The following is a 497,988-nucleotide window of genomic DNA, read 5'->3' as shown; positions in this document are numbered from 1 at the left end:
AGAATCAGCCAAGTGTAGAAAATACAAATGGGTATAAGTCATTTACCGTATTTAGGACCTGTTTGACCAGTTGTGGATAACGCTATTTGACGGATGACAGTATTTGACAGTAAAAAGTTTTTATTTCTGGTGTATTTATGAGATATTCCTATTCGTATATATTAGTCTTAAAGTTGTACTTTATTAATTGAGGAAAAACAGGTTCTACTGGCCTATTCTACCTCTCCCTGTCAAAGTCTATTTGTGTCGTAATCTGTCAAATAGCGTTATCCACAACTAATGAAACATGCGCTTTGAGTATTATAATTTATTAACAGACAAAAGAACCAGTAACTACCAACCTAATTTAAATTTAAGTTCACTTCAGTGCATTTATATTTCTTTACTTATACCACTTTAAAACTATCCTTAATTAATTTACACTAAAATAAAATATATAAAAGTATAGTAAAATTACTATATTATTATTATGTATTTTTATCGAGATAATTTAATAATTGTGAAAAATACAAAAGTAGAACGCAAATAGATAATGGAAAATAAAGAAATAGATGCTGGAAAAAATCATTGCAAAATCACAACTACGTCGTAAAAGACACGAACGTAAAACATGTCTTTATACTTTATAACGTACATTATGATATATATTTATATGAGCATGATTAAGCATCATAAGAGTAATTTGACTGGAATTGCCGCGACCTAAGTGACGATAACTGAATTATTTGACCTTTTATTTCGTTAAAACGAGTTACGTTGATACATTTTATCCCGGTCGCACGCGTTCATGATATTAGAGTTAAAAATGTCACCGAATCTTTTATGAATATAATATGTAAAAATAATTTCCTTAATTTTTAGAACTATTTAATAAATACCATACCATAGATTTAATTTCTATATACGTAATACACATATGTAAGGGCAATTTCAGTAATGATATCCGAGAAAAGAGGTCTTTTTTATTAAAAGTTCATCGTACAATACACATCTATCTATACATATAAATAAAAATGAATGTTGCTATGCGCATAACTCGAGAATGGCTCGACCAATTCGGCTTATTTATTTTTTTGTATGTTCCATAAGGCCCACGGAAGGTTTAAATAGTAAAAAAAAAAAATGTTTACTATTAAATTTTGACAGACGAAGTCTATCCGGGCAGCTAGTCTTAAATAAGAATACTATTCTTATTTCTAAAAATATTATTTAAGACATATTTGCAAACCTATTTGATTCTGGTAGGTATATAAATTTTAGGAAAGTTTTATTGAACAACCTATATAACACAAGTAGATACAATGTTACGACCTCAACTGATTTCAACCAGTTTCAACTTGATAATTTAAATTAACAGCTATACAGTTCCTACGAAATTAATGCATCGAGTTATTAAACATCGTAGTGTTGAAAAATGGATGTTTTATTAACAAAATTTTTATGTATTTTAAACTCAATTAGTCTAAACAAACCTCTTAGGAGTTTTGAAAGCATTCTCTTCTATTAGTTTCCATATTATACTCCTATGCTTGCCACTTAAACAATATCCAAAAAAAAATTACTTATCATTGGTAGGCTCATTACTTTTTTTTTTTTTTTTTATGTCACTAGGTCGGCAAACAAGCGTACGGCTCACCTGATGGTAAGCGATTACCGTAGCTTATAGACACCTGCAAACCAGAAGTATCGCAAGCGCGTTGCCGACCCAATCCCCAATACCCCCAGGAGCTCTGGTCACCTTACTCACCAACAGGAACACAATACTGCTTGAAAACAGTATTATTTAGCTGTGATCTTCTGTAAGGTCGAGGTACTACCCCAGTCGGGCTGCTCCATATTTTGAGCAGGAAATTTCTGCTGTGCCCTACCTCAGTTAAAACTTGAAAAGATAAGGGTACACTGATTTGACAATATTTTTTATTCGTATTTGTTTTTCTAAATAAACAAGACTGGAAACAATTGACTGGAAAATGTTATATTTGGTAAACCCAAAATTATTTATTAATGAATTAGACAACGTAGCCGGTTGGTTCAGCGTTAGCATATATATCTAAGATCTTTTTTGATTGAAATTGTGCTTAAGAAAGTTTTGCACTTTATAATTTTACTAGCAACCCGCCCCGGCTTCGAACGGTTGCAAAAACTATCAGTTTTCATTTATTCATGTATTATACATATAAACCTTCCTCTGGAATTACTCTATTTACGAAAAAAAATCGCATCAAAACCCGTTACGTAGTTTTAAAGATCTAAGCATACAGATAGCAGGAGGCGACTTTGTTTTATACTATGTAATGATCTATTATAAATAAATACATATGATTACAGTCGCTTAATACTAAGGAAGGCATTTAAACTATGTATTTACCGATGTAATTATATATTATTTGGGTCAAATGATCGATTTTAAATATATATTAGCCCCAGACTCAGGGTGGAAGTCGAGCCCATAACGCCTTGAGTAGAAAGCAGGTAAGGTGGCATTGGAGTACCTACTTATTTGTGCATTCTGTATGTATTAGGTAAATAAACCATAGAGATTATTTATTTTATTAACTTATAAACTCACTCAATATAGCACGGGTCTCTTACTTGATTGCAAGGGTTAATAGTTTTGTTGATAATTTAATTAATTGTAAATTAAGTATCAATGTGACAATATTATGTGATAAAAGGCAAAATCTGTCGTACAATTCCTATCTGTTTTCAATATTTGTTTTGAATCTGTAACAAGGCCAGATATTTTTAAAACTTATTATTAGATTAAAATAAATAAATATAATTTAAAATATTTTATAATTTTTACAGGGTATTTTTTTAGATTACTACAACTGTAGTAATGTTACTTATGTAGCTTCCTGCTGCTGCTATGGAAAAAATCTCATAAACCTCATAAAAAACATGGACAAATGCAGATCTAATTCTCATAGATCTCATAGCTCGGTATGTCGGTTGTTTCTACGATTTCGGTATAAAGAATACACTGAAAACTCATAATTCAGTACTATATAAGCTTAAGGGCTTGTTTCACCAGTGATTGATAAAGTTTATCCTGCAAATAAGTCACGGTTTAACTTTAAAAGGTCTTTAGGACCTGTTTCACGTCAATTAGTAAACAACAGCTTTTAGATTCATTTTTGCGAATAAAAATTTAATAATACAGTGCATTTCGATAATAAAAAGACACCAAAAACTTTTATCCGTTCGATGTCATCATTCGTCAAATAACGCTACTCACAACCAGTCAAGCCGGCCGCGGCCCTTAGGTTTCACAAGCTGGGGGTAAAGTTTATTCTACACGTTTAAACATTTTTCAATATCATATCAAAAATTGACCGCTCCAGCGGGGTTCGAACCCGCGTCTCCGAATGACCGTGTCGGCGCTCTAGCCAATTAAGCTATGGAACGATGTACCCACTAGAGCGAAATTTTTGATATGATGATTTTTATTTTCGGTTTAAGCGAACCGTGGCTACACGTTTAAGTTACGAATAGACTTTAACAGCAGCATGTAAAATAGACCATTAGGGCTTTTTCGCCTCAATTAGTAAACTACAACTTTTAGATTTACATTGTGAATAGAAATATGTCATAAAAATAGTGGAATTCTATGGTAGAACAGAAAGAAAAAAAATATGATAAACTTCAGTCTGTTGGATGCCGTCATCCGTCAAATACAAATAGTGAAACAGGTCCTAAGCTTACCTTACCAGACGGTATTAAAAATACAAGAAAATAAATCACTAAATAGTATAAAACAAAGTCGCTTCCCGCTGTCTGTATGCTTAGATCTTTAAAACTACGCAACGGATTTTGATGCGGTTTTCTTCAGTAAATAGAGAGATTCGAGAGGAAGGTTTATGTATATAATACATGCATAATATAGTAGAGAAACTCTGATAGTTTTAAAGGTTTCTAATGTGATGGCGTAAACAAACACATGTTTGTTATTTATTTATTTATTTCATTTGGACAAACAGTAGTTGCTACATTACAATTTTCACATAAAAACTATACTACAATTAAGATTAAATGCCCAACATTTTAAGTTGTCGTCTCAATATGCACAAAAAGAGGGGTAACACTAGTATTATTAAAAACATTATATCTACAAATTGAAATACAGATGAGTATAATTGAAAATAGATGTAGTTAAAGTTAAAAACAAGCATAAACAGCAAACACAAAAACCAACAAAATCATTTATAAGTAATTAATCCCTCAACATTCACAAAACAACTTTTTTTTAAGGCAGGTAATTTATCATCAAAAACATCCACCTTCTTACAAATACTATTATATATCTTGGATATACGGGATATGGCAGAGAAATTTTTTAGGTTAGTATTGGCATGTGGCTGATGCAACAGACCCGAATTTATAAGCCCGCGTCGAAGCACACGATGTAGAACACGCAATTTAAACGAACACAAGAGGGCAGGACAATTAAGTTTTTTTTTTGTATTTTATAAAGAAATATTATGTCGTACAGCTTTCTGCACGTCGATGGGCCGTCCATTTTGAAATATTCTAATCTATCAACATATAACTGAAGCCGTTTATGCAACCCACACGAAAAAGCAATGTTCTTTAGAAAGTGTTTCTGAATGCTCTCTATTCTGAGTTGGTGTACATTGTAATGTGGTGACCAAACTATAGAACAGTACTCCATGTGATTCCGTACATAGGTGTTATAGATAGCAATTTCTGTGGTTGGCTTGCGAAATCGTTTACTATTACGAATGACAAAGCCCAACATTTTAGAAGCTTTACTAATTATGTAATTCATATGAGGTAAAAACGACAATTTTGAATCAAAAATGACTCCCAAATCCCGGATCTCGGACTTTTGTTGCAATAAAGTTCCGTCAATATGGTATTGATTTTTTATTATATTATGGTTGCTCGTAAAAGAGATACTGTAGCATTTACCAGTGTTTAATAACATTTTGTTAGCTATGCACCAACTTCTTATAGCATCGAGGTCCGCTTAGAACATATCGTTATCCAACGTACATGTTATTGTCTGCTATATTTAACACAAAAAGTTAAATCATTGATAATAAGTTAAAGAGCCAGGGGCCTAAATGTGAACCCTGTGGAACTCCAGATATGGCTGAATATGTCTTAGATTGGAAGCCCTTAACCAAAACATATTGCGTTCCACCTGATAAATAAGATTGGAACCATTTTAGTAGAGTACCGCAATTCTAACTTTGCCAGCATCACTTTGTGAGAAACTCTGTCGAATGCCTTGGCAAAGTCCCTGTAGACAGCATTTATTTGGATGCCTTTATCAACTGCGCTAACCAATTCACTATGATACGCAACGAAATTTGTGTTAGTAGAACGTGACTTGAAAAAGCCATGTTGTTCATCAACAAAAATCTAATTAGTATGACTTTTTAAGTAGGGATAAACTAAAGCTACGAATGACTTGGCCAACACAGATAAAATTGAAATAGGTCTGTAATTTATTGTTTTTGCGCTTACATTACAAATATTTATTTTATATTTTATATTTAGTATCAGCATTGCAACCGTGCGAAGCCAGAGCTCGCTAGTATATTATTAAAAAAAAAAAAAACTAGTATGCTATAGATCACACGATTGAAGTAAAACTTTTTTAGTTGCCCCTGCAGTAATACGAAACATAACTCTCTCTCTCTTTCTGTCTTCACTAACTTATATCTCCCTCTCAACTTCCACTGGCCTCGCCCTATCACATTTTTTGTAACCTTTTCGTCACGTATTCACCAGTTTTCTCAAGTCAAGCGTGCGTAAAGGAGTTTTACTTAAATAATTTTTTTCAATAAGATATTCTTGAGCTTTATACATCGCATTATGTTGTAGATAATATTCCTATAAAAAAGGTTGTATTGGTATAATGATTCTCTCTGATATATTACACCTCTAGTGAGATCATATACGAACACGAGTATAGCTTGAAATGTTATATCACTCTAATATGTTGCAGTCTAAGTTGTTATAGTTGTCTCGTACGAAATCTTAGGCCACATCGAGTCGCATTTGGCTTCATAATAATAAGACAATTCACGATGACGGCGATAGTGTGATGAAATGTTGTTTTGTATTTATTATGAAGAAGTACGTCATTTTACAAAAAAAATAATAATAATAAGAAAATTAATAAAAACCGTCAACGTCGGATGAATGCTAGGAAATCATTGCTATGGAAATCATTATTAATTATGTTTAGAAAATAATTTTACAGAAAAAACTCAACATCATCCTAATTGATTTTTTATTATAATTACTATTAACTCGTTTATTATTAATTAATGAAACGACCATGTCACTGTCATTGACATCAAATTGCTAACAAGGAAAATTATTATATTTCTTGAACAAAAAATATATATTTTTAACCGACTTCAAAAAAAAGAAGGAGGTTACTCAACTCGATATATATATATATATATATATATATATATATATATATATATATATATATATATGTATATAATTATGACCATGATAAGGTAACCAGGATCTGATGATGGGATCCCAGAGAAATCGAGAGAAACCCTCGAAAATCCGCATAACTTTTTACTATGTGTATCGATTTTGATGATTTTTAATTTAATCGAAAGCCGATGTTTATCATGTGGTCACATTTAAACTTCATCGAGATCTGATTACAACTTTTGTCGATAATTATAATTGAAGTCAGTTTTTCTTCGTTTGTCTGCAAACACAATTATAATGTGGGACATTATATTTTACTGACCCTTATGTCCAAATATTGATGTTCGAGGCAATGAAAAATAAACAAAAAAGTTTGTGAACATATCTACTCATATAGTTGTTATTATTTTCATTATTTTAGAAAAACAGACAAAACGCCTATGCAATACAATACAATTGTATCAAACTTGTAATCGTAATCGTTACGAAGATATTAATCACGGAGTAGTATATAGTATTTCTATGGTTTGTGATATTATTTTACGTAACAATTACAATATGTAGTACAATAAACGGTACATGTCGCACCTTTAGTGGATGATAAATTTAACCATAGGCGAAACCAAGAGGGACCGTCTTGTCTCATATAAAATCCCTGTCCAATCAACGAAATATTTGTTTTGACAAATTGATAACAATGAATGAACGAATGAAAACAATGACGAAACACAGTGGAAATTTAGTGAATACAATAAAAATTAAACGATTCATACAAGTGTTGACGTATAATTTGTTTTTCCGATAATTTTGTCATAATTAAAATTTGACGTAACAACCAATCCATAATATTTTGATAATAATATAAACGCATTCATATCGAATAACATTGCGTTGAGATTTATTATATCGATGGGCTTGTTTTGAAATAACGCAAACTAGACTCAATAATAATCTAATTAATCTTTGCATAATTCACTAGTATCTAAAATAATACGTTTTATCTTTTAGCTTTTATTATAAATAAAAGTAAATATTTGCGAGGCTTGATTTTTTTGATTAAATGGTACTAAATACGTTTATCAAGTCCAATCATAGTCGATTGAACAATATCTATTCATTACATATTTTCTAAAATATAATAGAAATTAATTTTGAACATTTTACAAATCTTATTTTATAAGTCCTAAGCCGGCTGAGGTTTTTATTTTGTCAGTTTTAAACACTTATGGAATGAATTTTAAAAGGAAAGTTGTTGACAATTTACTGAAGAAAACAGATTTCAAGGGTATAAGATTCCAGTGACCGCGTGTTCGACCTTCCGACCTTCGATCCGGTCTTCCCGTCTGTCAAAGAACCAGTATCTTTTTATTTGTAACTGGTAAGAGAAGGTATTAAAATGTACAACAAATAATTAACACGAAATAAATTAAAAAAAAATTATCATAGAAGAAAAATATTTTTCAATATTTATTGTTGAATTTTGTAAAATATGTAGCGTAAAAAATAAGTGCATAAAAGTAGTACGAAATCTTAGGCCACATCGAGTCGCATTTGGCTTCATAAAAGTTCACGATGACGGCAATGGAGTGATAAAAATGTTGTTTTGTATTTATTATGAAGAAGTACGTCATCTAGTAGATAGCTATACTTTTATCCAAAAAGATGTCTCTTTTTGATGAAATTAATACTTTTTCCACGTTTCTAATTCATACATATCTTTTAGACAAGCTAAAAAAACTGTCTGCTTTCAAGACTTTCTTAGATGAAAGATTTTTTGTACACCATTATTAGTTCTTAAACTCCTCCTTTGTTCTAAGACCCCTCTCGACGGCCGCATATTTTAGGAGTTTAACTATGAAAAAAACGTTTCTTTTCTTTATTAAAAAAAAAAATAACTGTCCTAATTATGGCTTCAAGCTTCTTTTTAACCGACTTCCAAAAAAGGAAGAGCCCTCTCTTCTCAATTCCATTGTATTTTTTTGTTACGTAACTACCTCAGAACTTTTGACTGGGTGGACCGATTTCGACTATCTTAATCGAAAGGTGGTGCGTGTCAAGTGGTCTCATTTAAATTTAATTGAGATCTGGCAAGTAGGTACTTTTTGAATTATATCTAATAATGCGTATTTAGTTGACTAGTTTTTTGTCGACCTAGGTTGTACTATACCGCATAAGTTTTCACTGGGTTTACTGATTTTGATGATTCTTGTTTTAATCAAAAGCTGTTGCTTGTCTTGTAGACTTTTTTAAATTTGATCGAGATCTGATTACTACTTTTTGAGTAATTTTTGATAACGCGTATTTACTTGGCAATTTTTTCGTATACCTTCGATGTAACTGAATTCAGTTTTTTCTTCATTTGAATCACAATTATACTATTGACTTAGTCTTTTATAAAAGATCAAATTAAAAAAAAAAAAAGCTAAAATGTTTGTTCTACCTAACCACGATTACCACACGATTCGGTTGTCTGGAAGAAACAGCTATTAACCCTAAGTCCGCACATTGTACTTCATAATAATTATGTAACTACATTTATTGTTTATAGTGTATTTGTAGTTTTCAATAAAGTATGAAGTATAAAACTAAGTTATAACAATAATTTCATTGAGGCACAACAGGAAATATCCTGCTCAAAATATGGAGCAGCCTTACGGGGGAAGTACCTCAACCTTACAGAAGACAACAGCTAAGTAAAACTGCTCTCAAGCAGTGTTGTTGTGCAAGCAGAACATACTATAGGGTCACAAATGCGTTTGCGATGCTTCTCGTGTTGCAACACGAGAAGCATCTAGCTTATAGCCTGCAGGCTATAAGCTACAATAATCTCTTACCATCAGGTGAGCCGTACGCTTAAAAATAAAAAATATAAAAAAAATAAAACAATTATTAGGCATAAATAAAATTATACTTTTACTTTATGCATGCACTCTTTTTCTTTTTTCTCATTTAATGAAAAACGTCGTAAACATAAATAAAAAGCAAGATGTGCGCGCACGCACATTTATTTTTATGCTGAAATAGTTTACTTGAGTTACAGGTAATGCTATTGAAACATTACATCATACACAAACATTTTTCATCTAATAAGCGATATTAACATTATTTGTAATATTTAAATGTTTCAACGTCATATTTATTTAAATAAACTTAAGAAAGTTATATATCATAGTTTTTTGTTCTAGTGAACCAAATTAAAAGTTTTATTAAATTAGAAAAAAAGTATTCGTTGTTTTTGCGTATTTTTCGATGTAATCTATAATATATATAAAAGCGAAAGGTCACTCACTCATCACGAAATCTCCGAAACTATAACACCTACAAACTTGAAATTTGGCAGGTAGACTCCTTATAGGATGTAGACATCCGCTAAGAACGGATTTTACGAAACTCGACCCCTAAGGGGGTAAAACGGGGGTTGCAAGTTTGTATGAAAGTCCTATGTTTTTTAAGTAAAAGGCTTGAAATTTAAAATTTATGCTCTATAGATGATGAGAAGGTGTTCAAATAATGTATCTTTAGAAATCAACTCCCTTTTGGGGTAAAAACGGGGGATGGTAGGTTTACTCCCTCATCACGAAATCTCCGAAACTATAACACCTACAAACTTGAAATTTGGCAGATAGGCTTTTTATAGGGCATAGACATTCGCTAAAAACGAATTTTACAAAATTCGACCCCTGAGGGGGTAAAACAGGGGTTGGAAGTTTGTGTAAAAGTCCCGTGTTTTTGAAGTAAGAAACTTGAAATTTAAAATGTATGCTCTATAGATGATAGAAATGTGACCAAATAATGTATCTTTAGAAATCAACTCTTTTTTGGAGTCAAAACGGGGGATGGTAGGTTGACTCACTCATCACGAAACCTCCGAAACTATAACAGCTACAAACTTGAAATTCGGCAGGTAGGTTCCTTATAGGACGTAGACATTCGCTAAGAACGGATTTTACGAAAATCGACCCCTAAGGGGATAAAACGGGGGTCGGGAGTTTGTATGAAAGTCTTATGTTTTTGAAGTAAGAGACTTGAAATTTAAAATATATGCTCTATAGATGGTGAGGAGGTATCCAAATAATGCATCGTAATCTATATATATAAAAGAGAAAGGTCATTAACTCACTCATCACGAGAACTCAAAAACCACTGGATGGTCTATCTATCCAGGTTGGACAAAGATGAAATTTGGCAGGGAGGTAGATTATAGTTAGCAGACGTCCGCTAAGAACGGATTTTACGATATTCCACCGCTAAGGGGATTTTATTGGGGTTGATAGTTTGTATGAAAAATATACAGCCTGAAAATAAAACTAAAAATGTGGTGTATAGAGAGGTTTTATAAAAATAACTATTAAATTGTACTAAATTATGCTTTTTAAAAAGTTACTCAGTTTGATAAGCATTTCAACTGACTGATTTCAACTTGAACGATTGATTTGCGTTAAACATCTTAATAGTAATGCATAGATATGCGCGAACATCATAACCACGCGAACGTAGTCGCGGGCAATAGGTAGTGTATTATAAAACCAAGTCCCCAAAAGTGTATGTGATCGATTCGCTCAAAATCTACTGAACGGATTTTCATGCGGTTTCACCATTGGAGAGAGGGCTCCACCATTGGCAAGAGGAAGGTTTACGAAACGGCTAAGCCGATTTTGATGAGAGTTTCCCTGGAATTTTGCCGGGAAAACTTTGTGACAAACTAATTTCAACGCGGGCGAAGCCGCGGGCACAGCTAGTCTATAATATATATAAACGCGAAAGGTCATTCATCACGAAATCTCCGAAACTATAACACCTACAAACTTGAAATTTGGCAGGTAGGCTCCTTATAGGAAGTAGACATCCGCTAAGAACGGATTTTACGAAACTCAACCCCTAAGGGGGTAAAATGGGGGTTGGAAGTTTGTATGAGAGTCCCATGTTTTTGACGTAAGAGACTTGAAATTTAAAACGTATGCTCTATAGATGGTGATAAGGTGTTCAAATAATGTATCTTTAGAAATCAACTCCCTTTTGGGATTAAAACGGGGGATGGTAGGTTGACTCACTCATCACAAAATCTTCGAAACTGTAACAGCTACAAACTTGAAATTTGGGTGATAGATTCCTTATAGGGCGTAGACATCCTTTAAGACCGAATTTTACGAAACTCAACCTTTAAGGGGGTAAAACGGGGGTTGAAAGTTTGTATGAAAGTCCCATGTTTTTGAAGTAAGAGACTTGAAATTTAAAATGTATGCTCTATAGATGGTAACAAGGTGCCCAAATAATGTTTTTTAGAAATCAACTCCCTTTTGGGGTTAAAACGGGGGATGTTACGTTGACCCACTCATCACGAAATCTCCGAAACTATAACACCTACAAACTTGAAATTTAGCAGGTAGACTCCTTATAGGGCGTAAATTACTGTTAAGAATGGATTTTACGAAACTCGACCCCTAAGAGGGTAAATTGGGGGTCGGAAGTTTCTATAAAAGTCCTATGTCTATGAAGTTATGAAGTAAGAGACTTGAAATTTAAAATGTATGCTCTATATGTGGTGAGAAGGTGTCAAAATAATGTATCTTTAGAAATCAACTCCTTTTTGGGGTTAAAACGGGGGATGATAGGTTGACTCACTCATCACGAAATCTCCGAAACTATAACAGCTACAAACTTGAAATTTGGTAAGTAGGTTCTTTATAGGGTGTAAACATCTGCTAAGAACGAATTTTACGAAATTCGACCCCTAAGGGAATAAAACGGGGGTTGGAAGTTTGTATAAAAGTCCTATGTTTTTGAAGTAAGAGACTTGAAATTTAAAAATGTATGCTCTATAGATGGTGAGAAGGTGTCCAAATAATGAAACTTTAGAAATCAACTCTCTTTTGGGGTTAAAACGGGGGATGGTAGGTTGAGTCACTCATCACGAAATCTCCGAAACTATAACAGCTATTAACTTGAAATTTGGCAAATATGTTCCTTATAGGGCGTAAACATCCACTGAGAACGGATTTTACGAAACTCGACCCCTAAGGGAATAAAACGGGGGTTGGAAGTTTGTATAAAAGTGCTATGTTTTTGAAGAAAGAGAGTTGAAATTTAAAATGTATGCTCTATATATATATATAGTGAGAAGGTGTTCAAATAATGCATCTTCAGAAATCAACTCCCTTTTAGGGTTAAAACGGGGTATGGTAAGTTGACTCACTCATCACAAAATCTCCGAAGCTATAACAGCACAAACTTCACATTTGGCAGGTAGGTTCCTTATAGAACTTAGATATTCGCTAAGAACGGATTTTACGATACTCGATTCCTAAGGGGATAAAACAGGGGTTGGAAGTTTGTATGAAAGTCCTATGTTTTTGAAGTAAGAAACTTGAAGCTTAAAATGTGTGCTCTATAGATGGTAAGGAGGTGTCCAAATAATGTACCTTTAGAAACCGACTCCCTTTTGGGGTTAAAACGGGGGATCGTAGGTTGATTCATTCATCACGAAATCTCCGAAACTATAACAGATACAAACTTGACATTTGGCAGGTAGGTTCCTTATAGGTCGTAGACATCCGCTAAGAACGAATTTTACGAAACTCAACCCCTAAGGGGTTGAACAGGGGTTGGAAGTTTGTATGAAAGTCCTATGTTTTTGAAGTACGAGACTTGAAATTTAAAATGTGTGCTCTATAAATGGTGAGGAGGTGTCCAAATAATGCATTGTAATCTATATATATAAAAGAGAAAGGTCACTGACTCACTCATCATGAGAACTCAAATACCGCTGGACGGTCCATCCATCCAGGATGTATAATTTATTTATTTAACAATTTTTTATACGTACAAGATTATACACAATATTTTGTCATGGAGACTCACGTATAATGGGTGTGCTTATCCCTATAAAGATGAAATTTGGTAGGGAGGTAGATTATAGTTAGTCGACGTCCGCTAAGAACGGACTGCGATATTCCACCGCTAAGGTGGTTTAATTGAGGTTGATAATTTGTATGAAACATATACAGCAGCTATAAGTTCGCCTGATAGGTTACTTATACTGCAGCCTGAAAATAAAACTAAAAATGTGGTGTATAGAGAGGTATTATAAAATAACTATTAAATTATACTAAATTGTGTCTTTTAAAAAGTTACTCAGTCTGATAAGCATTTCAAGTGACAGAAATAAAAAATAATTTGCGTTAAGCATCTTAATAGTAATACATATCTTCATAACCACGCGGACGTAGTCGCGGGCAACAGTTAGTGTATTATAAAACAAAGTTCCCAAAAGCATTTGTGATCTTTCACCAATGGAGAGAGGGCTTCAAGAGAAAGGTTTACGGAACGGCTAAGCCGATTTTGATGAGAGTTTACTGGAAGTTTTCCGGGAAAACTTTGTGCCACACTAAAATTCAACGCGGGCGAAGCCGCGGGCACAGCTAGTAAAATATAAATATATTGTTTTTTTATTCACACAAGAAAATACGGATATTTTTAAAGTTTTTGAAATAATATACAGGTTTAACTGTTTTTTAGTTGTTTCAGGATAGTTGAATCGAAACAATACATTTAACACGCTCAGCGCCAAGCCCTATATGCCAATACCACCAAAATTTGACTTTTATTTAAAAAAAATTTTTTTGATCTAAAACCATCTAGATGTAATAGAGGATAATTTTTTTCTACCCCCCACCCTCTCCCACCCCCTCCTCTTAGTGTGTATCTTTTTCGATACACGGGCCTGTGAAAATAGTTAACGCTCAAAACTTTTTCATGGGCCATGTGTGCAAAAAAGATACACATTAGTAATTTATTTTTTTATTGTTTCAGATTAGCAACCAGAGTTGAGAAAAAGAGAAGAAAGAAATAAGAAGCAAATGAGAAGAGAATTATGGGAATAACAACAGTTTTTCCTAAAATTTTCTTCTCATTTGTTTCAGAAACAAGTGATACAGAGTTAGTAAAGTGTATAATAACCAAAAGAGACGTGAGAATATTGTAAAAATGGACTATAGTAGTGATGATTCAATGGACGATCCCGATTTCTGTCCCAGTATAGAAAGTTATGACGATTCAAGCGAATCAGATAGTGGAAATGAAGCTTGGAATCCACCACCTACATCAAGACGAATTTCAACATTTTCAGAGGATCAATTGCCTGCACTGCCAGATATACAGAGACGAAGAACTCCACGTTCAAAAACAATGCCACCAGACGATACAGTTAATCTTCCAAGTACTTCTGGAGCCACCTCAACAGAGATATCAGAGTCTGAATGGGTCAAACAAAAAATTGAAAACCTAGAATGGGTTATGCCAACTGCAGATGATCCAGAACAGATACCGTACACTGTGCCTTTTTCAGGAATGAAAGACATTTATACGGGTATCTTGGCAAATGCAAACCCTATTGATTACTTTGATCTTTTTCTGACAAGAGACATTGTGGAGCACATTATTGAACAAACTAATCTTTTTGCTACACAGAACCTATTAGATAACAACGACGTAGGTCCCCAAGCTCGAGCGCATTCTTGGTATCCAGTCACTGTCGACGAAATGCTCAAATTTTTGGCATTAATTGGTTGGATGGGCTTAGTGAAACTGCCTGCAATAAAAGATTATTGGAGAGTACATAAACTTTATGGACTTCCATTGGCAAGAACAGTCATGCCAAGAAATCGCTTTGAGCTAATATTGAAATACATACATTTTTCGGATAACACTGAAGCAGATACTGAGGACAGATTGTGCAAAATTAGAGATGTACTTGATAAATTTATTGAGAATTATAAGAAAATGTACACCCCAGGCGAAGACATCTGCGTCGACGAATCTCTCATTCCTTGGCGCGGTAGATTGATATTTCGCCAATATATACCTAATAAAGCAGCGAAATATGGTATCAAGGTGTTCAAGCTCTGCACTGAAAAGGGTTACACCTGGAATTTATATGTATATTGCGGAAAATCGAAAGAAAAAGACGTCGATGTTTCGGAAAAAACGGTTATGACTCTTGCGCAAGGTCTTCTTGACGAGGGAAGAACTATTTATACCGATAATTATTACACAAGCGTCCCGCTAGCATACAGACTACGACGCCGAAAAACCCACCTTGTTGGTACCCTCAGATCCAACCGAAAACATCTACCAAAAGATGTCATTGCTGCGAAATTGAAAAGAGGGGAAATGAGCTGTAAGCAAACTAAAGATGGCATTGTAGTCTTGAAATGGCGCGATAAACGGGATGTGAGAATGCTCACAATAAAAACATCTGGTCTCAAGACAGAGGTCACCCAAACTAGAAAAAGGACACCTATTATCAGGCCAGTAACCATCAGTAACTATAACAGCGGCAAAACATCTATTGATATTAGCGACCAAATGGCCACATATGGCAGTGCTTTGAGGCGTTGTACTAAATGGTACCGAAAGCTGTTCATTGAGGTACTATGGGGAACAAGCCTAGTCAATGCCCATTTTCTCTATAACAAATATTCTACCAAAAAGAAACTAACCATCACGGAATTTCGAGAACAAGTTATCACAGGACTACTTGATAGACATTCTCAGCCCTGTGTAACTGACCATCTACTTCGATGCCAAGAAGAGCCTCAGGAAATGTGAAACACTATCTTGTAAAGAATAAAGTTGGAGAAAAGGCAGTTCGCGGGCGTTGTTCAGAATGCTACAAAAAGTACGGAAGGAAAGGAATCGAAGTAAATGGCAAAGTAGTACGAGCGTCACAAGTTAACACAAAGTGTTCTGTTTGTGATGTAATTATTTGCAAAACTTGTTTCAATAATACGCATTGACTAGATTAGATATAAGATAATATTACTTTTATTCATAAAACCTTTGTTACCTTTTGATTTTTTTTATAATAAAACTAGAACATTCAAAATAATTTTACTATTTTATTCTTCCCCATACATTTTTCTTCATAATTTCTAAAAAAATTGAGCAATCCCAACCCCAATGCACCAGAAAAATCCCCTAGGCCAGAGCAATATTTGTGTAGTATAAAATATATGAAAACTGTGTGCGTTAACGATACACGAGGCTAAAGACTGGGGTGTTGTTCGTGTATCGAAAAAGATACACAAGTGTTTGTACAGTGTGTATCGAAAATGATACACATGGCGCTTAGCGTGTTAAAATACTCAACTTTTTTACTAAAATTTTTGTTCCAAATGAAACATGATTTCGAATATGATCCAAACAAAGCACAAAGACAATAGAATAATGATTGTAATAAAATATTTTATCTTACTCGTGAAGTACTTTGAATTAAAATATGTAAAATTAAAAAAAAATATTTCCATCAAAAATAATTATAATTTAAAAAGATAAAGCATATTTCTAAACATTTTTAGGTCTTAGAAATGAACGTTTTCTAATTGAATGATATGAATAAATGCCTATTTATCAGCCTGATCGAGTTTATTCACCGCCCTCGCTTACGTCATTAAAGCTCGTGCGACCATCACATCATAGATAGGACAATCGCAACAACAAAACAATTCTGCTCCGATATAAATATTTCAATAACAACATAACATGACTATTGTTTACCTGGAATGAAGTTTTATGGCGGGAAATTGGGAGGAAAATTTTTATACGTTTGCATTGTTTGTAGTTTCTGTTATCTGTTACTTTTATAAATTAATGATATCGAAAAAGGTCAATGTCAATAATATATTATCTTATAAAGGCGTTTAGTCTACTTTTATGTTTATATCTTTTTTATTTGTAAATACTAAGACTGATAGAAAATTCAAATAATCTCATTTGCGTTTAAACATTGTCCTTAAAAACCGTTTAGTTAAATTAACTTTATTTTATATTTACGGCTAATTTACGGCAGGTTTCGGCTAAGTTTTGGTACTGAAATTAAATATTGAACACTAAAATTATTTTTAACGAACTTTATTGAAAAATGTCCGCTTTTAAAATTATTTTGTTTCTTAAAAATTACAATTATCCCATATCCGTGGAAGCAAGCGTCGCGTCGCATTTTGGCAACGCGGGCGCACGGGCCGCTCGCAAGATAAGCCTGCGATTACATCAGACCGTGGCGCGTGCGCCGGCAAGTATAAATCGACCGACAGCCGCACCGTCACCTCATTCACAACTTCGCACCCAATAAATGAACAGTTAAAATTCGATTGTGGCAATGATCTACGATCTCATGCATCTACCTGATTCAGTGACTTCTTACCTGAAATACGAACAGTGGTGGCACAGTGACAATTGGTGTGACGGTCATTCCCCGCGTTTCGAGGACCAACAAAGATAACACGAACTTTCGGATCCGTGAAACAAGAAGGTAAATATTTTTGTTTAAATACTTATTATAAATGTAATAAATAACATACCTTAATTTCAATTTATAAGAAACTAATGTAAGTTATTAATTATATGTCTTCTTCAAAGTAAACTAAATACAATTTAATTTTATAAAATTTAAATAATTTTCAATAATATTTGGTACGAATATAACTATCATAATTGGTGGTAAAATAAGGGTATTGATGTCAAAATTTCAAATATCTCGTATGTTAATGATAAACTACAAATGTTTTGGTAGAGCGCAAGGGTCAAACATTTGTGGCCAAATAATCTTTTACGTCAATTGTTTTGCGATAACTTTTTGTAGATGCGATAAGAGTTCTCTTTTTATTAAGTTTTTAACATTTGTTTGTGAAACCTTACAATCATTATTTATGATACCCATCAAATAACTTTTTCTACACTGGTTTACTTCAAATACAAATTTATTTCTAAATTTAATTTCTTGAAATTCTATTACATGTAATTGAATATACATAATTAGAAAAAAATAATATTATTTAAATGAATATATTGTGCTACCCCATACAATACTACACACATTTTTATACCTTACATGCAAATACACAATAATGTATGCTCTAACGAATGCGAACAAATTTATTGATGAAAAAAGTGTTTGAAAAATAGTATTTTTGTTACAGTTTTTAACCTACTACAATTGATATAAATCATTTGAAAGATATCAACCGTTCTAAGACGTTGAAAAGAAACGACGCGTGAACTAAAAGAAGAAAGTGAAGAAATGGCCACCGTGCAGTCTCCTCCGGAAATTAATCTGACGTCGGCCCTGCCCGTGAAACAAGAGAACGATTTAGATTTGGTCGCATTAACAATGGCGGCTTTACGCCTTGTAAATCCCTGGTCTGTGGACACCTCAAACAAATGGTCGCAGCGTATCGAACCAGGAACTCCTGAAGCAAAAGATCGCGTTATCACTTTGGCAGAAGTGTCTCTACACGATACCCCTAAAGATTGTTGGGTAGTCATTTACGATAGGGTCTATGACATCACGGATTTTCTCGATGAGGTAAGCCATACCTTCTTTTGTTATTTATTTAGTTTTTATGATAAATATAGTATAGAAATAATAATTTTAAATGACGATTTTCATAGATTAGTAATTATATAAATAAATATAATAAACTTTTTACAATCAAGCTTTATTAAACTTAACAAAGATTTTAAGTTTATTAGAAAAGCAGGCTTTGGCTAATAAGACATAATTTGTTTTACAGCATCCTGGTGGAGATGAGATTATGTTAGAATACGCTGGACGAGACGCAAGTACCGCTTTTAGGAGTTCGGGGCACTCTAGGATAGCCACTAAAGCGCTGGACCGCTTTTTGCTTGGAGAGCTCCCGATACACGAACGCATGTATCGCCGACCTGGAGGCATTCGTCTTAGCGATATACCTGAATGAAACATTTTAGCGTTTCATATTTTTTTATTCTTAGTTTTATAAGCTACATTGTTCAAACCTTATTTAATTGTTGCTCAGCTTAATTATCGCAAACTCTTATCGTGTAAACTTTCACATTAATAAGTAAATAAATTATTAAATATAGTTACTGTTAATAGGGCGACCATCGTGTCTCGAGATAAGAACCTTTGTAAAGATTTTGCCAGTATTATCTGGTATATGAATAGAATGTGGTATCACATTTTGCATTTATTAAGAATTGCTTAGTGTAAAAATATTGCTCTCATCAGTATTATGTATATGTGTTTTCACACTTTCTTTTATGTCCATGTATTTGTATTTCAAAAGTTCCTATATTTTAAGTCTTCTTATTTTAAAATAAAAATGCTTTTAAATGTCATTTGACTTTTTTTTATTTCCTTAATTTTATTTTTAATGTCGCAATCATTAATATAAAACACTGAAAATTATATAATTGATCCTTCCATTAAGTTATCAAAAAAGGAAAAGTGAATTCTGGAAAAGGATTATGGGTTTATAATTTTTTAATATGTACACATTTATTGTTTTTATCCGTCTTACGATTCTTTATTGTTAATCACCTCTTATGTTTTAAAAGAAAATAAAAGAATGATTATCAATACATATACAATACAATACAAATACTCTTTAATGTACACTATCAGAAAAAAAAATTTGCACCGAAAAAGAAAATATAAACATGTACAAAAGGCGGTCTTATCGCTAAAAGAGCGATCTCTTCCAGATAACCTCTAGCATGAAAAGGACATGACAAAAGAATTAGACGGCATGGAGGATAGGATATAATAAAAATGTAACGGATTGCTGTCTGTACATAGAAGATGTATGAGAAAAAATAATTATTGGGACCTTTATGAACGCAAATAGCACTCAAAATAATGATTGTAAGAATTTTTGTCTGTTTATGTTTGTCAGTGCGTTTGTGCGCGCTAATCTCAGAAACGGCTTATTTAGATGTAGTTTTTACTAATATATTGTGGTAAGCTTAACTTAATATTTAGTTTTTGTTTCATGTCTATCGGTTCATAAATAAAAAAGTTACGCCAATTTAAAGAATCTCGTTGAACATGTAAATACTCAAAACGCGAACGAAATCGCAGGCACAGCTAGTAGGAATATAAAAATATTTTTGTAGCAAAAAAGTTAAGTTAAATTAAGTTTTAATAATATGAGTAAAATATTACGTACAAAAAACGCAACCAACCGCACGTATAATCACTACATAGTATAAAACAAAGTCGCTCTGTCCCTATGTCCCTATGTCCCATTTTTTTTATGTCACCAGGTCGGCAAACAGGCGTACGGCTCACCTGATGGTAAGCGATTACCGTAGCTTATAGACGCCTGCAACACCAGAAGCATCGCAAGCGCGTTGCCGAACCAATCTCCAACCCCCCTAGGAGCTCTGGTCACCTTACTCACCAACAGGAACACAATACTGCTTAAAAACAGTATTATTTAGCTGTGATCTTCTGTAAGGTCGAGGTACTACCCCAGTCGGATTGCTCCATATTTTAAGCAGGAAATTCCTGCTGTCCCCTACCTTTACCTTTTTTTTTTTTTTTTTTTTTTTTTTTCTTTTTTTTTTTTTGGGAGGAACAACAGCTGAGACATACAATGTACAAAATTATAGAAATAAAAAGCTACCAATAGTTCCCCACTGGTAGTCACAGAATATTAAAAAGAAAACTTACGCTACATATAAGCCGTAGTAACAATAACACGTATAGATTACAAAATGTGGTTAGTAAAATAATGTAAGTAAACAGAGTTAGGTGCAGTCAAACTAGTAGAAACAATCACATTAAAACTATGCATATGAAAAATTCTAAAACTACACAGTTACTTATTAAAGAAAGAATTACTAATTAGGTTCCTTGCAGCCGCACAGCTAGTGTTAAATAAGTCTAAGTCAAATTTTTTAGAATATGCATTAAACTTACTACCCGCCCGCCAGACAAATGAATTTTGCATATAGTTTGTGGAAACTAGTGGTGTGTGCACTAACGGATTATTACGAAAAAGTTTAGTAGGAACTCCTAAAGAGACTTTGGCTAAAAGATCAGGGCAATCAATTAAGTTACTTGTAATTTTGAAAAGATAGATTAAGTCACTAAGTTCACGTCTTAGTTCAAGCGGGAGAATATGAAATTTTTTGCAAAGTTGCAGATAGTTCTTCGAGTTATATGGTTGATTGGATTTGAAACATATGAATTTAATAAATTTTCTTTGTATGTTCTCAAGCCGCGCGATGTATGTACCGTACTTGGGGTTCCAGACCTCGGAGGCATACTCCAAATGACTCCGGACTAGTGAGCAGTATAATATTTTTATAGTTTTGATTTCATTGAAATCCACAGAAGTTCGCATCACGAATCCTAAAGCCTTAGATGCTTTGGTTATGATACTGTTGATGTGAGTATCATACAGAAGTTTAGAATCTAGCATTACTCCAAGGTCCTTAATAGAACTCACTCTCTGAAGTGTTTGACCATTCAAAGTGTAATCGCAGATTAAAAGGTTTCTCTTCCTGGTGTACGTTATAACACTACATTTGGAGGCATTTAAGTCCAAGAGATTGTTGCGACAATAATTTTCAAGTCTCAGGAGATCAGCTTGTAGATTATTGGCATCATCCTCACTTACGACTCTGGAAAATATCTTCATATCGTCAGCGAAACAGAGCAATTGAGACGAATGGAGGCAGGAGTTAACATCATTAACAAAAATTACAAACAACAGTGGACCAAGCAACGATCCCTGAGGTACTCCACTCGGAATGGTCACCCAACCAGATATATAATTGTTGACAACGACCGCCTGAGAGCGATTATCTATATACGAAGAGAACCATCTATGCAGGTCACCTCTAATACCGGCCTGATCTAACTTGTTTAGGAGGAGTCTGTGGTGTATCCGGTCGAATGCTTTACTGTAGTCAGTATAGATTACATCTACCTGAGCGCTATCCCCCATAGCAGCCAATAAAAAATCATTAAAAAGAATTAAGTTTGAAACAGTTGACCGACCCTTCAAGAAGCCGTGTTGATTGAGACTAAAAGACCCCTGGAGCGCTGCATAAATCTGATCATAAACAATTTTCTCAAAAACCTTTGCTAAAATACAGAGTTTTGAGATAGGCCTATAGTTTATTATTTTTTGTTTACTGCTTTTTTTATGAACAGGTGATATATAGGCAGACTTCCATATATTTGGCACAACACACTCTTTGAGGGAACGTTTAAATAGTAGATAGACAGGGAATGCAAGCGATACTGCACATTTTTTTAAAAAACAAGCAGGTATTTTATCAGGTCCAGCCGACTTAGAAACATCTAGGTTAAGCAGCATCTTTTCGACTATCTTCGGGCACACCGTTATGCTTGAAATATCTGAGACAGTTGGAGTGGTTACTGCCGTGACTTCACTTAAATCAGGAGAGAAAGTACTAGAAGCGAGGAACGTTGAGTGAAAAAACGAGGAAAAAGCATTGCAAATAGCCTCACCTGTATTGAGTAAATCGTTATTGTATTCCAAAACACTTGGCATGGCTGCAGACTTCGACCTTGATTTATAATACGACCAAAAGTATTTCGGATTTTCTGTAATTGAACTTTCAATAGATCGCATGTATCGGGTGTAACATTCCTGTTCCAAGATTTTGGCTCTAGTACGTAGAATCCGAAAAGATTCTTCGTCAGACCTATTACCATACGTCTTAAACTTTTTATAGTATTTAGATTTTTCTTTTAGGACTTTGATTAATGCTCGGGAGAACCACTTAGGATGTTTTTCGTTAGAAGATAATTTGACGGGAACATGTTTATCTTTTATTGAGTCCAGCACACTATAGAAGTGCGCAAGAGAGTCATTTATAGATTTAGTCGAAACAATGTAATCCCAGTTTATGTTTAACAGTTCTGAGTTAATTTCGTTATAATTAGCGCGATGGTATAGATACTTCTTATACCGAGGACGGTTCAGAATGGGACAACAAACGGTGCTCATTTCGATGGTTAATGCGCCGTGGTGCTGATCGACAGGTACCAACGCGCAAGCACTGGCGTCACATACGGTGACAGAAACATTACATAAAACGAGGTCTAGCGTTCTCTTATAGTCGTTCGTGATACCGTTATATTGTTTTAAATTTAAGGAGTTTATTTCATCTATAAGGAACGTCTCGGCCTCGGTATAGTAGTTGGTGGGGTTAAACGAGTTACTGTCGTCATCGTTAGACGGTATCCATAAAATTCCGCTGAGGTTGAAGTCCCCAACAATCAAATACTGATCATTTGGGTATTCCATATGAGTTCGAGTAACACATGAGAAATAATTACACAATTGTTGTGAGAATGATAAGCCCTGATTTTGGTTACATAAGTAAAGAACACAGACGTGCAACTTGCGTTCAAAAGTACCAGTCCTATATGTTACCGTTATCCATAAATCCTCCGCACTCGAGTGGAACTCAGGCCGGGGGGTGACTAGCAAGTCGCGGCGGACTGCAATTAACACACCACCTCCCCTAGTCTGCCCCGTTAAGCTGTAATCGCGATCCCTACGAAATACCATATAACGTCCATCGAAAATTTCTGTGTTAAAAATACTGTCAAGAAGCCAAGTCTCAGTTAACATAATAATATCGTACGAACACAAACATACATTACGATAGAATACCGTAGTTTTTGTGCGCAATCCCCGAACGTTTTGATAATAAATATTAATTAATGAAGTATTTACCATAATCTACTAAAAGGTGACCAGTAGTTGCATTGACACATAATAATTATAATGATTAAACATAATATTGTATAAATTATAACAGCTATAACCCGTAGAATATTTAGTATTTGATTATGTCCGGTGCAAAATAGCAGCACACCAAACAAAAACACTATGACGTACTTTGAAATTAAGTAGTGCGGGTAGTAAGTTAGAAGCAAAGAGGTGTTGACAATAAAATGTAATAAGTGCGAAGACGATAGATATATGTTAAATAGATTCGTCGTTAAAGGACGGTTTAAACAATAGACGCCCGGCCGGCAAGCAGGTAATAAAATATAGATTCTCAAACTATGTCTGGCAATTTTGTAAACAATAAATAAAAGAAAAATAATACTAAATACATACAATAAAATACAAATTAAAGAAGTTTGTTTAAATCTAATTCTTTTGAGATAATTTGAACAGGAGACTTGTCATTCTTTCTTACATGTATTTTACCATACTTAACCCATACATAACGGTATTCTTTATTCTTAGCGAGCTCTTTAGTTTTAGTCAATAATTTCTTCAATTCCGGGACAAGATGGTCATTAATATATATAAAACGATCTTCTGCAAACCCAATTTCTTTTGTTGTTATGCGCTTATGAGCTCGCGATGCAGCAATAAATTCTTCTTTAATATATCGGTTAATAAAACTAACTATAATCGACTTGTCTTTCGATCCATGTGTCGGAACACGAGCGATGTAATTAATCTGAGTCTTCGGAAATGCGTATCCCACTATTTTTGAAATGTTCTCAATTATATTGAACAGGTTCTCGTTTGTCTTAAGCGGTACACCCTTGATTTCTAAATTATTCAAACGCGACCACTGCTCACGGTTAGTATTATCCCTCTTAAGTAAAGCAACATCCTCTGAGAGTTTTAATTCGGATTGTTGTATTTTAGCAACTTGATTTTCGACATCTGATACTCTAGATTCCAAGCTTTCAAGCTTGGCACTGTTAAACTCGAAGGATTCCTTAAGATTCAGTATTTCATTCTTGATTGACTTTACATCTTCGAGAATCTCTGAAAGCTTACTGAACTGACCTTTTAGATCTTGTACCTCTGATAGAACCATCTCAATACTAACGGCACCGGGGGGAGCACATTCGGAGCCTTTGGCTGGCTTAGGGCTTGCGGACGCCAGTTTGCATTGCGGACACCTCCAACCCGCTCTACGATCGGGACCGAGTTTACGGTAACCGGCTTCAGAAATCGATGCACAGGAGAAGTCCATATTACGTTGGCAACCGTTGCAGTACACCCCATCAGTGTAAATAGAACTACAAACGCTGCACTTCATTTTTGATAATAAATTATTTTGGCCAATTTCAAGAAATATTGAGAAGCACTGGAAATTCACTCACAAGATTACGTACACGTGCTAATAGGCCCAATGCGCAGCGCTGGGCCTATTAGCACGCTATTATTATTATATGTCCCTATGTATGCTTAAATCTTTAAAACTACACAACGGATTTCGGTGCGGTTTTTTTAATAGATAGAGTGATTGAAGAGGAACGTTTATATGTATAATAACATCCATTAAATAGTGGAGAAATACTGTTATTTTTGAGGTTTCTAATGTGATTTCGTAAATAATTACATTTTTCCCGCTGACATTGCAAATGCACGCCTGAACCCTACGAGATTTATCAAAATAATGTACTAAGTATTGTACACATTGAAAAGGTCTACAGAAAACTCCGCTATGGTATATGTCTATCTCTTATGGATATCTCACAATAACATTTTTTTTGTCATTTACTTTTTACGACAAATAATGGCTAATTTTCAAAGCGATTTTATCCAATACAGCATTAGTCCTTATCTAATCAAATACCTTAAATACATTGTTGATTTAATATAGATCTATATGGCCCTTTACAGCATATGATTTAAATGAATATTTTCGAAGATATTACAGATTTAAAAATTGCAGTACGTAGCGTTTGCAGCGGTTTCGGCCGGCTTTTACTCTAAAGTTAACGCGTGCGGGCCACGGGCAGTAATGAATAAATCAAAACTACTGGATCGATTTTAATCATTTTTTCAGTGAATGACATAGGCTATAATTATATTTTATACCCGTGCGAAGCCGAAGCGGGTCGCTAGTATATGTATAATCCTATATATTTTTAAATTGTAACTATCTACTAAATTATTTATTTGTGCATGTCGCTTCGTGGAAGTATTATCTAGTTAAAGTTTCAACTCGTTAGTACAAGATGCACCTCTCCGTTTTACCCATTTTACATAAACATAGAGTCCAGTTATAATACGCTGGTCCTCTTATTATTGTCTACAAAAAATTCTAAACCATTGAGATGGTTAGAATATCATATTAAACAGAATAACATATTTAATTTTAAGCCACTTTCTTATTACATACTCGTACTAGCGGACCTGGTAGACGTCCTGCCCGGAAAACGGCTAACCAAATTTGATTGTTTACATAACGATAGCAGCGCCACCTACCGGGTCCAATTGAAATAAAAAACTACCCTATATCCCAAGATAAATACCCGGGAATTCATGACGAATTTAGTTACTCCAATCCATGCAAAATATTTACTCGCAACCCACACAGCTACCTACCCCACCCCAGCCTGCAAAATAATGATATTTGTAATAAAAAAAATACTAATTGATAGATTTTGAATTGCTCAATTCAACTACGTTGTCCTTTTAAATTGCTCACCTCAAATTATATAATTAAAAATCAAAATTTAAAAAAAAAATCAAATATTTTCAAACTCCTATATCTTTCGATGTATACAATATTTTAAATTGCTCAAAGTGTTAAAAAACTGCTCAAGTTGCATTTATAATTGCTCAAGTATAGTTTGGAACAGATCCACTTCCCTTAATTTTTAAATAAATATAAATAGTTTGAACAAATAAAATATTGATATTTGTAAAAAAAAAATACTAATCGATACATTTTCAATAGCTCAATTCGACTACGTTGTCCTTTTAAATTGCTCACCTCAAATTATTTAATTATAAATTAAAAAGTCGTTGAAAAATATTCTTTTATCAATATTTTCAAACTCCTATATCTTTTGATGTATACAATATTTTAAATTGCTCAACGTGTTATAACACTGCTCAAGTTGCATTTATAATTGCTCAAGTACAGATTTGAACAGCTCCACTTTCCTTAATTTTTAAATAAATATATAAAGTTGGAACAAATTTAACGTTTATATCGATAAAGTGAGCGCTGCAGATGCGCATAGACAATGATGGGAAGCCAAAAAAATTGCGGATATTCGTTATAAAAAGATGCTAATCGTTCGATTTTCAATAGCTCAATTCAACTACGTTGGCCTTTTAAATTGCTCACTTCAAATTATTTAATTAAAAATCAAAAAAGTCGTTGAAAAAAATTCATTTATCAATATTTTCAAACTCCTATATCTTTTGATGTATACAATATTTTAAATTGCTCAACGTGTTAAAACCCTGCTCAAGTTGCATTTATAATTGCTCAAGTACAGATTTGAACAGCTCCACTTTCCTTAATTTTTAAATATATATAAATTGTTTGAACAAATAAAATAATGATATTCGTAATAAAAAACATACTAATCGATAGATTTTCAATAGCTCAAATCAACTACGTTATCCTTTTAAATTGCTCACCTCAAATTATTTAATTATAAATAAAAAAAGTCGTTGAAAAATATTCTTTTATCAATATTTTCAAACTCCTATATCTTTTGATGTATACAATATTTTTAATTGCTCAAAGTGTTACAGAACTGCTCAAATTGCATTTATAATTGCGCAAGTACAATTTGGAACAGCTCCACTTTCCTTAATTTTTAAATTAATATAAATAGTTTGAACAAATTTAACGTTTATATCATAAGACAGGTGAACGCTGTGCGTGCGCATAGACAATGATGCGAAGCCAAAAAATTGCGGATATTCGTAATAAAAAAGATACTAATCGATAGATTTTCAATAGCTCAATTCAACTACGTTGTCCTTTTAAATTGCTCACCTCAAATTATTTAATTACAAATAAAAAAAGTCGTTGAAAAATATTCTTTTATCAATATTTTCAAACTCCTATATCTTTTGATGTATACAATATTTTAAATTACTCAACGTGTTAAAGAACTGCTCAAGTTGCATTTATAATTGCTCAAGTACAGATTTGAACAGCTCCACTTTCCTTAATTTTTAAATAAATATATAAAGTTGGAACAAATTTAACGTTTATATCATAAGACAGATGAACGCTGCGCGTGCGCATAGACAATGATGCGAAGCAAAAAAATTACGGATATTCGTAATAAAAAAGATACTAATCGATAGATTTTCAATAGCTCAATTCAAATACGTTGTTTTTAAATTGCTCGCCTCAAATTATATAATTAAAAATCAATTTTTTTTTTGTATACATCAAAAGATATAGGAGTTTGAAAATATTGATAAAAGAATATTTTTCAACGACTTTTTTGATTTGTAATTAAATAATTTGAGGTGAGCAATTTAAAAGGACAACGCAGTTGAATTGAGCTATTGAAAATCTATCGATTAGTATCTTTTTTATTACGAATATCCGCAATTTTTTGGCTTCGCATCATTGTCTATGCGCACGCACAGCGTTCACCTGTCTTATGATATAAACGTTAAATTTGTTCAAACTATTTATATTTATTTAAAAATTAAGGAAAGTGGAGCTGTTCCAAATTGTACTTGAGCAATTATAAATGCAATTTGAGCAGTTCTGTAACACTTTGAGCAATTAAAAATATTGTATACATCAAAAGATATAGGAGTTTGAAAATATTGATAAAAAAATATTTTTCAACGACTTTTTTTATTTATAATTAAATAATTTGAGGTGAGCAATTTAAAACGATAACGTAGTTGAATTGAGCTATTGAAAATGTGTCGATTAGTATTTTTTTTTTTACGAATATCATTATTTTATTTGTTCAAACAATTTATATATATTTAAAAATTAAGGAAAGTGGAGCTGTTCAAATCTGTACTTGAGCAATTATAAATGCAACTTGAGCAGGGTTTTAACACGTTGAGCAATTTAAAATATTGTATACATCAAAAGATATAGGAGTTTGAAAATATTGATAAAAGAATATTTTTCAACGACTTTTTTAATTTATAATTAAATAATTTGAGGTGAGCAATTTAAAAGGACAACGTAGTCGAATTGAGCTATTGAAAATGTATCGATTAGTATTTTTTTTTTTACAAATATCAATATTTTATTTGTTCAAACTATTTATATTTATTTAAAAATTAAGGGAAGTGGATCTGTTCCAAACTATACTTGAGCAATTATAAATGCAACTTGAGCAGTTTTTTAACACTTTGAGCAATTTAAAATATTGTATACATCGAAAGATATAGGAGTTTGAAAATATTTGATTTTTTTTTTAAATTTTGATTTTTAATTATATAATTTGAGGTGAGCAATTTAAAAGGACAACGTAGTTGAATTGAGCAATTCAAAATCTATCAATTAGTATTTTTTTTATTACAAATATCATTATTTTGCAGGCTGGGGTGTGGTAGGTTTAAATTTGTTCCAACTTTATATATTTATATAAAAATTAAGGAAAGTGGAGCTGTTCAAATCTGTACTTGAGCAATTATAAATGCAACTTCAGCAGGGTTTTAACACGTTGAGCAATTTAAAATATTGTATACATCAAAAGATACAGGAGTTTGAAAATATTGATAAAAGAATATTTTTCAACGACTTTTTTAATTTATAATTAAATAATTTGAGGTGAGCAATTTAAAAGGACAACGTAGTCGAATTGAGCTATTGAAAATGTATCGATTAGTATTTTTTTTTTTACAAATATCAATATTTTATTTGTGCAAACTATTTATATTTATTTAAAAATTAAGGGAAGTGGATCTGTTCCAAACTATACTTGAGCAATTATAAATGCAACTTGAGCAGTTTTTTAACACTTTGAGCAATTTAAAATATTGTATACATCGAAAGATATAGGAGTTTGAAAATATTTGTTTTTTTTTTAAATTTTGATTTTTAATTATTTAATTTGAAGTGAGCAATTTAAAAGGCCAACGTAGTTGAATTGAGCTATTGAAAATCGAACGATTAGCATCTTTTTATTACGAATATCCGCAATTTTTTTGGCTTCCCATCATTGTCTATGCGCATCTGCAGCGCTCACTTTATCGATATAAACGTTAAATTTGTTCCAACTTTATATATTTATTTAAAAATTAAGGAAAGTGGAGCTGATCAAATCTGTACTTGAGCAATTATAAATGCAACTTCAGCAGGGTTTTAGCACGTTGAGCAATTTAAAATATTGTATACATCAAAAGATATAGGAGTTTGAAAATATTGATAAATGAATTTTTTCAACGACTTTTTTGATTTTTAATGAAATAATTTGAGGTGAGCAATTTAAAAGGACAACGTAGTCGAATTGAGCTATTGAAAATGTATCGATTAGTATTTTTTTTTACAAATATCAATATTTTATTTGTGCAAACTATTTATATTTATTTAAAAATTAAGGGAAGTGGATCTGTTCCAAACTATACTTGAGCAATTATAAATGCAACTTGAGCAGTTTTTTAACACTTTGAGTAATTTAAAATATTGTATACATCGAAAGATATAGGAGTTTGAAAATATTTGATTTTTTTTTTAAATTTTGATTTTTAATTATATAATTTGAAGTGAGCAATTTAAAAGGCCAACGTAGTTGAATTGAGCTATTGAAAATCGAACGATTAGCATCTTTTTATTACGAATATCCGCAATTTTTTTGGCTTCCCATCATTGTCTATGCGCATCTGTAGCGCTCACTTTATCGATATAAACGTTAAATTTGTTCCAACTTTATATATTTATTTAAAAATTAAGGAAAGTGGAGCTGTTCAAATCTGTACTTGAGCAATTATAAATGCAACTTCAGCAGGGTTTTAACACGTTGAGCAATTTAAAATATTGTATACATCAAAAGATACAGGAGTTTGAAAATATTGATAAAAGAATATTTTTCAACGACTTTTTTAATTTATAATTAAATAATTTGAGGTGAGCAATTTAAAAGGACAACGTAGTCGAATTGAGCTATTGAAAATGTATCGATTAGTATTTTTTTTTTACAAATATCAATATTTTATTTGTGCAAACTATTTATATTTATTTAAAAATTAAGGGAAGTGGATCTGTTCCAAACTATACTTGAGCAATTATAAATGCAACTTGAGCAGTTTTTTAACACTTTGAGCAATTTAAAATATTGTATACATCGAAAGATATAGGAGTTTGAAAATATTTGATTTTTTTTTTAATTTTGATTTTTAATTATATAATTTGAGGTGAGCAATTTAAAAGGACAACGTAGTTGAATTGAGCAATTCAAAATCTATCAATTAGTATTTTTTTTATTACAAATATCATTATTTTGCGGGCTGAGGTGGGGTAGGTCACACAGCTGCATGTTTTACGATGCCGCCATATTGCGAGCACACAGCTGACACCTGACAGCACCCAAATATGCGTTCCGTTTATAAAATTCGCCTACAACTCCCGCGGCGTTTTATACGCTAGCGGAACGGCAATTTCAGCTGTCGTGGTCGATAGCGTTATGGGCCTTTAGTGGAACGTGGCCATTAAGTCTGTAACAGCTGATTGTCAGTGTCATTTCTGTCATAATATGTCTAAATAGTTATTTAAAGTATTTGCTTTTATTTATTGTTGATATAATTAACTGCGTATCAAATAAAATTTTGATGAAATTCCTTATGTTATGTTTGTTCTTGGCTAAAATTTAAAATGACTGTTCATTGGAGCTCGGAGATCATGAAATGGGAGTACAGAGAGTTACAAGCAACGGCAATGTCCGTTGACTATTCCGGTAATAATGTGCTGCTTGCTGGACGAAGGTGGCTTGCTATAAAATCGATTAGTCTAGACGATGATGGAGGTGATATTGTAAAAAAATATCCCCGTCACAGTAAATATGACGCTGCTGGTGCTGAGTGGTGCCAAACCTATCCAGGACAAAAACTCTGTGCTATTGCGGTAAGTAAATATAAACAAATATATTTGTTTGATACGTTTCTTGATAACAATTATTAATAACAATAAAGCTTGTTTTAATTCAATCACAAACTGCTACTATAGCTGCTACTGCTAAAAGTTCAATAAAATAGAACTTGAAATAAATAAACATAAGAAAGTATTTGTAATAGAGCAATCAACATGTGGATGTATACGAGTGGCGCGCGGGAAATGATTTGACGTGTATATGTTCTCTCCGTGGACACACTCGTGTTGTCAGCGACACACACTTTCACAGACAAGATCACAACTTGATCGCAACATGCTCTATAGATACGTTTACCTACCTTTGGGACTTGAGAGATACGAGAAAGCCTATAATATCATTAAGTGCTGTAGGTAAGATATAAATTCAACTTTTCTTTGCTTTTTCTCTATAATAATATAGTGTTAGTTTGGTAAAGGCCCTCGTCCACCATCGCAAAGGAAGGATCCTCCGACCAGATGGGAGTTGTGTCTGGTAGGCTACTGCACTAGCGGTTGTTGTCTGGTTCTTGTATGTATGCTCTATCGCTTGGATAACTTTTAATATTGCGGTGGATACGTCAGTTTTTCAGTTCGTATGTGGCGAGTTAGATATCTCTACAAATGAAACTAAAATTTGTAATTTAATGCTTTATCATTACATATTTGCAAATTATCCTTTTAACCTTTGAGAATTTGTAAAAAATAATATTGTTATAATTTAACAGCTGGTGCTTCACAAGTACAATGGAACAAAGTGGCATCTCATTTAGTTGCCACTGCTCATGACGGTGATATAAAAATATGGGATTATAGAAAAAGCACTACACCATTGCATTATATATCTGCTCATCTTTGCAAAATCCATGGAGTCGACTGGAGTCCTCACCACGAATACCAACTTGTAACATCTAGTCACGATGGTAGTATTAAATTCTTTGATATTAACAATGCAAGACGACCAGAAAATGTTATAATGACAAACTTCCCAGTGTGGAGAGCTATTTATACACCATTTGGTAGCGGCCTCTTAACCATTGGAGTTGGATGGGGAGGCTTGCCACGAGCAGAACAAGCTGGTGTCATTGGTATCTGGATAGGTGGATCTCTTACTCACAGATTAGTGGGGCACACAGACACTGTGCAAACCATGGTGTGGAGACCAAATACACTGCCGTCTAACTATCAACTTGTCACATGGGGAAGGGATCAGACTCTGAGACTGTGGACAATGCATACGTCGTTATTAAAAATGTGCCTACACTATCTACCTGATGATACAGAATATGACGATAATAGTGATTGTAAGTTTCTTTCTTTAACATTTTCTTAAATTATTGATTGTTTTATGTGATATTGATAAATTTAAGTTTTCAGCAGTAAGCTACGCATCTACTGTTAGCAGCTCAATGAACGACCTCTCAGTAAGTGAAAAGGGACAGGAGATACAAATGGTATGACTAATAATATTGTTCATTAAATTGCTATTTGTATATAAAAATAAATGTTATTTTGTACAATTTTATTTTTGTCTTACCCGCACTAGAAAATTCCAACATATCATATCAAAAATCGACCGTTCCAGCAGGGATCGTCTAAGCGACCGTGGTCGAATATACAATCATCATATAAAAAATTTCGATCTAGCGAGTACATCGTTCCATAGCTTAATTGGCTAGAGCACCGACACGATCAGTCAGAGATGCAGGTTCGATCCCCGCTGGAACAGTCGATTTCTGGTATGATATTAAAAAATGTTTATAAACGTTATTTTCAGAACAAGATAGTACACAAAGCAACTACCTCAATAGATGAAGAATTTGAATCAATTAGAGAGATGGCTAATATTGAAGTTACAGATATGAATATAGAGACTAGAACCTGCCAGATACATTCTGAGCGCAACTGTTACACTGCCAACTTACAAGTGACCTTCCCAAGAAATGTTACCGAACAAACTATACCCAAGTTTTCTTGGTTATCTGGAACTAATGTCGATAGCTCAACTACCATAAAAATTTTACAAGCTATCAATAGAACAGCGTATAGGAAAAAGAAGGAAGGACACAGATGTTTGTTATACTGCCTAAAAACTTTAGCAACGTCAATAGATGAGGTATTTTTCATTTGATTATATTTTATAACTAGCTGACCCCGCAAACGTTGTTTTGCCTTATATTTTATTAACCCTCTCAATCCCCCCTCTTATAACTTAGTGTTATGAATAATAGATGTTGTTCGATTCTCAGACCTACGCGATACGCACACAAAATTTAATAAGAATCGGTCAAGCCGTTTCGGAGGAGTTTAACTACACGAGAATTTTATATATTAGATATAGAGAAACCCATATTTTAACAAAGTTGAGAAATTTTACACCTTTTTTTTTATTTTTTTATTTTTTTATTTTATTGTTAAGGAACACAAACAGTTAAAAATAAACACATACAATTAAAGTTACAAACATAATACATAAACCAAAACTGTGTCCACAAATAGGTTTAACACGATCAGCTTTCGCCAAAACTAAAAGCAAGAATACATTTGTTAAATAAGTTAAAAATCAACATTAGCATTTAAAAACTAAATTAAGGCTACAACTACAGGCAAAGGAAGAAACATTACGAAACAACTATACAAACTAATACTAACTTACTTACTTAATAACTAATAATAATACTAAATACTAACTTAACTATATATATATATAATAGATTATATTATTTTTTCAATGCTTTAATTATTTTTCCTACTTAGATTCCGGTTAAATCTATTGAAGATTCAGATTCAATGAAGTCAAGTCAGAGAAGTCAATCAGAAAGTGAGAATGCAGGCGATTCTTGCATTCCTTTTCCTAGAACATGTGGTGCTAAATGGTGCGGGGTCAGCACACTTGTGGTATTCAACAGACCACCAAACGCAAGGCGTTTGTCATTAAAACATGAAACAGGAACTCCGAGATCTATGTCATCGTTGTCATTGACGCCAGGATTTTTCGGAGCCAGCTATACGTCTGTATCACCTCACGCCACTACGACCCCATCTCCAACAAACGCATCTGGCTTTCCGCAGTTATATCACAGACATGCATCAAATTCTATCACCACTTTCTACTTTCAAGATCGATGGGTATGACTACAATTCTAATAAAAAAAATTGATATGTAGTGTGTAGAACAATAATTATTAATTTTAAAAAAGTTTAACTTTTAACATACAAAGCCAGAGAGAATCTTTTTCTGAGGAATTTAATAGGAGGATAAAATTTTGAAGTATAAAGTCGAAGATAATGCGCGGGCAATTTCAATTATGTATATGTAGAGTAAAACAGCCTTAGCTTCTTACCTACTTTTTTAGTACACAGGGATATACACAACTACATAATTTAATTTTAGTGTTTCTGTAATAAAAATTCTATTAAAAAATTGTATATCTTGTACCGAAATAGCCAGGGCCTGTTTCACCAGCTGTGACAGCAGATTTTAAGAGCAGAGGGTAAAATAGGCCATTAGGGCTTGCTTCATGTCAATGAATAAACTACAAATTTTAAATTCTCAATTGCGAATTGAAATATCCCAAAAATCATTTTAGAATTCAATGGTAAAAAAAAAATTACTTTATAACTTTTATACCGTCATAAGTCAGATAGCATTAACTGCAAGTGGTGAATCAGGCCCTTAGTAATGTTAATTTTAGTAACCATGTACTACGTGATACATTAAAATTTCAGAAAGCACAAAGTCGTAGAGCTGGTAGCATGCGCAGTCGCGGAAGCATATCATCTTGCACATCCCCTCGAGTAGTTCTGTATGCTGCAAATAATCTCTTTCCATTGAATAGGACTCTAGCAGAAAAATATGTTATAAACGCAGATAATCCTGTCGGTACGTATTATCCATAGTTTTATAATACTTAGTCTTGTCTTTTTTAGACAATTTCGTGATTTTCAGTCAAGTAAGTATGAATGTCCAAATCCATGGTTGAATTTTCATAGAAAAAGGCATAGATATTCAAATCCTACGTTGTGAAATAAAGTACTAAAAAAAATATTGAAACATAAATGCACCATTTTTTTAAAAAGTTTAAATTCGTATAGTGAGTTCAACTTAAAAAAAAGTATTTCAAGCTGTTAATTCCGTTCTATATTGTTGTACTTGTGCTATAATTTATTTATTTTATTTTATTTGGAACACCAACAGCACATAAGACATTATGGTATTCGCATATGGATTTACAGGTATTCGCATATGGATGATAAAATGTGATTGTATTTATATTTAGATATGTGTGAGAGGAATGCTAAAGTGGCGACAGAGGAAGGAGAAGGCGAGTTGGCACACGCGTGGGGTCTGGCTGCACTCGTAGCTAAATCACTGGCCACGCGACCAATTGACCATCTCGTGTCCAGTGAGGAGAGTATGGGGTGGGCTGGACACCCTCTGTGCTGTAACCTCGTACAAGCTCTGTGAGTCATCATTCACGCTAATGACTTTCGCCTCTAGCTGAAACATTTTGCATTTTATGCACAGTCAAAAAATTGGAACTGTGCTGGACAACCGCAGTGTTGACAAGATGTCGACTTTAGAATTGGTTTTGTTACTGCGATTGACACTATATAATTATATTCGAATTCGTCCATCGTACCCGAAAACGCGAGTCCTAAACCCAATAATATCGAATGCTGTATGAAACTCTAAAATTGAACCTTATTTAACAATTATAACTTTATTTTATCTGAAGTAATTTCACAACAACTTTATACTTTTAATTGCTTTAAGGTGCGTTATATTTTGAAGGCTGATTAATTAGCACTTTTTGTCACAGGATATCACATTATGCTAAATCATCAGACCTTCAAATGGCGGCTATGCTGACTTGTGCATTTCTAGTGTTCAACGAAGCTAGCAACTCTAGTTCTCAATCTATCACTAGCACCTCTAGTTGCGTGAGTATATCTACAAAATAGTTATAAGACAAAAAAAAAATTAAAAAATGGTAAAATAATTATTTACACAATAAATGCACTTTTCAGGATAACAGCATATCGCCGTACAGTACAATAAATCAATATAGCGAAATAAGTGCCGATGGATGGGCTCTACCAATTATCCTTCGGAGTAATTCGTGTTCAGAAGCTGAAAACTTAAATACAGAATATTCGGTCGCAACTAAGTCCGATCCATCTTCTTCTTGCGTCATCGACGAAGTGACGGTCCATCTTTACAACTGCTACAAACGAGCGTACGCTGACGTACTACATCGGTGGCAACTTATATATAAACGAACAGAGGTATTTTGAATTAAGTCAATTTTAGACAGATCAATTTTTTTTTTTCAAAGATTTGTGAATTATAAATATGTTGTTGAATGCAAAACATCATCTGCTCATCTGAAAATATGAAATATACTGTGTATGGATTTTGTAACCTCACTAGGTAAATAATAAATACAGAAAGAGATTCTAAATGTTTAATTGTCAAATCTTATGTTACGTTTGATGCCTCGGCAAAACTCATCAGATTTTTAAAGTGAAACTTCTTCAGGCGTATGAGGGGTAAAATTTTTACGGATTAAACGCGTCACGGCGTCACGAATTTTTAAACATCCATACCACGTTGAATACACCGGCTCTCGCCCGATCACCGACGTTAAGTAATGTCGGGCGCGGTCCAGTACTTGGATGGGTGACCGCCTCGGAGCATTGCGTGACGTTGGTTTTATTTTCAAATTTTTTTTTTAATTTATTCTTTTCAATGTGTGTCAAAGAAGTTTTACTTCTGACATGTGTACTTTGTACGCACGCAATTTTTTTTTTATTCGTATTTTGGCGCATTCTTACATAAACGAGGCATCCGGTGGACTCATTAAAACTTTAAATCGGTTCGCAGGTCATGAAGCTGGTTCGCAGCCGCGGCGGGTGCGCTAGCGTGGGTGAGGCGGCGTGGGAGTGCATGCGCTGCGGGCGCACCGTGCGCGGAGCCGCGTGCGGCGCGTGCCGCCGCCTGGCGCTGCGCTGCGCCGTGTGCGGCCGCGGCCTGCGCGGGCTCGCCGTCGCCTGCCCGCTGTGCGCGCACGCGGCGCACGCGCACCACACGCTCGCCTGGTGAGTCTCGGACTGTCTGCGGGCGCACCGCACCGTGCGGCGCGTGCCGCCGCCTGGCGCTGCGCTGCGCCGTGTGCGGCCGCGGCCTGCGCGGGCTCGCCGTCGCCTGCCCGCTGTGCGCGCACGCGGCGCACGCGCACCACACGCTCGCCTGGTGAGTCTCGGACTGTCTGCGGGCGCACCGCACCGTGCGGCGCGTGCCGCCGCCTGGCGCTGCGCTGCGCCGTGTGCGGCCGCGGCCTGCGCGGGCTCGCCGTCGCCTGCCCGCTGTGCGCGCACGCGGCGCACGCGCACCACACGCTCGCCTGGTGAGTCTCGGACTGTCTGCGGGCGCACCGCACCGTGCGGCGCGTGCCGCCGCCTGGCGCTGCGCTGCGCCGTGTGCGGCCGCGGCCTGCGCGGGCTCGCCGTCGCCTGCCCGCTGTGCGCGCACGCGGCGCACGCGCACCACACGCTCGCCTGGTGAGTCTCGGACTGTCTGCGGGCGCACCGCACCGTGCGGCGCGTGCCGCCGCCTGGCGCTGCGCTGCGCCGTGTGCGGCCGCGGCCTGCGCGGGCTCGCCGTCGCCTGCCCGCTGTGCGCGCACGCGGCGCACGCGCACCACACGCTCGCCTGGTGAGTCTCGGACTGTCTGCGGGCGCACCGCACCGTGCGGCGCGTGCCGCCGCCTGGCGCTGCGCTGCGCCGTGTGCGGCCGCGGCCTGCGCGGGCTCGCCGTCGCCTGCCCGCTGTGCGCGCACGCGGCGCACGCGCACCACACGCTCGCCTGGTGAGTCTCGGACTGTCTGCGGGCGCACCGCACCGTGCGGCGCGTGCCGCCGCCTGGCGCTGCGCTGCGCCGTGTGCGGCCGCGGCCTGCGCGGGCTCGCCGTCGCCTGCCCGCTGTGCGCGCACGCGGCGCACGCGCACCACACGCTCGCCTGGTGAGTCTCGGACTGTCTGCGGGCGCACCGCACCGTGCGGCGCGTGCCGCCGCCTGGCGCTGCGCTGCGCCGTGTGCGGCCGCGGCCTGCGCGGGCTCGCCGTCGCCTGCCCGCTGTGCGCGCACGCGGCGCACGCGCACCACACGCTCGCCTGGTGAGTCTCGGACTGTCTGCGGGCGCACCGCACCGTGCGGCGCGTGCCTCCGCCTGGCGCGGCTCTCTTTTTAATTCCCCATTCAGTCATTTTTTAAGCCCCTTACGCAAAAAGAGCAGTGTTGTAAGTTTAACACCAATGTCTGTCTGTGACTAAACGCTTCACGTGTACCAGTATAACCGTTACAATCACAATTACATTTTAACCTTAACTTCTGCTGCAATGAACTTAATTTGTTCAAAACTTACAACAAACATATCGTCTTTTGATCCACTAGGTTAGTTTCGAAATGTACATTGGCAAACAAGCGTACGGCCCACTTTATAGTAAGCTTTACCGCGTAGCCTACGGACGTCTGAAACACCAGAAGCACCGCAAGCGTGTTGCTAACCACAGATGTGCATAAAGTGTACGTGTCTGCAACATTTCACAGTACATAGGAAAATACCGGATTATTTTGTGAGAGTGAACATTAGGGACTTATTAACTAGACGGATAAACTAAGTGTGTAGATAGTGATAATTAAGATTAAAATAAAAAATTAAAATAACGGGAATCCAATTTCTTTTAAACATTTTATCGATGATCTGATCTGTCTTTCTGTGAAGTTGTTTCAAGTGCATGACACGATACTAAAACACAAACGATTTTAAAATTTATGTCTGTCTTTCTGTTTGTCCGTGTTAACCCGAACCGAATTTTAGGGGACTTTCACTCAAAGATAAAGGTGGTTGTGGGGCAATATATAGGCTACATTTTTTATCCCGGTATTCCCGCGAAATCGGGATTTAAGCAAGAAAAAACCATGTTTACCACGCCCGAGTACTTACCGCCCAGAGAGATATGAAATAACCAGACGTTTTTTATTAACTGCGACAATTTTTGAGAGCAAAGCTATACGTCTATACTAACATTATACCTACAGCTGAAAAGTTTGTTGGATTATTGGTTGTTTAAACGCGCTCATCTCAGGAATTACTGGTTCGAATTAAAAAATTCTTTTTTATTGAATAGCATTTACCGAGGAAGGTTATAGGCTATTTTTTCTTCAAATTAACGCGGGTGAAACCGTTGAGCACAGCTAGTTCATCATTGCAGCCTATACAGTCCACTGCTGGACATAGGCCTCCACAAGTTTACGCCAAAAATAACGTGAACTCATGTGTTTTGCCCATAGTCACCACGCTGGGCAGGCGGGTTGGTGACCGCAGTACTGGCTTTGTCGCACCGAAGACGCTGCTGCCCGTCTTCGACCTGTGTATTTCAAAGCCAGCAGTTGGATGGTTATCCCGCCACCGGTCGGCTTCTTAAGTTCCAAGGTGGTTGTGGAACCTTGTTATCCCTTAGTCGCCTCTTACGACACCCACGGGAAGAGAGGGGGTGGCTAAATTCTTTAGTGCCGTAGCCACACAGCACCACAGCTAGTTATTAATAGAAATAAAGCGCCTTGTTGCTTCAGAACTACCGAATTAAATTTAAAATGATAATAAAATAGTGCGTGCGTACAAACTACGCATGTCAGAAATGAAACTTCTCTGGCAAACTAATTTTTAAGTTTGACAAAATCGTTGGTTTTTTATCCGTAAAAATTTTAACCTCATGCGCCTAAAGAACTTTCACTTCAAAAATGATATAAAAAATGTCCCAAATTGTAAACAAAATTGTTCGTCTTAAGTGTGTTTACATTTCTTTCAATAATATTGTTCTTCGCCTTCAGGATCTATCGCAAACGCGATACTTGATAAAGCCATTAAACAAAATTATTTACTCAAAAATATATCTATTATTCTTATTTAGTTAAAAAATACAATTATTAAAAGTATTTAAACTTATCAGAATAATGATATATTCAATCATATTTTTGTAGGTTTGCCCAGCACGATACCTGTCCAGCCGGATGTGGCTGCAAATGCGTTATCGATGGTAATTCGTCATGGAAAGGAACAAAATACGTGTAACGCATGAAAATGACCAGAAATTTGAAAAATATACAACACTATAGGACGTTTTAATGATAATTTTAATGGTTTAGAATAAAATAACGATATTTTAAATAAGAAGACTGCCGCTTTTTGTACCTATAGGTATAGTAAGAAATAAATGAATACAATCAAACGTTTTACGGAGCTTTATTTAACAAATTTTCCTTAAATCACATTTGTTTAAATGAACAAAATTAATGGTGCGCAAGAATATCATAAGTCGTGAGTTCAAAAATACAAAGTAAATTATATTACGTCGCTGTAATAGCAAATATCGTCAGTATAACACTGACAAACCAAATAAAACAAATCTATGTAACTATATCCAGTTTTAATACAAAAACTCGGTAGCTTTAAGCTATTGAACCATTTAAAAATTTATGAAAGTGTTAATCTAAATTTCGCGAAAACAGCGACGCTAATACATACAATATTAACCTAAATGGGTTACTTCAGTCTCATTGAAGCATTTTTGCAAAATCGCTTTTATTTATATCCTTAAGAAAATGATCCACGATTAGAATCTCGTATTGTTTCCTTTAGCTCCAGATTATAATGAAAAAATTAATAATCCAATCTGTCCCAGTGACTTTACATATAACTTAATTTTAATAACTGAAGTTGATTCAAGATTCAAGTTTTTTGGATGTATTGTAAAAATCTTCATTGAACTATAGTTTAATCGTTACTATAATTTCATTTCGACACAAGTACATAATAAGTATCTTGTTTGTATATATAAATATATTAGTAAAGCATTTCAATACGAAGGGTTGTATTTCTAGATTATTGCTATTTTTATTGCAATATTCCTATCGTTTTAAAGGGTTTCAAATATTACAAAAAGTAGGGCAAAAATTTGTCACATATGTAAGTAGCTTAATGTAATGTTAAAAGTATCATCTTCCAGTTAGATGGTAAAAGATATACTTTAAAACTAAACATCCAACTAAAGATGTCTGGGTAGCGGTCCTATTTGTATTTGATGACCTTCTAAATCCCTATTCAACAATTCTACTTATGTATACAAGAGAACAATCTCGAAGGTATTAAATCTATATGAATAAATAATAACATTAATAATTTATTAAACATTTCTTAAACAAAAGTTTTACAGATCACAAAATGTGTGGAAATAAAACCCATTTCATCTTGGGCAAATAAAAAAGTAACGCTTTAAAACAAAATACGGTACAGTAACACGTTTATGTGGAAAGAGAATCTAACTACAATATAACAACAATATTATTGCAACAAAACATAGTACATTAATTATAAAATAGACAATTTATTATTTGCCAATCGGCAATAGAAAAACATCTATAAGTGCGCTACAAAATTTAGCGATTTGAAATAGAGCTTAAATAGAAAGCTTACACCGATTAAAATTTCCAATTGTGCGTTTATGTAAATCCATACCTACTTCATCCATTTCAACAGAATATGTACAAAAATATAAGCACAAGTAGGTAATTAATTTTTTATAGTTCTTTTTTAAAGAATTATTACCGTTTGACTTTCTTGTATTCTTTTACATAATCTATTAAAATGCATGAGACCCTCAGACTAAAAGAGTATACTTTTTTCTCTGAGACTATGCTTAAAATACTACTCCCATATACTTATTATTCTCTCTCTTTTTGTTGCCACTAGTAATATGATCATAAAAGTTTCAGACCAGATGCGTGATAAGTACCTACTTTAGATAATTTTTTTCTCTTAAACAAGATTGCTCAGCTTTTTAAATAATTATAATAACATTCTTATGACTCATTATTTACCATATGAAAAAAATAATAGTAAAATTCTTTCTCTATTTGTACTAAAATAAATATATGTTATGGAAATAATCGAAATATTTCCAACATTTTCACAATACTTTAAATTGTGTTCTTTTAAGGTAGGTACTAATATATTTTATTATGATTTATTCTTTTTGTCAAGTATATACCTACTTTGAAACATATTTTTTAAAAGATTGCAAAATGTATTTCTTGAAAAAAAGTACTAAGGAGTCGTACATAACGAACATACGTTCGCAAATGATGGTTGGGGGGCTTTGTTTAGTGATATGGGATATAAATTAATAACGCTTCATACTCAACGACCCGTAGTGGGATTTTCTCCTGTGTTGGGGGTCCGAACACACACAATACACAAGCACAAACGCCCAGACCACAACAAACATCTATAAGGCCAATATAAATGTCTGTCGTGAGCGGGAATCGAACCCGCGACCGCCAGCGCAACAGCCATTGACGTAACCACTGCACTACACGCGCGTCGTCAAAACGTTTAACAGAGGATCGAGGCGCTCTAAGAAAATGTGATATTCGCACTTCATAATTTTTCTGGTTTCATAGCTTGATTGGTCTTAAATATCGGATACGAAATACCTCGGTCTGACTATTTTATTATCAGAAGCAGAAAACTAAAACTGTCACACAAATATTTTACCAATGATTAAACCCTCGATATTATGATTATATGTATTTTTACATAAAATAACTATTTAATTGAATACCTCCAAGATTAAATAACATTAAAAACTAATTCCAAAGTTTTATACGACCAAAGTAACAAAATGTAATCGGTATTAAAATTTCAAACGTCTTTTTTTACGTTTATATCTAACAGAATATTACTATTACTTCCTTCTAAGGTAATTGAAGCTTGAAAACTAATACGGTACGAATATACGTCACTAGGTTTTTAATGAAGATTATTATTTTATAAGTATTCGTTGCAAACCGTTGCAGAAATGCGCAAGAATAATTAATTTCTTCTATGTTTAAATTTAGAATAAGAAGATACACTTCGAACACATGCTCCAAATACGAAAAACAACGCATCCTCGAAAAACAAAAAGCAGTTTATAAATACATAAACTACTTATAAAAAATTTATATTACCATATAAGGAAACTAAATAATAGGTTAAAATATTTATGTATCATGTAGGTAATGAACAACTTTTACGTAGAGATCATTTTTTATAGAATAACTTACATTAACTATGAAACGAATTACTTAAAACTAAATATAAAAATAGGCACCAATGTTATAAGCAAACTACTTCTATTTTATATTTTAAAGTATGAGCTAAAATAAACGAAATATTTAAATTTTAAAAGGAATTAGTTGACTAATTTTTTACATCTAATTATTTAAATATTCTATTTAATAGTAAGTGCTTTTATATTAATAAACAACCACTCTGTACCCTTTATCAAAAGTTTGATAATAATTTTTTGAACATTTGACACTCTAATAAAGCATTCAAATATTTCGCGCCTAAAAAAATTTTTACCCTGAGAAGGATATTTCATTTATTTGAGATAGTTCTCGACTTAAGTAAATATACATATTGTTTGTCATTGACATAAGGTACAGATCAAAAAGACATAATCACTGACAGCAGATTTGGCTAGTTTAGACTGTCACAGTTGCTTCTAAATTATACGTTGTTCTAGAAATCATGCACGACCCAAGGGGATGTATGGGCTCAAAGTCGGGTTGTTCTATTGTAGCAGCTAAAAAACAAAACATCTGGATTAATAAATTTGCAAACTCTGTAGTAAATTTTTAACAACATGATTTGTAACAACATTCTCTAATTACTATATGGTACACACACTAGTGGCCACTTACAATATCCTATCTCTCTGCGATTCTATAAAATGAATATTAACCCATTTTGTAACAAGATTAGGTATTGAAAAGTATTTTATGTTGATTTAAATTATTACATTTTTAACAGTAATCCTTCACATTCGTTTTATTTCATATACAAAATCTGTTAAATAATTGAACAAAATTGTTAATTTTACAGCTATCAAGAATAATTATTATAATTGATGACCCTAAAAAGAACACATACATATTGTAATTATGTAAAATGCGACATCAAGCTATACGTCTGGCTACTATTATCAAGAAAGTGTAGGTATTATTATTAGATATAGTATTAGTATTATTAGTAAGTATATCGTCAAAAGACAGGCTTAGATCTTTTATCACTATAAGTAGTTACTGTCCGAAATCAAACTCCTAAAATAAATACGTAATCGTTATTGCGAACATTAAACGATAAGGCCATTCATAAATTACGTCACACGAAATTCGCGATTTTTTGACCCCTACCCCATTCTTGTTATATATGTATGTTCACATTTATGAGAACCCCTTTCCTGTACCTAGTGTGACGTCACATATTTTACAAGATTACAAGGAAAAGTTACAAATGTAGAATATCAGTTTAGACGTTTTTTTTTTTCAATTTCCATTTAAATTATTTTTCAATAAAATCAACATCAATCAAAGATAGATACAAAATACTACATCTACATTTATAAATTACTACATCGAGTGTCAATAAGTCAATAAAATAATATAAACTTTAATTTTGTAAGTTATAGTTAACAGGGATGTAGCTCAAATATCATATTTTAATAATAACAATTAGATATATAATATTTTGAAACGTGATGTCAATTTTTGGACTCCTTCCCATCCCTTGTCCGACAATGTGACACTTCGTCGACCCCCTCACCCATAACGTGTGACTTACTTTATGGATGGCCCCTAAATATTATAAAAAAGGCTTAATCTACACTAATATTATAAGGCTTAAAAGTTTGATTGTTTGATTGTTTTTTAAACGCGCTAATCACATTCAATAATTCTAATTGAAAAATTATTTTTGTGTATTAATTTTGTTCTAATTGAAAAATTATTTTTTTGTCGAATAGCCAATTTACCGAAGAAGTCTATAGGCTATTTTTTTCCCTCAAATTAACAAAGGCGAAACCGTGGGGCACAGCTAGTATAAATATATTTTAATAAAAGTGACGTAAATATAATACGTAATATACTAAATAAAATATTTGTAGAAATCATATTAAATTATAATATTTTATAATGTAACATCCGTGACAAATATAAATTTAAGTGACTCGAGTGTAATATACCTAATACAGGTGTGCATGTGTAAACAAAAATGACGTCATGTGCCGCAGTATCTAGACGTGACCTAGACGAGTCTGATATTTTAATTCCAAGTATACATGTACGATACCTATCACCTTTAAAGAAAAAACACATATGGCAGACAAAATCATAGACAGATAAGATATTGAAAGTGCCGCAGATAAAATACCATTGAAACACACATCTATCGATACGATATAGATAAAAAAAGGCATGGAAAATATCGTATTACTAAAGATAATACACGTTAATTGCATAAACGGATTGTTCTTATTAGATTTATCTAGATCGATTAGTTTTATATAATAAGAACAGTCCGTTGATTGATATCTTTTTCCCTGACCTCTGTGTGATTGTCTGTTGTAATTTCTTCTTATTATGTATCTCGTTTCAGCAACTACATTGTAAAGTATTTAAGTATGTACACTGCCTGTACAAACTACCTTTTTACCATATGGGCAAAACGGGAACGCATTACATATAAAACGAATTTTATATTGTTTTGTGTTAAGTATATCAAAGACTTATAATAGATAGATTAATTTTAATGTATAGTCTCATTTTTATATTCGCATAAGTCTTAAGCGTCTTTATTTAACTTAAGTGGTATTCGAAATTTTGCTGTATTAATCGACGCGCGTCTGTCTAATGAAAGGCGTGAGAAGTATGAGCGTGATTCGATTGCGGTACCTCTCGAGCAGACGGCGCTTGAGGTCTGGCGGGTACGTCACGTAGATGTAGTGGTCGTCGTGGTCGTCTTCCGAGCCGTCCTCGTGGGCGAGCCGCTCGCGCGCCGGCGACGAATGCGTCGTCATAGAGACGGACCCACTGCCCGCCACACTGCCTTCCTCGGAGCTATTACAAGAAGGATTCGTAAAAGCGATCAACTCCCAAATCAGAGCTTTTAGCTCCAGTTAAACATACCTATACTCAATATGTTTTTCTGTACAATATTGATAACTTACTCGAACACAATCCATATAATGTAGTAGCACATGCAAAGAGCCAGGGCGAGTCCCGTCGCCAGCGCCAGCAGTAGTGGCCAGGGGAAAGCTCGCGTGGCTGGAGCCGTATCCTCCCAGTAACGGTCACAGCTAAGATACCAGCACACAGCGCGCTGCATCTCCTCTTTATTTTAATGTTGCAAAATAAATTTATGTTAGCAACGTTGTTATTCATTTTATTAAATACATATAATTATGTTAAATATACTTTTCCAAATATTCGTTTATTTCATTACCAGTATGATTTAAAAAAAGTTAAGAGTCTGAATGATTTTTTTATCAGAGTAAGAAATATCGACAGAGAATGCAAGTTATCTTGTAGAATATAAAATTCTCCCCTATCAATAACTATTGAAATAGGGAAAAGATGGAAATCTTTAAATCGTAACTATGTATATAAAAAATTACCATTATATATTTATGTTATAATTTGAAAATTTGATTTCAATTTTTAATATAAATAATAATGTTAACCTTCTAGTTCAGTAAATTGGTGTTGCGTCAGGTGTAAAAGAAGCGTCGCTATACAGGAATGAACTACTTTTTCACAGCGCACCTTAAATAACAAAAAACGATAAATAAATCTTTTAATTAATTAATTTAAATTAAAGATTATAATAGATTGAATGAAACTGTGACTTGATTTATGGAAACCTTGAGGCCTTGTAGATGCGCCGGGTCGCAAGCAGCTCTTTCAGCTTGCAAATCTGCAAGCCTTTTCTGGCGGCTGTCTGGAGGTAATGATGATTCGACTGTATCAGCGTCGCATAGTTCAGCTGTTTGATTGTTGTCGCCATCATTCTCTTCACTTTTCTTCTCTTCAACATCTAGAATATTTTTTGGATTGCTTAACATGCAAATTTATATATTCTTTTACCTCAACTAAAATTCTGCACACTATAGGTAACTAAAGGTAGGTAAATATTTCTGTATGATAATTGAGGAATTACCAGATTCGTCAGTTTCAGCATCAGTCTTAGGACAATCCGCTAGAGGCACTGGAGGGGCAGATCTGGTTCGATGTCGCCGTCTCGTGGGTACACGCGCAACACTCCTTGTGGCTGCTGGTGCCAGGGCTTTCCGAGCTGCCTCTGCGTCCTGCCATAACTCTACATCAGTACTCGGCCCGCTTCCACCGTTGAGTAGGCCGTGCGCAACCAATACTTGGCAGCGCATTATGTCGCAGTAGTCTGCCAGACATACTGCGTCTTCTGCCTGCAAACATTAAGTAATATTTTTAAAAACCATCCTGATTCCCTGGTTACATAATGATGTAATTAATATACGTTTTTTTTTTTCATAACATACCCACACGGTCGTCTGTTCCTATGGTAAGCAATTTAATGCTTGTGTTATAGGTAACAGGCGGCTGATAGAGCTAAATACTTTTTTTTTTTATAAATATACATAGAAATATTACATATATAAATAGATAAATACAAATATTACACCCAGACTCAGGTGGGAATCGAACCCGCAACCCGAGGAGCGGAAAGCAGGGCCACTACAAACTGCGCCAACGAGCTAGTCGTTTAATGAAAGGTTCTTGGATCAACAGCAATCAATATAATTAATTTAATGTAACATACTTTGTTAATCTGGTTCTTGTGTCGCTGGTCGAAGTGCGTGTCTAGGTGTCGCTCCTCGTAAAAAGATTTGCCGCAAAAGGCACAAGTCCATTGTGAGGGACGGTGCTGCAACTTGGCAGCGTGCTGCGGCGCGAATATGTCGCGTGCCGGGTGAAATGGACATTCTAAAGGTAATTTCACCTAAAATAAAATATTAGTAATGAATCATCTAAAAGTATTTTTATATCCAAAAATGTGTTTCATCGCTTCAGCCTATCACAGTCCACTGCTGGACACAGGCCTCCCAAGTTCACATAATTACGCGCCAAAAATGGCGCGTAATTATGTGTTTTGCCCATAGTCACCATGCTAGGCAGGCAGGTTTGTAATCCCTGAGCTGGCTTTGTCGCACCGAAAACGCTGCTGCCGGTCTTCGGCCTGTATATTAGAAAGCCAACAGTTGGGTGGTTATCCCGCCATCGATCAGCTTTTTAAGTTCCAAGGTGGTAGTGGAACTGTGTTATCCCTTAGTCGCCTCTTGCGACACCCACGGGATGAGAGGGGCTACATTCTTTACTGTCGTAACCACACAGCAATTGTGTAGTTTATAAAAAAAACTACATTAATTTTAATGTAGTCACGGTAAAATCATCAAGAAATTTATAATTACTCAAAATAAAGAAAGCAATAAAATTCCGATTCAAGTAATTTGTACCCAATTAACATTCCTAGTTCGCGTGAAATAATGTAGAGGTTTTCAAAAACAATTAAACATTTATTATTTTTTCTCTAACAATTAGCAATTTATAATTTCTTAATTTACAAAATGATCTAAAAATATCACAATAGAAAAGAGTATATGAAAATAAGTCTTCTTCAAATTACCTGAAATCTTTCCAAAACCGGTAACCACTTGTTTTGTATGACTTTCCTTACGATTTTTGAGTTGTCACGTGAGCAAGTTATCTTGAAGACCGAGGGTCCCGGCCACGGAATCAGAGTTAGAAAGAGTAGGACCAAAACCTGAAGGACATAATATTATTTAAATTAATATCACGGCAATCCTCGTCGTTTGTAAATAGACGTGGTCAGCCTGCCATGTCAGATTTGAGATAATATGCGGTTCCTCTTCCGAATAAGCAGCATTATTCTCAACTTTTCTCAATGACTTTAATAAATTAAAAATTTAAACTTAAAAATTCCATTTTACTAACGATAGCATAAAATGTAATTTAGCAATAATAAAAACTAAAACAATAATGATGAATTCACGCCATATTTCATTATTTTAAGCTCATTTTGGATACTGAACTACAGTACTGTATAGGTTATGCTTGTGTTATTAAATTATCGATTTTTCGCATAACATCCTACGTTACTGGAGCATTTGGTAATAAAATTGAATACTCTTACCTCGAAAGTGAACGACGTGGTCCTCATTCATATCTTTTATTATCCAAAATAATGGATAAATCTTGTTTATCGTAAAACTTGTAAGTAGGAAGTCAACTTGTAAGTTTACAGGAGATTAACCTCTGGGTCTGTCAGCGGATAGCAATATACGCATGCGTATTTGAATACAATTCCCCTCGGCTGTGGCAACGTTAATAAATTTAAATCATGCAGCCCTACGGGGACAGGGGTGCCTTCCGTGTTAAACGTAACTAATAAAATAATATTAATCACTAATTTTTAAGTAAAATGTATATTTTTGTCATCCTTATCACGCATGTCATAAAATAATAAATTATAGAAAGAAGATACTATTATTTCTATAAACCTAGTTACATCCTATTTACTACACTACACACACACACTTAGATGAGCCTAAGGAGAGCCTTGAAATGTTAGGTATACCTACTAACGTAGTACATTTTAAATATTATTTTTGGGATTTTAAACGAAATTCTTATTTGCATTAATTCAGTCCTTATATTGTTTCACCCGACTTTATCGAGTCTGCACATTATTAGAGAAATATCATTATAAAAACAAATTGTAATAAAAAAATTGTTTATATTTTCTTGTGTAATATACATCGTGTCGTTAACGGTACCACTATTTTGAGTGCGGTACTAATAGTGATTAATAAAAATATAGTGATTAACAACTACTTCCTATCATATACGACCGCAGTTTATTCAACACACAAAGCGATAGGAAGCAATTAACAACCTAAAACAATTGGTGTTTGATAACAAATGACCGATACATTGCAAAAAGTTTTGGCTCGCGTTGCAGCGACCCTGTTACTTTCAATTGTAAATTACATTTTAAACGCAGATCAGTGCCGTTTTAAAAAAGTACAACTTGCAAACCAATTTTTTTATGTAATGCTTAAAATTGTATTTTTATGTATCGATATATAACTTTCTAAGAATAAAATTAAAAAATATACGGTGTATTTATATAAAATATGCAATACACATAATATATTATAATATTTTATGCAGTTAAATGATGTAATAAAAGCCTGGACTTATTAGTGATCGAAGATAAAAGTGAAATTATCTAAACGATAAAAAGGTACATTTAGATTAGCCATGAGATAACCTTTATACCCAATGTATCTACTATAAATGAAGAATTACTTCAATTCATATCAGACCTTTTATGACTACAAAAGTGTTATTTTTTTTTTTTAGATTTTAGATCAAACGTTTGTTTTTGTAGAAAATCTATATTGTTCAAAAATAGCAAATATAGCAAAAATTTTGAGGAGCTTATATTCAGCTGATGACGGAAAGGTATTAAAAATTATATTTTTTTTCTTTAATGTTTAAAGAGGGTTTGTTCAAGTGTTGAAAATGACACCATCATAGAACCATCTTAAAACTACCTTCGCTTACACGCTAAGTTATAAATACAATAAAGAATTTTTGCTTCTGACGATTGTGGATGACTTAATATTGCATTAACCATACCTATATCAAGCAGATTAATATCGTTAACAGTAATAAAGGTCTGCCTTTCCAGTTCGACCCGCACACATTCTATGAGTATGTGATAAACATCTTTAAAAATTATATTATTGTTGTTTTATATAAATGAATCGAAACAAACGTAGTTGACGGTATTTCATAGCATTTTTCCAATAAAGTTGCTTAGTTTAGTGGCTAGGCTTAGTTTCTTATAAGGTTCAAAAATATAAGTGTGTTTGCTCGCAAACGAAAAAAAGCGACTTCAATTACATCGACAAGTAATATAACGTAAGTAGACGAAAAAAAATATTAAACGCACTAGTCGTCATCATCAGATCCTGATTTCCTTATCATGGTACCACACTTGGGATATCTCCTTTCCAACAAAACAGAAGAAATAACACGCAATAGTCTAGACAATATTTTCAAATTTTCATGGTTTTGAGACGTTTTTGTAATTTCTGAGGTTCGTGTTTTTTATCGGTTATGGTTTTTAACATCACTTTAGAGTCTAACTGAAATTATAACTAAGTTACTACTTAGTATAGTATAGTATAGTAGTATTATATAAATACCTAAAAATATTATGTTTTAATTTATTGAATTATGAACTCTTTTTTTCTTATTCATATATGTTTGTGTGTGTGTGTGTGTGTGTGTGTGTGTGTGTGTGTGTGTGTGTGCATATATGTGTATATATATATCAATGATTTAATATTTTCGTTTGTACGTCTACCTACTTTAATTTCTGTCTGTAACCGTTCCTTTTTGGGTATGCTGGAAGAAATCTCTTACAGGGATAAGCACACCCATTATACGTGAGTCTCCATGACAAAATATTGTGTATAATCTTGTACGTATAAAAATTGTTAAATAAATAAATAAATAAAACTTCGAACGGAACTTGGGAGGGGGATTTAAGTTAGGGAAGATAGAAAGAGAGAGATAGTTACATTTCGTAAGTTTTACTTCAGTCGTGCGGTCTAAACTAAACCACACTCGTTTTTTTTTTATACGGACATATTTTATTACAAGAATATTAATTATTGTTAAAAAACACAGACAGTAACAGAGAAACGTAGACTTTGTAGTTTGACGCTGTCTTCGATTCGACTGTTTGTGGTTTACTTCATTTTATCAGAAACTTAAAGGCAGCTTCAGAGGATTTTTATTCCATATACACGACTTTATTTTTAGATTGGCTTGATTGTTTGGAAAGAACTCAGATGTTGTTGATATAATTCTACTTGGTATTTGTAGATACACCTAGCACTGCCGCGTATTAGGTTATAATAAAATGTCTACATTCAGCAAACTTTTTAACTCACTCTCGTATGGCCTCTTATGCCCTTTAGATATTACCAAATTTAATCGACTTTCAGTTCCTCCTTTTAAATACAATTATTTTAATTATTTCAGGGACTTTCGTTACATTAGATTATCATAATATTAGTAAACCTATACCGAAGATGATGAATATTATCTTGTTAAACTTTAAATCTACTTCAAAAGGACAATATTTAATATTATGTTATTCTAATCCTTCAAAGTACAATGTGATCTTGTTTGGAAAACGACGTTAAACCGTAACGCGCATGCTCCTTGCAGCCTCCGATCCCAACCCTCTCTGCTTCCTCAGTGCTCGTCACGTAATCATACGCGAACAGTTATGAAAACCAATAAATATTTTGCTATTTCTTTGCTTTATTCACGTGCTTAAATATCAATAAAAAAAAACTTATTATGGATTACAGTGCAAAGCAATGGCTTCACAATCGAAGCCGCTATGTGACATAAATTGTGTATTTTGAACAAAGAGATGTAATCACGTTTAGGTAAGTATTAGTTACACTTTATATATATACATATATATTATATTTGGTTTTAACTCTGTAATAACTTATTACAAGATCCACAGTAACAGTGCAGATTTTAAGGCACAAATATATCGCATATTACATAAATATTATATATTACAATGGTTTTTTTTTTTTTTTTGTTTAAAACACGTGCATATCTTAATCTTTCTAGTGTTTTAAAAATGTGTGTATTACTTTTTCAGAATGGCACTGACAATGAAAACAGTTGTGGGAAAATCACAGTTAATACCACTTCGACTGCGATATATATTCTTACTTGCAACAATATTTTGCGGCAGCTTCCTATTTCTTTTAAACAACAATGGAATTGACATATCATTTATTAACAACAACATTATTAGTTCTACATGGAAGACACGTAGATATGATTTAATAAACTCCGAAGACTCGTTTACTATAAAAACTGAAGGCTGCACTATTCCCGGATTGAATCCATTTGCTGAAGATATAAAACAATTCGTCGAAAACCCAAAAACTATAAAGCCATGTCACCAATCCAATATTTCGTTACTTGACAATAACGACACGCATATATGGATAAATAAATATAATTTGTTATATTACAACGTACCTCTAAACAATCATAACGTTACTTGCTGCTATAAGTCATTTTATAGACCTTTAGCGATTGTTGATATTTATTCTATGGATGTAGATGATAGAGTTAAATACGAATCATGTATTGAGTTTACAAGTGAAATAGAAGTTATGAATGAATTCGTAAGGGTCACTTGTAACTACAAGGAAAACGTTATTTATGAGCAATTTTTTCTTTTCACACCTAAAAAGCCATTCGTGTCGTTTAAGGATGAATTTTCAGAAACGTCTCAAAATCAAACTGCGTTTAATATCATAATAATGGGCATCGACGCCATTTCGAGACTAAACTTCTATAGAACAATGCCTAAGACTTTGACATATTTGAAAAAGAAAGGTGCCGTAGAATTTTATGGTTACAACAAAGTCGGTGATAATACATTTCCTAATTTAACCCCAATACTTCTTGGAATGAAGGACTCTGATCTGAAGAAAACTTGTTGGCCTAATACTAGAGCCACTTTTGACAACTGTCCTTTTATCTGGGATTGGTTCAAGGATGCCGGTTACTATACAGCCCTGGGTGAAGATACGGCTAATCTAGGGACTTTTAATTTTGAAAAATTTGGATTTAGCAGAACGCCCACTGATTACTATTTACATACTTTTATGCACGAAGCAGAGCGCTATACCGGGAACAATAGAGATTTTAATTCATTCATATGTATGGGTAATAAATACTTTTATAAAGTTCTTTTAGACTATATTGAAAAATTAACAGTAACTCTAAAGTCTTCCAAACTATTTGGTTTCTTTTGGGAAGTGACAATGAGTCATGACTATTTAAATTATCCAATGGCAATGGATGATAGTTACGAAGAATTTTTAAGAAAACTTGATTACACTAGATATTTGGATGATACGATTCTAATAATACTAAGCGATCACGGCATAAGATGGGGTGATATACGATTCACTAAGCAAGGTAGGTTAGAAGAACGTTTACCACTGATGCACATACTTCTACCTAACTCTTTTCGTAAAAAATATTCTGTTGCGTACGAAAATATGAAAATAAATAGTCATCGTCTTACAACTCCATTTGATGTTTATGCTACATTATTAGATCTTGTCGATATGGAAACAATAAAAAACGACAATATTAAAATACGAAGTAGATCGTCATATTCTCATGATAGAAGTATTAGTTTATTTCTCCCGGTTCCAAGAAATCGAACATGTAAAGTTGCAGGAATAGACGACCACTGGTGCACATGTCATAAAGGACAAAAAATAACAAACAATAGCATCGAAGCGTATGAAGCAGCTAGTTATTTAATGTCTCACTTGAACACGTTATTACGTGGACACCCACAATGTGCTCATCTTTCACTCGTTGAATTGGTTGAGATCACTGAAATGGTTGCTGGTACACCGTATGAAAAAGAAGTAGGTTGGCGGGAATTTTTGATTGTAGTCCGCACGAGTCCTGGTAACGGGGTCTTCGAAGCGACGTTACGTCGATACTCCCGCGAGTGGTCTCTAACAGGTACTATCAGCCGCCTAAATATGTACGGTGATCAGGGTCACTGCATACATCACTACCAATTGAAATTATATTGTTATTGCCATTAATTCTACATAAATAATTGACATAATTATAGGAGAATACAGTTCTGTGATATCATATGATAGTTAAACATTCAACGCAATTGAAAAATTGCTCAAAACGGGCCTATTCTCATGTGTTTATTATAGATATTTTTTATACACATAAAATGTGGCTTTAGAAATTAAAGTTTTCTAAAAGTATATTTTATTTTGAATAAGTTTTTAGTATGCATTATATAGAAATAACATATGCCTCTTTCTCCATATCGGAGAAGGATCAGAATTTAATCCACAACGCTGCTTCAATGCGGGTTGGCGGATATATTACCTACTATGAGTAACGATCGCTATTAGGTGTACATGATAACAACCGGGACCAACGGCTTAACGTGCTCTCTGAGGCATTGTGGGCCACAAACCAATGCTGTAACCGTTGCGTCAAGCGGCGGCGAAGAAATATACTGCATCGATAAAAAAATCACTTCCTATGTTCAATAATTTGTGTTCCGAACTAATCATGTCAGTTGAAAACACTTCCGTTAGTAACACTACATCTTATGGAAGAATTTTAGAAATTATATTGGTTGAATATTTATGTGATTGTATACACTTTATATACATAATAGAATAAGTATAGTGGCTAAGACTATAGTTGCCATCTATTTACACGATTAGTTACCATATAAATAATATCACTACGAATAGCATATTACTTTTGTAGTGTGTACGGTTGACGACAATAGTAACAACGACATTATAATTTACAATAGTAAATAAGTTATATATTACAAATATTGTAAATAATATAAGAGTAACGACTCATATCATGGTTGTATAGGAAAAATAGGCAACATATCAGGCATTAATATAATTATTAAATTATAGTAGAACTTGTACAAATTTTATTGATTTTAATACTTGAATCTCTGTTTTATAGCATAAGGTAACATTTACTAAAATAAGCAGTTTAAGTTTTTGAAAATCTAACTTATTGTAGCATCTGAAATGTTACTTTAGAAAATGTTACTATTTTTCGTTAAGTAATTTTTTACTCCTTCTAGTGTATCCTCTACCTATATAGACAGCTCGTACAGAGTTATTTAACGTGTAAGTAACTAAATTTGAAAAAGGTAAGAGTAGTGAGTGGCTTAAGTAGTTGTAGTAATCAAGAACAACTACTTCCTTCATGCCATTCTTTTATTATATTATTGTTAACCTGGCTTCTATAAACAAAATTACGCTACAAGTAAAGACATATCTTTTATAACTTTAAAAAATTAATGATAATTGAAACTTCATATCTTTATATCATAATGTACAAATAGTGTATTTATGGCAAAAGCCTCCTAAACTGCGAGTAGCGGAATGGACCTGAATTTGTAATATTCACTTTACGGTCCATTTCTTTGACTGTATTTACAATACTTAATAACATCTATCGTTTGTAACGTTATTGATAAAGATGAATTATTAATTTATTTATGGACTAGCAAACAAATTTAATATAACTTTCGTTGATTTTAAGATATAACCACCGAATAAAACATTTGCCACGCCACAACAACGGCGCTGGCTACAGTAACATAGAAGGGTTGATAGAATAGGGGGAAATACTCTAACTTGCCGAACAAAGTGTAGCTTTAGGAACGCTGTTTTTACGGGACTACTTCAGCAGTTTATAACAGTGTACAGTTTTATAACCGTGTTCAGTTGCCTGAAGCTAAGCTTTACCACCATGAAATGTATAGAATAGTTATTTTACCGTCTGTTATCTTATTTAACCAAATAAATCATTAAAAAGCTAAAGTTTATCATTTATTAAATTCTTTATATTTTACCTTAGAGATTAATTATTTTTTTGTTATAAAAATTTATATTATACCTTAAGCAAGAAAATGAAAAACATTTACATGTTCTTATAATTTTTTTGATAATTCCTATTCCCATAGGACTTTAAAGTTATAATAAAATAAAACAAATTGTAATAGAATTTATGAAAACATAGTTTAGGATATTTTTAGGCGAAAGGAGCCGTTCAGTAAAGATAATGAGATAAAAGACACTTAAATTTTTAACCGACTTCCAAAAAAGGAGGAGGTTCTCAATTTGACTGTATTTTTTTTATGTATGCTTCTTAAGAACTTTTGACTGGGTGGAGCGATTTCGACAAATTTTCTTTTGATCGAAAGGTGGTGTGTATCATTTGGTCCCATTTAAATTTATTTCAGATCTAACAACTACTTTTCGAGTTATATCTAATAATGAGTTTTTACTTAACGCTTTTTTCGTCGACCTACGTTGTATTGCTCGTCGATGTAATTGAAGTCGGTTTTTTTTCACAATTATTTATTATTATTTATTTAGGCACGCGCCACCAGCCCCCCGGCCCGTACCGCCGCAACCGTTATGTCCCTGCATTTTAAATCTGTAATATCTTCAAAAATATTCATTTAAATTACATGCTGTCAAGAGCCATATTGATATATATTAAATGCACAATGTATTTAAGATACTTAATTGGATAAGGATTAATGTTGTATTGCTTAAAATTGCTTCGTAGATAAGCCAGTATTTCTCGTAAAAAGTAAAGGATAAAAAATGGTTATTGTGAGTTATCCCTAAGAGATGGACATAATATACCATTGCGGAGTTTTTTGTAGATTTTTTAAAAAAGCGCAAAAAATGTGTTTATTTACGACATTACATTAGAAAGCTCTAAAATTATCAGTATTTCGCTATTATATTATGCATGTAGGTATTATACATATAAACCTTCCTCTTGAATCATCCTATGTAGTAAAAATCCGTATCAAAATCCGTTGCGTAGTTTTAAAGATCTAAGCATACATAGGGACAGACAGACAGCACGAAGCGTCTTTGTTTTATACTGTGAAAGTGATGGCTCATATCTCAAAAGTATCTTGAAAAGAAATAGGTTATATTCTAGAATGAGCTGCGCCGATGCCGACGCGCGCTTTATACCTAAATATATCTATCTACCGTTGCACCCCATATTATGTTTTCTTTCAATTTTATTGTCATTGGTGTTCAAAAATAAAATCTAAATTAAGTAAGCAGTCTTGTGTTATGGGTTACCATGTGGCGATTTAATGCTAATTGCTAATAATGTGACTGGTTGTTTAATGTTTTTTGAGATTGAATTGAGATTATTTCAGTAATTTTATTGTTAGGTATTATTTATTCCTCTATGATAATACTAATTTATTTATTTCATTTATTATTTATATTATGATATCTTTATATAAATAAAAATAAATTACCAAAATGTATGCACACGCAATTTTTTTTAAGTTATAAATAATACCTAAAATAAAGAATCTACATTTTAACTAGGGGGGATCCCCAGACTCGAACTCATGAGACTCAATGCGGTGGCGGTTTAGCCACCGCGCTACGGAGGTCGTCAATGAGATCGTACACGCATTTGCTAGCTTGTCACATATGTGTGTATTGTTATTATTGCTAAGTATAGTAAATTATTATTGGGCGTTTTAAGCGGGTTCGCAAAGGTATGTTTTATTATGGCTTAATAATATGTAATGGCATAGGATAGACCCTGACAATCATTTTATACATATGAATTAGATATACACTGATAAGAAAGCTAACTTGATTCAAGAGAAAAAAAAATCTTGAACTATGAATATCATTTTAAAGAAAATAATTTTCGTGATCCAAACGCGAAAATTCTTGAATTAAGAATAATTTGAAGTTTCCCTCTTGAATCAAGGAAATCATCACCTTCAAAATGGTATTCTTAGTTTAAGATTTTACTTCTTGGATCAAGTTAACTTTTTATGAGTGTACAAATAGCTCATCGTTAGAAAAAAATGATCAAACACTTAGCTAGGTAAATTGTTATTTATTATACTATGCATATTTTGAAAACAGTCCCGATAGTAATTATAAATTATGTCAATTACAAGGTCTGTCCTGAAGATATTTATAAAATAAACCAGCTTCAAAACAGCTGATATGGTCGAGCTAACTGACTGTCAGTAATGGAGAAACATTTTTTATGCTCAATCAAATATTTCTAATAAACATAATTTAAAAAAAACTACGTTAGACTTATTCAACTAGATTACGAATTTTTTTTTTTTTTTTTGTGTAAAATTGATTAGTAGAAATTATACTTAATATACTTTTTCAACATTTAACTTAGTAAATTAATACACTATATCTACATATATTGTTAAATAAAATAAACCAGAGAAAAAGTTAAATAATACACGCAAAATGAACTGTCAAAAAAAATAATTACAATGATATATTCCGCTACCAATTAATCGATTTTGATAAAACTAATGTATTTTCGATGGTTTTCGAAAGATTCTGTAAGAATTACTATTCTTTGCAATTTTTCTGCAACAATATTTCTACTGGTGATATACTATTACTAGTATAGAATAAATCAATCGACAAAATCAAATAACAAAATTTTGAGGTCTGTCCTCAGAAGTTTTCGCAATGTATGTAAGTACTATAACAGTAATAGATATGTATAAATTTCGAAGACTGTCCTGTAAATAAGTAGAAATTTTCAGGACAGACCTCAAAATATATATTTGGTCTCAAAGTACACATAACCCATGTCCTTGAATTATAAGAAATTATTCAAAATTTGGGGACAGTCTTCAAAGTTCTAACTTTTAAATTTACAAAAAAAAAAACTCATCCCCAATTGCCAAGTGTATTTTGTACGTAATTTAAGAAAAAAAAATAGGGTGTCTCAAACCTACCGTTACATATATATATGTATTGTGATCCCGGAAACGGCTCCAACTATTTTCATCAAATTCATTTCCCCAGAAGAGGATTTCGAGGGAGATAAATCGGTATAGCTAGGATTAAATTTTAGAAAATGTCGTTTTATTCCTGCTTTTAGGCAATATATACGAAGATAAATTTCGCATTTGTCAATGAAATTGTAATAGCTCAGGTGGAAAATCGGCTGGTCTGGATCGACCGAGAAGACCACGGTTCAAATCCCGTGTTTCCAGATTGATTATTTTTACCTTTTTTTTTCTACATGCAATCATAATTTCTTATTTAAATAACCAGTTCATATTTTTTTATTATTATGTCGGTAAAATTGGAAAATATTATTCATATTTTATCAATATGAAATTCGTATTTAAATATGATTTCCAAAATACACGATTTACTAAAAATACCGAGCTAAGCTCGGTCACCCAGGTACTGGTTGTTTATGAAAGCAACTTACTTCTCTTGTTGTATCTGGGGCACCATTCCGTCACTTCGTCCACTTTTCTGTCTTACTTCTTGTTAGGTGTCCTGCCCATTTGCATTTCAGTTGTTTGATTTGGTATTTCATATCTTTAATTTTGGTTTGTTTTCTAATTGCTTTTAACATAATTTTGTCTTTAGATTTTATTTTGAGATTGCGCTAATATATTAGATACTAAGAGTAAGGATTTCACTGGAGTATAAAACTAGACCATATTCTTATGTCTGCGGTGATATTATGTTTTCGTAATCAATTGGACACAGTATATATCTATAACTTGTAAAACAGTTTACCTAGAGATTTAAGGTCACATTCTATAACGGAGACGTGTGGTGAATGTAAATTATTTTAAATTTTGGTGTTAAGTAGAAGTATAAGTATTTAACAAAATTATTATAAATGATTGTAATTCCTCCAGCTTCCGTCGATTTGTACCACCTACTAACATTTGAAATATATTTGAAATAGATACCTACAGGTATACACTACTTATTAATTATAATTTTGTCATTTAAACTTCTGCTATAAAACAAATAGATTTCTGAAACAAAAGTAGCCTAAGATACTCCTTATTACATTAGCTGTCTGCCAGTGAAAGTCCCGCCAAAATTGGTCCAGCCGTTTAAGAGATTAGCCGGAACAAACAGACAGACAGACAAAATTGTAAAAATGTCATTTTGGTATATATACCGTGTATACATCCATTTAGTAAAAATCGGATATTTTATTACAAACACACTCCAATTTTATTTACCTATTTGTATAGATGTATAGATGTAAACATTAGCTATAATGACCGCAATACATGAAATAAAAATTTCGTACTTTTAACTTTAAGGTGATTCAACGATGAGCTACTGATTAAATCAATCATGATCAATTTAAAAAAAACGAGTGTGGTTTAGACCACACGACTGAAGTAAAACTTCTGCACAATAGGCCTGCACTGTGTCTTAGATCTACAAAATATAACGGGCTATTAGAGAAAGAAAATGTGTACTCGCACCTCTCTCTTGCTCCGTTTACCTCGCCCGATCACACTTTTCGTAACTCTTTCGTTACGTATTCACCAGCTGATTCCCCAAGTCAAACGTGCGTAAAGAATTTTACTTCAAAGGTAATTAAGTACTAAATGTGCTTTGAAATATCATATACTTCTTCGGTGAATGTACGTACAGATACTACGGACCTAAAATATGATTTTTATAACTTTCTCTATGATATATAAGTACACATGAATCTGTGTATATACCATTGAAAGACTTTTTAAAACTAATATAAATCAACACAACAGCAAAGGGTCGTCCCGTTTATAATATTCGCGCTATATAAGAAAATAGTGAGCATCATCATCATCGCATCACATCACATCGTTTTCAATTAAATTATTTAGAACGCCTATCTGAACGGCTTACTTCAACTGGTCAATTTTAACCATGGACCTAATAGTAGATATATTACACGTAATGCTATTTTATTAACGCGGATAGACTACATATTACCACATTTGTCATCCTTAAATAGTATACTCAGCTCCGCAGCATTCGCAGTTAAAAAAGTACGACAACTGGCAGACTGCTCGTTTAATATATTTTAGGTATTTCCATAGTATTATGTCTTACGGTCTGTTACGCTTCAGCCTGTAATATCTCACTACTGGGCATAGGCCTCTTTCCCCATGTAGGAGAAGGATCAGAGTTTAATCCACCACGCTGCTCCAATGCGGGTTTGCAGATATATTTCCTACTATGAGTAACGATCGCTATCAGGTGTAGATGATAACAACCGGGACCGACGGCTTAACGTGCTCTCCGAGGCACGGTGGGGAGATCCACAATGACTGCACAAACACCCAGACCACGGCAAACACCTGTATGGCCAATACAAATGTTTGTCATGCGCAGGGATCGAACCCGCAACCGCCAGCGCAACAGGTAGAATCCATGGCTGTAACCATGTTACAGCCCTGTCTACGGTCTGTTACTGTGGGGTAATGCTGCAAATATTGAGACTGTATTTATTTTGCAAAAAAGCGCATTTCGCAGCACAATTTGCGGCATTTACGATCTAGGAAGTCGATTCTCCCTACGGAATATTTTTAAAAAGGTAGACATATTAACAATTGCGTCGCAATATATTTATAACAATATTATGTATATTCATCAGAATATTGTGCTGTGTGGCTACGGCACTAAAGAATTTAGCCACCCCCTCTCTTCCCGTGGGTGTCGTAAGAGGCGACTAAGGGATAACAAGGTTCCAACACCAACTTGGGAACTTAAGAAGCCGACCGATGGCGGGATAACCATCCAACTGCTGGCTTTGAAATATACAGGCCGAAGACGGGCAGCAGCGTCTTCGGTGCGACAAAGTCAGTACTGCGGTCACCAACCCGCCTGCCCAGCGTGGTGACTATGGGCAAAACACATGAGTTCACGTTATTTTTGGCGTAAACTTGTGGAGGCCTATGTCCAGCAGTGGACTGTATAGGCTGTAATGATCATCAGAATATTCATTGTTTTGAAATAAATAGTAATGATCGCAGGGTAAACACGAGAAGGAATAACTAAATTGTAACTCCAAGTTTCCGACTGCCCAAAGCAAAAGTCTCCTTTCTGGGTTATGGTATTCGCATGTACAATAAAATTCCACAAACAATTTTGGAATTGTCTTAACATAAATTTAAAGTTTTTATAAAAAAAAAATATATATATATAGATCTAGCGTATTATTCGATGCAGGATTACATAGTTGATAAAGATGTGTGGACTTAGTACGCTGTATTTCATGTAAAATATTACTAGTTTTATACTAAAACACAGTTTATATATTATTTTCAAAAGAGTAACTGCGAAATTTCTTGCTGATTCTTTGCTACAGAACCTACGAATCGGTGGTGGTTTTACTTTTACAAAAATAATAATCATTTTTAAAATTTATAATTTGTAAAATGATGATTCGAAAATGCTCATGGGGCCTTTTTGAATAAAGTTGTCTTTGATTTAGATTTTGATTAGGTACTTGTCCGCATCTTGTACATGCTGGTATATTATTACGTTTACCAATTTTGAATGTCTATAATATTTACAAGAAGACAGTAAGTAATATTTACAGACAGACAAAGGTATGTCACTGTCTTCTTATGTAAAGTATATTTAACGTAAAATGTATATAATACTGTATGACATTATTCAACACGGTGGATTACGAAGTCTTTTATAATTTTCTATTTCTTATTATAACAAAAGAAGTCTTTAACTAAGGTCAAATGTAAATTAAAATAAATATTTCCATAAAGCATATCTAAATGGTCCATTTGAAAGTAAAGCATAGAAAATTATACTATGTATTTCTAGCAAGCATGTTTTGTTAATATTAGAAAACTAACGAAAATATTACCTTCTTTGCAGTATGGCACGCGTTACGACAAGCTTCGGAGGTGGCAAAAAAGCCTCCATGCGAACACGTTTGCGCTGTCTGTTCTTACTTATAACTGTTTTGGGTGGAAGTTTTCTTATCGTGTCAGTTTCAAATATTTCAGATGTTATATACATCAACAGTGAATATAATATATTATCTTGGAGTCAAAATAAGAAAAATAAAAGTCAAGAAAGTTACACGATAAAGACGCAAGGTTGTATCATTCCTTCATTACAACCTTTCAGTGAAGAAGTAAAAAAATTTGTAAAATATCCAAAAAAGTTAAAACCTTGTCCAAGGTCTAAACATGCATTACTTGATAACAACAGAACACATATATGGATAAGAAATGATACCAAAAAATATTACAATATAAAAAACGGTACATTTTTAAATTGTTGTTATATGTCCTTTTATCGTCCTTTATCAATTGTTAATATTAATTCTCCAAATCTAGACGAGCGGGTTAAGTACAGAAAATGCAAATATTTTACAAATATTATAGAAGCTAAAGACGAATTTGTTACAGTAATTTGCAATACTCGTGACAATATAGTTTACCACCAATACTTTTTATTTGCACTGAAAAAAGATATTTATCCTGAAGAGTCAAACAAATTTTTGTACAATAAAACAGGCTACAATGTCATTGTGATGGGCATTGACGCAGTGTCAAGGTTGAACTTCCATAGAACAATGCCGAAAACATTATCATTCTTACAAAAAAAAGGCGCTATAGAGTTATTAGGCTACAACAAAGTAGGAGATAATACATTTCCTAATTTAATACCTATGTTAATGGGAATATCAGAGAAAGAAATAAAAACTACATGTATCCCAAATAAGGAATCAACATTTGATAACTGTCCTTTTGTTTGGGAATGGTTTAAGGAAAATGGTTACTATACGGCTTTTGGCGAGGATAGTTCAAAGCTTGGAACTTTTAACTATGTAAAAAATGGATTCATAAAATCACCAACAGATTATTACATACACACCTTTATAAATGAAGCCGAAAAAAATGCTGGTGTAAATAAAGATATAAATTCATATTTATGTTTAAATGAAAAATACTTTTATAAGGTATTATTAGATTATATCGAAAATCTTACTTTGACTCTGAAATCGCATAAACTGTTTGGATTTTTTTGGGAAGTTACAAACAGCCATGATGATATCAACTACCCCATGGCGATGGACTATGACTATGTCTCTTTTTTTTAAAAACTGGACTCGAATAAATATTTGGACAACACTGTTATATTTTTAGTCAGCGATCATGGAATGAGATGGGGTGAAATAAGGTCAACCAACCAAGGTTGGTTAGAAGAACGTTTACCACTCGTCTTTATCTTAACACCTCCAGCATTTCGCAAAAAATATAAAGAAGCATTCATCAATCTCAAACTAAATAGTCATCGTCTTACCACGCCTTACGATTTACACGCCACCTTGGTTGACTTGTTAGACTTGGAAACTATTGAAGATAAAATTATTGACCTTAGAAAAAAGCAATCAAACGTAGAACGTAAAGGTATTAGTTTGTTTTTACCTGTAACTACCAACCGAACCTGCGCTATGGCCCATATTAATGATCATTGGTGTAGTTGTCATAGGGGGCAAAGATTGTCAACTAAAGATGAAAAATCTATGACAATTGCTATTATATTTCTACAACAGTTAAACAAAATATTGGAAGGATATAGTCAATGTGCCCTTCTGAATATAACTGAATTAGTAAGCATTAAACAACTAGAAATCAATTCATCTGAACAAATCAAATGGAGTGAATACATGGTAGTAATTAAAACAACGCCTGGTGACGGTTTATTCGAAGGTACCCTTCGCTACGATAATAACAAATGGTTTGTTGTAGGAACTATCAGCCGTCTGAACCTTTATGGTGACCAAAGCCGTTGCGTAAGCAATAATTATTTGCTTAAGCTGTACTGTTACTGTACATAAAATTAACAGGGATTTACATATCTAGTGATACGCAACATAGTATCGAAACATACTGTGATATCTTACATACTAAATTACTAACTTTATAATAATAACTATCTTTATTATTAAATTTTTAACGTAATTTAAGATATTAGCGATTAAATTATATTTAAGTTTAATAAATTTAAAAATAAATATTACTTAAGTTATCCAAAATAGTCCGACACAATTTTTCGCATATCAATTACGCATATTAAAACAGTCAATTAGTGGACGATTTTGACATCATAACTAGCGTAAGAACTTTAAAAAATATCAAAAAATCAAACATTCTGTAGATTGTTCATGTTTTGAATAAATTTAACTTACATATAAACGATTGTTCATGAAATCGTTCAAAAATAGGAAGAAGTGTCTATCTTAGCGTTATATGGAGATTTTTTATAAATCTACAAATTAAAAAAAAACCAAATCATTAATCTATGTGTAAGCCTAGCGTGTCAAAATGAACGTCCAAAACCATTTCCAAAACGGTAAAATTTCACGTGACGTATTTTACGGACTTTACGTATAGTATAAGAATTTTTTTTGCTTCACCCTGTAATATCCCACGGCTGGACGTAGGCCTCTTTCCCCATGTAGGAGAAGGATCAAAGCTTAATCCACCACGCTGCTCCAATGCGGATAGGCGGATATGTTCCCTACTATGAGTAACGATTGATATCAAGTGTACATGATAAGCACCGGGGCCGACGGCCTAACGTGCTCTCCGAGGCACGGTGGGGTGACCCGCTATGATTGCACAAACCCCCAGACCACGGCAAACATCTGTATGGCTAATAGAAATATATTTGTCATGTCATGGGGATCGAACCCGCAACCGCCAGCGCAACAGCCACAAACCAGTGCTGTGACCGTTGCGCCAACGCATCGTAAGGATATAATATAACAATAAGCTATGTAGTTGTTAGGTTTTTTTTTTGTGAAATGTACCTATTATTGTGTTTATTAAATAAATGTTTCATTAATATTTATTTTGTAAATAATATTAATAAAATATCTAAATAATATTACATATTCTATGTGATGATTCTATGTGTCTTTAAATTATTTTCAAACGAATAAACAATAATTTTTCCACACATTAAAATCTATTTTAATAAAAAACTGAAGTGTTTTATTTTATATTTGCTGTGCCCGCGACTTCGTCCGCATGGAATTTAACAAAATAGTTATTGTTCGGAGTTATAAAATAACAAAAAATCAAAAGTAAAAGTAGCTTATGTTACTCCTTATTACATCAGCTTAATACCAGTGAAAGTCCTGTCAAAATCGGTTCAGCCGTTTCAGAGATTAGCTGGAACAGATAGACAGACAGACAAAAAATATAAAAAATGTTATTTTGATATATGTTCCGTGTATACCATACTTATACTATCGTTTCAGCCTGTAATATCCCACTACTGGGCATAGGCCTCTTTCCCCATATAGGAGAAGGATCAGAGCTTAATCCACCACGCTGCTCCAATGCGGGTTGGCGGATATATTCCCTACTATGAGTAACGATCGCTATCAGGTGTATATGATAACAACCGGGACCGACGGCTTAACGTGCTCTCCGAGGCACGGTGGGGAGACCCACAAGGACTGCACAAACACCCAGACCACGGCAAACACCTGTATGGCCAATACAAATGTTTGTCATGTGCGGGGATCGAACCCGCAACCGCCAGCGCAACAGATACAATCCATGGCTGTAACCGTTGCGCCAACGCGGCGGCACATACCTATACATAATTATGGATTTAGTAAAAGGCTGTTATTTTAATATTACAAACAGACACTCCAATTTTATTTACCTATTAGTATAGATATAGATATATGTATATAGATTGAATTTGAAGGCTGAAAAATTCTTCCATTTTGTATAGTAGAAGATCCGAACCTAAATCTACCTTCACCGAAGTGATAAAAGAATGAAACATATATATATAATTCTCGTATCACAATGTTAGTTAACATACTCCTCCGAAACGGGTGGACAGATTTTTATGAAATTTTGTATGCATATCGGGTAGGTTTGAGAATCGGCCAACACCTATTTTTCATAAGTTATAAGGGGCGGATGATTTATGACATATATAGCAAAACAACGTTTGCGGGGTCAGCTACTTTTATAATAAATTTAGTATATTTGATAATATGCTAAAAATCGGTTACTTAAAACTCCTGGACTGACTATTATTATTTTGTGCAAAAATTATTTTTTAATTGAAAATTGCAACATCAAGATAATTTTTTTTATTCTGACGAACTACTGGGTTGCCAGGTATTAACAGGAATAACAGGTATGTCGATGCCAGTTACTTTCACTTGATTGGATAATAGAAAAAAAAACTATATCAACGTTAAGCTTTAATAAATATTAATATATTTTTTTAACGAAACATGTAAAATTAAAGAAAAATCTATTAAATTTTATTACTTGAAATTATTAATTAAAAATAAATTTGAAATAAAAAATATTAATTGAAACTAATATTTATATATGAATATTATTTAATTAGGTTTTTATTTTCAAGAATCTGTATGATGTCTACATTACTGCACTTTCTTAGCCTACTATGTAACATTAGTTCCACTACCACAGGTTGGCTGGAAGAGATCTCTCCTAGAGATAAGTCCACCGTTGCTAACTAAATTTGTATACAAATAACTGTAATTTTTTTTTAAAGTGCAATAAAGAATATATATATTTTTGATGCGAAATAAAAAAACCAATATAACAATTTAGAATAAATTTATTTTACTACTCTTATGAAATATGTTTATTCTTAATGCAGCACAAAATAGTTAATTTCCTACGAAATCATAATTTTGTTACTATAAAAAAAATCAATGTTAACTTAATATTTAACTAACCACCATAAGCCTAGGTGCAATATTCATTGACATTAGTTCTTGGAACAATAACTTTGCAGCATATGGAAGTCGCACTTGCGATATTTGGGTTTTGTTTTTACATCCCTTACACTCGAAAGTGTTGTTTCGTAGATTTGCTATCGCTATAAGTCCGCAGAAATTGCACACATGGATGCGATACGGATCTGATACTTCAAACAGACGCTCTCTCAGGAATTGTGCAGCGCCATGAGCGATCTGACAATCACGTTCCATTTCTCCGAAACGCAGCCCTCCATCTCGAGCTCTTCCTTCCATAGGTTGTCTGACTAAAATTTGTACCGGGCCTCTTGCCCTTGAATGAATTTTATCGTCGACCATATGTTTGAGTCGCTGATAGTAAGTAGGGCCCAAGAATACTTGAGCGTTAATCTTGCGGCCCGTATGACCGTTATACATCACTTCATTCCCACGTAAATGATAGCCGTACTCCTGAAGTAAAGATGAAATCTTTTGTACATTTACAGCATCATTAAACGGTGTGGCATCACCAATTTCTCCTTTGTTTGAGGATACTTTTCCTTGAATACATTCGATCAAGTGGCCAATTGTCATACGAGATGGAATGGCATGAGGATTGATAATAATATCAGGAGTAATACCCTCACAAGTAAAAGGCATATCTTCTTGCCTATACTGAATTCCACAAGTTCCCTTTTGTCCGTGACGCGATGCGAATTTGTCACCTATTTGCGGAATACGTACTGAACGTACGCGAATTTTACAAAATTTATATCCTTCACTGTTCAACGTTAACATGACTTGATCGACAATACCTGTTTCACTATTACGCAAAAATGTCGATGCATCACGTTTACTAAAGCGTTTAGTCGTACCTTCGAGTTCATCGTCATTCTCCGGCAAAGTTATTGTTTTTCCAATAACGACATCATCCCCAGAGACTCTTATACCAGGTGCGATTATCCCATCATCATCTAATTTATCATAAAGTGCGTTTCTCATGCCCTGACACGTTTGCCTCGTTGGTTTTTCAAACTGCTCTTCTTGATCGCCGATTCTTTTGGATTCAGAGTCTTTATAGGACCGGTAGAACACAGATCTAAAGAACCCTCTCTCTACAGCTGATGCATTTAAGATGACACTGTCCTCTTGATTATATCCAGTGTAACATAAGATAGCAACAATTGAGTTAATTCCGGCAGGTAGTTCTCTAAAACGTAGATATTCCATGGATCTTGTTGTTACTAAAGGTTTGTGAGGGTAATAAAGCACATGCGCTAGGGTATCCATTCTGACGTGGAAATTCGTAATATAGACACCCATAGCTTGCTTACCCATAGCACTTTGATAAGTATTCCTAGGACTTTGATTATGATCAGGAAATGGAATAATAGAAGCGCAAACACCTAATATCATGGCTGGATGAATTTCACAGTGAGTGTATGTGGAACAATAGGCGTATTCCTTGCCCTGGGCTAGATCATCAGGACTCATAACAATCATGACAGTTTCTTCTTCTAAAGTATCAATATACTCTACAACACCACTTGCTACTAAATTTTGCCATCCATAATTATTGTAATCTCGTTCTTTAAGCTGGTCAATGTGTTTTTTCTTCAAAAGCAAAGCTCCATTTTCAACAATTAAAAGAGGTCTACAAATCCTTCCAGCATCTGTATAAATTCTTATTTCTCTGTCTCTGATATCTCGTATCATACTCACTTCTGAGACAATGATGTCCATTTGACGTCTTAGTTTACGTAACGTTGCCATGAGCTGTTCAGGGTCTCTGTGAATACCTACCCAACAACCATTGACAAATATTTTTGTTGCATCTGCTATAGCTGAAGGAGCTATTTCCTCTAAATTTTCCATAGACCACTCTTCCAAGAACTCTAATATAGGTGAAGGTTGACTTCCAACTGAAATGTAGGCCATTAAAGCCAAGTTCTTTACTAAACCTACAGCAGCTCCTTCAGGTGTTTCAGCAGGACAAATCATGCCCCACAAAGTGTTGTGTAATTGACGAGGCTTTGCTAATTTACCATCACGTCCAATCGGTGAATTAACACGACGCAAATGTGACAGAGTGGAAGCAAATGTTAATCTATTTAACACCTGGGACACTCCGGCTCTTGCTTGATGGGCCTTCTTTTGATCACCCCAGTTTCCAGTAGCCAAAGAATATCTCAAGCCATCTGTTATGATTTTTGTTTTGATGGCAAGTTCCAGGTTGAAATCCTTTCCTTTGTCGATAAATTTTTGTGCATACATCCTTACTTCTTTTAATAAATTTTTAAAAAGCCCTCTAAATAGAAAAGCCAAGAGAGGACCGGCCAGATCTAGTCTCTTGTTTCCGTAATGATCTCGATCATCAAGTTCACGACGACCTAAAGCAGCTAATAGTAGTCTATGAACCATATAACCCAGGAAATAAGCTTTTTTAGTTTCACAGAAATCTGACACTCCAACATGTGGTAACATTTCTTTTTGTAAAATTTCCCTTGCATATTTAATACGCCTTTCCTTTGTCACTCCCGGACGAGCACCTCTGGCTCCAATAAAGCTCAGGGCAACATTCTGTTCTTGGATAACAAACGCCTCATCCAATGAAGGCTTGACCATTTCCATCATTTCTGGATCATCAAAATCATAAATTATATGCTCCAGTATATCTCTGTCGGCAACAAACCCAAGAGCTCTGAATACAATCATAATTGGTATTTCTTGTTTTATGTATGGAACAATCGCAACAATTCTCTGACCAATAGCTGACTTCTTAATGCTTTGCCCTCCTCTCGCCATCATATTGACCCACAGAGTGGATGTAGGCCTCGAACTGTGTTCAAGACATGAACGAATCTCAGTTTTATAAGCATATTTACCACCTTGCATACTAAATACATACACAGTATTGGTGGCCATTTTTTCTTGAGCAATTAATACTTTTTCAGAACCGTTGATGATGAAATAGCCACCAGGATCTAATGGACATTCGTTTAACTCAGTCAAATCACGATCTGTTAAATTGCTTAAGAGACAATAGGTGGACCGAAGCATAATAGGAATTTTCCCGATAAATGTTTTTTGATGTTGAGTCTCAATCGGGTCTTCGTTTTCTCTCACAATTGTTTTTGTAATGTCGACGTATAAAGGCGCAGAGTAAGTCAAGTTTCGAAGGCGAGCTTCGTTAGGCATCATAGGTGATGGAGCGCCATCTTTTTCCCAATGGGTTGGCTTGGAAAGATAAATTTGATCAAACTTTAGATGATATTTTGGAGGAGTTTCGATTTCTCCGGTAGAATGTTGGGCTTCGGCTTGAAGTTCTATCGGAGGAGAATCTTCAACTATCCGCTGCACTGACATTTGAATAAATTCGTCGAAACTGTCTAGCTGCTGGCGTACCAAACCTTTTTCATCAAAATAAGCATTGATTACTATCCAACACGCTTCTTGCCACAGCTCGGACGAAATCTCTTCAACATCTTCTTCCTCATACTGGTCATCCTCCGTGTCATACATATTGAAAACTATATGTTAAATGCTTTTCAAAAAAGTTCAGGTTATAATAGTATTTGGATTTGTTCCTTTTAAAATCTACGAAAGCTGTGATGCTACGTGTGTACGTTTAGTGATTTTTCATTTATCACAAGTAGCTCGTAACGTGGATATAAAAGTTACTAAGTAATGACTGTAATAATGTTTTACCCAAGCGTAATGCGGTGTAAATGGTGTAATGCGTTGTAAAAACAAAAAAAGGAGCAAGTGACGATACGAACGATACAGATTATCTTAAAATTATTGAAACAATAGACTCTATTCTATGATATAGAGGATAAATAAAGGGACTGCAGTTTTAAACCGGTATAATTTATCGTAAATAAAAAATAATAATTTTTCTAAATCAATATTGGTAATTGAAACGTTATATTAATTTATAATATGCACATATGTTTTGTAAATTACTAGCAAACTATAAATACTAATAATTTCAAAAAAGGTTTTATTGTTACAAAAACATCAATTTTTTTCTATTGCTCATCGTAAAAAGCTTACTTTTATATATTTTTTTATATATATTTTTACTGTAATCATTTCAGTAACAACTAACAAGCTTAACTAAGATAATCTTAGTAAGATATAATAATGATATAAGATTTGTGCTAGTTTGGTAATGAAAATAATATATGTGTTATTTTTGCATTTAACACTCTATTGTATTTAAATTTAAAATTCTTCCATGAATCTCATAAGAGAGAATTACAGATTTATTTAAAATTACTATCAACTTTTCTGAGTGGTTCTATTTCTCTGTATTTGTTTTTGGTAAAAGTAGGTAGAATAGTACATCACTAATTTTGTTTTTTTTTTGTTTCTTATTTTATGATGTTTTGTTGAAGATTACATTATATCACAATTATGAATCACTTATGTTTTTTGTGTAATTTCCAATTAGATTAATAATAATATAGAAATTTAATCAAAATATGGATTCTTCAAGAAGAAGTAACTCTGAAGAACAACGATGTATTGTAGGTTTGCAAGATTTGAAAATATCCAACAAAGACGAAAATGATACTGAGCAAGCGCACACAGCTTCAACGTCTAATGCTAGTGCTCAAGTAAAGGCTAGACCCCTTGGTGCGATAGAGAGTTTTACATTAGACAATGCTCCTGCCAATCGTCAAGATTATAGTTTTTACGAGCGTACAAATGTTATAGCTGCTTCGAAATTTGCTACCCCTAAAAGAGTAGAGACCATCGCATCAATCAATAAACGTGATATTAACACAGCAGCACTTCCAGCTAGTCCAACACGATCTATTGATTCTATATCGCAAAGATCACTTAGTTACCAGACGGAGGATTTGTATGAAATACCAGGAAATAATAACGTACAATATCCTCCGCCAGTCTATGAAAATATAGACTATTACGGCGAGCAACATCTGACCCAGCCTCCTTATTATCATCAACTTTACCAAAATCCACCGTTAGTATCAGAGGGGTACTATAATACAAGATATAGTAAAGCTCAACCTCAAGTGCCTGTGACTAATAAAGTTAAATCAAATCCCTCTGTTTACGAAAACATGCTCTGCCCGGAAAATGAAAAGAAAAATGATTATAAATTACAATCTAATCAAGAGCAACAATTTGTTCAACAGGGGTCGATTCCTGGACCCCAGGTACCTAATACAGCTACATTAAACAGAAATAGTTCACTAAAACTTTTAAGTGATAAAAATAAAGTTGATAAAGTTCCACCACCCCCACCGTACATTCCAACATCTGATAACTCTACTGGTGATTATACTGTTATGAAATCAGCTCCTCCTAAGTACACTGATGTAAGTTCTCTTTTGAAAAATAACAATTCTGTAAGTTTTGATGACAAAATTGTTACAATTCCTTCAACTGCAATTTATGCTTCCATTGCACCAAGTGCTCAAAGACCGAAGGCAAATATTGCCACAGAAGTTCAAGGACCTGTGTCTGCACCAAAATATTATCATCCTAAGCCACCAATTGGAAATGGATTGACAAAGGTTAAGCCACCTCCAGTAAATGGAAACTATGGCACCACCCCTAAACCAATTCCTAATCGGATGCAAATAGTTGAAGACACCAATGGCTCTGATTATGTTTGTATGACAGGAGGATCTGTGGCAACTGTTACTGCCGTAACTAAAGAAAATATGCCAGTGGCCTTAGAAACAGTCAGTTCACGTAATATGGTTTCTGGATTGACATTGTGTTCACCTGCTCAATCACCCGCTCCTAGTCCTACACCAAGTTCGGTCTCTCAAGTGTCGGGGGGTTCTAGAGGTTCTGGTGGACGTGGAAAAAGCCTTCTACCATACAGTATTACACCTCCTCGACCACCAGGTCCTAGTGAAGCTCAACGTAAAATAGAAGAACTCACTCGACAACTTGAGGAAGAAATGGAAAGGCAGGATGAAGAAGGGGAATATTTTGGTACTAAAATATTATATTTACAATTGTAAATAAATAATATTATGTATGTGTTTTTAACATATAATTTTGTTTTTTTATTAAAGGAATATGTCACACATGCGGTGCCGGTGTAACTGGTGCAGGACAAGCGTGTCAAGCAATGGGCAACCTATACCATACTAACTGTTTCATATGCTGTTCCTGCGGCAGGGCACTAAGAGGCAAAGCATTTTACAATGTCCACGGCAAAGTTTATTGTGAAGAAGATTATTTGGTTAGTTAACATAACAATACTAGTAGCTATAATATTAATATGATATTTTAAATATATTTGTATCAAATTACCAAAATATAAACATCCTAATTTTTTTAATTTCAGTATTCTGGTTTTCAACAAACAGCTGAGAAGTGTGCAATATGTGGGCATCTTATAATGGAAATGGTAAGTTGTTGGATATAATCCAAGTTCATTAGCCTTAGATAACATCTAAGTATATTGGAAAGTTAAAGCATTGTTTATCTCTAATTTTTTATTATTGATTACAAAACTAAATTACCTTATCTAATAGTCTATCTGTGTTGTATAAATTAGTGAATATTTTTCATCTTACATAATATGTAAATTGTAAATGTATTAACTGTCCTGAGCATGAAATCTTTACACTGGTTGAAAATACCGTTAAAATAAATTCTAAGAGAAAGGATTACAAAACTTATATCACATAACATATTAATAAAACATACCATTTGTATAAAATTAAGAAATGGTTTATTAAGTATTTACTAATGCATTTAAATGTTTTAACTATAGATATTGCAAGCTATGGGCAAATCATATCATCCTGGATGTTTCCGTTGCTGCATTTGTAATGAGTGTCTTGATGGGGTACCCTTTACAGTTGACGTTGATAACAAGATCTACTGTGTTAATGACTACCATCGTATGTTTGCTCCTAAATGTGCTAGCTGTGGTAAAGGTAAGTGTTACATTACAGTAATAAAAAATTATAAAGTGTTTAGTATTACTCTGAAGTGATTTTCTGATTCTAATTAATATTTTTTCTATAAATTGCAGGTATAACTCCAGTAGAAGGAACTGATGAAACAGTAAGAGTTGTGTCAATGGATCGTGATTTCCATGTGGACTGTTATATGTGCTGCTTCTGTGGAATGCAACTTACAGATGAACCTGACAAGCGTTGTTATCCACTAGCAGGTAACTATAATGTAATATTAAGTATTTTATACCATAAAGTTTCAATTCATAGAATATAGAACAGTGTTCCTAATTGACAAATTATTTGTCTATGCAATCAAAATCAAATTAAATTAATCATTGTAAAACAGGGTATAATAAATAATATGTATTAATTTGATTCAGAGTTTTTATACAATTTAGTGTTCTGGTGATGCGGTTCTTGAATTTTTTTTTTTAAATATATTTTATAAAATTTGAAATACAATTTTTATTTAAAGGAAAATTAATGTGTCGTGTATGCCACTTATCTGCTATTGGAGCACCCACGGGTCCCGGAATGCCGCCAGCGCCGCATCTTTCGCCAGCCTCATATCAATACATGGGGTAAGACAATGATCATCACACTCAGTGAAGGTTAAAGAAGCAACTATTGAAATAAGTGGATTTATATGTTTTAGGTATTCTCTTAATTTCTTCATTGTGGCTATTTAGAATTATATGTTAAGCTAGCAATGAATTTCATTACATAGATAATAAGCAGTCATCTTTGAATAATTTAATAAAGGAAATGTTAGTAAGTTTACTGTAACAACATAATTCCACATTATGTGATATAAAAATAATTGCCATTGCTCTTCAAATACTCCTAATCATTTTCTTGACTTATGCTAATCTAATAATAACAAATATTTAAATATGCTCAACAATTTATATTTGAATACATTGTATAACATATAAGTTTCAAGCTTTCATGGTCACTATTAATACTTGCATTTAATTGGGATTTACTATGTAACTGGGGTACCCGTGCTATCATCGATGTTGCAATTCCAGTCATGGAGCATTGTCAAAATATCGGGATCCTCAAAATGATAATCTCTGGTAAGTCTTGTGTAAATGAAAGTATGGTAGAATATGTAAATAAATCATTTTACTAAGTAAAAGTGGTAAAATATATAGCTTTAACATAGGTATCTATATGACAATTTGGTAGTACATTAAGTGGAAATGGGATTATTGTTGTTAAGAATTGGATAAAAATGAGCTATTGTGAAAATGAAAGCTGCTATTTTGTAATAAATTAAGTAGAATGATTGCATGTTGATTGACGTAAAAGAATGATATAATCATAGAGCCAGAAATGATTAATTTTTTGTGATAACAATAGGGTATATTGAGTGTTTTTACGATAATAAAAAGTTGTAAACAAAATTCCACTGCAGCCTCAAATTGGAGTTTTTTGCATAATACGGAAATAAATTTCTCAGAAAAACTTCATTTATTTGATTGATTTCATTTTTTTTTTTACATTTTTGTTAGTGCGGGGTTAAGTCTGAAGTGATACAAGTTCTATTGATTTTATAATGTTCTTGATGCATTTATTAATTTTATTTGTTGTGACAGCACATCTGGCCTATAACTTCTATTCTGATGTTTATAGTTTTAAATATAAAAATATAATAAAAGAAGTAAGCACCATTGTAAACATTCCAGTAATGTGCTGTCTTATTAAGTAGGTACTTAATAAAAACTTGATTGTTTAAACATATCTGTACATTTTGATAATTGAAATGTTTTCATCATAGTTTCCTTTCATTAATTTTAGATTATTTTGTTAAATAATACTTCTGTATTTATATAACTTTAAACAATAAATAAAAAGTTTAACTATAAAATGTGTTTGATACGTCTTTCTCTAATGTAACGGCAAACGTAACTTATAATAATATTAAGCTTGATTTATGCTGATGCAGCATGACCACAAAACTTACTAGAAATGACGTTTTACATTTATATAGAATATAGGTTGGTCATGTGTAGCTCAGCATAATCCAACATTTTAGGAAATTACAAAGTAAAAAAAAAAATTGAATTAAGAATACAGTGTTTTCCTCCTGCCTTCATTCCTCCTCCACCCTTTCTACATTTTCTTTACTTTATTTTTGATGTTGCGTATTTCTGTTTTATACCTTCTCATTTCATCCATCACTTGTGTGCCTTTTTCTTTCAACTGAGTTTGGTAATGTTGTTTACTCTCATTGAATCGATCTTGTATATTATCTCTTTTCTCTTGAAACATTACCTTTAATTGATCTCTTGAAGGGACAGGTTTTATCCAGCCAATAGCCGTCAACCTTTTAATAGCATAGGTTGTTCCACCTGTAATATAGTATGATATAATTACAATACTACATAATAATTAAAAGTAAATTAAGAAAAATGAAACAATTATATTACCAATAGTGACAGCATATCTCAAAGGTGTTATTAGTTTATATAAAGCCAGTGCAAGTGCAAAGTACCCTGCACTTGAATCCTTTAAAGGATTTAATAATTTATCACTAATACCAATTGATTCTAGCAAGCTTATAACATCTACACCACTGAAAAAAATTATAGATACATTAAAAATTTAATGAAACTTTTAATTTTGTTTTATGATACATGTTCCTTAAAACTGAACCTTAAATACCATTATCTTATATTAAAAGTAGTAAAGTCTTATTTGTAATAGTATTGTAATATTATTTTTACTGAATATTACAAGAGTGTTTTTTTATTAGTTATAAAAAAAAATTACAAGATAATATTGTCGATTGTTGTAGTCTTTTTTTTTATATCACTAGATTGGCAAACAAGCGTACGGCTCACTTGATAGTAAGAGATTACCGTAGCTTATAGACGCCAGCAACACCAGAGGCATCGCAAGCGCGTTGCCGACCCAATCTCCAATCCCCCCAGGAGCTCTGGTCATCTTACTCACCAACAGGTACACAATACTGCTTGAAAACAGTATTATTATTAGTATTATTTATTAAACTATAGTATGTTATTAAAACCCATACACAAAAAATAACATTTAGGGCCAACTTTACCAGTTGTATTAAAAGTTTGTCCTGCAAATAAAGTACAAATAGACTTTAATGGCAGGGGTTAGAACAGTCCATTATTAGAACCGGTTTCTTATTAATTAATAAACAAAAACTTATAAATTCATATTTTAAATTAGAAATATATCATTAATATGGTGAATAATGTGTAATAAGAAGATACAAAAAATAATATACCAAAAACTTGTGTATTAGATACAGTCATCCATCAAATAGCATTATCCAAAACAGGCGAAACATATATAAATGTATAAAATATTATTGTTAACATTAGAAAACTGACAGACACTTCACACTTGGAACAAAATATTTAAAATTGAAGCAGTAGAGCTCATTTATTATCAATAAGGATCTTTAAAAAATTATTTTTAAACTGACTTTTCATTACAAGTAAACATTATTTTGGAATTTCCACTATTAATGGTGTTGAAATTTTCAACTTCTAGTTAGAAATAATTATCTTATTTAAATTTTTTATCTTTTTCTTTAATATTTGTTAATATAACACTGATTATAAATCCATTTGTCTCACTTATTAAGGCCTACACTACCTTTAATAAAGTGCATCTGTGTATCAATATAGATATATGTTACTCACTCATGTGTATTATATGAAATGTATGTTACGTCAATTTTTTATTATTTATTTATATAAATATACAATAATATAATTCTATATGTTATAAGTACACCTATGCCTCTCTGTGATCACTGATCATAATATGCTCCGCAACACCGTTGCCTGGTAAAGATCGCTTTTTAATTCGATTTGATTCACTTTTTAAGCCGATCAGGCTACCTATTGTACAAAGTTAAGACTAATCTTCATATTGGTGTACAATAAGCAATATTTATTATTATTATTATTATAAAAAAAATATATGTAGTCAATTTTATTTAAAAAATGGAAAGAATAATTTAACATATTTTTATGATGCAATATAAAGGCTTTTAAGTCAATACTAAAAAAAAAATACCAACCTTCTTACACAATAGTAAAAGCCTCCAAACCAAATAGCTGATGTTGTCATATGCACTGGCAATAGAACGTACCAATAGTCTTTATACATTTGTTTAAATCTTTTTATAAGACTTTTTTTGTTCTCTGGGTATTCTGGTGGTGGTGGTGGCTTAGCATTGCTGCAATTTTGCGTCATGCATCGTAAAGGTGTATATATTGAGGTTAGGTCCTGTTTCGTATATATGAACCTCTGTATACTATTATTTTGATAGCCTACACCATTGCATAAGTATCTAACGAGGTAATTTTTCCTCACATTCCATTTTACCGGTTTGGTTATGTTTTGAAAATAAACATTACTTCGGTATAAAACTCTAAAGGATAGAGCCATTTTTAGTAAAAATCAATTTGAAAAACAAAATAATATCAAATATTAAAAAACATATTTTTACACACAAATGCGTCTTGACTCGATATCTTTTGCAGTTTTGCACAAAATATTGACTGTTGACTGATGCAGATGACTTGCAGGTGACATTCGCAATCTCAGAAATTTGACTGTCAAATGCAAATGACACAAGAGTTGGATGAGATCTGAATAAAATAATCACCAAAATATAGACTTTCAATGGGCAATTATATTAACATGTCTTACAAAACTATACATAACTAAAATAATTCCCTGTTTTCAAAATTAAATTGAGACTGTTATCTCAACTGCACCGACCAATCAATCTCTTACGTGTGGTCTCCACTCTAGGTTACATTGGCGGAATCAACTTCTTGGAAATAGACTCGGATCAGTCGCTCAACCGATCCGCATATTGTATGAGGGCGAGCGGCCTATGTTGGTAAACAAATCCAAAACAACGGGACCGATAGCATTTGTAATTTTTAATACAGTAATAATATGCTAAAAAAAATACTTACATGTGAAAGGTAACGCCATACTTACACCGTAATCTTAATTTAGTAAACTTGGCGTGGCAGATCTCTTTTTGCAGCAAAAAACAGAACAATCTGGCATTTTTTGAAGGCGCTGATTCAATCGCGCAACTAGATTTAGTCTAGTGATCAGTACGGCAGCAACTAGTTTTATTATACGCGTAGGACCATTTAGACTTATACCTTGAAAGAGGGGAACGCCTGTGCATGGCTACTCCCCTCCGTGTTGCTCTATGTTGACGTAGTGTGGAAAAATCTTACCTAGATTTTTCGGACGTGATAAAATATTTGCAGACTTTGCAGTCCTCCTATGTAAATTTTTTTTTGTTATCCACTACTTTATTATTTTAGTACTCCATATTATACAAAAAGGGACAATATATATTCGCAATAATTGTGTGTGCTCACAATCGAAAAAAAAAACTACTACAATTTACATAGACGAAATAGTTAAAAACTACAAACAACGTAAACAACGTAAACAACGCAAACAACGTAATAGTTAAAAACTACACGGAGATAGAGGCTTATGCCTAGCAGTGGGATGCTACAGACTGAATCGTAAAAAGGAGGTTTTCAATTCAACTGTTAATATATCTCATCGATGTAAGTGAAGTCGTTTTTTTTGTTTACGAGCAAACATAATTATTGAAGTCAATTAAAGAGTCGTAAATTTTATTTTAGTGATCAATAAAAACCGTGACAAGTACGTTTTGTTATCGGGCATCATTCATCATCAATCATCGCACAGCATTCTGTAAAGTTTACACATCGATATCATCGATATCATGTAAAATCACAAAATTGATAAAACAATATCTTTTGTCACTCATCTCCTCATTACTGGAGTTGGAGTATCAATAAATATTTTTGATTAAGACAATGTCAACTCTAATATCATCAATATTAGGTGTAGTTAATTTAATTTGGTATAAATGATATCTGTTGGAGAATAGCTGAAAACGTCGCGAATGCTTCTGTACGAAAGCAAAGTAACCTCTACTGAAAGCACATAGGTTTATTTTTACTTCACCATTTAAGCTATTTTGAACTCAATTATGCCCAGCCAAACAGCAACACGGAGGGGAGTAGCCATTGCGTCTGCTACCGATACAAAATTGTCTGTCATTTTTTGCGGGGGGAAATTACACACATGCACACTTTATCTAATTCCCACACAAAAATAATCGTCTGTCACTACGAAACTCACACATACTAAATTAAAATCACACTTACATTTTTCACACACACATAGATACATTCTGTGTCATTACAGTATAATGACACGCCGCAGCTACACTGACAAGTTTCTTACAGCCATGGTTGTAACTACTGTCAATATCCATTATCGATAAATTCAAGTACTCGGTTAGGGAAATAAGGTTTTTTAATTTGATACAAAGGTAAGATGTTATTATAAAAATAGGCTTAATTTATTATATGCTACAAATCAAACATCTTCATGTAAAATAAACGATTATAAAGAGTAAAGATTTGATTGTTTGTTTGTTAGCATAGAATAGGCTCCGAAACTACTGGACCGATTCAAAAAATTATTTCACCGTTGAGAAGCTACATAATCCTTGAGCGACATAGGTTATACTATATTTTCAAAAATATTAGGGATCCTTACTAAAACTCCAATAATGTAACCCTAGGGATAAAAAAAATAACCTAAAAAATTCCTTACATTGCGTACGCTGCAAAAACTAATGATAATAGAAATATATAATGTAGTAAGACTTTGTACAACACATCATTATCTACAATTATTGTATGTGCTCGCAAACGAAAACAAAACTGACTTCAATTACATCGACAAGTAATACAATATACGTAATATATACGCGTTGTCAAAGGTTACTCAAAAAGTTGTTATCAGATCTCGATGAAATTTAAACGCGACCACATGATAAACATCAGCTTTCTGTTAAATTAAAAATCATCAAAATCGGTTCACCCAGTCAAAAGTTCTGAAGTAACATACATAAAAAAATACAGTCGAATTGAGAACCTCTCCTTTTTGGAAGTCAGTTAAAAAGTGTCGCGACAGCCTATGTCTAACTATTATAATTATGTCACAATACGTTTGGTGCAACGTTGTTGTGCCAAACAATGCCAGTCTACAATAAGCGATTTAAAGTTAACATACATTTTGAGGAGTTGATGATGTACACGGTGATGTCAACGAATCGGGAGTAGGGAGCGTAACACTAATGGCATCATAAGATGATAGTTTGTCATCTGCTAGATTTAATGATTTGTTGATGACTCTGAAAGGATGGACATTGTTCAATTTCAAAGTTGATAAATCTAAGCTTCATTTCACTACTATGACTAAGGTGAACCATATCTTGATTACCTTGTACATGAGACAAAAAAAAACTTACGGGACAAAAACAGTGTGGCGTTAGTGTTGATTTGGTGCCCTTGACTAATCCTTCTATTGTTCGTCAACACTTAAAAGTTAGCGGTATTGATATGATCTGAACAAATTACACTATTTTTTGTGGGCTTCCAGGTTAATCTGTTATTACCATTTTTTTCCATGTATCCCTTAAATTTGGATTTTTAGAAAACCTGCCAAATTTTTATATAAAACATTATGGTGGAAGTTCACATTAAGTAATTCTAGTAAAATGTATTAATACTCATTATACGTGTATTATATTTAATTTAATGCAATTTTATTATATAACTATGTTTATTAAAAAAAAGCTAGCAACATAATATTTTAAATAAATCAAAATCTCAAAAATGTCTGTCTCCTCTTTTGCCTTTGCCATTTTTATCGATAACCATCTACAAACAAACCGGTAACAACACTATTGCTCGGCGACAGTGACTTCTCGGAAATAGACTCCGATCAGTCGCTCGACCGATCCGCATATTGTATGCGGGCGAGCGGCCTGTGTTGGTAAACAAATCGAGTCAACACGAACGATAATATTTGTAATTTTTAAGTTAAAAAAAGGTTTAAAAGAAGTATACAAGTAATAATGTGATTAAAAAATACTTACGTATGAAAGGTAACGCCATGTTTTAGTAAATTTGACGTGGCAGATCTTTTTTTGCAGTAAAAAACAGAACAATTTGGCATTTTTTGAAGGACGTTGATTCAATCGCGCAACTAGATTTAGTCTAGTGATCAGTGCGGCGGCAACTAGTTTTATTGTTTGCATATGGCCATTTGGCCTTATACCTTGACAGAAGGGAACGCCTGTACATGGCTACTCCCCTCCGTGTTGCTCTTTGTGCCCAGCCGATCATCACAATTGTTTTGTGATAGTGCAATATAATTATTATAGTGACTGTTTGCTAATATCTAATAAAGTTAGATGGAGCTAAAGAAGTTATACTTCAGTCGTGTGATCAAAAGCCTAAAGCACACAAAAAAAACTTATTATTTAATATTTGTTTATCTTTCGATTGTGAAGACGATTTTATTAATAATTTAGTACGTATCGTATCGATCCATTCAAGATATTCGATTTTTACTGGAAATCATAGATCAAGTAAAAAAAGGTAGATAACGCACCTAGAACAGAAAACTGAAGCCACTTTTTTAAATATGTGTGAGTGAGTGAAGTGTTGACACCTTTTAAAAAAAGTCCCTAAAATTTTTATTAAAAAATTAATTTAATATAGGTAAAATGGGTATGTGAAAATAAAAACCTGTTTATAGTTTTAACCTCCTGGATGCTAGCGTCATACCTATATTACGTAAAGAATTAAAAATTCGTCCTAGATTCATCTGTGAATCGGTTGCAGAACTAATCGTTTTACGGTAGCTAGGTAAGCTTTGTTAACTGGCTACACTAAACCCAACACCGATTTGACTTTGATACATACGTCAAATGGGTTTTTCTTTGGAGCGCCACGATAAAGATGTCTCTTCGGTCAGGTGCATGCGGTAAGAAATTTAAAAATTATAATTCAATCACCTGATATTTCATAATAACTTTGCTTGATTTTTATTGATAATGTACCTACGTAACTAATAAACGTATTATTACTTCACATGGTTATCAACTTTCTGTTTTACGGCCAGAAACTTTTTAATGTCATACTGGTACTACACGAGTTTTCAGTCCGAACTATTGCTTATTGTTTATGTCATATATTTATTACATTGGTTCTCAAAGAGATCTTTTTACAGCCTTAAGCGAAGGTGAAATCATAACACGACTAAAAAAATCGGACATAGATCTCTCTGATAATGATGAAAAAGATGACACTGCGCGTATACACCGAGACCAGAAGAAGACGAGGGATCAAGTACCTCATTTTCCAGCTCTTCAGATGAGGAAGTGGATCTCTAAATCAAAATCTACGAATTTGTATCCAGGCCAGAAATAGTCAAGTCATACAATCAGCACATGGGTGGAGTGGACATGGCTGATCGCATGCTGTCTGTATGTTCCTCCAGATCACGGACCAAAAAATGGACAGTAAGATTTATTAGTCACATGTTGGATTTGGCAGTATGTAACACGCGGTTTTTGTTCAAACAAAAAGAAACTGAAAAAGGAACAAACAAATACAAAATATCACAGCTACGCGATTTTAAACTGGATCTTGGAACCAGTCTAATAGAAAAAAAATCATTATCATCAGATTCTGAAAGTGTTGACGAGATTGACGAACTTCAGCCTAAGCACAAGAAAAGGAAAGTCCTCATAACACCTGTAACGTCGGCAACAGTAAGACATCACGGCTCATCAAGGCTGAACATCTAGTTGATTACAGTGACAAACAAAAAAGATGCCGATTTCCAAAATGTTCAAATACTACAACGGCGTTTTGCACGAAATGCAAATAATTTTTATGTAGCACACCAAAAAAAAAACTACCATCTGAAATTTCATCAAAAATGATTTAAAAAAATATGCCAATGATAGTAAGAAGTTGATTTTATTTTAGAAAAAGTTGATTTATTTTAGAAGATGGTAGAAGTTCATTAGAAGGAGTTAAAAGTTTTTTTTTTTGACGATGTTCACTTAGTTCATTGTTATTGAAATTTCGATTAGTTTTGTAAAGTATACTTACAGTTCCTATTTTCACGTAAAGACTGATTGTTACGTTTAAGAGTCCCTAATAAAGGCTATATTGTGACTAAATATTTTTGCTAATAAATGTTATTTCATAATTCATGCATTTTTATTTGTAGTAGTAATATTCCAATGTAATACACATATGACGTAAATGTCATGTATATATTACAAACTGAGAACCAGTGTAATATATACATGACATTAGTAAAATCCATATTTTAATAGAAATATTTTTTTTTTTTTTTTTTGTATTTTTCTGGCATAAACAGATCCCTAATATAAAAAAATATGTAACTTTTAGTCCAAAAGCAAAACATTTTTTTTCTGGAATCCAGAAGGTTAAATAAATTTACTAAAAATAAAACAAAAAATCGGTAGAATAATAAAAAAATATATTCGTAAGATAATCGTATGAATGGACACTTCCTATCCCCTCTGTTTATCTCTTTTCAGTTTGCACTCGGTTTTTTTTTAACTATTTTTCTTAAACCTAGAATCCTTTATGGTGTATAAATTTTTTAAATTTTTGTCGCTTAGAACTCAGAGTCATCGTCATTGTTTGCATTTTACTAATATGATGTAGTCTTATGTTCAAATATTTTTCAATCACTAATCGTATTAAATTGACTTTATGCGCATGGCCAGCATAATTGTGGTCATTTTCTCAGTCTTACAGCCGCTACCCATTCACCTCTTATTAAAATATTCATTGGAAACCTAAAACCATGAAATTTGATAGTAAAATATGGGTACCTAGTTTACTCAAAAATTGTAAAAAGTTAAAACATAAAACAAACGAGTTAATAATTCATAAATATATTTTGAATTTTTTATTTTCAATTTATGTAACATAAAATAACACGAGAAAAAAAAACAATAACTATGTCTACTTTTTACTTAATTATTTTTCTGATTGCGTACAATTTACTTACCCACATTTTGGGGTATTGAAAAAAAGAACTACTGGCTACATTCCCGTGGTACGTCATTACGTGACATTGAAATTGTAAGTTCCGAATAACCTCAATATTATTTTAGAATAACAATAAATTTAAGTTTTTTTTCGCGCCTTAGTGGTTTTGGCTAACACACGTATTAGAGAGATTTTGGTGTTTTATTTTCATTTCTTTCGTTAATTTACTGTAAAAATAGTCTGTTTTTTATAATCATTGTATTCTACTCTCATTACTGGTTGTCGTAAGTGTTTGTAGTTAGTTATTTATTATTTTTGTAAACTTAAATTTATTTTAGTTTAGAAATAAGTTTTTTAATTCAATATGGAGGTCGATCGACCTCCCGATCCCCCCGATCCTGGGATTTTTAACAATATCCCTGATCCCTCTTTATCTAATTCATCTTCCGAATCTCGTAAACGACCGAATGAACATATTTTAACTGATATAGCATCTAAGAAAATAATTGTCAACCCGGCCACTGCAAATCCGTCCATCCAATCCATTTACGTACACCCATCTTTCTCTGAAGGTCCTAAAAAATACTCAGGTGATGATAAAGGCCCCTTCATCGTTCAGGTGTCGCGGGAAGTAACTGAGCCCTCCTCAGGTACTACTCTCCGTGCGATACAGTTTGGGCAATTTTTACATAAATATAAAATCAGCTCCGTCGCAAAAGACGGAGTGAAAAATCTAGGCAGAAATAAAATCTCTGTTCAATTTGATTCCGCTGATGCAGCTAATTCATTTTTAAATAACCCCATTCTAAGCCTCTGCAAATATAATGCCTTTATCCCGACATATAATATATCTCGAATGGGTTTAGTTAAAGGAGTTCCCGTGGACTGGTCGATGGAGGAATTCGTCGACTCATTAGAACTTCCGGCTGGATGCGGTGAAGTTGTGAAAGCGAGACGTATGAATCGCAAAGTTCTCAATGAGGGAGTCATCACCTGGGTTCCTACCCAATCCATAGTTTTGACCTTTAGGGGACAAATATTGCCCACTAAAATCTTCTCCTATCACACTGCCCTTCCTGTAGAAACCTACAACCTTCCTACTATCATGTGTCTCAGTTGCTGCCGCTACGGGCATGTTAAAAATCAATGCAGATCGAAACCGAGGTGCTACAAATGTTCACAGCAACATGGTGGAGATTCATGTGATGTCACTAAGGACAATGCTTCTTGTGTTCATTGCTCAGGAACGCATTTCGCTACAGACAAAGGTTGCCCTGAGTATTCGCGACAACACTCGATTAAATTAGAAATGGCCGCTAGTAATAGTTCATATTTCGAAGCATCCACTAAATTTCCTCCTGTTCGTAGATCCTACGCGGAGATAACTAAAGAAGTATCCTCCCCGTCCTTACATATTTCTCTAAACCCCCACAATGCCAGCCCTTCCTCAAACAATTCCATCTCCTCCTACCGCAAAACCGTAGTCCGTTCTTCTCGCCCCTCTTCCGCTCTTGGGAAAGGGTACGATAGACAAGCCCACCAAGCCATTATTGGCAGCTGTCCTTCCACCACTCCTAACGGTTGCGCTATTAATGAAAACAATAACACTCCTTCCTTTAGAAACTCCTCAAACCTTTTAGAAATGCTTACTGAACTCATCCTTAGTATGGTTGTTTCATGCAGTGATGTTCCCCTACCGTCCAACGTTGCCCTTAACCTTTCCAAACTAGCTAATTTTGCTAATAATGTTTCCGACCAGCTTCCTTCAGTGGAACTGCCAGAGCATTCGTCCTAAAAAACATGAACTCATTTCCCTCATCAATCAGCATAGTCCGTCCATTATTGCCATCTCTGAAACGTGGTTAGTTCCTGGTTCTCGGTTTCGGGTCCCAGGTTTCTCCTGTTTGAGAGATGACAGAAGTGATGGATATGCAGGTTGTGCCCTTTTTATCCGCCATTTTATCCCATTTTCTCAAATCCCCCTCCCTCCCAGCCAGCACTTTAGTGCTGTTGCTGTGAGATCCTTAAACATTTCTATCCTTTCTATATATATACCTCATCCTTCTTCTTCCCTTTTTCCAGATCTTCACTCTGTCTTTTCTATACTACCTCCTCCTGTCCTTATAATGGGTGACTTTAACGCTCATCACACTGCATGGGGCTGTCATTCCTGCGATAGATATGCTCACTTATTGGTGGACATTGTTGATGATGCCAATCTTTGCATCCTTAATGATGGTTCCCCTACTCGTAGGGTTTTCCCTTCGCAAAACCCCGGTTCTGCAGTAGATTTGTCCTTATCGTCTCCCTCTCTTGCTTCACAACTTTCATGGAATATCCTTTCTTCCACTTTTGGCAGTGACCACTTTCCTATCGTCTTATCTCTTAATCAAAGTTCCACTTTTTCTATTATCTCAAATCCTAATCCCCTATTAAAATATTCCCTCAAAAATGTAAATTGGTCTGACTTTGCCAGTTCTGTTGATGACATATTGGACGCTATCCCAGGTTTTATAGGTGTTGAAAATGTCATTCTCTGTTACGAATCATTTGTCAATGCTCTTACAACTGCCGCCGATTTTCATTTTCCTAAAAAACATTTTCCCAAAAAACAGGTGCTTTCCACTCCCTGGTGGGATGAGGAATGCACTCGTGTATCTAAACAAAGAACAGAGGCAGAGTCTATGTATTCTGTGTCTATGTCCCCTTCTAATTTTTTAAATTATAAACGGTTAGACGCTAAATTGAAAAGATTAGTGTCTAAAAAGAAAAAATGCTGCTGGGTTGATTTTTGTGAATCACTTTCTCCGCGATCTCCTTCTTCAGTAGTTTGGACAAAACTTAAAAAATTTCGTCGTTCCCTCATTTCAAGTAATAATTCTTCTAATGATCCATCAGAATGGCTTAACAATTTTGCTGACAAACTTGCTCCTCCCTTTGTTCCTCACCAGAACAACTTTCTTCCTTCTCTTCCAAAACCTATCTCAGACGAAATGGATGCTCCATTTTCCTTCTCTGAGCTCCAGTGTGCTTTGTCTGGGCTTACAGACTCCTCACCTGGAGAAGATGGCATTCCCTACTCTTTTATAAAAAACTTAAATCATAAATCTCAGGTTATATTTTTAAACATAATTAATGGATTTTATACAACAGGCGTTCTTTCAGACTCTTGGAAAACACAAATAGTTTTACCAATTTTAAAACCAGGCAAAAATCCGTCAGATTCAAATTCCTACAGACCCATCGCCCTTTCATCTACTTTAGCGAAAATTACAGAGCATCTGTTGAAGAACCGTTTGGAATGGGTAATGGAAAGTAGAAATATTCTCTCTCCCTCTCAATTTGGCTTTCGAAAGGGACTGAGCACAATGGATAGTCTCAGCATTCTCACCACAGATATTCGAATAGCCTTTGCAAAAGGAGAGTACCTTGTGGGTGTATTCCTAGACATAAATTCTGCATATGACAATGTTCTTCTCGCGGTACTCAGGCAAAAACTGCATCAGCTGGGTATTCCACCGAGGATGATACATTTCATATGTAACTTACTTTTCTGCAGATCAATATCTGTAAGATTCCAAAACGTCTGTCTTCCCCCCAGACTTGTCTGGAAAGGTCTCCCTCAAGGCTCCGTCCTTAGTCCTTTACTTTATAGTATCTACACCTCTGATCTCGAATTATCTGTCAACAATTTTTGCAACATTTTACAATACGCTGATGACATTGCCATATATTATCGATCAAATTCAGTCGATGATATCACATTTAGGGTTAACTCTGCTTTGCATTATCTAGGCCAGTGGCTGTCTGACCATGGCTTATCTTTATCGATAACCAAAAGCCAGGCAGTTGCTTTCTCTAGAAAAAGAATCGTCCCTGTCTTCGATTTTCATTATGGAGGTCAGCGCATTGACCTCGTAGATAAGGCTAAATTTCTGGGAGTTATTCTCGATAACCGACTTAATGGACTTTCTCATACAGAGCATATTCTTAAAAAATGTGAAAAAGGTATCAATGCCCTTCGGGCAGTTTCAGGCGTTTGGTGGGGAGCTCACCCATATTCTCAAAAACTCCTCTACAATGCCATAGTTCGTAGCCATATGGACTATGGTTTATTCGTTTTAGATCCTATTATTAAATCAGCTTCAGAAAAACTAAATAAAATACAATACAAATGCCTTAGAATCATTCTGGGTGCTATGAAATCTACACCTACGAATGCTCTGCAGGTTGAATGCGTTGACCCTCCGTTGCAAATAAGGAGACAATTCCTTTGTGATCGGTTTGTCAGCAAAATGTTACAGCTATCTTCACATCCTCTTTGGAGTCGTTTAAGCGAACTATCACAAATTCACAATCCCAACAAACCCGAATCATGTCTTTTGAATAGCTTCCTGTACTTTACTAAACTTCCAAATCCATATATTCAACTGCCTATAAATCCTCTTTTTTCTATTCCCTATAAAGCCCTTGTACATCGTCCTGTCATTGTTACGAACCTTGGTCTTATCAAAGGTTCCCCGAACACTAAGTCTCTCTTTAATTATGTAGTTCATCAAAATTGGTCCGATCATCTACTTATTTATACCGATGCGTCTAAACTGTCCGCAGATAGCTGCGTTGGCGCAGCCTGCTGGATCCCAAAATTCAAAATTATTTTACAGTTTAAGTGCCCGCCTGAATCATCGGTCTTCACCGGTGAAGCAGTCGCTATTTTGGAAGCTATTTTATATGCCCACTCCCATGATTTAAGACAAACCGTAATTTTGACTGACTCCTTAAGTTGCCTATTAGCAATTAAGGAAAACCCGTTTCGTAGCAGAAAAAGATTTGTCATTATTTTAAAGATCAGGGAAGTTTTGTTTTTATGTCATCAGAAAGGATTGCAGATCACTCTTGTTTGGATTCCCAGTCACTCTGATATTCCCGGCAACGAGACTGCGGATTCATGTGCCAAATCTGCCATCCAAATCGGCTCCCATGCCCACTATAAAAATTTCTGTTATGATCTTGGTGTTGCAGCGAATACTCGGTTGGCCAATTCGTGGACATCATCTTGGATATCATCCAAAATGGTAAAAGGTAAATACTATGCGAGCCTGCAACCAGAAATCCCTAGACGACCATGGTTTTTCCGTTTTAGACACGCCGATCGCTGGGTCACTTCGACCATTTGCAGGTTGCGTTTAGGTCACGCGTGCACACCCAGACATCTCGCAAAAATTAGAGTACGGGACCACTCACTTTGTGAATGCGGTTTAGATGAAGGATCTCCATCCCATATCCTGTTTAATTGCCCCAAACTCCTTCATCCGTTGTATGACGTACTCCCTCCTGAAGTTCCCCGCCCTATAAATGTTGAATCTTTATTAATGTTTGTGTTTAGTCCTCTGTGTTCGTTTTTATGTAAATATATTAAATATAATAAAATTAAATTGTAAATATTACAATGTATATATATATATTTAGTACAATGTTATATACTTATAAATATTTTTATATTTTTGTACATTTTGAGAGTATTGTGAATAAATACATACTATTTTCGTGTATTTTCAAAATTTAACTAAATTGTATTCTCAAATCCACCGAAATAATAACAATCTCCGTCGTGTGTTCTCCATCCCACGTGACATTGGCGAAATGATATGTGTCAAACTGACACAACTAAAAGCCATTAAGCAAAGAACTAACTAACAATAAATTTAAAGTTTTATATGTACTTACGTGTGAAACGATATTCCTTCAGATTTTTTGTTTACTTTGGTATTGTTTTTGCACCATTTAATCACACAAGACGGCATTTTATAAGCAAAGTTACTGTATGAAGCCTCGTGACATACTAACGAAAATGAGCGTAGTTTGATGCATATGTGTGCGTGAGCGCGTCTATTTACTTGAAGGAGCCGAGTTTTTTGGCTTCACTAACAACAAAGGCCGCGCATTATCTACTTTTTTTTACTATATCTATGCTGGAAATCAATTAAATTTGACAGGCGTATGTTATGGACGCCTTTTTAGTCTATGATTAAATTTATTGTCTTATTTACTCCTTGCCTTGGTGTTATTATAATAGTCGACAATTTTGTTTACAAATTTGAATTTTTCATAACAAACGCTAATCGCTGTTGTAAATATTTTGAATTTAATGTTTTTTAACTTTAAAATTACTGAATTAAAATAGTCATTCACATATGGTCGTGTGATTTTTTGTAATACTGTTAAGTAAAAAATAAAACCTTCATAGACTGAATCAAAAATATATAAAGTTTACTCTATATAAGTGAAATACACGAAACATGTACGATACAGAAGATGATCAGTATGAAGAAGTTGAAGAAATTTCGTCCGAGCTGTGGCAAGAAGCGTGTTGGATAGTAATCAATGCTTATTTTGATGAAAAAGGTTTGGTACGCCAGCAGCTAGACAGTTTCGACGAATTTATTCAAATGTCAGTGCAGCGGATAGTTGAAGATTCTCCTCCGATAGAACTTCAAGCCGAAGCCCAACATTCTACCGGAGAAATCGAAACGCCTCCAAAATATCATCTAAAGTTTGATCAAATATATCTTTCCAAGCCAACCCATTGGGAAAAAGATGGCGCTCCATCACCTATGATGCCTAACGAAGCTCGCCTTCGAAACTTGACTTACTCTGCGCCTTTATACGTCGACATTACAAAAACAATTGTGAGAGAAAACGAAGACCCGATTGAGACTCAACATCAAAAAACATTTATCGGGAAAATTCCTATTATGCTTCGGTCCACCTATTGTCTCTTAAGCAATTTAACAGATCGTGATTTGACTGAGTTAAACGAATGTCCATTAGATCCTGGTGGCTATTTCATCATCAACGGTTCTGAAAAAGTATTAATTGCTCAAGAAAAAATGGCCACCAATACTGTGTATGTATTTAGTATGCAAGGTGGTAAATATGCTTATAAAACTGAGATTCGTTCATGTCTTGAACACAGTTCGAGGCCTACATCCACTCTGTGGGTCAATATGATGGCGAGAGGAGGGCAAAGCATTAAGAAGTCAGCTATTGGTCAGAGAATTGTTGCGATTGTTCCATACATAAAACAAGAAATACCAATTATGATTGTATTCAGAGCTCTTGGGTTTGTTGCCGACAGAGATATACTGGAGCATATAATTTATGATTTTGATGATCCAGAAATGATGGAAATGGTCAAGCCTTCATTGGATGAGGCGTTTGTTATCCAAGAACAGAATGTTGCCCTGAGCTTTATTGGAGCCAGAGGTGCTCGTCCGGGAGTGACAAAGGAAAGGCGTATTAAATATGCAAGGGAAATTTTACAAAAAGAAATGTTACCACATGTTGGAGTGTCAGATTTCTGTGAAACTAAAAAAGCTTATTTCCTGGGTTATATGGTTCATAGACTACTATTAGCTGCTTTAGGTCGTCGTGAACTTGATGATCGAGATCATTACGGAAACAAGAGACTAGATCTGGCCGGTCCTCTCTTGGCTTTTCTATTTAGAGGGCTTTTTAAAAATTTATTAAAAGAAGTAAGGATGTATGCACAAAAATTTATCGACAAAGGAAAGGATTTCAACCTGGAACTTGCCATCAAAACAAAAATCATAACAGATGGCTTGAGATATTCTTTGGCTACTGGAAACTGGGGTGATCAAAAGAAGGCCCATCAAGCAAGAGCCGGAGTGTCCCAGGTGTTAAATAGATTAACATTTGCTTCCACTCTGTCACATTTGCGTCGTGTTAATTCACCGATTGGACGTGATGGTAAATTAGCAAAGCCTCGTCAATTACACAACACTTTGTGGGGCATGATTTGTCCTGCTGAAACACCTGAAGGAGCTGCTGTAGGTTTAGTAAAGAACTTGGCTTTAATGGCCTACATTTCAGTTGGAAGTCAACCTTCACCTATATTAGAGTTCTTGGAAGAGTGGTCTATGGAAAATTTAGAGGAAATAGCTCCTTCAGCTATAGCAGATGCAACAAAAATATTTGTCAATGGTTGTTGGGTAGGTATTCACAGAGACCCTGAACAGCTCATGGCAACGTTACGTAAACTAAGACGTCAAATGGACATCATTGTCTCAGAAGTGAGTATGATACGAGATATCAGAGACAGAGAAATAAGAATTTATACAGATGCTGGAAGAATTTGTAGACCTCTTTTAATTGTCGAAAATGAAACTCTGCTATTGAAGAAAAAGCACATTGACCAACTGAAGGAAAGGGATTATAATAATTATGGGTGGCAAAATTTAGTAGCAAGTGGTGTTGTAGAGTATATTGATACTTTAGAAGAAGAAACTGTCATGATTGTTATGAGCCCTGATTATCTAGCCCAGGGCAAGGAATACGCCTATTGTTCCACATACACTCACTGTGAAATTCATCCAGCCATGATATTAGGTGTTTGCGCTTCTATTATTCCATTTCCTGATCATAATCAAAGTCCTAGGAATACTTATCAAAGTGCTATGGGTAAGCAAGCTATGGGTGTCTATATTACGAATTTTCACGTCAGAATGGATACCCTAGCGCATGTGCTTTATTACCCTCACAAACCTTTAGTAACAACAAGATCCATGGAATATCTACGTTTTAGAGAACTACCTGCCGGAATTAACTCAATTGTTGCTATCTTATGTTACACTGGATATAATCAAGAAGACAGTGTCATCTTGAATGCATCAGCTGTAGAGAGAGGGTTCTTTAGATCTGTGTTCTACCGGTCCTATAAAGACTCTGAATCCAAAAGAATTGGCGATCAAGAAGAGCAGTTTGAAAAACCAACGAGGCAAACGTGTCAGGGCATGAGAAACGCACTTTATGATAAATTAGATGATGATGGGATAATTGCACCTGGTATAAGAGTCTCTGGGGATGATGTCGTTATTGGAAAAACAATAACTTTGCCGGAGAATGACGACGAACTCGAAGGTACGACTAAACGCTTTAGCAAACGTGATGCATCGACATTTTTGCGTAATAGTGAAACAGGTATTGTCGATCAAGTCATGTTAACGTTGAACAGTGATGGATATAAATTTTGCAAAATTCGAGTACGTTCAGTACGTATTCCGCAAATAGGCGACAAATTCGCATCGCGTCACGGACAAAAGGGAACTTGTGGAATTCAGTATAGGCAAGAAGATATGCCTTTTACTTGTGAGGGTATTACTCCTGATATTATTATCAATCCTCATGCCATTCCATCTCGTATGACAATTGGTCACTTGATCGAATGTATTCAAGGAAAAGTATCCTCAAACAAAGGAGAAATTGGTGACGCCACACCGTTTAATGATGCCGTAAATGTACAAAAGATTTCATCTTTACTTCAGGAGTACGGATATCATTTGCGTGGGAATGAAGTGATGTATAACGGCCATACCGGCCGCAAGATTAACGCTCAAGTATTCTTGGGCCCTACTTACTATCAGCGACTCAAACATATGGTCGACGATAAAATTCATTCAAGGGCAAGAGGCCCGGTACAAATTTTAGTCAGACAACCTATGGAAGGAAGAGCTCGAGATGGAGGGCTGCGTTTCGGAGAAATGGAACGTGATTGTCAGATCGCTCATGGCGCTGCACAATTCCTGAGAGAGCGTCTGTTTGAAGTATCAGATCCGTATCGCATCCATGTGTGCAATTTCTGCGGACTTATAGCGATAGCAAATCTACGAAACAACACTTTCGAGTGTAAGGGATGTAAAAACAAAACCCAAATATCGCAAGTGCGACTTCCATATGCTGCAAAGTTATTGTTCCAAGAACTAATGTCAATGAATATTGCACCTAGGCTTATGGTGGTTAGTTAAAAATAATAGACTAATCTTGATTGATTGGTTTAATGACTTTCAGTTGTGCCAGTGGAGCACGTTTGAGACTAATCTTTTGTAAGGCTAAATGACTGATATGATATTTTAAATAGTTTTTGCTGTATGTGAATAAGTCATATAAGCATGGACGTACCCTCAGCTGGACAAGATGACTCGACCTGACCTGAAGTCTCACCCTGACTTGAAAGTAAATAACAGAATTTTCAGATTTTTAATTTCAATTTAAAATTAGCTAAAATGTTCCCAAGCTATTATTGAAATAGTGTACTTAGTGATTGTAAAAAGAATTTTCAATTTTCTACTATGTAGGTACTTATTCAATTTTTATATTTATTTAATTTTGCCCCATCCTTAACAACATTCTGGATATGCATGTAAGATAATTCCATTTTAGTAGTTTTATTAGATTTTTGTAATAAATCATATTTTGAAGTCATTGTGATTACGGTATACAGTAAATACAACATAATAAACCAATTTTAAATATTGAAATATTTATTATAAAAGTATTGAATTAATGTAAACAAAAATATATCAATGAAAATGGAAAGTAATTTCGAACTGCTACTTAAAGATTAACCAAGTTGATTAAGGCTCAAGGACTGATTGCAGATAGAAAGAAATAAAAATGGAAAGTTTTAGAAAGGGTTGAGAAGGCATTACTTGCCTTGCCGTTACATGGCTTTGTTGAGAGAGAAACTGTTTTGAGATTTTTAAATGTGATATGTGGTTAAATAAATGTATGCAATTGATATTTTTATATGACTTTTATTTTGTATCACAAACGACAACATTAAGTAACTGCAGCGCAAACATAACAATCACGTTACAAAATGTACACAGTATTCATACTTTATAATTTCATAAAATATAATATCAAAAATGCATCAATGCAATTGAGGTAAAAGTTACTTACTGGATTTAGGACTGGCATTTATTTCAAATTAACGTATTATTTACGCATAATAAGATAAAAATAAAATATATTTCAACCACATAATTATATTGGCGTATAACAAGCTCTTCACAAGAAAAACAAAATCGTAACTGTACACAATATATTACACTAAACTTTTTGCTTAGTAAAATAAATATTAACTACATAGCGCTCTCATTAAAAATCATTTGTTAAGTTAGACTAGGAAGACACTAAAATATATTGAAATTTAAATTACATTTAGAGAGCTATATTTTATTTTTAAATTAATTATTATGTACGAGTTAATAATTATGTGCAGGTAAAAAATATTAAAAAATAATATTTGCACGTGATTACTTTTTGCTATAGCTATTAACGGACACATAAATACGTATATCATGTGGATGATACTATCTTTTATTATCAAGCATCTTATAACAATCAAAGTTATAAAACATTTGCACGATATCGACATAAATAGTAAAAGCACAATAAATGGTTTACGTATACTTTAGTAATAAACAGATTGAGTTTGTAGATGTATAAATTCAAAAGAAGATTTACCAAAAAAAAGTGCTGTAGGTATATATTTTTTATGATAACTCCCAATATTTAAAGACGTGCACCCCTAGCATATTAATAAAGTAACTTTATTACGTTATTTATTACGTTACGTTTATTATTTTTACGAATATTTCCAAATGTTAATTTCATGTATCATTCTTAAGGTATTCTGATTACCTTTGCCTACTGTAAAACTTATTTTATATACTAAATTATATAATTATATTATTATTAATAAAAGTCGCTTCTCAAATGATATAACTTCATGAATAAATTAATTTCACAAGTCTTTTTTGTTGTATAACAAAGTGAATTTTAGGAAACAATGAAACATTATATTTTCAACAACAGACTTATTGTTTATATGTTTATGTATTTAATAAATCTCAGATTTGTCGCTAAATAGTATGGACATTACGTACACGAAATCCAACTGTGACAAAAAGTTGATTTTGTCAATTTCTTTATTTTGATGTTTTATTATAGTCACTGATATAATATATAAAAAATAATTTTAAGTTTTTTTTTTCGGTATTGGGTCAAGAGATCATTGTATTCAAAAACATCAATTTCAAATCATATTACAAATCAGGTATAATCTCGAAATATTGGAGATATTGATTCGTGATCCTGATAAAATCTCAAAACGGATCAATTCGGAGCTGGTAACGCTCTTTGTTCTTGAGCGTCGTCCTCCTTCGGTCGACTCCATTTTATCATGGTCTCTGGTGATCGATACAAGAACACCAATTTCGCAAATAAATCTTCTTCAAGAGATAGTTCTAAGGCCTCGCGAACCTGCAAAAATGTCATTAAATTAAAGCGCTTTTTCGATTGATATGGTAGTTTTGAACTTTTTCAATTCAATAAAAGTATATCAATCGTTTTTTATATAATAATATTATACATGAACAGTGAAATAGCAATAGAGGTGCAATGTCGGCATTGCAGTCTCAAGCGCTCATTACAAACACAACCTAGTAACAATTGGGTCGCTTTGGCGATGATAGCTTAACGCCAAACGACTTGTCAACTTCAGTCAATTGTTTCATTTTACAAAACAAGTACCAGATAGATGTCGAGGCAGAGCTGCAGCACGCGGTCGACGTTGGGCAGGTCGTCGAACATAATCTTCGTGTAGATGCCCGAGAAGAATCCTCTTAGGACGCGCGACGCAAGGAACACGAACGTCGTGTAGAGCCCAATTATACTGCAAGTAAATAAGCAACCCGTATACTGTAAAATCGATCAAATATCTCAAATAAAGTTCAAACAACAAACAGACAAAAACTCACCCTCCACCTGATATAAAGTTAAGCGTCTCCGGGAACAGCTTGTCATTGAAAGTGTACATGACGAGCATGTCGCAGTTATTCATCGGGATCGCAGCGAGAAAGTCCTATGGGTGCGATACAATATTCATTATTATTTTTCGCATTTTTAAAACACAAAAAACTATGTAATTAAGTCATATATTTGATAATAGCTTCTATATTCTAACCGTGAGAGTACCTAATAAATATAAAACAACAAATATTAAAAATTAACCAATAAAAAGTAAATTGAAAATCGCTAAAACGACTTCTGTAACAGGATTGTGGACTGTGTGGACTTAGTGACGCTGTATTTTACGCAACATGTTATTAATTTTGTACTAAAACACAATTTGTATATTATTTTTCAAAAAAGTAACTGCCGAGTTTCTTGCCGATTCTTCTCTGCAAAATCTAAATTCCGAATCGGTGGTAGCTTTACTTTTACAAAACTAATAATTTATTTTTAGTTTTTAACCAACTTCCAAAAAAGGAGGAGGTTCTCAATTCGACTGTATTTTTTTTTTTTTTATGTATGTTACATCAGAACTTTTGACCGGGTGGACCGATTTCGACAAATTTTTTTTTAATCGAACGGTGGTGTGTGTCAATTGGTCCCATTTAAATTTATTTGAGATCTAACAACTACTTTTCAAGTTATATCTAATAATGCGTTTTTACTTGACGGTTTTTTCGTCGACCTACGTTGTATTATACCGCATAACTTTCTACTGGATATACCGATTTGGATAATTCTTTTTTTGTTAGAAAGGGGATATCCCTAGTTTAGTACCATGATAAGGAAACCAGGATCTCATAAAGGGATCCCAGAGGAATCGAGGGGAAACTCTCGAAAATCCGCAATAACTTTTTACTGGGTGTTTCGATTTTGATAATTTTTAATTTAATGAAAAGCTGATGTTCATCATGTGGTCACATTTAAATTTTATCGAGATCTGATAACTACTATGGATACTATAGATACTTTTTGAGCAATCTTTGATAACGCGTAGTTACTTGAGTATTTTTTCGTCGATCTACGTTGTATTACTTGTCGATGTAACTGAAGTCGGTTTTTTTTTTCGTTTGTCTGCAAACACAACTATAATTTGTAAAATGACGATTCGAAAGTGCTCTTGAGGCCCATTTGAGTAAAGCTGTTTTTGATTTTGATTTCGATTTTGGATGACGAGTACTGAAGTAGGTCGAGTAGATGACGTGTGGTGGCAGTAAGGGCGCCGTACTCACGTGCGGCTGGCACGCCTCGCGCACGCGCCAGTAGACGGCGCCGCCCTCGCGCTCCAGCCGCAGCTGCACGTCGCGGTACAGGCGCGAGTCGTCCGTCTCTGTGGAGCATTGCTTTATATACAACTAGCTCGACAGTGAAGCGGCTACCGTAACTTATATACACCCGAAACACCAGAAGCATCGCAAGCACGTTGCTCACCCTACCCCCCCTCAGCTCCCCAGGAGCCGGTCACCTTACTCACCACGGGAGTAGCCATGCGAAGTTTATATCACTAAAAAGAAAAGAGAGATATATATAATTTTGATCTTAGGATATATATCACTCATTTAGCTCTTCAGCTCATTTAGCTCAGTGAAATAATTTTATAATGCAACCAAAATGCAACCTTGTGTTGTCCTAAAAAAATACTTTTTCACTCGTTCAAAGCAAGACGATTGAGTCTATGACCTTGTGAAATATGAATCCAAAAGATACAGAGCCATAGCTAACTATCTCTCTCTTTCGCATGATAAACGCCATCGTCCGATCGAGTGGCTCACTAGCTCAGTCTCTTTTACTCCCGCTCAGTACGTCAGTCTCTCGAAAATGAATCATAAGCCCAGGGAGCTGGAGATATATTTGAAACGCAAGTGAGCTGATGAGAGACTAGCTCACTTGAAAAGATATGTTTCATTTGTATCACTCACTCATGAGTTACCCAAGTCTACACGGGAGCACAACACTACTTAAGAGCAGTGTTATTTAGCTGTGTTTTTCTGTACGGTTGAGGTACTTCCCCAGACGGGCTGCTCCAGATTTTGAGCAGGATATATCTTGCTGTGCCTTACCTTAATAAGTATATATTTGTCATCCTTAATAAAATCCTCATTTTATAACATATCCATCGCTAATCGTCAAGTTAGAGAATGAAACAACCGAGCTGCGTCAGTTCATTGTAAGAATGTTAAAGACGCACTAGGTGTTAATACTTTAATGATTCAAACACGGTTCCATGCTTTATGGCTTGCAATGGATAAATTATAAATAACAAAGCACACAGTAATATTTTCACGTAGATTTTTTTGATAGCACAAGGGTAGCAAATGAGCTTCCGTCTGTTAGAAAACGGACACCGTAGCATATGGACACCTATAACACTGGGAGCATTGCAAGTGCGTTGCCGACCCTAATCTTAGCCCTCTCCAGGAGCTCTGGCTACCTCACTCACCTCAGGAACACAATATTACTTGAGAGCAGTACTATTGCTCTGTTATTTTTTTAAAGGTAGAGGTACTTCTTCAGCCGAACTACACCAAATTATAAGTAAGATATTCTGCTATGCCTCAACAATATATTGTTACATGATTTCCGAACAAAACGCTTAATAATAAACTCTTCGCCATTAACTGCACTATTATATGATGGATGTGAATGTTGTGTCAAGGGTTCGTAAACACAATCCACGGTCCACGCAGTTTTTTTAGATTTTTTTTCATATTCTTATATAGTAAATGTTTAATAATAAAAGACATTACTCTCAGAATTATACAGATTATAATAACAATAGTAAGCACTCACCCTTTACCGGAAGCGGAGGCATCAATTGAAAAGCAGGTTTCGTAGTCCCTTTATTGAAGACTTTCACGAACTTCGGGAACAGCATCTTCACGTTTAACCTGCGGTACAAACGTAACACTGAAAAACTGACAATTATATGTATATTTGATTATATATATACAATACTTAACGACCGCTCTGGTAATAGTGGTGCGTGTTCCGGGTAGGCGCCAGCGGTTTGCGGGTTCAATTCCCGCTCGGGATGGATACTTGTAAAAATATTTGTTTCCGGTTTGAATGCTTATCCTTGTAAGTCTGTTCACCGGGCCTCGGAGAGCACTTTAAGCTGTCGGTCCCGGTTTTATCATATACAACTGATAGGGATCGTTACTCATCGATCGTATATATGATATATGTATATGATATATCCCATATTATCCGCGAACCCGGACCTTCACTGCCAGGCATGGGCCTCTTTCTCCTACATGGACCAAGAGGCTTACGCCCATCAGTGAGATGTTACAGGCTGAATTGATACAATACTTAGCTATAAGAAACAACAATAAAAATTTAATTTTGAACTTGTTGCCACATATTGTAATCAGATTTTTTATATTATTGATATGTTCATTTATTATTAAAAATAAATAAATATGTGGTGTCATGGGACACCAGGTAGGAACGAAGTTCCTTCGGATAGTATAGAAGCAACACAATTTGAAAAAGAAATGTTGAATTTTATATATATTTTCTAGTTCTTGATTTATTTTTAATTTTGTTGATTGGTTCTTAATTAAGTACATAAAAGTATTTAGGAAATTTAGTATTTTAGAAAATAATAAATACCGTAAAATAAAATAAATCAAAGAAAATAATAATAATAACTCAAACTATTAAGTGAAATAAAAAAACATATGTCTTTATTTATTTTTGTCGACAGTATAAAATTACATAAATAATTAAAAAAAAGTTTACTAATAATATTTTAGTTTTACAAACGTCATATTATACAGACGTGTGACTGATATTACGTCACTTCCGTTATATATTTTTCTTACGGTTTTAGTGTCACGTTTTTTTTCAGTTAGGTCACCCACCCAAATGCCAAGCCTGTCGTAAGGAACTTCGTTACAAAAAAAATTGTGTCACCAGCTGACCGTTACCCTAAGTGCAGGTATTTAGTTGTCTGTCTCAGGAACAGACGACCGTGTGTGTATGTAAAGGTATTTATCATGTAGTAGCTGATCTGACATACGTTTTCTTGTCTTAATTGTCAAATTCAAACGCACGAACTGTCAGCATACGCGCGAAGTTAAAATATTCGTTAACTTTTCTTGTAGTTTTACAATTTTATGTGCAATTTTCTTAAATTTTCATTTCGCAAAAACCTTCTACAAAGTATAAGAAAACTTTTTAAAAAAAGTTGAAGGGAATCAGTATAGTCATACTTAATTAAATTGTATCAATTGCATGTACATTTATGGAAAAATATCAGACGACTATCATCTATAACACAAGCTTTAAGTTCCTTCCTACACTCTTTCCAAACCTTATGAGCTGACAACCATGTGTTTTATAGATATTTATTTATTTATTTATTATTATAGTATCAGGAATACGTACCAGGTGTCGGGCGTGGCGGTGTTGGCCAATAGCTTGAGCAGCGTGTCCCGCTCGGGGTTGGGCTTGCCGCCCACGTACGCGTCTAGCGCCACCTCCCGACTACTGGAGATGGTGGGCGGGTTCTGCGAATTGTAGCTAGGGTGCGTGATCACGTACGTGAATTTCACCATCAAGGTCGCGTCTGAAATAATTTTATTTATTTATTTATTTTATATATATATATATATATATATATATATATATATATATATATATATATATATATATATATATACATTTTATTGTATGTAGCATCCTATAATTAAGAATTTTAACGTATTTTAGTTGATAGAAATTAGAATTTTGTGCATTGATATATTTATCACAGTCAGACAAAGTATATGTATATGTGTAGATAAAATGTAGTATATATTATCTACACTTTGTCTGGTCTTCGTTAAACCTCTGAATGCATATACACACACACAAAAACTATTGGACTAATTTGGTAAATACAAAAGTAAGCAGTCACTTCAGCCTATCGCAGTCCACTGCTGGATATAGGCCTCCACAAGTTCGCGCCAAAAATGGCGTGAACTCATGTGTTTAGCTCATAGTCACCACGCTGGGCAGGCGAGTTGGTGGCAGCAGGGTCGGCTTTGTTGCACCGAAGACGCTGCTGCCCGTCTTCGGCCTGTGTATTTCAAAGCCAGCAGGTGGATGGTTATCCCGCCATCGGTCGGCTTTTTAAGTTCCAAGGTGGTAGTGGAACTGTGTTATTCCTTAGTCGCACGTCTTACGACACCCACGGGAAGAGAGGGGGTGGCTATATTTTTTACTGCCGTAATCACACAGCAGGAATGCATATAAAAGTGTCGGCCCTGGTTGTTGTTAATATCTGGTAAAAACCTGAGGGTAGTTGGTACTCACTAGAGACGGCCTCGCGCTCGAGGCGAGCAAGCTCGGGCGGCGAGATCTCCCACGTCATGGTGGAGTTAGGGTTGATGGTGACCACGGCCACGTCGTTGTACATGTAGTTGGACAGGAACGTCTGCGCCGTGCGGTCGCGCGCGTACTGGTTACTCAGCTGGTTGTAGTCCTGCTCCGTGAAGCTGGGGAGTAGGGGCATCATAGCAATAAAGCTTTATTACATTATGATTTTTTTACAAGTGATATTCAAATACACAACTTGCTTAAGAGCCATTTCACAAAAATCGGTAACAATCCGCGAAATTGTAATATTTTGACGTCGTTAATCTCAGTGTTGGATGCAATAATGTAATTTATATTCTTGAAATATAATAGAGCAACCTTTGTTGTAGTCCATAGTCAGATCAGAATTTTGATTTATATTATGTGTATAAATTTATTAACCTTTTCATCAGCCTCCTCCCTGGGTAAACGGTCGCAATGTATACTTTGAAGTCCTAATTTTCAATAGCCTCTAAGTTGAAACCATTTTAAAAAAATACGTAATATGTGGAATATAATTTTGTTGCGCACTATCGCAGATTTTTATTCAATTTGTATCTCTATTAAACGATTAAAAAATTTAAAGTTACGAATATTTTCCAAATAAGTACAATTTTAAAAGCGATATTTTTCTTAGAAAACTAAGAAATTTTAACGAACTATCTTCATCAAAGTAAACTTACACCATTAAGAAATACAAAAAAAAAATAATAATTAAAAGATGTAATCATTTTTAATACATTTTATATTAAATAATAAAAAGATAGTATATATTACCACGCATCAAGCCCAGTAAATCAGTCGAGCGCTAGCGCTCTTAGAGGCAAGGTCTACGCCAAATTCTGCGGAGCCGTCTCTTTCGCTCACACGCGGCAAGCGCCTGTTGTTATAGCGGATAAACCGCATTTGATACTTTTATAATAAAATATAAATAAAATAAACATATTACGAAAATGACTGTAAAATAATATAATGATAATTTCTGTAAACAAATGTATAATTTAATTTTCTTTTCTCACATTATCAATACAAATAGGCATTTCAATCTGTTTGTCTTGTTATTTATTAATTAATATGTTTGTCGGTGTCGATGTCATAAAATGCTATTTTATTCATATCGTAAATATTGGATTCATTCGTAAGCTGAAAAAACTAAATCAATTTAAAAAAATTGTTTCATAAAATTGATTTTTTATTTTTATTTTAAATTTATTGACTGTTGTTATATAACATACTTGAAATTTTTAACAAATGAATTATTTAAAAAAACATTTTATACCATAGTTATTAATTTTTATTATGCATTAGAAAATGATCAAGATGGTCTTTTCGTTGTCACACTATAACTTACTAGCACAAAGATCGCGCGGCTCGTACGACTCGCGCGATGCGACCAAATTTATCTAAACTTGCAGAGCGTAAAATTGTGAAATGGCTCTTAAGAGTTGAATTACTTAAAAATTGAGTTCAGATTGAACATCCTATATGGATTATTATTAGTACAATTTCTGTTAAGTAAGGATGATCAGCCAAACATGCGAGCTTTATTGTACATACAAGTAACAGTAGTAAAATCTACTACTTTTTTTGCTTAAGGTCGATGACTCTAACTTTTAAAATTTATGTGGATGAGTTTTTTACGCATTTGTAACATAACTGTTTTCTGAACTTTGTAAAGTAAAATGAACTTACCTATCTATATTGTGAGATTGTGCAGACATCTGGTAGACTGGTAGGAAAGGTCCGATTCTAATTTTTACCGTAACATCTGTCGGTGGGTTCGGTTGTCCGACCTTAAAACAAGTAATATTTGTATTAATATCTGTAACAAATTCTAAATATACCACTTTTTTGCCAAGATTCATTCTTACTGACTGTAATATATTTTACGCGGTCTTTTTTCCGTAATAACACCAAGGGGAGATAGTTTCTAAAAAACATCACGCGATTAATGGACGACACCTTCCGAAGTGTAAGATTTAATTATAAAACATGTATAGCAAAATTAGAAGTGGAAATAGACTTCGATTCGGCGTATCGTATCGGCGTAATCAAGGATGGGAAGAAGAAGAGATTGCGCTATCATTATTTTAGTGGAAATAGCGAGAAAGTTACATAGCCCTTTTATCGATTTCATCGAGGCAAACAATTTCCTACTTACTTCATTAACACGAGGAATCCAAGAAAGATATTTATCAAAAGTAACTCCCAAATATTTAACCTCATCACTTATCGGTAAACAAATCCCATCAATTATTAATAGCGGTATTTGCGTCCAGTTGATACGGGAAATTAACTTTTGACTGCCGACGACAATAATTTGCGTTTTTGTAGGATTAACCCTTAAACCATAAGACTTACTTCATCGTTGAATAGATGTTAAGACCTTTGATTTCATCGTTCAGTAGTAGTAGTAGAAGTAGTTCTATCTACGAGTTAATCTCAGCTGTAATGTATATAAGTGGGACTCACGGAGTTCCCGAAGGCGAAGAAGACGAGCGGGAACCAGATGATGGCAATGACGAAAGCGAGCACGCCGCCGCCCAACAGGTACTTGCTCGTGGCCGACTTCTTGGCGCCGCGCGGCTGCGGGAACTCGTCCTCCATGTAACGCGAGCACTGCGGACGAACCATAAGATAGAGTAACCCATTTTTATTTCCTATAGCTCATTTCTGTGATGATGTTTAATATAAAAAATATGGGGAACGTAAAATCTGCTTTATGTAAATAAATAATATTAAGTTAATGTATTTAACTAATGTAGGGCACAGCTGAATATATCTTGCTCACAATCTGGAGCAGCTCGAGTCTGGAAGTACCTCGACCTTACAGAAGATTACAGCTAAATACTAACTACTTTCAAGCAGTTCTGTGTTTCTGTGACGAGGTGACCAGAGTTCCTGAGGATAATTTAGGGTAGGGTCGGTAACGCGCTTGCAATGCTTCTGGTGTTGCAGGCCGTCTATACTCTACGGTAATCGCTTACCATCAGGTGAGCCGTACGCTTGTTAGCTGACGTAGTTGTTCAGAAAAAAAGCCTCACACTCAGGGCCCTCAGACAGGATTGCCAACTGGGTTGAGGCTCCGGAAACACACACAATACACGAACACACATAATACACAAGCACAAATTCCCATACGGCAAAGTTTTGTATGGTCAATACAAATGTATGCCATATGTGGATATCGAGCCCGCGACCGCTAGCGCAACATACACAAGGCAGCGCTGCGACCGTTGCATGTATTTTTACTACGTTGAACGTTGAACTACTTAATTTTTAATTGTACACATTTTGTCCATAAATTAATATTATTTAGTGCTGAAAACCCTGAACCGTAATGAGACAAAACGAGTGACAGTTTCCGTTAAATTGCTATTCCGTAAATAAATATATTTTTTTTAATTATAAATTCGTAATTTTAATACTGTACAGCCAAAAAAACATCTATTTAATATTGCAAGAAAATACCTTTAATAAGAAAACGCTAGCGAATATGTCTTCCATCTTGAGCCAGTCCATAAGCGTCATAGATGTGTCCGTCCAGATCCAGTCCATTAGTGTGCGTAGTTCAAATAAAAATGGTACAGCCATGAACCTATAATAAGAATTTAAACCATTTTACATAACCTATAACCAAAGTATTGTGGGATAATTAAATTGATATTGACTGTTTCAATAATATTAAATTATTATTTAAAAATACTTTGGCCCATAAACAAAACAGTTATGACTAATTAACTGCCGATCACAGGGAATTTAAGAAAATTTCTGTTGTTAAGAATTCTCGCAGTCAGTTATACATATATTAAGTACGTTTCATTTGCAATAATTATATTAAGTACAATTTCGTCGAAACTTTAGATTTCAGTAGGTTCCACAAATCGCATTGTAAACACGAGAAGGAATAACAAAATTGTAACTCCAAGTTTCTGACTGCACAAAGTAAACGTGTCCTTTCTGGGTTATGGTATTCGCATGTATAATAAAATCCCACAACAATTTTGGAATTATCTTAACATCAATTTAAAGTTTTTATTTTTAAAAAATTAATAGATAAAGCTTATTATTCGGTGCAGGATTACATAGTTAATAAGGATGTGTGGACTTAGTGACGCTGTATTTTACGCAACATGTTACTAATTTTGTACTAAAACACAATTTATATATTATTTTTCAAAAGAGTAACTGCCGAGTTTCTTGCCGATTCTTCTCTGCAGAATCTACATTCCGAATCGGCGGTAGCTTTACATTTACAAAAATAATAATTTACTTTAAAGTTTTAATTTGTTAAATGACGATTCGAAAGTTCTCTTGAATAAAACTGTTTTTGATTTTGATTATTTGAGCCTAGCAAAACTAGAAATCGAGATAGTCAAGTACACTCACCCTCTAAAGCAGATCATGTTGAGGAAGCGGTAGGACTTGCAGAGGAAGTTGCCGATGATGCGGCGTGGGTAGCCACAGCGGATCTGGTACGCCGACAGCAGTAAGTACACGCACTTTACCATGTACCACAGCGGGGGAGGGATCAGCGTGTTGAACGTTCTGTAGAGATTGAGAACATTTTCAGAAATTGTGTTCACACAAATTAGGTTTTTGTTATTTTTTTGAGACACTCGTGTGATTCCTAGCAATTTGGAAAGATAATATTAAAAAATAATCTCAGGTTTCTTAATTGATTTCAGTTTAAAACGGATACGGTACCGAGTTTTTCACTCCGGCTTTTTTCTCTCTCGACCTAAAAGTAGGGACATTACCTTATTTTATTTATTATATATTATTTAATAAAGCCGAGGATATAATAGAAAGGTAATGTCTAAAGAGACGTTAGGATTTAGAGTAACTTAAACATAAAGACTAAGTTAAGGTTGCTTATAACACTGGGTACATTACCTAAGTTTGTAAGGTACCTAATGTTAAAATGTACATTTTTATTTTATTGTTTAATATTTTTTCTACATTGGCTTTCATTTATTATTGTTGTTGTTTTTTTTTGTATATATATGTATTTTTGACGCTCTTTAAGTGTGTGTATCACCATATGTTTTAATTTCATTTCAGATATATTTTTAACAGAAATTCATTATGCTAAGCAGATGGTTTTGACTACTAGGTACTCGTGATAAATAATTAATTCCAGTCAAAAAAGTTCTTAAGACTTTAAAGGTCAGTTAACAGTTAACTTGTATATAAATGTAGAGAATTTAGTTTATTAAAATATTAATGCAGAATAGTTAAGAACAAAATCAAATACAAACCTCTCAGTGATGAAAGGAAGCACGAAGAACATCCAAATGTGTACGCCGATGATGAGAGCGTATTGAAATAGAATTTTTCCAAGCATGAACTTGCGTAGGTACAGAGCTCGATCGATCACTATTAAACCGAATTGTAGGATCAACATCACCAAAAACGGTATTGGTACTTTGTTCTCTTCAAGATAAGCTGTGACGCCGCCATCTCCTTGGTGTGTCTGTCGATATCATAATTTAATAATAATACATTTATTCATGAAATCTGATTACAATTGAAGTTAAACTGAGTCTTCCTAGGTGAGTGTTTGTGCAATCCTTGTGGGTCTCCTCGCCGTGCCTCGGAGAGCACGTTAAGCCGTCGGTCCTGGTTGTTATCATCTACACCTGATAGCGACCGTTACTCATAGGGGTAGTGGTAAGTATATATCCGATAGATTGCAACAGTGTCCAGGTAGGAATGCAAATATTATTTTAATTTGTCACGTTTTTTAAAACTATTATGGATAAAGTCGTTGAATTTTAATCTACTAAGTTGATTCATCATGAGTTATCATTTACCTTCATATACCAAATTTCTTTCAAAATATACAATTATTGTCACAATTAATTTTAATGAAATAAGTATGATTTGCAGCCAATCTGAATAATACGCCGGCAATCTTACGTAGATCGTCGGTCCAACGTGCCGGAGGACGATGATACGATCTACGTAAGATTGCCGGTGTAGGCTGGATGAGGATTGCGGAAAACCGGGATGTCTGGCGCGAACTTGGAGAGGCCTATATCCAGCAGTGGACTGCAATAGGCTGAACTGACTGACTGACTGACTGAACAATACTAATGTGAGTTTAACGCCCCATTGCTGGGCAAAAATAATACAATTATAATTGGAACAAAAAGATTACTTGGTAATGTAGCTTTAAGTAGGCATAGTATATGCAATGCGACAAAAACAAATAACAATTATACTTCAAATTGTTACACGTTCTAATCTCTGAGAATTATTTAAGAAAATCCTGGTAAATATTGAAGGAGCTACTCACCCCAAACGCAGCGAATCCGAATATGACGACGAGGAAGTTAAAGAAGTCGCAGAGGAACATGTACGCGTAGATGTCGGCCGTGACGCGCGCGCCCGGCGCCAGCATGCGCTCGAAGAACTGCCGCGCGGGCCGCAGGTAGCGCCGCACCCTGCGCCGCACACGGACCGGTCAGCGATGCACACAGAACTGCGGGCTATGGCTGTTTTATACCTATAACTTGCACATGTGCTCGTCTGTTCCTACGTTAAACGATTTGATGCTTGTGTTATAAGCAACAGCCGACTGATATAACTAATTTTTTGATTAATATACATATCTAATATATAAAGTTCTCGTGTCACAGTTTTCGTTGCCATACTCCTCCGAAACGGCTTGACCGATTTTGATGAAATTTTTTGTGCTTATCCGGTATCTATGAGAATCGGCCAACATCTATTTTTCATCCCCCTAAATTTTAGGGGTAGTCCACCCCTAAATTTTTATTTTTTATTTTTTAGACAAAATTTTTAATTTCTATTTTTTTATGATACAACATTAAAAAATACATACAACCCTAAATTTTCAACCCTCTACCATCAACCCCTATTTTTAAATAGCGTTTAGCGGCAAGACAACGTTTGCCGGGTCAGCTAGTAAATAATACAAATAAATGAAATATAAATAATACATCCAGACTAAGCAGGAGCAGATCCAGAAAGCAAGGCCACTACAAACTGCACCAACGGACACATCTAGATTAATAATAAATAAATACTTCCCACTCAGCGGCCCCCACTAGGATTTATCCCTGTGTCCAGGGTCCGGAGACACGTACAATATACAAGCACAAACGCCCAGATGACAAACATCTGCGGGGATCGAATCCGCAAACGTCAGCGTAACAGCCACAAGCCAGTCAATCCGTTGCGCTTATGCGTCGTCAAAAATTTGTTGAGAAAGATGCAGATGCCTTGTAAGATCTCAAATATGATAATCTTTTCTTCATTGACATTTTCTTTTGTACTAATTTAAATTTAGAAATGAAAGAAATTGACAGATTCGACGAGCGGTTTATGTAAAATGAATTATATAAAATAAAAATGAATACAACTAAGTCTACCTTTAGATAGACACTAACTAATTAAATTAGCACACAATTTCGTTTTATAATAAAGTCGTGACAGAAATCTTCTACTTACGATAGAACAATAACTTGTGGATAGTGTTTGTATGTGTCCTCTAATGTCGTTGCCACTGCAATTATTGGTTCTTGGTCGTCGTTAACTCTGAAAATAAAAGAAATTATCAATAAATTTTGAGTACATATAATAATTATATTTTAGAGGCAGATATTTATGCATGTAGAATTTCTTTTTTCACTCATGTTTTTGTTTTTTTTTTCTTGTTTAATAGGTTCTACTACTGACTAGCGAGTTTACATAGAGAACATACATACATTCATTAACAGTCCTTAGTAGATTGAGACTATGCAAAATCGTTTAACAGCAAACTTCAAATTAGAATACAGAACTATCAAAAACGATGAGGACATAGGTTTGAATAAAATAATACAATACTTGTAGTGATCGTCGTCTAGGACTTTAGAAGGGCCGGGTTCTGGATCGTCTTCCACTCGCTCATCTGGTTCTTCTAATTCCCCTGTCTTTTTTGGCATTTTCGAGGCCTCACTGGTCTCAGCATCTGGCGACCTTGTTTAATACTCAATATGTATTAAAAAAACATATTTATCTTTATATCTTAAAATTAAAATAAAATTCTTTTCGAAATTAAAATATACTACAATAAGAGGTCAATTTATTTAACACTACCAACTAAAAAGTTGAACTTTATGAAGACTAATTTCGACTACAATTAGTGAAGCAATTGACTAAATATAATTTTGTTTGCTCGCAAACGAAAAAAACCGACTTCGATTGCAACGTTAGTAGATGAACAAATTTAACAAATGCACTAGTCGTCCCTAAGATTTCCGAGGGTTTTTCTCGATTTCTCTGAGATTCTATCATCAGATCCTGGTTTCCTTATCATGGTGCCATACCTGGGATATTTTCTTTCCAACGAAAAAAGAATTATCAAAATCGGTTCATAAACGACGAAGTTATCACCGAACATACATTAAAAAATGTACGGGTCGAATTAAGTAACTTTAAGTCGGTTAAAAAGAACTGCTATGTTAGTTGTTGTAATTCTTTTATATAAAAGACAAGTTTGTTTAACCGACTTCAAAAAAGGAGGAAATTCTCAATTCGACTGTATTTTTTTTAATGTATGTTAACTTTTTACTCGGTAGACAGATTTCGATTATTCTTTTTCTCCGTAATCAAAAGATGGTGGTTGTTCTGTGGTCCCATTTCAATTTAATCGAGATCTGAGTTATATCTAATCACGAATATTTACTTGACTATTTTTTCGTCGAACTTTGTTTGTGTTGCATCATGATTTTTTACTGGCTGTACCGATTTTGATGATTCTTGTTTTAATCGAAAGCTGGTGTTTGCCTTATGGTATCATTTAATTGATTTATTAATATGATCCATTAATTTGATCGACATCGATGACTACTTTTTTAAATGTCTTTGTGTTTTTTTTGTCTACCTACGTTATAAATATGTTTTTTTTGTCTACCTACGTTATATTGTTGTCGTTGAAACTGAAGTCGGTTTTTTAAGTTTGCGATCGAATACAATTATTTAAATTTAATATGTACGACGACTCTATATCTACCGCTACCAAAACATATATTCAATATATCTATCAACTCGTGACACTTCTAATGAAATGTAAAAAGTACTAAAAGTTAAGAGGTTTACTGAACGTGCCAAGGGGAGAGGAAGCGAACGAAGGGTAAGAAGCGGGCGAGGCGTGTGAGGGGCGGAGCGGGGGGCGAGGGGGCCGAGGGCGCGGTGAGGTCGCGGGGCGCGAGGGGCGCGAGGGGCGCGCGGGGCTCGGGCAGTGACCGCGTCGCCGGCCGCGCACTACTGTCTGCCCGCGCATTATATATTTACCAGTTCCTAGTGTACCCTTCTCCCACATGGAGAAAAGGGCTATGCCCAGCACTGCCGTGCTTAATCAAAAGGCAGCAGCCGGTTTTTACTGCTTTTGTAAATTTTTGACGCCATTACACTTTTTATTTTTTAATATTAATGTAAATGATATTTTTAAAACTATTTTATTACATAAAATCAATATACGATACTATTATACCAAATATTTAGTTCAAACAAATTCAAAGCTTTGAATTCATTTCAATATTTTCTCAGATTCTATATTAATACTTTATTTTTTTTACCTAAGCACGGCAGAAAAGGAGGATGTTATTGTAAGCTAGATCAATCAATCGATTAATATTCCGAGTAAGTAATTTTGGGTTTAATAATACATACACTTATAGCTGTTACTAAGCTATTGTATATTCGTATCACAAAAATAGTGTCTTGTATTAAGCGTCAATGCCGGTACTTGAATGTTTATAGTTAAACAAAAATTCTAACAAATTGTATTTAAGAAAACAATTTAAAATTATTTATAAAAAGTCACTCACGGGCTTTGCCTTTCGTGCATTTCTAAATACTTGCGCCCGACTTCCTCCCCCCGTCCTTCGACAAGCATTTGGGTGTCAGCTGAAGTCAACGGATACTCCATATCCTCTCGAAGTTCGACCTCTGGTGTGGATTCCTTCCACAATCCCAGTGACTTCAACATAAATCTGAAATTAAATGTTATAACTTTAATTTAGTCTAGAATAAGGCCTTATAGGAATCGGATAGAAATTAATAACAAAGTTACATTTTTTTTTTAAATATAATATAACTAGGTCGGCAACCAAGCGTACGGTTCACCTGATGGTAAGCGCTTACCGTAGCTTATATATGTATGCAACACCAAAAGCATAGCAAACGCGTTGCCGACCCTATCCCCAATTCGCCCCAGGAGCTTTGGTCACCTTACTCACCAACAGGAACACAACACTGCTTGAAATCAAATTATTTAGCTGCGATCTTCTGTAAGGTCGAGGTACACCCCAGTCAGGCTGCTCCATATTTTGAGCATGAAATTTCCTGTTGTGCCTTACCTCATTTAAGACAAGTCAATTAAAACAAAACTGCGATATGTTGCTTAGACATTATACTAAACAAAAAAAAAATTAAAATGCAAAGAACATTTGAAATAAGTCATTATACAAAAAAAGGTTTAACAAAAATGTGTTAACCTTTATTTTGGCCCTGTTAAGAAAGATTATAAGAATCGGACAAAAGGTACCTGTGTAAAAAAATAATGAGAAGAAGTAGTAGATCATATAAAGCATAGTTGAACTTCCTCTCTATTCCGATTATTCTCGGCGCAGTGAACGGCATATTGGCTGGTATGGCTTTTCGATTCCAGGGTAGGATTTCAAATTGGAACATGCTCTTTATAAGGACGATCACCTGTAATAAAAGTGTTTTGATTTTTATGTAGATCAAATATTTATCAAAGATAAGTAAGAGAAATGGCGCATTGTCGGCCTAGTACGCCAACTAAAAGTTATAAAAAACTTACCTCTGTGTATGCAATAAGAGTAACCCAAAATGTTTTCGTTGGTCGCGGTATAGTTAAAGTTCCCCACAAAAACACCATAAGGGGTAACGGTATAGAAAGAATCGTCGCTGACTGAATCTAGAACAAAAGACAAATACTTTCAAACACGTAAATCTTTATTTGCATCAGAAACAAATTTCCGACTTGTTGAGTTTTTAATTTGCCTTATACAATAATTACTATAAAATCTGTACAACAGATTTTCTACTTTTAATCAATATATTAATGGAACTGAATTAATATTTTCATATAATATTTAACTGAGGTAGGGCACAGCAGAAATTTCCTGCTCAAAATATGGAGCAGCCCGACTGGGGTAGTACCTCGACCTTACAGAAGATCACAGCAAAATAATACTGTTTTCAAGCAGTATTGTGTTCCTGTTGGTGAGTAAGGTGACCAGAGCTCCTGGGGATTGGGGATTGGGTCGGCAACGCGCTTGCGATGCTTCTGGTGTTGCAGATGTCTATAAGCTATGGTAATTGCTTACCATCAGGTGAGCCGTACGCTTGTTTGCCGACCTAGTGACATAAAAAAAAAAATATATATTTTTTTTTAATATACTTACAAGTGTATGTATGTATTATATTATGTAATACATCACTACCCTTCTATTAATTTCCTTTACCTAAGTTTGCCTTAAAAATATTGCTTTAGCAATAAATATCAGCCCCTGCACATGTCTTTCTTAACATTTTTACTCTGTACTCGTAACACTTTTCAGTGCGCAATTTAAAGTACTTGCTGTTATTATTCTCCCTTCGTGTAATCCTTTTTGGTGTGCAATAAAGAGTAATTGTTTTTTTTGGACTTACCTGGTTTATGAATACCATGATGTAACAAACGATATCAGTGTGTGCCAGTATCGCATACCATAGCGCGTATACCAGATGAACAACGGGCGAACTATCCTGCTTGAACATCGAATCATCTTGCTCTTCCAATATAGTCACGTCCTTGCTGCAATGTTACAATCTCGGTCATTCTGTTACTATACAAACTACTAGAAGATATTTAAAGAAAATAATATAAAAGATATAGGCACTGGCACAAATTTATAGCAGCTCTAGAGCGAGAGAAAAGAACCAATAACGAAAGTCGTACGAGTTTTTGATCGAAGTGCGACTGATCAATTACTGTACGACAATACGATTGATTGCCTGGCTCCTGTGCCTCACGTCCTTCACAAAAGCGACGAAAAATTTGTTTTAGCGAAGGATGGAGGTAAGCGCCTAATATTCGTGCCAATAACTATAGATTCAATAGCATAAAAATGATTTAAGAAAAAAAAAAATACTTTGTACAACAAAAACGTTTTCAAACGGAAGATAAAGATTTTTAAGTAATAAAAGGGTTATTAAAGATATATTACACATAAATATATTCGAACAGTTATTTCTATAATACTTACGAATATGTACCTTAAAATAGACATAAAACGCCGTGCAATATCGACATAAGTAAAACAATTGATATGAAGTATAAGCCCATAGAAAAGCGACGACAAAATGTTTGCGTTAGAACCTCTACTGTGACTATTATCACTGAAATATTTATCAACATAATGCACATATATGAATACGGCGTACTTTCATCCTCGGTCGTAAGAACTGTTTCGAACAACAGTTCTAACTATATTATGAGACTTTTGCATCTCCTAATTTGCAATACATGCACACAGTAATTTGGAATTTATGGGTACTGTACTGTACTACATGTTACGATATTTGTTTTCTAATAGTACACAGTACAGTAGAGGTTCTATCAGCAGGCACTGAACCTTTCGGTGGTTTGTAAGCTAAAGGCGCTCTCGTGTTCCGACGTGTCGTCGTCGCTGGACACCTCATCCAGCCCTTCCGCACTCGCCGCCAAGATACGTATCTCCGGAACGCTTAATTCGCTTAACTTACGGCTGGAAACACCCCCATCACGTCAATTTTGAACCCCGTTCCGAATCGGACTTTATGACAAAAAAATGGAAAATACTATATTTCGGTAAAACTGAAAGTTTTAGTAGCGTAGCATGCGTCAATTCTAATGATCGGTGCATTAGTTTACTTTATTGTAACTAAACTTTGTAAGCTTAGTATAATAATCCTACACCAAATGTGATGGTGTTAAGCAAGTTGTAAACTAATTTAAAGATTTTCCACTAATGATTTCTAATTTATATTCTAATTCTACGCATGATACTTGTGCAGAACGTCTCCTAGTAATTAAAGCGTGTCGGGTGATGTACGTAATGAGTGATACCTACCCTGGGTCCTCGGGAGGCTGTAGTAGATTGTTGTTGGATTTCTCCAATTCTCTATTAATAAAGGCAGCATGCGGAAAAAGTTACGAATGACTACCAACTTCCTACTTGAATACAGGAAAATCTACTCTACGTACTTGTACATTGCATAATGTTCTAATAAATTGCAAATGGTGATATTTTCTATTTAAATGATGTCAAGCCGACCAACCTAGTACTGGAAAACTTAGATATAAGAACAGAGTTGTCTATATATAACAAGATAAATGAAACAATATCGTCATACTCACTGATGCATTACAGTTTCGGGCAACGGTTCCCAGATCATCTGTGAGCCTTCTCTTAAGCCGATGCCGAAACCTTCCTTTTCCTGTTGAGAAAATATACGTATTTTCGAACAAATACTTTAAAATATTAACTGGCAGAATAGCTGGAAATAGCCCTACTTAGTCTACGCATAAATATAATATGGATGCTAGAGAGACTTGCTTTCTGGTACAGTAGTAAATTGAAACAAAAAGAAAAGCTTTTTTAAGGGTTTTCTAAAGAATAAAACGTAATATAATTGTGCTAGATAAACTTCAATCGAGTCAGTTTAATTATAATACCATTGAAAACCCTACCTTGAGCCTCTTCTTCTCGACGGATAATGTTCTCGAAACGTATCTGTAATCCCGCGAATATTTCATCAGGTGACGCGTCAAGGAAACGAGAATACTCGATATGAAGGCACCAGCGGTCTCTGAGAAGCCTTTTATCTTGTCGATGAATGTCTCTGATCCTTCAAATAAAAGACAATGTTAAATCATAAAAAAATCATATTAAACATTCGTTCAATTCGTTCAAACGTTCAATTGACCAAAAAATAATACTATATTGAATATGCGCATATTGTTCTAATTTTAAAGTTCCATACAAAAATAAAAAAGCTAACAGAATAATTTTGCTAAAATATTACTGCCCGTCTGTCTATCTAGCGCAGGACAACCGCCGCCGAAAAGGCGTATCTTTTGATACACTAAAATTTACATAAGTTTTAGCAATAAAAGCCATATTTTTTACACGACTAGAGCGATAAACAATTGTACGGCCCGACTGGTAGTAAGCGGCTACCGTAGCTTATCGAAACACGCACTCTTAGAAATGCTACATTGCCAATCCTATGATCCTCCCCTGGAGCTCTGGCTACCTCACTCGCCACAGAAACACAACACTACTGGAGACCAGTATATTTAGCCGTGATCTTCTTAAGTTTCAGGTACTTCCCCGATCGGGCTGATCCAGATTTTCAGCAGGATATTTCTCGCTGTGTTCTACTTCAACAAATATAAGGTCTGCTAAGATTGGCTCTTTCTATAATTATAAAGTCAAAGATACATCCTCAAAGTTTAGACCAGAGTCTAACCGGTTATTGATTAGACCAGATTTTAACCGGAGAATAATTGGATGCTATTTTTTATATTTATGATGAGTATGGACCTTTAAAAAATAAACAAACTTCACGATACCTGGTTGTGGCGCAAATTCATCTAATTCTGAGGACGGTCCAGGCTGTTCGTCGTCTAGTATCTTGACGTCCACATCTGCAGGCCGTACGTCCTCCGACCGCGGCGAAGATTGAACCTGATGCGTGTGACAATGTATCAACCAGTGTATTAACAAAAATAGCATCAAAATAAATATAATAACGCTGCAAGGTAAAATAAATGAGGCTTCAAGTAATGTAATAAGTTGATAGCTGGCAGTTTATTATACGAGTATTTATGCAGTTATGCGCCTTCTCTATTGCAGGACATTACTTTAAGAATAACTGCAAATGAAATTAAAATGCCATGTTATAGCAAAGAAACGAAAATTGATATTATATTACATCATAAATATTGCTAAATTAAACATATTAATTTTACAAAAAAATACAATAAAAAAAACATTAAAGTAGTACGGATTCACATTTCTTGCCTTCTAACAAATATAAACGAATAAACAACATTCACACATAAAACGTAGTGCATAAGCCCGCATAATATACACAAAGCTAAAGACATGCATAAAATCACCTGTACCGATGGATGTGGACTATGTACCTGTAATTAAATTTCATTTCTGATACTTACATCTGCCACTTTTATTGTGTGGACTCCCTGTGATAGAGATTTTATGTGCATTTTCTACATTTATAGATTTAAAGAGAATTATAATCTAGAAGATGCCTTTAAAAATCCACTAAACATTTTTTGTTTCAATCGGGTCTAGACATTCTCTTCGCTGTAAATCAAGATACTGCTATCGTCGTCCACTTTAAAGTTCGCGTAGTATATTTTACGGTATACTATTGGTAATTTTCTTTACTAGGGCGTTACAACGTCATTTTATCGGCACGGACATTAAGCGCTGACCCTCAACTTTCCTTCAACGTTTTACAGATTTAGATATAGATTACAGATACAGATTTAGATATATATGCTTCAGCCTGTAATATCCCACTACTGGGCATAGGCCTCTTTCCCCATGTAGGAGAAGGATCAGAGCTTAATCCACCACGCTGCTCCAATGCGGGTTGGCGGATATATTCCCTACTATGAGTAACGATCGCTATCAGGTGTACACGATAACAACCGGAACTGACGGCTTAACGTGCTCTCCGAGGCACGGTGGGGTGATCCACAAGGACTGCACAAACACCCAGACCACGGCAAACACCTGTATGGCCAATACAAATGTTCGTCATGTGCGGGGATCGAACCCGCAACCGTCAGCGCAACAGGTGCAATCCATGGCTGTAACCGTTGCGCCAACGCGGCGGCTAGATATAGTTATTAAATATCATTGCAGCCTATACAGTCCACTGCTGGACATAGGCCTCCACAAGTTTACGCCAAAAATAACGTGAACTCATGTGTTTTGCCCATAGTCACCACGTTGGGCAGGCGGGTTGGTGACCTATATGGTGATAGTTATTAAATAAGTAAACAATAAACAGTTGCACATTAAATCTCTACAGTGAACACGAGTATTTAATGTTTGCAAGCCCTGACGGCGGGCGCTCGACCCACCTGGCGCGGCGCGGCGGACGCGGCGGGGGAGGTGCGCGCACGCACTGCGGGTGCGGACGCACGCCGCAGCGACACGGCGCGCCGCAGGTCCGTCTTGATGGCCGTCGACACCAGCTGCACACAGCGCCCGTACACCACCCCGCACACACCGCGCCTCTCGACACACACTCTACCTTTCTCGATATATTTGTCTATCTCTATTTTTAACCGACTTCAAAAAGGAGGAGCTTTTCTTTTAATGTTTTTTATTTTTTAAATTGATGTTACGTACTCCCATGATCGAGATCTCACGAGTGCTTTTTAGGTTATCAAAAAAAAGGATCGTTATATCGAGAAGCGAGGTGTACGTTGTATTGCCACTGTGCAAAGCTCGTTAGTCACCATAAGCTGCCCAACATTTATAAATACGAACAATACAAATACATTGAATATGTCTATGATATATTCAATAATAAGTTGTTAATTACCACTGTAGCAGAGACATATAAAAGTAATAAACAGTTTCATTTAATTGCGTGCACAGTTTAATATACCTTTCACGAAACACTTCCATTCATGCAACAAATTGTACGTATCCAAATCCATTTTACGCATCAAAATTACATCTCAGGCATAACTAATAACTATATCAATTCCATCAATAATAATTCCTATTAAAATGCAACGACAGTAAAGCTTGTTTCGCTCTTACCTTTCCGAAGCCCATAGACTTAGGTGCGTCCTCGTCGGAGCTCGACTCGTCGTCTTTCAAGTGAACATCGGTGTCGTCAAACTCATCAAACATGTAGTAGTCTCCGGATCGCACCGCTGTATAAAGATATTATTTTTTATAGTAAACTGAATATTGTAAAAATATCAACATCAAAGCCATGCTGTTACGCTATTGCTGAATTTTTGCACTAGTTTGTTGCATACTTATATACAAAATATAATAATTATTATATTATAGGAACATTACCAAATAATAGTGGTAGTAGTACAAAATAAGTGATTTAAAAATGTATAATAATTTCTTGAGAATTTATTAAGTTTCATAAAAATACTGACTTTAAACAGAATATTTGAATACAAAAAAGTAGATCTAAAATTGTATTCGATACAGCTAAAAATGTTTTAGCTTAACGTAAAATATGTTTAATATTGTTTGATCCAAGTTTCAAGTTTGTTGTAACCAAAACACTTCTTACTTTTAGAAAAAACGATTAATATTTTTGCCATTTTTAAACTATTTTGTAAAGTCTTTAAAGTCAGCATTTGTGATAAATAATGCGCAAAATATATAAACAATACATCTATACTTATAAGTGAAATATACAGTGACGACGTGATACCACAGTAATATTTTACGAGTACAGTGCTAGCACATGCAATATACCGCAATAACACAAATAAACACAAAAAACACGTCAACACAAAACTCGCATGCAAGCCAACATTTAATATTGATTTAAAACCATGCAAAAGAAACTCGTGCTAGAGCGTGCGCCACTATCCTTTGCGTAAATCTATAGTATATACATTTTTACAAAACTGCCAAACAGCTCCAACTGACAAGACAACACACTAGACGTGACCGTCGCAAAATTGCCTAAATACCATTATCGACAAGCCACAGCTGTTAGTAATAAAGAGACAAGGTTAGGTCGGAGCGAGCTCATCACGAAACATTACCCTTTTGATGGCTGGCAGGCGGCTTATACGCGGGCCTCGCACGTGCTACAAAGGAAAGCACAACTCAACACCATTCTCACACCACAGGTAAGCTGAAGTTTAGCGATAAAGTAGGAATAATAGTATCGTTTCATACTGTTAGACATCGGTTCACCAAATCGAGGACAAGGGTTAAACACTGAAGCTCATTACAAATATGATTATTATAAAGTGTTATCAATAATTGATGGTGTCTTACAGGGGTTGGTTAAGACCTAACCCGGGAGGATTTCGATATTTTCAATTATTATTCACGTACGCGGGTATGGGAAACGGATTAAAATTAATATTTAAATGATTTTATTTAGTTAATAATCGTCGACTGACACCTTCTAAACTGTTCACTATACCTTTATGTCTATGTGTGACTGGCGAGAAAACGGTACCGCTTCCTATAGGTAAATAAAAACATAATTTAAAAAAAAATAAATAAAAAAATACACATACACATTTAAAAATGCTTTACATTATATACAGTTGAAAAGAGACGAATCTATCGAAACAGAAACATAGTGCATGAACAGTAACAGCGATCGACGTCCGTGTGTTTATTGTACAAAAAACAGTCTCAGAACATCGTGAGTGCGCGTAGCCTGCGTAGTTACACGTGTGGTGCGAGTTGGGCTCGGCGCGGCTGGAGTAGGAGAGCACGGAGCCGCGGTGCAGGCTCGGCAGCCGGCCGGGGCTGGCCACCGTGTGGCGGCGGCGCACGGGCGGCGGCGAGAACACCGGGTACGACTCCTCGGGGCTCTGCGCGCGCGGGAGCAGCTCCGACGACGGCGGCGACTCGAACGAAATGCGGCGGGGCTCCAGGTACGCGTCCAGGGACACCGTCATCAGCGCGGACGACGGCGACGGCGGGCCGGGCGGGGCGGGCGGGGCGGGGAGGGCGCGCGGCCCGGGCGCGGCCGCGCGCAGCGGGCTCGAGGGCGCGGACGGCTCGCTGAGGGGGGTGTGGAAGCCGCGCGGGGAGGCGGGAGGGGCGGGGGGGGGGGGAGGAGGAGCGGGAGGGCGAGGCGGAGGCGGGAGTGTGGTATCCGTGCCGCGACTCTGTCGAGTCGCCACGCACTAGTGGCGCCTGCTCCGATCCGCCGGCTTGCGTGTCGTCCTCTTCGTCCTCTTCTTTAATTACGATAGCATAGGGAGCGACTGATGCTTAGAATCTTATTTACTACTTATATTTATTTTTTCATTATATGATTTCATTATACGATACGTTATCGGCCACAATCCGGACTAAAAGCCTTATATAATCAATATTATATTTATAATATATAATATATAAAATTATTTCAATGTTTTCTAATCTGTAGAAATGTTAAGTATTATATTAAAAGAAATTACCTGCATCGTGATGTGCGGGCTCCTTTGACATGACTCCCTGGATCTTTTTCTGATTTGCCTTAATTCTTTCCATCTTGACCTTAATCTTTTCCAATATTTTTATTTCCTGTTCCTCTTGAACATTCATCTGTTTTTGCCTAAGTTCTTCAATTAATTCTGCACCTCTATAAAATAATGAATTACGTTATAGTACATTTTTAAAACTTAATTCTCGATTAAATTTCAAAGCTACGAGCAAGGTACCTAGATGCAAGGACGGTGGTAGCCTTGCTTTCGTCGATGACTCGATAGAAATAGTAACTGTGGAAAAGCCTTCTTTGTAATATTAAAAAGGCAAAACAAACTCCATCCCAAGCTAAACCGATATCTTCTTGAGGAACAGTGCACACTGAATCCTAAGAAAAAAAAAGAAAAAAAAAAATTAGAAACAGTGATTATTTCAAACTTATTCTTCAACTAGGTATATTCCTTAGATTCCGATAGGAGTTCTTACAAGTTACAACTTGACCCTTTTCCATAAATATATTGACACATTCATAGACTTTAAACATTTTATTAAGAGTATTGTGTAGAAATATAGACAATAGATTTTATATTATTTGTATAAGAGATCATTAAAAAAGGAATAAAAAACAATGAAAGGGACCGCACGATGTTGTATTGTATCAGGCTGTCTGCAAGAGATTGTTTAATAGCAATAAGATCGCTATGATGTACAATTTGTACCTATAATTGATTGGATCGTTAATTTTGTTTTTGTTTTAAAGGGCAATAAAGTATGTTATTATTATTATTTGTTATTGGCAAGCTATAAACCCTCGGCACAGATACCGGATAAGATGGGCCGAAGCCAAGTGTAGTCGATTTGAAGAAACTTTCTTACAACTCTGGAAGTATATTATGAAAAGCCTTTTGTAAAATTATGTAAATATAATCTTTTGTTGGCCTATTGTTTTAATTTTATCGTGTATCACTGTAGGTATAACCCCTGAGAGAAAGATATCCCCTAGATATAACTATCGGCGCGATTGTTATATTATTTAAATTCAAAATCCATATTTTAAGATTTGTGTATTTAATAAGATTTTCTGCTATGTTTAACTGTAGGATTTTTGACACCGCTATATCTATTAGATAAACTGTTTTCTTTTGCTATTTTACTCACTATTGTAATAACTAGCCTGTTAAAATTAATTAATTACTGTTATTACTGTGCCCAACTGAGGTAAAGCACAGCAGGAAACTTCCTAATCAAAATATGGAGACCTCGACCTTACAGAAGATCGCAGCTAAATAATATAATTTTCAAGCAGTGTTGTGTTCCTGTTTGTGAGTAAGGTGACCAGAGCTCCTGGGAGGAATTGAGAATAGGGTCGGCAACGCGCTTGCGATGCTTCTGGTGTTGCACACGTCTCTAAGCTACGGTAAGCGATTGCTTACCATCAGGTGAGCCATACGTTTGTTTGCGAGCTAGCCATATAGAATGTAAATATCGCTACCTTGTCGTAGTGCATCTTGAGGAAGCGCGCGATGTTCCCGCCGGCGAACTTGTCGACGCAGCCGATGCCCAGCAGCTGCACCAGCCAGCAGGCGTGCGTCTGCAGCACGGCGCTGAACATGCAGCCCGGCACCTGCAGCAGCGCCTTCACCGCCACCACGCACACGTTGTAGCGCAGCAGCCACGACCACCTAAGGCGACCACTCCGGTTATTCGCTCTCTCTCTCTCTCTCTCTCGCTTTCTCTTTCTCTCTCGGGTTACGGCGACGAGTTAATATCTTGCAACATAGGCGGTTTCTATGCGTCTATACTTATCAAATAGCTTGTCTTATTTATATGTATCAGTGAGCAAATAACTTGTCCTGACCTGCTTATGTTGTAAATGAGACATAATAGTTTCTGTGAAAGCTTTTTTATTTTTAAAGTGAGGAACATAAGTATTATTTATAGAATGTGTCATGGCATGAATGATGAAACGAAGATTCTACGTAGAAGAAAAGAATCTCTACATAAGCCAAGTCACTGTAAAAGCATCCTCTTATAATCACATATTTTTAATTATTTATATATCCGCTAGAGATTTGGTGTGAATGCCTGTCCTTGTGGATCTCCCCACCATGCCGGAGAGCACGTTAAGCTATCGGTCTCGGTTATTATCATAAATTAGTTAGATACCAATCGATACTCATAGTAGGTGGTAGTGGAGCAGTGCGGTGGGTTAAGTTCCGATCCTTCTCCTACACGGAGAAAGAGACTATGCCCAGCAATGAGATGTTCACGTGAACTCGCGTGACACGCTGAATCGAAAAATCGAAAGTAAGTGTTACTAGTTTAAGTTCCTGAAAAATCTTAAAAATACTAACCATCGCAATATTGCTTCCTTCGGTCGTAAATAAAAATCAGTTCCTTGCCAAAGGAATATGAAAGAACCGATAAGGTAGCCCATTGAAAACAAATTAACGCGATTGGTCCCCGTCATGAACATGATAGCGAGGGTTACCCACAGCATACCCAGAAACACCATCCTTTTTAAGACATCTAGCCATGACCTGCAAAAAAGTATAAATGTAACTCGTTTTTCACGGAATTTTATTTTCCACGGAAAATGTTCATATTTCAAACTATGTGACGTCAGACTTACCCAACGTATCCCAAAAAGTCCGGCACGGGGTTAATAAAGTTCGGCGTTTCCCAGTCTTTGCCGATTTCCTCACTATTACAGCCGCCAGGATAAGACTCCCCTTGGGCTTTTTCGATGCGGAACACCCTCAATTGACGTGACGCGAAAAGTAACAAGAAGTAATCGAAAATTAGCTTCACGGCGTGCGGCGGTTCGTCACTGTACGGCAGGAACAGCCACGTGCGAATGTGCTTCATTTGCTGCAAACATTTTATTAAACTTTCGTTATATTCCTATGTGAGCATATAGAATGAATCAAAAGTTGATCCTATGTATTGTAATGGAGCAGATCTTGGTAAAGTGATAGAGTAAGATCCCAGACCTTAATTATTCTTCTTCTGATGAACAAAATATATACAAAAGGCTAGTATGACTGTGTACAGTGACCGTATATATATCCGCTAGCGAAGACCGCCGGCCAAATCTCAGATATCAGCTGCCAAAAGTATGTAAAAATTGTACTAGCTTTACTTATTTTATAATGTCTGATTCTTACGGATGCGGTAGGGAATATTATAAGTAATATAAATTTGATTCTGCCAGACACTGTACGAAGGGTTTTAAATTGAATTTTTTAAGTGATTTTAGTTTTCGTGCACGTTATTACCAATTTTATATTAAAACACAGTTTTTTTAAACAATAATTAGTAAGATGACGACTCGATCGTTGCTCATAAGGTGTATATGAATTAAGTTTTATTTTTTTCTTTAAATATGGAGCAGCCCGACTGGGGTCGACCTCGACCTTACAGAAGATCACAGCAAAATAATACTGTTTTTAAGCAGTATTGTGTTCCTGTTGGTGAGTAAGGTGACCAGAGCTCCTTGGGGGATTGGGGATTGGGTCGGCAACGCGCTTGCGATGCTTCTGGTGTTGCAGGCGTCTATAAGCTACGGTAATCGCTTACCATCAGGTGAGCCGTACGCTTGTTTGCCGAACTAGTGAAATAATAAACAAAAAAAAAAAAAAAACGCGGTGACACAGAGGTCGCACCTGGCCGCTGCCGGCCCACGGGTAGTCGAGGCACAGCTGCGGCACGAAGCCCACGGCCAGCGCGTACTGCAGCGGCACGAGCGCCGTGACGCAGGCGGTGAAGGCGGGCCACAGCCGCGCCCGCCGCGCGCGCGCCGCCGCCGCCAGCGCCAGCAGCCAGCCCGCGTACAGCGCCGCGTACACGTCCATGCGCGACCCGATCACGCCCATCAGGCACATCAGCGAGATCTGCGGACGGGGGCACTGCGGTGGGGCTGATCGTGGCCGTATCGAGAACTTTGTAAAGAGTAGGGCAAGGCCAAGAAGCAAATAATTGGAAAAATTCATAAGTACATACTAGAAAATTGAAAATACTATTTACCTTCACTATCTAAACGATTTCAATAATATCTTGCGAACGTTTTAACTAATCTAAAATATGAATTATAAATCTAAAAATTATGTTATAAATTTCGAGTCAGGGTGGTCAATGCCCCCCCACCTTGCCCTACTGTGAGTACGCCCATGGGGCTGTCGATCGAGGACTGTCATTAGCTGACGACGATTAACGATGCATTAGCGCAACGGTCACAGCACCAGCTTACGGCTGTTGAACTGCCGCTTGTGGTTTCTATCGCCACACATGACATACATTTACAGTAAAATACATTTCGTATATAGCGAACATGTGTCGCTCGGAAGAAGACAAAGAACCCCAAGTTTTTGGCGTGCGCACGCATAACTTCGCAAACCAATAAGAGTTAATCTAAGAAAAATAAAAAAAATATAGATTACCTCTACGCCAAATTTGTAAAATCCGTAATTTACTAAATATTTAAAGCAATGTACTAAATCTTTGTCTGCATCAGCACGAGTTATGTCCGGAAACATTAATTTCTCCTTTCTATTTGGCAAAAGTCCCAAACTCCTGTAAAACATATTTAATTATTCATGATCAAAAATATTTACTACCGGTATATGATTCTTTTTATTATTTTATTGTATGTTTACCTGATTGTTTGTTGCCTATAAGTCACCAAGGAATAAAAGGTGAAAACAGCAATTAAGCCGATGTACCCCTTTAACAGCACCACGAGGGGTTTTTTCGACGTCGCTTTCCGGAAACCAACCCACTCTGCGTTATTATATGTTGTTGTATTTAGTGTATCGTTCTCTCCCATCTTGAAATAAATAAAACAATTTTATAAGGGTAGAAGGTCATATTATATTTTTGTTGATAAAAAAAATGGCCACTTACTTTGGTACAATTTACGTCGAAATATGAATGTTTTATGTATTCAATTTGGTACACCATCTTAGCCATAAAATAAATACTGATCAGAATAGATATGATTAGCACGCATATACGCTGCTTGCGAGCGCTCAATAATAACGCTGGTGAGATAATTATCATTATTGGAACGTGCATAGCACAAACCTGCAAAAGAGTTGTCACTTTCAAATATTATGTTGTAATAACTAAAAATATACTAAGGAGCCAGTAAAAGCTCCTGGGGATAAACTATGTTGTCAAGGGGGGGGGGGGGGTAGACAGTAGGGGGTAAGTAGAGTCGGCAAAGTGGTTTTTATGCTCCTGTTGTTGTAAAGGACCATAGGTTTACGGTAACCGTTTACCATTGGAACGGTTCGTATTCGTAAATTTATTTACGATCCTAGTAGCATAAAGAATAGAAACAAAGCTTTTAGATGGCATAAGGATTTCTTATTTATTATTAATTTGAAATATTATTATTAATTTGTATTTATATTATTATTATTATGAAATTGCTTAATCTCTATAATAGTCTTTAGAATTATTCACATTTTTCAATAATACCTTTAAATATTTTATAATTTATTAAGACAAACAAACAAAATTAAAAAAATAAAATTAAATATGCATTAAGTTGAACAAAATAATAGACGTAAGAAGAGAATGTCTCACGTTAAACACGCAAAGCAGCATGAGCGAGAGGAAGACGATCTTGATGAGGTGTATGTCGAGGAAGACGAAGGCTAGGTCGGCGAAGGCAGCGAGGCGGCGGCGCAGCGCCCCGCAGCGCGCCGCCAGCAGCGCGCGCAGCGCTGGCAGCGCTGCCTGGCGCGTGCCCGCGGCGGACGAGCGGCTGCGGCCCGGCCTGCGGCGGGGCGGGCGTAACTCGGGTTACTTGGTGTCGACTGAGCGGTGTTGTTCGTTAATGTAATACATACACTGGAGTAATGTACCCAGTGTTATGCAGTAACCTCAAGTACATGACAATATTCATAGCAAGCACTAATATCTAGCATCTCGGGAGAATTGCCTTTCTATTATGTACTATATATAGGTACTATGTAGAAATTACATAAACATGGCAGTATAACTATTTCAAACATTGTTTCAAACATTGGTTTTACTAACACTAAGCTACAAGAATGATCAAATGACCGCTTTGGAAACTTTAAATAAATTGTTACATAATAAATTTTATATTAATCAGCTATATTTTAGTAATATAAATATTATACAGCTGCATAATTAGTCTGGTACGTTTGGTGGTAACGAGGTTTAAAAAACTTATTTCAATACTTCACAATGCATTAAATTCTCCTAAAACTGGTAATCAGTTTTGTAAACTAATAACGGTCGTCGGGCGATGATGCTTTTTTTCTAAACGAACGGTTGAGGAACGACGATGGCTTGCTCTTTTCTTATATAGTTATGATCGAATGGACTATAGTAAGAACAAATTCTACCTATACATAGAACGTCGAGCCGCCGTATTGAAGGAAGATGTCCCCATGGATTGCTCTGCTTCTGTATTCTCTTCACTGTCCGAATGAGGCTCAGTTGTGGGCTGACCTTCTAGCGGTAACTGCGGCAGCTGAAAAAAAACATTGTTTTAATATATATTCACATACAATCTTAACTACGACATAAGGAAGGACCAAATAAATTATAAATTTTATGAAATAATTGCCAACTGAGCAAGTAACATTGAGAATATGATTTGTTTTATTAAATTTATATTGTTTTAGTGCAATACGACTGTTGTAACTTGATTTAAAAAAGAAATAACACTTACATCGTCCTTCATAGTTGAAGCACCACCTTGACTAGGTCTACTTGAATCTACTTCCCTGGCGATACTATTTGTTCTGAAAGTAGTTAGAAAAAAATATAATAAGACACGTTAGATCAAAAAGACCTCTCATTCTGAGACAGTTTTACTAACCTCGTCTTAGGATCAGATAATTCCATAAAGTCTTTGTGGAAATAGTGCACTTGCATTATGGTGATAATAAGAAATAAGGTGGGTGTTAGAAGTTTGACAAATAAATCTGCAGGATTGTACGGCTCTAAGCCCAAATCATGTTGCCTGAAAATATAGAAATGTATTTGTCATATTTGTGCCTATTCTACTAGAATATTAAATAGTTTTAGACAATACTTACAATCTTTCGTTTATCAACAAGTAAGTTTCTATAGTCTTCGAGAAATTATCAAACTGGTATATGTATATTAAAATAAGATTTATCATCGAGTATATGATCACTGTTATCCAGAAAACGTACATCAGACGACGCCACCAGTACCAACTTATCTGCAACAAAGTTATAGCACATTTCCTGCATTCATTCAGTTTCACTTAGTTACCGTAGTTCTGACAAAATAGTAGTAAGATTTTTCCTAAAACCTTTTCATTTACTACACACACAACAAAGAGGCCTGTGCCCGGTTGTGAGATGTTACAGACTGGATTAGTAGTAGGATTTTAGTAAGGTTTTATACAAAATAATTTCTGATACGTTATAATTTATGTGTTAATACAAATATTTATTTCCGGGTTGGTTCTTAGCTCTTGTAGGGAGACTCTTCCCACTGTGCCTCGAAGAGAACGTTAAGCTGTCGGTTCTGCTTGTTATCATGTACACCTGATAGCGATCGTTACTCATAGTAGGGAATATATCCGTCAGCTCGCATTGGAGCAGAGTTGTGGATTAAGCCCTGATCCTTCTCCTATATAGTGAAAGAGGCCTATGCTCAGTAGTGGGATATTACAAGCCGAAGCATACAATTTTCTGTAAATTTATAAATTTATACTTAAATTAAAAAAATGTCCCATTTTGTTCTAAACAATTTGAACAAAAGATACCTACTTGGAACATGAGTATAAAGACGAGGAAGAGGAACATGTATATGATCCGGAAGATGGTCATGCGGTCGCCCGTGATCCCGATCACGAAGAGCATGATCACGACCACGTAGATCCAGTAGCGCGCGCAGGCGGCCCGCAGCCACTCGCCCAGCGCCGCCAGCAGCCGCGACCGCCCCTCCTCCTCCCGCCCTTCTGTATTTGCAGCTGCATATTGAATGCCTTACTTTATCCTCCAGTATCTAACGTGGTGTAGCTACTCCGTATTGAATTACAGTGTCAATTTTTTTTTTTTGGGATTCGATAATTTTTTCAATAGAATCGAAAGTAATACGTATACATAGAAGAAAGAAAGTAATACATAGACATATTTAATCACACGTGTCTAATGCCTCTGATATTTGCTGGCAGGTACGATAGAAGATACGCCTCTAATTATTTATCATGAAAAAATCAAAGAAAAACAATTTTCTAGTTTTGGAGATAAGTGATGTGTTAGAAAAAAACTGTTTCTAAAAAGAAGAATATTAAATTAAATCTGATATTGGTGCGAGGAGAAACGAAGTATGTAATGATACTCGTACATGATAGGAATAACAAATGATGATAAAGTGATCGCGATAGAGAATAGAATAAAGAAATTTGAAAAAATTAAATAATATTTACCAGTCATCAAACCTGGGAGACAAAAGGGGAAAAAAACAGATTTTTACAAATATTTTATATTTTAGAAAATTAACTATTTTGGAAACCGTTTGAAATCTGATGATATTGTACAAAGAACGCCTACGATTAATCATATATTCTTTTTCGAATATCCAAATGGTAAGTAGAATAAAACAGTAGGCCACAGGGACTAGTTAGTTAGGAGTAGGTAAGGTGTTCCTGAGATATAGAAATGACAATCAAATAAAACGTAGTAAAAAAATGTCGGGATATTAGTAACGGCTACGTTACGGTTATTAGATCATGTCATCATTGTATACAAATATATGGTTAACAACTACGTAAATCCCGAATCGGCCTCACGCTACAAAGTTCTTACGTCACCCATCAAACATATAAGAATTAGGTGCCCCTCATTGCTGGCGGTGTTAAATTGGTCTAATGTTAGTAAAGCTGGCACAATCCTTTGACGGCCTGCCCCCCTTCTTCTTCTTCCTACTATTACTAAACTCTTGCGCGGGCGATCACCCCCCCCCCGGGGGGTCACGGGAGGGAGACGGACGCGCCGCACTCACCGCTGGCGGCGGCGGCGAGCTGCAGCGGCGCGGCGAGCTGCGCGTGCGCGGCGGACGAGCGGCGGCGGCGCAGCTCGTGCACGCGCTGGCGCAGCGTCACCCAGAACATGCACGTGAACAGCGACTTGATCAGCAGCGGCACGCACGCCTCGCCCGCCGCGCGCCCCAGCCCCAGCTGCCTCAGGTTCACCTCCTGCGCGACTACTTCACACCTTACATATACTGTATTGTATTGTCGTGGGCTCGGTTTTCCGGATTTAGACACAAAGGTGGTCCGTTATGCGTTAAAAGAGGGCTCCTTCCAGAAGCTCAGAAGCCTTCTGGGGCGTTCGCAGGCTTCTCGGAGCGTCCTTATTTTCTTAAGGATGGTAGCCCAGTGATACATACATACATTACATATATATTTAACGTGTACATACACTCACACTCATACATGCACACAGACAGATACACATACTTTCATTACATTACAAACTTACACATACAAATTTAAATACATTCATATAATTAATTACCATTTCTACATATAAGTATATTTATTCTCTACCTACAGGTAAACTCTCTGTACATCACATCTATAATATAAAAATGAGTCGCTGAATGTGTTGCTAAGCGCAAAACTCGAGAACGGTTGGACCGATTTCGCTAATTCTTTTTTTAAAATATTCCTTGAAGTACGAGGATGGTTCTTACGGAGAGTAAAATTCTAATACCATACGATAAATTTTGTGTTAGGCGATACGAAGTTCGCCGGGTCAGCTAGTATTACATATATTCAAAATGGACACTTCGATGTGAACCACCTCGTGGGCTGCGGTATTATATGACCGGGTTGAACTTGTTATAAGAACAAAAAGGTCTGTGCTCTCGTGAGAAAACGGCTTCACCTAATTGAGATACATTCAGTGTAACAGATGACGTCCGCCAGTTTTTCATTGACACAACCTAACCCAAAAGAAACTTATAATTTGTTTAGATAACTATATATTTGATTTATGGAGGTACATCTTTATAACATTGTTCGTTATTTAATTTTAAGATTTATATTTATTGTTATTTAAGATATAACAGGGCTTTACAGGACATATGCCATCTCAGTAATCTCAGTGTAATTTTCCAAAAAAAAAAAAAAAAAAAGTCAACATGCCACAGACATTTGTTTTCATTTGTATAAAATTAATCGTATTAAGTAATAAGTTACGCTTGCGATCCATTCGGTGTAAATCAATGATAGAAAATTATGTGCACGATTGCTTATTACATATCTGGTATTGGTTTCTAACCGGTTTCAAAAAAGGAGAACGTTCTATTTGACAGAGTGTTACCTCATAATTTTTACTATTTGTACCGATTTTGATGATTCTTTATTTATTATAAAGCTAGTGCTTGTCGTGTTGTCCCATTTAATTTAATTTGAGCAATATCTGACGAGTACTTTTTGAGCTATCCCTAATAATATGTTTTTAACCGACCTCCAAAAAAGGAGGAGGTTCTCAATTCGACTGTATTTTTTTTTATGTATGTTACATCAGAACTTTTGACCGGGTGGACCGATTTCGACAAATTTTGTTTTAATCGAAAGGTGGTGTCTGCCAATTGATCCCATTTAAATTTATTTGAGATCTAACAACTACTTTTTGAGTTATATCTAATAATGCGTTTTTACTTGACGCTTTTTTCGTCGACCTACGTTGTATTATACCGCATAACTTTGTACTGGATGTACCGATTTTGATAATTTTTTTTGGTGGAAAGTACATATCCCTAGTTTAGTACCATGGTAAGAAAAACAGGATCTGATGATGGGATCCCAGGGAAATCGAGGGAAACTCTCGAAAATCCGCAATAACTTTTTACTGGGTATACCGATTTTGATAATTTCTGATTTAATCGAAAGCTGATGATTATCATGTGGTCACATATAAATTTTATCGAGATCTGATAACTACTTTTTGAGTAATCTTTGATAACGCGTAGTTACTTGACTATTTTTTCGTCGATCTACGTTGTATTACTCGTCGATGTAATTGAAGTCGGTTTTTTTTTCGTTTGCGAGCAAACACAATTATGTACTATACTTGGGGATGTAAATTGAAGTCGGTTTTCTTTATGTTTGAACAAACAATTATAAAAATAATAATCGAAAGTTATCCTATTACATTATACACTGATAATACAACCCGTATTTTTAGTAAGTAAAATCCATGAAACGTTAAACCGCTAACCAAACAATATATTATTTATAGTATGTGAATGAATGTTCAACAAACCACAATGCCACACTTATTGCAAAACATTACATACATATTTTATTAGCTACTTGTAACAAGAAACAACTGTAAACAAGTGCTGTGTGGCTACGGCACTAAAGAATTTAGCCACCCCCTCTCTTCCCGTGGGTGTCGTAAGAGGCGACTAAGGGATAACAAGGTTCCACAACCACCTTGGAACTTAAGAAGCCGACCGATGGCGGGATAACCATCCAACTGCTGGCTTTGAAATACACAGGCCGAAGACGGGCAGCAGCGTCTTCGGTGCGACAAAGCCAGTACTGCGGTCACCAACCCGCTTGCCCAGCGTGGTGACTATGGGCAAAACACATGAGTTCACGTTATTTTTGGCGTAAACTTGTGGAGGCCTATGTCCAGCAGTGGACTGTATAGGCTGTAATGATTGTAACAAGAGCGTTCCAGATAAATACTAAACTGCCGAACCGAATGAACCATAACAATTATTACAAGTAAAAATGATACTTTCTGTTATATTCGAAGGCAGCTCGCTCTCCGTAAGGTCCATTCCGTATATGTACTGAGCTATCAGCAACAACATCGCGTAGCAAACCAGTACGGGGCTGGTTTTCAGCATGAAGGAGCGCTGGTCCTGACAAAGCCACACGATGTTCGCCCACATCAGGAACACGAATGTCAGCCATGAGTGGAACATTATACTCCACGCCATCATCGTTATTGTTGTCGCTATGTATGATGACCTGAGAAAAATAAAATAATAATATATTGTACACCATTTAAAGAAACAACAAAATTATAACATAAAATGAAAAATGTACAAAGGCCGTCTTATCGCTGAAAGAGCGATCTCTTCCAGACAACCTTTGGGTATAGGAGACGAAACAGAAACTGCAGTTAGGAAGTGAACAAATAATTAGTGTGCGGTGTAGTTTAAGACATTTAATATCACAACTAATATGAAATGTAAAAAAATACAATCGAATAGAGAGCCTATTCTATTATGGAAGTCGGAAAAGAAGAATGTCTTGCATTGGTCGTTTGAGGGTAATTTAAACGATCGAATCAGCAGTCGGTGTATCAATGGTTAAAAATCAGTTCGGTTATAGCACAGTGTTCTATTTACAGCATACCTAAACTAACATTACATATTTGTAAATATCGAGATAAAAAAAACGTGAAATAAATTATTACATTAATTTTATTTTATTTTTATTATGTATATACATTATTATACATACTAAATATATATGTTAAATAACGATCTATAATTTGGCTAGACAGGGCGGACAAGTCAGCAGTGAAAGTGAGCGTTGATATACATCTCAAAGGGGGTCTCCTCATATTCATATATATATATACATATACATACACACATACCAAAAAAATCATGTGGCTTTTATTTCTATTATGGCTACGGTAACAGCCTTAGTAAATAACTATTCCGTAAAATTTAAGGTATCTAATTATATGTTCTAAATAAATATATGTGGCAGATAGATCAACAGATGAAAGAACAGCAGATTCTTAATTCTAGAGGTTTTTTGATTTGGTTCGCGTTTCAGACAAGAACTGCTCTGCAGCTTTTTAATGTATTTGTTGCTGATTTTTAAATAGTAATTATTGATAAATATGTAACTTAAAATTAGCAAAATATCTGTGCGTGAAATTGTAAATTATAAATCTAAAAATAAAAATAAAAATCTTTCACCAACATAAAAAGAATCATTTACCAACTAATGTGATAAACATTAATAATCTGGACAACGTGTAACAATTATTATTTAGGAGAAATATTTAGTGTACATAATTGCTCTATAGTATTATTCATATATCCAGCATCGCGTTATTTACAACTTACCTGATCAAAACTTGGAAGAAATCTACAACTGCAGCCACAATGTCATCCAGTAATGTTGGTTCCTCCACTTCTAGAACTGACTCTGGAAATATACAAGTACGCTATATCTAATATAGAAAAAATGGCCCTTGGTTATCAGTTACAGTCAGTTCAGTTACGAATTAAAGTAATATTAACAATAAAAATTATTATTATTCTTGATTGTGCACTAAGAACAAATACAATATACTTAGATTAATAAAATAGTGTTAGTTTTCTACAATTTCATACAGACCACTCTTATTTAATGTCTACATTTTTTGTCAAAATATATTATAGATATATGTCAGTCTCACGATGAACTAAAATGAATTTTGTTTATATACTCGTATTAAAAACCTTAAGCTGTGTGGCTACTTTAGTAAAGATTATAGCCATACCCTCTCTTCTCGAGGCTGTCGCAAGAGGTAACTAAGGTATAACACGGTTCCACTACCATCTTGGAACTTAAAAAGCCGACCGATGGCGGGATAGTCATCCAACTGCTGGCTGTGAAACACACAGGTCGAAAACGGGCAGCAGTGTCTTCAGTGCGACAAAGCCAGTCCTGCGGGCACTACCCGCCTGCCCAGCGTGGTGACTACGGGCAACACACATTTCATGCTATTTTTGGCGCGAACTTGTGGAGGCCTATGTCCAGTAGTGGACTGCGATAGGCTGTAGTGAAGATGATGATGATGATGAATAAAACCTTATAGGAATACCATGGAGTAGATAGACATCGTTGTGTGAAAAACATAGGCATCATTGTGGTTGAGTCGGGTAGTTAAAATAAAACTGAGGTAAAGCACAGCAGGAAATATCCCGTTCCAAAAAAATGGTGCAGCCCGACTGGGGAAGTACCTCGACCTTACAAAAGATCATTGCTAAATAATATTGCTACTCCTGGGCGGTTGATTGGGTGTAGGGTCGGCAACACGCCAGCGATACTTTTGTTGCAGGCGCCTAAAAGCCACGGTAATCGCTTGCAATCGGGTGAATCGTACGCTTGCGTTTGCCAACGTATTTGTAAAAAAAATATTACCTTCATCGGGCACAACGACGGAGCCAGTAGAGTCTTGGTGCAGTTGGCGAGTGACGGAGCCACCGCGCACGCTCGACCAGCGCTTGCTAGGGCTCATGCTACGGAGCAGCTACGGTGATTTAAAATAAGTATTTATAAAACATAAACTATTTAAAAAATAAACCGATATATCAATTGATATTTTTATATTTGTAAAAGTAAATTTACTTTACAACAATTATTATTTCAGAACAAAATTCTTTTAGAAGTTCGAATGACATCTCTTAAACATTTCATACTTTATACGTACTGATAGCAATCTTGACTTGTATTGTTACTGATATAATTCATATTATTAGTGATTGAATTTGTATAATTAAAATTACTTACGTGCATGTTAACATACTCGTACGTGTTAGATAACGAGCGACGACTTATGACTAATACAACAAAAAGCTAAATGGTGATGCAACATGTAATGTCATTAATGGGACGAAAGACAACATTAAAATGCAAGTTGCATGTTTCTGAAAAAGCGTTCTACTTAAATAGTGCAATCCCGATAAAAGCATAATAGACAAATGGACTACAAATATAAAACTCAAATACCTACAGGGTCAATCTCATCGGTGTTCCCGCGGAGTGCTCTGGAATTTATGTATGAATATGCAACCTACAAAAGAAGCAGGTTGCAGAAATAAAAATTGCAATTACATATTAGGTAAAAAAAAAAATAAAAAAATACATGATTTCATAATTAGCACAAGCTTTCATGCACAATATCTATCGTTAGTAAAAAAAATTATATTATTCGCAAAAGACCGCAAGATGCAAATGACTTAGACTCTCCCGTGAATTTCTAATCTAATATTATTTACATCAAAGTGCCATCTATTACCTCAGTCTATGTGAACTTACTAACAACTGCTATTACTATATACAGTGTGTCTACAAGTTGATCGAAATAGGCAAACTAGTGGTCAGTGTGTGCTGTGCATATTCGTGGGGCGGCTTACGCGAACTCTCTTCGTAGCGCTCCTCCACTTGTCGCGCGGCGCGCGGCTGCGGTGGAACGACACGCCTCGTACCAAGCTACCGTTCACTTTACCCGCTTCGAGGCCGGTTAGAGCACTCTTTTTCTTCGTCTATCCGCCCCGTTAGCAAAAGTCATAAAATCGCAAGTGAAATTTTCAAACTACCGAGTAGCACTAAACTGGCCAATGTCTACGGCGTTAGGAAACCAGAACAGCCAAGTCCGAAGTTATGAATGTTATAGTAAAGCATGTTTTTATTAATCCGAGTTAATGGTAATATAAATCGTTAATGGCTTATATTAATCACAGTATTTCGATCAAAAAAGTGCAGATCTTTTTTTTCGCATGCATACACACCTTTGGTTTGAAGAGTTCACGTGTTTCTATGGCGAGGAAAAAATATGAAAAGAGTATCACTAAGGGACTAGCCAAGGTTGCCCACTTGTGATCGTCCGTCACTTCGTACGTAAACGAGGACGACTCCGTTTCGTTAAGAACCACTAGTTTTGTGAGGCCGAAATATCTGTAAAAGGCATACGTTTATCAAATATTTCTGTTAATTCAATTATAATAAATTGATAAATATATCCGCAACAGTACTGAAAACAGTATTGCCCCAAATTTCAATGTTTTCAGCCCTTTAGTTCTTTTTGATAGAAAATAATATTAACTGACCTCGCCATGTCCGTTTCTGGTGGAAATATTTCTATAATCCAAGTACACTGGTAAACTAAAAGTACTGCTATATGAACTCCCATGATTGCCATCACGCAACGGCTCACTACAGCGAATCCACGCTCTAGAGGTCTTCCCACAGCCCAAGCTGTTGCCGCTCCCATAAATACCAAGAAATATATCCCCGATGTTACACTTGGACGCATTATCCCGGAGAACATTAAGAGGAATAGTGCAACGTATTTTCCTGCAAATAAAGATATTAATAACAGTTTTTATGTTATAGAAGTAGACATCAAAAGAGCAGACAGTTCATCTGGTTTTATTATACTTTACAATTAATAAAAAATATAATACCTGCACTAGTAAGTAAAGGGAACCGTTGGTGCTTGGAATCTTTTCTAATAACTTCATCGTTCGGCGATCCAATAAGTAGTGTACGCACCATCAAATAAACTATTAACGACGTGCCCATCACTACTAACTACAAATAATAAGAAATACTTTTTAATATATCATAACTTAGTTTTTTCTCTATCATGAAGCATAAACTATACTTTTTAAAAATTTGTAATATTCCATATTTTACCTCGGGTGCAAGATAATGGACTGCCATTAGTGGATCTATTCCTGAATATGATACGAGGCCAAGGTTGTATCCGATCGTTTGAATAATAGGATAGTCTTCGAGTAGAGAGCCATACGGCGCGAATCCTGCCAGGACGCTGTGCCATGCTGCGTGAACTAGCAATAGCAGTATAGACACGACTAGATTAAGTTGAAGATATTTGCCTCGACATCCTGAAAAACATATCAAGACTAATGAATGAAAGTAACTCAGGTTATTTTCCCGCAGCTGACGCAGCGTTTCTTTTAAACAATTTTAAAAATACTAACTAAAAGCAGAAATGGCAACGATATTATTCCCGTAAAACATAATATGTATACAGAACGAAGGTTAGTTTCAATTAAGAACGTAAGTCTGCCAAGATTTATAGTTATTAAACACAAACTAATACAAACACAAACTAAAGTTAAAATAATTTACATCAAACTTTATTTTCTCACCTCGGAATGTTTTAGAATCTGGTGCTTGAGGAAACGGCGCTATCAGATATAATAGCAAATATATTAGAGAAAGTCCGAAAGGCCGTAGTGCTATACCTGAAAAAAAAATTGCATTATTTAACAAAAACTACTAATATGTTATTTTCACTATATTCTTATTTATGTACTTGTTTGATATGTATAAATATATAACAATTAGGTAAGTAGGCTACGGATTGTTGATACAGAAGGAGATAAAGTAATAGTGGAATTTTAATAATGTAGTTAAGTATTCAGCTCAAATTACAGCTTATGCAACTATCATCGATCATAAGGAGTAAAAGACTGTAATATTAGATATATGTATATAATGGTAAAAGAGTATTTTTATTTGTTAACTAGCTGTGCTCGCGACTTCGTCCGCGTGGAATTTCATTTAAATAATTATTGTTCAGTTCGCAGAGTTATAAAAAAAAAACTAAAATACAAGTAGCCTAAGTTACTTCTTATTACATCAGCTATCTGCCAGTGAAAGTACCGTCAAAATCGGTCCAGCCGTTTCAGACATTAGCCGGAACAAACAGAAAGATAGACAGACAAACATTATAAAAATGTTATTTTGGTATATGTACAGTGTATAACATACACATGAATTTAGTTAGCAGTTATTTTAATATTACACACAGACCCTCTAATTTTATTTATTTGTATAGACATATTATATTCATCATATATATTCTCATCTAACGGTAAACAAACTTTGATATATTTAGCATGTTTGTAAATAGTCTCAATCTTTAACGTAATAGACGATCCACATATTTGTTGATCAAACAGTTGTTGAGTGGATTATAGCGGTCCTTGATTATTTTCTACCATGAGTGTGTTATCTTTCAATATATATACAAATAAATAAAATTGTAGTATCTGTTTGTAATATAAAAATAACCGCTTTTTAATAAATGCATATGGATATATGTACGATACATATACCAAAATAATATTTTTTACAATTTTTGTCTGTCTGTTTATTCCGGCTAATCTCTGAAACGGATGGCCAGATTTTGCAGGGACTTTCACTGGCAGATAGCTGATGTAATAATAAGTAACTTAGACTACTTTATTTATTTAATAATGGTTGGGTCTTTTCAGTTTTTAGCAAAAGATCTGTCTAAAATTATTACTAAAATGACGAAAGGAAGGTCTCCTGGGCACGATGGCCTAAGTAAAGGACATTTTAAGTATGCCGGCGAGCATCTGCCTCGTATACTTGCGACGCTTTTTAATTCTAGTCTGGGACATACCTAATTACCAGAAGCGTTAATGGGTACAATTGTAGTACCTGTTGCTAAAAATAGGACGGGTGACACATTTGACACGAACAACTATCGGCCTATATCGCTTGCAACTACAGCTGCAAAAATGCTTGACAGTTTGCTTAACGGCTACCTCGGTAGGTATGTGTAAAATGGGGATAATCAATTCGGGTTCAGGCCATGTGTTTCTACAGAAAGTGCTAATTTCAGTCTTAAGCATACAGTCACCTATTATATTCAGAGGAAAACGCCGGTGTATGCTTGCTATTTGGACCTATCCAAAGCTTTCGATCTGGTAAATTATGAGCTCCTGTGGGAGAAGCTGAGAGGCACGGGTATGCCGGCGGAATGCAACGAACTGTTAAAATTTTGGTATAAGCACCATAAAAATCTGGTTAGGTGGTTCAGTTCCCCCACCCTTTTTAATCTCTACATTAAACAGCTGATTGAGGGTCTCAGCAGCGTTCATGTAGGGTATTATATCGATGGACAATGCGTCAATAATTTAAGCTACGCTGATGACATAGTGCTGCTGAACCCATCAATCGGAGGGTTGAGAAAATTATTAGAGATTTGCGAGTCATATGCGAGGGCCCATGGCTTGGTGTACAATGCTAAGAAAAGTAGGATCCTCGTGTTTAAGGCTGGTAAGCGGTTGCCAGCCGGCCTAGCATGCATACAACGAGATATCTCTTGACGAGAGAGAGAGTTAATGTCTACATCGCGTATTTTCTCGATTACCCTAACATGCGCACTACGAGAGACAAAATTCTCTTCCGAAGACTTCGCCTTGTCGAGTAGAGAAACATTATCAACCATAATCCCAACTGAATATCATTCTTATCTGGGGGCACGGTAGTGCCCCCGCCAAGACGAACCAAAAAAAAAAAAATAAAAAAAAAAAAAAAAAAACCGAAAAGCACTACCTATCTTTTCTCGAAGTGCTTCGTCGTTTTTTTGAACCCTCATAACTTGGGTTTGGATTAAACCAGATAAACAAAATTGTGGGAATATGATGTCAATAGTGAACTTATTAAACATATAAAGTTTCAATTGCATAGCTCTTATACTTTAGATTTTATTGATATCTAAAAAACCCCGATTTCGTCACTCACTGATGATCATCAAAATTCTTAGAGCACTTCCTGAAGTCCCAGAAAGCTGAAATTTGATATGTAAGCTAGTATTAGTACACAAACAACAAAAAAATTCTAAAACTTGGAACTTTTACCCCCCAACCCCTTAAACTGGGGGGTGGAAGTTTGTATGAGACTTCCGCAAATTTTGATGCTAGAGGTCTGAAAATTGATATAGTGACTCCTTGTTATTAATAATAATAATAAAATACATAAAAAATAAAAATCGGTTATTAGTTTATGTCGAAAATTTACATTTTGTAATTTTGGTATTTAAGTTTTGGCGGAGATCACCGTTTGCATATCAGTTCAACATAAAATCAAAAACAGCGTGCTTAAACCGAATATGGTGAAGATTGGATGATATTTATGGTATAAAATGTGTCGGAGGTAAAATGCAGCTGTAATATTGTCATAAGCAACTTACAAAAAGAAGTGAAATCCCACCAAAAACATTTTCATGTAAAATGTTGCCAAGACGAGATCATATGGCTCGCACTGTCAAAAAGTTATCAGATCTCATGTAGAGCCAAGCTTCTAAATCTACACGCCCTAACTCTACAAGCTCTAACTTCACAAACTCTACACCTTAGTCAAAATATGTGGCTTGGCCGTTTCGTTACTACCGGCTGCCGATGTTGTAGATGACGACTTTCCTGTGTCATTTATATATATATATATATATATTTTCTCTTTTTATTTTTATTTTTATTATATGTATATCAATTATTCTTCTTCTTTTTATTTTTTCTTTAATAGAACTATTGTATACAGAAAAGTAAAAAACAGTGAAAAAAATTTTCACCTTACGTGACGGTAGCGAAACGGCCAAGCCACATATTTTGACTAAGGTGTAGAGTTTGTGAAGTTAGAGCTTGTAGAGTTAGGGCGTGTAGATTTAGAAGCTTGGCTCTACATGAGATCTGATAACTTTTTGACAGTGCGAGCCATATGATCTCGTCTTGGCAACATTTTACATGAAAATGTTTTTGGTGGGATATCTTATGTCGTAAAGTTGAATTTACAAGGTTATTGACCAATTTCAAACGAGTGACACATGTTTTATTTAACAATGTTCTCGGCCTTTTGGCTAAGATAAAAAGTGTATATCTAATTTAAAAAATCTAATATGGAAAATAAAACGGCGTAAGTAAATGAATTTAATTATATATGTAAAACAATATGCTCGTGTTGTGCTTTATATCTTGTCGCACATTAGATAATTGTAATTCTATCACGCATTGTTTTTTTTTTTTTTTTTTTAATTTTTAAAATTTTTTGAATTTTTGAATTTTTTTTTTATTATTGATTTTACTTTTATTCTATTTAATTTTATTTTTAGTTATTGATTTTTTTAATATAATTTTGTTTTGTTTTTTATTCTGAATGTTGTCTTGTCTTGTTGTACTAACCCAATATGGACTTATACTTTGGTCTGAAATAAAGTATTATTATTATTATTATTATTTAGGATAAGAAGCAACAGGGCGCAAATACGTTTTTTGTGTCATTATATGGCACACTTCACTCGACTTTTCGCATTTCCCGCTCTTCGTATACCGAAATTATATAATTATAATAGGGAAACGCCATGGTATACAAAAAATAGGCACCCGGTTTTATTTATTTTTTATTTGTCGTCTTTCTCGTCGATAATATTGAAGACGAGAAGTTTCTCTTCCTAAAACGACAAAATTCGACAAAATTACGATGTCATGTTAGCTTCCGTAGAGATAAATATCACAGATCACTAAAATTTAATGATTATCTCTTCTTGACGTAACGAGAAGAGTATCGCGTGCACGCATGTTAGCTACTGTAGACATAGAGAGATAATACGAGAAAAGGGGTAGACAAAATTTTGTCGTGGCGCGCATGCTAGGCCGGCTGGTCATGTATCGACAATTACCTTAAACGGGTCAGCATTAAGTAGAGTCAACAAATTTAAATATTTAGGCCACATAATCACTGCTGATTTGAACGATGATGACGATGAAGATGATGATGAAGCAATATGCTCGCACGCAGGTTCACACGTGGTACTGCGGGTGTCAAAATTACCCTATTCTGGGCTTTTTGTCAGTCCTTTTACTCGGGTAGTCTATAGCTACACGCGCCTACAGCGCACTACGTGTTCAGTATAACAATGCCTTCCAGAGTGCTGTTGCGGCTACCGCGGTTTTGCAGCGCCTCAGGAATGTTCGCGGATGCACGGGTCGATAGATTTCACGGGATTATGCGTAAAAAAGCATCGTCTCTGCTACGGCGCATGAGGGCCAGCAACAACAGCATTCTGAGGACAATCACGGCTCGTCCTGATTGTTCTATTCAAAAATACTGGATAGAAACAATGATGGGCCAACTAAAATGATTATTTTATTTTATTATCATCTCACTAACAATAACTAACATAGATTACATGTAAATATTGTTACTAATACACTATGGATGTACACCTCTGAAATAAACGCTTATTATTATTATTATTATTATAATTCTGCGAATTGAACAATAACTTTTTTTGTTAAATAGCATGCGGACGAAGTGAATGCGAATGCACAGCAAATTAACGAATAAATATTACACATGAAAATAAAAACGTATTTGAACCTACTCTAATATTATAAAGAGCAAGATTTGATTTTTTGTTTGTGTAATTTAAAAAATATCGGATTGATTTAAACAATTTTAGCTACGTCATCACTGTGTAACAGTCATTTTTTATAGAGAGAGAAAACCAAAAAGTCAAAAAATTATGTAGTTAACCGCGAGAGAAGCCGTGAGCAGAAAGCTATCGTTTATATTTTTAAGGCGTTATAATAGTCAACCTAACTAGAAACTTATACACGAATTTCAAAATTACACCCGTATAAAAACAAGGCGTATGAGTCGTGACGTCGGTGTAGAAATGCCAATGTAACATTTACTTCGTATCGTTATGTCGTCGTTTATATTTCGTTCCACTTTTTGATCTGAAACTTATTACAATTTCTTCGAAATTAACTAACCATATTTTATGAACCTCTTTGATGTCTTAATTGTAATTCTTAGCATCCTTAGCGGCTTATTAAAGGACTCGGTTCATTGAATAATGATTCATTATTGCAAGATACGTTTACCTTACAACATAATTAGAAGATCGAAATTGTTCTTCGAAACCATGTTAAAGAATCAAGTCTTTCCCTCAGCAAAACGATCAATTTATGATTGTAACTACAAGTTACAAAAGTTTACAGATTTGACGATTTTTCTAATTTTATTAAACGGTTTTATTTAGCTCACCCCGTTTGTTTTATTTTTTATTTATTATTTATTCTTGGGTCAAATTTAGTAACTCAAATTTCACCCTCTTCCTGTCAACCGATTAATCTGAAATTTTGTATACACTTTGGATTTTGGTGACAATACAATTATGTTTATTCATTATCATTATAAATTCAAGATGGCCGCCGCTACAAAATGGCGGATAATTTATGTTTTATTAATCCCATCAATATGGGTATCAAATGAAAGGGCTCAACAAGCAGAATACAATATACTATAAAAAATTGAAATCCAAGATGGCGGCCGCTACAAAATGGCGGATAACGTAGGTTTTATCAATCCCATCAATATGGGTATCAAATGAAAGGGCTCAACAAGCAGAATACAATATACTATAAAAAATTGAAATACAAGATGGCGGCCGCTACAAAATGGCGGATAACGTAGGTTTTATCGATCCCATCAATATGGGTATCAAATGAAAGTGCTCAACCAGTTTAATCAATGTACTACATAAAATTAAAATCCAAGATGGCGGCCTCTACAAAATGGCGGATATCTTAGGTTTTATCAATCCCATCAACATGGGTATCAAATGAAAGGTCTCAACAAGTAGAATACAATTTACTATGCAAAATTGAAATCTAAGCTGGCCGCCGCTACCAAATGTCTGATAACAATTTTTTATCAATCCCACCAATATGGGTATCAAATAAAAGGGCTTGACAAGAAGAATACAGTGCACTATACAACCTCAATATTTAAGATGGGCCTTGCAATAATGAGGCACTAAATGAATTAAACAGAATGCGAAATAAAAACTAAAAACTAGAAAATAAAAATAGGTAAAAATTTTTTTTAAGTTAAACGGTTTTATGTTAAACATACATTGCAATGTTTAAGATAAATGTACTAAAAACCAAAAAATAATAAAATAGATACAGTCGTGGGAATTATAAACATATGCATAGACTAGACTAAAATAAAACCGTGGGGCACGTCAATTGTCTACAAATTATCGACTTAATGTGCGATAGAAGAATCGTTTAAGTCGTCGTTAAAATAGGCAGTTGGCCCGCAGACGGTGAGGAAATTACTTACTATTTTCTTGCTCATGGAAATTCCAATAGTTATACACTCCATGTAAATAAAAGAGATGTTTCAACTAGTTTATCGTTGGACATTCACACTGCTGGCTGGCGAGGAATCGTTTCACTGCTCGTAGTTTGTCTTTAATCGACAAAACATATGATAAAAGTACTACTCGCTCACCACTATGAAACCCTAAAACTCGCTTATAATCGAGCTTGCTAGCTTGTTTCCACATTCTAGCCCTACTTATCTCACGTCCATCTTTGTCGGTTGAACAACTGCCTAATTATAGTGTAACATTACAAAACAAACATTTTAATCAACGATTGTAGACAACTGACGTGCCCCACGGTTTTATTTTAGTCTAGTCTATGCATATGTTTATAATTCCCACGACTGTATCTATTTTATTATTTTTTGGTTTTTAGTACATTTATCTTAAACATTGCAATGTATGTTTAACATAAAACCGTTTAACTTAAAAAAAAATTTTTACCTATTTTTATTAAAAGTAAATTTGCCATAGTCAAATTTAGATGTAAATGCAACAATTAAATAAAACTACAACAGAAAAGAAAAGGACATCCATGTTATAATTAACGCCATAAACACAACATATATTTGAAGAACCCTATTACATTCAGGAGAATCCATGTGTCAATTGGACACAATTCGATAGCAAATCAAACACAATTTAGTATGAACAAGTAATGCTATTAGATAACAAAAGTAAACCACAGCTATTGTTTTAAGATATAATCCAATAAGCTATAGTGTGATACTAAATAAAAAATGTGAATGTATGTTAGATCAGACACGCGACTGGAATTTACTATTTGCGAACGATTACCGTTATATTTAAAAATAAAAATGATACATTGTATAAACCAAACTACAATTGAAAAAAATAATAAAACCCCAAAATAAAAACATAATTTGACGCTTGCTATTCGTATCGTATGCGGGTATACTGTTATACCTATATTAAATGAAATGATAACTAAATATACTAAAAGATTCTAAAAGTGCTGTAATAGGTACTCTCGAAACTCTCAGCGTCACTGTCACACGTCAGCGTCACGTTATTTCACTTCGATTTCAACAAGACTTCGAACGACAAAGAGATTATAGCGCCGTTTGACCACTGAACTAAATGACGATCAATTATATAATTACGCATTCATTACATGCACTGCCCAGTGCACATTTTAAAGACCTAAATAAGCATACATATACTTATATGAATAACCGTAATACTTTAAACGTAATTTCTAGTAAACTAATAAACTTTTAGTTTCTAATTTTGTGGGATCTTTTCAGGCGTGGTCGCAAACAAAGATTCGGAAGAATATTTAACGAATTAGCAATTCACAGCACGCGAAATAAACATAATACATAAAATTAAAACATAATACACAAAATAACTGAATTCTAAAAAGAGCCCTAGGCTTAAAGTAATAACCCTTAAAAGCAAATTAAACTTCAGTAAATTACTAAGGTTTATTTTTGTCTGACTTTATTTTAGTTTTGATGAAGCGTTGGTGCGGTGGTCACACAACCTGGCTGACCCGCTAGCGGTCACTGGTTCGCTTCTCGCATAATTATATATACAGGTATTTGTCATTGTCTGGGCGTTGTGATTGTGGTGCGTTTCTGGACCTTGAAGTTTTCTGTAAGAACGTTACCTGAAACCATTGAATTCTACCTACTATTTTTAAGTCGTCTCTTTTCTTGATTAGAAGTTGCACCAAATTAAGAATTTCTGTTAAGATCTTGTTAAGAGATTCACCACCAGCTACGATAGACGACATACTCACATATTCCAGAAGTGTCACGTTCATGCCGTCATTGTGGATATCATAGATGACCGTTCAGTGATTCCTAATTTGAAACGAGGTTATTGCTAATAGTTACGCCAGTCTAGTGTACCGAGTTATCGACTGATATTATTAACTGACACTATTTGATTGGCTCGTATATTTGACAGCGATCCTGCTTTTTGGGCCAGAGTTGTGAGTTCGTCGTAACATTCCCGATTGTGGGTTGAATATATGTAATACTTAAAAGGTCTATGATGATAACGTGTGCGTGATCAATCGACTTTTACGTAAAACTTAAACATTAATTGTATTCTATACAGACTACCTTGTGTATCTGTTAAACATGTATGTTAAACATATTTTAAGGAGGAAATTGCAAGCACATGAGTGCCCAGTATAGAAAGTTTAATGTAGTTAGTTTTATGTAGCTCTTTGTATAAAAAAATTTTAATGGCAACGACTTTATGTGTCTTATTAAGAGCACTTACTTTATCATTTATATACTTTTTTTTTCAATATTCGACCGATAGGTGGAATAAAGCCGAACTTAGTTCTAATGTGGAAAAAATGTTTACTGTATGAGACCACTTTTTTATTTCATTTTTTTTTATTGATTTAATGTATTTTTTATTTCATAATTTAAAAAAAATAGTATTTTGCACTCCTTTTCTATTTAAACTATAAGTGTGTGAAATTTCATACACTTTATATATACGCAATTTTCGTAAAAAGCTGTAAAAAGTTTTTGCTTTATATAAATTACGCCGTTCACTATACTTGTTGCATTTTTATGAGTACTTTGCTGCAGATGTCCAAGGCATACATGGTGATTGCTTATCCTTGTGTGTGACCGTAAACTCGCCATCAGAGTGTGTCGACCATAGTGTGTAAATCAATGTTACCTTGAACAAATATTTATCAGACATATGCAATAAAGCAATATTTATTGACTTAATTCTCTATGATCACCTGGAATCATCCCTATACTAAAGATAATTTTAGAACTGTTACTACTGTAATGTGTTATTTACAGTTTACTGAAATTGAGGCTCTGTTACATTTGCTTTCCACAAAATTATAGTTAATGATTGGACTCTAGATATAGCGTGTTGTCTGACGATGGAAAATAACAGAAACAGATCAACTAAAATGTCATATACAGTTTAAGAAGCATGAAATAATATCAAAATGTACTAAAATAATACATGTAATAATCAACGGGTAAATATTAAAAAAAAAAACGCCACAAGCCGAACGAGTGTGAACGTACAAGGAAAATAAGATAAATAGTTTAGATATTTTATAGCATATATATATATATATATATATATATATATATATATGCTATGTACCTACGTTAGTTAATATTTTGGAATAAGCTGACAAAACCTAACAGCAACTAATAAAAAAAAAATAGGTCTTGGAGCATACGGTACACACGAAGCTTTATATTTTTTTTCTACGACCTGTATAAACGTCTAATACTTAATGGCGATTTATTCTCATAAGTGACTCATTTGTGACGATTATAAAAATATTAGTTGAACAAACATTTAATTTAAAAAAAAAATCGACAACGACGAATAACCTAAATTAAGCACAAATAACTTAATATTAGCTACATCCATCACCATCACGGTATCAGAATGGACTCACACAGGCATTATTATTCAGTAGATTGATCCAACTTGTAACATATCTCTACTGGGCATAGGCCTCAAACTCCGTGTAGTAGAAGGGTGGAGTTTAATCCACGCCACGGTGGGGAGCCCCACAATGCCAGACCGAAGACAAATATTTTTATAAATACAAATATCCATCTGGAGCGTGAATCGAACCCGTATAGCCAGTGTTAAGTCGCCTATATAGCACACTCACGATTACGCCAAAGAGGTCGTCATACTTGTTATAATGGCGGTATTACTTATTAAGTAATTACGGCATTCGTGTAATCGTAAAAGCATTGGAACTGCATCACAACATATTATTACTTTTGTTATGGATTCAGCGCAATTTTACTCTTAAAGTGAAGTAACAAATGATAATTTTAAAGTAAGGAATCGATCAACGAATATATTAATTTGGAGATCCCTATTCTTAGTTGACCTGCGTGGTAAATTAAGCTGCAACCTTTTTCATATAGGAAGAAAGGGGTTTCTGTCCAATAATGGGAATTTACGAACTGAATCCATCAATAAACAATTTAAAAATTATGCAGAAAAACAAATATTATCATTAAAACCATAGTAATTACCATACTATCAGTTGAAAATTATGTGAAGGTTACGATTAAAGGTGATGCCATCATTATAAAATATTTATATTTCTATTGTTTAGTAAATTAATGTCCCTCTAAGCTTGTCTAAATTTTCACACACCAGACGCCTGAGAATTTTTCGATGATTATAACTTTAAATGCAAGTAGGTCGAACAACGAACATGTTTACGTCTTCACGAACAGAAATAGTTAGACAAGACAACAGAAAATTGTTTTCCATATGATATCTTTAAAGTCAATAAAACGATGATAGAGCAACTCTAATGTTCTACCGTCGCTCTGATCTGTGATGTATCGTAAATCTCACTCTAAGATTTGTTCTACACTCGAGGAAATGTTTTGATAGTGTAATGGTTTGCACTTTGTTTTTAGTGATTGCATTAAATAAGCTGAGTTTAAACAATAGATCTAAATTTTTTACTTATAAACGATAGATAAAAAATACTGAATTCATATTTAACTTTTTTTATATTTAACTTTAAGAGCCATTTCACAAAAATCGGTAACAATCCACGAAATTGTAATATTTTGACGTCGTTAATCTCAGTGTTGGATGCAATAATGTAATTTATATTCTTGAAATATAATAGAGCAACCTTTGTTGTAGTCCATAGTCAGATCAGAATTTTGATTTATATTATGTGTATAAAATTATTAACCTTTTCATCAGCCTCCTCCCTGGGTAAACGGTCGCAATGTATACTTTGAAGTCCTACTTTTCAATAACCTCTACGTTGAAACCATTTTAAAAAAATATCATAATATGTGGAATATAATTTTGTTGTCCACTATCATAGATTTTTATTCCATTTGTATCTCTATTAAACGATAAAAAAAATTTAAAGTTACGAATATTTTCCAAATAAGTACAATTTTAAAAGCGATATTTCTCTTAGAAAACTAAGAAATTTTAACGAACTATCTTCATCAAAGTAAACTTACATCATTTAGGAATACAAAAAAAAAATAATTAAAAGATGTAATTATTTTTAATACATTTTATATTAAATAATAAAAAGATAGTATATATTGCCACGCATCAAGCCCGGTAAATCAGTCGAGCGCTAGCGCTCTTAGAGGTAAGGTCCACGCCAAATTCTGCGCAGCCGTCTATTTCGCTCACACGCGCCAAGCGCCTGTTGTTATAGCGGATAAAACGCATTTGATACTTTCATAATAAAATATAAATAAAATAAACATATTACGAAAATGACTGTAAAATAATATAATGATAATTTCTGTAAACAAATGTATAATTTAATTTTCTTTTCTCACACTATCAATACAAATAGGCATTTCAATCTGTTTGTCTTGTTATTTGTTAATTAATATGTTTGTCGGTGTCGATGTCATTAAATGCTTTTTTATTCATATCGTAAATATTAGATTCATTCGTAAATTGTAAAAACTAAATCAATTTAAAAAAATTGTTTCATAAAATTGATTTTTTTAATTTTATTTTAAATTTATTGACTGTTGTTATATAACATACTTCAAATTTTTAACAAATTAATTATGTAAAAAACATTTTATACCATAGTTATAATTTTTATTATACATCAGAAAATGATCACGATGGTCTTTTGGTTGTCACACTATACGTACTAGCACAAAGATCGCGCGGCTCGTACGACTCGCGCGATGCGACCAAATTTACCTAAACTTGCAGAGCGTAAAATTGTGAAATGGCTCTTAAGCGTACCTACTTAATTTATTTTACACCTTTTAGGTGAACAAACATAGTAAAACTAAAAAAAAAAAAACAATTCTCAATATAATGTATTAAAAGTTATGTGAAGTGTGTATATATTGTCAAATTTCTTTTATTTTGGCTCTCATAAAGATTAATTAGATTATTTAATAATATTGTTTGAAATCTCGCCAATCTGAACCCAATAAGAAAATGGTGTCATAGAGACGCGATAAATCGTAAACAGGGCAATGCCCCGGTTTTGACGGCGTGGTTACGTTCATACCTACAGCGCTGAGAGTGCGGTCGTATTGGGTATGGCATTTATAAGTTAAGGTTTCCGGATATCTTTGATACTTTATCCAAATAACTCTGGATACAACTATACCTACTATATTTTCTATTTTACGAAACATACAATCTTTATATATTTTCACATGTATAACATTTTAACAAACATTCATTTGAATGAGATTTGAAAAAGTTGTTTTAAACCAGATCTTTAGTAATGTTAGAGTGAAGAGTATTGATGATGACAACGTGCTGCAATTTACTATTTCATTTCAGGATATTAGCTAAGCTAAGCTAGCAAAGTACTATAGGTTCATTCATAAATTATTTTACTATATCAGAAAAATATCTCGGCACTTTTACAAAAAATACGCAACCATTCCCACCCAGTAACTCATTTCAAAATGTTTGTTTATAAATAAATAGAATAGAGAGATTGAAACTCGTGACATACTTTCCCAATTTAATAGATGGTATTATTATTTGTCATGCTTGTATAATGACTAATTTTGCTTTAAATAATAAAAAATGTATATGAAAACAATGGAATTAGAAACAGATAGTGATAACATAATCAACTTCCAGATTAATGAAATACATTCAAAAAATAAATGAATAATATAATAGGTCTTTACCTATGAAATTGCCGTTTTTGATGAAACAAGTTAACGCACTTTTTTTCTACATTTTTTTAATTTTATTATTCAAAGTCAACGTAGTGGTAAGTTATTGGTGACTTTCTTAAAAAACTCTGCTGGACGGGAGGCAACAAACTCTTCAAAGGCATTATGTACTGCCTCTCGGGTATTGAATTTTTTCCTGCCAATAAGTAATCTAAATTCTGGAAAAACTCGAAGTCTGTATGGGCAAGATCTGGTGAGTACGGTGGATAACGGAAAACTTCCAACCCCAGCTCTTGTAACTTGGAGACCGTCTGCTGTGCAGTATGAGGTCGCGCATTGTCGTGCAGGGGCAGCTGAGCGATTGACCAAAGCTGGTTGGAGACGTGCGAACTTCTCCATTATTGTGTTTAGTTCTTCACAGTACACATCTACAGTAATGCTCATGCGATTTTTTTTTTCTTAGTTTTGAAATAGCCAGTACGACAAAACGGCAATTTCATAGTCTATAGAAATATATAAAAGCGAAAGGTCACTCACTCACTCATCACGAAATCTCCGAAACTATAACACCTACAAACTTGAAATTTGGCAGGTAGTCTCCTTATAAGACGTAGGCATCCGCTAAGAACGGATTTTACGAAACTCGACCCCTAAGGGGGTAAAACGGGGGTTGGAAGTTTGTATGAAAGTCCTATGTTTTTGAAGTGAGAGACTTGAAATTTAAAATGTATGCTCTATAGATGGTGAAAAGGTGTCCAAATAATGTATCTTTAGAAATCAACTCCTTTTTTGGGGTTAAAACGGGGGATCGTAGGTTGACTCACTGATCGCGAAATCTCCGAAGCTATAACAGCACAAACTTGAAATTTGGCAAGTAGGTTCCTTATAAGGTGTAATCATCCGCTGAGAACGGATTTTACGAAACTCGACCCTTAAGGGGATAAAACGGGGTTTGGAAATTTGTATGAAAGTCCTATGTTTTTGAAGTAAACGACTTGAAATTTAAAAGTTATGCTCTATATATAGTGAGAAGGTGTTCAAATAATGTATCTTTAGAAATCAACTCTCTTTTGGGATTAAAACGGGGGATGGTAGGTTGACTCACTAATCACGAAATCTCCGAAACTATAACAGATACAAACTTGAAATTTTGCAGATATGTTTCTTATAGGGCGTAAACATCCGCTGAGAACAGATTTTACGAAACTCGACCCCTAAGGGGATAAAACGGGGGTTGGAAGTTTGTATGGAAGTCCTATGTTTTTGAAGGAAGAGACTTGAAATTTAAAATGTTATGCTCTATAGATGGTAGAAAGGTGACCAAATAATGTATCTTTAGAAATAAACTCTCTTTTGGAGTTAAAACGGGGGATGGTAGGTTGATTCACTCATCACGAAACCTCCGAAACTATAACAGCTACAAACTTGAAATTTGGGAGGTAGGTTCCTTATAGGGCGTAAACATCCGCTAAGAACTGATTTTACGAAAATCGATACCTAAGGGGATAAAACGGGGGGCGAAAGTTTGTATTAAAGTCTTATGTTTTTGAAGTAAGAGACTTGAAATTTAAAATATATGCTGTATAGATGGTGAGGGGGTGTCCAAATAATGCAAATAATCTATATATATATAAAAGAGAAAGGTCACTAACTCACTCATCACGAGAACTCAAAAACCGCTGGATCCATCCAGGTTGAACAAAGATAAAATTTGGCAGGGAGGTAGATTATAGTTAGCAGACGTCCGCTAAGAACGGATTTTATGATATTCCACCGCTATAGGGGTTTAGTTGGGGATGATAGTTTGTATGAAACATATACAGCCTCAAAATAAAACTAAAAATGTTGTGTATAGAGAGGTTTTATAAAAATAACTAATAAATTATACTAAATTGTGCCTTTTAAAAAGTTACCTACTCAGTTTAATAAGCATTTCAAGTGACTGAAATAAAAAATAATTTGCGTTAAACATCTTAATAGTAATGCATATCTTCATAACCACGCGGACGTAATCGCGGGCAACAGTTAGTGTATTATGAAACAAAGTCCCCAAAAGTGTATGTGATCGATTCGTTCAAAATCTACTGAACGGATTTTCATGCGGTTTCGCCATTGGAGAGAGGCCTCCACCATTTGCAACAGGAAGGTTTACGGAACGGCTAAGCCGATTTTGATGAGAGTTTTAATGGAAGTTTGCCGGGAAAACTTTATGACACACTAATTTCAACGCAGGCGAAGCCGCGGGCACAGCTAGTATGTATATATATATTTTAAATGTATATTCGGGGATAACTTCGTTTTGATAATTCTTTTTTTGTTGGAAAGGAGATATCCCTGGTGTGGTACCATGATAAGGAAACCAGGATCTGATGATCCTAGAGAAATCGAGGGAAACTCGATAATCCGCATTACTTTTTATTGGGTGTACGATGTTGACAATTTTTTATTTAATCGAAAGCCAATGTTTATCATGTTCACGTTTAAATTTCATCGAGATCTGATGACAACTTTTGGAGTAATCTTTGATAATGCGTATTTACTTGACTAATTTTTCGTTTGCCTACGTTGTATTACTTGTAGATATAATTGAAGTCGGTTTTTTTTCGTCTACCTGCAAACACAATTTATTATGTTCGGTTATACTGCGAAAACTTCTGAAACTATTCTTCCTATTCTTTCTTATGTTCTTTTTGTGCTTGAGGTTATCTGGAAGAGATCGCTCTTTTAGCGTTAAGACCGCCTAATGTACATGTTTGGTTTACCTTTTTGATGTAAATATGTCCTTTCTTAGTGTACAATAAAGTATATTTGTATTTGTACGAGGGTGAAAACTGTAAAGGTTATTATTAACTTTTTATTTCTTCAATGTAAGAAATTAAGAGTTACTGTCATCAAGTAACAAACATTTTAAATAATCTTATTAAAAACAATGATTTCATACTTTTTGAAAATAATCTATCATGTCAATGATAAAATATCTAACTTCTGTTTACCTTGTTATCGCATTTTTTTTTTACACATCATGACTGTCGCGCAAACTGCAGTAAAATAAACAATTATAAACTCCTGATAATAATATTCCCATTTTATTTGCTAAGACTGGAAATAGGTGACAAAACATTAAAGCTGTTCGTCTCTTAATATAGTTTTCTGTAATGCGCGATTACAAATTCGTATTGCTTTAACGTCAGTAGGTACATGTCGCATGGTCTCGTAATATTTTTATTAAATAAAAAGTATTTGGAACACTTTTCTACCAACAAACTTTCGAAAAACCATCGAACGCGGTTCTCAAAATACAATTGCCAGTTTCAAGCTTCTTTGATCTTTCATGCCCAAAATTAATCAATTTTTACTAACCGACTTCCAAAAAAGGAGGAGAACCTCCTCAAATCGATTGTTTTTTTTAATGTATGTTACTTCAGAGCTTTCGACTGGTTGGACCGATTTCGATTATTTTTTTTTTAATCGAAACGTTTTGCGTGTCTATTTATTTATTTATTTAAAATGAACCACCAACAGCATTACATGTTTAAAAAAATTACAATTAGTTATATGCTAAGGTATTAAATATATACATATAATTCCTCTCGTTACAGCATGCGCTTTAGACAATTGAGTCATCTGCATCAAAAGATTTTGAACATAAATATACATACATTTTGCCATTTGGTCCCATTTAAATTTGATTGAGATCTTAAAAGTATTTCTCGAGTTATATCTAATAATGAGTATTTACTTGAGTATTTTTTCGTCGGGTCGTGTTTCGTCGTACGGTTATATTAAACCGTATAACTTTTTACTGGGTTTATCGATTTTATGATTCTTACTTTAATCGCAAGATAATGCTTGTCATGTAGTCTTATTAATATTTAATCGAGATCTGATTAGTATTTTTTGAGTATACTTTGATAACGCGAGTTTACTTGACTGCTTTTTATATTATACCTCATAACTTGTTACTTGGTGCACCGATTTTGATGTTTCTTTTATAAATAAAAAGCTAATGCTTGCCATGTGGTCTAATTTAAATATAATGGAGATATAGTGAGTACTTTTTGAGAAATCTTTGATGACGCGTATTTATGAACGGTCCGTATTTTGTCACAACGCGCCATCTATCTAAATTAGGTAAAACAACTTCAGTAAATATCGATCAAAGGATGTCGCGGCCACGTGCCCACATCTATTACAACGTATTGGGCTGTATTAGTTAGGGTAGCAGTTTATCCTTACAAATGATTTTGATGATTCTTGTTTTAATCGAAAGCAGGTGCTTGTCTTGTGGTTCCCTTTATGTTTGATCGAGATCGGATGACCACTTTTTGAGTAGTGAGCTGTATTAGTTAGGGTAGCAGTTTATCCTTACAAATGATTTTGATGATTCTTGTTTTAATCGAAAGCAGGTGCTTGTCTTGGTTCCCTTTATGTTTGATCGAGATCGGATGACCACTTTTTGAGTAATCTTTGATAGCGCGTATTTACTTGACTATGTTTTCGTCTACTTACGAGTATGTTGTATTACTTGTCGATGTAATTGAAGTTTTTTTTTTTCGTTTTCGAGCAAACATAACTATTTTATTTTAAGTTGCGTTTATCTTGACAAGATAAGCCCCACTTACGCGTGTTGGTACAAAACATTGTAACTTGTTATATTTTCTCAATGGTATCTAAGTGTTTTTCAAATTCATAATTTCCATAAAATTAAGTTTATCACATTTTTATTTTATGTGTATGGAAAACGTTACAAAATGTAACAAAATTAAAGCATATTAATATATAATATTAATTTATACATACTAATACAAATAATGCAATTCTCCTTAAAAAACTTGATTGTCAAATAATTAAATATTGCGCATCCCAATAGGTACTAAAATTTAGATGAAATTTAGGTTATGAAAAGGATTATTAAAAAAGAAAGAAAAATAAATTAATTCAAGCTCTGGAATTATCTGCCCAATTATATTCGTCTTCTCTTAAATAATAAATATTTTTATAATCTTTTGCACAAATAGTATCTATGCTTGACATTATCTTATGCATAATATGTTATATTTATGTATTACAATTTTGTATATTTGTATAGATTAAATATATTATATACTACACTTATAAATAGCATTAAATATTACTATTGTTGTATGTATTTTATATCGTATGTTCCGTTTCATTCATTTATTGCTTAAAAAATAAAAACTACGTTATTTTATTTGCGCATAATTCGCAGGACTTTATTCTGTATCATTATTTAGTTAATTTTGCCTGAAAATGGTCGCTTTAAGTGATAAGACCGCGTTTGCATACATATATGTATTATTAATAATTATAATTTTAATATTTTTAGGCTCGCTATGCGTGTATTATAATGATTTAACAAAATAAACAAGGAAAACATTTCTTTAATAACTGAGGTATAATAAGGACAATAACTGAGGTAGGGCACAGTAGGAAGTATCCTGCTCAAAATCTGGAGCAACCCGACTGGGAGAGTACCTCAACCTTACAGATCACAGCTACTGCTTACCTACTGCTTTCAAGCAGTGTTGTGTTCCTATTGTCAGTAAGGTGAAAGCTTCTGGGGGTAGAGTCGGCAACACGCTTGTGATGCTTCTGGTATTGCAGACGTCTATAAACTACGATAATTGCTTACCATCAAATGAGTCGTATCTATGCTTGTTTTGCCGACCTATTGGTTTAAAAATAAAAAAATCAACTGAAATAAAAACAGTGACATTTCTAATTTATATCTATTCTATTTCTATTCTATTCTTATTCTATCTAACTAGCGACCTCTGCCCGTCCATATATTTTTACACGATAAGTAATCACCAACATATCATATACTAAAACCTTCTCCGAAACAAGCTGCATCTTATAAGTATTATTCCGATTGGTTCAGTAGTTTTCTCAGTATAACCGAACAATAAACCGTCTCTCCATTACCTATAAGCCTTACTACCAATAATAATAATATAAGCTTTTCAGATCTTTTTTAAGGCCGAAATTTGTCAATGTATTAATCGAGGATAAAGGTTGTTTTTATTGCGAGTTACACAAACCTGTGCATTTTGTTTGTTTTACATTACTTGCGTCGTATTGTATTCAGAGGGGAGGGGAGCAAGGGTGGTTCCCCACCCATTCTAGAATCGACAATCGATTTTGGAAGCGCGAGGCTTTTGACGATGTTTCTTTTACCAAAATTCTACACTAACTCGAGCTTTACTGATTGTGAGTGATATTGCCGACAGTCATGACTGCCTCTTGACTGACCATATGATCGTAATGACTATGCTATACTATATTCGGCTTATTAAGAAATTATTAATAAATAAACCGACTATTAACAACCATAGATATAAGTTAAGTATTTTTAGGGTTCCGTACCTCGAAAGGAAAAACGGAACCATTATAGGATCACTTTGTTGTCCGTCTGTCTGTCAAGACCCCTTTTCTCAAAAACTCGTGGAGGTATCAAGCTGAAATTCATATCAAATACTCACTGTACTGTGAAAAAATCAAACTTCTAAGCCAACGCAATCAAAAGATTAGAACGAAAACGGTTTATGCTGAAAATTTTCCGACACTCGCAAGAGCAATCAAAACCTACACCACTTGGCCGGATTTTTCTACTAACAATTTTTATGGATCTAAGCTGTCCAAAATAAACTATTTTTATTATACTTATTTTTACTTGATTTTGAAGGATGAGGGTTAAAAAGGTACTTGTAGGTCATTTCAGAAGCGGACCAGTTCGTAAAAGTCTGACAGAAAAAAAAGAATTAATTATTTGTTTGTTATCTTTGCTGCTATCTAATATATTCAACGTTTGTAACGGTCGTTAAGATATAAACATTTACGTTTTTGAATAATTTCATATCTACACACTGATCAAAATCATCTAACGAGTCACAGTTACCACTTTTAGATAATGTACATCACGACGCGATAGCAGTAAACATTTGAAAACTTGAATCGGTAATTAATTGTCATACAATTAACATTAAAGCTGTTACGCTCATTACCCTTGTTAAAGGTGATTCAAAGACGCCTAAAAATCCTATTATTAAAAAAAATGTTTGGTTCTATTATTTTAAACGATAGACGTTTACTAGAACAGTTTTAGAAGATAGGTTATAATAGGGTTCTTATACAAAATAAAAAAACAAGTGTGCTTTAGACCACGCGACTGAAGTAAGACTTCTTTGGCTATATGCCTGCACTGTGTCTTATATGAAATGCAACTGGCTATGAGAGAAAGAGAGAAAGAAAATGTATGCTCGCACACTCTCTGTTGATCCGTTTGCCTCTCTTCACAAATTAAGCAGCTTTCTCTTTAAGTCAAGCGTGCGTTAAGAAGTTTTACTTTAAAAACGGGTGTGCTATTACCACACGACTGAAGTAAACTTACGAAACGTAACTCTCCCTCTTTCTATCTTTACTAACTTATATCTCCCTCTCAACTTCGCCTCGCCTGATCACCCTTTTCGTAACGCTCTCGTCATACATTCACCAGCTTGCTCCCCAAATCAAGCGTGCATAAAGAAGATTTACTTCAAAAACTCTGCCGTCTCTGTCCCAAATAAGGACCATAATCATTAGAACTTTTCCAGTCCAATGTTAACAAATGCGCTATTTTACAAGAAAATTCTTTATTTCAAGACTTTTTTCTATTTACTATGGTACAAGACTTTGCGGCACGCACTTGAAACGAATATTAGTATTCACAAACATAGTGCGGATTTCCATATAAATGTCCTACATTAAGCTGACATCGCCTTCCTACTGGAACTAATCTTTTTAATTGTAAAACTTGAGTTAAGGTATACACAGTATCGACGGATTCGACATAACGATGAGATCACGCTTAATGTAGGTTGCTAGTTAACCAGTTGAACTGTGGCGCGACCTTGTGAATCAGACATCCGATAAGGTAACGTATTCGCCGTCCAAATATGCTCGCTACTTACATCGCAACGCTATTTACACCGCTCTGCATACATTGAGGTATTCCTTGAAACGAATCATAAACGGCACATTCAACCTCAGTGTAATTATAATTATATTTAACACTGAAGATTTCAATAAACTAACATACATACACGTATATGTATTAAGCTAAGTACTGTTATTATACAAATGAAAGAGTATAATGTTCATAGAAGTAGTTAGTTTAATTAACATTTTTTGTAACTTTAAAATATTTACCACAAACTTCAGGGTAACAGAGGTACGCTAACAATATGTTTAAGCGTATGCACTGTGCGTTACGTGAGACATAATTATCTCAATGATACACATTGTTTTTTTCATTAGGAGTTATGAATCACGATGCGAATTATTGAAGTAAAATTTCTTTCGCATGCTTGGCTTGGGGAGTAGGCTGGTGAATGCGTTACAAGAGCGTTACGAAAAGTGTGATCGGACGAGGTGAACGGAGCAAGAGAGAGAGGTGCGAGCACACATTTTCTTTCTCTATTTCTCTCATAGCCAGTTACGTTTCGTACATCTAAGAGACAGCCTATTGTGCGGACCTATTGCTAAAGAAGGTTTACTGCAATCATGTGGTCCAAAAACACACTCATTTTATTATTTTGTCTAAATATAACCATATTAGAATTTTGTAGACACGTCTGATTAAAGAGTAGGTCACAGGCCTGAAGTTTCCTGACTATTTTTGGTCACATTCTGGTTTATTCTTCGTTTAGGAGATCAATAAGTTACCAAAACGTCATATATCATAACCTTGGCGTGATACGACAGCTATAAAAATACACAAATAGACATGGTTTTTCAAAATATTATTTGGTCTTACAATATATTCTATTAACTAAAAACATATTTAAATTGTATATACAAGGTTCATTTTTCGTAACAACATATTTTTTTCACAATCAACACGCAACAATCAACTTTTCTACTCGTCAAAAACTTTTACGGATTGTCATTTTGACCCACATACAATATTCAACGATTAAGATAATTGCAATAAAAAACAGCCCTGACTAAGTGTGCGTGTGGTCACATGTGGATTACAGTCGGGCGTGTCACAAATTCCCCAACTTATTATCATACAAGTTGATATAAAACGTTAAATGTGAATCGGGCTTTGCGTGATATTCATTACTTTAAAAGCTTACACACAAAAACTAATTAATCAGAAGTCCTGGAACAATTAGCATGTTCGTGTTATAAAAATAACATTGTTTTACATCCGATAATAAACCATACCAAACAATGTGTCATTCATTATACGGTAAAATAGATTCATAACATATAGCTCAATTTATTCTTGTTAAGTTCTTACAGGCTGACATTGTTCCAATAACATTATTAAATCAAAGCCTATTAACTTTCAACCTTTATGACAGTGATTGCGAACATAATTTTATAGTTGATATAATATAACTTTAGTAGGAAATAAATCCGCCAACCCGCAGTGGAGCAGCATCGTTGATTTCTTTAAGATACGGCCCTTCTCTTACATGAAGAACGAGGCCCGTGCCCAGCATTGCTATGTTACAGACAGAGCTATGTTTGATATTTTTGTTGTACATTGACATACAACATATCATTTATAGAACATTTTTAAAAAATCTCGAAATAAATAGCTGTATCCAACACATAATTGGTAGCTTATCGTTAAATATTATAAACTCATACTGAAAACTATGAATATTGTTATTAAACTTGAAAATTTGAGACTTCAATTTTAATACATATAAAAGTCTCATTTATATTGATAATAATTATTGTAACGAACATAGCTTATATCATAAAAATAAGACAACATAGTCATTATGGTCTAAAGCTCTTTAAATAAAGAAAAAAAAAACACAGCTATTTACATTTTAATTAAATAAGACGTGATGAGTAAAGTGGGTAATAAAACATAAAAAAATATATATATTTTATAACAAAGAATTCAGTAGTAACTAAGTACTAATTAAGTTAAAAATTAATGTAAGTAGTTATATCGTATCTTGTATCAAGTTGTGGCCAGTTCATTTAACAGTATCATTGCAGGCGCGGTCCATTAGTTCCTCAAACAACATTACAACTACAACCAACTGACTTGTTAACTTAGACTGTGCAGACTTTACTAGTAGATACTCAAATATATACATTTTTTGAGAAATAAATATAACTAAGCGTAACTGGGTGTTACATCTAGAGATGCAGTTTATTTCTTATTCCTATTTTAAACACACATTAGTACAAGTAAGTTATTGGGAGTGACGCTTGATCTATTTCAAAACACTCATGCATGATTCACCAAGTTATGTATATTTAAATTTTTCCGAAACATATCTATCTCGTGATGACTTTAGTACACATGACACATGTATGCTTGCGTGAATCTTAAGATACGATGACTTAGCAGGTGTTATCAAATATATTATCAAATATATTTAAGAACAAATCCGATACAACGCATGCACCGAAGACGGGCAATAGCGTCTTCGGTGCGAAAAAGCCAGCCCTGTGGCCACCAACACGCCTGCCCAACGTGGTGACTATGGGCAAAACACATGAGTTCACGCCTTTTTGGCGTGAACTTGTGGAGGCCTATGTCCAGCAGTGGACTGTGATAAGCTGAAATGATGATGATGAATGATGAAGGGGAACAGTAATAATCAAGATAATAAAAACCATATACTCGTAATTTAATTTGAAGCTTAAACTTTGATATTTGAAATCATTTTCATAGGTACGTACAGGATTGACAATAAACAATTGGCAATATATTTTATTTGATATTCAGTTTGCCTTTTTTAGCTTAGTAAATTTACCAGATAGGAAAAGATAGGACAATAAAGTATTTCACAGTTTAGCCATTTATACGTCGTATAGTGGAGAATAGAAGCGTAAAGTTGCCCTTTAGAACGAAATGTTTCGTTTGAGGTACCCATGCGAGAACGATAAATGAGGTTAGTTATATTTGCGTTTTTCGTTATGTAGGTTATGTTTCGGTTAAACATTTCTGAATTTACATTTATTCAGTTGCACTATCAGTTACATCATTAAAATAAAATAGAACAGTTATTCGCCTTAAAGGAAAGGAACAAAATTAAATCGTCATTTTTTTATTAGATCAGTCCGAAATATATCTTAAAGTATCTAAAATTTTGCAGGATAAACAAACATTTATATTCATGCAAGTTTGTAAAGAAAATTGTTTACCACTTCAACAATTAAATTTTCGTCATTAACAAATTTGAACTGACATAAAATAAGACTGTAAATAATTATAAAAACACGCAGGGAACTTTGATTCATTGTTTTTAGTAAACAAACATGCAACTATCACTCTTTGTGTCGAGCATGCAAATGTCAAAACTGAACAATCAGAAGGTTTCCAAAGTAAGGGATGACAATTCGGTCAAGAGGTCAGAGAACGAATCGCGAGGACGCGCCCAATATGAGGCGCGCCCTAGGATACATCACTCCTATCCCGCAATGCGACGATATTATAAAAGAGAAATCAATTAAAAGTTGGGATTTTATTAAACACTAGCTGTGTCCCGCGGTTTAACCTGCGTTAATTTGAGGAAAAAATAGCCTATAGCCGACCTCGGTTGATGGGCTATTCAACACAAAAAGAATTTTTGAATTCGAACCGGTAGTTCTTGAGATTAATAAGCACGCTTAAAAAACAAAACAACTTTTCAGCTGTATAGTAATAGTATAGATGTTTTTTCGCAAAAATGTCGTATTAATAGAAAACGTTTGGTTATTTCATATTTATCTTGTTTTGCAGGTACTCGGGCTGTTGTAAGCACGGTTTTTGTCGCTTAAGTCCCGATTTTGTGGGAGTTCTGGGATAAAAAGTAGCCTATATGTTGCTTCATAACCTCCTTTATCTTCTTGTGATAGTCCCATAAAAATCGGTTTAACCGTTCCGAAGATTAGAAAAGACAGACAACAGACAAAAATTTTAAAATCGTTTCTTTATGTTTTAGTTCAGTAGTGTAAATAACTAGGTATATGCACCTAAAAGAACACAGTTATTTAGAAATCACAGGCAAAATGTATATAGATGTATAGATTGGGTTTCTTTTTTGGTAGGGCTTTTCTTTTAATCCATCTATCTTATTTAAATCTCATTATTTCATCCATCTCATTAAATAATATTTGTTAACAATAAACTTAAAAATATTTGTAGGTAGAAAGAAATATTTTGAATCATTATTTATAATCTTATAAGTATATAAAATACGATGAAATCATAACAGTTTACGATCAAAATTTTTATTACTATTTAGAGTAGATATAAGACGATGAAAAATAATATTAAGCACTCAACAACGATTATGCCAATAGCACCGGTGCCGGCGACCGGCCGGTTTCGGGGTATTACATCACACTTTCCGCTTTGAGAGCAGTTTATAAATCAGTTTTTTAGTATTTGATGAGTCTCATCGAGTAAACAAGTAGCGTTACAATAATGTAATCAATATTAGTTCATTCATATTATTAATAACTTTAGAATATAGCTATGTTCAATTTTTTACAAAGATAATTACGAGTTCACTTGGAATAACTAAATAAACTTTAACTCAATGGGACTTCATTTACTCAGGGCCTGTTTTGCCAGCTGTAAATAAAGTTTATCCTGCAAATAAGTTACGGTTAGACGTTAACAGCAGAAGGTAGAATAGGCCTTTAGAACCTGTTTCGCGACAATTAGTAAACTACAGCTTTTAGATTAATATATTTTAATTTTTAATTTATATTCATCTGATTATAATTGTGATATATTTTTTAATTTCGAGTTCTTGTGTATTTAATAGTAATAGTGATCGTTCGGTGGTCGAAATTCGACCATAATTTAACCATAGGCTTTAATAATAAATATATGAGTATACTAGCCGACTAGCGGCCCGCTCCGGCTCCGGCTCGCAAACGAAAAAAAACCGACTTCAATTACATCGAAGAGTAAGTAATACAACGTATATCGACGAAAAAATAGTCAAGTAACTACGCGTTATCAAAGATTACTCAAAAAGTAGTTATCAGATCTCGATAAAATTTATATGTGAACACACGATAAACATCAGCTTTCGATTAAATTAAAAATACACCCAGTATAGTAGTAAAGATACACCCAGTAAAAAGTTATTGCGGATATTCGAGAGTTTCCCTCGATTTCTCTGGGATCCCATCATCAGATCCTGGTTTCCTTATCATGGTACCAAACTAGGGATATCCCCTTTCCAACAAAAAAAGAATTATGAAAATCGGTACATCCAGTAGAAAGTTATGCGGTATAATACAACGTAGGTCGACGAAAAAAGCGTCAAGTAAAAACGCATTATTAGATATAACTCGAAAAGTAGTTGTTAGATCTCAAATAAATTTAAATGGGACCAATTGACACACACCACCTTTCGATTAAAAAAAAAATTGTCGAAATCGGTCTACCTGGTCAAGAGTTCTGATGTAACATACATTAAAAAAAAAAAATACAGTCGAATTGAGAACCTCCTCCTTTTTTGGCAGTCGGTTAAAAAATGATTATATATGATATTTATAGGCACGCTCCCGCCGCCCGCCCCGGCCGGCCGAAACCGCCGCAAATGCTACGTCCCGCAATTTTTAAATCTAGTAGTAATAAAAGTAGTATCTTCGAAAATATTAATTTAAATCATATGCTGTAAGGGCCATATACTCATAGATCTATATTAAATCAGCAATGTGTTTAAGGTATTTAATTAGATTAGGATCAATGCTGTATTGGTTAAAATCGCTTCGAAAATTAGCCATTATTTGTCGTAAAAAGTAAATGATAAAAAAATGTTATTGTGGGATATCCATAAGAGATAGACATATACCATAGCAGAGTTTTCTGTAGATCTTTTCAATGTGTATAATACTTAGCACATTATTTTAATAAATCTCGTAGATAATCTCGTTCAGCCTGCGTTTGAAATGTAAGCGGAAAAAATATAATTATTTACGACATCACATTAGAAACCTCAAAAATAACAGTATTTCTCCACTATTTAATGGATGTTATTATACATATAAACCTTCCTCTTTAATCACTCTACCTATTAAAAAAAACCGCATCAAAATCCGTTGCGTAGTTTTAAAGATTGAAGCAGCATACATAAGGACTTAGGAACAGAGAAAGCGACTTTGTTTTATACTATGTAGTGATTAACCAAATAATATACATTAAATAACAAATTTTGTATCAAAAATCGAGAAACCGTAATAACCGTACCGTTCTAATAGCGATAGATGGCGCTAGTTTACTTGCCATTTTGATATTATATTTTAATCTTTTTCTTATTTACTGAATTTTTTGTACAATTACAATAAAATATAGCCTATATCACTCCTGAATAACGTAGCTTTCTGTTAGTGAAAGAATTTTCATAATCGGATCAGTATTTGCGAAGATTACCCCCTACATACAAAGTTATAAACTTTACCTCTTTATAATATTAGTATAGATTTAAAAAAAAAATATTAGCATTCTGCATTTTTTCTACCACATACACACCACCACACCATCGAACTAATCATAGAGAAACACCAAGAATTTAACACACCACTATATATTGCTTATATAGACTACAAAAAAGCTTTCGACACATTACTACTCTGCCATCTGGAAAACATTACAAGACCAACAAGCACATAATACCTACCTGGCAGTAATAAAAAACATCTACAATAACAGCACAAGCAAAATACAACTGGATTTTTTCATTTCCAATTAGAAGAGGAGTAAGACAGGGAGACCCACTGTCCCCGAGGATCTTCATAGCAGTGCTGGAATCAGTTTTTAGAAAGCTAGATTCGAAGGCCCACGGCATTAATATTAGTGGGAAATATCTAAGACACCTTAGATTTGCTGATGACCTGGCCTTTTTGCTAATAACAGCTCAAACTTTGAATACATGATGAACACATTGAATGCAGAAAGCAAAAAAGTAGGACTAGAAATAAACTACAGCAAAACTAAAGTAATGACAAACAGTAACCAAAACCCAATACAGTAATACCCCGACTTACGCTACCTCGACTTACGCGAATTCGGAGTTACGCGATTTAATTGTCTCGTCTATTCGTTTTTTGTTTGACTCCCCCCATCCGCATTATTATTCGTTCAGTTTACAACATGCACAGACGTGTAGTGCGGAATCGGCGCGTAGGTACATAAGTTACGATTTTGTGTTTTTTGGGAATCGACAGTCAGATCAATTACCAAAAGTACCCCGCAAAACTGTACCCCGACTTACGCGAATTCGACTTACGCGGATAGCGCTCAGTCCCACCTATCGCGTAAGTCCGGGGTATTACTGTAACAATAGATGACGAACATATAGAGTATGTCAACCAGTACTCATACTTAGGAAAACATAAGTTTCGACCCAAAATGAAATGAAAAGGAAATTGAAAGGCGAGTCAAAAATACTTGGAATAAGTACTTCGTTGGAGTCAAAAGGAAACACTGAAAAGCGACCAATTCAGCTCAAAAAGAAAGTGATGGAGATGTGTATACTCCCTACATTGACCTATGCATGCCAAACATGGACGTTTTCAACAAAAGCGAAAAGATTAATAGTCACGTGCCAAAGAGGGATGGAACGGAGTATGATGAAAAAAAAAAAAAAAAAAAAATACAAAAAACAAATGACTCCCAAATTAGGAAAAAACGTAAGTTATAGACGCACTCAGTCTGGCCCAGAAACTTAAATGGAAATGGACTGGCCACGTCGCCAGACTGCAGGGCGAGAGGTGGTCATCTCAAGTAACCACATGGAAAGGTCCAGAGGGCAAAACGAGGAGAGGTCGGCCACTAGCACGCTGGGCAGATGACGTCGTGGAAATAGCAGGGCCTAACTGGGTATGGAAGGCTCAAGATAGAATAAAATGGCAATCTCTAGAAGAGGCCTTCACCTCATAGAGGGTTCTGGTGTACATACAACTACTTTTTATTAATAGATAATTGTTATAATTTTTATACCAATAGCAAATTTGTTTGTTCTTACCGATTTTTTTTCGTAATCAATTTTTGTACAAAAACCAGAAATAAAAGGCTTTTTATATTTATTTATTTATATTCTTTCTCTACATAAACTATAAGTGTGCAAAATTACATAATCCTCTGTCTGCACAATTTTCGTAAAAAGGGGTACAAAATGTTTGCTTCACGTATTAATAATAGTAATAGATGAAAACGGATATATTTGGTGCTATTTTTTTATATTAAGAATTTAATATTTTTACATAATTATGTACGTGTTATAGTATAGGTACTGTTTGATTATAAAATCATTTGCTACGACAAATATTATTAATAACGGTAACCTGATAAGATAGTAGCAATACGAGTAAGTACGTTATAATACGTAAATGTAGTATTTTAAGGCTGATTCACATGGATCTGTGCCGGTGTTGGACTGTACCACGGGACGCGGTCAAACATTGATCTGTAGTAGGTCTTTTTAGTTTCTGGATGAACTATTCATATTAAAACAATCTGGGTCCTGGTTTCACCTCTCAAATATGTAGAAGGATATTTATTTCGACTCGGGCCCGTCCGAATTATGAAACTTCATGATGTAAAGTTTGCCAAGCCCATGAAGGGCAGGCAGTAAATAAACATTAATGAAATTATTTGACATAAGGCAATGTAGGGTGTACAAGTCCGAACTTCAAAACAGTTCAACGTTGTAAAGTACAATCTAGATGTTATTAAACCGTCAGCTGATGTTGCCAGTAGTCAGCAAACGATTTTTGATAAAACTTAAAAAAAAAAAACAACGAAACCATCAATAATACGATACAATTCGGTTGACTTGAATCATTACACTTTTAGACAGAATAAATACATTACAATATCCATATATATACTATGTATGTACAGAGATAACTTCGTTGTTTATGAACCGATTTTGATAATTCTTTCTTTGTTGGAAAGGAGATATCCCAAGTGTAGTACCATGATAAGGAAACCAGGATTTGATGATGAAATCCCAGAGAAATCGAGGAAGACACTCGAAAATCGTAGTGACTACTCGTGTGTTTGTTAATTTTTTTCGTCTACTATGTTGTATTACTTTTCGATGTAATCATGGTACCACTCTTGAGATATCTCCATTCCAAAAAAAAGAATAAAATATATATAGAATAAACGACAAAGTTATCCCTGAACATACGTAAAAAAAATATATATGGTCGAATTGAGTAACCTTTTTTAAAGTCGGTTAACAACAGCGACATTTTAACTTTTATGTAAATAACTTTAAAATGATATATACACTTACATATAAATATAAAAATTATAAGGAAAAATTAATTTGAATAAAAGTTGAAAGAAGACTGGGGTTTGATGTTTGTATATTAGTATTCTTATTGAAAGTTTGACCTTTTTATAGTATATTATATACTTTTTTGAAGTTTATATTCTGGCAATTAAATTAATAAAATACTTTAAAAAATTAACAACATTTTTAACTATTATTTTGTTCTTACAGTACTGTGGTTTAAAAGGCTAGGTTATTAAAAGCTATGTGCTCTTTAAATGTAAAAATGTTTTCATTTGATTGAATCATTGATACACACAGGTAAAATTATAATTGAATAATAAAAGCTGTTAGTACGATTAGATGCGAAAATTCAATGGTATTATAAAGGTTCACTTACTGAGTAGAAGCGACGCTGGAAGAACCAAGCGCACCAATAACAGTGATATATAATATTTATGCATAATCTGAAAAAAAGGAGTTAATTTTTAAATTATCATAAACATAAATATAGAATAAGGAAATTAAATATTTAAACTCTCAAAATCCACATGTTAAACAAAATATTATAGATTATAACTTTTTACTTAGTATTTGTGAACTTACTTGATTAATGTTTTTAAAACTTACTTTAAACTACAGTGTTCGCTATATAAAAAATACACTATCGAATACTACTTCAGCACTTAAGCACTAAAAATAGGAGTTTAACTTAAAAGTTTTTGGTAAAATAAACTTTCGTATTTTCTATTCATTTTCAAATAGATCACAAAATTCAAAACCAAAACACGACCACCTCTCACAAATTCTAAATTGACATTTAACAAGATGACACTGACAGTGCGCGTATGATTTTCTTGAGGTGCGTTCAACTAAGCGACCGCAACGGCTGCAAAGGCCTTTCTATCGTTCCACTTAATGCCCGTGGTCGTCGCGAGCGATCGCTCGACGTCATAGGTGACGTCACTGTACGCGACCACATTGCGCCCACTTCACCCATAAAATATTAACTCACAACCCCCACAGCTACATGTTTTCGCCATGGCGCCATATTGCGAGCACACCGTTGTCACCTGACTGAGTTCAAATATGCGTTCCACTTATAAAATTCACCTACAATGCCCGTGACGTTTTTTACGTTAGCGGAACGACAATTTCAGTTCAGCAGTCGGAGTCGATAGCGTTGCTGGTCTTTAGTGGAACTCACCTTTGTTGAGGTTTGTAAATTAATGTGTAGTCTTTCGACTATTTGGAAGTCTCCTTTTCTATATTTGCAGGGCGCGGGCGTAGGTTATACTCGCACTCTTTACAATATTATGTAGGTAGTACTTAAAAAGATTATAACAAAATTGTAACGTCCACCGAACACGTGGATGCGTGCACGCTCTTCGGAGTTCCGATCGAGTCCATCGTGTAGCGGAGGGAGTAACTCAGAGCAGTGCCTAGGACTTGCGACCCAGGTGTAGGTTTAAGGGGCCTACTCAAAGCACTGTCTGCAGGGCCCTGCTTGCAGTACCACTGCCGATCGTATTGTATGTATGCATGCAGGGCCGATATTTTAATTGTTCACCCTGTCGCAGGGCCGCAGTGTCGTTCTGCCAGCCCGACACACGATCTCCCCACTCCGTAAACTGCAATCAGGGACATGTGTAGCTCGGTCGGGCCGATTTAGACCACCATTCTGTTTACGTCGGTACATTGCGACGTTTGTCTACTCTATTTGACCTGGGGTTTGTCTTGTCAGTGGTTGTCATTTAGCAATTAATCAGTTAGTTGGTGGTTAGTTGGTTTGGTTTTATTATATTATTTGTTTGGCTCTGTTTTCTTCAAGAAAAATGAGCCAGCGAGAAAAAGACGTGTGGAGGGACGTAATCTAATTGTATAGGGATTTGCCATGTCTTTGGAAAATTAACCACGATCATTATCATAACAAAGATATGCGGTCGCAGGCTATGTCGCTTTTACATGAAAAATATAAAACTTTTTTACACCAGTGCTTCCTTTTTTTTCTTTTGAACGCTACAAGTACTCAATACAGTCAAACCCAATGCTATTTTTTGGTGTTTGAATAATGTAGGAGCCATTTATAAAAACTGACGAATTTAGGCAAGTACAAAGAGACCACAAGTGAACACGACAACGTATGCCGCGTAAATGATTTGCAGTGCTTTGTGGAGCAACATCCTCTGCGGCAGTAACTGCAAGCAGGCCCTGCAGGCAGTGCTTTGAGTAGGCCCCTTTAAGGAGATCCCCTTTGAGATGCGCATCAACGCTCACCTTCACTGCTCGAGTTATACGCCTCGCCTAGCCAAATTAGTCGTAATAGTTAACAATTAATTCGTTTGCACAAATTAATTATTGAACGAGTCTAGGTTAAGCTAGCAGGATACAACAAGTGTATCGTGCCAAGCCAGAGCCAAGACTGCCTTAGCGGCGGTTGCACCGTTCATTTCGTACACGTCAGAATAACTCGAGTAATATAATAAATGAGGGTAGATGACTATCGAACGATGTGCTAGGTGGCGCGATCGTTGCATCTGTTGTTTTTAATTTCTTTTCTAATTGCGTATGACAGTACTAGTGTTGACAAATGCATGACATGATGTTTTTCTAATGAAAAAAATTCTAGTTGGAAATATCAAAAATTTCTAAACATTATAGGTACATATTTTCAACAAAAAATATACAGTTTGTAATAATATATTGTAAAAATAAAAATTTTAGAAATATTTTAATTTTTAATGTCAATGATAAAAAAATAAGAAATCACAAACATTTCAAACTTAGTGATGTGCCTACTGTGCATGTGACCTATTGTTCATTATTATCGGTTTTATTAATGAGATAAAAAATGTAAATTTCGTTAATATTCGCTTTTAAAATAATATTTGAAAAATTATTTGTAAAGATAAATTTTTATTATTTTTTAATGAATAAAAATTAAAAGGGTTAATTAAAACCTATTTAGTGTACTTGTCACTGCACTAAAATTATTTTTATTGCGAATTAATGGCGTAGCCAGGTGAGTTTTCTTGTTTATTTCTTATTTCATTGTGTTCCATGGTTTTCAATTGTTTTGTTTAAATGTTTTTCATCGAGTTCAGTATTAGATTTCCTTCATAGTCAAAATTTTTCCATCTATCTGTTTATATTACATGGAAATAAAGTAGTATTACGAGTAATGAACACGTATCGGGTTTGTTCCGAATTTATTCGCTAGGATCATTGTCATCACTTTCACTTTTACGCGATTTGCTCTAATAGTGGTTGTAGTGTACATTGAAAAACAGTCGCCATGGATGAGTGAGTTGCTAATTTTGTTAATTGTACTGTTCCTGTACCATTGTTAAATCATGAATAAATTATGACACTCCTTCAACAAATATGTAACTATCATCGTCCGTCACGTCACGACGCAGCATTAGTGTTGCAGACGGTTTTAGTATAATGTAGTAGGATGTGCACGCATTAAGTTTTGATATGATTTCGTGTGTTTATATTTGGACAGCACCATGTCGACCCTAACGAAAATGACCCGCACGGTAAAGAAACTCGAAGTACCCAGACCCTTGAAATCGACGACAAGTTCCGCGCATAACCGTAACTCTGTTCTAGATGTGAAAATAAATTCTGGTAAGATTCTTATTAGACTACCAAAATAAATTCTAATTATACCTCATTGTTTGAAAATTCTCATTAAAAACAATGCAATAATTAATCTTTGTAATTTTACTACCTAAAGTTTGCTTGTTCTTAATTTAATTTGCAAAACATAATATAATAACGATTACTAAAAATATTGAGTTTGTATTATTTTATTTTGTTTACTTGATATCTTGTGTTTTATTTTGCAGTCGATGACTTAATAGTTTTAACAGAGGCGGTGGCGTACCAAATGATGCAGGGGACCTTTGACCGTGCGCTTCAAAGCAACGTTGCCACTATGTATTCTAATCTTAAGCTTTACGGTGCCCAACTCGAAGCACTATATAAAGATTTTCTTGACAGGTTAGCTTTTCAGATTTCCTAGATAATTTTTTCAATTTTATTATTGATAGTCAAATTCAGAGTTAAATTTTTAATTGTATGTTTTTAAATAATTAATGAATAATGAGACTGAATTTTTTTTAATTACTTTACCTTAAAGTGTGTTTTACCATCTTAAAATAATGTTGGTTTATCTGGATGCTATTTATCTGCAATATTGTCAATTCTGACTTAAAGTACAAAATATTATTTTGTGTACATAAGTTTGAAAACTTATTTGTTATTTTCAGATACTTTGTAGTTTTCCGCAATGGATCCCAAGATGAGAGACTGGATAAAAAAACTCGACTTCATCTGCTTGAGTTAATAGAGTTGCGTGCTAAACATTGGCAAGGTTCCGATTATATGAGTCAATACTACAGACATCGTGGCACACATGCAGAGGTGAGCTGCGCTTTATCTTATCTAAATAGTATATATTGCTGAAATAAATGGAGTTAATTAAAACATTTCAACATTTAATATGAGTTGTGAATTTCCAAATCTTACTTTCTCTTTATGATGATTATTATTGTTAATTTTTAAAATAATATTTTTTTTAAGTAAAAAAAAAAAACAAATTAAATAAGTAAAATCAGTATAAACTGAAATTACTTCGTGATATTTACAAGTAAATATGTATTTCAAATTGAAATTCAATTAAACCTTATTAGACCTAGAAAGTAAAGTATCTAACATAAGGCTAGCTAGATTTTCCTTGAAAATTGCAATACCGCCGGCATTAGACTAAAAAATCTTTAAACCACAGAAAATCGCGAAAATACTTATGTTATATTATTTTACCTATGCCTGTTTGTGTTCACTGGTCCTAATATCCTCCGCAACATGGTTGCCTGGTAGTGATTGCTTTTTAGCGATATTGCCGCCTGTTGTACAAAGCTGAGACTAATCTTAATATATTGTATTTTTCTTTGGTATAGAGAATATTTATTATTATTTTATCATAAAGTCCACTCGTTTCGCCGTTTCCAAGTTTCTGTTTCCGGATACAATAGGTGGAATTTCACCGCTTTGGACTTTTCTTCTCACGTTTCATTTCAGTGGACCCCTCCCCAACGAATATTACGTTTTAAAAATTAGCTCCCTGACATCTGATAATCGTCCGGGAGCTAGTGACAGATTTTTATGTCCAATTTCTTCCCAATCGAAACTTCAATTTTAAAGCGGACAGACAGACAAATCATAAGGACAAATTTTAAAAGTGAAAGGAAGTGACTAAAAAAACTTTTTTCTCCATGGGAGGCTGCTAATGCCCACTCCATTCACGGAGTTGCAGCTGACGGTCGCGATTATTCATAATATAAATCCCTATAATTTCATGTATAAGGATATAATATAAATTCGTTTTACGAAGTTTCGATTGGGAGGAAATAATTGACCAAAATCGTACCTGGCTTCCGGACCCTAAACAATAGTCGAAAAAATTTAAGAATTGTTAAGAGTCACTTTAAAATAAAAGTTTAAAAAGTTAATGTAGTGCAAACAACACCTTTCCTTGTCATTTCTCATCACTTTCTCATAAACAAAGATTCCCTCCCCCTTATATTGCATGTATTTTACGGACGGAGTCCAAGGAGCTTATTCATTAATCACGATGTTTTAGACTACCATAATCATGTCCAAAGTTATAAAAATTTTTAGAATCTTTAAATACAGGTATGATGAATACAGGTATGAGGTAGGTAATGTCATTTTTGGAAAATTAAGTATCGTGGTACAAATTTCCATGCAGATACATTAATATTGCAGGGTTTTTGTTGGTTGACATTATTTTCACAAAAAAATACAAATGATTTTTGGATATAGGGCAAAAATATAACGTTAAACATAAAGCGTTAAAAACGTGCTAAAGAAAATGACATCATTAATGTACGACCCTTATGCTATGACGCAGCCACTACTGGTGCCGACGATGGAGGGGTCGGGCGCGGGCGGCGCGGCGTCCCCCACGCTGGCTGCGCCCGCCGAGCCTCCCGCGCTGCTGGGCCCCGGCGAGCTCATCAAGCCCTCGGGCAAGTTCCCCAAGCCTACCAAGATCCCCGGCAAGAACTACTCCAAGGACGAGGTCGTCATCCGCAACGCGGACTCTGGGAAAGGTCGATATCTATTCCTTACTTTTTACCTGGTTCGTAGTAAAGTAGCAGTCTTTTAAGTTGTGTGTTTATAACGTGAGAGAAACAAATGTATCGCAGATTATGGAAAACATGGGGTAGTAAAAGTAGACTAAACACATACAGCTGTGGTATTTCCTTTATACAAATTTTCTGCCATTAATATTTATTATATATATTTATATACATACATTCATTATATATATATACATTCTTATTTTAAACCATTCAATATCAAGTAGTGGTGAATAGGCGTACACAAACCATGTTAAGTACGTATGCATGCTCACATGTACAGTTTGTACTTCATTGTATGTGTATGCGGGAATGCGAAGTTTGAACGAGACTATACTTGTTAGTTATTAACTTATTCTCTTTGTCAATGTTAATTTTTTGTTTGGGTTCAACATTATATTTAATAAAATAATATGTAAGGTACTATAAATTTTTGTTTGCATAACTGTAGCAAGTAATATAATTGGAAATATTATTTGAGGTAGTCTAAAAATAATATAAATATCCATTTTATTTACCTTTTAGTAAAGCATGTATTCTTTTATAGATCCATTTATGTTGTGTTATGTTCATTATAATGTTATGTATTTATATTAAAACAATGTCCTATGACTAAGTATATTTTACAAGAATTCGAAATCCAGTCATCGAGATTTAACACAGAGGTGAGTCGGTAGTCTGAAGTTATATTATGATGTTCCAGTGATGGGTATCAAAGGCAGGCGGGTGCACATGATCGAGGAGCTAAGTGATACGATCATATCGTTTCAGAGAGGTATGAAAGCATGGGAAGAGCTTGCATGGTGTGCTGGACTATACTCCAAACTTGCATACCTCTATATCCAAAAAAATACCCTATAAAATAACACTTCCATATTAATAACCATAATTATCTTCACCCTAACACTTTAACATGATGGGTTACGGTTTCGTTTACTATTAACCTGCCTGCCCACTAAAGCATTTAGCTGAAAGCTTCCTGTTTTTGATATAAGTAGTATTTCAATTATTATACTCAGATAATGTATTTTCAGTGAGTCCCGGAGCTAAAGAGCGTCTTGTGCAGATCACTGGACCTAATGAGGAGAATGTTAAGTGAGCATATGGTTTCATTGACTTAAACTGGCCTTTTTCTGCCTTAAGTTATTAGTTTATAATAATTTATAAATTTGTAAATGTTGTTGATAATTTTGTCTGTGATATGTTTATATGAAAAAGAAGTAAGGACTTGAGAGCCATTTCACAAAAATCAGTAACAATCCGCGAAATGGTAATATTTAGACGTCATTAACCTCAATATTGGATGCAATAATGTCATTTATATTCTTGAAAAATATGGTTTTGTTGATACATAATGCAGATTTTTTTTGCCATTTGTATATCTGTTTTCTGTAATAAAATTTTAAAGTTACAAATATTTTCCAAATAAGTACAATTTTAAAAGCGATATTTTTCTAAGAAAACAAAAAAATTTTAAGGAACTATCTATATCAAAGTAAACTTACATCATTAGGAACATAAATATGATTAAAATATTTTATTATTTAAAGATAGTATACGCATCAAACCCAGTAACTCAGTCGAGCGCCAGTGCTCTTAGAGTTGTATATTTTAGCTTACCATGGCAAATTCTGCGCAGCCGTCTTTTCCGCTCACACGTGCCAAGCGATGTTATAGTGTGATAAACTGCATTTCATACTTTCACAAAAATAAAAAAATATGCGAAAATTCTGTAACATAATATAAATGATAATTTCTGTAAACAAATGTATAATTTAATTTTTTTTTCTCACATTGTCAATACAAATAGGCATTTAAATCCGTTTTGTCTTGTCATTAGTTAATAAATATGTTTTTCGGTGTCATTGAGTTTATAAAAAAATTAAAGCCGGCAAAATTTGATGGTCTACTTGCATCCAAAACTATGCAACTCACATTGACACTCAGATTTTCTGGAGCATAATAAAATGCAGTTATATTTATATCGTAAATATTCGATTCATTCGCAAACTTAAAAAAAACTAAATCAATTTTAAAAAGAATGTTTCATAAAATTGATTTTTTATTTTTATTTCAAATTTGTTGGCTATTGTTATATAACATACTTGAGATTTTAACAAATTAATTTTACAACATACTATACATTTTAAACATTTTATAACATTAGTTATTTATTCTAATATGTAATTTTTATTATACATATTTCCAATGTATAATTTTTATTATACATCAGAAAAAGATCAAGTTGGTTTTTTGGTTGTCACACTATACCAAATAGCACGTTGTGAAATGGCTCTTAAAAAAATACTAAATGCGGCTCAAACACTGGTGTCTGAAGTACAATAATTGTGCAAGTTTTGCTTCCAAAGAAACTTAGCTGGTTTTAGTTATTGGATCTATTGTTATTATTGAAATTTGTTTTAAATTTGATAGTTTAGTTCTTTTTTATTTATAGTGCGTTTTAATAGCGACTATATAGATTCAGTTAAAACTTCGAGCACGACTTAGCCAAATGACAGACGGACGTGAGGTCGGTCAGGACCGTCCGAGTGCAATGTACGTTGGTGTATGTTCGTGTGCGTCCGCAGCCACGCCAAGCACCTGATCGGCGACACGATCCGCCGCAACGCGTCGCCCGTGCGGCTGGACGGCGCGCTGGAGGCCGGCGCGCTGGCCGCCAGCCGCGCCTCGCTCGACTCCGCCGGCTCCGACGAGAGACCCCGCGAAGTGAGTCCACTCTTGACATGTCCTTGTGCCAAATATTTACTGCATTTGAATTGGAATTCTATACCCCCAGTCTATCTACACCCGCGTGCAACCGAATCGACTAAAGCCGTATATTGGTATAAAAATTCGATTTTTAGGAAAATGGCCTATCCGATTTTCTTGTTTTTTTTTTTTTTTTTTGTTTGAAAGCCTAATCTTTTCTCTTAAAAATTGCTATCCTAATGAGAAAAATCGGTTGAGTATTTAGTGATAAAATTTAATTTGACAGAAATGCATAGAAATTGAAGAAAAATGAAAACAACAACATAATTATTTTTGATAAAAGTGAAGAAAATTAAAATTTTCAATACTTTGTATTGCCTCCCCTAGCTTTTATAACGGCTTGCATGCGATTTTTCATTGATTTTATCAATTTTTTGATAAAATCTTGGGGTATCGTATTCCATTCTTCCTCTAGCGCAGTTTTGAGCTCTTGAACCCTTCTGAGCTTCTGTTGCACATCAACGTCGGTGAGATGACGATTTCTCAACGAAGTTGAGACAATGAAGCGGTCGTCCGTCTCAGACGTGCTCCGGTGTCTATTGGTTTGTGGTCTCCGAACGAAGCCACCAGTCTCTTGAAACCTTCTGTATACTCGTCAAACATCTGATTGGCTCATGTTAAGTTCACGAGCGACTTGCCGTTGATTATGGCCTGCTTGCAACAAAGCTACGACTTGGGCCGCTGCTTCTGAAGTAGTGTCCATTGGATCGCGATTAAAATACTGGGAGCTTAAGATGTGTACCTGTCAACGTCTAATGAGTGACTGATAAGAAATATGGGTCACGTGAGCACATACATGATTTACATGATGATGATACATGATTTACTGTGTGGCTACGGTACTGTACTGTGTGGCTACGGTACTAAAGAGTATAGCCACCCCCCTCTCTTCCCGTGGGTGTCGTAAGAGGCGACTAAAGGATAATACAGTTCCACTACCACCTTGGAACTTAAAAAGCCGACCGGTGGCGGAATAGCCATCCAACTGCTGGCTTTGAAGTACACTGGCCGAAGACGGGCAGCAGCGTCTTCGGTGCGACAAAGCCAGCCCTGCGGTCACCAACCCGCCTGCCCAGCGTGGTGACTATGGGCAAAACACATGAGTTCACGCTATTTTTGGCGTAAACTTGTGGAGGCCTATATCCAGCAGTTGACTGTACAGGCTGTAATGATGATGATACATGATTTAGTCTCGCAACTCGTGGGTACCGCAACGAGTAATTTCTGTAACCCTCATGTTTAACCGTATTTATTTAAAAAGTTTTGGCATTGTTTATTTGAAAATCGCTTTATTTATGGAAAAAAATATATGTCTTTCGAATATAAAAACTTTTACAAAAATCGGATAAGCCATTTTTCGAAAAATCAAACTTATAATATCAATATACGGCTTGAGTCGATTCAGTTGCACGTGAGTGTAGTATCAGAATAGACCTTATTATTAGTTTTTAGACTGATAGTATTTTTTGACTAAAAGCTTGTCTACAAAATTAATTGATATTTTACACAATTACTCCATTTTTAGGGTATTTACTATTTATGTTCTTTATCTCTATATGTTGCAGAAGTCTCCTCACAACAATTCCAGAGCCTTACTTCATAGTTTCTCGACGAACGATGCAGCGTTAGGAGAGTATAAATATACGGTCACTTTCGGACAACATTCCATCAAGATCACGGGCAACAACTTAGATCTTGTAAAGGTATTTTTTTAATATATTGGCTTTATCTTCAAAAAATGAGACAAATGGTTCAAACTTACACAAAAAATAAAAATAATAGCAATCTAAACTTTAATTGAAATCTATGTCGCCACTATTCCTCTCGTAATTTCGCTCTCGTGTCGAAAATATATTTTTTGAACGTTAACGTGGGCACCGTTAAATTGAATGTTATCTCGGACCTCATCGACGTAAGAAAAACAGGCGCCGCTCGTTCGAAATCCGATGCCTCGTACCTCCTACCGACCGAGTGTAAGGCGATAACGGAGAGCGAGCGAGAGACGAAGGGACGTATCGGTGTCGGTGTGGTCCGCAGACGGCGAAGCTGGTGCTGGACGAGTACTTCGAGAGCGCGGGCGCGCTGGAGGCCATGGCGCTGGGCTCGGGCGACTTCTTCACGCTGTCGCAGCGGCCCGCCGCCGCGCTGCTGCTGCGCGACGACGCGGCGCTCAACGGCGCCGACGACGACGTGTTCGCCGCGCCCGCGCCCGCCGGGGACGAGCACGGTGCGTAGGCGACGTCTGGCCGACACCGCCCGGTGTGCGCTCGCTTACGGCTGCCATTCGTTCGTCCTTTTCATTCCTAGTTTAAACGGTGACCAAAGAAAATTTACCTAAAAAATCCTGATATTTTCGTTTCGACTTGAATTATTATTGCTTAATTTTTTTTTTTTAGTAAAATACTTCTTCTTAAATAAAGCTCACGTATAAATGTGTCTAAAGGTGGATTTATATTTGACTGACGTGTCGTGTCATGACGTGATGGTTAGCGTTTACATTATGTCGTGTTCTGACGCATCAGAACAGAATCGGTATCATACATTTTGTATGACGTTTACATTGCTGTGTTGTGTCATGTGATGGCTTCTGATGTGTCGTATCGGAACCGATCCCGATTCGCGTCAGATAAGCGGGTTTAGGAGAGTCAGTCAAATATAAATCCGCCTTTAGTAAAATGTCACCCATAATGTAAAGTTCTAAGCGCTCCCTCACTCCGCGGGCGGGCTCGGGCCCGCTCAGCGAGAGAATATCTACTCAACGATAAGATGATACAATGGAGGAAAATATTTTCTTTAAAATATTTTTGTGGTATGTAGTGAAAGAAATATAAAAGAACTAGGACCTATAACGTATTTAAAGAGGGGCAATAAAAACGTAACGATGTACACTATACTGTCTACGTCTAAATTAATAAAACTGACTATTTTATGCAATTTTAATAAATTTTTTTGGTGTTAATGATAAAAGAGGATGGGAAATTTTATAGATAAGTCTATTTAAAATATCCCATTTCAATTTATAAAACTGTATATTACATACTTAACGACAATAATTATAAAACCGCGCAAGTCGTATGACAGTATTTATATTTAGTCAATTTGAGTTTAATGGCATGAAACCCTTAATTTAAAATAATATAATCGCATGGGAGATATTGGTAGAAAAGACTAAGAGTTAAGTTTTTTTTAAAGATAAATGAACTAACTTTAGCTGTTTGACGCTAATTATTATCGCATGGGTGTTAGGAGTTATCGACTAAAAATGCGTGACGCAATTTTATAAAATATTTATGATTTTCACATCAAAATAATATCATCATTTAATGCCACTTTTAGATACTGTGCGAATATCTGTGCGAATCTGCTAATCAAAATTGTTGCACAAGTCAAGATACATTACTTTTCTAATCTGCTCTTTATCTGAGTATCTAAACGTGGTATTAATGGTGAAGTGTTTAATATTATTATTACTATAATTATGACAGTATATATTTATTATAATTATGTATTCTATATCATTTATGAGTGTAGTATCAACCCATAGTTCATTTCGAACCACGGTCATGGCGGTGTTTTCTAAATTAATATTTTACATTGTTTCGGCCATTATTAATGTTTTTCACTTGCCTGTATCAACTGTCCGATTTTACAGAATAGACTATCGCTGCACGTTTTATTTAAAATATACGATAACGATGACTTCATTCTTAGAGGTTTTATAGTATCAGTACCATTTATACAAGGCTAATTGATAAATAAAGGTAAACACAAATGGTCGAATAAAAGAATTATGACTTAGTTGACATATTAAAAGCTGCGTTATTTGTAGAACATTTTAGATATTACATATTCGCCAGACCACGTTGAAATTATGTACTGGCTGAAGCACGTCCCCTTTATAAAATATTCTTCTTCGTGTACAAAACGTATATAAAGTATGAAATATTACTTAATATGAATACGAGTGTTGATTGAGTCTCTAAATTTACAAACTCTGTTAGTAAAAAAAAAAAAAAAAAGAATATTCTCGTTGAGTCTGCGTAAATAACCGTCGACAAGTGCGAGGCGATAGTCGATTCTGTCGGAGGTTGTCCGTGGCCGTGCGCGCAGTGTCCGTGTACCGAGTACCGTGTTGTCGCAGCGGCCGACGGCGACGCGGCGCCGCGCCGCCCGCGCTTCTCGCGCGCCGCCTCGTCCGACAAGAGCGCAGGTAAGCCGTAAGACCCGAGCCTCGTGCGAGCCGCTTGCGTCACTAACACCGCCTCGCGCCGGCGGGCTCGTCTACTAAAGGGTCGTCCATTATCGCGTGAGGCTGCAAAGGAAATATCGTAGAGTGCAGGGAGCTGGAATGACGTGTATTTATTTTTCAAAGCAAACAACACACGTACTACCTTAATGTCTCTCTGGAAATTGTTATCGCGATGCCTATATTATATCCGCATTTAAAAATAATATTCTGAAAATTTCAGTATACTTTGAATCACCAACATACACGTGTTATTGTCTGGGGGGTGGGGGTGTAATCTATAACCTCACGTATCACCAGGGAGGGTGAGTGAGAGGTCAACAAATTGCTAAAAAACATCACGCGATTATTGGACGATCCCTTAAATTACTGTATTACTTCAATGTGACGTCATCAACTCATTACTACACTAATAACAATACGTCTCAATACCACATTGATCAACGCAATGTCATATCAGATATTAACTATCGTTGACATCACCCTACACTTTAATATAGCATGCACTATCATATCTCCACATCTCCATATCGAGACCATAATTATTTCCAGCTATTTTATATAGCGTAGATTAATTCATGTTATCATACTTATCTACATGGCATCACACTTTAACATGGCGTCATAATTTAAAATCTCACTTTGATTATTAATTAATATTCATTTGTGCACCTTAATAGCGAGTTCGTCAACTAGTTGTAATATTTTCCATTTTTAACACTTTGTAACTAATGTGGTACGTAAAATACAAGTATATTTCTTATTACATTTGTATGAAAACACTGCATTTTCTCCTAAAATATTCTAGGGTCCTTCATTTACCATACGTATTTTATTTACGTTATGTATTGTATATATTCCGCGCTATTAATATATGTTTATTTATAATTTTTATATACATTATAGTTAATAAGGCAATAATAAATTCGATAAATATCGACACAAGTTCGTATATTGTGCTTGTAGCAATTACACAAAGTATTCGAATTTTTGCTTTTAGCGAATGAAACACACCAATTGAAATGGAAGCTGCTTTAGCATGAATTTTTATGCTTATGAAATAAATAATTACAATAAGAATTCCACTATTGTTGTTTTTTTGTACAAATTATATTTCTATGAAATGGTTCGGTATAAATTGCTTCGGTATATTCCGTACACGCTAAGCTTAGTACTAATAAGGAAAATAACGGATTATGGTCATTACTTACGCATTTTCTTTTTATTTAAAAAAAGTGAGGATTGATGTTATTGCAATGTTATTCCTATTTATCATTCAAATCTATAAACACTTACAGAACCTTAGAGGATATTTATTCCGACGTAAACTGAACGTCCGATAGTCGGGAATTTGTACGTCATTACACTATTCGTAATAATAATTCGTAAGAGGCCGTAAGGCACAAGCGCTCGGTCCGAACTCCGAACGAGTGAGTACAGGTGGCGTCTCCTCGCAGGTGGTGCGCGGCAGACGTATTCGTACGAGACACTGGTGCAGTACGCGGACTCGCCGCTGAGCAAGCTACCCCCCGCCGGCCTGGCCGCCTTCCCGCCGGAGCTGGCGCGCAAGGTAACGCTGGCGGGCCCCCCGCGCGCCCGCAGCGGCCCCCCGGCCCGGCCCGGCCCCCCCAACCGGCCCGGCCCCCCCGCCCCGCGCCCGCCCTGGCCGCCGCTGCACCACCCCAACTACCTCGCCGCGCTGCTCTGCCGCAACTTCTACTAACTCCTCTCATCTCCTAACTACTGCACTTTCCCGCGCCCCTGTGACGATTTCCTTTGAAGTTCAAGTGATTGTAGGTCGATTGCAGATCAATTGCCGCGCAGGCGGTCCTTTGCACGTTGTGCCGACACTCGTGCACGTTCCATTTAAGGCTCATCTACAGATTGGACTCATATTCTCTGTCAATGAGCACAAATTATAATTTTCATAATTTTGTCATTTGCGGTTATTTAATTGAACATCTCATTTATCACGTAAATCGTCTCGGGCGTCTCCCGCGTCCTCTCGTGAAGTAGCGTGGGCCACAAGTTGAACTTTTGTTCCACACTACGATTTCCTTTCATTGGGGTACTATCGCGCTCGAAAGCGATGCACGCTGCGAATTAAGTACGAATATTTTATTACAAAAAATATTCTACAAATATGTGATTGTTTTCGGGCTCGTAGCGTAGCCACGATTAACTATCTCCCCTCGTTTCGTGACGATCGCATTCGAGCGTGACATCCTGTACCAAATGCACAAGCCGCTTTATAATTGCACGGCTGCTTTCAACCGCCTCAACAACCGATAGTAGGATTATATTACCTCTAATCTAAATTATCGTGGCTGCTGTGATATACTAACTGTAACTCAGTATTTTGTCGTTTTTGGTAGATTTGCTTTAGGACGTAATATATAAGATTTGACGTTAGGAATGTACGATCTCAGTAGCGTAAGTTCTACGTTTGCGATAAGACTGAAGCTAGTTATACTCTCCCACCGAATATTGTTAGTAGCGTAGTTAGTTTTTGATGACCGACTCCCGAGCGAACACAATAGACGTGATTATTATCACTTAAAGTAAATGATAAGACTGATTGACTGATTTCGTAGACCGGTAGAAAATAGTATTTTGTTAACAATTATATTATATATTCTCTGTTGATTATTGACACATTTTTATAATAGACGTTTTTAAATGTTTATATGAAATGTTAGTTATGTAAAATTTATTCATGTTCATGCTGCCCCGACAGAATGGATATACGTGTGGCGTTCCGTACAGGTAGGCGATCAAGACGCGTCACCTCGGAGTGTACCGGTCGTTTGAATGTCTGCATTTCGTATTACATTCATGTGTCGTTGGCGTTGCACTATAAATTACCAGTGTTTATTCGCATTGTCATTTTATGATTTATACATATTAAAAATTTCTGATGAATAAATATTTAAAATGTAACCTGTCTTTGCTTAAATTCTGCTTTCAATCCTACTAATAAAATAAACTGCACTTTTGCGCTTATATCATTAAAACTAACACTAACTGTTAAGACGCTTTATTTGTTGAATGCTTTTTTATTTTTCTGGTGTTATGTTCGTTGGATGTGTGGGGTACGTTAAAGAAATCATTTTACTAAAAAATAAGTTTAATTAGTTGTTAAATAATTAATAAGTGATTATTTACTCGAATAAAATTATTTTTTTTATTTTTTTAATCGTTTATATTTAATGAAGTTTACAAATTAGTCATACAGAATGCTAAACTAGCAGGTGAGATAAAAGCACTATTATTTCACGTCAAGTAGTAAATTAAATTTTTATACAGCAATATTTTTCGAAGTTGAATCGATTGACACGTTTAAGATATTAGAAGTGATGTCGCCGTACAAATCTCGAAGGCGTACTTAAATACTTGAAACAATATGTAAGAAAACGACGAAGACGGAAGAGGGGGGCTAACAGCGTTATTGGTGTGTACAGAGTTGCCTGGAGTTCGATAGCGTCAGCTACTTGAAGAAAGTGCGCAGCGCCGCAGGAGTCACCCTCGCGCTCGACGCGCCCGACTCGCCCGAGCCCGAGTGACGCGGCCGCCCGACCGAGCCCGAGCGCCTACTGCCTCGCCCCGCACCCGCACCGCCCGCACCCCTGCACCGCCCCACTACTAATGCGCGAGCACCACGCGGCCGGTACCTCCACTCCTGTACTTCTTTGAGGCAGCTTCCGATGTACTCGTCTCGGTCCCGCAGTGACGTCCCCCAAACGAGTACGTCGGTTTGTATTATAAGGTCTGATTTTTCTTGTCGCTTCAACCGTCCGATTGATTTTTTTTTTTTGCTTTTATGTGCCTAATTTAGCGGACTTATTACCTACTAAAAGTATTAGCTCACCAAAACATTTATTTATTTAATATCGGTAGATATACCGTAATAATTAACGAATATATACTCTCGAAACTGAGTGTGGATCTAAATGGTGAAAATTGTGATAGATAATTTCGATTATAAATTCCTTTCAAAGACAGATTCTAGATATCTTAGTCTGCAGCGAATGATCTCTTAACGGGTTCTAAATACATATTATTTACATAATTTATATTATATACGTACCCCGATAGAACGATCTAGATGAGGAACAGCAATTTTCTTGATCCATTTGAGTGTCCCAAGTTAGTTAACTTTATTGTATATTTTGACTAAAGAAACAGCTAGTTTCGAATGTCACAGAGTGATTCCATTTATTTTAAGGAGAATGCATGCATTTCTTTGTGTGTTTGTATACTCATATTCAGATTTGTATCTAGTGTCTAGTCCTGTGGGGAAGGTGTCGATTCTCACTATGTCTAAGCTTTTATGTTTCCGAGAAAGCCTGTCAATTTAGAGTTTATCAAAAATAACAAAAAAAAAAAAATTAAGTGATGTAAATTTTATATTTACGTTGTTATTGTTATTAGTTTATTTTTGAATAGCTGTGCACTAAACCAAATGAATTATAAGTAAAAATATTGTTATTTTATAAAATTATATTTTACTAACGTTGTTGTCAGGCTTTCTCCTTTTTATTTATATAGAGTATCTAAAAACTATATAACAGAAAATCTATTACGTGTTACTGTAAGACTGTTATAAATTTATTAGTCTAGCTTTGATTAAAATATTTTCAAATTATACAAATATTTCGACACCAATAATTTATACTACGCCAACTCGAATTTTCGATAACTTAGTTTTCTTAATGCAGCTTAAATAAATGTGTTTTTTTTTTGTAATAATAAAAATTGTGAAATTGCAATGAATAAATTAACTATTAAAGATATCAAATTTCAAATAAGTTTCTTAATTAATATAAAAGGTATCACGTTTTTCCCTTTTGTAAGCCTCTATTGTGAAGTTGACTTTTATGAGTTAGCTTAGTATAAATTGCTGGTGTCGATTTTATATCATATTGGCAATTATATTTACTTGAAAAGTAACTTTGTTTCAAATATATTTTAATATTGATACATTAAATTTGAAATTTCTGTTTAAAAATGGTACTATGCGCGTGGATATATATTGTGCACGTTATTATTAGAGCAAATTGAAATATATATTTTTTCTCTTCATATATATACACATTTATGAATGATATTCATGACGAAAAACTATCATTTGGTGCTCATTGGTATTATTATCGTTAAATTTGTTTATACGATTTTTTTTTTTTGTTTAACGTCCGAAGTAAAAGCAAGGCTCTATTGTAAAAATTTATGGTATATACTAAATTTTCTAATATTCGTGTGTTTTATTTTTTACCTCGTACCATAAAAGTTATTAAAATTATCACCTAAACGTCTAACCTTAACCATCAATTACCTAGGTAAGCATTAATGTTTGAATACTTAATGTAAGGTAGCGGAGTATTGGCGACGGGGTTTAGTAAAAAGGAAAAGTTAAACATTATTGATCCCTCCAATTAGCGGCTGAAGGCTGAAGCAAGGGTTTTGGTCGACAATAGGAAGACAAAAGGAAGGAATGGAAGCGGACATACGGTCTAGGAATGTCTACCCGGTCATCCTGGATATCACCCGTAAATGGGTTCCCCTGCGATACCAAAATAATTGTGTTTGCTCGCAAACGAACAAAAAACCGACTTCAATTACATCGACGTAATACGACGTAGATCGACGAAAAAATGGTCAAGTAACTACGCGTAATCAAAGATTACTCAAAAAGTAATTATCAGATCTCGATAAAATTTATATGTGACTACATGATAAACATCAGCTTTCGATTAAATTAAAAATTATCAAAATCGGTACAGCCAGTAAAAGTTATTGCGAATTTTCGAGTTTCCCTCGATTTCTCTGAGATACCATCATCAAATCCTGGTTTCCTTATCATGGTACCAAACTAGGGATATCCTCTTTCCAACAAAAAAAGATTTATCAAAATCGGCACATCCAGTAGAAAGTCATGCGGTATAATACAACGTAGGTCGACGAAAAAAGCGTCAAGTAAAAACGCATTATTAGATATAACTCGGAAAAGTAGTAGTAGTAGTAGTAGTAGTAGATCTCAAATAAATTTAAATGGGACCAAATGAAACACACCGCTTTTCGATTAAAAGAAAATTTATCGAAATCGCTCCACCCAGTCAAAAGTTCTGAAGTAACATACATAAAAAAAATACAGTCGATTTGAGAACCTCCTCGTTTTTTGGAAGTCGGTTAAAAAAAGCGGAGTATTGGCGACGGGGGTTAATAAAACGGGAAAGTTAAACATTATTGATGAATATATTTATACAATAAAACAATTCTAGACTGTACAACATAAAATATTACCATAGTTCATTAGGTGAATATCCACATTTTACAAATTATAAATAAATACTCGATTTTAACTACATTCCTAGTTATTACAGCTGCAAATACAATAACTAATATAATACAACTTAAAATTAGAAAAATAAAGAGTTTAACCTTAATTATTTTATGAAAGGCATAATTTGCGCTAAAGAAGGAATTTTAGTAGTACAATGACTAAAAATTAGTTATTAACACATTCACTGTATGATAGCTACTTATCTTGTATGGGATTCTGTTCGCAGTCTATTTATTAGCTGTGTTTTATGGTAATTATTAAGGGGCTACACTACCTCAGCTCGAATTCAGATTTCACCCGTACTAAATACACACGAGAATTGAGAGCGCTTGGTTGTTCATCGCGCGAATTATATGTATTTTCTCCCCACAAACATTATCAATAGTTATTTTTTAAAAAACGCAACATATAAAATGTTCTTCATACTTATTTCAATTACCATGCTTAATCTCAAGTCCATAACTTCTATATTTACTGAGATATTAAGGTTTTAATACAAAAATAGAGTTAAATTTGCGATTTTTTTCTATCGAGAAAATTTTATGGAATCGTGTTTTCGAAACATATGAAAGATAGTTTATGTCCTGAACTTTATACCATACATAAATTTCAAACTTAAATATTCAGTAGTTTGGAAGATATGGACATCCTGCCGAGTGGAAAATAAGCAATTTGAGGTAGCATACACTCTTAAGCATATATCATTTCTTATTTTTAGGCATTTTCTAACCTAAAAATGATAACATTTTAAATAAATTCCTATTATGTAATTGAATAAAGGACAATTTAATTTTATTAATTCTTCATTAGTACCGATTTTACACATTACACAGTGTCATTACTTATGTATAAATTTTGGCAGTTTTGTTACTTTTTAATCATCAAATGATTGTAAAGATTATATTGACTTGGATAAGATGAAATTCACTTTATTCTTACAATAAATGCAAATACATTTTATTATTAGGTACATTAACATTACGTCATTCGTGCTAATGACAGGGTCACGAGGGAATCTTATATATTTATTAATTTATTATTACATCCGGAATGTTACTTTATTGCAATCAATATAAATCTGTCTTAAAATACTCAATGGCGTCAAAAAAAAATCAGTTGTACTATTAAGCCGGCTATCGCATTACTGATTCAATTTAAAAATAATATTTGAATTGTGACATCAACTACGAAAGCAAGTTTTTTTAGGAAAGTCAAAAGCTCGAACTTGACTACTTGATAGTAATCTCTGGACGTATGATTGATGCATACAGATAGATTGGCGGTCGTTGCGAGATTCCTACACGTATGTATGTATGATTTGATTTTTCTATATGTAAATACAAGGAAAAATTTAACAGACATAGGATTTTGTTCAGTTTCGTTCAGCTAGTTTATCTGTGATGTTAGTAGCTCGAGTGCGTGCATGTTGCATGATGTCTACGGACAAGTCTTCGACTGTCGTGTACCTACACTTTTGAAAACTAAATAAATCAGCTATAAAGCCTACGATTTCCGCTTGGAAAGTTTCACAAACGTCTCTCAGTCGTTCGCAAGGTCCGAGGAAGCCCCAAACTAGCACTGGAAGCAAGTGCTCCGATATTGAGTAGAAGTGCGACATGAAACCGTCCGGATACTGGAGATACCTTCTCTTCGCTTTTATCACGGACCATACAGCCGTTGTCAGGGCCTGTATAAAACAAATATTATTGTTTTAAATTAATATTAAAGTATTCGTATATTTTGTCCTATGTCGGTGTGCTTGTGTATATGAATATTTAAATAGATTATTTTCTACAATATTATTGTCCGCAAAATTTTGTTTTCGTAGGTGTCATAGAACACTATTACGACAAGGCTCCAGCACTTTAGCAGTCTTCGAAACTTCTATCCCTGCCGACCCTGCCTCGATGTTTTTGTTGTTCTAGGAAAATATAACTTATTGATTGGAAACTATAGTTTTTGTAGGCCAAAAATCAAAATACAACGAAATTTAACGTGCTTTTTGTGATGTCTACATCGATGTAATATTCGTACGTGTGTCTCTGTACTCACGCTCTCCTTGAAGCGGTCGGAGAGCCAGCGGTTGCGCACGACGGCGAGCACGGAGGCGGGCGGCGCGGCGAGGTCCTCGAACGCGTCCAGCAGGATGTAGTCCAGCACCACGTCGTAGAACGACACCACCTGCCCACGGTACCGTGCCTACGTTAGACGGCGCTCTTAGATGTATATCTGAAGGAGGTATCTCCTTGAGGGCCAATTACGTTACATCGTGCACTTATTGTGATATTATTGTTTGTTCTTGATATTGTTTTTTTAACCAACTTCAAAAAAGGAGGAGGTTACTCAATTCGACCGTATATGTATGTAATGTGTCGTTTATGAACCGACTTTGATAATTCTTTTTTTTTTTTTTGTTGGAAAGGAGATATCCTAAGTGTGGTACCATGATAAGGAAACCAGGATCTGATGACAGGATCCCAGACAAATCGAAGGGAACCCTCGAAAATCCGCATAACTTTTTACTGTGTGTGCCGATTTTGATGATTTTTAATTTAATCGAATGCCGATGTTTATCATGTGGTCACATTTAAATTTCTTTTAGATCTGATTACAACTTTTGAAGTAATGATAATGCGTATTTACTTGACTTTTTTTTTTGTTTACCTACGTTGTATTTCTTGTCGATGTAATTGAAGTCGGTTTTTTTTCGTTAGCCAGCAAACAATTATTTTATATATAGAAGGATACGCAGAAGTCAAATTCAGAATAGTTGATGATGGATTGCGTAGGATTCTATCTTAGTTAAAAATAAATCGAGAAAAATGTCGCACAGCAATTGACACCTATTAAACAGATTTTATTTAAGAACTTTAAAATTTTATGTTGCATCAAAAATTTTACACAAAACTTTTTTGTGAGCGGTTCAGGATTGTTAAATTAATATCGTGGTAATAATTCTCACCTTAACGCCTTTACTCTTGAGTTCGTTTTCAATTGCTTGCCAATTGGCTACATCGCTGGTCCACGAGACCATTTCTTCGTATGCGACTAAAAATTCTTTTGGTTCCTGAAAATTTTGTTTACAAATTTAGTTTTGCCATCTTTGTAAACTAGTTAATATCATAATTGTAACAAACTGAATACACATCATACAGATTGTCGCCCACGAGCCAGGCGCTTGGCTCGTGAGACACTGCCAACACTCGGACGTCACCTTGTCCGCGAACAGCAGCAGGTCGGTGAGCACCTGGCGGCCGGCGTCCACGAGCCAGGCGCGCACCGCGGTGTCGGCGAGCGCTCGCTCGAAGCCGGCGCGAAGGCAGCTCAGCTTGCACAGGAACTCGGCGTCCGACCCGCACCCCACTACTTCCGTGCGGAGCGTCCTGCGAACGAACCCGGCACATACTTCAATAACTATACTTGAACTTGCTATTTAGTGTTTACTATTTTTTTAAACATTTAAATTTATTTCGAAACATTGCGTGCCTAGATAATGTGCCTAGATATATAAAATTTTACTTCATATCTATTATTTAACATTCGCATCACTGTAGGTATATTCACTTCTAATGTACGGACTTAAAAATAAATAAAAATTACCTAATGCAAAGCAAACACACGTAACTACATTGTAACAGTAATATCAAGGACAACATAATTACCCACATTTGTGTGTGAAAGTGAATGGTAACGCGTTTAATTTGTGTGCGCTAGTCTAGAGTTTGTGTCCCAGCAGGTACTTCCCGAGACTTCGGCTTGTCTCGATTTCGAGACAGCGAGCCATAAATTTTGAATTGAATATGAAAATTAATTCCAAAATTCTAATGAAAGACGGTGAAAATTTGAGACTAAAGAATTGATGTTTAGCAAATGGAAGGAACGTTTGGCCCAACTCTCTGCTGGCCATTTGATAATAGAAGCGATCAGGCCTGTTTTGGGGGGTAATGTTAGAGGCTGTTAACCTTCCAGCTGGCACAGGTCCTCAAAGGGCATGGTTGCTTTGGGAGGTATCTCTGGAAAGTCACTGGAAGGGAGCCGTCACCACAATGCCATCAGTGTGGTATTATGACAATGCTCAGCATGTTCTTTAGGAATATCGAGCATGCGTAGAGCCACGGCAAACATTGATTGCTATGCTCGGTTCCGATCTTTTGCTACCGGTCTTAGTTAAATCTATAGTCGGAAGCGAGAGATCCTGGCAAAGTATGATCGCCTTCTGCGAGACTGTTATGTGACAGAAGGAGGCAGATAGACTAAGAGAGTGTCTGATGATCTGTGACCGATGTCTCGATGGCGCCAATTTGCCAGATGACGTGATCATGCCAATTTCTGGCCCCCATAATGAGGACGTATAAGCCCTCTTGAGAAGAGACGACTTGAGGAGTTTAGGTGTACAATCTCGAAAGGTAGCAAGCGGGACTGTGGAAGAATGCGAAAGCGTATCCATAGTGCTGTAACGATACGCCGTGGGGTTTTAGTAAGTAAGAGTCTGACATAACTCTCCCTCTACCCCGGGCGGTGAGTAAGTATCCATGAGGATTTCCCCACGTTAAAAAAAACTTTCTATTTTATATTGTACTAAAAAAAAGATTTAATATGTTTATGGGATTTTGCATGCCAAATTTTACTTTAATTGTTAAAAAGAATGTTTTGTTTATGTTTAAAATATTACTTGAAGTCATGTAGTATTACGAATCAGAAGATGCTTATGTTGGAAATGTGTATTCGAATGTCACGAAAGTCCTGGGAAATGTAGCTTGAAACATCTCGAGTTCCGAGATTTTCAAACCCCAGGCGCTACACACTTACACTAACAAGGTAAATTTGAAGAAAGGGCTAAAATTGTAAAATAGAAAAGATAATAATACATAAATTACCAGATATCTGAATTTTAAATAAAAATATATATTTTTCTAATAAAATTGAAATCAGTATATTATTTCTTTTTGCTTTTTATTTTACGAATCTTTAGCATATAACTTAAAAATCAATCAAATGTAGAGAGAATGAGTGAAGAACGATTGACGAAAAAAGTCTATAAGGCGAGTGTGAAAGGAAGGGTTGGAAGGGGTAGACCTAGGGCGGACGCTCCGAGACCAAATAAGGGACGTCTTGAAAAAGGGCCAGGTCAAGAGAACCCTAAACGAATAATGAAAGAGGACGAAGCGAAAGAAGTATGTAAGGATCGTAGCAAGTGGAAAGAAGTGATCTCTGCCTACCCCTACGGGAAAGAGGCGTAATTATATGTATGTATGTATAAAGAACTTTATTGCAACTAAAGCTAGCTTACATAGCAAACCTTAATATTAAATACATTTCTTGCAATGGGTGGTCTTATCACTAAATAGCGATCTCTTTCCGACTACCTAACAGAAAGCAGCTAGCATTGTAACAGGCTTGCGCATCGGTAATAAAATTCAATTGAAATACATGTACAAATTCATACATACTACATACATGATACGATGATGTCTTCCTTATCTCCATAATTATTTATAAAGGCATAAGTAACTTCTTACCTGTAAGGTATTCCAGCTTCTAGCTCTTTTACAGCATTTTGATAAAGTTCATAATTTTCTATTTCGGCTACCGATTCTGCTAAATCATCAAAATCTCTTAAATCTGCAACCTGCAACAGATTATTTATTCATAATTTTACATAACTTGTTAATATAGTTCAATCACAACAGTATTAATTCAAGGGTCTGTTTTATCAGTTGTGAATAACTCTATTTGACCGATGACGCGCTAAACAATAGATCTTTTTTTATTTTTGATATATTTTCCTTTTTTACCATCGAATTCCACTATACAATTATGAGATATTTCTAGTCGCTAACATGGATCTAAAAGGTGTAGTTTATTAATTGGGAAAATAACAGATCCTAATAGCATATTCTACCCGCTGCTGTTAAAATCTATTTGTGAGGCATTTTCAGGATCAAATTTATTCAGAACCGGCCCTAACCGGACATAAACCACAAAATTTAAAATGTAGATTACACTTACCTGATCTTCAGCGGAGGCAAAAGACTCGGCACTAGAGTGGTGTTCCTTCCTCGTGTGTTCAGAAGCCGTGTGCGATGAGAGCAGGCGTGTTCGGCGCCCTACTGATCCGTCCCCCGCCGCCCCGCCGCTTTCCGACCTGAAGAGAACCGACCGCTGATCTAAGAACAGCAGCTCACATCTCTCCTAAAACCGTGAAAAATACAAAAAAATAGCCTCTATCTATCTATTGTGCTACTTTAACAGAACTAATATAAATTTTAATTTTAAAAGTGTTAAAACTGCTAATAATAATCTATCTGTTGCTTCGGCACGTCTGGTATTAAAAAAGAGCTATTGAGATATATAACATTTACTAGATAGTATAACGCTCATTGATTACGAATTTGATGTTCAAAGCAACGTTTTGTTATCAATAGGTAGATATAATAAATAATAAATATAATTATAGAATAGAATGTTGATGACTAAAGAACACAAAGCTAAAAAGATAGATGTGTCCACAAACCTGCAGTAAATAAGCGTTCTGCAAGAGGTCCTGTATCTCCCTGCAGAACTCGGCCTCCTCGGGCGACGTGAGCGCGAGCGTGCCCGATACGCCGCCCCGCGCGCCCACCGAAAACGCGGCCAGCGCGTCCTCCCAGTAGTTGATGCTAGTCTCCAACGCCTCCATACCTAGACCAAAGTTCGAACTATATTACCTATTGTCTGTCGCTATACTAGGTAGGTACCCTATGAAAGTAGAATCATAAATCCAATTTACAAAGAGGTCCTAAATTATTGCAATGTAATAATTAGGTAGGTAATACTTTAGCACTTCTCCGTAAATATTATCAATTTATACGCAAGCGAACCGCGCAAAAGCTAGTTTCTATATAAAAGGTTTCTAATATCCTTGACTATTAAGCTTTGTTTGCCTATATAATTACTTATTAGTTTTTAACAGACTTTCAAAAAAGGAGGAAGTTCTCAATTCGTCTGTATTTTTTTATGTATGTTACCTACTTCAGAACTTTTGACTGGGTGGACAGACTTCGACAATTTTTCTTTTAATCGAAAGATGATGTGTGTCATTTGGTCTCACTTAAATTTATTTGAAATCTAATAACAAGTTTTCGAGTTATATCTAATAATGCGTTTTGACTTCACTATTTTTTCGTCCACCTACGTTGTATTATACCGCATAACTTTTTACTGGGTGTACTGATTTTGATGATTTTTAATTTAATCGAAAGTTGATGTTTATCTTGTGGTCACATTTAAATTTAATCGAGATCTGATAACAACTCTTTGAGTAATCTTTGATAACGCGTATTTACTTGACTATATTTTCGTCTACGTTGTATTACTTGTCGATGTAATCGAAGTCGGTTTTTTTAGGTTTGCGAGCAAATACAATTATTCTACAACGTTTTAAAAATGTTATGCAAATATTATAAACATTAAGATAGATGACGAATCAAGACATTTCTTTCTGTTGAGCTGAGTTACTGTATATTGTCACAAATAAATTTAGATTTTTTTTTTTTCAAAACAAGTCTTAGGCTCTTTTTCCACAATTCCACTTTTACATTGAAAACTAAACGTTCTTAACAAACTATTAAAAAAAAAGATTAGTTGTAAGTTTAAGTTACATTTTTGGAATTTACATCATTATTAATACTTGGAAGTAATAAATTGATTTAGAATCATCATAAATATAATTTAAAATTTTAATTGAAAGATGACTTTGTATAAAAATAAAAATTACTTCCTGAATAAATGTTTTTAGAATTCTCAATAGCTTCGCAGGTCGTGTAATAAAAATACAAGTTGTTTGTAATAAATTTTTATTGTAAAATTGACTTTTTATGAATAGAAAACATTCACGAACATGTTATTAGTCCTTCTTGAACATATTTTAATTTTCTTATTTTAATGAGATCACGTTATTCAAAATCATAAAACTTATTGACTCTAAACAATTTTATAAAATTTTGAATTACTCGGTCGACAAGCAAATAGTAGTTTATAAGTAAAAGTATGTTAAAAATGTGCATCTAGCTATTAGCTATTACAACAGCTAATTTTAGGCTACACTATAAAATAATAGCATATACTATAAAGTTCCTTGTAAAACAATACCGGTTGCCATACATTTATTTAAATAATATTCTACTAAAAATTCTATATATTATTGGCTTCCTATATTTTCCTCTTATTTTTTTTCTTCATCCCTTCTTGCAAGTAGTCAGGCGAAACAATATATCCAGACATGATCCATACATAATGTGAACATAATAGTATATAGAAAAGCTTTTTTATGACTTTTAATGCTGTAAAATATAGCAAATATAGCAGTCTGAAATAAGCTTAACTGCCAACTACTACAATTTCTGTTTACACATTTATGTATGTTCCTTAATTTGGCTTCCAGTGGCGTAACGAGAGGGGTGGGGGGGCAAGGGCGGCATCATGCCCCGGGCGCTACTCACAAAGGGGCACCAAATGGTCTGCAAAACTGGACATATATGGTTTTCGAATGGGGGGGGGGGGCTAAAAATGTAACCCGTGCGTTAGCCGATAGTTCACTGTAGGCTTCTTATATTTTAAGAGAAGTTCTTAAAAAACTTTACATCCAGTTTCAATATTTTTCTTTTAATTTAAAGAAATATCACATCTTTCATAGAAGATGTTTCTGTTTGTTCATGATTTATTTGTTGTACTTGCTGCAAAGAATTTTTTTGATTTACGCGACAGTTAAGTGCATGCAGGTTATCAGCTATAGATGATAATGTTTCAACTATTCTTTCTTCTATTGTGCTTCTTCTCTCTTCCTGTACTCGCATCATACTTGCAATTGACTCTAGAGCTTTTGCAATTCGCTCCTCTGCTGCAATTCTTCGGTCTTCCAAGTCCATTGCCCACTCCGGTGGGGGTGTACCAACACGGGTTACATTTTCTAGAAAATAAATATTTAATAATCAATTTCTAATCAGTTTCATTATACTATTTAATATATCATTTTAAGCAGCTCATATAAAGCTAAAACAGATTTTAAATTAATTAAAAGATTGAATACTTTGTAAGGCAGTTGTTTTAATGTGTTTTTATGATAAGTAAGTTTAAAAAGTCTAATATTTCTGATTCTCAGATTACCTGTCATCAGTCTCCGTTTCGTAGGTTTCATATCTTTTGTATCTAGATCTTCAACAATTCTTAGTTGGTGCTCGGAATCAGAATCTTCAGAAAGGAAAATTTCTAACTTTTTTGCTGGTATACTGGGTTCCACGCTCGCTTTACTATTGATATTCAATGCTCTCACCTCTATATCATTGAGTGTTACTTTCTGGGAGCCACCTGAAGAGTTTAATTGATTTTGTTGTATATTTGCAGCCTTTTTTCTACACTTATGCCTCCATTCAAACCAATACTATAACATGAAATATTTCATTCAATATACAATATTAGTGCAAAAATAGTCCTCATCAGCATAAGAAATTATTAATTATACCTACATACATTGATTATTTATTGTATAAACAAACCTTTTTCCACCCATCGGGTGATTTTTGTGCACCATTTTCAACTGCATTTAATTTTTTGGCTACAATAGTCCATTTTACTTTAGCTGCATGAAGGCCTATCGGCGAAAATGGTGCGCCTCCTGATATATCCTTATTTTCTTCTAGATAATCTACTAATATTTCCAACTGTCTCTTAATTATTTTTCTAGGAGGAGCCATCTGGTAAAAAATAAATAAAAATTAAATAAACAAATAGTCCAATAAAATAACTTCACAATTTTATTGAGTGTATTATAGACTATTTATTATATAAAATTGAAAGAAATGTATTAAAACTTACCTTAAAATACAATAAAAATTCTTAAGAGTAACTACTCATCTTAAATTATCATGAAACGCGCGCGCGATTGTTTGACACAATCAATTTCTTTCACAAGAGCGAATTCGCTAAGGCATATGTAATGGCGACTGCTATTGTAATGACATTGGGTGCGTTCCACTAAAGTTCCACAATGTCATCCACCACAACTGGTGAAATAGCCGTTCTAACTGGCAGTCTGGCACTAACGTAGAAAATGCCAAATGCGTTGTAGGCGAACTTTATAAGTGGATCCAGGCTTGCCAGATGGGGCAATTAGTCGCGAATTGGGCGATTTTTTTCATGGATACGCTCGGATATCTCTCTCTCAGCGTTGGCAACAAGTTAAAAGTACAAAAACCGTTACAAAAAATATTGTTTTTTTTTAATGTCCCAATAAGCTTCCTTTAATTTAATATTTTTTTTCAGACAGATGACAGATGCTAGTGTATTTTCAAACTTTCATTGGGCGACTCCTAAGAATATTTTGCGACTTTCGATCATAGATGGGGCGACTTGAATCAAAACTTTCTGGCAAGCCTGAGTGGAACGTATATTTGAAAGCTGTCAGGTGTCAGCTGTGTGCTCGCAATATGTCAGCATGGAGAAAACATGCAACTATTGGGGCTGTGACTAAATATTTCGCATGGATTGGAGTAAAACTTAATTCAACACGGATTCCCGGGAATTTATCGTTGCGTTTTTGTCAAATCGGATGAGAGATAACATTCACAATTTGTCATTGACAGTTGTTTTTTTTAAATTTCCGCTACGTTTTGATGAAAGCCAACTTTGACCCACCTATATTTTGTGAGCAAAGTGGGTGCGATGTCATCGCGAACAGCGACATCATCTATGACATCGAGCGATCGCTCGCGACGACCATGGGCCTTGGATGGAACGATAGAAAAGGCGTTGCAATCGTTGCGGTCGCTTAGTGGAATGCGCCCATTATGTTTGGAGTATTCTATCAGTCGCAAAATAACAAACCAATAGCAAACCTACCCCACCCCAGCCTGCAAAGTAATGATACTTGTAACAAAAAAAAATACTAATCGATAGATTTTCAATAGCTCAATTCAACTGCGTTGTCATTTTCAATTGCTCACCTTAAATTATTTAATTAAAAATTAAAAAAAATCGTTGAAAAATATTAATTTATCAATATTTTCAAACTCCTATATCTTTTGAGTTTATGATATAAACGTTAAATTTGTTCAAACTATTTATATTTATTTAAAAATTAAGGAAAGTGGATCTGTATCAAACTATACTTGAGCAATTAAAAATCCAACTTGAGCATTTTTTTAACACATTGAGCAATTTAAAATACTGTATACATCAAAAGATATAGGAGTTTGAAAATATTGATAAATGATTTTTTTTTCAACGACTTTTTTTTATTTTTCATTAAATAATTTAAGGTGAGCAATTTAAAAGGACAACGTAGTTGAATTGAGCTATTGAAAATCTATCGATTAGTATTTTTTTTATTACAAGTATCATTATTTTGCAGGCTGGGGTGGGGTAGGTCAATAGCAATCCTGTTTTGAAAAGTATACGCCATCTTTTGTTAGCTAGATGTACAACTTTAAACAAAGACCGTGTTTAACCTTTAAGTATGGACGTCATTTTTTCTTAACACTACTGTGGACGTGTAGTCTCACAGGCTCCTATATACACACAAAATTTTTTTGGAGAATATGATATAAGATCGCTTTAAAACTAATTACATTTTAAAGTTATGTAGTTTAGCAATTAAATAACGTGCTTATATAATCAAATTTTATTTAAAAAATTATAAAAATATTAAAAATCCAAAATTATGGCTCTTTTCGATCGAAATCTACTTAGGTTACATTTTTAGGTAATAAAAGCAGCCAAACTTATTCCTATAACAAAATAAGTCTTTTTTTCTCAAAATGTAATGTATAAAAAACCAAAAACACAAAAGAACTACTTCATATAACAAATATAAAAAAAATTGACAACAGTCAAATAACGTAAATTTATTGGCAGTCAGTGCACAAAGGTCTAGAACATTGGAGACACACAGGTTTGTTGCACCCAATACAAACATGGGTAATCATCCTATGTTTATTCGTGGAACAGATTTTATATGCTCTTCTGGTTCCTTGACTGGTTTCTTGATTCTAGACATCTTCTGTAACCATATAATTACCTAAAACTAGAGTCATGGTCAACCTCAGCTCTCCTGGCAGTCGTGTATTTATAAAACGTCTTTGCACATAAGGCACCACAAGCACATGTACTAATTTTTTAAATCTCTTTCCGCAGCTTTTGTTTGGTGCATCTTATATAAGATGTACGCATTCATGGTACTCAAGTCTAGGACACGATATAGCAACACCATAGGCTGTCTCTATAACTACAAGATTCTTCTCCTATGTCTTGGTCCTGGTCACCATCACTGCCACTTTCATGATTTCGTATCAGTTTGGACTCCAATATAAAAAAAATCTTCAGTACTCTCTTCATTGTCAGACTGATCCGAAGCTAATAGCAACTAACTCACTTCACCACAAAAGTGGATCTCCTGCACAAAATTTTTTCTCACAGGGTCCTGAACAGAACTCGTAGATGGTCGTTTTGATTTCGAACTACCGGCTTTATTGTTTTTTGACATTTTGTACTTCAAAATCTGATACAAACGTAATCGCTCTTGTAAAGTATATCATAGGGCAAAAATGGACGTGTAGCCTGACAGGCTCCGGTCAATATTTTGATGGTCATAATTTTGGTGATATTCATTGGAAGACGCAAACTCCTCTCTCGTTGGTAGTTTTACAACTAAAACAAAAGCTACTAAGCCGCTCAACCGCTGGGAGTTAGGGCAAATAGGTGAAACTAGGAAAACGAAAACATCGAGTAGCCTGTGAGACTCCACGTCCATACTTAAAGGTTAAAAAAAATTCCTGAACAATACAAGATGGCACTGTTGCAAATATTCCTCATGTAATAAATGTTGAGTTGTACATATAGTGATACAAATTTAAAGTAACGTGTATAAAAAATATAAAATTAAACATTTTACATTGAATTCCATCAATACAAATTAAACGATTTTTTTTTAATTCATTGTCAACAAATTAGCTATTTAAAAAAAAAATGCCATCTAGCGTCCAGTAGCAAAGCCGCGTTATAAGTTTAATTTTTTTTTTTTTGATGAAATGAAAAATAAGCCTACAGTGGAAATTTTTCATAAACGATATTTAATAGGCTTATTAGCTTACTCTGTATCTGTAATCTAATCAGGGCGTGTGCACACCAGAGGACTGCCTAATTCCTCAGTGGCGTAGCGTGGTTGTCGGCTGCCCTCTTATTTAGGTATTTCAATTTAATGTATTATATATATGTACATTACATACTTTATTATAGAGAACTTTTCGACAAGAACAGTCATTATTTTGCATTGTATATGTTATATTTTCAATAAAAAAGTTTATAAAGCTGTCCCTTACACTTTGTATGTAATAGAATTCATTTTCACAGATTACAAAGGGTATATAAAGGTAGCTGATTATTAGTCATAAACGAGCCATTCCCACACGTTGAGAGTCGCTAAAAATATCATTAAAAGAAAAGGGATTCCCCGAGTTCACCACAAAATAAGTAATGAAAAATTCCGTGGTCCTTTTAATCGGTCCGAATTTGTAGTTGCGATAAGAATAATGTAAAATGGTTCAAATACCTATTTACTAAATATTTTTATTATTTAAGTATTGTTAAATTTTGCCGCCCCTTAAAAAGTGCCACCCGGGGCGGGCCGCCCCTACCGCTACGCTACGCCACTGGTACTATAGAGAAATCTATTGAAAATAATGGACGTTCCTCATCATGCGTATTATTAATGTAGACACGTTTTTAGATAACAAATGCTTTTATTAGGATCATTTTATTAATATTAAAACTGTCTTTATTGATATTTTTTCATTCAATAAATGAAAAAAAAAATTTATATCACCAGGTCGGCAAACAAGCGTACGGCTCACCTGATGGTAAGAGTTTACCGTAGCCTATAGACGCCTGCAACACCAGAAGCATTGCAAGCGCGTTGCCGACCAAATCCCCAATCCCCCCCAGGAGTTCTGGTCACCTACTCACCAACAGGAACACAATACTGCTTGAAAACAGTATTATTTAGCTGTGATCTTCTGTAAGGTCGAGGTACTAGCCCAGTCGGGCTGCTCCATATTTTGAGCAGGAAATTCCTGCTGTGCCCTACCTCAGGTAAAATGTATTAAAATAACAATGTTAATATGAGTATTATTTAATTTAATTCCCACATTCTGCAACATAACACATAAAATGGAACGTGTTTACGGGCTTGACAATGTGTCATAGTCTATGTCAAGTGGCAATGTTACGATTTTGATTGGACTGCCGTTCGTTTCTTCGCTGCGCTTGCATTCGTTGTACCTACTGTGTTTGTTTTTGCGATTATTCTCTAATATTTTTGATCCGTGCTTTTGAAAATAAAATAAATATTAATTTTTACTCTTTTTTTTTAATTTTGTTTCCCTTACCTTTGCAATAAAAGGGATACGACCGATGAGAAGGTGGCTTTTATCTCGTTTAAATGCCTATTAATAACTACTAGTCGACCCGTGCCTACTTCGTTGGACGTTAATTATTATTATATTAACCAAATAACATACTTTAAAGAACAAATTTTATAGCACTTAAATAAATAATATGTTGCTCCAGTGTATTTATTATTTTAAATTACAGAACCAAATAACATACCTACTTTAAAGAACAAATTTTATAGCACTTAAATAAATAATATGTTGCTCCAACGCCATCTATCAAAAATCGAGAAACCGTCGTCGATAGACTAAAATAAGACTAAATTAATAAGGTCGAAAGACTAATAAATTGTTTTCTAATAGCGATAGATGGCGCTAGTTTATTTACCATTTTGATATTATATTTTAATCTTTTTCTTCTTTACTGAATTTTTGTTCAATTGCAATAAAATATAGCCTATGTCACGCCTGAATAGTGTAGCTTTCTGTTAGTGAAAGAATTTTCATGATCGGATCAGTATTTGCGAAGATTACCCCCTACATACAAACAAAGTTATAAACTTTACCTCTTTATAATATTAGTATAGATATCAGTTTACTGTAGTCTATAATAGTTCGAAACTGTTCACTGTTTGAAAGCGCCCAATTTTTTAAATCATAACCAATACTCTTAAATGTTAACGTCTAGTCTATTGTAATAACAATTTAATGTGCCTATTATCACGAGTTTATAACACCAAAAGTCATCGGTGTACACTAAGTTCGAACGCCCACACAAAAATTGGCCATGTCATTTGTATTACATATTGCACTTTAAAAAAAACACAATTACAAGTCATTTTTACAAAGGATGTTGGCAAGGGCGAACTTATCTCTGTAAGAGATCTCTACCAGTCTACCCATGGTGGTGAGAAATGATGTTACCGCGGGACTCATAGACGCAATTGTGATAAAGTGAAAAAAAACCACACACACGCACGCACGCACGCACGCACACATCGACAGCACAACAATTATGAGAGGTTTATCGCTTCGGAGAGAAAATGATTTCTTAGTTCCAGTTATAGCAATAAAAACAATTATCTTAAAAGGTATGTTACACGCCTACAGTGACGAAGTAGGATCAGGGAAGACAGACATTTTTAACATTTCAAAAGTGTCTAAATATTTCAATCATTCTAATTTGTGTTAAAACTAAAAAGCAGTTACTTATTACTTAATTGTATTAAATTAAAAGTGGTCATTTCCAAAATTTATTATGTACACTTGCAGTATTCGCCTTTTGGTGTAAAATCGTGCCAAAAACTAACACATATTAGATCCACGCCTTTTTATGATTGAGGTTAATTTATTCATAGCGAAATATGCTTTGTTTAATACTTTTTTGACATAAACATAATTGTGTTTGCTCGCAAACGAAAAAAAACCACTTCAATTACATCGACAAGTAATACAACGTAGATCGACGAAAAAATAGTCAAGCAACTACGCGTCAAAGATTACTCAAAAAGTAGTTATCAGATCTCAATAAAATTTATATGTGACCACATGATAAACATCAGCTTTCGATTAAATTAAAAATTATCAAAATCGGTACACCCAGTAAAAAGTTATTGCGGATTTTCGAGAGTTTCCCTCGATTTATCTGGGATCCCATTATCAGATCCTGGTTTCCTTATCATGGTACCAAACTAGGGATATCCCCTTTCCAACAAAAAAAGAATTATCAAAATCGATACATCCAGTAGAAAGTTATGCAGTATAATACAACATAGGTCGACGAAAAAGGCGTCAAGTAAAAACGCATTATTAGATATAACTCGAAAAGTAGTTGTTAGATCTCAAATAAATTTAAATGGGACCAATTGGCACACACCACCTTTCGATTAAAACAAAATTTGTCGAAATCGGTCTACCCGGTCAAAAGTTCTGATGTAACATACATAAAAAAAAAATACAGTCGAATTGAGAACCTCGTCCTTTTTTGGAAGTCGGTTAAAAAGGTTAAAAGGGTAGGTGAAGAATGTAAAGACGTCTACGGGATGTTATTGTAGATGATGATGTGAACCTTGCCCTACAAAATTATCCATTAACGTCTTAAAAAAGAGTTATACGTTTATATTTGATTCTTGTGATATGTTGAATGACATAAATAAAATATATTTAATATACACGCGGTCGTCTATTCCTTAAATAAGCAACTTAATAGCTGTGTTCTAGGTGACAACCGACTGATATAAATGTATAATATAGCTAAAGATGTATTTTGTTCGATTAATAGACAAACAAATAATACACACAGACTCGAGATGGGAAGTGAACCCACAACCTTTGGAGCAGAGAGCAGGATGCTCTAATGAGCTAGTCAAAAACAATTAAATCAATGCAAGTGATATCTTAAAACGATTTTCTCACAGTTTTGAGCTAAATCTATCAGATCTAGAATAAATGGAATTTTTGCAGTGTCATACCGGTTATTGACATTGTTCAACAAAGAATGACGAGAAAGATGACTATTGAATGGCTTTTTACGCAACATCGTTTTTTTTTCAACGCCTATTCTCGCTTGTAGATTTACCGATAACTATTTATATACACAAAAAAAGTGAGGTGTGCAATTCAAACACGGCAGAAGTAAAACTTCTGAAAAGTAGCATATGAGAGATATTTTTCACCGAGAATATAAAATACTGTGTAATGTATTTTGTGTCATTGTGTCATGTAAATTTATGTATTTGTATCTTCATCATGAGGCATTTTCGTTTCAGAGTTTCAAATCATAACGTTTCTTAAGAAGTTTCATCCAAGACTGATACCAAATTGACTTTGTATATAAAAAATGGAAAATACACTTTTTTAATAGGTTATTAATTATTATTATTTAGGTTATTAGGCCTTTATTCCATAGAATATGGGTGCCTTGATTTTGCCTGTAGTCGCTTAATTTAACAAACCGTTAAAATAAGTGTGAAATAAATGAGCTTGAGATATCAACTCCTGTAAATAATTTAAACCATCACAGCCGAGTCTAATAACATTATAACTTTATAAATAATAATTAAATAAGTATGACATTCTAATTGTTATACGCGTCACATGCTAATTTAATGGCGGAAGGTGGGGCAGTCAACCGGGTGTCAGCTTACGGCTATAGTTCGCGTCATGTAAAAAGAACGCTGAAAGAAACTGGAGGGGGTGCGTTTGCGCATGGGTATACTCGCGCACAAGTACTACTGTTTTATTTTTTAATTAGGCTTTCACTCGCGGCTTCGTATAATGGTTATTGGTAGGTACATTAAAAAATACTAGAAATACCAGTGCGAATTATTCGGACTAAATAAGTATAATAATTATCACTTTACAAAATCACAATTTTTTTTTAAACAAAAGCAATAACAAATTTTTTTAGTTATTGAAATGTCGTATTCAAAAATAATAATAATCTGTAATCTCGATATTCGTATCTTAATAGTTTTTATGTGTTTAAAATGATAAATTGATAATTGTTTTTTAGTGAAATAAATAGTAAATGGAGAATTTTGTAAATTAAAACTTTTGTGCGCGATAATAATTTGAGTCGACGTCGAACTGTCAACCGCTGTCAACCAATAGCACACCGGCAAGCATGCGACACATGATAAACACTCCCGTCCCCCTACCCGTACCACCAAATAGACCGATAAATCGCTTCTGCGCAGCTTCAAGGCCAGCGTTCTTTTTACATGACGCGAACTATACCCGTAATTAATTCATCTACCCCGAATTTCAAACCACATCGTTTGTCTCTTGGAAACGGTGTGAAACAAAATATACTTAACCGGAAATAAGTATAACTTTCAAATGAAGTGAAGCTTAGGTGTTACGTTATTACACCGAAAACGAAAAAAATAACTGTTGCTACTAAAAAATCATACCTACCTTTTAATTTTTCACTCGCGAAAAAATACTCAGGTGCGCTTTATTAACAGACTGCCAAAAAGGAGAAGGTTATCAATTCGGTTATCGTTTCTTTTTTTAATCGAAAGGTGGTGTTTGTCATGTAGTCACATTTTAATTTAATCTAGATATGGTAAATATTTTTTGAGGAATTCTTAATAACCCGTATTTACTTGACAATTTTTTCGTCTATACCTACGTTGGCGTTGTATTACTTGTTGATGTAATTGAAGACGGTTTTTTCGTTTGCGAGCAAACGCAATTATTTTCAGTTATTTTGTCTTATTATTTGTTTCCACAGAATTTCGTTTTTCTATTAGAATGTTTACGGTAAGACTTAGGACACTTGACTTTTACAGAACACTTGACATTTTTGTGTGTTTCTTTAACTTGACATTTTTGTAAAATATTAATGAATATTATTTTTTGTAACACTTTCTTTCCCAACTCAATTTAAAAAAAAAAACATATTTTACAAAACATTTAACGCGTCATATATTATTATTATATTGTTAATAATTTCAAATTAACTAAGTTTAATATTAGAGGACATCATAACAAAAGAGGAATAAATAAATAAATAGGTATACTTAGTCAAATTAGTTGTTAAAGGAATTTGAAGTTTTTTATTACTATTGTTATCAATGACTTATTAGTAAAGATACATGCCGAATCCCCTTAGTCATTTAACAGTTCAAACCAAAACTAAGCCTTTAATTTTTTTTTATAAGCATTCTTCACGTAGGTTACAAGTGTTTTTGTAATAGTGTACTTATATGGATAATACTCATTCTTCGTAGTTACAATGTTACATTCAATTTACTTACATTATTATTCTTAATCTATACATATAATAAAATGGTAGGAAAGTCATTCAGTAGTCAGTCAGTACATTGAATATTTTTATAAAAGAATACTTGGGGTGTGATCTACAATCGATACCGAAGCCAAAAATATAGTTTTTAAAATTTTTGTCCGTTTGTCTGTATGTATGTCCCGGATAAACTCAAAAAGTACTGCATGGATTTACTTCAAATTTGACATGAATATTATTAAGAAGTTGGGTCAACATATAGGCTATATATTATCACGTTATCACCTTCGGGGAACGAGCAGTGAACCTTTATTTCTTCAACGCATTCTGTAACACCGTGTAATCTAACAACGCATATTTGAATGTTGTTGTTATTATGTTAATAACCATGTGTTAGTATCAGCATTGCACCCGTGCGAAGCCGGGGCGGGTCGCTAGTATTTAATAGTTTAAATGACAGTGGTTTGTGTATTATTTAAAAGTATAATTAGGCAAGTACACGTATCATATTTTTCCATTATTATGTATTTTCGTGTAAAGAAATTTAAAAGTGACGACGGTTATTCGGGAGAGTTCCGCACGATGACCGTGACATGGCAATCGCTGCGCGCGCGTTACGTCGCGTCGCTTCGTCGCTCGCCGCGCGAGCGATTCAGCGGCGATACCGCGCCGCGCGGAGCGACCCACCTCGCGCCAGTCTGCTGGAGGCTATGCACTGCTGCGGTCCGCTACACATACTCTTCTAGTAAAAATCATTCGATTTCACTTGATCTGATACATCGTTACATCTGTGGATTACTTCGAATTTTCGCTATCTAGTGTTTCAACGGTTTTAGTGATAGTGCGTTTTCAAAAGGAACCGATTTTTGTGAATCTTAAAGGCTTCTTTATTCATCCCGCGCTTATTGACGCCGGTCTTTTTCAACAACAGGTAAGATGAAAACAAAAACGTTGATCTAATGACAAAAGAATTTTTTGAAATAAATTCTCTTACTATTCATTTTCTTCAATGGTATTTATTATTTAAATAAATTTAACGTGAACTTTAAACAAAATTATTGAAATAATATCATTAGTATTGTTATATCTAACATACTTCGTAAATATTTAGTGAAGTATAAAAATTACTTGAAGGTAAGTTTTTAGTGAAAAAAACATTTTAGAAAAACCGTTATAAATACATAATAGTAATAAATTTCTTCAAAAAATTAATAGTGACCGATGCTCGTTGAACTAACTGTTTAAGGCGCATTATGTTTAGTACGAAACATCTCGTCCAGGAGACTAGAGTAATGTTTAAAAATACAAGGACCTCCTAACACGTTTCTTATAAACCGGTTCATGCACGTTGTTTGGTCCTCAAGACTTATGCAATGGACAAACCCTAAACCAGCGACCCACCTATGAGCTCATCCGGTCACGGAAGAAATCGGTTTATCTGGTTTTCCGTTATTTCTGTACTAAAAATAAGTGTAAAGTTTCACACTTCAAGATTTAACTAATTATAAGATAATAATCAAGAATGCCTTTAACATGAAAGAAAGAGGAAAAAGAACGTACAACGAAACGAGTGCTATGCAAAAATCAATAAATGTGCAATTTTAATCGAAACATCTGCCTAAACTTACGGATATCGTACTGTCAGCGGCAGCTGCGCCAAATCCACGTGCCCATCGTATTGTTAGAAAGAATCACGTACAATCGACTCGGACTTGCTTCAATAGGTAGGTAAAGTTACGGAATAAATTAAGTTAAATTCTTTCGTGTAAAATGATATAGTCTCACAGGTATTTCAATGATTCAGATCTTACTTTTAATGAATAATTTCCGGTTGCGATATAAATAATGTATTAACTATCTTTTAAATTATTTGAGATAGGTTTTATATCCACCTTTGCAGTCGGAAATAGTACTATCGCACGCAATCACTTAATAAGGCCGCGTTTCGTGAGGACAAGAACTCCGTCTAAGTTTTTTTGGTTAAAAGCTTCGATCATAGAAGCTCGAGCTGGTCGACAAATGTCGTTGCGCCACCGACCACTTGGCGTCGACGTATTGATCTGTAAGACTATGGTCTTTATGGTCTTTACTTGAACTCAAATTATTCATAATTTTACATTTGTATAGAAACCCTGAGTACAGTTACTTTTGTGCATATCACAAATGAGTACGTTGTTAGTTCTTTCTAGGTCACGCTGCTATAAAATCGTTGGTATCTAGAAAGCCGCCTGCAACAAGTTGCTATTTAAGTATTTACGTTTGTGTTTTTTTTCTACTGAATAATACATTGTGGGAAAAATACCAATTTATAGTTTTTTGGACGACCTGAATCACCAATTTCCGAGTACCGGTCGATGACTAGTGATTAATTTCCGTGTCTTTGATCAGCTTATTCCGCCAATGATTAACTCCCAATTATTTGAGGCTACTAATTAGATAATAACCCTAGTTTGTTCACTTATGTCGGTGGCATATTAGAATGAAAACAATCTGTGATATTTTATCAAACGGAATCTAAAACGTTTGAAATATACAATAATATTTTATTTTCGTGATTACTTCTTTAATTGAAATTCAGCCTACTTAGAACGTGGCAGTTATGATGAAAGTATTTCTGCCAGGCAATAAGTAGGCTTCTCGGCTGGAAAATTGCGCCAATTTTCAGGGAGCGCCCTCGTCCAAGTATAATTAAGACAAAAACCCACAAGTTAAATATAATGCAGTCGTTTTAGATTTTCCGATTAATTTTTTCTTGATGCATCGTAATAGATGTATTCACATTCTATTTAACTGTCCTTTCAGTTTACCTATTTATTATCTCACAATTACATAGTTAACGCTTTTAGTTAAGTATAAATCGAATATAAGTAAGTAGTGTATAAATCGAATATATTACATGTATATTTACACTTTGAAAACTGAGTAGATTATGTAACTATTAAAGTTAACCTATTGTTAGTGTTGTAATTTTTATGGAATCAAACCGCGCCCCTTGAGTTCGTACAAATTGAGGAAAGCTTTCATAATTTATTTTTATAGCGTCCACTGGGTGTCATAACATCGAGGATTTCTTTATGACAAAAGGGTTGTTTAGTGATAGGGAGTAATAACCGTGAAAAATGACTTGTGGGACAATCGTATGTTGATGTAATAATCGGCAAGGTCGCGGTGCTAACGAGGGCTCAGGTTCTAACCCCGTTTCGGTAGCTGGATAAGGGACTGGTGGAACGAAGAACGATTCTCGTATTCGTATGCAGGCCGCGGCGGTGCGGCAAACGCGATCGATACGCGCCCGCGCGACGATGCCGCCTCGCGAACATCCACAGTTTCTACAAATACGTTAGATCGACTTTAATGTTTAGCGTTACTGGTATCTTCTGATTTCGCAAACATTACCTTTTTACGACATTTAACCCTATAATGTTGTGTTGCATAATTAACTGCTAAAAATGGATCTGTCAAACATATTTTTTTCTTTTCTAGTAATGTTATTGATTGTTGATCATCAATAACAGGTTAGCGGATGTAGAGTGTCATTATTATAGATCAGGAGAATGATTTATAGTATCGAATTCTTTGTATGACATCATCTTTGTCATCAAACGAGCAAGAAAAAAGTACACAAGAGAAGTGACTATTGAGCAAGAAACGAATCGGCCGGTGACTGCTTGGCCCTGATCTAGACGAAAAGACAATATCAATAACAACTGAAACACGACTCGGAGACATAAATAATAAACGCGTATATTTATTGTAATAATTTATTATGTTAATTTAAACATAATCGCAAAAACTATAAATACTACGTGATTGTAACAATGGCAAATTCTCAGTATATCTATAGTAAGTCGTGGTAACTGTAGGCATATAAGTCGTTCTATTTTACTGATAATGGATATTCTCTTGCTTGTCGGAGTGTACACTAACTGTTTACTAATAGCTTAATGCACTTCCAATGGCTGTCCGTCAACTAAGTAAGGGGAGCTGTGCGAGGGAGCTGTTCACACAACAAACGAGTATTTTGCACACCTTGTTATATCAGCGTGCTCATAGAGTAATGTGTCTCTCTGTCTACAATACAAGTCGCAAAAAGTATTAGGAAAATATAAAACTATAGGTATTTCAACACATTCATTATAAATTGCTCAATTATTAGCCTTCTATGTACCTCTATAAATAGACCTGGTAAACTTTTATTATTAAAATGATTTTATTTGTAACTTAAAAACGAACACATTTATCATTATGTAAATTATACTTTTTATCATTGATTTAGTATTCGCTACTCGGCCAATCTCTATAATTCCTCTCAGGGACTCAAACAAAGTAGGTATGTCACGATCCTTGTTATTTTCGAGAGTTTTCCATTCATTGGAATGGAATGTAATTAAAACGTTATATTATTTATTAAAAATTTACAAGTACAAGTACGTAATTGTAATTTTTTTATAATAACAGTAAATGAGTGGACACCCGATGTGATTAAAAAAATTATCGTCATAAAAATATTCAAGCATTATTAAGTGACTATATATCTTTTTTTGAATATGAAAAATGTTTTTAAGCATCAATATTTGCAATGCCTTTTTCTATAACGTTTACAGTTTCCTATTTCTAAATACTATGTTTTAACTTTTGTCATGTTTTCTATGTATCACGTTGTTCTCCATTAAAAAAAAATCTGATCAGGCGTGCTTATAAAACCACCCAAACGATAAATAGAAAAAATACAATGGATCTATGTTGGCGGGTACCTGGATAACAGCCTTAATTTTTTTGTTGCTTGGCTATTGCTCCCAAAGTCCCTATGTAGGACGACCCTTGGCTCGACAATGATTTGAAAGAGGGGTTCAGCATGCAGCTGCTCTTTTCTTTTGAGATACCAAATGCATTATTGTTGAGGATGTAGACAACCACGTTGCGAATGTTTGATCGTAAAATACTTATTACCAGGTCTTCGTCATACAACGTCAGACATAAACTAAATTAGCAATTTTACGAAGCCCGCAATAAACGAGGCGGTAAAGTAGAAAATTTAATTAAGAACAACCACAGCTGAAAGGATAACTTAAAAGCGAACTTATGTAAATAAATATTTTTCATTTAAGAATTTACTGTCAGACGTAAATTTTCAATCGCGTTATTATATAATTACGTCTTTAGGAGTATAAAATATATGTCTGATTTTTAGCATACTTTTTCCTTATATTTTAGAAGAAAAAGAAAATAAATGAATACATAAGGCCAATTAATATTAACAAGATGTAGAAGTACTGGACATGATAAATACGAACAATACATATTTCCATACGTAATAATAAACGAATATCAAAAATGGACATGAAAAATATAGTTTCATTAAATCAGTTGAGTGACCAAATATTCAAATCATATTCTATAGTCAGTACAAACCAGTATTATACTGGTTACGTTTCCTAAGTTTCCGTGTTAACGCCGTATCGCTTTTGGTGCTACATCGGATAAACGTTGTTTTTGCTAGTTTCAACTTTTCAAGATATTTCCGTGAAATAGAAGCGGAAAGAGGTGGTTTGAGTTCATGGTCAACAAAACAATATCGAATCGATTCTGCGAGCTTCGGCTTCTGTAATATGAAACCGATATTTACAGCCCCCGTATTAAATATGGTTCATTGTGAAATCGAATCAGTGCTGAACGCGGAATGCCAATAAGCATACAACATAATATTGTAGTATAAAACGGTATATATTATATTCGTTAATTTGTTTTTTCCTAAATAATACATTACTAAGATTGGTTTCGAAATCAATTCCAATGCATATCTTTTCTAAACTAAAAAAATATATACATCTTTATTCAAGTAGGCTTCGAAATTATTTTAGAAACGTCAATTTATAAAATAAAATATTTATTGATTTCGAAGGCAACTTTCAAGCCAGAAACTGAAATGGTGGAATGATATGGATAAGATATTAATTACTCTTATGGTGATGTAAATGTATTAATGACGTGGTATTATTAAGTTGTCCTGGCAAAATAGTTGACAAAGATAGATAAAATTAATAACATACTCGTACATCGAATCGACAAGCGTTAATTTCGACCAAAGCGAGCATAGAAACATTGCTTCTGACTGACTGAGAAGACAGTTTAATTATTAATTAATTGTCATTGTACTTATTTATTTTGATCAATTTTAATTTTGTATCTCATATGAAATGAGCGTGTGAAATCATTGAATACGACTGGCATTTGATTTATTTTTAAAATACGAAAATTTTAAATCATCAAAAACGTTATCAATACAATATTTAGAATACATTTGCATTATTATATTTAAAAAACGTCATTTCATCTAAGCACAAGACATAAAATACACAAACACACACGCACACGCATACACACACACACACACACACACACACACACACACACACACACACACACACAAATGACCGCCTGTCCTCCAAATCCGTTGCCTTTTTATTATCATTGCGTCCGAATACTGAATCACCACAGGTGGTTATGGCAGGTGTTCGGTGGGACATGCGAGAATATAAAAAAGGTACGATGTCACTGAAGCACTAACAAAAAGCGTCCCCCTACGCTTACGCCGAGCCGGCGCGTGCGCATCCACGTGTTCAAGTCCGTTCAACCGATTAACTAAGTTAATACTTGTGATAGCCATTATCATGTTAAATGATTGTAGCCGACAAAATCTGTTATGTTAATGGCTTATAAGCGCTTTACATGCATCATGTACAACGAAAAGATTTTTGTATAAATTAACCTATGGCTCTCGATGTAGACAACCTTGTGACTATAATGGATACTCAAATCAACATTAAGCATTACCACAAAAGAACCCGCACCATATTCACTCTTACCGGCTATAATTTAATATCCGGCTCGAAAAATAATCCCATTTCCTCAATTGTGCTATAATGTATCAGTTATGTAGTGTTGCTTATCTTTGTCGTAATAAAAACTAGGTAAATAAGTGAAAGCCTCCACTAAAATTTGGTTTCGACTATGCAACGCATGCGAGCGAAGATTTTATAGCACCATATACGCAGAGACTGGCCTAGTCTCTTGTGAAGGTATTGAGTGCACCTAGAATTATACTTTTCTTAGACTTCCGTTCCAAATGTTAGAGAAGGTGATCGTTCGGGTGTAGACTTGTGAAGGATACTGGACATGTGACAGTGATGGATGGCAGGCAATATATCAAAAACTGACAAAAAAATGTTTGTATAATTGAATGGTGATATGTAGAAGTTTCCAGCCATTTACGTCATGAAGAGGTTAGATCAATATCATGGGTTAAGGCCAATATTGGCAACAGGAATATAATATAACGTTTTATCTTAAGTGAGGCCTATTTAACATTTTAGCTCAAGGTCGCTTTGGATTACAAAGGTTGCTACCGAGTACTCGCCCGGACATTACCAACATTCGCTTTTCTCTCTTAGTCGCTTTGTCTCCCGTTTCAATCTATTTCTATTTTTATCCGCGTCGGACTCTGTTGAGCTAGATACTTTTATTTTCAAAATTAGTCTGCACTTTATATAAACATAGATCAGAGGTCGAATGTGACAAAGGTTATTTTACTTAATTCTACTATTTGAAAAAGAAAAAAGACAATTACGTAAATTTAATTGTTATTATAAAATAATGACACAATTAAAACGAAATATGTCTACTAAGGGACGATAAAATCCGGAAGCCATTGCAATTCATGGTGATCCACTTCCTGTGTGTAGGTTCCCTTTTTGCACAATACCGTTCGTTAACTGTTACCTATTATTTATTATGAGTATCAATTACGACTACTTCAATAAGCAATCAGGAAAATTCTTTAATAACATACTGAAATAGTTAGGGGCTGTGAAAATATGGTCTTTTGTATTATCTTCTGCTTTATTGTGGTTTTAGGGTAATACATACATGATTTACCTTAAATATCGCCATGAATTAATTTCGCTAATAATACCAACTAAACGTTACCAGTATTTACTTCCGCCAGTTTTAAGACATTAAACAACTTATTACTAGAACAATGCTGGTGCATTAAACGCCAAATAGCCGGAGAACCTTCCATTCGGTGTACACAAAGGAATATTACTGAGTATTGAGGCAGACAATGCGGTGGTAACGGCACAAGTCACTAATTGTGAACCGAGTATCAAGCTCTTCCGTTAGTCCGCTGTCAGTCACAAGCCATAACACTCCCGGGAACTGACATGCCACTATTATAACGTCTCGAACAGAGCGAACCGCTAATATAATGGCCTATGATACTGCATTTTACCTCACTAGATACTTTATTTCTTAGAATCTTACAAAAGTCCGTCTTATACACAAGAAGTTCTGGGAGTTGCGTTTAGTAGCGGGAGTTTAATTGAAAATATGTATATATTTCTTTGTTTTATTTTTACGTTCAAGTTCAGTTTAAACTAAGTGCGATGAATAATATTAAAAATCATTATTAAATTTATTGTTCATTTTTTCGTAATTGCATCTTAATAACGATTAAACATAATAGCCTGTTATGCATTGTGGTTGCGCAAACGCTTTGTAAACCGCTCTAGCCGGGTCGTTGGAGCTAACAAAAGCTTAGTTGTGGTTGAAAGCACGATTCTCTTCTGGAATCCAACTACGTACATTCGGATAACGGTGCTCCAGTTCGAACGGAGCACATCTCAGAGGTAATCGATTTTATTCAAAAGAGTTAGGTTTTTACTTATAACATTTCTAACGGGCTTTAAGTTTTATTGTGTGTATTGTTTTGTTGCAATTGAAAAGAAGGTTAATATTTTAGTTAATAAATCACATTAAGTAGATAATATGATAATTCATTAATAATTGTAACATAATTTGAATTAGACCGAATAGGTCTGATTCTAAGCTGCGTATGGTTCGAAATTGCGTGTGAGGACTTATAAATAGTTTGAGCAACCTTATTGTTTATTCTAGACGGGGCTCGGAAACATCGCACGTACTGTTTTATATCTGTCAACGTTAATGAAGATTATTGAAATTGAGTCGGCTGATGTCTGAAGTCCATTGAATGCTTGACTCGTGGTGGCGCGATGGCGCGACATAATTACATTCTTACTGTAATTATTTTGATTATTGTTATGGTATCTTTATTTCAGCACATCTGAAATACATAACCTAATATTTAAACAAATTATATAAAAACCTAACTGATTTAATAGTTTATAAAACAAATACGAGTATATGAATAACTTTTTTGAGTAGTCTTTTTTTTATTAAACCTATTACAAACAGAAAACGCGGAAACCTCTTTAACGTGACAAGTTTCTCACATTTTGAAATGTTTGTTAACCAAACAAATAATGTGCACTTAAGCTTCTTGACTTGTTGAAGAAGTTGAAAAACAACACACATCATGCCAGTATTTGGATGACTCATAGCGCCAATATGAAAATACTATACATATAGTTTTTGAGCGCATGCTGGTCTCTGGACGCTGGTCTAGAAATCTAGGGATTAGGACTATTAGAATAGTTTTTACTGCTTTTTACGGACTCCCATATATTCATGCAAAGAGATGTAGAGGTGGCTATAAACAGGCAAATAGCTCGCTAGTGTTTCAACTTGCGACATCTCAACAGGAGACGTGTTGAGTTTAACAAGCTCTTGACTTGCGCGCTACCGCAAGGGTCGCATGCGTGCACTGACTTGAGCAAAGTGTACTTTACTTCCACCAGATGAGCGCAAACATCGCGTACCTGGCTTTAGCTGCGGAATCAAAAAGTTTACCGTAATAAGAAAAGCGTTGAAGACAACTTCCTCAACCGTAAATTTTACCGTCTTAGGCACGTTTCCCTTCCTTTCGTTTCGAATTTTTGATTAAAGAACACAATCTTTTCTTCGTTACGTTGGCTGTATATAAAAAGAATGGTTTTTATACAAAACAAAAGTTATAACGAATATTCTTCATCAGTGACAGAAAGTATAATGACATAGTTTTAAATATTATAAAAGAGCTATATTGTGCAAGCATAACTGATATTTAAAAAGTAATATTTATTAGTAGGTAACAAAAAAGATTAAAGAAGTAATCATTTATTTTTGGATTCCAATGATCGTAAAATGAACACTCGAAGTTCAAGAAGCACTATGCTACTCACGTTCGTCACGATAAACTCAGCCTCTTTATTGCTATATTGCTGTTGTACAACGCTAATATTTTTAAACAATTTTGACTGTTATTGCACAACAAGTAGTAAAACTAATCCTTGAATAAGAACAGAGATAACAAAATAGTTGCAAAAGCATTTCGATAGAACGGTTGTAAGGAAATCTTGAGACAAAATATGAAATTACAAACATAGACAATATTATTTCGGCATATCATATAACGAATGCACTTCGAGTGTGACTCCCGTTAGCCCATGCTTCACCGGTCAACCATTTCTTATTATGTAAGTACCTACGTGATTATCTCGTACAAGGATCACAGTAACATAATCATATGATGTTACATGTTTTTACAAACTTTACCCTATCATTTACTTTTAAGGCAGTATACTCGTCTATAAAAACGTTACATATTCGTATAGTTACCATAAAATCTAAGCCATTTCAATTTCAATCAGCTTAATTGAAATTTAATGGATGTAGTTACTTTAGAAGGTAAAACGTAAAAAAAAAAACTGCCATTTAATTTGTTTAAATATTCGCATAGATACTGTCGACCTTGGAACTAGTAATTATAAATTGAAATAAGTAACACTCAGCTCGTTACAACTAAAGTTATTTTACGCTCCAAAATGATTGATTAAATTATTTTTCCCCGACTTTATAATCTTACATGACGTGTTGTGGGATGTAATGAGTACAAACTACAAACTAATTGGAAAAAAAGGGGTATTAAACTTCAAAATAAAAAGTTTGAATTAAGTTTAGGTAAAGATCTTTGTGATTTTATTCACTTCATTTTTTTAATAAATAATTAGTATAAGCAAAGTCTAGTTTTTAAGGATAGTTACTACCCAAATGTTTGTACCCCAATGTTTCCTGTATGATTTAAAATTTATTTCAATTTTTTTTAAACGACTGTAAAAGATTTTTCCTTACACAATGTTACAATTAATTGTCTCATAATATTTTAGTGTGCATAAAACGCTCAAGTGTTTTTTTTAATTACCTAATGTGTATACATACTCGTATTGTTTTTTTATTAAAGCTGTTGACTAATAACAGTTTTAAGCACTTAAAAATAATCTTTTCAAAGATCAAGTTGAGAGTCTAAAGAACTAGTTTAGAGTATTTCGGATAATGACAAACCTCAACGATGCAGATGTTACCGTTTTTGTTTCTTTATTTTCGCGACGCAGATATGATAGATGTTCGTTCAGTTGAATTTCATCAGTTTATTCCTATCCCTTCCCTCCCTATCCCTTTCCAGACAAGATTCGCGAGTATTGAGAATTGAAGATGCGATGGTGACCGATGACTCATCACATCGAACCGCGTTCATCGACCCGCCCTCACGACTCGAAGCCGTTATCGTTAAATTGTTCTTACCGTATTTTTGCAACGCACTCCAAACTAAGTACCTTCCAACCACCAAATAAAGCATTACAATATACCTACCTACATTACCTACCTACGTTACAAATTTCCAATTGAGTTTGAGTAATTTAACAACTCCGAATACTATATGATTGCTCGTAATCTTATTGATTCATTCATCCCAGTGACTTTGACTCATTGTAAAGCAAGTGACGTCATTAAAACTGGAGATCATAGTCTATAAAACCCTTTGCTGGTGTAGGAGTGAGTCACGAGTTACATATATAAATGTTTTTTCAAATTATAATAAAATTACGTGACAGTTGCATTGGGCGATGAGTCTCACCATTGTATAAATTACATAAAATACTCAACATCCTATTGTTTAAAGTGTTCAGATGTGTTGCACTACATTTCGAAATTTGTATTGTAATAAAGATTGCACTACTCAATTCAGAATTATATTCAATGATTATTTTACCTAAAAACTTACAAAATATCAAATACTTTCTTATGTCTTAGTCTAGAACGTTATATATGCATTTAAGTAACTTTCAATATAATACATACTACGGTTCTTTGAGACTGTTCTTTTACTTGTACATTTATCGTCAGAACTAGTTAATTGCAATGGCATTCAAGTTCGAATGTTATGATTTTAATAAACGAATTCGTGTCTGTCAGCATCAGCTTGTTGACGCTAACTTCACCGGAGTTAGGAAGTTAATTAGTGAGATATTGCGGTGTTTATTAGAGCAGTCTGTTTGCGTTAAGTTAGGCGACAGTAATTAATGCCGACTTTGAAAGGGTTTAGTATTATACCAAAGCTGCCTCGGCGCTCTAAAGTTATTGCCAGTATATTAAAGTAAGTTACAGCTTTTATTACTGAGCCGCCATGTTTTAATATGACCCCAACAAAATTTCTGACTGATTAAGTAAGTTTGAAAGCCTAAGCAGCTACTGAATAGAAAAAGTGATGATTTCATATACACTAATCTGAATCTCGGAAACGGCTCCAACGATTTTCATGAAATTTAGTATGTAGGGGATTTCGGGGGAGATAAATAAATCTAGCTAGGATTCATTTTTAGAAAATGTCGTTTTATCTCTGTTTTTAGGCAATGGAAAAATGGCTACAATATCGATAGAATACGAAGGTAAATTTCGCACTTGTCAATAAAGTTGTAATAGCTCATGTGGGAAATCGCCCGGTCGCGGTCGACCGAAAAGACAACACAACATTATTTAGACAATTATTATTTTTCTTTTTTTTCTAATTGCATTCGTTATTTTTTATTTAAATAACCAGTTCATATTTTTTATTATTATGTCGGTAAAATCGAAAAATATTCGTATTTAAATATGATTTCCAAAACTCACGATTTACTAAAAATATCGAGCTAAGCTCGGCCACCCAGGTACTCTTACTTAACAGGAGTAAAATATTATGCACATAGATTATTGATTTTTAAGCAAAGAAAGCATGCTTTGTTTTTATAATACATGTATTTATCATTAAAAGTTCATCATAATTTTTTATTATTAACAGTGAAAGTTTGGTGAAAAATCTTACTGGTAATTATTTTATATCAATAACGTCATTAAATGTTAATTGATGTAACTCCTCTAGACCTACCAAATTGGCTTGATCGAGATGTCAAGACTAAATTAAAATTCATTAAATGAGGCCGGCTTGAGAAAAGTTGCAAATTTACATTTTCCCCAATGATTCCAGGACTCAGTTCGCAATAAATACGTAATGTTACTCGATATCGATTATAGGACCAAGGAGGGGTTGTTTTTATTACCCAGCAGGTATGACATCAGCGAAAGCTAAAGTTTGCTCTTGACATAAATTCCTACAGAGAGAAGGGAACGACGTCGCCATAAATTATCATACATTAAGTTCAGAACATACAAATTATAGGTCAAAAGGAAAAACCCAAAAGATCCTCAAAATCATGCAGTAACTGATTCTAATCTTGAAATATTTCTAAAAAAATGTGTTATAAAATTTGTAATTGAATTCATCCGAGACACAAGTATAAACTAATGAGCAAGTAAAGCGACCCTTCGGACTGGTAGTGTTGGAGGGTACCGAGATTTTAAATAAATAAAATGCAATTAAAACTAGGGAGTGATCGCACAATCACGTGCTCGTAACGAGAGGTACTCTCTCAATGAAATAGACTACGTATTAAAGAAATTGTTAAGGGGATGTAATAAAACCAAAGAAAATAATAATTATTAAAAGTGTTTGCTCGCAAACGAAAAAAAAAAAACGACTTCAATAACATCGACAAGTAATACAACGTAAATAGACGAAAAAAAGTCAAGTAACTACGCGTTATCAAAGTACTCAAAAAGTAGTGATCATCTCAATGAAATTTAAATGAGACTACAAGACAAGTATCAGCTTTCGAATAAAACAAGAATCATCAAAATCGATACACCCAGTGAAAAGATATGCGTATAATACAACGTAGGTCGACGAAAAAATAGTCATGTAAATACTCATTTTTATATATAACTCGAAAAGTACTTGTTCGGTCTTAAATTAACACGGCATCACATGAACCGCACCACCATTTGATCAAATTTCTTTTATTAAAATCGGTCCACCCAGTCAAAAGTTCTGAAGTAACATACACTAAAATATCTCTTTTTTTGGTAGTCGATTAAAAAGTAGTGTCTAAAAGCAGATATGTTTTCTAAGATAATCTCATATATTTAAGCTGAGTCGTAGCTGACTTAGAGTGGAAATTAGCCCTAAACGTCTTACTAATTCGTAGCTACTGCACATAAAACAAACAGCCACGTGCGGGGCGTTACCATGGCAACTGAAGAAACTACGTCGTTTACATCCCTCGTCCTTTCGAACCGTATCGACACATAACATTTTCTATATACATATTACATAATATATCCTCAGATCAGAATTAATAATTTATTTTATCCAACAGATATTTAAGAATCTATTATTTAATATAAGTATAATAGTAAAATACCTATTATTTACGGTTTCTATTCGAAATTATTTAAAAAGGATCATTCTTTCTTTATTATCTTCGATTTAAAAAAAATATTTAAAAAAAGAAACGCGAGTTTCGTTAAGAGTATGACAAATTAAAATTGTCGGTATAATATATATCGACAAGCTTTTCAAATCAGTGACCCGAAATAATAACTCCATAGGACAAAGGGCCGGCAGATTACTTTGGGCAATTTGGGATTCGAAGGGTGGAGGCGGTCGAGACTTATCTTAGTCTGACGTCATGACGTACGTTATGTTTTCGTATTTCATTTCGAATATTCCATGTACAAAATTTATTCCTAAAATAAGTCTCTAGCGGGAAGGTGTATTTATACTTTTCACGTGATTATGCTCTTTACATAGTTATAATGTATGATCTAATACATTATCACAAACTACTGAATTAATAATACGACGATACTAGACGTAAATTGGAGTTGCGTTAATTATCCTCTAAAATATATTTAAAACAATATTTTGAAATAATACCTTGTTATGTAAATATGGCTGTCTCAAAACCTTCTTGGTTTGTGAAATCGACCGTGTTTATAAATAGTAATATCATCTGAATATATCACTAGTTTTGGCTGAACGATGTAATCGTTTTGTGGTTCGCCTGAACTACAAATACATTGTGTCCTTTGAATTATTTTAACCCTGTCAGTGTGTGGTGTATTTTGATCGGATTCCCCTATTGGAAATCCCTACGTCCATGTGCGCTTTTGTGGTTAATTGAACGATTTTGCAGGACCGTAATGTGAGCGGCAATGTTTCGATAACATACGAGTAAGTTCGGAAAATTTACTCTTTGAATGTATAGGTATATTTATTTTGTGTTACTTTTTATCCGTGTTGAACTTTGTTATGAAGTAACAAACGATATCCGAAACAGCAAGCACTAACGTTACTTATAAAATTCATTAACCTTATCATCAATTTACTTTGGAAACGAAAAAGAATTGGAGAACGGCGTCTACGTCGGCGCGCTTCTGTAATAATTGAAATGCGACCTAATAACATCAACATAATCGAGACTGACCTGACTGAGAACGCAGTAATTCACTATAAAATAAATCTTATTTATACATTTATAAAGGTTTATCATCAGAATAACTATGCTTTTTTTAAAAATTGATTTCTAGTTAAGTGACGTTAATCGTCACTTTAATGGTAAAGAAACGAAGTATTATAACTGCACTTCAGTCCACGAACAGCTCAGAGAACACTTATTAAGTTCGAGAAGTTAAGACGGTATAGGTATACAAAGACGCTGGTATCTGGTTTCTAAGTGTTCATTGTAATAAGTCACAATGGGTCCGTTGCCGTGGCGAAGGCTAAACCACCGCTGCATAACGACTGCATTATCACACACGGTGCTGCAATGTGACGCATTTATAATAATAATAATAACGTTTCAACCACATTTTATTATGCGAAACCGTGTGCAATTTCGAACTACTTAATAGAAAAATATTTAAAGTCATTTGATAAATCTGTAACCATTTCGTGTCCTAAATTAGATTCAATTGGCGACAATAAATGTCACGTAAACATTGTTTGTATAGACTTCTAAGAGAACAAAAAGAATTGAAATGGTATGAAGGAATATTCAGAAAGTACGGTTATAGTTGATCTGCTTAATTAATTGCGGTAACCAGAGGCAGTTTTCATTCCATTACATAGGGTTAACCACAAACGCAATTTTAATAGAATATTACGAGTACGTCGTCAGCTTTCGTTTATACGGATGTAATATGACTTAATTGATATAAAAAGAAAGGTTTATCTTAATTGGCATATATATCTGCTAGGTTTAAAATAGACAAGACTACAGTATGACTTAATTAGCTTAATTGAATGTTGTTAAAGTACATCTTATAATGCAGTAACTGCTTGAAGAACGGTATCTACCGTTCTTTGCAAAGCAGATTTAAGATTCTTATATAGATACAAAATATTAAGCTATACCAATATTACAACAATAAACCAAGAGTTCGAATTGGAATTCAATTTATGTTTTAGAACTAAAACGCTGAATTTTAAACAAAAGATAATCAATACGAAATTTGCGCTTCAAATAATGTCACGGCATGCAAAAAAACTTCAAATTGATAAGTAGAATTGAATTCTTCAGTGATGTCATCATTGCTCTAAAAATAGTCCGTTTCACAACTGTTTCTGGAGCGTGTGCCCACTGTTATCCTGCTAAGAGACAGGATGAAATAAACAAGTCAGTTTTTGATGAATGCACTTATGCGTATTATACTAGTGTCGCAGATAAAAAGAACTGCTAAAATTGGATTGTAGTCAGAATTTTTATGTCGTATAAAAAACTTGCGTTAAATACAAGTTTGCCTACTGAACCTATGATCATCAAACTATGAGATACTTGTGGGCCTTTCCATTGACAATTCTGAATTTAATCTTACTTTTTACAGAGGAGTTCAACTATTACGCAACATATTTGAAGCTTACAGAACATTGTTGAAATGGAAAAAACAACACAATTGCTCATTGCCAGGACTAATTTATCGCGGCAAGGTGATAATGTAGAAAAATATTTAATAAATAGTGTTATATAACTGGGCCAAAGTGTCGGCTGTCGTCAGTATGACGGTATCATAAGTGCTACTATTATCGACAATCAGACGACCTTGCAGCTCGTTGTCGCAAATCGTGGGGAGCCAGATTGTCATCCTTCATTCCGGCATCCGCCTTACTTGCATTTTTATTATGTAATTTAAACTGCGTCACCTTTTTTGTGCTTACACACACGGGTTATAGCAATAAAGATTATGACTGAACTGTAGGTCCATTTAATTTTTTTGTTTTGTTTCAATTTATTACTCATAATGTAATTGGTTATTGTACATTTTATTATTGACTTACAAACGTTCTTTGCGGGAGTAAAGATCAACAACCTTATCATTTTTTTGTTAAACTAACAGATATATAATGTCTAATAAAATACTTTGTTTATTAAACTTTCCTTAAATAATTCTTACGTCGTAATAATTTACATTTCGATCGTTGCCTGAAGTACTTAATTGGTAGTTGTCTGCAATAAAATAGTGATCGCAATGAGAGCAAATATTAAAATAAAATATACAACAAATAATTTTCTCAAACAAAATAAGCATATGTAATGATACCCGACTTTTGGAATATAATGATACAAGATTTATTATCCCTGAATGTAATTAGTATCGAGCCTGATTTATCATATAATTTTGCCTTTAAATGCGCCGTCACCAGTTATCTGTATTGAATTGCGGTCGTTGACACTTTACGGCAATTCTATTCGCAGACTCTATAATAAACCTAAATTCATTAAAAACTCGTACAATATACATTTTAGTCACGCTTTCAAAACGGAAATGTATTCGTTTGAATATGAACTATTTTATCCTGTAAATCTCCCAACACCGTCACGCTTCGTGAGCCTCATTGATTGTCGTTGATAGCACGACTGCAAATGATAGTGAATTATATTGCTAGATGTGTATCGACTCAGATCAGACATTAATATCGTTGTAAACATTATCGAACTTTCTTTATGTATAAGCTGCAGTTAAATGAGTGAGTGGCGCTTATATTAATGGATTGGATATTGACATCGCTATTCAGGGCACGTGCAAACCATTGCGTGATGCCTAGCGGACAGTCTCCAACACTTACGGTTACTTACAAGCTATTAGTCTGAAACATTAATAGATAAATCCAATCTATCTGGTTATGCTACTCAAGGAAACAGATAAGTGTAAATTCATAATTTTATATAACAATATCTACGATATGATTGTTTTTTTTTATAATTATAGTCTGGATTAGAAAGCGACAAAACTGGCTAACATTGAGCGATCATTTAATTGTCTTGTCGAGTACCCTACGTCTAGAGCGCGAGTTACGTCGACAGCGAGAAGCAAACCCGCATCCTATTGTTTTAAGAGCTTTAGAGTGTTATGAGTATGACGATTATGAATGACTCAGTTGCGGTAACCCTGTGCTAACCATCCACGTTTGTAATCCATGTTTTGTGTGAGTAAGAGTTAGTCGAGTAAACATACGTCATATACATCGTATCGCGCTAATAATTACAATAAAATTCCCTTTAATAGAATCAATTAATATGACCTAATTTTTGAGGGTAAGTACAATACAGTTGCGTCCAGTTATCTTCATTTGAAAAAAAAGGAACTTATAGGAATGTATAACAATAACATCATCGTTGCGAAATGTTGCAACTAGAGCATAAAGCACAGCATTCTATTGGATACGAAATGACTCTTAGCGCACTGTTATTCCCACGCTATCAGCTGGTTCATGCGCCAGTGCGTACGCGCAGCAACCCGCAACACTACGCACCGACGACGTCACCGGCTCGGGGAATATTGGCGCCAGATAACTGAAACGTAACCTTTATATTCTATATTTATGGTGAACGATATTTTCTTTAGTTACTTGCAGTATTATTCACATTTAAATATTTTCTAATAAATATTTTAAGTGATTTTGTGAGCTTTATAAGTTCATATAAAAAACGGAATGTAAATTGTTATATTGTAGTTTTCTGCTTCGTAAATATTGCTCAAATGCGTAAACGGACATGTAATATCTGCAGTAAATGTTTTCGACGCTACCATGGCAGACTGTAACAATAATAAAGAGAACAATATACTGTATGATTTATTGACAGTTAGCCAGAGCGCGGCGGCGCCCGGGAGAGCAATTTATACTGCCGCAAAAATACCGATGACCGGCAGAATAGCTATAGGTGTATTGTCAGTTGTCACGAGTTAAAATAACATTAACAGTCGACATCTCTTTAAGTGAAACCAACGGATGGTAAATGGGCATTTCAAAATCACCTTCTATAATTACGTAAAATAACGCTTGATGTTTGAAACATATAGTAGAACATAATACAACGGCACTAAATCTACCGATATTTTTCAGATAATGTGGATAATATTAAGAATAAATCGAGGTTGTCACAAATTAACTGTTTGCTATTACTCTGGAAAGTTAATAAAGCAATTGTACTTATAGGGAATGTATGTCAGAGTGAAATCCGAACTAATTTAATCAGCTATTGAGATGTATGTATATCTGATAATGAAACCATTAGCACCATAATTGCCTAACAGTACCGACGAAGTTTCTAATCAGTGTTCATTGTTCTTGGACAAATTGTGTGAAAGTTCGACGGATCGATCCTCTAATATTTCACCGGTTTTAGAAAGGAGAAAGACATGATGTCAGAAATTATACTTAAAAATAAATTGATTCCTAAAATAAAATATTCGTGTATTGTCGATGTTAGCTCGTTATTGACACAAGTGTTCACATATCTTAGTGCTAAATATTAATCAAGTGCCTCTTCTGCGCTTAAAGTAAATATTGGAAATAAAATAGGTATATGTACGTAGGTATGTGATAATTGTCTGGCCGTGATTTAGAATTTTTTTTTTTTTTGTTTATTCAGTTCCACACTGAATATTATGTCAAATTATAATAATGATAATAAAGCTTTATTTATTCCATACATATCTGAATTACAAAAAGATTTAAATATAATGGTACTGGAAGAATCAGTAAAAAATATCAAAACATCATAGGTAATCATTGTAGCTATATATGACAAATTTGATTTTTCATTATTACTTATGTAACCAATCAATACATTCAATCAGTTCATATTTGCAAAATAATAATGTATAATAATAACAATATATTGTTGTTATTATTATTCATCATTCACATTTTTTCGATTATGTCGAATTACTATTACTTAAAAAAAAAAAAAAAACGATGTAATCCAATATAATTTGCTACTAGATAAACGTTACGCCATTTTTAGAATATTGATGAAAATGTTTACCAAGCACTTAATTGTCGCAAATGCTTACGCGTTAAATTTAGTTAGTTTAATATTCGTTCCACCTTCAATGATTGTAGAACTGACGAAAGGAGTACAAGCTTAGAGCTCTTTCTCTTTGCAAGAAACAAAGATAAGTTACATTCTAGGTATTCAGTTGACGATTAGTCTAAGGGCAGACTTGTAAGGCTTTCAATTATCTATAAACTTATTGTATGATTAAATTAAATGGATGAGTTTTAAAACTCATATACAAAATTTTTATACAAAAGAAATTTCGGATTATAGAAATTCGGATATGAAAGCAATGTGGTGCACCTAATCCCGTTCTATACTAAGCGGGCGTCACTAATCCTGTACGTTATTGATTGCTACAACACAAATAATGCTATTAGTGTGCAAGCAGACCACTTTTGGTGAAGGGTCTTTTTTATACGCGTGAGGATTTACATACGCATAAAGAGTTTTAAAATTGTTTCTTTTTCAAATCTCCACAAATACTATTATTTTTTCCACTGTGAATAATTTATTACAAAATAAAATTAATGTCACAACAATCTTTAAGTTCTCACAAAAATGTTTGTACAAATAAAATATAAATATTGTTTCCGTCATATCTTAATCGAAATAAGTTTATAAATAATTTAATATTTATCTCTTTGCTAAACGTTCTTGATAAATGGTTCTCAATAAAACAATTCCAACTATGGAGCTGGAGTATCACAGTGACAAGCGACTCGTGATACATAAATCATAGGCATCTGTCATTATTACACCGGTGGCTCTTTGAGAGCTTTCGTGGCTAGTACTTTACATAAAGATGCTTATTACGATAAAATGACATTCTTCAAGTTTAAACGACTGACTTAAATAAATATATTATCATGAGTCTTCAAAACAACTATTTGTATTTTTATATATTTGTTTTAATGTAATAGTTTGCAATGTCAAGAACTTGTAATAAACATTGAAATACAACAGCGAGTGAGTCGTTATGAAGTTATGTAATTACATTTAAATAATCGTAAAATTAAACGGCCTCCGTCGACCACGTAGGTGTACTATAGTACGAATGTTTACTACGAGAGCGATATTATTGAGTTTAATATGAATTGTAAACACGATGATATCATCACAATATGAACAAATTAATGCGAAACGAAACTTGACGTACCTTTTATTTTTATATATCCTAGTTCGTATATAAATAATAATAAGCGCTACCGTTCTTACTTCATGAAAGTAATCATTATTATGAAGTAATTCACTTCCCCATTCAAAAGTACACACTTAAATGTTTCTTAAAAACATTATAATATATACGACAGAGACACAGACGTTAGCATTTCATTCGCGAATCTAAAACAATGTAAGAGAATATTAGGATTACATCTCTATTCATAAAATATACTTGATATGTTGCCTTGCTAGTTTTTGAACCATATTTTACACCCAGAAATTTCTAAATGACGTAATAAAAAAAACCTGTCCACTTTAAATTTTTTGAGATTTGAAAAAAGTGGATGAATAAAAAATATAGATAAATATATGGAGAGTGTGAAATAATATTAGGAATTGAAAAATTTCAAACAACGAAACATGACAATAACTTTAAATTGTATCTCATTAGATCCCTACAGTACAAAACTTACGAAATATACCTAAATCATTGCTAATCTCCTCTATCTTCAAACGTGCACAAGAATCTTCGTAATAGATTCATTGTCTCCTTATACGCGTATCTAAAGGTATGTCTGTAGATCGAGCAATTGTTCGTAACAAGTGAGGAGGACTCAAACAAGAGATTTCCTTGTTTTATTGGAAGTGGTGTTTCCCCTAGTCACGTCGTCGGGTGTTACACAAGCATACGGACCATGGTGGAGAGAATTGTGTTAAAAATGAAATCTTTAACGCAATCTAAGTAGAAATAATAGTTTTTCCTTTACTTTAGGTTGTGATCAAATTTATAGCACCAGTATGATTACTTTTTATACGATTAAATAGGATAGAAACAAACTATTAGGCAAGGATGTTAAATCAATTACTTTTGGTCTGTCAGTTCAACGAATGAATATATCCGGTTAAGTTTTTTCTATATTTATACAATAAGTACTCATAGTACGAATTTATATCAAATTAATAATAGTAATTACGTATAAGTATGTTCCTCTTATTGATGTCCGTGTTTCCTAATGTAACTTTATAATTCACATTGCGTCCGGGATGTTAATGAATGGAATTTTTTTTGAAACATTTACAAACAAGCGTAACGTCCGGTCTTATTAAGACAATCTATTAATTATTAATTATACCTAAACCGTTTAGTTCATCCTTACTTAAGTTCGATTAGTCATTATCATTCTAGTGAATTAAATTAATTACTAATCCGACGATTTTGAGGCCTCAAAATAACGTAATAAGAATTTATGATCGATATATATATATTTTTAAATATATAATTGTGTTTATTCTTAAACAAATAATTGACTTTAATTTATATCGAGAAGTATATATAGTACAATATTAGCGCTAACGCAAAAATTACTCACCGGCTTTCGAATAATAAAAAAATAATAAAAATCGGTCAGCCAGGAAAAAAAATACAGTCGAATTGAGAACACCCTCCTTTTTGAACTCTTTTTTAATCGACTTCCAAAAAAGGAGGAGGTTCTCAATTCGACTGTATTTTTTTTAATGTATGTTACATCAAAACTTTTGACCGGGTGGACCGATTTTGACAATTTTTTTAATCGAAAGGTGGTGTGTGTCGTCAATTGGTCCCATTTAAATTTATTTGAGATCGAACTACTAATTTTCGAGTTATATCTAATAATGCGTTTTTACTTGACGCTTTTTTCGTCGACCTACGTTGTATTATACCGCATAACTTTTTACTGGATGTACCGATTTTGATAATTCTTTTTTTGTTGGAAAGGGGATATCCCTGGTTTGGTACAATGATAAGGAAAGTTATAGAAAGTTTAGGTCTTTTCGAGTTATATCTAATAATGCGTTTTTACTTGACGTGCCGATTTTGATAATTCTTTTTTTGTTGGAAAGGGAATATCCCTAGTTTGGTAACCAGGATCTGATGATGGGATCCCAGAGAAATCGAGGGAAACTCTTGAAAATCCGCAATAACTTTTTACTGGGTATAACGATTTTAATAATTTTTAATTTAATCGAAAGCTGATGTTTGTCATGTGGTCACATATAAATTTTATTGAGATCTGATAACTACTTTTTGAGTAATCTTTGATAACGCGTAGTTACTTGACTATTTTTTCGTCGGTCTAAGTTGTATTACTCGTCGATGTAATTGAAGTCGGTTTTTTTTTTTCGTTTGCGAGCAAACACAATTATATAAATGTCAGGTACAATTAACATGATTTATATAATAGTATTTAAAAAAAAAAAACATTTATACTGACTTACCGTTAACAATGGCGCCGGGCTGAATTCTATCGACCAGATCATTTTAATTAATTTCCTACATCACAAGTATACGTCCATATTACGTCCACCTACACGTTAAATACCACAATACATATATAATTATAATTCAATGTCAAGATAAACTCTAGCATAAGTGTAATTTTTATTACAAACTTACATTAGATAAAACGAAAGGACAGTTTTACCAATGGTATTAAGTAATCTCAAGACTACTCTTTTCTTTCTGAACAACATTGACGAGTGAAATATATGACTAAAATAAGCATGATTTAAAATAATAATGTACCTTTTATTTTAATCCTAAACCAAATAATTTGTAACACGTATACAAAAGATTATTCATTAAACTTTTTATTTTAAAGTAGGACGATTATAATATTGAAAAACGTTTAACTTTTCAAGTACAAACTTAACTACTAGAAATTCAGATGTCAGTCAACTTATCAACAACTTAGTATTTTTGTTATTTACTTTTAGTGACTCATTACGTCATGTCTAAAAATCGATATGAATATGTAATGCCATAAAGTTGTACGGTCGAGAGTTCGTGGCTTTTGTATGGCATACTTCCAACGCAGTATAAAATACCAACGTACCCTACGGCAATTACTCTTTGTTTAATTTGTACGCAGCTAATTTAGATTACTGTGAACCGCATATGGTTATCATGAGCAATATATCAATAGTCGATCTAATAACAAGTGAACGGGGCGTCAGGATTTGTGTCGTAGCAAATGGACCGTGTCAATCCTCAGTTGAACTTATTAATTGAATTAAATCCGTCGACTACGGTATTAACTATGAGTTATTCGTTACTATTATCAATAATTAAGATTTACGACTTACTTCATATTTAGTAGGTTCAATCAGCTTTAATTTTTGTACAAAAATATGTTGCTTTTGCCGTAAACATGTCAATGACAGTGTATGTTTTGTCGAATTTAAAATAAACTGGTCCATTTGTGTCAATCTTCATTATTTTAATTTTCAAATAGAGGTCGTCATCGAGTAACCCTGAAACGCAGAATTACTTAGAATAAATTAAAGGCTTTATTCTAAACAGGTTTCAAATTTAGATAATTTCCAACGTGTGTTAAACATAACACGTTTTTGCGGACTAAGAAAGTCCATTCTATTAAGTTCGAAATATTTATGTGTATCTAAATCTTACCCTCCTGATTTATGTTAGATTCGGTACGATAGGGTAGATAGCGAGCGATATTTGGGAACGCCATTTACTTCTATAAAATATACTGTTGATTATAAAATTCTTCAGATACCAGATACGTAAAAACGCATATTTATTGATCGCATTAGATCGATTCGCTTGGCGCCTTCCCGTCCACCCCACGCGTAACGCGTCTCTAGCTGTACTCGTGCTTAATAACTAAGTATATATACGCGTAGAACTAATTAAATAACCATTAACACTTTACATTTATGTGTACCCCTCCAATAATATGCGATCGACTGCAGGAATGTATACCAACTGTAATATTTTCCGCGTATTACTCGTATTTCGTAATTTTAGTTGTAAACGCATCGATTATATTCGTTGTTTTATAACCGTGTCTCCTCTAAGTTATATTAACAGTTTGCACGGTGTGACTCCTCAGCGTAAAAGCTAAATTGCTTTGGTAACTTTGTCAGGAAAATTGAGTTTTGATGCGATCGTACCACAAGCTTGTTTACTTCAACCTACATCCGCTCACCCTTCTACTTCGAGTTTACGTTTATTCGATTTTATATACGATTTTAAATATAAGAAAATGTTCACAGTTATATTTATGTAAAGTTAATACCAAATATAGAGACATAACTTTGTGTACTAATTTCAAAAATCTATATACAAGACATGCATTAATAGAACTCAAGGCAAACACGACGCAATATTATTATTTACCTTGAATATTTAATTTCTTCTTAGTTAATAAAAAAGGAAAGTATAGGTATTAGATATATCTGAGCAGCAAAAAATAAATAAATTGGCAATTAAATATTTTAAAGGTTGCAAATTTTAACCCGAAAAATAGGTTACAGCTATTGAACCAAAGTTCACCTTGGCCTTATGCCAAAAAGACAGAGCTGGTATCCGCAGTGTTTAATCTATACTTCAATGATAAATAAAACTACATCAAAGTTTTGCCTTAATATATGGAAAGTTTAAAATATACTAAAATACATATTTTATTACAGGTGCAAACATGAAAAAGACAAAAAGTTGTACTAGCGGATGGTGGGTCGTGTTACTGACAGCCACGCTGGCAGTGGGCGCCCTGGCCGATGCAGGTGTTGGTCTCTTTAACGCGAGGTTGAAACAAGTCATCACCTCGAGCACTCTTAAATGGTCTAACTTAAAGAAAGAATCGATGGAATATTATGTCACAGGAGCAGATTCGGAACAAGGTTAGAAAAAAGTTTTAAAAAGCCTTATTAGCTAACAATAAATGTTTATTTTTCAAATTTCTGATTTTTCAATTATTTTCAGGTCCCATATATCTGTGCAGAACTCGTCACGAAGGTGATATGTTACTGGGACAGCTCAGACCGGACTACACTTCCTGTGCAGTGTCGGGGAGTAAGAGCTATAAACTATTTGAAGTATTAGAAAATATCGAAAATGCCTCATTAATTATGTGGAATTCTTGGAATAAATTTATTTCGAAACCAAGCGGTGCAATCGTGGTGGATTCTTCTGTTGATTCTGTTTTCATAGGTCGAATTAAAGCTGACAGTGGATTTTCACATAATATTGGAAGGATTATTTATGAAAGTACTGTTGGATTATTGATCACTTTCGACGATAGAAATAAGGAACTAGAAGAAAACAGCGGGGAAATTCTAGTAGAAATTGAACCACTGAGTTATAAATTGGAAAACGTCGAGTTGGACTTAGAGACTCAGCACGAACGACAAAGCGATCCTCAAGTTTACGAGGAACGAATTTTAAGAAACGATGGCGATGTCGCTGCCACTGTCACGACCGAAATTGAATACAAATATAATTACACCTTGTCTTGGGGCCACGGACACGGAATCGCTATCGGGCTGAATACGACCATCGAGATGAGCGATGGTACTTTAGAACAACAAATAGAATGGGCTAATCCATTTTCCGAAGAAAGAAAAGAATTGTATAAAATAGAAAAATACCTCGAACCAGGAACTGCTTGCAATGTAACATTCAGAGGCAATAACACAGATCGCGACGTACAGTACACGGCTAAATTGGTAACCTTCTACAAAAACAACAATGCGCGATCGAGGCAAATGAGGGGTGAACGAAACGAGAATACGGTCGAAGTGGAAGCTATCTACGGTGAAATTTACTATACTGTGAACAACACCCTTGTACCGACAACGACGACGACCACGACTACAACCACAACTACCACTACCACTACCACTGAAGCGCCGGCGCCACAGCCACCAGCTATAGAAGGAAACGATGTCGGTATGATTATGGACAGCAACGATATATCAGGAGACAGTGGCGAGGATATGGTAAAAGCGCCACCCGTGAAGGAAGATATCAATAGGTCTGTGGTCGGAGGTCTCGGTAGTAATCCCAACGGCGCCACTAGCTATAGGATTGTCTCTTTAACATTACTCGTATCAATGTTCACTCTTTTGCTATAATTTCTTTGCCACATATATAGCTTTCCTTGTAAATAAAAAAGATTATATCATTGACATGTTAGTTGCTTCACATTGTTGTATATGCGGCAACTAAGCTTTATGCCGTTGTTTATCCGAGAATAGGTTAGTCCAGCTCGGTACTTTATGTAAATAATATATTAAAAAAAGGTTTTGTTTACAAGACATTCCTGTTAAATTTTTCATTCCAATTGTAAAAATTGAAGACCTTTAACATCTCATTGTATATAGATTTTGTAAATAGTTAAGAGTATGGAAGTCGCAGAGCGACAACAAATATCTTTACGGCGGAAGAGAATCGATCAGGTATGTCGGTTGGAAAATAGCTAAAATATAGCACTGTTACCAGTCCACAAATACATTTTCAGTTGTAAAGAGAAATGGCTATAAAAATAAAGCGAATTGTTATTTTAAAAAATGTAATATATACAAGACAGTGATTTAAATAATTTAACGGTATGACGAAAATATATCAACTAGTTTTTTGTTTGAGGAAAGATGTAATGTACCTTATGAATATATATATACGTTTACATTTTTGGGTCACTAATATCATACCTTGCTTACATTAGACAAATTACTTGTAATGTTCTGAAAAGATCTTATTAACCTTTGATCTATTTTCGTTGGTCTATTTTTAAAAGATACGTCCCACGACACTTTGTATCACGACGCATTGAAAATCCGAACGAAAATAGTATTTAATCACTCTCTACAATACCTCTGTCGATTTCTATTTTAATATTTTAAGTTATTTTAAGACAAGATTATAAAATCAGACAGAATAAAATATATCATTCGTATTTTAAAACTTTTAGCGGTAGATATTTAATTTATTTGTTGTTTTAGGTTAGTGTGAAAAAATGAAACAAGTATACACTTAAGTTCCGTACATGTATTATTGAGAAATATTTAAACATAACTATAACTTTGTTATTACCAAAGTTACATTACTTTAAAAGTCTACCTAATTATAAGAGTAATAGTTTATGGAACAGTAGCTTCCTGTTGAGCGATGCATCAATAACGTACACCAATTAGCTGATAAATTAACTGTAAGTTTTATGTTGCTTAGCTGTGTATCGTGAAGTGAAAAGAATGAATATTTTTATATGGACAAATGTGGGACCGGTGCGCGCCTATTACAGTAGTGACAACTGCGCATCTGCCCTCACATTATTATAATTATTATATGTATGTACTATGTAAACCCTAAATTAATGTAACCATTCATACATCGTAGTGTCATTATTAAAATCACGTGTCCATAGAATTGTAAAACGATTATTGTTATGTGATTTATATTTAGTATCAAATTTTGAATCTCATTATTAACGTTATTTGTAAAGATCAATATCCCACCTAGCGTAACATTATCGAGTAAGATTAGAATTACTACAAATTTTATCATTGAAATGTATTCAAATATTGAGAGATGATGCGTAAGCTTGTATCACATGATTGCCTGCAACGTATGTTATAGATAGCGATGACTCGAATAAATAATATTATATATTGTATTTTTTCAAATTTTATATTGCATTTGAATTGTAATCGTGTAATTCTCATTATAAAAGGCACGTTTCGTATTCGTTAAACAAATGAACCTATTGGTGTATCATAAATTATTCGCTTTATAGAAAGTCCTTTTGTCAAAATTAATATTTATACTTGAATCTCAACCATCAAGATTGTTTGCGAAGCATAATTGTGATGTTCTATGTAAGTTTTGTTTTCAATCATTAAAGTGTAATTATAAAAAAGGCTTATTATTTTTCATTTAACGATATTAATGGAGCACTCAAAAAGTGAAAATTGTAATTTGTATTATACGAAAATATAACCATATAGAAATCCTTTTTCACTTGATAGAAACTTTATCGTCATTCCATTAAAAGCAAAATAAAACATAATGTGTTACTAAAACAGAAAAATTCAATGAGATGTCGATTTACAAACGTGACATAGGTTCACTGTTTTGTTACAAATTACTCACACTCAAATTGTGTTATGAAATAGTAAATAATATTAGTAGGTAGGTAGATAGGTAACATTGGTATGAAGAATCTGGTTAAAATTCAAACAAAGACAACTTCATCCTTTTACCAGTTTCATCATTTATAATTGTGTTGGCAGGCAAACGAAAAAAAAACCGACTTCAATTATATCGACAAGTAATACAACGTAGGTAGATGAAAAAAAAGTCAAGTAAATACGCATTATCAAAGATTACTCCAAAAGTTGTAATCAGATCTCGATGAAATTTAAATGTGACCACACGATAAACATCGGCTTTCGATTAAATTAAAAAATCATTAAAATCGGTATACCCAGTAAAAAGTTATGTAGATTTTTGAAAGCTTCCCTCGATTTCTCTGGGATCCCTTCATCAGATCCTGGTTTCCTTATCATGGTACCACACCGGGAATATCTTCTTTCCAACAAAATAAGAATTATATATATATATAAGGTCGAATTGAAAAACCTCAATGTCAAAAATGTCAATCAATCTATACAACGTTTCAAAAATAGTACAAAAATGTTTTCGATTATTTATGCTACGGACATGGCATCAGGTTAAATCGAAATAAGATAAAATAATAAACGTGTTGCTTAAATAAACAAAACTATAACGGTCGATGACACAAACATATATGTGTGGCTATACATCTTAATACAGTATAGCAAACTTACTTTTATAGAAAGAGTACTGAGTATTCACTTGAAAAATAAAAGAAAGAGCTGTTTGATTATGAAGAAGCGACAAGCGTACCAACTGCAATGGAAAGAACGTTCAATTGACCTCATTTTGAACAATGGGCTTTTATGAGCAGATTAAAAATAAAACAAAATTCCTAATAATAGTTATTAACCGACTTCTAAAAAAGGAGGAGGTTCTCAATTCGATTGTATTTTTCTAACATATTGCATTCAGCCTGTATCACCCCACAGCTACCCGAGTAGAAAAAAGGTCAGGCTCAACCAGATCATGTATCTGGACCGGATCAGGATAGAATAAGGCATGCATGATCCGGCAAGCTCTATCAGGACCAGGTCCGGTCCAGACAAGGATAGCCTGATATAAAATATAATCAAGTATGGTAAGGCATAGTGGATCAGGACCTGCTCCGGTCCAGACAAGGATAGCCTGATGTAAAATATAATCAAGTATGGTAAGGCATACTGGATCAGGACCAGGTCCGGTCCAGACAAGGCTAGCCTGATGTAAAATCTTACCAAGTATGGTAAGGCATACTGGATCAGGACCTGGTCCGGTCCAGATCAGGATGGCCTGAAAGAAATGACGCGAACTGAGCCTGAATCGCGCTATTAATGTTTTTAAGCGCACTTAGTATATATACAGTTATAAGGACAATCTAGCAGGGAGTCCATTTCTACACAGTGGAGCAATCGTAAGTAATAGGAAATAGTAGTTAGTAGTTAATCATTAGAAGTTAATAAATAAAATTTAATTAATAATAATAATTAATTAATAACATAAAAATAAATAAAAATAATTAATATTTAAAGTAAAAACATAAATAAATAATACATTGGAAAAAATAAACGGAAATAAATATTATAATAATTATGTTAATACATATTTATATTAATTCGCTTTTTTTTTGTTAAACAATTTTTTCAAAAATATACATTCGTGTTTTTTAAAAGGACCGAACCGAACCCGCTGATCAGGATGAGATGAGATTTCCTGATCAGGTCCAGATCAGGAAATCTCATCTCATCCTGATCAGGTCCAGACCAATCATCTGCGTTACATGCCTTATCTAGTCCTGATCAGGCATGCCTGGTCCGGTCCTTCTAAGGAAGACGAAAAAATTTCTACTCGGGTAGGCAGAGGCATAGGCCTCATTCTCCACGTAGGAAAAGAATTGGAACTTAATCTACCACGCTGCTACACTGCGGGTTGGCGGATACGTTTTCTATTATGAGTAACGATCGCTGTCAGGTATTTATGATGACAACCGGGAAAGATGGCTTAACGTGCTCTCCGAGGAACGGTGCGATGACCCACAAGGACAGACATACAAACCGGAAAGGAATATTTATGTAAATACAAATATCCATCCCGAGCGGGAATCGAACCCGCAAACCGTCGGCGTTTTTAGGCGACTACTCGCACCACTAGACCAGAGCGGTTGGTTGTTTTTTAAGCATGTTACTCGTACCTATGGACTTTTGACTGGGTACACCGATTTCGATGATTTTTGTTTTAATCAAAAGGTGGTGCGTGTCATGTGGTCCCATTTAATTTTTATCGAGATCTAAGAAGTACTTTTTGAGTTATATCTCGTAATGCGTATTTACTTGACTACTTTTACGTTGTATTATACCTCATAATTCTCAACTAAGTATACCGAATTACCAGTAGTAATAATACCAGTCCCTCACACAGATTTTTTTTTATTGTTGAAATTTGTATTTTGTGTGAGAGAAAAACAAATAAATATTTTATTTATTATTATAAATATTTTATTAATTTAATAATTCTTGTTTTATTCGAAAGCTGATACTTGTCTTGTATTCTAAATCAAATTTTATTGAGATCTGATCATTACTTTTTAACCAACTTCAAAAAGGAGGTGGTCACTCAATTCGTACGTATATAAATCGTAGTGACGACTAGTATGTTTGTTAATTTTTTTTCGTCTACTTACGTTGTCTTACTTGTCGATGTAATTGAAGTCGGTTTTTTTTTCATTTGCGAGCAAACACAATTATTCGTTTGTCATTTACACACCACACAACCAGACACAGAACCACTTAACTTCTTTTTGGATACTGGAATCCATCATTTATTTATGTGTCAAAGTAACATGATCAAATATTATGTCTGTTAGAACTTAAAGCATCCCACACATGCGAGGAAAACTCATTCCTAAGTTATAGTTAAGTTATATAATGCAAGTTTTCTACCAGAATGAGAGGCAGGTACTTAAATGAAATATTTTAATATACAATTAGGTTTAATTTCCAATTTTTAGTCTGGTTTATTTGATGGATGTTGTGTGTTTACGGCAATGAAGAATATAGCCATCCCTTCTCTTCCCGTGGGTGTCGTAAGAGGCGACTAAGGGATAACACAGTTCCACTACCACCTTGGAACTTAAAAAGCCGACCGATGGCGGGATAACCATCCAACTGCTGGCTTTGAAATACACAGGCCGAAGACGGGCAGCAGCGTCTTAGGAGCGACAAACCCAGCCCTGCGGTCACCAACCCGCCAGCGTGGTGACTATGGGCAACACACATGAGTTCACACCATTTTTGGAGTGAACTTGTGGAGACCTATGTCAAGCAGTGGACTGTGATAGGCTGAAATGATGATGATGATGATTATTATTATTATTTGATAGAATGTTTTTTGTATTGGCATATAGTTTCATTTTTAAGTGCCAATTTAGAGTGTCTATCACGGTTCAGTCTTAATCTGATAGCAAAATTATTATAGTCAACTGAAGTACAAATCACACTATGACTTGATATACTGTCGTCTATATATATATATAATAGGCCAAAAACGAGCTAAGTATTGCATATAAGCATTGTAATTAAGGTTCTTTGCCAGAAGATCTTGTCTAAAGATTCACGGACTTAGCTTCAAAGATTGCTCAAATGTTAGTTGCTCTCAATATAATTATGTAAATAATATCTGGATAGAATTATATAAAGCAAAATCTGAAAAAGTTGTAATACAGATTCGAATTCTAGTTATTTACGCAAAAGTGGAATGTTAAACTGCGCTTTTCTCACCACAAATGTTTTTTTATTTTTTTATTTTTATCTGTAGACTGTAGGTATGTATTAGCTGTAGGAAAAGGTATTGCAATTCAACTCGTTCAAAGGTTTAACAGTATTTCACAAAAAAAAAAAAAAAAAACGTTAAAATGGTTTTTGTACTGAAAAATAGTATTAGTTTCATTGAAATCAATTTCGTAATCACATCAAGAATACCAAGTAGGTATTATGAAATTATATACTAACTATACAAGTTCTTTTATAATTACTTTGACAAGTAATACTCGTGACGTTATCTAAGCGACCTTTTGCTACATATTAAAGTAGGTAGGTATATTAGTATATCTGTGCCAGTTATGTGCCATAATAATAAAGATTTGTGATAATTTTACGAGACTTGATAAGTAGGTATTTATTTATTTTTTGTATCTTTATAAAGGCTATAAAAATAACAAATAATCTTCTGAACAAAGTACGCCAGAAGTAGTTATAGAAGGAGGGGTTTTCTTTGTTGCCGTTATGACTGTGTGCATAGTGAAAAACTTAAAATATTACAGCCCAAAAACATTACTACACATCCCTCGGTCTGATATTTCAGCGTTGCAAATACGAGGGACGGATTTACAAAGAAAATACTAAAGGATTTTTATATTTAGACTCTTGTTTGTTTTGATTATTATAAGGTTTACTGGAACCCACTCGTCTCTTTTGTGCTAAAAATATATCAAAAAAATTAAAAATAAAATTAGGTGACAGCAAACTTAGTCTACCTATCGTTTTGCAAATAAGCCTAAGCTATTACTTCTTTATTGACCGTCAAATACTCAAATAGTATATTTTAAGATACCCCTGAGTGCAAGAAATCGTAATGTTTATGTCACTACATTCTAGCTAAAATAATGCCAGCGTCCATCTAAAGTTCATGGCACTGACATTTACAAGCGCAAAATAGGGTGCGTCTAAAACGTTCCATGGTCGACAGCTAGCAATAAAATAAATCATTTTATTTCGATTGCATATCTACGTATACCTATCTATATAATTGCCTAAAAATAATAATAATAATAAACCTATTATATTTAGCAACTCTCTATACCTACTCTTTTCTCTTAGGTAGATTACTGTTTTGCTGAATGATGAATAACGCTTTACTTTAATTAGCTCGAAATAAAACTTATTTTCTAATTTTATATTTCACCTTTTATAATATACTGTCAGAAAATGGAATAGGTTAAAATAATTGATAAACTAGCTGTGGCCGCAACTTCGTCCGCGTGGAATTTAACAAAAAGTAATTGTTCAGTTCGCAGAATCATAAAATAAATAAATTTCTAAAATAAAAGTAGTCTAAGTTACAGTACTATATTAGCTATCTGCCAGTAAAGTCCTGTCAAAATCCGTCCAACCATTTCAGAGATTAGCCGGAACAAACAGACAGACAAAAAATTGTAAAAAAAATGTTATTTTGATATATGTATCGTGTTGTTTTAATATTACAAACAGACACTCCAATTGTATTGCTTTGTATAGATAAAGTTTACAGCTTATATCAAATATACGCTTAATTAGTATCCGTCGGTACCTATATTTAAAAGATTGCAATCGACCATACTAATTACCGAAGGAATTTCTGACTGAGATAAAGTACGGTGAAAGTACCTATGTTTAATCGTAAACTATTTTATACACATTACTCAGAACTAAACCTACGTAATTTGTGTTAATGATTACACAACTTGTCAAGTAAAGACAATAAATAATCAGTGTTCGTTTTTTTTTTTGACACATTTGTGCTTTTATTTATTTAAATATGTGATTTAATAAAGAAGTCGTTAAGGTTTATTTTTAAGTTTATAATCAAAGCCGTCTAAAATACGCTCTATCCTTACCAAATACTCAGACTTTCTCAAGCACTTTTATTAAACAGCGTTACAAGAAAAGCTTTAGATTTTTGGAACATTATTTTAGTGTCATTAGGTATTCATTTCGCGACAAAGAGATACGACGAACCCGGACGCTGGTACTTTTGAATATAATTCCAACAAGTAACAAGTTTTTAAACGTTTATTTTTAGTAACCCTACGATTAAGTATCATTTAATATAAAAAAAATAATAAAATAATGTACCATATACTTAGTTAGAATTTGTTGCTATATATAGATATAATTACATCATTACTTCACAACATAATCAATGACATTTACTTTTTATTTTTCCTACGACAACATACGGAAAATAAATATCTTGTATTTATAACGTAATTTATAATCATAAAAATTCTAATCCCATAAAAAAAGTATAATTTAAAATTTTCATGTGTGTTTATGTAATCGACTGGTATATCGACCGTTAAATTTTAAATGGCTACAGAAATACTGCACTCGTGGTAATGAGATTCACTATAGTTAATGTATCGTCTCCCGAGGGGTTATTTATGTGTCGTCAAGTGTCGGGCGGCGGTAGAAAAATGTTCACAATCCCTACGATTCCGAGAGCCTACGTATATACATAGATACTAGAGACTGACATGTATTGCAGTTTAAATCCAAGTTCCTTTATTAATAAGACGGCTAGCTTTAGTCAGGAACTACTTATACAATTTTGAACGGAACATGACTTTTTTAACAGACTTCCAAAAATAAAGAAGGTTCTCAATTTCATTGTATTTTTATGGATGTTATCTCAAAACTTTTGACTGGGTGGAACGATTTTGATAAAAAAAATAATCGAAAGGTCTTTTCGAGTAAAATTCAATAACTATAATAATTTTTAATAATTTTTTTGTCTACTTACTTTATATTTCTTGTCGATGTAATTGAAGTCGTTCTTTTTTCGAGCAAACAATTATTAAAAACAGGAATTAGACTTCAGTTACAAGCTTACAAGTTATACATTACATTGGCGAAATTATTTGCATAAATTTGATATACCTAACTTAAAGTCATACAACGAAGAATTAAATTGATAGCGATTATTTTTAGCAATAACTATTATGTTCCTGAGAACGTGATATTTATAACGTTGTGAATGATTGTATCTGTGTAGATATTGAATATGTGTAGATCAACTATGATTGATAAAAACGAAGGCGTTACAATCTAAATATATTTTAAATGACAAATACAATCGAATATACAAAATTACACTTACACATTATAACAAATACAATCGAAATATACAGAAACAAATACAAAATAAGAAAGTAATAAACATTAGTCCAAAACAAATACCTGTTCCGAAAAAGATTTTTTGTCAGAAATTCGACGTGGAATTTCCACGTCAATTTACGAGGGTTTAAAAAATGTTTCCAAGACGTGAATTCGTGCAAGGAAAACGTTGTGTAAATAGCGGGCAATCCTTTTCACCCGAGGCGCATTCAGTTCCCTTTGTGGAGACATTTGAGCTAGGGCTAGCGCTCAGCTAGGGCTGGAGGCTCTTTAATTATTCCCAACCTGCCGAGCTGCCGGGGGAAACGATCGCAGAGAAAGGGCCCACTGTGCCTGAGTGTTCCCTCGACTATTTACAAAGGTCGCTGTCAATGATATTCGTAACTACGCTGAGAAAACGTTACGAATTACTTTGAATTAACTGTATCTGTAGTGTGATACTTCAAGCGGTTTGAAATAAAATATTTATTTTATTTTTTATTGACCCGATACTCCTAATATCAAGTCCTAAAATCCTGTAAAAAGACTTACGATAGTAAATTTTATTGGTCGGTAGCATGTTTACTGACAGTAACTATTTAATGAGTTTACATATAACTTAAAAATTTTAAAGAAAAAGCTATTGCTTTTACAATCTATATGTTTAATACTGTTTAAAATTAGTTATTACTGGAATTAAGGAAGCTTAAAAAAAAAAAAAAAGATATTGGGCTCGTCCGGGATTTGAACCCGGGACCTCTCGCACCCTAAGCGAAAATCATACCCCTAGACCAACGAGCCGCTTATGTATAAAAACGAAAATATTGACTAATTATGACTCGCCATGTTATAGTTACAATTTTTTTATATTTTTTTTTATTATCTTTTTTTTTCTTTTTAATCCTTACAATTAATTAACCTTAGGTACTATATCTACGAAGACGCGTTGGCGCAACGGTCACAGCAGTAGTTTGTGGTTGTGGCGCTGGCAGTTGCGGTTTCGATCCCCACACATGACAAACATTTGTATTGGCCATACAGATGTTTGCCGTGGTCTGGGTGTTTGTGCAGTCCTTGTGGGTCTCCCCACCGTGCTTCGAAGATCACGTTAAGCCGTCGGTCCCAGTTGTTATCATGTACACCTGATAGCGATCGTTACTCATAGTACGGAATACTTATATCCGCCAGCCCGCATTGGAGCAACGTGGATTAAGTTCTGTCCTTCTCTTACATGTGGAAAGAGGCCTATGCCCAGCAGTGGGATATTACAGGCTTAAGCGATAGGTACCATCTATAATATAAAAATGAGTCGCTGAATGTGTTGCTAAGCGCAAAACTCGAGAACGGTTGGACCGGTTTCGCTAATTCTTTTTTTAAATATTCCTAGAAGTACGAGGATGGTTCTTACGGAGAGAAAAATTCTAAAAAAAAAAATTAAATTTCCTGAAAAAGTCTAAAAACAACACTTTTCTATACTCCCATACAAAAGATTTGTGATAATACTTAAAAGTCACTGTTAGGCGATACAAAGTTCGCCGGGTCAGCTAGTATATAATAAAAATGTTGAATGAAGTCATTATAGCTAAAACGCCATCTATCGTCCAGTAGTGAAAAATTAAAATGGTGATAGTTTTAGAACATTACAGATTAAATACACTGACTTCAAGTTATTTTCAGATATTTTTTACCTGTTTCTATGTTTAAAAAGAAACATTAAATATTTGCTAGATATTGTGATAGCTGTGTACTGTCTTAAAAATAGTAGATACTTAATACATGAAAAAAAAAAACAAAAAAAAAACATTATTTACCTTTAATTGGTGGCGATTTTTTTTTTATAACGTGAGATGTTATCAATATGATTTATATAATATTACTATAAAATTACATTTTAATATTTTATATTAGATAACAATTTATTTTATGTATAACGTATGACTAAATTCAATTAACTTAAAATTATAAATATTTTTACGAACACAAGTGAATATTTACATGAATTTTTTAATTTGATAAGAAATAGTTATTGGATAATTATAATCTAACACAAAATTGAAAACATGCCTTATCATCGATTTTTCGCTAAAAACCGTCAATCGGCACGCACCGACGAAAAATAGTTACATTTACTAATAATAATTTAATGAAATTTCAGACTAGACGTATACTTATATTAAAGATATTAGTTTTTTTTTTAAAGAGCAACTACGGGGTTTCTTGAAGATTCTACAGAATCTACATGCCGAGTCGGTGGTAACTTCTCGTATATTGAATGTACTTTGTGGTAACTTCATTTATAACCATAATTAATAGTACAATTCGTAAAATGACGGTTCGAAGGTAGTTTTGAAACTTATTTGAATAAAGTTATTTTTGATTATGATTCACATTTGTTTACTTCTAAGTATATTAATTTTACTTTATTATAAATTTGTTTTATAAAATACATATTTATATCATAGAAAAGGCTCTTATTATTGCTTATAGTTTTATCGAGAAGGCAACCCTAGATGTAGGTGAAAATTGAAGAAAATTGAAGTTTATTGTGCGGTGAAGTAATTAAAACTAGATTCCTAAAAAAACTGTAAGCACCAATTTTGATGATTCTTTTTTTCTTAAGTAAGTGTTGTGTTCCTTTTATATTTTATAATAATAATAATAATTTAATTCAGACATATGTTCATATTTTTGTTAGTTACATTTTTTTCCTAAACTATGTTAGTTTCAACAATTGTGACCAAACAAATTATACCAAATCAAAAATCAATAAAAATAGCACTGAAATCAAAATCAATATACTAAAATTCAATCAAACCCAAAATTAAAATGATCACCAAATTCAATACTAAAATTCAATCAATATTGCAATAATTAAAATTAAAAATTGAAATAAATACTAAAATTCAAAATTACAATAGTAAAAATTAAAAAAAAACAAAAATCAATATTAAAATTCAATCAAAATTAAAATTAAATCTAAAAACTAAAATCAACAATCAGTCAATTAAAAGCTTAAAAAATAATGACTTATTCAATTTAAATTAAATTAAAAAAAAATCAATATATTAAATTATCACAAATTATCACCGTAAAACCAAAATCAAAAATTAAAACTAAGAATCAAGACAAAATCGAAATTGAAATCAAAATTATAATTAAATGTCAGTTACAATAATTCTTAACAACTATGTTGGTAAAAGCTATCGAAATGTATTTATTTAAGCTTCCCTCGCAGCTACGTGTGCACCATCCCAGCGTCTCCAGAGGGGACTATCTAGCTTTACAGCCAATGTGCTGAGAAGGTTATTGGAGCTGTTCATTAATCTACGCATTGCGGACGCGGTCCGCTTGCGTATGATCGCATAGAAATCATCTATACGAGCCTCGGCAAACATTGTCGACGCACTGCAGTACCGAAGCTTCTTCAACAAAACCCTCAGCACATTGTTGTACTGTACACGCAGAGGACTATATGCTAGCCAAGTGTAATTCTCCCATAGACTACACGTGTAAAAAGACTGGCAAAAGGCTTTATATAAAATTACTTTTACTTGTGACATACAACGAGCAAATCTACGGGCCAACATATTACCTCTAACTGACAAAGCTCTGCGCTTGCGCTCGATATCGCTATCATCATCTAGGTGTTCATTCACAATATGGCCAAAGTATTTGAACTCAGATACTTGTTTTAGAGGAGTTCCACAGAGATGTATATTAGGATTGAAATTTAATGGTTTATTTTTACAACTTTAAATTGATCGACATCTGACTAATAGTTTTAGAATTATTCCTAATAATGTGACAATGAACAAACAACATACGTACCTACACACGGTATATACATATGTACATAGATATCTACAACTAGGCTATAGGTACTCGCTAGTATACAAAACAAGAAATAAGGAAGAAACAAGATGAAATATAAAAAAATTGTATTAAATAGATTAGACGAGCACCTAATTCATCTAATAGACGAACCGGTTGGTACTTCTTTCTGATACGATTAAATGTTTTTCGTTGATGTATCACTTCAAATGTAAATGTATTTTCATTAACAAGTCGATCTTTTTGGAAAATTGATTGCTTTTTATTTATTTACTAAAATGTTTTTTACATTGAAAACTACGTACTTGATTAGTGCACTAATCCGTTACTGCATTCAATAACAAGCTACATAAGAAATATGTAGGTAGTCAATAAAAAAACATACAAGTAGAGCAAGTAACAATTTAAACTATTTTATTATAATCATGTATATAAACATTCATTTTATTATAGGTATTAGGGGCCATCAATAAATTACGTCACACATTAAATGGTGGGTAGGGGTCCACAAAGTAACATTGTGTGACAATGGGAGGGGTCTAAAACTTGGAGGAATCACATTTTAAAATATGATATTTCTAATTTTAAGTATTAAAACATGACGTTTTAACTACCTACCTATTAATAGTTAACTTAAAAAGTTAAAGTTTATACATGCTTGTTTTGGCGGAGCAGCATTGATTAAAATAAAATAATGTCGAAACTGATGTGCAAAATAGTAAAATATGTGACGTCAAACTAGGTAGAGGGGGCAGTGTCAAAGAGAACAGGTAAAAAAAATCGTGAAATCGTGTGACGTCAGTTATGTACGACTTCTTATTGCCCACATGTAGGTGTTCTAGGTTACACGTAGACGATGAATCAATACCACGCTTTCTTGAGACGTCATAGTAGATAGACACAAAAGATAAGCTCTAGGTTTTCATATAGAACACATATTATTTATCTCTGATGTTGCGAAAAGTAACAGATCTTGAAACCAGATTTCGAAGTAAAAAAGCGGCGAAAATTTGATTCGAATTTGTTTTAGGTTGAATTAATTTTTTCCCACCAATGTATGCAAAATTTAAGATTTAAATGTATTATGGTTAAGATGTGTGATGAAGGAAATGATTGATTCAGCCATCAACACCCCACTGTTAGGTTAGGCCTCTTTCTCCATGTAGGAGAAGGATTAGAGCTTAATTCCCGAAAAGAAATGATAAAATAAAAATAATAATCAAAAACAAAATAATTGTGTTTGCTCGCAAACGAAAAAAAAAACCGACTTCAATTACATCGAAAAGTAATACAACGTAGATCGACGAAAATAAATAGTCAAGCAACTACGCGTTATCAAAGATTACTCAAAAAGAAGTTATCAGATCTCAATAAAATTTATATGTGACCACATGATAAACATCAGGTTTTACAAAATTTGTCGAAATCGGTCTACCCGGTCAAAAGTTCTGATGTAACATACATAAAAAAAAAATACAGTCGAATTGAGAACGTCCTCCTTTTTTGGAAGTCGGTTAAAAAAGAGAATAACGTCATTAAATGGGTTTCATGTGTTCATCTTATGAAAAAAACAATCATTTAAACAAATTAGAGAATAAACAAATATTTTATAAGACCTTGATGGAAAGCAAAGATAATAAAGGCGCTTCGAGTGCGATTGCCCATAAAATGACTATTAACTTATCTGACTTGCAAAATACTCCTTATGACATTGTATAATAACATTATAATAAGTATAATGTAGCAAACATTATCGTAACATTATATACATAAATTTCTTGTCCATCAACAGCTAACTTTATTTCTTACACAAACAGTTAAGAACTATCATACAAATTTTCTTTAGCCCTTAGACCTGTCACAAAATCCGTTCTTACCGGGCTGTTACTAATTTTAAACTACATCTAAGTCATATTTCAAACTCCTGTGTCACAAAAAATATGGTCTTTCATACAAACTTGTGAGAGCCCTAAGACAACTTTAATCTGGCCCTGTCGACACAACCGTTTTTAGCGAAACTTTGCTAACTATAAGTGACATCTGAGTTAAATTCTGAGTAATATTTCGGAGTTCTTCATCATTCATCATCATCATTTCAGCCTATTGCAGTCTACTGCTGGACATAGGCCTTCACAAGTTCGGGCCAAAAATGGCGCGAACTCATGTGCAGTCTATCTTGATATAAAAAAATAATAATTATCGATTTAATGAATGATGTAATAATAATAATAATAGAGGCCGCGTTGACGCAACGGTTACAACCATGGATTGTACCTGTTGCGTTGGCGGTTGCGGGTTCGATGGCCGTGGTCTGGGTGTTTGTGCAGTCCTTGTGGGTCTCCGCACCGTGCCTCGGAGAGCACGTTAAGCCGTCGGTCCCGGTTGTTATCATGTACATCTGAAAGCGATCGTTACTCGTAGTAGGGAATATATCCGCCAACCCGCATTGGAGCGGCGTGGTGGATTAAGCTATGATCCTTCTCCTACATAGGGAAAGAGGCCTATGCCCAGTAGTGGGATATTACAGGCTGAAGCGTTGCGTAATAATAATACATTACTATTTATACTTTTATATAAAACAATACAAATATACTTTAATGTACAACCACAAACATAGAAACAATACATGTAACATATACTATTATAATATATTAGCTGTGTGTCGCAGTTTCATGCGCGTTAATTTGAGGAAAAAAGGTAATAAATATTTTTAAACCATTACAACAACAACAAGGTGGTAGTGGAACTGTGTTATCCCTTAGTCGTCGCCTCTTAAGACACCCACGGTAAGAAAGGGGTGGCTATATTCTTTGATGCCGTAGCCACACGGCACGGAGTTCGGAGTTCTTCTCTGTCACAAATTCGTTCTTAGTGGACTTCTACTAACTATTAACAATCTATCTGCCAAGTTTAAAGCTTGTAAAACAAAAAGTGTACTATATTAGTGCTTTACAAAAAATGTAAAGAGCCATTAATACGACTCTATCGCAAAATCCGTTCTTGGTAGATGTCTACTAACTACTCAATATCTCCATGCCAAATTTAAAAAATGTATTATTTTATAAAAATGTTCGAAAGCCTTATGCACAGTGCCCGTGAGCCTCTTTAGGCGAAGGCAGCTACCGCACAGGCGATCCAAACGTGCGCCCCACTATGACGACGAGGGAACCGCTGGGTTTTAATGGGTAGTGTGGCACGTTCTGTCATGTTGGAAGCCCTACACTCCTGTCGCCGTTTGGCGGCGGGGTTAGATCATAAAAGCGTCAAAAAAAAAGATAATTGTAATACAAAACTTATGTAATAATAATGTAAGTATAATATCTGATTTAATCTTTTAAATGCAAACACATCTTACTCTGCAAGTGGAACAAAAACGTGCGAGGAACTCTAAAAGGTAAATTATCTTTTTCCAGACGTCTCGGTATTTTATTACTCGGCTACGGCGAAACCGAAAAGGTAATATTGTTAGGAATTCTAATTTCACCTTGTATTTGGAGGAAAAGATTTCTGTCACGTAGCTACATTTTCATAGTTATTTATTTAAATGGTTTGGTGTGTAATTAAAGTATAAAACACAATATATGTAGTGGTTTAGTACCAGTCTCACATTTCTAACCTAAAATTCGATTCGATCTGTTCGTCTGAAACAAAGTTTCGTTAAGTTTACCTGAGTAGAAAAATCCCATTTCTGGATTTATTCAAGAGAAATGTTCTGTAAAACTAATGTGTAAATTTAATATATGCATACGATATTTATCATAATAATTTTATTCAATTGTTATTAAAAGTATGCGAAGATGACCTACAATTGTTAGTAGGACGGACGTGTCACGAACGTAAAACAGAGTCGTGCAATCTCGGGAGATGATCTCACGAGGCCAGGACCGTCCTTAATCTACTGTAGGTGTATGTTTTAGGATATTAGGGCTCTGGGCACTTTAGTATAATGTAATATAATGTAGAATTCGACTGTTTTATTTTTTTGTGTTACCGCTTAACTTTTTACTAGGTGTACCGATTTTGATGTTTTTTTTTTTCGTCTGAATCGAAATCTGTCAAGTACTTTATGAATTATCCTTAAACATTACACTTTTCTTTCGTTTGTCATATACACACCACACAAGCAGAGACAGAACCACTTAACTTCTTTTTGGATACTGGAATCCAGCATTTATTGATTTGTCAAAGTAACATGATCAAATATTATCAGTCTGTTACAACTTAAAACATCCCACACATGCGAGGACAACTCATTCCTAAGTGGTATATAATGCAAGTTTTCTACCAGAATGAGAGGCAGGTACTTAAATGAAATATTTTAATATAGGATATATTATAATATTATAATTAGGTTTAATTTCCCATTTTTAATTTTTATCCTTCTATATTTTCTTATAATTTATCTTTTATTTTATCATTTATAAGTAGAGAAAATCGCGAAAATACAAATACACGGCGAGTGTTTGATAACTGTAAACTAAACTTTTAACCGCCGCTCTGGTGTAGTAGTGCAAGTAGTCACCTAAAACACCGACGGTCTGCAGGTTCGATTCCCGCTCGAGATAGATATATTTAGACCATCATTTTTATACACTTTATTATTATTTTATTTTATAAAGAAAGAACAGTTACAACGTGTTACGTGGTTACAACAAAAGGGAACTCCGGATCAGCCATAGATAACATAACATAGATTTTATATAAGTGTTGCCTGTATGTATTTATGTACATAGATTACAATATAAATGTTCACATATACCAACAGCATTTGTACAAATATTTCTGTCCGGCTTGGATAGCTGGCCCTGTGGGTCTCTCCACCATGTCTCGGAGAACACGTTAAGACGCCGGTCCCGGTTCTTATCATAAATATCTGATAGCGATCATTACTCATAGTAGGCAACATATCCGCCAATCCGCAGTGGAGCAGCGTGACGGATTAAGCTCCAATTCTTCTCCTAAATGGAGAAAGAGGCCTATGCTCAGTAATGGGATGTTAAAGGCTGAATGTAAAGTTTTAAACCGCATTTGTATATTTTTCTTTGTTTGTTGCAATTATCGTTCTACGTAATGTGCGAAAGTGAAGGGTAGCAGATAATCTTTACAATTATTCCAATACAAAAATAAAAAATGTCGAACAAAAAGCGGGCTCGTCCGGGATTTGAACCCGGGACCTCTCGCACCCAAAGCGAGAATCATACCCCTAGACCAACGAGCCTTATTACAAGGCAGTGAATTATACGATCGGAATGGCCTTCGAAAACTTTATATGAAAATATTAACTATGTAGTATCGTTAACTTGTAAAATATTACTTTATTTTTATCTATAAATATCACAAATAGTGGCATAACTTCGTTTATTTTTCAATTGATTGAATTTTTGAAACCTTACCACAAGTTTTTGTTTTATTTATTTTTTATTTTTAACCGACTTCCAAAAAAGGAGGAGGGTCTCAATTCGACTGTATTTTTTTATGTATGTTACATCAGAACTTTTGACTGGATGGACCGATTTTGACAATATTTTTTTTATCGAAAGGTAGTGTGTGTCATTTGGTCCCATTTAAATTTATTTGAGATATAACAACTTCTTTTTGAGTTATATCTAATAATGCGTTTTTACTTGACCATTTTTTCGTCGACCTACGTTCTATTATACCGCATAACTTTTTACTGGGTGTACTGATTTTGATGATTTTTAATTTAATCGAAAGCTAATGTTTATCATGACTGTGGTCACTTTAAATAAATTTCATTGAGATCTGATAACAACTTTTTGAGTAATCGTTGATAACACGTATTTACTTGACTATTTTTTCGTCGATCTAAGTTGTATTACTTGTCAATGTAATTGAAGTTGTTTTTTTTTTCGTTTGCGAGCAAATACAATTACATACGTTTAACTTATTTGACAAAATGAGTTAAACGAATAATATTATTGTATCTTTATATGAATATATAAAAAAATAAAATAAAAAAGTAGACATAACGCACATATTTCTTATACCTAATACATATGAGTGAGAAACAAATATCTATATTGAGACACAGATACACTTAACTAAAAGTAATGTAGGCCTTAATAAGTGAGACAAATGGATGGGTTATTATACTCAACATAATTATTATTATACTCAACAAAACCTTAAGCTTGGGCTTTCAGTGCTCAATTTTGTATAACAAAATATTTTCGATCTATTTTCACTAGAGCAAAGCCATGGGCAGCAAATAGTTATTAGGTATATGAACTTATGTTTTTTTGCGGCTTTAATTGCGTGCTATCGTAAGTATTGTTTATCTTTACTGTTTTAGGTACTTAGTGTCATCATCGTAACTTGTGTACAACACTATAATATTGATTGTTATTTTGTTTCTCTGTTCGTGTTTCTTTACTGCGTAAGCCTGTTACCGTTACACCTAGCGTGACCATTGTTTTTGGATCAAAACGGGACCTTTTTGCGTCCCAGGGTTATCTTCGGGTATAAACATAACCGAAAAACGGGAGCAAAGCAAAAATAGCTAAAATCATGAAAATCCTCTGGACATAACATAAATTTTAATTGTAATCGAATGTCTAAGGGAAAATATTCACAAAACGCGGTTGTGAAATCTTTTCGTTCCTCTAATAACAGACGAACATACTGGCGGTTTTATATAAGTATTGATAAATAACGATTAAAATTTTATACTTAACTTGAAAATTTGTCGACAATACTAAATATAATATACTTATAAATTATCCTACTACGCAAGTATTATAAAACACATGTTTATAACAACGTACAATTTCAAGGCGAAATGCCTATTGATCGCAATTATCAATGAATTTCATTAAAATTATTCATGAATTTATTCATCATTCCAGCCTATACACACACATGAGTTCACGCTGTTTTGGCGCGAACTTGTGGAGGCCATGATGAAGATTTCTAACAACGACGCAGAGATGCAAGGCAATACATTAAGATCAAAAGTTATTTGTGGTGCTGTGTCTTCTATAAAATTGATTAAGCAAGAGGCTATGTTATCTATATATTAAATACGTGAAGCAAAAACTTTGTACCTCTTTTAAACGAAAATTGCGCCGACGAAGTAGTATGAAATTTCGCACACTATAGTTTATACATATAGAGGAGTGCAGATTGCCAATATTTTTTTCTAAATTACGGATAAAAAATACATTAAATCAATAAAAAATATTACATACACTACTTTTTAAACTTATAATTTAAATTAATTATGGTCGAATTTCGACCACTGGGTGACCAACTAGTAGCTACTAATTATTGTTTCTTTTTTTTCAACTATAAAAAAAATATATTATATACTATGTAAAAATTTTAAGAAAATTATGTATCGTTAGAAATAATAAAAATATCTCTATGCTCAAAAAATATCTTTTAGAATAAAAAAAATCTCGTAAAAACGAGTCGGTAAGAATGCGTGAGTATCAAGGATAATTAAAATCGTGACCTTCAAATTAAATTCACGAAGTCGTGATTCTTTGTAACAAATCAAGAAATTTACGTGCAAACAAAAAATAAGAGCTGTGAATATCTTCTTAAGTTTAATAGAATTCACCCAAAAATGTCTTTTTTTTTTCAATTCTACAATAATGATATAATGTAAAACAATGATATGTATATACATGAAACCAACGTTATGTTCAAAAATGTTTAGAAACCAACGTTATTAAAATGAAATATAAATTTTATTAAATTCCCTAAAATTGTTAGAAGCGCCATCTATTGCAAACAATAAAAATTATGTTAAAGTAATTTGTTTATTGTCATGGTTTAGCTACTCATCAATAGATGGCGCTTCAAAAATTTAAATAACACTTACTAAGCACTTTTATATTTGGTACAAAACTAATAAGAATCAATGAAATTTTTTCAAAAATAGTTGGTACTGAATTTAAATTTTACTTACCCATCACTCCAAGCTGTTGAGGTGATAAAGAGGCAGGATCACCACCAGAACCGATAGAACCAGAAGTCATGGAGAGTCTCTCGCTAAATCCAATAGGACTACTTCGCCCACCACTGCTTGCCACAGAGCCCATACCTACAATTAATCACAAAGAGTGAAGGACATTTCATTATGTTAATAAGTAAATCAGAAATAATATAACTATCTTACCACCATTCGGACTTCTCATCCTTGAGAGTCTTTTATTGATGGCTCGTTGAATCCTTGGATTAAAGATAGGTTTTGCACGTCTTCTGGCAAGATATCTTGAAAGTATCCCTACTACCATAGCACTTGTACCTACCACTCCTAAACTCCATAGCATAACCTATAAATAAAATTCAAACAATAAATAATTAGGTAGCACAATTATCATATTGTTTCATGAATATATTACTGTAGCAAAATTATAATAATTAAATGGTATAAATTATTATTACAAATAAATAAAAAAATATTTTTACAGGTAATGAATAATTATTAAATAGTCAACATAATAAAAAAAAAAAAAAACAATACTCATGACTAAAAACACCTTGAAACTTGTATCTTAAAATATTTGACCTTACTTTATTAAAGGATAAAGAATAATCATATTAATTATTGATAGATACATAAAACTACAAAAACCTAAGTTAATTAATCTAACTTATGGGTTAATTTAGTAAAAATATTAAATTAATTTAACCTTTTGTGAAGTTGTCAATTGGATTCTGTATGATAACACTTGTTGAAAATGCTTTAACTTATCTAAAATTGGACTAGCATTTAATATCTGTTGCATCTTGGTTTGAGGTCACTTAAAATACACACAGTCTCGTGTTTTCACTGTTTTTAATCACAAACTATGTCCACTTAGGTTATCTGTCACACGCAACTAAATAAGACACCTTGGGGATAAATTTTAAAACAACATAAATAAGACACCAATTATGAAATATAGTTAAAAAGTCATAATTTTATGTTCAGTTTTGGTAATTTAACGACAAATTAAATTTTACTAGTCGTCACAACACGTAATTGTTATTATTAATTACCAACACTTAATTGTAACAGTAACTTAAATATTCCCGGTTACGAGATGACATTGATGGACTGAATGGGTACGTTCCACTCAACGACCGCAACGAATGTAGCCCGTGTGAGTGTGAGTGTGTGTAATATGCTTGAGGTCGTCGCGAGCGATTGCTCGACGTCACAGATGACGTCACTGTTCATGACCACATCGCGCTCACTTCACCCTAAAAATATAGGTGGATCAGTGTTGGTTTTTATCAAAAGGTGACAGGAATTTGAAAAAACAATTGTCAACGTCAAATGTGAATATCATCAGAATTTGATGAACTTTACGAGTCATTATCTGTCATTAGTTTCGTCAAAAATGCAACGAAAAATTCACTAGAATCCTTGTTGAATTAAGTTTTACTTCAATGCCATTCGAAATATTTACTGACAACACCCACAGCTGCTTGTTTTTATCATGCTGCCATATTGCGAGAGCACAGAGCTCAAATATGCGTCCCACATATAAAATTCGCCTACGACGCCCGTAGCGTTTTTACGTTAGTGGAACGGCAATTTCAGCGGTCGTGGTCGATGGCGTTGAGGGCCGTAAGTGGAACGTAGCTAATGTGCTACCGAATGTTGACATTTGATACGACAGTAACAGTACCTATTCAATGAAAAAATTATGCGCATGGAGAACTGTTAGGGGGCTGCCCCGACTTTGTAGATGTAGCTCATCAATTATGTTGTCATTTTTAGAAACAATCACGGGTGTATTAAGACCCTGGATCAATAGATTAAATTAAAATATAAAGCTTTTTCTATATGAATGATTTGATTCTTTTCTATCCCACGTTAAATCGGCGAAATCGACAGTGCCCCTGGCATAACTGAAAGCCATTAAGCCTAAAAATAATAATAATGAAGGATATGATCATTATGATATCACAATGCACAAGTTGCTAGAGTTGTTGGTACTTGAGTTCAATAGCTTTCTAGCTGTAATACCAGAAACAATTAACTTTATGTACACAAACCAAGAAGCTTATATAAAACAGTGGAGAGTGCATCTAAAACATTTTAGTGAAGACAAGTTCATTCACCCCAGTTATGTTTTCGATCCCCCCCTCACACTTTATTTAAAATTGCCATGGTATGTACAAAAAATCATAATCAATATGTGTGTTGTCAACTTTTAATCAATAAGTTTATGTTGTATCTCTTTTCATTTTTTCTTTTATTTGTTTTTCGTTTGCGGTCACTTTGTCCTGTTATAAATTATGCACTATGTGTTTTTTTTTGTATAATTTTAACTTGATCAGCATATTTTTTTTACAAATAAATTTATTTATTATTAAAAGGATGATTTTACCAAATTTTTTGCACAGAACTATTTGCATTGCTTATCCAAGAGCATGGTCAAACCATGCATATAATAACATATCTATCTGTACCTACCTTGATGTGGATTCTGATTTTCATGATTTCGTGAAGTCAGTGTTCTCTTTTCTGGTTTTACTTCCCTAATTGTAGGGAGCTGCCATTTTATAATTATAGTAACACTGTACGAAACGCCAAAAAACAGTACGATTTGCTTCATCCTAGTATGATTTGATTTTGATTTTAGGTTGACTACTTTTATTATTCATAATAAGAAAGTATTAATAAAGAGAATATTCGCTTTTTGAAGAAGTTTTATTTTGTTTTTTAACCAACTTCCAAAAAAGGAGGAGGTTCTCAATTCGACTGTATTTTTTTTATGTATGTGACATCAGAACTTTTGACTGGGTGGAGCGATTTTGACAAATTTTCTTTTAATCGAAAGGTGGTGTGTGCCACTTGGTCCCATTTAAATTTATTTGAGATCTAACAAACTACTTTTCGAGCTATATCTAATAATGCGTTTTTACTTGACGCTTTTTTTCGTCGACCTACGTTGTATTATACCGCATAACTTTCTACTGGATGTACCGATTTTGATAATTCTTTTTTTGTTGAAAATGAGATATCCCTAGTTTGGTATCATGATAAGGAAACCAGGATCTGATGATGGGATCCCAGAGAAATTGATGGAAATTCTTGAAAATCCGCAATAACTTTTTACTGGGTGTACCGATTTTGATAATTCTTTTTTTGTTGGAAAGAAAATGTCCTTAGTTTAGTACCATGATAAGGAAACTAGGATTTGATAATGGGATCCTAGAGAAATCGAGGGATTACTTGAAAATCCGCAATAACTTTTTACTGGGTATACCGATTTTAATAATTTTTAATTTAATCGAAAGCTGATGTTTGTCATGTGGTCACATATAAATTTCATTGAGATCTGATAACTTCTTTTTGAGTAATCTTTGATAACGCGCAGTTACTTGAGTATTTTTTCGTCGATCTACGTTGTATTACTCGTCGATGTAATTGAAGTCGGTTTTTTTTCGTTTGCGAGCAAACACAATTATTAAGGTACCTACTTTATCTTTATCTAAACACTAATAGCCTAGTGGTTTGGACTGTGGCTTCCTATTTGGGCGGTCGCAGTTCGATCCCGGGCATGCACCTCTGACTTTTCGAAATTAAGTGCGTTTATGTAATTAAATAACGCTAGCTTCAACGGTGAAGGAAAACATCGTGAGGAAACTTGCACACCTGAGATTTCCCCATTAAGTTCTTGAAGGTATATGAAGTCTGTCAATTCGCATTGGGCCAGCGTGATAGACTATGGCCTATAACCCTATTCTGAGCGGAGACCTGTGCTCAGTAGTGAACCATTGATAGGTTGCGGATGATGATGATCTTTATCTAAAAATCTATTTTAGTTGTTTTGAGAATCTTTCAATCTTAGCGTAAAGTGCAAATTTCATCAAGATCGGTTTGGCTTAATAGAAATGGGCCATAACACGACACGAAGTCTTTTTTTATTGTAACTTTTGTTACATCAGTTTACCTTTTCAATTCACTCTTGGGTGTTTCTTAAAACACAAAATTATCTAATTATTTATTGTGTTAAGTGTCATTCATGTGCATTAAATACTCAAAGTATGCGCGCCATAAAAATAAAGCAGCTAATTGGTGTAAGTCTGTTTATCAACACTAAGCTATACTGAGCTAGAACATTTCCACTGATTATTTATTTTACGTATCGACCTACCAGTGACAGTAAATTGCGATGTTGCCACATCCACTACATGGCTCACTACAGGAGATAAAGACGGATATGCACGCGTGGAATGGGCCGAGATCAAACTAATCGCAAATATTACGATAGGGTCCATCAAGTAACAACGCATCTTCGTCATCACGTTTTTTAGCCTACCAAATTTGATGGATCTAATAATCACTTGAGTTAGAAGATTCCTTATCCCTAGCACATCATAATCTACCGAAATAATCTTCAAAATGAAGCTAGAAACGATAAAAATATTAGCTCAAATAGTAAACGTTTTTTGATAGATTATTACCATTACCGTCAATAGGAATGCCACTTTCACTTTTCATTTTTGCGAGCTAACAGAATAAAGAAGTCTTGTAAATACTTGACAAAATTTTTAAATAGTATGGATCGTTAACTTAGAATCAACGTGGTCACCCTACAGAAAGAGATAAAGAACATACGTGACGTACTTCAAGGTCAAATTTTTTGTCTTCAAAGCATTGTTTACGATGCACTCTCCAGTGTTTTGTATAAGGTTCTTGGCACAAACCAAAACTATTTAACGGGAATCCCTCTCTATGTCTATGAAAAATGGTTTCAATTTCAACCGAATATTTAAAATACATCATAGACGTAACATAAATAAAATTTTGGCTAATCTAGAGAAAAAAAAAACAACCGGTTGCACTGTGGGAGTGCCGGCAGAAGTGAAAACTTGAATAATTAACGTTGTGCATTTTTGATATTTTGGAATTGTTAGGGAATACTTTTGCACGAATTGCTGTATTATCAGTATAAAAGTACTATCATTTATGTGGTAAAGTACAATATTCATTTATTGCGCTATCGTACACAAATATGACAATTTATATTACACACGTACATTCGCGCAAGCACCCCGCACCGCACGGTTTAAAGAGAGATACTTCCTCTTCTAGGCCGCGCCGGCGGTCTACCCTCCCTCCGTCTTACGAATTTTCGCCCAAATATGCGTTCCACCTATAAAATTCGCCTACAACGCCGCGCCCGCAGCATTTTTTCCGTCAGTGGAATGGCAATTTCAGCGGTCATGGTCCGCCGTCGAGGGCGTTGCGGACCTTCAGTCGAACGCACCATACGTTAAATTATCACTCTGTAGCAGATGTCAAGTCCTGTTTTTGTCATGAATTATGTTTCAAAAATGTCATAAACATGGATAAAAATAAATAAGTAAAATAGAAACAGGCGGAATCTAAAAGTAATAAATACATACATGTAAACGTTGTACCTTTATGTGATATTCTGATGTTCTCAACTCAATATATTTCGTCTCATATAAGTATGGAAAGGTTAGCTGTCCTATTTAAAGGGATCTAAAATTGTAAATATGGAATCTATGCATCAAACATTACAGCAAAATTTGCAAATAACCATCGAGGACCTCCCCGATGAAGTACTAGAATTTATATTAAGCTTTTTACCACCTTATAAGGATTTACAAAATTGTATGAACGTCTGCAAAAGGTGGTGTAATTGTGCTCAAAGTAAGTTAATATCTTGTAAAGTTTAGTACACAGTACGCAATTTTTATACAAAACAGTATCGTAAATTTTTAATGCATTTTCCAGATGTTCTACATAAAACGTCCATAAAATTGATGAAAGCTGTTGGTGAATTTAATATACTATGGAAAAATATTACAGCAACAGATATTGTACCTACTATAACAAAAAGATTTTCTCATGCAGCATGTATTCTCGAAAATAATATGTATATTTTTGGGGGCTGTACTACAAATGCAACTTCTTTTAATGATTTGTGGAGATTTGATTTGTCTAAAAGGCAATGGATAAGACCACTAGCTACAGGGACATATCCTGTTCCAAAAGCTTATACAACAATGGTTGATTATAAAGATTGCTTAATTGTTTTTGGTGGCTGGACCTATCCTTCACTATCTCAATATTATCAGAATGTCACAATGTTTAATGACATCCACTTTTACTGTGTGAAAAGTAATAAATGGATATTAATTAATGCAACAAATCCTCCTCCTCCAATGGCAGGACATTCTGCGTGTATAAAAGATGACGAAATGATAGTATTTGGTGGTTTAATTATGTCAGCTGCCCACAATTTTCAAATACAGTGTTCAAATGATGTGTGGGTGTTAAATATTTCAACATTTGTTTGGAGGAAACAATCAACTACTAAACCCAGGCCATCTCCACGCTATGCTCAGTCATTGATTAAATTAGATGATGATAGACTTATGTTGCTAGGTGGTGTACAAACATTACAAAACCGCTTTGTTTATAGCGACTGTTGGATACTTACTATGAAAGGTCCAACATGGACATGGAAAGAAATAGCTGTTAAAAATAAAGAATGGGCTTCTGCCAATATATGGTGTAACCCTGCTTGTCGAGTCGGAGACAAAGTTGTAAGTTTGAGTAGAAGTAGAAATGGCTGGAATAGTCCTAAACCATTAGTAACATCGGCTGTAAGATTATCAAACCTCAATAGAGAAGGGCCCCCAGTGTCTGTCAGAGTTGAACAAAGCTTACAAAGGCCGTTGGATAGAGACCAAAATATTAATGGGAGACGTGGAGTGTTACCAAGGCAAAGAATTCTATTTAATGAACCAGTAGCTGGACCAAGTAATGAGAATGAACAAGTTCGAAATCTTATCTCAAATAATGTAAACATTAATCAAGAAGGTAACATTGCTAGTACAAGTGGAGAAGGAAGGCAAAATAATGCTTTTGACATGTCCAAGAAAGAATCCGCTCTGAGAAGAAATAAAAATAAGGTAATAGGTATAAAAATGTTTCTTGTTTATTGTATATTCATTTACATTTATTTCTTTACTGTAATATTGTAATAATATTTATTTATTTATTACAGAATAAGGGAATGAAGATAGTCAGGCAGTTGCAAGAGGCTAATAAATATAGAATGGCTGCCTTTGCTTGTGATTCAACAGGAAACAATGCAGCACCAGAAAATGATCTTATCAATCAAAGGCAAATAGCTCACTTAGAAAATAGGATAGAACCTCCTGCGGACAATCCACAACAGAGACCACCAGCTGTAAAGAAAATCAAAAGAAATACTCTAGCCATGCATGTTTTAGATATTTCTACGGTTGTGGATGGAAATTCTTTAAATTTTGTGTCATGGTTATGTCCCCGCCTTGGTGAAATGCATGGTGCACCTGAAGAATTGGTCATGTATTCTTTAGTAAAGGGTAATGGCGAGTTGATAATGTTTGGTGGTGTACATAATGATATAAGTATTTTAAACTATTCTGAACAACAAAATATGTACTCTAATTCCTTACACTTTATTGCACCACCAAGAGATATCATTTAAATTATGAGCAAAAAAAAATTGGTTGTCTGTAAAGTTGGTATACGGACGATAGTTTAATGTGACAATGTCATAACAAAATATCTCGGACACATAGGCCAATCAATGGAAGAGAGTCAGATACAGGAAAGCGTACAATGGGCGCAATGGGACAATGAGTCAACCTTTTTCCTGCATGCGGCCGGTATTCATCGATTTAATAGATGTTGTCACGTCAAAAAGCATAAAAAGGCTTTAAATTGAAGATTACCATACCCATTTTGCTTTGTGTTGTGATTATAACTAAGGCATGCACATTTTTTATTTACATTGCAGCAATGTGAATTAAATATATAAAAATATTTTATTAATTGACTATAAAGCCAATTAATAAAATATTTTTTATAAAAAAATGCTTGTATTTCTGGGATCTATTTGTCAAGTACAATGTTTAATTTAAATTAAAGAACAGTTTTTTTTACTGCATGAAAATCATTCATCTCTTACATACAAAGATCGGAGAACATTGATGATATTTTAATTGATAACAAATATCAGAAATTTTTAAAATTAAGATTATTTCAACTGTAAAAGAAAACTTCCTCTAAAATTAACAGTTACAAAAATGTATATGAATAAAAAATCAATGTATGTCTTCATGTAACAAAACTCATATCTACTATTAATATAAGAATTTATTAACAACCATTCCCAAAAAAAAAAAAAAAATACTTTCCTTAGTTGGAATACATAACTGAACTGTGGAACATTTATTTTTAATACTAAACAAATTAGAATTGTCATTTAATTGTATTTATAAAATTTGTAAGAACATTGAATTTAATTGATATAATGCATAATTGAATGGATATTAGTTGTTATGCTTCAAATAACATTTAACCAAGTTAAATGATTCGTAACTCTTAACATTATTTCTGTGATTTTCTTGTAAATATATAAATTGCTTTTGTATAAAATTGTTGCTAAGTTAGCTTGGTAAATTAAACATGTTTTATTTAAATTAAAGAATTTATTTTTACTAGTAAAAAATTTATTCTTTTTCTTGAAGTAAACCCCCAAAAACTGCTGCAGGTATGTCTTTTTTTTGAACAGGGGCGACTTCTTCCTCATCGTCTTCTCCACTGTTGTCTGATTCTTCTTCATCAATATCAATCTCATCAGGATTAACAACCTTATCACCACTCTCTTTAAGACCTTGCGTTTCACCTCTAACAAAAAGAATATTACCTTTGCTTTGGACTGCCATTTCTGCAGCTTTAGCCTCTAGCATTCTCATGCCATCCTTCATTCCAGGTGCTAGATCTGATATTGTACCAGCAGCTTGCGCTGCTGAGCTTAACATTTGAGCTGACATCATATTCACTTGGGTATTGTATGTAGCTTGTACACTTCTCTTTATTCGAAGCATTTCACGCATTGTGTCCTCATTTCCATGTCTAACTTCAAATTCTTTCCAAGTGTTCCAAAAATCAGCTGTAATACGTGGGTCACACATTTGGCTACAATGTGCGTAAATAGCTCGGGCTCTGTCTATTTCTCCAAGTCGTGTTTCCATTTCCGAAAATCGTATACACATTTCTCTAGCTTTTTCATCTGGAAGAGTCTCAATAGCCTTTTCGTATATTTGTCTGGTTTTTGGCACACCATAAATCTCCGCAGCTTTTTTAATGTAAATGTTAAACATTTCGAACATTTGCTCTGGTAGAACTGCCGTAGCAGCTCTTTCATATACAGACATTGCATGTCTGGCTAAACCATGTTCTTCTTCTAATTTTGCATATAGTAAGAATATTGATTTTGCAAATTCAGGAGGACAGTTTTCTAAACATTGTTCAAATAAATCCCTAGCCCTTTCAAGTTTTGATCCTCCATATCTTTTTAAAAACTTAGTCAAATATGTATTCCAAATATCATATACATTTGGCCATTTAAAAAGTGCTATACCCTTTTCATATGCCCTAAAAGCTTCTTCAAAATAATTGTGTTCCTCTAAGAATAACCCATAGTTAATAATAATTTGTGGTGTTGCTATTTTTAAATCAATAATGTGGTCATAAACAGCTTTACAGGATTTGTAGGTACCAAAACTTTCTTCTAAGTCAGCATACATAGACCATACTTTAAGAGATTTATAAAGACGCATCTGTACCGTTTCTTTGTCATCATGATAAGCTACTTTTCTACTAGGTAAAACAGTTGCTCTTTGCATCAGTTTGAGGGCTTCTTCATAATTCTCGTGTTTGATTTCCATCTCTGTCCATTCACACCAAACAGATGCCAGATCATCCACTTTAGCATAATTTACTTGAGTTGCTTTTTCAAAAATCAGTCTTGCATCATCAATTTGATCATTACTTTCATAAAACTTAGCAAAACCCACCCATAAAGTATATAACTTTCCTACTGCTAACTTAGGATCAACAGTTTGAACAGCTTCAGTGTATGTATCAATTATTTCATGAGGTTTTCCCTCATAGAGCTTTACTCTTTTATGCCATTCAGCCACATTATGTGGATTTTGTCTCAAAAGAACTGAATTAAGAAGAAGTAATCTTCTTTCCATTAAATATTCAAACCTAGCAAGTCTCAATTCTAAGTCAATATCATCATCTTCAGTTGGATTTGCTTTTTTAGCAACTTCTTCCATTTTTTTGCTCAAACTGAGTTCTTCAAATTGAGCATAAGCATCAAAAACCTGCGTAAAATCTCTCACTGTAGTAACAGTTTGAATAGATTCCTCATAAATATCTCTTGCTCTTTCAAATAAACCACTTCTCACATAATAGTCAGCTAATGAATTCCAAAGGTGGCCTAGTTGATCTGTGTAGCGACGAAGTCCACCTCTTATTATAGCATCAACATTCAGTGAGTGAATTTTATCTGGATTTTTAGATATAAGTTCACATAATTCATTCCATAGTTGATGGTTGGATTTTCCATGCTTTGACTGAAAATTCTCATTATTTACAAGCTGTGCCAATTTAACAGCTGCTTCATCAAGCTTTTCTATTGATATTAAGTAGTCAATATATTCTTCTGTGTCTTCAGGACATAATTTTAGATACCTTCTAAATACTCTAACTGCTGTCTCGGGGATATCATGTTTCTTTAAAAATTTAAGATAAAGTGGCCAAATTCTGTGGTGTTGAGTAATAGGCAATGCTCTTAAAGCACTATCAAATGCTCTTCTTGTACTAGTAATTTTCCATTGATCAGTCAAAAAGGTACAATAATCCATCCAAATCCTAGGCATTTTGTGCATAAACACTAAAGATCTTTCAAAACAATTATTAACATCATCATAAGCAGGGTCAGTTACACAGCGACCGCGTATTTGATACCTTCTCAGTTTCAAGTAATTATACCACAGTTTGAACGAGCCTGGCAACTCCTTGAGTGCTCTCTCATATATCATATTAATTTCATTTTTAGGTGCAGCTTTTTTATGTTCGATGTACCTGAGCCAGTGTTTTACTGAAAAAGGATTTCTTAATATTTCTTCTTCATATGGTAAATCCTCTTCACTCTGTAAATATAAACGTGTAATATTATATTTTAGTCAAATAAAAAAACTTCAATATAAATAACATTTTTTATTATTTTAATCTTGACTAATTTATTATATAGTGTCTGTTGAGTTAGTTACTTTATAGGTAAGTAAAGTAGTAGTACAATTAGCGGTACATAAATAATTATAAAAAACCTCAAAGTTATGCTACATAATTAAAATCTTAAATATTACTTTAAATAAGAAACAATAATATAAACAGAAAAAAAATCTATTACAATAAAATATTTATAATAAATTACATTTTAAGAAAACTTACAAAAAATATGTCTATTTCTTTTCCATCAAGTAACGGCATTTTGGACTAAATGTTTAGCTCTTCAAAATAACAAGTAACTGCAGTGAATTCTTAAATCAAACAAGAAGTCAAAGCTATTTGAGGACTTCTTAAAAACATAATTAATCACGTAAACATCGAGTATATGTTAGGTTAGTAGCATAGATTATACCTGTATGCTTATATTACTCTTTGGATTATACACTTATATACTGGTACGTCAACTACTATACTTTTTTTTTTTTTTAATTTATTGAGAGCTGGATACAAGTCTTTCGCTCTAAACTGTAGTGAACTGTAGCTGTGTTCCGATATGCATTGCGACCACTTTACAGTTTAACGTCAATTTATGTCTGTGTGTCAGCCGCATTTTTTGACGCAGCATTCAAATTTCAAATGAGTGTTTAAAAAAGTTTTATAGTTCATTCAAAAAAAAATGTTGTTGGACTACTATCAAATATTTAATTTGATTGATTATTTAAATATAATATAATATTAAATATAAGTTATTTAAATATAATATAATTTATTTTAATGAGGAGGCTCACTCAAAGCTGTTTACAGATGTCGCTTTAAGCAACTGTACTTTGTTTACTTTTCGCGGCATTAAAGTGTTTGGCTAATAACGAGATAAACGAGATTTAAAGTGTGTATTGTTTTTAAAATTTACTCATTTATGACTGTGCCTCAACTAAAAGCCGAGCTTCGTAAAAGAAATGCAACAACTGCCGGTAAAAAAGCTGATTTGATTGAAAGGTAAACGCTTGAAATATTTGAGGTTATGAAGGTTTGTAAGCATTTTTTTTTGCTATAATGAACTAACTTTCTAATTTTTGTTACAGATTACGAACGTATGATCAAAACCAAAATTTTTGTGCTGACTGCGACATCCAAGAGGACCCTGCATACGTATGTCCACCTTCTGATACATTCAGAGACATAAATGCAGATACTCTTCTGCCAATGATCAGTAGACAGGCAATACAGGAATATTTTGTAAAGTAAGTGCCCTTATTTAATTCCTAGCAATAACTAGTACCAGTAGTGGGCACCGGTCCGCGACTTCGTCCGTGTTTGTTTCGGTTTTTTAATAATCCTCTGGGAATTTTCTTTGGGAAGAATTCTCTGGAAAGATTAAGTTTTGTTCAAGCTAAGGTTTGTTTAGCTGTGATGTGTTGTAGAGATACCAAAGACTATTTTTTTAAACTGGTGCTTAACAACGTGCTTTTATGAGATAAAAAGTATCCTTTGGGCTTAGTACATCTCGAGGATCTATATATGTGCTATATTTCAAGAAGATTTGTACTGCGGTTGAGTGTGAATAGTCAAATAAAATAACAGAAAAGTTTTCCCATTTATAATATTAGTATAGACTAAATGTACAGGAGACAGTTTTGCCCACATAAATTAATTTATAAATAGAAAAATAAGTACTTATTTGACGAGAAATTTTGTTATATTAATTATGATTATTTTTTACAGATATAGTACCCAGCCTAAAGGGCTGCTCCTTTACGAATCTCGTCATCTTGTGACTGCCCGTTTTTCCAACGAAGGCAATTACACATATGTGCGAGGACAGTGTAAAGCCAGTATGAAGAAAGTTGCATATGTGGTTGACGTAAAGTTAAGCAAAGATGGAGTAATAGAAGAATGCCATTGTGATTGTGCTGTAGGAAGTGGTACTCAAGCAAGTTGCAAACATGTCTCTGCATTGTTGTTTGGTATACATGAAATGGTGCACAAGAAATCAATTAAACTGCATCAATCATGTACTGAAAAACTAATGACATTTAATAGACCAAGTAAAGTTTTTTATAACTCTCCCATAGCAGCTCATAATTTACCAAGCAAGAGGTTAAAATCCTGTAATTTTAAGCCCCTAAATGAGAGTGACGTAATGGAAAATTATCCACATTATGTGCGGAATTTGGTCATTGGGTATGGTGAAAGCTCAATGCCTCTACTGCAGACATATGAACCTGCAAATTCACATGGGATTGAATGGGATCACTACCCATATTTAGCAAAGACTCCACAAGATAATTTGCTTGAAAAGCTCCTGTTGAAAAATGTCACAAATGAAAAAATTCAAGTGTTGGAGAAGAATACCAGAGCTCAAAATGCCTCTGCCGAGTGGCATGAAATGAGATCATGCAGGATTACTGCTAGCATGTTTTATGTAGTGTGCCACAGTAAAACTTGCACTAAAAGTTTATTGCAAAAAATTTTAGCACCAAAGACTGTGCATACTCGAGCAATGGTTCATGGTAAGATTCATGAAACAATTGCTATTGCGAAATATGAGGCCACCTACGGACTGTCAGTACAAGCATGTGGATTGTTTATTTCCTCTGAATATCCCTTTCTTGCTGCTTCACCAGATGGCTTATTGGGAGAAGACACTATCATTGAAGTCAAGTGTCCATATACTGCAAGAAATTGTAAAATAACTGATGTCAGTGTGCCTTATTTAGAGAGATGTAATGGGCAGTTTCTTTTGAAAAAGAAACATCCTTATTATGCTCAGATACAAGGACAATTATATTGTTCAGGTCGGCAATATTGTAATTTTATTGTTTATACTTTTGAGGACTTGCAGGTAGTGTTTATTAACAGAGATGATCAATTTATTAATGAAATGTTAATTAATTTGATTAACTTTTATGTACATAGCTTAGAACCCGCTATTATAAATAAATACTTGTACAAAGACTATTTACAAATAATAAAAAAATGAGTCAAAATGTAGAATTTTATTTAATATTATTCATAATACTTTCTCTAAAATTACAGCACATAAAACATATAAAAAAGATTTTACTTGCTATTGGAACATAGCTATGGTCTAGTTAATTTTTTAAAATGTTGTACGATTTTGTTAACAATGAAATGTTAATTAATTTGATAACCTTTAAGGTACATAGCTTAGAACCTGCTATTATAAATAAACACTTACATAAAGACTATTTACAATTTATAAAAAAATCAGTCCAAATGTAGAATTTTATTTAATATTATTCATAATACTTTCACTAAAATTACAGCACATAAAACATATAAAAAAGATTTTACTTGCTATTGGAACATAGCTATGGTCTAGTTAATTTTTTAAAAGTTGTACGATTTTGTTAGCAATGAAATGTTAATTAATTTGATAACCTTTAAGCTACATAGCTTAGTACCTGCTATTATAAATAAACACTTACATAAAGACTATTTACAATTCATAAAAAAAACAGTCCAAATGTAGAATTTTATTTAATATTATTCATAATACTTTCCCTAAAATTACAGCACATAAAACATATAAAAAAGATTTTACTTGCTATTGGAACATAGCTATGGTCTAGTTCATTTTTTAAAATTTTGTATGTTTTTGTTAACCCTATAATTCTTTCTATATGAACCCTTTTATTTGCCAGTTCTCTATCTTTTATTACTGTCAGGCCAGGCAACTGAGATTTTCCTTTCAAAAATGTTGGAATCTTAACAGACACATTTTTGTCTGCAAACATGTCCTGTATAGTGAAACCTCTGTCAGCCTATACAATATACTATCGCCGCTTTTGCATTTTTTAAGAAGTTCGCTTCGTTCCACTGCCTGCCGGTCACTTATTGATCCTGCATAAGCTTGGGAGCAATATGATAGAAGCCCACCAGGTGTTGCCCCAACTAATATTTTCAATGTGTTTGCATGTTTGTAGCTACTCCAAGATGCTTGCTGAGACTTTGGGTTCTTTGGTTTTTGAACTTTTATTTCGGTTCCATCTAATATTACTCTGAGAGTTGAATCATAATTTTTGAAACTTCTGGGCATATAATATTGGACTAATTCTTTTCTGGGCCAAATATCTAATTTTATCCACAATTGATAAATAAAGTTTACCCATGTGATAAAAATATTTGATACAGTACTTTGACTGACATTAAAAAACATACTAAGTTCAAAATTACATTTGTTTTGTCTTAATTTCATCAATGTTAAAAAAAACTGATCTTCTGCACTCAGATTTATCACAGAGCCGCCATAATACCTAATTTTGTGAACCATTGGGCTCAGAGTTGAGTACACTAACTGAAATTTTTTATATGATTCAAATCCTGTGTAAAACTTAATAAAGGTATCATTATTCTTATTCCTATTAATAGACCCATATGTGTGTTCATGGTCAACTTGAGTAGTTTTTGTATCAAATTCAGGTGCACTATGTGAACATGCTGCTGAAGTGGTTTCATTGTTCACTTCTTCTTCACGACCTATTGCCAGTGTAAGGTCTCTTTCAGTTTCTATAGTGACACTAGTATGAGATTCTTGAAATAGTTTCTTTATACATCTTCTCTCAAAACGATGCTGTCGTTCAAGGGCAGCTGGATTTTCTGGTTTTACCTTAGTAAAGCAGAAAACCGATGGAACAGCAGTCTTTTTAAGAAATTTGGCGAGTGGTTCATTACCTAAAATGATAAATCATAATATACTTTTGCATCTGAGTATTTGTCAGTTACGGGTATTGATTGAATTGCATAGAATAACTGTGTTGGATCACCTGTATATTTGCTTTTGCCATAATAATCCTCTTCTGTGAAATGTGCAGCACACAATCGTGCAGTATTACTTGCCTTAAAGTTTATAATACGTAACGCCGATTCCCATTGTTTTCTGCGCTTACTTTCCTTAGGAAATAAATGTACTCCTCTGTTTTTGCAGTTTAACGCACTACATTGAGGCATTTTAAAGTAAAATAGCAGAACTAAGCTGAAATAATTGCAAAAACCCATACGATTTGACAGCTGATACTGTCATAAAAGGTACAGTCGATTTTGCGCCACCTGTCGTGATAAAAAGCTAGTTTTTCTCCCCATTGATAGTAATTGTAAATTGTATTTATAATATAATAAAATTTAGTAGTTTTTCATTAAAAAGAATATGTTTTTCATTGCTAAACTTATATTAACTTTGTGTTGGTATGTGTTAATGTACAGATGTGTAGGGTAAAATTTAGGAATTTATTTTAAAATTAATATACAGAATGGAAAAATTTCCTGCGTAACTTTCAGCTCGTATTGAACATTTTTAACACAATCTAATATGATTAATTTTTGCAATTCTTCCGATGCTTTATTTATTAATCTAAACTAATTACAGAACTTTATAATTTTGTGATAAAACTGGAGGTATTGTTTAAAAGACGTTTGGCAGTTGGCACTTGAGTGGTTTTGAGTGATCACGTGATCAAAGTACCGCGAGTACCTTACCTCAAAAACGCCAGTGCTCACAGTAGAATATAGCAGCGATTTAGACGTCAAATATTTTCCTAGGGTACTGCGACAGTATACTGGCCAAAGAGTAACAAGGGAGTAGCCATTTATAGGCGTTCCCCTCTGTCAAGGTATAAGGCCAAATGGCCATATGCGTACAATAAAACTAGTTGCAGCCGTACTGATCATTAGACTAAATCTAGTTGCGCGATTGAATCAACGTTCTTCAAAAAATGGCAAATTGTTCTGTTTTTTTGCTGCAAAAAGAGATCTGCCACGTCAAATTTACTAAAACATGGCATTACCTTTCATACGTAAGTATTTTTTAATCACATTATTACTTGTATACTTCTTTTAAACCTTTTTTAAACATAAAAATTACAAATATTATCGGTCGTGTTGACTCGATTTGCTTACCAACACAGGCCGATCGCCCTCATACAATATGCGGATCGGTCGAGCGACTGATCGGAGTATTTTTCCGAGAAGTCACTGTCGCCGAGCGATAGCGTTGTTACCGGTTTGTTTGTAGATAGTTATCGATAAAAACGGCAAAGGCAAAAGAGGAGATAGACATTTTTGAGATTTTGATTTATTTAAAATATTTTATTGCTAGCTTTTTTAATAAACATAGTTATATAATAAAATTGCATTAAATTAAATATAAAACACGTATTATGAGTATTAGCACATTTTACTAGAAATACTTAATGTGAACTTCGACCATAATGTTTTATACAAAAATTTGGCAAGATTTCTAAAAATCCAAATTTAAGGGATACATTGAAAAAAAAAATGTAATAACAGACTAACCTAAAAAATAGTGTAATTTGTTCAGATCATATCAATACCACTAACTTTCAAGTGTTGACGAACAATAGAAGGAAATTAGTCGAGGGCACCAAACTAACAGTAACGCCACACTGTTTTTGTCCCGTAAGTTTTTTTTATCTCACGTACAAAGTAATCAAGATATGGTTCACCTTAGTCATAGTAGTGAAATAAAGCTTAGATTTATCAACTTCGAAAATTAACAATGATAAATCCATCCTTTCAGAGTCATCAACAAATCATTCAATCTAGCAGATGACAAGCTATCATCTTATGATGCCATTAGTGCTACGCTCCCTGTTACCGATTCGTTGACATCACTGTGTACATCATCAACTCCTCAAAATGTGGGTTAACTTTAAATCGTTTATTGTAGACTGGCATTGTTTGGCACAACAACGTTGCACCAAACGTATTGTGGCATAATTATAATAGTAAGACATATGCTTTCGCGACACTTTTTAACCGACTTCCAAAAAGGGGGAAAGTTCTCAATTCGACTGTATTTTTTATGTCTGTTACTTCAGAACTTTTGACTGGGTGGACCGATTTTGATGATTTTTAATTTAATAGAAAGCTGATATTTATCATGTCGTCGCGTTCAAATTTCATCGATATCTGATAACAACTTTTTGAGTAACCTTTGATATCGCGTATATATTATGTATATTGTATTACTTGTCGATATAATTGAAGTCGGTTTTTTTTTCGTTTGCGAGCAAACACAATTATTGTCGATGTAATTAAAGTCGTTCTTTTTTCGAGCACACACAAATACAACTATTGTAGATAATTATGTGTTCTACAAAGTCTTACTACATTATATATTTCTATTATCATTTGTTTTTGCAGCGCAAGCAATGTAAGGAATTTTCTAGGTTATTTATTTATCCCTTGGGTTACATTATTGAGTTTTAGTAAGGTTCCCTAATATTTTTGAAAATATAGTATAACCTACGTCGCTCAGAGATAGTGTAGCTTCTCAACAGTGAAATAATTTTTTGAATCGGTCCAGTAGTTTCGGAGCCTATTCAATGTTAACAAACAAACAATCAAATCTTTACTCTTTATAATCGTTTATTTTACATGAAGATGTTTGATTTGTAGTATATAATAAATTAAGTCTATTTTATAATAACATCTTACCTTTGTATCACTTTAAAAACCTCATTTCCCTAACCGAGTACTTGAATTTATCGATAATGCATATCGACATGTGGTACAACCACGGCTGTAAGCAACTTGTCAATGTAGTTGCGGCGTGTCATTATACTGTAATGACACAGAATGTATCTATGTATGTGTGAAAAATGTAAGTGTGTTTTTAATTTATTATGTGTGAGTTTCGTAGTGATAGACGATTATTTTTGTGTGGGAATTAGATAAAGTAAGCATGTGTGTAATTTCCCACTGCAAAAAATACCAGACAGTTTTGTATCGGTAAAAAACGCCAGGGCTACTCTCCTCCGTGTTGCTCTATGTATACTGGCAGTCCTTAAGGGGCCTACTCAAAGCACTGCCTGCAGGGCCCTGCTTGCAGTGCCACTGCCGATCGTATTGTATGTATGCATGCAGGGCCGATATTTTAATTGTTCACCCTGTCGCAGGGCCGCAGTGTCGTTCTGCCAGCCCGACACACGATCTCCCCACTCCGTAAACTGCAATCAGGGACATGTGTAGCTCGGTCGGGCCGATTTAGACCACCATTTTGTTTACGTCGGTACATTGCGACGTTTGTCTACTCTATTTGACCTGGGGTTTGTCTTGTCAGTGGTTGTCATTTAGCAATTAATCAGTTAGTTGGTGGTTAGTTGGTTTGGTTTTATTATATTATTTGTTTGGCTCTGTTTTCTTCAAGAAAAATGAGCCAGCGAGAAAAAGACGTGTGGAGGGACGTAATCTAATTGTATAGGGATTTGCCATGTCTTTGGAAAACTAACCACGATCATTATCATAACAAAGATATGCGGTCGCAGGCTATGTCGCTTTTACATGAAAAATATAAAACTTTTTTACACCAGTGCTTCCTTTTTTTCTTTTGAACGCTACAAGTACTCAATACAGTCAAACCCAATGCTATTTTTTGGTGTTTGAATAATGTAGGAGCCATTTATAAAAACTGACGAATTTAGGCAAGGACAAAGAGAACACAAGTGAACACGACAACGTATGCCGCGTAAATTATTTGCAGTGCTTTGTGGAGCAACATCCTCTGCGGCAGTAACTGCAAGCAGGCCCTGCAGGCAGTGCTTTGAGTAGGCCCCTTTAACGGAACGGAGGAAACAGTTCCTTTCGCCCCGGACGGCCGACAACCACGCTACGCCACCGATAGGGACATTCAATTTTGAATGAAAAAAGTGTGTACTTGCGATTCACACAAGGGAGAAGTGAAACTTCTGTAAAGTCGCAGGAAAGTAGGCCGTTACGATTTGTTCTATCGACAATAATCACAGTCTCATGAAATTGTTCGTTAGCGCAGAGCAAATTAGCAAAATGCGTTTTGAGCCGTAATGTATTCTATCTCAATTCTCTCCAACACATATATGTATGTGTTCTTTGTTGTGACGAATTTTCGTTTCATCGAGTTTCAGTTCACAGCGATTCTAAACAAGCTTCACTTCAAAAGCATATTTACACATTCATATAGCCTAATTTATGCATACATATAAATATTTTATACTTGGTTAATCGTTATAGCTTGTAAATATAATATTTGCTAGTTAACGTTCTTACTTACTGAAATAAAGCAACATATAAACATACACTTAAACACTTAGGATTACTGTGTAGAGGATGTTACACATCGCTTCAACCTGTAATATCCCACAGCTGGGCATAGGCCTCTTTCCCCACGTAGGAGAAGGATCAGAGCTGCTTAAATGCGGTTGGTGGATATATTCCCTATAATAAGTAACGATCGCTATCAGGAGTACATGAATACAAGCGAGACCGACGGCTTAATGTGCTCTCCGAGGCACGGTAGAGACACCCACAAGGACAGCACAAACACCCAGACCATGGCAAACATCTGTATGGCTAATACAAATGCTTGTCATGTGCGGGGATCGAACCCGTAACCGCCAGTACAGCAGCCACAAATCAATGCTGTGACTGTTGCTCCAACGTGTTGTCATGTTTGTGCTGTATACGCGCGTATGTTACATGTATGCGCTGTAAAAATTAAAATTTTTTTTTAAAGTAAAACTTCTTTACTAACGCTAGATTTGGGGAGTAAATTGGTGAATGCGTGACGAGATCGTTACGAAAAGTGTGATGTGAAGTGCAAACGGAATTTGAAAGGGAGATATAATTTAGTGAAAATAAAAAGAGAGAGAATTACGTTTCGTATATTACTGTAGGAGCTAAAAAAGTTTTACTTTAGTTTCCACTGTAAGATTTTTTTCCACTACATTAATGATACAAAACAAAAAGTGCGTGCGTAGAAGGTATACATGTCAGAAGTGGAACTTCTTTGACAAACTAATTTTTAAGTCTCGTTTATACTTATACAAATCTAAAGCTTTAGATTTCCGTTCCAGCGCCATCGACAAAAACGTTGCCGTCTCATCAAAACATTGCCGTTACATCCTTAAAAATTGTACCCTCATGCGCCTAAAGAAGTTTCACTTGATTAATTGTACAAGTTCAACTGTATATAATTTAAGATGAAAGTTACATAAAAAATAATTTTGACTTAAGTGGTATTGCTATATAGTATAGGCATTTGGCATTAGCAGTTGTTTGTTTTTTACGGTCAGATATTTTAAATTTTTTTTTTTATCTAATTTTTATTCTGTATTTAAAAATCTGTATTTGACAACTTAGAAACAATGTACGGTATAGATAATACTTCCCTTTAACCATCTAGTAATTATTAATTTCGATTGTTATTAATTTATGTAAAAGACTTAAAATACGTCGTTTATCAAACTATTTTTACTGTTTTATTAATTAGTAACAAAATAGTTATCTTAAATGATATTCTCTGTGAAAGGAAATGTTTTATTTTAATAAACGTTTTCGGTGAGACCAATGTATTTTCATTATAATGTCAAAACAAGGAAAAAGAAAAATTACTGTGGAGTTACCGAAAACGAAAGACTTATCTAACAGACCTAGTGTGTTTGAACGTCTCGGTACAAAAAAATCTAGTGCCAAGAAAGCAACGGAATATTGTAGGCAGTGGGCTCAACACGGCAGTTGTGCGTACGGAAAAAATTGCAAGTTCGCAACCACGCACACTTTAATAAGTCCTTCAAAACAACGTGCGGCAAACAAAGATAGTGAGCAAAAACGGTTAGCAAAAGATGATGGTAAAAACCGCCTTCACTCTACTGTAGTTGTTAGATCTGGCCGTAGTCCTGATGGCGAAATTGACAACTGGGATCAAAATGACCTAGAATATGCGGATACAGATGTTCTTGAAAAGAGAAGACAACAGCTACAACGTGAATTAGAATTACAATTGAAAATGGACTCGACAAAGGATATGCGTAAAGACAAAAAGAAAGCAGTATCAAGTTCATCTTCATCTAGGAGCTCTAGCTCATCCAGTGTCTCATCATCCTCGTCAGATGGCAGTACTTCGTCCTCTTCATCTGGAAGGTATAATAAAGAAATAAAGTATTAAACTTCTCACACTCTACGGACTCCATTAGGATCAATTCCTTTGTCAGGGGTTTACACACATAATACTCAAGCACAAACACCCTGACTATGGTAAACATCTGTATGGCCAATACAAACTTTTGCCTTGTATAGTGATTGAACTTGCAATAGCCACAAACCAGTGCCGTGACGTGCTAATGCATCGTAAGAATATTGAAACTATGAATATTGTTGACTTACAGTTGGGTTTAGTCTTTTATACTTTATATTTAACAAGTTGGGCCCCTTAGTTTCAACCACATAGATTTGAGGAAAATGCCTTCCTTCTTAAAGCAAACCTAACCTTCCTTTTTAAATAGTTTAAATTCTTTATCGTGAATGCCAGTAGAGCAAACAATTATCTATAAAATGATATATAATTTGTGTGGAGTAATTTTGAGGTTTTCTCTAAGAAGTAAGGCAAAAATATCTTAAATTTAGCATATTAATATGTATGTATATACACTACCGTCCAAAAGTTTGGAAGCACACCTGATTTCAAACAAAACAAAAGATTGCCGACTCCCTGCGGTAAATAATAGCAATAAAATAAAGTTTTATGACCTTTTGTGATTTTTTAACACAAAACAAAAGGACTACTAGTGCATATTCCTTGAGTTTTAACAAATTCCTGGATTTTGACGAAACACGTGTTTTATTACTTCATCCGCCGGGGACTTTCTTTCATGCATTGATGCGGTTTTATTGAAAATATTTTGTAGTTTATATCTTTTTTGGACCTTATTTAGTCACACTTGAGCATTAGAACGCGAAGGTTGTGATATTAACATCGTCTGTATTCAAAAGATTTCGACTACTTCCTTGACCGTCTTTTTTTTTTATTGAAAATGGCAAAACGCAAGCAAATCACACTTGAACAGCGAAGCGCTATTTGTACTCTGCGTGAGGAAGGCTACAGTGAACGCCAAATCGCAAAAAAACTCGGAATTTCTTGTAAAGGTGTCCACTACACCCTCGCTAGAAAAAAAGAAACTGGCAAAAATGAAGATAGAAAAAGGTCTGGTAGGCCCAAATCCACTACAAGTCAAGAGGATAACTTCATCAGAGTTCTTTCTAAACGGAATCGTCGCTTAACTGCACCACAAATTACCGCATCTCTGAATGAAACGCGAGGAACACCCGTGTCAATAACAACAGTTAAAAGACGACTACTGTCTGCGGGGCTAAGAGGTTGTGTTGCAGTTAAAAAACCAAAACTAACAATTCGGCATAAGAAAAACAGACTAGAATGGGCAAAGGAACATAAAAACTGGACAATAAACCAATGGAAAAAAGTTCTTTGGAGTGACGAATCGAAGTTTCAGATTTTCGGGTCCAATAGACGTGTTTTTGTGCGCCGATCTAAAGGAGAGAGAGCTTCAGAAGCTTGTACAGTGCCTACTATCAAACATGGTGGTGGTAATGTCATGGTTTGGGGGTGTTTCGGCAACAATAAACCCGGAAGTCTTGTGAGGATAACCGAAAAACTAAACAAGGAACGCTATTTGAAAATTCTTAAGGATTTCGCCATACCCGGTGGACTGAATCTTATTGGTCCTGGGTTCGTTTTTCAGCAAGATAACGACCCGAAACATTCGTCCAAACTGTGCCAGAACTTTTTAAGGAAGAAAAAAGATGTGAAAATCATGCAGTGGCCGTCTCAATCACCTGACCTTTCTCCCATTGAACTTGTTTGGGATGAACTAGATAGAAGGGTGAAAAATCAATCTCCTACGAGCTCAGAACATTTGTGGCAACTATTACAGAGCGAATGGAAGAAGTTAGATGAACAGTATTTTATGAAATTAATTAGTAGGATGCCTAGAATATGCGAGAAGGTAATTAAAGAGAGGGGTGGACACTTCGATGAAGCTAAAATTTAATTTAATTTTTATATTACTTATTTAATTTCATTGTTGTAGAAGTGTGTTTTGTCTATTTTTTTAATTCTGTATCAATAAAAAAAATTTAAGATGGCTTACTTTTATTTTATTTGATTTTATCTTGTTGCTTCCAAACTTTTGGACGGTAGTGTATATATATATATATTTTACAAAAAACTACTCTTAGTGCTATTAATGTTTTAAAGACTATAGCAGAAATAAAATAAAACGAATATTGACTAGCGAATTGGCGCAGTTTGTAGTGACCCTGCTTTCTGCTCTGGGGGTTCTGGGTTCGATTCCCACCCCGAGTCTGGGTGTAATATATATATTTATTTATATTTGCATTATTTATATTTATGTGTATCAAAAAAGAAAATTTAGTTATAACAGTCAGCTGCTACCTTATAGCACAAGCATTAAGTTGCTTACCATAGAATAGATGACCTACTGTGTATGTTGTAGATTTAAAAAAATTAAATAAAATTTATATTTTTTTTAAAAGCACATTCTTAATAAGTATAGTACATACAAGATTACTGTGTAGTTAATTAACAAATATTCATAATAATTTTTGATTGATATAATTGAACCTTAGGTAAGGCTTTCGATTAAGAAACGTCGAATTATCAAATCTCAAAATTTGACCATTTTCGGCATAATTTCGTTACAAAAAAAAAAGTAACCTATCTAACTTCCATATTAGATCGTTTATCGACATAATTTCGTTACAAAAAAAAAATAACCCTAACCTATCTAGCTTCAAAATGACGGTTCTTAATCTAAAGCTTAGCCGAAGCCTATTGCACATTGTAAGTAAAAAAGTCTGTAGGTGTATATATCAAAAATAACACACACTTGACATTCTCTAAGCCTTAAGTACTGACAACCGCTCCAGTGTAATGGTGCGTGTGCCATGTTGCTGGCGCCTAAACACTGAAGGTCGCGGGTTCGTTTCGTACTTGGAGAGGATATTTGTGTTTATACAAATATTTATTTATAATTTTTTTTTATCAAAAAACAAAGATAGACATATTTCACAGTAGTTTTGGCGCATATAGAAAATTTAGTCAAACATTTTAAAGCTCGTAACTTAACCTAAAAAATTATTCTCTAAACTTATCCTATAATTATTATTCTCTCGCTTTCATTATTTTGACTTAATGACTAAATGAGGAAGCTGTGTTTGCCTGTAATTGGATCTACATCCTAACATGACGATTTTTATATACTGTACTCTTAATACTATATTTGATGTATATCTGTTGGTAAACCATTAAATAAAATAAAATAAATAAAATTTCCGGTCTGGTTGTTTGTCCTTTCGAGTCTCTACATCGTATATCAGAGAGGACATTAAGCTGTCTGTCCCGGTTGTTATCATATCGACCTGAGTCATTGAGCTTGGTGGATTAAGCTCCGATCCTTCTTCTACATGGAGAAAGAAGTATACGTCCAGCCATGAGATGTCACAGCCTAAGTATTTTATTGTGTAAATTAGTTGTAAAAAAGCTACTTGTATATTTATCTACAGAAGTGGAATAATTAATAATTTTATTTCTTACATTAATTTTAGAGATGCTAAACGAAGATTTAAAAAAGGTAAGTTAAAAAGAAACTCAAGTTCATCTTCCGAGTGTGATATTCCTACTAAAAAGAAGCTACTTAAAAATGATAATCTCAAAAGGGATAAAAGTGAATCTAAAAAAGTAAATGTAAAGAAAGATGACAGATTATTAAAAAAACATGAAGCTAATAAAAAGAAAAATCTTTCTAAGGCTATTGGTAAGAAGTCTTTATCTCCGGGTAAAAAATCTGGAGGGACACCTCCAATAACTTTAAAAAGTGTGACTACAAAGAATACTTCTAAACATGTTAAATCTCCACAAAGGAAAGACAGAAATAGAAGTGCTTCACTTCATTCTGTTAGAGAAAGGGACAAGGAAAAGGACCGCTCAAAAGATAAGGAAAGAGACAAAGACAAGGAGAAAGATCGAGATAAAGATAGAGACCGAGTGAGAGTACGTAGTCGATCACCTAAAAAGGGACGATCCAGGTCCCCCCGTAGACATGGTTCTAATCCGAAAGATCCAAGAAGGAAAGAAAGTTCTGAAAGAAGTAGACCTGTGTCACCCAAAAAACAAATAAGAAGAGATGGTAGTCCTGAAAGACATAGAAAACGATCATTAAGCAGAGATAGAGATAGGGGTCGCGATCATAAAGATAGATCTTTAGAAAGAAAGAAAGATAAACATGATGAAAAAGATAGGCATGATAGGAAAGATAGGGGACGTGACAGAAACAAAGATAATAAAAGAGATGATTCAAAAAGAAGAGGCCGTGAGCGCGGCCTAGGTGGTGGCAGAGGTGACAAAGGGTTAGAAAAACCAAACAAACCTATGCAAAGATTGCTTCCGCGACCAGAAGAACGCTTAGCTGCACTAGCAGCGATTTCAAATAGAGCTTTGGAACCAGATAAAAACTCAAGTAATTCAAAGGATCGTCAAGATTCACATTCTGAAAGGGTCGGTCGCAAACAGGATAGACTTGAACGCGATCGATCTAATAAGCGAGAAAGGATGGATAGTATAGATAGGGAGCAGGGAGATTATGAAATTGGTATGGATCAATATGATCATGGTCATAATATTGAACATTATGATAGATTAGATGATCGTTATGAAGGTGTTGCCAGAGAGGGTGACAGGTCGCCTGGTTATAATATGCAAGGTAGAGATAGACATTATGATACAGGATATGATATGCCTGGTCCACCAAGAGGATACCCAGAAGATGACGATAGGATGTTTGGAGAATCAATGGGTGATCCTCGAGGTGTTGAATTAGGTAGTTATTCAAAATTAGTATTTATTTATGTATTTATTTTAGCTAACTATAGTAATTTATAATGATTAACATATAACAGGTTATGATGACCGTCGCCCCCACCGTGACCATTCCTGGGAAGGACGATCAGGGTCGATGGAGCGTGAACGTAACTATATGCATTCTCATAAAGATTGGGACAATGATGATTACAGAGCTCCTGGAGATTGGGGTCGTGAACGTCACTGGCCTTTACATGAGCCACAGGTACTACAAACTTTTAAATTAAAATACATAACAGACCGGTCACTAAATTCTTTAAAATATTTTCATCGCTTTTTCTTTGTACGTGCCAGTTTTACACACATAAATATTAGAAAATCTATTCCTTTTAAATTTTTTAACTGTGATAATATGATGAAATAGAAAGTTGAGAAATTTAGGATACTTTTTCATATTCAAGTATAATTTGCATTTGTTTTCTTGAAAAATCACGATGACGAGGACAGATTTAAAATAAAAATAAATTGTATGAAAAGCTTCCAATTTTTTTTATAAAAAAATTAAAAAAAGGGCTTAATTTTATTAAAAAAAAATATATATATATATATATACAATAATTATATAATGCAATTTATTTTATTTAGGTGAGTATGTTTCTGCAATATCTTTACTGGAATGAACCAATTGATTATCGCAAAAGAGTTTTGAAACCCTGTTCTATCCTTTCCCACATATTCCTTGGATGTCCATATCCCCATTTTGGTATGATTTATTGTTCTTTTTGTTTTATAATAGTTATTTGATAATTTTTAATAAAATTATATATTATATTTTAGATGAATGAATGGGGTGACAAAGAACAAGAGGTCGAAGGCTGGCATCACCGCGGTCATCCATCTGGGCCTCACCGCGGTCGAATGCATGGTATTCTACTAAATAAATTAATTCAATAATTTAAATTTAATATATGCTTAAGATAAATATTATAATATATTTAATAATTTTTTAAAGACGATTATAATCGAGGAGGGAGAATGGATCACGGAAGAAATGAAGGTATTAAAAGACGCGCACCAAGAAATGAAACAGAAACTACAAAAGAATTAGTCGCGCCTTCTACACAAACAACTGCTACTGCTCCACCAGAGGAACAGGAAGCCGATGATAAACCTATCCCTGATGATCTTAGTGAGATAAGTGATGATCCAGATGACATACTCGAAAGAGAAGACGTAAGAATTATTCATATATATTTATTTGCTCATCATTTTTAAATTTAGCAGTTTCCCATAATTTTTAAATTTAGCATTTTTCCATAGTTTTTTATAAATATACTGTCTTTTAGATGGCAGACCAAAATATGGATGAAAGTAGTCAAACTGAACAGCCTCTTGAAGAAGCCATTTCGAAACCAGAATGTTCAGAAAAAGAATCAACTCAGGTATGAGTTACATGTATAAATATTTATAACAAGTTTTACTGTGTATTTCATAAAAAAAGGTAATAAATGTGAGAATAGTAGGATTTATAACTAACTTCACGTTTATGTTTTAAATATTGTATATTATTTAGTAAATATAAAATATCTGTAATTCTAGTTAGAATATAGTATTTAATTTTTGCGATATGTTAAGGACACCAGTGGTGCGGGTGAAGAAAAAGAATCACAAGAAAGCAAAGATGAAGAGGATGTTACTAATTTAGATTTTGAAGAAATATCTGATGGTGAATTAGAAGAAGAACGAACACGAGGTAATAATGCATATTTTAGTATAACCATTAATTTGTATCATTTTTAAGTTAAAAGGTTTTGAAATGAGTATTTAAACATAATTTCAGCTGGTTTAGGCGACGCTCTTGGAGTAGATTGGGCGAGTCTCGTGGCCGACGTTCATCGACGTGAACAAACCGCTCCTGTTGGAGGTGTGAGAGACAGGTGGAAGCCAGAATGTGTATTGTCAAGACTTGGTCTCTCTATTGACATGGCTGGCAAAGACACAGTACAAAATATAATAAAGCAAAATGCAAAATCTATTCAATCAGATAAAAAGACATCAGATAATGATGATAAGTCTAATTTAATAAATGGACAACATGAAGAGAAAGAATTAGAAAAACCTGATATTTCTTGTATAGATGTTGACAAATTGCATCCAGTCGCTGCTATTCAGGTATGTAGGTTTTTTATAGCATACTGAATTCATAATAATTAATTTGAAAGATTTAATATAAAAAAAAAAAAAAACGTTTTCTATTATAGGTAGCTGTAGAAAAAAGGAAACGTCAACGAGCTGTTTTATTTGGCTCAGGGTGTGAAATAACGCGAGGTTTAAGTGCAAGACGTGATTTAGCACTACGTCGGTATCTTTGTCATTTGCCAGTTGCAGAGCGAACTGGCCAGTCACGTGTAGCTCCACAGCCTTCCCTATTCCATGCAGCCCGTGCTATATTCATACAAGCTCCTGTAACAGGCTGACAAAGACTTGGTCACAAACATTATATCCATAAGTGAATCTCGTGGACTTGCAAAGCAAAATGTGTTTTGAAATGAAAAAAATGGACATTTTCTTCTCATTTTATAATTCAATTGAGTTAACTATAAGTTTCACTATATTGAATATTTTAATTGTAAGAAAATAGCATCTATGAAATATAAGGATTTTTATTTTAGTTTCTTAGTTTATAATAAACATTTTTATGTAAGTTAAAATAAAGTTACTCAGAGAATATTCGTTGCTTTAATTTAATTTTGTCCTGCTTTCTGCTCCACGAGTTGTGGGTTCGATTCTCGCCTGAGTCTGGGTGTAATTTTTGTATTTATATGTTTATATATATATTATTTCCATTTATATTTATAAAAAAATTTTTGCTATATCAGCCAACTGTTACCTATTACACAAGTATGAAGTTGCTTACCTTAGGAAAAGATGACTGTGTGTGAATGTTGAAGGATATTTTCTTAATATATATAAATTTTATTCATTAATTTACTCTTTGCAGGCTTTGCCGTCTGTCAAATTGGTTTCAATACGCTTCAGCCTGTAATATCCCACTACTGGGCATAGGCCTCTTTCCCCATGTAGGAGAAGGATCAGAGCTTAATCCACCACGCTGCTCCAATGCGGGTTGGCGGATATATTTCCTACTATGAGTAACGATCGCTATCAGGTGTATATGATAACAACCTGGGCCGACGGCTTAACTAGCTCTCCAAGGCATGGTGGGGAGACCCACAAGGACTGCACAAACACGCAGACCACGGCAAACACCTGTATGGCCAATACAAGTGTTTGTCATGAGTGGAGACTAAACCCGCAACCACCAGCGCAACAGGTACAATCCATGGCCGTGACCGTTGCGCTAATGCACAAAAATGATTTCAAGCATAAGCCAAATACACACATGATTTTTACACACATTCTTCTTAATTTAATGAATAATTAAAAAATAATTAATATGCCATGGATAATTATAATTTTTTTTTATCAAACGCCATAAGGATTTTTTAAATATACTAAAGCCCAAAATTTTTGTACTACATTGTGTTAACCTATTACTTACCATTATATATAAACAATGTGTGAATAAAGTGATGTAGGTGTGTTTTTATCAGACTTCCAAAAACAGAGGTGGATGTGAATTGACATTGTACTTTTTTTTGTTGCCTCAGAACTTTTAACTGGATAGTACGAATTTCAATGTACTTTTTATAATCGAAACATGGCATGGATATGTGTAATTGAGATCTAACGAGTACTATTTGAGCTATGCTATATTCCGATAATGCGTATTTACTTGGCTCTTACATTGTATTACTTATCAATGTAATTAACCATGAAAACTTATTATTTGGTCAATGAAATATAGACAATAGAAAATTCTTGACAGTCAAAACTAGAAATAAAACAACTGAGGGCAAAATCATTTTCCCCACAGTTGAAATCGAAAACTGTATAACTGCAACTGCAATGGTCAAAATATAACATTAAAAACAAATAGGAATAGCTAAAGCCAATTATAATATATTTTTATGTAAAATATGTTTATGATGGAAAATTACAAAATTAATATGTGTGGTTAGCATGTAATGTGATTTAGTTATTGAGTAAAAATGATATATCTGTTCCAACTGGATATTCAATTTTGCTTTCTGTCCTGAAAATAATGTTTACAATTATTTAATAAATATTTGTAACATATAGTCAGTAAATTTAACATAATTAAAAGCTTACTTTTTAAAGACTACTGCACCAGCAACACCTTTGAGTACAAGAGAATCTCCATCAACATGTAAAATACCACCTTCCCTCAGTCCAAGCACTAGGTTTGCATGCGGCATCTCAATAAATTCATTTATACGTTGGTCTCTTGTTTCACCCTTGTGATTTTCTATTTCTAAATGATCAATATAATGAGGGTTAATATTGAAGGGCACAATACCAATAGCATCAAATGACGGTGGGTAAACAATGGGCATATCATTTGTTGTGTGGATACTCTTTGTTGCAACGTTTGTTCCTGCACTGCTACCAATATAAACTAAATTTCCTGTAAGGACTTCTTCTCTTATAAGATTGACTAAATTATTTTCATAGAGTTTTTTCAATAAGAGGAAAGTATTTCCTCCTCCAACAAAAATAGCTTTAGCTGCTTTAATTGCATTCATAGGATCTGAGTAAGTATGGAGGCCAGTTACTTTGAATCCCCATGTATCTATAACTTCTCTAACATACTTTGTGTAACCATCATAATCATTTTGGGCATAAGGTACAAAAATTAATTGGCTTACCCCATTCCTAAAAATAAAAAAACTAGTTTATTAATTCTTACATTTACCACATATGCACAATAGTAAAACTACTTACTTTTTCAAAAAATAAGATATCTCTTGTTTCGCAAATTCTAAAAATGAATATCCATGACAGTTAGATGATGATAAAAGTAACGCTTGACGACACCCTTTCATTGTTGTATTCACAGTTGTATTATAAAAGTGAATGAAGCTGTACTCATTTAATATTAATCAAACACTTTTACTGTCGTGTTATCACTTCTAAATGTAAATATAGTTAGTTATCTATCACTCAAAACGATTCAACGCGATTTAATTATAAAATATATAAGATTTAAAAAGCATTTAATCAATAACAACACTACAAAACAAGGTAAACAGTTGAGATTTTTTATAAGTAACTAGCGACCCGCTCCGGCTTCGCACGTTTGCAAAAACTATGTGTTCTTTTACTATATTATTCATGTATTATATAAACCCCTTCGGCTAAGATCTAGATTAGGTAAAACCGAATTTCGGGACCGTGGGGGGATGGGGGGGGGGGGGGGGGGGGGGGGGGGGGAAACGCTACCCCTGGTACCACTGTCACACCTCGGAACCCCATGGTTATGGAGATATCCATGGTTAAAGTTTTGAGGTTAGAAGAAGAATTTCGAAAGTTAGAGGAACGCTTGGCTCCGGCGCTACGGGAAGTGCAGCCCTTGCGTGCGAAAGCACGCTCACTCATGCTCCGTACAAAAAAAAACCGAATTATGGGGTTTTTGGGTGTGGAGGGTGGAGGGTGTAGGGGAATCTATACAAGGTAACACTGTCATACCTCAAAACCCCATGGTTATGGAGATATCCATGGTTAAGGTTTTGAGGTTAGAAGAAGAATTTAAAGCTATTATAATACCTTTGAGCTCGTACTGTTTGCATTGTGTGACAAATCGACACTTTTAAACAAAATAACGCGTCAGACATAATATTCTAATAAAATTAGTAACATTGCGTGCTAGAATATAGGTTTAGAAATTCGAAAAATACCCAAAACCGAATCGGAGCACCCCACTGTCCACGTGGTCTTGGTTTGTCCTACCCCTAGAGTGTTTTTTTTGTGCCGCGGAGGCGCGAAGGGAGGGCAGCCCTCGCCCGCCGTGCGAAAGCGCGCGAACGAATGCGTAGAGGAGCGGCTGAGGCTGGTCGCCGAAGGCGACCAGCCTCCGCTGCGGAACGGAGCATGAGTGAGCGTGCTTTCGCACGCAAGGGCTGCACTTCCCGTAGCGCCGTAGCCAAGCGTTCCTCTAACTTTCGAAATTCTCCTTCTAACCTCAAAACTTTAACCATGGATATCTCCATAACCATGGGGTTCCGAGGTGTGACAGTGGTACCAGGGGTAGCGTTCCCCACCCTCTCCCCCCCCCATCCCCCCATGGTCCCGAAATTCGGTTTTACCTAATCTAAAGCTTTACCCTTTAAAGATCTAAGCATACAGACAGCAGGGAGCGACTGTTTTAAACTATGTAATGATAATAAATGTAATTTCTATTTTTCAAAAATTAATAGTTCGATTCTACGTTGTATGTTATATCTAAATTTTGTTTTTTATAATAAATCGTGAATTGTTATCACTTATCTTGTCCTATATATTTCAAACACAATCTATAATTGTTTTGAGAATTTTGAAATAATTGAGAAATTTGAGATAGTTCTTGATAACTATCTAACATTCTAATATCTATAGTCATCATGAAATAATAGGCCCGTTTTGACATTTGTCACCGGGATGTAAATAGCGAAGTAACAATACGACTCGGTATTCGATACTCACAATAAATCGATTCAAGTTTGTATAAGTCTTTGATCGATTTGACTATGTAATGTAGTGCATTGGATTAAATTTTTTAAAATATATTATTTTGTTCTGTGCGTGAACGAAACCAAGAGGAAGGGATGTGACACCACGGTTCATAGTCCCTACACGGCATACTGGTCGAGAGTCCCCAAACCAGCCGAGGCTCCCAGGGAGTTGATGTGATTCTCTCCTCTCGAATAGTTGAATGTGTGATGGAGCATGAATGTGTAAGCTCAAGACTCCTCTGGATTAGGTTAAAAGTCGGACTCACTCGCTTGTTTATCCTTGGGGTCTATGCACCGACCCGACCGTGATTGAAGATTTGTGGGAGACATTTAAGGAAGGGATCGTGAATGTTCATATTGAGGTATGCTGGGTAGCTAAAAGAAGGAAAAGAAAAAAGAACTATAATGTGTGAATGGATAAAGATGTACAAAAGGTTGTGTAAGAAAAGAAGAAAGCGTGGTTGGATTGGTTAGTAACAAAAGCTAACCAAAAAGTTCAAAAGGCAACGGATAACGAGATAAAGGAAGCAAGAACGAAGTATAAAAGATTGAAATTAGCAGCGAAAGAAGTTGTGTCTAGAAAGAAAGACGAACGAAAGGATGATTTTGATAGAAGGCTCACTGAAAATTTCCAGTCAAATATTTTTCTAGAAATCCATCAAAACAGCCAGAGGAAAAACTTCTACCTCGGAGCTAAGTACAACCAGGAGTTAAGATGGGAGTATTATAAAAGAAGAAGAATGTGTGTTAAAGAGATGGAAAGAGTGATTTGAAAGTTTGTTTGAAAGAGAGGAAGTGCAGGTACAACATACAGCACCTTCCATGGAAGTGAATTTAATGTTGATGAAAGTGTGATAAGCATGGATGAAATAATGAAAGCGTTGAAAAGTATGAGATTAAATAATTAATATGCCATGGATAATTATAATTTTTTTTTATCAAACGCCATAAGGATTTTTTAAATATACTAAAGCCCAAAATTTTTGTACTACATTGTGTTAACCTATTACTTACCATTATATATAAACAATGTGTGAATAAAGTGATGTAGGTGTGTTTTTATCAGACTTCCAAAAACAGAGGTGGATGTGAATTGACATTGTACTTTTTTTTGTTGCCTCAGAACTTTTAACTGGATAGTACGAATTTCAATGTACTTTTTATAATCGAAACATGGCATGGATATGTGTAATTGAGATCTAACGAGTACTATTTGAGCTATGCTATATTCCGATAATGCGTATTTACTTGGCTCTTACATTGTATTACTTATCAATGTAATTAACCATGAAAACTTATTATTTGGTCAATGAAATATAGACAATAGAAAATTCTTGACAGTCAAAACTAGAAATAAAACAACTGAGGGCAAAATCATTTTCCCCACAGTTGAAATCGAAAACTGTATAACTGCAACTGCAATGGTCAAAATATAACATTAAAAACAAATAGGAATAGCTAAAGCCAATTATAATATATTTTTATGTAAAATATGTTTATGATGGAAAATTACAAAATTAATATGTGTGGTTAGCATGTAATGTGATTTAGTTATTGAGTAAAAATGATATATCTGTTCCAACTGGATATTCAGTTTTGCTTTCTGTCCTGAAAATAATGTTTACAATTATTTAATAAATATTTGTAACATATAGTCAGTAAATTTAACATAATTAAAAGCTTACTTTTTAAAGACTACTGCACCAGCAACACCTTTGAGTACAAGAGAATCTCCATCAACATGTAAAATACCACCTTCCCTCAGTCCAAGCACTAGGTTTGCATGCGGCATCTCAATAAATTCATTTATACGTTGGTCTCTTGTTTCACCCTTGTGATTTTCTATTTCTAAATGATCAATATAATGAGGGTTAATATTGAAGGGCACAATACCAATAGCATCAAATGACGGTGGGTAAACAATGGGCATATCATTTGTTGTGTGGATACTCTTTGTTGCAACGTTTGTTCCTGCACTGCTACCAATATAAACTAAATTTCCTGTAAGGACTTCTTCTCTTATAAGATTGACTAAATTATTTTCATAGAGTTTTTTCAATAAGAGGAAAGTATTTCCTCCTCCAACAAAAATAGCTTTAGCTGCTTTAATTGCATTCATAGGATCTGAGTAAGTATGGAGGCCAGTTACTTTGAATCCCCATGTATCTATAACTTCTCTAACATACTTTGTGTAACCATCATAATCATTTTGGGCATAAGGTACAAAAATTAATTGGCTTACCCCATTCCTAAAAATAAAAAAACTAGTTTATTAATTCTTACATTTACCACATATGCACAATAGTAAAACTACTTACTTTTTCAAAAAATAAGATATCTCTTGTTTCGCAAATTCTAAAAATGAATATCCATGACAGTTAGATGATGATAAAAGTAACGCTTGACGACACCCTTTCATTGTTGTATTCACAGTTGTATTATAAAAGTGAATGAAGCTGTACTCATTTAATATTAATCAATTGTATGTTATATCTAAATTTTGTTTTTTATAATAAATCGTGAATTGTTATCACTTATCTTGTCCTATATATTTCAAACACAATCTATAATTGTTTTGAGAATTTTGAAATAATTGAGAAATTTGAGATAGTTCTTGATAACTATCTAACATTCTAATATCTATAGTCATCATGAAATAATAGGCCCGTTTTGACATTTGTCACCGGGATGTAAATAGCGAAGTAACAATACGACTCGGTATTCGATACTCACAATAAATCGATTCAAGTTTGTATAAGTCTTTGATCGATTTGACTATGTAATGTAGTGCATTGGATTAAATTTTTTAAAATATATTATTTTGTTCTGTGCGTGAACGAAACCAAGAGGAAGGGATGTGACACCACGGTTCATAGTCCCTACACGGCATACTGGTCGAGAGTCCCCAAACCAGCCGAGGCTCCCAGGGAGTTGATGTGATTCTCTCCTCTCGAATAGTTGAATGTGTGATGGAGCATGAATGTGTAAGCTCAAGACTCCTCTGGATTAGGTTAAAAGTCGGACTCACTCGCTTGTTTATCCTTGGGGTCTATGCACCGACCCGACCGTGATTGAAGATTTGTGGGAGACATTTAAGGAAGGGATCGTGAATGTTCATATTGAGGTATGCTGGGTAGCTAAAAGAAGGAAAAGAAAAAAGAACTATAATGTGTGAATGGATAAAGATGTACAAAAGGTTGTGTAAGAAAAGAAGAAAGCGTGGTTGGATTGGTTAGTAACAAAAGCTAACCAAAAAGTTCAAAAGGCAACGGATAACGAGATAAAGGAAGCAAGAACGAAGTATAAAAGATTGAAATTAGCAGCGAAAGAAGTTGTGTCTAGAAAGAAAGACGAACGAAAGGATGATTTTGATAGAAGGCTCACTGAAAATTTCCAGTCAAATATTTTTCTAGAAATCCATCAAAACAGCCAGAGGAAAAACTTCTACCTCGGAGCTAAGTACAACCAGGAGTTAAGATGGGAGTATTATAAAAGAAGAAGAATGTGTGTTAAAGAGATGGAAAGAGTGATTTGAAAGTTTGTTTGAAAGAGAGGAAGTGCAGGTACAACATACAGCACCTTCCATGGAAGTGAATTTAATGTTGATGAAAGTGTGATAAGCATGGATGAAATAATGAAAGCGTTGAAAAGTATGAGATTAGGTAAGGCTGCAGGGCTGACAGGATTAACGCCGAAATGCTGAAGGCTGGATAGGGCATAGTGGCTAGCCAGCTGTACCGCCTTTTCAATATGTGCTGGCGAAATGGGTAAGTACCGAGAGACTGGTGCAAAGCCGTAATAATCCCATTGTATAAGGGAAAAGGGTCACCGCAGGACTGCAAAAATTACCGCGGTGTAAGCCTCCTCAGCGTCGTCGGTAAATTGTATGCAGAAGTGTTGATTGAAAGGGTTGTAAATGATACAGACGAAAAAGTATGGGATGCACAAATGGGATTTAGAAAGGGAATGGAATATACGGATCAGGTCTTTTCTTTGCGGTGCATAGCTGAAAAGTTTTTGGCTAAAAACAAGAAAGTCTATTGCGCATTCGTGGATCTAGAAAAGGCCTAATATTCATTCCTCACCACTCTATAGTGCTGAGGAATGAATTGTGGTCAGCATTGTCCGTAAATGGCGTGAGCAGTATCCTCATACGAGCATTGCAATATCTTTATAGGGATTCTAGTGCTTGTGTGAGGATAAACGGGGCATACACTGAATGGTTTAATATGGAAAAAGGTGTTAGACATGGATGTGTAGCGACACTGTGGCTGTTTAATCTGTTCATGGACAATTCTTTGACAGATTTAAAAGAGAATGAAAGTGGGTTGAGAATGAATGAGTTACTCGTCAAATGTTTTCTCTATGCTGATGACCAAGTATTACTTGCGTCTTTGGCCGAGGAGTTACAGGAGGTGGTAACTGCTATGAGTGGAGCTTTTGTAAGGATGAAAAAATTAGTAAAATTTGTGGGAATGAAGATGAATGTAAAGAAGACGAAAGTGATAGTGTTTGAAAGAGATGAGGCAGTGACAGACTACAATATCGAGATTGGAGATGAACAAATTGAACAGAAACGCCCGTCCTAAGAGTGTCTCCTAGCGAGATCGCACCTCGGCTTAGAATGTCGTTGGAGTAGATTGTAGAAGGAAAGGGCCATCCATCTTATATAAGGATTCAGCTGAAAAAGTAAAAAGCGCTAACAAACATTAAATTATAGTTTATAATTCGACCGAAATAGCGCTAACATCGCAAAAACAAAAAGTATGATATGAAGTGGGCAACAACAGAGAACGTTAAGTCTGCCGAGTTTGAAAAATATTTGGTATATATAACCTAAACAGTTACTATAAGATAACTTTGAAAGTCAACAAATTATTGTGAATTATAAAGAGCTTTTGCAAGTGAATATAAAGTGACAATTGTGATAAAATTGAAAAAGTATTTGAAAATTGCCCTCTTGCTGCAGTGGCGTCTCCTATTTCATGACTTTGAACGTACACTGTCTGATATATATAGATAGTGCTCCTGTCTTCTACACTCCATAATGAGTGCATTCGACTAAAGGCTCGCAACGCCATCGACCACAACCGTTGATTGCCGTGCTACTAACGCAAAAACGCCGTGGTTGTTAACGCATATTTGGGCGCTATCAGGTGTCAACTGAGTGCTCGCAATATGACGACATGGTGAAAACACGCAGCTGTGATTGTTGCGAGTGAATCTTTCGCAAAGATTGGAAAAAAACTTAATTCAACATGGATTTCCGCGAATTTATCGTTACGTTTTTTGCTGAATCGAATGAGAGATAATATGCACAATTTTAATTTAACATTGAAATTATTTTTTAAAATTCCCGCCACGTTTTGATGAATGACAACTCTGACCCAACTGTATTTTGTGGGCGAAGTGGGCGCGATCTAGTCATGAACAGTGACTTCATAAGAAGTCGAGCGATCGCTCGCAACGACCACGGGCCTTAGGTGGAACGATAGAAAGGCCGTTGCGATCGTTGCGGTCGCTTAGTGGAACGTCCCAACCTAGTGACGATCCTAGTTTTCCAATTAAAGCACTAAAGCACATTATGTAGTTGAAACATTCAACGCTGAGCATTATGCCAATGCTCAGCGTTGAATGTTTCAACTACAGCAATGCTTCGCACAATCGAGCACATTCAACTTCCTAGTTTTCCAATTAGCAATTACAGCAGTAAAAACCATTATACGTCATAATGCTCAACGTTGAATGTTTCAAATATAGTAACGCTTCGCACAATCGTGCACATTTAAAAGTACTGCTTTTACATGATGTGTGCAACGGTAGAATCGATACTAACTCAGTAGCAGAAAATTAACAAGTGTTTTTCTTTAAGTTGGCATTGATCGAAATTATTTATTTAACCGTCCGCGTGGAATTTGACAAAAAAGTAGTTAAGTATTGTTCAGTTCGCAGAGTTATAAAATAAATAAATTTCTAAAATAAAAAGTAGAAGTTACTTCTTACTACATCAGCTATCTGCCAGTGAAAGATTAGCTGGAACAAATAGACAAACAGACAGACAAAAATGTTATTAAGGTATATGTACCGTATGCATATGCATTTAGTACAAAGCGCTTATTTTAATATTACAAACAGACACTCCAATTTTGTTTATCTGTATAGATGTATAGATTTTACAGCTCAGCCTATTGCAATCCACTGCTGGACATAGGCTTCCCCAGGTTCGCGCCAGACATCTCGGTTTTCCTCAATCTAACCATCCACCGAACACCGGACCAGATCCAGACCAGATCACTCCACCAGACCAGATCACCGGAATCTTACGTAGATCGTCGGTCCAACGGGCCGGACGACGTCCCACACTGCGTTTTCCAAGACGTGGCTGTCGTGACCTGTCTGCTTCAACGGCCATCGGTCCTGGGACACAGATGACCAGCCCACTGCTACTTCAACTTGCTAATTCTCTGGGCTATGTCAGTTACTTTCGTTCTCTCACGGATAGTCTCATTTCTAATCCTATCTTTGAGAGAAACCCCAAGCATAGCCCGTTCCAATGCACTTTGAGCGACTTTAAGCTTGTGGACCAGTCCCTTCGTCAGTGTCCACGTCTCGGCTCCGTATGTTAACACAGGCAGGACGCATTGCTCGCAGACTATTGTCTTCAAGCATTGCGGAATCTTCGAAGTGAAGACTCGACGAAGCCTGCCAAACGCCGCCCAGCCCAACCGAATCCTCCTATCGGCCTCCTTCTCGAAGTTTTTGCATAGATTGATATATGTACAGATTGTTAGTAATGTTTAATAATTGAAAAATATTTTGTAACATTCTTCATTTAAAGGTAATCTTCGTAAAACTGGAGCATCATGTAAAGATCCTAGCTCACCACAATAAGTATTAGTAAACTTCATATTTTCTTTCTAATAGAATCAACTACTTACTGCAAATCAAATCAAATCTGCTGCATCATCAGAAGGCTTTGCAATCCATTGTACACATATTATGTGTACAATCGAGTGCTCCTAAAATATTTGACATTTTTTATTTTGTGAAAAACCTTCACATGTATTGATTATTGCATGATAAGTCTGAGGCCACTTGATAATCATTGTCCAATTTCGTTAGAATCCAAGTTGTGACACGGCGAGTGACTCGGAATGTTGATGAAATTGAAATACCAAATATATTTGATATACATCCGCAATGGTTCAGTATTTGTATTAAACGACAAAAATATTAAGAAACTTATTTTAGTGCTTATGGGTTTCACCCCAAAGATATTTTGGGAATAAAAGTCGATGTTTAAAGTTCATCTACAAAAAAGGTTTCTGTAATCTATACTAATAATATGAAATTATTTTTTTTTTATAATATTAAAATATTACAGGTTGCTATTTTATATTAAATATGAATTTTTCTATTTTAATAAGATTAAGAAATTGATGACATTGTAAAAAAAGCTGCAGTGGTCTGATTATATATATATATTTTTTAAATTGACTGAGTTTATGTTATTATCTTATAAGCTAACCAAAATTTTATTCTTATTTTTTATTTATTTAAATTAGAAGCTGCAACAACATCTGTTAAAATGCTATAAAAAGGTTTTAGTTTTATTTTAAACTAGCGACCCGCCCGGCTCCGCACGGGTGCAATGCTGATACTAAATATACTACAGAATGTCTTTATTTATAGCATGGTTATTAACATAATAAAAACAACATTCAAATATGCGTCGTTAGATTACACGTTGTTACAGAATGCATTGAAGAAATAAAGGTTCACTGCTCGCTCCCCGTAGGTGATAGCGTGATAATATGTAGCCTATGTTGACCCGACTTCTTAATAATATTCGTGCCAAATTTGAAGTAAATCCATGCAGTACTTTTGAGTTTATCCCGGACATGCATACAGACAAACAGAAAAACAGACAGTTAATATAAATTAAAAATAAGAACTGGCCTAGAGTTGCGCCTTGTGGGAATCCCGTCTCAACGCGAAGCTCAGATAACAAAATTAATATAAATTAAAAATAAGAACTGGCCTAGAGTTGCGCCTTGTGGGAATCCCGTCTCAACGCGAAGCTCAGATAACAAAATAGACGTACTGTTTGTCTTTTTACTTGCAACCTCTGAGTTTTATGAGTATGGTTAAATCTTAGAAGTTCTTAACTTTTGGTATTAAGTAAAAACTGTATAAAAAAATATAATATATTAAAAAATTGTCTATTAATGTCTTGATAAAACTCTAGTCATATCTATAATTCCTCAAGTAGTTATGCGACACAATACAATAAATAAATAAATAAAAACATTGCTCTAGCCAATGCGATGGATTCTCTAGATGCCTTTAATGTACAAAAAAAAAAACAACTCCACAATATTAGGTATATACACTTTAATAATATTCAGTTTGAAGCCTTTAAATGTACTTTGACTAAACATTATTTCTTCGGAAAATATTACCTGGTAAGAATTTTTTACACCTCTCTTTATCTTCTTATACAAGTTAAGTTTTTTAACCGACTGGAAAAAAGAAGGAGATTCTTAATTCGACTATTTTTATAATGTGTCAGAGCTTTTTACTGGATGGACCGATTTTGATCTCTTTTTTTAATTGAAAAGTGGTGCTTGTCATGTGCGCCTAATTAAATTTATTTGAAATCTGACAAGTACTTTTGAGTTGTTTTTTGACAAATTTTTCGTCTATCTACGTTGTATTATTGGTATTATTGGTGTTTTTTTTCGTTTGGGAGCAAGCACAATTTTCTTTACAAGCGTATGCATTAAAATAGTTCTAAGTTAAAGCAGCGATGGCATTCATACGAAAAATAAATAATTTAATGAGATTCCTGATTCAAACACAATGTAATTTGTCATACGTTTATTGTTTGATTCCTTCGGATAGTAATTATTACACGCAGAATGGATAGATACAAATAAATGAAACATAAACAACTAGGACTTTTATTATAATAGTACTCCCTTTTTCTCAACTTAAATTCACTAATTTTAAATACACATACTATAAACATAATACTCGTAATTAAGCTTAATTAATTATTCTATCTGGAGAATCTAGGATAAAAAACCTTTCTTCGTGAGGCTTATCGCAACCTGGTCCGAGGTACTCTCTTCTTAGCTCGAGATCGGGCGGCGCAGATATGTCACCAAGAAGGATGTTATACGCTTGTTCTATGGTAGTTTCAATTTCTGATTTCAGCTCCTAGAATAAAAACGTTTTGATTTAGTGTTATTTTATATTTTCAATAAAGGTCACAAAAGTGACAATATCAATTGCAATTAATGACAGTCTCACTTTTGATATTTACATCTGTTACCGGTCCAGATATATAAATACAAATATTACAGCCAGACTCAGGGGGGAATCGAACTCGTAACCCGCGGAGCAGAAAGCAGGGTTACTACAAACTGCGTCAACGGGCTAGTCATAAAATAATTTTATTCGTTTTTAACCAACATAAAAAAGGAGAAGGTTCTCAACTCGACTGTAATTTTTTTTTATGTGTTACCTCAACTTTTTAAGGAGTAAAGCGATTTCGATGGTTCTTTTTTATACAAAATCTGTTGCTTGTCATGTCGTCCTATTTGATAGAGATTTGATGAGTACTTTTTGAGTTATCTTTAATAATGCGTTTTTTCTTGACTGTTTTTTTCTCTACCTACGTTGTATTACTTGTCGATGATGGAGCGAACAATTATTAATAAATGAATTATGTTCATGTGAAGTGAGACCAGCGATTCGGGATATGGTTACTGCAGAGGGATATCGGCAAGAAACTCCGCAGTACTTTTTTAAAATAACTGTCAATTTAATATCAGCATTAATATAGTCATGTCCTGTATGAGATACAGCGTCACTAAATCCACACTTCAGCACTCACTCTTATCTTTTACAAAAGATAGTGGTACCTCATATAGGTCTGGCGAGCGGCGGGCGCGTTCTGCTAGTACGGCGTGCAGGTGGTACAGCAGCAGGCCACGCAGGTGAGCGTCGCCCGCGCCCAACGCCGCCACCGTGCGGAGCGTGCCTCGGCACAGGCTCTCCTTCAGCTCCAAGCGAGACTCCGATAGCTCTGAAATGAGGTTTAAATCGATCTTTTGTGGTTAGGCTTAAATAATATCTACTCTGTTTTGTGTTTTATATTCTTCAATATAATTGTATCCATTATCCTCTACTGCTTTTTATATTATAGCTAAATACAAATGATTTTAATAATTAATCAGCTTTGTCAGTACGTTAAACGATAGCATAAATAGTTTGCGTATTTGCATAGTGACAAATATTTTACGGTATTTATTTAAAAAAAATTATATATACCCATCTACCCGCAAGCGCAACTTTTGCAAGGTTACTTAAAATTATGTAGCGGGTATGAGCTAAATAAATCCGTGATATACTCGTATTATTATTTTAAAAGTTATGTTTGTAAAAATGTTTGACTACACTATATTCAGATATCTTTAGTTTCAGTGTAATAATTCATCACTTGTCATTATTATCATTTGTGCAAGGCAATTGTTTTGGTAAAACAGTTGGCAAGATATTTGCAACCTTCAATTTTTTTGTTTACTCCGCTATAGACAGAAATTTCAAAACCGATCTTTTTTAGTTAAAATTTAACACTTCAAACACCTTTAGGTTTATCGACCACAGCACATAATAATTAATAAATAATTTATGATATAATTCTAAGTTAATAAATATTTAAATCACTATACAGTTTAACGACATTTGTTTCTTGATATAATGCTATACTAACGGAAGAGGCAAGCCGATCCACCGTGATACGACGTGTGGACGAGCGTTTTTCGCAGCGGCGCCCATGTCAATGGCGACCGAACAGTTAACTAACCACTCAAGATAAACTTCAATGATTTTATTTACTCACTATGTCACTGTATGTCAGGATACAAAGAACTTAACTTCGTTAATGACTTTTAAATTTTACGCGCGGCCTTAAAGTAATACATTCAATCGCGCTTATGATCCCTACGTATGTGTTGAAATTGCGCAGTGTTCTGACGCGTAAGATTGCAGTTGTTGAATTATATATAAAGGAATGTTTTAGAAATTGTGTTTGTTTGTGGTGAAATAGATTATAAAAAATCCAAATGTACTCAATTTTGTCTTTATAATAGCACTCTGAAATTTAGACGATGGTGTCAATCCGTCAATCAAAGCATCCATATAATTTATTTTCTAGCGTGTAAGCCAAATATTATAAATTACGAGCCAATTATGTAATAGATAATATTTTTTAAAAAACGCTAACTAAAACTAGTCTTTACAATATGTTCTGCTTTTCCTAAATTATTTTTAGCGCCACATAAGTACGTAAACAAGTCCATAACAATAAATTTCAGTCTTTACAAGTAATCATAAATAATTCAATAAAAATATACATTTAAATAATTGTTTTTATATGAGATTCCGTTATGTTTATTTGTTACTGTCTGTATTGTTTATTTGACTATTATTTACATATGTCTTTTGTATGTTTTTTGTTTATTAAGCTAAATGTATTTACAGGGGCTATCGAATTAAATACAGTGTTTTTATAGTTAAAATTTTTAATTCTTGGTCTAAAATTATTTTAAATATAATTATTAAAAACATTATTAAAGAAACGTATTTTTTTGTCAGTTGAATCGCTTCTAATTGAGGATTAGTTATAAAGAAGTATGTTATTCTAATTTTATAAACAGGAGGTATATGTTAAAACATTATGATACATTACTAGTTGTTGAATACTAAACTTATTAAATTAGTGTTGCAATTACCTTGATTGTAAACATTGTGACCTACATGTCTATTATGCGAGACGCACCGAATTTACAAGTAAGCAACTGTTATAGTTGTGTTTGTTTAAGCAAAATTAGTTGGACTTTAGTAGAAATGCTTTTCTTCTCTACTAAATTTTAACGAATGTAAATAATATGAAGTAAGATACTTTGTCGTCAAAAAACTACCAAAGTTATGTAATGATTACGGTAGATTAGAGAGACAAAACTATACCTACTTCTTTTATGTTGGTCGGCGTCAAATACTTAGTGAATTTTTTATTAGAAAAACTGACTTCTCGTTTGCTGGCTAAATTCATAAAATTATTTTCTTTAATTTCAGACTTTTAATACACAATTAATACATGCAGTATAGTATTATCTTCTTTTAAATACCAATAATAAAAACAACAATAATAGTAATACTCTTTATCGTACACCATTAAAAGAAACAACAAATAAAAATAGCATAAAATTAAAGATGTACAAAGGCGGACTTATCGCTGAAAGAGCGTTCTCTTCCAGACAACCGTTTACCAGATATATTAATGAATAAGTTCTTTGATTTTGAAAACTATTCTCCGTATTCCATTCATTTAAGATGTGTAGTTTATATAATTAAAAATGAAATATTATTTATTATTTAATTAACTATTTCTTTCTGTATGGAAACCTTGACATAATGAAAACCGCATCATGGCCTAGAAACTCTACACTGTGCATGTTATTGTGTTAGATGCATTTGTCAAGTTAGCTCAAGACTAGCTGTGCCCACGACTTCGTCCGCGTGGAATAGTGACTTTGGACACAATTTTTTGGATATATCTTTTGATTTATTTTGGATATATCAACAGCGTCGTTTGAGTATTCACATGTTCAACGTATTTTTTTAAATTGACGTACCTTTTTTATTTATGAACCGATTAACATGAAACAAACACTAAATGTGAAGTGAAGCTTACCACAATATTTTCGAATGACCGAATAATCCGTTTCTGAGATTAGCGTGCACAAACATATTACATTAACATTTTTATTATATGTATATATTTTCATTTTCGGCTTAAAAAAATGTGATCATGTAAGTCACTTTCGTATGCAGCTACAATGGCTACCTATCCGCCATCGTAGAAATTTTAGAATACATTGTTTCCTTTTTAACACTTTTTTAATTCTTGTTTTCCGTCGTATCTACGGGACCGCTTTTCTTTCTCTCACGATGATGATTCTCCGTGCAGATCTCATAAACGTTCTCTTCTTCAGATGCCCACTCACCGTACCGATTTTTATTCCTACTCCTGAATCAATCCTAGTCTAAAATCAATTTAATTGTCTTTATGCGTATTGGAATATATTATCGTATGTATTATAATATGTATCGTATATGTGTATGCGTGTATGTATAAGTATATGTATTATATTATTTGTATCTACGTGTGTATACATTGTTATGTATGTGTGCATTTTTATATTGTATAATTATGTATTTATTACATATTATATTTTTATTCGCAATATGTTTAGATTTTACACGCTAATTTTGCGACTATTTTATAATTTACTGTGGTAGGACTACTGGAAGAGATTCCATCATGGGATAAGTAGTGCCTTTGTACCAGCATTGTTTATAAGAGTTATTTCCTATTGCTATCCTAGTGTACATAAATTGTTAAATAAATAAATATATTATGTGTAAACACACGTAACCTTATGTTTATTACCTACATATTAATTCGTGTAAATTTATTGAAGTAGATATGTATTTCAATAGATTTGCTTCTTATTTTTTACGTCTGTATTTTAGAAACATACAATCTTTTGAAACTGTTTGATTAATTTTTTCCTACACACGTGTTATATATATATATATATATATATATATATATGTTGTTATATATATATATAAACGAATGTTTGTCTGTATGTCCTTTATAGAATCGTAAACTATGCATTTGATCATGATCATGCGTGAACCACAAAGGTTTCTGAGGTGGTACGACCAAAAAACAATAAAATAAAAATAAGCGTAGCAATGCGCGCAGGGTACAGCTAGTATTTACTAAGAATTCGGAAATAATGTTTATATGCTAAAAGTATTTGTTATATTTTATTGTTTAAAAGAATAATGAATAGTTAAATATGCGTCTACCTACCATTATTTTGATGATCATCAGCTGTTTTAATAAATTATGTACTCCATTTAGTAACTGAAGTTAGTAGTGTTAGCTGATTAATGTGTCCGTTTATTTATACCCTTAATGTTGACATCATCAGTAAATCCAATCTTTAATGCCAATCTCAACCTTATATCAACGAATATGTGATTTGAATAGGGGATGAAAATGGCTAGCCTTTGTAAAATAGCATTATCCATTTGAAACTCATCATCAAGTCTAAGGGTTCCGACAAGGCTTCCAAGTATGCTTTGTATCACATTTATCTTTTCTGGAGGTATAATTATATTGCAAACATCGCAAACCCAGACTGTTTGTGAATCTAAAGGAATTTCGGGCAATAGAAATCCGATGCAGGATTTATTCAAGCAGTTCAGTGCTGACAATCTAGTGCCCATTTCGGTCTTATCGTTGCATCTCGCACATTTACACCAAAAGTTTTTCGACTTATAAAGTTGAAATCGACGAGCAGGACTGCACCATAAAAGACCCGTATAGCAACTTGTAATTTCTTCTCCTTTTTCTATATATCTACTTGCATAAACGGCCATTGAGTAGTCTGCATCGAAACTATTTCTAGTATTTGGTATACAGCTGTGATTCATAAAGGCAGATAAAGGGTATAAACCTCTCAATTCAACTGTCTTTCGTATAGGGTTGTGACTTATTCTGAACGAATTTACTTTAATAATGGACTCAATGTTGTTTATAAATTTGATGTGATGTTCTGGAATAAAATATGCACTTTTTAACGTTTCCAGCTCTTCAAAGTTAGATTTTATTTCTGTTCTTTGAAATAATTTTAACAAATCTTTTTCTTCTTTAGCTAACATCAAAAATCGTAAGTAAATTATTGCACGTGCAAGCTTTGTCGCAATGTCTATAGCGTTTAAAAAATTGTTTTTTAGTTTCCAATTATCATGTATGAAGGAACATAATTGATTGTGATCAGATGAAACGTTACAGTATTCGGAACACACGAAGGCATAACATTTTTCACAGGGATAGCACAAATCACTTATTTTAAAACAATTTGAGCAAAATTTTTTAACGTTACAGTTAGCTCGAGGTCCATAGGCAGTAGGTTTATTAAAGAAAATCAAGGACCCCTTCTTTATAAACTCTGTTGCAAATAAACCTCTTCCACCAAGTGTGGATTTTGCAATTACAACATTGAAATTGGCTTGTAGTTTACAGTATAAATCTAGGGACTCAGATTTCACTTTTTTTGACATATTGCTACGGTTGTGCCGCGAGATATTGTAAAGTCGGCTATGCTGAAGATTGACTGACGGAATTTATCGTTCCAGCGTCGATATACGTATTTAACCTATTATGAAAATAGCATGTGGAATTCACGGACTGGAATCATGTAACCGATATACGTTTAGTGTGTTACGTAATGCTGGTTTGCTGTTTTAGTTGTTTTATTTTGATGTAGATTATTTCATTGTAGGTCAAAGTTATCTTTAACAAGTGATACATGAATTTTTATTTTTATAGAACATTGCTAAAATTTATCCCTAATTTATCACCTGTTTAAGCATTGTGTTATTTATTTTAAAATCCACACATCAAATATTCTCTATATTGCTTTACAATTTTTAATACGCTTTTCGGTTGTAGTTCGCCTTACAAATATCAATCAGATACCTATTTAAAAGTACACTGAAGTACACTTTTACATACACTGTTTCCATCGTCCTGTCGGCAGGCTTGAGATTTGGCTTGGCGACCGAACTGAAAAAAATGTAATAACTAAAACCATAAGAAAAATATATAACGGAAGTGATGTAATATCAGTTTCACGACTATATAATATGTCATTTGTAAAACTGAAATATTACTAGTAAACTTTTTTAAAATTATAGATGTAATTTTATGTTACTGTTGACAAAAATAAAGACATGTTTTTTATTTCACTTAATAATTTGAATTATTATTATTATTTTGTTTGATTTATTTTATTTTACGGTATTTTTTATTTTTTAAATACTAAATTTCCTAAATACTTTTATGTACTTAATTAAAAACCAATCAACAAAACTATAAAAAAAAAAATCAAGAACTAGACAATACCTATAAAATTCAAATTGTGTTGCTTCTATACTATCCGAAGGAACTTCGTTCCTACCTGGTGTCCCATGACACCACATAATTTTTAATTAACCGACTTCCAAAAAAGGAGGAGGTTCTCAATTCGACTTATTTTTTTTTTAAATGTATGTTACTTCAGAACTTTTGACTGGGTGGAGCGATTTCGTCAAATTTTCTTTTAATCGAAAGGTGGTGTGTGTCATTTGGTCCCATTTAAATTTATTTGAGATCTAACAACTACTTTTCGAGTTATATCTATTGCGTCTATATCTATGCGTTTTACTTAACGCTTTTTTCGTCGACCTACGTTGTATTATACCGCATAACTTTCTACTGGATATACCGATTTTGATAATTCTTTTTTTCTTGGAAAAGGATATGGAAGGATATCCTTAGTTTAGTAGAAACCAGGATCTGATGATGGGATCCCAGAGAAATCGAAGGAAACTTTCGAAAATTCGCAATAACTTTTTACTAGGTGTACCGATTTTGATAATTTTTAATTTATTCAAAAGCTGATGTTTATCGTGTGGTCATATATAAATTTTATTGAGATCTGATAACTACTTTTTGAGTAATCTTTGATAAAGCGTAGTTACTTGACTATTTTTTCGTCGATGTACGTTGTATTACTCGTCGATGTAATTGAAGTCGGTTTTTTTTTTGTTTGCGAGCAAACACAATTATATTTAGGTACCTACTCGGCGCTTTCCTATAATGAACCAAGTAATATTAAAGGTTATTTTAGGGTTTTCTTATTTGCAATTTAACTTGGAATTTTTCTTTAATCAAACCTTAATATTTTTTAACAGTTACGTTACATACTTTTACTGTTACTGTTGCTTGTTAATGTAAAGATTAATTATCCCCATAATAATTGATTGTTAGACATAACAGACATCTTTCTTGACAATTAGTAGTTGTTTTATATGTATATGATGAATATAGTAGTTGTAAGTCGAGTTTTAGCAAAAACATACGTCTACAGCAAAGTTTTACTCTAAACAAAAATCTGATAGTAAAGAAGTAATTGAATTACAATTTACAATCTTGCATATAAAATGAATGTGTTTGAATTATGTTTTTATAGATCTACAAAACTACGAATATTAAAAGATTGGTTAATTCTAACATATAAAACGTACGAGATACGAATGCATACTTGTTACTATTTGTTGTTGTATTTGAATTAAATAAATTAAAATACATAAATTATGACAAATGATATCTTCTATATATTTGGAATGTGGGTAATCTGGAATTGTTTGTGGGGTTTTTATATTACAAACTAGCAATACCCGTGCGAATAATTCGCACTAAATAAGTAAAAATTTTACCGACTACTAATAATCAACATTATTAGTAGTCGGTAAAATTTTTGTTTCAAAATTAAAGCCGTCATATATTTAATTTTAATTATTAATTAATTTACAAAAACAAAAGCAATAATAATTTTTTTTTGTGGATTCCGGTAGAGCAAGAAAGAATCTATAATATATTGTGGTCATATTTTGTAGTTTTTAAATACATTTCGCAGTGTAACCCTTTTTTTTTCAAATAGAACTTTTAGCCGAACGCATAGTTATAACTTTGGTATTACAAAAATTATACGCTATTCGACATTGGTAATAATTTGAAAATAACTAAAATGTACTAATTGTTTTATGTTCATATTGCCCCATTTTACCTTTTTAAATAGTCAAACAATTTTACTAACTCTGTAAGCTCTAATGATGTTTTCTACAAGATTTCATTAATTGGGTTTCTACAGCAGTTTGGACTCATATTGCGGAATACCAATTTATAGAATTCATTAAGTACTTGATCATTAATCATAAGATTAATTTTTTTCTTTATTATGAAATTAGCCTAAAGTAAGAAGTATTTTGGTGAAGTTAAGTATAGCTATGTCCATGATAGAGAACAAATTAATCATTGGATCTTCAATTTAAAAAAATATATACGTATTATTTTTTTATAGTGTATCGTCACCATAATTATGACAAAAAATATTTGTTGTCAGTACAAGAAAATATTTTGGTTTATATGAAGTTATTAATAGAGTGTACCCACCAAAACTCTGATTTAAAATTTTAATTAACCTATTACTGGTTATGGTTTCTTAAATATCCAAAACAACTTTTACTTATTTCAAACTAGATAAAACAAGTTATTTTATTTTTCTCATTTATATGTTAGCTAATCACATAACATAGTTATGTTAAACCTTAGTATAGTTTTCCTGATATAGTAATGTTCTCACGCAATCCTCTCTTAATTTTATTTTATGATTATTGTACTAGGTTGGCACAATTCAGTCTGAAATATCCCACTGCTGGGCATAGACGTCTTTCTCCATGTAGGAGAAGGGTCGGAGCTTAATCTACTCTGCACCAATATGGGTTGGCAGATATATTCTCTACTAAGAGAAACGATCGCTATCAGGTGAATATGATAACGACCGGAACCGACAGTTTAACGCGCTCTTCGAGGCATGGTGGGGAGACGCACAAAGGATAGACATCAAAACTGGAAAGGAATATTTGAACAAATAAAAATATCCATCCTGAGCGGGGATCGAACCCACAAACTGCCGGTTTTTAAACGCGTACACGGCACACGCACCACTACACCAGAGCAGTTGTTTCAGACAGATTTTGGGTCAGAAAAAAAGAAGTAGCAGCATTATGGCGATGGTAAATGGCCTGAAGAATGAGAACGTGAAATATTCTTACAAGAGTACGATGAAAATTAGGCTTTTCCATTAATTTTTTTTAATTTATTTTTCAAAACAAATAAACTAAGATACTTTACTCAAGTCATTCTCAAGTTATCTTGATTAATGCTCTTTTATAACGTCCTTTGTAAAGAAAATAATTGTATTATTATTTGTAACGAAAATATTGTATAATTATTTAATATATGTAAGCTGTGTAACGATAACACAGTATTTGCGATAAAGAAATTATGCAATTGTGTTGTTTACGCAATTATGTTGTAGGTTGCACATGTCTAACCTCTATCATAATAAATATAAAGTAGCTGATCCGACAAACTACTAACTAGCATATGTTTTATGATTATATCGATTTTTTTATTTAAACCTTGTTTTGACAATAAAGAACAGGAAAAAAGTGTTATGTAATTTAGTGCAGTCGTTCGGAAGCTATGCATAATTTTCAACGATTATTCGACGAGTTTACTGTTAAAATCTATTTGAAAAAAATTTCAAAACTAATTTGGTCATGGGACACCATGTAGGAACGAAGTTGATCGGATAGTATAGAAGTAACACAATTTGAAAAAAAAATGTTGGATTTTATATATATTTTCTAGTTCTTGATTTTTTTTTAATTTTGTTGATCGGTTTTTAATTAATATCGTAATATAAAATAAATCAAAGAAATATAATAAATAATAATAATAATAATAATAATTCAAACTATTAAGTGAAATAAAAAAAACATATGTCTTTATTTATTTTTGTCGACGGTATAAAATTACATAAATAATTTAAAAAAAGTTTACTAGTAATATTTTAGTTTTACAAATGTCATATTATACAGTCGTTCGACTTACCTTATATTATACTTTTACCTTATATTACCTTGGATATTACGTCACTTTCGTTATGTATTTTTCTTACGGTTTTAGTATCACATTTTTTCAGTTCGGTCGCCCAGCCAAATGTCAAGCCTGCCGTAAGGAACTTCGTTCCATAGATTTTACCAGTAAACTTCTTTCTATAAGATTGTTATTTACATAAACCAAATAATTTTACATTTTTGTCAATTCACGCTAAAGCTCCTACAATATGATCCGGTGCATTATGGGATAAAAAGTAGCCCGATTATTGCCGTTTTGCTTTAGTTACCTACACAGTACCATTTGCAAACTCTGTAGTAATTTTGAGTCCAAAGAAACAAACAAATAACACAGACATGCACACACACCCACACATATATATATACACACGAGCTGACCCCACAAACGTTGTTTTGCCATATATTTTATTAACCTTCTCAATCCCCTCCCCCTTATAACTTAGTGGTATGAAAAATAGATGTTGTTCGATTTTCAGACCTACACGTTATGCACACAAAATTTCATGAGAATTGGTCAAGCCGTTTCGGAGGAGTTTAACTACAAACACCGCGACACGAGAATTTAATATATTAGATATTATTTAATACCCATTAATTAATTTTCACAAGCTTTTGTGTTTAAAATATTTTCGTGATAAAATTTAATTTATTAGAGAACGGAATACATCTTTATACATATTGATATATGTATATAATTCGAGATGATATCTACGATATATCGATGATATATTTTAAGTTTATCAACAAATTGACAGCGAAATAAATGTATCTAAAAATATGACGTAAAGATATATAAATTATGCTATATAATTTACTTACCAGCCCAATGGAGTCCTTCAGTTTCTCCTAATTCCCATATTAGTCGACACTGTAGGTCAACGTAGATTTGATTAGTTTTCGGAATATATTTTGTTATTCTGTTTAAGAAAAACTTTTCTAATTCATAAATATTGTCGAAGTCTAAGGAACCCATAAGACTTCCCAAAGCATTTTGTAGAGTGCTTATATTTAAGAATGGAACTTTTAGTCCACATTCTAAACACCGCCAAGCTGAGTTAGATTTTAATGGTTCTATAGGTAAAAGCGAACCCGAACACTCTGTAGAGAAACATTTAAGTGCCGCCAAAAGAGTACCTCGTTCGGTTGGATCCGAGCAACGTTCACAAGCGCAAAGGAAATGTTTCGTTTTATACAGATGAAGTCGGCGAGCAGGTGTACCCCACAACATCCCAGAATAACATGTAAATATTTCTGTACCAGATCTTATAGGTTTGACTGCTCTAACTGTCATATGAGATTCAGCGTTAAAAGAATACCTGGTGTTGGATGTACAATTATGGTTCATTAGTGAGGATACCGGATAAATTCCTCGCAAATTCATTTCTTTCTTTCCATACGGTACTGCCATTTGAAAGGCATTGGCGTCGAGTATACATGAAACGAGTGTCATAAATTCTTCATCTTGTGCAAATATGTCAAAATATTCTTTCAAAGCCCTTATTTCGCTCCCGTGTTGATGTAACACATGTGCTTGAAGGGAAGTGAGAAGATTCTTTTGGTCTTTATTTAACGACAACGCTCGTACCGCTGTTAGTGCACGTGACATTAGTGTGTCATCGATGTCCTCGATAGGCACTTTGTTAGGCCAACAGGAAATTACACTACAGTCACTTAAATGAGTGCTACTGTTTTGACACTGTTCCGAACACAATAACAACGCACATTTAGAACATTTGTATAACGTATCACTATCGATATTTCTACAAACAGTACACCCGCGTTGAACAATAGTTCCGGATCGTGGGCCGTATACTAGTGGATGATCAACAAATACAATTTCACCGGATTTTATATCGTCTGTAGCGATAAGGCCTCTGCCACCTAAAGGAGAATCGAAGATTTTCCATTTCATACAGTTTTTTGCGTCGTCGGTACATGTGAGAAAACCAAGATGTTGATTGACCATTAGCGACAATTGTTGTATCGAGACCATCCTGTCGCTACTCGTCCGGTGCCGGCACTGCACTGCGCACTCGCCGCGATTATACACATCAGTAAGTTTGATAACATTACCTAGACAGTAATCAGATATATTTATGTACCGCCAAAAACATATTCGATCCTCTAGCTAATAAAATGAGTTCGATAGACGTGAACAGGCCGTACCTGACGTTTTTCACTCGTCAGTTGCCAATTTTATTATGTCGGTATGTTAGATAAACTATATAATATATAAACTTAGCTACTTCGCACTAAAACATTCGACACTAAATGTATGTATAAAACTCGCTAAGAAACTATAGTTCTCTTCGAAGAAGATTACTATTATATAACTTAGTTATTTTTGAATAGGTCTGAGGTAAGAAATAAATATGTATATACGCAGACTGAAACTATTTACCTCGAATATTAAAAATAATGTTCAAGGAAATTTTAGCAAGAGACGTCAGCTAACTGCTAATTACTAGATATCGTTTAATTTTCGAACAGAGATATTATACACAAAGGATACACCTTTGTTGTGTTTATGAATTATCTACGGTATTTATACAAACAATTATAAAATAACATTTTATAACAAATATTACATATTTTTAATTTTCATTTATATAAATAGAAAAAAATATGTAAGCATATTTCGAGCTCTTCTTTTTATAACTCCGATCGTCATTCTTCATTGAACCGTCAGCTATGGAAACCATTGTTGTGCCGAGATCTATATTTGGTTTCTAAACATAAATAGCGTAACAAATGTAGACCCCCGATCCGGATATATTTAACTGCTAATCGATGTACTTATGTTATGTTGCGCCAATATCCTCATGTCGCGGCTATGTTTACTGAGGTAGGTCACAGTAGGAAATATACTTCACAAAGTCAGGAGCAGCCCAACTGGGGAAGAATTTCGACCTTACAGAAGATCACAGTTAAATAATACTGCTTTCAAGCAGTGTTGTGTTCCTGTGATGAGTAAGTTGACCAGAGCTCTTTGGGGGTAGGGTAAGCTACACGTTTGCGATGCTTATGGTGTTGTAGGAGTATATTAGCTACAGTAATCGCTTACCATAAGGTGAGCCGTACGCTTGTAACGTAATTAGAAAATTTTGTACTAAATACTTTTATACACTTGTATTAGTAAATTGTAGTTTTGAACATTTTTGGAGCATACTTAACAAACGATATCATATTATATATAAGGCCGGTGAGGTAAGAAAAAAATATGAGGAGAAAAATCGTGTGAAACCACTGACGCTGAGAGTGACGTTTTACAGTGCTTTTACCTTATTCAGTAAGACAATATAATAGTAAGGGAGGCCTAGAAGACTTGAATGAGCTTTTACCTTAACTAATACTTTAACCCATAACTTTAAAAATTAACGATAGTATGTAACGTGTGATAGTATGTAACTAAATGAAACTTTGTTTGATTAACTAGCAAATGGCTACGACAAATAGTGAGACACTATTTCCTTTGTTACCCAACTTCAAAAAAGGAGGAGGTTACTCAATTCGACCCTATATATATATATATATATATATATATATATATATGTGTGTATTTTAATGTATCTTCGGGGATAACTTCATCGTTTATGAACCGATTTTGATAATTCTTTTTTTGTTGAAAAGGAAATATCCCTGGTGTGGTACCATAAGGAAACCAGGATCTGATGATAGAATCCTAGAGAAATCGAGAGAAACTCTCGAAAATCCGCATAACTTTTTACTGGGTGTACCGATTTTGATGATTTTTAATTTACTCGAAAGCTGATATTTATCATGTGGTCACAGTTAAATTTCATCGAGATCTGATTACAACTTTTGGAGTAATCTTTGATAACGGGTATTTACTACACTATTTTTTGGTCTACCTACGTTGTATTATTTGTCGATATATAATAATTGAAGTCGGTTGTTTTTCGTTTGCCTGCAAACACAATTATAAAAAGTCAACTTGAATGCAACTGGTGACTTTGTTTTAACTCTCCTACTGGTGAGGTAAGTAGAAACAGAGACCTAGGGGCGTTGAAACATATATTTCCTGGAAGAAAGTTTTATCGTTATCTTTTTTATTTTGGTTTCAATGGCTGCTAATTCATCTTTCATTGGCATATCATTTATCGTAATCGACTTAATCTATTTTGTGGACTTTTTATATGCTCTGTTTTCGGTAGATGTTTCTACCGAAAATATATGATATTTCTACGGAAAATACACCAGATGTGGTAGAAGTTACATAGGATTTGTTGTAAACAGAAGAATAGTTATTAGTTTGAACCAAAGTTATTATGGGCAATTGGATATATTGAAATTATAAGCTAGACACTGCAACCAGTGTAATACAAACTACGCTGGTTTCAGCAGAAGCATCCTCCAAAGCTATATTTAGAAAATCTCAAGTTAGATAATCGTTAAGAGCTGTAGTTCAAATTAACGCCATCAGGTTATGACAATCACTATCAAGAGTATAGCCGTAAGTATTAGGCGGTGCGTGTAGTCTCATCCTAACGTTTAACTTCCTTTAACAGTCAAGGAAGTTTAGTAAATTACTGTAATGTCATATATTGCTATAATAGGCATAATCTATACCCCAAGCATGCAAATCGACCTTCACCGAGCTGATAATAGAATTAAACATATTTTATAATAAATTGAGTACAATATACTATATTAAAATAAATAATATATTAAAAATAGGTTGCCTAAAAAAATACTGGACTGACTATTTCTATGTCGGTGCTAGTTTCTTTCACTTGATTGGATAATAACAAAAATTTTATATCAACATAAACGCTGTTTTATTGCGAATACGTTGATATTGGGTTGTCTGCAAAAAATTCGGTCCTAATAGGGGTTTGCGAATTTTAAAGATTTTAATTCTGACGCGAGTGGAAGTGTGTGACTGAGAGATCCGAGGTAAGTAACATTATAGTCATGGAAGTGGAATGGTAACATTGTAATATTGGAGTCGCATGCGATGTGACTCCTAATATAAGACGGTACGCATGCTCGTAAAACAACACAGTAATTCCAAATCTTTATACTATTTCAAACTAGGATTTGTAAGCTGACAAATATCATAATTTAGTTAAATAGCTAATTGAACAAAATAGAGGTGAAGCTATTATGAGGATTTACTTACTTCGAATGAGAGGGCGGCAAAAGTGAAATTTTTCATTGATGTCAACTCACTAGCGTTTTTGGATTCTGAGAGTTTGCGCTGTTTCGTTTCAATTTGCCTCCGTTCCAACTCTCGTCGCTTTCCCCGACATCAACATTTACTGTATCGATCTGAACAACAATCGTCACTTTTTGTTTTAATTTTAGAGTTCTGTTAATTTAATTAATTATATTTTGATTTCAAATCAAAATCAAAAATTACTTTATTCCAGTCCAATAGGCTTCAAAAACACTTTTAAATCGTTAATTTACTATAGTTAAAAGAGCAGGTGCAAATAGAAGATTAATTTAATATAACATTTAATTTTTTTAAACATCACGGCAATCATTCTAAAGGATTAGACTCTAGTCGCGTGTCGACCTTAAGTACACTTTTTTATTTAATAAATTATAACTCTACTTCTTAGCTTTAAATCATCTAAACTACGTTTCGTTGACTTTGATTTCTGAGTTGTCGCACACAAAGTGGCACTAGGGTAGTAACGTGATCCCTATCTTTTGTTCGGCGAGATCCTGTTAGTTCGACAACTTAGCCAGTCTCTATGACCACTTCTCCTATGTGGACGTTGTGAAAAAATAAATAGTTTTCTGTTTTCTTAATTTGGTGCCAACCGTGATTTAAGGTGTGGAAGTTGCAATGCAAACATTGATTGACTATAACGAAGATGATTGTCCGTGGTATTACTTTGATAGTTCGTACAAAACCCTTTTGGGAGCTTGCCTCATAGTTTTTGGTGAGTTCTTGAAGATAAATAATTTTATTTTTATTTCTTCGCCTTAAACACTGGCTGGCATATGTTGTTCAAGATTTTCTAAAATTTTTGTACTAGAAAATTAATCAAGATTGAAGTCAGACTTTTGAAAACTATAATTTACGCTCCTGTTTTATTAAAGATTTCCATAATTTATTGCGTTATTTTTATGAAAATGTTAACGCAACATAATATGTTAATTGGTTACTGACAGGCGTATTTGGGGTGCTGCTCAACGCTTGGCTATATGCCACGTTCATCCACAGTCACCTGGTCATATTTAAAAGTCATGTTCTCGTTCTTAATCTTTGTACGGCTTCGTTGGGAAGGAATTTACTTGGATTTCCGTTCGCAGGATCATCAGCAATAGCAAAAAGGTATGTTAGATACATTATATTATGTCTATAAACCCAATAAACTAACTACGAGCTTAATGAAAAGTCAAAGTACCAATTAAATTTACCATCACTTTAAGTTAAGAGTTAAAGAATTTGTTGAAACAATATATATTAAATTGATCTCAATTTCAGATGGCTGTTTGGGCCGGCTTGTTGTCAACTTTTCGCATTTATGAATCAATTTTTTGGTGTCTTTCAAATGATCGCTTTATTTGCAATAGTACTGGAAAGGTATTTGCTAGCAAGATACTACAGGCGAGGTTTGTTATAAATAACTAGGATTGTTTTGTTCTCTAATGTAATCGTTTCTTATTGGTATATCATATTTCAGAAAGAAATGTGTACTTTAGGTATTATTGGACACTAATTGGTGTATGTTGGATGGTCGCAGTGATCTTTGCCGCACCTCCCTTGTTTGGTTACGGAATGTATTCCTGTGACTCAACTGGTACTGTTTGTGCGTTATTATGGCCATCTCTTAATTCTGGTGCAAGGCAGTTGGGTTTTAGTGTGCCTTATGTCATCGTGTGCGGAATTTTGCCAATATTCGGAATGTAAGTAATTAAGTTATTTGTTTGCCGTCGCGCAATTGTATTGTATTGCTAGAGAAGTTACCTTTGATATTAATTCTTCAATTTTGTTCTAGATTTTTCTTTATGGGAAAGTCTATTCGATTAGAAAGAATATATTACAGGAGTGAGCAACAAAGGGAAGAAAGACGGTTTACAAAGGTTAATTCTATAATACATATTTTTAGTAAAAGTATGCATTTTGTATGTCGGATTATAGGATTGGCTTAACGACTTTCAGTTGTACCATTAATTTGTAATTTATATTTTGGTTATGTGATGAGATTTTATGTCAATATGAATTATTATTTTATTTATAAAATTAATTACGTTCTTCTTTTTTTAGTGTATCCACGTTGTGTGTATAATTACATTGGCGCTATGGATACCAGCTGCAGTTTTAGCGGGATGGCAGTGGTTGCCACTGTTGTTTTACGGTTACCGGCCACACGTACCACAAGTGCTTGCACTATTTGCACCAATAGCAGCAGAGGTAAATAAATGCGGTTTGTACCCTTGTTGCAAAATATTGTCTTATATGTACAATGCTTTACTTTATTAATGAAATTAAATACTTATTGACATATATTTATAAAGTTTTATTCTTAGGTTATCGTTTTTGATATCAATCGTTATTCAAAATATACTGAAGTAAAATTATTAAGAGTGACATATTTTTAGATTAATGTTACAATTCTCCTTATCTTTGTGATTAAATAACGACCCCATTAAAGTTTGTTCATGTTATCATATAATTTTATTTTTCAAGAGTAGAAATTTTATTACAGGCAGCAACTAGTGTTCCCGTATTATGTTATTTAGCAAGCGATGAGAGACTCCGAGCGGCACTACTTGGTCGTATGAGGAAACACTATGCTTTGTTACATCCAGAACGGGCTAAGCGATATAGGCGAAGTATATACTAAAATGACTGAATGGAAAACTTAAAAACTGAACATGAAAATATTGTGAAAGCTATGTTAACTATCGACCTGTTAAAGGCGATGGTAAAGAAATTCATAATGGCCAGAAAGTTGGAATTTCTGTTGGTAGATAAGAAATCGTATTCATACGGTTGTCAAAGGAAGCTGAAATTGATTCGCAGACTTCAGAATTGCGACGATAAATGTTTTGTAATTACGTTAACGTTAACGGGGAATAAACGACTGCAATTTGATAAATATACTTATTATTTAAACTAAATCTTGTTATTGAATAAGAAGAGATATTTTATTCGTTATTCCTTTTACTTTTTAAATTATTCTACTTGATTGTGTACCTCCTTGAAATATTTTAATAAAAGTACCCTTAGGCGTCTAATGTTTAGTAAATTAGAATTTAGAGAATATGAATGTCAATTTTTTTATTAGTTGATTACAGGAACAATGTTTATTGAGCATATTATTTTATTCGTTTATCTAGACAAGTTGGTAATTCTAGAACGATTCTCTCATATAATGTGTGTAGTTATTAATCAAGTAGGTACCTATCAAGAAGGCTTGATTCACACTTTAATGTGTATAATAAATAATATTAACGCCAAAGTAAATACCTGTTGATTTTTTTTGATTTTTTCTTACTATTTTAACACTTAGTAAAATTCATAAACAATTTTAAAGTTTACATAGAGATTGCTCATATTTTAAACATTAAAGCGTAACAAGAATGACTCAAAAACTAAACAACAGCTAGTTTACGTACTTATCCTTTTGTTCGAAGTGCGTGTGGTTTTCATGTGACTCTAACCACGTATTGGAGAAACAGAGCATAACGAAACTTGTAGTAGGTACAACTGAAATCTGAGATGTAGAAATCGGATCTAATAAAATATACTAGATAATGCATAAATCATTTGATGTCTTAGATGTATTGTGGCACTTCATCGATGCTGTCGATTATAAGAAACAGCTCCACGACAACATAGACTAAATAAGATGGCTGCACAGAGCTGCGTGTGGAGTGATATATTCGACGATCAGTCACGAGCTAATTTAGAAAGGGGACTTATAGCGACAGGTATTTATTTGTTATCTATTTTTAAAGAAATATATTGCCTCGACCATGTTTGAAGTTTGGTATTTGTTCGAACGGGTTTAGTCTATCATTATAAGTATAATCATAAGTTTTAATGTATATACTAACGCGATAACGATAAAAAGAATTGTTTCATTTAAAGATGTATTTTTTTTTTCAATAGTATTGAGTGCATAATTAAGAAATACTACAGTAATCGTGGTTGGCGATTAGCTCACAGTAAACTTGTTAACCTCGTTTTGTTTTCAGGGACCATTGCTTTCCTATTGGGCGTTTGGCTGAGTATTGCTTTATTATTAACTAATCTAAGATCAGATCTGAGCTACCGTAATTTGGCTTTTTTTACGGTTATCGCATCTCTAAGACGCGGTGTCTCCGTATTCTCCCACCTCCCGCTTTTTAATTACTCTGAGAGGTACGTACAAACAGGAGTAATTAAATGCTTGCTTAGTTAGTATAAATTGTGTTTTTACAAGATACATTAAATAGTAAGCTTTAAAGATCTGAAGGTATCAGAAGAGTAATAACAGTTTGCTTTGTGCATTTAAAACAAAAGTAGGTATAGTAAGGTAAAGGGTACTCCTGTAACTCTGAAAAAAATATTATTTTTCATATTTTATTATTAAAAAAAATGCGTGCGTACAAAATACACATGTCAGAAGTGAAACTTATTTGGCAAACTAATTTTAGTCTCGTTTATATTTATACAAATCTAAAACTTTAGATTTCCGTTCCAGCGCCTTCGACAAAACTTTGCCGTTTCATGAAAACGTTCCTGTTTCATCCGTAAAAATTTTACCCTCATGCGCCTAAAGAAGTTTCACTTCAATAAATACAATTGTAACTTATTATTAATACTTAACAAATTGTTCATACATCGTCTCCAATGCAGTTAAGCAGTCTCGTCAACTTAAAATTTAGCTTTAAACGTTTATTTGTTCATTCATTGATAGTCATTATGTAAACATAGTGTCTATTAAAATAGCTCGTCCTGCAGTTTCATTAAAGCATTGCGATGTGTAAAGCTCACGCTCGATTACTTTGTAAGGAGGGATAGCATTCTAATAATAATATTATTCTAGATTACAAATACACACTAGTATTAATGTCAATATTTTTTTCTTCAAACGACTAAAACATATGTATATTGTTATTTAGGCAAATGTTCATTGTACCTTTTTTATTTAAGTTTCGAAGATGGGGTCCAATATGTATCATGTGATATTTCTGGATTTTGGGATTCGTTTTGGACGGTCTACGAAGTAGAAAGTCTTACTCACGTGTGCATCGAACGATATGTCGTGGTTAAGTATACTACACGAGGTAATAAGTAATTTATTAAACACTTCTAATAACGCATGTCATTTACACAAACTTTTATTTTTGTAATTTTACTTTTATAATGTAATATTTAGTGTGAAATTTCTTTTGTTTATTGTTTACGTTTTGTACAATTGGGGAAACCTTTAATTACGTGAGTTCAGAATGGGAGGGGGGGGGGGGGGGGGGTCCAATGAAATCTTACCAAATCTCATTTCAAAAGACGGGGGATAATTGAAAATCTTACTTCAACTTCAAAAACTATAAAATATTACAGATATTAAAAAATATGTTTTGAGTGTTCATTTTGCCCGCTAAAAAAATCTCATGGCTATTAAAATCCTTTAGTTTTTGCTTTGAACTTTATTTAATTTAAATATATTAACTATAGTATACTTGAATAGCTTATTCTTTTCCAGAATAATAAAAATAAATTTACTTTAAAATGTTTTTAGCGTCAATCGCACGTAAGGGTCCAGGAAAATCTCACAAAATCTCACCTTATGGGGGGGAGCCTAAACTTATTATGAAGAGTCTAAACTTATTAATGGATCGAATTCCCACATATGTGATTTTAGCATTATCAATCTTAAGCTTAGTTAAAAAAATAGTAAAAGTGAGGTTTCCTAATTTTTATTACGTACAAAACAAAATTGAACATCGAATTATAAGATTTATTAATTAAATGAAATAAATATGTAAATATAAGATTATAATAAAACATAATATTGTATTATGAAACAAATAGTCAATATTAAATACTAAAAATAAAATTTTTTAGGATATATTAGGACAATTGTAGTCTATCATACTTTAATTTCTGATCTACTTTTTCAGGATGGCCGATACAAAAAAATCACTATGTCTTGTTTCAAAGTTTATGTTTATTATTTGCCAGTTTATACTCATTACCGCCCTTGTTCGGAATCGGAAGATTCGGTTATGATTTTTCTTGCCAATCTTGTGTTTTGGACATGGTGCTACCAGAAACATGGGATAGATATATTAGTGTATTGATATTTTTGCTTCGAAGTGTGAAATCAACAGGTTTCATGTAAGTACTTACAATAATTTAATTTATTTAATATACATAGTATTTGTAATCAAAATATAATTTGTTGCAACAAAATAGTTACTAGTCATCACTTGAGCCTATCGCAATCCACTGCTTTACATATGCCTCCACAAGTTCACGCCAAAAATGGCGTGAACTAATGTGTTTTGCCCATCGTCACTACGCTGGGCAGGCGGGTTGGTGACCGCAGGGCTGGCTTTGTCGCACCGAAGACGCTGCTGCCCGTCTTCGGCCTGTGTGTTTTAAAGCCAGCAGTTGGATGACTATCCCGCCATCGGTCGGCTTTTTAAGTTCCAAGGTGGTAGGGGAACTGTGTTATCCCTTAGTCGCCTCTTACGACATCCACGGGAAGAGAGGGGGTGGCTATATTCTTACTACCGTAACCACACAGCAATATAGATTACTTCAGTCAAAATATTCTAGATTTATTTAGACAATAGATAGTTAAACTTAAATCGACTTTATCTTATTTAACTTTTTGCTATATTACAGAAATTATCTGTAAATGGCTTATTAAGATGATTTATTTTGAAATTTTCATCTTGAGAAAAGAAAATTGTCTTATTGGTCCGGCATAGTCACAAATGAAAAATAAGTTCAAGAGTTTGTTATTAAGTGTTTGTTATTACGTTCATTTTTAGGTTAACTATGCTTTTATGGGCTTCAAATCTAGAATCGAATTATGATGACTCCGAAAAATCATTGAAAGATAAGCGATTCACTAAGGTAATACTTTAAAGTACAATTTTGTATTATTAGGGTTTTGTTTTGATGCAGGAATATAATTTTTTTCTTCTTTGGCGTTGAATCACAAGACATCTAAAAAATCTACTTTTAATTGTCACGTAAGATAACTTTTATATTAGAATATATTATATATAAAGATAAAACCGAGCAATGTGACCTATACCAGCAATAATTTCAGAGTGCAGTTGTAGTGACCTTCGTCAACTTGATTTGCTGGCTACCAATTGCTTTTCTTCGTGGTTTGGTGGTATTTTCATATCTGTTTTCTGGTAGTATACAGACTCCTCCATCTGCCTCAACAGTACAGTTCGCAGTATGGACATATTGGGTATAAAGAATACATATTTCTTGTTATCTTTAATAAACTATTTCCCTTAGACGCTATTTTTCAAAATAATACTAAAATTATAAAAGTTTCTTTTGTTTTATCAAACAAGAATTTTTTTATGATAACGATAAAATATGAAATTAAATTTTGCAAGGCTTTTTGAGAGCCTGTAAGCATTGATTAATTAAATGTACTTTACTGTAAATACTATGATTGTAATTAAGGTTATAAATTGTAGGTGGCGCCTGCTTTTACAACATTAGCAATGTTTCTAATCGACGAAAAAGTTCATCAGAAAATGCTTCGTGTTTGGAAGAGCGACGAAAAGAAAGATAGTGTTAAGAATGAGTAAATACAACAATCATAAGTGTTTATATTGCATTATTAATAATATTTTGTATCAAATAAGCATTCAATAACAATATTATAAAATATTTAATTTAATAAATATTTGTAGTAAAAATTAACAAGATATTCACTATCAAGCCGCTTTACTTTTATTTTGTATTAAAACAATAAGGTAATACATCATTTCATATAATGTATAAATGACTATTTAGATAACGAGATAAGGTGTCACTGAATATTATAGAGATTTTTATTTAAACGAATATAACCACTATTTTCAAGTACAATAGCTTCCGAATTATTTTAAATATTACGAAAGACATTGCTTTATTTAACGTCCAGCATACATACAGAATCGTGTTAGGTGAGGCTTTTTAACTTTTTAATAAAATTCATTTTATAAAATACTAGCTGTACTCTTCGTGTGTTGCTACCCTTTTTATTTATTTATTTTTGGTCGTACCAACTCACTCTGTTGTGGGCTGATGCACAACACTTTGCTGAAGATCATGACATGATTAAATGCATTTATATAACAAGGATATAAAGGACATACCGACAAACATTCATAATAACATAAAGATAATAGTAATAATAATAATATATAGATAATTATAAGGATTTATAGTAAAAAAAAGACATTTTAAATTGCTGTAATAATTATAATAATAATAATCAAAGTCGTGTTAACATTCAATAACGTTATTATTACACTTGAAAATTTGTACGAAGAAACGCTATGCTCTGTAAAAAATATAATATTGATTGCATATAATAAGTCAGTCTAATGTTGTATACACAATGCGAAGTGAAGGTCCAATTTTTTTAAATAATAATATCACATAAAAATTATGGTGAAAAAACGTAATGATATGAAACGTATAATTGAAGAACTTATGAATGAATTATTTAAATTCAAATATTAAACGACTAGCGACATAATTTCACAAATCAAAATCAATTATTTGAATTTCATTATTATTCTATTTCTATCCACATTTGGTCCGCATTAAGGCCCTTATGCGTTATTATTTGCAATAAAGTACTTATACTCGTATTCATTTGTAAAACAGTTTTATTATGTATGTATTTAGATTAGTGTCACCTAATTATTGCATTATATATTCGTAAAGTGCATTGTTGCTCAATTTATTTAAAGGAACGTATCATATTACTTTTTTATTATATAAAGTATATATATAACTGACTGACTGACTGTATATATATAACTTATGTTTATATCTGATGACTAACACATGATATGATAAGTTTGTGGTAACTCTAGAAGTAGTTACTTATAATAATACGTATTTCTTATATTATAGTGTTAATAATTAATAATCATTATAAACAAAACAGAAATAATTTTAAAACAAAAACAATTTATGTATAACTATTATACTATTTAAATATAGCACTTTAAGTGTATAAATTTGTTGAAGTTCTTTGGAGTTTCTCTTAAAACTTTACGCCTTAACTTTTTATAGTCTAAAGACTATTAATTATTTCTTCTTTCATAGTTTTAATCAAAATTATCACACACACTTATTACACTGTCTTTGGAATGAGCTCGATGTATATTAATTACATCACATTCATCTACTCTATCATTATGTACACATTGGTTATCTTCATCGCACTTGTAAGAAATGTATTCTTCTACGACTCTAGTTGTACATACTTTGTTACTGTAGGTATCCTCCGTGGATCTAGTGGAAGAAGGCGTAGAGGGACTGTTGAGAACTATCACTGGATAGTTGCATCTCATCCCTCTGAATGCATCCTGCTAAATTTGTTCTAACATCGTATTCCGATAGTTAACTCTCTTTTCTAACATAGGGATGAAGAAAAGGATGAGACCACTGAGAGATATCGTACCTCCGGCTACGTAGAACCCTGGCGCGTAGGACTGCAGCGAGTCATACAACCAACCTGAAATGATAATGAATAATATGATTATAAAGCTAGCATAAATAATAAAATTTTATACAATTAAAATTGAATGCTAAAATAACAATTTAATAATATATTTAAAATGTAGTGTGAGTTTCGCAAAATTAACAAATAGAAAACTAAAATTTGATAGCAGAATGCAAATTAAATTGTTGCTCTATTTGTACAAGACAAATATAGCTGTAAGATATTTCATATCTAATTGTAAATACTCATAAAATTTAAACAATTATATGATACACGCTTGTGTCACATGACAATAAAAATTAGCATATGAGTTTTTTTGACGTGATTGTGATTTGTGTATTCATTTTGTCAAACATACCTGCAAAAGGTGGTCCAATAAGTGATGCAATTCCTTGGAAAAGTAAAAGAAGACCAAACGCATTAGTCAATCTTTCTATACCAAGGAGATCAACTAATACAACAGACGTTAACCCCACATAAGCACCAATTGTGAAACCAAAGGTTGTTGCATAAAGAGCGAGTCCCCAAAATTCCCAACAGGCCATTGCCATTGCAGTACCTAAAAACAAGATAGGTTTTATATATGTCTATATATTTATGTTTTTCATTTGAAGTACACAGGCCGAAGACGGGCAGCAGCAACTACGGTGCGACAAAGCCAGCCCTGCGATCGCCAAATCGCCTGCCCAACGTGGTGACTATGGGCAAAATACATGAGTTCACGCCATTTTTGGTGCGAACTTGTGGAGGCCTATGTCCAGCAGTGGACTGCTGATATAAATATGTATATGTCTAAGCGTTTAGGTAAATATTAAAATTAATTTTTGTACTCACTTATTCCGGCAATAGTAAGGCAGAGATTATAGGCTAGCAAACGATTTACCCAAGGCTTATCACTAATGTAACCTAGAATGATCCTTCCCACTAAATTAGATGCTCCAATAATTGATATTAAATATGCAGGGTTCGTCACACCCAGTTTTTCGCTCATAGGCACTGTATAGACATACGGTATATAAAATCCTATACTAGTCAAAAAATTGGACACTGAGAAAAGAATAAATATAGGATCAACGAGGAGAGACATATCAAGCATTTTTGCTAATGCTGCCTTTGATTCCTCAGAACATGGCAACCATTCACATTTCTGTTTTCGTTCTTCTTTTTTGATTGAAATTTGTACTCTGTCTGGTGATGTCCCTCTGAATTTTGCTAAGCTAGCCATACTTCCTTGGTACAAAACATCGGGCCGCTCCATAATACCGCTTCCATGACGTGAATGAAGACGATGTTTTTGTTCTTGTGGTTTATTTAAAGCAGGTTGGGAGAGGGTCAGTCTTGTTACATCATCTTCAAATTTTCCATTGGCACGAGCAATTTGTTCAGTACTTTGGGATCTTTTTAGTGGCGATTTGTTTGTCTTTGGTAACATCGGTTCAGTAACAGGCGTTCTTGGACGTTCAGGTACTGGTTTAAATATGAGTCCTAACGGAATACAATTAAGTATGAAAGCTCCAATAATCGCCATTGCACCTCGCCATCCATAATAATCAATAAGTGCTGAAGTTATAGGAGCAAACAAAAAAGTTCCCAATCCAGATCCACATACCGCTATTCCTAATAAAACAAAAAAAATCCATTAACCATCATAACACAAAATAAAAGTTTCTTACCAATCATTATGTCATAAGAAATTATGATATAATATTGGAATGACTATATCAGGCTTAGCAACATAGATAATTTTTACAATGTGTGGCATATTAAATATTATTTCCAACTATTTCATACTTCTTTATTGCGATACGTAAGTTTTAAACAGTCATCTCGATGACTTTTATTGACAGTACATTATACTATTGCACATAGTTATAACATAGTGTTTACGGTTTGAGGGTCTTTATTTGCATCACATAGTTAGCTTCGATTTATATAATTATGCACGAAGTACGTAGTTACAAGTGATATATACTAAAGTGTATAGTAAATAATCAAAGTCACAAACCTGTAGCAAGACTTCTGTAGCGTTCAAACCACACAGTGACGCTGACAATAGCTGGGAGGTAGATGAGACCAAAGCCCATACCGGACCCAAGACCAATTGTGAAAATGAGGGTTGTAACGTTGTTTGCAAACGCTGATATTGTTACACAGATGGCAGAGAGTAGAGCGCCCGCCACCGTCACCGACCGACATCCCCAACGATTCACAAATGAACTCGACACTGGACCTATGAACAATTATTTTTGAAGCTAATCAATTATGTTAACTTGATGAAAAATGTTAAAAATATAAGTACATTATTGCAATACATATGTAATAATACATATTTACTTATGTAGCCATGATCTATAATTTTCTATATTATAGTTTTAAATTTTTAAGAGTATTTATAAACTCAAAAATATCAATTTGTTACTAATTATAAAGTAAAAAATACCTAACCGTAATACAAAACATTATGTAATAAAGTTACCATTATTTTAAAAGTCTTCCACTTGAAAAATGAAAAAAATCTTCATTCGGATAATTCTGAATTGCTGATGGGTTGAGGCCTATGGGAATTATTTGTCATCCACATAATTATTTAAAAGCTTATCTTGAACCGAGTAGCTTGGCGCAACGTCGGCTTCATGAATGTCTTATTTCATGAATACAGCATAAGTTTATTTTCAGTTATAATTAAAATTATATAAATGTTAATATTTTATTTAGAAATAAAATTAAATGATTATTTAATTTACAATTAAGGAATAAAAGGTAAAAAATGCTTTAAAAAGCGTTATTTTGACTGGCTTCGTACATCTTACAAATCTCCGAGCTAATATGTTGCGTCGCACAGACAGCAACCTACCTACTATCTCTTTCAATCTCACTGTAACTAAGTAATGTAACTAAATTATTATGACTGTATAGTAGTTAACATTGCAAAATGAAATAAATTGTTTATTTATTTAAACGCTTCAATATTAGGATGTAATGACTTTATCAGTTAAATAATAAGCCATAATAATTATGTTTGTTTGCAAACGAAAAAAAAAACGACTTCAATTACATCGACGAGTAATACAACATAGATCGACAAAAAAATAGTCAAGTAACTACGCGTTATCAAATATTACTCAAAAAGTAGTTATCAGATCTCGATAAAATTTATATGTGACCACATGATAAACATCAGCTTTCGATTAAATTAAAAATTATCAAAATCGGTACACCCAGTAAAAAGTTATGCAGGATTTTGGAGAGTTTCCCTCGATTTCTCTAGGATCCCATCATCAAATCTAATATCCTTCTCATGGTACCAAACTAGAGATATCTCCTTTCCAAAAAAAAAGAATTATCAAAATCGGTACATCCAGTAAAAAGTTATGTGGTATAATACAACGTAGGTCGACGAAAAAAGCGTCAAGTAAAAACACATTATTAGATATAACTCGAAAAGTAGTTGTTAGATCTCAAATAAATTTAAATAAGACCAAATGACATATACCACTTTTCGATTAAAAGAAAATTTGTCGAAATCGGTCCACCCAATCAAAAGTTCTGAAGTAACATACATTAAAAAAAAATACAGTCGAATTGAGAACCTCCTCCTTTTTTGGAAGTCGGTTAAAAAATAACGGTATGATACAGAAGCGTAGCAGTAAATATAAATGCGAGTAACATCACGCGTGTTGTCTACTTTCATAAACATGGGTAATCCGATCGTGGTGTTCACTGCAACCATATTTCTAAGGAGAAAAACAGATAAACTGAATTATTTTAGACCACGTCCTAGCTTTATTAGGCAATCAAAGAATGTCGATTTGAAGTAATTTATCTAATTTACCAAAACAAAACTAAATCACAAGTGTGCAAAGTTTGTGCAATGTGTTTTGTTATACGATCTACTGTTCACAGTTATCCACTAAATTGTCGGTGACCCAGTGGCCCAGGTATTTAAATTTATTTACCCAGAACAACGGTGTGCCACATAGCGAGATCACCGGTATCTCCAAATACATCTTAGAACCAGACTTAATTAAGATAGTGTTCATCATTACAGCCTATATAGTCCACTGCTGAACATAGGCCTCCACAAGTTTACGCCAAAAATAACGTGAACTCATGTATTTTGCCCATAGTCACCACGCTGGGCAAGCGGGTTGGTGACCGCAGTTACTGGCTTTGTTGCACTGAAGACGCTGCTGCCCGTCTTTGGCCTGTGTATTTCAAAGCCAGCAGTTGGATGGTTATCTCGCCATCGGTCAGCTTCTTAAGTTCCAAGGTGGTTGTGGAACCTTGTTATCCCTTGGTCGCATCTTACGACACCCACGGGAAGAGAGGGGGTGGCTAAATTCTTTAGTGCCGTAGCCACACAGTAGTGTTAGTTTCAGTCTAATTATAATATAATACCTGAACTTAGCGTAACCCCGACGAGGATGGATACGATCCACGCAGTCTTGCCTTTACCTTCGTTGAAGTAGGTCAGGAATTCAGCATAGAAGACACCGAACGAATAGGTCATGCCATCGGCTGGAACAAGCGATGTTTATTGAGGAAAAGGTCAAAGTTATATTCATTAAGGGTGTGTTATATTTTTTAGGTTGTGTTTCATTAAATATTTAGATATAATAAATAGGTCTTTTTTAGTTTCATCCCAGTGAAACTACTGTAGCCGAAAAAACTTTCTCAAAACCGAATTATTACAATAAGGAACTGTTTTATTATTCGGTTAAATACTTATTTTGGAGTGAATCAGTTTCAGATCCCTCATAACATTTTTTCTTTTATCACAACGCCCTTGAAATCAAGAAACATACCTTCAAATTTCGTTTATAATTCAAAAGAAAAATCTTGATTAATCGTCCAGTAAGAGTCGAATGATAAATCCTTCAATCTTAATAATTCGCCCAAAGTATAAAATATATAAGACAAATGGAAATGTTGGACAAAATGATTTTCCCACTCGACTCAAAGTTGTTGATTCTTTTGATGTGCTCTCAACGCGACAGACTTGTAATAAAGTAGGGTAACATGATAGACACTTCACAGCATAGTATGAGCACAATGTCGACGAGTCTATACCTACCACGTGTTTTATACAAAAGGTTGGTCAATTTCATAAGAACAAAAAAAATGGTATGAAGTAGTTCTACTTCAAATATAAACGGCAAATTTGTTAGTGAAATTATTACTTTTGAAATTAGAAATAAGTAATGTTACAATATTAATGCATGTTACCTATATATAAATAAATATAATTGGAGTATCTGTTTGTAATAATAAAATAAGCGCTTTTTATTAAATACGTATAGATGTATACACGGTACATTTACCAAAATAACTATATTATATATTTATATTTTTTTGTCTGTCTGTCTGTCTGTCTGTTTGTTCCTGCTAATCTCTGAAACGGCTGGACCGATTTTGACGGGACTTTCGCTGGCAGATAGCTGATGTAATAAGGAGTAACATAGGCTACATTTATTTTAGAAAATTATAAATTTTATAACTGCGATCTAAAAAATTAACTTTGTGTTAAATTTCACGCGGACGAAGACGCGGGCACTGTTAGTTTATAATATACTTAAGATACATGTTGATTATGCAATAAACTGCACAGGTTAATTAATCTTTACTTTATATCAAAACATTTTTTGTAAATTCACTTTTCTTGCTAATTTCGGATTCTTTTTACTACCATGTTTAGCTTTTTTCGATTTGAATGTTACCATTAAGTACTTTTATATAGATCACTGATAATCGCCTAGTCTGGGATTTGCATGTTTTACAATTTAACGTCACTTTAACACAAAAAAATATAGATACATTTCATATGTATCAAATGCTGATATGAAAATTAGAATCTTTGACAACACTTAAGATAAGATAATATAAAATTAACAGGATAGCTAGAAATATACCAAATTTCTTATTCACATTTATCATTCTCTGTATTATTTTAAAATCTCATCTACCTCAAGGTTGTCTACAAGAAATCGCTTACCTGACGATAAGACCGCCTTTGTGCATATTATTTTGTAAGTTTAACTTTTTAAGATACCTATGTATGTTTACTTGTATGCACAATAAAGTATATTTCTTCTTCTTATTCATATTTGCTATCACTAAATGGACCTCATTAAATGACTTACTTTACGGAGGAAAGAGAAATGAGGGTAGTTTGATGACGAACTTAGCGATACTAAGAATAGTGAGTATTCTATGAGTTACGAATGTTATTGCAAGAAAACAATTTATGAATACTAGTGGTCGCCCAATGGTCAAAATTTGACCATAATTAATTTAAATTATAAGTTTGAACATTATTAAGGTTCTGTTGTCAAAGACTCCTATAATAATAAACAAAAGAGTATATATGCGTCTATGTGTCAACTATATGGGAGTGTCGGTAATGTTTTTTTTAATGGTTTGATGTATCCTTTATGCAAAATTAAAAAAAATTACCAACTGCAATCCTCAAAACTACAAGTGTGCGAAATTTCATACTCCTTCGTCCGTACAGTTTTCGTAAAAAGGGGTACAAAATTTTTGCTTCACGTATCAAATTAGTCCAAAAAATAAAGATACATTTAAATCAAGCTGACAGCGAGTCAAATTGTTCAAAACATAATTAAAAACAACATTTCGAAATTCTCCATCGTTCCAGTACATGTACTATTTTTTTTCGTAAAGTTTCTTTGTGGTGTACAATAAAGAGTATTTATTATTATTATTATTACATGGAAAAAAGTTGACTCGAGGTCAAAGTTAAAAAAAATCGTTTTGAAAATACGTATTCAAAACGGTAGGTTTTATCGCAATTAAAAATTGTAGATCATAACATTATCTATAAAAAGGGTATCTATATTTTTTTTCCTAAATGCCGCCGTTTCTGTCATATAACGATTTCAAAAGTTGTAAGCGTTATAATATGAACACGTTTCCATGTCACCTATTCATACATACGTGACGTGCATAAAAGCATAAAATCAATTGTATGGTTAATAGCAAAGGTGAGATCTCTTTCAGTCAATCAATGATCATGAGAGAGAGTTTTATATAGTCAGATCAAAGAATTATTGTTATCAGAATAGAGAGATAAGATAATAAAAAAAAACACGTTCACATCAACATACAAACTATACATTTACTGCCTCTATTATTAAAAATACAATGATATTTATATTTAACTAATAATTTAAACTTTGTGCATTGCATTGTTTTTTGTATTTATGGTAAGTACGATATTGGAATTTTAAAATAAAGTTTGGATTAATTTCGCAAATATTCTTTTCATATCTAAAATAATGACTACATACTATCAAATGGAAAAGGTTCTAACAGAATAGGATTTGTATCCGGCACTTTTGGAAATTAATATTATGTATTTTCATATTGTAATATCCCACTACTGGGCATAGACCTCTTTCCCCATGTAGATGAAGGATCAGAGCGTAATCCACCACGCTGCTCCAATGCGGGTTGGCGGATGTACTATAATATATTGTAGGAAAATAAAAATATTTTGGCGTGCGGTTTATCTTAAGATAATGTTAATGTAGTAAGTACATAGTATCTAACAATAGAAAATAACAAATTATTCAATTAATTCTATGTACGTCTGCTCAATTCGTGTGCTTGCTTACGTACTGCTTTACGTACTAAAACGTAGAATATTTATTAGCAGACACATCCAATTTGTTTAATACTACGATAACACATGTTTGTGATTCATATAACAACCAATGTCCATGTTACATTTGGTGCTGTCAGGGTCATTTCATGTCGTCAAGGATTTTGGACATACAAAGCAATTCCTAGATTATTTTTGGAACGATGTTCCTTACGGCAGGCTTGACAGGCTTACGGCAGCTGGGCGACCGAACTGAAAAAAATGTGATACTAAAACCGTAAGAAAAATATATAACGGAAGTGACGTAATATCAGTCACACGACTGTATAATATGATGTTTGTAGAACTAAAATATTACTAGTAAACTTTTTTTAAAATTATTTATGTAATTTTATACTGTCGAGAAAAACAAATAAACACATGTTTTTTATTTCACTTAATAGTTTGAATTATTATTATTATTATTTTGTTTGATTTATTTTGTTTTAAGGTATTTGTTATTTTCAAAAATACTAAATTTCCTAAATTCTTTTATGTACTTAAAAACCAATCAACATAGTTAAAAAAAATCAAGAACTAGAAAATATATATAAAATTCAACATTTTTTTTTCAAATTGTGTTGCTTCTTTACTATTCGAAGGAACTTCGTTCCTACCTGGTGTCCCATGACACCACAAAATTTTTTGGAGTAAACGTTTTGACGTGACAACGTGTAATAAATCGATGAACGCCGGCTGCATGCACGAAAAAGGATGACTCATTGTCCCGTTATGCTCACTGTCCCTTTATGTGCGTGTGTCCGAGGAGATGTTTGTTATGACGTTGTCATGGTGCGTACGGATAGTGCGAACACTGGTATGCGTATTCAGTTTACGCGTGTCCAGAACGTTATGTCCATAATACTTGCAGCTACGCGTACACTCATGGGGAACGCCTACCGCGCGAGCTAGCTCGCACCGTGAACCGCCGTCGTCGGTCGGTTTTTGGTCGCGCGTCAAAGACGACGCACACGACCGGGTACGCTATATTTGGACGGCAAAATGAATAGACACGCGTGTTCTTCGAGTTTCAATAATGATAATTGTGTTTGCTCGCAAACGAAAAAAAACCGACTTCAATTACATCGACGAGTAATACAACGTAGATCGACGAAAAAATAGTCAAGTAACTACGTGTTATTAAAGATTACTCAAAAAGTAGTGATCATATCTCAATAAAATTTAAATGTGACCACATGACAAACATCAGCTTTCGATTAAATTAAAAATTATTAAAATCGGTACACCCAGTAAAAAGTTATTGCGGATTTTCAAGAAATTCCCGCGATTTCTCTGGGATTCCATCATCAGATCCTGGTTTCCTTATCATGGTACTAAATTAGGGATATCTTCTTTCCGACAAAAAAAGAATTATCAAAATCGGTACATCCAGTAGAAAGTTATGCGGTATAATACAACGTAGGTCGACAAAAAAAGCGTCAAGTAAAAACGCATTATTAGATATAACTCGAAAAGTAGTTGTTCGATTTCAAATAAATTTAAATGGAACCAATTGGCACACACCACCTTTCGATTAAAAAAAAATTGTCGAAATCGGTCCACACGGTCAAAAGTTCTGATGTAACATACATAAAAAAAAATACAGTCGAATTGAGAACCTCCTCCTTTTTTGGAAGTCGGTTAAAAATATTAATAGATTGATTCAACTTTATGATCGTACGTCACTTCAATTACAGAGACAAGTAATACGACGTAGGTAATCGGTAAAACAGCCAATTAAATACGCATTATTACGGATAATTCAAAAAGTACACGTCAAATCTCGACTAAATTTAAATCGGATCACATAAGTAACGGGCACCAGCTTTCAACACTGAACCAACATCAGCTTTTTAAACGATAATAACGAAGTAAAAAAATAATTATAAAATTTGGTGTAGTCCCTCGGAGGTTACACGTGTTCATTATTTTTCAGTGATTAATTTTGTTATTTTAATTTTCACGGTCACTATGAACACTTTTGATTCTACGGAACTTACCGTGATTGATATTTTGTAATTGAATTTCCCGATATTCACCTGCGACCATGGCGCCTGCAACATCGCCAAAAGAACGAAAAATCGTGGTAATCTCGTTGAATTAAAAGTTTTTTTATTTATAGAGATTATTTAGTTCCTAGCTTTAAATCATTGTCGGTGAATGAAACGGACGCGAAGACGGATTATTGTGGAATAAAAAGCACTTTTTCTTTTCAAAGGTATATATATATATATCAATATATATATATATGTATTGCTTTTTCTCGTTAATCACACACATCGATCACTTCAAATGTGTCAGAATAACATTCTATTGACTGATTTTCTTTAGTTATACACTGCGATAAACAACGCATTTTTATGGCGATCCGATTATTCATTAATGTTAGACAATAAAATAAAAGTCGACTCGCATTTTTAAATAAAAATAACTAGTTAATATTTGACGCGGCCTGAAACATTTTTATATATTGTTATATTTATATCGATAGAATGTTAGAAATATATTTTAATCGAAAGCCAACCGTTTTACGATTCGGTATTTGGCAGAGTAATTGATGTTGGTAGTTATTGCTGAGCTTTTAGGAAGGTGCTATTATGCAAATACATTTACGGCCGAACCCAATATTCAATCTATCTCTGGTTATGTCCTACTAGAGACAGAAATATCTATCTATCATTCATTTTACTGACCCAATAAACTTGTCGACGATAGGCAATCTTATCCTTCAAAGCTGTCTATCGACGAGAGGGAGGATAGCTTACTAGAGATAACAATTCGTATGAAAATGACAGTGTAAGCGTCCCAATAATAATAGAGTTCTATCTGTCAGTAACGTTGGTTATCTTTAGTAACAACAATATCCGATCTATAGTTTTCGGGGGATAACTAAGATTTATTAATTGAAAAAGTATTTTCTTTGTTTAAAATAAAATTAATCTCGAGTGAAAAATAATGGCAGACTCAAGTTCAAGTAGCAGTTCAAGTGATATTGCACTTTTGCAACAATTAATTGAATAAAAATAATAAGTTTCTAGTGAAATAATACTTACTTTACTCATCTTGTGAATAAAACAAACAATTTGGTGAATGATTGTACCTATAATTTGCAATGATTTGTATAATTTGAATTTTGATTTGTAAAAAAATTATACAAATTCAAACGAAACGACGATTCAATAAAGCGTAATGGCGTCGTAGCGTCTTTTCGTGTCGTGTTAAAACGTTCCGTTACTAGATTTACCATGGATTCCATATTAAAATAATATCATTTATTATAAATTAAAAAGTCTGTGTAAAAATTGATTTGTCCATATTTTTATAAAACAAGATTACTTTAATATGAATAAAATTTGTATGACAAATTTAAATACTACAAAACATCTGTATAACATAACTGAGGCCGTCTGTGACGCTGTGTATACTGGAATGTAAGGAAGAGCTCAGGTAGCCGGTCTATCTACAGCTAACTGGAGATAGTAGTCCCCTATGCGAATTATTGGGACAACTACAAAGGATAGATAGTTAGTTATTAGCAGTCGATGATAACTACCTATCTCTATCTTTAGATTGAATATTGGGTTCGGCCGTTAAAATGCAAAATTGCTTTATATGTTCATTATAAAACATGGACACGAATCAAGCAAAGGCTTTTATTTACTTTTATCTTGTAATGCAATATACAATGTATGTATGTTTAAACATTACAATATACATGTATATAAGACCTAGAAAACCAAAAATTATCTTTAATTTAACGGTTTTTACGACTTATCTTTAAAAGATACTTTTCGATATTTGTGTTCTATCAATTCGTGCATTTAAAACCCTCTGATTGTAAGATTTTGTTTGCGCCAAAGGAAAATTTGTAATTTTTATCAGTTTTTTGTCAAAATAAACAAGTTATAATAATATATCAATACGAGTAAAAAGTATATCTATAAAAGTAATTTAACAAAGTTTAACAGCTTTGTTATATATATATGTATTTCAGCTGTTATAAGATGCGTGCTATTAAATATACGTCACATTCATTATTTACGTGATAAGCACTCATATTGCCGCGGGGGCTGATATTAGATAACCCTCATTTGGCAAATGTCAATATTTCAAACGTTGTGTACACGCCCACATTTTGAGCTCCGAAGGTTATAGATTAAAAATGTTTAACATATATATATACATATACCGTACCGTAAAAGAGTGTTGTTTGTACCGTAATAGGTCGGGTAAAAAGTCTTTTCATATTTTTTTGTAAAAAGTTGCAGTTAAATCTTTTTGTCTGTATTGTTCTTTTTTTTATACAACTTGTTTGGCAAACAAGTGTACGCCTCACATGATGGTAAACAAATACCGCAGCTTATATCGACGTAATTTAAGTCGGCTTTTTTCGTTTGCCAGCAAACACAATTATTCTGTTTCTACTACCATTTTATTTTTATACTATTTATTTTAAACTGGGATAATAAGTAGTGAGACGTGGAGACATACCATAGCCGAAATTATAGGTGAAAAAATGAAGCAGTAGTAAGTAAAGGTTATTCTACGTAACTTTAAAATCGAGAAATTTGAAAAAAAATATGTTGATATGACACCGAACTCGGTTAGGCATAATATTTTGTGGTATCTATGATGTTACAGAAGTTTCAGGCCGCTTAGAAACTATCACAGATAACCTCAATCTATACAAGTTTTGTTGATATAACGTATTGATCGATGACGATGGCTTTTATGAAATTTGATAAGAGAAAGTATTGAAACAATTTTTTTTTAAATTACAATCAATTTTAGTAAAAAAAAATATTTTATCGCATCATTACAACAATCATTGTAACGATAATTACAAAATATACGCTGATAAAAGAATTATTACTACAAAAGATAAAAAGATTATCTTGAGCTTTGAGTAACAGGAAAAGGCCGATACTCCTACTGAGCCAAATCATCTTTATAAATATATACTAGCTGTGCCCGCGATTTTGTCCGCGTGGAATTTAACAAAAAACTTATGCCCTTCGCAGTTATAAAATAAATAAATTTATATAATAAAAGTAGCCCAAGTTACTCCTTATTACATCAGCTATCTGCCAGTTAAAATCGGTCCAGCCGTTTCAGAGATTAGCTGGAACAAACAGACAGACAAACAGACAGAAAAATTGTCAGAAATGTTATTTTGGTATATGTACCGTGTATATCCATATGCATTTATTAAAAAGCGGTTATTTTAATATTACATGCAGACACTCTAATTTTATTTATTTGTATATATATACGTCTTTTTTTTCTTAAGAATAAAGACGACAAATAATTTCATATAAATAATCACAAATTATTATTTGAGTTATACATTTCTGAAAGCCTCGATCAAACGATACAATTCTTAAATAAAAAAATGTCATGAAATGGGTGTACTAAAATAATCCTCAGATTTAACACTACATTAAAACAACTAAATTAATAATTAATTAAATAATACATTACAAATTAAACCGCAATAGTTAACACCATTTGTTAGATGTCCGTGATGTATAAATATCAAGAACGTGTATGTGTGCACTAAGTCTGATCTACTCGCGATATATTACCATTGACCTGTTGCAGTTTAAAATTAAATACACCCGTGATGTCATTCCTAAAAATAGTAGTCAAGTGCAATTATTATGTGTCGTAAAGTAAGTTGCCAATATTATAAACATCGTTAACATACAGAGTAAAAAATTTGCTACACGTGTTTCTTTGTTTTGGATACGTTCATTTTAATATATTTTAACGTAAATGTAAAAGTTCTTAAATATAAATTTATGCAATAATTTAAATTATAATAAATTAATAAAAAAATCTAATTAAAATATTATTTATTTTAATTTAAGGAAGTAACGTTAATATTACTTTAGTAAAGTTTCATCATTACAGCCTATACAGTCCACTGCTGGACATAGGCCTCCACAAGTTTACGCCAAAATAAAACGTGAACTCATGTGTTTTGCCCATAGTCACCACGCTGGGCAGGCGGGTTGGTGACCGCAGAACTGGCTTTGTCGCACCGAAGACGCTGCTGCCCGTCTTCGGCCTGAGTATTTCAAAGCCAGCAGTTGGATGGTTATTCCGCCATCGGTCGGCTTCTTGAGTTCCAAGGTGGTTGTGGAACCTTGTTATCCCTTAGTCGCCTCTTACGACACCCACGGGAAGAGAGGGGGTGGCTAAATTCTTTAGTGCCGTAGCCACACAGCACAGTAGTAAAGTTTAGAGAGACAATAATCATTATGAATGCAAATTCAAAGTGAATTTGCAAATTCTCATTGTAATGGAAGAAGATTTGATATAATTCCAACTGTTTGTCTAGATGATTTAATATTACAGTCGAGATAAAATAAAGATAATTCTTATTTTCTGGTGAACATGTATATTTGACTTGCATTTGTAGGTTTATATTTAAGTTTGATAAATGTTAGGTATTTAAATATTATATGGACAAAACAAAAACTATAGCACTAGTGTATTTTTCAACATTTTAAAATCGTTTATATTAACGTACTATAAAAACGTTCACAGAATAGTTGCACAGAATGGAGTGTGCCAATTTAAAATGTCGTGAGAAATTCCTCTAGTGTAGTATTTATTATTGCTGAGTGTTCTCTGTATCTGTATGTACTTCACTTAATTTGAATTTCTTTTTTTTATATATCGATATACGAATTCAACACATGACAATTTTTTGAATACGCCACAAAGACATTTGTCGTGGATTGAATATTTTTATGGTGTTGCTTGAAATGCGTAACAGCATGAGAAAGCATTTAAAATAATTTATATATAAGTATATAAAACCGACTGGATGAATAATTACTTATTTATTTATTATACATCTCAAATTACCGTATAAACAGTAAGTAATAATATAATCTTAATAATTAAAACATCTCTAAAATTATTACAAATATTTGATATTACTTGTGTCCCGCGGTTTCACACGCGGTAATTCGAGGAAAAGATAGGGCGGCGTAAATGGGCTATAAAACACAAAACGATTTGAACCAGTAGCTCCTAAGATTAATGCGTTAAACAAATAAACTTTTCAGCTTATAATATCATAATATAGATTACATTCAGCAATAGTAACTACACCATACCGGAGTATTGAAAGCGGAGAGCGAGCATTAAAGTTATTAAGGTCGTATCCACGAGAAACGTCTATAGATCTACAGCTTTACGATGAACCTGCGGAGAATCTGAGTGGAACTTATAAAGAAGTAAGCCGTGGCTTACACCTCCGCAATGTGGATTAAACTTATACTCGTAACAGAAATATTGTATCACAAACAATCGCGGTTGAAGTCCGCTTAAACTTTTGATATCTTCCTAAGTGTATAAGATTATATTATAAACATTTTTTAATATCATATCAAAAATCGACCGTTCCAGCGGGGATCGAGCCTGCATTGATCGTGTCGGTGCTCTAGCCAATTAAGCTATGGAACGATGTACCCGCTAGATCGAAATCTATAATAATATTATAAAGCTGAAGAGTTTGTTTGTTTGTTACAAAATAGTCTTTTACATAATTGGAACGAAGTTCCTTACGGCAGGCTTGACATTTGGCTGGGCAACTGAACTGAAAAAAATGTGATACTAAAACCGTAAGAAAAATATATAACGGAAGTGACGTAATATCAGTCACACGACTGTATAATATGACGTTTGTAAAACTAAAATATTAATAGTAAACTTTTTTTAAATATTTATATAATTTTATACTGTCGGCAAAAATAAATAAAGACACATGTTTTTTTATTTCACTTAATAGTTTGAATTATTATTATTATTTTGTTTGATTTATTTTGTTTTACAGTATTTGTTATTTTCTAAAATACTAAATTTTTGTACTTAAATAAAAACCAATCAAAAAAAAAAAAAAAAAAATCAAAACTAGAAAATATATATAAAATTCAACATTTTTTTTTGCCTTTATTGTGCTTAATTGTATTGCTTCTATACTATCCGAAGGAACTTCGTTCCTACCTGGTGTCACATGACACCACATAATTTATTTAATTCGATTTCAATGAATGTCTCAGTAGATATTGCAGTTTTAAAATAACATCGCAGCAAAATAATGATCAAGTATTGCGCGCGCATCTGTAGTGCTATTCTGTAAGAACATTTTCGTGTCTCGACAGCGGAATCCGCGGTGAGATATCAAATTCGTATTCATTAAAACTCGACAGTCCCGTAGCGCCACACTTGTGAGTGCGGCGACGAGTCGAACCCTGTTGCGTGAGAACGATGACATTTAATAGTATGAATTCGGTATTCTGTAAGGGGATTTACCGCTTCACACATCACAATTCGAGACTTGATTCGACACTTGACTTCATGCACATATTCTAAAATAAAGTCATAAGAAAAGAATATCGATAAAATAAACACAGCTCTAAATTGCCGCTCTTCGATTCGACACTCACTTCACATCGCTTGTGCGTACGGAATGTTTACAGAATTCCAAACCAAGGTCAAGTGGATTCGCTTTCGAAGTGAGCGCTGTCACTCAGGTGAAGCTCGATATCGAAATGGTTATTTACAGAATAGCCCTGCTGTTCTACGCGGACGAAGTCGCGCGCAGAAGCTAGTTTTTGATAAGTACGAGTATGATGATTTTATATTCGGTCTAAGCGACCGTGGATTATATTATCATAAAAGATTATATTATGATAAATTTCTGATAGAATAATATAAACATTTTGTTTTTGAACTTGCACGTTGATGGATTTATCGGATTGTTGTTAGATTAAGGTAAGCATGCTTAGAGAATCTCGTGAGTTTTTTCTTGCAATAAAAGATAAATGGATCTAGAATTTTGTGTATGATTGCCAGCTTGGGCCTATACCCAAACGTACGACTATTCGTACATTTTAGGTATTGTTATGTATAGACAGACCAGTGCTAATTGCTATTAGTCTGTGAAAATGGTAAAAAGTGAAAAAAATTTAGTAGGATGAAACCCATTGTAAAAGAACAGAAGAAGAGAGAAAATAAATTACGGGTGATCTGTGATCGGGAAGTGGTAGGGAGGGGTTTAAGGGTAAAAAATGGTTTATCTCGATTTCCGGCGAAACTACAAGTCCTATGAAAAATAGTTAAATAACAAAGTTGTAGGTTATAAAAAGATCTACAACTTTTGTATTTACACTTATTTTACATAACCTCAAAATTCATGTGAAAAATTCTATCTAAATTTTATCTTATACATTTTTTTTTCGCAATTTGGTGAAAACTTACGTTTTTTTGACTCAGACATAGTGTAATTTTTTTTTACTTAAAATATTTATTTGTTCACTTTATTATGACTTCAATATCGAAAAATTACCCTAATTTTCAATTGAAAATTGTCACGTGAAAAATATATCAGCTTTTTAAAAAAAGCCAGTGGGTTTTTTGTCAGTTGTAATCTCTACTTTTTGATAGTGTCAAAAAAATATACATTACTGTGGTAAATGTTCTCAGACAATTCAAAAAATTACCAGGCAGTAATGAGTAAGGCTCAGACCCTCCTAGCCCCTTCCCCCACTTCTCCGTGAAATACCATTTGATGGGCTACAATTTTCCGCAGGTCACTCAGGTTATCTTAAAATAGCGATAAAACAAGAATAATGACGCCGCGTGGGCGCAACGGTCACAGCCATGAATTGTGCCTATTGCGCTGGCGGTTGCGGGTTCGATGCCAGCACATGACAGACATTTGTATTGGCCATACTGGTATTTGCCGTGGTCTGGGTGTTTGTGCGTTAAGCTGTCGGTCCCGGTTGTTATCATGTACACCTGATAGAGATCGTTACTCGTCTACGTTAGTAAGGAATATGTACACCTGATAGCGATTGTTACTCATTGTAGTGAATATATCCGCTAACCCGCATTGGAGTAGCGTGGTGGATTAAGCTCTGATCCTTCTTCTACACGGGGAAAAAGGCCTAGCAGTGGGTTATTACAGGCTGAGGCGAAGCATCTACGCATATAATTTAAAGAAGATTGTACAACTTTCTCAAAATATTGTAGATGACTTATTAAATATTCTTTTTATTTTCTGACATTTCTTTACGTAAAATATAGTAATGAATGAGGTGAGAAAGTGAGATCAATGCTACGTCATTTATTTCGACTTTTTATTTTATTTTATTAAATGATTTAAAATGGCGTTAATCTAAAATATTTTTTCGTTTTTTATTCAATATATGTGTATTGTCATTCAAACCAGGGAATTATTTTTATAAAAAAAATGCCAATTTATAGCCATATTACACTATTAATTTATATACATTCCAATCTCAGTTGGTGGATGATTCGAGTAATATATTCCGGGTACTCATTAATTTATTCGAGGCCCCGAAAAGGTTGAATAAATAGTTGAATTCTCTTGAGCACTTTAGGTTTAGGTACTGACACGTAACACATATTCCGGATATTTGTATTTATTCGAACACTCCTTGTTGCTTAAATAAAATTGAAACTTGTTGCTTGTAATAAAATTGATACGTCGAAATGTATGTACGAGCATACTTTCCGAATGACTGCACGAAAATTGTTTTTTTTTTTGAGTCCGTTATTGTCAGAGCAAGATTTGTTTAATAATATATAAAAGGAACATTTTTTTTGCAGAGATGATGGCGTTTTTAAGTTTAGCACATTGCGTGTGATGAATTAATTGGGATTATAACTAGCGAGATCGTCCGTCCAATTTCTTCAAGAAATTACGGGTTTAAATGGCGTAAAGAGGCTGAGCGGCTTAATCTGCGCTGATAGACTTTATTATCGCATTATCCTGGAGGGAAGTGACGATACTCTGACCCGGTTCATCAAAGAACACGGCTTACATAAGAAACTAACTGTTGTCAACGAAACAGCTGTAATATAATTTCAATTGTCGGGAATCCTGCTATTTGTTAAATAATTAGCTGCCCGGACAGACTTCGTCCTGTTACTTTAAAATATCGTAAACAAAACTCAATAGTAAAACATTAAAAAAAAAAAAAAAATAATAATAATAATTTCTTTTAAGTATTAACCCCTTCCGTGGGCCTTTAAGGAACATACAAAAAAATAAGTTATCCGAATTGGTCGAGCCGTTCTCGAGTTATGCGATTAGCAACGTTCGTTTTTATTTATATAGATAGATTTAATATCTACTACTTAAAAAGAAGTTTGTTTAGTTTCATATATTTGAAAATAAAACGGCTTCTTAAAAACTAAGATATATACAAAAATTTGGATAGTATATTACTTATTATAAGATAAAGTACCTGGGCGACCGAGCCCAGCTCGGTATTTTTAGTAAATCGTGAAGGATTAGTAGTAGAAAAGAGAGTTAAAATGATTCGCTGCCGGTTTGGATGAAGTCTTTTTTAACCGACTTCAAAAAAGGAGGAGGTTACTCAATTCGGCTGAAGGAAACTCAATACATACATATCGCAACTTCGGTGCAACAAAGTCACAATTCAGGACACTTTTTTTGTTATGTCTTTTATTAGGACTTTTTGATAATTTAATATAAGATTTTTAAACTATAGCAAAGAAAGTAAACTATTAATTTATAAAGATTTCAAACCTACTATAAATAGTAATCCAGAAATGAGGAAGTAAAAGCGAAAAAAAAAAAATTGAAAATCCTCTCCTGTAAAATTAAGAAATGAGCTGTTTTGACTTTGTTGCACCGAAGGTGCGATATATATATATCACTATCACTACATAGTATAAAACAAAGTCGCTTTCTCTGTTCCTATGTCCCTACATATGCTTAAATCTTTAAACTTACGCAATGGGATTTTGATGAGGTTTTTTAGTAGATACAGTGATTGAAGAGGAAGGTTTATATGTATAATAACATCCATTAAATAGTGGAGAAATACTGTTATTTTTGAGGTTTCTAATGTGATGTCGTAAATAATTACATTTTTTTCGCTTACATTGCAAACGCAGCCTGAACCCTACGAGATTTATCAAAATAATGTACTAAGTATTATACACATTGAAAAGTTCTACAGAAAACTCCGCTATAGTATATGTCTATCTCTTATGGATATCCCACAATAACATTTTTTTGTCATTTACTTTTTACGATAAATAATGGCTAATTTTCAAAGCGATTTTAACCAATACAGCATTAATCCTTATCTAATTAAATACCTTAAATACATTGTTGATTTAATATAGCCCTTTACAGCATATGATTTAAATGAATATTTTTTAAAGATATTATAGATTTAAAAATTGCGATACGTAGCGTTTGCGACAGTTCCGGCCGGCTTTTACTCTAAAGTTAACGCGTGCCACGGGCAATAATGAATAAATCAAAACTACTGGATCGATTTTAATCATTTTTCAGTGAATGACATAGGCTATAATTATATTTTATACCCATGCGAAGCCGGAGCGGGTCGCTAGTATATATATATTTTAATTTATGTTCGGGGATAACTTCGTCGTTTATGAAAAGATTTTGATAATTCTTTTTGGGTGGAAAGGAGATATCCCTGGTGTGGTAGCATGATAAGGAAACCAGGATCTGATGATGGGATCCTAGAGAAATCGAGGGAAACTCTCGAAAATCCGCATAACTTTACATTAACTACATAATACTTAACATACTACTGGGTGTACTGATTTTGATGATTTTTAACTTAATCGAATGCCGATGTTTATCATGTGGTCATATTTCATCGAGATCTGATTACAACTTTTTGAGTAATCTTTGATAATGCGTATTTCTTGACTATTTTTTCGTGTACCTATATTGTATTACTTGTCGATGTAATTGAAGTCGATTTTTTTTTTTCGTTTGCCTGCAAACACAATTATTAATAATGAATTAACGCAAAATAAAAATAAAAAATAACGATAAATTAAAAATTGATACAAAATACACAATTACAACGCTTCAGTCTGTAATATCCCACTACTGGGCATAGGCCTCTTTCTCCATCTAGGAGAAGGATCAGAGCTTAATCCACCACGCTGCTCCAATGCGGGTTGGCGGATATTAAGCGAGTAACGATCGCTATCAGGTGTACATGATAACAACCGGGACCGACGGCTTGCTCTCCGAGGCACGGTGGGGAGACCCACAAGGACTGCACAAACACCCAGACCACGGCAAACACCTGTATGGCCAATACAAATGTTTATCACGTGCTGGGATCGAACCCGCAACCGCCAACGCAACAGGTACAATCCATGGCGTAACCGTTGCCCCAACGCGTGTCAAACACAATTACAAGATTGAGAATAATTGCGTCTCAAAAATTGACAGGCGCTCCAACAAATCGTGTTTTTTTCTGAAAATCACATTTAAATACGAATTATATATTTATAAAATAATATTTTTTTACCGACAATAATAAAAAATTTAAATAAACATAAAAAATCAGAAATAAAAAATAATTAAAAAATAATAATGGTAAAATATGAATAATATTTTTCGATTTTACCGACATAATAAATAAAAAAGTAGGAACAGCCTATTTAAATAAAAAATAACCAGTGCAATTAGAAAAAGAAAAAGAAAAAATAATTGACCAGGGACATGGGGATTTGAACCATGATCTTCTCGGTTGGTCCCGACCGACCGATTTCCCACCGAGCTATTGCAACTAACTTGACAAATGCGAAATTTACTTTCGCATTCTAACGATATTTTTTTCACTCCCTAAAAACAGGGATAAAACGACATTTTCTGAAAATGAATCCTAGCTAGATAGATTTATCTCCCCCGAAACCCCCTATATACTAAATTTTACGAAAATCGTTGGAGCCGTTTCCGAGATCCAGATTCTATATATATATATATATATACAAGAATTGCTCGTTTAATAGTATAAGATAAAGGAATAAATGACTTACACTTAAGGCCCCCGGTAGATAACAATACCTTGTCGGTCGTCTGAACAACAAAACAAAATTATATAACTAATTCAAATGTATTTTCCATTATTCTAGCGGACTTAGTTTTCAACACAATAGTCAATTACTGTAACAACTGCGTCCAATTGATCTTTAATAAAATGTAGGTATAAAACACATTTTTTTAAACAGAAGGTAGTGCGCTACCAAATAAAAAGAAATACTTTATACAAATTATACAAAATTAACAAATAAATATTTAAAAAAATTAAAAAGGGCGATCTAAAAGAGCAATCTCTTTCAGTCAACCTTTAGATAAAGAACGATACGAAGTGTCATGACACGGTATTACCTAAGACGTAAAAATATTAAAAACACAATAGTTATGTAAATATACGTATATGTAGAACTGAAGAAGTATATGTAGAACTGAAGAAGTAAATAGTTCCAGTTTTTAATTGCATTATACGTCGTTACTATAGTTTTAACATTGTTTTATTATAAGATTTACGGCTACTCCTCCTAAGGTTACACTGTTTTATACAAAAATGATTTTTCGGATCAGATTGCTAAATAAGAGTCCTTAAATAAATAAAACACTTCAGTAAATACAAATGTAATAATAATATGAAATAGCATGCATTTCAAACGTGAAATATATGTTTGAGAATAATAATATTAAAAATTCAATATCTTAGGTAGGTATTGTAAAGACAATAGTTTGAAATTACAATGTATTGTTAGAGGTTATAAAATAAGCATGACGCAATAGAGAACTACCAAGTAAAATAACGGTAGAAACAATTTTTTATTTAAATATACCTAATACGTTTGAAGTGTGGTTACCATGCAACGATTTATAAATTAGACATTTAGGACATACCAGGTCGATGTGATTATTATTTAAATATCCGCTCGTATTAAATGTCCGTATATCTTAAATTGCTTATTGTCATACAATCATTTATGTCATTGGATTGTGAACTTCGCTCTGGTTAGTTGTAACGAGCGTTTCTTTCGAGAACTCCTAATTGGATCCGTGGTTGACTTGACCTTTGATTTTAATAAATGTATTCATACTACATCATAGGCAGCCTCGGCTTTACATATCCCTCATGATAAGTTACATTACTTACACGCCATTATTGGAATATCAAAATGTAGTAGATGCTACGTTTAGTACACCAACATAAATAGTTTGTAAATGCTATGAGATACTGTTGTTATATTTATAAGTTTATTATATTATATTATATTATTCTAATGTATATAATTATGTATTGTTTGTAAGTATCAATGTGTAGATATTTGTATCTAAGTTTATTATAATATAACTGCACCACCTACCCGATCTTCAAATAAATAATAATACTCAATCCTATTTCAGGTTGTCTGGAAGAAATGGCTAACTAGCCATAAGACCGCCTCTTGTACTACACATTCTTAAGTTGTCTGTATTATTATTATTTAGTATTTGCATATTGTGGTGTACAATAAAGAGTAAATAAATAAAAATAAACAATAACAATACCTACTATCAGACAATTCCCCCGGAAGACGGAAATTGCTTTAACAAACGATAGTAAAGATATGTCTTTTCCAGAAACTGTCCCCATTGATCGGACAATAGCGAAATATACTTTGGAAGAAAAGCTTAATCTAGTAGGTTTGGTTAGTAGGTAGAAGGGCTGGACCTTCTTTGGTTTGGACCTTGGTTTCTTTCATTCTTCTATAGACAAAAAAAAGTTGGAGCTCAAAATCACGTTTTCCCACTGTAGGTGGGAGAAAAACTTCTATACGATAGGTACCTACTCTCTCGTGACTATTAGTTGACTGGAAGAGATCTCTTTTAGAGATAAGTCATCAACCATACATGTACATGTATTATTTACCCTTTTTACTATACATATTTTTATAGCAATAAATACGTAATTATTTAACTTCAATGAGTAATGATATAGATTTTTTCGTTAAAGTCGGGATAGGTTTATGTTCTCTCTAAGGTACGACGGAACAAACAACCCACAAAGGGAAATACAGAGGTATGAAATAAATATTTGTTTCAATATAAATATTTAATAAAATGTTTAGTAAAATACTTGTTCACGATCTTCAGCCTTAGTAATATTGTCATTGTCAACAGAATACTAGAGAGCCCATATAAGGCTTGAACTTGCGACCGCAAACGCAACAACCGATTATCATGACAATCGCAACAATGCATCTCTCATCTCTCTTATACTTGCGTATGTTTCATTAAAATAATCATTACGTACTTAACCAAAGTAATTAAATCAAGACACGTCGTGTTCAAGAATAAAATTTTACTAGATTACATATTTATCCAGAATGCAGAAAAGTAATTAGGTTTATTACAGAGGATGGGAATTATGGCCCAGTAACACAATTTCTAAAGGCTTACTTCATATCTATCAGCAAGGTAATATTTTGAAATACTAATTTTATCTGTTTATATCATAATTACATCGTCTTTTTGAAATACTCATTTTATCTGTTTCTGTCTACAGTCTATATTGATATAAAAAAATTATAACTAACGATTTAATGAATTATGTAATAATGATACATTACTCTTTATACTGTCATTACAATACAATACAAATATACTTTAATGTACAACCAGAAGCATATAAACAATATATGTAACATAAAATTTGCGAGAAAAAAACAAAAACTAAATGTCACGTGTTAAATTATACATATCCATATCCTTACTTTTTCATACAAAGTAAAAAATAATTATTGCCTAATTAAATTGATTACAAAAAATGCTGTCTAACGTGTAATAGTAAAAGAGTTCGTATAAAATTCAGATCAAGTGAAAGATCATATTTTCTGTTATTTAGTATAGTGTAGGTATTTGCTATTATAATATACTAGCTGTGTGTCGCGGTTTCATGCGTGTTAATTTCAGGAAAAAATGTAATTAATATTTTTAAACCATTACTGTGTGGGTTGGTGACCGCAAGGCTGGCTTTGTCGCATCGAAGACGCCGCCAGCCGTTGGAGTGTTATCCCGCCAGCGGAACCCCTAAGGAAATGGGGGGCGGGGGTTAAGGGGGTTAATAACATCTATGGCAAAACAAAGATTACGGGTTCAGTATTAGTACAGATTAAGAGAGGTTTTGGCCTTTAGATAAGTATAAGTTCACATTTTTAGGTGGTATTTTTGTGTACGTTTCTAGTTACATCTTCTTAGGCGTATTTATAAATAGTTTTTTGGTTAATGCTCGGGTATTTAAATACTTAAGTAACACAATAAATACTTATTAAGTAAGTAAGTATTAATAAGTAACATAGTAAATAACAATATACTTAATCGTTTAATATTTTTTATGTCTATTGTTAGTGATTGATTATTATTTATCAAAAGATAATTTTACCCTTACCACTAATCCTAATGAAGAAAAAGAAAAATTATTTAAATTAAATAAAACTTAAAATTTACGGGACAGTAAAATTATTATTTGTTACATTCGAAACTAGAGTAATTCCTCATAATAAAACTTTATTGCTATCTCGTATCAACTTTCACGTTTACACTACACATGCGGCACCCTTGCCTTACTGGCTTTTGCAATAATATACCTTTAGTATTGATCACCAAGAAGTCTATCGCTTATGGCTATTTGAATACTGTTGTGAATATATATATTGTTAGGTTATATCCTCAGCCGTTTATACTTGTCAGATGAGCCTAGGTTGTTTTGAAAGAAAGGCCTCTAAAAAACATTTACACCTAAACATATTTTATTTTTAATGCCTATATGTGCAATGAAGTTAATTGTGTTTGCTCGCAAACGAAAAAAAAAACCGACTTCAATTACATCGACAAGTACAACGTATGTAGACGAAAAAATAGTCAAGTAAAAACGCATTATTAGATATAACTCAAAAAGTAGTTGTTAAATCTCAAATAAATTTAAATAGGACCAGATGACACGTACCACCTTTCGATTAAATTTTTTTTTATCGAAATCGGTTCACTCTGTCAAAAGTTCTGAGGTAATACACATAATAAAAATAGTCGCATTAAGAATCTCCTTCTTTTTTCCAGTCGGTTAAAAAACCTAAATTGTAAACATAATGTATTTTGTAATTTGTAACATAAAAAAATACAATCGAATTGAGAACTTCCTCTTTTTTTGGAAGTCGGTTAAAAAATAGCTGGCATGTTAGTTGGATAGGATTAAACAAATAGTACGAAATAAGATTTGAAACAATTAGTTAACATCTTATTAACTTTTAATACCTATATTTATATGCACGGCAATACGCATTGTTAAATATTACCAAAAACGAGAGTCACATGTATCAATGTTAATTTAATTGATATATCGAACAAACGAGGTTTCTGTGTTCGATAAATATTTGAGTGATCATTGTATTATATGAGGATTCTATAAATATATTTGTATAAGTATCGTTGAACTCTAGAGTGTGTATTTGAAACGACAATTTATTTATTGACATTCTGATAATGAGACAAATACTCTCGACACGTGATATATACGATGGTATACAACTATCAGAAATGAAAAGACAATAACCGAGGAATTTATCTAAATAGACAAAAAATGTGGACAAGTAGAGTACGTGATATTTATATACAAGTAGCGAACTTCGGTTATATCTTTTGGCCATACTATGGTGATAATTATTATTTTTTTATTTTTGTATACAATTTTTTATATTAATACACATTTCATTGCAAATGAAAAAATAAATAAAAACTAGATCTTTTTATTTATGTTTTATTTTTGGAGTTTAGAGAATTGAAATAAACTACACTAATTAATAACGAATATAGTTACAGTAAGTCGGTTCTTATATGACAGACTTATGGATCCGACCTTTGTTATGATGATTAATACTATTTTATAGGCCAGACTGCAATGCAATCTACAATTTAATGGAAGTCAGTTTTAACATTTACAATATAGAGTATTATAAAAATTGTGTAAAGAACAAAGATGTCGAATAATATTACTTCAGAGAAGTGTGCTAGTTAATGATGCCTTCATAACAAGCATTTGGTAGAACAGTTATTATTATTTACGCTAATCACTGCTATTTCCGTTGCAAGAGAATTTCCTTAATAAATCATTCATCGCTTAACCAAATGGAATTGCTATTATTTTTCTGTTTGTGTTTTTGAATACGTATTTATTACCAACTACGAGTATTGATTAGCGTCTTCATGGACGTTGATTAAAAAATGTACTTATAAGACTATAAAAATGATAAAATAAAAACAACTCTATTCTCATTAGAGTTAAAATAAATAATTAACGGAAAAAGCCATTACACTTATAGCTCCAGAGGATGTTGTTTGATTGTTTGTTTCATTCATCGTCATCATGAACATCCCATTGATGGGCAAAGCCTCTTTCTCTACTATTAGTAACCGGGACCGACTAGTTTACGTGATCTCCAAGACACGATGGGGAGATGGACATGAACAGAATTTAAGACCTAAAATAAATATTAATACAAAAACAAATATCCACGCCGAGCAGGAATCTATTCCGTGACCGCCGGTATTAAGGTGAAAGATGTATTAACTCAACAACAAATTTTAAGTTACACTGGTTACTCTCATTATTTAATGTGTATCTGTGGGCATTAAATAGTATTTGTGTGGATGTTTTGTGTAAAGTGTATCAGTTTTACATGTCGAAATATAAATACAGCAATATTTACATAATAGATAATAATTTGTTTAACAAAATTTTAAATATATCTCCTATCGAGTTCAATAATTATGAATGACACATTATGCAATATATTGATAATGTTGCAATCGCTCAGCTACACACTACAAGCGATGCTTTTTTGTTTTTAACCGACTTAAAAAAGGAGGAGGTTACTCAATTCGACTGTATATAGGGATAACTTCGTCGTTTATGAACCGATTTTGAAATATATTTTTTTGTTGGAAAGGGGATATCCCTGGTGCGGTACTATGATAAGGAAACCAGGATCTGATAATGGGATCCCAGAGAAATCGAGGGAAACTCTCGAAAATCCGCATAACTTTTTACTGGGTGAGCTGATTTTGATGATTTTTAAGTTATTCGAAAGCTAATGTTTATCATGTGGCCACATCTAAATTTCATCGAGATCTGATTACAACTTTTGGAGTAATCTTTGATTATGCGTATTTACTTGACTATTTTTTCGTCTACCTACGTTATATTATTTGTCGCTATAATTGAAGTCGGTTTTTTAACCGACTTCCAAAAAAGGAGGAGGTTCTCAATTCGACTGTATTTTTTTTTTTTTTTTTCATTTCCTTGCAAACACAATTATTAAGATAATGATACGAAATACTGTTTTTCGTAAATTATCCGGTCCGTATGGTTAAAATTCAAATTTAAGTAATTAAGTTTAGTTTTAATACGCTCCTCTTCATCTACTCGTAGATAGATTCGATTTTATTCATATTTTGTTTTCTTTTGTTTATATGTGTATATGTTTTCTAAGCTTTAATTGCATATTTTTAATAGTATTTTAATATGGTACTTTACTTTTCGTTAGATGTGTCAACTGTGTACAGTATGCAGAAAGAAAATTGTTAGACCCTATTCGCATAGTCGCATATGTGGAATAAATATAAAGACTACGCAGAGACATTTTAATTTATACTTCTTGATGTGGAAATAATACACAAGATTTTGGGAGGTCGGAGCCTTGTTCTCTTTTTGAAAAGTTGCTTGATAATACCGCAAAAGGCCAAAGAATGAGTTCAACCATATAACCAACTCTGTTTATATTTTTAGTGGCACCATGTTGCTGCGGTGAATTATGTGATACTCTTCAGTTTATGTTTATACTTCTTTTTAAATTTTTTATATGTTAATTTATTTAAATAATAGTCTACGATTTTGTCATAGTTCAAATAAGATTAATATTTAAAAAAAAAACGAGTGTGGCATAGACCACACGACTGAAGTAAAACTTCTACACAATAGACCTGCACTGTGTCTTAGATGTACGAAACGTAACCAGTTATGAGAGAAAGAGAAAAAGAACCTCTCTCAATGCTCCGTTAGCCTCTCCCGATTACACTTTTTGTAACGCTCTCGTCACGCATTCACCAGCTTACTCCCCAAGTCAAGCGTGCGTAAAGAAGTATTACTACTAGAAGTATGATTTTTAAAGATTTTTAAAAATAAACCGGAAGACACTTCTCATAAGAATCTGTTACATATTTTGTATGCCTAATCTATGTTTCTTATTTTTTTTATTGGAATAATTATGTTCTCAGGGTTAATGTGTGTCAGCGATTGATATACGTATAAGAGCTGACCTCGTCTCTATCCCGCGATATGGCGCGTTGCTTTGCGCAGTATTGCTATCTGCAAATATAAGCAAATTAAATATATAGTTTTATTTTTGTCTGTACAATTATTTTCTTGTGGTTAATTAACATTATATTCTTCTAACACGATTGCTGGGAAGACTCGCACTCATATGCATATTGTGATGTTAACGTAAACTTTGTTTAAAAATATAAATAATTTTTTAACAAATACTTTAACTAGCCATCTAATAAAGATTTAAATAAATAGCAACAACATTTATAGAGGTTGCGCCAGAAGAAATAAGTCACGTCGAATATGTTAACTGAAAATGATTAATTTAAATGGCATAGAGAATCCAGATCCGACTACTACGGTCAGCAAGTGATTGTTTGATATTACAGGCGGTTATCTCTGCCGAAGATCCGAGAGCCGGTAAGATAACAAATCTCAATCAGACGGACCGATAGCTTGTTTGTCACCTTAGTGAATTAAAGTATTTAACTAAATATTTTTATTTTAAAAACTATTTCATAAACCCGTTGATAAGACCATAATTTGCTCTTAAGCGTACTTTTTAATGTTATTTATGTGTAAGTTTCAAAAGTCTACTAGTACCAAATGGTGAAAGCCAGTTTCATTATATAAAGGTAATTTTTTATTGAAAAATATAACTGCGAAACACGCAATAATTCAAACCAGTTGACTATTTAACCATAAAGATGAACTAAACTGAGAAATATCAATTAAACTGCGGATGACACAGCGCGTTTATTTCTATCTTAAACCGCTTAACTCGCAAAATCAGACGGGGCATCAATTTTCACTCTGGATAGTTAAATTTCAATTAGGTACACTTAACGTTTTATATTATATATTATCAAAAGTTGTTAGTTGACTCAGTATACTTAGGAGCCATCGGTATGACATTACTGTAGAATTTTATAGTACATTATTATTCCGAAAAAAAAATCTGTAATTTATAGCCGTGAGCTGTCAAAAACAAAATATAAACGGTTGGACAAGGTATAGATAAAGTCGATAGATGTCAAGACGTCATGTTATGGAAAACCAAATTTATATATGTACATATACTTATTTAAAAGATAAAGATTTTTTGCTCGGATTTATCAATAAAATTGTGGTAGCATTTGACGTTAAAATTAAAGTCTCTTGACTTTGTTTTCACCATCATCATCACAAAAGCCTATCGCAGCCTACTCCTGGACATAGGCCTCCACAAGTTCGCGCCAAAAATGGCGTGACCTTATGTGTTTTGCTCATAGTCACCATACTGGGCAGATGGGTTGGTGACTGCAGGGCTGGCTTTGTAGCGCCGAAGATGTTGCTGCCCGTCTTCGGTCTGTATATTTCAAAGCCAGCAATTGGATGGTTATCTCGCCATCGGTCAGCTTTTTAAGTTCCAAGGTGATAGTGGAACTGTGTTATCCCTCAGTCACCTCTTACGACACCCACGGGAAGAGAGGGGGTAGTATACTCAATGACTTTGTTTTATGTTAGTTTAATTTTACATTACGGAAAACTAACCTATTAATATAGGTCAAACAATGTCATATGTTTTATTTTATAATTATTAATGGCTTTGATATGGTATTTATTGAATATTTAACTAAAATAATATTATTTGTTCTGTATAGAATATTTTTTTATTTGATAATAGTTATTTGACGAAGGACGAGGTTATCTATCGTAAACAAAGCTTAATTAATTTATTAAAGCATAAATAAAATTGAGCCGATACTGATAAGTGCATTGAGAATGATAATTATGCCAAGAAAAGTATGTGAAATAATTGGAAGAAAAACAATCTTTTTAGTACATAATATTGTAAGTCAGCATATCTTTTAATGTAACAACTCGTACGTATATATTTGTGAGGGAAATAATAAAATGTATATTGATAATGAGTCACAAATATATTGAGTCATTATAAGACAAATATATAGTCAAGTCTTGCGGTTTATCGTAATTTATTTAAATAGCGTTAATTTGTTATTCTTCATGCTTCGAGTCACAAGTTCTCTACAATGCTACATGTTTAGGTTCTAATTTATTAAATTGACAAAATGAATGCTTTCAAATTAACCGAAATTTCATGATATTGGAAAGTGCCTATAGCAGATTTCCTAAAAAAAAAATGTATTTTATTAAATTGCTTTATTTCGCAATTATTTTTGTATATATATCCTATCTTTATCCCATCTAAAAATGTTAAGCGCGACAGTTGAAGATAGAATGTACTTTTTTTAATAAATAAGAGAGACTACGTTTACATTAACCTGCGGCAAGGAAATATCTTTTTCATAAAAGTATTAATAACACAGTTTAAGTTTTTGGCAAACTTTGCCTTATGAATCTTTTCCTTATTTTAACTTTTCCCTGTAATTTTTGAAATAGCCGTCTAAAATCTCTCAAAATAATAAAGAAGCTTTGTAAACGAGACTGTCAGTTACGTAACTAGGAAACTAAAATTTTCATCAACTTTATTTATCAATTACTTATCAGTCATCTCACAAAAAGCCCCTGGAGATAAAGTTTTATTATTTTCTTTTAGGTTCTTTCATAATATTTAAGAGAAGTAAGAAGTATAAAACAACTGTTTGTATGAAATAACTGTAACGCTTATTCTATTATTTCTAATATAAACTTTAAATTACTTACTGACTACATGAATCATAAAGGATGCGAAGACTATCATCCAGCCCCACCCTCCGTCTGGCGGGGGTGGCAGGCTCTCTGAACCCTCCCTCGACGTCTCGACGAGTTGCGTACTGTTACCATTCTTTGCGCTCTTCACACCCCCGTGCGACATCTTTGCTTAGCACTTTAATACTGCCGTATACTTAAACTTCCCACTACTTGTATATATTTAAGGCAGTTAACAAGGTATTCGCTAGATATGATAGTAATAGATTCCTAAAATATGGACTGTTTTATTGGTTATATCAAATAGAGGCACTTGGTATTCGAGCGCTTTTCTTTAAATATATCAGAAAGAAGGAAGCGACTTTGCGGAAGAATAACGACGAATTAAGAACATTACTGTATCTTGCATGATCTCTGGTATTAGACCATGAGCACAGTTATATGACTATCTGCGATTTTATAATCTGCTTCTTCATACTTTTGCTATTTGCTGGTGGCATTGGAAGACATTTTTGGCTAGGTATCTGTAACAAAAAAAAAAGTGTTAAGATATTGTAAAACAGTAAAAATATTTTTTGTTAATCTTAAGTTTATTTATTATTTGACAAAATATGTTGATTCTATTAAAATGTTCTCGATCAGATTTATATAAAAATTCTATTAAAATTTATTATTTAAAAAGTAAGTAGCAAGTTTATTATATTTTTTAGGGTTACATGAGATTATAATTGCCAACAGATCCTTATGACTAAGATTGTTTACCTATCTTTCAAGGGTATCTTTCAAGGTTGTCCTTGGAAACGTGTAAATATTGGAAATGTTCCCTGAATGTAGATTACTATCGCTATAGGTTGCAATAGAGATAAGTAAAAAAAAATAGCATCGAAATAAAATAAGTAACTGAAGTGAGTCATTTTGTAAGAATAGTGTTTTGACGAAATTTGAATAAAAAGAAGTGCTCGTATATTAAGTAATACGTTATTTAAATTCTATAGAAATAGTTTTGACAAATCTAATCTAAGTCGCGAGTTGTGATTTTATATGCCTGTTAATATTGGACTTAAGTGCAATAACACCGCTGATAGACTCTTATAACACCAACATATAATTATATAAATAATACAGATATAAATAAATACAGATACCACACCCAGATTCAGAGTGGGAATCGAACCCTGAAATCCCCGGAGCAGAAAGCAGGGTAACTGCAAACTGTGCCAACAAGCTTGTCAAACCGTACATTTATCACACATTTTGAACACATGTTATGTTGTATGCATATTAATAACAGATATAAGTATTAGATGAAAAATCCTTGTATTCAGTCAATAAGTAGGTGAAATTCTAACATTTTACATAATATAATGCTTTTAGAAGTAGAAAGGGTATTATTTTACATCATTAACTTTGCACAGTTGAAGATAAAAACTTGCTTCGTCAAGTATGTAGTAAGTTCTTAACAGCTTGACCTTTAAAATAATTGTATTAAGTAGGTACACTTACTTTTGTCTTCAATACGTACGAAATACTTTAATGCAGAAAGAAAAAAAGACAGTATTATTATTTATGACGTAAAACGTTTCTGGAACTTTATTTGTTAAGAAATAAGTTCCAGAAACTTGAGATAATAAATTAATAGTTTATTAATTTTATATTATAAAAAAAAATACTTTTGCGTTTCGATATGTTATATTTAAGGTTTTTTGTACTTGATTTAGAAATGTAACGAAAAATATCAAAAGCTTTACAAATTTGTCGTATTTTTGCCTGCATAATGTAAAAAGAGATATATGTATATAAGGGCAATCCATTGGTTTAAAAAAAATGATAACGAATAAGTATTCGAAAATAAAAGATAAATTATCATAAATTCAACGAAACTGTTTCCAGAGTGTTCGGAGTAATGAAGTAACATTAAGCATAAACACGTAAAACTCGAGTTTTATCAAACTCATAAACATATCAAAATATTTACTCCTCACACACCGATATCACTGTAATTTAATAAATATTATCAATAATAACTAGGAATATATTGGTTTCCATTTTTCCTTGCATGTTGTGATGTTGTATCATACATAACACAGACATTGTAATATTAATTAAAGGGGCACGTGGCCTAGTTTTTTTTCTTGATTATAACAAAATATGTTTATTTATATATTATTTATTTATTACATGTTTATCACATGTTTATGATATAATAAGAAAAAATTCCAATAATTCGTAAAAGTAGTTAGTTATTAATTATCAAATAGAAGATTAAAATAGCAATTAATGAAAAAATCACATCATAGCACATTATTTTTTTACTTTATGGTAATAAATATTAGAGTATTTTAAACAAAAGATGTAATTTGTTTGTTTAATGATAATACAACGCCGTATCAGACATTGCTGTACGATTTCGAATCGACGTATGTAGGTGGTTGTAAGTGGGACTGTTTTAATATTGGTTATCTACGTGTTCCCTTTTACTTTATATTGCGTTTGTTATATTAAAGAATTATTTTGACATTAAAGATGTAATAGACATAGGCAAATAGGCTTTTAATATTTAAACTCAGTCAATGTAACTTTTAAATTTTTTAAGGTACGCTTCAGACTGTAATATCCCACTACTGGGTATAGGCCTCTTTCCCCATCTAGGAGAAGGATCAGAGCTTCATCCACCACGCTGCTCCAATGCGGGTTAGCGGATATATTCACTACAATGAGTAACAATCGCTATCAGGTGTATATGATAACAACCGGGACCGACGGCTTAACGCCGAGGCACGATTGGGGGAACAAGGACAAGGACACAAGGACAGCACAAACACCCAGACCACGGCAAACACCTGTACGGCCAATACAAATGTTAGTCATGTGCGGGGATGGAACCCGCAACCGCCAGCGCAACAGGTAAAATCCATGGCTGTAACCGTTGCACCAACGAGGCGTCAAATTTTTTAAGGTATCTTAGTGAAATAATTTTAACCCTAGTTACGAAAATATTCCCGCTTAAATTACATAGTCATTAGTTATAACCAGTTTAAGTCAAGAGTCACATCATTTTACTAAACTTTATTATCAACATCTTAGAGTCACTGATATCTTGACATTTTACTAGGGAATGTCCAATAACATAAAGTAGATATTTTCATAAGATGTGACCTTATCGGCAATTAAAAGGTCGATGTTAATGATAGAATGAATTTGAGTTATTTTTACATTACATCACACGATTTAGTACCAATATTTTCATTTATTTACTGTGTGATTATGCGCTTAGTGGTCAGGAAAACTGGCGTTAGCCCTTGCGAGGCTAATTCTATCCAATAACAAACGTTCGAATAGACTTTCCTAGTGTTTATGAGCTGTTACGGTTACTATTAAAACTATTACTTATTCGACTTTTCGTCTTCAACATTCGTCCATGACCATGCCGTCGGTAACGTTACGAAAAACCGGAGTTAAAATTACAATCACGGAAATTTCCGTATAAATTATATTTATTTTATAAGGTTTGTAAATATAAAAATCAAGGTAATAACTTAATGTACACTAATTTTTTCGTAGTCTCACGCCGAGTTGCACGAAAAGAAATTAAAATTTAAGTAGTGATTAAACTAATTTAATCGGAAGAATTGTATGAAATTCTTGTGATTAAATTAGTTTAATCTCTACTTAAATTTTAATTTTGTTTCGTGCAACTCGGCGTTAGTGTTGTAGTTAGTTGTATTGAGGCGTTAATGATCCTACTTCCAAAAAAGGAGGAGGTTCGCAATACAATTGTATTTTTTTTTAATGTATGTTACCTCAGTACTTTTGACTGGGTGACCCGATTTCGATGATATTTTTATCGAAAGGTAGTACTTGTTACATGGTCCTATTTAAATTAAATTGACATTTTCAAGTTCTTTTTGAGTTATGGCTAATAATGCGTATTAACTTGAACATTTTTTTCATCAACCTACTTTGTATTATACTGATAACTTTTCATAGGGAGTACCGATTTTGATATCTCTTGTTTTACTCGAACGCTGATGGTTGTCATATGGTCCCATTTAAATTTGATCGAGATGTGACTGACGACTACTTTTACGCGTATTTACTTGACTATTTTTTCGTCTACCGAAGTTGTATTACTTGTCGATGTAATTGAAGTTGGTTTTTTTCGTTTGCGAGCAAACGCAATTACTTTTTACAGTTTTAAAAATTCATTCAAAAATTTACCATTACGAAATATGCAGATTTTCCCCGCAGTGATTTTGTTTATCAATGAATACAATGTGAATTTAAAAGTAAATTTAGCACATAAATATCAAAACAAAACAGACATAAGATTTTAGAATGCTCAAAAGTATATATATATATACATACTTGTTATTACTTTTTATTGTGGACTTACAATACAGGACTAAATCCTGATCCTTTACATCGATATTAATTGTTGTCAAACTTAATACAAAGGAAATAAAATAATTGTTTTCAGCTATAATAACATTATTATTCGTATAATATGAAATAAATGTAGCTCCATTAGTACTAATATACCTAATTATGTTCGTTTGTAATCGATACTTCACATCCAGATTTTCATACTATTATAAATTACCTAGCGAACTTAAGCTACATAATATCATCATAGGTTACCACAGTTATTTATGGTAGTGAAATATAAACAGTTAATGTGACCACGGGTGAAACGATGCATAAATTATAGTGTTTAGTAGTCTTATTTTGTCGTCGTGTGCTCGAAAACGTGTTTTTCACGTGTTTTTAGAGATTGGGAGCGAATGGGCCGATGCAAATTACGAAACGTTTGCGCTGTGCAGTGACTCAGCGCGTGGCGAGCGTTCGGTGTCGCGCATCAAAGTACTCGTATAACAACCAATCAAACAATGCAATTAATCGTTTGTTTGTTTCTTTTTGTTTACAATATTGTAACAGAATTTGTTACGAATATGTCAAAATTTTATGGTCTTTCTTTTGCTTATTTCTCACTTTCTTAAATGTTAGTCGATATTTTTATCAGTAGCTAGTGTCATGTATTAACATTTTTATTCATAATTACTAATGAATACTTAATAAAAACTAGTGTAAAATTATTTTTCATTAAGAGATGTACAATAAGAACTTTTTTGTATTTTATTCTTGTAGCAAAATAACGTAATAATATTATTAAATTAATTTTTGGCGGCACTATTGTGTAACAATTCATTGTAACAAAAAGTATTCAAAGTAAAAAATTAAATAAAAACAAAACATATACCTAGGATTAAGTTAAAAAAGGTGGCGAAGTCTTGATCAACGAGATTTTCTTTCTTTATAAACTGGAATTTAATAAGACGCGGGAAAACTAGTACATGAATGACGAGCACTATTATGATGTGCACTGAGTATTGATAAGCGCGCGACGAGCGTTCACTCACATGTGCTGCCGCCGTCTCACTGATCACCGAGTTCACCGACAACAAAAATAGGAGATAACCGAGGAAACAAATGTTGGTCGTTGGGTGGCCTAAAGACATCTTACTACGTGTTTTTAGATTACGAGTCGCCGTGTGCATAAAGGCTATTGTTGTGTGGTGCATGTACTTGATGTGAATTTTCAATGTCGATGACATTCAAATTTTGTGTTCCAAAATAATACCTTTATTATTATGTTTTGCTTAAACAAAAGGATTTATTGAGGTAGAATGTCAAGTATGATGCCTGTTGCTGAATCAGTATAAAATGATATTGAAATTGTTTTATATATACCTTAAAGTTAATCGAATTATTATAATGAAATCATATTAAATTTTTACCTGTGTCTTGTAGGTATGTTGTTGTTGTGTCTTACTTGTACCTGGGATCATAGGTTAAGTATAGGTAAGTACGCTTAATGTACCTATAGATGTGTATTCTATAAGACCAGGATCCAGAAGCTTTTTCTTTCTTTTTCTTTAGTGTTTATCTCCACTGTTATTCTAAGAAAATTGAATAAATGTAAGTTGGCCTTGCAGGCGACGGCTGTTGCATTATACCACGTTACTAATTTATTTATTTATTTCATTTGGACAAACAGTACCTAGTTGCTACATTACAATTTTCACATAAAAACTATACTATAATTGAGCATAAATGTGGAACATTTTAAGTTGTCACAACATGCACAGAAAGAGATGTAACACTAGTGTTATTAAAAAGATTATATCTACAAATTGAAATACAAGTGAAAATAATTAAAATTAGATGTAGTTAAAGTTAAAAACAAACATAAACAGTAAACACAAAAATTAACAAAAGCAAAATCATTTATAATTATTAATTAATTCCTCAACAATCTCAAAACAACTTTTCTGAAGGCTCTTTTGTATCATCAAAAACATTCACCTTCTCACAAATACTATTATATATCTTAGATATACGGGATATGGCAGAGAACTTTTTTGGGTTATTTCTGGCAAGCGGCTGATGCAACAAACCCGAATTTATAAACCCGCGCCGAGACACACGACGTAGAACACGCAATTCAAACGAACTCAAGAGGGCAGGACAATTTTATTAAGTTTATTTCTTAGTATTTTTAAATCGCCTTCAAAAAAGGAAGAGGTTACTCAATTCCACCGTATATATATATATATATATATATATATATATATATATATATATATTTAATATATCTTCGAGGATAACTCCGTCGTTTATGAATCAATTTCGATAATTCTTTTTTTGTTGGAAAGGAGATATCCTTAGTTTGGTACCATGATAAAGAAATCAGGATCTAATGATGGGATCCCAGAGAAATCGAGGGAAGCTCTCGAAAATCCGCATAACTTTTTACTGGGTGTACCGATTTTGATGATTTTTAATTAAATCGAAAGCTGATGTTTATCGTGTGGTCACATTTAAATTTCATCGAAATCTGATTTCAATTTTTGGAGTAATCTTTGATAATACGTATTCACTTGACTATTTTTTCGTCTACCTACGTTGTATTACTTGTCGATATAATTGAAGTCGGTTTTTCTTGGTTTACCTGCAATCATAATTATGTAAAGAAATATTATGTCGTGCAGCTTTCTGCACGTTCGTTTTGAAATGTTTCAATTAATATTATATTTTAATATAAAAATATTGCAGTTTTTAGACCATTAGCATTCCAAGTGTGTTACCGACTCTATCCCTAACTTTTCCCAGGAGTTTTGGTCACCTTACTTACCATAGAAATAGAAGACTACTTGAAAGTAGTCTGATTTGTTTGTGTCTTCTGTAAGCTTGAGGTGCTTCCCCAGTCGGGATGTTTCAAGTTTAAACACAATATTTCACGCTGTGCCTAGTTGCACTAAACTGTTTAGTTTAAAATCTTTCTGTTTTTAAACAAATTAAGACAGATGATAGATCTCCTGGAATATTTATAAATAAGTTAACGCAAACTTTGAAGCCACACTTGCCGATTACACTGTTCGTCAATACTCCGTTTTAGGTATTTTATTTACAGAGCAATAATCGATAAGGTTATCATAAACAGCATAGATCAAACTCCGTGGTTGACATAAATATAACGATGACATAAGACTTGTTGATGTATGCAAACAGGCCTGAAGCTAAAAGTAATTTATCCGCCATCGGTCGGCTTTTTATCGTTTCGTCGGCATTTCATCATTTCAAGTTCCAAAGTGGTAGTGGAACTGTGTTATCCCTTAGTCGCCTATTACGACACCCACTGGAAGAGAGAGGGTGGCTATATTCTTTACTGCCGTAACCACACAGCACAGATACTGCATTGATTAAAATTCAAAGTGATAGGGGTGACAAGTGATCACCACCTTTGCGTAAATAACAAGTTCAAAAGCGTATACATACTTATATAGCAGTAACTTGTATGAAGAAAGTTGGCATGCATACTCAAGACAAAAAGTAAATATTAGATAAGGTTTTTTTTTAAATAATATATTTCACAATATCCACGGGCTCTTAGTTGCCCATGCCATTATACTACATAAAATATTTGTTTTACTATCGGTGTGCGTTTTTTTACAATAGAATATAAGAAAAATTTAGGTTGGAAAAATTAATGAGACATGGATTGACCGCATAGGAATCGTATTTGTAAGAAGTAGTTTCGATTAGTAGTACACAAATTCAATTTTTTTTGTAATGTGTGTTAAAATTTGTTGCTATTATAGACCAAGAAAGTTAACTGGACATCTTAAGATTTGATACCAGAGCCAACGATCTATTTGAGAAGTACTGACGATATAAAATGGAGAAGGATGTCTTGAAAGATAAATTCTGTCTTAAGCTTACATAAATCATCGAGCTGAAGAAGAAGAGTAGAAGATTATGTTGTTGTGTTCTGTATCTTCCATAACGTTTATACTAAACATTTAAATAGCAAATTCTCTTACTATTTTTTCTTCTCTTTTTAAATTCTTTTAAAATTAGTTTTCAGAGCTGGCAAAAAAAAAGTTACATTCTAAGGGCATACGAGTACATAGATACACATAAATGATTACGTATATGCATAAATTTCTTTGAAAAAAAAAAACTAAACAAGGTTGGAAAACAAACCAGATCCAAAAAGTTGTTTCCAAAATAAGTAGCTCAAAAAAGTATAATACTTCTTTATATGAGAAAGAAAAGTTACATTTTATAGTATGTGTATTTTTAACTTTTTTTTGTAATTAGAAATTCGAAATTAACAGGCCAAATATATTAAAAACTATTTGCCGGTAGCATCGATCGGTATAACACAATATTCTTACATTTAAACAATATCAAATTACCATGCTGTGAAGAAATACAATAAACTTCAATGCTGCATTACAAACAAAGGAACTGGCAGAGAATTTTAAGCGATGTCAACCTTCAAATATCTGCCAGCAACTAGTATGTGTATGTGTATATTCAAGCTTAGATTCTAGTATGTCATGTATATTACCTTATTTTATATACCAGTTATTGTATTCGTAATGGACAATTTTTAAAAAAGATTCCTTTTGACACAAAATTATTGAGTGAAATTGGACGACGCGTTAATAAATTATAATTAATTATACGTTAGCTGTGTGGCTAAGGTAGCTGTGTGGCTACGGTAGTAAGGAATATAGCCATCCCTTCTCTTCCCGTGGGTGTCGTAAGAGGCGACTAAGGGATAGCACAGTTCCACTACCACCTTGGAACTTAAAAAGGCGACCGATGGCGGGATAAACATCTACTGCTGGTTTGAAATACACAGACCGAAGACGGGCAGCAGCGGCAGTAGTGGACTGCGAAGGGCTGCTGTGATGATTATATTGGGCGTTAACAATGGAATATTCCCGTTTATAAACTATCGACTCCAAATTTGGTACGAGTCTTCTATACCTATGTGATGTAGAAATGGTCGATGAGCGGCTTTCTGGGTAACTCATGCCCAATAAGGATTACGGGGGGGGCTTTAACAATGAAAATTTTAAATGTATGTAACTCCGAACTGAACCAATTTTTATCAAATTACTTAAGCATTAGTAATTTGGTCCAACTTGGGAGATAGGGTAGTTTTTATCTCAATTGGACCCGAGGTGGCGCTGCTATCGGTATGTAAGCTATAAAATTTAGTAGCTGTTTTCCGGGCAGGACAACGTCTGCCGGGTCCGCTAGTATTTTGATAAGTTATAATATCGCTGCAGATTTCTTTAACGACTAAAAATAAATAACGGTAAATCATTGTAGCTTAATTGAAATTGATATAATTTATTTGTCCCAGATACCTCAGGGTATAAAGTCGTATTTTATTGCAAAATAAAAGTTCCATTTACAATAATTTATAGTACAATATCTCTTAAATCTATATATATATATATATATATATATATATCTATACATACAATCTCTGTATAAAAAAAAACTTATCCTGATTCACTGAATGACTGATTGACCATCGCCGAGCAAAAACTACCCAAGTTGGACACTGGGATTTTGGTAAGTCGTCATTTTGTCACTTTGTTAAGTAGACATTTACTAAGGAAGGATTTTTAGAAATTCTGGTTAGAAATTTGTATAGAAAGACCGTCACTTTTGAAGTCAGAAACATAAATTTACTATATTTAAGAATGTCTTCGTAAATGTAATTAATTTGGACGCGAGTAAAGCTGCAGGAAACGGCTAGTCATGTGCAAGTAAGGGTTCTTGCTACATTATACTAAATGATATTTTATTTTATGTGGGTATATTTTGTAATCTTTATGCAAAATTATAACAATAATGTCAGGATACATAAATTATGTCTTATAAGGACAATAAAATCAAAGTTCTTGACCTAGAAAGGTTATAAGCGACGAACAGAAATATTATTGTTCTGTACTTACAATGCTTTGTTTTAAACATTTATAACTCGAAGTATATTTATTATTTTAAATGGAAAACTTGATATTATTAACAATTTCTTACATTTTTATTATTAAAAAATGCGTATATTCATTGTTTGTGTTACTATAAAATATTATATACAGGTAAATTCCGAGAATATATATCCAAATAAGTTCTAAAGTTTTTAGCTTTATAATAAAAGGATAGACTAGGAGACTCTCTCAGTTCCACCCCGCATTCATGTCCAGTTTCGTAATATTTACATAAATAACAATAGTTCCACTTTTATGTCTCATTTCTGACAAGTTTTACATACGTTTATTTAATCTCTTTAATAAATTTTTAAATTTTATGAAGTGATTTAATAATGATGTGATATTACTATTTAAAATTCGTAACTTTAAAGGAAAGTTATATATCAACATTATGCATTCATATCATCGTACATCATTATAATAAAGATTTATTCAAGTCATAAATAGTCATCAATAACAGGATAATTGTACTATGGGATATTTTTACTAAAGTTAGCAATATTATTTGTTGACCTGATCTTGATATTTCATATACGTACTCGTATGTGCTATACAAGAGACATAAGATTTGTCATCATTGTTGTCGAGTTTTCAATAAAATAATTACGCATCCACTTTATTTTCTGAAGAATACAATATGGAATAAAATTAAAATGATAATGATGATTAAAATTTGTTGAGAATACGATTCGTTATGATAACGGAACCTTAAATTTTGAACACCACATGTACGCCCGATAGTCAGTAAAGCGAATCTTCCTCTGAACATAGGAACCAAAGGTCGAGTTATCAATTTACAAATAACTAAACATTCGCTTCTATTAGATGCAGAGTTAAACGATATAGAATAGTATATATTAAAAATAAATGCATAAAACTAAATTTATACAATTTTTGTTTATCAGTTACATATAGAGTTTATCACGCATCTATTATTTATCTTGACATGACCGATGTGTACTTGAACCGAACAATTCAAACGGCTTGCTGCTGTTTACCGCTAATAAACGCAGTAATGAATTAAACGGATTACTTCTTATGTGATTAACTAAATTATTTATATTAATCTATATACATATATATAAAAAATTCGTGTCACGATGTATGTAGGCGATAAACTCCAAAACTACTGAACCAATTTTTATCAAATTTTGTAAGCATCTATAATTTGGTTCAAGTTGGGAGATAGGATAGTTTTTATCTCAATTGGACCCGGTAGGTCGCACTGCTATCGGTATGAAACTACTGAACCAATTTTTTATAAAAGTTTGTAAGCATCTGTAATTTGGTCCTATTTAGGAGATAGAATAGTTTTTATCTCAATAGGACCCGGTAGGTGGCGCTGCTATCGGTATGAAACTACAGAACCAATTTTTTTACAATTTTGTAAGCATCTGTAATTTGGTCCTACTTGGGAGATAGGATAGTTTTTATCCCAATAGGACCCGGTAGGTGGCGCTGTTATCGGTATGTAAGCAATCGAATTTGGTATCTGTTTTCCGGATAGGACAACGTCTGCTACTAAGCTTTATATTTTTAAAGGTCTATTTAAATTTTATTGACATGAGAAATTATAATTAATTTAATATAATAAATTTTATTGAGATGTTCTTATCGAACTGTTCCACCAGGCTACTGAACGAAAAAGAAAGTTCTGGTCTTCAGAATTCGTTCAACTTTTGGATCTATTTTTCTTTAGTGAGTGAGAGTGATAAGTAATAGTCAAATTCGCGCCAGACAACCCGGTTTTCTGGGATCCTCATCCAGCCAACACCGGCAATCTTACATAGATAACAAAAAAAAAAGTAAATGAAAATGGTAAAGAAGGAAAGGTAAGTACTTCAAAGTATTATTATATTATATAAGTATAGGTAATCTATTTAGGAACTTTGACGACGCGTTGGCGCAGCGGTCACAGCACTGGCTGTTGCGCTGGCGATCGCTAGTTAGATCCCCGCTCACTATAGACGTTTATATTGGACACATAGATGTTTTTAGTGGTCTGGGCGTTTGTGTTTATTGTGTGTCTTTTCGGACCCCTAACACAGGAGTCAATCCTACTGGGGGCCTTGGAGTGTGAAGAGGTTATATATTTATTTAACTTTATTATGGTTATTACAACGATATAAAAATCTACGGTAAGCTGCGCATTGGCAGTGAAGGAGATGAACGACATAATAATAATAACAATAATAATAAAATACTGTTTTGTCCATTTAAACAAAGAACAAAATTAAAGATAGAAGCAACTATAGTCACAACATTTATAACCAGGCGATCCTATCGCTAACAAGTAATCTTTTCCACACAATCTGTTAATGAAAGGAATATTGCTTTACAAATTTCAGGTGGTATACAAATATAAATTAGTAAAAAAGTATATATATCAATTATATATATTGATATTGTTATTGATTTATAAATTATTAAAAATAAATATTATGTACATACACATTAATGTTTAATTTCCACTCAAGATGTTGCTCTCGGATGAAGCCCATTTTTGGTTGAATGGGTACAAAAATATAAAAAATTCCCTTGTGTACGTTGATAAACAAGAGACAATTGAAACCCTGGAAATCAGAAGAGTTATTGGCCAAATATGGCCGCAAATGTTGCGAAAATTTTATTAAAATTGGTGATTCAGATAGCGCCTTGTACGTACTGTACGGGTTGGTACACATCCAGCAATGTGATTGTTTTTGCGATCTAATAACTTACGTATTTTTTACGAAATTGCTGTTTGCCTAATGCATACGGATGATGATGATGGATGATGTATCTACTTCTGCCTATATCATTCGGTTTGATTCCCTCCATAACCTTCCCTCATATGTTATCTCTCACTCAACCATAGACTGTACCTTGAATCATATTTGAGCATTAATGTCATAAAATTTTCTATCCAATAAAGCCTGTTTCATTGATATTAAAAATTTAAAAATATATTTCTTTGTTTTATTATGATTTAACTTGTGAAACTAAAAAACATCCCAAAACAAGGTTTATAACCTTTACATACACACGTCTCTGCAAGGGGTAGGAGGGTTTTACAAGTAGTTAATACATACTTAGTTGTTGTTTGAATTTCATAACACTTACGCTTACGCTTACGCTTTAGCCTGTAATATGACCACTGCTAGGGGCATAGGCCTATTTTCCCATGTAGGAGAAGGATCAGAGCTTAATCTACCACGCTGCTCCAATGCGGGTTGGCGGATATATTCCCTACTATGAGTAACAATCGCTATCAGGTATACATGATAACAACCGGAACCGACGGCTTAACGTGATCTTCGAGGCACGGTGGGGAGACCCCACAAGGACTGCACAAACACCCAGACCACAGCAAACATCTGTATGGCCAATACAAATGTTTGTTATCTTCGGAAATCGCACCCGCAACCGCCAGCGCAACAGCCACAAACCAACGCCGTGACCGTTGTCCCAACGCATTTGCTACGCATTTGTCGTAATAAGTTCTCACGAGTTGAAATTATGAACACAAATTTTAATCGACTGGATTTGAGACGAATGTTGATTAAATTCTATATGAAAATCAATTAACAATTGTCTAAATTATATTTTAACAACAATTCGATAAATTAAACAAACTTAAAGTGATTAACAACAAACGCGGTAAATAGCCTGTTTTACTTGTAATTCATTCTGTAAGTAACCTTGAAGATGGGTTAGAAATAACAAATACTGCGTTGATCGCCTGTTTGTTTTAAGATGTCATGGTTTCAAAAAGCAGACAAGGTCTTCTTTACAAAATAATCGCAAACAATATGTGTTTATGTTGAAAATATTTATAAATGCGCATACAGCGAAGTGTATATCTAAATCACAGGCGGTGTATTCTGTGATAACAGGCCATATAACTGTGTATATATTTAATAAAATATTTGGTTATTTATTTTTGGTGAGTGCGGGATTTTTATCTTTATCGCTCACCTTATCAGGTTTTATTATTAGCTAAGTAACACAAATGTTACACAATAAAATCAATATTTAATATTGATTGTAAGTATCATAATATGGTCATTTGTCTTGAGTAAAGTGAAAAAAAATTACGATTCATGTTAATTAGAAGGCATTCCCTGAATAAGACAAATTTTTATTATATCCAACGTTTTTATCGATTGTTGCTGATTAAATAACATTCACAATACAAACCAATACAATACATACTCTTTATTGTACACTATCAGAGAAAAAAATTTACACCGAAAGTAAGAAAATATAGACATGTACAAAAGGCGGTCTTATCGCTAAAAGAGCGATCTCTTCCAGACAACCTCTAGCATGAAAAGGACATGACAAAAGAATTAGACGGCATGAAGGTGTACATACATAATATATACATGTAATAATCATTCACCTGAAAGTAACAGATGTAAAGCCGGAGGGATAAAAGAAAATCTTATGCGTATTAAGGTTAGGTGCGAAACATGTAAAACTCGAACAGAATTCAGTAATACGTGTAAACGGTTTATTCTACATATAAATTGTTATCTATGAAATATATTTAAGGGAGATCCAGTCTATAAGGACACATACATAAAATAATTAAACCGGACCTGCCACAATTGGATTTTTTATGTACTGAATAAGTTTTAAGTCTAACTCATTCATAAATAATCTGGCGCGAACTTGGGGAGGCCTATGTCCAGCAGTGGACTGCAGTTGGCTGAGCTGACTGACTGATCCATAAATAAAAGCATCTAAAATGAGATGAAAAATAGCTGCAATGTATGTATGGTCATTAAGATTTTCTTTTAAAAAACATGTGAACATATCAAAAATTCTAATTTTACAGATCTTATTTAAGGAAGAGAATAGTAGGAAGTATTTCTCATCAAAATTTAGAGCAGCCCCACTGGGGAAATACTCAAACCTTACAGAAGACCACAGCTAAATAATACTGTTTACTAGGAACTAAGTAGTATTATGTTCTTATGGAGAGTAAGGTGGTTTTGAGTTGGGGCTAGGGTCGGTATTGTGCTTGCAATATTCTTGGTATTGCAGGCATCTATAAGCCATGGTGCTGTGTGGCTACGGCACTAAAGAATTTAGCCACCCCCTCTCTTCCCGTGGGTGTCGTAAGAGGCGACTAAGGGATAATAAGGTTCCACAACCATCTTGGAACTTAAGAAGCCGACCGATGGCGGGATAACCATCCAACTGCTGGCTTTGAAATACACAGGCCGAAGACGGGTAGCAGCGTCTTTGGTGCGACAAAGCCAGTACTGCGGTCACCAACCCGCCTGCCCAGCGTGGTGACTATGGGCAAAACACATGAGTTCACGTTGTTTTTGACGTAGACTTGTGGAGGCCTGTGTCCAGCAGTGGACTGTATAGGCTGTAATGATGATAAGCCATGGTAGCCGTTTACAATCAGGCGGAGCGAACGGTTGTTTGTCACCTTAATGATTAATAAAAAAGAAACAAAATCATTAGCAATTTAATATACTAAATTTATTAATTTTATCATTATTATCCGGCTCATCCGGCTGTAAAGAAAAAACATCTTTCTTTCATGGAAGAGTATATCATATCAAGCAGTGGGAACTTTACAACCTGTTACAGTACAGAATAATAAAGTTGTAATAGTAAAAAACCTAGGATAAATATATTGTTAACAGCGGCGGCAGAGCGCGTTCGTTTAGGCGTAAACGACTCAATTTTGTAGGGTTGTCCTATAAGTTTTACATAAAAAGAATTGAAATGATTGAAACTTTTTGTTAGGTATTTATAGTCATAGTACCTGTGCCCTGTGGTATCACTTGCGTTAATGTAAGGAAAAAACGTACTAAAGTATTATACAGTCTTTAGCCTTCCTCGGTAAATGGACTACCCTTTCTTTACGGGTGATATCTAGAATGCCCGGGTAGGCATTCCTAGACCATATGTCGGCTTCAGCACTTGGGGGTGCAATACCGACCAAAACCCCTGCGGGAGTCTTCAACCGCTCTAATTGGAGGGACCTGGATCTGCAGATCCCTCTAGTGACAGGCTGACCTCGGCGAAAAGGCCAGACTTCTCCTCCATGGGGACTGTCCGGTTCACCTCTGAACAATCCCGACGACGCCGTGTCTAGCGGGACCGGGTTCCCATCCCGGCCCGACACAGGCACAGGGGCGTTACTGGAGGCGCATTAAGTAGTCTCTACTACCTCTTAAGCATCCCCGTTCGTCGTCTGCGGAGGGAGGTCTCGTCAGTGGCCTCCTCTCTTACCCGCTCGTTATTCTCCTTCTGGGACATAGCTGTCTCGCAGAAGGACCATCGCCTTCCAGGACTCCGTCGCCGAGCATCGCAGTGATGACGCTCGACAGTGACAAGTCCCCTCCGAGGACTGTCGTCAGAACGCGACGCAGCACAAAAAATCTTCGTCTTGTCAATTCTGACACGAAGCCCCAAACTCTTTATGCGGCTGATCACGAGGTCGAGTACGACCTCGGCCAGCCGCGCCGCCACCTTGTAGTCTCGTCCCCGGGAGTAAACGAAAGTGTCATCCGCGTAGCAGATGGTAAATGGATTACCCAACACAATAGACTTTTTCAATTCGAACGAACAACAATAACCAGAATTGCTTACGGTACATTAAACAGATTGTCAACGGTGTATTTTACTAAAAAGAAAATGAAAAGTGCCTTTAGTAGAAAGCACAAGCTAATAATCGCATTTTTTATTGTTTTAATATATTATATTTCCAAAGGTCTATTACCTTAATAAGTATCATAATATTATATATATTTTATTTAAATAACTCAAAAATTGAAACAATTTATATTTTTAATAAATATAGAAAAAAAAAATATAGATAAATATCATTCTTGTGGATATTGTAACGAATATGTATTTTAAGTCGAAAGAGTATTCTTGAACGATATAAAGATACGATATACAGCAAAAACATTTTACTTAAGTAACCTTGATAAACGAACATTAATTTGGAAGAAGAACAGCTATAAATCATGCACAATAAAAAATAGTACTAATCAAATTTTAATTACAAATATAAAAATAACGACGTTAACTGCTTGGATTTTGATAACTAAAACCAAATTATTTCATTTTACAATTTTTTTGAACCGTATACTTAACGTTTTATAAAAATACTAGCTGTACTACGCGACTTCTTCCACGTGGAATTTACAAAAAAAAGTTATTGTTCAGTTCACAGTTATAAAAAAAAATCTAAAATAATAGTGGTCTAAGTTACTCTTTACTTTATCAGCTATCTGCCTGTGAAAGTCCCATAAAAATCGGTCCAGCCGTGTCAGAGATTAGCCGGACAAACAGACAGACAGACAGACAAAAATTAAAAAAAAATGTCATTTTGGTATATGTACCGTGAATACTTCCACATGCTTTTAGTAAAAAGCGAGTATTTTAATATTACAAATAGACACTCCAATTTTATTTATTTGTATAGACATACTTGTTAATTTTTATAACACTTAATTTAATTAACAGTTTTGAAAAAAGTTCCAATTAGGGAATAGACGAGTTCTGTAGCATGTTCCTTGGAACTCTGTACTTTTTTTATATTTTCGATTTAATAAAACCATAATTAAAAATTCAGTACTTATTCTAAAATTTTTACGCATATTTTCAACCCTGTATCCTCCGGGCGCAATAGTAACACGATTATAGGCGCTCGATTAGTTGAGCTCGATCGTCGCTGTGGCTGTGCGTCGTTTATTTACTCAATGAACACGTTTACTCGCTTGAATTAAATGAAAATCAGTAATAATGGTTAATAACATAAACAGTAATAAGAAATAAGAATTAACAAAATTTTATCGTGATTTATATTTGTATGTAACATTATCACCTTGTAAACATTTTTATTTTTTGAAGTAAAACTTTTTTACGCTCGCTTGACTTGGGAAGTAAGCTGGTGAATGCGCGACAAGAGCGTTATGAGAAGTGTGATCAGGCGAGACGAACGGAAGTTGAGAGGAAGATATATATATATATATATATATATATATATATATATATATATATATATATATATATATATATATGATTGATATGTTTCGTATGTTGTAAAGAGAATATTAATTTAAAAGCCCTCGCTACAGCCGGGCAGCCTTTACATTATTTATTTCATGTTGTTAGAGTTTCGCTATGTTATGGGTCCCGTTTTACCATTTCCAAGATTTAATATGATTTAGTTAAAAATCGATGACGTTCTTAATGATCGAGGTAAAAATGGTGAGAAAATACGTTTTGGGTTAAATTCTAATTTTTTTTAACAAACAAACGTTAGGCTCACCTGATGATAAGCGATTCCGTAGCTTATAGACGTCTGCAACATCAGAAGCATCGCAAGCGCGTTGCCGACCCCATCTCCAGTTCCCCCCAGGAGCTCTAGTCACTTTACTCACCAACAGGATACATAACACTGCTTGAAAACAGTGCTATTTCGCTGTGATCTTCTGTAAGGTCGAGGTACTACCCCAGTCGGGCTGCTCCATATTTTGAGCAGGAATTTTCCTGCTGTGCCTTACCTCAGTTATTTCCTGGTGTGCCCTTCCTCAGTTATATACTTATAGACTTGTATAGCTACATGGCAGCAGAGAGAGAGTTATGTTTTCGAAGGATTGACTTCCACGTAATATCCGCAAATGTGACGCGTCTATAATGAATCAGTTTGTTAGCAGTATTCACTTCCGCATCAAAATGTTATTATACGATAGTCCTCTATAGATGAACTATTAATAACGGTGCATATGTATAGCCCTGCCAAAAGGCGATTGCGTACGAGTACTACGAGTAGGTGTTTAAAAGTAATAACAAATACTGAGTTCGGTAATATTATGCTATAATTTATTATATAGGTTTAAAACGTTTTCTTAACTAAAAATATTGACTATTGGTCTGAAATAAAGAATATTATACATCCATTAACCACTTATGATACGAACTACTTCTCTTTATGATAGTACATTATTTTAATACTAATAGCTAAATGTTTTATACTTAAGAAAGTCGATTTATTACGATCGAAAAATTATTTCCCTACGCAAATATGTCCTATACACAAAAACAGTCAAAATTTTAACTAACAAATCAGAATAAATTTAAATCGGTTACTCTTGAGTCTTGATTGCTTTTGATTGGAGACAAATATTCGGAGCTTAATTGCTTTTTATTGATTTATATTCTATGAGTTGCTTTACTATTTATTAACCTATATGAATATATAGGCTCTAGTATTTTCTTTGAAGTTTAGCATTTCGTAAAGAATAAGAGCGAAGTGTGATAAAATACTTTATTGTACCAGACAAAATCAGAATATTACCAATACACACAATATAAAATCGAAAAGAAACATTTGTGTGAGTAATACGAGTTTTTCGTTCATTTTCATACAGTCAACTCATTAAAATATAGAACTGGAGAAATCATTGTCCATATAATACTGTATAATTAAATAAGATGATATGTGTATAAATATTTTAAGTCATATATCCAGACGAAGAGAACTTTTATTCGTTTATCTTCACAGACGGTGGGAATTAAACAAGCTAACAGGTGTTTCTGATAGCCATGTTACTACAATAAATAATAATATGTCTATATAAAACTTACCTCAAATCTGCTTTCAAATATATATTTTTTTATAAGACGAATTAATTTTCCTTATAGTGGATAAGGCAATCGATATACACCTTTGCTTAGATTCGTGCCCTAATTTCGAAACAAAATTTATAATTTTCATACTAACGTATAAATAGTAAATCACGTATCATTAAATCATATTATAATGACTTTGATATGTCCAAATTTATTATCAAATGTTATTGTTTGTATTGTCGAGTTATGAACAATATTAGGCCATGCTAGATTATGACAGGTTGCGAGGTGGGGCCGCGCGCGGCGCTGTCGGCGACCGGCGGTGGGCAACTGACTACTCGGTCCCGAAGGCGGCTGAAACTCGTGTAGCTTTCCTGCCTGTCATGTTACTTGCCGCAAGTGCGCTGTCGCATTTTGAAATCGTTATTTCTTCAGGTGTAAACGAGACGGATTATATTTCATGCGTGAAAATATTCTGCCATTTCTAGTTGTTGACTCCAATTAATTCTCTTTAACATGTAAAACAGATGTTTAATATTTATGTTACACATGAATGTGATGAAAATTATTAATATATAATAAAGTGGTTTAACGTGTATAAATAATAATATACGCTTAAATAATAATAAGAATAGGATGATTTTGGTACAAAATGTTTTGGTACAAAAAAATATAAGTTTTTGTGAGCACCAGTATATATCTATAATATGCAGCAAGAGACGGTGTAATGTCTAAAGTAAATGGAGGTGTCTGTATAAGTACCGAGCTTAAGTAATAAGCGACTTAAGAGCCATTTCACAATTTTACGCTCTGCAAGTTTAGGTAAATTTGGTAGCATCGCGCGAATCGTACGAGCCGCGCGATCTTTGTGCTAGTACGTATAGTGTGACAACCAAAAGACCATCGTGATCATTTTCTGATGTATAATAAAAATTATAACTATGGTATAAAATGTTTTTTACATAATTAATTTGTTAAAAATTTCAAGTATGTTATATAACAACAGTCAATAAATTTAAAATAAAATTAAAAAAATCAATTTTATGAAACAATTTTTTTAAATTGATTTAGTTTTTTCAGTTTACGAATGAATCTAATATTTACGATATGAATAAAAAAGCATTTAATGACATCGACATCGACAAACATATTAATTAACAAATAACAAGACAAACAGATTGAAATGCCTATTTGTATTGATAGTGTGAGAAAAGAAAATTAAATTATACATTTGTTTACAGAAATTATCATTATATTATTTTACAGTCATTTTCGTAATATGTTTATTTTATTTATATTTTATTATGAAAGTATCAAATGCGTTTTATCCGCTATAACAACAGGCGCTTGGCGCGTGTGAGCGAAAGAGACGGCTGCGCAGAATTTGGCGTACCTCTAAGAGCGCTAGCGCTCGACTGATTTACCGGGCTTGATGCGTGGCAATATATACTATCTTTTTATTATTTAATATAAAATGTATTAAAAATAATTACATCTTTTAATTATTTTTTTTTGTATTCCTTAATGATGTAAGTTTACTTTGATGAAGATAGTTCGTTAAAATTTCTTAGTTTTCTAAGAGAAATATCGCTTTTAAAATTGTACTTATTTGGAAAATATTCGTAACTTTAAATTTTTTTTATCGTTTAATAGCGATACAAATGGAATAAAAATCTATGATAGTGGACAACAAAATTATATTCCACATATTATGATATATTTTTAAAATGGTTTCAACGTAGAGGTTATTGAAAAGTAGGACTTCAAAGTATACATTGCGACCGTTTACCCAGGGAGGAGGCTGATGAAAAGGTTAATAATTTTATACACATAATATAAATCAAAATTCTGATCTGACTATGGACTACAACAAAGGTTGCTCTATTATATTTCAAGAATATAAATTACATTATTGCATCCAACACTGAGATTAACGACGTCAAAATATTACAATTTCGCGGATTGTTACCGATTTTTGTGAAATGGCTCTTAAGCAAATAATTGTGTTTGCTCGCAAACGAGAAAAAACCGACTTCAATTACATCGACGAGTAATACAACGTAGATCGACGAAAAAATAGTCAAGTAACTACGCGTTATCAAAGATTACTCAAAAAGTAGTTATCAGATCTCAATAAAATTTATATGTGACCACATGACAAACATCAGTTTTCGATTAAATTAAAAATTATTAAAATCGGTACACCCAGTAAAAAGTTATTGTGGATTTTCAAGAGTTTCCCTCGATTTCTCTGGGATCCCATCATCAGATCCTGGTTTCCTTATCATGTTACTAAACTAGGGATATCTTCTTTCCAACAAAAAAAGAATTATCAAAATCGGTATACTCTGTAAAAAGTTATTGCGGATTTTCAAGAGTTTCCCTCAATTTCTCTGGGATACCATCATCAGATCCTGATTTCCTTATCATGGTACTACACTAGGGATATGTCCTTTCTAACAAAAAAAGAATTATCAAAATCAGTACATCCAGTAGAAAGTTATGCGGTATAATACAACGTAGGTCGACGAAAAAAGCGTCACGTAAAAACGCATTATTAGATATAAATCGAAAAGTAATTGTTAGACCTCAAATATATTTAAATGGGACCAATTGACACATACCACCTTTCGATTAAAAGAAAATTTGTCGAAATCGGTCCACACGGGCAAAAGTTCTGATGTAACATACATAAAAAAAAATACAGCCGAATTGAGAACCTCCTCCTTTTTTGGAAGTCGGTTAATAAACTAATCATTATATTAATACGTGAAGCAAAAACTTTGTACCCCATTTTACTAAAATTACGCGGAAGGAGGAGTATGAAATTTCGTACACTTAGGTATAGTTTATATAGTGAAGGAGTGCAGAATGCCCTTTTTTTAAGTTATGCATAAAAAGTACATTAAATCAATAATAAAAAAAACACATACACGCATATTATACTTTTTAGTTAATTGTAAAAGTTTGTAAGCAAATTGAAAATTATTAAAAAAGGTTCTTTATTTTTATTATTTTTTGGTTTTCTATAATTTAAATTTTTATTATGGTCGAAGTTTGGCCTCTGAGCGACCAGTAGTTTGTATAAATCTAATACTATTAAACGAGAAATTCTTGAAATTCTTGTATATATAATATATATATAGACTCTGAATCTCGGAAACGGCTCCAACGATTTTCATGAAATTTAGTATGGAGGGGATTTCGGCGAAAATAAATAAATCTAGCTAGGATTCATAAAATGGTAAAATCGAAAAATATTATTCATTTTTTTTCATTATTTTTTGTTAATTTTTTTTTATTTTTGACTTATATTTTTTATCATTGTCGGCAAAAAAAATATTATTCACATTTTATAAATATGTAATTCGTATTTAAATATGATTTCCAAAAAAACACGATTTGTTGGAGCACGTATCAGTTTTTGAGAAGCAATTACTCTCAAACTTGTAATTTTGTAATTTGCATCAATTTTTAATTTACCGTCATTTTTTATTTTTATTTTATACATTGCCTTTGTTACACATCGTGCGTTTAATAAAAATTAACATTCATTATTCAAAAAGACTTCATCCAAACCAATAGCAAATTATTTTAACTAATCCTTCACGATTTACTAAAAATACCAAGCTAAGCTCGGTCACCCAGGTACTACATACAAAACTCTGAGGATTAACGCTTTTAAAAAATTAAACCGAGCCGTGTTATAGATAACAGATAAAGTTAATAAAGTGAAATAAAACTCTCGTAACAATTTTAATTTTCAACTCAGTTTTAAAGTCATTGTAATTCCAATTACAAATGTTTTACGAGACCATAATTAAAATAGTTTTACTACATTTCATTCATCTCACTGCGTTAACGGAATGCCATTTAAAAGACTTAGGAGAAGTTAAGAGAAATTGGTCATATGTTTTAAATAATCTTGAGAAACGAATCATCGGTGGAACAAACACTTCGAAATACGAGCATCCCTTTGCTGTTCAATTTTTTAACCACGGTGGTCTGTGTGGTGGTAGCATTCTGACAAGAAAAACTATGTTGACGGCAGCACATTGCTTCGACCATAACAAAAATATAGATGATATGAAAATTTTTTCTAGTAAATAAACGATTTCTATTTTGTTATATATGAAATAATTGAATTATAAAATTGTATTTAAATTGTAGATCCACGATTCCTTTTTGATCTTCAATCGATAATACATGAAGTGTGGCAATTTGAGATACACCAGAACTACAGCAAAGAAATGGTTTTTTCCAATGACATTGCAATTCTAATAATTCACGATTACTTTAATTTTGGTACCCAAGTGCAAAAAGTGACAATTATCGATACAGATATATGGATGAAATTAAACAATACTTTTGTGGCTATCGGATGGGGTGAGAATAAGGTTTGGAATTGATTTTTTGAAGGTTTTGTTTCTATACTTACATTTGAAAGTGGAAAGATTTGATTATTTTTTCTTTGTAATGGATAAACTCAGAAATCTGATCTGTTTGTCTGTTTTTAGGTCAATTTTATAATATAAATTTGCCTGTTCTCAAGACATTATCCGGATTTGTTCGTGGACAAAATGTGAAGTAGAAAGATGCATCTATCCTTCTAGTATTTAATGTTTACAGTGCTCTTATCGTAACAGTGAGATTAAGTTATTTGAATGTTGACAATTTGACGATAATCGGCTGAGCGTCTTTTTAGTTAGATGTTTTAAAAAAATGGGTGCTGTATAGTTAATTTTATATTTATTGACACGTTTTCGTTTTCAACAGTAATTATGATAATTTAATGCAAAATATTTTGTGCTATTTTTATCGGAAATGTCGAGATAGATCTCGAAGGAGTATTAGTTACATAAAAAAAAAACTATTTTCCCACTACTCTTTAATTTTTTTTTGATATTATTTCTAAATTACATCAAATAAAAATAATGTTCCATTTATGGTTTACCGGCTTAAGGGGTTAAGAATTCTTTAATTAGTCTTTTGCTACATTATCACCCAGTGATATAGGCTACATTTTATCCGGAGAAAATGGAACAGAGAAAATGGCTTAGCGGGCGCAACCGTGGGACGAAAGCTAGTTACAATAAAAATGGATAGAAATATTGCGAAACTAAATATACTATAAACTATAACTATAACCTAAATTAACACAATATACAAGCTTTTTAAAAATACAGGAAACCCTGACGTAGAAGTAAAACGGTTTATTTTTATTTTAGTATGGTGAAGGTTTTAAGAATAACAAGTTCAAGAAAGTCGACTTACATTACGTTCCTAAGGAAATATGTCAAACTGAAAACAGAATCGTCTTGAGCCCTGAAATGTTTTGTTTGATCGGAGATGGTGAGACAGACACGTGTCGTGGAGACTCGGGCGGAGCGGTCTTGTGGAATGGGTCTGTAAATAGTTTTCACATCAAATATTCCAGTTGTTATCGTAAATAAATCAACATTTACGTGAAGGCTAACTCAATTAAGTAATAAATCAATACTTTTTGAGAGCGCACGTAAAATTACTGAGATTAAAATATAGACTAATCATTTAAATATATTGGCACTAATTGACTTATTACAATACTGGTTGCCTTTAATCAAACAACTCATTGTTTGTTGACATTCATAGCAAGCACAAGTTTAGTTATTACAAAGTACTATAATACTTTTGTTTCCACTTCTCTTAATAAAAACATCTTAATATTATGTGCATGTTTCGAAACGGGCTATAGGACATGTGTGGTTATTATACACACGGTAAAGCACAGAACTTTTAATACAGAAGTCAATTTTTTATTTCTAAAAATATTTAATAAACAGTTATGCTGTTTGTGATAAGAAATACATGAGATTTTTTTTCTGTTACTCATATTATATCCAAGTAAATGGAAGGCTTTCTTTGTTCTCAGAGCTTTAGTGGGTATTATTTCGCATGGACGAGGATGTGCTCAAGCGCCAGGCATTTACGTTAACGTTTATTATTATAGGAGTTGGATTAATGAAACCGTCAAGAAGATTTACAAAGACTTTTGTAATTTTCATAATAATAAATCATTGAAATAAGTCTTTGTATCTTGGGCACAAGCCAATGATACAAATCATTCATAAGATTGAATTAAATTATAATTATTTATTAATTACTAATAATACTTTACCCTAATATATGTAATATTGATTCCATGATAGTTTTTTGTAATTGCAAACAAGTATTTAACAATGATATCAAATAAAATTATTTTTAAAAGATGTAAATAGAATAAATAAAGTAGATCTAAGATTAAAAAGGAAAATTAGAGACAGTTTTAACATTTAATATTTCATAATAATTTTTAATAATAATTGTATTTGAATACAAGTAGCTAATTACGTGCTTAAAAGTAATAATTCATAAAGCCAATAAAATTTAAAGAGCATAAAAGATCTGTTCTTTGCAAATTCAATCACAAACAAACAACAAATAAAAAATTTATTTGAGTCGTAAAACGCAGTCAGGCAGGTTTTACGAACCTTATTGAATTATTATTATTTCTGATAATGACAGAACTTTTTTTAATCGACTTCATTTTTAACAAAGAAATTTATACAAACTGTATGGCAAATATGGTTTTTAACCTCATCAACGCGCTTAAATTAATTTTCATTATAAGTTATTTACAACATATTAAGTGTGTAAAACAAGTAAACAGAACTAGTTATTTTAAGCTACAAAGTAAAATAGTTGGCGGCTATCCGATTAAGATAGAGAGTTTCGCGTTTGCTGTTTTATTCTTTAACGCGAAAAATCTTTGTTCTGGCGTCATATTAAATAGCTACAGTATTCTTACTGCTGCGCATTGTTTTGACGTTAACAAAGACAGGGAAGAAATGATAATTGAAATGAGTGAGTTGCATTTCCTTTAAAAATATATTAGAGATATCTAGGAAAATTTTCTGTATCTATGTATGTACCTATTTGACAATTTTGTAAGACCGTACAGTGTGTTGTTTGATTATGTATTAGGCCGGGAAAACAGTTTCTTCGTATTTTATACAGAAATTCAAGGGTTCACAAAATTTATTTACATTAGTGACTAGCTCGTTGGCGCAGATTGTAGTGGCCCTGTTTTCTGTTACTCTCTTCTTGTTGAGTGACTTCTATTGATATCAACTTTACACTACCTGAAAATTCTGAAGAATCAGAAACAGACGAAAATCTCAGAGTGCAAGATAATGGGTATATGTTGGATGCATTAAGACTTCCCAGTCAAATTCTCTCAATTTTTGTTGAGTGGCAAATGACAATTCATCAATTATAGCAGCTTATTCTCAATTCTTGCTTAAGTTTCATCAGCCGTTGATAGTAGAAATCCGAATTGATGGTTTTGCCTTGCGGCAAAAGCCTATAATGAATGTTACCCTTCCAATTCCACCATACACTCAAATCGCTATATTGCGTTTCAATCCCGGTTTCGCGATAGTCTGCGCAGCTTGATCTACTTTTAACCACGATCTCTTTCGTATATTCTTATCATAGGTGATCCACTTTTTGTCATCAGTGATTAATATAATCAAAAAAGGGTTTTATCATTACGAGAGAGAATCCCAAATGAGTCCACGGTCTATTAGGTTTCTTTTAAGGGAGTTCATGTAGCATCCATATATCGAGTTTTTTTGAGTTTGAGTATAGCCTGGTAGCGTTTTTCAAATAGGTAAAAACTGTTTATTGTTCAATTCTCAGATCTTCAGCTATATTGTAAATACTCAAATGTCAATGTAGCTTCACTTTTTCAAAAACGTTTATCCGTAACTGTGCAACCGAAAAGCGAAAAAAATTTTTGACATTAAAATTTCCTGACTGATAAATAACGCTTAAACCAATATTGTGCTACTCTTACTGACATTGCATGTATCAAATGGTTCATAAACATTACTTTGTTTCGCGGCTTGAGGCCCATTTTTCCCTTATTTGAAGTAAAACTTTAAAATACTAGAGTTCTTCGTTGGATTCACCCATTTTGACAGACAAAAAAAAAAAACAAAAAAAAAACAAATGACAAGTGGAGGGAAACTGTTTTTTACTTTTTTATTTCCAATGTCACCCGATTCATGTTATGAAAACCAACCAGTTATCAACAATACAACCAAAAATATTATATTGTGACTTTTTACTAAAAAATACAAAAATACTTTGTCCCCGACCTTTTAATTTAATTTTAGGTACTAGATATATTAACGAGGAAAATGCAGAATTACACGAAGTACACAGTTTTGCTATTCACGAGGATTATAACAAATTTATTCCATTCTACGCGGATATTGCTCTCATTTTTGTAAAGGAGCCGATTAACTTCGGGGCAAGAAAAAAGAAGGCTTTGCTGGCTAGTAACGACGATTGGATGAAAAAAACTAATAACGATATCGTTGCTATTGGTTGGGGAATGACAAAAGTAAGCGATATAAATTAACCAATTACTAGTTTCAGTAATACGATTAGGTAGAATTATTTTACACACTTCAGCCTATCGCAGTCCATTGCTGGACATAGGCCTCATCAAGTTCGAGCCAAAAATGGCGTGAACTCACGTGTTTTGCCCATAGTTAACACGGGGCAGGCGAGTTGGTGATCGCAGGGCTGGCTTTGTCGCACCGAAGACGTTGCTGCCCGTCTTCGGCCTGTGTATTTCAAAGCCAGCAGTTGGATGGTTATTCCGTCATCGGTCGGCTTTTTAAGTTCCAAGGTGGTGGAACTGTATTATCTCTTAGTCACCTCTTACGACACCCACGGGAAGAGAGGGGGTGGCTATATTCTTAATGCCGTAACCACACAGCAGATAAAACAATTTCCTCGATTGAATTTGTGATATACCTATAAGAGGTGTAATTGATGCAATTAAATAAAAAAGAATTCTCGAAAAGACTGGTTACAGTTTTATTTTTAAAATAAATTTAAGATTATATCTGAAATTTTTTTAAGTTTTATTTAAAATTGTATTTATATTATTTATATTTTACGAACACACGGATGACATCTATTTTCAAATTTCAGACATTTAAATAACAAAAGCTAGTTTTAAAAAACACACAGTAAATTTTATTTCATATTTTAGTATGGAGGACAAATATCAGAGCTAGGTCTGTTGCGAACGACCTTGCGATACGTTGCCAGACGAGAATGCGGAAAGCTACATAAACTTAAACTTACTGACGATATGTTCTGTTTGTATGGCGATGGGAGGCGAGACACTTGTAAGGGAGACTCGGGAGGTGGCATTGTTTGGAACAGGTAGTGTATTGATCTTGGGACACATTTAAATTTATAAGAGTATTATATTTTTGTGGAAAATCCGGCTAAGTACTCGCTCTCAATAATGGATATGAATGATTTTAGAACTTGTAAAATATTGAACTAAACAACATGTTTTTTGAGGCCAAGTTGAATTTTTTTTATGGAGATAAAACCTCCAAAAAAACTTGTTTTTGTATTAGACCTCCATTAATTCTTTTTTAATTATAATAGCATATGGTCAACAGAATAATGATCGATGCGAAACCCTAAAAGTAATAGTTATTCAATGTCGTCTTGTGAATAATATATAGTTCGTAATGAACAGTAAAAATAACACTTTTAAGAAAGCTATGTTGTATTATAATGATAAAATAATAATAAAAAAAGTGTATGTAGCAATGTAATAATTTAGTATTAGTTCAGTTACTATTTATAACGAAATATTTGTAGTTTCTTACCAGTACCCAACTCGCTCTAATAGATAAATAAACAGGTCAAATCCAACGACCCCAGTAAGATTTGAATCACGTTGTCGAGGGAAACACAATACTAAATAAACAGCACGTATAAAATGAATAAAAAAATAAATAAAGTGACGAGTACTTTACTGTTTAACTTGTACTTTACTTGTTTACCATATTTGTTTTTATTTAGAACCAAACCGAATAATCCGTCTATCTGATCCCCAACACATTCTCGTCCTACTGAGTGCCGTCGAGTTTGAGGCATTTAATATCGAAATGTGTATTTTCAGAACTGTCATCGGAATTGTATCCCATGGGGAAGGATGTGCCAAGAAAGACAAGCCTAGTGTTTATATAAGTGTGAGTTTCCACCGGAAATGGATCGAAAGAACTGTTACAGAGTTTATGAAAACATATTGTAATTAATTCCAGCCAATAAACTTGTATCATAAACATTTGTGATTTGCGTAATAATAATTAATTTGTATATGAAGTATAAAAGTAAAATTAACAAGCTTATTGTGGATTTTATTTTAAAATGATTAAAAGTAGAAAAATTGTAATTAATATTATTATTTTTTTCAACAATATTATTATACTGCTGATATTGCTGTATTTACATGACGATAATAATAATTAATAAGTATTATTAAAAATATATTTTTTTTTGCCATTTACATTATTAATCTTTATACTCTGAAGATTCTTCGGTTGGTGTATCATTTTTATAGCGACAATATTTTGTCAGAAATCGGTTAGTGTTTAGCGTGATCCACCTGTAAAAAATAATAAAATTAATAAATATTTAAAGGAATAAGTAGTTTGAAGTCTACGTTGCAATCTTTTCTAGGTCCAAAAGCAATCACACTTGGTGTAGTTGGGCGATTTTTACCTTACGTTTACAGGTATGATAACCAGACATTCACACTGAAGAAGTATGACGACTGTACTTTAAAATAACAAAGATTTTCAAATTATTTCACGATAATCACTCAGCCATCGTTAGTTATGGTTAAAATGATTAATTTAAGAAATGTTAAAATGAAAATAATAATTTTGTTGTGGAAAAAGTCATTCAAGATTGTGTATTGTTATGAAAATATGGTTGTTATTTATTTATTTTTTATTTGAATTTTATCGTATCTGAATTATTTTTTCGAATTATTCAAATAATTTTTGTATTCGAAATTAATAGTGTAAACACGAATTTCAATTAATCCATTTTTATCTCATACTATCTAAAAATTACACATTTTTTCCTATATAAACTTTTACTATGTTAACTCTCACAGTATATCCATCTCATATAGTTAAAATGACCTTTGGGCGTGACTCAATGTGGGCTTTAAGTCCGGATAGTATGTGCGTGTCTAAAGTACAGCAAGTCACAAAGTCACATCACATAATTGTGTCAATTTCATTTCGAAATTGCTAGAAGAAAAGGAAATAAAAACAATTAAAAAAAATATTGTTTGTTGCATATTGGCGGAGAGTATGTAGTAATATATTTTTTTGAAACAGAATATTTAAAAGATATATTCACAATTAAGAAAGATGCGCTCCCTTTTGGGTCGTTTAGAAGAGCACGTAGGCTTTCGCGTGGTCTGTGGGCTAGTAAAATCTACTATTCAGTAATAATATATTATACTGCACGTCTAAGCGATTGAAGACGTTTTAAGAGTAATTTAGCTAGAAGCACTAGGACAAGAATGTAATAGTATTTCCTATATAATGAACTAGATTTTCAAGAAGCCGCTGGCTTTTTTAAGTACAAAAATCAAAAATCGGTAGCGATCACTGCATAGTATGATGCACCTTCATGTTAAGATTAAGCAAGAAAGATACCAGCTGATGAAATTTAAGCTCTAATTCACTTCTGTTAATATTCAAAACCTAAAAGCTGCCATTATAAATATCAAAAAAAAAAAATCGTTTTAAGACTTTTGTAGGCGTTGAGGCACCTAAGTATTTGTAGGTTAGTGGGGCACTGACTATCCATCGTGTCAGAGCATGAGATACCTATACTATTTTTTGCTATTTGACGTGGAAAATTACAGGTAACGACAAAACCGTTCACGTAGAAATGTTATCTCTCTCGTAAATATGTCAGTCATTCGGAAAATGGAATTCTAACGTAATTTAGAACGATCAATGTCTCACGTGATATAGACCCCCCATCAGTTTTCCCGTGAACGCCAAAAACTAAATGCAAGGGAGAGTTATGGTTGTTATAAGGAAATACGAATTGAAAGAAACTACAACTTATGCTACGGTTAATAATTCTTACAATACTTAAAAAGTGCACCTCAGTCATTAAAGGTAGCCTGGAAGAGATCGCTATAAGCGATAAGGGCGCCTGTGCATAGTTATTTGCTTTTGCATCTAATGTATAATCAATAAAGTTTTAATAAATATAAATAAATAAATTATTTTACTTTAGTTTAGTTGTCTTGTTTCAATATTTAAAAAAAAATTAATCTACTAATCTAAAAGCTAGTAATTATTGGACAATAAAACATAGGAATTAACAAATATACCTTTAGAGACTTGTCTTATAAATAATTATTGCAAAGGTAAAAAAAATTAACATAAATATTTCAACATTCAATTATTCATAGCCTAATTTTTCTAACTGCAGGTTATACTGACGTTACGAAACGTTAATGCCATTTTATTATACTTAAATAAATATACTGCATATGTTTTAAGTGCAAAATAATACACAAAGCTTGTATTTTATATAAGTTTCGTACTGTCGTATATTAATACGCTAAGTTTAAGACGTTTGCCATCCTTTGTAGGTAAAACCTCACAGTTACTTCACATAAATTATAAATACAATATATATTTTATTTTATTTTTAATTATCATTTTATAGCTAATTGCTTGCTCCACCGGCATCCATAACTAATTTTTTTATTGCTTTTGTTTTTATAAATTAATTATTAATAAAATAATTTAGAACGAATTATTCACACGGTATTGCTAGTTAAATTCTTTAAACTCGTATGTGCATTTTAAAACGAAAATAAAATTGAATTATTTTTCTAATAAATTATTTATTCTTTTATATTTATTTTAAATATCTTTAAAATATATTTATTTTTATTTTAAATATCTTTAAAATATATTTATTTTTATTTTAAATATCTTTAAAATAACTAAGTATAAATTAATCAGACGTATGAAGTTCGTCTCTAGTTTGGATTTCCTACTATAGTATAATCATTATGATTTTAATGGGATAATTTTTCAAAATAAATTACATTGTTTACTAAATAAGCGATATTAAGTCAATACATTACTTGCCTGTGAAAATAAGAAACGTTTGTAAGTATAGCATATTTATAGCTCTGCTTGCTGGTTCCAGACGATAGAATTCCGACTAACATATCTTCGAAAATTGCACCTCCGCCGTTATCGCTCAAACGATGCTCCTGAAAAAAATTATTCGAACAGTATTTTACTATGACAAAAGCTTAGAACCAGTTTCATAGTATAAAAAAGCAGACAGGTTGTTGACAACACGAAAATTTATGCCATTATCAAAAAGAAATGTAAGCATGAAAAATAAAAATAAAATTGCTCGACCGATTCGAAGATGATAGTAATTCTTGAGAGGAGATGCGCTTTTAGCTATTTTTTTAAATCGCTATAGTTTTCTTCATGGAAATTTTTTCATGTTTTTCCGTCAGAAAGTGTAGAACGTGATAAGCTTGCAAATGAAAAAACCGAATTCGATTTACATTGATCAGTACAACGTAAGTAACGAAAAAATAGTTGATTCAGTATGAATTATTCGGGATAATTTAACAAGTACTCGTCAGATTACGTTGTATTAAGATAACAGATAAAAATTTTTTTATTAAAATTGGTACAACCAGCAAAAAATTATGAGGAAACTTAGAAATTACAGTCAAATGGAGAGCTTCCTCCTTTTTTGATATCGGTAAAAGATCAACAGTAATAGTTTTTGTTAATCACACTTACTAAATTATACTTAACACAGAAATTCGATGGGGTAATTAATTTGCCATAATGTTTTTTGCATAATCTTCTGTTTATTACTAACATTTCAGAACGTAAAAGTAGGTTCAAATATTTTATTGGCAAGTCCTGAAATTTTAATAAAATAAGTTAATTATTTTTAATTTAATTATAAAATACTAAAATTGGATGAAAAATATACTAGAGATCGTAAATAACTAAAAGTTTTTGTTTGACTTCATAAAATTTTTATTAAAACGCCATCTCGAAATGTTTTCAGGAACTAGTGCAAATGTAACACGACACAATAATGAAATGAAACAAGAATTATTCCACGGCAGATATAAATACACGTATTTATTGTAGATGGCGCTACTTTATAGTAGAAAGTAGAGTTTTAATACTTGCAGTACCTATCAAATATATACTAAAAAAAACTGGATGAATATGAGAAGAGGCCATTTTTTTTAAATGGCTTAGTGATTAATTAAATGGACGAATTTAGGTCAGTATTTTTTACTATGTACCACAATGCTGGGGTATCGGAGGCGATAGAAAACATCAAACAGAAAACATTTCATTATTAGTTAAAAAAGAAATAACCAACCAAGCAAAAAGTTCTCTTATTTTTTTTATTATTAACTTTTCTTATTTTATTTAAGAAAGTTTTCTTATTTACACATAAAATCATTTGTTTTTTTAATCCTACAGAACCTGCAAATGAAAAAATATTTCTATGTTTGAGTTAACGTTTTCAGTTTTTTATTGCTTCTTTAAGTCGGTAACATGTCACTTAATGAGAAAGCAATAAAGATATTCGTGTTATTTTTATAAATAAAGACATACGGTCGTCATAATAGTTAAATAAAGAACGCTCTTACTGTACTACCCCAGCCCGAGACTATTACTTGAGCGCCGACACGTAGAGCAACATCTGACTCTACATTAACTGTTTTAATAACGTTTGACCCAAAAACCACATGACTCTGTAAATAAAAACGCAGTAAAGATTTAACTTATTTACTAAGTTCTTTCAGTAAAATATATAAATATACATATATTTAATCAGATTCGTGGTTTATTTTGCTTTACCTTAAGCATCAGTAGCGCTATATCGTTATCTGAATTGCTTAAATGTTTAAAGTACTCGTGGATTTTAAGCTCTATGACAGTGATTACTTGCCTACAAAAACAATCCATTAAAGAAAAATTCTTTTAAGTTACGTTTTTAAATGAATGCCAATAATTTTTATTTTAAATTTTTTTTTTGAATAAACTTTTGATACGAAGTGCAATAATTAAATAATTAATAAAAAGTAATGCATTTTATTCGAAAGTTATTAATGATAAAAAATCATCTTAGCTCATATATATTATACTATGTTGTACTATATTGTTAGTATTTGTACGTATATAATATACACTATATTTAAAACATGTAGTTTATTAATGCAAAAATTTGTACAAACTAAATCTCAGTTTGCTATATTTCGCAAGCGCATTGGAATGCATTTTGCATCCATATTGCGATAGAATTGGCTTATTGTATAAATTCAAAAATATTTCAGATACGTTTGATACGTAGCATCAATGATATTGACAATATTATACAGTCAGCTATGAATTGATAAGCGAACTGGGCTCGGACATGATTTCAACATATAAATATAGTAATATTCATATACCATAAATATTTTTAGATTGGAAGTGTAATAATACATAATATACAATAACATCTATATCTATTTCCATATAATACAAATATCTATCTATCCTATATATAAGATCTATTAACCAGTCAAACTAGTCCAACGAACTGCCATATGTGCGAGAACAAGCTTTTATTTTAGTCCTTAAGCATGCCAGTTTTCCAATACTATTTTCCTTCATTGCTAAGTTTGAGATGAGTTTTGATTAAATTAGTAGTTAAATTTGATTGGCTTCTTAGATTATAAAATTAATTTTATTAAGAATAAACTTTAAAACTAAAACACACTTACCCATTTCCAGTCATAGTATTTGCACCCACTTTCACGACGATTTGTTGGCCTTTTCTTTTTAAAAAACAACTGGCCGCGGTCACTACTGTCTTACTTCCGATGAGACTTCCGGAACAGAATTTTGAATCATAAACAATTAAGACATGATGAGGTATTTCCTTTATGTTTGCGACTGGGTTAGCATTATAGCTTAAATACGCATACGCCTGTATTTCGCGTTCTGGTAAAAATCGGTACGATGAAGACCATGGTAAAAGGTATAGAAATAGCGTTAGTCTGCAATAAATGTTTTGATATTTGAAATTAAACTGTATTGTGGTTTGCTCTATACATAAAACCGATCTTAAAAAATAATAATTGGAGATTGATTAACGATCGATCACACGCATGCTTTTCAAGAAATGTATACATACTTAAAACTCATTTTGCGATTAATTTAACCTTAACAAAAACATTCTCGAGGTAAAATCAACGCGGAGCGGCTAGTATGAGAATGAAACTACTTTACGTTAAAAGAGAAAGAACATAATCAAGTTCATAATTTTTTCTACCATTTAAATAAAGTTATAAAAGAATTTATTTTATTTCCTTTATTCCATTTCTATACTCCCTAATCCTTTCAGCAAACTTTTTAATGGAAAAGGCTATGTTTTATGTTGTTCTCAAAGAGCATCTGCATGTTGTGCACGTCTGCAATGCAGTTAATATTACCTCTACATAGAGTTGTTAATAAAATAGGGGCTCTTTTATATTTAAGCGGTTAGCTATTAGGTCTGAATAATTTATTCAAACGAAATGTTTGAAAACTACTCGTGAGTAAATTAACTATACATAAAACGTACTATGAATTATTTATATGGTGTATTTACAATTTTAAATTAAACTCTATAACTTACAGCATTAAAACAAATTCAATTTTATTTTGTCATGAGTCTTGCAACGTTATGGAATCATTTCGAACGCAGATTAAGCAATAAAATACGGGTGATAAACAAAGAAATTGCTATCGCCGCCATAAAGCGGTCGCGTTATTGTGTATTAAATCTTCGATCATACCTCGTCTGTGCAACCGATACGAAGTTATTGTTGTACGGGAAAATATTTATTACAACTTTTATCTCATATTTTTCTTTCATTAACGATTCGTATAGCTCTTATTATGAAGTGAAAGAGGTCTATAATTCTCAGTAGGACAGTAATGTGCGTGGAAATAAGTTTGCCAGATGTTACAAGTCGTATAAACGCGAGAGATTGCGCTATATCGCGAAGGTGGCGCATCCTTCGTCTACAATATCTGCGGGTTTAAATTCATGTCACGTTTGGGGAGGAAAATCGAAGGAATAGATTTACTTTGGCACTTTGATATGAAAGGAGCGTCATGTAATCACACAGAGGGTAGATATTCACTTAAGCGTATTGAAATGCTCTATTTATAAAGTAAGCAATAACTATTGTTTTGAACATTTTGTTCTATTCAAATAAAAATAGTGTTTGTGAGATACAGAGGTGGTACGCTTTTAGTTATGTCAAGTGTTTCAATTAACACAATTATTCGATTTTTCTATTTCAATATTCATTATAAATAAAGTTTTATGATTTGTTGATCAGTGCAGTTTTATGAATTAAATATTAATCAATTTGTGGTTTTCAACAATTCGAGTTCTATTTAAAACAACTAATATTTGCTATATCGAAAACTCTGGTAACGTTGAAAATTAATTAAAAGTATTCCCTATAGCAGTCCATAGCTGTTGGACGAGTTGATTATTTAATTATATGCACATGTCGTGTATTCTTTACACATCAGAATCGAATGAAGTTATACATTCATAGTTATTCAGCGCAGACCAATCAATTTACTACTCTCTGCAATGCGTCAATTTTATAATCTTTATATTTCAATTTAACGAGATGGATACAGTTGTACACGAAGGCTTTGGGTCATTAAAGAGAAATAAAAGCGAACTGCAGCTGCTTCAAATCTAATTTTTTTTTATCAGATTCTTTAAAGAATTTTACGATGTTCTATATATTTTTAGGAGCGTATTTAGTGTATAAAACAATCAAAATATTAAACTGCCATTATAATTAAAAAATAAAAAATAAAACTCATTATACAAATAGATATACCTTTATTAAGATTAGTTTGTAATATATACATTTAGCTAGATTTCAAAAACCTTTTAATATTGATCTCAATCCCAACACCTTTGGATTAGGTTCTAAATCCACAAATACGCGTAAATAATATTGTAATGTAACGTATCGTTATTGAAACGAATGCCTTTTGTGATTTCGTTAATACACCGCGAATTAATTACACGTGATATTACAACCGCGCTCGTGCTTTAATTGACTATATGTCCTATAACTTTGTAGGCACTATAAAAATTCTGGACTAGTGTAAAAAAAATAACTATAAGATTAGAATTAAAATTCTTTCAAATATTAACCACTTATGACATCTATGTTGAAGGATACTAGTCAAAATAACAACAACTTTTACAAAGGCATACATTTTATGTTGTAAGTAAAACGAATTACGTTTGTAGCAGTCAGGAGGTTGAAAATAATAACAATTATAATATTCTTTATTGCACACCATTATAAGATACAAACAAAAGTAGTACAATTAGAGGAAGATGTACAAAGGCGGTCTTATCGCTAAAAGAGCGATTTCTTCCAGACAACCTTTGGGTATAGGACAGGGCATAGAAAAGCGGTTAGGAAGTATACAAATGTTGCAATAGAAATTAGAAATAAATTACACTAGAATATAAAATTATACATATATACATACATACTCAAATACACTCACATATACACGTATACAAATATAAATAAATATAAAAAAATCATACATATTTATATCATCCAAAGGTGAAAAGACAATCATGGCGAAATTAGCGACAAATAGTGAGCCTTGATATACTTTTTGAAGCTGAAGAGTGATAGAGCTTGTCTTATAGAGAGAGGAAAAGAATTCCAGAGCTTAACAGTTGTTACGAAGAAGGAGTTGGCGTAGAAAGAAGAAGTGTGATGTGAAATCTTAAGAATCAGATTTGAGTTAGATCGAAAAGACCGATAATGGGCGTTGCAAAGACACGCAAAGCGAACAAAAAAACGAAGTGAAAAAAAGCAGATCATTTTAGAGATGTCCTTTTTTAAAGTTCGACCTTTATTGTTTTTTGGACGAGAGCACTGAGAAATGGGTATGATAGAAATTGAGAGTAAGTTAAAAATTGGTTTTACAGATAAGTGTATGCTTTTAGCCTGTAATATTCCACTGTTGGGCATAGGCATCTTTCTACATGTAGGAGAAGGATTGGAGCTTAATCCACTACGCTGCTCCACTGCTAGTTGACGGATATGTTTCCTACTATGAGTAACGATCGCTATCAGGGGTACATGATAACTGAATACTTAATTACTAATTAACGTATTTATTAATAGTATATTAATACAATAATTATCTTATAACTAACGACTACTCTACTCGAAGTGTAAATAAAGAGTGACCAAAATAATATTACAAGTAATAAAGTTAGAAATTAAAACAATGGGACATTGAAAGGCTAATACGGGAACTCGGCTAATATGAGAATCGACCATCCTACGAGCATAGGATGGTCGCCTGGGTGGTCACCAGGTGGTCGCCTGGGAAGATTCCATCAGTTCGGTTCGTCAACACATTCGTGGGGTCAGGTTTCCGTAACTTACGTTACTACCAAATTTGGGCTTTTATTGTTTTCTCGTAAACATTTTGTTCATTTCTTCACCTTTTAGGCTATTGTTCTCTGTCCAAAATAACATAATTTTATAACGAAAAGATATATATGACATGACTATGCGGCAAGGGTATTTTTTTGAAATTAGTAGACAAAGAGCTGCGGCAGTCGTTTTGTTTCATTAAGAGGAAAGGGTACCGAAGAGACTTTTCAAAAATAGGTATTTGAATAAAATGTTTCTGTCGCGCTGCATGCCGCTACCGCGCCCCGCGCCATCTCTGCCCCGTTTTTTCTATGTGTGACTGTCGTGTTGTTAGTGTGCGTGCGCCGGCTATTCAGCTATTAATTGTTGACGATATTTTAGTATTCGCATCTTTCGTTTGTGATTGACTACGAGTACATATAGCGCATAGTGCTATTTTTCTGAATTTGGCTTGTTTTATTGAATTTGTTCTGCATCGTATTGCTGTGACTCGGCTTACTATTATTGAATTTCGTAAACTACTTATTATTTATGTTTTATTATTTTGAATTGGATACTCTTTGTGACTTGATACATGTCTATATTTTTGTGGGTAATTATCGAAATACTTAGGTACTTTATTTATGAATTAGGTATGTAATTACATGGTTGAGGTGTGTGTAAGAATGGGTAATGAAATACATACATAATTATAGTGTATACATGTAGTACATAGTATAAGTGTAAGTATAGTATATATATGTAATATAGTACATACACAGTATAAAATGTTTGCCTTAGTACCTATATAATTTGTAATGTCTCATGTTTGTCGCAGTTATTAATACATGGGTATAGGTTATATGTATTAATTAACATATAATTGCGGCGATATAACAATGGTTAAAAATAATATTATAAATAATAAAAAAAAAAACAAGAAAAGCCGCCTGCGTGAAGAACAACTATTAGAAAGTCAATTGAAAAAGCTGGAACAAGATAAAAATTCAATAATTACACAAAGATAGCTAAATAAATTGCACCAATTTCAAACATAATGTACTGTACACTTACAAAAATCATGAAGGCGATTTTTTCAATTATTATTTTATTTATGTTTTTTTAGTTAGGCAAATTACGTAATCGATTGAATTTTTTTAAAGAGTGGTTGATTAACATGACATAACATAACAATACACTTTATTGAACACCAACAGAAAATAATAATACGTATCAGATTGATTTTTAACCGACTTCCAAAAAAGGAGGAGGTTCTTAATTCGACTGTATTTTTCTTTTTTTTTTTTTGTATATATGTTACTTCAGAACTTTTGACGGGGTGGACCGAGTTCGACTTGTACGCAAAGGAAAAAAAGCCGACTTCAACTACATCGACATGTAATACAACAAAGGTAGACGAAAATATAGTCAAGTAAATACGCGTTATTAAAGATTACTCAAAAATTTGTTATCAGATCTCGATGAAATTTAAATATGACTACACGATAAACATCAGCTTTCGATTAAATTAAAAATCATCAAAATCGGTACACCTAGTAAAAAGTTATGCGGTATAATACAACGTAGGTCGACGAAAATAGTCAAGTAAAAACGTATTATTTATATTACTCGAAAAGTTGTTGTTAGATCTCAAATAAACTCAAGTGAGACCAAATGACACACACCACCTTTCGATTAAAAAAAAATTTGTAGAAATCGGTCCACTCAGTCAAAAGTTCTGAAGTAACATACATAAAAAATACAGTTAAATTGAGAGCTTCCTCCTTTTTTGGAAGTGGGTTAAAAATAGAAACCGATTTTACACGTCTATAGAATTCCTAAGTCGACAAGCTTGAACAGTGAAAGATTTAGTATAAATGAAAGAGGAGTGAGAGGGAAATTCAAGAAGTAAGCTTTCCTCAGAACGAAAACTGCGTTCATTGGAATCACTAAGAAACTTAAATCGTCGTTTTAGGTAAGCAGGTACAACAGGATTAAAAAGAATAGAGTAAAGTAAGTTGAGAATATACGTATTCCCGAAGTAGGGAATTGGGTGCCACTCAGGGCGTAACTACTGCCGTATCAGCCGTATCAATGATACGGGGCCCCCTATTTACAGGGCCCCTAAGGTGTGTAAGCAAAAATTAGTAAAATGCTATCCACAATGTCACTTAATCTTGTGCTTCCTGGAAAAAAGAATAATAAAACTGTCATACATACCTATAGAGTTTTAACTTCAGAAATGACTGAAGTCTGAAAAGCAGTCCCCTTTTATCAGAGTCAAGCGTGCGCCCAATTGTTGATAACATTCTGTATCGTTTATTTCGGGATTCAGTTAATCATTATGAACAATGAATTAATCTTTTTTATATAAGAATGGGGCACACAAGCAGACGAAGCCATCTGATTTATAACGGCTACCGTCGCCCATGGCCTTTAGAGAAAAGATGTAGACACTAGACGCTTTAAAACCCCCAAATTTTAGCAAGGTCATTCCACGCTTTGAATGTACGCGGAAACATTGCGCACGAAGCTCGCACATTGGTTGCAAACCACTGGTGGATACAATTAGCACCACTAGACTTCTTGACATCGAAATAATGCAGAACACGACAAACGACACTGCTCATAGTGCACATTACGCATCGCGTGTTCGCACCGTGGAATGTTCGGTGGTGCTTTTCCCTCATCGTCAAGAGTTGAATTCGACGCAAAAAGAGTGCAAAGAATTTCGCTTACTTTTTCGCATAATATGCCAGAGAGCCTTCAGGTTCGCGCAATGATGGAAGTGTAGACTAAAGAAAGTTACCTTCGACAGCTTTTGTAAGAAACAAAAGGCATGGGTTCCATTTGGAAAGCCCAATAGTCTCTCGCCAATTCTGCTGTGTTTGAACTTTGCCCTAGCGATTTACTACCTGTAAGACCTGGAGGCAGCGTTGAATCTCTTCTTCAGGTTATGCGCCTGTAGTAATCCCCCATATAGATGCGGAAGATTCATAGGAATTCACTAATAGTATTGGCCTCACAGGCTGAAGCGAACGATCCCCCGCATCTATTGCTGCAGGTCAAGGCTAATAACTCTCCAGCTTGGAACTACAAGCTCTTTAAATTAGCTTAAAATCCGAAATTCAAAACATTCATTCCATTAAAGAACTCATGGAATTATTACTGATAAAATTCAATAGCCTTGCATCCAATTTTCCGGAGGTATTAACTTGATGTTTTTCAAAACTAAAACTGATAAAAAATTACCTAAGGATTTCGATGGAACAGGAACAGCTACAGCAGACTACACTCACTATTTTCTATTCTAGGAGGAAGTTATAACTTATAATCAATAAACATTTATTTTAATTCAATGCAAGCATTTTTTGTGAGAAATCTTTACCCATCATTTGCCTGCCCCCCCACTAATTTTGATACAGGGTTCCCGGGGTTCCAAGGAATGCTACGCTAGTGGGGCCACTTGAGTTTTTTACGCAATTCAGAAATATGATTCTATTTGCGAAGTCCAAATACGAATCGCATAGGTACATAGATTCGACCAAATTTAATAATCTGCTCCTCAGTAATGTCAAGAAAACAACTAAGCAATTTTTTACCGATGAAAAAAAACAGAGGAGGTTCTAAAGTCGCTACGTACCTATATTTATTTATGTTTGACCATGCATAGTTTTTTACAAAGTATTCCGAAATTGATAAAAAAATATATTGGAAAGAGTAAACCCCGAAGTTGTTTTTCGCCTAGGAGGCGAGGAAGAAGCGCGGCTCGCAGCTTGCTTGGCATAGGCATGGGAAAGAGCAGTCCTAATTTTTTAAACTTTCTTATTGTATTTTTTATTAGTATTACAGTAATAATAATCATAATATACTTTTTTGAAATCCTTGTATTGAGCCCTTTTGATACCAAAAACAAACAACACAGTTATTTACCATAATTATCATTGTTATTTGTTAGCGAAACCCTTCGTTAGCCCAGGTTTGCACAGTGTTACAATAAAAACCGCATATACAAATATGGTTTTATTGTAGTTATGAAAAGAGAAATTATTTAATTTTGTTAATACGAATTTTAGAAAATATCGACTAAAAATAACATCACTAGTGTATCGATATAATTGTCGACTATGAGGCATCACTTCGTTGGCGTATATACGTATTGCTTTGACCCTTCCCTCCCCCAGACCTATCCCCCAAAAAGCAAGAAAGGGACAACTGCAGCTCAGACCGTTTTAGGTATATAATTTTTGACCAAAACAGTGTTTCGTAGTCGACTGTTTTCTCCTCAGAACATGGCAATTTTTTAAAAAAATTTTTTTTAGAAAATAAAAAAAGACTTCGGCTATGCCCCTATGTTTTCATTTTTTTGAAAATATGCATATATTTTTTTTAATGAGTGTCTGAAAATGTACAAAAAATTATGCAATATTTCGAGTTTTTGAAGTCTCCTAATTCCTATGATAATAAGAATATGAAAAAAATCAAAACATAGGGGCATGGTCATGGCAGCAAAGAGTTCTATGTCACAAAAATATTTGATCTAGTGTCATTATCCAGGGAGAAAACAGTCGACTACGTTTGTATGGAGAAAGACCCGGTACCCTTTCCTCTTAATGAAAGCAAACAAACGAGCTAGTTGAAAAATAAAAATTAAAAATTACCTCATTCATAAGAGCTTTAAAATCACTTTTGAATCGTCACTTTAAAAATTAAAATTATATTTGTTTTAATGACTTAATTATTGCTGAAGTGAAATAATTTTAAGTAATCATCATTGAAAAAATTTCGTATCACCATAGCTACCAGTGCATTTCTGATTAAAGAAATTAATAGAGAGAACAGGAAATAGAAACAGGATAGAGGTAGCTATAATTAATTCTGCTCGTACGGAACGCAGTTGCAGTGCTACTTCATCCCGATTTTCTTTTGATACGCCGAGGTTTTTCGATGGTGTGATGACACATATTGATAAATTTTTCTTCAATTTTTTATATTTTTTTTGTGACAACTTTAGTTAATAATTCTTTATTTAATTTTCCCATGTACAAATTTGAACGATGTATTTTAGTCTACTACAAAATATAATGATCGCAAGTCTCCTAAGGTGGCCTGGAAAAATTTCTGCTTTAGCAAAAATGCTACTTAATAGTAAAGTACTCTCGTAAATATCTTTACTTTATACAATTTTGGTGTGCAATTGAGAGTACTTGGTGTTATTGTTATTATTGTTGTAAGTAAAAATCATGTGATTATATAGCAGCAAACATAGCTATCTTCTTGTTCAAAAAATTGATCCGAAACTGTGTTATGAATATATCTGTGTTTTGATATAAATAATTTTGCTTATATATATATCTAGCAATTGCTATTATAGCAATTTGCGTAAAATTATAGTTAAATCTTACAATTTTCACAAGCCATTTGCACTTGCGAACTTAACATTTTTCGGTAGTTACTTTTATCTTGCAACTTTTTATTAGGTTTTCCTTATATGTCTTTGTCTTCAAAATATTTGATACTTTAAGGCTGAGTCGTGTCATCGGTCAGCAAGTCGGGAAAATGTTATTCCAGCTATTGTGATGGTAACGTGATATCCTATGTCCTTGTGATATAACATTACCTAGTAAAGTTCTAAATGCTTTTGTCTACTTTTTGCTATGTAAATTAGCTGGACCCGACAGACATTGGCCTTATCTGAGATTTGTAAAACATGTGAAGCTTAAATAATCGTTACATTTTGCTGCAATTTTACAAATTACTAAGCAAATTTTGTTAAAATTTATACTACGTCAGAACCTTCTACAAAGTATTACAAGAACGTTATTAAAATAGTCGATTTATTTTGCCACAAATTTAAATTATTATCTAAGTTGAAATATAAACGTAAATACTTTAAGTCGTTCTGCATTACGTAAGTATGTTTAGTATAAATTCTTTCCACTCTTCAGTCAAAACATAAATCCTCATAATCCTAACCCTGACCCTTACGAGCAAAAACAGAATAGATGTAAGTAGAACAAAAGTAGGAAATTCTTATCCGTGTTATTGTCGTCTATTTGTTTATATAACGTGCGGCGGAGTCCGCGACGATGGCGCGGCACGCAAGCCTAGCGCACGATGCCGCGGCAGTCACGCGAAGGCGGCTGACCTTTACGGTGGGCGCTACAGAGCTACGTCAGTGCTACGCGCTACAGCTACGTAATGTGGTGTTTTCTACTTTTGACTCTGTTTGCCACAGTCCAAGGACGCGCGGTAAGAATGATTTTCTTATTCTTTCAGCACTGCTTAGTATGTAGAGTAAAACTGAAAGGAACATTTAAATATTTATTTTTAAGAATATGAATAAAGTGGAAGTCTGCTTTAAATTATACTTTAAATATAATCGTGATAAACGTTGGAAGTTCTAAGTACATTTTTCTTTTATGTTGAAACGTTCAGACATAATTCTTTACACTCGTTCAAAACGAAGCTAACTTTCTAGCGTCTACAGTTGAATCCGCTGTAGACGTAATTTATCACTTCGGCAAATTTAACGTTCCGTATCTTTTTGTGCGACTTTTAAATATTAAATGTTGAAAGTAATAAAAGAATTTTCGTTGAAAAGATTTTTTTTCAAATTATATCCCTGTAAGTTCATTATTCAATAAAATTCAATTTTATCATGATTTTTGTAAGTAAATAAACACGTAATTTTTTTATATCACAATTTTCGACTAAATATTAATAACTTGTTTTCTAAAGTAATAAAATAATGTATGCTCTCAATAACTAAAACATAAAATATATTTAAATGACGACCGTAAGCTTATTTTACCAACTAAAAAGTAAAAATTATAATTTTATGTCATACCTAATATTTCTATTACTTAGATAATGAAGTGATTTGGGATATTTTCATCACGGGCTGCACGAAGTACTCGTTTTAATATAAGAGATAAGAACAACTTTATCTATAAAACCTATTAATAACTTTTTGTATTCTCTGTCATTTTCCAGACCTAAATAGATAATCCCAACAGACAATCCTTTTAAATGTTATCTTTAGTTCACGCCTTTGTAACCACAGTAATATTGTTTTTTTTTTTAATATTCTCTTTTTGCTTTTTGCTCTGTTTTGCTTATATTCTCGAGTGTAACCAGCATTGATCACTACACATAATAATTTCGAACAACTGTGAATAAATTTTATCGTTCATAAAAGTTAGAAAATAACGAATACTAGAAAACTCTTTTGTGGTTATTCAAAATGATATAGACGCAACGTGTGGACAATTTGTGGTCATGACATATAGTCATTGATTAATTGTTATTTATCAAAACGGCGTTGAAGTGAGAAATCTAAAATAAAAATCTTATATATAAAATTCTCGTCTTACAATGTTAGTTAACATACTCCTCCGAAACAGCTGGACCGATTTTTATGAAATTTTGTATGCATATCGGGTAGGTCTGAGAATCAGTCAGCATCAGTTTTTCCTACCCCAAAGTTATAAAAGGGGGTTTATAATATATATGGCAAAACAAAGTTATATCTTGTCAATGAAAATCTATAATAAATGATAGATTTTTTAATTATCTGTTAAGCAAAGTTATTTTCTACAACTGATATACCTACTGGAAAAATTACGCGTAGGTACAGAATAAAAACCATAGCTTAAAATTGTATTTTTCTTTATAAGATTTAGAAATTTTAAACAGTAAATTCAAAAACACGTGTAAAATATTTGATACTTGTTCGCACTCCTTAAAAAAATCTTAGTCGATTGTTCATTACATTATGAAATTCTTTCCGTGCTAGTAAGTACTTTATTAATATTTTAAAGCGCATTTAGAAGCAATCGTTATGTAAGTTATGGCGAGATCTAATAAACTTTAGTTACTGTCTCAAATATTATTATAAAAAGATACTTCACTTGAGAAATAAATTTTAAAAATCCAATGTTTTTAAAGTTTGAGTTTGTCTTTTGAAATCATATCGTTTATTTGCCTGTATTTTTATTACAATAAATACATTATGATTAATGAACGTGTAATGGTTATAATGAAAATAATAAACCTTTTACTTTACTACCGAAATAGATATATACTACTGTAAAAACGAAAGTCAGTAATATTATTATTAATCTATATGTATAAAAATGAATGTTTGTCTGTATGTCTTTCGTAGCGTCTTCGATGCGACAATGCCAGCCCTGCGGTTACCAACGCGCCTGCCCAGCGTGGTGATTATGGGCAAAACACATGAGTTCACGCCTTTTTGGCACAAACTTGTGAAAGCCTATGTCCAGCAGTGGACTGTATCAGGCTGAAGTGATGTCCTTGATAGAACTGTAAACCATGCAGCAAAGTGTTGTGCATGAGTCCACAAAGGTTTCTGAGTTGATAGGAAGATAAATAAAAAACGTAGCAACGCGTGTAGAGTACAGCTAGTGAACTAAGCTCGTGAACCTTTCAGCGCTTGATAAAGATAACTTTGATTGTATGACAATGGGAGCTGAATCTCTGCTACTCTACTATAGGCAGATTTACATAGCGCTAAGTTATTGTTGAATTAAGCAAGTATCTTTCAAATTCGATAAATAAACGCCGTTCGATAATAAGCTTTCCTAGATGATAATAATTAATACTTTATTTTTTTATTTTTTATTATTGCCATACAAATATACAACAAACATAGTACATATTATACATTCAGAAAAAACCAATTGGGTTTATTTGGTATAGCAATATATTGTTCAACAATCATTCGCATCACAATTTATTGGTCTAGGCAAAACTACGAAGGTTTAAAGTTACCGGGATGTTTCGACGACAGGAGAGGATAACCAGCGTTTATGTAAATTACTTTGCGTAGTAAAATAGGAATTTATTTTATGCAAAATTTTAAAGGTCTAAAATCTCCGATAAATTTTAAAATGCGCTCGAGTTGTGATCGTATAAATAATTTTATCGTTTACTGTATGTTGAGAAAAAACCAACTATGAGCTTGTCGCCATTGGTATCATATGAAATATTTTATCATTTCATTACTTTTTATTGTAAATAGTATGAAAAAATAAAATGATAAGGTTAACCTAGTTTAGATTTAAGATAACTGACTTAGCTCAAACTATGATTTCAAGAAAAGATTTAAAGAGCCGTTTATTTATTACGATTGTTTTTCGTTTGCTAAATTAGTTATTTAGGAAAAAAATCGCGTGTTAAATGAATCTGTGATTGATATAGAGATAGAAATAAAAGTACATCCCTGGCCATAGCACTTGTAATAGGGCTGAATTATAGGGAACTCAAAATGACCAACATTATATACGGTAAATCAAATATAACGGTATAATCAAAATTGGACTTATTTCTGAAAAATCTCTTCCAGTCAACCCATGGTCAAGAGACAGAGTTATATGTATTATTGTATAGTATATAGCACAAATTAAATCAAGATAGCCGGCAGTCTAGCTTGGTGTTATGTAAACTAACGAGTTAGATACAAGGGACTATCTTGTCTTCATGTATGTATAAAGAGCACAGGCCGTTTCTTAACCAGGGGGATTGTCGACCTGAAGAAGATAGCGAGAAGCCGCTAGATTCCGAGGGTGTAGGAGTGGCGAAATACTAGGGTACACTTCTGTCCAGTCCAGTGTCTAAAGGCTGATAAAGTTATGTCATCGATAGAACACGTTAACTTTGTGAATTGTATCTATACATATAAAATGTGCATATTTATATACGTGTTTAAACGTGTTTCAATTTTTGAAACATATCTGTTGTATAAAATGTGCATATTTATATACGTGTTTAAACGTGTTTCAATTTTTGAAACATATCTGTTGTCTTTTGTACGGAACATTTGACAGTTATATTTATATCCTTTACATCAAATACACAAACTTATAACAATTTATAAAGTTTGATTTTAAACATAATGTTTCCCATGATATTTTTCTTTATTTCGTTTGTATAATTATATTTCGTTTGTATGTTTCAAATATTAAAAAGTAAATATATACGTAAATATAAAACTTATACTAAAATACAAAAGAAGCTTTGCCCCCGTAAATTACCTTTACCATATCAATAAACTTATTACCATTACCTATATAATTTTACTGAGAAGTTCAAGAGACCACTATAATTTAGTTTAAGAATCTTGAAAAGAAAAATCGCCAAAATTCTCTTACGTAATTAATGGATGGCCCCAAACTTCTCGATAAAATGAAAATAACAAAAATAAATTAAATTTGTTATCTTTTAAATATCTATTAAGTATATCACAGAGAATAAAAAAGAAGACAATTTTTGCATCTAGAAATATAATTCTTGCATGGCCATGTTCTAAAATTTTTAGTTTTATTTAATAAATGTTTATTCAAATATTGATCCATTTTTGTCTGCGTTCAATTTACAATACGTCAGCCGTTGTTTTGTATCTCGTTGTCTTCAATTTAAATAAATCAATTAAAATGTCACAACCATACTAATATATTCTCTATATATTTTAATAAAGCAGTTTACTAGTTTTAAAACACACCTAATTCTATCCATATCAAGTTGACGAAAGAATTTATAAATTAAACAGTTAGAATATATTGAGAGTTTTATTAACTTCTGAGTATGACATATTCAGACTCATTTATAGGGATATAAACATTTACGTATACTTTCATTTTACATCGTAACATATCAGAAAAAAGTCAAAGCGCATATTTATTATTAAAAAACATTGCGTAAAACATTTTATTCTAAAACTCTCGTCACTCCTGTAACTTATCAAATATTAAATAAGGAATGAAAAGTGAAGACGTTATTATATCAGGCAATTTAAGTAACAAAAGATACATATCATAATGGAATCATACGCTATTAGGGTTATATAACGTATTATATACCTATCATAGGTATGATACCTGAGTGAATAGGAGCAAATGAAACAGATGACGCCGAACAGGAAATTACTTTCAACGATGTCGATTTGATAAAGCTCTGAGATTCTGTGGCAATTCAAACTTTTATTAAAGTTCGAGCATACCAAGTGTAGTTCATTAATAATGCAGCCAGTGCATTCCGACTTCAATTTTGTCTTGTTCTGTGCGCTACCTCTAGGTATATTGGTAGTAATTTATTATTCAACCCGTTTCTGGGTAACATACAACCAAGCCGTTAAAAGACTGTGTAGCTGTATACTAATAAATAAAGTAATTAATATCTTACGCTTAGTTGTGTTTTTGTATAGATTTGCTTGGCAGCCTTTTATTTATTTAATTACTAAGTTTTTACATAAGACGTATTTAACATGTAAAACCTTTTAAGAGATTCATTTATTATAGACGGAAATAAACGATAGTGTCCGTTTTAGGGACAAAACCCTGGAAAGGAATTTTCTTGTTAAAACGTACAACCTTCAATATTTGAAATAAATAGTAATAAATTAAATAGTGTTTAGGTGATGCTTTAAAATATTATAAAATTTAAGGCTGTCCGTATATTGAATTACTACTAATTGTACTATTGCTATTAATTATAACGAACGGTTGATCATATGAAACATTTTGTATTTCAAGTTCGAAATATAATTCAATCTGTTCATTGGAAACAGGTGAACATCAGTAACACATGGGTGCTTCCAGAGGAGGGCTTCCCCGTGTTTTACCGCTACTTCAGGGACCGCATCTCTTGGTACGAGGCTGATGCGGTGTGTCAGTTCCACCATGCGAATCTCGTTACAGGTAAGCGTGGTTTATACTTGAAACAAAATATTATTGAAAAATAAAATTACGTCAGCCGCACCTTATAGCTACGCTAAATTATAATATTCACTCGTACCTAAATAATTGTTAAAACAATAGGGCTTGCTGATGTAATTTCTTGAACGATTTGAAAGAAATCTGTACCGTTTGATATTTCAGTAAGTTAAAATTATCTGAGAACGCTATGTACAACACTCCGAATGAGAAAATGGAAAGAAACTATATGAAAGACGACAAAAAATGGAAATAAAAAAGCTCTTTTGCTGTGTATCATCACTACATAGTATAAAACAAAGTCGCTTTCTTTGTCCCTGCACATGTATGTACGCTTAAATCTTTAAAACTACGCAACGGATTTTGATGCGGTTCTTTTTAATAGATAGATTGATTCAAGAGGAAGGTTTATATGTATAATATCATCCATTAAATAGTGGAGAAAGACTGTTATTTTTGAGTTTTCTAATGTTATGTCGTAAATAATTATTTATTTTTTCGCTTAAATTGCAAACGCAGGCTGAACCCTACGAGATTTATCAAAATAATGTACTAAGTATTGTACACATTAAAAAGGTCTACAAAAAACTCCGCTATGGTGTATATCTATCTCTTATGGATATCCCACAATAACATTTTTTTGTCATTTACTTTTTACGACAAATAATGGCTAATTTTCAAAACGATTTTAACCAATACAGCATTAATCTTTATCTAATTAAATACCTTAAATACATTGTTGATTTAATATTGATCTATATGGCCCTTTACAACATATGATTTAAATGAATATTTTCGAAGATATTACAGATTTAAAAATTGCGGTACGTATCGTTTGCGGCGGTTCCGGCCGGCTTTTACTCTAAAGTTAACGCGAGCTGGCCACGGGCAGTAATGAATAAATCAAAATTACTGGATCGATTTTAATCATTTTTTCAGTGAATGATATAGGCTATAATTATATTTTATACCCGTGCGAAGCCGGAGCGGGTCGCTAGTACGATATAAATATAAAACTGTACTTCTGATTTATTCAAAGCCGTTTTCTACTATATTTGTAAAATTTAAATATATTTTCTTTAGTCTCAAAATAAATTAAAACATCTATATTCCGTATTCTTCTTGGATGTTAAATTTTTCTATTAATTATTTCAGTATTCAGCCCTTCAAACGAAAAATGTTGCAAGCATTCTTTCGATCGTTACGAATTTGAGACTAAACTGGGATGAACTGAACTATCTTAAATAAGTGGTTCCTTGAATTTACTGTGTGTTACTATGTTTTAATAGCGGTTGTTGCTACTCACGAATAAATCAAAAAGCGTTACCTGAGTCTTTTTAGTCTATCCCTTTGCAAAAATTGAACATTAAAAAGAACTAATATACATTAAGTATAACTAAGAAAATATAAAGGTTAGTCTTATAAACATATGAAAAGGACAAGTATAATAAAGATGTACGAAAAGCTTTTAATATAGATCCATCCATCTATCCGACTAAGATAACAATAGTTTTTTCTATCAATATAAATGGCGATAAGGTCGTATCTGGTCGTATATTTTCTCAGTATATAGATAATATATGTATTTTTTTGGTTTTATGTTGGGATTTTCTCATATTTTAATAATTTTTTTATGATAAAATCTATAGTTGGTAGAAATGTAATCGGATATCATAAAATGTAATTTCCAAAAAATAATACTTGCAATTAATAAAACCTTATAACAGGATAAGAAAACGGCTACAATGAGATAATAGGGTCATTACAGTAATAACCTATCATTATATCCGGAATGACGGTATTGTTGGCCGTAATGAGGACATTTAGGAAAGCAATTTAGCCATTGTTCACAAAAATGAGAAGCTGTTAGGACGCGATTAAAATACTTTTATACTAAAGATAAGACAAAGTAAATGAAAGAAGAAATTCATTAAGGATTACGAAGATATTGTTTTAAAAAAATTAATATCTTGAGACTTTGGTTCAGCATGTATTAATGTCATCGATCTGGTAGGTACTTTGTCGGTAAAAATGTTTGTTTGGATACGTTAATTATTGGAATAGCTGTTAAAAAATTCAATCAATCTATCGGAAATTAAACCTCAATGGAGGTGAAGCCATGAAAACAAACAATAACAAAGTTTTGATTATATTTCGCGTAGTAGGGGACGTTGTATACGGCTGAACAGAATGACAAGCTGACACGCATTTTGGCTATTTAATAATGAAAAGTATTTGGTCCAAAATAAAGATGTGTTATATGGTTGTCTTTTCCATATAGAATAAGACTTAAAACTTAACCGAACACACTATTTCACTTCGGACTGCCGGATATAACTTACGCTTCAGCCTGTCATATCCTACTACTGGGCATAGACCTCTTTCCCCATGTAGGAGAAGGATCATAGCTTAATCCACCACGCTGCTGCGCGTTGCGGGTTGGTGGATATATTCCCTACTATGAGTAACGATCGCTATCAGGTGTAAATGATAACACCCGGGACCGACGGCTTAACGTGCTCTCCGAGGCACGGTGGGGAGACCCACTAGGACTGCACAAACACCCAGACCACGGCAAACACCTGTATGGCCAATACAAATGTTTGTCATGTGCGGGGATCGAACCCGCAACCACTAGCGCAACAGGTAAAATCCATGGCTGTGACCACTGCGCCAACGCGGTGTCTATACTTAAGACTTAAACTAAGAGATCATTGTCATGTGTTTATGATATATGTATAATCACGAATAGACAATTTTGCCATTCTCTACACGGCATAGAAGGGAGACCAAGAAGTACATCTTTAACTGCATTTACTGCTTACTTTTGTAATAATCATATTTAAACAGTTCAAATTTTTAGTTAATCTGTATTAGTAATAATAATAAATAAATAATATTTAATCGAAGAAATTCTCGAATAAAATATTCATAATTTTGATTATTAACTCATTAGTGTATATAATTAAAAAAAAACTTATAAGATTGACTATATTAAACTAGAAATCTACTTATGTCATATTATAAACTGTCCTAGTTTATTAAAAGGTAAATATGAAAAATAATTGTACGCAAACGTATACTTGAAACACGTTTATTGTTCATATCACACTATTAAATATGACACAACGAATAAACAAAATATAATATCAATACCACCCTTGTTAGGTGTAATCGAAGCCCACCCGAGACCTCCATTACCGTTGATGTCGCCGACCCTGCGATATCACCCGTCACAAATAAATGTACCCCACGATAAGATAATATAAATATAAAACTTGGACCGCCTAAATTACATTAATTTCGAGCGGATTTTATATGTTTTAAAACATATTAGTGTGGCGTGTTATTTATCATGGAACTTAGCGATCTATTATAATATATACTTATTTTTATTTTTTAAATTATTTATTTAAATTCTGTTAATTAATTAATTTATTTATCTATTTAATATTCCACCGCAGATCGAAAATAAAGGTAAATAAAATAAAAATATGCAGACATAATACAATTACTAGTTTTTCACTATGTAGCATTTTCTCGCTGGAAAAAAGATTGTATGCAAATGAATGTTTTCTTGCTCAATGTTTTGTGTTGATATGAATAATACTAAATAGGTTGCTTCTGTAATCAATATATATAAAAAAATGTAACGGGTCGCTTTTTGTACATTTAGGATATATGAGAAAAAATATCATTGGGACCTTTATCAACGCAAATAGCACCCAAAACAATGATTGTTAGAATTTTGGTCTGTTTGTCTGTGCGTTTGTGCACGATAACCTCAGAAATGGCTTATCCGATTCAGATGCGGTTTTCACTAATATATTGTGGCAAGCTTACTTTAAAAAATTTGTGTTTGATTCATGTCAACCGGTTCATAAATTAAAAAGTTATGTCAATTTAAAGAATCTCTTTGAACATGTAAAGTCACTATTCCACGCGGACGAAGTCGCGAGCACAGCTAGTTTTAAATAAATATCGATACGAATAACGACACAAAATTTTAGGTGCAATAAAGGGAATAAAATTAAAGAGAAAAACATACGGAATAATATCTTAATATATATAAATCTCGTGTCACAATGTTTGTCCTCAATGGACTCCTAAACTACTTAACCGATTTTAGTCAAATTTGCACACCGTGTGCAGTTTGATCCAACTTAAAAGATAGGCTATATTTTATTTTGATATATTATGTTATTATTATATTTCAGAAAAAAATAAGGTGATACGAAGTTCGCCAGGTCAGCTAGTTGTATTATAGATCGGAGGAAGATTATCCATTCCCGCTAAACTACGTCGTGCAATAAGTCCTTGATTTTGCTAAAGGAATATCGATTTTAGTCTAGGAGAAAACTTATATCTCGATTTGATAAAGTATTTTTCTTATATTAGTTAAATTTAAGGACAGAATATTAAGTGTAACTAATAGAGAAAATATTAAATATGCGATGAGTAGTAATTGTATATTGTACCATATTTTACAGTAGTGGTTAATAAATAATCTAATATTGCTTATAGTCCCGTGGGTATGTTTGTCTGTGGTATAAAAAGTAGCATGTGTGTTATTCTGGACTTCCAGTTACATCAAGTAGTATTTACATTACAATCAATTCAGTAGTTTTTACGTGAAAGAATAACAATCTATCAATCCATCCTCACAAACTTTTGCTTTTATCACACTAGTATATACATATATCGTGCTATAAATATTTTTTAAAAATACGGAATACGTTTTATAAATATTACAAAATAACAATTACGAGTCAGTGTTGTACATCGTGGGGTAAAAGCAGATGTTTTACAATTTAAGATGGCCTTGAGGAAAATTGAGTAAACAATTATTTAACAACAATTGGAATCAGATTAATAGCCTGTGGCAAAATATGGTATATCGAAGGGACCAAGAAGGATATTTATTAGATGCTACCATATATACATATACCATATAGATGCTACCATATATACCATATATTAGATATACCATAAGGGGTAGCCCTTATGGTAAACTACTAAACTAGTTAACTGAAATTGTCCTGTCTTCTTAACTGTCAAACTCGTGAAATAGTAAATAAAAGAAATCTAGTTAGTGACATCCTAATCACATAGTGGTATAAAATATTTTATTATATTCACATATCTAACAAATGTTCAAAAAATAGAAAGGTCGGTTGAACATTTTTGGATGGAATTTACCGCAACTGAGGTCAACTGAGGTAGGGCACAGCAGGAATTTCCTGCTCAAAATATGGAGCAACCTTACAGAAGATCACAGCAAAATAATACTATTTTCAAGCAGTATTGTGTTCCTGTTGGTGAGTAAGGTGACCAGAGCTCCTGGGGGGATTGGGGATTGGATCGGCAACGCGCTTGCGATGCTTCTGGTGTTGCAGGTGTCTATAGGCTGCGGTAGTCGCTTACCATCAGGTGAGCCGTACGCTTGTTTGCCGACCTAGTGACATAAAAAAAAAAAACACAATGACATGAGATTTTTATAAATCAATTAGATAATATGCATTTCAGTAATCCTAAATATAAACCGATTTACGTAACATTATATCTATACGCTAGAGCACATACAAGATTCTGTATAATCCTAAAGGTAAGCAAAGCAATCATACCCTATGTCACACATGTCCTTGACTACTTATAATCTGATGGATTGTCTCGTCGTTTGCTATACAGGTATTTGCATATGTATACAAAATCATCCAAAATATTAACACATATCTTATGATACTGCATAATGATATTAAATATTGGTATTTATTTATTTATACTCTTCGTTGTACAGTAAATAGTATAAATAGCAACAAAATTAAGAGATGCTCAAGAGACGTCCCTATCCCTAAAACAGTAATCACTTCAAGGCGGTTACCTGCCTGAATGCTATAAAAATATGGTAGAGGTATACGCTATATTCATAAGTCAATACAAATACATTTACTGCAATAAATAAAAATATACATCTATTGTAAGATACATATATCTCAATATATATAAATCTCGTGTCACAATGTTTGTCCTCAATGGACTCCTAAACCACTTAACCGATTATAATAAAATTCGCACACCATGTGCAGTTCGATCCAACTTGAAAGATAGGCTATATTTTATTTTGATATATTAATTATTATATTTAAGAAAAAAATAAAGAAGGCGGTACAAAGTTCGCCAGGTCAGCTAGTATGTATATAATTAGTGCATTTGTAGTACGTATGTATTTGTGTAGTAAAAGTAGTTGTAGATAATATAAACGATACTTGCACATTTGAAGTGGGATTCTGTTATTTGACTATTTCTTTGAATTGTTTTTTAATTTATGTTCAATTTTATAATTATAATTTAGCCAGAATTTAAACATGTAAAACAGTAAACTCTGGTTTTTACTAGTTAACTAATAACAAAGGACCTGTCATCTACAAAATACTTTCATGTAAGGTCTGTTTTTTTGGAATTGTCCTAATTGGTAAACAAATATGGCGTACTTATGACCACAGACAATTAGAGTATAGTGTAGCTTAGTGAAGTGACACAAAGAGCAAATGAATGAACAATATCAATAAGCCATAGACAAAGTAAAATTAATTTTACATCGAAATATTTAATGATACCATATTGCTAAAATTATTTCAAAACCTAATAATATATTGAATATTTTTGCTAAGAATTAGTAGAGGTACAGAATTACGAAAAAAAATATTAATCGAGCATCGAGCATAAAAGGCAACAAAGGGGACTGTCCATTTTGGCCCAAGGTGAACAGAATTCATACAAAAAAACATACCAATAATTTTCATAAATTAAATCATGTTTATTCGTGAATTGCAGTTTTATCAATATAAACTGATGAAAAGTTTATTTAATAAGTATTTTAATTCATTAATTATATACTTCTAGTTTATTTGCGGTTGGTGATTTGATTACAACACGTTGCCAGTCTTAAAAAAACAATTATTATTAACGAACAATCGATTTTAAAATATTTTTAAATCAATTATTTGTTAAAATCGATTAAAAGTATTGTTAAATCGAATTAATAAGAAAAAAGTCTAAAAAAAGTCTATAAAAGTGTATTTAGTAAAAAAACATTTAACTTTGGTGAAAAATAAACTATTTTAGAAACATTGTTATTGACTAAATAAAAAGCAAGCAATTAATTATATTAAATTCGATTATCGATTTAATCGATTTATTTGTTTATTGAAAATATTATTTATTATGGCAACCCTAAACTACAGACTTTTGCTTCATACATTCATTTGACTTCGATGTTGCTTTCATGGTGATATAGCAACCTACTGTAAGGTTTTCCGTCAACCGAGAATTCATCACTACTGCGACGTAAAATACACAGTAGGCATATTCATAAGTAGGAAAATATATTTTGTATTTATTTTATATGTAAACAATAAAGGTCAGGCAGAGAAGCCATAAAAAAATATTATTGCAACTGCATCGTTGGTCGACGGACAGTAGGTTGTTGTGGCCATGTCATGAAATTATTTGGTTTTTGGGCTGAAAAAGGTTTCAAGATTTTATAAATCTACCTGCCTAGTTTTTAGATAACATTCTGTTAACGTACGAATCCGATTAGTAAAACAAAAATAACAAAACAATGATTTTTTATTTCAGAAACCTTCTTGTAATTATCCACAAAAAAACAAAAAATGAAACACCTGGATACAAAACTATATCATTTTTCTAATTCATACTTGTTAGTACTACTAACTTAATATATAATTATTATTCTCAGTGACTGTCCACTCGGGGCCGAAACCCCCATACAAAGTGGACAGTCCCCTACATATTTCGTTTATGTGATATGGTCAGTAAAAAAAAAGCCAAAAATAAAATTTACAACAAAATAAAGGGGCCGCCTGTGTCTAAAAAAAGTCGACCCTATTAATATTATTGTCACATTATTTGTATTTACTATGAATAAAAAACCTTGCGCCGGCGGCACACTCTCTCTAACATATAAAAAAAGGACTAATAACATTGTACTCCACGAAGCTCTCATTGGGTAATCTTAAGTCTCATCCTAAAGTCTCAAAATTTTTTCCTGTGAACTACAGTAAACGTTTATGCCGCTGCTATGTAGTATACTTTAATATTATATGGGATAGCATTAAAAATGTTCAGGATGAAATTGATATTCAGAAATATTCATAATATAAAATAAAACCTTTACAATGAACACTTTACCATAAATGATTGACATTTGCAATATTTTGTAAGCATTTTTTTTGTGCGCTCAACATAAAAAAAAGAAGAAAAAAAAAAACAATTAATAACAAAATACAAATAAATAACAAATCGCTTTACTGTAATATTATTTAACAAGTTATAATTCGTGAAATTTTAATATATAGTTAAAGAACATGGCCTATTTTATCGCTCATGCTGTTCATTCACTTATACTCATTCACTTCTAAAAATATTATGACCACATCCCTATTTGCCTTATAAAAAAAGATATTGAAATGTCATATTCGAAAATATTAGTTATCTGTACTCTCGGAATTCGTATTTTGTAGTTTTTATGTGTTTAAAATGATAAATTGATATTTGTTTTTAGTGAAATAAATAGTAAATGGAGTTTTACAAATGTCCGTAAGCTAATATTTTGTGAAAGTGAGTGATAAATGCGGAAAAAACGTGAATTACGATTGACAGCGGTTTGTTTACCAATTAGGACAATTCCAAAAAAACAAGATATAGTAAAAACATGTTTAAACTATAAGTAGGGTTTAACATAACATTAGATTTTCTTTTTTCGGAAAAATCCTTATATAATCTGTTTGTGTCTCTTCCCATTTAATTAAACCCCATTATTAACCCCATTTAATTTTTCCCTTTACATTTTATTTCTTTTACATAATTTAAAATTAAAATTAAGAGGTAAAATATTTTATTTAAAAAAGTATTTAAAAATTAAACTTATTATAGATTATAAAACATAAAAACGCGAAAAAAAAATTAATATTTGAAATAAAATGTCATAGTTAAACCTCCTCTTATGAAACTTGCTACGAATCGGGAGCAGACCGTAATTTATAAATTTGTTTTCAAATATATGTTAAGAGAACATTTACCTATTTTGTTTCAATATTTATCATATTATACATTTTTGGATTCTTTTTAAAAGCTTCTCATATTAACAACAAAACATCTACATAGGTAGGTACATATATGTGATGTCGTTATATACAAAATATGGAAAAACAAAAACATCTTGTATGAGTTTTATTTATTTTGTCCACATCATGTTTGATATTTAAAGAAAAAAAATTGTGACCAATTTTTTATTCTATTTTTTTACAACACTTTATAATTATCTAATTTTTCAGCTTCAGTTAAAATATTTCAAAACAAGGAGTGAAGATATAATTAGCTATAATCAATTATGTCGTACTTATAAATTACCCCTCTTCACAAAGTTTGCTTTCAACATAATTTTGCGAAGTTGCGGAATGCCAGATCGTGGAATAAATCTCTCGACAGCTTTTCGGGGCTCATTTGAGTTTCCATTTACAGGAGACGTTTTACGTTTCAAAGGATTTGTTGGGCAATATCTTTGAAGGAGCCCATAACAAGGCGTCAAGGCTGTGACGATGACGATGGGCATTGTTTGTTTCAAATAATACTTACTCGAATTAATTGAATTAATTTTACGCTTACTGGACTATTGTTTTGATAAGATATTCGTATAATGTACCTACATATTTACGCATACAATATATTACTTGGTAAGTAACAACGAAGAAAAAAATAATAAAAAGTCAACAAAACCTGTCAATAAAGGAAAAAGCTATAAGTAAATAGAATAATTATATAACTGGGATTTTTGGTGCGAATTTGAGGAGGCCTATGTCCAGTCCAGGCCTATGGCCATGATCCTATGACGCGAATTCGGGGAGGCATATGTCTAACAGTGGACTGCGATAGGTCGAAATGAATGCTAGGTGCCTGTTTATATTATTTATTTATTTATTTATTTTATACTTTATTGTACACCACAAATATATTACAAACAAAGCATAAAGATAGTTACAGACAGTGAAGTACAATGGGCGGACTTATGGCTAATTAGTCATTTCTTCCAGACAACCCATACATAAAAAGGAAACTTATTATCTAAATTGGGTAGGTGGTGTAGATGTATAATAAACTTACATACAAATGTCTACATTCAAATACTTATAATAAAATAAAGAATTTACTATTATCATTAGCACTATCATAAAAAATACATAAATAAATAAAAAGAAGAATATTTATGCTATTTATTATAAAATTTAAAATATGAACGTGAACATCATCATTACAGCCTATACAGTCCACCGCTGGACATAGGCCTCCACAAGTTTACGCCAAAAATAACGTGAACTCATGTGTTTTGCCCATAGTCACCACGCTGGGCAGGCGGGTTGGTAACCGCAGTACTGGCTTAATAGGTACATATAACAGGTATATTATTATATTATGTATTTTATTTTAAATTAAGTTGCGAGATAAATTACTAAGAATTATACCCACTGAAGCTCACGGTAATATAATATCTTAAGAAAACCTTAAAGTTTACTTTGTGTTCCTACGGTTAAAGATCTCATTTTACATTAAAATTGGGCTTAAACGCTACAAAATAAATAATTTTATTATTATTATATATAATTTATTCTTGTAGAATATAATATTATTTTTATATATTACTCATATATATGCTATATTATAAAGGAAGGAGTATGTAAGGAACAGCTTATTAGGTATAAAGATCTAAGTCAGCTGTGGGCCTTTTATTATGCTATGCCCTTACTTAAGCCTACATTTAAAACTTTATTTGAGAAATATTTTCGTAATATTGGTTTATAAAGAAAAAGAAAAGTTTTTATCTAAATAAATAGAGGACTTTTATGCAACATAATACGAGTATGTAAATTTTAGTACTGCCGGTAAAACGCAAACAGAATGTGATATCATTTAATTTGAAGATTTTTTGAAATTCAAATATTAAAACAAAAAATTATCAGCTACGTAATATGTTTGTAGTAATTACATGTATGTAATTTACACCAGCACAGCATTGACTATCGCCAAATGACAAATACCAATCTGTGAATGGCGTACTCTTTCTCTCTCTCTCGTTGTAATTACTGAGGGCTCGGGCGACTCATTTATGGTTAGGCTAATTGCTTTCGCTTAGCAAAGATTATGCGTTCACATTTGTGTTTACACCAAATAATATGTACGTATAATACAGTTCATCTCGATCGAAATTGTGATCAAAATCTTTCGCTCTTACTTAAGATTTGATTTAGGATTTTGCGGATACTTTAGTAATTTGTTGTTTTTTGGAAAAGTATTAAAATGTAATTCAAAAAATTTCAATAGGTTTTGAGAGTTGAATGAACGGTTGGTAATTTTATAAATATTTACTAATTAAAAAATCTTCGGTCATATTTATGAAAAAAAAAATGCATTCTAAATACACGTTACTTCGTCCCGAAACTTTTTACTTGACTGTCGAGTTAAGGAGTATTTACTGCTTAGTATTTACTCCTTATATGTAGAGGTTTGTATATCTCAAAATACACAATAAGCTAACTCGTTCATCGGAATTTATAACATCAGGTATCTGTATTTTACATAAATATTACCGACATAATACAATTTTGTCATTAAATGGAATACACAGTTAGTTCTTAGTACATTACGATTATTCCGACTCATATAACGTAATCGGATTTATGGATTCAACCTGTTTTTAGCAACTTTTTCTTCGAATAAAAATTTATGCCTACAGAAGCTCAGTCATATAAGGTTAATGGATTTTTTTACTTTAAATAAATGCATAACTTTTTTTGAGTTAGAGATTGAATACTGTCGTTCAAATTATTATAAACCAGATATAGAATTGGTTCAATTAAATATTTTTTTATGCAATAAATATTTCGAAGGTTAAAAGACAAAGATATAGACTATAGACTAGACAACACCAAGCATCGAATATATGTACTATGTATTGATAAAATTTTATTTAGTAGAAAAGACGTCATTTCTGTTTTACGGCTGATGTCTGGACACATTCCATGCAATAAGTCGGATAATTAAATGAGTAGTCTATTTTTATAACATTTCTATTGGTAGAATACACTTATATTTAAATTTTAACTTAATATGTTGTGAATAAAATTATTCAAAGAAATATTTTGATGTGACAACGTCTATTAAATCGATGAACGCCGGCTGCATGCACGAAAAATGATGAGTCATTTTCCTGTTACTCGTACTGTCCCGTTACTCTTACTGTCCCGTTACTCACACTGTCCCATTACGCTCATAGTACGCTTGCGCTGCACCTATCTCTCTTACACTCGATCGACCTATGCGTCTGAAGAAATGTTTTGTTATGACGTTGTCACGTTATGACGTTGTCACGTTAAACTATCGTCCGAAAACCAACTTTATAGACAACCATTTTTTTTAATACATTGTTTTTAGGAATATATGTATTAGTGAATATATTTAGTAGCATTATCTTAATTATAAAAATCTATTTCTCTAAATTTATGTCATATCATATTATTTAATATTTTGAGTATAGTTGTGTACGTATAGGTATCTACTAACAGAACGTCATATTTGCCGTAGCAATAAAGCTTTCAAAATAAAGAGAGGAATAAAAAAGGTTAAGGTAATAAAGAGGAAAATGTTGAAAAGAAAAGAATGAACGGATTTATAAACAAAGCTTAGTAAATGCTTATACTTTATAAAATTTTGGGGTTTCATATTTCTTGGAAATGTTTTGTACGTAGGTTGTTATATTATTATTATTCACTCTTATTAAATATTGTGATGACTAAAGTCTCTAGAACACCAAGTCTTAAAAGTTTTGTTGGGAGCACACAAAGAAAGACAAAAAAATTCATAGAATCAATTATTATTATAAATATTGCTTTTCGAAATGAGTATTTCTATATTAAGCAAAAGCGACAAAATAATCTTTTATCCTACGAAAACTAGTAGTTTTTTAAATACATTTTATCGTAAAATGTTAGTTTTTGACTTATAACAAACTAAAAAAAGATCTAAAACTATTCCGACGGTCATTTCACTGCAGTATGGAGATAACATCCCATGAATGGAATAAAAGTATATATTTTGGTACGAATTGATTGCGTATCTAGGATACCTGATGTTTTTAGGTTGAGTAAATTGCCCAAGTGCTGCAATCAAGGTTTTTTGTACGAGAAATATTCAGTGCTCGTTGCTTTTAATCATGAAAGCATACTAGTTTGAATGCTGCTCTAATTTTGCCGCTTGAAAAATATTTCAAACAAAGATCATCATTAAATGTTTCAAAAGACCTGGTCTAGGCGCAATAGACCGCGCTTACTCATTATACCGTGATGGAAAAGCTGAAAAAAGATTTACCATAACACTTTTTGGCAGTAAATTATGAATTTAGGCTGTGAGGTACGCGTTACGAGTGTTATGGCCTAGTTTCAACTCGTGTATCGTGCGGTTTTGCCGTTTAAGCTCCGTTAATTGCCGAAACGGGATCTCTGTTCGGCGTTTTTCAGTATGTCTAAATAGGTGATTGTTTTAATTAAGATTGACTAGCCCGTTGGCGCAGTTTGTAGTGACCCTGCTTTCTGCTCCGGGGGTTGTGGGTTCGATTCCCACCCTGAGTCTGGGTGTAACGTATATATTTATTTATATATTTATATATGTATTATTTATAAGTATGTTTATCAAAAAAAAAAAAAAAAAATGTAGCTATACCAGTCTGCTGTTACCTATAACACAAGCATTAAGTTGCTTACTTTAGGGACAGACGACCGTGTGTGTATTGTGTAGATATTTATTTATTTATTTATTATTTATTAATCCTTGTTAATAATATTTCTTTAACAGTTCAATTAGTTTCATAATTATGATCCATCACCACAAATCCGTTTTACTACTACCGTACCGTATTATATAGGTAATATTTAATCATCCGTTATACTCACTAAATTCATATTATCTACTTATACCAACATATACATATATTTTTATTTTCAAGTTTTTGAGTCATAATTAATTTGTCTTCTTTTTCTACAGTTTATTTTATTTAAATTTTAGCAAACAGTTTGACTTTCTGATGGAACTCTTGTGTAAATTGTTACTCAAACTTTGAATATCAAGTTTTCGATTCCACTTTGTCTTGAGATCCATAAAGTTATATTGTGATAATTTTCCTTAGGAATTTGAAAGCTTCGGCTTTATGTTTAAATTAACTTTTAAAGTAATGGGGAAATTATATTTATTTTATTTTTTATTAAGCTACTTTATATTGCTTTGTAGTTTCTGATTACATTTACTGTGTGAGTTCTTACGATTTCACTTCTCACTAGTCTACACATACAAATGAAGTATTAAATCAGTTGAATAAACAATTACAATAATATTTCTATCGAAGTAAAACGTGATCAGATATATATATATATATATATATATATATATATATATATATATATATATATATATATATAGAAATGAATGTTTGTCTATATGTCCTTTATAGAATCGTAAACTACGCATTTGATCCTGTCATGATCTTCAGCAAAGTCTTGTGCATGAGCCCACAATGGTTTCTGTGTTCGTTCGACCGAAAAAAAGCGCAGTAACGCGCGCAGGGTACAGCTAGTTTCATAATATTATAAGTGTTCCGTTATTGAACGTCTCTAACACGAAACAGCCTAATCTGTAGGCAAAAATGAGATAATGTTTATCGTACTTAGCTAATCCAGCGATTTCAGTTTCTTGACTTTCTGATGGAGACCGTTTAATCCTTTAGAACGTAAAACGTCTCATATATTGTAGCGACTTATTATCCTGAACTTCATTAAAATCACGTTGCGGCCTTTGTGGGATTTTCGACTTTTAAAAATAGACGGAGAGACTACAAATAGAAGGAGATTAACTTTTAATTTTTTAATGTATTTTTTTATATTATTTTCTTTTCATTATCGTTCGTATATATATATATATATATATATAAAATTCTTGTATCACAATGTTAGTTACCATACTCCTGCAAAACAATCGATTTTTACAAAATTGTGGGTGCATGTCATGCACCCACAATTTCATAAAAATCGATCAGCCGTTTGCAGGTGCATATATAAGTAATAATAATAATAAATATCTACAACATACAGACACGGTCGTCTGTTCCTAAAGTAAGCAATTTAATGTTTGTGTTATAGGTAACAGCCGACTGGTATTACAAGCTACATTTTTTTTCGATAAAAATACATATAAATAATACATATATAAATACACATACATACATATAATCACGCTTCTTTCAAGTAGGGGTAGGCAGAGACCACTTCTTTCCACTTGCTACGATCCTTACATACTTCTTTCGCTTCGTCCACTTTCATTATTCCCTTCATTACATACTCTTCGGTTTAGGGTGGCCTTTTTTCAAGACGTCCCTTATTTGGTCTCGGAACGTCCGCCTAGGTCTACCTCTTCCAACCCTTCCATCCACACTCGCCTTATACACTTTTTTCGTCAATCGTTCTTCACTCATTCTCTCGACATGTCCAAACCATCTGAGCATACCTTTCTCAATTTTTGTCACTTCATTTTCTTTCAGACCACAACGCTTCCTTATCTCACTATTTCTTATCCCGTCACTCAGTTTAACTCCTATCATACTTCTTAACGCTCTCATCTCAACTGCATTTATTCTGCTTTCATGTTTTTTCTGCCATACCCAACTTTCACTTCCGTACATGAGTGTCAGAACCAACACCCCCTCATGCACAGCCAAACGAGCCTTGTTAGATACCTTCCGACTACTCATAAATGAGTGCAAAGCTCCATTCACCCTGTTTCCTGCATTCACTTTTCTTTCAATATCACTCTCATACTTTCCATCTCTTCTAAACATTGAACCCATTGTTTGTTCATTTCCAATCACGATATTGCAGTCTGTTACTGCCTCATCTCTTTCAAACACCATCACTTTCGTCTTCTTTATATTCATCTTCATTCTCTTTCTTACAAAAGCTCCACTCTCATCAGTTACCATCTCTTGCAACTCCTCGGGCGAAGACGCAAGTAATACTTGATCATCAGCATAGAGAAGACATTTGACGAGTAACTCATTCATTCTCAACCCATTTTCATTCTTTTTAAATCTGTCAAACAATTGTCCATGAATAGATTAAACAGCCACGGTGACGCTACACATCAGTGTCTAACACCTTTTTCGATATTAAGCCACTTTGTGTATGCTCCATTTATAAATAAATATATATAAATAAATATATAGCAGAAAGCAGGGTCACTACAAACTGCGCCAATGGTCAAGTTGTGATTCCTAAGTTACAAGAGGGGGATTAAGGGGGTTACTAGTGTATATGGCAAAACAATGTTTGTAGGGTCAGTTAGTACACACACACACACACACACACACATATATATATATATATATATATATATATATATATATAATTCCTATAGAATCTCTTAAGTTTAATGATGCCACGCCTAGCTGGCTGTCATCAGATTTTTAAGATAGATAAAACGATGTCAGAAGGAATGTTGTAAAATTTATCTCATTATTTTTAATTACTAGAATTTTTGAAGAAGAGCAATACTTAAAGATTAATAAACTTTAAATGTCGTTTCTTTAATGTCAAAGCAATAGACAAATAAACTTATCTATATTAAAATTGTTGTGTATGAAAAAAATAATACATTACATTGATGATGTTATTATGAAAGTGTTTAAGATATATTAGCTATACCCGTGCGAATACGAATTATTCGCTTCTTCGCTAACTAAATAAGTATAATAATTATCACTACAAAATTACAAAAAAGTATTTATAGGTACGTGAGTTGATTTTAAATTGAATAAAAAAATTTCCGACCGTCAATCATGTTAACGTTGTTTTAAAATTAAAGCCGTCACATATATAATTTTAATGATTAATTAATTTACAAAAACAGAAGCAATCACAAATATTTTTTTGGTTGTGGATGCCGGTAGGGTAAGTAATTATCTAAAAAATGATACCTATTTAAATTATGTGGAACAGTTGTGAGGTTTTTTCTAAAACGAGAGGCAAAAATCTTAACCTTAGTGCATTAATATATATGATGATAATAATCACTTTACACTAAAAGTAATATGTATGTCAAATTTTTAAGTTACTACTTGAGATACATTAATAAAACTACTCCATTTTATTTAATCATACACGAAAATAGTATATTACAGTAGTTACCACAATAATTTATGAATATTGTCCCAATAAAAATTGTCCCAATAAAAAGTTTTAAAATACATTTTTCTTGTATGTATTTTAGATATAAAACATATATTAATCGATAGTATTTTAATGTAAATAGTCATATTTTTTTTCGAATGGTGTACGTTTTTGGCGTATTTTTTTTGACACGTAAAGATTTTTACCCTCGAAAAGGTATTATACTGTCAAGGTAGTGAAGGGACAGCCGACCCCAACCCGTTTATCAAGAAAATTTATTGGCTTCGAGAAGATTTTATCCTGCTGTAGTAAAAAGAATTCCGACATACTTTTTCGTACATGGGTAATGGAAAGGATATTTTTGTGCCCTTAATGTGGGTACGATGGCTACATCAAGTGAAAATACACTGTAGAATAATTCAAAACAAACATGTTGTAATATATAGTACCTATGTAAGAAGATGTATTAAAAATAAAGTTTGACGGCTGCCAGTCCGTATCTAGCAATGGTTGTGTTATTACAATACATAATTTACATAGATATTTAGATAAATATACGATAATTTATTTGAAATTATAGTTTAATACATTATTATATATGCTCTGGTGCGGGTTATATATTTTTTGTAAGAACAAAAACTAATTTAAACAGATAACTAAGTCGTTTTCCCATACTGCCCAATGCTTAGGAAATAAATTATTTACAGGTAGATTTTTAAATAACCTCCTTTCCGTGTCTAGCTGTGGTTAACACTCGTGTTAGAGAGATATTGGTAATTTTAGTATCAATTTTAAATTCTGCTTGGTTAGTTATATAGTGAAAATAATTGGTAATTGATTATAGTGATTTTTAATCGACTTCAAAAAAAGGAGGAGGTTACTCAATTCGACCGTATATATATATATATATATATATAGAATAGATATATATATATATGTATATTTTGTTGGAAAGGAGATAACCCTAGTTTGGTACCATTAAAACCAGGATCTGATGATGGGATTTCAGAGAAATCGACGGAAACTCTCGGCAATCCGCATAACTTTTTACTGGGTGTACCGATTTTGATGATTTTCAATTTAATCGAAAGCCGATGTTTATCATGTGGTCACATTTAAAATAAATCCTTATGGATATACCCTCCTACCCAGCGTGGGGGCACCGGGGGGGTTGGGAGTCAGACTCTTACTGAATAAAAACCATCCACGCGAGTAGACCTCCGCCTAAGTGGGGCGAGATGGGAACGCGCTAAAATGTACCACCTCGCCCCGGCGGCCGGCCCGAATGAAAACATCCGGGCCCCGGCACCCAGAGAGGGGTGGAACCCACAAGACCACCCCTCCCGACGACGTGTGGGGTCTCAAGTCAACTGAAGGTCCCCCGACCCCTTAGCCGGCCACCCCACTTAAGAGACGCTCAACAGGCCAGTCTACCATCTGCAGAATGGGGACACATGTCCAGGAGCGTCCCCTCCAAGCCAGGCAGACCTCCAATGCCCAGTTACACGGCGTTGGCGGTCGGGCCCGCCCGGCCTCCAACGCCGGATCGCACCGAGCAACCGAGCAAGGCTCCAGGGAACCCAGCGCGACCCGACAACTACGCCACGGGTCTGCTGGACTGCACCGACAATCGAGCTAAAAGCTCCAGGGTGCCAGCACAGCCCGGCCCTCACACATCAGGTCTGCCGGATTGCACCAGCAACCGAGCAAGGCTCCAGGGAGCTAGCGCAACCCGGCCGGCACACCGCGCTTTCGCGCCACAGGACGCGTGACTAAACCACCCGCCTCATCCGTCCACCGGCTTTTGGTCCACGGGGGTCTAGGACCTAAGAGCCCTACCACTCGCTGGGACCAGGCGAGTGGCATTATGTAGTGCCGTGCGGTGGTAGTGCAATTGTTTTATGCCTTAGTCGCCTCTTACGACACCCACGGGAAGAGAGGGAGTGGCTATATTCTTTACTGTCCTAACGACACAGCAGATTCCAACTATTCCAAATTATTATCATAATCGAACTTAAATTTTTTTTTATTAGATTTTAAAATCATCTCTGTAGCTTTATAATATTACATCATTCCAATTGTTATAATATTCCATTAATAAAAAAAATATAAATTAATGAAAATATCGTTTGTAATTTCATCTACGTAATTATATAAAGAAGAAGAACAAAGCCGCATCGTATGGCTAAACTCAGCTTTGTTTTAAATATCGCTAATGGCTGAATGCTTTTAGTATTATTAAACGAGAAGATAATATCAAGATAACGATATCGTTATTGTGGGGTTGGCAGCTTTAATTAATCGAAATAGTGGTTAAGCAGCACGATAGTGATATAGGAGTTTGTATCTTGGCTTTATATTATATACATATATTTGTAAGTACCTATTTCTCCACGCTTTTAACCGCTATAATTAATTTGATATGTAATTTTTATTGACTTGATTGGTTGACAATTATTATTGATATCTTTTCCTAAAATTAATTCCTACGTAGGTCTACAAAGCAAAGTATTTTTAATTGATTCAGCTTGTAGCATTCCACTGCTGGGCTCTTTATTTATGAAGGAGAAGGGATAATTTAATTAGTAAATTAATTTAATGAAACAACTTTTTTCGGATTTTATCGCGGTTTCTTATTATCTTTTGATTCAATCAAATCAAAAGATAATAATAAACCGCGATAAAATCCGAAAAAAGTTGTTTCATTAAATGAGTAAAATTCGCGTAAACATTAGAAAACAATAGTAAATTAATATTTGGAATAACTCTATTAACGTCAAGTATTATCATACACACACACACACACACACATATCTATAATATAAAAATGAGTCGCTGAATGTGTTGCTAAGCGCAAAACTCGAGAACGGTGGGACCGATTTCGCTAATTCTTTTTTTTAAATATTCCTTGAAGTACGAGGATGGTTCTTACGGAGAGAAAAATTCTAAAAAAAATAATTTTAATTTCATGAAAAAGTCTAAAAACAACACTTTTCTATACTCCCATACAAAAGATTTGTGATAATACTTAAAAGTCAATTTGAAAAATTTGAAAAATTTGTCTTTAATACCATACGATAAAGTTTGTGTTAGGCGATACGAAGTTCGCCGGGTCAGCTAGTATATATATATATATATATATATATATATATCTACAAGTACCAATAAGTCTTCTGTTTAAACTTGACTGGATTACTAAAAAAAGTACTTTATTGACGATTGAAAATTAATCAAGATATACAATTATATTGGGAGAGTTTGAACTAAATGTGGATATTGATCAAACGGGAAATTGAAATATAACGTAAGTAAACAGTTTAAATCCAAACAACGAAGTTATTAGGATAGCGTAATTAAGTAATTCTGGGTCGATCTTGCAATTAATCACTGAAGACAAAGAAATAAACGAAACGATGTAATTTCAGGTGAGAGCTCCCGTTACAATAGACCCGTTATAATATTCTAATTTGTTTGTGCGTATGAAAAGTTCAGGTTCGGTAGTCATTATGAAGATAAACTTTTGGTAGTTAGACTAGATTAAATTCATATGTATATTATCTCATTTATAATTGCTTTGTACGGAATTTATATGACTCGAAATTAAATTTGTATCAACTCTTGTATTGATTAAAACGTAGTTTCTTTGTAAGTAGTCTTATACAAATGAATGGGTTATTTTCTTATTGGGTTTTTCTTTACTTATAGAGTATTTCGGTACGTTTCCATAGCGTTTACTTACACTGTTGCCTTATATTTGATACTTTTTTGTGAATAATTGTTTTATTTCGCTCGCTTCAGCCTGTAATATCCCACTACTGGGCATAGGCCTCTTCCCCCATGTAGGAGAAGGATCAGAGCTTAATCCATCACGCTGCTCCAATGCGGGTTGGCGCGGTAATATATTCCTTACTATGAGTAACGATCGCTATTAGGTGTACATTGTTTTATTTATCGAGAACTTATTTTTTCTTATTTACTTGAATAGCAATGGATTGGTTACGTGAGTGTACTTTATAGTATTCTAAAATTCCTGATAGATAGTGACCCCAGCGGAGATTGATTGATAGATAAGAAACAAATGTAAACACACAAATGTATCGTATTTACAGATGATTATTTATTTGTGTAAAATATTTTTTTTTTTGATGCGTCAACACATTCAGGTAACGAACGAGACTGCAATCAAAAGAGATTTTTTCAATAAAACCAAAATACACCAAAAAGGAACACAAAAGAGAAACGTTTCTTCCTGAAGGGATTTTAAAAACGACGCTACGATAGCTATGCTACTTCAGTTACGATTAAGTTAGTAAATTGCAGCGAACATCTTAGCATTTCCATTTCATTAAATTCGGTTTAATAGAGTCTTTGTTTTCTAACCTATTTAATTCAACTGGACGAGAACGCTTAGTTTAATTTGAGGAAAGTGTATTTAATTTCAATGGCAATTTAATGACGTATCTTGACTTAAAAACTTTTTAAATCTTGATAATATTAAGACTTTTTCTACTGGTGTAGCGATTTCAATAAATAAATTTAAGTAATAAGTGGTAGAAAAGTATACAGAACTACATTTTAATTTATTTTAATCAGTAAAAAAAAGATGGCTATATGGGTAGATTTTTTTTACACAATCTAGTTTTTAAAATACGAGATATTGACGCAGACACGTACTCATCCGAGAATATAATGAACACAATCATGAAATCTTAAACAGTGCTTACCATTCGTGTCATATACGTCTCATGACTCTAAAGGAACCGTATATAAAATGTCTTTGTGAATAGAAGCTGAGACAGGAACAATGGAGCTGATTGCAAATGTTAAAATGCTTGTTATGTAGAATAAGCGGCGTTCTGTAGGTACGCATGTATGACCCGAGGCGTAACACGTCCGAGGCATGTTAAAAGTTGTTCACTTTACGAAGGAACGACTTTGTTGAACTAGTTAGTGTGTTAGAGTTACATTGTTTAAATTGTATGATTTTTGTTCTAGTAAATAAAAATAATATTAATATCGCTTGTGAGGACTTAAGTAAAGTGGGTAAAAATTTCAATATTGGAGAATTGGAAACAAACACAACATATGTGCCAAGATCAAGACAATCAGAATAGCGTATATAAACTTTTTCCTCAAACAGTTCGTCAAACTTTGTTGTTACCACTGATTCAACTTATCGTCAGTTCATTAAATGTAACAGTGTTTACACTGCTTTTTATGTTTACACGAATGTAGGCTAAATTTTCGATTTGAACCTGATAATACAAGACGCCAATGTTGGGCAGTCAGTGATCTCAGGAATTAATATAAAATGACAAAGTATCCAATAATATTAAACAGACTACAAACGAAACTAAATTTAATCATTCAGTAATATCAAATATAATTAAGTTGAAATAACGCAGTGTAACGTATAAAAAATAGTAAAACGAGCAATTTTCTGTTTAATTAAGTCCTAAGTTATTGTATTCGAGAACTCGACCACGTTATCGTAAAAAAAGTTATTTTAGCGTATTTTGGAAGTTCTGTAAACGTACGCGACCCGTGCGTGACTGGAATATTCAGGATATGTACGTTCTTCATAAAAAATTTGGACAACTGACGTTTATATTAACATTTCGTTTGGCCTAAGAACACTTGGGACAGTTTAACGTCTCTTTTATGTGAATAAAAACTGTTTGTGAGGCAATATTTTGATACAATTTCTATTTTATTTTACATTTATCGCTGAAATTATTTTGTGGATTTTTTTTATAAATAGATTGAAATATGTTACTTGTAACATTATAATTATACGTAAGAATAAATATACGTATAATTATACGTAAGAATAAATTGCTTAAAAATATATTTAACAATTTAAATTCTCTAGTATAAAAAGCGATTTTTCGGGGTTTCGTATTAAAAAAGGTGCCAACGTAACCTATTTTTATGTCTCTATCCGTCCGTTCATCCTTCCATCCGTTAGAACTGCAAAAGATAGATTCTTGGCATTTTCACAAAATATATTGTGATACATAACAATGGCCGCTATACGGACAAAAAAGGTTGAAAATGAAAAAAGAGCGAAACCCTTCGTCTGTTTTGTTTTTGGTTAATATACTAATTAATTTTCACTATACGAGTATACATAAAAGTCAATTGCTATTCGTTTGTCTCGCTAAAATTCGAGAATCGCTGGACCAATTTGGCTAATTTTGATCTTGAAATATTTGTGGAGGTTCGAGGAAGGTTTAAACGGTGAGAAACATAAATAATATAATAAGTAACGGAAAATACTATTGACTGTGAAACATTTGATGTATTTTGTCTATTTATAAATAAAAAATTGTCACTTGGTTGACGCCTCTTTGGCGCAACGGTCACAGCCATGGATTGTGCCTCTTGCGCTGGCGGTTGCGGGTTCGATTCCCATACATGATAAACATTTGTATTGGCATACAGGTGTTTGCCATGGTCTGGGTGTTTGTGCAGTCCTTGTGGGTCTCCCCACCGTGCCTAGGAGAGCACGCTAAGCCGTCGGTCCCGGTTGTTATCATGTACACCTGATAGCGATCGTTACTCATAGTAAGGAATATATCCGCCAATCCGCCATTGGAGCAGCGTGGTAGATTAAGCTCTTCTCCTCTATGGCGAAAGAGGCCTATGCCCAGTAGTGGGATATTACAGGCTGAAGCGAATCGGTTGTTAAATCCTTATAGGTGCGTTCAGAAAGTGTATAACTTTCTTATATTTGATGTAGATAAAAATTTTGTATTAAGTTTCGACCATATTTTTAATAAATTTATGTAGGTGATACGAAGTTCACCGGGTCATCTAGTAAATAATATATTAATTAATTTAAAAAAAATGTCATTTAAGTAGCCTTACTAGGGTAATTAATTTCCAGAAAAATGTACGTAATGTATGTGAATAGCTAATTTTTATATTCTTTGACGATTAGCAGGAAAGTGGACATAGGGTGCCAATCAAACCACCAATTGCAAATTCATGCGACGTTTCGATCCTTTATTGGACCATCATCAGGCATCTACAAAATACAAAACATTGAAGAAAGTTGTATACCTAAATTAATCCACAACAACAACCAAACAAAAAGAACCAAATGGATTAATTTAGGTATACAACTTTCTTCAATGTTTTGTATTTTGTAGATGCCTGATGATGGTCCAATAAAGGATCGAAACGTCGCATGAATTTGCAATTGGTGGTTTGATTGGCACCCTATGTCCACTTTCCTGCTAATCGTCAAAGAATATTTATAACAAATGGACACAACGATAAATAATGCTAATTTTTATTATCAAATTTCATGTTACGTTCGTTTTATAGGCACTGGTCGGAGGAACGTAAACAAATAAGTATCGGTCACCTTTGTTAGCCCCGATGGATAATTTCACGAGCGTCAATGTTCATATATAGTGGCGTTATTTCACAAGGAAAATTATATTGCTCAAAGTTTGGATTAGTCTGACTAGGGAGATCCCTAAAACCTACAGAAAAATGAAACCAAATAATATTGCAATCAAGTAGTGTTGTGTTTCTCTGGTAAATAGGTAGCCGGAGCTCCTGGGGACCGTAGGTAAACTCGACAACTCGCTTAGATCGCGTGATCCTGGTCTTGCCAGCGTCCATATGCTACGGTATCTGCTCGCTATCTGGCAAACCGCATGCATGTATATTGTATATAGTTCTTATGCATGTATATTTGATATGCGTAAATATATTGATTTGATTAGCTTTAAAAATAAAACGGCCTAAACAAATTTAAGGGGTATCACATCTAGATAACATTAAATAATACCTTGTACAGTTCTCGACTTAAAGTAAGTTGTATAACGAAATTAATTAGAAGAATTAACTAAAGCGACCTTTTGGACCAAATAACATTTTTAATTAAGAATCGTGTTACAGAAAGGGATACTATAATGAACAAAGTATTGATCTCTCTACAAATTAACAACACAGATGATATAAATGATATTAACATAACCGGATTTAATTTCTAAGTTTACTAGGATTTGAATAATGAATGGTGCCTTGGCTTGTGGCTGTTGCGAAGTTTGTACAATGGATCGGCGACATCGTTTATTACCAACAACTTGCCTTCGCGCAACCTCTCGCTTTTTAGGAGAGATTAATTGGAGTTACTTGCGATCAAAGTGAATAATGTTATTGATTATCGTATTCATAAAATATTTTTATTGAATATCAATTTTATTTTTGAACAGTTGTGTTATATATTTCTAAGGAATTCGAAATAAGACATTCTCTGAACCGCCTGTCCCTTTGAAATACATTTTTTAGTCTTTATAAACTTATCTGTTTCTGCTGCTATATCTTTTAGCAAGTAATGAGATTAGTTATAACTTAGCCATTTATCTATTTGTTAGCTCTGTTATTATAGTAAATAGAGTTAACAAAGCTTGGTAGTAAGCGTATTAGGGATTAAGCAAAGCTAATTCCATAAGGGTAAAGCGGTAAGATATACTTAACGGAGACAATGAGTATGAATGTGCGTATCTTCGAGCTTATGGACTGTGATAATATCATTGTCTAAGCCGTTCGTGAGGTATTAGGTTAGGTTAATATAAATTATGATAGCATGAATAGTTTAGAAATACTTTATCTACAATTTGAAATGAAAATATTTAAGAAATAAATTATTTATAAAATTGTCTGAAATAAAATTCCAGTTTCTATAAAAAAAGTTTCTAGTATTGAAAACGTTATTAAAATCCACAGAAATATTTCATTTCACGAATTTTCGAGCGTCCAGTTTTAGTTTAAATATTTGCGGGTTAAACTTTTACCTGCTTTTCCTGATCTGGATTCGATGTTTTGGTATTTATTTTTTTGCTTGCAACCGCAAAATCATTCCATTGACTGGGAGCGAATGTAAAAATAACGGCTCAAAAGGTTGAAAGCTTTTTCAATTTGTTCAGGCTTACAACGTTTATATTTTAGGAATTTTAATAGAATCGCCAATTTTCTGAAAGGTTTTTTTTATTAGCTAATATATATTTGAATTTCAAATTACATAAAAAAACTAATCCCGTTAAACTTGTCACCTTGATAACATATGTTATATAAAAAGCACCAGAGTTTATGTTTTTATTTAGTTTTAGAAAGCGTACGTTCTTAAATACGTTCGTACGTAATAAGTTCTTTTCAAAAGGATAGTATACATAGCACAGCAAATAGATTTTAGTTCTAGAATTATAAATAAAAAATAACATTTAATGTGCCTAGAACCAATATACCAGTGCACAAGAAACCCCGTGGATCTTTTAGTATCTAAAGAAATTATTTTGCTATCTTTTAAGTCTAGGATTTAGACTTTCGCAATTCTCGTATTGAAATGTATTTGCATGCTGGATCTTTCTATTTAACTTGGATACAGAACAAAAAATAAAAGAGACTATGTGCATATTTTATACAGATAGCTTTATGTAAACTTTATTAGACTTCTATTGTTATAATGTAATTTCGTTATAATTATTTTGTAAGATATTATTTTAACTATTTTTTTAACCTTATTAAACATTTTACATTAATTATAATACAAATGAATATACTTTATAATAGTTCCATTACTCAGAATATCAATAAATTATAATCGAAATTACTAATCGAGCTATACTAATAATTATATAACGATTGGTTGTTCTTATTAGGTTGATTACCCTCTATCACTTTATACCCTTGAGATGAGGTGTGGTTAGAAGCCGTAGCTAGTAGAGTATGCTGGTAGTTCAAATAGGAGTGCCGCTATTGATCGCCTTGGTTATTTTTGTACTAAGTAACTTGTGTCTTAATATACACTGTATTGTTCATATATCGTTGGTAAAGTTTTGATATGTGTTTTAACATGATAAATATATAAGACGGCTCAGTAGATAATTTCGAGTAGATCTTTGTTAAAAACCGATGATTTTATTTTGGCTAGTATAGCTGAATTACCAAGGCTTTCGTCTTGTTCTCATGGTTTACGATAAAAAATATCGCAATATAACCTACATATTTCAATAGACATTTTGTGTTATTTGCGTATATTCGTAACTTCCACTGGAGCAGTGAGCCGGATCAAGTTTCCATCATCTACTTACGTTTACATATAAAAGCTCTCACCGTTATATTTTGTGTGATTTTTAATACATAGAATAAAATATTAGATACAAATTGCTTGTTTAAATTTAAATGTAGACCAATCTTTTCGATCTTCAAATTGTATACTCTATATCATGAATTCACATAAATTAAATTTCTTTTTAGGTGTTATCAAATACTTAATTTAAATAATATATTGCACTGAATATACTGTATATCATTTACTGTTTTTTTTTTTTTTTTTTGATATTTCATCACTGTAAAACAATATTTCTCAATCAGGAGTATAAAATATTTATACAATTTTGACTATTTTATCGTTACTCTGAGTAATTAGTGGGACTATAATCCTTACCCGAAAGTTATACCAAGTTATGTTTGAACAATCCTTTCCAAAATTATTAGAGATATAACTAATCAGCAAGAACGTTAGGACCTCCGTCAACCTTATTATACTCCATTAATTCTGAGACACGGTTCGATCTCTACCTTTTATTATTAAGTGTCGCTTTAAAGGATAATTAGGAGTTGAACGAAAATCGAGCTGGAATCACGACGCTCAGTACGTGAGGAATGTTAAGCGAAATAACTTCGAGTATTGAAAAAGTTTTGCGTGATTTTTGTTATGTGTGATTTTTCACAGGGCTGTGGCTGGAAAAATGAGTAAGATACGCTATCGGTTGTATTGCTTGTAGAGTTTACGAGTTTAGCTATTTACTTATAAATTCGCTTAGATTTCATTAATATAAAATTTTTCATTCAACAAGATGTAAAGTTAGTTTTATATTCCTATAGTAAAAGTACCGTTAAACGTATATAAATACGGCTGGCCAGGCTACATCCGTATAGCACTGTATATGTAGGTCATCAGTTTGTTTAAAATTGTCTAGAGTTTGAACGTTTATCTTAGATTAAATAGACTCTCTTGTCTGACGTGAATTTTGTTTGTTGACCTGTTTGCTTAAGAATGACTACTAAGCAACCGAATTACAGGTGGATTTACTATAAAAATCAATCAACATTTAAGAGTTACTGATACTGGAATCAGGGCATATCCTAGGTCATCATCATATACTAGGTCTTATAAAGGTCTTAAATATATACACTTTAGGAAAACTTAAAGAAAAGTTTAACAAAATCGTACCAATACAATGTATTTTATATACTAGTAAGCTAGATTTTTTGGATTAGAAGAAAAATACTCCACAGAATCACCTAAGAAAAAGCGTAAATAAGTCTACGAAGGAAACTTTATTAAGACCCGCAAGTTGTACTACTCTTGATGTCAAAGGATTTCAGACCCTTGGAAAACATTGCAAAAGAAAACCGAACAGTTTTGCTCTTCGAAATTACTTTAGAAACAACATTATTTATCGGGTTGAAAATTCAACACGCTTTGGTCTTTGGTCTGTTCTTTCTCCAAACAAACAACCCCCGAAAAATCGTTTCGCGGTTATTGGCTTCATGAAATACTGATGTATGCCAGTGAAATTCGGGCCGTAAAATCTAATAACTTCGATGGCCTACATTGAACCTATCTCGGATAACATCGGAGCGGTATTGTTTGTGTCGGAAATCCATCATGGTAGCCATATAATATGATTTAGGATGATAATAAAATATCTCGTCTAATGGTTTTATAACTCGAGCAAATTTCCCATTAAATTTTATAGACGCTAAGTAATTTAGGCGATAAAATTTTTAAATAAAAAATTTTCATTACCATTTCATCTGAGAGTTTTTAGGTTTCTTTTTGTATCTTCGGTATCATAACATTTTTATTTTTTTCTTAACTTAAATAAATATATGCATCACATTCTCCACTCTCTCAAGCTTTTTAAAATTTTTTTCGTATTATTACATCTAACTCAGTACTTGTCAGATCTCAATTAAATTTAAATAGGACCACATAAACGCACCTTCTTTTTATTAAAAAAAATATCAAAATCGGTTTACACACACAAAAGTTCTAAGGAATTAACAAACAAAAAAAAATACAATCGAATTGAGAATCGATATATAATATATATTTATTATATATTTATATATGTATGTAATTTATATATGTAAGTTTTATGTAGATATGTTTATTATTATATATTATCTGTATGTACTTTATTCAAATATTCGTTCAAATTTTCAAACGGCCAAGCCACATATTTTGACTAAGGTGTAGAGTTTGTGAAGTTAGGGCTTGTAGAGTTAGGGCGTGTAGAGTTAGAAGCTTGGCTCTACAAGAGATCTGATAACTTTTTGACAGTGCGAGCCATATGATCTCGTCTTGGCAACATTTTACATGAAAATGTTTTTGGTGGGATCATTATTTATTAAAAAATGTGTAAAATAACTAAAATAAAATTTAGTTAGTTATAAGACATATTAAAGTCTTGCACTTGTGGTGATTATTTGTAAATCACGATACAAAATAATAAGATGAATTAGACGATGTACGTTGACTTCGTTATAGAAAGGTACAAAGATAAATTAAATCAGTGAGTCTCACCGAGCTAATGCTTTGAAAAAATTAAAAACCTTTTTTAGATTATAAATAATGTTAAAAAGGTTATGTTAAATTATACCTAGTAAAGCTATCGAGCATAGTTTATCAAGATAAAACTTGCACTAAAGTTTTAAGTTAGACGTCAAAAATATGAAAACTGAACAACAAACATCACTGTTTGTCGCAAGTTTCTAAATCTAAATTGGAAAGAAATATTTGTAAAAACAAATATTCATCTCAAGTGGGAATCGAACCCGCAAACCGCTGTTTTGTAGATGACACACGCACCCACTGCACCAGAGCGGTTATTTATACATGTTATAATAAAATAATTATCACAAATTCGTCAGATTCTTGAATACCATTAACGTGATAAAGATTTAGTCTAAATATTCTGTTGATTTTTCAACATACCTACACAATACTTGAAAACAATAATAATTATTAAAATTTAATTAAAAAAAAATTTATATCAACTTAAAAAAAATTATTTTCATAAAAATTATGACTTATAATAAAATTGTGATTATTGTAATATATGTATTTCATTTTTAAAAGAAATTCAAAACAAATTTTGTAAAGTATTTATCGTTAAATTCAAAAATATTTATGTGAGGTCTACTTGTACATTGCTACATAAAATTTATACATCGAAATTTAAATCCCGGGATACCGCAATTTGACCCTCTGGAGAATAGCTTTGTAATGAATTCTATCTGTTAGTGAATCTCCATCACTGATTGAGTTACCTTGAGTTTGCAGATCTTCTCCATTGTAAGTGTCCACGTTTCGGCTTCGTAGATCATTACAGGTACACACGATTCAAAGCGAATTCTTTAGTTCGGCTTCTCCTAGAGAGAACAAAAGCCTCCACTGTTGCACATAAAGTCAGCATATTGAAATGGTAATTAGAAGTTATGTCTCTGGGTAGTTATACCAAAGATTATTGGAACCGACTCAGAATTAAAGACGCGGATATTTTAGTCTAAGAATTACACCGCGAAAAATTATTAAAAAATTTAAAGTGATTTTTCGGTAAATAAAAATGTATCTTCAAATAAATCTAATTTAGTGCATTTCGCACAATACAAAGTCTGTTAGGTCGGGCCAAAATTAAACAAAATGTTGGTCTTAATTTCTTGTGTGCGTAGTACGATATCACGTTAAACCTCCCTTTGGTCCACTGACACCTGACACTGGGCAACAAACACCCCCTTAATTGCTGTCGGACGCGTCGCCCCGCATTATTAATTTATTCAATGTGTGAGTGGTAAAAATTTTATATATGTCTACAAAATTTTGTTGTTCCCTATGAACACATTTGGGAATTGTTTTGTTTATTGAGCATTTGTTTTTAAAAATTTAACATCTAAAATTTAAAAAAGAATTTATAAACTTTACTTTGTGTTTTATCTAAGACATTTTTATATCAAATTTTATTCTTCTGACTGAATAAAATATGAACAAACGTTATAAAATGAATATTAATTTAATATTATGGAGTCTGGGAGTCTTGTTGCGTGATTTTCTCTTGCTCTTTGCGTATTATTAGTATATGGATGGAGTCACGAATAATAAATAATACAAGAACGTATTGTGAAGAATCCAAGAATAAAAGTATTTTTTCTATATCATTGAACTCACTACAAAGCTACACTAATAGTACGTGATCTAAAGCCGACTAAATTTTCAAAACAATATGAAACTTTTCTTTTATTGAATACTAGCTGTGCCCGCGACTTCGTCCGCGTGGAATTTAACAAAAAAGTTATTTTTCAGTTCACAGAGTTATAAAATAAATAAATTTCTAAAATAAAAGTAGCCTAAGTTACTCCTTATTACATCAGCTATCTACCAGGGACAGTCCCGTGAAAATCGGACCAACCGTGTTAGAGATTAGCCGGAACAAACAGACAGACAAATAGCCATACAGAAAGACAGACAGACAGACAGATAGACGGATAAAAATTAAAAAAAAAATGTTATTTGTGTACCGTGTATACATCCATATGCATTTAGTAAAAGCGGTTATTTTAATATTACAAACAGACACTCCAATTTTATTTATTTGTATAGACTAACTGCCCGGACAGACGTTGTTCTGTCAAAAGTTAATAGTTAAAATTACTTTTGTTATTTCTTTTTATTTTATTTTTGTAATATTAAAACCTTGTGTCTTAAGGGAACATTTTTTTTATGTCACTAGGTCGGCAAACAAGCGTACGGCTCACCTGATGGTAAGTGATTACCGTAGCTTATAGACACCTGCAACACCAGAAGTATCGCAAGCGCGTTGCCGACCCAATCCCCAATCCCCCCAGGAGCTCTGGTCACCTTACTCACCAACAGGAGCACAATACTGCTTGAAAACAGTATTATTTTGCTGCGATCTTCTGTAAGGTCGAGGTACTACCCCAGTCGGGCTGCTCCATATTTTGAGCAGGAAATTCCTGCTGTGCCCTACCTCAGTGAATTGAGTCATACAAAAAAGAAAAATTAAATTAGCCGAATTGGTAGAGCCATAGATTTAATTTTTATTTATTATTTTTACTAAGCCATTTTTAACGGAATTTCGCACATACAAATTTAATATTGTTACGATACATGAATATGATCATTTTTAAATGAGCTGATGTGCTTATGTTTAGTCTGATAATTGAACCTCGTAAGTGATGATGTTGTCTTGCAACAAATGCACACTTAAAGCATTTTCCGATTCGAATACGAAGAAAAGTTTAAATGATAGCGATATTCATATTTTGAATATTATTTTGAAACAAAGCTATTTTGATTTCAATTTAAATTTATTATTATTGAGTATTTATAAAGGAAGCCTGCATTTGATTCGATATCGTTTCCAATTTGAAACTCGGATCCTACATTTCAATTTCCGCGAATATCACGAATCTCTTAAACGACATTACCTTGAGAGTAAGTTAGGCTGGAACGTTACGCGATGAAGTTAATCCTATCAATTTACATAGCAGAATCTACTGGATCTCAACGGTTCAATGGTTAAAAATCTTACGATATTTATTAAGTCAATTATTAGTGATAGGACATTATGTAATATTATTTATATATTAATACGTGAAACAAAAACTTTTTACCCCTTTTTTACGGAAATTGCGCGGACGGATTAGTATGAAATTTCGTACGGTTATAGTTCATATAGAGTAGTGCAGAATGCTGTTTTTTTTTTAATTTATGCATAAAAATAAATTAAATAAATGCAAGAATCATTACACACACTGCCGTGTATTTGACACACGAACGCATATTTTGTTGATTGCCAAAGTCTATAATGAAATTGGAAAATTTAAATTTTTTTTTTTAATTTAAATTTTTAATTATGGTGGAATTTCAACCACTGGGCGATTACTAGTAGATATAATATCTTATAATTATGTTTATGTAATCTATATTAAATTAACATTTATAGTAAACATGTATGTTTGTATAATATATGTATTTATTTTATTAAGAATGGTAAAATGATTTTTAGTTCAGCATAGGTTCTGGAAATATAAATAGATATAGTTTACTAGAAATAAAAACTTTTAAAGTTTAAGAATATTTGTATCAAATATAAGATAACATTTGACATTCCGATCACGTTCTCCAAGTACAACCCTAAATCTGAACTATTCTGAGAAAATTGTGTCAAGACGGGCGTCAAGTCCTAGAAATATAATCTTTTTATCCCATCTACTTGTAAATTGTATTTTATTTTAATAAAAAATATACGAAGACCAGTATTTTTACTTAACTGGGTGTTCCTATGGATCGTATCGTCGTCCCCGCAGAGTACGTAGCTGTCAGTTAGTAAAAACCGTTGTTCGTGATCGGAAAATTATCCATAGATTACTGTACTGTAGGTAATCTTTGCTCAGAAGTTGAACGTTTATAGGTTGTTTTATTTCAGTTCAATTTGATCTGAAATTTAAGATTTTCACTTACAATCTATTAGCTAATCGCGACTTCGTTTGCTTTGCTTATTACATTAATAGAGTATTTTACAAGGATAAAAAATGACTTGAATTATAATTAATTAATAATATGTTTACAAAATTTATTTGTGAAAATACGTTGCACTTAAATAAAACGTTTATTTTTCATAACTTTCATAACTTAAGATTAAAAATGAAGATACAGTACAGCATTTTTAGATTAAAATTAATTATTAATAAACGCTTCACACTCAACGGATCCCCCAATAGGATTTTCTCCTGTGTTGGGGGTCCGGAAACACACATAATACACAAACACAACGCCCAGACTACGACTAACATCTATATGGTCGATACAAATGTCTGTCGTAAGCGGAAATCAAACCCGCGACCGCCAGCGTAACTGCTAGTACTATGACTGCTTCACCAACGCGTCATAAAAAGTTAAATGTTGAAGAAACTATAGTAAGATATATATATATCAGTAGTTTATCTGTGACACACTTACACTCTGTCAACACACTGACAACTCTGTTAAACAATTTATAAAGATTAGCTAATCCATCTGGATTCATGATAATTTATATTTTCAATAATCTACCGTAAATGACATAACAAAAGTTTAAAAATTAAATTAATAATGTTTGAGTGAATGTCCCTGTACTAATAGGTCTTTAATTAATTAATTAAGTTTGAGTGTTTACTTGCGGTCAACTATTTAGCTGCTAATTTGACTTTGAAATGTTAGCATTAAACCTACCCAACCTAAGAGGTTTAACGACTAGAAACTTTCTTGAGAGATCTTAAAACTCACATTAAGATGTATTCATTTGTTTATTTAAAAGACTTATCTTAGATTTTTGAATTCTTAACTAGCAGATCTTTAGATTTTTATAAATATTGATTAGAAATCTTATTTATAAGCAGTATCTATATCGTAAATACGAAAAGGTGTAGTCGAAATATGCAAGAAAATTCATTAATACAACAGTTCAAGATTTCATAAGAATAGGTTTATAGAAATATTGCACAATCCATTGTCAATTAGGCAAGCGGATGACTTCTACCGAGGATCGGATCAAAATATAGAAGTGTCTAAATTTATATTTTGCTCGTTTTTGACTCTTTTCAGTTCTCTTTGATGGTACGTTTGGGAAAAAAATACATTTTTTGAAAGAAAGTACTTGAACTCCTTTATATGGATGGCGCATCTTATCGTTACGTTATTCTTGGAACATCATTCAGTTCAGTGGCATGGATAGATGATGGAATTTAGAGTCGATAAGCGTTCGAGCATGTAAAGACGAAGGTTTTATTTATTCAATGTATTTTTTATTTTTTCATAGTTATTCTTGAAAAGCGTTTCACATATATCATATCTCATCATACATCATCACACTCCCAGAACCGCAGCTAATACAAGAGACACACAAGATAAAAGCGTAGAAAAAAGAGTTTAAGCTAAAGACATTATCTGTGCCATATATGGTCACTTGTTAGAGACAAATATTTAGGAAATGTATATGGCAATTACACCGATCAGATGGATTCAGCATATGCCTCGTGATTGTTAAGGGCTCCCCGCAATATTATTATATATATAAATATATATACTAGCTGACCTGGCGAACTTCGTATCACCTTCTTTTTTTCTGAAATATAATAATAACATAATATATCAAAATAAAATATAGCCTATCTTTTAAGTTGGATCAAACTGCACACGGTGTGCAAATTTGACTAAAATCGGTTAAGTAGTTTAGGAGTCCATTGAGGACAAACATTGTGACACGAGATTTATATATATTAAGATATATATATGTAAGCTTTGTGTTGACGTTGACACTGACATTGACTTTTAAGATGTACCTATCAGTTAAGCTACAAGAGGGAGCCACCAGTGGGGAGAATATAAAAGCGTATTTTTTGTTTTGTCCAAATCAAATAGTTAGAATTAATTAGATTACAAATGTTTTCTTTATAATATCTTTAAAACGTAGTTGTTTGTGAATTTGCTTCAATTCAAAGTGTAAAGAACTATTTAAGTTTTTATAATAACAATTGTAAAGCATGAACATCTAATTGTCGATTCTTTGTTTTAGGTTAGTACCTACCTAATTGTTTTTTGATTGTGATAATTGTTATGTAAAACCTATCTGTTTTTAATAAATAAATCTTTGTTTTAGATGAATCAAAATTGTGTTATGCTTTAACAAAAGAATATAACTCATTGGTCTTATAAATCGACAATTCGTATACATGTGAAATATAAATTAATGATTGTTAACCTACACAATGGAGAAATTAAGATTTGAATTTATTATAAAAGCCAAATCGGACGATATTAAGACAAATATGTATGCCATAACCTCTATTACGGATACACAAAACCAAACTTTTGTTGTGCCTACAGAGTATCAATCCGTGCAATTACACAAAGAAATATTAAAGCATGAAATATTTAACAAAGTAAAAAAATCTCTCCAAAAAAGGCATGATAAGAGACAGGTTTGGATAACATTAACCGAGGAAATGAAATCAACATATTTAGATGATGACAACTTACAATTTAATGGGTTTTTACTTGAAAAATAAGAACAAAGTCATGAGTCGTCATCAACAGAACCAACATTGTTAAAAAAAACAGAAAATAAAACGAGATTAGTAGCAGAATTTTCAATAGAGAAGTTTTCAAGAAACACAACAAATGTTCAACAATGGTTAAATACTTTTGAAAGTGAATGTGTACGTTTACAAATAGATACAGATTTACAAAAAATAGAAATTCTAAGATTATTATTAGAAGATACTTGTATAGATTGGTACACCTCAATGATTATCAAACATACTGTAGATTCAAATTGGTCTGTATGGAAGAAAAGTTTAAGTGAAACATTTGCTGATAAAGGCTGGTTACCAATCAGGTACGCTATGAATTTTAAATATATACAAGGATCAATGTTGGAATATGCTCTTAAAAAAGAGAGACTGTTATTAGAAATTAATAAATCAATAGATACCCAAACTCTGATATATTTGATTGCCACCGGTCTACCAAACTTCATAATGGATAGAATAGACAGAGATAGCCTTAAAGAAGTAAATGACTTATTTAACTGCATAAGAGGACTAGAGAGTTTAACAAGGAATAATGTCACAAAGAAAAACTTAAGCACAGGAAATAAATACAATAAACAAGAAATAAAACAAATGGAAAAAAAACCTTGCAGGATTTGTGAAAATAAAGGAAAATTAAATAGAATTCATCCAGAGAATGTTTGCTGGTATAACTATGGAAAAAAAACCACAGATGACAAAAACCTTAATTCTAATTCAATATTAAAAGTTGAACTGAGTAATGAAGATCCAAAAAACTAAAATTCCCTCCACTAATTGAGATTACGGTGATATTAAATAATACATTAGAAGCTAAAGGGCTGTATGACCCTGGTTCACGAATAACATTAATAAATTCAAAATTAGTTCAGGTGACGAAATTAAAGCCAAATTATTGTTATAATACAATAAAAACAATAAGTGGAGGGGGTAAAACTAAAGGGTTAGTTACACTGGATGCGGAGTTATTGCATAAGAAGATTAAAATAAATGCATTTATCTTTGAAAATGAAAATTTTGAATATGATCTAATATTAGGGTTAGATTCAATACATAAATTTGGGTTGACTCATGATGAGAATTTAAATATCCAAATGCATAGTAATAATATGTTTGAAGATAAACGGATTGAAAATATGGAAATAAATATAGAAGAAAAAGAATATGCAGTTAACTTCAATGAAGGTATAGATACAAATAAATTTAATATAGACACAGAGCACTTAAATACTGATCAAAGAAAACAAATAAACATATTATTGGATAATTACGTGGAAATTTTTGCTAAAGATAAATATGACACTGGAAAAGTGAGAAAGTATGAAGCCTGTATAGATTTGCAAGTTGAAAAATATTGTTATAAAAGACCATATAGGTGTTCAGTCCAAGACAAGATAGAAATAGAAAATCAAATCACACAACTTTTAAAACATAAATTAATCGAGGAATCTTACAGTCCATTTGCGGCACCAGTTACCTTAGCTTTTAAAAGGGACGAAGGAAAAAAAAGTAGACTTTGCATAGACTTCAGGGATTTAAATAAAATAATTATACCTCAATCGCAACCATTTCCTCTCATAGAAGACCTAATAACAAAAACAATAAATTGTAATTATTTTACAACTTTAGATATAAATTCAGCTTTTTGGTCCATCCCATTAAAAATTACAGACAGACACAAAACTGGGTTTGTAACTCAAGAAGGTCATTACCAATGGACGTGTTTACCTTTCGGCCTTAAGACATCACCAGCCATATTTCAACGGATTTTGGGAAATATTATAAGGAAAAATGGTTTGACAGAATTTGCAGTGAATTTTATTGATGATATACTAATCTTCTCTAAGACGTTTGATAGCCATATCACACACTTAAAAAAATTGCTAGATGCTATTCGCGAAGAAGGTTTCAGGCTAAAATTAATAAAATGTAAGTTTGCATGTGACACTGTAAAGTATTTAGGCCATATATTACAAAAGAATACGATTACACCTCTAAAAGACAATTTGAAATCAATAAAAGATTTTCCTGCTCCTCAAAATAGAAAACAAATACGACAATTTTTAGGGAAAATAAATTTTTATGGAAAATACATCCCGAATGCCTCAATATTACTTGATCCTCTACATAAATTGCTGAGAAAAGATCAGAGCTTTAATTGGACAGAACAGTGTGAGGACGCATTCCGGAAAGTTAAGGATTATCTATGTTCCAAACCAATACTAGCTATTTATGATCCACAAGCACCAATATTTATTTATACAGATGCCAGTGCCATAGGAATAGGAGCAGTTTTGAAACAAATTCAGCACAATGGCGAAGAAAAACCGGTAGCATATTTTTCTAAAAAACTAAATGAATCACAAAAAAATAAAAAAGCGATATTTTTAGAATGTTTAGCCATAAAAGAGAGCATAAAATTTTGGCAACATTGGTTGATTGGAAACTATTTTACTGTCTACACAGATCACAAACCTTTAGAGAAGTTAAATATAAGAAACAGACCTGACGATGAATTAGGGGATATGTCACATTATCTGTCACAATATAATTGTGAAATAAAATATTTTCCAGGAAAAAATAATACAGAAGCGGATTGTCTCAGCAGAAACCCAGTATTGGACATTAATGCAAATAATGAAGATAACTTAAAAACAGTAAATATTATTGATATTCATGACATAAAATATGATCAAGCACAAAATTTAGAAATAAAACCACTTAAAAAGAACATTATTTTTGAAGATGGAGTTTATTATAAAAAAGGAGGGAAAAAGAGAAAAAAAATAATTCTAAGTGAAGATTACAGTAAAACCATAATAAAAAAAACGCATGAAAAATATTGTCATACTGGAATAAATCAAACAGAATCTAAAATAAAACCCTTTTATACTGCACCGAATCTATCAGAAAATATTAAACACATATGCAAAAACTGCGAGATATGCATAAAAAATAAGACAAGGTTAAATAGAAAATATGGCTTTATGTCGCAATTAGGTCCAGCTAATAAACCTTTTCAAATAATGTCACTGGACACAATAGGAGGATTTGGGGGTCAAAGATCAACAAAAAGATATTTACATCTGCTGGTAGACCACTTTACTAGGTACGCATATATCCTATGCTCTAAGAATCAACATGCTCGAGACTTCATCAAACTTATAGAAAAAATTCCAAAAGAAGAAACAATAGACATCTTACTCTCTGATCAATATCCAGCTATTAATTCGATTGAATTCAAAAAATACCTTGAGAACCGAAATATTCAATTAATACTTACAGCGGTAGATGCACCGTTCTCAAACGGTTTAAACGAAAGGCTTAACCAGACAATTGTGAACAAAATAAGATGCAAAATGAATGAATCAAAAGGAAAAACAAATTGGTCAAAAATAGCAGAAGAATGTAGAAATAGATACAATGAAACAAACCATTCTGTAACAGGATTTTCTCCTAAATATTTACTATCAGGTGAGTCTACAGACTTGTTACCACATGAATTAAAGGGAAAACAGTTATTATCAAAAAATTTGGAAGAAGACAGGAAAATAGCACTACAAAGGTCAATAAAATCGCACGAATATAATAAAACTTTATTTGCCAAGAATAGATTACAACATGAATTTAAAAAAGGAGATAAGGTATATGTCGATTATGGAAACAAATTAAACAAAAAAAAGATGGATGAAATTAGAATTGGTCCCTTTGAAATTGAAGAAAAAATATCAGATTCAGTTTTTAAAATAAACACCGGTCGTGGTACAAAATCTATTGGATTGTATCATGTCACAAAGCTCATTCCTATGCTTATTGATTATTAGATTTCACAGCTAAATTTTACTCAACTTAAGTTGGAAAAATTTGCATTTCGAAGGAGGGTGATGTAAGCTTTGTGTTGACGTTGACACTGACATTGACTTTTAAGATGTACCTATCAGTTAAGCTACAAGAGGGAGCCACCAGTGGGGAGAATATAAAAGCGTATTTTTTGTTTTGTCCAAATCAAATAGTTAGAATTAATTAGATTACAAATGTTTTCTTTATAATATCTTTAAAACGTAGTTGTTTGTGAATTTGCTTCAATTCAAAGTGTAAAGAACTATTTAAGTTTTTATAATAACAATTGTAAAGCATGAACATCTAATTGTCGATTCTTTGTTTTAGGTTAGTACCTACCTAATTGTTTTTTGATTGTGATAATTGTTATGTAAAACCTATCTGTTTTTAATAAATAAATCTTTGTTTTAGATGAATCAAAATTGTGTTATGCTTTAACAAAAGAATATAACTCATTGGTCTTATATATATATATAGGTATATATAAATTAATGTTTGTCTATATGTCCTTTATAGAAACGTAAACTATGCATTTGGTCATATGTGGTCATGTATGTCAAGATCTTCAGCAAAGTGTTGTGCATGAGCCCACAGTTTTCTGAGTTGGTACGACCAAAAAAAAAAAATTAAAAATAAAGCGTAGCAACAGGTGCAGGATACAGCTAATATAAATATATATATATATATATTAAATTAAAGTCATATAAGCTAACAATTATGTTTGACTAATTCGGTAATATCTTTTAATTTTTTTATCGCATTACTTACTAAAAATTTATTTTCTGAGGAACATCAACTTTGTTTTTCTTTTCGCCCAATAACTTTCTCACATTTTGCGAACTTTGGAAGGGTTGACAAAACCTTATTCATGCGGGTCTCTGAAACGATAATACAAGAAATCTTTTTCAAAATTAGTCTTTAGTAATTTTTTACACGATGACTTTTATAAGTGATGATAAAAAATGCGGCGCAGCCGGACTGTCATATCCAATACTGTTCGAACAAGACCCATTTTCCTTCGTCGCGGGGAAAGACAGGGGGATGTAATAACACAAAAACTGTTTACCATTGCGCTGAAGGATGTTTTTATGACCTTGGAGGGGGACGAGGCATCAACGTCAACGGCAAATACATCAAGCACCGTCTTTTCACCCACGATATCGTCATCCTTGTGGAGACGTTGGAGGAGCTAAGCTAAATGCTGGGCTGTTCAGGATTCTGTCTACTCAGGCCACACTATCCAACTAGGCTAGACTCCTGCCCAACGTAGGAGGGCCGGGTTCAGAGCGGCGGCATTTCTGTGCTACTATCATGCGGAGTATGGCAATGTACTATGACCCCGTCTTTGGAGACGATCTCACTCCTGAGAATAGAATTATTTTGAGGATACTGCAGAGGGTCCTAGCCATGAGAGCTATACTGTACAGTCAGCTCGATACATTCGTGACAGGCAGGGGCGCCCTGTCACGAATGTGGCGAGCCGATATATATGATGTGTCACACTCTTGAGAATTGTGTCGCTTGGGGGCCCCAGAGCTGCGCCCGTGTGGTCGGGATAGGCGAAAACCTGTCGTTGCCGAGCGTGGTCTACAGCATGTTTGGCAGCGAGAGACGAAGTTATTGGTTCACAATTTTAAAGTCAACGTGCAATGGATGGGGCTACGCTTGGGGTCTCTCTCAAAGATAGGATCAGAAATGGGACTATCCGCGAGAGAACGAAAGTAACCGATATAACCTATAGAATTAGCAAGTTGAAGTGGCAGTGGATTGGTCACCTATGAAGCAGGACCGATGGCCGCTGGAACAGACATGTCCTGGAGTGGAGACCGCGTGAAAAACGCAGTTTGGGACGTTCTTCAGCCCGCTGGAACGACGATCTACGTAGGATTGTCGTTGGAATCTGGAAGAGGATTCTGGAAAACTGGGATATTTGGTGTGAACTTGGGGAGGCCTAAGTCCAGCAGTGGACTACGATAGGCTGAGCTGTTGAATAATAAAAGTTTATTAGAGATAATTATGTAATATTATTGCATCGTAATTAACTAAATTATGAGGGTAAAGAGACATTAATATTCACGATTACTTGTAATAAAAAACTGTTGTTAATTATGTGATATGATAGATGACGTAACAAAATCGCTCACAAACATACGTATGGAATGATTTATTAAATACTTTATATGTTCTTTATAAATAAAACGCAACAATACAGATAGATGTTTACATTCAATTTACAAGAAACGTAGTCTAACAGAGTTCTATAAAGAGTGGTAAGAAAAGTTCTCTTAGTTGTTTGGTCTCTTGGGTACAGACTCTAACCCTCTTGGGGTTATACAAACCAACATAGAATGGCTGATATCGAGTTTCCTTATTTCGCTTTATATTCCGAGAGTTGAGGTGAATATTTGTAAATATACCTATTGGATATAATTTCAACATCTTTTATATTCGATAGATATAAAGAATTAAAGTAATGGATTCCTTTATCCCGAGCTTTCTATATTTAGTAAAGCTAACAAAAATTCAATATAGCAGACGAGCGCCATCTTGATAATGGAAAATCTCGCAAAACCAATGGTGATGGGTGTCGAATGAAAAGACTCAATGATAGAATTCAAATTCAATTGTTTGACTCGTAATTTGATAAACAATTAAAATCATTATCCTTGCTGGCATCTGCTCTGGCTAGTGTATTGTTATCCTACTAATTTTGTAAATGCGAAAGTTTGTAAGGATGGATGGATGGATGGATGGGTTTATTAGGTACTGTTTCACCCAAAAACTACGGAACTGATTGTTATGAAACTTGCTACGTAAGAACTACACATAGCCTACATTTTACTCGGACAATCCCACGGGGATTGGAAACTACGTGACTGTAAACGCGAGGCGAGTTTATGTATATAACCAATATATAAAAAAATAGTCTCCTTTAAGATACATTTGTACTTATTGACGATGACGACTAACTTGACCGAGTTTTTTTGTGTAAAATTTATAAAAAAATCAAAGCAAACCGATAAGTCAAGATTTTTACAATTCACAAATTGATTTTTTATAATTGGCATCTCAAGAGCACAGCGACTTTTCATTGTTTGTAAATCAGGTGTTGTTTTTTATTAAAGTTATTTCTTCTAAAAAAAATTAATACTACATTTACACAATTAATACTACATAATTAATACTCTTATAGTTACATTTTGAAGTATGGAAGATTGTTAATGCTAAAATACTTCTAAGGATTAAAACAAAAGAAACTTACATAAGAACAATTTTGTTTAAATAAACTTTTAAGCTCTATTTCTCATAAACAAAGCTTAAGGTTTAAGAATTTGTTTTTTACTATTACTTTTTGAATTTAATTTATTATAATTTTAAGAAATGGTCTTAGATTATTGGTCTTAGCATTTCGAAAGTGATTATATTATTTAAATTATATTTATTAATTTTTATCATCGAATAAAATTGAATAAAATATAATTATGTAGTATATGTATGTATGTATGTATGTATATATATGTATCTATGTTTATGTATGTATGTGTATGTTTATATGTATATATTTATTTATATATTTATCTACATAGCGTTAGTAGTCTATGTAGTTTATATGTAGTGTATGTATTTTATGTTTTTTTTTTTTTAATTTAATTTATTATTCTCCTATTCCTGCATTACTTTGCCCTGCGTTAATATAATTTATCACTTCCATGGGTTGACTGGAAGAAATCTCTTGTAGACATAAGTTCGTCCTTGCCAACTCCCTATATTATAATGACTATTGTAAAATTACTTAGTGCAATAAAGAATATAATAATAAATACTTTATTTTTGTTAGTAATAAATGCAAAACGATGTTAATAATGTAGGAGCAGTTATGCCTTGTGTTTAATTAGCGTAACGGCTTCCAGTTCAGCTGTTCTGATATTAATTAATACTATGATTAGTAGGTGGATTAATATTGTGGATTAATCTAAATTTATGTTTTCAAAAATATTACGTACTACGAGATAGGTATGCAAAATATGATTCAACATATTTTACTTACAAATAATTAGATTAGTATGGGTTACGTTATTTTATAATTGTTTTACATTAGGTTTTCGCTGTGGCTTTGCCCGCATGTACTGGAGGATTTTGACTGTTCCGTTTTTAAAATATCGTTAAAATAAAGCTAATATGACTCAGTGATAACATAACATTCTTCTAGTAATTTTTTTTAAAAAGCGGTTCATCTGGTAGGTTTTGAGTTTATCTATTGCAAACAAACATACAAATTTATTTTTCATAGTATTAGTATATATTTATGATATATATGAGATTTGGAAATATATTTCAAGTACGTATATACTTAATCGTAATTAAAATAATTTTTATATTTAAGAATAATAATATAAAAATTATGTCAAAGTATAGTTAGTGTCTTCATTGTACGTCTCATCTTGAGTAAAACGACACATTTCAAGTTTTAATTATTATTGCAAGCATGGGATGTGGACAGTTAAACAGCGTCACAATATTGACTTGGCGTTGGTCCGTAATTTTGCCGGTTGCCATTCCCGCGGGCCGTTGCGACTTATTTGGCACTTTGCCAGCTGCTATTTGTCCCGTTACCAAATAAAAACACAGTGTTTGTTCTTATTTATTTGAAGATATATCCTAAGCTGAAAGAAATTTCAAGCTAAAGTTGCTTATATATTTCATGTACTTGGGGCTGCCAAACTAGTTTAGGATTTCTATTATTTGTATGAAAAATATGTAATAGGTACAATTTTGTTGGTTCTTTTACACAGGTAGGTCAGCAAACAAGCGTACGGCTCACCTGATGGTAAGCAATCACCGTAGCTTATAGGCACCTGCAACACTAGAAGCGTCACAGACGCGTTGCTAACCCTAGCCTCAATCCCAGGAGCTCTGGTAACCTTACTCACCACAAGAACACAACTATTCAACAAAATTCTGTAAGGTCGCCGTACTTCCATAATTGGGCTGATCCAGGTTTTGAACAAAATAATTCCTACTGTACCCTATCTCAGTTAAAAAAGTGGTTTTTTTAATTTTCAACAAATTTAGTTTAAAGTTCTAATATTGAATTTCAGTAAGTTATTTTTAATTTTTACAAGACAGAGATTGCGTAGGATTGAAAATTAATATTTTAAAATATTGTTAAGCTATAGATTATTCAAGTAAAACTTCTTTGCGTACGCTTGACTTGGGGAGTAAGCTGGTGAATGCGTGACGAGAGCATTAGGAATAGTGTAATCGGTCGAGGCGAACGGAAGTTGAGAGGGAGATATAAGTTAGTGAAGATAGAAAGTTTTACTTCAGTCGTATGGTCTAAAGCAAACTCGTTTTTTTACAATTTTAATCTTTTTATAAAATATTTTTAAGAGCCATTATATAATAATAGATTCTTAATATAGTATTTAGTTTAGAATAAATAAGATGTACTAAAAATTTTACGTATACTACAACAGTAAGACATAAAATTTAATTAATTTGACAAATCTTGTACCCAAGGAAATTAACAGAATAAATTTATTCATTAATAGCTTCGTATTTAAATCAGTTGATAATTTAATAAATTGCGTATTCATTTTAATAAAGTATTTAGTTAGAATTGATATTTATATATATACATATATATATATAAATAAAAATGAAGTGTCGAAATACATGTTATTTTTGCGTATAACCTTTAACCGACTACATTAAATTGTATATTTTTTGTATGTGTATAGGGAGGAAGTTTATACAAAAAAAACAGTACTGACATAAAAAAAGGGTACATAGTTCACAGGATCAGCTAGTAAAAGATAATAATTGTAATAAAAATATGTATAATGGTATAAAAAAGTCAACATAACATCGTTAGCCTGAATTTAAAAAGAGTCTCAATGGATTTCTTTGTTATATCACGTTACTCGGAAGGGATGATGAATTGCTTCATGTAAAAAATGATAACGCTCACAAATAATGCGTCTATGTGTAATGTGGCTCTCTTAATATCTCTTTGTGTTCCTACTAAAAGGATTTATCGGGTTCCTATTCACAGTTGAACGGTACTTTGATTTTCATACAGATACTGAATTTTCAAAGTACACGCTCAACTTCTATTATACTATATAAAACATAAATAGTACTTCAGTAATCGTAACTTACTTGGTATTGTAAATGTATATATGATTTTTGAACTAAATATGACAATGTATGTGTCTACGGAAATTATAAGTGATAAACGCTTAATAAACGCTTCACACTCAACGCCACATAGTAGGATTTCTTTTGTGTCCAGGGGTCCGGAAACACAGAAACACACACACACACACACACACACACACACACACACACGAGAACAAAAACGCCCAGATCACGACAAACATTTATATGGCCATATACAAATTTCTGTTGTGAGCGGGATCGAACCCGCGCTACCATCATTAGCCTGTACTATGACCGCTACGCTAACGCATCGTCAATATATTACACTAAATTATTGCACAGTTATTGCTTATTTCTTATCATCACATTATCACGACATTTTTTATCTCTAAACCTTTCACAATAAAGTATTCATTTCGAAACAAAATACAGTACGAGTATTTAAAAACAACAAGAGAAGAATATGTTTGAAAAATAGTTTTTTATTACAATGACATAAAATTATAATAAAATATTACATTTTCTCTGTTTGTGATAAGAGTAAGAGTCTGAGATAAGAGTACGAGATCACTATTATTTATTTATTGCTACGGCAACAAAACTGAAATCAATACACAATTGCAACTTAATGGGATATTTTTAAATTTGTATTTCAATAATAAATAGACAGCTTTTGATCTTTTGTAAGTTAGACTATTGTTATTTTTTATGTAATTATAAACGCAAAATAAAATAATATCATGTATATGTATATTAAATTCAACGTGTGAAAAAAATACTGAATTTTAATAAAAAAAATATAACACGTGCCAAAGTTGCGTTTAACATTATATGTATAAGCTATAAAATTTATCGCTGCTACTGGATGTATATGATATACATACATATTATATACATAATATAGTTTAGGTTTTTAATTAAACTCAACGTGGCTTTATTGTAGAATTTTGCCAACATTTTCATATTACAGAGCTCTCGTCTTCGAGGCGCGTGTTCCATTTAACAGACTCAATTTGAATAAGTCTGACACGGAGGTGACATCTCGTAGCGGTAATGCAAATTTCCTCCCCGCGATCGTCGAGTGCCGTAGTTTCCTACTATTATTTGCCACCTGAATTGCCTGTCAATCAGGCACCGATTGTATCAGAACAGTTTGAATGAGTAATTTCGAGATTACTTGCAAGTCAGAAGTTCATTTACTGTACGGAATTTATTACTTTAAATAATTGTGTTTGCTTACAAACGAAAAAAAAACACACGACTTCAGTTACATCTACAGTTAATATAATGAGAAGAAAGGCATTTTGATATTTTTGACACAGATCTCAAAGATTTCAAAATAAAATCGTAGTGTGTAAAATTATGTAATGTGTGCTCACTATTTTTAACCGACTTCCAAAAAAGGAGGAGCTTCTCAATACTACCGTGACTCCCTTCCGATTTTCAGCGTGATGTTTTTAAGCCTTTCAGCCTCTTTAATGAAGGTCTTTAAAACAAAAACAGATAGATCCTAAGATTGGCTCGTTGAAGCAAACAACCTTTTATCTTTATGTTTATAACTTTGGTGGAGATTAATTTTTTTTTTCTTATAATTAATAAATTAAAAAATGTTACGTTAAATTTGTCTATTCACAAAAAAAAAGTAAACTCAAAGTTCGCTGGTGAGCTAATAAATAATAATAAATATACAAGAAGATATAAGCTACAGAAATCAGCAAAGCTTCGAACCTTGACTGTACTAAACTTCCGCCTTCGTACTAAAGTTCCTGACGTATAAACATTTTATATTTAACTTATCGAGTTTGTTTTAGAAGCGTCTACGTGACAAGAAAGCAATTACGGAAACGAAACAGATCATCAATTATTGTAATGACCAACAACTTATTTAGAAAGTTGTAAAGTAATCAAATGGCTTTTAAAACAAATTGTATTGTTAGTAATGTACTTCACTTATACATTTCTCAATCAAAATGTTTAGTTTGTGATTGTTTTTAAGTTTTCTGATTAAGACTCACGAGAAAAGTTACTCTCGAGAATTTCTTTGTAATGTACATTATACGTTAAGTAACTAACTTCATCAGTCATCATCATCAGTTCAGCCTATTGCAGTCCAGTGCTGGACATACACCTCCCCAAGTTCGCGCCAGACATCCCAGTTTTGCGCAATCCTCATCCAGCCTACACTTACGTAGATTGTCGGTCCAACGGGCCAGAGGACGTCGTAGTAACTAAATATCCTAAGCTAAATATAATCAAATCACATCATCATCACATCAGCCTTTCGCTGTCCACTACAGGACATAGGCCTCCATAAGTTCGAGCCAAAAATGGCGTGAACTCATGTGTTTTGCTCATAGTCACCACGCTGGGCAGGCAGGTTGGTGACTGCAGGGCTGGCTTTGTCGCACCGAAGACGCTGCTGACCGTCCTCGGCCTCTGCATTTCAAAGCCAGCAGTTGAATGGTTATCCCGCCATCGGTCGACTTTTTAAGTTCCAAGGTGGTAGTGGAACTGTGTTATCCCTTAGTTGCCTCTTACGACATCCACGGGAAGAGAGGGGGTGGTTATATTCTTACTGCTGTAACCACTCAGCATAAACAGTACAGCACAGTAAAATATAATGTAATAATCTACTAATATTAGTTATTCTCGCTTCGACAGCACCTATACTAAATTAGTTTCTATACACAAGCTTTTGCCCAGTAATAGCACAAGCAGAGACTGTTTCAATGAAGTATAGTGTTATTAGTATTGAAGTAATTACTTTAATTTTAAAATGGAGTAAGTATATTTAATTTGCTTTCTGTAATATAACAGAAATATATTGCTGTAAAAGTATGAAAATATATAAATATATAGTATTTAATTTTCATTTATATTTGAACACTAAGAAAGAAAGTAAACATCCGAAAATTGTTCGAAATGTTTCCAAATTAAAAAAGTTTATACTTGATATTCTTCAACTGCCAGTATCAATATTGTTCTATTGTTTAATATTTTTATTTCGTTCTATATTTAAAACAATTCTTTAATTTATTTTTTGTTTAAAAAAGTTTTACACATTTTGTTGCAAGGTTTTTACTGTATTCTAAAACATATTTTTCAATTTAAACAGGTAAATTGTGTACCTACGTAGGCAATGTGCTAAGTCAAAATGGCGTCCCAAATACATATTGACTTGGCGGTGTTCGTAGCTTTGCCGCTTGCCAGTCCCGCGATCGTCAAGACATTTGGCACGCGGCCAACCGGAGTTATTCGCGCTGTTGCAAATAAATATGCTATTTTCTTGTATTCGAACTTTCATGAAATAACATTTTTCAATTGACCCATTTTAGAAAAGGACAAACAATAATTTCAAATACTTTTTTATTGATTGCATTGATTTAAACTTTCAGTTCCGTTTGGAACAGTACATTTTATCTAGTAGATTTTATATCATAAGTAATGCTACTTTCATTTAAATGTTCTTTAAAACTATATAACTTATCAAAATTTAAAATTTTTATCATGCAAAACACTAAAGTTTAATGAAGGACGAAAACAGAGATTTTATTTAAATTTTCTGTTTCAGTCCTGTGTTCAATACAACGTAATTATATCGGATTAAAATGATTTAATTTCGTAATGTTAGCTTGAGAATTCTTTTAAATAAACAATTTTGTAGATGGTAGTAATTTAGCGAATAAGACCGGGAAGGTTCAAAGTAGGATCCAGATGTCTACAATTAGGAAAGAGGTTTTAAGAAGATCACACTATAAGTGTTCACTGAATTCCTTCCTCGCTTCGTGTTAAATTTAACTCTAAAACCGTGTTTTAACAAAAATTCTTACGATATTTTCTATAATATATATAAATTCTCGCAATTTTTCCTCAACACCAAACCTTTTAAGTAATTCATCATTAAGTATCATAATAAAACAGTTTATTCTAAAGCTGTGCGTAAAAATGACAAGCACAGTCATGGTGTTGGCTAATGCATGAACATTCCAGGAATGTATTAATGGCTTCCAATAAATCCAAAATCGCACGACTGATTTTGCCAATGTCGCGTAGAATGGCACATGAAATCAAAACCTTTTTATATTACATATATTTACATAAAAATTATTTATAAGAGACACCTTAGTGTATATGTTATAAAACTGAGGGAACAAGGGGGAGTCCCTTCGAGACAAGTCTAGAAAGAGAAAGTTGATGTTGGAAAGAGAATGTTATTTGTGATTAACAACTATCGATCTACAAAAGCATACGAATAAAATGAATTAGGCTCGTAGAAATACTCAGCTTAAGCATTTTTGCGTGAGTACCGCAAGAACATCATTGTCATAAGCAGAGTTAATATCGACAAACATACTCATAATGGCTTTTCGGGCCAGTCTGTCACCTTTACCTAAGGAAACGGGGACGGGGTAGGAACGGTTAGATGAAGAATTGCGAGTGTAGGAGAAGAGAAATATCAGGGGAGTATATAATAGGGGAAAACAATTCTTTCACTACTTCAGCGTAAGATCTGTTAACAGAAGGAAGACTGGGCAATGCTTCCAGGTAAGAAATGTTTTTATAATCTCGGTTTCGATCTACACTGCTTTTAAATGTGAACAAAGCGATAGCCGTTCAGAGATTGGATATTAGGAAACTTGTATATTTTACTTCTATTATACTAACTTATATATTTATAATTGGAACTCAATTAAATAAAATATTTCCGTCATTTGTTGTTTATCGATTCAACTGTCTGGTTTTGGTGACTTCACCGCGACCAGAAGGTAGTTCCAGAGACTACACAAGTTCCTACATAGACCAGTGAGTAGGAATTCCGTTAAATAAAACCATTCTAATGGTGTTGTATATCGGTACAGCAGTTTTCTATTTGCACATATCTAGACCTAGGTTCGACATAAATGTGTGAGAAAAATTCAATAGAGATCGTGCTGCGACCAATATTTTGTACTCCATTATTAGTGATGGACTTAATTTTATGTGTGAAATTTTTGCCAAATTTGATTGCTCGCAGGGTTGTACCTGCAGCTGGGTATGAAACTTCCCTAGAGACGTGGAATATAAAAGGAGCTTTATCGTATTCTTTATAGATTTTGGGTACCTTGGAGAAGGAAGGATGTACATAAACAATTTGGAAAGAAGGAATAGAATAGTAATTTTGGAAGATGAATTGGAGGTGATTAGGTCATCAGTTGATGGCCACTCGGATCTGGAGGATCAGAAATAATTAAGACAAAAATAATGAAAAAAAAATATAGACAACTAACTTAAAAAATATATAAGCAATAAAACACTTATCAGAGCTTAAAAATTATAAAAACAATCACTATAAGCAATTACCAACTATTTTTGTATATAACTAATAAAGCAGAGTTAAAAACACAAAATAAAATACCAAAATCTCTCTTACCACAGCTAACGCCAGCAAAAAAAAAGAAGGAATGTATATACTTTATATAGGTTATTTCAAATCTTTCTGTAAATTATTTCATAAACTATAGTCAGCAAGGCAACACGAAGTAGTTATCTGTATACATTAGTTAGTAACATAAATTTCTACGTTCTTACAAAAAAAAAAGATAACTCGCTTCAGTCAGAAGATTACTTTGTTAACAGATAATAATCCAACTACAATACGTTATTATAGTTTCTCTAAGCTTCTTTTGTTGGGGGCGTAAGGCGATTTATTGGTTTCATCTTTTCATGTAGGTATTACACAATGATTCGATTTTGAAGCGATTATTACACACTTTTGTACTATAAAATAAAAAATAAATAAAAATCATTTATTTCGACCTTAAAGATCATATTTTTTAGTAACATATATAAGAAAAACACTAGTCTAATGTTAGTAAACTTAAAACTACCTTAATCTATATCTTATATCTAATACAGCCCTGATTTGTCAGCACGTGAACCATACGGCAGTGGTTCAGGTACTGACAATCCAGTCTGTCAGCAAATGCCCTCAGGATGCCACTGGGACTATCCCTAACCCTGCGCACCAGGGATGTGCACCGCTTGCGCATGGTCGAGTGAAAACAATCAACATGCGCATCAGCGAACACACCCGACGCACTGCAGCATCGAGGCAATCCCATCAGCATCCTGAAAGCATTATTGTACTGAACGCGCAGAGCATTGTACTGTTTCTGCGTAAAATCGATCCACAGGCTGCTTGTGTAAAATGAAGTACAGTAAGCTCTAAAGAGCGTTACTTTAACCGGGGTGGAACAACGAACAAACCTGCGAGCTATCATGTTCGCCCTAACCGACAATGCTCTGCGCTCTCTCTCGATATCAGCATCGTCTTTCAAGTCAAAGGTTACCACATGACCAAGATATTTAAATTGCGACACCCTCTTTAACGGCGTACCATATAATTTAATGGGTGGTACAATTGATGGTAATGCTTTTCCTTTGGCCTGAAAGACCATACATTCGCTTTTTTTCACATTATAAATAAGGCCGTGACTGTGAGCATAGTTTTCACATATGCTCAACAGTTTCGCTAAGCCACAAACAGAAGCACTCAGCAACACCATGTCGTCAGCGTAACTGATGTTGCTAAGACATACTCCGTCAATGTGACAACCGACATGTGTGCCACTGAGCTCCTCTATGAGGGCATTGACATATAAGTTGAAGAGCTTAGGGGAGGTTAGGCCTCCCTGTCTAACTCCGCACTCCAACCTATATGGCTGCGAATAAGATTCGGACCATCGCACAACATTGACCTGGTTACGGTACCAATATTTGAAGATTCTGGTTGCTTCTTCAGGCAGTCCAGTATTTTTCAATTTCTGCCATAGGATATCGTAACTTACCAGGTCAAAAGCCTTACTAAGGTCGAGAAAACAGGCATATACAGATGTACGTCTAACCGAATAGTACTTAACAGTCTGCTTCAGACATAGTATGGCCGACTCAGTTGATAAACCTGGCCTGAAACCAAACTGATTATCATGTAAGCTTATATATTTATCAAGGTGGACGCTAAGCAAACTGTCAAGAACCTTCGCAACAACCGTGGCTAGTGAGATAGGCCTGTAATTGGATTTATCAGACACATCCCCCGTTCTGTTCTTCACAATTGGCACCACCACAGTTCTCATCAGCGCTGAAGGCAAGTACGAGTGTGCCATGCACAAGTTATAAAACATGGCAAGCACTCCGGGCAGATGAGGACCCGCATATCTTAGATGTTCAATACTCAGACCGTCATGGCCAGGAGACCTGCCACGGGACATAGAGGCTATAGCATTATTGACATCCATTGCTGTAAATCGGATTTCAATCTCCTGACCACCCGTACAATCATCTCTTCCAAGCTGTGATGGTCCCAACGGTGACGTCACCGCAAAATGGTCTTTGAACATGTCCGCTATAATACTATGGTCATTAATACCCCCAACGCTCACTGGTAAGCCAGGTCTACCATTCAATTTATTGGTAGATTTCCAAAAGTTCTTAAAGTCATTGTTCGAATGCTGCGTAGCCGCAATGTCCATTTTAATTTGCTCGCTGTGGTTTTGACACCAGCGTAAGCGTGACTTAAATACATTGCGACTACGCCGCATTTCCTCATATACTTCTCCACTATCTGGTTTACCCCACCAAACCCACATTAAAAATTTAGATCTGGCCTCCCCGTGAGCATCGCGCACATATCTGTTCCACCCAACCACCGGCCGCCTCCCGCCACGCAATCTTACAGTGTTGGATTCCGTTGCGGCTACCGTCAAAATATCTATAATTTCGCCATATAATTTATCGATAAGTAAAGTGTGATCGGTAGACTCGCAAGTAAAATCACTACACTATAATAAGCATAATACGCGTGTAGTTAGTTATTAAATCGAATCGTATTGTGTTCTGAATCCTTTGCAAATTTACACCTAGTAGCGATTCATAACGATTTCACACGGATGTAATTAGTTTTTTTAAACATGGTTTCTTAAATCACAAAGTGATACGAAATATTTTTTTACTAGTCTCCAAATGTTACTGGAATATTTTTTATAGTTGCTTTGTGAAGTAATATTGTTTTTATAGACTAAATAATGGAGTGTATGTTTTTTTATTATATTTTTTTTTTTCATTTAGGGGCTTATATTACATTATCTTTATGGATAATTATATCAACACGATCATACTCTAATTCTAATTATATCAACTAAAGTATAGTTTTACCAAACATTCGAACAAACTTATATATAATTGGTAGGTTTATTCTCTTTATTTGTTTCTTAAAGATAATTTTCTAGAGATATTTCTCTCATGATATTTTGACATCGCCTCATATCCTCCCAGCGATCATCAAGCATTGTAGCATCCGCACATCTAGAACGGGAATTGGGTCATCAGCCCGTTGGATGAATAGATATTCACAATTAAAAAGCCCCTTCGCGCTAGTTGATTAAATATTCTTTATAAAAAAAAGGTTCCTCCGACTTGCTACCCGAGTAATAGAGCGCTCACGGTGTGGTCTGGTGTTATAAAAATATTCTCGATATTAATAAACTATTTACTTACTTTCATTCATGTTAGTTCGTCAAAATAGTTTACCATTTTGATTCAAACTTTATAATTGATCAAGTTGTAAATTCTTAACGAGAAACCTTAATTCTGTTTCAAATTGTTCTCAAGTCGCGATCGTAGAGTACATGTTCAAATATTACAAACGTAGTTATCGGATCTCTCGGGACTTTATTGCGGCTGTCAGAATGTTTCGGGAGACTTAAATAAGATTATAACAGTTTTGGAACTTTTATATTGTTTATTAAAATAAGATATATTGATTTATATTATGAGTCAGTTGTTGTTAATATTTTACACGCTCAAAATAATATTTGCAAGTCTTCGTAAAATATTGAACTTTATTTTTTTTTTAGCTACATAGCTTATATTTATAGCTGCTAGAGTTGTTTTATTATTTTGTGTAAATATAAAACGCACAGCAGTTACATACATGTGGACATTTAAATCGCTTAACAAAATATTGTCTTGGTTGTGATCCAAACTTTTACTGGTTGTCGGTCTCGTTGGAAAGTCTTGGCAGGATGCCAATTGTTATAAAGTTACCATCGTTAATAATCTTCTAACAAAATATTTCATGCTGCTGGATGTGGATTGCGGAAAACCGGGATGTTTGGCGCGAACTTGGAAAGGCCCATGTCCAGCATTGGACTACTATAGGCTGAAGTGAAACCATTTCATGCGATGGGTTAAACTATGATTTTCTTTAAATATCGTTAAAAATTTCTTTGCATTTGGAAAAGTGTAATTTTTGTATTACTTTTCGGGCCTACACGCGAAATATTTCTAAATTTTATTTGCATATTTTTCATTTTATTATAATTATAAAAAACAAAAAAAGAAAGTATTTTGTACTACATTTTGTAATGTTCAATTTACTTCTATACAAAGGCACGATACGAATTCCAATGCCGTCAAGTAAGTGTGCCGTAAAAATTCGATAGTCCTTTCAAAAAGTAACGGTTCATATTTTATCTTTCTTCTAAGTTTTTTTTAAAATTATTAATACATGACTTGAGTAGAATATTTAATTATTTCGTTGGTTCACCATATCTAGCATTGCTTCATAGTGATTTGGACTAAGTAGCCAAGGTTATCTCATATGTATGAATACGGTGATGGGTATATTTGTGTCTGGTGAGTAAAATCTGATATCCCTGAGGCGAGATGCACCAGCCATAAGTGACGTAAAGCATTGAAAGACAGGGTCGTGAAATAGGTACTTCTATGAGTTTTATGGTTTTTATGTAACTAGCCACGTGTATGAGTTTTCATAGGTTTCGTCCAACATTATATGATCTTTGGGATAATCTTACGTAAACACAGATACGATCTACTGAAAGTTAATGTTGCGTTTGGAAATACTTTTAGATATGGCTAGCATATTTTCAGATGATACCTCATCGAATATTGCAAGAAGTTTTTTTAGTCGCAAAATTATTGATAGCTATTAGATATCTAAAATCGTCACGTTTGACAGTTTTTTGTTGGGTTGTGAATTTAAAATGGTAACGATCAGGTTATTCTACAAATGACAGTATTCTAATTGCTATGGAAAGTTACTGTTTTGAGCGATAAGTACAAATTTTTAAAGTTTATTATCGAATAGGTTATAAATGCTAAATAGTCTGCAAACATGTATACATCTAGCATATGTTTATTTTTAATTATAACTACGAGAGACTATTTGTCGGCGAATACGTTTTTTTTCTTTCCTCTTTTGGGATTTCGTGAGATTTTTACCTAATTTATTATTATTATTTACTTCATAGAGGAATTATTCTGAAACATTTTTCTTTTATTGCTAACCGCAAAACTACAAAAAAAAATTTCAGGGGTGTCTTATAAAATAACATATTTAATTAATTTTCGGTATCGTGCATTGTGTACTAAGAGAGTGCGTGTGTTATAGCAATTTTTAACCATTATAACCTTTCCTTATTTCTCATTTCTTGATCTAACCAATACCTTTGATTTTTCGTGTTTTAAGCGTATAATTTTAATACTTTCGATATATTCTCCTAACAGATATTATACGAGGACAATGTTAGACACGGCGATGACTTGATGAAGTGCACTTGGGCTGAATATATAAATACATTATACGATTAAAGTATATTAAGATTTTTTTTGTAACTTATAAACATAGATATAGTAAAAAAAGTAGATAATGCGCGGCCTTTGTTGTTAGTGAAGCCACAAAACTCGGCTTCTTCAAGTAAATACACGCGCTCACGCACACATATGCATCAAACTACGCTCATTTTCGTTAGTATGTCACGAGGCTTCATACAGTAACTTTGCTTATAAAATGCCGTCTTGTGTGATTAAATGGTGCAAAAACAATTCCAAAGTAAACAAAAAATCTGAAGAAATATCGTTTCACACGTAAGTACATATAAAACTTTAAATTTATTGTTATTCCAAAATAATATTGAGGTTATTCGGAACTTATAATTTCAATGTCACGAAATGACGTACCACGGGAGTGTTGCCAGTAGTTCTTTTTTTCAGTACCCCAAAATGTGGGTAAGTAAATCGTACGCAATCAGAAAAATAATTAAGTAAAAAGTAGACATAGTTATTGTTTTTTTTTTCTCGTGTTATTTTATGTTACATAAATTGAAAATAAAAAATCAAAATATATTTATGAATTATTAACTCGTTTGTTTTATGTTTTAACTTTTTACAATTTTTGAGTAAACTAGGTACCCATATTTTACTATCAAATTTCATGGTTTTAGGTTTCCAACGAATATTTTAATAAGAGGTGAATGCGTAGCGGCTGTAAGACTGAGAAAATGACCACGATTATGCTGGCCATGCGCATAAAGTGAATTTAATACGATTAGTGATTAAAAATTATTTGAACATAAGACTAGATCATATTAGTAAAATGCAAACAATGACGATGACTCTGAGTTCTAAGCGACAAAAATTTAAAAAACTTATACAACATAAAGGATTCTAGGTTTAAGAAAAATAGTTAAAAAAAAACCGACTGCAAAACTGAAAAGAGATAAACAGAGGGGATAGGAAGTGTTCATTCATACGATTATCTTACGAATATATTTTTTTATTATTCTACCGATTTTTTGTTTTATTTTTAGTAAATTTATTTAAAACTATAAACAGGTTTTTATTTTCACATACCCATTTTACCTATATTAAATTAATTGTTTAATAAAAATTTTAGGGACTTTTTTTAAAAGGTGTCAACACTTCACTCACTCACACATCTTTAAAAAAGTGGCTTCAGTTTTCTGTTCTAGGTGCGTTATCTACCTTTTTTTACTTGATCTATGCTTATAAACTTGAAATATACTATTGGTAGTAGGAACTGAACAATCAACATGCAACATTTACATATTAATAAATAATATTTTTTCATATTTAATTTGTATTGTAAAGGAAAGACATAGAAATAAGAAACAAATAAACTTCATATGAAGAAATAATTGTGTCCCTCAGAATGAATGGGTACACTGGCGCGCCAATACCAAAACTTCAAAAGGACACTTGGTCTATACGCAGGAAGAGAAAAAAATCCTGATAGACCAGGGATACGGCACTGGAGAGGGATCGCGCGTCATGACCATTCATAAAGCACAAGGGCAAACCCACGGCGAGGTCATCATCGTCCAGACAAAGACCGAAAGGCTACAAATCCACGACAGTGTGCCTCATGCGGTAGTAGCGTTGACAAGCCAACCTGTGTCTAGTTAGCCGAGCGCTGGGTGCCTCGACGAAAACAATCTTGGAGCACAACCTTAAAAGAACTATCTACAAGCGTGATATGTCGCGGGCAAGGGCTCTGCTCAAGATGCTAGGGGCAGGCGTAGGGTCCGTGTCTGTGAATTAGTGACACGGTGCGGTGTTTGATGTACAAATAAAGTAGATATAGATATATAATTATATAGGTGTATTTAATGTAGCGGAATGTAAGTAAATAGCAGAAATAAATAATAATAAATAGATAAATATTAATAATTATATATAAATAAATAAACAAATAAATATATCTAATATATAAAAATCTCGTGTCGTGGTGTTTGTAGTTAAACTCCTCCGAAACGACTTGACCGATTCTCATAAAATTTTGTGTGCATATCAGGTAGGTCTGAGAATTGGCCAATATCTATTTTTCATTCCCCTACGTTATAAGGGGGGGGGGGGGGGGGGAAGATTAATAAAATATATGACAAAACAACGTTTGCGAGGTCAGCTTATATAACAGTAACATAGACTAAGTATATATTGTAAGTAGAAAATAAGTGTAAATATATGGTAACTAGGAAATAAATGTACATAATTATATGATAACTAGCAAATAAGTGTAGATATAGACATAGATAAGAAAATGAATAAATTTTTCAGAAATGATGAATTAATGAATAATGAGTGATCAAAGAGTATTTGTAAGGGAAAAAAACCGTCAGCGTCGAACCACGACCTAGTTTTACTAGGCAGTCACAGGACTGTCGATCTGTAGTTTGTATGTCAAATCGCCTGTGGTATTAATATAATTATAATGCATGTTTAACAAAAGAGATGGGCATTTTGAGCACGTGAATGTAAAAAAATTTAAATAAAAAAAATTTAAAATTGTGTTGCTCACAAACGAAAAAAGACCGGCTTCAATTTGCATCGAAAAAAGGCTAACAAAATAAACACGCATTATTAAGTACTAGCTAACGCGCGACTTCTTCCGTGTGTAATTTAACAAAATAATTATTGTACAGTTCGTAGAGTTATAAAATAAAAGAAATCTAAAATGAAAGTTGTCTAAGTTACTCATTACATCAGCTATCTGCCAGTGAAAGTCCTGTCAAAATCGGTCCGGCCGTTTCAGAGATTACCGGGAACAAGCAACAGACATACAGACAATAATTGTAAAAAATGTTATTTTGGTATATGTACCGTGTATAAATCCATATGCATTTAATATAAAGCGGTAATTTTAATACTACAAACAGCTACCCCAATTTTATTTATTTGTATAGATATCTCAAAAAATACTTGTCAGAACTCGCTCAAATTTAAATAGGACCGTATCATAATCACGTATATTAAATTTTTATTTCAAATAAATTTTTAATATTTAATATTATTTACCCTTAAATTTTTTGGAAGTATTTTTAAACTGAACGTCTTCAAATCCTATGGTTTATTATATCTATAAATATCTAGATATTGTTAGAAACTTTAAATCTAGATCTTTGCAGGCAAAACTGCGATAAAAGCTACATTATGGTTATTGGGAATGTTACTTTGACACTAAAATTACTAAAGTGTAAAGTTGTTACAAGCATTAGTAATATACACATAATAATTGTGTTTGCTCGCAAACGAAAAAAAACCGACTTCAATTACATCGACGCGTAATACAACGTAGATCGACGAAAAAATAGTCAAGTAACAACGCATTATCAAAGATTACTCAAAAATTAGTTATCAAATTTCGATGAAATTTAAATGTGACCACATGATAAACATCGGCTTTCGATTAAATTAAAAATCATTAAAATCGGTACACCTAATAAAAAGTTATTGCGGATTTTCAAGAAGTTCCCTCGATTTCTCTGAGATCCCATCATCAGATCCTGGTTTCCTTATCATGGTACTAAACTAGGGATATTTTCTTTCCAACAAAAAAAGAATTATCAAAATCGGTACACCTAGTAAAAAGTTATTGCGGATTTTCAAGAGTTTCCCTCGATTTATCTAGGATCCCATCATCAGATCCTGATTTCCTTATCATGGTACTAAACTTGGGATATCTCCTTTCTAACAAAAAAAGAATTATCAAAATCGGTACATCCAGTAGAAAGTTATGCGGTATAATACAACGTAGGTCGACGAAAAAAGCGAGTAAAGCAAGTAAAAACGCATTATTAGATATAGCTCGAAAAGTAGTTGTTAGATCTCAAATAAATTTAAATGGGACCAAATGACACACACCACCTTTCGATTAAAAGAAAATTTGTCGAAATCGGTCCACACGGGCAAAAGTTCTGATGTAACATACATAAAATAAAAAATAAAAAAATACAGTCGAATTGAGAACCTCCTCCTTTTTTGGAAGTCGGTTAAAAAAGCAAATAATAAATGTAGTTTCTGTTTTTATGTCCACTTTAATCTTCATTTATTATTTTCATTTGTTTAATGCTAAAAAAATCGGTGGATAATTTATGAAATGGTTTAAGTTTGTGTATTTGCCTATATATTTTATTTTTATTTTGTTTTCCTAAAACTACTATCTATAATTTATTAGGCTACAATGTACAAACCTAAAATTGACATTATTCCTGGTTGAAAATGTATTATGATCTCCTGTATATTTAAGACATACTCTTTTTTTCTATTCATCCTGACCTTAATTAAAGTAGTCAAAGTACATGTAAATTACTCGTACGTATGTATTTAATTCAATCATGTTATAACAAAAAACAATGATATTAATATCAAACAATTTTTAATTTCAGGCACAAATAATGTGTCCACGTATATTTAACATATAATTATATTTAACAAAATTAACAGCAAATTACAAATTAAACGAAACTTTCATAACGCTCAGGAAATTTTCATAAGTACTATAACGAATGTGTAATTGAGGTCAAATATAACTAGTAGTACCTACAAAAGATTGAAAAATTACTAATGAACTCCAAAACACATATGTAAAAAGTTGACCATAACTAAAAAGTCAAGTATACTTTTATACTTTTACTATTAACAATCAATAAAATAAAATCATACACAATCCATAACTCAACAAATGAAGAGTCTCACTCACTTTCACTCACATTTATAATATTAGTATGGATAAAGGTGAAATTCCGGAAATGCTTAAGTTTGTCAATTTTTGACACACTACCGTGATTCTTTCACTTATTGTAGTTAAAATCGTAAGACTTTTGCCTATACGTTCTTAGGAAAGTCTCCAGGGTGACGGTTGCGTCGGTAACGTGTTTTCCCTATCCCTCGAGGACGTTGCATTTTTCCGGAATGAAAGGTAGCCTATATCCGTCCCGGGGCCCTAGCTATGTGCATGTCAAATTTCATGGCAAACCGTCAAGCTGTTGAGCCGTGAAAGTGGAACAAACAAACAAACTCACATTCACATTTATAATATCAATATGGATTAATTAAACCATAATCGACATATATGTATGAGCTTAAATTAGTAGAACACATTCATAAAACTCAGTATTTAATCTTTATAAGGGAGGCATGAATAACTTTTCCACTAAGTGCCGATTTCCTGTTATAATTCAGCCGCCTAATTGATGTGTCAATCAATGGGATTATACTCGTAGTAGCCCCTACTAAATAACTCAGTACGTGACAGTATAAACAGCTTAAATAAATTGCAAGTATATACAATTTATAAAGGTCTTTGCTTACTGTACATATATAATACTAGTCGATCCGTGGAATTTCGTACCGCCATGCCATGTAACTTTTCCTGACAATAACGAACAAAAAAAAGCACAAAAAAAAACAGTAATACAACATAACCAATTTGGTGTTATCGGTCGGAGGCTATGCGTGAACATACACTTCGGCATTTCATTTTGATTTGATATATTTTGATCGATAGACCTTTAACAAGTTTAGTGTCATCCACATTACTAGAAAATAAAGTCAAATTTAAACACAGAATAATATGTAATCTCGATAATATTAAATTAAATTTCAGAACAAATTTCGTACAAACGAAATACTACATTCTATTATTTATAAGTAATTTTCTTGCTTTTTTGATTGCAAACGACAACAGTGATGACTTGTTAAGATGTTATAACTTTTTTTTGTTTGGTAGTTGATACGACGGCACAATACGACGCGGTACGGGCCTACCTCAAGGAACTGGACATCTCAAGCGCGGTGTGGATCGGTCTGATTCGCAGCAATCCTGATGGCGACTTTACATGGACGTATGTTGCTAGATTTCTTTCTCGATAATTAAGTATTTCACAACTAGAGACCCATATTGATTACTTTTGCTCCTGATGTACTATTTTTTTTTATTAATTTAATTAATGAACATCATTTATATAAATCTATAAAGCTTTTATGTTAAATCCTTTAAATAAGAACAGAAATAACGTCATAAAAATCATTTGGCAGTGATTATCGAGGTTTAAGCAGCGATGGTTACTGGAGTGCTGCTCCGGACGCCCGCTCAGCGCCCTTGTGTGCCGCCGCTGACCCCGCTGGAGACTACCGCTGGGAGGCTCGTGCGTGCGGGGGCCCATCTGTAGCTTCTTTTATCTGTGAATTGCCGGGTAAAACAATCAAATTAAATTATTATTAACTTTATATTAACAGTTCCTGTTTGGGTGTTAACAATATATTATTAAAGCCAAAAATCTATTACTGTACGTAATAATAAGAGGTATAAAAAAACCTTGATGTTTATTGTTCAATATTTATTATTTTCACAGTACCACAATGGGCACTTGGAAATGAGGGATGCATGGTGCGAGCTTTGCCGGCTCTAACAATACTATATTTACCTGAAAGTGCGGCAGTTCAGCTCACTGCAGATTGCGGTTTAGCTGGCGTGAAACGTGTTCAGTGTACTGGAAACATGGTATGATAATTTTAAATAGTTTGTTAAAATGAATTAACTATTCTGTATATTACATTGATAATTTATTTTGTAGAAACGAGAAGATCTATTAAAAGAACTGTCATGTTCTGAAGACGAACAAACATCTACTACTTCAGTTTTAACATCTTCGGTAATACCTTCCGAAACCTCTACCGACTTAGGATTTTCTAATCAAGACGTTAATAAAGAGATTAGTACAGAAGAAAGTTTCACTACTGAACATGAAGATGATATCAATCAATACAGTACAGAGTTATCAAGTAAAATACCTGTCCAGACTAGCACAATGGATACGTGGGAACAAAAGCATCATATACCCGTGGACAAATATCGAGTTTCTTCAGAAAAAAATGACAAATTAGATATAACTGAGAACAATAACCTTTTAAGTAATGACATTCCGAAAGAAGCTAGTAATAATGAGTTTTTCATAAATGAAGAATCGGAGAAGTTAGAAGATGAAAGAAACATGCAACACAAAAAACTTCATGATGAACTCGCCCGTCTTGGTAATTTTGAAACAATATTCAATCAACCCACTGATCATTTTGTGCCTCCGTTAGTAATGGCAAAAGCTAAAATTAGTGACGATATGACAGCCTTATCAATTGAAGAAAAGTTAGCACAACAGCTCGCCGAACGGCAATCAATAGAACGTAATAATATACAAAGTACTGTTTTGGATACTAAAAATGATTTCAAAGATGTCGCTTCTACGGAAACTTTAAACAAAATATTTATAACTGATAATCCATTAACTAATATATTGTCTTCCACTGGGGTGAATAACAATATAAGCAATACAAAGAATGTGTTGCCGAAAAAGTATAATAATAAGTATGATAATGTGAAAACGAAAAATTTTAAGGCTCGCATTTATGGAAAATCTATAGATTTATCTTCACCACCGTCCAATTCAAACACAGAAGCAATTTCAACAAACCCACTATTAAAAACATTACAGTTAAAATATCCCAGTAATAAATACCCTGAAGAAGATTCATCTCTCGAACTCACTGTTATTATAAAAGAGCCAGACGTTAATAACAAGCATAAACAATCTTCAAAAAATTTTACCAAAAATGATACAAATAATTTAATAGCCAATAAAACGGAAAATAAATTGACTTACACTGTAACTACCGATCGTCAAGTAATACTTAATGACGAAGTAATAAAAATAGAAATAATTAATGAGAGAAATAACAGTCGGTCTAATATTGATGTCACTGTTTATGAAGTAACAACTAAGACTCCAGCTTATAAAGATGACTCTGATACAAATAATAGTGAAACAACAGTTTTGTCTGATCACCATACGACGACACAGCCTAACGCCTTGCTGTTCACGATTAGCGATAATCCTCCTTCATCTGTAAATGATTTAATAACGGCTTCTATTCGGCCAGTTGAACAAAATTTAACTTCATCCGATACAGTACCGCACTCAACTGAAGCTACATTAATAACAGTTACTAATGATTTAAATATTGATACAAATGCTTATAATTTCACGAACGATATGAAAACTCAAAACATTTCCGAGGATGCTTATAATACTTATAACGTAACAATTAATGAAAGCCATGACGGAGAAGCGGAAGCAGATTTTAATGAGCATGTTGAAAAGAATAACACAGATACAACACCTGAAATCGACGATTTCCAATCACCATTATTATCCGCTGCAAGTGAACCATTACATAAGCCCAACAGGTCCAGACGGCCGCAGCAGAACAGAGTCAATAAATTTAACCCATTTCGCATTTTAGGTTAGAAATATTACATAACATTCCTGTATTTTGACTGCCATACGAGAAACTTCTATGAATATAAACGACTGAACCAAATAAAACATCTACCTAGCTAGTATTTCACAGTCACAAATAAGTGACGACACAGTGCACTTAGCTGATTTTCATATTATATTATCAATGTTTCATAATAGCTAGATCATCATTCATTATCATATTTTAAGCACTGCATGTATCCCTATTTTATCATCTGAATTTTCTATCACGTTCATTTTAGAATCATAAAATGAAGTAGTCAATTCTAATTCTTGGAATATAGCATAGCTAAATATATTATTACTATAAATTTACATAATTATAATATTCATATTTAAATACTTTGAGAAAGAGAGTGTCAAACGTGTCAGACATTAAATAAGCGATAATATATTTCTAACAACATTTAATATAAGAGTTAGTTATAATTTTTAATATATCTTCATAAAAGAGTAAGTTATAATTTTTTTTCTCTATTGAAATTAGAATTTAGTTGGCAATATTTTTTATCTTTCTTTTTATCCTTTTTTTACATTTAAAATCGTTACAGAATCGTATCGAGACAAAAGACATAAACACAATGAGCAGTAAATATGTACTTTTCATAGTTATATTAATGTATAAGAAAATGAAATTCATAAATCATATCATTCTAGAATAAGTTTTAAATATTTTATAAATAAACTCTAAGAAAAATTATAAATTAATTAATAGCACAGTAAATAGAAGGTCGTGAACACGAATGATAAAAAAAAATACCGCTTTAGTACTACGCTAAGCGTACTTGTAAGCGTCTATTAAACGGAATGAATTCACATGGATATAGAAGAAATTCTATGAAACTTGTTTGTGTGGGTGTCTAATGATATTCAGTTTAATAAATTATATTTATCAATTATGTAGCTAATAGGTTACTGATTTTATAAATAAAGATTTAGACAGACAAAATTTTTTTATTTTGACCTTATTATTAAGTATATATTATTATTTAGTAAATATACTCCTCAAATTTGCAGTAAACTTATGAAGCAGCAACTTTGCTGAAAGTGTTTTTTATAAATACTCAAAACTTTTGAAACATTTACCGTAGCCAATATTTGTCGAATACTTCAGCGCCAGCCCTCTCAACTCTGCGCGGTTCTCAAATTCAATTTAATTTTCTTTTCAATTTCTTTTCACAAGGCTACCTTTAAAATTTTCGCTTGAGTACTCCAAACCAATACTCGCAAAATAAACAATAAATTCTAAATAAATTTTTTATATATTTCAACCTGAAGAGCACCACTCAATGCGACCTTACTTTTATTGAAGAGATCAATACAATAAATAGTTGAAAAGAAACCAACGTACAACAGACGGACAGAGCATTCTTTTACGTTCTTTATAGGTTTAACATCGATCTCATATATTTATATTTATACAATTATCAAATAATTTTGCCTCTAAGTCTGAATATTTAATTATTGGTACGAATCTTAAGGAATGAAACATTATACGAATAAAAATTTGTGTCACTAGTTCTTAAATAAACTAAAACTTATTGAGCAGATCCGTGAACAAAAACTATTAGAGTTCGTGTATCTATTCTAATGGATATTATTTAAAAGATGTTTTCTTCAAAACCAAAATATTTACATAGAGATTAATAGAAACTACGTGATCTCGTTAATGGTTTGTTTAATACCATATTTTTGTGAACATAATGAGAATACACACATCGAAATGAATTAAGAGTAGGCTTCCGAACATAAAAAACTGAAAACATTTACCGTATTAATGTATATTTTTTACACCATCAGAAAGTAGAGATTTCAAAAAAAAACCCACCGACTTTTTTAAAAAAGCTGATATTTTGACGTGAGAATTTTCAGGAGTTATCAGAGGAATTGAAAAACTTAGTTTTTTGAATTTTTCGCATGAATTTTGAGGTTATGCGAAAAAAGTGTAAATACAAAAGTTGTAGATCTTTTTAGTATCTATAGCTTTGTCATTGAACTTTTTTAATGGGAATTTTAGTTTAGCTGGAAATCGAGATAAAGCATTTGTTACCCTTACCCCCTTACTCCCTTCGTCCCCCTACTTCTTCTGCTGCTTTCAGTTGTGTTTTTGATACACTCATGGCAAAGTTCAGAAAGTATTAAAAAATCTTTCGATCAATGAATGTAAAAATGAAATCATGCATCGAACCTATAACACGATCACGATTCAGCCTGTAACATCTAACTGCTGGGCACAGGCCTCTTTCTACGTGCAGGAGAAGGATCCATCACTCTGCTCCACTGCGGGTTGTCGGATACATTCCCTACCATAAATAACGATCATTAACAGGTATTTCTAATAACAGCCGGGACCGACAGCTTAACGTGACCCACAAAGACTGATATCCAAACCGGATAAAAATATTTGTAAATACAAATATCTATCCCGTGCATGAATCAAACTTGCAAATTGCCGGTGTGTAGGCGCCGACTTGGTACACGCACAATTACATAAAAGCGGTAGATAAAGCTAAATTATAATAGTGAAATACATAAATAAATAAATGATATAAAGCGGTTGTAAGTATGAAACTCGCTATTACTCACTACCACATCATGAACTTGAGTCCCTCAAGTTTTTTATCGTGAGGATCCTTAAATATAGTTTCGTGAAGGGCAGAAAGAGAGACGTGTCTAATGTGTTGTCTGTCTATGTTAGTATAAAATACTTGTTTTTTCTTGTTATTCGAAATCTCTAAGAACGGTTTTTATATTTATGCGAGGGTGAATAAATTCAATGTAGCTACAGTGAATAGAATTATTCAACTACATAAAAAAAAAATCGTGTCGCTAGACTCTATCGTAAAAAAATATATAAAATCTGTCATCTTATAATTAGGATGTTAACAGGCAGGCCATCCGGCCGCTTTCCTATCGTAAAAAGTAACAGTAAAAAATAAAATGAGCTTAGTCGTCCATTTTCATTAACAAGGGTTGTCAATTTTTTCCGGAATCAGTTGTAAATAAATGTTAACTCTAATATTATGAGTATTTTTTTATAGACTTCAATGGTTATCATATGAATCACGAGTTTCGAAAGTCATTATTTAAGTAATTATTGTATTTTGATTAATTCCGCATGTAACGTCCCGTTGCTTTTCAAAGGCCTGAATCGGAGAAGTTTTTGAGTTTAACCCACCAAGATGCTAAACTGCTTGTTGGTGGATAATTTCCCTACAACCACTCAAATTATCTCGTACAGCGTATAAGGTTATTGCTCCCAGGTGTTTTAAATTATGGACTGGGTAGTGCGTGTCAGATAAACATAGTAAATCTAAATGAATTATTAAAGCAATAAATAATAGGGAGATAAAAGTATAAAAATAAATTTACATTTAGAAATATTCTGTCCCTTAACAACCCTATTCATAAGTAAATTAAAGGCTTTTCCTTATATTTTTCCTTATCTTCGTAAATTTGACGAAAGATCTACGATGAATGGATTTTTATGTTCATTCTTCGCGATACCTATTTTGATGAAGTAATAAGATTTACAACTAAAAGTTTATTCTACTTTGCAACTTTTGATTTTATTTAAATGAATATAATTTTAGTTAAGTCTTAGATTTAAACTACAAAAAGGATTCTAGCCAAAGACTTCTATTTAATGAGATGAATATAATTTTAAACCCTTATTATTCTAATTCTTGATGGATTTTTATTTTACCTGACCTAGTTATGCGATCTCCGTACCAAATTCAAAAAATATGAATTAGTTAAATAAATAAATAAATCACATCGGTCCAGCCCTTCCCGTTTGTCAAAGAATGACATTTTTCGTACCGGCAAATGTTTCAAATTAAAAAAATGTAATAATCAATTTCTAAATATTATCAAAGCGTTTAAATGTAAAAATTAACTTACTGCTTCTCTTTAATAAAATCGACCATAAATGTAAATTTTGTTTGTTAAACAACCTTTCATTTTTCCTATTTGGATCGATATTTGGGACACGGACAAATATACAAAACACTCAAACCTCGGCTAATACAAAATATTTTGTATAAATATTTATCGTCAAAGAATTGAATCTGAATCTAGTTTGTTACGAAATGCTCTATGCCAGGTTTTGCTGACCGGAGTTTGCTTCGAAACATTCCCACGTCTCGAATCGGTAGCCGGAGCTTGTTACGAAACTTTCCCACCATGGCATCGCATCTGAGCATCGCACCTGGGCACCGTGTGAAACGACCCAACATGAAGAACCTAAAACAACCCGATGCTCCGACTGAGCGATCTTTAATTTTAAGTCACTCTTGTTTCTCACATCGAACAATTGTCACGTGTAATTAATTAATTATAATTTAGTTATAATAAATTTAATTTTAAATAAAACTTTGCTTTTTTTTGCAACTTTCGGCTGTCGCTTTTATAATTAGTTTAATAACAAACATATATATTTTGTTTATTTCATTTTATTAATGAACTATACAATATACATTGCACAAAAGGTGGGCTTGAAAACTGTACAACTTTTTCTATTAAAAGTAGTTACTGTTTAAAATAAAATAATTAAATTTTCCTAAGAAATAACATCTATAGAGATAGATCGAAGGTATTAGATATCCGTGTTTTCAGTCTGTTTTCAGTTACTAGAACGAATTTACGAGATCTCCAGACGTTGAACGCAGCTTCAAGCTCTGTTGCCTATAGCTTATTCAAAAGTTAAAGGAAGTTGGTCAAACTTTGGTCTGACCACACACCCAACACGGATTTTCAATCATTGAGACACAGAAATTATTAATAAGATCTTGACTCCATTATTACTATAGATAAACAATTAAACCGTAATAAATCAGAACGTCATATTCAAATTGATCTGTTGAAGTAATTCATTCAATAATTATTTATTTTTAAATAGATAAGTTGACTTGCTTAAATATCCATATCGTATCGGTCGATGTGCTTACTCCGTTTTACTACAACCTGTCGGTCATTAAATATTTACGAGGCGTTTGTAGCGCATAACTCGGTAAAAATATCGATGGTAGTGTACTTACAGATGTAGAACGTATTTTAATCATCCTAAGTGTTCATGGGTAACAGTATTTTGGACTAAATCGATTGTTTATAACTCAATGTATTATATATATTTTTAACAAGCTGACTTGGCCATTTTGTTTTCTTAAATTTATTGATATTTTTAAAACTACTTTTTTAACCGATTTCAAAAAAAGGAGGACGTTACTCAATTCGACCGTATATATATATATTTTTTTTATGTATGTTCGGCGATAACTCCGTCGTTTATGAACCGATTTTGATAATTCTTTTTTTGTTGGAAATGAGATATCCCTAGTTTGGTACCATGATAAGGAAACCAGGATCTGATGATGAGATCCCAGAGAAATCGAGGGAAACACTCGAAAATCCGCATAACTTTTTAATAGGTGTACCGATTTTGATGATTTTAAATTTCATCGAAAGACGATGTTTATCATGTTGTCACATTTAAATTTCATCGAGATCTGATTACAACTTTTGGATAGTGCGTATTTACTTGACTATTTTTTTGTCTACCTACGTTGTATTACTTGTCGATATAATTGAAATCGGCTTTTTTTCGCTTGCCTGCAAACACAATTATATAATCTTAGTTTTTACGTTGTTGTAATGTAATGTTTTTTGGTTTATTGAGATTGTAACAAGCTGAACTCGCGATTTCATTAGCAGTTGCACATTTTTTCAAATATATTTTTCAATGCATTGTTCTAAATGTGGGTAGTTAAAAGCCATACACAACTGAAAGCCATAAAACCCAAGAATTAAATATTAATTCAAATGTGTCCAGTATTATAACTTGTTATATAACCTCAAATTTTGTCAAATTTCGTTATTATTAATTTAGTAGGTTCGGACTAAATAATGTCTAAGGTACAGAGATAAAATACCACATTTTTGATTTTTTTATCTCTGACTTCCTAAAAAATATTCAAAAATAGACATGTTGTAGTTTTATCAAAAGTATAGACTTAGTAGTGTTAAATTTGTAAAATGAAGGTAAAATAAAAAAGTTAAGCCTACCTTTTCTTTTATGTAAAAGTTTTAAAGCTTGCCTGGTGAATTATATGTCTTTACTAAATAGTGAAAACCACTGACCTAAGTAACAGCCACTATGCACAGCGACAGGAAGTAACTGTAATAAAAATAGAAATTAGGTAGTAATATTTCATAAATAAATAATAAATAAATAAATAATAAATAAATATTTACACAATACACACACGGTCGTCTGTCCCTAAAGTAAGCAACTTAATGCTTGTGTTATAGGTTACAGCCGACTGGTATATAGCTACATATTTCTTCGATAAACATACTTATAAATAATACATATATAAATATATAAATAAATATTTATATTACACCCAGACTCGGGGTGGGAATCGAACCCACAACCCTCGGAGCAGAAAGCAGGGTCACTACAAACTGCGCCAACGGGCTAGTCAAATATGTTTTAATTCGTGTAGCTTATAAATGCCTGCAATACCAGAAGCAATGCATGAGCGTCACCAACCTTACCACCCAATTTCTCCTACGAGCTCGGTCACCTTACTCACCACAGGAATACAACACTGCTTGAAAGCAGTATTATTTAGCTATGATCTTCTGTAAGGTCGAGGTACTTCAACAGTCGGGCTGCATCAGAATTTGAGCCGGATATTTCTTGCTATGCTTAACCTCACTTAGTTCACACAATAGGTGAAATAAATTGATACAACAAAAAACAATAAGCGAAGTTTAGACAAAACTTTTTACCTTTAAAAACAACAAAAAGGTCGGGACTTCCTATCCTATTTTGTTTACTTGATTTTTAACATTCGTATTATAAATTTGCATTTTACGAATTCATTAACCACTTTCAGAACAAAAAGGTTTGTAAAGGAGAAAGTTCGCTTCGTTCGGCTTAAAGTTTTAAAAGCCTTAAATTTGTAATGTTTTGATACGATCAAAAATAATTGAAAAAAGTATATTGTCATTTTATCTTCTATTTAGTGTATAAAAATTGAGTTAAAATATCCCAGTTCATCTGTTCAAACTTAAAACATATTTAAAAATTCATCTCTTACTCGCCGATCGAATACGCTGTGAAGAATTTTGTCTCGGGAGTCTCGAGGGAGATTTACGGATTGATGATTATTGCCCGAGGTTTGACTTAACGAGGATAACTTAATTTGTGCCGTAGACCAGGGAATTAGTAATTACTTGAAGCTTGTAATGTGATATCCCTAAAGACACGTACTTATTTATAACACATTGTAAAAAAGCCACTGCTTTGATGAGGCCTTCTCTCTATATAGGGACTTCGGAGCTAAATATGTTGTAAAAACGCTGCTCCACAGTAGATTAACGTATAATTTACCTATCAAGAATAACGGCTCTCGTTAGATGATTTTGATAACAACAGAAGCCAATTTGTTCACATACTCTCCATAGACTACAAAAGTACATTCCCCTAAACTTCTAAAGTTTTTTACAAATATAATTATTTGCTATGCGCAAGTAGAACCCACGACCGGCAAAATTTATGAAACATTAATACCAAACCAAAACAATAGTTTTTCAGATACAGGCAGTCCTGTATAATAAGCGCCGGAATCACTCAAGGTAGCAGGTGATCTTGACATTTGCATAATATGTATTATTCTGATCAATTCGATCTTGTTAGTATTCAGTAGCCGAATGTTAGTAATGTGTTTCAGTTATAACATACTGTTTTTACTCGTATAAAGAACTATATAAAATATAATATACAATATATTTTAACAAAAGCATAAACCTGTTTATAACCCTTATAATGATGTTATGCTTTTTATATTATACTAGCTGTGCCCGCGGCTTCGCCCGCGTTGAAATTAGTGTGTCACAAAGTTTTGCCGGCAAACTTCCAGTGAAACTCTCATCAAAATCGGCATAGCCGTTCCGTAAACCTTCCTCTTGCCAATGGCGGAGCCCTTTACAATGGTGAAACCGCATGAAAATCCGTTCAGTAAATTTTGAGCGAATCGATCACATACACTTTTGGGGACTTTGTTTATAATACACTAACTGTTGCCCGCGATTACCTCCTCGTGGTTATAAAGATATGTATTCCTATTGAGATTTTTAACGCAAATTATTTTTTTATTTCAGTCACTTGAAATGCTTATCAAACTGAGTAACTTTTTAAAAGGCACAATTTAGTATAATTTAATAGTTATTTTTATAAAACCTCTCTATACACCACATTTTTGGTTTTATTTTCAGGCTGTATATGTTTCATACAAACTATCAACCCCAATTAAACCCCCTTAGCGATGGAATATCATAAAATCCGTTCTTAGCGGACGTCTGCTAACTATAATCTACATCCCTGCTAAACTTTATCTTTGTCCAACCTGGATGGATAGACCATCCAGCGGTTTTTGAGTTCTCGTGATGAGGAGTCAGTCACCTTTCTCTTATATATATATAGATTACGATGCATTATTTGGTCACCTTTCTACCATCTATAGAGCATACATTTTAAATTTCAAGTCTCTTACTTCAAAAACATAGGACTTTCATACAAATTTCCAACCCCCGTTTTATCCCTTTAAGGGTCGAGTTTCATAAAATCAGCTCTTAGCGGATGTTTACGCCTTATAAGGAACCTACTTGCCAAATTTCAAGTTTTTAGCTTTTATAGTTTCGGAGATTTCGAAATGAGGGAGTCAACCTACCATTCCCCGTTTTAACCCCAAAAAGGAGTTGACTTCTAAAGATACATTATTTGGACACCTTCTCAACATCTAAAGAGCGTACATTTAAAATTTCAAGTCTCTTACTTCAAAAACATAGGACTTTCATACAAACTTGCAACCCCCGTTTTACCCCTTTAGGGGTCGAGTTTCGTAAAATCAGCTCTTTGCGGATATTTACGCCCTATAAGGAACCTACCTGCCAAATTTTAAGCCTGTAGCTATTATAGTCTAGAAGATTTCGTGATGAGGGAGTCAACCTACCATCCCCCGTTTTAACCCCAAAAAGGAGTTGATTTCTAAAGATACATTATTTGGACGCCTTCTCATCATCTATAAGGCATACATTTTAAATTTCAAGTCTCTTACTTCAAAAACGTAGGACTTTCATACAAACTTCCAACCCCCGTTTTATCCCCTTAAGGGTCGAGTTTCGTAAAATTAGTTCTTAGCGGATATTTAAGTCTTATAAAGAACCTACATGCTAAATTTCAAGTTTGTAGCTGTTATAGTTCCGGAGATTTCGTGATGAGTGAGTAAACCTACCATCCCCCGTTTTAACCCCAAAAGGGAGTTGATTTCTAAAGATACATTATTTAGACACCTTTTCACCATCTATAGAGTATACATTTTAAATTTCAAGTCCCTTACTTCAAAAACATAGGACTTTCATACAAACTTGCAACCCCCGTTTTACCCCTTTAGGGGTCGAATTTCGTAAAATCCGTTCTTAGCGGATGTCTACGTCCTATAAGCAGCCTACCTGCCAAATTTCAAGTTTGTAGGTATTATAGTTTCGGAGATTTCGTGATGAGTGAGTGACCTTTCGCTTGTATTATAGATTATAGATTTACGGTTGTAATATTTATATTGGAGTCGGCTAAGAGTTGATTAAAGTAACTTCTAGGTAGCCTATATGAAAAAAAAACTCTTCAGTCATGACCTTAAATGGCATTTACAATATTGCTGAAATATCGGGAAACTCAAAACTACCGAGAAACATGGTAAATATCACGTTTAATATTTAAATCAAAATTTATATGACCATTTTTATAAGTCGTACTTTACGATTTGGAAAAAGAACTATTGACCTACTGGTTCTTTGAGAAGCTTTGGCAAATAATTATTCAAATCAGATCTTCCTTGATTACTAAATAATAATTAAATAATTAATTAATTCATTATTTGGATCAAATACTTTACAATTTCTTAACTCGCCAAACTGTGTGGCAGTTTATCGGTGGCATTAATGCTTGTCAACATATACTCGTATTATATAATACTCGTATTTTATTTTATTTTTTTACTAAACTTAATTTAATAAAATTTACAAACTTAGTAATCAATATTTTTGACGAACTCATTAAGTAATTTAGTTTACAATTTATTTTTTAGAGTTAACCTAATTATTTTTTCACTAAAATTTAATTCTCTAAGCCATACTACGTTATAAAATATTTTAGGTAACAAATACTGATTCGTCCTTTTGCCATAATAATTATTTACTGATATTTCAAGTAATTTGCGTTCTCTTACTCTTTTGGTTACATAACGGTGGTGCACCAGTACTTAATGCTTGTAAGATAATGTATATAAAGATGATGTTCAACTTTATGCAAATATGTTCAGTAGATTTGAATTTTTTTCGTTTTCCTGAAATACATTTTTTTAAACATTTTTATATAACCGAATTTCGTTGCTGTCGGGAATATTTGAACGAACTCTTTTGCCTATCTATATTTTCCACGTCAGATAAATCATGTAAAGTGAGGTGTCTCCTACCCAGTCCTAATATTAGGCAGTATGTACTATATGTAGGCATTTATTGCAATATTTATACTACTCTGATGAAACACTGAAGGTGTCGTTAAACAATCTTTATATTTAATTTACTGACATGCTATACATATATTTTAGTTAATTTAATATAAACTTAGACACTGACAATGTTGTTTTATAAAAAATATAAAACTATGACCTAACAAAAGCTTTACACCGTGCCTCGTTACTCATAGTAGGGAATATATCCGCCAACCCGCATTGGAGCAACGTGGTGGATTAAGCTCTGATCCTTCTCCTACATGGCGAAAGAGGCCTATGCGCAGCGGTGGGATATTACAGGCTGAAGCGTAATAAAAGCTTTATATTTGTAGACTACACTTATAAACATGTGTAAAAATTATTCGCCAAACTATTTGCGCACACTCTTATAAAATTACGCTAATAAAATGCAAAATCTCCTTCAATATAATAGCCTAACTGCTCCTTCATTAAAATAACGCAACATTGTACAATTAAGAAAACAATTTTCTTCAACGCCTGTAACATTAGGTTAGGGAAGAAGTTTCTTTGTATTTTATTTAGAAATTGAAGGGAAGATTTTACAAAATTTACTAACATTAATCATAATATCCACTTCCACCACCACTTCAGCCTATCGCAGTCCACTGCTGGACATAGGCCTCCCCAAGTTCGCGCCACACATCCCGGTCTTCCGCAATCCTCATCCAGCCTACACCGGCAATCTTACGTAGATCGTCGGTCCAACGGGCCGGATAATCATAATATACTGTACTATTTTGTGCTGACTCCTGAACTATGGAAATTTTAGGACTTCTCATTAAAATACCCCGACAAGTAGTTTTGACAGTACTCTCCTGATGTAAATTTATACTACCTAAATTGAAACTGCATTAGGTACATAAACGACACAAAGTTTATTCACAGCTCGAGTTACATTTTTTCCTTTTTTAAAGCAAAACTTTAAAATGTATCGATTTTCTTCGTTGAATTCATTTCTTGGCGGACACAAGAATAAATGGAAAGTAGCAAGAAACTGTTTTTCACTTTTTAATTTAATTTTTATAGTGTCACCTATTCATGGTATCAAAACCAGCCAGTTACAAGCAATACAACCAAAACCGATTTATTACAACTTTTCACTAAAAAGTGCGACTTCTTAGAAGCCGCAGCAACGACTCAATTTTCCAATTTTAAGAAAACCTTTCGAGAAATCGTAAACTAATTGAATAAATTTATACTACAATTCTTGAACAAAGTTAGGTTTTAAAGGTAATACGAAAAACTGAAGTACATTTGGGCACACAAATTATTCTTACTATAAGTTTACACAGCGATTATTACTATTTATATCGATCAATATTCTTCTTAATATAGGTATATTATATAGCTATAAATATATTGTGACACAGTCGTTAATATGTTTACCTTCTGAGAAATATTCCGTAGGGAGACTCGAGCTTGAAAGATCATAAATGCCGCGGATAGCCCTTTTTTTGCAAAATATTGTCTCAATATCTGTACGTCAGGCTACGTCGGTCAATTGTAGAACTTTTCTAGCTGCGAATGCTGCGGAGCTGAGTCTACCATTCAAGTATGACAAATGGGAATTCCACTGAAGTTTTGAATCCAAATTTATTTCTAAGAAAACTGTAGTATAATTGAAGATAAGCCTATCGTTATTTTATTCTAAATTAAAGCGAAGCAAAACCTTAGTCATTGTGTTATTCTACGTCTTGTTGCATCTGAATACTGTAGGATTTTTCATTTTTTTAATTTTTAAACGATGCTACACGATACATTACGTTCACGTTTACACTTAGTAAAGATTAATTTATGTTTTACTTTTACATGTACTTAAAATTGTAAACTACTTATATTCTCTTTAATGGCAAACTTATTTTGCCATGGAATATTTTGAAAAGTTCGTTGTAGCACATTATTTATATATGTATATAAATAAACAATGAGTTTATTTATGAGATTGAAATTTAAGATGCAAAGCCTAAAAGAACCGGAGAAGAATTACGGGCAACACACTTTACGAGACTTGGCATTTGAGATTTCTTTCGATAAAAAATTTAATCATTGTTGGTATCTTGTCTTGGAATTTAATATTTTATACTCTTAATAACTGATTTAGCATACTTTATCATGCCTGTATTAAAATTTCAATTCAAAACGATTTCAATTAGTGTTACTTTAAAAAGTCGTAATGGAAAATTATATTAAAAATACGTATATATATAAAATAGTAACGTAAACGCTCTAAACACAAGGCAAGTTGTTTGTTCATATGTTTTTTAAAAAGCTTATACTGTAAGCCACTGATAATGTTGTAGATTACGCAGTCTGTTAGTCCGATATCAATAATTTTATTTGTAATAATTCTGAGCTAAGGAAGATTCTGAATAAGACTGTTTATCCTTCAACTTACGTGTCTTTGCCGTTTAAAGGGATATGAACATTAGAATAACTTATGAGTATGTTTCTATTGTATTATTTAACTTAGTTGATGATGATGTTTCTGAATGGGATTTTTATGGATATCGTTTTACACACATTCTTTTGATATGATGAGAGAGTATTTAAATCTGCATTGTTCTTATTGCTTGCAACCAGAGTTTAATTATTTTAAATTTCAATATTACGGCTAAAATATTACGGTTATGTATTAATTTTTTCAATATATTTTTTAGGTCTTTGTTTAGGAAGCGGGCAGAACTTGAATTCTTTAGATCAGTTATATTAATAGACGCAACCAAAGTTTGAAATATATTTGGAGTAAAAATGTTTGAAAAGGTAATTGTGTGCTTACACATTTCATTTAAACTGAGGTAGGGCACATCAGAAAATGTCCTGCTCAAAATATGGAGAATCCCGATTGGGGTAGTACCTCGACCTTAGTGTTGTGTTCTTGTTCGTGTGTTAGGCGATCAAAGCAATTGGGGATAGGGTCGGTAACGCGCTTACGATGCTTCTGGTATTTGGTGGTATTCCCTTATCATCAGGCGAGCTATAGGCTTTTTTGTTGAGCTAGTTGTATAAAAATGAAACTTTTAAAAAATCACCTAGTATTATCGATAGCCGTTACCGAGTTTTACGCTTGTGCACATTTAACTATTATTTTTTTAAAAGTTAAGTTCATTTTAATCGTTATGAAAGACGAATAAGTTACAAAATATATATCTTGTTAAGTGATAAATTGTTTCATTCGTTTAGCGAAAATGTTACGGAGTTGAAAGTCATTGCTGTACTTCACACGCTTTACGACCACAGCCCGTAACATCATAAGCCTTCATTATAAAAAGGTACATGGAAAGCTTATAAACGTAATGTTGCGGGATAAACCGTTCTTTAAACAAAGTAAGAGTTGCTTTGCACACCTGTGGCGTCATAAACGTAATTTATACTTAATTTTATAAACGTAAATTGTATTCTATTAAAACTTAAACATTTCACGGTATTATACCGTAAAAATACAGTTCTAAACTTCAATATATGTATAGTAATATACATTTAATCATATATTATACAGGAAGTTTGGCCCCCTAACTACGTTTCTTCAAATGGGGGTTCTGTAGGTGGGGGGGGGGGGTTCGGTAGACCATGTTCCACGTAAAATTAAGAAAAGGTCAAAGTAATTTTTTTTCACTTGAAATATGATCTATTACGCCTACAAAACCGTCATTTGAAGAGACGGAGTTAGGAGTCGAAAGTCCTTACTATATATATATTAGGCAGGCAACGCACCCGCAACTCCTCAAATGTTGCACACGTCATTATTTAGGATCAGATGGCTTCGTCCACTCATTTCCTTGATACCAAAAGGAAAAAAAACTATTATTCATATGTATATTTATCAAAAAATGAATCTGTAGGCTGTTGCCTATAAAACAGCTTACTTACTTTTTTATGAAGCAGACGAACGTGTGTGTATGTCAAAGATATTTATTTATTATGTCTTTACCTTTCATAAAGATATTTAACTCATAATCAAACTTAATTTCTCTACAGTTCAGTTTAATACTTTCAAACGCTTTCTCAGTTGTTAGAAATCTTGATTTATAGGAATATCTTATGGTCGTATTTTCCGCATCTTAATTATACGATATCTGTAGATACTTACTTAAAGTATTGAAAAAAGCTAAGTACATACTTATCTATCAAAATATTACATTCTGGTTTTATGTCCTACTCGTGTGATCAAATATTTATAGCATCTTCGCCACGCATCGCGCTATAAAATGATACTAAAAGCTACACGTTGAATATTGATACCGTGAACGCATAACATATGTGTACCATATATAGGCATGTTTTTTCAATACAACCTGGCATGTGCTGTAACTGATAGTGTTTCTGTTTTTGTTAATTGGGAATCCCTAATTGTGATTGTTGTCACAATTAACACAGCAATGCTTATAATTAGAATAGCGATTAAAATGAAAACTATCTACTATATATAAAATATTGTAAAATTGTTTGATTTCTTGTGTCTGTTTGTAAGCTTTATGCTGTTGCTGTTCGTTAGCTGTTGCGTAAATTAAGATTCATTCAAGCAAATTTAACTATTTTGAAATTATGTTCTCATATTTTGTTATATTATTTTTTATAATACGTAAATATACGGTATATTTAACTAGTATTTTATTTTTACGGTATTATTAACCAGTTAGTTTTGTACGCACAATTGACTTATAAATCGTGAAAGTAACAAAACGAAAAAATTTATATAGTAAATATAAGATATATCACATAACATTCCTTAAATTATAAAGCTCTTAAAGTACAGACAACACGCATTATGTAAATGCCCAAAATACCGAGATCACCTGCTGCCTCGAGACATTCCGACCTGTGTCACACACAAATCACTTTACGTTAACGTTAGTGGATTCCAGAGGATACCGGAGGCCATTTTATAGGGCTGGTATTAATTCTATCGACGTATAAGAATCTCAGTAATATTTATAGTTAGGGAAATCAATTATAAGTACTAGCTAACCCTGTAAACTTCGTAAAAACATATTTTGTTTTTCGTCAATGTATCGTTATTTTTTCCGATGATACGAATACAAAAAAAAACTTGTTAATATGGTGCACTAATTTAGAAGTTATAGTATATATTAGTTTTACTAGTGAATAAACATGCTAATATTTTTTTTTTTTTTTATGTCACTAGGTCGGCAAACAAGCGTACGGCTCACCTGATGGTAAGCGATTACCGTAGCTTATAGACGCCTGCAACACCAGAGGCATCGCAAGCGCGTTGCCGACCCAATCCCCAACCCCCCAGGAGCTCTGGTCACCTTACTCACCAACAGGAACACAACACTGCTTGAAAACAGTATTATTTTGCTGTGATCTTCTGTAAGGTCGAGGTACTACCCCAGTCGGGCTGCTCCAGATTTTGAGCAGGAAATTCCTGCTGTGCCCTACCTCAGTTAAAGTATATTAAATTTTCATAACAAATTAAATTAATTAAAAACTCTTTATGAATAGACGAACAATTATAACAAACAAAGAAAGTTGTACAAAGGCGGTCTTATCACTATTGCAGCAATCTCTTTCAGACATGATTTGGGTATACGAAATATCATACAAGGAGCGGATCAGGGAGTGCCTAAAAAAATTGAATTGAATATTATGCCGGTTACAGCTAAATTATATAGGGTAACAAAATAGTCGGATTTATTGTCAGGTTTATTCAATTGTCACAATTTTTTACCGTACCTATTTTGCACACGTATTTGTGTGTATTGACAATCAATTAAAAACATATAAAAATGTGTGTGTTAAATAACTTTTTGTTAAAGAATACACACACGGTCATCTGTTCCTAAAGTAAGCAACTTAATGCTTGTATTATAGATAACAGCCGACTGGTATTTAACTACACTTTATTTTTTTTCGATTAACATACTTATAAATAATACATATATAAATATATAAATAAATATTTATATTACACCCAGACTCGGGGTGGGAATCGAACCCACAACCCTCGGAGCAGAAAGCAGTGACTACAAACTGCGCCAACGGGCTGATAAAAAAAATAACTATACATAATATTGAAATTTTATTTGAACTTTATGGTAATGATTTGCTTTAGAAAATTATTCAAAGCTTTTCGAATCCTTAACAAATAGATAGTTGTTTGTTGTGCATAAATTGTTCACGTATAAAATTTACTAGTTAATCTTTACTCCACAGACACGAGTATTTATTTTATTACTATTATCAAACAAAACAAATACTAATACAAGTTTCTATAAATCGTATTTCCCAAAGCTTATAAATTTTATACTATATCATAAGACATCAGTTCTTAACGCAACTGAAATAATAGCATTTTATTTTAGCATTTGTTTACTATATAGACTAATTTTTTATCTTTGCGTACCATTTAAAAAAAAATATTAATAGTTTTGATGTTTAATGATCAATAACTTTGGGTAATAATTTAATTCAATCAACTTTCGTAAACTACACGCATGTACGAGTACGTACATTCCACATTTCCCCGTTCTCTGTACTCGAGCATCGTGACCACATCTCATACATCCAAGACCATGAAGAATCGAATCAAAATATATCTTCCAGTGTCTTGCAGATTTTTTTATCACAATTGCAAGCTACTTTCATCGACACTACATTTTAAGCTTAGCGTATGGGACAGAAACTACAGAGGAATGACGCCACTTGCTCTCTGTCCATAACATAGGATATATACCTTCTTTGGATCATAACTACAAAACCGCATCATTGTTTGTAACCAGCTGATAAAGATTAAAACCCTAAAAATAATTGTGATGTTTCTTTCGTAGTTATTATTGCATTAATCAGTTAGCTGAAGGTCGTTTCTAGTTCGTATATTAGATTATAAATCATTATTTATTTCATGTCTTGAATTATATTCTAACAATATATAAAAAAATATTGTACCTTAGTGTAAACATTTACGTGTTACAGAGAATGGTCTGTCCGCAAGTGATGTGTGTTGTGGTCTTACTTCAACACAAATATTTTATGATGTCAGCTTAATGTTATTAAAATACGAATTTATAACAACAATTAAACACAAAAATAAGTAAATGAGTCACTTCTTCTTATTATGAAATATTAATCAAAATACTATTAAATTATTTAATTATAACGTATAGTAAACATATTAGGTGTTGTTGTTGAATCGTAATTAAAATCATCTTCAAAAACTCTAGAAGTCGAAAATTTTAAGTGTTAGTGGATTACATTTTTAGTAATTTATATGGATCAATTAAAAATATAATTAAAAAATCAGTTTAGGAGCTACTGGAATATTGCCTAGTATGTAGTATAATTGAAAATTTTCTCGCTTTTTGAAGTCGGATAAAATACAGGTATTATAACATGAACACAATATATATTACAAGTGTAACAAAGAACCTTTCAGTTGGTTTATAATCTCATTTAGAAATTTATCGAGATTGAGGCGCATAAGAGCCCAATTACCGTGTTCAGAGTTTTCGGTGCTCATATTGTTCTTTTGAATGGATTTAGGTAAGACGAAAATTTATGGAATTTAAATCGTTATCAACTTTACTAACTTTTTAATTATGTGTTTTTTTTAGTAAAAATTGTTCCTCGTTCTGTCACTAGTGTCGTTCTTACAACGCAGTGTAAATTTACACAAAATATAAATAGGTTACGGCTACTATACCCACATAAAAGAATTAAACAGAATTAAAAATTAAAGATCCCGAACTATGTAGGTTATATATACATTGTCTATCTCAAAAAACGCGTAGTAAATATTGTTACTGTAGAATTTTAAGTTTTTATCATATGTGTTATTTTGAACTTATTTTAATAAATCTAAAGTTCCATCTACATATAAAATTAAGGGAAATTAAATTCAAAAGCTCAGAGTTAAAAATAGATTATTAAATGATCTTTCATTCAACTATTTCATTATGTTTTTTACACTTTCCAAACTTTTATGGTGTATTTACATAATTATTTAATAAAACTAATAAAATACAATACGCATAATGTGATTTGTCTACATATACATTGTTACAACCGTTTAAAAAGTTTTCTGTAAAATGTTGTTAAACGCAATCAAAATCAAATAAAAAACCAGTATCAAAATAACGGCGAATAGTGCAATGTAAATGATTGTTTGAACAGCAGCAATTATTAGTGAAATGGTAGCGCTTGTGTGTTTGTACATTCGACGCTAACTAATCTTTTTGACGTATATATAACTGTCCAACAAACTATTAATTTAATATGCATTTATAGAAAATGATTCATTGATTTAGCTTCTAATACCACACTGCTGGGTATAGGCCTCTTTCTCCATATAGGTGAAGAATTGGAGCTTATAATCCTAAGCTTCTTCACTAAAGGGTTGGAAAACATATTTCCTATTATGAATAACGATTGCTATCAGGTGTGTATGATAACAACCGGGACCAAAAGCTTTACGCGCTCTCTGGGGCATTGGAGTGACACACGAGGACAAACACCTCGACCGGAAAGAAATATTTGTACAAATCCAAAATCATATGCGGGGAGGTATTGAGCCCGTGATCTCCAGCTTTTAGGCACCTTTACACAGCATTACACTATAGCGGTGTAAGTGGTAGTTCTGAAATATCAATGACGAAATACTCATAAATCAATGTTTAAGATTTTTTTTTAATTTTAATAAAATAGTTTTATTGGCAAACGCCACCAACTATTATACCTGTATTACCCTGTATTATACAAATAATATGAACAATGTTTAATACAACTATCAAATTAAAAAATTTAAAAAAAAGTCCATACGCAAGATAAGTATACGATAACAAGACATTTAAAAGAAAAGCTTAAGAAGAAAGAAACTTTTCTCTGCCGTTTCAAGAATGCACAACTTAAAAAACATGTAGTAGTACCAGCAGTAAATGTCTTATTGTTTTACTTAAATCTATTTTCAAGATCATGAAAATAGAAATGAATGGAATCACAAAACAATAATAAATATTTCATTGAATCAATTTAAATATTTTTAGACTTTCTTTCGACGTGTTCTGATTTGCTCACGACGTTATACTTAAACGTTAATGGAATTATTAATTTTAAAAGCCTAAAGCGATAGAAAAGTTACTTTATCCTACTTTTGAGTTAAACTAGCGCCATAGTTAGGTATATACTGTCGTCTCAGTTGAATATGCTAAACGTAATTATTAACTTAACAAAACTGCCTTAGCCTACCAATTTATTTGCATCCTTTATTTGATTTGTGTTTTTCAAATTTATTATTTTGTTTTTCTTGGAACCTATAATAAATATGTCTATTTTATATATTTCTTATAAAAAATGTAAATTTAAAACACTAATTTCGCTCTTTGTTTAGTTTTTTTATAAATAAACTATTTATGTAAATTTTTATGCATACCGTGTATTAGTGATTATATAGAAATAAGATCATTGTAACATAATGTTTGTTATCAGTATGTTATTGGTTTGCTAGCAAATAAAAAAATATCTACAACATACACATATAGTCGTCTGTTCCTAAAGTAAGCAACTTATTGCTTGTGTTATATGTAATAGCCGACTGGTATAGCTACATTTTTTATAGACATATTATATAGTACATTATAAATAAATATATTTATTACACCTAGACTTGGGAAGGGAATCGAACCCACAACCCTCGGAGCAGAAAACAGGATCACTACAAACTGCGCTAATGGGCTAGTCGTATATAACCATAAATTACACAAATGTACAAACTGCTTAGATATATATGAGAATTTAAAGCAACGTGAGTGGAGGGCGGAGGGCAGGCGCTAATGCGGCGTGACGGAGTGCAGCTAAGTGCTGCGCTAAATTGCTCGCACCGCCACGAGTGAAGTGACGTACATCTATCTGCCTTATACATACATGCATGTAGGAGGAGACGTTTTTACATTTCTCGCTTATTCCTGACTCGTGCAATCTTCTTGCTTGAATATTCTGATTTTAAAATTAGTTCTGTTGAATAAATTTACCTAATTATCAAATGTATTATAGATAAGTATTTATTATTTGTAGTTAAGTAATGAAAATACGGTAAAATTGTTAAGTTAATAATATGAACAAAATATTTAAAAATCTTAGTGTGGGTTGGGAATGTTTAACAATGGATATTTATTAGTGTCGATATCAGAACGAACTATAATTTTATTTTTATGGTTACATAATGCTTTTCTTTAAAATTTTCAAGTTTCTAATTATCATGGTTCCAAAAATTAAGCCCGGTGACCATCAGAGGGACGAACAACGTAATTTAACGTTAATCTCTAATATTCTATCTATATGTATTTATACTTCGAAAATTTTACACAAATTTAACAAACACATAATCAACATTTCCTTACAGTAAATCTCATCTAAAAATATCATCAAAGGCAATCAAGATTTAAAAAATCCATAGACCGTTAACTTTATGTCATTTAAGGAAGTTATTTAAAATACCGATCCGTATCCACGAAGAAATCTGTCGCCAAAGTTTAAGATTCATCAATCTTATAACTTCTAATCGTTCCATCTTGGTAAACTTCAGTAAGTTTGAAGTATCGCCTACCCTCGTACTGAGTCCCACACGATTAACCGAGTAATAACTTTTCCTCGCTAATTTATAATGTATGAGGAGATATTATGCTTAAATACAGTTTGTAATTGTATAACAAATACTTTTTGTCTCTATAACATATGAAGTTTGAAATAAAAAGAGTCGCTATAACATAATGTGTTAGAAATTAAATAGAACTATAAACCATTTTTTATTGAAGAAGTAGATAAAGATAGTTTGTTTCATAATTATTTAATAAGTAACTATTATTTTGAAGTAAGATTATGAATATTTGATTTATCTTCTGTCATAGGAATCAAAAATTAACACCATTATGATCGTTATAATTAAGTCAATAATTATTTTTGTCTATTCAAATAAATAAAATTGGAGTGTCTGTTTGTAATATTAAAATAACCGCTTTTTACTAAATGCATATGGATGTATACACGGTCCATATACCAAAATAACATTTGTTACAGTTCGCAGAGTTATATAAAATAAATAAATTTCTAAAATAAAAGTAGCCTAAGTTACTCCTTACTATATCAGCTATCTGCCAGTGCAAGTCAAAATCGGTCCAGCCGTTTCAGAGATTAGCCGGAACAAACAGACAGAAAAACAGACAGGCAGAAAAAAATTGTAAAAAATGTTATTTTGGTATATGTACCGTGTATACATCCATATGCATTTCATAAAAAGCGGTTATTTTAATATTCAAACAGACACTCCAATTTTATTTATTTGTATAGATTAATGTTTCATATGCATTACATACATTGACAATAAATATTTCTCTTATTCTAGTTCGTACTAAATATAAGAACCAATTAAATTATTTATATCAATTTTTTATCAAATTTATCTCTAGACTGATATTTATTTACTGCAATAAAACAACATTAATACCACAGATTAAGAGTTCATTGGTAACTTATGTCATCATCATCATTACAGCCTATACAATCCACTGCTGGACATAGGCCTCCACAAGTTTACGCCAAAAATAACGTGAACTCATGTGTTTTGCCCATAGTCACCACGCTGGGCAGGCGGGTTGGTGACCGCAGTACTGGCTTTGTCGCACCGAAGACGCTGCTGCCCGTCTTCGGCCTGTGTATTTCAAAGCCAGCAGTTGGATGGTTATCCCGCCATCGGCTTCTTAAGTTCCAAGGTGGTTGTGGAACCTTGTTATCCCTTAGTCGCCTCTTACGACACCCACGGGAAGAGAGGGGGTGGCTAAATTCTTTAGTGCCGTAGCCACACAGCACAACACATGGTAACTTATGTGTTTTCTTTTTTTTTAACAGGCATTCTAACACACTAAGTTGCATTAAGAACCCACACCAGATATGTTTAGAGTACGTATGATAGAGACTTCACAATATCTTTTCCCACTAACGTTAACACTTTTCCTCGAATAGCGTTGAATGAACGCGTATTTTTCTAGCTTACGATGTATTACGCATACAATCATTATGATTATTATTTAGGCAAATATTATTATTATTTTCTCATTCTTTTTCATCTGTGTGTAATTCGAGATGAGTGCTCGAACTAAATTGATTGCTACGAGTCACACGCAGTTCTGCTCGATACTAATCATGAACCGTCGTATCATAAATATGAGTACTAACAAAAGATCTCATGTCTTTCTTACGAAAAGATTGGACCTTCTTAATTATATATTGATTATTATAATCGGTTGTATAATTTTGTCAATATTTGAGAAATATCTTAAAAATAAACGTGTATAAAGTAAGAATTTGTAGTGTATATTTGTAGAGACAAAGTGTAGCATAACCATAAGTAAGTAAAGTAGGTTGTGTAGCATAACATAACCTACTTTACTTAAAAGAAGAATTAAAATAAACCTAATAAAATATTAATGGGATGG

General features: G+C 33.3%; 29 protein-coding genes, 2 long non-coding RNA genes and 2 other non-coding genes across 34 annotated transcripts; 17 read left to right on the top strand and 16 right to left on the bottom strand.

The window, feature by feature from the left end:
• The first annotated feature begins 14,412 nt into the window (after positions 1-14,412).
• On the top strand, positions 14,413-16,035 carry LOC123667972 (piggyBac transposable element-derived protein 4-like). The gene has a single exon (XM_045601802.1). The coding sequence runs from the start codon at positions 14,413-14,415 to the stop codon at positions 16,033-16,035; it is 1,623 nt and encodes a 540-aa protein (XP_045457758.1).
• A 1,633-nt stretch (positions 16,036-17,668) lies between these two features.
• On the top strand, positions 17,669-19,584 carry LOC123669219 (cytochrome b5-like). The gene is made up of 3 exons (XM_045602844.1): positions 17,669-17,737; positions 18,405-18,790; positions 18,999-19,584. The coding sequence occupies exons 2-3, from the start codon at positions 18,506-18,508 to the stop codon at positions 19,182-19,184; spliced, it is 471 nt and encodes a 156-aa protein (XP_045458800.1). The 5' UTR covers positions 17,669-17,737; positions 18,405-18,505; the 3' UTR covers positions 19,185-19,584.
• Positions 19,585-24,372: 4,788 nt separating this feature from the next.
• Positions 24,373-25,305, bottom strand: LOC123667950. Its single transcript, XM_045601782.1, has one exon. It carries the CDS (start codon positions 25,303-25,305, stop codon positions 24,373-24,375), a length of 933 nt encoding a protein of 310 aa, XP_045457738.1.
• A 6,510-nt stretch (positions 25,306-31,815) lies between these two features.
• Positions 31,816-41,366, top strand: LOC123669583 (GATOR complex protein WDR59). Of its 2 annotated transcripts, XM_045603183.1 has the most exons (12): positions 31,816-32,064; positions 32,235-32,442; positions 32,796-33,371; positions 33,448-33,521; positions 33,845-34,183; positions 34,825-35,196; positions 35,797-35,950; positions 36,348-36,531; positions 36,891-37,011; positions 37,099-37,356; positions 37,955-38,169; positions 41,115-41,366. In XM_045603183.1, exons 1-12 carry the CDS (start codon positions 31,816-31,818, stop codon positions 41,203-41,205), a joined length of 2,841 nt encoding a protein of 946 aa, XP_045459139.1. In that variant the 3' UTR covers positions 41,206-41,366. The 2 variants fall into 2 exon arrangements, 1 of the variants encoding a protein (XP_045459139.1); XR_006745773.1 differs by lacking the exons at positions 31,816-32,064; positions 32,235-32,442; positions 32,796-33,371; ... (6 more) ...; positions 37,099-37,356; positions 37,955-38,169 and adding an exon at positions 39,164-39,247 and having other exon boundaries at positions 41,115-41,259.
• A 3,367-nt stretch (positions 41,367-44,733) lies between these two features.
• LOC123669217 lies at positions 44,734-50,229 on the bottom strand. Its single transcript, XM_045602843.1, has 9 exons — positions 50,203-50,229; positions 49,675-49,812; positions 48,811-48,990; positions 48,172-48,436; positions 47,876-48,048; positions 47,696-47,777; positions 47,183-47,345; positions 46,908-47,072; positions 44,734-44,761 (listed from the first exon to the last, which is right to left on the bottom strand). Exons 1-9 carry the CDS (start codon positions 50,227-50,229, stop codon positions 44,734-44,736), a joined length of 1,221 nt encoding a protein of 406 aa, XP_045458799.1.
• Positions 50,230-53,773: 3,544 nt separating this feature from the next.
• On the top strand, positions 53,774-56,369 carry LOC123667940. The gene is given in 2 exon segments (XM_045601770.1): positions 53,774-55,769; positions 56,203-56,369. Coding segments are annotated over 2 exon segments (2,163 nt in total).
• Positions 56,370-64,835: 8,466 nt separating this feature from the next.
• LOC123667929 lies at positions 64,836-66,395 on the top strand. The gene is made up of 2 exons (XM_045601762.1): positions 64,836-65,459; positions 65,655-66,395. The coding sequence occupies exons 1-2, from the start codon at positions 64,836-64,838 to the stop codon at positions 66,393-66,395; spliced, it is 1,365 nt and encodes a 454-aa protein (XP_045457718.1).
• Positions 66,396-69,160: 2,765 nt separating this feature from the next.
• LOC123669582 (DNA-directed RNA polymerase II subunit RPB2) lies at positions 69,161-72,824 on the bottom strand. Its single transcript, XM_045603182.1, has one exon. It carries the CDS (start codon positions 72,819-72,821, stop codon positions 69,291-69,293), a length of 3,531 nt encoding a protein of 1,176 aa, XP_045459138.1. The 5' UTR covers positions 72,822-72,824; the 3' UTR covers positions 69,161-69,290.
• Positions 72,825-73,620: 796 nt separating this feature from the next.
• Positions 73,621-78,335, top strand: LOC123669580 (LIM domain-containing protein jub). The gene is made up of 6 exons (XM_045603180.1): positions 73,621-75,278; positions 75,362-75,531; positions 75,637-75,699; positions 76,069-76,234; positions 76,333-76,473; positions 76,734-78,335. The coding sequence occupies exons 1-6, from the start codon at positions 73,787-73,789 to the stop codon at positions 76,841-76,843; spliced, it is 2,142 nt and encodes a 713-aa protein (XP_045459136.1). The 5' UTR covers positions 73,621-73,786; the 3' UTR covers positions 76,844-78,335.
• On the bottom strand, positions 77,720-80,867 carry LOC123669581 (uncharacterized protein C18orf19 homolog A). Its single transcript, XM_045603181.1, has 3 exons — positions 80,328-80,867; positions 78,694-78,839; positions 77,720-78,615 (listed from the first exon to the last, which is right to left on the bottom strand). The coding sequence occupies exons 1-3, from the start codon at positions 80,696-80,698 to the stop codon at positions 78,377-78,379; spliced, it is 756 nt and encodes a 251-aa protein (XP_045459137.1). The 5' UTR covers positions 80,699-80,867; the 3' UTR covers positions 77,720-78,376.
• Positions 80,868-93,518: 12,651 nt separating this feature from the next.
• Positions 93,519-97,822, top strand: LOC123669579 (DNA-directed RNA polymerase II subunit RPB2-like). Its single transcript, XM_045603179.1, has one exon. The coding sequence runs from the start codon at positions 93,519-93,521 to the stop codon at positions 97,041-97,043; it is 3,525 nt and encodes a 1,174-aa protein (XP_045459135.1). The 3' UTR covers positions 97,044-97,822.
• A 286-nt stretch (positions 97,823-98,108) lies between these two features.
• On the bottom strand, positions 98,109-172,630 carry LOC123667918 (piezo-type mechanosensitive ion channel component-like). The gene is made up of 55 exons (XM_045601750.1): positions 172,567-172,630; positions 141,414-141,509; positions 140,935-141,146; positions 140,703-140,829; positions 140,346-140,592; positions 140,028-140,193; positions 139,653-139,781; positions 138,658-138,766; positions 137,595-137,676; positions 136,241-136,476; positions 133,488-133,688; positions 132,251-132,453; positions 131,546-131,694; positions 131,326-131,469; positions 131,176-131,248; positions 130,847-130,974; positions 130,056-130,248; positions 129,369-129,548; positions 129,122-129,291; positions 128,906-129,038; positions 128,132-128,359; positions 127,099-127,337; positions 126,821-127,006; positions 125,959-126,148; positions 124,703-124,854; positions 124,460-124,623; positions 124,129-124,264; positions 123,673-124,058; positions 123,077-123,121; positions 122,097-122,212; positions 121,406-121,519; positions 119,861-119,975; positions 118,976-119,133; positions 118,643-118,722; positions 117,879-118,010; positions 116,914-117,058; positions 116,060-116,176; positions 115,781-115,947; positions 115,062-115,226; positions 112,986-113,208; positions 112,880-112,925; positions 112,699-112,783; positions 111,521-111,668; positions 110,481-110,695; positions 109,609-109,767; positions 108,691-108,817; positions 107,692-107,838; positions 106,912-107,012; positions 105,178-105,359; positions 104,269-104,449; positions 102,674-102,764; positions 101,109-101,204; positions 99,843-99,946; positions 99,616-99,757; positions 98,109-99,345 (listed from the first exon to the last, which is right to left on the bottom strand). The coding sequence occupies exons 1-55, from the start codon at positions 172,628-172,630 to the stop codon at positions 99,199-99,201; spliced, it is 8,271 nt and encodes a 2,756-aa protein (XP_045457706.1). The 3' UTR covers positions 98,109-99,198.
• Positions 172,631-175,161: 2,531 nt separating this feature from the next.
• On the top strand, positions 175,162-189,536 carry LOC123669577 (eukaryotic translation initiation factor 4E-binding protein Mextli). The gene is made up of 13 exons (XM_045603177.1): positions 175,162-175,188; positions 175,675-175,799; positions 176,021-176,174; positions 176,444-176,597; positions 178,108-178,309; positions 179,043-179,114; positions 179,374-179,434; positions 180,928-181,066; positions 182,674-182,811; positions 183,146-183,339; positions 184,355-184,356; positions 186,812-186,924; positions 188,816-189,536. The coding sequence occupies exons 2-13, from the start codon at positions 175,679-175,681 to the stop codon at positions 188,915-188,917; spliced, it is 1,452 nt and encodes a 483-aa protein (XP_045459133.1). The 5' UTR covers positions 175,162-175,188; positions 175,675-175,678; the 3' UTR covers positions 188,918-189,536.
• A 3,497-nt stretch (positions 189,537-193,033) lies between these two features.
• LOC123669572 (mitoguardin) lies at positions 193,034-259,909 on the bottom strand. Its single transcript, XM_045603173.1, has 10 exons — positions 259,814-259,909; positions 259,297-259,453; positions 259,087-259,221; positions 198,209-198,375; positions 197,704-197,886; positions 197,214-197,323; positions 194,909-195,077; positions 194,657-194,761; positions 193,747-193,875; positions 193,034-193,381 (listed from the first exon to the last, which is right to left on the bottom strand). The coding sequence occupies exons 1-10, from the start codon at positions 259,907-259,909 to the stop codon at positions 193,067-193,069; spliced, it is 1,566 nt and encodes a 521-aa protein (XP_045459129.1). The 3' UTR covers positions 193,034-193,066.
• On the bottom strand, positions 199,513-201,681 carry LOC123669576. The gene is made up of 4 exons (XM_045603176.1): positions 201,547-201,681; positions 201,228-201,425; positions 200,839-201,112; positions 199,513-200,641 (listed from the first exon to the last, which is right to left on the bottom strand). Exons 2-4 carry the CDS (start codon positions 201,423-201,425, stop codon positions 200,343-200,345), a joined length of 771 nt encoding a protein of 256 aa, XP_045459132.1. The 5' UTR covers positions 201,547-201,681; the 3' UTR covers positions 199,513-200,342.
• On the top strand, positions 211,557-240,263 carry LOC123669573 (protein unzipped). Its single transcript, XM_045603174.1, has 3 exons — positions 211,557-211,795; positions 236,955-237,164; positions 237,247-240,263. Exons 2-3 carry the CDS (start codon positions 236,963-236,965, stop codon positions 238,395-238,397), a joined length of 1,353 nt encoding a protein of 450 aa, XP_045459130.1. The 5' UTR covers positions 211,557-211,795; positions 236,955-236,962; the 3' UTR covers positions 238,398-240,263.
• On the bottom strand, positions 248,052-248,123 carry Trnap-agg. Its single transcript has one exon. It is a non-coding gene; the product is annotated as a tRNA-Pro (tRNA).
• Positions 256,300-256,371, bottom strand: Trnap-ugg. The gene has a single exon. It is a non-coding gene; the product is annotated as a tRNA-Pro (tRNA).
• A 4,735-nt stretch (positions 259,910-264,644) lies between the features above and the next one.
• On the top strand, positions 264,645-266,949 carry LOC123669571 (F-box only protein 42). Its single transcript, XM_045603172.1, has 3 exons — positions 264,645-264,801; positions 264,886-266,069; positions 266,165-266,949. The coding sequence occupies exons 1-3, from the start codon at positions 264,645-264,647 to the stop codon at positions 266,630-266,632; spliced, it is 1,809 nt and encodes a 602-aa protein (XP_045459128.1). The 3' UTR covers positions 266,633-266,949.
• Positions 266,950-267,618: 669 nt separating this feature from the next.
• LOC123669570 (pre-mRNA-splicing factor syf1 homolog) lies at positions 267,619-270,638 on the bottom strand. The gene is made up of 2 exons (XM_045603171.1): positions 270,457-270,638; positions 267,619-270,155 (listed from the first exon to the last, which is right to left on the bottom strand). Exons 1-2 carry the CDS (start codon positions 270,493-270,495, stop codon positions 267,660-267,662), a joined length of 2,535 nt encoding a protein of 844 aa, XP_045459127.1. The 5' UTR covers positions 270,496-270,638; the 3' UTR covers positions 267,619-267,659.
• Positions 270,639-271,148: 510 nt separating this feature from the next.
• Positions 271,149-271,389, top strand: LOC123669578. Its single transcript, XR_006745772.1, has 2 exons — positions 271,149-271,230; positions 271,317-271,389. It is a non-coding gene; the product is annotated as an uncharacterized LOC123669578 (long non-coding RNA).
• Positions 271,390-273,215: 1,826 nt separating this feature from the next.
• LOC123669575 lies at positions 273,216-275,277 on the bottom strand. Its single transcript, XM_045603175.1, has 2 exons — positions 275,022-275,277; positions 273,216-274,929 (listed from the first exon to the last, which is right to left on the bottom strand). Exons 1-2 carry the CDS (start codon positions 275,251-275,253, stop codon positions 273,947-273,949), a joined length of 1,215 nt encoding a protein of 404 aa, XP_045459131.1. The 5' UTR covers positions 275,254-275,277; the 3' UTR covers positions 273,216-273,946.
• A 4,980-nt stretch (positions 275,278-280,257) lies between these two features.
• LOC123669569 (zinc finger CCCH domain-containing protein 13-like) lies at positions 280,258-288,652 on the top strand. Its single transcript, XM_045603170.1, has 9 exons — positions 280,258-281,169; positions 284,671-285,941; positions 286,021-286,187; positions 286,760-286,847; positions 286,935-287,155; positions 287,269-287,364; positions 287,558-287,675; positions 287,763-288,094; positions 288,184-288,652. The coding sequence occupies exons 1-9, from the start codon at positions 280,613-280,615 to the stop codon at positions 288,397-288,399; spliced, it is 3,066 nt and encodes a 1,021-aa protein (XP_045459126.1). The 5' UTR covers positions 280,258-280,612; the 3' UTR covers positions 288,400-288,652.
• A 1,273-nt stretch (positions 288,653-289,925) lies between these two features.
• Positions 289,926-291,056, bottom strand: LOC123669215 (probable alpha-aspartyl dipeptidase). The gene is made up of 3 exons (XM_045602842.1): positions 290,789-291,056; positions 290,156-290,719; positions 289,926-290,078 (listed from the first exon to the last, which is right to left on the bottom strand). The coding sequence occupies exons 1-3, from the start codon at positions 290,887-290,889 to the stop codon at positions 290,018-290,020; spliced, it is 726 nt and encodes a 241-aa protein (XP_045458798.1). The 5' UTR covers positions 290,890-291,056; the 3' UTR covers positions 289,926-290,017.
• LOC123669216 lies at positions 290,919-292,329 on the top strand. The gene is made up of 2 exons (XR_006745710.1): positions 290,919-290,995; positions 292,190-292,329. It is a non-coding gene; the product is annotated as an uncharacterized LOC123669216 (long non-coding RNA).
• A 1,680-nt stretch (positions 292,330-294,009) lies between these two features.
• On the bottom strand, positions 294,010-325,396 carry LOC123669568 (probable alpha-aspartyl dipeptidase). The gene is made up of 5 exons (XM_045603169.1): positions 325,392-325,396; positions 315,993-315,999; positions 294,873-295,015; positions 294,240-294,803; positions 294,010-294,162 (listed from the first exon to the last, which is right to left on the bottom strand). Exons 3-5 carry the CDS (start codon positions 294,971-294,973, stop codon positions 294,102-294,104), a joined length of 726 nt encoding a protein of 241 aa, XP_045459125.1. The 5' UTR covers positions 294,974-295,015; positions 315,993-315,999; positions 325,392-325,396; the 3' UTR covers positions 294,010-294,101.
• On the bottom strand, positions 301,420-314,224 carry LOC123667906 (SET domain-containing protein SmydA-8-like). The gene is made up of 3 exons (XM_045601740.1): positions 313,051-314,224; positions 302,484-302,647; positions 301,420-301,776 (listed from the first exon to the last, which is right to left on the bottom strand). Exons 1-3 carry the CDS (start codon positions 314,222-314,224, stop codon positions 301,603-301,605), a joined length of 1,512 nt encoding a protein of 503 aa, XP_045457696.1. The 3' UTR covers positions 301,420-301,602.
• LOC123667896 (visual pigment-like receptor peropsin) lies at positions 318,050-320,371 on the top strand. The gene is made up of 7 exons (XM_045601731.1): positions 318,050-318,146; positions 318,379-318,541; positions 318,695-318,822; positions 318,894-319,116; positions 319,209-319,293; positions 319,478-319,624; positions 319,920-320,371. Exons 1-7 carry the CDS (start codon positions 318,050-318,052, stop codon positions 320,055-320,057), a joined length of 981 nt encoding a protein of 326 aa, XP_045457687.1. The 3' UTR covers positions 320,058-320,371.
• LOC123669567 (rhodopsin-like) lies at positions 321,066-325,390 on the top strand. The gene is made up of 7 exons (XM_045603168.1): positions 321,066-321,147; positions 321,415-321,580; positions 322,355-322,488; positions 323,323-323,539; positions 324,202-324,286; positions 324,486-324,635; positions 324,874-325,390. Exons 1-7 carry the CDS (start codon positions 321,066-321,068, stop codon positions 324,985-324,987), a joined length of 948 nt encoding a protein of 315 aa, XP_045459124.1. The 3' UTR covers positions 324,988-325,390.
• A 228-nt stretch (positions 325,397-325,624) lies between the features above and the next one.
• LOC123669566 (monocarboxylate transporter 13) lies at positions 325,625-378,724 on the bottom strand. Its single transcript, XM_045603166.1, has 7 exons — positions 378,410-378,724; positions 358,458-358,966; positions 331,302-331,421; positions 328,909-329,133; positions 327,738-328,520; positions 327,262-327,462; positions 325,625-326,915 (listed from the first exon to the last, which is right to left on the bottom strand). The coding sequence occupies exons 2-7, from the start codon at positions 358,606-358,608 to the stop codon at positions 326,770-326,772; spliced, it is 1,626 nt and encodes a 541-aa protein (XP_045459122.1). The 5' UTR covers positions 358,609-358,966; positions 378,410-378,724; the 3' UTR covers positions 325,625-326,769.
• A 6,881-nt stretch (positions 378,725-385,605) lies between these two features.
• On the top strand, positions 385,606-388,637 carry LOC123667884 (coagulation factor X-like). The gene is made up of 4 exons (XM_045601721.1): positions 385,606-385,609; positions 386,593-386,822; positions 387,483-387,658; positions 388,416-388,637. Exons 1-4 carry the CDS (start codon positions 385,606-385,608, stop codon positions 388,549-388,551), a joined length of 546 nt encoding a protein of 181 aa, XP_045457677.1. The 3' UTR covers positions 388,552-388,637.
• A 132-nt stretch (positions 388,638-388,769) lies between these two features.
• Positions 388,770-394,536, bottom strand: LOC123667873 (hypodermin-B-like). The gene is made up of 7 exons (XM_045601710.1): positions 394,526-394,536; positions 394,113-394,301; positions 393,205-393,295; positions 392,994-393,098; positions 392,116-392,241; positions 391,435-391,562; positions 388,770-388,901 (listed from the first exon to the last, which is right to left on the bottom strand). The coding sequence occupies exons 1-7, from the start codon at positions 394,534-394,536 to the stop codon at positions 388,808-388,810; spliced, it is 744 nt and encodes a 247-aa protein (XP_045457666.1). The 3' UTR covers positions 388,770-388,807.
• A 9,398-nt stretch (positions 394,537-403,934) lies between these two features.
• Positions 403,935-474,935, top strand: LOC123667864 (probable protein kinase DDB_G0277539). Its single transcript, XM_045601700.1, has 6 exons — positions 403,935-404,054; positions 409,393-409,522; positions 472,364-472,478; positions 472,672-472,829; positions 472,989-473,137; positions 473,211-474,935. The coding sequence occupies exons 1-6, from the start codon at positions 404,004-404,006 to the stop codon at positions 474,933-474,935; spliced, it is 2,328 nt and encodes a 775-aa protein (XP_045457656.1). The 5' UTR covers positions 403,935-404,003.
• Positions 474,936-497,988: the final 23,053 nt, after the last annotated feature.

Source organism: Melitaea cinxia, chromosome 3 (assembly GCF_905220565.1).
Source record: "Melitaea cinxia chromosome 3, ilMelCinx1.1, whole genome shotgun sequence".
NCBI classification, from domain to species: Eukaryota; Metazoa; Arthropoda; class Insecta; order Lepidoptera; family Nymphalidae; genus Melitaea; species Melitaea cinxia.
Note: the sequence above shows the minus strand (reverse complement) of the source record. Positions and strands in the feature narration are given on the sequence as shown.

Excerpts from the sequence above, each read along its gene's own strand:
- LOC123667972 (XM_045601802.1), top strand. The coding sequence starts at position 14,413 with ATGGACTATAGTAGTGATGATTCAATGGACGATCCCGATTTCTGTCCC.
- LOC123669219 (XM_045602844.1), top strand. The coding sequence starts at position 18,506 with ATGGCCACCGTGCAGTCTCCTCCGGAAATTAATCTGACGTCGGCCCTG. Across the intron at positions 18,791-18,998 it reads TCACGGATTTTCTCGATGAG|CATCCTGGTGGAGATGAGAT; the intron begins GTAAGCCATACC and ends TTTGTTTTACAG.
- LOC123667950 (XM_045601782.1), bottom strand. The coding sequence starts at position 25,305 with ATGAAGTGCAGCGTTTGTAGTTCTATTTACACTGATGGGGTGTACTGC.
- LOC123669583 (XM_045603183.1), top strand. The coding sequence starts at position 31,816 with ATGACTGTTCATTGGAGCTCGGAGATCATGAAATGGGAGTACAGAGAG. Across the intron at positions 33,522-33,844 it reads AGGGACAGGAGATACAAATG|AACAAGATAGTACACAAAGC; the intron begins GTATGACTAATA and ends CGTTATTTTCAG. Across the intron at positions 37,012-37,098 it reads TCACTAGCACCTCTAGTTGC|GATAACAGCATATCGCCGTA; the intron begins GTGAGTATATCT and ends TGCACTTTTCAG.
- LOC123669217 (XM_045602843.1), bottom strand. The coding sequence starts at position 50,229 with ATGAGGACCACGTCGTTCACTTTCGAG. Across the intron at positions 49,813-50,202 it reads CCACGTCGTTCACTTTCGAG|GTTTTGGTCCTACTCTTTCT; the intron begins GTAAGAGTATTC and ends TATGTCCTTCAG. Across the intron at positions 44,762-46,907 it reads AAGCGCCGTCTGCTCGAGAG|CTGCTACAATAGAACAACCC; the intron begins GTACCGCAATCG and ends TTTGTTTTTTAG.
- LOC123667929 (XM_045601762.1), top strand. The coding sequence starts at position 64,836 with ATGTCCTTTTATCGTCCTTTATCAATTGTTAATATTAATTCTCCAAAT. Across the intron at positions 65,460-65,654 it reads AAGCCGAAAAAAATGCTGGT|AAACTGGACTCGAATAAATA; the intron begins GTAAATAAAGAT and ends TCTTTTTTTTAA.
- LOC123669582 (XM_045603182.1), bottom strand. The coding sequence starts at position 72,821 with ATGTATGACACGGAGGATGACCAGTATGAGGAAGAAGATGTTGAAGAG.
- LOC123669580 (XM_045603180.1), top strand. The coding sequence starts at position 73,787 with ATGGATTCTTCAAGAAGAAGTAACTCTGAAGAACAACGATGTATTGTA. Across the intron at positions 75,279-75,361 it reads TGAAGAAGGGGAATATTTTG|GAATATGTCACACATGCGGT; the intron begins GTACTAAAATAT and ends TTTTTATTAAAG. Across the intron at positions 75,700-76,068 it reads GGCATCTTATAATGGAAATG|ATATTGCAAGCTATGGGCAA; the intron begins GTAAGTTGTTGG and ends TTTTAACTATAG.
- LOC123669581 (XM_045603181.1), bottom strand. The coding sequence starts at position 80,698 with ATGGCTCTATCCTTTAGAGTTTTATACCGAAGTAATGTTTATTTTCAA. Across the intron at positions 78,840-80,327 it reads TTTTACTATTGTGTAAGAAG|TGGTGTAGATGTTATAAGCT; the intron begins GTTGGTATTTTT and ends AATTTTTTTCAG. Across the intron at positions 78,616-78,693 it reads GAGATATGCTGTCACTATTG|GTGGAACAACCTATGCTATT; the intron begins GTAATATAATTG and ends ACTATATTACAG.
- LOC123669579 (XM_045603179.1), top strand. The coding sequence starts at position 93,519 with ATGTACGATACAGAAGATGATCAGTATGAAGAAGTTGAAGAAATTTCG.
- LOC123667918 (XM_045601750.1), bottom strand. The coding sequence starts at position 172,630 with ATGCATAAATATTATATATCACTGTTATTGGTGCGCTTGGTTCTTCCA. Across the intron at positions 124,265-124,459 it reads GCCCGCACATCACGATGCAG|TCGCTCCCTATGCTATCGTA; the intron begins GTAATTTCTTTT and ends TCTAAGCATCAG. Across the intron at positions 105,360-106,911 it reads CAATCTCACAATATAGATAG|CTTCACGGAGCAGGACTACA; the intron begins GTAAGTTCATTT and ends CCTACTCCCCAG.
- LOC123669577 (XM_045603177.1), top strand. The coding sequence starts at position 175,679 with ATGTCGACCCTAACGAAAATGACCCGCACGGTAAAGAAACTCGAAGTA. Across the intron at positions 178,310-179,042 it reads CAACGCGGACTCTGGGAAAG|TGATGGGTATCAAAGGCAGG; the intron begins GTCGATATCTAT and ends ATGATGTTCCAG. Across the intron at positions 181,067-182,673 it reads CCGACGAGAGACCCCGCGAA|AAGTCTCCTCACAACAATTC; the intron begins GTGAGTCCACTC and ends TATATGTTGCAG.
- LOC123669576 (XM_045603176.1), bottom strand. The coding sequence starts at position 201,425 with ATGGCTCCTCCTAGAAAAATAATTAAGAGACAGTTGGAAATATTAGTA. Across the intron at positions 201,113-201,227 it reads CACCCGATGGGTGGAAAAAG|TATTGGTTTGAATGGAGGCA; the intron begins GTTTGTTTATAC and ends TTCATGTTATAG. Across the intron at positions 200,642-200,838 it reads GAAACGGAGACTGATGACAG|AAAATGTAACCCGTGTTGGT; the intron begins GTAATCTGAGAA and ends TTTATTTTCTAG.
- LOC123669573 (XM_045603174.1), top strand. The coding sequence starts at position 236,963 with ATGAAAAAGACAAAAAGTTGTACTAGCGGATGGTGGGTCGTGTTACTG. Across the intron at positions 237,165-237,246 it reads AGGAGCAGATTCGGAACAAG|GTCCCATATATCTGTGCAGA; the intron begins GTTAGAAAAAAG and ends AATTATTTTCAG.
- LOC123669572 (XM_045603173.1), bottom strand. The coding sequence starts at position 259,909 with ATGCAACAGATATTAAATGCTAGTCCAATTTTAGATAAGTTAAAGCAT. Across the intron at positions 195,078-197,213 it reads GAAGCTGGAATACCTTACAG|GACGCTCCGCACGGAAGTAG; the intron begins GTAAGAAGTTAC and ends GTTCGTTCGCAG. Across the intron at positions 193,876-194,656 it reads TCAAGAGTAAAGGCGTTAAG|GTGGTGTCGTTCTACGACGT; the intron begins GTGAGAATTATT and ends TACCGTGGGCAG.
- LOC123669571 (XM_045603172.1), top strand. The coding sequence starts at position 264,645 with ATGGAATCTATGCATCAAACATTACAGCAAAATTTGCAAATAACCATC. Across the intron at positions 264,802-264,885 it reads GTGGTGTAATTGTGCTCAAA|ATGTTCTACATAAAACGTCC; the intron begins GTAAGTTAATAT and ends TGCATTTTCCAG. Across the intron at positions 266,070-266,164 it reads TGAGAAGAAATAAAAATAAG|AATAAGGGAATGAAGATAGT; the intron begins GTAATAGGTATA and ends TATTTATTACAG.
- LOC123669570 (XM_045603171.1), bottom strand. The coding sequence starts at position 270,495 with ATGCCGTTACTTGATGGAAAAGAAATAGACATATTTTTT. Across the intron at positions 270,156-270,456 it reads AAGAAATAGACATATTTTTT|AGTGAAGAGGATTTACCATA; the intron begins GTAAGTTTTCTT and ends TTATATTTACAG.
- LOC123669575 (XM_045603175.1), bottom strand. The coding sequence starts at position 275,253 with ATGGGTTTTTGCAATTATTTCAGCTTAGTTCTGCTATTTTACTTTAAA. Across the intron at positions 274,930-275,021 it reads TGGCAAAAGCAAATATACAG|GTAATGAACCACTCGCCAAA; the intron begins GTGATCCAACAC and ends TTATCATTTTAG.
- LOC123669569 (XM_045603170.1), top strand. The coding sequence starts at position 280,613 with ATGTCAAAACAAGGAAAAAGAAAAATTACTGTGGAGTTACCGAAAACG. Across the intron at positions 286,188-286,759 it reads GGCCTTTACATGAGCCACAG|ATGAATGAATGGGGTGACAA; the intron begins GTACTACAAACT and ends ATTATATTTTAG. Across the intron at positions 288,095-288,183 it reads ATCCAGTCGCTGCTATTCAG|GTAGCTGTAGAAAAAAGGAA; the intron begins GTATGTAGGTTT and ends TTTCTATTATAG.
- LOC123669215 (XM_045602842.1), bottom strand. The coding sequence starts at position 290,889 with ATGAAAGGGTGTCGTCAAGCGTTACTTTTATCATCATCTAACTGTCAT. Across the intron at positions 290,720-290,788 it reads ATATCTTATTTTTTGAAAAA|GAATGGGGTAAGCCAATTAA; the intron begins GTAAGTAGTTTT and ends TTTTATTTTTAG. Across the intron at positions 290,079-290,155 it reads GGTGCAGTAGTCTTTAAAAA|GACAGAAAGCAAAATTGAAT; the intron begins GTAAGCTTTTAA and ends CATTATTTTCAG.
- LOC123669568 (XM_045603169.1), bottom strand. The coding sequence starts at position 294,973 with ATGAAAGGGTGTCGTCAAGCGTTACTTTTATCATCATCTAACTGTCAT. Across the intron at positions 294,804-294,872 it reads ATATCTTATTTTTTGAAAAA|GAATGGGGTAAGCCAATTAA; the intron begins GTAAGTAGTTTT and ends TTTTATTTTTAG. Across the intron at positions 294,163-294,239 it reads GGTGCAGTAGTCTTTAAAAA|GACAGAAAGCAAAACTGAAT; the intron begins GTAAGCTTTTAA and ends CATTATTTTCAG.
- LOC123667906 (XM_045601740.1), bottom strand. The coding sequence starts at position 314,224 with ATGGTCTCGATACAACAATTGTCGCTAATGGTCAATCAACATCTTGGT. Across the intron at positions 302,648-313,050 it reads TGAAGGACTCCATTGGGCTG|AGCTATCGGAGTCTCGCTTG; the intron begins GTAAGTAAATTA and ends ACCTCATTTCAG. Across the intron at positions 301,777-302,483 it reads GCTCGCCAGACCTATATGAG|GAGCTGAAATCAGAAATTGA; the intron begins GTACCACTATCT and ends TTTTTATTCTAG.
- LOC123667896 (XM_045601731.1), top strand. The coding sequence starts at position 318,050 with ATGCAAACATTGATTGACTATAACGAAGATGATTGTCCGTGGTATTAC. Across the intron at positions 318,542-318,694 it reads TCATCAGCAATAGCAAAAAG|ATGGCTGTTTGGGCCGGCTT; the intron begins GTATGTTAGATA and ends TCTCAATTTCAG. Across the intron at positions 319,625-319,919 it reads TTGCACCAATAGCAGCAGAG|GCAGCAACTAGTGTTCCCGT; the intron begins GTAAATAAATGC and ends ATTTTATTACAG.
- LOC123669567 (XM_045603168.1), top strand. The coding sequence starts at position 321,066 with ATGGCTGCACAGAGCTGCGTGTGGAGTGATATATTCGACGATCAGTCA. Across the intron at positions 321,148-321,414 it reads AAGGGGACTTATAGCGACAG|GGACCATTGCTTTCCTATTG; the intron begins GTATTTATTTGT and ends TTTTGTTTTCAG. Across the intron at positions 321,581-322,354 it reads CTTTTTAATTACTCTGAGAG|TTTCGAAGATGGGGTCCAAT; the intron begins GTACGTACAAAC and ends TTTTTATTTAAG.
- LOC123669566 (XM_045603166.1), bottom strand. The coding sequence starts at position 358,608 with ATGTCGCACGGGGGTGTGAAGAGCGCAAAGAATGGTAACAGTACGCAA. Across the intron at positions 329,134-331,301 it reads CGGGGTTACGCTAAGTTCAG|GTCCAGTGTCGAGTTCATTT; the intron begins GTATTATATTAT and ends AATTGTTCATAG. Across the intron at positions 327,463-327,737 it reads CCTTACTATTGCCGGAATAA|GTACTGCAATGGCAATGGCC; the intron begins GTGAGTACAAAA and ends TCTTGTTTTTAG.
- LOC123667884 (XM_045601721.1), top strand. Across the intron at positions 386,823-387,482 it reads TTGGTTGGGGAATGACAAAA|TATGGAGGACAAATATCAGA; the intron begins GTAAGCGATATA and ends TTCATATTTTAG. Across the intron at positions 387,659-388,415 it reads GGTGGCATTGTTTGGAACAG|AACTGTCATCGGAATTGTAT; the intron begins GTAGTGTATTGA and ends GTGTATTTTCAG.
- LOC123667873 (XM_045601710.1), bottom strand. Across the intron at positions 393,296-394,112 it reads AATACTATGACTGGAAATGG|GCAAGTAATCACTGTCATAG; the intron begins GTAAGTGTGTTT and ends TTGTTTTTGTAG. Across the intron at positions 392,242-392,993 it reads TCTCGGGCTGGGGTAGTACA|GACTTGCCAATAAAATATTT; the intron begins GTAAGAGCGTTC and ends TTAAAATTTCAG.
- LOC123667864 (XM_045601700.1), top strand. The coding sequence starts at position 404,004 with ATGTGGTGTTTTCTACTTTTGACTCTGTTTGCCACAGTCCAAGGACGC. Across the intron at positions 472,830-472,988 it reads TTTTATCTGTGAATTGCCGG|TACCACAATGGGCACTTGGA; the intron begins GTAAAACAATCA and ends TTATTTTCACAG. Across the intron at positions 473,138-473,210 it reads TTCAGTGTACTGGAAACATG|AAACGAGAAGATCTATTAAA; the intron begins GTATGATAATTT and ends TTTATTTTGTAG.